Source organism: Dipodomys spectabilis, unplaced genomic scaffold (genome assembly GCF_019054845.1).
Source record: "Dipodomys spectabilis isolate Male_0828 unplaced genomic scaffold, ASM1905484v1 ptg000210l, whole genome shotgun sequence".
NCBI lineage: Eukaryota > Metazoa > Chordata > Mammalia > Rodentia > Heteromyidae > Dipodomys > Dipodomys spectabilis.
The window spans coordinates 515,766-1,022,686 of record NW_024870887.1 but is presented as its reverse complement, the minus strand read 5'-3'; the positions used below and the strand labels follow the sequence as shown (position 1 = coordinate 1,022,686).

General features: G+C 44.3%; 3 protein-coding genes across 11 annotated transcripts; 1 reads left to right on the top strand and 2 right to left on the bottom strand.

The window, feature by feature from the left end:
* Nucleotides 1-3,034: 3,034 nt before the first annotated feature.
* On the bottom strand, nucleotides 3,035-29,105 carry Ubxn2a (UBX domain protein 2A). Of its 4 annotated transcripts, none has more exons than XM_042696675.1 (7): nucleotides 29,084-29,105; nucleotides 22,963-23,014; nucleotides 13,343-13,481; nucleotides 10,639-10,745; nucleotides 7,327-7,464; nucleotides 5,285-5,443; nucleotides 3,035-3,471 (listed from the first exon to the last, which is right to left on the bottom strand). In XM_042696675.1, exons 2-7 carry the CDS (start codon nucleotides 23,001-23,003, stop codon nucleotides 3,279-3,281), a joined length of 777 nt encoding a protein of 258 aa, XP_042552609.1. In that variant the 5' UTR covers nucleotides 23,004-23,014; nucleotides 29,084-29,105; the 3' UTR covers nucleotides 3,035-3,278. The 4 variants fall into 4 exon arrangements, with proteins under 4 accessions (XP_042552609.1, XP_042552608.1, XP_042552607.1 ...); XM_042696674.1 differs by lacking the exon at nucleotides 29,084-29,105 and adding an exon at nucleotides 28,865-28,886; XM_042696673.1 differs by lacking the exon at nucleotides 29,084-29,105 and adding an exon at nucleotides 28,408-28,512.
* A 639-nt stretch (nucleotides 29,106-29,744) lies between these two features.
* On the top strand, nucleotides 29,745-170,957 carry Atad2b (ATPase family AAA domain containing 2B). 4 transcript variants are annotated; one of them, XM_042696647.1, is made up of 28 exons: nucleotides 29,745-29,796; nucleotides 52,722-52,873; nucleotides 56,055-56,104; nucleotides 56,528-56,681; nucleotides 57,419-57,521; nucleotides 59,090-59,198; nucleotides 60,212-60,328; nucleotides 68,210-68,285; nucleotides 72,536-72,634; nucleotides 74,776-74,887; nucleotides 78,865-78,980; nucleotides 81,977-82,151; nucleotides 87,844-87,932; nucleotides 91,240-91,399; nucleotides 93,789-93,879; nucleotides 99,603-99,914; nucleotides 102,606-102,741; nucleotides 112,809-112,995; nucleotides 126,988-127,173; nucleotides 132,915-133,050; nucleotides 135,248-135,444; nucleotides 138,692-138,851; nucleotides 151,525-151,647; nucleotides 153,657-153,794; nucleotides 157,511-158,194; nucleotides 161,160-161,287; nucleotides 161,533-161,661; nucleotides 167,603-170,957. In XM_042696647.1, exons 1-28 carry the CDS (start codon nucleotides 29,794-29,796, stop codon nucleotides 167,642-167,644), a joined length of 4,164 nt encoding a protein of 1,387 aa, XP_042552581.1. In that variant the 5' UTR covers nucleotides 29,745-29,793; the 3' UTR covers nucleotides 167,645-170,957. The 4 variants fall into 4 exon arrangements, with proteins under 4 accessions (XP_042552581.1, XP_042552582.1, XP_042552580.1 ...); XM_042696646.1 differs by lacking the exon at nucleotides 29,745-29,796 and adding an exon at nucleotides 39,602-39,859 and having other exon boundaries at nucleotides 135,248-135,429; XM_042696645.1 differs by lacking the exon at nucleotides 29,745-29,796 and adding an exon at nucleotides 39,602-39,859.
* Nucleotides 170,958-210,445: 39,488 nt separating this feature from the next.
* Nucleotides 210,446-504,689, bottom strand: Klhl29 (kelch like family member 29). Of its 3 annotated transcripts, none has more exons than XM_042696802.1 (15): nucleotides 504,466-504,689; nucleotides 425,810-425,917; nucleotides 347,324-347,656; nucleotides 273,261-273,402; nucleotides 270,154-270,666; nucleotides 234,133-234,271; nucleotides 225,439-225,641; nucleotides 224,362-224,621; nucleotides 221,793-221,991; nucleotides 221,477-221,659; nucleotides 221,104-221,284; nucleotides 215,246-215,439; nucleotides 214,773-214,917; nucleotides 212,530-212,754; nucleotides 210,446-210,733 (listed from the first exon to the last, which is right to left on the bottom strand). In XM_042696802.1, the coding sequence occupies exons 3-14, from the start codon at nucleotides 347,606-347,608 to the stop codon at nucleotides 212,571-212,573; spliced, it is 2,628 nt and encodes an 875-aa protein (XP_042552736.1). In that variant the 5' UTR covers nucleotides 347,609-347,656; nucleotides 425,810-425,917; nucleotides 504,466-504,689; the 3' UTR covers nucleotides 210,446-210,733; nucleotides 212,530-212,570. The 3 variants fall into 3 exon arrangements, with proteins under 3 accessions (XP_042552736.1, XP_042552738.1, XP_042552737.1); XM_042696804.1 differs by having other exon boundaries at nucleotides 270,154-270,660; XM_042696803.1 differs by lacking the exon at nucleotides 210,446-210,733 and having other exon boundaries at nucleotides 211,379-212,754; nucleotides 347,324-347,653.
* Between the last annotated feature and the right edge of the window lie 2,232 nt (nucleotides 504,690-506,921).

The following is a 506,921-nucleotide window of genomic DNA, read 5'->3' as shown; positions in this document are numbered from 1 at the left end:
GGGGGGTCCAGTTGTGGGGCCTGAACTCTGGGCCTGAGCGCTGTCCCTCAGCAGTTCAGCTCAAGGCTAGTGCTCTACCACTTGAGCCACAGCGCCACTTCCGGCTTTTTTCTTTTTGCTTATGTGGTGCTGAGGAATCGAACCCAGGACCTCATGAATGCAAGGCAAGTGCTCTACCGCTGAGCCACCTTCCCAGCCCCCAGAAGTTATTTTCTATATCTGAAAGATGAATTTAAAAAATTTTGGCTAAGCTGGGCACTGGTGACTCACACCTATAATCCTAGCTACTCAGAAGGCTGAGATCTGAGGATCACAGTTTAAAGCCAGCCTGGGCAGGAAAAGTTCGTGAGACTCTTATCTCCAATAAACTACCAGAAAACCAGAAGTGGCACTGTGACTCCATGGTAGAGTTCTAACCTTGAGCTGAAGAGCTGATGGACTGTGCCCAGGCTCAGAGTTCAAGCCCACAACCAAACCCCTGCCCCCCCAAAAAAAGGTGGTGCTGGTGGCTCATGCCTGTAATCCAGCTACTCAGGAAGCTTAGACCTGAAGACTGCGATTCAAAGCCAGTCCAGGCAGGAAAGTCTGAGACTCTTATCTCCAATTAACCACCAGAAAATGAAGTGGCACTGTGACTTAAAGCGGTAGAATACTAGCCTTGACCAAAAGAGTTCAAGGAGAGTGCCTAGGCCCAGAGTTCAAGCCCCAAGACCGACAAAAAAAACAACAATAACGGCAATATTGGGGATTTGAACTCAGACGCTTGAGGACTGGAAGCATGGCTCAGGTGGGAATGCACCAGCCTATGAGCAAAAGCATCAGACCCTGCATCAAGTCCCCGAGACAAATAACTCAGGACCTTCTTTACAGAAGTTCACTGATTTAACTAATCTTTTTCTTTGTTAACAACCTCATTTGTTTTATCAGGGAGGGTTCTGACACTGCTTGTGTAAACATTATCGACAATAAATATCTCCTATTATATACCTGCTTATTTCCTAGGGTAAAGGACAAAAAGGACAAAGAAAGCTCTCCTTAGGCCTCTCTTCTTCCCAATTAAAAGATCTTTGCACTGTGGAACGCTGGGAGCCAGGAGAAGTAGACTGCGGACAGGAGGGATAAGGCTGACACCTGGTCATGTGTACTTCCCTTTTGTTATTCCTGAGCCTTTAGCTAAAATCCTCATCCAAATGTTCAGCCCTGTCGAGTCTGTGCTTAGGAAAAGGCACAGGTTTATGTGTCATGGTTACTTTAGGGTAAAAGGGGAGTGCCTGTCAACTGCGGCTGGAGGATGAGGACAAACTGAAGAAAGATAGTTAGTAGCCCTGCTTCAGTGGCTTAGTGCAGGCCTTCAGTAGGTCTATCATAGCCCCAAGACACAAATTAGATATCTACGACCTATCTCAGATACAATCAGAATTTTGGAGGCAGATGTTAGGAATAGGTGTTTAGAAAATTCCTTTCAGTTGTGAACCACATATTGCTTCATATGGTTGGATCCTAGAGGACTATGGGTCTATGATGTCAAAAGTTTTTTTTTTTTTTTAAGTCATAAATACTATGTACTCTTTCCTCCAATTTTCTCATAAATGTGGTATCTTCCATTGCAATAGTGAGCTTAGAAACAGATATGAGATTCCATGTATCTTCATTAGGTCAGACCAGTAATGATATTTGCAAAAAAGAAATAGTGGCTGGGAATGTGACTTAGTGATGGAGCGCTTGCCTTGCATGCATGAAGTCCTGAATTCCATTCCTAAGTACCACATACACCAAAAGCCAGAAGTAGCACTGTGGCTCAAGTGGTAGAGCGCTAGCCTTGAGTAAAAGAAGCTCAAGGACAATGCCCAGGCCCAGAGTGCAAGCCCCATGACTAGCAAAAAAAAAATAGTAATGCCACTTTTTTTTTTTTTTTTGCTTTGGAAGCTATATTATTATCTTTTTAAAGAGATAGGGTCTTGTTATGTCTGCTAGGTTAGCTTTGAACTTGTGGGCTAAAGCGATGCTATCTTAGTTTCTCCTGTAGCTGACAGGTACACATTACCAAGCCTAGTTTAGAAATTATTTTAGGTAAATATTTTAAAACTTGTAATTTTAATGTAATATTGATATACATAGCTCACAAAAATAAGTTTATGAGACCAAAAGCTTTATAGTCTCTATCCAGCAGTCTATGAACAGAACTGCTACTATGAGCCACTAAACTCTTGGCATATGAATTGTATACTTCACTTTGAATTTGATTCAACAGGCCATTTGCAAAATACTTCCTTAAATTTGTTCTCAAGCCAAGGGGCTTTAATGTGACTAAAATACTTATGTCCTACTAGTTTAGGTTAAAAGTCTAAGATACAAAGGATGCTTTCCTTCATGGCATCATACAGTAATAATCCTTTCAGGTAAGCACAGGTTGACTCTTATATAGACAGTAGAAAATTTATACTTTATGTGATACATTTAAAATATTCATAAATTAGTAATGTGACCACCCAGGTATTAGACTCTAAGTAAATACAGTGAAGACATGAATGATCCAAATACTAGCTAAAAATAAATCTCTAATTTTTTGGAAAAAAATACATAAAGGAAACTAAGGATATTTTTTAAATTACGTATTTAGAAGGTATACAATGTGAGCAGGTAGATCAATATCAACATTATGCTAAAATATACAATTTTATCCTAAATTAAAATAAATCTTAGGTACTATTGTCAAATTAAAACTTGATTTTGTCTTGCCAGCACAGAGTGAAAACTGAGACAGATTTAAGGTTTAGGTATAGCTATGGCGAAAACAGGCTTTCCTAGCCTTTTGATTATATCCAAGTTATAAAATAATTACACTGATGCTTTTAACCTGCCATATAATACTAGTGTATTGCTATTTAATAATTCTGAGACAGCTAACATTTATATGAATACCTGTTTGAAACTGATGTTTGAATGACTACTGCTGTGAATAGTTTTGATAATTTGCACTATCTTAAGATTCTATATGATACAGTTATGTAATAAATCATATGATGATTAACTGGTATTTGAAAATAATTGTACTTTTATTTGAGAAAGCATTCTTGGAAAAAAAAGTGTGTTGAATATAATTTCCTGTTTTATGTTTCCTAACTTGTGATTATTTAAAATTTTTCTCATCAAGAGAATTAAATAGCACTCAAACCAAAAGTCCAATGAATCTAACTTCTCCTTTCCCCACCTTTACATGCCCACTTCCAACCATCATTTCTCTGCAAAATTTCTACTTAGTCTTTCAAAAATCAATGCTATGAAAGTTTTCTGAAAGGCTCAGCAGTTTTTTTTAGTCTCTGAATGATTACAGTATTTTGTAAAGCTGCTTCTTCCAGTGTGAGTGTCTCATCTAGCAATCTGAGAAAAGGAAGAGCTGTTGCTAGGGAAAACGGAGGACTTCTTTGAGGTCCTTGATATTTTTCAATGAAGTCTTTGATGTGGCTTATCCTGTAAAACAACACAAAGTATTAACATAGAATATGCAATTTATCATATAAGACTGATCATTTGGGGTTTCTCTCTGTCTCTTTGTCTTCCCTTCTTCCCTCCTCTGTCTCATTTCTTCCTCTCCACTCTCTCTCTCTCTTTTTTTTTTTTTTGTTGGTTGTGGAGCTTGAACTCTGGGTCTGGGCACTGTTCCTCAGCTTTTCAGCTCAAGGCTAGCATTCTACCACTTGAGCCACAGCGCCACTTCCAGCTTTTTCTGCTTATGTGGTGCCAAGGAATTGAACCCAGGGCCTCATGCATGCGAGGCAAGCACTCTACCACTGAGCCACCTTCCCAGCCACTCTTTCTTTTTTTTCCATATCTCTGGCAGGTGGAACTCAGTGTCTGGTAAGAAGGTAGAACATGGGAGCACATTTATGTCATTGTTTTGAGACAGGGTCTTGCTTTGTAGCTTAGATTAGCTTTGAATTCCTTTTGTTGTTGTTGCTGTTGGTCATAGTTTTGTTTTTTTTTTTCCCAGTCATGAGGCCTGAACTGTCAGCCTGGGCACTGTCCTTCAGCTCTTCAGCTCAAGGCAAGTACTCTACCACTTGAGCCACAGCACCATTTCTAGCTTTTTCTGCTTATGTGGTGCTGAGGAGTCAAACCCAGGGCCTCATGCATGCAAGGCAAGCACTCTGCCACTCACTGAGCCACCTTCCTGGCCCTGGTCATAGGGTTTGATCTCAGAGCCTGGTGTTGAGTCTTAGCTCTTTTGCTCAAGGCTAACATTCTACCACTTTGAGCCACAGTTCCACTTCTGGTTTTTGAGTGGTTAATTAGAGATAAGAGTCTCACAGGGACTTTTCCTTTTCTGTCCTGGCTGGCTTTGAATCACGATCCTCAGATCTCAGCCTTCTGAGTAGCTAGGATTAGAGGTGTGAGCCACTGGTGCCCAGCTCTGGCCTAGAATTTTTTTTTTGCCAGTCCTGGGGCTTGAACTCCCTGAGCTTCTTTTGCTCAAGACTAGCACTCTACCATTTGTGTCACAGTGCCATTTCTGTTTTTTTTTTTTTTTTCTGTTTATGTGGTACTGAGGAATTGAACCCAGGGTTTCATGCATGCTAGGCAAGCACTCTTTGGTTAAGCCACATTCCCATCCCCAAAACAATTTTTTTTTAGTCAGTCGTGAGACTTGAACTCTGGGCGTGGGCGCTGTCCTTGCGCTCTTCAAGGCGAGTGCTCTACCGCTTGAACCACAGTGCCACTTCTGGTTTGCTAGTGGTTTATTGGAGGTAAGAGTCTCACGGACTTTCTTTTCCGGGCTGGCTTTGAACCGTGATCCTCAGATCTCCAGCCTCCTGAGTAGCTAGGATTACAGGCATGAGCCACTGGCACACGGCTCAAAATAAAAGAAGCCCAGGGACAGCACCCAGGCCCTGAGTTCAAGCCCCAAGACTGGCAAAAAAAAAAAAAAAAAAAAAAAATCAAAGCTTATTGCTGGTGGCTCATACCTGTAATCCTAGCTTCTTAGGAGGCTAAGATCTGAGAATTGTAGTTCAAAGCCAACCAGGGCAGTAAAGTCCATGAGAACCTTATCTCCAATAAATACTCGAAGAAAAGCCAGAAGTTGAGCTGTGGCTCAAGTGGTTGTGCTAGCCTTGAGCAAAAAAAAAAAAAAAAAGCTTAGGGACAGCACCCAGGCCCTGAGTTCAAGCTCCAGGACTGGCACACACACACATAAATAAAAAATGCCCCACAACTGCCTAAAGTTAAAATAAATAAATTTTATACTAGAAAAAAAATCGGATAAAAATAGAAATAGATGACTTACCTATGAGAAATATTAAATTTCTGGACAATTCTTTTCCCATTGGCTAACCAGATCTGCACATTAGTAATGGGTTCCAGGTTGTTCAATGAAACAGCACACAAAGTATTTTTACTCTCAACTTCAATAATCTTTGCTTTTGAAACAATTTTAGGTGTAGCACTAAGAAAATCCAGAGAACACAGTCATATTTTTGTTCATTACTATAAAAAAACTATTTCCTGAATAATAACATAAAGATATTATATTAGTTATATCCACAATCTAAAGCAGTCCCATCTCCAATTAATTTACAAGCTTAAAGGATGCTATGTGTATTAGCTTTACCTATTGCCCAGGATAGATTTCAAAAGAAATTATAAGTTTCCTCTAGAATATAGTCCTTGGATTACAAGGGGAAAAGGAAACAAAAGATTTTGAAAATATATTTTTATATGTACAGATGAATATGTATGTACCTTATTAATTTTGATATTTAAAATATGAGAATTTATAAAAAGCAAAATGACTCCACTTATAACCTGATATTCAACAATATGAAAATAATGAAAGATTTTGAACTTAGGACCTGGGTGCTGTCCCTACATTTTTTTTTTTGCTCAAGTTTAGCGATCTACCACTTGAGCCATAGCTCTACTTCTGACTTTTTTAGAAGGTTTTTTTTTTTTGTGTCAGTTGTGGGCTTGAACTCTGGGCCTGAGTGCTGTCCCTGAGCTCTTCAGCTCAAGGCCAGCACTCTACCACTTGAGCCACAGCGGCCACTTCCTGTTTTCTGGTGTTTAACTGAAGATAAGAGTCTCATGGCTTTTCCTGCCTGAACTGGCCTTTCCTGCCTGAGCTGGCTTTGAATGGCAATCCTCAGATCTCAACCTACTGAGTAGCTAGGATTACAGGCATGGGCCACAGGTGACCTAGTTTTTAGTAGTTTTTATTGGAGATAAGAGTCTCAAGCCTTTCCAGTCCAGGATAACTTAGAACAGGATCCTCAGATCTTAGCCTCTTAAGCAGTTAGGATTACAGGCATGTAAGTCGGGCGCTGGTGGCTGTAATCCTAGCTACTCAGGAGGCTGAGATCTGAGGATTGTGGTTCAAAGCCAGCCCGGGCAGGAAAGACCGTGAGACTCCTATCTCCAATAAACCACTAGAAAACCGGAAGTGGGAAGTGGCGCTGTAGCTCAAGTGGTAGAGTGCTAGCCTTGAGCTGAAGAGCTGAGGGACAGCGCTCAGGCCTAGAATTCAAGCCCCACAACCAACAACAACAACAACAAAAAAGGATTACAGGCATGAGTCACCAGCATCTGGCTTTCCCTAGGCTTTTTTGCTCAAGGCTGCTGCTCTACCACTTGAGCCACAGCTCTACTTCTGGCTTTTCACTGGTTGAAGATAAAGAGTCTCGTGGACGTTTCTTCTTCTTCTTCAACCATAATACTCAGCCTCCTGAGTAGTTAGGATTGCAGGAGTGAGTCACTGGGCCCCTGTGTTATTTTCATTTTTAGTATCTCAAAAGTCAGGTACTTGAGAAACATATTGTTTCAGATATTGGAAACAATAAAAAACTCTTTTTTTTGGTGGTGCTAAGTTAAAAACTACTTACTATTCAAAATTTGGCATAGGCATTCTGTAGAATTAATAGCAGCCTGCGAGGTAGGCACAAGGGGTGAAAATGATTGCTTCAGTATTGTCCTCATAGACCTTTCTGCCTTGTACTCGGTACAGGGGTCTGAATTCAGGCACTCATGCTTCCAAGGAAAGTGCTCCACTGACTGAGCCATCATACTCTTACTCCTCAACACCCACTTCTAATCTGCATGATTAGTACTGACACCTCTTAATGCCTGCTAACATTAAATGACTTACAAATTCTCATAAAAATTAACACTAAAATAATCTCATTTCCAGGCTGGCTCAATGTGCTGAGCAAGTGTGAGACCTGGATTTGATCACCAGCACACCCAAACCACCAGAAAAAAACAAAACTTTTCTAATGAAAGGAGTATTAGTCAAACCTCTGGCCAGGAGAACAGATAATACATATACTTACTTACCTTCCTAGTCTATGACCCTGTCCTGAGAAGGGCTGGAACACAGGCTTTGTAGACATACATACTTCAGTTTTTTTGTCTTCAACTTTAACATCCACCTCCTCTTTATCAAAAATTCCCTGTAATTCTGAAGGTAATTCCCTTGGAAGGGAAAGAAATGAAAAACATTCTGAATGAATGTATAATATGTAGAAATGTACAACATAGGCATGGGATGTATACTATTCTCTACAATGAAATAAACAACTATTGAGGAAGTGGCGCTGTGGCTCAAGTGGTAGAGCGCTCGCCTTGAGCTGAAGAGCTGAGGGACAGCGCCCAGGCCCAGAGTTCAAGCCCCACGGCCGACAAAAAAAAACAAAAAATCAACTATTGAAATTAGTAGTCAAGTAATATGAATATGGGCAACACAGGATAAAGATATAATTTTTGTTGTTGTTGTTCATCATGGGGTGAACTCTGGGCCTGAGTGCTGTCCTCAGCTCTTCAGCTCAAGGCTAGCACTCTATCACTTGAGCCACAGTGCCACTTCCGGTTTTCTGGTGGTTAATTGGAGAAAAGAGTCTCATGGACTTTCCTGCCTAGGCTGGCTGTGAAGCGTGATCCTCAGATCTCAGCCTTCTAGCTAGATAGGATTACAGGTGTGAGCCAGGCTTACAGGTGTGGCACCAGGCTACAGATATAACTTTAAGGCCATGAATTCAGTTTTGTAGCAGTACCTAGAATAGTACCAACTTACAATTATCTGATGACTGCATAGTGTCGCAGTGTCAAATGTAAAGAATTGCACTTTTTTTTTTTTTTGAGGGAGGAAATGGGACTTGAGTCAGAGGCCTGAAGACTGTCCCTTAGCTTTTTCACTGAAGGCTGGCACTCTACCATTTGAGTCACACTTCCACTTCTGGCTTCGTGCTGGTTAACTGAAATAAGATTCTCACAGGCTGGCTTCAAACTGCGATCCACAAATCACACTCCGAAGAAGCTAGGATTCCAGCGTGAGCCACTGGTGCTTGGCTAGTAATACATATAATTTTTGTTCAGAAACTGGAGCTTGAACTCAGGGCATCATATTCTTGCTTGGCTTTTTCCTCTCAAGGCTGGCACTTTACCACTTGAGCCATACCTCCACTTCCAGCTTTTTGCTTATTAAGTAGATATAAAAGTCTCTTGGATTTGCTGCTCACGATGGTTTCAAACCTTGATCCTCATATCTCAGTCTCTTGAGTAGTTAGGGTTACAGACATGAGCCACTGGTGTCCAGCTCAGAAGTATTTTTATAGTACTTAAATAAAATAACCTAGCCAGGAAGCTGTATCTCTGGAGGCTGAGATCTGACGATTGAAATTCAAAGCTAGACCAGGCAGGAAAGTCTGTGAGACTCTTATCTCAAATTAACCAGTTAAAAGCTGGAAGTAGAGCTGTGGCTCAGTGGTAGAATGCTAGCTTTGAGCAATGAAAAAGCTCAGTGACAGTGCCTAGCCATTGAGTTTAAGCTCCAGGACTGGGACAAAAACAAAAACCTAAACTGCTAAGAACATACACACACATACACACATACACATACATACACACACACACACACACACACACACACACACACACACACACACACACACACACAAACAGACATACCAGAAAAAATATACATATAAAGGTTATTATTGTGATATGTTTAAATATTTCATGATAAATTTAAAATAATGTTCAAATAAGCATATACATATTATTTTAAACTGCAAAAATAAAATTTTAATGAAAGGAAATATTTTTGAATACAGAAATATGAATGGAAATTCAACAGAAATGTTAGTAATAGTTATTTCTATGTGGTTAAATTATAAGTGATTTTTAAGTTTTTTCTGAATATTTTTAAATATTTAGGACTGGCAATGTGGCTTAGTGGTGGAGCACTTGCCTAGTATTCATGAAGCCCTGGGTTTGATTCCTCAGTACCAAATAAACAGAAAAAGCCATAAGTGGCATTGTAGCACTAATGGTAGAGCGCCAGCCTTGAGTAAAAGAAGCTCATGGACAGTGCCCAGAACCTGAGTTCAAGCTCTAGGACTGGCAAAAAAAAAAAAACCACCCAAACCAAAACCAAAAATCCCCAACCAAAAACATTTACTTGAAGAAACCACTTAGAATCATAATTATAAACTTCATTATTTTAAAGACTGGAAACATTTAAAAACTCATAATAGGGGCTGGGAAGATGGCTCAGTGGTAGAGTGCTTGCCTTGCATGCCTGAGGCCCTGGGTTTGATTCCTCAACAGCACATAAGCAAAAAAAAAGAAAAAAGCCGGAGTGGTACTGTGGCTCAAGTGGTAGAGCGCTAGCCTTGAGCTGAAGAGCTGAGGAACAGCGCCCAGGCCCAGAGTTCAGGCCCCACAAAAAACAAAAACAAAAACAAATAAAAACTCATAATAACAAAGAGCATGTGGCACTGAGGAGTAGTTGACAATGTGAAATCATTTAAGGAAGATTTGACTGATCAGAATTTAATTTCCTAATTTTTCCTGCTGGGCATGGGTGGCTCACATCTCTAATCCTAGCTACTGAAGAGGCTGAGATCTGAGGATCACAGTTCGAAGCCAGCCTGGGCAGGAAAGTCTGTGAGACTCTTATCTCCAATAAACCACTCAGAAAACTGAAAGTGGCACTGTGGCTCAAATGGTAGAGCCCTAACCTTGAGCTAAAGAGCTGAGGGATAACCCCCAGGCCCAGTGTTCAAGCCCCAGGCCCAGCAACAACAAAAAAAGGAATTTAATTTCCAACTTAAGAAAAAATTCTGGCTCTTCTAAAAAAATTCATCTTGGAAAATATGAATTTATCAGCCAGGCACTATGGTAGACACATGTAATTCCAGCGCTCAGGAAGTTGAGCAGGAGGATCATGAATTCAAAGCCAGCTTGTATATAGAAATACTGTCCCACAAGACATACATACAAGGGCTGGGAAGGTGGCTCAGTGGTAGAGTGGTTGGCCTTGCCTGCATGAGGTCCTGGGTTCGATTCCTCAGCACAACATAAGCAGAAAAAGCTGTAAGTGGCCCTGTGGCTCAAGTGGTAGAGTGCTAGCTTTGAGCTGAAGAGCTGAGAGACAGCGCCCAGGCCCAGAGTTCAAGCTCCACGACCAACAGAAAAAAATAAAAACGTACATACATACACACACCTAATGTATAGTGTCTGTATATGTGTGTGTATATGTCTGTGTGTGATCACTACTGCAAAGGAATCTTCCATATGAAACATGCCTAAAATATTCTAGACCTATACAAGAGTGCTTTTCCTGTACCTATTCAAGAGACTACTTACCCCTTCTTGATGGAGTTCAGAAACTGCCGACTTGCACCATCAGAGTACGTTCTAAAGTCATCATTGACAGTGAATCCATTTTTCCACAACTTTATATTAATATCTACCTGGAAAGCAGTAAAGAAAAAAATGCATTATGTTAGTAAAATGTAGTAGTAAATTAGAAAGCCTTTGACAATGTTCATTACCAGCCAGATATATTTACATTCTGAAGAGCATACGTCAATATAAAATATAAATCATGTATTTTTCATATATTATTTGCAATGAGCTTCATAATAGGGAGATTTAAAAATACATAGTAATATTGTATAACAGAATTCATTTGGAAAAATACTTTGTGCTTTGTATACCTGGAGGACAACCGAAGTGAAGATTTCAGCCAGGCACTAGTGGCTCATCTTGGTAATCCTAGCTACTCAGGAGGCTGAGATCTGAGAACTGCGGTTCAAAGCCAGATCAGGCAAGAAAGTCTGTGAGACTTTTATCTTCAATTAACCACCAGAAAACTGAAAGTAGTGCTGTGGCTCAAAGTGGTAGAGCCAAAGGAGCTCAGGGACAGATCCCAGGCCCTGAGTTCAAGCCCTACAACTGGAGGGGGGGAGTGAAGAATTCTAGATTTTCAATACGTGGAGAGGGATATCACTTGAAATGACTTGGCATACTTAAAAATATACAGAAAACAACTGAGATCTGAGGATTACTATTCAAAACCAACCTGGGCAGGAAAGTCCCTGACTCTTATCTCTAATTAACCACCAGAAAACCATAAGTGGAGCTGTGTCTCAAAGTGGTAGTAGCAAACTAGCCTTGAGTAAAAGATCTCAGAGACCAGGTCCTAAGTTCAAGCCCAATGACTGATATCCCCTCCCCCACTAGGAAAAAATACAGAAAGGAAAAAGGAAAAAATACAGAAAACAAGCCTTATACCTATAATCCTAGCTACTCAGGAAGTTAAAATCTGAAGATTATGGTTCAAAGCTAGTTCAGGTTGAAACATTAAAGACTCTTATCTCCAATTAATCAGAACTTTGTTTTTGTCTGTTGTGGGGCCTGAACCTTGAGCCTGGGCGCTGTCTCTTAGCTCTTCAGCTCAAGGCTAGCGCTCTATCACTTGAGCCACAGCGCCACTTCTGGCCTTTTCTGCTTATGTGGTGCTGGGAATCAAACCCAGGGCGCCTCATGCATGCAAAGCAAGCACTCTACCACCAAGCCACGTCCCCAGCCCAATCAGAACTTTTTTAAATGCCAGAATTATTCATATGGTTCAAGCGGCAGAGCACCAGCCTGGAGAGAAAAAGCTAAGGAAGATTGCCCTGGCCTTAAATTCAAGCCCCAATACTGGCATTCTTTCTCGTCCCTGCAAAACACACGTATGTACACATACATACAGAAAATTAAATGATAAATGAGAAACCCTACAACCAATTAATTACTGGCCATGCCCTCAAATAAAAAATATCAATGACTGTTTTTGTGGATTTCATCAATTTGTAAGGTCAATCTCTTTCCTCATTGCATCAAGAAAGGAAGCAAGTCACTGTACATATAATGAGGGTTTAGGAATACAGCTGAATGCAAGCATGCTTCAGGCTGAACACAGGCTTTCTAATGAATAAACTGTTTAAGTAAAGTTATTAGACCCTAAGAACACTTTCTTTATTTCTAGCATTCAATGTAATACTTCACAGATATTCCACTAAGGTATTAGGGAAAATAATCATAATAACAGCATAAATAGTTGACCTTGTGTATCTGTAGGTTCTACATTGATGGATCTAACCAACAAAAAAATAAAAAGTAAGTTGGGTGCCGGCGGCTCACGCCTGTAATCCTATCTACCTTAGGAGGCTGAGATCTGAGGATTACAGTTCAAAGCCAGCCCTGGCAGAAAAGTCCATGAAACTCTTATCTCCAATAAACCACCAGAAAACTGGAAGTGGTGCTGTAGCTCAAATGGTAGAGCACTAGCTTTGAGCTGAAGAGCTAAGAGACAGGGCTCAGGTCCAGAGTTCAAGCCCCATGACCAACAAAAAAAAACCCCACCAAAACCAGAACCAAAAATGAAAAACCTATATATATACTAAACATGTACATACATTTTTCTTATCATTACTCTCTAAATATAGCACAAGAAGTATATATATATTTACACTGTAATAGGTATTATAAGAGATCTAGAGATGATTTAAAGTTTATGTTAAGTTGTGAGTAGGTAGTAATGCAAACACTAAGCCATTTTTTTTTTTTTTTTGGATTGGTCATGGGGCTTGAATTCTGGGCCCTCAGCTCTTCAGCTCAAGGCTAGCACTCTACCACTTCAGCCACAGCAACACTTCCAGTTTCTTGGTGGTTTATTGGAGATAAGAGTCTCACAGACATTCCTGCTCAGTCAGGCTGGCTTTGAATCTTGATCCTCAGACCTCGGCCTCCTAAGTAGCTAGGATTACAGGCGTGAGCAACCAGCTCCCGGTCCAAATTTAAGATTTTTAAGTAGTATTTATTTGTCCTACAAGTGCAAGCAAAGAATACAAATGTTTGTAGTTCAGCTTGTTGTCAATGCCTGACTTCTGCTAAGATGTTTTTGCAACACATATGAAACAGCAACATAATTAATACAGTGAAATGGTGAATAACATCTTTACTGTCATGAAACCAGTGTTGACCTAAGGGAGAAAAACACTGGAAGAAAATAGATTTTTACCTGTTTCTTCTGTTCAGTGGGAGACAAACATTTGGCACCAATCTTCTGAGCTTCCTCAAAAAGGCTGTCAACTAAGTGTTCACAATTCATTTGCTGGTTATCACTAAGAGGCTGATTGTCAGATCCTGTGTCACAAACCCTACACAAAAAAGCAAAAGTACGTCTGACAATAGGCTCTCTAAAAATGTACAACAGTCCTAATTAAAATAGGTAACTTCAATACTTCATCTATCTGTTATAGTCATTAACAGATCATTCAGAGAAAAAACAAACACATGCTGAATGGTAATCCCTTTGTACAACTAAAGATAATTATAATATTTTATTTATTTATTTTTGTTGGTGGTGGGGCTTGAACTTTGGGCATACGCACTGTCCCTGAGCTTCTTTTACTCAAGGCTGGCACTCTACTACTTAAGGGCCACTACTCGACTACTGGTGGTTAAGTGGAGATAAGAGTCTTCTCAGGGACTTTCCTGCCCAAGCTTGCTTTGAATTGCGTAGCTAGGATTATAGGTGTGAGCCACCTGCCCGGCTTCCCACATTCTTTTTTTTTTTTTTTTTTGGGGGGGGGGGGGGTCCGGTTGTAGGGCCTGAACTCTGGGCCTGGGCGCTGTCCCTCAGCTCTTCAGCTCAAGGCTAGCGCTCTACCACTTGAGCCACAGCGCCCACTTCCGGCGTTTTTCTTATGTGGTGCTGAGGAATCGAACCTAGGGCCTCAGGCATACAAGGCAAGCGCTCTACCACTGAGCCACCTTCCCAGCCCCTGGCTTCCAACATTCTTGAGTAGAGAAGAAGTCTGCATAGTATCTTGAACATTGATATTGATTTACCACTGAGACATGTTATTTTAATCTTGTAACTGGAAAATTCATCACAACTCAGCCATTACTTTCTGTAAGAAATGATCAACTAAATGGACACAAGATATTAAAGTCTCTACCAAAACTTGGCCAAGATGCATAAATCCCAGTGGGGGAAAAATAATTATATTTGTAAATAAACAAGGCAATATGTCTCCTTTAAAAGTAAAAACTTCAGCTCATGCCTGTAATCCTAGCTACTCTGGAAGCTGAGATCTGGGGATCAAGGTTCAAAGCCAGCCCAGGCAGGAACATCTGTGAGACTCTTACTTCCAACTAAACCCAGAAAACTGGAAGTGGCACTGTGGCTCAAGTGTAGAGTGCTTGCTTTGAGCTGAAGAGCTCAGGGACAGTGCCCAAGGCCAGAGTTCAAGCCCCACAACCAACAAAAAAATAAAAAAAAAAAAAAGTAAAAATCTTCACAATAAAAGACAGTGATTGAACAAGTTTACATTCCCACCAAAGTGTAGAGGCTTTCCCTTTTGGCCATATCCCCTCCAACATCTCTTGTTATTAGATTTCTTGATTATAGCTATTCTAGGGGTAGGGGGGAGGTGAGGTGGAATCTCAATGTTATTTTCATTTGCATTTCTTTTATGGCCAGAGATGTTGAGCATTTCTTCATTTGTCTATTGGCCATTCTTATTTCCTCTTCAGAGAAGTCTCTCTTTTACTTGTTCAACTACTCTAGAAAGCAGTATGGAGGTTCCTCAAAAGGCTAAACATAGAGCTTCCCTATGACCCAGAAATCCCACTTCTGGACATTTACCCAAATGACCACAAACATACTAAAGCTACCAGCACAACTATGTTTATCACAGTATTATTTACCATAGCTAAGATATGGATTATGGATATATATCTAGCTTCCATCAGAAAGAATGACACTGCCTCATTTATAAGGAAATGGAAAGACTTAGAAAAAAATCATATTAAGTGAAGTAAGCCAGTCCCAAAGAGAGATAGATCCTATGGTTTCCCTCACTTATAATAATTAGTATATGTCTAGGAAAATCCTAGCAGGCAAGCAGAATAGCTCAATAGCTATGTACATATGACCATATAAGATGATGCTAAGCGAAATGAACTTCAAGATATGGAAACAAAAGGTTTTCTTTGTTGTTGTTATTTTTAATGTACAATGTGATTTTTTTTTCTTTTGTGTGTTTCTTTTTAATATGGTTTATCTCCTGTGGTCACTGTATTTGATTTTGGTACCCTGGGTATTGCATGTACGTTTATCTGAATTAGGCAAGGGGAACAACATGGTGAGACAAAGGATAAGGGGGAACCAATGCAACGGTGATACTCACAAGACAATAGGTTGGAAATGATCTGAACAACTTGGAGGGATTGGGGGGAGGGAAAGTGGGAGAAAACGAGGGAGGGGGTAACAAGTTCAACAAGAAATGTACCCACTACCTTACCTATGTAACTATAACCCTTCTTTCACCTTGACAAAAAACTTAAAAAAAAAGTCTTAGTGATAATGAAGAAGAAAAAAATTCAAACAATGAGTTTGAAAAGATGAGAAAAAGACTGGTTAATAAAACAGAACAGTCCTTTAAAAAACAGAACAGGCTGGGTGGTAGCTCGTGCCTGTAATCCTAACTACTGCGACCTGAAGATAAGCCAGCCCAGGCCAGAAGATTGTGAGACTCTTATCTCCAAAAAGCTACTCAAAAAAAGCCAGAAGTGGCACTGTGGCTCCAGTGGTAGAAGGAAGTGGCCACTGTGGTTCAAATGGTAGAACCCTAGCCTTGAGCAAAAGAGCTTTGGGACAGTGCCCAGACACAGTTCAATCCTCATATCGGCAAAAAATAAATAAAACAAAACCAGGGGCTGGGAATGTGGCTTAGTGGTGGAGTGCTTGCCTAACATTCAAAAGCCCTGGGTTGATCTCTCAGTTCCCCATAAACAGAAAAAGCTGGAACTGGTAGAGTGCTAGCTTTGAGCAAAAAAAGCTCAGGGACAGTGCCTAGGCCCTGAGTTCAAACCCCAGGATTGGCAAAAAAAAAAAAAAGAACAAGTTGAAAATAGGGTATGAGGAAATCATCAGTCAAAGATTGATATTGATAAAAAAAACACTAAGGAAATACAAATGGATTTATAAGACCTCTCAGACAAGCAAAACACTAAACTCCTGAATCATTGGTACAGAAAAAGAGATATAATCTAAAGAAATTGAGAATCTATTCCAATAAAATAATAGCAGAAAGTATCCCCAGTCTTGAGAAAGAAAGGGTCATCTGTGCGGAGGAGACTCACAGAACACTGGCAAGACCAGTGAAGCACCAAACACTAAGTATTTAGACCACTAAATATACAGAACAAAGAAAGGGTATTGAAATCTGAAAAGGAGAAGAGACAAGTTACAATAAACAGTAAGCCCATTAGAATAATGGCAGATTTCTTAACACAAACTCTAAATGCATGGAAGGATATAATAGAAGGCCTGAAAAATAATTACCAACCTATACTAGTGAACCCAACAAAGCCAGCCTTTATAATTGAAGGAGAAAATAGTAATGCTACAGTTATCACAATACTCAATTTCAAATTATATTACAGAGACGACATAAAAACAGCAAGATACTGGTACAAAAACTGACACCTGGATGAATGCAATGCAGCAGTATGCAGAAACAAGCTTATCTGGCTACAGCAATTAGATTGTTGGGAAGGTGATAAAAATGTATGTTAAAGAAAATACAGGGGGGGGGAGGGGGGAGGCTGGGAAGGGATGTGAATGTGAAGGGTAAACAAAGGAGGAGGCTGCAATGCTTGGTAAGAAATATACGCATTATCCTGCCCATGTAATTGTAACTCCTCTGTACAGTATGTTCACAAATTAAATTAAATTAAATTTAAAAAAAAAAAAGAAAATGCAGCCTTTTTAAGAACTGGTGCCATGAAAACTGGTATTCATACTGATCCCTTATTTCTTACTCTACATCATTATACATAACATACATAATATATATACATATATAAACATATAATATACATATAAAATGGATCTAAGACCTCAAGACTTGAGAAATTTTGAAACTACTAGAGGAAAACACAGAAAAAAAAATTCAAGTATAGACAATTGACTTCTAAACAGGATCTCAACAGGTTGGGAAATAATGACAAGAACTGACAAATGGGATTGCATCAAACTAAAAATCCAACAGGGGCCGGGAAGGTGGCTCAGTGGTAGAGCGCTTGCCTTGCATGCATGAGGCCCTGGGTTTGAGTCCTCAGCACCACATAAGCAGAAAAAAAAAAAAGCCAGAAGTGGTGCTGTGGCTCAAGTGGTAGAGCGCTAGCCTTGAGCTGAAGAGCTGAGGGACAGCGCCCAGGCCCAGTTCAGGCCCCACAACCGGACCCCCCCCCCCGAAAAAAAAAAATCTAACAGGGAATTACCATATAGAATATATAAACAATTCACAAAATTTAATACTGGAAGATCAAGTAATGCAATCAGTAAATGAGAAAATAAACTGTTATGGTTTGAAAATAAAATGTTGAACATTGGGGCTGGGAAGGTGGCTCAGTGGTAGAGCGCTTGCCTTGCATGCATGAAGCCCTGGGTTTGAGTCCTCAGCACCACATAAGCAGAAAAAAAAAAGCCAGAAGTGGTGCTGTGGCTCAAGTGGTAGAGCACTAGCCTTGAGCTGAAGAGCTGAGGGACAGTGCCCAGGCTCAGAGTTCAGACCCACGACCGGACCCCCCCCCAAAAAATGTTGAACATTGGTGCTCTTTTGGGGAAATTCTGGAAACTTTAGGAGATTAGAGAAAATAGATCACTTTGCCACAAGACCAGAATTGAGTGAAGGACCATGGACTGAAATTCTGAAAGTGTGAGGTAAAATAAATCTTTCTTCTCCTTTCAAATCATTCTGGCATTCTACCACAGTGAGGAGAAGACCTAATACAGAGAACTGTTACAGAGAAGCAGGGTTGTTGTGACTATCTGACAATATGGTTCTGAAGCCTTTGGGACTAGTCTGTGGGAGGAATTTGGAAGAGTACCGAGCAGTCTAGAGGCTAGAAAAAAACCTAGACTAGTGCTGCAAATATAGCTTAAATGGGAGTTAAGACCAGAGTGCTGATGGGAATGCTGATAAGTAAGATTGTGTTTTTAAGGTTTCAAGTGAAAATCAGAAGTTTGTTGGTAGTTGGACTACAGGACATTCACATTACATAGAGGCAAAGAATTTGTCTACATTTAGGTTGGGTGCAATGGTTCACATCTGTAATCTTACCTACTCAGAAGGCAGAGATCAGGGGAATATCATTTTGAGGCCAGCCTAGGTAAAAAAGTTGGTGAGTGGGGCTGGGAAGGTGGCTCAGTGGTAGAGCGCTTGCCTTGCATGCCTGAGGCCCTGGGTTCGACTCCTCAGCACCACATAAGCAAGAAGAAAAAAGCCAGAAGTGGCGCTGTGGCTCAAGTGGTAGAGCGCTAGCCTTGAGCTGAAGAGCTGAGTGAAAGCGCCCAGGCCCAGAGTTCAGGCCCCACGACCGGACCCAAAAAAAAAAAAAAAAAAGTTGGTGAGGTCTCTCAATTTGAACAATAGTATGGTAGAGTGCACCTGCCATCCCAGCATGCAGAAAGGACAGGCAGTTCCCCAGGTCATCAATCTGAGAGCCTATTTAAAACCTAATGAAAACAAACAGGCTGAGAGTGGGGCTCAAGTGCTAAAACACCTGCCTACCAAATACAAAGCCCTAAGATCAAACCTCAGAACTGACCAAAAAAAAAAAAAAATCTCTATTTTTTTTTGGCAGTTGTGGGGCTTGAACTCTGGATCTGGGCGCTGTCCCTCAGCTCTTCAGCTCAAGGCTAGCACTCTATCACACCACATCCAGTTTTTTGAGTGGTTTATTGGAGATAAGAGTCTCACAAAACTTTCCTGCCCCGGCTGGCTTTGAACCACAATCCTCAGATCTCAGCCTCCTGAGTAGCTAGGATTGCAGACAAAATCATGGTTATTTTATCTATAACACAAACACAAGACAACTTCAAACTTCAGTACCTCAAAAAAAAACCCAACAAAACACATGCACATACACACATGTATACATATGCACACACATTAATTTGTAAAAATTTAAATATTTTAAAGCTAATTCCATTTTATGATCATAGCAAGATTAAAGTTAATTTACAAAGTCAAGAGCTCTCCTATATATCAATGATGAATAATTAATTACAACTTTAGTATTTCATTTTTTCTACTCTATTGTCTTTTTCTTGTTACTACCATTTTATAATACAAATATTAATATATTTAAATATATTTGTTTTCTTTAGGGAGTTGTAACGGAATTACCCTTCAACAGAGCAGTTTATGAGTTCAGTGCCTCTAGATCAACGTCATCCATTTCAACAGTCTCACTTACTCATCCCCTCACTATTTTTTTTTTTTTTTTTTGTCAGTCATGGGGCCTGAACTCTGGGCCTGGGCGCTGTCCCTCAGGTCTTCAGCTCAAGGCTAGCACTCTACCACTTGAGCCACAGCACCACTTCCAGCTTTTTCTGCTTATGTGGTGCTGAAGAATCGAACCCAGGGCCTCATGCATGCAAGACAAGCACTCTACCACTGAGCCACCTTCTCAGCCCCCCTCACTTTTCTTAAATTTTAGTTTATGTATTGAATGTTTTTGCCATTTAACAAAACAATTTATATATACAATGCATCTTGATCTGTGTCATTCCTTCAACATCTTTATCCTCCCCTCCACCCACTCCTTCCCTTTTTCTCAGTTCTGTGGCATATACAATACACACATGCGCATGCATGCAAGCATGTGGGCACACACATGCACGCACATACACACACATTTTTTTTTTTTTTTGCCAATCCTAGAGCTCAAACTCAGGTCCTGGGTACTCTCCCACTAAGCCACATTTCCAGCCCCTGGAGCATTATTTACCATAGGCAAGATATGGAGTCAGCCCAGACGCCCTTCAGTGGACAAATGGATCAAGAAAATGTGGTATATATCAAATGGAATTCTACCCATCTATCAGAAAGAATGACATTGAACCATTTGTAAGGAAATGATTTGAGAAGATTATGTTAAGTGAAGTAAGCCAAACCCAGAGAAACACAGGTTGCAAGGTTTCCCTCAGTGGGAACTAGAATGTGCCTACACATCTAGAGATAAGCACACTGGGTGACACTCAACCATTATAAATGAATTAACCCAAGTATAATTGAATCTACAGAGAAGGCAAATAATTCTTTAGAAAGATTAATAGTCTTATTCATTCTTTGAAAGCCAAAATATAAAGTTGTGTGGCTGAGTAAATAATCTTCAAGTCTTGGCATTGTAATAAAAGTATACAAAGTATAGTAATAAAAGTATACAAAGCAGGGTGTCAATGGTTCATGCCTGTAATCCTAGCTACCTGGGAGGCCAAGATCTGATAATAATGGTTTGAAGCCCGCCCAGGCAGGAAAGTCCATTAAACTCTAAAAAGCCTGAATTGGAGCTATGGTTCAAGTGGTAGAGCATAAGCCTTGGGCAACCTGAGCTCAAGCTCCAAGTGGCACAAAAAAGTACATTAATGGGGCTGGGAAGGTGGCTCAGTAGTAGAGCGCTTGCCTTTCATTCCTGAGGCCCTGGGTTCGATTCCTCAGCACCACATAAGCAAAAAGAAAAAAGCAGGAAGTGGCACTGTGGCTCAAGTGGTACAGCATTAGCCTTGAGCTGAACTGCTGAGGGACAGCGCCCAGGCCGAGTTCAAGCCCCAAGACCGGACACCCCCCCCGCAAAAAAAAAAAAAAAAGTACATTAACTTCAGGTCAGGGACTTTTGTTTCTTTTAAATTGACAACTGACATGAAATTTAACATTTTAAGACATTAAATAACATGCTGATAGCCAATGGCTCAAGCCTGTAATCCTATATACTCAGGAAGCTGAGATCTAGGAGTTATGATTTGTTAAAGTAATATAATATTGTCAACTACAGGTACAATGTTGTTCAGTAGCCCTCTAAAATCTATTCATCTTGCATAATCAAAACTTTATGTTCATTGATTAGCAACAAAAACACTTTTATTTTTTTATCTTTGTCATTTGTGTCATTCTCTCCTGTGGTCACGTTGTAGCCAAGAGGTGGACAGGAGACCAGATCATCTGCAAAGTGTCAACAACTCTTATTGTAACAAGACCCAATCTGACTGATCCTGAGACCAGGGACTGTCAGACCATTGCCTGTCCACTGTAATTAGGGCTGTTATAGTCCTATGCATATTTTTTGCCCTTTTGTCTATTTAAACTATTAGCTCGTGTCTGTACCCTGAAGATTGCCAAAGATGAGCTGAAAATGAAGTACTGTCTTCCATTTTACATAATACATTTTCTCGTGTGTGTGTGTGTGTGTGTGTGTGTGTGTGTGTGTGTGTGTGTGTGTGTGTGTACTCGGGTTTGAACACAGGAACTCATGTTCTTGCTTAGCTTCTTTTGCTCATAGCTGGCTCTCTACTACTTATACCATGCCTCTAACTTTTTGCTGGTTAACTGGATATAGGAGTCTACAATACTTAGATCTCAGCCTCCTGAGTAGCTAGAGTACAAGTGTGAGCTGCCAGTGTCCAGCTTTCACTAAGCCTACTTGATGTATTGAGGTGGGATGTATAGAGGTGGACCTGACATGTGGAAGTACTGGAGTTTGGGTCTGAGGTTTGGAACTCCAGTTTTAAATCTACTTAAGTAGTTCACAGGCCAGAGAAGCCTTTGTCTAAGGCAGAGTTTTGATTTAAACTTCAGTTTGACTCCAAAGTCATTATGTTTTCACTGTAACTCCAAAGTATAATACAAGAGTTTAATGTGGTAAAATTACTTAAACTTACCACTTAACAGAGGTTATATGTGAAGAGAAGAACTTATTTTTTTTGGTCAGTCATGGGCCTTGAACTCTGGGCCTGAGTGCTGTCCCTGTGCTCTTCAACTCAAGGCTAGCACTCTACCACTTGAGCTACAGCACTTCAAGTTTTCTAGTGGTTTATTGGAGATAAGAGTTTCACGGTTGAACTGCGATCCTCAGATCTCAGCCACCTGAGTAGCTAGGATTACAGGCGTGAGCCACCAGCACCTGGCTAAGAACTTACTTTTTTTTAATGAACAAAAAATGTTTAGTAACTTCACTGCAAACTTTGTTCCATGTAGCTATGGTATCAGAAATTATTTCAAGCCAGGTGTTGATGGCTCATGCCCGTAATCCTTACTACTCAGGAAGATCAGATTTGGAAGACTTCAGTTCATTAGATTTCATCTCCCAAATAACCAGTAAACAGCAATGATGGAAGTGTGGCTCAAGTGCACAGCCTAACAAATATGAGTCCCTGAGTTCAAACCCTAGTACTTCCAAAAAACAAAAGGGAAAAAGAAACTACTTCAAAATATGTTACTATTAGGCATTCACTAAGGCAGCCATAGATAATGAAAACTTATTTTACTATCTTTTCAAATGACACGCAATAAAAATAGAAGGACAGGCTTTGGTGGCTCATGTCTCGAATCCTAGCTACTCAGGAAACAGAGATATGAGGATTAAAGTTTGAAGTCAGCAAGGGCAGACAAATCTGAGAGATCATCTCCAATTAACCAACAAAAAGCCAGCAGAGGCATGGTTCAAGTAATAGAGCACCAACTGGGAGTGTTGAGGCCCTGAGTTCAAGCCCTAGTACTGGTGCATGCATGTACACATGATAATACTAAGGAAATTAACAAGAACATTTAATTTGAAATATCTTACCATTCTTCCTTTATACTTTCAAGATTATCTACTTCTTTCATTCTTTGTGTTTCTGTGAAAAAGAGAGAAAAGCTAAAGTTCTCATTTTAGCATTTAAAAAGTGTATTCCTTTGAAGGTACCCATAAGCTTTAACATATAAGTTAAAGCAACACATATAGGTTAAAGCATAAAATAAAAAGATCTTAGGAACAAGTGACCAAAAACAAAGTTGCCCTTTTTGGCTACAAATAAAAGTAATAATAAGTGGGTTTTGTGTATGTATTTTTGTTTTTTGGTCATGGGGCTTGAACTCTGGGCCTGGGCGCTGTCCCTCAGCTCTTCAGCTCAAGGCTTAGTATCCTCCACTTGAGCCACAGCACCACTTCCAGTGGTTTATTGGAGATAAGAGTCTCATGGACTTTCCTGCCCTGGATGGCTCTGAACCGTGATCCTCAGTTGTGAGCCACCGTACCAGCCATGTGCCATCATTTTAAGTGGTTTCTTATTTTCTGGCACAATTCTCTAGGTTATCTTCTACTTCCCAACAATTAGCCACTTCCTTTTAGTGAAGGTCAGTATTTTGAAACCAAGCACAAGCAATATCCATCCGTATGGGAACACATAAAAAAATGTAGAATCTCAGGCTCCACTCCCAGACTTATTAGACCAGAAGCCAGTTTAACAAGATCCCCAGGTGACATGTGTGCATTACAGTTTGAAAAGCATTATTATATAAGGTGAGAGGAAGCTCAGTGGCATGCCCAGTTCCAGGGTTCAATCCTTAACACTATCTCAATAACACAACAAAAGCATTATTATGTAACATAATCAAAAAGTAATTGCTGGGGAAGACACATCATTTGTCCTAAAATATGTTGTAGATCTAGAAACTAACACCTATAAACTACCTATTCAGATAGATGTCAGAATTAGTCCTTTCAATCAAATCCAATCACTCTTTCATTGAGACTCATTTCTTCCATAAAATCTTCCTGAAAGGGGCTGGGAAGGTGGCTCAGTGGTAGAGCGCTTGCCTTGCATGCATGAGGCGCTGGGTTCGATTCCTCAGCACCACATAAGCAAAAAGAAAAAAGCTGGAAGTGGCTCTGTGGCTCAAGTGGTAGAGTGTTAGCCTTGAGCTGAAGAGCTGAGGGACAGCACCCAGGCCCAGAGTTCAGGCCCCACGACCGGACCCAAACAACAAGAACAACAACACTTAATACTGAAAGCAAAAATGAAATAAATTAAAACGTTCACTATTTAGTTGGAGGCAAAATTACATTGAAACAAATAATATTCAATAACTTTAAAACAGTAACATGGCTCACACCTGTAATCCTACATGTGGAGATCCAGAGAGTCAAGGTTCAAAGACAGCATGGATGAGAAAGACTGAAAAATTCTATCCTCAAAATAACCAACAAAAAACCAGGTTGCAATTGTGGCTCAAATAGTAGAGCACTGCTAAATAAGCTTGATCAAAGTGTTGGGTTCAAACTCTAGATACTGGCAAAATTTAAAAAAAAAAAAAAAGCCAAGTAAAAGTTCTATAATCCTAATTTTAACCTGGAAGTACTAACATTAACTCATGCTGCATTTCCTCTTAAAAAAAATGTTAGGGGCTGGGAAGGTGGCTCAGTGGTAGAGCGCTTGCCTTGCATGCCTGAGGCCCTGGGTTCGATTCCTCAGCAAAGAAAAAAGCTGGAAGTGGCGCTGTGGCTCAAGTGGTAGAACGCTAACTTTGAGCTGAAGAGCTGAGGGACAGCGCCCAGGCCCAGAGTTCAGGCCCCATGACCGGACCCCCCCCCCAAAAAAAATATTAGTATGGCTGGGCACCAGTGGCTCATGCCTGTAATCTTAGCTACTCAGGAGGCTGAGATCTGAGGATCACTGCTTAAAGCCAGCCCGTGCAGGAAAGTCCCTGAGACTCTTATCTCCAATAAACCACCAGAAAACCGGAAGTGGCACTGTGGCTCAAGTGGTAGAGCAGTAGCCTTGAGCTGACGTGCTCAGGGGCAGTGGCCAGGCCCAGAGTTCAAGCCCCATGACTTCCCCCACACACACCAAAATTATTAGACTCCTCTTTTGACTTCTCTCCTGATAGATTGTGCTACTGTCTTTCACAGCTACCCTTTCATTTTTAAATAAATATACTGCTCACTTAAAAAATTAGTGCACATATATGGGAATTTCAAAAGGAAACCTCCTGTATATAAATACGTAGTTGTAGGGAAAAAGTCCTTTTAAGTGAACAAAAGCTCTCCACAGAAAAGGCCATATAGTAACAGGCACCCAATTAACAATGAGATTCTCTAATTACCAGATTTATGGTCTCCTAATCCCATTTCTCACTAAAAGATCTAAGTGTTACCAGAGAAATGGTACATTCCAGATCTGAGATAGAAAATTTGTACTCTGCACTGTGCATATTCTGACATATTGGATTTGTGTCAAAGGATTCAAAAGTCAACATGAAATGTCTACTAGTGGCCAAAGATATGATAAAAAAAACTGTATGAATTAAAATTCATCAATTGAGTACATGGTTGGGCATGGGGGTGCTAAACTAATACCCATACTTTAAAGGACATTTTCTAGAAAATATTGTTATTGTATTGTTAATATGCTCAAGGACTGAAGTGATAGTCACAATAATAATCTAAATGAGAAAAATCACATAGGAAACATATAATTTAGAGAGATAGCAAGGTCATGTGTCAGCCATCTTTTTTTTTTGGTTGGTTGGTTGTGGGGCCTGAACTCTGGGCCTGGGCACTGTCCTTCAGCTCTTCAGCTCAAGGCTAGTGCTCTACCACTTGAGTCACAGCACCACTTCTGGTTTTCTGAGTGGTTTATTAAAGATGAGTGGTCTACTGGAGGTAAGAATCTCACTGGATTTCCTGCTTGGGCTAGCTTTGAACTGTCATCCTCAGATCTCAGCCTCCTGAGTAGAGGATTATAGGCGTGAGCCATCAGTGCCTGATACAAATCTGATTTTTGAGACTTTCTGCTGAAAATCCTTCAATGACTTTCCACTGCTCTTACAACATTACATAACTCCTTTGAATAATATCACAGGGGAGCTCATATAGATCTCTCTATATTTGAGTGGTTTGATCCTTCTGTATGAAAGTTAAAAAAAAAGGACAGAAAAGAAAAAGCTGACTAATTTGGCTATGTAACAAGTCAAAAAAAAAAATGTCAGGGCAAGGTGGCTCAGGTCTGTAAACTTAACAAATCGGGAGGCTGAGATCTGAAGATTGTTGGTTGGAAGCCAGCTCAGGCAGAAAAGTCCAATATTTTTAATTGTACAAATAGCTGGAAGTGGAGCTCTGGCTCAAGTGGCAGGGTACTAGCACTGAACAAAAGGAGCTCAGGACAGAGCCCAGGCCCTAATTTTAAGCCCTAGGACTGGCTAAAAAAATAAAAATAATATAATAAAAATCAAAAACCAAAAATGGAAATAGAAAATAAGCTGTTCTCAAATCTTTAGAACTGCTTTAAAACTGACATCATCTGTCTGGCTGTGACCTACTTTAACACACACTCTTTTGCTTTCCACATTTCAAATGCTGTGACCTTTAAGTTCCTAAAATGGACATCTTCCTGATCTCTGTGGAATGTGTTCTCTCTGGCTGCACTTTCCTCTCCTATAGGAGTCAATCTACATCTATCTGAATGTCATTTACCAGTTTAAATGTCAGTTCTAAGGTTACTTTCCTACGAAAATCTTACCTAGTATCCTGAGCTGAGCTGGGAATATGTTCCTTTGTTGCATTTTCTCACAAATTCCTTACATTCGTCGTTTTAGCTTTTTAGTTCATTGGTATACGTGCATCGAATAATATCAATAAACTTATAATTGTCACCATCAGGTCCTTGACAGTACACAATTTGAAAAAAACCTATAATACTGTACTCACTAGACACTATGTCGAAAATGAATTATACAACTTCTGGGTAGGGGTGGGAGGGAAAAACTGGGAGAAAGGAAGGGAGGGGTTAACATTGTCCAAAAAGAAATACTCTTTACCTGACTTATGTAATGGCAACCCCTCTGTACATCACTTTTATAATTTAAAAAAAACCCCAATACTGTATTAAATACTTAAGGCGTTAAAGTAATTAATATTAAGCTGTAAGTAGGTAATGTATTCATATAATATACTTATGAGAGTGCCTGGCTAAGTGTGTTCAGTGAGTAGTAACTGCTGTTAATAATAATTTTATTAGTGTACTCATCTACTCCCTACTTCAAGCACACAATTTGTACTATTTTATTTTATATTCATGTTAGTTCTGGGATTTGAACTCCGTGCCAAACTTGCTAGGCAGGCAGTGGCTCTACCGCTGGAGCCACACCCCCAGCATTCTATTTTATTTTTTTATTGTCAGTCGTGGGGCTTGAACACTGGACCTGGGCGCTGTCCCTCAGCTCTTCAGCTCAAGGCCACTTGAGCCACAGCGCCACTTCCGGTTTTCTGGTAGTTAATTGGAGATAAGAGTCTCACAGACTTTCCTGCCAGGGCTGGCTTTAAACTTCGATCCTCAGATCTCAGCCTCCTGAGTAGCTAGGATTACAGGCGTGAGGCACCGGCGTCAGGCACTTGATCTTGTTTCTTATTCCACCACCAACCTCAGTATGATACAACGATGCTCAACAGTAATTGAATTTTGTTGATTTTAAAACACAAACTTTCGGTATATTTAAAGACACACCAACTTTCAAGAGCTTCTCCCACTGAAACCAAGCCACACTGCTTCACTGTTCCACGCTGTTCTTTCCTACTTAACATCAATATAGACCCAACAGTTTCCTGTCTGTCTTCTTAATCATCTCCAACCACGTACAAAGCAGTACTAGACACCACTCTAGCTTTCATCCCTGCTTACATCCAAGTAAGTAAACTCATTGCCCTGCGTGTAAAGAAAACACCACACACACACACACACACACACACACACACACACACACACACACGAATGAAATGAGATAGGAAAACAGAGAACCTCGGATCGCCAAAATACCACAGTGAAGAGGTGACGAAGTCCACCTGGCAATGTCCAGACAGATCCTGTTACATCCGGACAGCGCTCGTATTTGGAGACGGAGGCGTCTCGAGAGCACAGAACTGGAAGTTTCTGGGCGCCCCTCGGAGAGGGAGCGGAGCGATGGGTTTCGGCTCGGTTCGGGAGCCTAGCCGCCCGCGGAAGCGGGAGCCCGAGGTCCGCGCCCACCGGCGCCGGGCAGGAGCCTCGGCCCGGCCTCCGCCCGCCAGCACCGTACTCCGGCTGCAGATCCGCGGCCCGAGACCCCCGGGCCCGGGCTCACCATCACCTATGGGCGCTGCGGACACCGATGACCAGCCTGCCACCGGGCCGCGGAAATGCCTGCCCCAGAACGCGGCCTGGGGACGCCCGGCCCCCTCGCCCGGCCCCCGGCGACGCGGCTCCAGGACACTCACCGCCGGGCGCGGCCTCGCCGCCCGGTGCTCAGTTAGCCCAGTGCTCCCCGGCACGGTCGCCACGGCAGGGCAAGAGCGCCGAAGCGCCGCCCCCCCCCCCCCCCCCTCCGATCACGTTCGGTTCCCACGGTGTCCTCCGGGCGCCAGCGCGCGCCGGAGGCTCCGCTCAGTCCTCGGAGCGCGCGCCGGAGGCGGGGCTGGGGCGAGGGCGCGCCCAGGAGGCAGCGCGCCTTGGGGGCGCGGCGTACGGGAAGCGCGCCTGGGGGGGGCGTGGTGCGTCGGAAGCGCGCCGGGGGGCGGGGCTTGACGCTTCGGTCTGGACTTCGGCCTCAGCGTTCCCTCTACTAATGGCGGCTGAGTCGTCCTCGCCGCCGCAGCTGCGAGTTCTCTCGTCTCCCGAGTCGGAAGATGCGGGCAGCTAGGTGTGAGCTCACCTGAGAACGCAGCGTCTACTTACCTACCTCTTCAGCCTCTGACTGAACCCGTGGAGAGATTTTTTGTCCCTGCATTGTGACAATGTTGAGCTTTACCTGAGCCCCGTCATCTGGAGAGTGACGGTTAAAGGAGACCCCCCCCCCCCCCCCCCCCCCCGTCCCTCGGCGGTCCTGACCCGGCTTCATTCGGGGGCCACCCTCCCCGTGGGATTTAGACACGCCTCCCGGTGCCCCTGGTTTACCCCATGACAAGGTCAGACGCACAGCGCCCCGCGAGCGCCCACCCCGTCCGGGCTCGGCCGCGCCTCCGGGCTCGGGCGTCCGGCCAACACCGGCCGCGCTCCCCCCGCAAACGGCTTCAGCACCTCTCTCCCCCGCCCCTAAACTGGATCCACCTTTGCCCCGAGCCAGACAGTCACTCCTGGCCGGAAGCTGGCCTCGAGGTACCGAGCACACTCTGGCCTTTTCCTGCCTCACCTTCCTACTCTGGTCAGTGAGAGAGAGGCCCTTCCAGCCACTGCTTTGAAGCCTGTCCTCTGTGACCAGGGCCTACTTTCCCCTTTTTGGAATCGTCTCTCTACGGAAGTCTACCTAAACCTGTGGAAGACAGAACGCGCGGCCTCGCGCTGGCTAAACAAACTTTGCACCGCCGAACCCCTCCCGCAGACACCTGAGATTGGCTTTTCGGTAGTCTGAGCTGTAGGCCTTTGGCAAAAGCCTCCACCCTTGGGGCTCCGATCCCTCCCCACCCAGATCCCACTGCGGTAATCTTAATCTTTTCAAATAAACTCTTTATTTGCTCAAGTCGGGATTTGTTTTTTGCTTGACAGTGCTTTAGTGCCGGACACAACTTGAGATTGAGTTTCACCAGCAGACCCCTGCCGTCCCTACCCAAGTAAAGGCAACTTGTGAGTCTTTTGAACTGTTCTCCTGGTCAGCGATTTGGGGATCTATGGTGAGTCCAACTATAAAAACAGTGCTTCTCACCTATCTGCTGAAGTAGAGTTACTTTGATTCTTTTGGATAGAGAGGCTTTTTCCTTGCCTCAGTTTCCCAATATTACCAGCTTGCAGCTCCACCCTGGAAAAGAGACATCTCGTTGGTCCTTTGTGAAGCTCTTTGGTGTTTGTTCATTTGTTCCCTGTTTTTGTCTTTGTCTTTCTTTGGGGACATACTGAGGCCACCTAACCACTGGGTCATGACCCTAGCCCTTTTTTTTTTTTTTTTGCCTTGATTATTTTCAAGGTAGGGTCTCATTTGTGCCCGGGAAGGCCTGGGCCAACAGTCCAGCTTATGTTTCCTCAAGTCACTGAGCATGACAAGCAAACGTACCCAGTCATTGTGCTTTCTCTGTAGCTAGCTATTGAGATGGAGTCTCCTGAACTTTTATGCTCCAGCTTTTCTTCAACCGTGATTTCTTTGATCTCTGCCTCCGAAGTCATTAGGTCTGAGCTACTATGTGCCCTATTTGGTTTAGTGTTCTAACATGTATAGTTTTTCTTTATCCCAACATCGTTTGAAGGGTTCTTGTCAAAAATCTGTTGACTAGCTCTGAGCTGATGGCTCACACTTGTAATCCTAGCTACTCAGGAGGCTGAGATCTGAAGATCTTGGTTCAAAGCTACCCTGGACAAAAACTCTTATCTCCAGTTAACTAGCAAAAATGCTAACTAGAGGCAAGGCTCAAGTGATGCAGTACCAACTGTGAGCAAGCCTATCTGGCAAGAGCAAAAGAGGCCTTGAGCTCAAGCCCCCCAATGACAAACAAATGAAAACCTTAGCTGGGGATGCTAATTTTCCTTAATTGTTTTTTTGGTTTTTTTTTGGTTGGTTGTGGGGCTTGAACTCTGGGCTTGGGAGCTGTTCAGCTCAAGGCAAGGGCTCTACCACTTGAGTCACAGCACCACTTCCGGTTTTCTAGTGGTTTATTGGAGATAACGGTCTCATGGACTTTCCTGCCAGGGCTGGCTTTGAACTTCGATCCTCAGATCTCAGCCTCCTGAGTAGCTAGGATTACACTGCTTTAACTGATTGTTTCTAAATGCAAATACTGCTTATTGATCATTTGTTAATGAGAAATGTCTATTTAAGTACTTTGCCTTTTGTGTTTTGTTTTAAAAAATAAAAAAAAAACCAGGACTCATGCTGGCCTCAAATTGTTCCTTCCTGCTTCAGCCTCCCAAGCTCTGTGGTTACTGTAAAGAACCACTACTCCTAGCTCTCCTTTCCTGGTTTTTGAGTGTGGTTGTTTTTGTTGTTATAGCACTTCTTGTTGTTTTAATATATTTTTAATTTACATATGGGTATTAATACTTTCTCAGATACAAAGAAAATTTTGCATTTTCTCACCATTTAGTGGATTGTCTTTAAGATCTTTTCATAGTATTCTTTGGTACACACAAGTTTTTAACTTTGGTTCAGTTTTCCTCCCTCCCTCTCCCCCTCTTCCTCTTCCTCCCTCCCTCTCTCTGTCTCTGTCTCTGTCTCTCTCCCTCTCCCTCCCCTTCCCTCCCCCTCTCTATTTTGCTTGTGCTTTTGTTGTCATAGCTAAGAAACCATTGCCAAATTCAGTGTCATGAAGATGCCCCTCCAGGTTTTCTGCAAAATTTATAGGTTTAGATCTGATTTTTAGGTGTTTGAGCAATTTTAACATATAGTGTAAAATAATTGCCCAGCTGTCACCACATTAGGGGTGAAGGGGTCCCTCACTTTTCTAGTTTACATGCAAAAGTCATGGATCCTTGAGATCCACTGGTGAAAAGGATTTCAAAGCCTCACAAAAAGAATCTCAGGGCTGGGAATGTGGCTTAGTGGTAGAGTGCTTGTGAAGCATGCATGCAGCCCTAGGTTTGATTTCTCAGTAGCACATAAACAAAAAAAGCCAGAAGTGGTGCTGTGGCTCAAGGGGTAGAGCACTGGCCTTGAGCATAGAGAGGCTCCGGGACAGAGCCAGACCCTGAGTTCAAGCCCCAGGACAGGCTGGAAAAAAAGAAAAGAAAAGGAGAATCGCACAAGGTAGAAGTTTTAGAATTTATTTTAGTACACACAGAAAAAAAAATAGAAAAAAAGAAGAAATAGAAAAAAAATTAAAAAACATTTTTTATTCTCTAGGAAATTAAAGGCTAAAAATGATGATTCCTGTATGTGTGCCTTTATACTTCCAGAACTGAGAAGAATATACTGTTACCACGTTATTTAATTGAGTAATCCTTAGACAGTGGTTCAGTTTGGTTTACTCTTCTGAGGCATGGAGATGGGATCCAGGCCCACCTGAAACACAGGGATCATAACTGACTTTTTTTCTCTTGGTCAAGCATGCCTTCCAGTTATCCAGTTCTCTGGAGGTTCTCTTGTGGAGGCTTTTTTGTTTTGCCAGTCCTGGGGCTTGAACTCAGAGCTTAAGCAATTGTCCCTGAGCTGCTTTTGCTTAAGGCTAGTGCTCTATCAATTGAGCCCACAATGCCACTTCTGGCTTTTTGTATTCACGTTGTGCTGAGGAATCGAACCCAGGGCTTCTTGGATGCTAGGTAAGCACTCTAGCACTAAGCCACAATCTCAAGGCTAGCACTCAGTCACTTGAGTTACAATCCACAGCTCCATGTCTGGCTTTTTTTGGAGATGAGGGTCTCAAGGGTTTTCCTGCCTGGGCTGGCTTTGAACTGTGATCCTTAGATCTCAGCCCCCTGAGAAGCTAGGATTACAGGGGCACCTGCATTTTCTTTCTTTCTTTCTTTCTTTTTTTATAGAACATCAACAGGAAGTCAGATTGAGATAGATCCTTTGTTTCCCATTCTTACAATTGAACATCTAAGAATGATGTGGTAGGAAGACAGCTAGTTTTGTTTAGTTTGTTTTTTGTTGGTTGTAGGGCTTGAACTCAGAGCTTGGGAACTGTCACTGAGTTTTTTCAGCTCGAGGCTAGAGCTCTAACACTTTGAGCTATGGCCCACTTCTGGTTTTGTGGTGGCTAATTGGAGATAAGAGTTTCTTGGATTTTCCAGCCTGGGCTGGCTTTGAACTGCAATCCTCAGATCCCAGCCTCTTAACTAGCTAGGATTATAGGGTTATAGGTGTGAGCTCCCAGTGCCTTTCTTAGAATTTTTGGCTAGGTGCCAGGTGCCCGTGGCTCATGCCTATAATCCTAGCTACTCAGGAGGCTGAGATCTGAGGATTACGGTTCAAAGCCAGCCCGAGCAAGAAAGTCCGAGCAACTCTTACCTCCAATAAACCACTTGAAAACCGGAAGTGGCTCAAGTGGTAGAGTGCTAGCCTTGAGCTAAAGAGCTGAGGGACAGCGCCCAAGCCCAGAGTTCAAGCCCCACAACTGACAAAAAAAAAAAAAAAAAAAAAAAAAGAAGAATCTTTGGCTAGGTAAGTTTATAGGGATATAAAAATCTTGTCCAGCCAGGCTGAGATCTGAGGATCACAGTTCAAAGCCACCCAAGCAGGAAAGACTGTGAGACTCTTATTTCTAATTAACCACCAGAAAACTGGAAGTGGCACTGTGGCACAAGTGGTAGAGCACTTGCCTTAAACTGAAGAGCTCAGGGGACTGGGAAAGTGGTTCAGTGGTAGATTGCTTGCCTTGCATGCCTGAGGCCCTGGGTTTGATTCCTCAGCACCACATAAGCAAAAAGAAAAAAGCCGGAAGTGGTGCTGTGGCTCAAGTGGTAGAGCACTAGCCTTGAGCTGAAGAGCTGAGGGATAGTACCCAGGCCCAGAGTTCAGGCCCCACAACCAGACCAAAAAAAAACCAAAAAAACAAACAAGAGCTCAGGGACAGAGCCCAGGACTAGAGTTCAAGCCCAAGATGGAAAAACGGAAACAAAGATACTACACTTTACAATAAGAATAAAAGCAAAAGTTGCCACAGGTAGCTCACAGTAGTAATCTTAGCTACTCTGGAGGATGAAATAGGAAGATCCAGGTGTAAAGCCAGCCAAGCAGGAAAGTCCATGAGACTCTTATCTCCAATTAACCACTCCACGACTGACAAAAACAAAAATTGTCAAATTTTGTGGGTACCAACAAAAGTCAAAACATAAATTTTTGGGGTTGGGGATTTAGCTCAGTGAAAGAGCACTTGCCTGGTAAGTTCAAGGTGCTAAGTTTGATCCTCAGCTCTGCAAACAAACAAACAAACAAACAAAAACAACCCCAACTTAAAATATCTTTCAAGTTAGAGGAATAGTTCCAGTGATCCCAAATAGTCTTATTTCCCAATGTACCAGTGCTGCTCTTAAATACAATAGTGCTCATTTAGTTAAGACAGACAGATGGAGGCCAGGTTTTTCTTTTTTCTTTTTTGTGACAGTACTGGTGCTTGAAATCAGGGCCTGGACCTAGTACCACTAGAGCCACAGCTCCACCTGTGGAGTTTTTTGTTTTTGGTAGTTGTTGGATATCAGAGTTGATGGGCTTTCCTGCCTGGGCCAGCTTTGAACGTAATCCTCAGATCTCAGCCTTCTGCATAGTTAGATTATAGGTATGAGCCATGGTAACCAAACACTTGCTCTCTCTCTCTTTCTCTCCCTTCTTCCTTCCTTCCTTCCTTCTTTCTTTATTTTCTTCCTACTTTCCACCTGTTCAGTATTGTGTGTGTTGGTGTCAGGGACATTTGTTCTTGCTTGGCTTCTTTGCTTGTAGGTGACACTTTACTGCTTAACCCTTGCTTGCCTCTAGTCAAAAAAATTTTTTTTGCCAGTCCCAGGGCTTGAACTTAGGGTCTGGGCACGTTTCTGAGCTTTTATTTATTTATTAATTATTATTATTATTTTTTTTTTGTCGGTCATGGGGCTTGAACTCTGGGCTTGGGCGCTATCCCTGCGCTCTTCAGCTCAAGGAGAGTGCTCTACCACTTGAGCCACAGCACCACTTCCAGTTTTCTGGTGGTTTAGTGGAGATAAGAGTCTCACGGACTTTCCTCTCTGGGCTGGCTTTGAACTGTGATCCTCAGATCTCAGCCTTCTCAGTAGCTAGGATTATAGGCATGAGCCACCAGTGCCCGGCTCTGAGCTTCTTTTGCTCAAGGCTAGCACTCTGCCACTTGAGCCATAGCGCCACTTCTGGCTTTTCTGTTTTTGTGGTACTGAGGAATTGAACCCAGGACTTCATGTATGCTAGGCAAGCACTCTACCACTAAGCCACCTTCCCAGCCCTAGTTCAGCATTTTGCTGGTTAATTGGAGATGGAACACCTGACTAAGCCCTTTCTATTATGTCTCCTTCCTTATTTTGTGGTTCAAGATGCATCTCAAGCATTATTACCTCTCTAGAGCCTTTCCTTCCTGCCCTGCTCGAATCACAATCCTGTGCTTCATTCTGGCTCATGACATTACAAGCATTGAAGCCAGTTTGTTTCCAGGCCCAAACTCCTGGAATTCCATGAATCAGGTTTGGGTACTCACCCCAAGTAAAGTGACAGTGAAGGCAGAGAAAGGTGGAATGGATACATGCCAGGAAAAAATAGTACTTTAGCTATAGGTTTTATAGACTACGTACTGGGGGTTGAGGGAGAGAGATTGGCGAAATTATTAAACCAACAGCCCTGGTCAAGGTATGTTATTTAATTATTCAGTTCTTGTTTTGGGGAAACTTTTAGAGAGGTTGTTACTACTGTCCTTACTGGTCAGAATAATCAAGTCATTGTTGTCTGGTGGGTGGTCTATCCTGAGGAGAGTCTGTGGTTCCTTAGTAGTATTTTCAATCTCTTGTCATAAAGATGTTACTCTTCAGTTCTATCTTTTTGGGAATCTAACGTAATTGCAAAGTGACTGCAGAGGGAATGGCATATAGCAAAAACTGACACAAAATAGAGGCAGGTGTGCCAAGTTTTTCTCCTGTTCTTAATTCATAAGCCTATAAGCAAGTGCTCTTCAGCAAAAACACCTTTATTGTGAAGCCCTGAGGAGGTCTCTGAGAGAGGGAAAGAGAGGCCTTCGATTTATATACGACATGAGTTCTTGACTCATGGCAAAAATTCAAGGATGATGAAGTGGAGGTATGCCTCAGTGGTAGGGTGCCAGCCTTGAGGGAGAAGCCTAGAGGGTAAACCCCAGTAGTGGTGTGTGTGTACTTACATGCATATACACGTGCGTGTGCGCGCGCGCGCACACACACACACACACACCACACAAACAAATAAGGATGAGTCAGAGATAGGCTCTGATGGTTCTTGCCTGTAATCCTAGCTACTCAAGAAGGCTGAGATCTGAGGATCTCAGTTTGAAGCCAGCCAAGTAGGAAAGTCTGGGAGACTCTTCTCTCCAATTAACCACTAGAAAGCTGAAAATGCTAAAAAGGCTCAAGTGCTCAAGTGGTAGAGTACTAGTCAAGTAAAAAGCTAAGGGACAGGCCCTGAATTCAAATCCCAATACCAGCAAAACACACACACACACACACACACACACACACACACACACACACACACACACACACACACACACACACACACACACACACACTACCACCACCACCACAACTAACACCACATTTTTTTTTTTTTGTCGACTGTGGGGCTTGGCTTGAACTCTCGGCCTGGGTGCTGTTCCTCAGCTCTTCAGGTCAGGGCTAGAACTCTACCACTTGAGCCACAGCGCCACTTCTGGTTTTCTGGTGGTTTATTGGAGATAAGAATCTCAGGGTCTTTCCTGCCCGGGCTGACTTTGAACTGTGATCCTCAGATCTCAGGCTCCTGAGTAACTAGGATTACAGGCTTGAGCCACTGGTACCTGGCCACCATTTTTTTTTTTTTGTTAGCCAATATTTGGGTTTGAACTCAGGACCTTGAGCTCTTGCTTAGCTCAAGCTCTTCTTTCTGGTTTATCATTTTAGCCATACCTCCACTTATAGCTTTTTGCTGGGTAATTGGAGATAAGAATCTAAGGGATTTTTCTGCCTGATTTTATGATTCTCATATCTCAGCCTCCTGAGTAGCTAGGATTATAGGCATGAGTCACTGGTGCCTGGCATAGTTTTGTCTTTAAGGAATATATTCATTTTGGACCACATTCTTTTTTTTTTGGGGGGGGGGGTCCGATCGTGGGGCCTGAACTCTGTCCGATAGTGGGGCCTGGGCGCTGTCCCTCAGCTCTTCAGCTCAAGGCTAGTGCTCTACCACTTGAGCTATAGCACCACTTCCGGATTTTTTCTTTTTGCTTATGTGGTGCTGAGGAATGGAACCTAGGACCTCAGGCATGCAAGACAAGCACTCTACCACTGAGCCACCTTCCCAGCCCATTGGGCCACATTCTTGAGATTCTATGTTTTATTTCTTTGTACTGATCATTTGGCTAATCAGTCTCACTGTACTCATATTGTCCTATCTGTTCCTTACACTGTGTGAGTCAAAGAGAGGGTGAGAGGGCCAAACTAGATGTCACATAATTATTCAGTCACTCTACGGAGACACTATGTTGTTAATGACAATATATTATTTTCTTTTATGGTTGAGTGTATTAATGGGGCTATTTGCAGTTTTCTGTGGAGTTTGTGACGTTTCAGTACTATGTACTAGCAAAAAGTAGGAGATACATTTCAGCATTTTACTTATTACCCTTATCTCTTATTTTCCCTATCTCAGTTCCTTGTCTTTCTCCTTCTTTCCCTCCTTATCTGTGATCCTTTTTGTTTTGGTCTGTGGGGCTTGAACTCCAGGCCTGCGCACTGTATTTGACCTTTTTTGTGTGTGAGCTAGCACTCTACCACTCTGAACCACAGTTCCACTTCTAGTTTTCTGGTCATTTGGAGATAAGAATCTCATGGACTTTCCTGATGGGGCTGGCTTTGAACTACAAATCTCAGATCCCAGCCTCCTGAATAACTAGGATTACAGGTGAGTGCCAACAGTGCTGCATTCTGTTATCTTTTTGAGGACTTGAACTATGTTTCTATTTTTAAAAAGCTCTATTTCTTACCCTGGCAGAATACCTACCACAAAATTGGTTTTAGATAAACATTTGTTGTTAGTAGATGGTATTACGTTTTACTAATCCAAAATACATTGTTTTCCCAACCTAGCATTAGAAAAACAAAGGAAAGTAGACAAATCCTATCAATCAGTTTGCCTACCCCATAGAACTTCCTTGGATACTTCCTATACTACTTAAGTCATATGACTTAAGCCTCTTTTCTGCCGGTTAATGAAACTATTCTGTTCAATCGTGTCATAACCAAGAAAATTCAGGTCTATTTTCATTATGAGGTATTCACATCCTTCAAGAGGCTGGTTATTAGTGGTGGATAAAGTGTCTTGGGGAGGGTGTAGTGTGCAAATTAGTATAAGAAGTTTCCATCAGTTTTTTCTGGAATATATACTGCTTGCCACACATAATGCCTATGCTCATTCCCAGTGCATGAAGTGGAACTTTGATGCCATTTGATTTTTACCCAAATTTTCTCATTTTGTCAGCTCTATAAGCAGGAAAAATTTTGACCCAATAAACAGAACTTGTGAATTTGCATTTGTATATGTGTGTGTGATTTTATTTTAGAGTTAACATATATTTGTACTACCTTGTGTCCACTTTGTGAACTCGTAAATTTTTTGAACATTCTTCCTACGCAACAGCAGAGTTTTTCTTATTCTGTAGCTTTAGTTTTTTCTTTCCAATTTGGATGACAAATTCTGATTTTCAGAGTCAGCTTTCATGCGTCTGCGGGCAGGCATGGAGGGAGGGGACAGTAATAAAGGCTATCTGAAGATTCTTTTTTTTTTTGGGTCTGGTCGTGGGGCCTGAACTGGGCCTGGGCGCTGTCCCTCAGCTCTTCAGCTCAAGGCTAGCGCTCTACCACTTGAGCCACAGTGCCACTTCCGGCTTTTTTCTTTTTTCTTATGTGGTGCTGGGGAATCGAACCCAGGGCCTCAGGCATGCAAGGCAAGCGCTCTACCACTGAGCCACCTTCCCAGCCCCTGAAGATTCTTCATGGAGCTCTGTGGCTAAGCTTAGCAGAAAGAACCCTGTCTCGCGTTGCGTAAGAAGCAAGGTTTCAGCCTGCCTTCTTTTTAAGCTTACTGTACGGCAGATACAGTAGATGTCACTTCATATCCCTAAGAAAGTGCTGCTGAAGTTCCAACTGCCAGCCCTGCGCCCTCGTCGGCCTCACCCTTTGTCGGCCGGCTGTTCCTTGCCCCATCCAGGTCACCTAGGAGGGTGTGGATGTCGGGTACTGGGGCTAGGCTTGGGCACCAAGTCCCACCACGGAACTAATCCTACGCCCAGCCGTCGGGCCATGCCAGCCATCCCGGTCTGGCCGCCCAGACAGCGACCCGGCAACCACCGAGCTGAAGCCCAGAGCGTCACCACCCGGGCCCCCGCGCGCCGGCGTCACGCAGGGGCGGGGCCTGATGGCGGGCTGGGGTGGGGGGGAGGGAGCGAGCGAGCGAGGAGCTGGGACTAGGAGGGCTGCCTGTCCTTAGAGCGCCCCACAGTGGCCAGAGCCGGCAGCGCCCTCGTCCGCCCTGCGGTGCTGGAGCCCTGACGCACGGAGATCGAGAGAGAAAGGGGCAGAAATGGCGGCTCCGCTCGGCTCCTGCTGAGGAGGGTGAAGCCGGCGGAGGGTCTGTGCTGCCAGCCTGCAACATCGCTCCCGCCTGCCACTCCCTGCCTTCTCGTGCCGCCTTCCTTTCCGCTGCCCTGCTCTCGCCCGTCCTCGTCTGCATTCCGGCTTGTCCGGGCCGGCTCGTTCCTCCCGGCCCGGCTCGGCTCCCCTGGCCCCGAGCGCCCGGCCGGCGGGCGGGCCAGCCTTCCTCGGCGCTCCCGGGAGCGGCAGCCGCGGCGTGGGCCCCGGCCCCCGGGCTGGACCATGGTGAACACCCGGAAGAGCTCGCTGCGCCTTCTCGGGTCTAAGTCTCCTGGGCCCGGGCCTGGGCCTGGGGCCGGAGCGGAGCCTGGGGCGGCCGGAGGCAGCAGCCATTTCATCTCCTCTCGGACCCGCTCCTCCAAGACCCGCGCTGCCAGCTGCCCGGCTGCCAAGGCCGGGGGAAACGGAGGCGCCGGCGTGGCTCTGGATGAGGCCCGGGTAAGAGCGCGGCGCCCCGCGTCCCGGTGCCTGCAGGCGCCGGCCGGGCCGCCCTGGCTTTGTCTGGCGGGGTTGGGGGGCAGGAAGCCTCCGGCCGAGACGCCGGTGGCCGGGCCCCGGCCCGCGGGTGCGGCGCAGGGCAGCGCCGAGGAAGGGCCGCCCCGCGAGCCCTTTTGCTTTGCCGGCCCGGTTCTTTTGTGTGAAGAACAGCCCTGGAGCCCGGGGGAGAGGGGTCTGGGGGTTCTTTTCCGGGCAGGGGCCGGCCCGCGTCCCGCGTCCCGCGTCCCGGCGGTGCTTCGCCGGGGGAGTGTGGAGGGGAGCCCGAGCGGCGGGCCCGAGGCCCCGGTGGAGGGGTTGCGGGGAGAGAAGTGAAAGTTTTCCGGCGTGTCAAACCCTTGAAAGTGTGTCAGCCTGTGCCGCTGCCGAACTCCAGCTTACTCTGAGTTTGGGGGTGGTTCAAGTTGGTGAGGAAGTGAACGGAGCTCCAGCTGGCAGCCAGGCAGAGAGGCTGAAAAAGTTTCCTAGCTGCACTGGCACGAACTTTAAAAACAAAACGCTTTCGACTCTCCAGACAAGACGTCCTCCGTGGTACCGGGTGGCTCGGGAGCAGCCGGCCGGCTCCCCACGGCCCTGGGAGGGGCTGCAGGGTTTCAGGTCACTCGTTCTCGGGTGGGTAGCCGGGGCACCCGAGCCCCTAGTTAGAGAGTTTCTCGGGGCATTGTTTACAGAGGGTGAATTAGCATACCGTTGCGAAAGGGACGTGTGAAGACAGAGGCGGCGTTTTAGTTCTTAAAAAAAATCACTTTAAAAATAGAATTTTGAAATCATTTTTGAAAGGCCTTTTGAAAAGATGTTGAACATTTTCTACGGTGGAAAATGCGAGGCTGGCACTAGAGATGTGTCACCTTAAAGTTACTGGCAAGTTTGTGGTGTTCTGAGATGGGTTGTGAATTCAGAGGAGACTATTGCTTCTGTCTTAAGAAAGAAGCTAAGTAAGCAATTGGCCGACTGGATGGTGGTTTTCATTTAAAGGATTCATTTAAATCTACATCATTTTGTTATGGGGATAGTGGTTAATGTTCCTTAGGAGTACACAAGATTAGTTTGTGTGTGTTTTTCTGTGTCTCATAATACTTTGACACCAATCAGAATGAATCTTGGTAAATACAATAAATACCGTACTTTGAAATACGTTATTTGTATGTTTGGAAATAGTTTTTATTCGCTAAAAATCTGCAAAGGACTTTTAAAGGTACCTTACTTAGTAAATATTTTAGGATCTTACCCATCTCTTAGACTGAAATAAAGCAAAATCTGGTAAGTTGATGAAATTATTCAGAATATATACTCTAAAGACTAGATTGTCCTTAGAAACTATTCTAAACATGTACAAGTTTCTTGACTTACTGATGTTATCATATGTAAAATATTCTTAGAAAAGTGCAAATATTTAGAGTGCAAGCATATAATTGTATCATGGTATGAATGCCCAGTCTGTTAGAGCTCCTCTGAAGCAATTAGCTCATTTCTCACTGATTAGTTTGTGGTTCCATTTTTGAGTTCATGGATATCATGCTGTCCTCAGCCCCTTGAGGAATAAGGTGAGGTAATTTGTCAGGCAGCTGTTATGGAGATGTTAAAAGACACAGAATCAATAATCTAATGTGGAAATGAACATTTAGTAGCTTTTAGATTGCTAGAAGAATGGAAGATATTAGAGCTCTTTCTAGAAACACTATGGAAACATTATTTTATGAAAGATATTAGAGCTCTTTCTAGAAGCACACTAATGAAAAATTGTTTTATGAACCGCTTTAAAATGTTTTAAAAGACTTTAAATAACAGGTTATTGAAGATTTACCCTGAAATACGTACTTTTCAGTCTTAAAAAAAGATTTGTTGTAGCTTTAGTAGGTGATGGAATGACCTTACTTTTTCTGAGGGATTTTAAGATTTTCTAATCTTACATTGTGTTTGAACTATGAAAGAAGATAAATTTGAGTTTATTAAGTTTATAGAATTTGAAGTGGTTTATTTTTTGCTGTATCTTACTGAAGTAGATTGATTTGAGTCTGGTTTTCTCTGTGTTTGGTTTTTATGTTGCAGGAATTTAGGATTCCTTGCTTTCACCCTTTTGGTGTACTTAAAGGTACCTGTTATTCGATGTGGCCTTTAGTAGACATTTGTCCATATCTGTAAAGTCTTAATTGTTGGAAAACGAAGTTACTCAGGCTGTTGCTTTAGTTCTGTTTGCAGTAGGAAATGTTTTCCTCTTTGTAAGATTGATTATTAGGGAGTTTCCCCTTTTCTGCTTTTCTTTACTTACTTCACTTTATGCAGTTTTTCTTTCTTCTCTGTTTTTAAATGATTTTGTTCACTGTGTTTAGATACATTTTTAATTTCCTCTAAAAAGCCAGAGCACCACGAGCTGTTTATATTTTGCTTTTTTCTCCAAGTGATTCTCCTGTGTCCCTCCTTTCTTCAGCAAGAAAGTTTTTATTTATTTTTTCTTACTTTTTTTTGCCAGTCATGGGGCTTGAACTTTGGGGCTCAGTGCTGTCCCTGAGCTTTTCAGCTCAAGGCAAGCCCTCTACCACTAGAGCCACGTTGCCACTTCCTTTTTTTCTAATTTTTGATATGTAAAAATGCTATTCTGGCCAGGTGCTGGTGACTCACGCCTCTAATCCTAGCTACTTAGGAGGCTGAGATCTGAGAATCACCGGTCAAAGCTATCCTGGGCAGGAAAGTCCATGAGACTCTTTATCTCCAGTGGTGCTGTTCTTAATGTAGACAATTTTATGAGTTTGGGGATAAATACACATCTGTGAACCCTTTACCACCATTGAAACCAGTCATGGTCATCATCCTATCATAATATTCCTGCCTCCTTTACTACTGTAATTGATTCGTAGATCTGTATACATTATATTGGTCTATCTATCTACATATACAGACATATTTATACCTAAATCTATGTATATACACTTTTTGTGGTAAGACTTTTTTTAAATAAGATCTGCCTTTTAGAAAATTTTATAGTATTCTTAGGTGTAGGCACTATGCTACATAGTTGTATTTTTACCAGAATTATTTATATGACATCAGTAAAACATTTTTACCTTTGACCACTGCCTCCTCGTTTCTTTCTTCCTTACCTCCTAGAAGTCTACCCTCTGTTTTTTTGGGGTTTGGCTATTTTTGGTTCTACATGAGTTCATACAGTGTATATCTTTTTGTGTGTAGCTTAGTTTAACTGAATATAATGTCTTTTAGGCCCATCCATGTTGTTGTAAATAGTAGGATTTCCTTCTTTTTAAGGGTTGAATAGTATTCCATTGCACACACATTAAAAACTCACACCACATTTTCTTTATCCTTGTATCTGAACTGTGATATATAGTCTTAATGTGTTAGTTATTATGCATAATGCTATAGTGGGCAATGGGTATGTGTATATCTCTTTGAAACACTGTGATTGGCTTCTTTGAATAAATAACAGAGAAGTGGGACTGCTGAGTCATGTGGTAAACTCATTTTTATTATTTTGAGAACTACCCTTCTCATAGTGTTTGTATGGTAGCCATGCTTTTGCCTCCCATGGATGTGTACTGGGGTCTTTTTCGTCATAACCATACCAACACTTTTTTTCCTTTAAATTTGTAACAGCCATTCTAACTGGAGTGAGATAATCTCATTTAAAAAATTTGCCTGTTAAGCAATAACTAGTAAGACTGAGCAGTTTTAAAAACACCTGTTGATATTTGTACCTCCCCCCCCCTTTTTTTGGGGGGGCACTATCGCTGAGTTTCTTTTGCTCAAGGCTAACACTCTACCACTTGAGCCACAGCACCACTTCTGGCCTTTTCTGTTCCTATGGTACTGAGGAATGGAATCCAGGGTTTCATGCATGCTAGGCAAGAACTCTACCCACTAAGCCACATTCCCAGCCTCTTCTTTTTTTTTTTTTGTTGGTCGTGGGAGTTGGTCTGGGCTTAGGTGCTATCCCTGCGCTCTTCAGCTCAAGGTGAGTGCTCTACCACTTAAGCCACAGCGCCACTTCTGGTTTTCTAGTGGTTTATTGGAGATAAGAGTCTCACAGACTTTTCCTGCCCAAGCTGGCTTTGAAACATTATCCTCAGATCTCAGACTCCGGAGTAGCTATGATTATAGGCGTGAGCCACTGGCGCCTAGCTCTTTTTTTTTTTTTTTTTTAATTTTATTTTTATTGTTATTTTAGAGCTGATATACAGCAGGGTTAGCTTCACATACTTCTGGATGTCTTCTTCTGAGAATTATCTATTCAGGACTTCTGCCTTGTTGTGTGTATGTGTGTGCATGTACATATGCATGTGTATTAGCCAGTACTGGAGCTTTAACTCATTGGCACTGTCCCTTAGCATTTTGGCTCACAGCTGGTGCTCTACCATTTGAGACACAACTCCATTCCTGGCTTTTTGCTGGTTAATTGGAGATAATAGTCTCAAATAATTTCCTGCCTGGGCTGGCTTTGAACTGTGATTCTTAGATCTGAGCTTCCTGAGTAGCTAGGATTACAGATAGGAGCCCAGCTCATTTTGCCATTTTCATTTTTTAATTGGATTTTGTTTTGCCTTTGCTGGCCTGGGTAATGCCCCTGAGATTTTTTGCTCCAGGCTAGCACTCTACTACTTGAACCACAACTGCACTTGTACTTCTGGCTTTTTGGTAGTTAATTGGAGGTAAGAGTCTCACAGACTTTACTGCCCGAACTGACTTCATTGGAACTAGGATCCTCACATCAAAGACTCCTGAGCAGTTAGGATTACAGGTGTGAGCCAATGGTGCTCAGTCCTTGCTGATTGTTTATTAATACCAAGAAACAAGCTTTAGTCTTGGGATAGTTAAGACATTTTAGGACATTTTGCATGCTTGCATTTCAGGATTTGGTAGAATACTGTTGGCTCTAAGGAAATAAATGGCAGTCCCAGTGAGTTTTGTTTTCTGTAGCCATGGTAATCATTACTTCTGAGATTTCTCATGAATCCTAGAATATCTGTTGAAAAAAAGCAAAGAGTAAAGGATTGTCTTACTAAGGAAATTGATAAAGATTGATTGTACTCTTAGACTTTCTGATATAAGTGCGAGGAAATGTTTATTATTCTGTTTTCCCTTTTTCTGTATGTGGATCAGTTATCTGACTCTTTAAAGAACTACTCTTTTCTCTTTATAAGGAGCCAAGATCATCTTATCCTTTTAAAAGAGACTCATTTTTTTCTGACCATCGTGGAGCCTGAACTCTGGGCCTGGGCTCTTCAGCTCAAGGCTAGCCAAGCACTCTACCACTTAAGCCACAGCACCACTTCTGCCTTTTTCTGCTTCTGTGGTGCTGAGGAATCAAACCCAGGGCCTCGTGTATGTGAGGCAAGCACTCTACCACTGAGCCATCTTCACAGCCCTGAGAGAGGCTTTCTTAAATTGTTTTTTGTAACCTCTTTAAGCCCTTCCTCTGTCCCTGTCTTTAACCCCTTCCTCTGTCCCTGTCTTTTCTCCCTCCTTCCCTTCCTCCCTCCCAGTTGTCCTTGAATTCTCTATGCTCTTGCCTGCCTCTTTCTCAAGTGTTAGGATTACTGGTATGTACCATCACACCAGGTTATTTGCTTATTTTTCTTAATTCTTTCACTTCAGCTGTTCCCTTATCTGTACTTTATTACCATTCTCTTCTTCACCTTGTGATTTCCCCAAGCTTTTCATAGGAATTGCCTCACTAGAAAGAAGTGACCCCCCCCCCCCCCAGTTACAAATCCTCAAGCATATCAGATTTTTCTCTGTTAAATTCAACTCCTGGTTTCATTAGCATTATATTTTTCTCTGGTTTCTATGACATCCCATTTGCTCATCCCTTTCATAGGCATTTTAAAAGATTTTGACTTCTGCCTTTGTGTGTGTGTGTGTGTGTGTGTGTGTGTGTGTGTATGCGTGCGTGCGTGCGTGTGCGTGCGTGTGCGCGTGTGTGCCATATATTACTTGTAGTCCTTTTACTTCTGTTTTTTGCCTATTTCTATTCTTTACCTCACTTTTACCTTCTGCATTTCCCATAGCCGGATAGACAGCTCCCTAGATTTCTAGTTAGAATTCTGAATCGCAATTCAGAATTGGAGCTGCTCTAGCTATTTTTCCCATATCCTAAACAATCACTACCACAAATTTATACCATCCTTACTCTGTCTGTCCGTAAGTCTGTCCCAGTACTGGGGTTTGAACTCAGGGCCTTGAGTACTACCCCTTAGCTTTTTCACTGAGGGCTTACACTCTATCAGTTGACCCACAGCTTCACTTTCCCGAGATTCTCAGATTTCAGCCTCCTGAGTGGCTAGGATTAATAGGCATGAGTCATCATTGCCCTGCTTGAATTTATTTTGAATACGGCTATCACTAATTTAATTGTTCATATTTTCTGTTTTCAGTTTCTATTAGGCCACCATCAAATCTTAACTCTTGGATTTATTGTCCTCAGATTAAATTCTGACAAATTTGAATTTGGACATGAAGGCTTCCTTATTTCATTATTTTTAAGTTTTTTTGTCTAGTTTTATTAGGTTTTGATTAGAATACTGAATAGTCAGTATTTGTGGTAGCTGATGATTACTGTTTAGGAGATGAAGACTTAAGAAAAAATGGTTTTTGCTAATTGGAAAATAATAATTTCAGAAAGAGTTTAAAAATAAAAGGCAAATGAGGCAGGGGACTTAGCTCAAGTGGTAGAGTCCTGCCTAGCAAGCATGAAGTCCTGAGTTCAATCTCCAGAACCACCACCACTACCACAAAAAGACAAGTGGGAAAGACTGAATTTTTCATTGTACTTTTACTTCCTTTTACATTTGAGGTTATTACTATTAAATTTATCCTGGAAGTTATCTAATCCTTCCTTAAATCATGATTCGCAATGTTATAAGTTCTTTCTAACAACTTTCTAACAACTTATAAAGTATCTTTACATTACTGTGGAAAACTTTTATCTTTTAAGATTGTTAGGAAGATGAAGGAGAAAGGAAGGAACAGGCCAGACTCTTCACAGACAAGAACTGTTTATTGAGTCACAGCAAGGGGCAACAAACCGTCCCCCAGGAATGGAGGGTTTTTTTTGGGGGGGGGTGGGTTTTGTTTGGGCTTATATGGGCAAGGGAGTTTAAAACCTTGCATCTTGCATATACATTTATCTAATTTGGGGAGGAGAAGGGGAATAACAAAATGCTGAAACAAGGAGCCGTATTACCATTGCAACAATGATATATTATGTTGGAAATGAATTTTACAACTTGGGGGAGGATAGTAGGAGAAAAACAAAGGAAGGGGTAACAATGCTCCACAAGAAAGGTACCCATTATCTTACTCCTGTAACTGTAACCCCTCAGTACAGCATCTTTACAAGAGAATAAAATTAAAACAACAACAACAACAAAAACAGACTGTGATCTTTTAGGGGCCAAAGGGGCGGGCCGGGGCCGGGGCCGGGGCCGGGGAGACGGCTAGCCAGACGCCAGACCTGGAATGGAATGCTCCACCTGGGGTTGGGAACTTTCAGCTTAGTCAAGGTCGGAATGACCTGCCTGCAGTCAAGCATGGGAGCACACCAGGTGCTTTGCTTGACCTGGGGGAATAGGCTGGGCTCAGTCCTTCAAAGCCTATCATCACTTCTGATGCCTTCTACCATTTCTGCTCCTCAATCCTCCCTCTGTTTTTCCCTCTCTCCCTTCCCTTCTGTTTGTTTGCTTTGAAATTTTGCTTTGAGAATTTTGTTTACAGTATTAACTATGACTGAAATCATTGTGACTTTATCAACTCAATTAATTGTTTTGGGTTTTTTTTTTTAACTGTATTGTTTTTTTGTCTTTTCTTTTTTGGTACTGGGGATTGAACCCAGGACGTTGCACTTGCTAGGCAAGTGCTTTGACACTGAGCTACATCCCAGCCCTCAACTCAATTGTATATTGAGTTTAAGTTCAAGTCTTAATTCTTAATCCCCCCCCATGCCCCAACCCCCTCTCTCTGTCTTTACCTGTGTGCTGGTCCTGGGGCTTTAAACATAGGGCCTGAATGCTCTCCCTGAGCTTTTGTGCTTGAGGCTAGCACTCTGTCACTTGTGGTACAGCTGTTTTTAGCTTTTTGGTGGTTAATTGGAATGAGTCTCACTTCTGCCTGAGCTGGCTTTGAACTTCCCTCCTCAGATCTCAACCTCCTGAGTCTTTAGGGTTACAGGCCAGAGCCACCATTGACCAGCCTCATCTCTTTTCTTTTACCACTGCTCTCCCTGTGTTATGTACATAGTAGGTTATCAATAAATGTTTATAAGTGAAATTATTTGTTCTCTTAGTCTGAAATTTATTTCCTACTTGTGGATTATAATTATTTTGACACAGATTGCTAAATAAGCAAGGGTAGATTGCATCATCTCTTTGAAATATCTTTGTTATGAAACTGGTAACGCCTTCCCTGAGAGAGTTAGGTTATAATTAGTAAAATGCTTTGAAGATGAAAAAGTTAAGGTAGAACATTATGAATCCTGTTAAAGGTAAATTGTTAGTATCAGGTTTGTAGATAGAAGCTTTCCCAAAGCTTGAAGTTAATTAAATGATGCTGAAGTAATTATTTTGTAATTATTTACATCTTGTTTATTTGTATTACCTCATCTTGAAGGAGCCTTTTATAATGATATTTATACTGAGTCTTAGAGGGGATTGAAACCCTCACATGAGAAGTAAATACATAGGATCATATGCCTTATGTTGCCTCATATATGCCTCATATTATTCTTGAGCTGTGCTATTTGCCTGAGGTCCTCTAACGTTTATGTGTTAAGTATCATTTGGAGGCATTATTAAAAATCTTCCCCTTCCAGAGAGTCTAGTTCAACAGGTTATAGTTCTGTAATGATTAAGACAAGTGATTTCTGTTTTTGTATATAACAAAAGCTGTCTATTCTGTTTAACTGGGTTGCTTAAAAGTTCATGCTGGGGGCTGGGAAGGTGGCTTAGTGGTAGAGCACTTGCCTTGCATGCATGAGGCCCTGGTTTCGATTCCTCAGCACCACATAAGCAGAAAAAGCTGGAAGTGGAGCTGTGGCTCAAGTGGTAGAGCGCTAGCCTTGAGGTGAAGAGCTGAGGGACAGTGCCCAGACCCAGAGTTCAAGCCCCACTACCAGACCATAAATAAATAAATAAATAGAGGAACTGCTTTGGGATAAGGAAGGGCTTTTGCATTGTAAACTTTTATCTGGTGGAATGAAGACACACCTCACGTTGTTCCGGAAATTATAGGGTTTGGATGTGTTTTGAGATTGCTTGTGAACTGTTATTCTTATTTTAAAGTCACCTTATGTAAATACATCTTACCCTCTGTTCAGACTAGCCTATTGTGAATAGATTGTGAACCTGAGCTCAACCAATCTGAGCAGGAGGGGCAGGCCTTCTTTTTTTAGGTGTTAAAGAGGGAGCAGCCTCTGTTTTGTGCTGGTTTGCTAGATTTTTAGCTGATGGCACACCCTTCTGAAGAAGTAGTGTTTTGCCCTGTTGAGGCATTATGGAGCCTGTTGTGCTTAGGTGGTTATTGGAGAGAATATTTCTAGTAAGTAGTATGTAGGTAACAGTTTAACAGTGGAACTGAAAAAAGGCAGTAGAATATGACAATGGCTAATAAACAGACAAGCTCACTTATTGATATTTAAAAAATACATACTCAGATTATTTAAAAATGCTGGATTTCAAATATGATGTACTTTTTGGTGTTTGTTTCCATAGTAAATGTCCATAGTAAATGTACTTGTTTCCAGTTTGTGTTTGGGAAACTCAGTACCTAAGATGGTTCGTGAATAAAGAGCTTATAGCCTGGCACTGGTGGCTCAGACCTGTAATCCTAGCTACTCAGGAGGCTGAGATCTGAGGATCATAGTTCAAAGCCAGCTTGGGCAGGAAAGTCTGTGAGACTCTTATATCCAATTAACCACCAGAAAACTGGTAGTGGCACTGTGGCTCAAGTGGTAGAGCCACTTGAACTGAAGAGCTCAGACAGAGCCCAGGCCCAGAGTTCAAGCCCCACGACCAACCAAAAAAATAAAATAAAAGAGCTTAGTCAAATAACTCAAATAAAAATTGTGAAACAATTATGTATAAAAGTTGCAGGTAGTAGAACATACTAACTTAGGTTAGATTTTTCAGGAAGATTTTATGGAAGAAATGGGTCTCAATGAAAGAGTGATTGGATTTGATTGGAAGGACTAATTCTGACATCTATCTGAATAGGTAGTTTATAGGTGTTAGTTTCTATATCCACAACTTATTAGGACAAATGATGTGTCTTCCCCAACAATTACTTTTTGATTATGTTACATAATAATGCTTTTGTTGTGTTATTGAGATAGTGTTAAGGATTGAACCCTGGAACTGGGCATGCCACTGAGCTTCCTCTCACCTTATATAATAATGCACACATGTCACCTGGGGATCTTGTTAAACTGGCTTCTGGTCTAATAAGTCTGGGAGTGGAGCCTGAGATTCTACATTTTTTTATGTGTTCCCATACGGATATTGCTTGTGCTTGGTTTCAAAATACTGACCTTCACTAAAAGGAAGTGGCTAATTGTTGGACCATGAAAGGGAAGTAGAAGATAACCTAGAGAATTGTGCCAGAAAATAAGAAACCACTTAAAATGATGGCACATGGCTGGTACTGGTGGCCCACAACTGTAATCCTAGCTTCTCAGAAGGCTGAGATCTGAGGATCTTGGTTCAAAGCCATCTAGGGCAGGAAAGTCCGTGAGACTCTTATCTCCAATAAACTACCAGAAAACTGGAAGTGGTGCTGTGGCTCAAGTGGTAGAGCACTGAGCCTTGAGCTGAAGAAGAGCTGAGGAATAGCATTCAGGCCCAGAGTTCAAGCCCCATGACCCCCCCCCCCCCGCCCCCCCAAGATGGCACATGGCAACCTGTAAAGGAATCATTTTGAAGGGGCTTTAATTTGAGCAACTTAATAAATGAAGGATTACAGCTCATAGCAGAAAGTAACAATTGATATAAATGAGTAAGTAAAGGGGGAAAAGGAAAGCTCTTCCAGTAGAGTGCTAGGTGAAAATGGAGGATGTAGGAATTAGTCACTGTCATAGGGAGATTAAGGTGGAGATTTGGCTAAGGACCTAAGTATCAGAATGTTATTATTATGAATTATCTTAATGTTACCTAATCAGATACAAAGGGAAAAGTAGCTATTTTACACTGGAGAAACCTGGCATACCAACTTGATGGGATGATCATGGTTAATACCTTCAGTGGTCTGAAGGTTGAGTAATATACATAGAATCATTTCCACATAGTCCTTTCAAAGTATATAGCCTGAATGTGAGGAATATCAGATGCAGATTGAAGTAGTGTCTTAGACAATGAAAGTGTTGTACTCTTGTAGTCAAGAGCATGAAAGAAAAAGACTTGAAGCAATGTTCCAAATTGAAGGAGACACAAGTGATAACAGGGCTGGGAAGGTGGCTCAGTGGTAGAGCGCTTGCCTTGCGTGCACGAGGCCCTGGGTTTGATTCTTCAGCACCACATAAGCAAAAAGAAAAAAAAGCTGGAAGTGGTGCTGTGGCTCAAGTGGTAGAGCGCTAGCCTTGAACTGAAGAGCTGAGGGACAGTACCGAGGCCCAGAGTTCAGGCCCCACAACTGGACCCCCCCCCAAAAAAAAGTGATAACTATATGTAATATATTATTCCTGGATATGATCTCAGACCTGAAGAGAAACATTATTGAGAAACTTGGTAAAATTTGAATGTGTTTGTGGACTGGCTCATCTTATACCTGATTGGGAGTATTGGGTAGTAGTTCTATAAAGTGTCCTTAATCTGGAAGGCATATGTTGGACTATTTAGGTATCATGTCACAGACTGTACATCTGTAGGTATATATCCTCAGCCATATCTTTTCTTGAAAATTAATATAAGAAACTAAGTACACTTAAAATTTGTTATAGTTATTATTTTGTATTATTAGAGGTTGAATCTAGGGACTGTTAATCCAAGTACTCAATCACTTGGGCCATTCCCCCAACTTCTAAGTAGTTTGTTTGGTTATACTTTTCATTTTCGTTGATAAGATCTGTTTTTGTAGCCTGGGTTGAACTTGAACTTGAAATTCTCCTGTCTGAGCTTCCTGAGTGTTGAGGATGCAGGGGTGTATCACCATGCTTTGTCTTCTCTGTTTATAATTTTAACCTTTCTGATTTCTTTCTATATAGATAACTACTTTTTTTTTTTTTTTTGGTCAGTTGTGGGTCTTGAATTCTGGGCTTAGGCGCTATCCCTGAGCTCTTCAGCTCAAGGCAAGTGCTCTGCCACTTAACCCAAAACACTACTTCCAGTTTTCTGATGGTTAATTGCAGGTAAGAGTCTCATGGATGTTCCTGTGCTGGCTTTGAAACTCGATCCTCAGATCTCAGCCTCCTGAGTAGCTAGGATTACAGGCGTGAGCCACTTGCGCCCAGCGATAACTACATTTTGATACATATGTATTATGACTTAGTAAATATTTGTTGATTAAAAAATACTGTTTTTAGCTTAATCCTGGTAACTCAGGAGGCTTAGATATGAGGATCACAGTTCAAAGCTAGCCTGGGCAGGAAAGTCTGTGAGACTCTTATCTCCAATAAACTACTCAGAAAAAGCTTGAAGTGGCATTATAGCTCAAGTTGTAGAGTGCTAGTGTTGAGCACAAAGAAGCTTAGGTACGGTACAGAGGCCCTGAGCCCCAGGAACAACAACAACAATAACAAAAAACAATTTTGGTTATCCGAGAGTATTAGTTTTCATTAAAATAATAAATATGATTTAATGTTGTCTTTCAGAAAGATGAAATTGATGGTAGTTTAAGTGATAGCCAAGTATCTCCTCCAGCGAAACGCACTTTGAAACAACCAGAATCAGTTTGCAAAGACAAATCAAAATCTCGAAGTACTGGTCAGCGAGAGGAATGGAACATAACAAGTGGTCAGACCAGGTGAGAAAGAATTCATGGGTTGTTTTTTATATATTATTTGATGTGATTCAGGACTGATATTAACGCTAATAGTTTTACCTTCTAAAACGTGTACCATATAAATCTAATTTACAGTAAATGTACTTTATTTGTATGTATTTTGGTCTGTAATTTTGTTTTTCCTAAATATGCTGTAAAATATATTTGTTTTATAATGATATATAGTACATAATGGAAACTATAGTGTATAATAGAATAGAAAATGAATGTATTACACATATATGTAGTAAGTCATAGAAACTGCTATTACCCTAAGAATAAGGATGACTCTTTTTTTTTTTTTTTTGGTCCGGTTGTGGGGCCTGAACTCTGGTCCTGGGCACTGTCCCTCAGCTCTTCAGCTCAAAGCTAGTGCTCTACCACTTGAGCCACAGCGCCACTTCCGGCTTTTTTCTTATGTGGTGCTGAGGAATCGAACCCAGGGCCTTGAGCATGCAAGGCAAGCGCTCTACCACTGACCCACCTTCCCAGCCCCTAAGGATGACTCTTGATTGCACATTTGTAGTTGTAGATCTAAAATTTTAAATGAGACATGGGTTAGATCTGTCTGCTCAATGGAAAATAAAAATCTCCCGTGATCATTATTGGATATTGTACTTGAGCTGATACACTAGATTATAACAAATTTTTATTCAATTTTAAGGCAATTTTGTTACCTGTTACATTATTTTCAACTTAATTTTTGTTTTTTTTTTGTCGGTCATGGGGCTTGAACTCTGGGCTTAGGCTCTGTCCCTCAGCTCTTCAGCTCAAGGCGAGCACTCTACCACTTGAGCTACAATGCAACTTCTGGTTTTCTGGTGGTTTATTGGAGATAGGAGCCTCACAGTCTTTCCTGCCTGGGCTGGCTTTGAACCACTATCCTCAGATCTCAGCCTCCTGAGTAGCTAGGATTACAGGAGTGAGTCACCAGTGCCCGGCTCAACTTAATTTTTTTGTGTCAGGTTTAGTGTGCTTACAATTTAGTTTTATCCACTATTGAAAGTAAATGACAATAATTTCGTTTAAAAAGAACAACCTTAGGCTTATATGGACTTCAACAGATTATATATTTTATTAACCCCTAAAAAGTTGTAATTATAGCCAGGCGCCGGTGGCTCACGCTGGTAATCCTAGCTCCTCAGGAGGCTGAGATCTGAGGATCGAGGTTCAAAGCTTGGTGCCCGTGGCTCATGCCTGTAATCATAGCTACTCAGGAGGCTGGGATTTGAGGGTTGTAGTTCAAAGCCAGCCTGGGCAGAAAAATCCACGAGACTCTTATTTCCAATTAAACACCAGAAAACAGGAAGTGTGGCTATGGCTCAAGTGGTAGAGTACTTGCCTTGACTGAGCTGAAGAGCCGTTTCCTACCACTCAAGACCTATGACTGACCAAAAAAAAATTTGTAATTATTATAGTATGTTCCATAGGTTCCTCCCCCCCCCCCCCCCCCCACATTGCCTGGGAAGTAAGTAGAAACGCACATAAAATCATAGCCTGTTAACTTTTTCCTTGTTCTCACACACAATCATTTATGAGATAACACAGGCATTATAAATTATACAGTATTACTTCAAATGAGTATTGACAGCCAGGGATAGTGACATATGCCTGCAGTTACACCTACTCTGGAGCCAGCCCAAGAGTATAAGACCAACTTACCCTCTCACCTCCAAATAAAATAAAAGAGGTGAAAGTATGCTCTGTGTGTGTGTCTGTGCATGTGTGTGCACGCATGCACGTGTGTTTGTGTGTGTGTGCACATGCGTGTGCGCGTGTGATACTGGGCTTGAACTTAGGGCTCTGAGTTCTTCCTATCTTTTTCCACTTAGGATTGGTACTCTACTACTTGAGCCACACCTCCACTTCTGGCTTTTAGGTTATTTTGTAGATAAGAGTCTCTCAGATTTGTCTGTCTGGGCTTGCTTCAAACCATGATTTTCAGCTCCTGAGTAGCTAAATTATAGGTGTGAACCACTAGTGCCTAGCTCCTTTGTTTTATTTTTGGTGCTGGTCATGGGGTTTGAACTCAGGGTTTGGGCCCTATCCCTGAGTGTATTTTTCTCAAGGCTAGTGCTCTGCCACAGCTTCCCTTTCTTTCTTTCTTTGTAGTTTAGTGGAGAGTCTCACAGACGTTGCTGTCCTAGATGACTTTGAACTCTTGATCCTTAGCTGTTAAGCCTCCTGAGTAGTTAGTATTATATGCATGAGCCACCAGGACCTGGCTTCCCCTGCCCCCCCCTCTTTTTTTTTTTTTCTAGTTCTGGGGCTTGAACTCAGGGCCTGGACACTGCCCCTGCTGAACTTTCTTTCTTTCTTCTTTTTTTTTTTTGGAGTCCGGTCGTGGGGCCTGAACTCTGGGCTTGGGCACTGTCCCATAGCTCTTCAGCTCAAGGCTAGCTCTCTACCACTTGAGCCACAGCGCCACTTCCGGCTTTTTTCTTTTTACTTATGTGGTGCTGAGGAATCGAACCCAGGGCTTCATGCATGCAAGGCAAGCGCTCTACCACTGAGCCACCTTCTCAGCCCTGAGCTTTCTTTTGCTCAAGGCTAGCACTCTACCACTTGAGCCACAGTGCTACTTCTGGCTTTTTCTGTTTATGTGGTATTGAGGAATTGAAACCAGGTTCTTCATGCATGCTAGGCAAGCACTCTACCACTAAGCCACATTCCAGCCCTCCCTTGTTTTTTAATGTTTGAAATAATTATTTTACAAAGCTGTCTTAGTTTTTATTGACTGACTTCATTATGTAATTTACTTTTTGTCATTTAAAAATGAGCAATGAAATGTTTTGAAGCAATTATTAAATGATATTGATAGTTACTTTTTCTTCCTATGATTTATTGTTTGAATTTGTTATGGCTTGAAATTTATTTTTTCACTCCTACTTACTGTCTCATTTAAGTTTATGCTACATGTTACAGTTAAGCCTTTTTAATTAGGATTTTAATTTGTACAGGGATAATAAAGTAAATTCTGTTTATAATTTGTTATAAAAAGCTTTTCTTGAAATAATGAAATGATTCCTACCTAGTATTATTTTTTTTGATATGTTCCTAATTATAGAGTAAAAGATTGAAATACAATTCTATCAGTATAGTATTAATGTTTATATAAATAAATCTTGATAACGTTTTCTTATTAAATATAATTACATTCCAGGTTAACTTCTCAGCCTGGTGCTGCATTACCAAATGGACATAGTAGCTTATGTGAGTATTTTGTTAATGAACGGACTGATACTGAAATTCTTATAATAGATTAGGCATTACATTTGGCAAAAATTGAGATTTATTATTGTTTCAATAATAATTATTACTAATTTTTATGGTACTTGGGATGGAAGTTGTAGTATCCCACATTTGAGGCAACCACTCTACCTCTGAGCCACATCCCTTAGTTCTTAGATTGATTTGATAGTATGCTTAGCACATAATTGGAATCATTGGATTTCAGTCATAGCAAAAATGAACAGATTTGTTACATTTTTAGAAATCAGTACAATTGAAATTCTTATTATAAAATGGCTAATTTTAAAGTATTTTAAGAGGTTTTGTTCAATTTTGTAGTTGTTAAGTTTTTGATTTTTTTTTTCTTTCTAAAGTCTGTACTTTGAAATATCTCTTTTCTTGTAGCCCTTCGAAGCCATCCCCTTCGAGGTGAAAAGAAGGGAGATGGGGACCTTTCTTGTATAAATGGTGACATGGAAGTCAGAAAAAGTTGTCGTTCCAGGAAAAATAGATTTGAAAGTGTGAACCAGAGTTTGTTATTTGATCAACTAGTAAATAGGTATGAATTTTTAGTTTCATTTAATTATTCGATTTTTTTTTTAAAGAATTTTTTTGTTGGGACAGGATCTTGCTGTGTAGACCCATGAGACCCATGCTGGCCTGTACCTGGTGACACCCCCTCCCCCTTCCTGATTTATCGGTGTGCAGTGTGCACAGTTACAGCTAGATAAGGCAATTTCACTTTTTTTTTTTGGTTACAGGGCTTGAACATAATATTTTCTTAACCTTTTTTTTTTTCCTGTGATAACAGAATAACAAAGACTGGATAAAGACTGGTAAATGTTTGACTTTCATTTCTAAAATTATCTGTCTAGCTGACTTTATTGGCTTTATTATTATTATAATTATTGCCAGTCCTGGTCCTTGAACTCAGAGCCTGGGCTGAACCTCTGTATGCTCAAGGTTAGAGCTCTACCACTTGAGCCACAGTGCCACTTCTGGCCTTTTCTGTTTTAACTGTATCATCCCACTATTGTCTTTTTTTTGTTTTTTGGTTGGAGTGGGACTTGATCTATAGGCGTGGGTGCTGAACTTGAGCTCTTCAGCTCTACCACATGAACCACAGTGCCACTTTGGTTTTTTCTGGTAGTTAATTGGAAATAAGAATCTCATGGACTTTTCTGCCCGGGCTGGCTTTGAATGGCCATCCTCAGATCTCACTCTCCTGAGTAGCTAGGATTACAGGCATGAGCCACTGGTGCCTGGCTAAGTCTTGGTTTTTAAATATGATTTTAGCACTGCTGAAGCTGTATTACAAGAAATGGACAACATTAACATCAGACGGAATCGTCGATCAGGGGAAGTAGAACGGCTTAGAATGTGGACAGATACAGAATTTGTGAGTACTTTAGCTATGACAACTTTTGTAAGTTTTAAAAGAATTTGAGTTTGAAAGAATTTAAAAGAAGGTGCAGTAGTTGGATTTTTAAAATTAATAGTTGTTTCTTCATTTCCAACTTAGTTTAAGATTTTAATGTCTGCCTCCCCTCCCCTCCCCTCCCCTCCCCTTCTCTCTCTTTCAAATTCTTTCTCTCTTTCTTCCTTTTTTCCTTTACACACACATTGGGGCTTTTCAGGACTTTGTATGCAAGTTAGGCAAGTACTCTATTTGAGTTATATCTTCCAACTTTTCTTTCATGAATTCTCTTCTTGCTACAACTTTCTCTGACAGAGCATCTACATTTTTGCCTGATAAATAATCTTTAAGGGGCCTGGGAAGGTGGCTCAGTGGTAGAGTGCTTGCCTTGCATGCATGAGGCCCTGGGTTCGATTCCTCAACACCACATAAGCAAAAAGAAAAAGCCGGAAGTGGCGCTGTGGCTCAAGTGGTAAAGCGCTAGCCTTGAGCTGAAGAGCTATGGGACAGTGCCCAGGTCCAGAGTTCAGGCCCCACGACCAGACCCCCCCCAAAAAAAAAATTAAAAATCTTTACAATTCTGTCACTCCCTCCCTCCCCCGAGTCCTGGGGCTTGAACTCAGGGCCTAGGCACTGTCCCTGAGCTGCTTCTGCTCAAAGCTAGCATTGTAACACTTGAGCCACAGCACCACTTCTGTTTGTTTATGTGGTACTGAGGAATTGAACGCAAGGCTTCATGTGTGCTAGGCAAGCACTCTACCACCAAGCCACGTTCCCAGTTCCTCTGTAATTCTTTTGATTTGAATCTTTGTATGTGTGCCAGTCTTCCATTCTTCGAATTCTAGGGTATTTTGTACTTTAGTTTATTATGGCTTGTGCTCTGCTAGCTTTGTTGATTAGTACCACTTGAGACACATTTTTCAGCCTGGCTTTTTGTTAGTTAATTTGGAGTTGGAGTCTTCTGGACTTTTTTGCCAGGGCTAGCCTTGAAACATAATCCTCTGGATCTCTGCCTCCTTAGTGGCTATGATTACAGGCATGAGCCACCAGTGCCTGACATGTTTTATTTTATTTGATAATAACCTGACTTATTTTATTCCTTCCTAGTAGGCTATACTTTGTTTCAAAGAAAATATATTGATAATATATGTTTTTAATATTTTATGAGTTTTATTATTATTATTATTTTTTGGTTGGTTGTGGGGCCTGAATTCTGGGCCTGGGCACTGTCCCTTAGCTCTTCAACTCAAGGCTAGAGTTCTACCTCTTGAGCCATAGGGCCACTTCTGGCCTTTTCTGTTTATGTGGTGCTGAGGAATTGAACCCAGGGCCTCATGCATGCAAGGCAAGCACTCTACCACTGAGCTACCTTCCCAGCCCCTTCTTTTATTCTTTACATTTATTGAGTAGAAAGCTCCATTTTCAGGAATATGTGCCTTTCAAATAAGTAGTCAATAAATTTTATTGAGTACATGTTGCTTAGTGAAAATTGCATATGGCACAAAATAAATGCCATGTTAATATTTGACAAATTTTCTTTGTTTTAAAAGGAAAACATGGATATGTATTCAAGAGTCAAAAGGAGAAGAAAGTCACTAAGAAGAAATAGTTATGGGATACAGAATCATCATGAGGTTTCTACTGAGGGTGAAGAAGAAGGTTTGTAAAATATATTTGAAGTAAATACTATAAAGTTCAGATGGAAGACTAAAAATGTATATTATATATATATATAATACATGCATATAATGTATGTAATATATAATATTACTGAGCAGGTGATTTTTTTTTTTTTCAGTTCTGAAGCTTGAACTTGGCGTCTGGGCATTGTCTCTAAGCTCTACCATTTTGAGCCATAGTGCCACTTCTGGTTTTCTGATGGTTAATAGGAGAATAGGGTCTTACAGACTTTCCTGTCCAGGCTGGCTTTGAACTTTGATTCTCAGATCTCAGCCTCCTGAATAGCTAGGATTACAGGTTTTGATACACTAGTGCCTGGGTATCTTTTTAAAATTTTTGCCAGTCATGGGGCTTGGACTTTGGGCCTGGGTACTGTTCATGAGCTTTTTTGCTCAAGGCTAGCACTCTACCACTTGAGCCACAGCTCCATTTCTGGGGTTTTGGTGGTTAAGATAAGAGTCTTTCCTACCTGGGAAGTCTTTGAACCATAATCCTCAGATCTAAGCATCCTGATTACAAACATGAACTAGGATTACAAACATGAACTACCAGCATCTGGCCAGGTTTTTATTTTTTTTATGTTAGTATTGTGTAATTCTACATAATCTAAATTCATTTGACATCTGAATTTTAATTTTCTTTATTTGCAAAACTGCTTAATTGCACATTATATATCATTATACACTATAATCTATTAGACATTGGTATATCTTAAGTGATCTACTATTAAATGGCTTTGCTATGGGCTTATTTGCTTGTTAAATAAGGCCTCTTTTTGTATTTAGGCATCTTGTAATTAGAAGGTTGTTTTGCTACCCATAGTCTCTATGACTGATTATTTAGATTTTAAATTTAGAGATTGAGAAGAAAAATTATGAGCGTTAGAGAAAGTAGGACTTTTACTGGATTAAATGTTAATACTCAGTTCTAGAGTGGGACTGGTCCTTGTGGATTAAAATAGTGCTTTTTCTTTTTCAAATGTGGAAAACTAGAATCTCAGGAGGAGGATGGAGATATAGAAGTTGAAGAAGCAGAAGGAGAAGAAAATGATAGGCCATATAATTTGCGACAAAGAAAAACTGTGGATCGATATCAAGCACCTCCTATAGGTAGGTTGTTCTAGCTCCTTTAGTTCTGTAGTTGAGTGGCTTACTATGTTTTAGAACTATATACTTTTGGGTGGCTCCTACCTATTTAGGAGGCTGAGCTCTGAGGATCACGGTTTGAAGCCAGCCTGGGCACAAAGGTGTATGAGAGTCTTATTTCCAATTATTCACATATACACACAAAATAAATAAATAAATAAATAGATTTTGCTGGTCTCAATAGTGGACTCCTTTAGGCTCAGTTAATTTGAAGCTGAGGCTGTTTGATCCCAGAAATTCAAGACCATCTTGGGCAAAACTTGTAAGGAACTATTTTTACTGAATTTGAAAGAACAAAAATTCTTGTAAGTTTTCTTTATCTTTTGTTGGCTTTTTTTTTTGTTATTGTTGGTGGTGGTCTTGGGGCTTGAACTCAGGGCCTGGGTGCTGTTCCCTGAGCCTCTTTGTGCTCAAGGCTATCACGCTACCACTTGGAGCCACAGCGCCACTTCTGGCTTTATCTGTTTATGTGGTACTGAGGGGAATTGAACCCAGGGCTTCATGCTTGCTAGGCAAGCACTCTACCACTGAGCCACATTCCCAGCCCCAGTTTTCTTTATCTTTTGCTATATATACTTCTTTGCAAACATACGAAACTAAAAGAAGGTTAAATTACATGGTACCAGCAGTAAATTAAAATATAGCATGTATTACTATAATATATGGACTATATATTTACATATATGAACTATATAATTACATATAGCACTTTCTCCTCTCCTTTATCCCTTTGGCAACCACTTTTCTATTTGTGTTGCTGAGATTCTAACACAGCTTTGTGTATGTTAGGTAAACACTCCATTACTGAGTAACCCGTATTTACACATGCCTACCTATGCACATATATACACAGGTCTGTACATATATATATATATATATATATATAGAGAGAGAGAGAGAGAGAGAGAGAGAGATACATTTGTATATGTATATGCATTTATTTATTTACTTATTTATTTATTTTTGATATAACATCTCTCCACATTGTCCAGACTATCCTTAATTCCTCCTTCTTCTTCCTAAGTGCTGAGATTACATGTATGAACCATTATGCCTAGAAATATGTGTGATTTGTCTACCTCCTTTTCATGTCTCCCCCCCACTCCCCCCCACGATGGTCATGGGACTTGAACTCAGAGCCTGGGAGCTGTCCTTGAGCTCTTTTTGCTCAAGGCTAGTACTCTGCCACTTTGAGACACAGCTCCACTTCTGGTTTTCTGGTGATTAATTGGCAAGAAGAGTCTCATTGACGGGGCTGGGAAGGTGGCTCAGTGGTAGAGTGCTTGCCTTGCATGCATGAGGCCCTGGGTTCGGATTCCTCAGCACCACATGAGCAAAATGAAAAAAAAAGCCGGAAGTGGCGCTGTGGTTCAAGTGGTAGAGTGCTAGTCTTGAGCTGAAGAGCTGAGGGACAGTGCCCAGGCCCAGAGTTCAGGCCCCACAACCGGACCCCCTCCCCCCCCCCCCCCCCCAAAAAAAAGAGTCTCATTGACTTTCCTGCTTGGGCTGGCTTTAAACCATGATCCTCAGATTTCAGCTTTGTGAGTAGCTAGATTACAGGTGTGAACTACCAGTACCCAGTTACCATACTGTTTTTAAGAACTTAGGTGTTGGCTGGTAATGTGGTTTAGTGGTAGAATGCTTGCCTGGCATGCATGAAGCCCTGGGTTCAATTCCTCAGTACCACATAAACAGAAAAAGCCAGAAGTGGTGCTGTAGCTCAAGTGGTATGTACTAACCTTGAGCAAAAAAGAAGCTCAGGGACAATGCTCAAGATCTGAGTTCAAGCCCCAGGACTGGCCAAAAAAAAAAAGAACCTACATGTTTGTTTTTTTAGCATTGGTATTGCAGGTTGAACTCCAAAGTTTGTGCTTTCACTTTACTTTTTCTGTTCATGGTGGTACTCTACCAACTTGAGCTATGCTTGCATTTTGCTGGTTATTGACGATAAAAGACTCAGATGTGGCTGCCTTGGTTTCTGAAATCCTCAAATCTAAGCCTCTTAAGTATGTAGGACTACAGGCATGAGCCACCAGTAACCAGCTTGAACCTCCTGGTTTTTGTTTCTACTCAAAATCTTAAGCTCTAAAATTTTAAGCTCTGATAGCCCCTGATAGAAGTCTATCAGAATTCTCTCTAGAAGCTCCCCAAGTATGCAGACATCCCTCACCTCTAGTTAAAAGTCACTTTTGCAGATAGTTCTGTTATTAATGAGAGAAATATGTTGTGGCAGTAAACAATGCTTCCCAGCTTATTGTCCTAGATTTCTTTCCTTTCTTCAAAAATTTTTTTTATTATAAAGATGATGTACAGAGGAATTTTTTTTGTCAGTCCTGAGACTTGAACTCAGGGCCTAGGCACTGTCCCTGAGCTTCTTTTGCTCAAGTCCAGCACTCTGCCATTTGAGCCACAGTGCCACTTCTGTTTTTTCTGTTTATGTGGTACTGAGGAATTGAACCCAGGGTTTCATGCATGGTAGGCAAGCACTCTACCACTAAAGCCACATTCCCAGCCCAGAGATTTCTTTTTTTAAAGCTAAAATTGAAAAACAGTTCAAAGCTATAATTTGCCAAGTTTTTGTAATATGTATATACGTATAAAACTATCATCATAATGAACATGTTAATCAGTTCCCAGTTCCCCAGATTTCCTCATTCCTGTTTATAGTCTGTTCTTCCCTTTTTGGGTGCTTTCTCCTCTGTTTTTAGGTGTTCATGGATCCATTGTGTTTTCTGTCACTTTGGATTAGCTCATATTTCCTCTAATTTTGTTTAAATGAAATGAAAGAGGGTATATTCAATTTTTGTGTTTCATTCAGCATGATTATTCTGATATTCACCTATGCTGATAAATTTTTTTTTTTGGGTCTGGTTGTGGGGCCTGAACTCTGGGCCTGGGTGCTGTCCCTCAGCTCTTCAGCTCAAGGCTAGTGCTCTACCACTTGAGCCTCAGCACCACTTCTGGCTTTTTTCTTTTTGCTTATGTGGTGCTGAGGAATCGAACCCAGGACCTCATGAATGCAAGGCAAGCGCTCTACCACTGAGCCACCTTCCCAACCCCAATTTATTCTTACAATTATCATCAATTATCTCCCATAAACTATTCAGAAAAAGCTGGAATTAGCACTGTCTCAACTGGTAGAGAACTACCTTTGAGCTAAAGAAGCATCAGAAAATGGGAAGTGGCATTGGGGCTCAAAGTGGTAAAACACTGGCCTTGAGCCAAAGAGTTCAGGGACAGTGCCCAGGCCCTGAGTTCAAGCCCCATGACCAACAACAAAATGTATATAGGAAGTTTTAGTTCTTTTTCTTTGTGTCTGGCTTATTTTATTCAACAGAATTATCTTCTTTTTTTTTGGGGGGGGGGGGGTCCAGTTGTGGGGCTTGAACTCTGGGCCTGGGCACTGTACCTCAGCTCTTCAGCTCAAGCTAGCACTCTACCACTTGAGCCACAGCGCCACTTCTGGCTTTTTTCTTTTTGCTTATGTGATGCTGAGGAATTGAACCCAAGGCCTCATGCATGCAAGGCAAGAGCTCTACCACTGAGCCATCTTCCAGCCCAACAGAATTATCTTCTGCGTTCATCAATTTGGATGAAATACAAAAAAGCTTTACAGGTTTATAAATTTATATTGGAGCTGGAATCTAGCTCAGAGGTAGATGGCATGCCTGAGTCATGGATTTGATTCCCAGTTACCCATCTCCAACTTATATTTTTAATAAAATGTACAAATTTTTTACTTATGCTAGGAAAGGAATAATGAGTATAATATCAAAGAAGGTAAATAATTACCTACATAAAAGCAGAGATACAAACTTAGAGAATAGAGTAGAATATAGCATGGAGAAAATAAGCCTTTAATTATATATGATTGTTCTGGTGACTAGTGACCAGTCAGCTCAGTGATCAGGCTCAAGTGTCTGGAATGCAGGGTCAATTGATGAGTTTTTTTATTATTAATGTAGCTATTATAGTTTACTGTAATGCTTATTAAAATATCTTGTTATTATAACATTATTTTGATTCTTTGAATTGAACTCAGAGCTAGGCAAGGGCTGTATTATTGAGCTACATTCCTAACCTTGCTAATGAATTTTATACTTCCAGATGTTTTGTGTTACTTATTAGAGACCTTTTGCTATATTTGGAAGACCTTATTTTAACATTTCCTTAAAGACATCTGGTGGTGATGAATTCTTCCACTTTTGTTTGCCTGGGATAGCATCTCTTTTTCTCAAGGATATCTGTTTTTGGTTCTATATTCTTGACTGGCAGTATTTTCCCTCCAGCATATAGAATATATTATTGTACTCTGTAAGATTCCTGTTGAGAAGTCTGCTGCCAAATGTATATGTAACTGTTTTATACGTAATTTACGTCTTTTCTCATGTGGCTTGCAGAGTTATCTCATTGTCATTGATTTTTGCTAGTTTGATTATAGTGTCCATTGGGATGGTCTGGATTGAATTTGATTGATAATATTTGCCCTCACAATACCCGATAATATCTCTTTATGGGTTTTTGAAAGTTCTCTGCTATTACTATTATTACTACATTATGTTATGTTGCTTTTTGTAATAGTACTGGAGCTTGAACTCAGGGTCTCATCCTTTTCCTGAGTTCTACCATTTGAACAATACCTTCACTTCTGGCATTTAATTGGAGATAACAGTCTCATTTTTGCCCAGGCTGGCTTTGAACCATAGTCCTTAGATTTCAGATTCCTAAGTATCTAGGCATATAGAGATGAGCCACTGAGGCTTGAATAATTATTTTAATGTATGTAAGCTTTCTATTCTTTTATCCTTTTTACTCCTTGAACAACAGTGGCTCATACATGTACTCTTTGGATGCTGTCCAAATAGTCTATCTTTGAATTTATAGATTCTAAGCAGGTAGAGAGGATCAAATAGTAGAATACTTGCCTAGCAAGTATGAGAACTCTGAGTTCAAACCCTAGTACTTCAATACTAATTATAGTAATAATAAGTATAAACTCAGATTTTTTTTTCTTTTTTCTTTTTCTTTTTTTTTTTGGTCGGTTGTGGGGCTTGAACTCTGGGCATGGGTGCTGTCCCTCAGCTCTTCAGCTCAAGGCGAGCGCTCTACCACTTGAGCTACAGCGCCACTTCTGGTTTTCTGGTGGTTTATTGGAGATAGGAGTCTCACGGTCTCTCCTGCCCGGGCTGGCTTTGATCCGAGATCCTCAGATCTCAGCCTCCTGAGTAGCTAGGATTACAGGCGTGAGCTACCAGCGCCCGGCTCAGATTTTTTTTTCTTCTTGATCAGTTCTGCCACTGATACTCTATTGCTTTTCAGTTTGTCCATTTTTTTCAGCTTCAGAATTTGACATTTTACAAATTACTTCAATTTTTTTTTTTTATTCTTATCATTTACTGTTTGGCTTATTCTAATGAATTGTTTCTTTATATTTTCTTCAAATTTATTAAACTACCTTCAGATTCTCTCAGGCAGCTTATATATCTCTGTGTCTTTAAAATCAATCACTTTTGTATATACTTTGTCCATTTGCTGGTATTTTTTTGATTTGTTTTGATCTTTGTGGTTGTACATTGATATGTGCATATTGGTACTTTTTAATACTTTTTTATTGTAAAAATACAGAGGGGTTACAGTTACATGAGCAAGGTAATAAGTACATTTCCTATCAAGCATTGTTGCCTCCTCCTTTGTTTTTCCTCTACCTTCCCTTCCCTCCCACCTCACAACTATACTCCCCCCCACCTAAATTGTAAAGTTTGTTTTTCAACATAATGTCTTGTACATCTCATTGTTTCAATGGGTCAACCTGTATCCCTATTTAAGCATTTTGTTTTTTCTCTTCCCCTCCCCAAATTAGAGAAGTGTATATACAAGATGCAGGACACCGATATCAAATACAGTGAAAACGGGTTATACCGTCGGAGAGGAACATACAAAGAAACAAAAAAATCACATGGTACATTATAAATACGTTAGAAACAATAGCAAGAAAAAAAAACCATTTGTGTCCCTATCTTGGGGTTCATTTTACTTAACATCATCTTATCTGGTCATATGTACTTAGCTTTTGACCTTTTCTGCTTGTCTCAGACATATACTAGTTATTGCAAATAAGGGAAACCATGGGACCTATGTTTCTTTGGGACTGGCTTACTTTACTTAATATAATTTTTTCCAAGTCTTTCCATTTCCTAACAAATGAGGTGATGTCATTCTTTCTGATGGAGGCATGGAATTCCATTTTACACACACACACACGCACGCACACACACGCACACACACATACACACACACACATTTTCTTGATCCATTCATCTACTGAGGGGCATCTAGGTTGGTTCCATCTTAGATATGGTAAATAATGCTGCAATAAACATAGCTGTGCTGGTAGCTTTAGTATGGTCTTCATTTAGGTAAATGCCCAAAAGTGGGATTGCTGGATCATAGGGGAGCTCTATGTGGAGTCTTTTGAGGAATTGCCATACTGCTTTCTTTTCTTTTTTTTTTTTTTTTTGGGTCTGGTCATGGGTCCTGAACTCTGGACCTGGGTGCTGTCCCTCAGCTCTTCAGTTCAAGGCTAGTGCTCTACCACTTGAGCCACAGCGCCACTTCCGGCTTTTTTCTTTTTGCTTATGTGGTGCTGAGGAATCGAACCCAGGGCCTCATGCATGCCAGGCAAGCACTACCACTGAGCCACCTTCCCAGCCCCTGCCATACTGCTTTCCAATTGGTACTTTTCAAATCTCTATAATCTGACTTTCTGGAAATATCCTTGTCTGCAGATTTTTTGGGGCAGGCTGTTTAGTGCTGTCCCTGGCTGCTATACCTGTTGTAGGTTATGTCCCTAAGTTCCAGACCACCAGACACAATGCTGGGCTGGAATCCCATGGCCACTTAGGCTAGTATAGCACTGAGGTGCAACAAAAGCCCATGGCTCCTAAGGTTAATGCAACATTAGAGTATGCCTAAAATTCACAACTACTAAAGCTTTCCTGTTATTCAGAGTGGTTTTTATATTATTCATTCGTTATTCAAAATGCTTGGCTATTGTAGTTGATTGGCAGTGTTGTAGGATGGGCCTTGAGGCCATCCCCTAATAGTTAAGGGTTTCCAACTTGGAAATTTCCATGATTGGGTAAGTCAATTGTCTTGATGTCTAGGGATGAGAGGAGGAAGTCTATGGATACTGCTTTACTGTGGTGGGCTGGTATTGAGGATAAAGGCAAAGTCCTATAGTTAGTTACATCTCTGTCCTCCAAGTGGAATAAGTCTCTTTACACATCTAAGTTGGGAGAGGTGTAATGTGAGTAATGTAAAACCTTCCTTCCTACCTTTTCAATGATTATTTTCTTTTTTTTTTGGGTCCAGTCGTGGGGCCTGAACTCTGGGCCTGGGCGCTGTCCCTCAGCTCTTCAGCTCAAGGCTAGTGCTCTACCACTTGAGCCACAGTGCCACTTCCAGCTTTTTTCTTTTTGCTTATGGTGCTGAGGAATCGAACCCAGGGCCTCGTGCATGCAAGGCAAGTGCTCTACCACTGAGCCACCTTCCCAGCCCCAACAGTCCTATTTTTGTTTTACTCTGTTCTCCACAATTTTTTGTTGTGGGTTGTGATTTTCTAGATGTAGCTAAGAAATCTTTGTCTAGCCAGTCACAGATATTAAGTAAATTCCGTTTAGAATGTTGGTTTTCAGTTTAATAATATTAACATAGATTTTTTTTGTTATACTTCTAAACAATTTGGAAGTTAAAAATACTTGTCTAGGTTCTGTTATGAAAGTGAACATGAGTCGCTCTTCCTTTAATTTATTAATTACTATTTTTCTCATTTTTTCTTCATTTTAGTACCAGCTCATCAAAAAAAGAGGGAAAATACACTGTTTGATATTCACAGGTCTCCAGCAAGAAGAAGCCATATCAGGTAAGTTAGATTGTCTCTCTCCCTTCTTTCTTGTCCCCTGCCCTTCCCTCCCCTCCCCTCCTCTCCACTCCTTTCTCTTCTCTCTCCTCCTTTCCTCCCTTCATTTCCCCCCTTTCTCCCTTCCTCCCTTCTTCCCTTCCTCCAATCTCTCATCCATTTGTTTGTCAGTGTCTCATTGTATAGCCTAGGCTAATGTCAAGTGCATGATTCTAACTAGGTAGGATGTTGATTTTGTCAAAACATTATTTTTCATCAATTGAGATGATCATGTAATTTTTTTTTTTTTTGGTTGGTTGTGGGGCCTGAACTCTGGGCCTGGGCGCTGTCCATCAGCTCTTCAGCGCAAGGCTAGCACTCTACCACTTGAGCCACAGCACCACTTCCAGCTTTTTTCTGCTTATGTGGTACTGAGGAATCGCATCCAGGGCCTTATGCATACAAGGCAAATACTCTACCATAAGCCAACTTCCCAGCCTGAGAATATTTTTATCTATTTATCAGAGATAGGTCTATGATTTGTTTGTTATATCCTTGTCTGTTCTGGGTCAAGTATAATAATGAATTCATAGAATGAGTTTGGGAGCTTTCGTTACATTTTTTCTGGTGGAAAAATTTTAATCTTGGTGTTCTTTAAAGGTCTTACAGAATTTAGTACTTGAGTCTCATTGCTTGTTAAACATCTGTGTAAATGGCTTCCATTTTGGTTGGTAAACTGGATGTAGAAATGTATTCACTTCTAGATTTTCAAGTTTATCTGAATATAATTTTTCAAAGTATTCCCTTATGATCCTCTGGATGTCATTTGGTTTCATTCCCTGTTTTGTTTCCAATTTTTTTTGTCAGTTGTGAGGCTTGAACTCAAAACCTGGGTGCTATTCCTGAGCTCTTTATCTTAATTAAGGCCTAGTATTCTACCACTTTGAGCTACAGTGCCACTTCTGGTTTTCTGGTGGTTAATTGGAGATAAGACTCTCATAGACCTTCCTGACTGGGCTGGCTTTGAATTGTGATCCTCAGATCTCAGCCTCCTAAGTACCTAGGATTACAGGGGTGAACCAGTGGTGCCAGCTTTTTGCTTTTGTTTCTAATTTTATTAATATGGATCTCATTCCTTTTCCTTTAGGTCAGGTCAACTAGGACATTGTTGACCTTACTTATTTCTTCAGAGGATCAGCTTTTTATTTCTTTGATTCTTTTAGTAATTTTACAAGTCTCAATTTTGTTTATTTTTGCCCTAATTAATTCCCTCCACCCTCTCAGATCTTTTTTTTTAGGCTTGTGATCTACCACTTAAACCTGCACTTTTAAAAATTTGTTTCTTTTGTTTTTGGTAAAAGGGCTTGAACTCAGGACCTGACCACTGTCCCAAAGCTATTTTTGCTCAAAACTATTGCTCTACTATTTTGATCCACAGCTCTACTTCTAGTTTTCTTGGTGGTTAATTGGAGATAAGAATCTCATGGACTTTCCTGCTGGGGCTGGCTTTGAGCCCATGATCCTTAACTCAGTCTCCTGAGTAGCTAGGATTATAGATGTGAGCCACTGGTACCTGTGCTTTTTAAAATTTTCTGATTATTTGGAGATAGAATCTATTAAACTATTCTGCCTGAGCTGGCCTTGAAGTAGATTTCAGCCTACTTAGTAATTAGAATTACAGTGTGAGCCACTGGTGCCAGCTCACCCTAAGTTTTTTGTGTTTTGTTTTATTTGAGCCATAGCTCCACTTCAGCTTTTTTTTTTTTTTTTTGCTGTCTCTGAGCCTCTTTGTGCTCAAGGCTAGAACTCTACCACTTGAGCTACAATACCACTTCCAGCTTTTTCTCAGTAGTTTATTGGAGATAAGAGTTTCACAGACTTTCCTGCCTGGGCTGGCTTTGAACTTCGATCCTCAGATCTCAGCCTCCTGAGTAGTTAGGATTATAGGCGTGAGCTACCAGTGCCAGCCATTTCAGCTTTTTGGTGGCTAATTGGAAAAAAAAAATCTAATGGACTTTCCTGTCTAATCTGACTTTGATCTCAACCTTCTAAGTAAAATTGGCACCTGGTGATTCTTATTATTTCGTCATTTCTGCTAATTTTGGGTTTGACCTGTTCTGGTTTTTCTAGGAGATACAGGTGCATGATTAGTAGGTTATTTGTGATCTCTCTCTGTCTGTCTGTCTTTTTTTTTTTAAATGTAGGTGCTCATACCTATAAACTTCTTTCAGCACTATCCCAAAGGTTCTAGTTGTATTTTCATTTTCATTAAATTCTCAGAACCTTGTTTTTCCACTTATTTTTTTAAGTGACCTAATGGTCATTTAAGGAAGTATTGTTCAGTATCCATTTGTTTGAATATTTTCTGTAGTCTTCTAGTTTTATTCCTAAGGTCTGATAGAGTATAAATGATCATTTTAATTTGCCAAGTCTTGCTTTACATTTTAAAATATAATCTATTTTTGAGAAAGTTTTATGGGCTGCCAAGAAGAATGTGTATTGTGCAGCTGCCAGATGAAATATTTTGTAGATACTGGTTAAATCCATTTGATCTGTGGTGTCCAGTTTCTGAGGTTTTCTTATTGTTTTGTTTGGATGAATTACTCAGGCCCTTGCACTCTCTCTTGGCTTTTTCACTCAAGGCTGGCTCCTGCCACTTGAGTCACACTTCTACTTTTGACTTTTTGCTGCTTAATTTTAGTTAAGAGTCTTTTAGACTTTTCTTCGTGGACTAGGTTAGAACCACAATTCTCAGATCTCAGACTCCTGAGTAGCTAGGATTACAGACATGAGCCACCAGCACCCAGCTCTGGATGAGTTGTTCTATTGGTGACAGTGAAGACATTGAAGTCTCCCACCATTACTGTGCTGGAGTCTCTCCATGCTTGTAAGCCCAGAACTTGTTGTACCAACATTTGGTATGTATATATTAATGATTGTTATTTCCACTTGCTGGGTTTTCCCACTTGTTAATGTGAATTAGCCTTCTTTTCTTCTGTGTCATTTTAGTTTAAAATCTGTTTTGCCAGATACATGTTGAGTTACTCCTATTTCTGTCCCTTAAGGCTAGCACTTTACCACTTGAGCCACAGTTCCACTTCTGGTTTTTTCTGCTTATGTGGTACTGAGGAATTGAACCCAGGGCTTCATGCATGCAAGGCAAGCACTCTACTACTGAGCCACCTTCCTAGCCCCAAACTTTTTTAAATTAAAAAATATTTTATGTATTTAATCAGAAATTCATATGCAGTAGAAATCTTAAGTGGGAGGTTTTGTTTAGTTTTATAGATTATTTAGTTTATAAATTTGGAGACTGATTTTCATTGTTTGGAAAAAAGAATTAAAAAAGTGGCAAGCAAGCTGGGCACTGGTGGTTCACACCTGTAATCCTAGTTACTAAGGAGGCTGAGATCTGAGTATCATGGTTCAAAGCTAGCCAGGGCAGGAAAGTCTGTGAGGTTCTTATCTCACAGTGGTGCAGTGGTTCAAGTGGTAGGTGGCTTGCCTTGAGCTGAAGAGCTCAGGGACAGTGCCTAGGCCCTCCCCCCCCAAAAAAAAATGTGGCAAGGTTTTTTTCTATTATTCTGTTATTTAAGCAATGATATATTTTCTAAAATTGAATAAATTTAATGAGTTGCTTTGTACTACTACCCTATTTGAAAAATTGTGGCTATGTTCTTCATTTTATTCTTTCTCCTCAAAACTTACTTTTATTCTTTGTTAGATGTAAACTACATGAAGGCAGAGATACTAAATATTTGCTGAGAGAGTTAATGAATGGATTTTGTCTTGAGGTAGATGTTGTAGGTATGATACTTATAATGTATTTAAAAAAAAAAAACTAATTTCAAAGCTGGACGCGGGTGGCTCATGCCTGTAATCCTAGCTAGTCAGGAGGCTGAGATCTGAGGATCGCGGTTCAAAACCAGCCCGGGCAGGAAACTCCGTGAGACTTATCTCAAATAAATCACCAGAAAAACCGGAAGTGGCACTGTAGCTCAAGTGGTAGAGTGCTCTCCTTGAGCTGGAGAGCTGAGGGACAGTGCTCAGGCCCAGAGTTCAAGCCCCACACCACCACCACCACCACCAAACTAAAAACAACAACAAAAAACTAATTTCAAGTCTTGTTTGTAGCTTTGTAATGGAAGAAGATGCCTGGGATTGAAATTCAAAGCCACCACTTTACCCCTTGCTTCCTCCCGCTCCAAAAAAAAAAAATTGAAAAAATGATTTACTATTGCAATGGCTTTAAGATTTTTGCTGTCTTCCAATAGGAGGAAGAAACATGCCATTCATAGCAGTGATACCACTTCTTCTGATGAAGAACGCTTTGAAAGAAGAAAATCTAAGAGCATGGCAAGAGCAAGGAACAGGTTAGTGAAATTTTTTTAGTATTATTTCTGTTGTAGAAAAAGGAAGGACAATTTTTTTTTTTTTTGTTTAGTCGTGGGGCTTGAACTCTGGGCTTGGGTGCTGTCCCTGTGCTCTTCAGCTTAAGGCGAGTGCTCTGCTGCTTGAGCCACAGCACCACTTTCCGTTCTCTAATGGTTTATTGGAGATTAGAGTCTCATCTACTTTCCTGCCTGGGCTGGCTTTGAACCGCGATCCTCAAACCTCAGCCTCTTGAGTAGCTAGGATTACAGGTGTGAGCCACTGGCACCTGGCTCTTTTTTTTTTTTTTTTAAACATGTTATCTATACTTGAATTTTGCCAATAGTGATAATCACTGTAATTTTTTGCTTGACTAATATACTGATTTGATTCCTACTTTTAAATCTTGCATTAGAACTCTTTGCTCTAATTACTCAGTCTATGAGTAATCATTTACTTGTTCATTCATCCATCTATCCATTCATATAGCCTATTTCTGTTGCACAGGCTAGCATTAAATTCCTGAGTTCAAGTATCCTTCAGTCTCAGCCTCCTGAATAGTTGGACTTTAGAAACACTCTGTTCTATCTAACTAAAATCTAAATTTAAATGAAAGGAATTAAAACTTTTTAAATCTGTTATATTCTGATAGTCTACTTTTTAGGTTCTTTTATTTATTATTATTATTTTTTATTTTATTTTTTGTTGGTCATGGAGCCTGAACTCAGGGCCTGGGCACTGTCCCTCACCTCTTCAGCTCAAAGCTAGCACTCTACCACTAGAGCCATAGCACTACTTCTGGCTTTTTCTGCTTATGTGGTACTGAGGAATCAAACCCAGGCAAGCACTCTACCACCGAGCCACCTTCCCACCCCCTTTTGTTTATTTTTTTATGGTATTGGAAATTAAACCTAGGGCTTTTCCCATGCTAGACAAATGCTCTACCACTGAGGTGCATCTCCAGCCTTAGTAATCTACTTTGAGAATATATTTTTAAGGTACATTAAGATTCAGAAATATCAGTGAAGTTATAATCATCATAGAAGCTATACTTTTTTGAGGTGGTTTATGGTATATGTTGGTGTTTACTTGTTTTAACCCATATCTGGGTACTGTTACGAAGTTCCAGAGGCTAGAAAGTTTATAAAGAAAAGAAGTTTTATTTAACTCGCAATTTGGAGGCTAGAAGTCCAAACTGAATGTTACTGTTTCTGGCAAGGGCCTTCCTGACTGCATTACATCATGAAAAATATCACCATGATGGGGAGGCACATGAACTGGAAGCCGGAGATTGAGACCATGTGTTTAACATGGGCTTAATGTGAAGTGTTTCTTTTGAGAGTATGCTCCAGTGACCACAGGGTCCCAGGCGAGGTCCCATTTCTTAAAGATCAGCCTACTTACATTATCAAACTGAGTATCAAGTTCCCAACATAGACACTCATATTATTCAAAATTGGAGTGAATTGAGCTGTTTGGGAAAATAGATTGATAATGTTGTTTGCTTTATCTAACAACTTCATTTTAGGTCAATTAAAAAGAATTGGGCTGGGAATGTGGCTTAGTGGTAGCATGCTTGCCTAGCATGCATGAAGCCCCTGGGTTCGATTCTTCAGTACCACATAAACAGAAAAAGCCAGAAGTGGTGTTGTGGCTCAAGTGGTAGAGCACTAGCCTTGAGCACAGAGATGCTCAGGGACAGAGCCCATGCCCCTGAGTTCAAGGACCAGGACCAGCAACAAACAAACCAAAAGCTTACAGTATTGAATCAGAAAGAATAGTAGGGAGAATGAGGAGAATCTATACATATTCCACATTGTTTCATGAAATAGGACACTTAAAAATTTAATAATGAAAAATTACCATGAAAACAATGAGAAAAACAATGAGTACATGTTTACAAATAGAGCACACCAAAACAATTTTCTTTACTAATATTGGAAGGCTAATAAATACCAATAAATATTTATATTATTTTTCTTTGAGAAAGCCTTATCTGTAACCACTTTATACATGATATAAGCAATATCTATGATACAGTACAAAAATTTAGGAAAAGTTTCTGGGTTAAGAGAAAATGTAGAGTTTTTGACATTAAAACATAAGACTTTCAAAGCTATTATTGTGTTTTTATAAATTTCAGATGTTTGCCTATGAACTTCAGAGCAGAAGACTTAACGAGTGGTATTCTCCGAGAACGTGTGAAAGTGGGCGCAAGCTTGGCTGATGTTGATCCAATGAACATTGATAAATCAGTAAGTTTTGTAAAAAGTTTTTGTTTATTTATTTATTTTTGGGTCCGGTCATGGGGCCTGAAGTCTGGGCCTGGGTGCTGTCCTTCAGCTCTTCAGCTCAAGGCTAGCGCTCTACCACTTGAGCCACAGCACCACTTCCGGCTTTTTTCTTTTTGCTTATGTGGTGCTGAGGAATCGAACCCAGGGCCTCAGGCATGCAAGGCAAGCGCTCTACCACTGAGCCACCTTCCCAGCCCTGTAAAAAGTTTTTTAAGAGTAATTTTTTGTTTGTTTGTTTGTTTTTTCTGATTCTGGAGCTGGAACTCAGGGTCTGCGTGTTGTCCCTGAACTTTACCACTTGAGCCACAGCTAGCTTTTTGGTGAGAAATTGGAGATAAGAGTCTCACAAACTTCCCTGACCAGGATAGATTTGAACCTCAGTCCCCAGATCTCAGTCTCCTGAGATTACAGCTGTGAACTACGAGTGCCTGACATATTCTTTTTTAAGTTTTTTTTTTTCTTTCTTTCTTTCTCTCTCTCTCTCTCTTTCTTTCTTTCTTTTTTTTTGGTACAGTCGTGGGGCCTGAACTCTGGGCCTGGGCGCTGTCCCTCAGCTCTTCAACTCAAGGCTAACACTCTACCACTTGAGTCACAGCGCCACTTCCGGCTTTTTTTCTTTTTGCTTATGTGGTGCTGAAGAATCGAACCCAGGGCCTCAGGCATGCAAGGCAAGTGCTCTATCAATGAGCCACCTTCCTAGCACTTTTTTTCTTGTTTCTAAAGCACCACATGAGTAAGCACTCTAGATATGACTGGTATTGTTGTTTTCATGTATATATTTTGGAACCCTGCTCACTTATGATGTATAGGCTTTTCATTTTATTCATTCCATTCACTGGAACATAGAACAGATGATGAATCAATGGAAAGCAATAGGCTATTGTTGAAGCTTTTTGATTTCATAATCAGATTTGCATTTTATGTAATTAACTTTGACTATAATGTTGTTAATGGATTTAAGGGAAGCAAAGAAACACGTCAGAATTTAGTGAAGTAATGTTTTCACAGAATAACAGAAAGAAATTGAGGCTATTGTATAGGTTACTAGATTAAGAGAATAGGTCAGGGCTGGGAAGGTGGCTCAGTGGTATAGAGCTTGCCTTGCATGGATGAGGCCCTGGGTTCAATTCCTCAGCACCACATAAGCAAAAAAGAAAAAAAACGGAAGTGGCTCTGTGGCTGAAGTGGTAGAGCGCTAGCCTTGGGCTGAAGAGCTGAGGGACAGTGTCCAGGCCCAGAGTTCAGGCCCCTTGACTGGACAAAAAAAAAAAAAAGAGAATAGGTCAATAATGGGTAGACTGGATAGAAAATGTAAGGCTCCATTATCTGAAGTAGAGTACATACAGAAGGAATAAAGGAGAAGACGATTTAAGCCTGGCCCTGGTGGCTTATGCCTATAATCCTAGCTACTCAGGAGGCTGAGATCTGAGGATCACAGTTCAAAGGCTGCCCAGCCAGGAAAGTCTTTGAGAGCCTTATCTCCAATAAACCACCAGAAAACTGGAAGTGGTGCTGTGGCTTAAGTGGTAGATCACTAACTTTGAGCTGAAGAGCTGAGGGACAGCACTCAGGCACAGAGTTCAAGTCCCAGGACTGACAAAAAAAATGAAAAAAGGAGAAGATGGTTTGATTAATTGTAGACATATATAGGAATCTGTCACATACTATAAGTAGAAGTACCTTGTTGAGCTGGTGGTCGGTTGCTTATGCCTTAATCCTAGCTACTCAGGAGACTGAGATCTGAGGATTGTGGTTCAAAGCCAGCCTGGGCAGAAAAGTCCCTATGAGGCTCCAATTAACCTTAAAAACTGGAGGTGACATTGTGGCTTAAGTGGTAGAACTCTAGCCTTGAGAACAAAGAGGCTCAGGGACAGCTCCCAAACCCTAAGTTCAAGCCATACAACCATCAAAAAAGAAAATGGAAGTGACTTGTTGGCAGTTATTTGGGTTTGGCATTAAGATTTGGGTTTGGCATTAAGGTGGAAGTATCTGGGCTAGAAATTTACATATGTGTCATCAATAAAAAGATTGTCAAAGCTGCTTTGAAGAATGATGATTGTATCCTGGGCATGTGGCATGAAAATAGAACATTCTGAAGACAGTGTAGATATTTCTCATTGTTAATAGTTTGGGGCTACAATTTGGAGAAAGATTATTGCATTAAAAAATATATATTTTTTCCTCATAGTTATTACAAGGAGTTATTAATTAGACTTTTTTTTTTGTCGGTCGTGGGGCTTGAACTCTGGGCTTGGGCACTGTCCCTCAGCTCTTCAGCTCAAGGCTAGTGCCCTACCACTTGAGCCACAGTGCCACTTCAGGTTTTCTGGTGGTTTATTGGAGATAAGATTTTCCTGCCCAGGCTGGCTTTGAACTTCGATCCTCGGATCTCAGCCTCCCGAGTAGCTAGGATTACAGGCATGAGCCACCAGCGCCCGGCTTAGATTTTTTTTTTTGCTAGTCTTGGGGCTTGAACTCAGGGCTTGGGACTGTCCCTGAGTTTTTTGCTCAAGGCTAGCACTCTACCACTTGAGTCACAGCGCCACTTCCGGCTTTTTCTGTTTATGTGATACTGAAGAATTGAATTCAGGGTTTGTGCATGGTAGGCAGGCACTCTACCCACTAAGCCACATTCCTAGTCCTAATTAGACTTAATTATATATTTGAAAATGAAATTTTAACTGCAGTCTAAAGTCATAGAATCCAATATTTTATTGACAATCAAAAAAAATTCAGAGCATTAAGTATTTCCAGCCGGGTGCTGGTCGCTCACGCCTGTAATCCTACTACTCAGGAGGCTGAGATCTGAGGATCGTGGTTCAAAGCCAGCCTGCTGTAGGAAAGTCTGTGAGACTCTTATCTCCAATAAACCACCAGAAAACCAGAAGTGGTGCTCTGGCTCAAGTGGTAGAGTGCTTGCTTTGAGCTAAAGAGCTCAGGGATAGTGCTCAGGCCCAGAGTTCAAACCCCATGACTGAGCCAAAAAATAAAAATAAAAAATCCAGAATTCTTAGAAGATAGTACATTTTCTGAATATCATAGCTTAAGATCTTTGTTTATTGGCTAACCAATATCCTTCTCTGTTAAATCTGTTTATTTTAGATGTCTCTTGACAGCCAATCAGAGTAACAAATTTCCTTAAAATTAGATAACATAAAGCTGGGCACCAATGACTCATGCCTGTATCCTAGCTACTAGGAGACTGAAGTCTGAAGATAGTGGTTCAAAACCAGCCTGGGCAGAAAAGTCTGTGAGACTTTATCTTCAGTTAAGCACCAAAAAAACCACAAGTGGAGCTGTGGCTCAAGGCTACCCTGGAACACAAAAGCTCAGCAAAGCAGCATATAGGCCCTGATTTTTAAGCCCCAGGATCAGCACACACACCAAAATTTGATACCATAAGAAAATTAAGCTCCTCTTAAAATTAACCTCTGTTATTTCTAGGTTAGATTTTTCCGTGATATTATATTTATCGTGGACATTTTAAGTATTGTAACAGAAAGAAGTAGAGAAAGCCGGGTGCCAGTGGCTCACGCCTATAATCCTAGCTACTCAGGAGGCTGAGATCTGAGGATCAAAGCCAGCCTAGGCAAGAATGTCCGTGAGACTCTTATCTCCAATAAACCACCAGAAAACTGGAAGTGGCGCTGTGGCTCCTAGTGGTAGAGTGCTTGCCTTGAGCTGAAGAGCTGAGGGACAGCACACAGGCTGAATTCAAGCCCCACTACTGACCCCCCCCCCCAAAAAAAAAAAGAATGAATGGTAGCTTATATCTAACCCAATATTAACTTACATTTTTCTGTTGACTTTATTTTTGTACAATTATTTTTGTATATAGTTAAAAAACTTCTGAAGCCATATATTTCTGAATTGTTAAACTCAAACAATTCTCAAAACATGAAATTATTTTATATGCAAGGTTTTTCTTTCTTTTCAAGGTGCGGTTTGATAGCATAGGTGGATTGAGCCATCATATTCATGCTCTAAAGGAGATGGTGGTATTCCCGCTTTTATATCCAGAAATTTTTGAAAAATTTAAAATTCAGCCTCCAAGGTATGTTATAACTTAAATCTTTGTTATTGTACTATGTTAACTTGTCAAATTTCATTTAATTAGTAGTGATTATTGTTTTAGTAACAATAAGAATGAAATTATATTAGAATTTATTTCTGTCTTCTTAGGCATTTTTATTTTTTGAACTTCATAGTCAAGCACATGATGAAATCTTTTTCTTTTTTGTAGTGGTAAGATTAAACCTAAGGCCTTGTATATGCTAGATAAGTGGTCTTTTATTGAGGTACATCTGCAGCCCTAAAATCGTTCATGTAGGCCCTGAATGTACATCTGGATTCCTCAAATATAGTGATCCCTCACTTATTGCAGGAGTTAAGTTCCAGAGATCTCCGCAATAAGTGGAAATCTGCAAAGTAGCAGCATTAGTCCTCCCTCCCTATATCACAGCTCTCTTATTGTTATTTCGCAATATTAAAAAAAAATACAGTGAAGCTGCAATAAATGAACTGTGTCATAGTGAGGGATGACTGTAGATTTTCCTGAATTTGATTTCTTAATAGCATTGAGTTTGATATTATGTACTGTTTAGTTTTGAAAGCATAAATTGATTACAGTATTTCTTTGACTTGATGTATTATTTCTGAAGTAGAAGAAATCTTGATTTTTTTTTTTTTAATTGGTTGTGGGGCTTGAACTCCTGGCCTGGACACTGCTCCTCAGCTCTTCAGCTCAAGGCCAGTGCTCTACCACAGCCCCACTTCCAGTTTTCTGTTGTTCAGTTGGAGATAAGAGTCTCATGGACTTTCCTGCCGGGGCTGGCTTTGAACTGTGATCCTCAGATTTCAGCCTCCTGAGTAGCTAGGATTACAGGCATGAGCCACCAGCTCCCATCTTGATAAATTACTTTTATGAACAGATTTGATCATGAGGTGGTTATTTTAGAAAATGCTGAGAAATTGTGAAAGGAGATTGGACATAATAAAAGATATACATATTAGACTGTTGTATTTAAAATGATGGATACCTTCATTGAAAAAGTTTTTTTACTCAGGTAAAATTCTGACTTATTTTCCATATTTTTGTTGTTGTTGTTGTTGTTTGTGGGGCTTGAACTCTGGGCCTGGGTGCTGTCCCTCAGCTCTTCAGCTCAAAGTGATTCCTCTACCACTTGAGCCACAGTACCACTTCTGGTTTTCTGGTGGTTAATTGGAGATAAGAGTTTCATAGACTTTCCTACCCAGGCTCGCTTTGAATGGTGATCCTCAGATCTCAGCCTCCTGAGTAGCTGGGATTACAGGTATGAACCACCAGCGCCCAGCTTTCCATGTGTTTTAAAGGATGTGGAAAATAATTTTTATCTGATGGATCAAATATTGGCCTATAATTTTTTTATTTTTTGCCAGTTCTGGAGCTTGAACTCAGGGTCTAGGCACTGTCCCTGAGCTGCTTCTGCTCAAGGCTGCCTTCTACAGCACCACTTGAGCTATAGCACCACTTCCGGCTTTTTGTGTTTATGTCGTACTGAGGGATTGAACATAGGGCTTCATGCACACTAGGCAAGCACTCTACCATTAAGCCACATTCCCAGCCCCTGACTTAAAAAAATCCAAATAACATCTCATCTTTTGTATGCTTTCACATTAATTAAAAAAAATCATTATCAGTTCTTTCAAAACTATCAAAGAAGTGTAGCATTGGGAGAAAGTTAAAACTATGAGTTATCCTCTTCAATTCCACCTAGCTAGGTACAGTGACACATGCCTATCTGAAATTCTAGTACTTAGGAGGCTGAAGCAGGGAGGATGGCAAGGTTGCTTTTTTTTTTTTTTTGGTGTGTTGGTCATAGGGCTTGAAAGCTGGGCCTGAACGCTGTCCCTCAGTTCTTCAGCTCAAAGCAAGTCCTCTACCACTTGAGCCACAGTGCCACTTCTAGTTTTCTGGTGGTTTATTGGAGATAAGAGTTTCACAGGTTTTCCTGCCCGGGCTGGCTTTGAACTGTGATTCTCAGATCTCAGCCTCCTGAGTAGCTAGGATTACAGGTGTGAGCCACTGGTGCCTGGTGAGGATGGCAAGTTTAAGGCCAGCCTTGGTTACATAGGAGACACTCTATTAATTTGTTTTTCCCTGGACTAGGACTCTGATCCTTCTACTGATGATTCCTGTGTAGATAGGGTTACAGGTTTGAACCTTGTTTGTTGAGATTGGCCTCACATACTTTTTGCCTAGGCTGGACTCAGTATCTTCACCCTACAGGGAGCTGGTCCTAGGCTTGGGTGCTTCCCTGAGCTTTTGTGTACTCTACCATTTGAGCTACAGCTCCACTTCTTGCTTTTTTTTTTTTTTTTTTTTTTGGGTCCATGATGGGGCTTGAACTCTGGGCCTGAGCCCTCTCCCTGCATGCTTCACCTCAAGGCTAGTGCTCTTCCACTTGAGCCATAGTACCATTTCCGATTTTCTGGTGGTTTAACTGGAGATAAGAGTCTCACAGATGTTCCTGCCTGAGCTGGCTTTGAACCGTGATCCTCAGATCTCAGCCTCCTGAGTAGCTAGGACTACAGGTATGAGCCACAGGTGCCCGGTTCACTTCTTGTTTTTTTTGTGACAAATTTGGAGATTCTCAAATACTTTCCAGCCTGGACTGGCTTTGAACTATGATACTCAGTTCTCTGGCACCTAAGTAGCTAGGATTACTGGTTCCTGGCCCATGTTTAGTACAAATTTTAACTTCTACACCATCAAGAAAGCTTGTTTTTGTCTTTGTTTTTTGTATGATAGATACTGTGGGTACTTACCCCCTTAATCTTGCCCACACCTATCTAGCTTGTTGTTTTGAGGACACAGAAAAGTAAAAAATTAGTTTATATACTGTAAAACAGTGTACTGGTCATAATTGGTTAGTGTACTGGTCATAATTGGTATCATTGCTAATAATTACACTGTATATTAATCCAAAATTATATGCAAGGAGAGATGCACTTTAATATTGTTTATAAATGATGATAATATTAATTTTCTTTCTTTTTTTATTTCTCTAGAGGTTGTTTGTTTTATGGCCCTCCTGGCACAGGAAAAACTTTGGTTGCCAGAGCATTAGCTAATGAATGCAGTCAAGGAGATAAAAAGGTGGCTTTCTTTATGCGAAAAGGAGCAGATTGTTTGAGCAAGTGGGTTGGTGAGTCTGAAAGGCAACTTAGGCTTCTTTTTGATCAGGTAAGCAAAATCAGCTAATCTAGGGATTAGAATATTTTAGAATATTTATTACATTGCATGTAAAAATACAGTTATGAGGAGGTATTTGTTCTAATTAGTATGTGATATTTATGATAACTCCAAAATATGTCTTAAAGGTATTCCTTGATATCTTTGGGGGTTGGTTCTACCACCCCTGAGGACACAAAATCTGAAGGTGTTAGAGTCCCGTATATAAAAATAGTGTAGTATTTGCCTATCCTCCTGTATGCTTTGCTTTAAATCTTTCCTAGATGATTTATAATACCTAATACGTAGAAAATGTGATGTAAATAGTTGTTACATTGTATTGCCGAGGGATAATGACACTAAAATTCTTTACATGTTCAGTTGCATTTTCTTTTTTAACATTGGTAATCTGCAGGTGACTGAATCCGTTTATTTGAAACATGTGGATGTGGAAGACTGATTGCATTTAATGACAATTTGTCTAATACTACCAAATGTTTATGATGATTCATGAAACATTTATTGATGTACCTATTGCATGTGAAGGTATTAGGTACTTTTGAGAAGAGACTATAATTGTTAAATTTTAATACAATTGAGGCAATAGTAAGGCCTAAAATGTTAAGTATTTGTGGAAAGAACCCCCCAAAAGCAGTGTATTGTTTATTTTCATGATGTTGTATATTAGTCAATTTTCTGTTACTGTAACTAAATAATTGAGATAGTTAACTTCTAAAGAGAATAGGTTTATTTTGGCTCACCATTTTGTGTGTGTATGTGTGCTCACACATGTGCTTGTGTGCTGGTATAAGCTAGAACTCAGGGCCTGTATTCTCACTCCACTTTCTTGCTCACATCTGGTGTTCTATCACTTGAGCAATACTCAGTCTGGCTCACAGATTGTTATTTTTGTCGTTTGTGGGACTTCAATTCTGGGCCTAGGTGCTGTCCCTGAGCTCTTCAGCTCAAGGCTAGTACTCTACCACTTTGAGCCACAGTGCCATTTCTGGTTTTCTGGCAGCTAATTGGAGATAAGAGTCATAGATTTCCTGCCTGGGCTGGCTTTGAACTGCTCTCCTCAGGTCTCAGCCTCCTAAGTAGCTAGGATTACAGGCATGAGCCACCAGGGCCTGGCTATGGCTCACCATTTTCTAGGTTCATGTCTATGACTGAGTGACCTCTTTTTTGGGGGGCTTAAGACTGCCCATGGCAGGAACACATGGTACACTGAAATTACTTATCAGCCAAGAAGCAAAAATGAAAGAGGAAGAGGCAAAGGTCCCCCAGACCTTGAAGAGCATGCCCCTAATGACTTGAAGGCTTCCCACTAGTGCTCTTCTAAAGAATCTACTACCTCCTAATTAAAGTGCCTCTCACGGGCTGGGATTGTGGCTTAATGGTAGAGTGCTTGCCTAGCATGCATGAAACCCTAAGTTGGATTCCTCAGTGCCACATAAACAGAGAAAGCCGGAAGTGGCTCTGTGGTGGAGTTCTAGCCTTGAGTAAAAAAAAATCTCAAGGACAGTGCCCAGGCCCTGAGTTCAAGCGCCAGGACTGGCAAGAATTTAAAAAAAAAAAAAAGTGCCTCTCAGAGTTCCAAGATTTTGTAAGTAGGCCTTTGGAGAACACTTACCAAATCCTATGAAGTTATAAATACATTGCTCATATGAAATCAGAAATAAATGTTGCTTATAAAGGACAGTGAGATGGGGGGGGGGGGGTAGTTGTAGAAGTGGGAGGGGAAAAACAACGGAGGAAGCAACAATGCTCGATAGGAAACGTACTCAATACCTTGCTCATGGACCGGTAATCCCTCTGCACAGTATTTTTCCAATAAAAAACGTATGAAAAAAAAAAAAAGGACGTTGAGATGAGAGACTTCTTTTTTTTTTGTGAGGAGGAGTCGGTTGTGGGGCTTGATTTCAGGGCCTGGGCACTGTCCCTGAACCCTTTTGCTCAAGGTTAGGGTTCTACCACTTGAGCCACAGTGCCACTTAGGGTTTCTCGTGATTAATTGGAGATAAGAGTTTCAACCGTCTGTCCTGCCCAGGCGGCTTCTGACTGGGATTCTCAGATCTCAGCCTCCTGAGTAGCTAGGATTACAGGCATGAGCCACCAGCACCTGGAAGAGAGAATATTGTGAAAACTGTCTTTGCTCTTTATATGTGATAGTAACTAAGTAATAAAGTTTTTATTTCTAAAGCTGAGCATGGTTGTATGCTAGTCCTAGCTACTTGTAGCACTGAGATAGGAAGATAACTAGAGTATAACAGTTCCAGAAACAGCCTGGGCAACAGGTTGTTCTCATCTCAAAACAGAAAAAATAATTTTTCTTTTCTTTTCTTTTTTTTTTTTGTTTCCATGGATTCTTTCTTTTTTTTTATTTTATTTTATTTTTGTGAACATACTGTACAGAGGGGTTACAATTTCATGGGAGAAAAAATAATTTTTCTATACGTTTTAAAAATGAGTACTGTAGTTAATATAAATGTGTTTGTTTGAATTTGTGATGGAAGCATATCATACTTGGCAGTATGAAACGGATAATGCTTTCTAGTATTTATTGAGCACCCATTACTGAGATGTAGTGTATGAAAGCCCTTTGTAAGTGGTGAAGCACATGAAATATTATTTAAAAACAGTGGTCTTGAAAATTGCTGTATTTGAAGTGGCACTGTAGCTCAAGGTGCTATCCTTGAGTGAACAGTCTCAGGGATAGCACCCAGGTCCTGAATTCTAGCCCCTTTACTGACCAAAACACCCAAAAAACTCAAAGAACAACAAAAAATCCCTGCTATATTCTAGATAATGAATTTAGAAGGAGGCATTGTAAGATTATTACCTTCACTCAATGTCTAGTGGCAAGTCAAACATAATTCAGTCTAAATATTTCAAAATAATAATTGAATAGTATAAATACAAAGTAACATTAATAGAAGAGAAAAGCTGGATGCTGGTGGCTTATGCCTGTAATCCCTAGCTACTCAGGAGGCTGTCAGAGGATCTCAGTTCAAAACAAGCTCAAGCAGAAAAATAGAACAGACTTCATCTCAAATTAATTAGCAAAAAAGCTGGGCTAAAGCTATGGCTTAAGTGATACGGTGCCTCCTGTGAACAAGCATGCTGAGTAAAAGCCCCAGGCACTGAATTTAAGCCTTGGAACTGGCAAGAGAGAGCCAAAGTGGGACAGAGGGAGAGAGAAGAGAGAAGGGAGCGAAGGAAGGAGGGGGATAGGTTGAGAATGGGTTTGTGAATTTGGGAATGCTGGCATGTTGTCCATGGAGCATTAAAAAACTTGACATTTATATTTGTTAATCTAGATGCAAAGGATACAGTTATATCTTGGTTTCAGTTAAGACAAGGGCCTTATAATCATGCAGCAGCACTGCTGTTTCTTTCTTCCTCCTCCTTCTCCCCCTAATTCTGTTGTACAAAAAGGTTTCAGTTCCGTATCAGGTTATAAATACATCCTGATCAATGTCATTCCTTTCTTCATTCTCCCCGTTCTTTCTCCTCCTATTCCTTCCCTCAAGTTAAGTAGTTCAGTTTTAACATACTGTACATTGAATACAATGACTGCGTTTGTTCAGCCTCTCTCCATTCTTGTGTCTACCCCTTTGTTGCCTCCTTTCTGGTATTCATTTGTTAACTGGTTTATTAGTTGTTCAGAGGAATTACACTACTAGACTCCTCCCTAACTATACCATCCTTTAGTCAGTTTGTTTCTATGTATGCATTCATGTAGCTTTTTTTTTTTTAATCTACATTTTCTTTGTTTCATAGCTTCCTTGGTGAGCAGGGCTAGATGAAATGTTTTTGTTAAATAACTGCTTATAGTTGTGACTTTGTAATGTGGAAGCTAATTAAGGAGTATAGTTATATTGATGCAAAAAAAAAAAAGCACTGGGGGTGGGGTAGCTCAAGGTTGTAACCCTAGCTATTTGGGAGGCAGAAATTGGGATTGCAGCCTGGGCAAAAAAATTGGTGAGACTTTATCTTTACCTATGGCTTAGCGCAGTGGTGCATACTTGTTATCCCACCTTTGGAGGAAGTACATGGATGGGTTTGGTATCACATGCTTATCATCCCAGTGATATAGGAAAGTGCAAATAGGAGGATCACGGTCCAGGCTGTCTTGGATATAAAACATGACCATATCTCAAAAAAATAACCAACACTGAAAGGGCTGGGTAAGTGGAACAAATAGTGCGTCAAGCTGAGGTGTGCAAGTGTAAGTCCCTGAGTTCAAAAAAAGAAAAGCCAGGCGCTGGTGGCTCATGCCTATAATCCTAGCTACTCAGGAGGCTGAGGTCTGAGGATCAATGGTTCAAAGCCAGCCAGCCCTTGCAGGAAAGCCCTTGAGACTCTTACCTCCAATAAACCACCAGAAAGTTGGAAGTGGTGCTGTGTCTCAGTTGGTAGAGTGCTCGCCTTGAGCTGAAGAGCTGAGGGACAGTGCTCAGACCCAGAGTTCAAGCCCTATGACTGACTATAAAAAGAAAAACTTGGGTTGGAGGTGTGTCTCAATTGGTAGACTGTTAGCCGATGAGTGCAAGCTGCAGGTACTGTTTGTGAGTCCTGACCTCGGACCTAACAGAAGAAGAAGAAAAAAAGAAAAACAAGAACAAGTCAGGCTGGGAGGCTCAGTGGCATTGTGCTTGCCTACCATGCACAAAGCCCTGGGTTTGATTCCTCAGTACCACATACACAGAAAAAGGTGGAAGTGGCATGGTGGCTCAAGTGGTAGCCTCAAGCAAAACAAAACAAAACAACTCAGGGACAGCACCCAGGCCCCAAGTTCAAGCCCCAGTACTGGCAAAACAAACCAAAAAAGTCAAATCCAGAATTAGAAAGTGGAAGAAATAATAAAAAATCAACACAGAAACTGATGAATTAGAGAAAAATACAAATAGTCAATGAAACACCTGTTGCCTGAAAAGATAAACAAGATAGTCAAACCCTTAGTCAAACTTACCAAAAGAAATTGTCAGAAGACCCTATCAATAAAGTTCAGAGATGAAAAGGGGTATATCACAACAAATACCAGTGAAATCCTCAGGACCATTTGGGACTAAAGTAGGCAGTTGTTTTTGATTTTAAAAAAAGTTGTTAGAGCCTGAGTGGATTTAATTGCTCATTGGTAGAGTGTGTGCTTATTTACCATGCATGATTTCCTAGGTTCTAGTTGTATCACTATAAATAAAAGACAATTTATTTGGTAAAAAACATGTATGTAGGGGCTGGGAAGATGGCTCAGTGGTAGAGTGCTTGCCTTGCATGCTTGAGGCCCTGGGTTCAATTCCTCAGCACCACATAAGCAAAATGAAAAAAGCCAGAAGTGGCGCTGTGGCTCAAGTGGTAGAGCTTTAGCCTTGAGCTGAAGAGTTGAGGGACAGCGCCCAGGCCCAGAGTTCAGGCCCCACGACTGGACTCAAAAAAAAAAACCAAAAAACAAAAAACATGTATGTAGTGTTCTGTGAAAGAATTTACTTAAATATATATGGAAAAATAAATAAAACTGCAAACAATAGTTGCTTATTGATTGGAGATCTTGTGGTTGGCTGGAATGGTGAGATTCCTTTCACTATATTAAATAATCTTTTTTTCTGCTTCAGGTATAACATTTGCTAATTTTGTATACATTAAGATGCTCTAATGATTAAATTTAAATGGATCCTAATATTATTTATTTTGTTTTTATTAGGCATATTTGATGAGACCTTCTATAATATTTTTTGATGAAATAGATGGTTTAGCTCCAGTTCGTTCCAGTAGACAAGATCAGATCCACAGGTAATTTTTTTCCTTAATCTATGTTCTCTTCCTTTTATTCAGGGAGTATTTAATATTGGTTAAATACTCTACTTTTGGAAAGAATTATAAAATATGATTTATTTCCTTGAGGACCACTTCTTTTGCTTAGCATATGGGCCAGCAAACCATACTCTTTTTTTTTTTATTGTAAAGATGCTGTACAGAGGTGTTACAGTTACATGAGTAAGGCAATGAGTATGTTTCTTGTTGAGCATTGTTACCCCTTCCCAAGTTCATTTCCAATATACTGTTGCAATGGGTGTCTGTGTTCTTGTTTCAGCATTCTGTTATTTCCCTTCCCTTCCCCAAAGTAGACAAATGTATATACAAGATGCAGGGTACTAAAATCAAGTACAGTGACAACAGGGGATATACCATATGGGGAAGAACATAAAAAGGAAGCAAAAAAAAATCACATAGAACATTAAAAGTAGCAACAACAAAGAGAGAGCTCTTGTGTCCATATCTTGGGATTCATTTCACTTAGTATTATCTTTTTTTTAATTAATTTTTTTCTCGAGTCCTGTTTACTTTGTTGTATCTCCTTACATATTGTATTTAACATCCATATATCAGGGAGAACATGTTCCATCTGTCTCTTTGCTCTTGGCTTACCTCACTCAAAATGATTTTTTCTAATTCCATCCATTTCCCTGTGAATGCCATTATTTTGTCCTTTCTAATGGCTGCATAATACTCCATTGTATATAGCAAACCACACTCTTGTAGGCCAGTTTCAGTCTTGTTTTTTTTATAAATGAAGTTACATTGGATCACAGCCGTGTTCATTCTGTAAGCATTATATATGGCTGTTTTTGCATTACAAGAGCAGAATTGTATAGTGGTAACAGAGACACTCAGGCTTGCACTATCTGCCCCTTTACAGAAAAATGGCCTTAATTTGTGTTTCTGTAATATTTTGAAATTTATCTGTGTGAACTATACTAATATTTTGTTCTATTTCATTTCTTAGTATAAATCACTGTGTGTGTATGTGTATGTGTGTTTGTGTACCTCAATTTATCTATCATGTGATGAAGATTTGATTTCACTTTTGGCTACTGTTATAATATTACCATGCATATTTGTCCGTGTTTTTGCATGAAACACATATTTTCTGTTGGCTAAACATCTAAAAGGTAAATTATCATGTCTAATAGTAAGTGTAGGGAAGATGGGAAGGGAAAACAAAAAAAAATAGTGTACATTTAAGTTTATATGGTAGCCATTATACTGTGTTTTGAAATACTTGTACTGTTTTGTGTTCCTTGTTTGTCTACATTTGGTATTGTTAATTTCAGCGATTCTATTGAGTGTTACAACACTGGGTTTAATTTTCATTTTCCACAAGCAATATTATTTTAGTTTCTACTCATCCATTTTTACATTTTCTTTTGTGAAAGGTATTACTTACTGCCTTTTGGGGCTGGTGATATGGCTGAGTGGTAGAGTGTGCCTGCCTAGCAATTATAAAGCCCTTTTCTGCATTCAAACTCTGGTACTACCAATAACAAAAAAACTTTAGATCCCTCAAAAAAAATAGATAAGTATTAAATTGTCTTATTGTGCTATATTGTTGTCAACACTTTTGGGGGTATGTGTGTCTCAGTCTTTGGACTTCAACTCGTGGCCTGGGCACTGTCCCTGAGCTTTTGTGCTCAAGGTTATCACCCTACCATTTGAGCCACAGCTTCACTTCTGGCTTTTTAGCAGTTAATTAGAGATGAAAAATCTCTTGAGTTCGTCTGCCCAGGATGGCTTTTAATCTTGATCCTCAGGTCTTAACCTCCTGAATAGCTAGGATTATAGGTCTGAGCCACAGGTTGGCTTGCTTATTTATTTATTTATTTAGACAGGTAGGTAGTAGGCGGTTATTTTCAGATAGGATTTCACTATATAGAACCAGGGTTAGTCTTGAATTTAGCAATCTTCCTGCTTCTACTTTTTGGGTGGATTAGGGGCACATGCCAGCGTGCATCTCCAGTTTTTGTTTTTATTCTTTTGGTCTGTCTTGGGGCTTGAACTCTGGGCCTGGGCACTGTCTCTGAGCTCTTCAGCTCAAGGCAAGCGTTCTACCAGTTGAGACATAGCACCACTTCCAGTTTTCTGGTGGTTAGTTGGTGATAAGAGTCTCATGAACTTTCCTGCCCAGGCTGGCTTTGAGCCTTTATCCTCAGATCTCAGCTTCCTAAGTAGCTAGGATTATAGTTGTGAGCCACTGGCGCCTGGTTAGTATTTATTAGGCTGGTCTTGGGGCATGAACTCAGGTTCTGGTGCTGTCACAGAGCCTTTTGGATCAAGGTTCATGCTTTACCACTTGAGCCACAGCTCTGTTTCTGGCTGTGTGTGCATAGTGCGTGTATATTTTCCTGTGTGTATGTGTGCGCACGCGCGTGCCTATGTGCTTCTCCTCTTTTGTGTGGGGTTATTTGGAGATTGTGTGTGTGTGTGTGTGTGTGTGCGTGTGTGTGTGTGTGCGTGTGCGTGCGTGCGCGCGTGCGCGCACGCGAACGTGCTGTTTATTCGGAGACACAAGTCTCATGGACTTTTCTGTCCATGATCCTCAGATCTCAGCCTTCTGAGGGTAGGATCACAGGCATGAGCCACCAGAGCCCAGCTAGTAGTATTTATTATTATTTCCCTTGTTTGTTTGCTTATCTATCTATCTATCTACTCATTCATTTAATTTTGTGGTGCCAGTGATTGAACCAAGAGCTTTGTACATGTTAGGCAAAGTGCTCTTTATTTTATTTTATTTTTTTTTGCCCGTATTGGGGATTGAACTCTGGGCCTGGGCGCTGTCTTTCAGCTCTTCAGCTCAAGACTAGCACTCTACCACATAAGCCACAGCGCCACTTCTGGCTTTTTTCTTTTTGCTTATGTGATGCTGAGGAATTGAATCCAGGGCCTCATGCGTGTGAAGCAAGCACTCTACCACTGAGCCATCTTCCTACCCCTGCTCTTTTTTTTAATTGAAAATTTTTTTTAATCTAAGGGAGCTCTTGCTATATTACTCAGACTGTCCTTTAGCTCTTGGGCCTTGTCAGCTCAGCTTTTAATTTTGATCAAATCTTTTATCTTTTATTCCCCCCAATTTTTGGTGGTTATTTGAAAGCATTGTTGAATTTTTTGAGTAGTTTGAAATTGAGTAGTTTGATATTGGATTAAATTATTTTTGTGGTACAAGTATTTTATTATAATTTAAGACTAGTAAATGTTATTCAGCAGTAGTGTTTGTAGTTTAAAAAGGAATACCTTTAAGACTTTTTCCTGAATTGTTTTACAGCTCTATAGTTTCAACCCTCCTTGCTCTTATGGATGGATTAGATAACAGGGGTGAAATTGTTGTTATTGGTGCTACAAACAGACTTGATTCTATAGATCCTGCACTCAGGAGACCAGGTCGTTTTGACAGAGAATTCCTTTTCAACCTTCCTGATCAAAAGGTAACAGTTTGTCTTCTCTATTATTATTTATATATAACGCAGAAATTACCAAGCATACAATGTAAGAATGATACTTAAGGAAGTTTCATTGTTCAACTTTTTTGGTAATGGCATATCTTAGTTAATATTAAAAAAATCTTGTCTAGCCAGATGTACTATGGTATTCCTGTAATCCTAGCACTTGTAGGGCACTGAGTTAGGAGGACAGTGAGATCCTGTTTCAAAAGCAAAACTAAATCGTGTGTAGCTATCGAACGGTTCTTTTTATTAGCAGTTATCATAATGCTTATGAATTTGAGGAACAAGAAAACTCTTTGATAATATTGCTGAATATGCTAAACTTGCTCTTATTTTTATTTCTCTAGGCTGTAGTACTTACCTTGTATGATGGTTATACGTCTCTAGTTAGCTAAAATAGCTCGTTTTTCCTATGAAAACAATGTTTTCATTGGTACTGGATCTTTATAAACGCACACATTGAGTTTGGGTGGGTTTCTAAATGAAGAACCAGTTTCAGTTTTGTTGTTGTTGTTTTTATGGCTTGAATTCAGAGCCTGGGTGCTGTCCCTGAGCTGTTTTTGCTTAAGCTAATGCTCTACCACTTGAGTCACAGCTCCACTTCTGGCTTTTTTGGTGGCTAATTGGAGATAAGAATCTCATGGACTTTTCTGCCTGGTCTGGCTTCATTCCACAATCCTTGTATCTCAGCCTCCTGAATAGCTAGGAGTATAGGCATGAAGAACTGGCTGAAATTTTTATAACATCAAACAAAAGTCAGTATAGATTCATTATGATGTAGTTTTTAAAAGAATATATAATTAAGACCCATTTATTACATAAAATGTTGTTTCATATGATATACAAAGTTATTTCCTCTCTCTCTCTCTCTTTTTTTTTTTTTTTTTTTTTTGTTATTGTTGATTATTGGGCTTGAACAAAGGGCCTGGGCTTTGTCCCTGAAGTTTTTTGTTCCAGGCTAGTGCTTTACCACTTTGAGACTCAGGTCCACTTCCAGTTTTTTGATGGCTAATTGGAGATAAGAGTCTCATGGATTTTCATGCCTGGACTGGCTTTGAACTATGATCCTCGGATCATTGCCTCCTGAATAGCTAGGATTTACAGTCCATCACTGTGCCCCACTTCTTTTTTCTTCATTTTACTTGAAATGTTTTTTGTTAGTTTTGGTTTAATTCTCCTCGGACCAGGTTTTTACTGCTTGTAATTGAAACATTAATTGTTGATTCCAGATTTTTACAAACTTTATTCTTGATGATTTTGAAATTATTATGTTTTGTTTTGGTAGTTGTACCCCATATTTTTCAAATAGTACCATTAGCTTAGTTAAGGTTTTAATTTTTGTATTTCAAGAAGTGTTGAGGTTAAAGTATTGTTTTTCCTGTAAGAGGAATGCAGCTGTAAAACATAATTGTGATATAATTCTAGGTGATGGTAATATAACTAGTTAATGGATTTTTATCAGTTTTCTGTTTTACCAAAAATTTGTTTTGTAATTAAGATTTAGATGTGCTACACATTGAAATTTAAGCTATTTAAAAGTACTTGTCATTTAGGGCATTATTAATCAAATGCCTAATAGTATAACAACAGAACCACAAGTTCTGTGAAATCTAAAGTTTGTTAAACATTATTATTATAATCATTTAGATTTATATGATATTCCAGGAGATATGTATCTCATATGAGAGCCATTCATATGATTGAAGATATAAACTCATTTGTTTACATGTCTTTAAATGGTAAAAAGTACTTTTTTTTTTTTTGGTGGGTCATGGGGCTTGAACTCTGGGCCTGGGCACTGCCCCTCAGCTTTTTAGCTTAAGGCGAGCACTCTACCACTTGAGCCACAGGGCTACTTCTGATTTTCTAGTGGTTTATTGGCGATAAGAGTCTCATGGAGTTTCCTGCCCAGGCTGGCTTTGAACCATGATCCTCAGATCTCAGCCTTCTTGAATAGCTAGGATTACAGGCGTGAGCCACCGGTAGCCAGTTCAGACCCACTGTTTAAGACACATTGATTTTTTTTTTTTTTTTTCTTTTCAAGTTAGGATCTCACTGTTTCCCAAGCTGGTCTCACCTCCTGGGCTCAAGTGATCCTAGAAAAGTAAATTTTAACTTTACATTGTAGTCCTAAATGAATTACTCATTTGTTGTGTATTTCCAATCATGTTTATTCAATTCTAAGAATATTTATTGAATGTCTTAGCTTGTGAAACAGAAACAAGATCTTTTACTCAGCTTCACATGATATAGATGTTGGGTGTCTATTTCTTTAAAATCACCAACCATTTTGGGGTATATATTTCCAAAATTTGTTCTATCATATTTGAGTTGTTGCTAATATGTCTTTTAACCTGTACTCTTCTTTTAGGCAAGAAAACACATCCTACAGATCCATACGAGGGACTGGAATCCAAAATTGTCAGATGCTTTTTTAGGTGAACTGGCAGAAAAATGTGTTGGTGAGTGCTCCTATTTGAGTCTTTTGGTTGTCACTGTTCTCCCTTTCCTGTTGTGTTTGAAGTGTAATGAGTATAATTTTGTCTTTGATTGTACAATAGATGTTTTTGCCTTTTATTTTAAATATTTTACTTAAAGTTTGCAAACTTCTAAATTTTTAACTACCATTAGATGTTTGATTAACAAGTCTTTGATGTTTGATTAACAATTAATAAGCCTTTCATTTAGGGCTGAGTACCCTTAATAACAGTACAGTATCTCCTTTTAGGAATTGTCCCTTATCATAAATTGAACTAAGAAAAATTAGGTCCTGGTCAAAGGCAGGAATGTAGTCCTTTGCTTTGTAGATGACACAGTCAATCTCATCCTGTGGTGTAGAAAAAAGCTGGGTGAGAGGGGCTCTCAAAATACTTAACTGGATTTGGAAATTAAAATATTACAATTTAACTTAAAATTCATCACAGAGTAGAACATTACCTCACAGAGTGAACAGACAATACTGTTCTAAAAGGATGGGTTGAGAGGTTATTTATAAACACAGGAAATAGACTCAGGGTTTTAGCTTTAATTAGGATTGAAATAAAAAGAGATACATTATGCCTAACAATACACACAGATTTTTTTTCCTTCATTCACTTTTCCTCTTTTTGTCTGTTTTTCTCTCATACTATGCAAAATACAAATTTCAAAAATTTCTCTCCATAAACTTTACAGGCATTATTAAGAAATCCCTCAAACAAGTCCACTAATAATAGTAGTCTATTTGGGAAAACTTTAAAGTTACCAAAACCAAAAAGAACAATTTAGTTTAAAAAAAATCAAATAATTAAATTTAAATAGAACATTAGTCCATTCAGTTAGCTACATCCGAATTATCCTCTTCATCCACAGGGACCTCCATCTCCGAAGCAGCATCCCTCAGCTTTTGAACCACAAAGACCTCCGACATCTTCTGGTGAGGAGAAAACGTAAATCTCTCCAGCACTACTCCAGTTTAAGCTTTGCCTGGTATAAGAGAGCATGCGCCAAAAAATTTCATGTAAATTTGGCTTGATCTTTGCAAAGCCTGTGCTGCTTTATGGGAGAGGGTGGTATTTGGTTAAAAACAACAACACCAGTCTTTTCCCATTTTGAAATTTGTCCCTCTTCATTTGTGGTATTATTTTATTATTAGAGTTCAGATCAGATTGGGAATTTTTTTGTAGATCTTTCTGCAAATTTATCATAGAATAATCCTTAGCTAAAATAAGTAGAATAATTTTGGAAATTCCCTAACAGCTAGGTATTCTAAAGTATTCTATTATCCTATCTACCACCAGAAATAGAACACATTCTTATTTAATTCACTCAGCTATTAGAATCTTAGTTTCCTTTTGCATTTCCAAAGGTCAGTACTTCTTAATTTTCCAATTTATTTATTTTAGTCTTAAGACATTTTCCTGTTTAAATATTTATGACATAATTTCTTACTGGACTGAAAAACTTCTCTTGCCTTTTTACCTATTTCATAGGATGACAGTATGTTTGCAGACCTTACTTACATGCTGTTACCTTTCTGGATAGTGACACAAAAATTTATGGCAATTAATTGACTTGTTTTGGGTTATGACATTCCATTTAAGAACTAGTTCACATGAAAAATGGTCAAGCCGGGGCATTGGTAGCTCCTACCTGTAATCCTAGCTACACAGGAGGCTGAGATCTGAGGATCACAGTTCAAAGCCAGCCCGGGCAGGAAAGTCTGTGAGACTCTTATCTCCAGTTAACCACCAGAAAACCAGAAGTGGTGCTGTGGCTCAGTGGTAGAGTGCTCGCCTTGAGCTGCAGAGCTCAGGGCCAGTGTCCAGACCCAGAGTTCAAGCCCCACGACCAACAAAAATCAAAACAAACAGGTCAAATGCACTAGTTCAAACAGGTATGAAGTCATAGTAAATTTTAACTCCATTATGAATTTATCAATTTTTATATATTTAATGTATTTTAACATGTGTGGGTTTAATTATATTTAATTAATATTTATGCCTAAAAAACATCTTTGCAGTCTTTATGAACAATGTAAGGATGGAGGTAACTTTTATTTTGAAATAAATTACTTGCTTAATACTAGGAGAAATTTGAATTTGACAGTATGATTTTTATGTAGTAAAAATCTTCTCAACATGTCTTTGATATCGAGAACATTTACACATCTAATAGGAGCTTCAAATTGAGAGCTTAACCTTAATCATATTTCCTTTATTTTTGGTGAGATGGTTAAAACAATGAAAACATATCCATGAAATATCTTTATTGTGGGCCTTCATTTTGTTTGACATTGTCCTTTAATAGTTACCTTTTCAGTCTTCCAGGAAAAATTTTTTCCGCCCTCTAGATATTTGTGTTGATTACGGTATTCGATTTGTAATCGGAGAATTAGAGTCATTATGAAAGAGATGTTAATAAGGTTTTAGTATAGTTTTAGTATTACTAGAAAGCTTTTATCATTTGTTTTCTAAACCTGAACTCTTGAAAAGTGCAAAGGTATATTATTGGTTATGATAGGACAGAGACCTTACTAGAACCTGTGGTCATCTAAAGTGCTACTAATTTAGCAGTGATTCTGATACACTTTTAATTCTTTTAAGAGTTTAGTGGATTCATAATTCTGTTTTTGTCTTATCAGAATAATTTTAAAAGATTTTTCAAAATACACATTTATGCTTCCAAACTCAGGGATTCTGAGTGTGTGTGTGTGTGTGTGTGTGTACTGGGGTTCGAATTTAGGACCTAGTCACTATACCTTAACTTATTCACTCAAGCCTGGTACTCTATCCCTGAGCCAGAAGCTTTGCTTCTGCTTTAAAAAAAATTTTTTTTGTGTGGTAAATTGGAGATAAGTGTCTCATGGATTTCCTGCTCAGGCTGGCTTCCTACCACGATTCTCAGTTCTCAGCCTCTGAATAGCTAGGATTACAGACTTGCATCCTACTGATTCTTTGTTGTGTTGCGTGAGAATCTGCATTTCTTCTTTTTTCTTCATCATTGTCTTTCTACTCCTTTATTTTCCTTCTTCTGCTTCCTTTGCTTCTTCTGCTTCTTTTTCTCTCTTCTTTACTTCCCTTCTTCCTCTTTCCTTCCTCTTTTCCTCCTCCCTTCCTCTTCTTCCTCCTCCTCCTTTGTTAGCAATGGGGTTTGAACTCTTGACAAGCAAGCACTCTCTCCCCTATGTCATGCCTTCCTGCATTGTCATTTTTCAACTGTGATCTCACATTTATGTCTGGGCTGGCCTGGACTATGATTTTTTCCATTTAAACTTCCTCTATATCTGTGATGATAGGCGAGTAGCACTGTGCCCAGTTATTTTTTAATTGGTTGGATGGGTGTCTCACAGAGTTGTCCCCCTATGTGGTTTTTGAAACTTGATCATCCCAATCCCTGCCTACTGATCAGCTAAGATTATGGATATGAGCCACTGCACTTGGCTTTTTTTCCATTTTATTGTTCATCTTGATGATTGTTCTAAGTTGAGAACCACAAATGCAGTTTTTCAATTTTTTTATTATTATAAAGATGATCTACAGAGGGGTTTCAGTTACAAGAACCACTAATTTTTACAAGTAGTATAAACCAATAATTCTTACAAGCAAAGGTATTTCTTTTATGTGTGTTGGGTATGATAATCTATGTGAAAATTTCTTTCAGTAAATGTGTTCTATTGTTGATAAACTCCAATGTGGAGTAAATTCAGAAAAATAAACAATATGCCTGCAATCAACGTTTAATAGCAAAAATGCTATGGATAATATTTACTTTTAATGTCTGTTACTTTTGTTTTGCCTGTTTGTGAACTTTTAAGTTTTTTAACATAAGTTTCTGCATTTGAATAGGAATATATGATATGTTCACTTTTATGTATATACCCTTAAGGAAAGAAAAGAAATATGGTTGTTTATATTAAATCAAGATTAGAATTTATTTTTTCATCTGCTATAGAAGATAGCACTCAATATGCTTTAACCATATTCTTGGATTCTTTGCCATTCATAACTTTAGATGTTCTATACTTTGTTAAACTAATATAATGGATGTTGATGTCAGAGAATTTTTTTTCAGTTTATTAATTGAGAAGTAGAAAATAAAATGGAGAGACTAGTAAATCTAATTATTCTGAAGAATTATTTGGGAGAAAATTACTGTCCTGGGGCAGTATTTAAGCTTATTCTGCTAATAGTTTCTTGAGGTAAATTCTCACAAATCATATTTTTCCCTAATTCAGTAAGTTTCTTTGTATTTGCCATTTTTATTTCAATATTTTTTTAAAATTTTATTCAGTATTTGATTTCATGTCATTGTGAAGTATAAAAAAATAGATGAACCTGATACTCCTTGAGGAGTTTAGGGTCTGCTGTTATATGATTTCCCTTGTATGTGGTTTCATTTCCTGGTATAACTGAATTCTACCAAATACAGGTTTACTTTCTGACAGGAAAACACATATCACTAGATTGAATTTTTCTTCCTTTCATATGTTCAAATGTTTAAATGTGTTTGTTGCTCAGATAAATGAAATGATTAAAAAATACTGCAAGTTTGATCTGTTTAACTATTCAACATGGGTAATGGGTAACACTTCATATTGGCATAGCCCGTGAAACTAGGTTGTTAATCATTTTAAGCTAGGTTGTTAAGCATAGTCAGTTTGGAAATTCTTATTTTCCTCAGTATTTTTGGAGCTCTCAGACATCATTCAATTTTAAATTATATTTTTGGGTATTGAATTACTAGTAGCTTAAACTGCTAATTAATCTCTTTACAGTATTTTGCATTCATGTTTAGAAGTTAGGAAAAGTAAAAAAAATAAGTCAGGCATGGTTCATAACCTGTAAAGCTAGCTACTTGAGAAGCTAGGCAGCTCTGATTCTGTCTCAGACTTTAGAAAGAGCTGAGGATGTAGCTTAGTGGTAGAACAGTAGGACTGAATTACTGACAGAACAATAATGAAAGATAGAAAAGAAATGATAATTCTTTTTTTTTGTTTTTTTTTGGTCCGGTCGTGGGGCCTGAACTCTGGGCCTGGACGCTGTCCCTCAGCTCTTTTTTGTTTTTTTTTGTTTTTTTTTTGTCAGTCGTGGGACTTGAACTCTGGGCCTGGGCGCTGTTCTTCAGCTCAAGGCAAGCGCTCTACCACTTGAGCTACAGCACCACTTCCGGTTTTCTGGTGGTTTATTGGAGATAGCAGTCTCACGGTCTCTCCTGCCCGGCTGACTTTGAACCTCGATCCTCAGATCTCAGCCTCCTGAGTAGCTAGGATTACAGGCGTGAGCCACCAGCGCCCGGCTGTCCCTCAGCTCTTTAACTCAAGGCTAGCACTCTACCACTTGAGCCACAGCGCTACTTCCGGCTTTTTTTTTTCTGCTTATGTGGTGCTGAGGAATCAAACCCAGGGCCTCAGGCATGCAAGGCAAGTGCTCTACCACTGAGCCACTTTCCCAGTCCATGATAATTCTTTTAAAACCTTCCCCCAAAAGGTTGTACAGTTGGTTAAGATATGGTATGGCTTGTTTTCATATTTTTTAGTGTATCTTTTTGTTAATTTAAAATATACGAAACATTGCTTATTTAAGAGCTAAATGCTTTGTTGGGTGATTTAGAATGCTCAGTTTTCATTTTGTTTATTTAGAATTAATTATATTTGTACTTGAAAGAATGAACTTAGCTTTGCTATTCTTCTCCTTCTGTGCATTAGGCTACTGTGGAGCAGACATCAAGGCCCTGTGCACTGAGGCTGCCCTGATTGCCCTTCGGAGGCGTTATCCTCAGATCTATGCTAGCAGTCATAAGTTGCAGTTGGATGTTTCCTCAATAGTGCTCAGTGCCCAAGATTTTTACCATGCCATGCAGAATATTGTGCCTGCTTCCCAACGTGCTGTGATGTCTTCAGGACATGCGCTATCCCCCATTATAAAGCCACTGCTGGAAAGAAGCTTCAACAACATCTTAGCAGTCTTACAAAAAGTGTTTCCTCATGCTGAAATTAGCCAGAGTGACAAGAAAGAAGGTACTATAAACTACTTTTTTCTTTCTTTCTTTTTTTTTTTTTTTTACTGTTTAGATGAAAAAAATACATAATTTGCTTATAAGATTATTTATCATCGTATCTATGTATTTTAGGCCTGGTATACTGCCCATGATAAGGTAGCTGCCTGGGAATCTTTGTAAAATGTATGAACGAGTGTTTATTTACTCTTAGGATATAGTGACCATGTTAATGTAAGTGTGTTAACTATCTTTAGAAAGTTAATAATAATACTAGTTTAAGTTTATTCTTTTAGACACAAATTATCATTCATTAATACTCATTACAGTCATATAAGTTAGCTACTTTAATTATATAGAAGAAATTGGAAAGGAACTTGAGATCTCTAAGGTTACTTAGGGCTGGGAACCCACTCCAGTCCAGGAAGCCCAATTCTACAGCTCATCCTCTTACCTGTGTTTCTATAATGCATCTGTGGATAAATTCATTGAATGTACTATTGGCAGAGCACTTTGCAGTATGCTATTCTGATTGAAATGTAAACTATTGGTAAGGGAGAAAATTAAAACCTGATTATATTTATATAATTTAAGTGTTTACACTTAAATTGATTAAGCTGCAAGATTATACTTTTGGGTTTGAGATTAAAAACACAAAGCTACTTCACAGAAAAATCACTCATTTACTTTCTAATCAAAGTAAAATCCATGAACTTTCCAGGGAAATTAATGTCTTAATAATGTTAATTTTCCCAGTGTATAACTCCAAGTAGAAAATTCTCAAATAAACTAACATTAAACATTGAAAATATTACAACATTAAAAATAAACATTAAGATAACTTAAATACTATACAGTAAAAATTAGGAGCATTACTCAATGAATTTTGCTGTCATTATAAGTAGTTTTTCAGAAACGATTTATTTTTTTTTTTTTTGTTGGTCGTGGGGCTTGAACTCTGGGCCTGGGCGCTGTCCCTCAGCTCTTCAGCTGAAGGCGAGCGCTCTACCACTGGAGCTATAGTGCCACTCCCGGTTTTCTGGTGGTTTATTGGAGATAGGAGTCTCACGGTCTTTCCTGCGGTCTTTCCTGCCCGGGCTGGCTTTGAACCGCAATCCTCAGATCTCAGCCTCCTGAGTAGCTAGGATTACAGGCGTGAGCCACCAGCACCCGGCAGAAACAATTTATTTTTAGGAAAAGATTTACCTGAAATATGAGTATGACAAAGCTTTTAATGCAATAATCAGTGTTTTTGTTGTTGTTGTTGTTGGCTATGGGGATTGAACTCAGGGCCTGGGCACTGTTCCTGAGCTCTTTTGCTCAAGGCTAGCACTCTACGACTTTGAGCCACAGGGCCACTTCGGTTTTTTTGGTGGTTAATTGGAGATGAGAGTCTCATAGACTTTCCTGTCCGGCCTAGCTTTAAACTCTGAATCTCAGATCTCAGCCTCTTGAGTAGTTAGGATTACCAGCACCCAGCTTCAAGTGTATTTTCAAACTGGGAATTCATACATTTCTGTCAAATTTTTCAATTTTTAAAATTTAGTTTACTTTCTGTAAAAAAAATAGCAAACTTTCCTGAATAATGAATGATGAATGAATACTGAATAATGGTAGCCCACTTATCTTTGAGAATTTTCATTTTAGAGAATTAACATCTGTTATGCTTTAATTTTATTTTCATAAGTATGAAGTGCACTTAGTTTCAGTTAATGGAGCTCAATAGAGAAGAGAAACTAAATTTTATTTATTTATGAATTAGATGTATTTGATTTGTTTTGCTCTTAAACACATATCCTTGAACATGAAATTATTATTTGAAAGTACTCAATTGCTAGATTTATTTAAAAATATCAATTTTGCTAAATATTTATCTTTTAAAGCCATTCAGTTAGCTCTGACAGTATAATTTAGATCTGATTTTATAAGCCACCCTTCTATTTGCTTTGACTCCTGTCAAAATCTATGTATCTATCTATGTATCTGTCTGTCTGTCGGTCTGTCTGTCTATCTATCTATCTATCTGTCTATCTGACAATCAAATTGTCCATGCTGGCCTCAATCAGCCCTCCCAACTCAGCCGGTTGGATAAATGGGATTACAGGCATGTGTCTGAAGTTGGTTTATGTCAACCTGAATTCTCCTTAGCTCTTCTGCACATTTAAGCATTACTGTTTATTGCATGGATTGCTACTTTCAATAGGTATGTGTAGTTATTAATACTTCATATTATAGTCTAAGAAGTTTTAAGTATTGTGTTCCCAGTAAGAATTTTAGTTTTAATTAGTATACTGAGTAATACCCCAATGGCCCATAGAGAAGACTAAAACTATTTTAATAATGAGTGCATGTTTAAGACTGATTTTTGACTGAATTCCTGACTCAATCTTAATTCATAAAATTTTCCTTGAAAAGTTGTATTCCATTTTTAAAAATGAGTCAAGTTGTTACTTTTTGTTGCTTCTTTCAGAACTAGACTTGCTATCCTATTAATTGAACCTAATATGAAAAAGACTGGTTTTGTGTCCAAATTTAATTCAGAGTTTTAGTGAGTAGGTGGAGTTTTATAGCATAACCATTGCTTTTCCAAGACTAATTTTGGTCAGCAGAGTCTCTCAAATTACATCTGATAATTCTTAGGTAGATAATCTATAAAGGTGAAAAAATTATGTTTATAAATCTCATAATTCTTGTGCTTTTTTTGTTGTAACAGATACAGAAAATTTAATTTTAGATGATAGTGAAGATGAGAATACTTTATCAATTTTTGAGACCAATTGTCACTCAGGATCACCAAAGAAACAGTCATCAACTGCTGCTATACATAAGCCCTACCTTCATTTTACAATGTGAGTAATTGATATCAAATTTCTTTGAATTTAGGAGAATTTTTGTTACTTTATGCTTAGAATTATAGTATATATTTATAACCTTGAAGTATTTTTTTGTTTGGACCCAACTCTGGAGCACTTTCATTGTCTTTTTGTGTGGTTATAATTACTTTGTTCATCAGCTTCTTGAGATTAGCTTTTCCAATTTCCAATTTAAGTATCTAAATAGAGAATATTTTCTGCTAGTTTGCTTTGAAAAAAAAGTGTGTGTGCATGCATGTGTATGGGTGTGTATGTGAGTAGAAATCAATATATAGGCCCCTATTTTATGTCTTTTTGTTTGAATTTGAATTAAGGTGGATAAAAATAAAACATTTATCTCGAACTTTAACTTGTGAGAAAGTTCAGGTGATAATTTAGGGACCTTGAGACTAATAAAGAGACTTCAAATCCAAAATTACTCAGTGATTAAACCAATAACTTTGATTCTGTAAAAGCACATTAATTTTTGCAATTTGGATTTTATGATTTTTTTACTTTTCTCTTTTTATTATCTGTGTTAAAGCAGCTTTTGCTGTGCTATAATGAGTAAATGCTTTTAATGGAAATGTAATTTTAAATTAAGAGACCACGTGTCTTCAAATAATAACAGCATCATTACTTGCATTTACATAATTAGCACCATATAAAGGACCATAAAGTTCTAGTCAGGTAGGTTTAATAGCATTTCGATTTAGATTAGCCTGAATTGTATATACCTTAAGTAATTTTTCTTTGAAGTATTTTAAACAAATTTAAATCTTCAACTTGAGTCAAATTTTCCTCCTGTAGATTTTAGGAGAGATTTTATTTTTTTATATTTTTGATAGTAATGGGATTTGAACTCAGGGTCTTGTGCTTGATAGGCAGGACCTTCTACTACTTGAACCATCCCTCCAACTTAGTGAAATGTTGATTTGCTTATTTACATTGATAATCTTTATTATTTTATAATCCTTTTACATTTTAAAAGTGAGCCTAAGCCAGGCACTGGTGGCTCAGGCCTGTAATCTTAGCTACTCAGGAGGTAGAGATATGAGGATCGCTGTTCAAAGCCAGCCCAGGCAGGAAAAGCCAGGAAACTCTTATCTCCAATAAATTACCAGAAAACTGGAAATTGTGGCTCAAATGGTAGAGTGCTTGCCTTGAGCTGAAGTGCTGAGGGACAGTGCCCAGGCCCAGATTTCAAGCTCCATGACCAAACCCCCCCCCCCAAAAAAAATTAGTGAGCCTAAATTACTTCTACTCATTCTTTTTTTTTTTAAAAAAAAACATTGTTATTATTTTAGAATTTTTCCCCTTCATTTCCAGATCTTTTCTTTTATGGTCTCAGGAAGTTCTCTTAGACCTTTTTTTTGGTTGGTGTAAATATTTTCTGGATCCATTTTATTGATAATTATGGACAAGCTAGATACTTTTTTCTGCATTTACTTGGCTAGCTTATGTATGTTTGTGTATGTGTGTGTGTGTTATTTTGATAATCTTAGTTGTGTCAATTGAATTGTGTAATAGGAACAGTTAAACTATCAGATGATTTATGTTTCAGTTGTATAGGATACTTTGTGAATATAGAAATAGAATAAGCTTTTATTTCTAATTTTGTGTTTGACTTTTTTAAATGAAGAACATTATCTGCTATTGATTTAATACGTGCCAATTGTACGGCTCATTTGTTTAGGAAGCTTTAATGAAGAATTTTTTTAGCTTCCTATATGAGTTCTCTTATCTTACTGGTTTCACTTTTATTAACTGCAAGAGAGCTATATACTAATCAGATGTGTCAGTAATACCCATTAATTTATCTCTTTATTCATTCCCTCATTCTTTCAATTTTCATTTTTTATTTTTTATTATATGCTAGGGCCTATACTTGGTTCTGACAACATAAGCATGAATAAGGTATACATAACTTTTACTCTGGAAAAGTTCTTGTTATTGGAGATAGTGAAGATTGTGATATAACTAAAGTTTTGTAAAAGTAAAGCTAATAATTCTGTTGGGAAAAACAAAAGCTTCACATACACACTTTCATTTTGAGATTGAAGATCAGAGTTAGCTTGTGATTGCTCATTACATACTAGATACGTGCTAGGTTATGTAAATTATATAGCATTTGTGGTATCCTTGTTTTATAGGTGAAGAAGCTGAAGCATGAATGAATAAGTTTAGGAAAAATGCTGCTAGCAGATTGCAAAGCTAGGCTCTGTGCCATTTGTTTCCTGAGATTGCTTTCCCCACCCCCACCCCCCAAAAAAAAAAAACAAAACGAATTTCTGAGTATAATAGGTAGAGAATAGTATTGTCCAACTTCTTTGAGCAACTTGGGCAATTGGATTTTTAAACAGTCTCCCAAAAATATACATATTTTTTAATAAGGGCTACGTAAATATTTTTGTTTGATTGATTTTCTATTTGAGAAACGTATGAACATGCCAGGTGTATGTATAAAAAGGTAATAGGAAACAAGAAAGCCTCATTTAGTGCGAGTCTCCAGCTGTACTAGCATGGCATTTCTGATGGGTTTCTGGGAATAGTGTCCTAACACAATGTTAAGATACTTTTTCAAGATTTAAGATAAATTAGAAATCAAGATAGTTAAGGTCTCCCCATCTAGTAAAGAAGTCTTATGATGGAAAAATAAGTTTTCTTTCTTAGTTTATATTACCATAAGAGGATTAGAAACAGAGCTTTCTGAGGTTTTTAAAATGAAAATAGCTTTGTTTTTTCTGATTAGAAAGATGATATACTCTGTAGAAAATTCAAGTAATAAAGAAGAGCATAAAGAAGAAAGTAAAAATTAAAGTCCCAGAAGCTGAAGGTAATATTTGTTAAAGTTTTGGTGACCACACATCCATGTTCTCTTTATGCATATAAATAGACATACACATTATTTTATGAAGATTATATCCTCCTGTAAGTTGTTAATGTAACTTGTTTTTTAAATTCATTATGCTGGGAATGTTATTTCATGTCAGGTTATGTTTAATGTCATTCTTTTAAGATAGTTGCATAAACTGGGCGCCAGTTGCTCACATCTGTAATCCTAGCTTTTCAGGAGGCTGAGATCTGAGGATCACAGTTTGAAATCAGCCCTGGTAGAAAAGTCCTCATGAGACTCATCTCCAATTAACCACCAGAAAACTGGAAGTGGCGCTGTGGCTCAAGTGGTAGAGCGCTCCCCTTGAGCTGAAGAGCTGAGGGACAGCGTCCAGGCCCAGATTTCAAGCCCCACTACCGATTATCTCCCCCCCCCCCCCCAAAAAAAAAAAACAACCAAAAAACAAAACGGATAGCTGCATATTTCCTAATTTTTTAGATGTTCTAAAATTTATACAACTTAAAAAATTGAAGTTTTCAGTGGTTTTTTAAATAAAGCAATAGACATCTTTCTAAATATACATCTTTACATTATTATCAGAATCAGAGCTTAAGGTAAATATTAAGGACCATGATTGCCATTTCAAAGGGTATATACATTTAAAACCTTGTTAAAGTGCTTTCATGAGGGTTTTTACCAATTTTATATCCTTGTCAATTTTGAGCCTTTTTTTTTTTGTCTGTGAGTGTGTGTTTGTGTGTATGTATATGTATGGTATTAGGCATCAAATCCAGGCTTTGTATATGCTGTGTAGATCTGCCTTTAGGTTATACCCCCATTCCTGTTTGTATCTGTAAAATATCTTCTTGTTCATATCACTCATTTTTTTTCTTTCATATATTTATTGAAGTGCCTAATACTGTCCTTGATACTTGGAATATGCCCGTGAAAAAAAATGAGCAAGTTTCCAGCCCTTACTGGAATACCTTTTAGATCAAGGAGACAAACAATAGGATAGTAATTAGATAGATAGGTAACACATGATAAGCAAGTATTAAAAAAGCAAAAAGTGATCAATGGATAGGGTGATGATAGCTTGAAGATAGGGTGAGTTACAGAATATTTTCAAACATATATTTTGGCATAGACTTGCTAACAGTAATTTTAGAAAAATTGTTTTTTTTTTTTAATTTTTTTGGGTCTGGTCGTGGGGCCTGAACTCTGGGCCTGGGCGCTGTCCCTCAGCTCTTCAGCTCAAGGCTAGTGCTCTACCACTTGAGCCACAGCGCCACTTCCGGCTTTTTTCTTTTTTTGCTTATGTGGTGCTAAGGAATCGAACCCAGGGCCTCATGCATGCAAGGCAAGCACTCTACCACTGAGCCACCTTCCCAGCCCTAGAAAAATTGTTTTCTTTTGATCCACTTATGAAAGTATTTGTTTTCTCACCATTTACATTTTTTAAATTGTTTTTTCAGTCTAATGGTTTACAAAAAAAGACTTATTGCCAGGCTGTAGTGGCTCATGTCTATAATCATCTAGTTGGTGATGAAGTTCTTTTGAGTTTTCTTATTACCCTAATTTTAAGCAATTTCTTTTCCCTTCAAGCAGACACTTAACTGGTTATCTTTCCTCCCATGTTTTTTCTTCTTTCAGTAACCTTTCTCAAACTGGTAGGCTGAACTAGAGTTATGTTTGTTTGTTTGTTTGTTTTTTGTCAGTTGTGGGGCTTGAACTCTGGGCCTGGGCACTGTCCCTCAGCTCTATAGCTCAAGGCGAGCGCTCTACCACTTGAGCTATAGTGCCACTTCTGGTTTTCTGGTGGTTTATTGGAGATAGGAGTCTCATGGTCTTTCCTGCCCAGGCTGGCTTTGAACCATGATCCTCAGATTTCAGCCTCCTGAGTAGGGAGGATTACAGGCATGAGCCACCGACGCCCAGCTGAGTTATGTTCTTCAAAGCATGTACAATTGGATCACTGTATCTCTTGGGTTCTAGGACCATGCTTGGGTACTAAAACCTGTGGATACCCAAGCCTTAGATATAAAAGTCTATGTTTGTATTTATTTATTTATTTATTGAGTGAGTGAGTCAGTCATGGGGCTTGAACTCCGGGCCTAGATACTGTCTCTACCACCACTTTGAGCCACAACTCCACTTATGGTGTTCTGGTTAATTGTAGATAAGAGTCTCATGGATTTTCCTGCCCAGGCTGTTTTCAAACTGTGATCTTCAGATCTCAGCCTTCCTGAGTAGCTAGCATTATATGAGCCACCAATACACAGCAGTGTAATATTTATAGACTGTGGATATCCTCTTTTAGATGCTTTAAATGATTTAGAGTTTATTTATAATTCATAAATAATGTGAATAGTGATAAGAAAAGAATATCTGTTCATGTTCAGTTCAGGTACAACTTTCCCCCAAATTATTTTAGTGAAGTTCTTGGTTATGGAACTATGGGAATGGAGGGTTGACTGTATATGATATACTATTCCTCTAGGGTATAGAGTATATATGCTTTCTCTTTGTCTTAACTTTTATGTTTCAAACTTTTGTCACGGCTTCCAAAACCCTTCAGAAGCTGGGTGCCAGTGGCTCACGCCTGTAATCTCAGGAGGCTGAGATCTGAAGATCATGGTTCAAAGCCAGCCTGGGCAAGAAAGTCTGTGAGACTCTTATCTCCAATGAACCATTAGAAAACTGGAAGTGGCACTGTGGCTCAAGCAGTGGAGCTCTTGCCTTGAGCTGAAGAGCACAGCACAGGGAAAGTGCCCAGGCCCAGAGTTCAAGCCCCACAACTGACCAAAAATAAATAAATAAATAAAAAAAATTTAAAAAACCTTTCAGAATCTCAGTGTCCATTTTTGTAGTGTCCATACTTTTGTAGCTACATTGGTCCAGTATGTAAAAAAAATGCTTTGTGTGAGCTATTATCAGTAACCTCAAAGGCCTTGCCTTTTTAAGGTGCTTGTTCTTTACACATCCTGATTTCCTTCCATGGAATTCATGTTTTCTTCCTCTAATCTTTTGGGTTTCGACTTTTGTCACATTTTTCCAGGAAAGCTTTCTATGAGTATGTCTTAGATCCCTCATAATGCCATATGGTTAAAAAAAAAAATCTCACTAATTGCAGTGAATTATGGTAATTTGTAGGTTTGTGTTTTTACAAAGTACCAATCAATTGGTGACTTGGGTAGTATTGTTGAGTACCCAAGGCCAAGACATTAATAGGTATTTTACAATTGTTAAATAAATATTTTAAAATGTTAACCTTTTCTGTTTTCCTTTATAATTCTTCTGCTTATGTCTTTTACTCATATAGATTAGGCTTTTGGAATTTATTTTATTGTGGTTTTGTTTTTAATTCTGCACATAGCTCCTTTTTTGGGGGAATGGAGCAGTGCCAGAGTTTGAACTAAAATGCTTATGCTTAGGCAAGTATTGTATTGCTGAGTCACACCTCCAGCCCTACCTTTTTGCTGGCTTTTTCTTTTTTGTGCTCATCTTGGGGTTTGAACTCAGAGCTTGGTTGCTGTCCCCAAGATTCTTTTTCTCAAGACTAGCACTCTACCATTTGAGCCACAGCACCACTTTTAGCTTTTTCTGAGTAATTTATTAAAGCTAAGAAAGGACTTTCCTGCCCAGGCTGGCTTCAAACCGTGGTCCTCAGGTTTCAGCCTCCAGAGAAGCTATGATTGATTACAGGCATGAGCCACCAGTGCCCAGCTTCACTGGCTATTTTTAAGATAGGGTCTTGCAGGCTTCCTGCTTGAGCTTTGGTCTAGACCTCTGTGTTGTTGCTATCTGGCTTCCCTCTGTTAAAATGGGTCTTGTTGACTTTTTTGCCCAGGCTGACCTGACTGCAATTCTCCCAATCTCAGCCCCCCATCATGCATGCTACTACTGCAGCCATCAATGGATTAAGGAGTCTTGACTTGAGAACTTTTCTGCCTAGGTTGACTGGGAACCACAATCCTTCCATCCTAGCCTTACAAGTGCTCTTACAGGTGTGCATCACCAGCACCTGGCTCACATAAATTGTTCATATATTAAGAACCATTCTTGGGCTGGGAAGGTGGCTCAGTGGTAGAGTGCTTGCCTCGCATGCATGAGGCCCTAGGTTCGATTCCTCAGCACCACATAAACAGAAAAAGCCGGAAGTGGTGCTTTGGCTCAAGTGGTAGAATGCTTGTGTGCCTTGAGCTAAAAGAGCTGAGGGACAGTGCCCAGGCACAGAGTTCAGGCCTCACAACCACCCGCCCCCCCCAAAAAAAAAAAAAAAAAAAAGAGCTATTCTTACTTTTGTTGAAATTTTTGCTTTATTTGATTGTCTGCCGTATGGTTCAGGTTATAGTTTTTTGAGTTCAAAAATTTTTACATTTTTAAGCCGGGTGCTGGTGGCTCACACCTGTAATCCTAGGTACTCAGGAGGCTGAGATCTGAGGATCGTGGTTGGGCAGGAAAGTCTCTTATCTCTAATAAACCACTAGAAAACTGGAAGTGGTGCTGTGGCTTAAGTGGTAGAGTGCTTGTCTTGAGCTGAAGAGCGCAGGGACAGCACCGAAGCCCCCACCAGAAAAAAATTTACATTTTTGTGAATAAAAAATATATGTAGGAAAAAATAAACATTGTCTATATTTGAGTATGTATATATACTGATGGCCTAGTGGTAGAACACTTGCCTACCCTGCACGATGCCCTACATGTCACCCTAGTACATGATACATACTTGTTTATAATTTTTTTGTTTTGTCTTTGTTTAGAATTAATTTTTTTATTCTATGAAACAAAGCTATAAATCCTCTATATTTTTTTTCCTTTTTTTTTTTTTTGTCGGCCGTGGGGCTTGAACTCTGGGCCTGGGCACTGCCCCTCAGCTCTTCAGCTCAAGGCTAGCGCTCTACCACTTGAGCTACAGCATTTGTTACATTTTTATTTTTAAGCTTTTTTTCTTGTATAAAATTCTCCCAACTACCAGGATTTATTTCCTGAGCTATCTATTATATTTCATTGCTTGTTTCTTTGGTGTACTCTACTTACTATTCTGTAGTAAGCTTTACTATAAAACAAGGCACATCTTAATATAATACTTCAGTATTCAGTACCTAGGTTTTATAGCCATGTGGACCTAAATCTGTTGACTTTTTCTCCCATCTTCTCTCGCCCTTTCTCTTCCTTTCTGTCTCTTTCCTTTTCCTTTTCCTTTCTGTTCTTTATGTATCTAGTCTTTGTTTCTAAGCTCAGTTTCATGCTTTTTTTCTGGGGGGGAGGTGTCAAGATTTATGTGTGTCTTGGTACTGAGGCTTGAACTCTGGCCTTGAGAGCTCTCCCTTAAGGAGAGATGCTCTTAAGGATGATGCTCTACCACTTGAGCCACAGCTCTGCTTGTCTTTTGGGTAGTTAATTTGAAATAAGAGTCTCACAGACTTTCCTGCTCAGGCTGGCTTTAAACTTTTAATCTTCAGATCTTCGCCTCCTAAGTAGGCAGGATTAGCCATGAGCCACTGACACCCAGTTTTTGTGAAGATTTTTATTTGATATTGTGTGTCCAATCTTTTGTTTTTGAAATTGTGACTGGGTTCTCCTTTTTGTTTTCTCATTGGTTATTGATAGTTTATAAATTTGTTGATATTTTTATTTCTTTAACTGGATATTCTGTTATTGTTAGTGATTCTTTTGGATTTTCTAGTATAAAACCACATTCTATGTAAATATAAATACCTGTTTTCAATCCAGTTTAATTTTACTTTATTATTGTATTGACTTAGAATTTCTAGCACTCCCTACCATGAGTAGCCAAAATTGTTTCATTTGTTATTTTATGGCACTATAACACTTAAAACACCAATATTTTATTTAATGTTTTCCTTCTCTATGTAAAGCTTTAGGTGTCATATATTTGGGCAAGAATAGTTAATTTTTATTATTACAGAAACAAAGCTTACCACTTCTGAAAAAGTCCTGTTTTGACTATATAAAATTTTTTGGTGATTTTAGTTCTTTACTGCTGCTGTAATAAAATGCCTTATACTGGGTAATTTGTAAACAGAATAAATTTATGGTTTACATTTATGGAAACTGGGAAGATCAAGGTTAAAGTGGGTGTCTGTAAGGAACGAGTATCTGGTTTCAAGATATCTTAAATGTTGTGTCCTCATATAGCAGAAGCAGCTAGTGGATGCTAACTAATTCTCTTAAACCCTTTATTTATATTTTTATACTTTTTATTTTTGGTAGTACTAGAGTTTACAATCAGTGTTTTGGTTCTACTAAGCAGGTATTCTACCACTTGAGCCATATCCCCAGCCTCTTCTTTAAACCCTTTAATAGGCTCTTTCTTCATGGTATAATCATGTACTAAAGGCAGCACTTTCCAATTTTGTCAATTCAATTTATGGAAGACACATTCAGACCATAGTAGTGGGAGCATATACATAACCCTACAATATATAATTTTAGCTATATTTTTAAAAATCATATTTTTAAATTAAACATTTTTTGTGGTAGAAAGGTTTGGATTTAGGGCTTTATGTTTGCTAGCCTGGCTGCCACTTGAATCTACCACTTGAATTATGCTTTCAGACCTGCTTTTGCTGGTTAATATGGAGGTGGAGTCTAGCAAAGTCTATCTGCCTGGGCTGGCTTTGAACTTCGATCTTTTGGGCCTTAGTTTCCTGAGTAGCTAGTAGGGCTATAGGTGTATGCCTCCAGTGTCTGGCTAAAAAACTATCATATTTAGAGTAATACTCAAATCCACATTTTTATTGGAAATAGGGGATTCTTAGCATTTGACTTGGAGTAAATAATAACTAATTGCATTGGCTTTTGCATCTCTCAAAGTTAATATATGTGATAAGATATAATGAATACAAAAGTAACCTTTCTTTTATTCATTCATTTATTTATTTAGTCAGTTGTGGGACTTGTACTGTAGGCCTAGGCAGTGTCCTTCAGCTCTTCAGCTTAAGGCTAGCACTCTACCACTTGAGCCACAGCACCACTTAATCTTTCTTTTAGAATGGATTTTATGTTTAAAACAACCTTGGTTGCTAAGATGGTCAGATAGTCAATATTTTAGAATCATGATTAATAAAGAAAATTACTATATTTTTAAAAAGTAAAGTTTTAATTTGAAGTTCAATTTTATTTGAATATTTTGTCTGCTGATTCATCTTGATCTTTAGCGTGTATAGTTTTGAATCACTATTATGTCTCTCATGTATTACAGGTCACCATATCATCAGCCAACCTCTTACAGGCCACGATTGTTGCTGTCTGGAGAACGAGGCTCAGGTCAAACTTCTCATCTTGCTCCAGCACTTTTGCATACTCTAGAAAGATTCTCTGTGCATAGACTAGATCTCCCAGCACTTTATTCAGTTAGTGCCAAGACACCTGAAGAATCATGTGCACAGGTAGGTTTGTACTATATGTATGCTTATATCATGTACCTGGTGGTTACAGATAAGGCTTTTTAAAAGACTAATTAATATAAATATTTATTGTTAGCTTTCTAATATTAATAAAGAGATTGTTTTGGTGTGTTCTATTTTTAAACATGTACTCATTGTTTTTTTCATTGTTTTCATGGTACTTTTTTCATTATTAAACTTTTAAGTGTTCTGTTTCACGAAACACTGTAGAAAGTATAAAGATTCTCCTCATTCCCCATACTACTCTTTCTAATTCTCTCATGTAGCTATGGTTTATTTTATTTTATTTATTTATTTTTGCCAATCCTGCTCCTTGAACTCAGGGCCTGGGCTCTGTCCCTGAGTCTCTATGCTCAAGGCTAGCATTCTACCACTTGAGTCACAGTGCCACTTCTGGCTTTTTCTGATTATGTGGTACTGAGGAATCAGACCCAAGACGTAAGCACACTACCACTAAGCCACATTCCCAATCTCTCTATAGTTTATTTTAGACATCTCTTTCTAGAACCTTATCATAGAAAGGCATACTTCTTATGATTGAGAAGGAAGAGGTCTCATTGAACATTCTGAGCTGGCCCCAAACTTCAGTTTTTCACTCTTAGCTTCCCAATTAGCCAGGATTATAGGTGTGGGCTACCAGCACCTATAGTTAAGTGTTAAGTTTATAGATATGAACCACTATACTTGGCCTCTTAGGGATCTCTTATGGCCTATGAAGCAAGTGGGTCCATTTATCTTCGGGATTTCTTTATATACAGCCACAATTTATTAAACATTGTAGCATTTTGGAAGCATTGGTAAGAGGAAATAAGTTTTTGAGCCAAGGGACACTGTCATAACTATTTCTGTATTTCTGACACAATACCTAGATTTTTGGCCGGGGGAGGGGGCGGGGGGGGGGGGGGGAGAAGAGGGGGAAGTCAGTCATGGGGCTTGAACTCTGGGCCTGGGTGCTGTCTCTCAGCTCTTCAGCTCAAGGGAAGCCCTCTACCACTTGAGCCACAGGGCCACTTCCAGTTTTCTGGTGGTTCATTGGAGATAAGAGTCTCATGGACTTTTCTGCCTGAGCTGGCTTTGAAGGATCTCAGCCTTCTGAGTAGCTAGGATTACAGGTGTGAGCCACCGGCGCCCAGCTAGATTTTTTTTTTTTTTTTTTAAATGGGGTAATGCCTAGGCTGGCCCTGCAACTCCTGGGATCAGTGTTCTTCCATCTCATCCATCCCAGTGGCTGGGACAGCAGGTACAAACAACTGTGCTCAGCAGTGAATGTTCATTAAATGTTTGAATAGTAATGTTTTAAATAAACATACAGAGAGGAATTATACTTTATTATTTGATGCTGATCCAGGTTTTATATAGTTTTATGTATGTGGTTAACTGGAGAAGTAACACTTACCTAATATTGTTCTTTATTATAGTTTATAAATACTCAAACATGTACTATCATTAGAAGCCATTTTCTATGTTGTAGCACTACTCAAACAGTTTATAGTAGTGTTGACTTAATTTCTTTCTCTCAAATTTTTTTTGTGCTGTTACTGGAGCTTGGACTCAGGGCCTCTCACCCTCTTGCTCAGCTCTTTTCTCTCATGGCTGGTACTGCACTACTTGAGGCAAACTTCATGTCTAGCTTAATTGCTGGTTAATTGGAGATAGAATCTGAGTACTTTTTTGCTCTGCCTGGCTTCAAACTGTGATCTTTAGATCTCAGCCTCCTAACTAGGATTATAGATATGAGCCATATCTATAGGGCCTGGTTAATTTCTCTTTCATTCAGTTTCCAGGTATTAGCATTCTTTGCTGTATTTCATTATTTATAAAGGTCCATTTAAAGCTTTCTTTCTAAAACCCATAACCTGACTTGCCAGTATTTTGTTACTAGTTTTGCAAGCTTGTGTATTCTAAGAATGTTGATTTTATATATTTTTATTTTTTCTCTTTTTTGGATGAGAGTTATTGACTGTTTTTTCTAGTGATATAATTATTCATTATCGTATAAAATAAATCCAAATGACTTATTAGGAAAATATAAATTGTTAAAATTGATCGCAGAAAAGAGAATGTAAATGAGCACTAACTGTGGGAGAAGAAATCAAACAAATATCATAAAAGCACGAAACCTAGACAATTTTAAAGGTGAATTATCTTAATTTTAAAGGATAAATTTGGTGTTACACTCTTCAAGGAAAATGGAATGGTATGAGAATGATGAAAAACAGTAATACCAAACCTTTCAAAGAAATACAAGGAAAATTGTGGACCAGTCTCAAATAGGCAGTAATCATAAAAAATAGTGCAAATACAATCTAGTATCAAAAGGGTAATATACCGTTGTTAAGTGTTTAAAAATTGATTAGTACATTGACAGGTGTAAATTTTGGGAAGAATGCATTAAAGCTAAAAATATTTACCTGTGATATGACCAGGTATTTGAAAAACTTACATGCCAACTAAAAGTTGTTTAGAGATCAAAAAAGTTCTCTGAATGGCTGGGAAGGTGGCTCAGTGGTAGAGTGCTTGCCTTGCATGGATGAGGCCCTGGGTTTGATTCCTCAGCACCACATAAGCAGGAAAAGCCGGAAGTGGTGCTATAGCTCAAGTGGTAGAGTGCTATCCTTGAGCTGAAGAGCTGAGGGCCAGAATTCAGCCCCACAACCGACCAAAAAAAAAAAAAACAGAAAAAGAAAAAAGTTCTCTGAAAGTAGGCATTTTCATAGTTACTGCTCTAAAACTGGTGATTTCTTGTATTCAAACTATAAGCAGTTAGAAATATAATAGAAGGAGAGGTTACCTTTAAAATAGCAACTTAAAGTTTGCCCAGGAATTAACTTAAATAACCAGGGCCTACAAGAAGAAAAGTAAAATTCAAATCCAGGCACTGTGGCTCAAGCCTGTAATCCTAGCTACTTGCGAGGCAAAGATCAGGTGGATTATGGTTCATGGCCAACTGGGCTAAAAGTTATGAAGATTCCACCCCAGAGGACAAGCTAGGCATGGTGGATCATGCTTGTAATCTTAGCTATATAGGAGGCAGAAGTAGAAGGATATTTACTGCTCTGAGCCTGGTTCAATTCATATAGACCTAAGTTCCATGAAATGAAGATAATTATACTTAACATAAGAGTGTGAGAATTAAAATAAGCACATCAAATAGACCTGGCATACAGTACTCAACATATGTTGGTTGTAATCATGTTTATATCACTATTACTGCAACTGCTGGTTAGACTAGAATGGGAAAGCTGTGAGTTTGTTTCTCTCAAATTAATGTATAAATTAAATGTAGTCCAATTTATAATTCCTTCATAATTTAGGGAAAGAAATGAATTGGATGTGTGTTTCTTTTAGATAATAAATGTGAGAGTAGCAATAATGATGACTACATTTCCAAACAATAAGATAGTACAAATGGGTAATATATTAAATGGACTTGAAAAATTGGCTAACTCTAATTAGGGGCAATAGAAAACTAAATAGCATTGCATTTTCTTCCCTTTTCTATTTTTGTAAACAAATTTTAAGTGATAAGTGAGACTGTTAAAGTACTAAAAGAAGTCATAAGACCTGTGTATCATCTTGTACATGAAAAGTGATTTCTTAGACATGTATCAGAACCAGAGGAATTATAATATTAAAATTCCTTAACTTTATTTCTCACATGGCAAGAAGTATTATTTCAATAAAATTAATTGACACAGTCTTGAAAAAGCATAATTACAAATTTGTTTTTTTTGGGTCCAGTCGTAGGGCCTGAACTCTGGGCCTGGGTGCTGTCCCTCAGCTCTTCAGCTCAAGGCTTATGCTCTACCACTTGAGCCACAGTGCCACGTCTGGCTTTTTTCTTTTTTGCTTATGTGGTGCTGAGGAATCAAACCCAGGGCCTCAGGCATGCAAGGCAAGCGCTCTACCTCTGACCCACCTTCCCATCCCTAATTACAAGTTTTTAAGTTTGGAAAAATAACCCTGAAATCAGTGAAGAGATTAACAGTCAAATGTAAAGTTGGCAAAAATATAGGCAAGAGATCATGAAGTTTGAGGTGGCTTAGGCTATAGTGTAAGATCTTGTCTTCAAAAAAAAAAGCAAAACAGGAGCATGCAGCATACTATGTGTGGAGGAAGGGGAGGATAAGCCACTAATAAAAATTAGAAAACTGAGCCAGGTACCTGTGGCTCATGCCTGTAATTCTAGCTACTCAGGAGGCTGAGATCTGAGGATCTCCTGCCTGCCTGGGCAGGAAAGTCCATGAGACTCTTCTCCCCACTAAATCACTAGAAAACTGGAAGTGATGCTATGGCTTAAGCGGTAGAGTGCTCGCCTTGAGCTGAAGAGCGCAGGGACAGCACCTAAGCCCCACGACTGACCAAAAAAATTAGAAAAGTAGACTGGGATGTAGCTCAGTGGCAAAGCATTTGCCTAGCAAGTGTAACGTCTTGGATTCAATCCAGCACTCTCCTCACCCCCCCCAAAAAAAGAAAAGAAGGCAAAAAAAAAAAAATACAGTTAAAAAAATTAGAAAAGAGGCTGGGTATGGGAGGTTCACTCCCATCATCCTAGCTACTTTAAGAACTGTAAATAGATAGATCATGGTCCAGCCTACCTAAGTGTATATGCTAGACCCTATTGCACAAATAACAAAGGGCAGAAGGGATGGGGGCATGGCTCAAAAGATGAGCACACAGCCCTTAATTCAGCCCCTGGAATACCCCCCCCCCCCCCAGATGTTTAACTTCACTTAAGATAATTAAAAAAAAAAAAAAAAGATAAACTACCAGGCTTGTTAAAAAAAACAACAAAACAAACAAACAAACAAAAAACAGAGTCTGCATGAGTGGCTCATGTCTGTAATCCTAGGTACTCTGGAGACTGAGGTTAGAGGATCAAGGTACTAAGCCAGTCCAGGCAGAAAAAAAAATCTATGAAATTGTTATTGCCAATAAAGTAACAAAAAAGACAGGAGTGGAGCTGTGGCTCAAGTAGTAGTAGAATGCTAGCTTTGAGCAAAAATACTCAGGGACAGCACCCAGGCTCTGAGTTCAAGCCCCAAGACCAGCACCAAAACAATAACAAAAACAACAACAAAAGCCCCCAAAACTTCATCATGCCAATGTTGGAGATGAAGGTTGCTTATAAAATAATTCTGAAAGGGTGATGTGGTAGTGTTCCTGTAGTTCAAGTTGAGAGGTTGAGGTAGGAGGATAGCTTGAGCCTAGTAGTATAGAACTAACCTGGGCAATGTACTAAAATCTGATTTCTTTCCCTCTCATTGTTTAAAATGTCACTTTGAAAGAGAAACATTTTCAAAGTGAGTCTACTCTATGGTTGTTCCTTATAATAGTTTGTATTTATTAACACATACTGGTTAAATGTCAGTCAAGTATGTATAGGAAACAAAGATTGTAGTGAACTCACCTTCTCCTTCCCTTTCCTCCCTTTTTTTCTCCTTCCTTCCCTCCCTGTCTTTCTTCCATCCATCCATCTGTCCATCTTGAGAAATAGGACTACTAAACCAAGGATTATCCTGAAATAGAGAATATAAGATTACAGTCTGCCGGGCACCGATGGCTCATGCCTGTAATCCTAGCTACTCAGGAGGCTGAGATTTCAGGATCATGGTTCAACGCCAGCTTGGGCAAAAAAGTCCCTGGAACTCTTATCTCCAATAAAGCACCAGAAAACCGTGGTGCTGTAGCTCAAGTGGTAGAGCGCTTGCCTTGAGCTGAAGAGCTGAGGGACAGCACCCAGGCCCAGAGTTCAAGCCCTATGACCGACACACACACAAAAAAAGATTACAGTCTGTGTTACTCTTGCATGTATTTCTCTTTATTCAGGCTCTAATGTACCTTGTATAAAACAGGTTGAGGGCTGGGAATGTGGCTTAGTGAGAGTGCTTGTCTAGCATGCATGAAGCCCTGGGTTCGATTCCTCACAACCATATAAACAGAAAAGCTAGAAGTGGTGCTGTGGCTCAAACAATAGAGCACTATCCTTGAGTACAGAGAGGCTCAGGGACAGAGCCCAGGTCTTGAATTCAAGCCCCAGGACTGGCAAAAATAAACAAATAAAGAAAGAAAGAAGGTTTAAAAAAAAAGTAGGTTGAATATTTTATAATGTAACCTGAACATGAGAGGCAGTCTTGAAAGGCAGAAGGCTTAAATCATTCCTAAAAGGCTACATTTATGTGTATGACAAGGTAAAAAGGGGGAAGAACCCTTCTTGGTTATGTTTTATTCCATAGGGGCAGTATTTAATTGTATGTCTATTCTTGAAAAGATAAACATGAATAAATACAGGATTTTCCCCATCTTGCTGCCTCAGCTCCTGATTAATATTATCAACTAAGAGTAGTAAAATTAGTGGAGTTGGTGTATGTTATAGGGTTTACCTCATTGTTATTGTTATTTATTTTATTTTTTTTAGTTGGTCATGGGGCTTGAACTCTGGGCCTCTGGGTGCTGTCTCTCAGCTCTTCAGCTCAAGGCGAGCGCTCTACCACTTGAGCTACAGCGCCACTTCCGGTTTTCTGGTGGTTTATTGGAGATAGGAGTCTCACGGTCTCTCCTGCCCGGGCTGGCTTTGAACTGCGATCCTCAGATCTCAGCCTCCTGAGTAGCTAGGATTACAGACGTGAGCCACCAGCGCCCGGCTGTTATTGTTATTGTTATACCTGTATTACTGAACATTTCATTGTATTCCAAGTGGAATGGAAAAACTTGGAATGTATGTGGTATGTGGCTGGCCCCTCAGTTGACAAGTATCTGTTGAGTCCTAGGACATGGCAGGGGATGTTATTACCTAGAGTGAAAGACAATATTCCCTGTCTGTCTATCTATCTGTCTGTTTAAATTCAACTTTTTTTGGATGTGTGTGTGTGTGTCATGCACGCGTGTGCGTGCACGCCTGTCAGTGCCAGTCTTGGGGGTTGACCTCTAAGCCTGGGTGATGTCCCTGAAGCTTCTTTTGTTCAAGACCAGTGTCCTACCATTTGAACATCACTCTATGTCTGTTTTTTTTGTTTGTTTTTTGTTTATTGGAGATGAGTCTCATGGACTCCTGTCTGGGCTGGCTTCTAACTGTGGTCCTATGATTTCAGCTCCTAAGTAGTTAGGATTACAGATGTGAACCACCAGAGCCTGGCTCCTAAAGTTTTGTACTTGTTAACACAGGCACCATACCACTTGAGCTATACCTCCAGCCCTTTATTAGCTGTGGTTATTTTTGAGCTAGAGTCTTGCTTTTTGCCTGGGAGGAGCTTAACCTTGATCCTCCTATTTATGCTTTCTGCATTTTTTTACTCCCAGCCTTTTCTATTGAGATGGGGTCTTATGAACCTATTTTTTCATAGGCTGTGTTGGAACCTCAGTCCTCCTGATTTAAGTCTACCATAGCTGGGATGACCGTGATATGCTATTGTATCCAGCTATTGGTTGAGATAGTCCTGTGAACTTTTTGCTCAGTGGCCTATGATCCTCCCAATTTCTGCCTCCTAAGTAGCTAGAATAAACAAATGTAAGTGACTAGTATTAACAGTTGACTTGTTTGTTTGTTTATATAGGTCATGGGGCTTGAAATTTGGGCCTGGGCACTGTCTTTGAGCTCTTCTGCTCAAGATGAGAGCTCTACCGCCGAGCCACAACAGTCGCTTCTGGTTTTCTGATGGTTAGTTGAAGATGAGTCTCTCAGACTTTCTTGCCTGGGCTGGCTTTGATCCTTGATCCTCAGATCTCATCCGCCTGAGTAGCTAGGATTACAGGTGTGAGCTACCAGTACCTGGCTTATTAACAGATTTTTACTTTGTGATTCTACTTCTCAGATGTAACTGTGATGTTCAGTATTATTTTTACTGTTGGTTTAGAAGTAAATAAATTAGATGTAATTAATAAGTTTATATATGGTCTGTTAAAATCTTTGTAGTGTGTATTCTAGAAGATGTTATGAATAATTTCAAATAGTGAAAGACATTTATTAGCAAACAGTTGAACAAGGGAGGTTCTGTTGTACATTTCTACACATCCCCACAATGTATCAATCATACCCCTTTATCACTCTCTACGCTCCCACTGTCACCTTCCCAAGATGTTTTCAGTAGGCCTCATTGTTTTCATACATGCAGACAGACTACTTTGACCATATTCATCCTCTTTAAGCCTCCCCTCCTGTTAGTGTTCCTCATTCCAATGGCAGGCACCAACTTAGGTGGAGCCTGCTCCACTTTCCTGTCAATTTTCCATGTTTTAAGTGTATATTAATTGTACCAAAAGGCTCCTTCATGGTGCTCCAGATGTGCATATATTAAACCTTACTTTAAAAACTAACAACTGGGAAGTGGTGCTGTGGCTCAAGTGGTAGAGTGCTAGCCTTGAGCTGAAGAGCTGAGGGACAGTGCCCAGGATTCAAGTCCTACGACTGACAAAAAAAAGAAAACACACACACACACACACAAAAATCTAACAATCTAACAACTGCTTTTTCCTCCCTCTTCTCTAGGCCCTTGTTGATCAGCAGCTTTCATTGAGTCTCTTATGCTGACTTCATATATTGAAGTACATATTGATTTATATTCCTTTGATAAATTCTCAGTAGTGGTATGGTGTTAGTTTTGTATTTTACAAGGAACTTCCATGTTGATTTCCACAGTGGTTTTTCTACTTTGACATTCCCACCAACAGTTTATGAGGGTTCTTTTTTCTGTATACCCTTGGCAGCATTTGTTGCTATTTGCTTTCTTGATGATGGCCTTTCTAACAGGGGTGAGATCGAATCTTAGCTTAGTATTGATCTGCATTTTCTTTATGGCTAAGCATGTTGAATACTTCTCCATGTCTCTGTTAGCCATTTGCAGTTCTCCTATCTATTTATTATATTTTTTTCTTTTAGTGTTTAATTTTTTGAGCTCTATATTTTAAATATTAATCCTTTATATGTTGAATAGCTGGTGAGATTTTTCTCTCATTCTGTAGATTGTCTTCTTGGTTATAGAAATTGTTTCTTTAGCTGTGCAGAAACTTTGAGATAGTCTCATTCTTGTTTTTTTCTGGGAATTTTATTAAGAAAACAATTATATCTACTTACTAACTTACAGAGTTTTCCATTTGTTTTCCTAGAGTAGATTTAAAGTTGCAGGTCTTACTTACAGTTGTTCCGATCCCTTTGGAGTTTATTTTACTTTTACTTACTCCTGTTGTAAAGTTGATGTGCAGAGGGGTTACAGTTACATAAGTCAGTTGATGAGTACATTTCTTTATGAACAGTGTCACCTCTTCCCTCATTCTCTCCTAGTTTTTTCCCTCCTGCTCTCTTCCCTCACAAGTTGTATAGTTCATTTTGAACATAGTGTCTAGTGAGTATCACTGCTGCATTAGGTCACCCTTTGCTCTCTCCTCCCCCGCCATTTTTGTACAGGAGGAGAGGAAAGGGTCATGTTTTGAGTCTCCTGCTGGTGGTTAACTGGTTTTCCCAGCACCATTTGCTCAAGAGGCTGTCATTTTCCAGTTTGTGCTTTTGGCTTCTTTGTGGAAAATTAGAAGACTCTAGATGTTGGTTTAAAAATATTGTTATTAGCATGTGTTAGTTATACAAGGGTGGGTTTTATTGTGACATACACATACATACATACAATGTGTCCTATCTTTCTCTCTCTTTCCCCACTCTTCTTATTTCCTAAAACAGGTTTCAGTGTTCTGTTTTTATATCAATCTAAAGTCCTTTGGCCATATTCACCAATTATATCATTTATTTTATTTTATTCTGCTTTCACCCCTTGTTGCTTCCCATAACCTATATTAGTCTGTTTTACTTTCCTGTTATTGTCTCCCCCCCCCCCCCCCCATTTCTTTTTTGCATGTGTTAATTGTACAAAGAGCCACACTTCTGGCCCTGCTTTTTGCTGGTTATTTTTGGAGATGGGGTCTCATGGACTTTTCTGCTTGAGGTGACCACTAGTGTTCAGATTCAGCGTTATTAACTTTAAAAATGCACTGGGCTGTAGCTTAGCTGTAGCTGCAGTGGTGGAGCATTTGTTTAGTTTGTATAAGGCTCCAAGTTTGATTACTGGTAGGGAAGGAAAGAATGGAGGAAGGACAAGGGAGGGTGAGAGAAAGGAAGGAAGGAGGAAGAAACAAAAAGGAAACAGTAGCTCATTAAATTTCCATACATGTTGATGAGGATTAAACCCAGGGCCTACCACTAGGCTACACAAGTGCTTTACTACTGAGCTTTGTCAGCCTCCAAACTGGTGGCCAAAATAATGACTTCAAAACTTGGCTTTTGAGATGATTAGAACTCTTGTAAATACAAGTTCAGTTTATATTATTAGTGCTTCCTTGTACTTCTGATTTTTTACTTTAATATCCTGCCAAAAAGCTTATGTTTTTTTTCCAAAACAACTTAAAAAAATCAGTTACCTGTGAGACAGTGATATATGGGCCAAGAAAGAGGCCAGAAGGAAATGGAGTATATAGTTCAAATAAACAACCAAATGAATAATTCACAGACACTAGTGTTTGTGTTCATTTTACTTGTGCAAGAGTGCTGGTCATGTCAGGTATTTTGAAACGGTTGGTTCAGTAATTTGGCCTACTGTCTTTTTTTTTCTCTATAACAGTTTTTCTGTTTTCTACTACACCTTGCACATCCACCAATCCAAGACACCCTATAGGTGAGTATTTTTCTAGTTCTCAAATGGAACCAGCCAGTTGCTGCTTCATTAAAACTAGGCTATTTTTATACTCTGAATTAATGCTTATTTGTTTTTACAGAACATATTTTACTCCACAACTTTATAAATTACCTGCAAATTGCCAAATGGCTATTTTTATGCTACTATCCCCTTCCCAAATTTCACAGTAACATTAAACTTTTCCCTCTAGAATTTGTACTCTTAAGAACTTTTAGATGCCAGTCTTACTGTGTTAGTTTTTCGAATTTTCAGCACAAAAACTACAAAATTAGGACAAGTTGGTTACATTTTTAGAAAAAAAATTAATGATCTTACATTAGTTATTCCATTGCTACAGTTCCACATAGTTTTTTGTTTTGTTTTTTGTCAGTTGTGGGGCCTGAACTCTGAGCCTGGTCACTGTCCCTCAGCTCTTCAGCTCAAGGCTAGTGCCCTACATTTGAGCCACAGCACCAGTTTTGGCTTTTTCTGCTTATGTGATGCTGAAGAATTGAACCCAGGGCCTCATGCATGCAAGGCAAGCACTCTACCACTGAGCCACTTTCCCAGCCCTCCACATAGTTTTATACCATGTTTATTTTAACATTCTGAAGTATAGTATAACAAATTAATAAGCAAATTAGTAGTTTTTCTAGAACTTAATTTTTTTCTAGAACTTAAGCATGATTCTCCTAAAAGCTTAGGAGAAAAACTACAAGATTTCCTAGATATTAGTTTCTTGTGGAGTTTTGTTTAATTCTGAATTTGTACTTTGGATCAGAAAGACTTACAAAGCCTTTTTGCTTTTCTATAATTGTCTTAGACTTGTCTGATCTTTTTCTAATTTTTAAAAATATAATTTTAAAAAATCTTTCAAGAAGAGAATATTTTCCTAAATTCTTTGGAAATAACAGACAATAATACATTCAATTTGTTAGTTTTGAGAGGATTTGATGAAAAAAGGAACAGAAACAATTTCCCATCTTCCCCATCTCTCATATAGCTAGTTCAGCTTTGCCATACAGTTACAGCACTGGTAGCACTGCAATGTTTAGTTTTTGACTTTACAAAGTTATTATCCCTAACCTTCTATTGCTGTGCTCATCCTTTCTGATACTTGGTAATGGCTAGACATTCTCAACATGTATTCCTGGAAAAATTAGCCTAGAAGTACTAGGAATGAAATACAGAATTGATTTTTTTAAAAGGCTTCTTTTTCTCATTTTTCTAGAATATGAGGTATGCAGCATGTAGTAACTTGCATGGTTGAATTTGGTGGTTAGTTTCTATAAGGTTTGACAGTAAGTTGTAGCTATTTTATTTATTTTTTATTGTGATTTCCTTTTCTTCCTGTTGGCTCTAAATTTACTAGTACCAAGTAGGGAATTAGACAGTGACAATAGAAATTGGTCACTGATTTAGGTGGCCTGTAATATATATAAACAAATTCCTCAGTTGCTTTTTTGCTTCAATGTAGTTCCTTTAAAATGTTTTGCCCATATTTATGCTTATTTTTCTGTTATGAAAACTTTCCATAAGAATTTTGAGGAAGAAAAATAATCCTTGGATTTCCATGATAAGGGGGTGTATATTTGCAGAAAAGGTCAAAATTTGAGAGTCCTGAAGGAGTTGTACTCTACAACTGTTCTGGATTGGTGGATCTGCAAATATTAAGGAAGGGAAGGACCAAATATTTCTTTTGATGTGAGTGATAATAACGTCTGCATTTCTTCTAATTTGGGGTAAATTTTTATTTGAATCTTTTATTTGGTTTATTATTGAATTGATGATACATTTTATTTTACATAGTAGGCTTAAAGCTATATAAAATATTATTTAATTTATGTAATTGGTAAGCTCCCTCATTAAAGAAAATTAACCCTTTTGATACGTAGGAAAACTTTCTTGTATTTAAATATTTTTTTGGTTTATATATGACAAACTCTTGCTATATGGCTAAGGCTAGCCTCAGACTTGAGATCCTCCTTCCTCAACCTCTCAAGTACCAGGATTACAGGCATGTGGCCTAGTACACAGCTCCTAATCATGTTGAATGTTAGGCTCTTACTTCTGTATCTTCTATTATATAGGCTAATTGAAGTATATATAAAATAAAGGAAAAGGAATTGAAAATTTTAGGAATAGAATTGCCAAATTAGATTGAAAAAGACTAGTTGTATTTTTGCATTTATAGCTAAATATGATTTTTAAATAGAGAGGTTGCATATTAATATATAAGAATTGGTTGATGGGCTATTGTGCTGTTGACTTACATGTAAAAAACAACAGTTCCACTTACTCACTGAAACTCAATCTGGTTCTTACTAGTGTGATTCCCAACTAGATAGGACTCATTAAAAACTGCAGAAAACTCCATCTTGTATTTTCTGACAATTTATTTATTGCTGTTTAGAGAAATAAGAATCTTTTGTGATTGTGAATAATTGAATTTAATATAATTTTTAATTACTGCTAATTTATTTCTCAATTATTGCTAATTTATTGCTCTCTAGAGAAATAAGAATATTTTGTAACTATTTTATGAAGGATTGAAGGTAAAGTATTAGGAAGATGTAAACAGATGTTTCAGCAAGTATTTCACTAATTCATCTTGTATATTCAATTCATATTTTGAGTAATTTTAGGATTTGTACTTAAATCAACTGTGTGTGATTCATTCATTTCCTAGGTGAAGCTTACCAATAACAAATGCATAATGCAAGCCAGATGCCAGTGGCTCATGCCTGTAATGCTAGCTACTCAAGAGGCTGAGATCTGAGGATCATGGTTTGATGCCAACCAGGGCAGTAAAGTTCATGAAACTCTTTATCTCCAATAAGCTGGAAGTGGCACTGTGGCTTAAGTGGTAGACCACTAGCTTTGAGCAAAAGAAGCTGGATCAGAGCACATGCCTAGAGTTCAAGCCCTAGGACCAGCCCCCCCCCCCCCCCCCCCCCGCCAAAAAAAAAAAAAATGATGATGAAAATGTATATTTATTTCTTTATTTGCAGCATATTATTAGTAATACTTTGTTTTATTATTTGTACATGGTAGACAAGTAGAACAATTTCTACCTTTATAGTAGCATTTTATATATAAATATAAAGTAAGAATAGTTAAATGGCAAAAAAAATACTTATTTTGATGGAGCAAGAATAAATAGAAACTATATGTAAGTCTGGTGCATCATATCTTGAAGAACTTAAATTTTAGACCTTAAACTTAACGACTGAAACAGGCCTGATATATTTTATATACCTAGGGATTGCTGGTCAGACTGTAGAATAATCAGAGTTTTAAATGATGGTTCTTTCCTTAGATATTTCGTGAAGCTCGAAGAACAGTACCTAGTATTGTTTACATGCCTCACATTGGTGATTGGTGGGAAGCTGTCAGTGAAACTGTGAGAGCGACTTTTCTGACATTGCTACAAGATATACCGTCATTTTCACCTATATTTTTATTGTCTACCTCTGAAACCATGTACAGTGAATTGCCTGAGGAGGTAAGAACTGATTATGCATTTTTCCTTATTTACTGTTTAAAAATATTGACCTTATGGGCTGGGAAGGTGGCTCAGTGGTAGAGCACTTGCCTTGCACGCATGAGGCCCTGGGTTCGATTCCTCAGCACCACATAAGCAAAAAGAAAAAAGCTGGAAGTGGCACTGTGGCTCAAGTGGTAGAGCACTAGCCTTGAGCTGAATTGCTGAGGGACAGCGCCCAGGCCCAGAGTCAGGCCCCACGACTGGACCCCCCCCCAAAAAAAAATTGACCTTGTAAGTTGGACATCTTAATTAGTATCGTCTAGGTTATATGTTTGGTTATGTGGTTTATCATTTTTTTCTGCATGAGTGTGCAAGTCTTGCTGCTTGAATTCAGGGGCTAGGCCCTGTCCCTTTAGCTTTTCCACTCAAGGCTGTGTGCTCTATCACTTGAGTCACAGCCCCAACTTCAGGTTGTTTTGGTAGTTAATTGGAATTAAGAGTCTCATGGAAGCCAGGGCTGGCTGCAATTCTCAGATCTCAACCACCTGAATTGCTATAAAATTATAAGTATGAGCCACTGCTGCCTAGCTTAGTTTATCATTTTAAGTTTCGTCTTTTTTTGGTATAATAGTAATATTATATTTAGTGTTGTAAGATGAGACAACCCATGCTTAGAACAGAAACTGACATACTTATTTACAGTTCTTCTAGGAAAACCTTAGCTCTTACAGCATCAAGTCCCACTCTTACAGCTGCCCTCCGCCCCCCGACTCTTGAATCAGAGCACTGACTGAGTTCTTGTGCTCAATGCTAGAGCCATAGTGTGATACTTCCCCTTTTCTTGTGGTTAATTGGAGATAAGAGTCTTATGAATGGATTTTCCTGGCTTCCAACCGTGGTGATCAGTTCTCAGCTTCCCAAAGTAGCCAGGATTACAGGCATGAGCCACCAGCACCAGCTCATTCTTTCTAGATCAGTTGTGGGGAATGACCTTTAAGCTATTCTTTGGTACCATCATTTTAAGTCAAATGTCACTAATACGTTTTTTTTTTTTATTTTTAGATTTATTTTTGAGTTCACATTAAAAGTAAAACCACTGTTGATTCAGAAGAAATATCAATTTGTGATTGAAACTGGTGTTTAAAAAATTGTTTTCACCCTGCACTTTCTTAGTCTTCAGTCTCATCCATTCATTCATTCAATTATTTTGATGGTACTGGGTTTGATATTAGGGCCTGAAGTTTGCTAGGCATATACTCTAGCAGTTGGGCCATACCTCCAGCTGGATAATGTCCTTTGGAATTGCTGAGAAAAGATTTGCATATCTTAATATAAACCTTGATTATATAAAGTTTTATGACTAAGATATTTATTTTCTGAACTTTTTTTTATATCTTTGTATCTTGCTACAGTGAATTTATTTAGTTAATAATCTTGTGAAAGAATAATATAGCCTTTTAAGGAAAGTATATTAAGTGTAGAGAAATTCACTTCTGATTATTCATCCTGATAACACACACACACACACACACACACACACACACACACACACACACACACACACACACACACACACACACACACACACACACACACACACACACACACACACACACACACACACACACACACACACACACACACACACACACACACACACCTCAAGACCATTAATCAGTGCATTTAGTTTATCAGTATGGACGGCAGTAAAATTTAGCTGTATGTAGTAAGAGTCAGAACACAGTACTGACTTATTAGTTTTCTTATCTTAAATATTTTGATCTAAAATATTTATCTGATTGCAAAGGTCATGCACTTATAATACCCTACTCTGTACCTGGGTGCTGTCCTTAATCTTTTTAGCTCAAGGCAAGCACTCTACCACTTGAGCCACAGTGCCATTTCCGGTTTCTGGTGGTTTATTGGAGATAAGAGTCTCAAGGACTTTCCTGCCCGGGCTGGCTTTGAACTGTGAGCGTCAGATCTCAACCTCCCGAGTAGCTGGGATTACAAGCGTGAACCAACACCTGGCTAATACACTACAATCTTTATAGGACTTCTCCATAAAAGCAGATTGTGGATATGGTAATGCTTTGTTAGGCTTGATGAGTAGTTAGGAAAATTGCTCATTTCATATTCAGTTAAGGCCATTGTTCATATAATATAAATTTCTTAAATGTCTATTCTTTGTAATATACTGTACTGGTATGGAAAGGCTGATTTGCTTAACGCAGGTCAATGTCTTGTTTTCTTTATTCTCCTACCTACAGTGTTTAACTGCCTATGACAGTTTCTAGATACATGCATTCAAACACTACATATAGACTTACATGCACATTACTATTTTTAGCACAGTAAATCTTTTTAGATAAGTGAATAAAACATATGAAAACCAAAAAAGGCAGTCCCTTCCATATAGGAGGGAAGAAAAACACTGAAAAATTAAAATACAATATAAGTGCTATGATATAATATATAAAGCATGTTATATGAAAGGAAAAATTTTAAAACTTTACCTTTTAAAAGATACCATTAGGGCTGGGAAGGTAGCTCAGTGGTAGAGTGCTTGCCTCACATGCATGAGGTGCCCTGGATTCGATTCCTCAGCACCACATGAGCAGAAAAAGCTGGAAGTGCCTCTGTGGCTCAAGTGGTAGGGCTGAATTGCTGAGGGACAGTGCCCAGGCCCAGAGTTCAGGGCTCCACAACTGATCAAAAAATAAATAAAAAATAAAAATATATATATGAAGAAAAATTTAAAAATTATCCTTAAAGAACTTTAAAAAAGTTATATGTATATAACTATATAAGCTATATATATAGCTATATAGAGGGGCTTCAATTCAACAAGATGGTTTATATTTACAGTGCATCTTGGTCAGTGTCACCCATTCTGTCAATTTCCTCCAGCTTTCCCAACCCCATCCATTATACTCAAGTTATGTGGTTCCATTAAGAACTGTAATAAATAATAAGAATCCATCAAATGATTTTTTAAAACAAAAGTTTTAGGATTTTTCAATGGAGAAAAGCATTTTTTATTACAAAGGTAATATACAGAGCCATTACAGTTAGTTACATAAGTCAGGTAATGAATAAATTTCATTTTGGATGTTGTACCTTCCCTCATGGCAACATTTTTAAGAAATGATGCTGGAAAAATTGGATAACTATATGCAAAAAAAAATGAGTTGAACCTTATCTAACAAGGTATAGAAAATAACTGAAAGTAGATCCAAGACCTAAACATAAATCCTAAATTTAGCCTTAAGACTCTTAGAAATAAACAGAGAGGCTGGACAGCAATGGCTTATGCCTGATCTAAGGATCACTGTTTGAAGTTTGTAGAAAGGCTTGTGAGACTGTCTTTTTCAATTAACTATATGATCCAAGCAAGTCAGCTTCTGTGTATATACTCAAAATAAGTGAAAGCGGGAACTTGGACAAGTATTTGTATTCATAAGCAGTATTATACACAATATCCAAAAGTGGGAACAACTTCAATGTCTATTGACAAGTGAATAAATGAAGTGTGGCATATATATATATACAATGGAAAATTCAAAAGGAAAGAATTTTTGAGGGAGCTACAACATGAACAAATATTGAAGACAGTATGCTAAGTGAAGTAAGCTCTTCACAAAAAGGACAGTTGCACTCATGGGCCTACATTCATATGTATATGAATGTTTATAGTAATATTCATGATAGCAAAAAAAAGAAATAACCTATTCATTGGTGAATGGCTAAATATAATGTATCTGCTTATGTGAAATGCTATTTAGCAATAAGTGGGATGAAATACTGGTACATACTAGAACTTGAACCAACCAAGTTGATTACGGTGAGTAAAACTATTCCACAAAAGCCTATCATCCTATATGAATTTCTTTTTTTCTTTTTTTCTTTTTGTCGGTCATGGGGCTTGAACTCTGGGCCTGGGAGCTGTCCCTCAGCTCTTCAGCTCAAGGCGAGCGCTCTACCACTTGAGCTACAGCACCACTTCCGGTTTTCTGGTGGTTTATTGGAGATAGGAGTCTCACGGTCTCTCCTGCCCTGGCTGGCTTTGAACCGCGATCCTCAGATCTCAGCCTCCTGAGTAGCTAGGATTACAGGTGTGAGCCACCAGCGCCCGGCTCCTATATGAATTTCTAAAAGGGGAAAATCTATAGAGATGGAGACCAGTATCTCCAATGTGGTTGAATTGAAATATGTGATTATGAATAAGCACTCATTGCAAATATGAAACTTTTGAAGGTAATAAAATGTTTTAAAATCGGTATATGAGTTATACAATGGCATAAATTTACTAAAAAGTAATCGAAAAAATTTTAGTGAGAAGTAGTGAAAAGTATGCCTAATTAATACAGGAAAGAATTATCCAGAAATCATCTGCTTGAGTAGAGCATTTTGTACTAGTGTGAAAGAGAGTATGATTTGTTCACTGATTTTAAGAGCCTTGCCTTGTGGCAATATGAAGTTTGGGGCTGGGGCTATCAGAATAAGATTGGGAGTGAAGTTAGAGAAAAACAATTTGATATACTAAGAAATTTGATGTGTTTCAGCCTGTTGGTAATAGCAAGAATATCAGTGGATTATGACAGATTTATTGTTTTTTTTTTATTGTGAAAATACTGTACAGAGGGGTTACAATTACATGGGCAAGATAATGAGTACATTTCTTATCAAGCATTGTAGCCTCCTCCTTTGTTTCCCCTTCCCATCCCTTCCCATCCTCCCCCCGCCACCCCCAATCCCCTAGATTTATTGTTCTAGAGTCTTTTTTTTTTTGCCAGTCATGGTGCCTGAACTCTGGGCCTGGGCACTGTCCCTCAGCTCTTCAGCTCAAGGCTAGTGCTCTACCACTTGAGCCACAGCACCACTTCCAGCTTTTTCTGCTTATGTGGTGCTGAGGAATCAAACCCAGGGCCTCAGGCATGCAAGGCAAGCACTCTACCACTGAGCCACCTTCCCAGCCCCTAGATTTATTGTTGAGATAGTTTTATAGTCACAAAGTTAAACACAAGGTTGAAATTGTCAGAATTCTTTAGTATAATTCCTTAATATAATTTAATATTCTTGCTGAATATTAAAAATTAAGACTAAATGTTTTACCCTTCATGTGCAGAATCAGTATTTTTAGGGTATTTGAGTTCTGTTTCTTTATCATTGCTCAGTCATGCCTCCAGCCCTTTTAGCTTTCCTTGTTTTTGAATTGAGTCTTAACTTCTTTGCTCAGTGCTAGCCATGGAACATAATTCTCCTACCTATGGCTTCTCACATAGCGGGGGTCACAAATGCATACCCTCATGACCAGCTTCATGATTGAGATAGGGGTGGGTATCTCAGTTTTTGATCTGCTTAACTTCAAGCCATGATTCGCCCCGTCTCTACCTCTTGAGTAGGATTACTAGGAATATAGATATGAACCACTGTGCCTGGCCCTTTCTAGTTCTTATTACAGATGCTAGATAATTATTTGAGATTTTTGCCATCTGAGTATTATAATCAAGTATCTTTTTTGCTATTTTCTGATGACTTCCACATAAAGTGTCATGTATTAATTGCTTGAACTGGACATTTTTTCCATTCTTCTTTAATCTATGAGGTCAAATTTTCACGAGAATAACTGATGACTGGATTCTATATATAATTGAAAATGATACTGAAAATTGAAGAAATTTTAATATAATACATATTGCTTTTAATTCTCTGTATATTCAATGTCTTTGTGTGTGTGTGTGTGTGTACATGTGTAGGTTAAGTGTATCTTTAGAATACAGTATGAAGAGGTCTTGTATATTCAAAGGCCTATTGAAGAGGACAGAAGAAAATTTTTCCAAGAACTGATTCTCAATCAGGCATCAATGGCACCACCTCGAAGGAAACATACTGGTAAGATAAGTTAAGAAATACATGTGTTTGTATGTGCATGTGCACATGTGCACACGTGTGCTGGTTCTGAGGCTTGAACTCTGAGCCTTCCTCTTTTGCTTAGCTTTTCTACTCAAGGCTGACACTACCATTGGAGCCATACCACTTCCAATTTTTCCCTGGTTAGAGGTAAGAGTCTCTTAGGTTTTTTTCTTCAAGGGTTTGCTTTAAACTACAATCTTCAGATGTCAGCATCCTGAGTAGCTAGGATTATAAGCTCCTGAGGAGAAGAAATACCATTTCTTTTTTTCCAGTCAGTTGTGGGGATTGAACTCAGAGTCTAGGTACTGTCTGTGAGTTCTTTTGCTCAAGGATGGCACTTTACCACTTTGAGTCACAGCACCACTTTAATTTTTCTAGTGTTTAATTAATTGGAGGTAAGAGTCTTTTGGGGCTTTCTTGCCTGTGCTGGCTTTGAACCGCAATCCTCAGATCTTAGTTTCCTGAGTAGCTAGGATTACAGGCGTGAGCCATCAGTTCCCCACCAAGAGAAATACCATTTCTTGGAGTCAGTCTTTTAAAAACAACAAGAAGAAAAAAAACTTGATGAAAGTGAAGACAGGTGCTATTGGTCTTCAGGTGGACAGACATAAAGAAATGACCAACATATTCACCTTATTTAAGATTTGGAGCAAAATCTTTTGAAGTTTTATTAAATAGGACTTCTCATCACTCCAATCCAGATGCTCTGGTAGCTTTCACATTCTGATGGTTTAAAAAGCCAAAGGAAAAAAAAAACAAACTTCAGTTCTTCTCTGTAACAGTCACTTAAAGTACCCAAGTGTTTCACTGCCGGCTTGTGAATGCCAAGTTTTATGCTAATAATTTTGTGGTCCAGGTAGACCAAGAGTTAGAACATTTGCCTTTTCTGGCTTTTTTACTCCAATATTTAGGTGGCTCCATTCAATAGTACCTTTAATTATTAGTTGTGGCCTCCTGTGGATCTCTCAGGATTTTAAATATTTTATAGAAATGCCGTGTTTTTCTCCTTCCTACTCTTGGATGTATTAATTTTTTTGGTCCTGTAAAGATGTCAACTTTTGTGTTTAAGATTATCATGTTTCTTTTTTAGTCGCTTCTATTGAATTTTAGTTTTCATCTTACAGGCTATTTAGAAGTCAGGAAAATACTTAGTATTTTATTCCTGAATCTTAATATAATGCCAGGAAAATGTTTTAAGGAACTAAAGAACATTATCATTAGGAGAATTACTAAGTATTCTTCTTTTTTTCTTTTTTTGCCTTAAGATACATATTGATGGGCTGGGAAGGTGGCTCAGTGGTAGAGTGCTTGCCTCACATGCATGAGATCCTGGGTTCGATTCCTCAGCACCACATAAGCAGAAAAAGCCGGAAGTGGTGCTGTGGCTCAAGTGGTAGAGTGTTAGCCTTGAACTGAAGAGTTGAGGGACAGTGCCCAGCCCAAGAGTTCAGGGCCCACAACTGGCAAAAAGAAAAAAAAAAGATACATAAATTTTATATAACATCTTAGACTAGTTTTCTTTTTCTTCTATTACTGTGGTTCAAGTTTTAGTTTCTTCTATTTTTTTTCCTTTTCTTTTTTTCTCCTTTATCGACAGCTCTTACATATAGTACCCAGAATATGAGGTGATTAGAAGACCTGTCTAACATTACAAGTTTGGGGGGATAGGAGGGATCAAATAATTGTTATTTATCTAATATACCTTTCATGTATATATGTATGTATGTATGATTATCCTATAATGCTTACTTAAGAAAAATCACTACTCAGTAATTTGACTTTCCTTGAGCTTAATATAAAAATTTATTATCTATTATTAAAAATCTATTATTTGTCTTTTCAAGTAGTCTTATTGTTTATTATTTCATAAATGAAGCTATTCTAAAATGAAACTGTTCCTTAACTTTTTCTTTTAATTTAAATTTACTTGCTGGATTTGCATGGCTCACATTTATCTGTGATTCTCCTTTCCTTTATAGTTTTTTTGTTTTGTTTTGGTTTGGTTTTTGGCAATAGCAGTGTTTGAACTCAGGGCCTGGTGTTTACTAGGCAGGTATTTTTTACTGTTGTATCACACCTTCGGTTTCCTATGATTTGAGTGAGAGAATGCCAGAAAAGTTATTGAGGTCCTGGCTCACTGTGTTGGGATCTTAACATTTTCTTCTATTTTCTCTAGCTCTTTGTGCTATGGAAGTGCTTCCTCTTGCACTGCCTTCTCCTCCTCGTCAGTTATCAGAATCAGAAAAAAATCGGATGGAGGATCAAGAGGAAAATACTTTAAGAGAATTGCGGTTGTTTCTCAGGGATGTAACCAAGAGGCTGGCCACAGACAAACGCTTTAACATCTTCAGCAAACCGGTGGATATTGAAGAGGTCTTGTTTCAGTAGTGTGCAAACAGTGAAGTTGAACTGGCTAAAAGAAAAAAATATTGACATCTTTTTTTGGAAGGAAAAAAAGCAAAGGCATGGATGAATATTACCCCTAGCCTATAAAATTTTAATCCATGTTATAACTACCAATGTCATCATCAAACATCTGGTGACTTTTAAATGAAATTAGTGACCAATTTGTATGTGTCCTCTTAATTATTAATGATCTTTGTGATCATGTACTCTTCAAGTTAAGAAGAGGATTAAAGTTGTTTTACTGAAATATTCTTACTAGACTATTTTTATTCCAGGATAAATCCTGTTCTCAAAAATTATATTGGTATTAATCCATCAATACCAACTACCATTGGCATTTCTTTCCCAAATTACATACATCTTGTTAAAAAAGTAACTAAGAAACTTGAATTTTTTTCTTTCATATTTTGAAAATACTGTCTCTAAGACACTGTTTGAAGTATATCCCATACATCTGAAACTGTTTTTGTCACCACGGATTTTTCTCTGTTCCAAGTGGAAAATTTCTCACTTTGTGTATTGTTTTGTGTGTTTGTGGGAAGCATGGATTGTGATGACGAGAAAAGGAATTTTCCATCTGGGATCTACTATGATACTATCAATTACATTTTTTTATCCTGGGATAATATAGTGTGGATGAGCACAATGTGATCTTTACTGGCCTTCTTCTTATAGTTCAGACTCCATGTTTGAGCAGCTTTGATGTTTTTATTTTATTTTTAATTTATTTTTTAAAATTTGAATTATAAAATGATTCAGAGTTTAATGCTATGTCCTGATTGTGAAATCTGTGCTTTAGGACCTGAGCAGATTCCTTTGGAACCATTACCTGATCTGTGACTGGGAAGAATGAGCTAGCATTACTTTTTTTCCCTCCCGAACAAGTCAAAATATCCTCTTTCCCATCTTTTTGGAATAAAGGGACTATCTAAATTTTTGTTTATCTACAGTCATAGTTTTGTCCATTTGATCCTCTCAAAAACCTTGTAAGTTCATTATTATCATTCTTATTTACAACTGAGGAAATTGAGGCTTGTTGGCAAGTGACATAGTGAAGATTTGAATATTTTTTAAAATTCAAATCTCAGACTTTTTTTTCCCTATGAGATAGGTTGTCACTATATAGTCCATGCTGACCTCAATCTGGATATCATCCTGCCTTAGTCTTCTGAGTGCTGAGGGATTGCAGATGTGCACCACCTTATCCACAAGCCCACATTCCTTACGTAATAGTTAATACCTTATATCTTTCTCCTCTGTGCATGCAGGATATATCTGTTTTGTATTTTAAATTAGTAAACAAAGCATTGTACTTGTGGAGAATTTTTTCTTTCACAGAACTATCAGCCAATGTTAGAGACTTTTTGTGTAGGAATTCGGTGCTGAGGATCAAACCCAGAGCCTTAAACATGTTAGTCAAGTGCTCTACTAGTTGAGCTTCATCTTCAGCTCTACAGATTATTATTTTAAACAAAAATAAATACCTCTGCCTTTTTATATATTTGGATTCTGATAATTCTTAAAAGATAAGTCAACTTCCCATGCTAAGAATAAACTTGTGCTGAAGCAAACATTCTCCTTTTAACCAGAGAAGATGGTCAGAATTCAAAAGGCATTTATTTATAATGTAATAGGACTTATCTAAAACATAGGACAGTGGTAAGGGATGCAAATAAGACAAGAATTTTATGTAAGGGCATATTTCTTATTCTTCGTATGTTTATTCTGGGTCTTTGATAACTTTTGAAACCAAAATGTAGGGAGTATCTGGGAAGCATAGAAGAGTGGAAATGAGATAATATGTAGAGAACCTACATATAAACTTTTATATTAAATTAACGAAATTGAAGTGCCCACAAATTTTTATCAAATTTGATCAAACAAAACTCTAGAATGTTAGTATTGGATTTAAAATTAAGCATATTTATTAGATTTTATAGTTTTAACAATGTAAAATTTCATAGTGCTTTTCAGTTTATAACCATTTCCATTTATGTTAGGATGTGCCAGTACCAAGAATCCAGTTAATGCCTTCTGCACTGTTACTCTAGTGTAGCTGCACTACTGCCCATAGACGATTGATTGAGTTTTCAGCCATTTGAGGCTAAAACAAAGTATATATACTCATACCCATACCTAATATTTTTTTTTTTGTCGGTCGTGGGGCTTGAACTCTGGGCCTGGGCGTTGTCCCTCAGCTCTTCAACTCAAGGCGAGCGCTCTACCACTTGAGCTACAGCGCCACTTCCCATACCTAATATTTTTTATAAGTAATCTTAAAATTTGAAAAACACATATGCAAATTATGTATATGTACATAGTTTGTACAAGTATTTCTGTATGTAAACTCAAAAGTCATGCTATTGATGACATCTGAAATTATGAGAAATCATGCTATGTTTTTAGAGAGCATGCTATGTTTTCAGAAACTTGTCCTGAATTAATTTAAGATATAGTTGCTAAGACTACTTTTATATCAAACTTAAGTACTTGATTTGAGATTTATATTGAGGAAGGCAATAACCGTAGAAGTTGCTAATACTACTTTCTCATTAGTACAGTGAAGTGAAGCATAAAATTTGTTATTTTGGAGCATGTTGCAGAAAATTGACATGTAAACCAAAAAACAACTTTTTTGTGTGTGTTTGTTATACTTTGGAGTAAATTTAGCAAATCTAGTTTTAGAAATAGTACTGTACTTTGTTATATAATCGACTGAAAATATTTGTAATGACTCCAAAGAATTAGAAAATATTTTCCATGAAATGATTCATTCAACAAAACTAAAAAAAAAAATTCATTGAAAATTTTAAAAAGATTTACCAGAAAAACTTCTAATAATAGAAAAAGTTTATGCTTTTTATTTTCCTTATCTTTATCTTCATTTAAGGTAATATTTAATGATGCTTATTGGCTACTTTTACTCGTGCTTTTTTTTTTTTTTTGTATCAGATAAGCCCAAAAGGTTTAAAAACAAAATTCCCCAGACAGTCCATTGCAAATTTCAAGGTGATTATGCTTGGAAGCTAAAGCTTTTCATGGAAAGTATGTCAGAAAGTAACTTTTTTAGCATAAATAGCACTGCAATTTTGCCAATTAGTTATTTCTTAAATATGTAGATTTCATTGTTAATACTTTTGGTGTGTTTTTATGAACCATGTAGACAATGGAAAAACTAGAAGTAACTTAAGCTAAAATATTCTATTTGTATTAGGTTTCAGATTATCTTGAAGTAATCAAAGAGCCAATGGATTTATCAACAATAATAACTAAAATTGATAAACATAATTACTTGACTGCCAAGGATTTCCTGCAAGATATTGATCTCATCTGTAGCAATGCTTTAGAGTACAATCCAGATAAGGACCCTGGAGGTAAGTAAGGATGCTTAGGGTAGGGTTCACTTGTAGTTCTAGATACTGTGTTCATGCCCAGAGTTTAGTTTTTCTACTTTTCTTGCACTTTTGTACTTAGATTTTGTTCAGATTGATAGGAAATAGAGCAGATGAGAATTGAGTTTGAAATATATTTAGTCAACAATAGCTTTGATAATGAACACAGCAAATTTTGAATTGGTGATAACCCAGGATAGAAAAAGTTCATCTTTCTTTTCTTTTTTGCGGGGAGGTAGAGGGTGGAACTGGTGTGTGAATTCAGGGCTTTGCCCTTGGTAGGCAGGCAGGCAGGCACTGTTTTGGTTAAGTCATACCCTTAACCCTTTTCTAAATTTTATTTTTTATTTCTTTTGTTGGTCATGGGGCCTGAACTCTGGGCCACTGTCCCTAAGCTCTTCAGCTCAAGGTGAGCACCCTACCACTTGAACCATTGTGCCATTTCTGATTTTCTGGTGGTTAATTGGACATATGAGTTTCATGCACTTTCCTGCCCGGGCTGGCTTTGAACTCTGATCCTCAGATCTCAGCCTCCTGAGTAGCTAGGATTACAGGCATGAAACACCGGTGCTGGGTTTCAAATTATAATTTTTTCTTCAAATTTAAGAAGTTGTACAAAAGATTGTCATTCAACAAAGTAGTTTATGAAACAGTTCCTCTTGATATCTGGTTGTTTGGGGATAATGCTGTTCCTTTTTGTCAAGGCCTGCTTAGACTCCATTTCTCCTATTCATGGCTCCTACTGTAGTTGGGGAATAGAGATGAACTACCACACCCAGTATTTTTGTGGAGGATAGGCAGGCAGGCAGGCACTGTTTTGGTTAAGTCATACCCTTAACCCTTTTCTAAATTTTATTTTTTATTTCTTTTGTTGGTCATGGGGCCTGAACTCTGGGCCACTGTCCCTAAGCTCTTCAGCTCAAGGTGAGCACCCTACCACTTGAACCATTGTGCCATTTCTGATTTTCTGGTGGTTAATTGGACATATGAGTTTCATGCACTTTCCTGCCCGGGCTGGCTTTGAACTCTGATCCTCAGATCTCAGCCTCCTGAGTAGCTAGGATTACAGGCATGAAACACCGGTGCTGGGTTTCAAATTATAATTTTTTCTTCAAATTTAAGTAGTTGTACAAAAGATTGTCATTCAACAAAGTAGTTTATGAAACAGTTCCTCTTGATATCTGGTTGTTTGGGGATAATGCTGTTCCTTTTTGTCAAGGCCTGCTTAGACTCCATTTCTCCTATTCATGGCTCCTACTGTAGTTGGGGAATAGAGATGAACTACCACACCCAGTATTTTTGTGGAGGAGATGGGTTCTTAATGAGCTGTTTTTCTCAGGCTAGCCTGGAACTTCAGTCTTCCTTATCTACATTCGGGCTATATTAAATTCTTTTGTGTAGAGCATCTGTTCTGAAGCTGTGGGTATCTTAATATTATTCTACTCTATATGCTATTGTCCCAACTGTTGTCATTGACCTCCAGGGAAGACCACCAAGAACATTTGTAGGTATACAAGATGAGTTTATTGTAAGCAAGGATGATTTTATTGTAATAAGAAAGAATGTGCATCATGGAATCACACAGAATTTGGGCTTGTATTAAATAATCTTTGGAAAAGTGTAAGAGGTAGAATTTTGTAATAAACTGGATTCTGTTAAGAAGTAGGATAGCTGGGCACTGGTGGCTCACACCTGCAATCCTAGCTACCCAGGAGGCGGAGATCTGAGGATCATGGTGCAAAGCCAGCCCAGGCAGGAAAGTCCATGAGACTCTTATCTCCAATTAACCACAAGAAAACCAGAAATGACACTGTGGCTCAAGTGGTAGAGTGCTCACCTTGAGCTGAAGAGCTCAGGGACAGCACCCAGGCCCAAAGTTCAAGACCAGGACCAACCAAAAAAAAAAAAAAGTAAGATAGTTTTTTTTTAAGATAATTTTTTAGATTGGTGTTTTTAAAAATATATTTTATTATAATTAAGGTGTTGTACAGAGGGGCTAGCAAATAGTATGGAGGGGTTAGGAAATACATTGGGTAATGAGTACACAGTGAATTTTGAATTTGTGGTAACCCAGGATAGAAAAGGTTTATCTTGGGCTGGGAAGATGGCTCAGTGGTAGAGTGCTTGCCTTGCATGCCTGAGGCCCTGGGTTCGATTCCTCAGCACCACATAAGCAAAAAGAAAAAAGCCGGAAGTGGCGCTGTGGCTCAAGTGGTAGAGCGCTAGCCTTGAGCTGAAGAGCTGAGGGACAGTGCCCGGGCTCAGAGTTCAGGCCCCACCACTGGACCCAAAAAAAGAAAAAGAAAAGAAAAGGTTTATCTTTCTTTTGTTTCTTTTGGGGAGGGGCAGTGGAGGGAGGCAGAACTGGTATGTGAACTCAGAGCAATAACCTTAAAAATAACATATTATGATAATGTATCAATATTTTTAGTTTGATCCTTTGTTATAAACATTGGTAAGTTGTTTGCTTCTTTGTTTATTGACTATATTAGTTACAATTGTGAGATTCATTATTTCATCTCCAGATATGTTTACATCATAGTCCAATCAACGTTACCCTTCCTAACATATCCCTCTCTGACATACTCCTCCCTAACATATTCCTTCCCCTTTCCAAGAAATAGATAACTATTTTTTTTTGGGGGGGGGGGGGGTTCCAGTCGTGGGCCCTGAACTCTGGGCCTGGGCGCTGTCCCTAAGCTCTTCAGCACGTTCTACCACTTGAGCCACAGCGCCACTTCCAGCTTTTTTCTTTTTGCTTATGTGGTGCTGAGGAATCGAACCCAGGGTCTCAGGCATGCAAGGCAAGTACTCTACCACTGAGCCACCTTCCCAGCCCAGATAACTATTTTTATAGAGACATAGTTTTATGTATATCTCTATTTTCTTAGAATAAATTTCTTAAAATGAAATTTCTGGATCAAGCGCTATATATTTTTAAGGGTCTTAATCTGTAATATTAAATTTTTCTTTGAGAGCAATTTTTGAAGAAAACCTCATTCCAGCACCTTCGTGAGGATAACTGCTAGCCAGTGTAGCAGTTTTATTTGAGTGCTTTAGTACAATGTATGTCCTCCTGTGGTAGAGTAGGTGGTGAGCTGTAAGCTAGATGTCAGCCTCATTTACTTCATTTCCTTGATCATTATATGGGGTCCTGAGGACGGTTTGCATGAGTGCCTATATGGTATTTTAAATAGTATATGGTAGATCTTGTGTGCTGATGCCATTGGCTGTTAGTTTTCCAGAGACTTCTGGTGTTGGTTCTGTGGTATGGTAGTGGGAATATAGGCTTTGTAATTAGACTTAGGCTTTAATCCCATTATTTATTTCCTAGTTCTTTAACTTTGATCAAGTTAAGTTCTCCACATTTTAGTTTTCTCATCTGTATTCTTTTTTTGAGGTGGTTGTAAAGATTAATAAGGATAACGTTTTAGGTTGAATCTTGTGGAATTGCCATTTTTATATGATCCAACCTAAATATACGATGCCTCTAGCTTATTATGGTCCTTAACATTTAACTATTGGCATTTATTTCCTTGTTATTTTTTAAATTATAAGTTTTTGGTAGGTAACTACGTATTTGCCTTAAAGTGACTACTTACACTTCATACTTATTTCATTCTGGAATCCTACTTTAAATATAATCCTTTTCCTCCTTTTTTTGTGGTATTGGATTTGAACTCAAGGCTTTATACTTATCCAGCATACCTGCTTGGCTGGCACTTTACTATTTGAACCGTGCCTTTCACCTTGCTTTTTGCTGGGTTACTTTTGGAGATGAAACCTCACAGACTTTTCTGAGTTCATTTGGAACTGTAATAATCTGTAATCAACTGTAATCCTGTGTTATAACTGATCTAGGGATTATGAAAATGAATTTAAGTGCTTAGAGGAATCCATTTGAGAAGATCAATGCAGACTTTTTCCCCTAAATAATTAATCATAACTCCATTGATATATATATATATATATATATATATACACACACACACACACACACACACACACATACACACATATACACACACTACTTTTAAGGAAGAAACAGTAGTTTCTGGTTCAATACAAAATAAAATTGTATAATTAAAAAATTTGGCTCTATTTTATACCTAGAGTTAACCTGGTATACTATAACTTCCTCCTTCACTCTTTTAGATTAGTACAAAATGATATAATTCAAAAGCCTTCTTCTAGGTATGTGCAGATTTTTTTTCACATCTTTAGTCAAGAGGGATGTTTTTTTCTTAGCAACAGAATCACTTGTTATATACCAGCAAAACAACCTCAGGGTCTTGTTGTGTAGCAAGTGGAAATTACATGAATGTTATATTACTTTTACAAGTTCCCATGAGCTTACAGTGTTCCATTTTGCAGAACACTTGGCCATTTGAGGGGGGAATAAAACTTAGCATATACATATAAGATATAATCTAGCATTTGGAAACTATCACTGTTGCCTTGAGGTTTACTCAGATTTTCTCCCTTGAGGATAATATGGACAGAAATTAAATATGAAGTTGAAAAGAAAGAAAATGACCAGTATCAGATATTTGATCCTTATAAATCTTACCGGTATATGATATATTAAGGTGGATGGCTCTGCATTCATAGTCTTGTGTGATCTGGATTTTCCTTGCTCCTAAGCCCCCTTTTTTTTTGTTTTTTTGTTTTTTTGGTCAGTCATGGGGCTTGAACTCTGGGCCTGGGCGCTGTCCCTCAACTCTTCAGCTCAAGGCAAGTGCTCTGCCACTTGAGCCTCAGCTCTACTTCTGGCTTTCTAGTGGTTAATTGTCTCACGGACTTTCCTGCCTGAGCTGGTTTTGAACGGTGATCCTCAGATCTCACCCTCCTGAGTAGCTAAGATTACAGGCCACCGGTGCCCAGCCTAAGCCCATTTTTATACCTATCATTATTGGAGTATTTTGCTGAACTTTCACCCCTAATCTTGAATTTTCTTAGAGTCTTCTATTTTGTACACTTGTGTGGGAATAAATACCCCAGATTCACCCAAGCTTTCATAGCTTTATGTGTTTACTCTTAGTAAACACATTTCCAAATTTATTTGCCATAGTTGTATTTTTCTAGGCTTCAATCCAACTCATTCTATTAGTATTTATGAGTGCCATGTTCAATTAATAAGCAAGATGCTTAGAATAAAAAGATGCATATGACATTTTTACTCCTTAAGACAGAAATATCACATATATTGGAGTATCATAGACCATTATTCTACACTATCTAACTATATTGTGGCAAGAATTATTTTATATATGTTTGCATTAATCTACTAGAGTTGCCAAAATAAAATATAACAAACTGGGTGTTCTAAACAGATTTCTCTTGAGACCTCTCTTCTTGGCTTGGGGTGACCCACTTCTCCCTGGAGCCTTTTCTTTGTGCTTGTGCCATTATGTTCAATTTTCTTCTTACAAAGGCACCAATCAAATTGAATTAGAACCTACCTTCATTTTACACAATTACCTGTTTAAGAAGTTTTATTTTGAAGTACAGAGGTTTGAGGCTTTGAAATATAAATTTTAAGGGAATATAATTCAGTCCATAAGTTACATATAATATAGTTCTTACTACCTAGAAATTAATTTTTAGAGATGACAAATATGCCTATCTAATTACTGGTGATTATAGCAACTAAAAAGATAAAGAAGTAATATAGAGGTAGCAATAATGAATAATGTCTTGATGTGGTAGCAAATATTCATAATGTGGTATTATAAGGTCTAAATTAGAGGTTGAGTGTAACACAAAGAAGGTCCTATCTGGAGATGACCAAGACACAATGGATCTGGCATTCTAGGTTAAGAGAAGTAGTGTACAAAGGTATAGGGAGCATATCTGGGGAATAGAGTGTGGATTAGGGGGGTAAGTAAGTACATTTCTACTCACCAAGCACTCATTTATTAATTATTTTTATGTATAAATTACGTTTAAGGACAGAGATTTACAGATGATTAAGACGTGGCCTAACTATGATTTTGGAGTAAGAGAATGATGAGCTGGAGTTGTGAGACTAGTTGAGATTCAATTGCAATAATTGCTACCAAAGTTAAATATAGAAGGCCTGGTGACCAACCAGTTAAATATGCTGACTGAAATCTATAATAACGTCTCAGTTTTTGGTCTGCATAGAGGAATCTGAGTAAGTAAAGCAGTGGAGGACAAACTATGTGTTACATTTGATATACCTGTATAAAATGCAGATCTTTTACGGTAGTACTAGTTATACCATGATGGTTCTAGAGATGAGAAGGAGAGTTTAAGCAAGAGATACAGATAGGAGTCTTTGGTGTGTAGGAGTGGATCCCTTGCTTCCTTTGGATACTGGGGAGAGAGTTGCCCAGGAAATAACATCCTTTAATAAATACCAGAAGACTTTCTTCTTAGGATAGTCCCAATATTACAGTTTCACTATCTTTGTGACTGTATTGCCTCTACTGGAGTTTATGCAATTTTTTAAAAATGGAATTTTATTGAGGTAAAACTCATGTATAAGAAAGTCTATCTTTTGAATGTACGTGATTGTACTGAGTGCCAGTGGTTCATACCTTTAGTAACCTATAGTATTCAAGAGGCTGAGATCCAGACGATCACAATTTGAGGCCAGCCAGGCAGCAAAGTCCAAGAGACTTTATCTTTACAATAACCAGCAAAACGGATGAAGAGAGGAAAGGTGAGCAAATGCAGTAATGATATTCAGTGTGCATATGTGAAAATGGGACCAGGTGTCTTGAGGGGATGGGTGGAGTTGAGAGGCATACAAGGGATCACATTGATCAAGATGCATTGTACTTATAAACTCACACATTGAATTGAAACTCCTTTGTACAACTACTTAGTGATAATACTAATAATTACATAACCAGCAAAAAGGTAGGCTGGGCATGTAATTCTAGTGGCTCCAGTGGTAGAGTGCTGGTGGAGAGAGCAACTCAAGCTCAAACTCCAGTATCAGCAAAAGGATACAAAGCACATATATTGTTTAATTATTAAAATACAATTTTTTGTTTTTGTTTTTTGTTTTTGGTCCGGTCGTGGGGCCTGAACTCTGGGTCTGGGCGCTGTCTCTCAGCTCTTCAGCTCAAGGCTAGCGCTCTACCACTTGAGCCACAGCGCCACTTCCGGCTTTTTTCTTTTTGTTTATGTGGTGCTGAGGAATCGAACCCAGGGCCTCAGGCATTCAAGGCAAGTGCTCTACCACTGAGCCACCTTCCCAGCCCCTTAAAATACAATTTTAAAATGCTTCGTGTGTGTGTGTGTGTGTGTGTGTGTGTGTGTGTGTGTGTGTGTGTGTGTGTGTGTGTGTGTGTGTGTGTGTTCTAGTCTTGGGGCTTGAACTGTGTGTGTGTGTGTGTGTGTGTGTGTGTGTGTGTGTGTGTGTGTGTGTGTGTGTGTTCTAGTCTTGGGGCTTGAACTCTGTCCCTAGGCTTTTTTGCTCAAGGTTAATGCTGTACCACTCTAACCACAGCTCCACTTCTTGGTTATAAGAGTCTCAGGGAGTTGTCTGCTTGGGCTGGCCTTGAACCATTCTTTTTTTGTTTGAGGCTAGAACCTTACCACTTGTGCAACATGTTCAGTCTACCTGTTTGCCGGCTCCTTGAAGATAAAAGTCAGATTTTTCTGCCTGGGCTTGCTTCTAACTGTAATCCCCAGATCTCAGCCTCCTGAATAGCTAAGATTACAGGTGTGAGCCACTGGTACTTGGCATATGGATTGTTGTTTTTCTTTTCTCCACTAACATTACTTTTTCTCTTTATTCAGGATTATGTTTTCTCTTTTCATTCAGGATGAGGATGTTCATTCTGGTTTTTTTTTTTTTTAATAGTGGCTAAAATTAGAAGCAACTTAAAAAAATTCCAGAAAGATAGATAAGTTTTGAAAAATTTCGATATATCCTACTTTGGATTGTTGCACTGCCATTAAAATTTGGTTTTCACACCATGTAGGAAATGAACTATGCAACTTGTGGGCAGGGATGGGAAGGGAAAACTGGGGGAAAGTGAAGGAAGAGGTGACATTGTCATTGTCCAAAAGAGAAATGTACTAATTGACTGACTTCTTTCTTTGGGGGGGCGTGGGGGGGTCCTGGTCGTGGGGCCTTAACTCTGGGCCTGGGCGCTGTCCCTCAGCTCTTCAGCTCAAGGCTAGCGCTCTACCACTTGAGCCACAGCACCACTTCCGGCTTTTTTTCTTTTTTGCTTATGTGGTGCTGAGGAATCGAACCCAGGGCCTCATGTATGCAAGGCAAGTGCTCTACCACTGAGTCACTTTCCCAGCCCCTCATTGCCTGACTTCTGAAATGGTAACTCCTCTGTACAACTCCTTAATAATAACAAAACTATATTAAAGTATTTAAAAGTACTGGGAGACCTCTGCTTTTGTATGGAATGTAGAATAAGAAGGACTAGATTTATCCTCTTGCTTGAACAGAAAAAAAATAAAGACATAAGAGCTAAGACTTCAAGGGGCCTCAGTGGCTGGAGATCTTATGTGGGTGATGTTGTGACATATCACAACTAGTTGGATGCTGGTGACTTATGTCTGTAATTCTGGTTATTCAGGAGGCTGAGATCTGAGGATCGTGGTTCAAAAGCAGCCTAGGCCGGTGAGATTCTTATCTCCAATAAACTACTCAAAAAAGCTGCAAGTGGCACTGTAACTCAAGTGGTAAAGAACTAGCCTTGAGCACAAAAGCTCAGGGACAGTGCCCAGACACTGGTTTAACTCCCAGGACAGACTCACATACACAGACACACACACACAGCCACAGCCACCCCCCCCCCCCCAGTATGTGCATTTTTTGTTTGTTTTGTCAGTTGTGGGGCTGAACTCTGGGCCTGGGCGCTGTCCCTCAGCTCTTCAGCTCAAGGCTAGCACTCTACCACTTGAGCCACAGTGCCACTTCAAGCTTTTTCTGCTTATGTGATGCTGAGGAATTGAACCCAGGGCCTCATGCATATGAGGCAAGCACTCTACCCCTGAGCCATCTTCCTAGCCCAGTATATACAGTTTTTATGTCTATTATACCTCTTATACATCAAAGAGTCTATTTAAAAAACAAAAAGCAAAATCCTAGCTGGTGGCTCATTCCTGTAATCTTAGCTTTTTGGGAGATTGAGATATGGATGGTTGAGGTTTGAGCTCAAGGAAGGCAGAAAATCTCAATCTCTAGAATTTTAAAAGTTTCTGAAACAGCCAACAATAAGCAGGGCTGGAGGCAAATAGCTCAAATGACAGAATGCCAGCTAACAAGCAAGCCAAACAAGCAGGAGACCCTCTGTTAAAACCTCAGTACTACCAAACAAAAATAAAAACAAACCTCCACTATATTGGAAATGAACTTTACAACTTTGGATGGGGGAGTGAGGAAGGTCGGGGAGGAAGGGATAGTGGGAGAACAGCAAAGGAGGGGTAACAATGCTGGACAAGAAATGCACACATTGCCTTACTCATGTAACTGTAACCCCTCTGTACAGCATCTTTGCAATAAAATAATATTTTTTAAAAAAGAAAAACCATAGGATGTTTTAATATGTTAACAGTAAATGCAGATTACAAAATAATTGTAGTTCTTTAGTCATAAGGAAAATTGTTGAGATCTATATTTATGTGCTCTCATGGTATCTTCTATATTATATTACTGTTATGCTAGAGTTTTGGAATATTAGATATGGATATTGTACTAGAGTTTTTAACTTTAATCTGTTGAAATTAAGTAATCATAGCGTAGTAGGTATATCAGTTGTTCTGTCCAGCCTGCTGACCTAGGTTTTTTGTTGTTATTGTTGTTGTTATCATAAAGGTTTTATACAGAGAGGTATCATAAGTCAGGTGAAGACTACATTTCTTTTTGGTCTCTGTCACCCTTCCCTTACTCTCTTAAGTTTTTCCTCTTGTCCCCACCCACAAGTTGTATAGTTCATTTTCAACATAGCGTCTAGTGTGTACCACTGCTACATTTGTTCATCCTTTGTTCATCCTTTGTCCCTTCCATTCCATTGGGATATTGTCATCTCAAAACTAGAATGCTTGAAACTAAACTCCTTAATTTCTAGCTTGTTTTCTTCTTCCTTTTTCATTCTCTGGGTGATACTTTATATTGCCATTGTTTTACTTTTTTATCTTTCTTTCCTTTTTCTCTTTTTATTCCTCTCTTTATTAATGTATATTAACCCATGTTTTTGTGCAAGAAGCTAGAAAATTGTCTTTGATATTTACTATTTCTCTTCATGTGCTTTATCACCAATTCCTGTGATTGAGAGCCCATTTCCATTCTGTAATCTCTTCCTCTCATCACCCCACCAGTACCCCAATCCAAGCCACTATCCTCTGTCACTTCGCAAAAGCCTAGTGATTGTGCTCCTGGGTTTTTTTTTAATTCCTTTCAATCCAATCTTCAGATAACATTCTGAGTGAACTTTTGTGCTACCTCTTTGTACATCTATTCATTGCTTATAGGATAAAATCTAAAATCCTTTCAAGAAGGTCTGGTTCCTGTTTGCCTGTTCTTTATTGTTTTTTTTTTTTTTTTTTTTTGCCTCTTCTTTATTGTGTTCTCACCACAGAGCAGGTCATTTCCTGACCTCTTTGCTCTTTTAACCTTGGATTTTCTCATAGAGTTTTGCCTTAACTTGCAGTGGTTCTCTTTCTATTCCAAAGCATGTTCATGTGTCTCCTGAAAGTACCTCTACTTCAGGTATGTTTTTCCTTACTTGCCCATTGAAAATTGGCATACACACTAGAACCACATAGTTTTCTTCATAGCTGTTATTAGGGGTGGCAGTTAAAGAAACTATTTGTTTAATACCAATTTCCTATTTTGTCTTGAGTACTTGACAGTTGGTACCATGCCTGGGGTTTTGGTTTTACTGCTGAGTGTCTATCTTTTGGCTTTTCCTAGTATAGCTAACAATCAATGTTTCCTAGTATAACTAACTATATATAAAATCAGAGGACATATATTAGTGGTTGCTTTTTGAGTGATTTTTTTTTTCTGATCCTCAGGGCCTAGGCATTGTCCCTGAGCTTTTGTGTTCAAAGCTAGCGCTCTATCACTTGAGCCACAGCTCCACTTCTGCCTTTTTTGTGGTTAATTGGAGAATCTCAAGGAATTTCTTGCCTGAGCTGATTTCAAACTGCAATCCCAGATTTCAGACTCTGAGTAGCTAGGATTACAAGCATGTGCCATGGGCACCTGACTGTAAACGTCTTTTATAAGATTCTGAAATGAAATATTAAACTTCCTAATCAAAAAGTTATAAGTAAAACACATTTCTCTTACATTTTATGTCTTTACTAGAGTGAATAAAAGTAGATGTTATTTTTTTACTTTGTATTCTTGTTCTCAATACTATTACAAAAATCACTTCGGTATATTTGTTTGCCTTTTGTATCTATTGAGTCACATGAGCGAGACTTTTGGGCTTTATGGGAGCAGAGGCTTTTTTAGAAGTATTCTTAGATAGGGTTTACCTAGGGCAACATTTGTGTTTCTCTGCTGCATCTGCTAACCACTTAATACCTACCATCTTGCATATTTTAGCTTGAGGAGTCTTCTGTATTTATCTGGTACCTTTTAATGCCTTCTTTACTCAGATATGATGTATTCTTTAGAACAGTTTTGACCAGTTTTTAACTTAGGGAAGAGATGAATATTTTCTGACTTTTTGGGGTGGGTGGGTGGGTTGTGGGGGTTGAACTCTGGGCCTGGATGTTGTCCCTTAGCTCTTCAGCTCAAGGCAAGCACTCTACCATTTGAGCCACAGTGCCACTTCCAGTTTTCTGGTGGTAATTGGAGATAAGAGTCTCAAGGACTTTCCTGCCCTGGCTGGCTTTGAACAGTGATTCTTAGATCTCAGCCTCCTGAGTAGCCAGGATTATAGGCATAAGCCACCAGCACCCAGCTTTTTTGACTTTTTGTTTGTGTTTTAACTGGTTCTGGGCCTTGTGATTGGCTGGTGCTCTACCACTTGAGTCATGCCTTTTTGATGTTAAACAGTAAACAGTAGTGACCAAGAACTCAGTGATTACACACACTATACTGGAGGGATTTCATTTTTAATTCATCTTTATGAAGCTTTAGAATTCATTCCTTGTGTTTAAAGGGAATGTTTAATTGAAAAATAAACATTTGTGTCCACTTGAGTCATGCCTCCAGTCCTACATTTTGATGCTTAAATGGAGATGAGTCTTGCAGATTTTCTACCTAGGCTAGCTTTAAACTGTGATCTTCCTGGTCTCAGACATCTGAGTGGTTAGGAGTACAAGAATGAGCCACTGGTGCCTGACTTGAGATTTTCTGAACTCATGCTATGTATCTGTGGCAACTCTGGGGATGGGCCTATAGTGAATAGCCTCAATTTTTAAGTTTTTATTGCATAAAACTATGGTTTTTATTTTTACAAATTTAAGATAAAGCTGTATGTTTGAAGTAATGATTTAATAAGTCTAGTACTATGCGATGCTAAAATCCTAAGTTTTCAGAGAATTAACTTGATTGAGTAGCTTATATATTTTTACCCATCATTGAATAGCTTATATTTTCTAGCTATACCTAAATGACCCTTTTCTTACCTAATAATGCTTATTACAATTTTATTTACGTGTATCTCTAGTAAATTTATGGTAATTTTCTTAACAGATAAAATAATTAGGCACAGGGCTTGTACCCTGAAGGACACTGCACATGCTATCATTGCAGCTGAATTGGATCCAGAATTTAATAAACTCTGTGAAGAAATCAAGGAAGCAAGAATAAAAAGAGGTAATTATAGAAATAGACTTGCTGGAGAAGCCATGTTTACTCATTTCACACCGAGTCATTTAATGATGTTTAATAGTATTATAAAAATGTGTTTTGAGACATAACCTTTATTTATGGTGTACTGGGTAGTGACCATATGTAATGAACATATATAATGCCTTAAATTTTTATGATTTCTTGATGAGTAAATTCAAATTCCTTTCTTTCATTTGAAGCTATGTAATACAGCATTGTTGATTTTATCAACTTGCTGTGCCATAGAATACTAGAACTTATTCCTCCTATCTGGTACTAACAGTGTATCCATTAATTTTTGTAAATTCTCAAAGATATTTTCAAACTGTCATCTTGAAATTTTTAGTACAGTAATATATATTAAAAACAAACTGTTTCTTCTTGGAGGTGCTCAAGTGGTAGAACACCAAACTTGAGCAAACAAGCAAGTCAAACACAAGGCCCTGAATTCAGGCCACAGTACCAACACAAGGAGGGGGAAAATATAGTGTTTCCTAATGAAATGAAATTTCCTTTACAGAAGTATAGGTCATTTTTTGGTCATTTTATTTCTATTAAAAGATTTGGATAAGCAGGGCATTGGTGGCTCACACCTTATAATCCTAGTTACTCTAGAGGCTGAGATCTAGGTTCAAAGCCAGCCCAGGCAGGAAAGTCTGTGAGACTCTTAGCTCCATTTAACCACAAGAAAACTAGAAGTGACACTGTGGCTCAAAATAGTATAGCCTTGAGCAAAGGAGCTAAGGGACAGCTCTCAGGCGCCATGACTGGGGGAAAAAATATATTTAGATAATTGTTTTCATATCTGAACAGATTTTTGTTTTCAAGAAGCCAGGTGTGATGGTGCATGTCTGTAATCCGTTTATTCAGGAGATAGAGGTAGGAGGATCTCAGGTTTGAGGACAGACCTGTTTGTATATGTTAAGGAGATCTTATTTCAAAAATAAAACAAAAACAATGCCAAGAGGACATGGCTTAAGCTGAAATGTGTTTGTCTAGGGTACACAAGGCCCAGGATTCAATCTCCAATACTGATACAATCATGAACACTTTTTTTCCCCCTCCCTATTGAAGCTATGGGCAATTTTATTGTTAGAAATATAACAATTAGCAAGTATAGTTTGTTTGATTTATAATCATGTCCTTGAGGAACTTGAACTATAGCAAGGGAGAGAGAAATGTTGTTTGTTTTTTAAGTTGCCAAGTGCTCTTGGCTGTCCTTGAGCTCTTTTTGCTCAAGGCTAGTGCTCTACCACTTGAGCCACAGCTCCACTCCTGGCTTTTTGGTGGTTGGTTAATTGAAGATAAAAGTCTCTCAGACTTTCCTGCTCCAGCTGGTTTCAAACTGCAGTCCTCAGATGTCAACCTCTTGAATGGCTAGGATTGTAGCATGTGCCTCTGGCACTCAGCTAACATACAGTCTTCTTCCATGATCATAGTATGAAATGTATCTCATTGTGCATTGACTAAGAGTGGATGTTAAGTGTGTCCATGGCCTACTGTTTTATGATTTTCTTTTTTTTTTTTTAAATTTAATTTAATTTTATTTGTGAACATACTGTACAGAGGGGTTACAATTACATGGGCAGGATAATGCGTACATTTCTTACCAAGCATTGCAGCCTCCTCCTTTGGTTTACCCTTCACCCTTCACTTTCCTTCCCAGCCTCCCCCCTCCCCCCCAATCCCAATCCTTCTCCTTCCCCCCCTTCCCCCCCCCCCCCCCCCCGACGTTGTAAAGCTCATTTTGGACATGTTAACTTGTACTTCTCATTGTTGCAACAGGTCCACCTGTATTGTTTTATGATTTTCTGTCTAGTGTCTGCCCCATCTTAAAACAAAAGACACTTTCCATCAGAATCATACATTTTTCAAGTATAATTAATCACTTAAAACTCGAGTTTTGTATGTCAGACCTTTTTTTAAAATTTTAACCTTGTTGCTTTCTGTAGCTGAGAATATTTAAATAGGTATTGCTTATCTGCTGTTTGCAGGCTTATCGGTAACAGCTGAACAAATAAATCCTCATGGTACTGGAGCTCGGAAGACAGAAACTAGAGTTGAAGAGGCATTTCGACACAAACAAAGAAATCCAATGGATGTCTGGCACAATTCTGCAAATAAATGTGCATGTGAGTAATTGAGATCATGTTATCCAGTGGTGGGAACAATTGAAAAAGATGCAGATTTGTTAGGAATTGGATTCACCAACCAAAATGCTATAGTTTTTTCCATAGCTTCTTTAATCTTTCTTTCTAGAGATGAAGAGCTTGTGGGGTAAAATGCCAACTCAGAAATGTATTTCTTTAAACTCATTCACTATTTTCATCATTTGAACTGGATTAGAATATTTTTAATGTTAAACTTGGTTTAACATTAGGTTGGAGATGTGGAGGCAGCAGACTTTTTACCACTCTGTCCTCATTCCTCACCCTTTTGTTGTACTCTACAGGATGTTCTCTTTATAGTGAGAAATGGGACTTTGTCATATGGATAAAGCAGAAGGTTGGGTCTTTGAGAGTATTTTGTGCTGAGCTTGAGAAATCAAAACAGCCTTCTTCATTTGTCTAGTTTTCTATAATACATATAGAGGAAAATTTAACATTCTAGATTTTCTTCATGAAAACATTTGTGTTGGTCTATAATATTCCTAAAAGACAAAGGCTAATAAACCCAGCGTCTTCCTAACATAGTCTTTCTGTTTCACTCAAGATACCCTACCTTGGGAGATACATATATTCACATTTCAGGAACCTGTGATATGAAGATGGTAATGTTGTTCTGTCAATAAAGCTGGCTCTCTTTCTTTTGCTGGCCATGGGGCTTAAACTCAGGGACTAGATGCTATCCCTGAGCCTCTGTGCTCTATCACTTGAATCACAGTGCCACTGCCAGCTTTTCCTGAGTAGTTTATTATATATAAGAGTATCACAGACTTTTCTTCTCAGGCTGGCTTTGAAGTGTAATCCTCAGGTCTCAGCTTCCTGAGTCGCTAGGATTACAGGTATGAACCACCAGCTCTTTTACAAATGGCATTGACTTTTTTTTTTTTTTTGGTCGGTCGTGGGGCTTGAACTTTGGGCCTGGGCGCTGTCCCTCAGCTCTTCAGCTCAAGGGGAGCGCTCTACCACTTGAGCTACAGCGCCACTTCCGGTTTCCTGGTGGTTTATTGGAGATAGGAGTCTCACGGTCTCTCCTGCCCGGGCTGGCTTTGAACCGCGATCCTCAGATCTCAGCCTCCTGAGTAGCTAGGATTACAGGCGTGAGCCACTAGCGCCCGGCTGGCATTGACTTTTAATAAGTGAGTCATACTCACTTTTTAAAGCTTCTGTCTTGATATGTGACATTCATATAGAAAAGTTTGAGAAAGACTTACCGTTTTTGAAACTATTTGCCCTAGTTATAACTTAACCTGGATTATGTAATGACACAACCTGATTCAAACTGTGGAATCTTTGCATCTGATATAAATATCTATTAATGATAATCCATTGAATATTCACTTTAGCATGTTAAATTCCTTAAATATTAAAAAATTTAATATATTTAAATATATAAATGAGTTTTGTTTTTCCTTACCAGTAGGTGGCATATGTGACACACTGTCTGTTTTAGGTTTTCTTAAGTCATAAATGCAAATATCCTACAAGGACAGTTGCTTTCTTAATGCCTTGGTTTTATAAACCTGAGCTTGGAAACCAGTTCACTCTAAAGATTGTTCCTAAAAATGGACTTTTCTAGTACCCTTGATAAAAAAATAAAGTGGTATGTTAAGGGTTGGATTCACAAATACATATACTCCCACTGAGTACCAGGTACTCTAAAGGTACTGCAGACTCAAACAAAAATCTCTTTCTGTGGAGCTTATACAATCAGCTTTTCTTATTCTGTAAACATTTTGTTAACCATTAGGTTGTAAAGAAATGAGCTTCTTCTCATTGGAGGAGAGGTCACTCTCTTCCTGTAGAGTTCCATGATTTAGGAAAGGGAGGGAGAACTCTTGTGCTTTTGGTTACATGGCTGAAAATGAAGAAAGATTGCAGTTGTCAGGAATAGTTTTGCATATAGTAAGAAACCTAGCAGCTCCACCTTTTTGGAGTCAGATGAATACCTTTTTTAATGTTGAGTCTATTTTGCATATAGTTAATGGGATGATTACAGATGCCTGCAGCTGAGCCTCTGTGTTGTGTGCCTGCTTTCACAGCAGATATTTGCAGAATTTTTTTTCATGAAAGTTAACCTGATAGCTATAAATTATAAACATAAAAATGAAGGAAAAATAATGGAAAGATAATTCTAATGCCATTGGTTTTTTTTAAATTAAATAGTTGTACAAAAGATTTTTTTTTTTGTCAGTCATGGGGCTTGAACTCTGGGCTTGGGTGCTGTCCTTGCGCTCTTCAGCTCAAGGCGAGCTGGCTACCACTTGAGCCACAGTGCCACTTCCGGTTTTCTAGTGGTTTATTGGAGATAAGAGTCTCATGAACTTCCCTGCCCAGGCTGGCTTTGAACCGTGATTCTCAGACCTCAGCCTTCTGAGTAGCTAGGATTATAGGTGTGAGCCACTGGTGCCCAGCACAAAAGATTTTCAATTCCAGCAGTCAGGTTATAAGTACAATGTATTTGATCAGTGTCATCCTTCCATTGTTCTTCCCATCATTCCCCATCCCATGCTTAACCTCAAGTACCACTAAATTTTGTAGGAAAAATATACCAGGTGACCAAATAACTTGAATTTTGGAAATGATTCCAGGAATCCTCAGTAACTCTACTCTTAGATAAGAAAGAATTAATTTTGAGCATATGTATTACTCCATATAAATTTGCTGGTGTATTTACAGAGTTTCGTAAGTTTTTAAAAGTGAAGAATGAAAGCAGTGTGTGAATATATTATATACTATATACACTGTAGACTATAAAGTCATATTAAACATGTGAAGGAGATTTAAAATTCCTTGATATATCTTTGCACTTGGGAACTTCTGCTGTGGATTTATAGGGCTATAATTTCTATCATGAGTATTTTCTGTACAGCTTTTGTAGGTCTTTTTCACATAACTGACCAAATAACTATTTTCTTAATGTTGTTGCTGCTTTAACAGCAGAGAACTTGGTTTTCTTTCATATTCTCAGATAACTTTGCAGTAACTTGATGCTGCTAGGTGAACTGTTTGTGCAGGAGGAACTAACAGTTGGCTAACCAAAGTGACCCTACATGATTATACATATTATTGGTGATTCCCTTTTCTGAAAGGAAAGATAATTGAGATTTCTTTGTTGAGATACCTGTAATTATTCTACCATGCATTATTGGCTTCTGTATTTGTTTGTTTTCATATTGTGGTGACAAGATATACACCTTCCTGGGGAAAATTAAGAACTATGTCTAACTTTCTAATCAGCCTGATAATATGGCCATTTCTTAAATGTATATATTATGCAGTTGACCACTGGTGTTAAAAATGAAGCACATATAAAGTAAAACATATGGTACCAGAAAAGATTATATGAGATAATTTTTTAATTAATTTTTTATTGTGAAAATACCGTACAGAGGGGTTACAATTACATGAGCATGGTAATGAGTACATTTCTTATCAAGCATTGTGGCCTTCTCCTTTGTTCCCCTTACCATCCGAGATAATTTTTTTTTTTTAAATTCTATTTTGTAGATTTCATATCCATTTTACTTGTAGATTGTTAAAATTAGTCAGCATGGATATCAAGAGCTAAGAATTTTTGTTTGTATGTTAGATCATTATGAGTTTGCTTTGAGTCCTCTTTAGATATGTCTAACAAGAATTTTACTCCAAGTTCTACATATCTTTACCCCCTCCTCATGAAACAGTTCGAGTTCGGCGAAAGTCAAGGCGACGATCACAGTGGGGTAAAGGAATTATTAAGAAAAGGAAAGTCAATAATTTAAAAAAAGATGAAGAGGACACCAAGTTTGCAGACTATGAGAATCATACAGAGGACAGAAAATTGCTGGAGAATGGTGAGTTTGAGGTAAGCACTGACTGCCATGAGGAAAATGGAGAAGAGACTGGAGACTTGTCTATGACTAATGACGAATCTTCATGTGACATCATGGACATGGACCAAGGGCAGAGGCTAAACAGTGGAACAGGTACAAAAGAGAACTTTGCATCTACTGAAGAAGAAAGTTCAAATGAATCTTTACTTGTCCACAACAGCAGTTCTCTCAATCCAGAACAGTTATCTAGAAAGGAGCCTTTCCTTAAAGGCAACTGTCTGAATGGTGACGCCTCCGCTGATAGCTTTGAAGGAATACCAGCTCTAGAGTGTCAGAATGGCAAAGCTGAAGGGACTCCTCTCTCTGGTAGTAGAGAAAAATCTAATTCTGAACAAAAGATTCTCATGGAAGAACAGCCAAAAGAGAAATCAGAAACTTCTAATGAAAATCATGAAGATGATTCTGAGAAACTAGCCACACTGGAATGCAGCAATAATGAGAAGTTAGAGCCTGGCCTGGATGTGGAGGTTAAAGATACAGAACTGGATAAAGAAGGTAGAGCTACACTTTAAAACACTTTTTGGAAGTTTAAATTCCAGAGTTCATTACTTATTTTTATCTGACTCACAAGTAATTATATTGGGTAATTGTATTGCTCTGAGAATCTGTTAATGTTTTCATCCTTTTCCATATAAAAGTATGCGTATATACTAGGCTTTGCTAGTGGTTTCAGAGATGTTTGGTCTACTTTCCTGGCTGCTCTTATGCTTCCTATCTGATTATCACTCTCATTCTAGGGGATATATAAGTAAAAGCCGAGTAAAATCAGCAGGAGGAAAGAAGATAGAACTCCAAAAAGAATTTTTAGAATGAGATGTGGGTAGGCAGAGAAGACTTGGATATTATAACATTAGTCATGCAGATCTAGATTAAACTACCACTCCTGTTCATTATAATCATATAACTATGAGCTTGTTACTTATGCTCTCCCACCTTGGTTTTTCATCTTGTAAATTAAACTTCAGGATGGCATTGTTGCAGGGATTGCAATAAGTCATGTATAATAATTGCCTCTCATAGTTACTGGCACTTGCTAAGGTATATTTATTCCAGGCAGTCATTGTTAATTGAATCTGAGGGATGTTCAGTCTAAGAGGCTCCATTGATTTATAAGGCTTGGTGTGGAGGAGAGACACAGAATTCTCACTGTCGAGTTATCTTGTTCTTAAAGAATCAGTACTCTACCAGCTACTGGCTTCTTAAAACAATATGATTCTTTTAAGAAGCAGCAGGAAAGGAGAATCAAGGGCTTCTAGTGCATCTTTGTTCATTGTTATTTTTTAGTCCATAGTGGTACAGAGTAAGTTGGCTATCTAGTTCAATAAATAAATATTTCCTTCCTGGACAGGTCTTGAAGTTATATCGTGATTTATAAGTTGTGGGGAATACACAGAAATTTAGAATGGGATCAGAATTGTGTGTAAAAATTGTTCCTGCCATATTTCTAAGCCCTTTAGTAGAAGTAAGAAATTGAAATTATTATTCACTCTTACATTTCTTTTAATGGATAGAGATTTGCTGTTCTTAAAGGTTACCTGTTAAATGTTTTCTTTTAAAATATATAATATTGGGCTGGGAAGTTGGCTCAGTGGTAGAGCACTTGCCTTGCATGCCTGAGGCCCTGGGTTCGATTCCTCAGCACCACATAAGCAAAAAGATAAAAGTCAGAAGTGGTGCTGTGGCTCAAGTGGTAGAGCGTTAGCCTTGAGCTGAAGAGCTGAGGGACAGTGCCCAGGCCCAGAGTTCAGGCCCCACAACTGGACCCAAAAAAAAAATAAATAAATAAAATATATAATATTAAGAAGTATTAGCCAGGTGCTGGTGGCTCACGCCTGTAATCCTAGCTACTGAAGAGGCTGAGATCTGAGGATCGCAGTTCAGAGCCAGCCGGGGCAGGAAAGTCTGTGAGACTCTTATCTCCAATAAACCACTAGAAAACCGGAAGTTGCGCTGTGGCTCAAGTGGTAGAGTGCTCACCTTGAGCTGAAGAGCGCAGGGACAGCACCCAAGCCCAGAGTTCAAGCCCCATGACCGACCAAAAAAAGCAAAAAAACAAAAAAAGTATTTTGAAAGCAGTGTTTTAGGCTATCATATAGACAGAACTTTAAAAAGAAGTAAAGCACTAAATAATGAATTGGACATGCAGGTCATGGTGACACATGCCTGTAATACTAGCTACTTGATTTAAGACTAGCCAGGGAAACGACATAAAACCCTATCTCAAAAACAGTTCATGTGTGGTCTTAGCTACCTTGAGGCATAGATGGGAAAATTGAGATCTGAGACTGGTCCAGGTTGGCCTGAACTCAGGTACTCCTCCAAGTTGGCCTTGACCTTGGTATCCTCTTGCCTCAGCTTCCCAAGTGCTGGGGTTACAAGTGTGTGCCCCTGCACCTCACTTTTTTTTTGGTGGTGATATTAGGAATTGAACTCCAGGCCAGTGCCCTGCTAATAACTGCATACTCATTCTTTCAAATTTGTATTTATGTTCCACCCAGCCTCCTCTTAAAGTAGCCCTATTTTAGAGGAAAATAAAGCTTAGAGGTCTGCCTGCCCTCTCTTATCCCTTCAAAGTGCCTGCTATTATTTGCTTTTTTCAGTAATGTGATTAGTCTCAGCAAGCTAGTAGGAGGAAAGCAATTTGATTATTCTACTCACCTAAGGTAGGAAAGAATCAGTCCTGTTACACTTATAATGGGTTTATAGTTTTAGGGGGAAAATGTTATAACCTAGATCAGTTTCATGTAGAATTTTAGCTGTAAAAGTAAGAAATTTCAGACAGTGTTCAGGAAATACTTTGGTTGAGAGGCAACTGTGTATGGACAGGCTAGCCCCCTTCCAGGTCACTACTTGATTTTGTAGGTCTCTTCCCTTCCCAGTTCTAAAAACTCTCAATTTTACAATGATAGCAACCATAAAGAGTGTATGAAGGCTATTTAGAAGCCAGTGCTTGAAGATGAAGATGACTTTTATCTTTCTTTTATATATGTTTGTTAGGTTATATTATAATATAATTTGTTTTTTTTTTATATTTATGGTTTAGTTTCTTTAATTTAGATTTCTTATTCTTACACACAGACATTATCATTTGAAGAATATACTCCTCCTTATTCCAAATAGGACTAGTGGTAGGTAAAAGAAATTATAGTTGCCAGTGGCTCATTCCTGTAATCCAGCTACTAAGGAGGATGAGATCTGAAGATCGCAATTTGAAGCCCAGTCTGGGCAGGAAAGCCTGTGAGACTCTTATCTCCAGTTAACCAGCAAAAAGTTGGAAATGGAGCTGTGACTCAAGTGGAAGAACATTAGCCTTGAGCAGAAAAGCTGAGGACAGTGGCCAGACCCTGAACTCAAGCCCCAGGCCCTGTACCAAAAAACGAAAAAAAAGAAATTATAGTTACTTATTATTGATTCTCTTTGATTTTTACTGGTTACAGTATATTTTTCCCCTTAATTGTAGGTGCTTCTAAAGTAAAGAAATATCGCAAATTAATTTTAGAGCCGGCAAAAACAACTAGCCTGGAACTGGTTCCAGAAGAACCATCTGAGCCTGTGCCACCCTTGATAGTTGATCATGAGAGACTGAAGGTAAGCTTTGCTTTTCCAGACAGCTCTTCCTAATTTAATTTAATTCTCACTAATTTAATATACTTGTGTTAGGGTTTATGCTATAGAAGACATATGTGTTTTGAGGGGTTAAGAATACTGGAATAGGATAGTTTGGTAATCAACTAAGATCTAAAATCTTTTAACCTCAGGTATATATTTTATGGTTTAACCATTTGAATATAACTGCTTCAGTGAAAATCAAACTACATTTTCTTTTCTTTTAGAAATTGCTTGATTTGTTGGTAGATAAAAGCAACAATTTGGCAGTTGATCAACTAGAGAGATTATATTCTCTTCTTAGTCAGTGCATCTATCGTCATCGTAAAGATTATGACAAATCACAACTTGTGGAGGTAAGTGCATAGTCCATTTGTAGAATAAACAAATGTGGTCTCTACCCCATAGAGAAGGAAGAGAAGTTACTCTCAACTGAAAAATGTTTTGAAGGTTTAATATTAGAAAAAAAGGGGAGCTGTAGCTTAGTCACAGAACTCTGTGTGTGTGCGCGTGTGTGTGCGCGTGTGTGCGTGTGCGTGTGTGTGTGTGTGTGTGTATGTGTGTGTGTGAAATCACATTTTCTTGATCCATTTTGCCATTGCAGGCATTTGGGCTATTTCCATAATTTGGCTATGGTGAATAGTGCAGCAATGAACACGGGTGTGCAAGTGTATCCTGACTTGAATCTTTTGAATAAATCTTTTGATAAATGCCCACTTATGGTAGCTCTAGATGATAAGGTAGTTCTATGTTTAGGGGTTTGCTTTTGTTTTGTTTTGCCAGTCCTGGAGCTTAAACTCAGGGCCTGGACACTGTTCCTGAGCTTCTTTTGCTCAAGGCTAACACTCTGCCATTTGAGCCATAATGCCACTTCTGGCTTTCTGTTTATGTGGTACTGAGGAATCGAACCCAGGGCTTCATGCATGCTAGGCAAGGACTCTATCACTAAGCCACATTCCCGGCCCATTGTGTTCATACTCTTGATATAGTGTCCATTCTAACTGGGGTGAGATGAAATCTCAGGGTTGTTTTGATCTCCATTTTGGTTTTGTTTTTTTTTTTTTGGGTCCGATTGTGGGGCCTGAACTCTGGGCCTGGGCGCTGTCCCTCAGCTCTTCAGCTCAAGGCTAGCGCTCTACCACTTGAGCCACAGCACCACTTCTGGCTTTTTTTTTTTTTCTGCTTATGTGGTGCTGAGGACTCAAACCCAGGGCCTCATGCATGCAAGGCAAGCGCTCTACCACTGAGCCACCTTCCCAGCCCTCCATTTTGTTTATGGCCAGAAATGTTGAGCATTTCTTCATGTATTTATTATCCATTGTTATTTCTTCTGAGAAGTCTTTGTTTATCACCTTTGCCCATTTTTTAATTGGGTATTGATTTTATAAGAGCTTAATTTCATGAGCTCCTTGTATATTCTGGATATTAGACCCTTATCAAAAGTATAGCTGGCAAAGATCTTCTCTCATTATATAGGCTGTCTCTTTAGCTTTTCTTTTTTTTTTGTCGGTCGTGGGGCCTGAACTCTGGGTCTGGGCACCATCCCTGAGCTCTTCAGCTCAAGGTTAGCATTCTACCACTTGAGACACAGTGCTACTTCTGGCTTTTTCTGCTTATGTGGTGCTGAGGAGTCGAACCCAGGGCCTCATGCATGCAAGGCAAGCATTCTTACCACTGAGCCACCTTCCCAGCCCCTCTTTAGCTTATTGACTATGTCCTTTACTGTCCAAAATCTTTTTGCTTGATGCATTCCCATTTGTAATTCTCTCTTCTATTTGCTATGCCCCAGGAATTCTACTCAGGAAGTTCCTACATATGCCAATAAGTTCTAATGTTTATCCTATTCCTTTCTGTAGTAGTTTCAAGGTTTTATTAAGTTTTAGTCTTACATTGAGGTCTTTGATCCATTTTGAATTGATTTTAGAGTACTAGAAATTTTAGTCAGATTATTTGAGAAAGAATTAAAAGGCATACAAATAAGAAAGAAGTAAAATTATCCCGGTTTACAAATAATATGGAACACAGAAAAAAACTAAAATCTCCACCAAAAGACTATTGAAAATAATAAATGAATTCAGTAAAGTAACAAGATTCAAAATTGACACATAGAAACCAGTAGCTTTTTAGATTTCTATTTTTGGAGGTTGGTACTGGAGTTTGAATTCAGGACCTTGCACTTGATAAGCAAGTACTATATTGCTATCCATTATGTTGCTGACCTTTAGAGAGCTCAGTTCCTGTTGCTCTGTCATTAATTAAAAGAGGAATGAAATATGAAAATACAATACAGTTCATAAGACAGAAGCACTGTGGAGCTTGGGGATGGGAGGCAAATATTGAGGTTTGAATTCAGGGTCTTTCTCTGTTCCTCCAAGGCAGCTGCTCTACCACTTGAACCAAAACTCCACTTCCAGCATTGTTTACTTAATTAGAGATTTAAAAAAAAAAAAAAAAGTCCCGTACTTTTCGTCCGGACTGGCTTTGAACAATGATCCTTAGATCTCAGCCTTCTGCATAGGATAACAAGTGTGAGACACCAGCACTCAGCTAGAAAAACCAATCTTAAAATCATATGATAAGCACAAAAGACCCAAACAGCCAAATAATGTGGAGAAAAATGGCAAAGCTGGAAGTATTACAACACTCTGATTTCAAGACATGACAGAGCCATAGAAACACCATGGCATTGACATAAAAGTAGTCCCAAAGACCAGTAGAGCAGACAAGAAAACTTAGAAATAAATCCATGTATCTGTAGCCAGTTGGCTTTCAACAGAGGTGTCGAAAATACACATTGGAGAAAGGATAACTCCTTTAACAAATGGTGCTGAGGAAACTAGATATACATGCAGAACAAAAGCTTGCTTCAATCACCTTGTTTTAAAAAAAATCAGCTCAAAATGAAGCTCATTCTTTAATAGTAAAACCCAAAATTCTGAAATATAAAATACCAAGATTGGTTTTGAAAATTATTTTTTGGATAGGACTAAAAAGCACAGTAACCAAAAATAAAAAATAAAAAATTGGTATGTAACATCAAACTTAAAAGTTTTGCATAATTGGGGCTGGGAAGGTGGCTCAGTGGTAGAGCGCTTGCCTTGCTTGCCTGAGGCCCTGGGTTTGATTCCTCAGCACCACATAAGAAAAAAGCCGGAAGTAGCGTTGTGGCTCAAGTGGTAGAGCGCTAGCTTTGAGCTGAAGAGCTGAGGGACAGCGCCCAGGCCCAGAGTTCAGGCCCCATGACCGGACCTAAAAAAAATAAAATAAAATAAAAAGTTTTGCATAATTAAGGAAACAGTCAATAGAGTGCAGAGACAATTTACCGAATCTGGAAAAATGTTTACCAGCTCTTCATTTGACAGAAAATTAATATCTAGAATGTATATAGAACTAAAAAGTCTAACTCGGCAAAGAAGTGGACCAATTAAAATGAAGACAGATGATCTGAATAAACACTTAGATACTTCTCAAAAGAAAAGTACAAATATCCAACAAATACATGAAAATCTGTTCAAAATCATTAGCTAAAAAGGTGCTACAAGTCAAAACAAAGTAGATTCATCTCACCTCAGATAGCTATTCTCAAAGACACAAAATATTACTAATGCTGATGTTGTGGTTAAAAAAAATGTGACCTTTACATGCTATTAGTGCGAGTGTAAATTAATATACCCACTATCCTTCATAGTAATGAAGAGTTCTAAGCAAAAAATCTAAAAATAGAATTACCATAGATTAACTATACCATGCTTGAGAGTATATTTTTTTTTATTATTTTTTTGATTGTGGGGCTTGAACTCTGGGCCTGGGTGCTATCCTGCAGTTCTTCAGCTCAAGGCTATTACCATTTGAGCCACTGCGCCACTTCCGGTTTTCTGGTGGTTTATTATTGGAGTTAGAGTCTCACAGACTTCTCTGCCCAGACTGGCTTTGAACTGTGATCTTCAGATCTCAGCCTTAGTAGCTAGGATTACAGGAGTGAGCCATGGGCACCTGGCTTGAGTGTATCATAAAGAAATGAAGCTGGCCAATAATAGAGACTCCTGAGTATACATGTTTATTGTGGTACTAGTCATGACAACTAAAACATCGAATCACTTGGGAACTGGTGGCTCACAGCTGTAATCCTAGCTACTCTGGAGATCTGAAGATCTTAGTAGATCTACTAAGATCTCAGGATCATGGTTGAAAGCCAGCCTGGTCAGGAAAGTCTAGGAGACTCTTATCACCAATTTAAAAAAGCTGGAAGTGGCACTATGGCTTAAGTGGTAAGAATGCTAGCCTTGAGCAAAAGGAGCTCAGGTATAGCACCTAGGCCCAGAGTTCAAACCCCAGGACCAGCAAAAATAAAATATAGAATCATCCTAGGTTTCTATCAACAGCTGACTAAATTTTTTTAATGGGATATATATGTTATGTTATGTTATTATGGAGTATTATTTGGCCATAAAGAATGTAATCCTGCATGGAGTATAATTTGGTCATAACGAATGTAATCTTGGCATTCTGTCATTTGCATTGAAGTGACTGGAACTAGAGGACATGATGTTAAGTGAAATAAGCCAGACATCACATGTCTGCCCTCAGAGAGATGGAGGGAGGGAGGGAGGGAGAGGAGAAAAAGGAGGTCATATAAAGCATAGTATGTGCATGTATAAAAATATGGTGAATTCTATTTGTACAACTAATATGCATTAATGATTATGATGGAAAAAATTAACAAGACTACAAGTAGATAATTACTCATACTTGTTAGATATATTTCATTTTTCAAAACATTTTTTGTATATAATAAGTACATATTATTTTAACTCACAGTTTAAAAAAAACCCAAATGCATTGCACTCACCTAATTGGATTCTGCACTGGTAAAATTAGACTATATTTTGGCTGGCAAATAAACTTATTTCATAACCGCATTTTTATGAGCTTCATTTTTACAAAGCATACTAAATTGTATAATATATAGAAATTGCTGGAAAGTACAAATGAGAAAATTCAAACACCATGTCTCACAATCTAGGGGGCCTTAGTTAATGTTAACCTTTTGGAATATGTTCAATCTTGAAAACTGTCTGGATGGCCATAATGTGCATAAGTGTGTACATATGCCAAGCGCTGGTGGCTCACTCTTGCCTGTAAACCTAGCTACTCAGGAAGATAACATCTAAAGGAAATAAATATAAACAATGGGATATTGTGTATTTTATAATTAATATGTCTTTACATGTCCATATGTGGAAAACATTTTACAAGAATGATTGTGAATGGCCTTGTAGAATATTTTGGTCAGATGCTAATCTGCTAGTACAGCCTAGTTTGCAGAGATACAGAAATTTTATTAGCTGTTTAAAGGGAGACAAGAAAACCAAAATGTTGAAAATGTATTTGGCATATTTGTCTGTCTTAGTGAAAGGGGTGTGCAGGGTACAGGTTTTCAGAGTTGTATTTTTTTTGTTAATTCTGGGACTACTTTGTTTAAATGTTGCAGTGTCATAAGCCTGAATGGAATCAGGTGCTGTAGCACTGAAATGTGTTGCTGGTGGGATGTGGGACCTGTATGACTAGGGGCCAAGAGTTCAGGGAGGAAGGGTTTTGAAACATTTAACAATGAGTGCTTTACCTGGTGCTGACAGGCAGCTAGCTACTATGCTTTTCTTTCCAGCTATGATTCAAATGGGTTAAATTAGGAATGAGTGCATTCTAAATTTTGACATAAAATTTTGTTACCCTGAATGCATTTCGGTGCACATGGTATCCTTTTAGGAGTTAGTAGAATGTGATAGGTAAAAGAGGGCAGAGTTCTGTGTGCGGCTGCAAGTATTTAAATTGTGACTCTGGAGAGCACATGCCTGGTCTAGGCCAGCCTGGGCTACCTAGTGAGGCTCTGTCTCAAAAACCCAAATTATGTCTCTGCCATTTATTCATCCCCTTCTGTGCCTCAGTTTCTTTTTATCTATAAAATAGTGTGCATAATGATACTTCAACATTATAAGTCAGATTTATAAGTATACACATAAATGTCTTATTATACTTCTTTATGTATGTATTTCTTAATACAACATATAATTAAGTTACTTGTTCATTATTACTATCTTTTTCTTCATTTGCCTAACTGTAAAATAAGTACTGGAATTGTTTAAAGCAAGCAGTATTACAAAGTAACTGTGAAATTGTAAGAAGGAAACTTTTTGTTTGAATTTGTATATTTTGATATCTCAAAATATTGTAAAATTTTAATTCAGATTTATCAATTTCTTTCCTTTGGTAGCTAATACCCATGTCCTTCTTTCACAGGAGATGGAAAGAACAGTTCATATGTTTGAGACATTCCTATGAACTTCTCAAGATGAGTGGTTTATCCTCTCCAATCTGCTCCAGACAGAGCAGTCTCTGAGCCATTCACTTTCAAACTGCACCAGTTCTGTGCAGAGCCTCCGTGTAGAGCGCTCTCTCCCTCCTTCTCTCTGTTGAATTTGGTGCTATTGTCTCAGGTACCTGAAACCAACCAGCCTACAAGAACCAAACAGAACTTCAGAAACATGCTGTATTTCCACAAATGAAAAATACAACCCCACAGCTTGGAGATTTTGGTGCTACAGAAACTGCTTTTGCTTCTGCTCTTTTTGTGCACTCTCTTTTGGAGACTCTATTAGGGAGCAGACCAGCAACAGGAGGGAACTGGATGGGGCAGTTCTAACTGTTTTGAATTGTTTAAACGTGGCAACCTGTTTTTTTGTTTGTTTTCCTCCTTTCTGTCCCTTATATCATTATTCCCCCTGCCCCCTGCCCTGGTAATGGACTGACACCTGTCATAGACTTGGTTATGGTGTATTCTGGTGGGAAACTGAAGAAACTGGGTGGAACTAGATTTGGCTCTTTAGAACTGCCTTTTATGTGCCTTTTTATTCATTTGAGGAAGATAAGGCTAAACAGATGGGCTCATTTGTAGCAAATTAGAATGTTTTTTGGTCACAACCTTGAGAATAAGTTTTAATACTCTATGTCATTGAGAGACAACCAGTGTTTTGGTATTAAATGCCTGTCTTGTTCTCAAAGCTCAATCAAGATGCTCAGTATACCACATAATATGCTAAAATGGTAAGTTTCCTGTTGGATCTGTTTCTGTTTAAGAAACTTGTACTAAAAAAAAAAAACAAATAATACAGTCCACACAAAACCCACATACTTTTTCATATTGCTGACAATGATGACCAGAAAATAAATAGATAGTGGCCATTCTTCTGTCAGAGGCAATTTAATAGTTATTCATGTTTGAGTTACCAGAGGAAAATGATTTTCATGTGTAGTAAATTGTTATTGTTTTGTTTTAAAGCCAGGACTTGCCAAATAGACAGAAAAGAGAAGAATTTGTCAGAAGCTCCATAAAGTTTATTTTCTGTATAATTGCAAGTGAGCTCTGGTATGGTCCTTGAATAACAGTATTAACATTTAAATCCCTTCCCATAAGCTTACCTTCACAGCTCTTCATTTTGATTGGAAACCATTTTGGATCTTGTTGAATGATTTCTATGAGATGTACTTACCTGAAATTAATTATGGGTTACTGGTTTTACAAAAACTTCCTGCAGATTTGGAGAGATAGTTGAGGCAGTTGCAGAGGCAAGGGGAGTGCAGTGACATTTTTTATCAGATAATTTTTAAACAAAATATAGGAAATTTTGCAGACAAGTTGACTTGCTATCTTCATTATTATAGCTTTTAGCTGCAGGTGTGTCTTTCCAATATATGCAACACATGTAGTTTGGGTTTTAGGGCACATGGTCTTGGACTACTGCAGAGATATTGAGCTACCTCAGCTTTTTGTGTTTTAGTTACCAATAGTGTTTACAGAATCCTGTAATCACTTTGCCACCGTTTACATGCTGAAGCTAAGGTACTTGTCTCTTGTCTCTGGCTGTAGTGTGCAGAGAGCACACTGGCCTAGGCTACTGCAGTAACCCCAAGTGCTTCTTTGCATTTACCTTTACATTTCCTGCCTTCTGGTTCTATCTTCTTCTTCTTTTTGTTCCCAAATGTCACTAGTTTCCTTTATGCCTGGTCTATGAAGTTTCCATAATACTCAGTCATGTAATTCAAGACGCTACCCGTGTAGACACACTGAATTTTTAAGGTGGGCAAGTGCGATTAATGATGAACCATTTTAAAGGGGAGGTTATTTGAAGCCTCTAATTTGATTATTGGGAGGATTTTCATGCTTTCTTTCGTATTTATTACCATCATACCAGTTCAAACTATTTTACTGTCTAATACATTAGCATTTTGTATTTTGATGGAAATTGTTACAGAATTTAAAGATTTGATGAAATAAGATGTAGCAGATTTTTTGTAGCAAGTTTCTGGTAAAAGGGTTTTTTGCAGGTCTCAGGTTCTTGCTGCACTATTTTCTTTTCTAATATTTATTCCAGTTACTCTAATTCAGAAGCATTCTGTTCAAGTAACAGCAGCACTTGTGAAAGGAAAAAAAACGCACATGTTCTTAGTAGGTTACTAAATTTGTACAAGTTAATTAAGATTTTAGCCATCAGTAAGTTTGAGAAGGGAAATTTATTTATGTGTATGGCATTAAAAGTGCTTCCAAAAGATCAAGTTTTTGTTTTTGCTTATCCTGAATGTAGATGGAGAAATCAGAGACAACCTCAGTATAGGAACTGCCATTTTGAACAGTTTGGGTCTTCAAGAGAAAGGCAATCTCATGCCGAGGGGGGGAAATGAAATGAAATTGTATCCACTCTTCTGTCCCCCAACAAAAAGAAAATTAACAATCTATACCAGTTTCACTTATTTTACAGATACTAATAGATTAAAGCAGCTTGTGAAATTATCCAATTCAATTTTGTTTACCTTTCTGTAAAGTTATTTTTGCTGTATAGCATTGGCAAACATGTACAAATTGACCTCTGTTCTTATTTCCTATGTGAGCACTATAAATGATAAGCTCCTGTGTAAAACCTTGCTCTCAGTATCCCAGTACAGCATGGCAGTGGTTCGTGCTTAGCTGTGGGTCCCCTGGGAGCTTTTGAAGATGATGGAACTGCATTAGGGTTGAAACTGATGGCTGTGGAGTTAATTGTGTTTTTAGCTTGAATCTTACCTGTGATTAATTTTTTAAACGTCCTTTTATGACTTGATTTTTTTTCATATGCCAATGTATTTGTAGGTTTACTGGATTTTGTTTTTTGGGAGTGGGGTGGTAATTTCTTATCTTCCCTTTTTTGATTAAGTTGGTTCAGCTATGGTGCTATTCAGTAGGTATCTTCAGTGTCAGGTCCCGTAGCTGAATGCCATTGTTATTATAATTATTATTTGTAATCATATTGTAAGCTTGAATTCGGTCTTGTACCTACATCTTTTGTATTTTGTACATTTGGTTACTTAGACTTTGGGAGTCCTATTTGGTTTCAGTCACATATGTCTACTTTGTAGATTAAGTAGACTTCATCAACTATGGTCTATTTTGGGTTTGTAGTTTAATTTAGGATTGTGTTAAATTGATGTTTTGCATTTGACTTCATTTTACATTAGTTTGAAGTAAATTATTTAATTTTTGAATTCTGGAATTTGAGCATTTACTGTAATTTGTAATATAACTGCTGTGAAATACTTGAATAAAGATGAGAAGAAAAACATGTCTTTCTGTGGCTTGACTATGTTCACTATTGGTATTGATGTTGATTCCTTTTTAGCCTTTGAATGTGTCTCAGTACCTTTTTCTTTTTAGCTGAGAATTTTTTTCTGTTAAAGTGAGGTGTGTGTGCATGCGTGTGTGTGCACGCGCGCGTGTGTTTGCGTATATGCGTACGCACGTGCGCACACATGCTGATCCTGGGACTTGAACTCAGGACCTGGGTGCTGTTCCTGGGGCTTTTTTTCCCTCTCTCAATAATAATGCTCTACCACTTGAGCCATAGCTCCACTACGAGTTGTTATTTGGAAGTAAGAGTCTGGGCTTTCTGTGTGGGCTTGCTTTGAGCCATGATCCTCAGATCTCAGCCTCTTGAGTAGCTAGGATTATAGATATATATCACCAATGCCTGGCTAAGAAAGCGTAGTTTTAGTGTTCAGTTGAATACTGTTGAAAACATATTGAGCAGAAGCAAATGGCTTACCTCTAAAATTTGTTTTTCTATCTGAGTATTTATATATAAAGACTTTATAATTATATTTGAGGCTTAATATTTTAGGACTTTGAAGATGTCCTAAAGTTGTTATTTATCCAGTTTTAGTTTATGCACATACAAACTACAGCAAAATCAAAGTAAGTCTTGAAATGTGTATTTCATGTTATCATTACACTCAACACCTGAAAAGTTATCTATTCTCTTTCTTACCCACTCATTTATGTTGGTTCTGTCCTGGGTGCTATTCATGCACAAGTGATACATTCCCAGTCCTTAAGCAGTTTCTGTTTTACTATGGGACATGGCAAGTTGAATAAGCACTGGCTACCTTAACATTATTTTCTGTTCCTTTAAGATATGAGCCTGGAATGTTGTAGTTTGCTTAGTTATTGCAGTATAAGTCTCTAGTGCGAGGGGCTAAGCATTGGATTTTTTTTATTTGAGGTTTTTAAATATTTTTGTATTCTTCTTTCCTATTTTCCTCTCTCAATCAGATTTTACTTCCATTATTTGAGTATCTTAGCTCTGAGAACTCAGCGGTAAAGTATGCTTTGGGATAATTTTGCATTGAGAGCCCCTGTGGTCCTCTGTAAAAGCACAGCTCTCTTCAGAATGCCTTAGGAGTCAGGAGTCAGCTGGAATCAGATTTTCTCCTTCCTTTGACTTAATGTTAACTCTTGGTACCAACTGTTCTCCAATACCTTTTGTTCCAGAAACAAAGCTTTTTGCATAGGGATTAGTGGTCAGGTCCAAATCTACTCATCAGAGGTCAGAAGGCAGCCTGACTTTCTTATTGGAATTTTTCTTCGTTACTGTCTAGAATTTTTTCAGGTTGGGGTTAGATTGAGCAAGCAGCAAAACTCCTGGGAAAAGAAACTGTATAAACTGATCGTTTCTTCCTCACTCCCTAGGAAAGTAAAGAAAGGCTAGTTTGGGGGGGGGGGGGGGAGTGGCAAAAGGCACTATTCACAATAGCCAAGATATGGAAACAGCCCAGATGCCCCACAGTAGATTAGTGAATCCAAAAAACGAGGTACCTACACATCATGGAATTTTACACAGTCATTAGAATAAAATAATATCATTTGCAGGGATATGGATGAAACTTAACAAACCATGTTAAGTGAGGTAAGCCAAGCTCAGATAAGAATGTATGTTCTCCCTGATCTGCAGAAATTAGACCTAAGATGTGTTGGGTTATGATGAGTTACACAGGATTCTAGATACAAAAAGAGGATTCTAGACCAAAAGAGGATACTCTTAGGAGAGAAACAAAGGTGCAGTGCCTAAGTGCCTCTTGATATTTATAGAAAATAATATATAATAATATACTGAAATGAACTCCAAGATAGGGAAGCAAGACTTTTTCAGGTTTTAGTTTCTGATGATTCTGTCTTCTTTATATGTGTTGTATTCAGGTGCACATCTTTGGAAGAGTTGGGAGTAGGGTACAGAACTAAGAGAAGAAGGGTGAAAAGTGCAGCAGAGCTCACTGGACACTGATGACAGTGAGCTCTACAACTCTAGGGGGAGATGGGAGGGAGGGACTGGAGAGAGAGGGAACAGAAGATACTGTATAAAAGGAAATGTACTCATCACCTAATTCATGTAATCCCTCGGCACATCACCTCTATAATAAATTTAAAAAGTGGCAAAAGCAGAAACAAGTTCAGTGTGTTTCTTCCATCGGTGATGTCTTTTATACATTGAACAGAACATCTAAATCTTTATCACTGGGCATAAACATAAGACCTTTTCTGAAAAAAACTATAACAAAAAAGTGGGTGGAGCATGTCTTGCATGGTAGAGCTAAGTCTAGGAGGCACTAGACCCTAAGTTCAAACCCCAGTACCACAAAAATAAACTGGGGGTGGGGGAGGGTTATTCCTGGAAGAGGAAACTATAACAAAGACATAAGCAAGCAAATATAGTTAAGTTTGGTAAACTTTGAGAAGTTCGGGTTTGTTTTAGGACAAAGCACACAAAAAATGTTAGGGTGTTAGAAGAGCTTCTTGTGCCGTTTCTGTGTGATGGGATCAAGTGAGATGCTGTAGTACCAAACTAGGGATGGTATATGATGATAGGGAAGATAGTTTGTGGAGACAAAATGAGTAGGACTCCTTGACTGGCTGTTGGTAATAAGAGGGGAGGGGCTGAAATAGCACTTAGCTTCTGCCTGGGTGGCCCAGTAGATCAGGAGCTTTACTTGACAATGGACAGGAAGGAGGAATAAATTAGAATGAGCGCTGGTCCAGAAAATATTTAGATAAATAAACTATCTGAAACCTGGGAGAATTCAGAGCTGAAGATTTTCAAAAGTACCTGAATTTATGCCCCCCCCCCTTTTTTTAAACCTTTTTTTTTTCTTAGTAGTGGAGCTTGGACTCAGGCTATGGGTACTGTCCCTGAGACTTTGTGCTTAAGTCAGTATTCTACCATGTTGAAGCACAGTTCAATTTCTGGCTTTCTGGTGATTAACTAGAGATAAGAGTCTCATGGACTTTTTACCAAGGTTGGCTTTAAACCTAGATCCTCAGATCTCAGGCCGCTGAGTAGCTAGGATTACCAGCGTTAGCGACCACCACCCAGCTTTTTACTTTTGAGATGGAGTCTAGTGGATTTTCCTGCAGTCCTCCAGATCTCAGCCTCTTGAGTAGCAAAGATTACAGGTAAGACACACCCAGCTTTTAGATAAATACACTGTATGCATATATATGATTTTTACCTACTTGCATATTTTTTATATTGGAACTAACTTCCACGTATGAGACAAAACATGCATCTTTGGTCTTTCTGGGCTATTAGAGAGAGAGAGAGAGAGGAGAGAGAACACTCATGCTTGTGCCAGTACTAAATCTTGGACACAGGTCTCCAACTCTTGTGTGGTGATTTTGCTTACTGCTAGTTCTCTACCATGTAAGCCACACCCATAGTCCAGCTTTTTAACTAGTTAATTAGAGATGGTGTTAGACTTTTCTGCCTCAAATCTCAGCCTCCTAATATTACAGATGTGAGCCACTGGTACCTGACAAAAGATTTTTTTAAATTAGCATATATTATTATTATTATTTGCCAGTCCTGGGGCTTGAACTCAGGGCCTGGATCCTGTCCCTGAGCTTTTGCACAAGGCTAGCGTTGTACCACTTGAGCCACAGTGCCACTTCTGGCTTTTTCTGTGTATGTGGTACTGAGGAATCAAACCCAGGGCTTCATGCACACTAGGCAAGCTCTACCACTAAGCCACATTCCCAGCCCCAGCATATATTACTTGTACAAGGGGAATTTCATTGAGACATTCCCATACATGCACCCATGTACCCCATCAACCTCACCCTTCTCTTATTTCTCTCCGCCCCTGCTTTTTGTCCCCATCCTGAAACTTGAACTCAGAGATGAAGTGCTGTTCCCGAACTCCTTTGTGCTCAAGGATAGTGCTCTAACACTTGAGCCACAGCTCCACTTCCCCATTTTCTTGGTAGTTTAGTGGAGATAAACTCTCACAGACTTTCCTGCCCAGACTTCCAAACATGACCCTCAGATATCAGACTCCTGAAGGATTACTGGTGTGCACCACCAACTAACTACCACCTCCTTTCATCTTTTCAAAACAGCTTTTATTCTCTTTTCATATGGGCATATGAAGCCTTTCGACCATATCCACCCTCCCTCTCCTGCTAATTACTATAACCCCAGCAAAGCCTGTTTTATTTTCCCATCATTTTTTAATATAAATTGTACCAGGATCTTCACCATGTGCATGTGCTATATTTGAATTAGAATAATCTGTTGCTCTTTCCTCATCCCCTCCTGTGTAACAGAGTTCAGTGAGGCTTCTTTTGCCATCTTCCTGCACAGATGCAATGTATTTTGATTTATACACTGTCATTCTCTTTCCCACTCCCCACTCATTCCTATCCCTCCAGAGTTACAACAGATTTTACATGGGTAAATATATGTATATGTATGTATAGATCTATCTATACATACATATATGTATGTGTATATTATACATATAGAGATAGAGTGTCTAGAACCCACTAATGAGCAGGGCAATGTGGTACTTTTTTTTAACTTGGCTTAGCTTGATCAGGGAGTGTGAGATACAAGAATGGTAGCCTACATTTACTGAAGAATGTACTAGATTCTAGACCCTTTTAGAAGGGTTTTATACGTATAATTTAATCTTCTGATTCCTATTACCTAAGTACTGTATTTCTCTTACTGCTAAGGTTAGTTAACCATAGATAGTTACTTGCTGAAGGTGAGACAAATAATAAATAGCATAACAGGATTTGAACCCTGGGTTTCTGATGTAGGCGTGTAGGTATTTTCCACTATTAGATTTCCTCCATACGAGGATGGAGGTTGAAGATGGGAACGAGGTGATGATTAAAGGGTCAGTCATCCAGAGGAGAGTAGGAGGAGAATTGATCTTGAATTAGAATAAGGATATTTGATTCTAATAAACTGGAAACTAAGATTTAGCCAGAGGGGTTGAGTTTGGAGGTGTGGCAGGGTACTGTGGAGGTTGGGAAAGCAGTACCTGTTAGTTTCCAGTTTTCTACCAAATACTTACATATTGAACTTTTTACTGTAAAACATAACAAATATGAAAAACTGCTTAAAACAAATGGCTGGGTAAGGAAAACGTTGGCTTGCTAGCCAATTCAGAGCCCCCTGGAACCCTGTTCAGATGAAAGCCTGTTCCTCCTCACATGCAACCACAATCTTAACATTTACAGTAGTGGCTTTTGCTCTCTCACAGTAGTTTTAACTCATGTACGTAACTAAGGCTACACTTAAGTTTTTCCTGTTTTTGTTTTCTTTTTTGTCTTTCTTTTTTCTTGGGGAGGGCAGTGATCACAGCCCTTGAACTCGGCCTGGGCGCTGTCCCTTAGCTCTTCAGCTCAAGACTAGCACTCTACCACTTGAGCCACAGCACCACTTCCAGTTTTCTGGTTGTTTATTGGAGATAACAGTTTCACAGACTTGTCTGCCCAGGCTGGCTTTGAACTGCGATCCTCAGATCTCAGCCTCCTGTGTAGCTAGGATTACAGGCATGAGCCACTGGTGCCGAGCTCTTCTTTTTCTTTTAAAAGTCATCTTTTTCTTTGCATTAATTCACCAAAGAAACTAGGTTTTGATCCCTGTTGAATTTCCTACAGTGTAGATTTTACAGTATGGATCTTTTTTTTTTCTTTTCATCTGTTGTGGTGCTTGAATCCAAAGCCTGAACAGTATCCCTGAGCTCTTTTTGCTCAAGGCTAGTACTCTACCACTTTGAGCTACAGTGCAACTTCAGAGAGTCTCATGGACTTTACTGCCTGGGCTGGCATCAAATCTCAGTATCCTGGGTAGCTAGGATTATAGATGTGAGCCATCAGTGCCTGGCTTGTATGGATCCTTGTGGTGAGATTTGACATGTTGTCCTGCATTTCTCATAAATTGGTGCTTGGATCTGGAGCTCTGAAGCAATGCTGTCCAAAATGGTGGCCACCAGCAACATGCGGCTATTGCAATATAACTAGTCCAAACTGAGATGTGCCTTGAGTATAAAATTCATACTAGCATTCAAGATTGATTATAACATATATAATACCTTATCAGTAGCATTTATATTGATGTTGCAATTATATTTCAAATATATTTAATTATTAAACATAATTTCCAACTGGTTCTATTTATTCTTTGGAATGTGGCTACTAGAAGATTTAAGAACTATTCATGTTGTATTTCTGTCAGAGGTCATCTAGAAAATCAGATTGTTGATTTATTTGCTTTTATTATTATTATTATTTATAAGACTGCTTCATAAGTGGTAGAATGTCTTTCTTCTAAGAGGCACAAAATGTCTGTTGTCTTTTTGATGACAGCAGTGATTGTTACTCTATGCCTACATGCCTTAATTGTTTACTGTTTGCAGTGTGAGTTCTAATGTAATGCTTTATTTATCAGTGGAAAACTACAAAAAATTCCTCTTCATCTATTACCCATTGGTACAAATTGTATCAAGTAATAACTAAAATTAATGCTTCATTCTTGACATTCATTCTAATAAAGCAACAAATTATCTCCAGGTCAATCCAAAGGTGATAAGGTAGTTTTCTTGGAATCACAAATTCAGTTATTTAAAAATATTTGATGTATTAGTACATCACTATGTTATGCTCATGATGCTAAGATGGTCTCATTTCTGGCCTGTTGGAACTCTCCAGCAGGCTCCTGAGTTCTTTTGACAGTCATCTTTGTTATTTTTTAGATTATTTTTAAATTTATTTTTATTGTAAAGATTGATGTACAGAGGACTTACAGTTACATAAGTCAGGCAATGAATCCATTTCCTTTTGTACATGTCATCCCTTCCCTCATCCCAATCCCTCCTTTTGTTAGTTTTTACTCTTATGAAATATAGAAATATTCTCTCTTCTTCCACATGTTGGCAATTTTATCATCTCTATATTTGTGTCTAGTTTCTTTATTCATCTTTAAAAAATTACATTTGGTTTCATGGGATTTTTTTCTGTTGTTTACTTAGTTTTCTGACTTTTCACATATATTTCCTTTCTTCTGCTTATTTTGTGGTTAGTTTTGTTTTTGTTTTTTGTGTTTATTTTGGTTTTTTGGTCATGGGGCTTGAACTCTGGGCCTGGGCGCTGTCCCTCAGCTCTTCAGCTCAAGGCGAGCACTCTGCCACATGAGCCACAGGGCCACCTCCAGTTTTCTGGTGGCTAATTGGAAATAAGAATCTCAAGGAGGGCTGGAAAGGTGGCTCAGTGGTAGAGCACTTGCCTTGCATGCGTGAGGCCCTGGGTTCAATTCCTCAGCACCACATAAGCAAAAAGAAAAAAGCCGGAAGTGGCGCTGTGGCTCAAGTGGTAGAGCTCTAGCCTTGAGCTGAAGAGCTGAGGGACAGCGCCCAGGCCCAGAGTTCAGGCCTATGACCAGACCTGCCCATCCCCCCCCCCCCCAAAAAAAAAAAGTCTCAAGGACTTTCCTGCCCAGGCTGGCTTTGAACCATGATCCTCAGATTTCAACCTCCTGAGTAGCTAGGATTACAGGCGTGAGCCACCAGCCATCATGTGCTTGGTTTTCTTAAGTTCAAAGATTAGATTATTCATTTGAGACCTTTGCTAATAACAAAGGTATAGAATTTTCTGTTTAAGAACTAGTAGAAGAGTTGAGGCAAAGATACCAGTAAGGAGCTTTCTTCTGATTCATGAACTTGCTACAAGAGACAACACAGCAACTTCACAGAGTAGCTTTGTGGTGTTCTTAGTTACATATTTATGGTTTTTCTTTTTTTTATATTTTATTGTGAAGGTGATGTACAGAGGGAGTAAGGTAATGATTACATTTCTTGTCTAACTTATTACCTCCTCCCTTTCCCCTCCCCCCACCCGTATGTATGGCTTTTCTTCAGAGCAGTGGAGATTACTGCCAGGTACAACTTGACCTCTCTACAGACAGGTGAACTGTAGAAACTCATTGCTGCTGCACCAAGAGGCTGTTGCAAGAGTGGTTAACCTGAGCACAGAAATGCTGCATTTAAGCTGGGTGCTGGGAGCTCATGCCTGTAATCCTTGGTACTCAGGAGGCTGAGATTGGAGGATCACAGTTCAAAGCCAGCCCAAGCAGTAAAGTCTGTGAGATTCTTATCTCTAATAACCCACCAGAAACTAGAAGTGGTACTGTGGCTTAAAAGTGGTAGAGCAGGGCTAGGAATGTGGCTTAGTGGTAGAGTGCTTGCTTGCCTAGCATGCATGAAGCCCTGAATTTGATTACTCAATTCCACATAAAACAGAAAAAGCTGGAAGTGGCGCTGTAGCTCAAGTGGTAGAGTGCTAGCCTTGAGCAAAAGAAGCTCATGGACAGTCAGTGCCCAGGCCCTGAAGATTACAGGTCATAGCCATCCCAGGAAGAAAAGTCCATGAGATTTTTATTTCCATTAGCCAGCAAAACACTACAAGTGAAGGTATGGCTCAAATGGTAGTGTACCAGCCTTGAGGGAAAAAGCCAAGTGAGAGCCCAAGGCCCCTGAGTTCAAGCCTCAAAACCAACACAACAAGAAAAGTTGCTACCTCTTTTCTTTTTTTAGGTCAGTCGTGGGGCTTGAACTCTGGGTTGGGCACTGTCCCTGTGCTCTTCAGCTCAAGGTGAGCACTCTACCGCTTGAGCCACAGTGCCACTTCCGGTTTTCTAGTGGTTTAATTGGAGATTAGAGTCTCACAGACTTTCCTGCCTGGGCTGGCTTTGAACCATGATCCTCAGATCTCAGCCTCCTGAGTAGCTAGGATTACAGGCTTGAGTCACCGTTGCTCGGCTAAGTTGCTCCTTCTTGCTAGGTTTATTTCATTTCCCATAACTTCCAATTTCCTACTCAAAGCCCTGAGCATTCAAGTGGAGCATAATGAGGTAGATTTCCATTTCTCTGTGTTATTTTTGTATTCAACTTTTATAGTTCTTTCATAACCCTAGTGAATGTTGTTTACCTAAATTAACATGGCTCATACAAACCCCTCTGCTCCTGTGGAAGTCACACACAAGAATATGAGATTCCTTATTGCATATAATCCAACCAGTGCAGCCTAAACAAACCTACTGAGGAATGGAAGAACAGAGCACAATAGGACAGAAAGTTGAGCAACCTATGACAGTCCTCTGGTGGAGAAAGAAGGCATCTGTGTTCTCTCCTGGCTTTTTTTTTTTTTTTTTTTGGGTCCGGTCATGAGGCCTGAGCTCTGGGCCTGGGCGCTGTCCCTCAGCTCTTCAGCTCAAGGCTAGTGCTCTACTACTTGAGCCACAGTGCCACTTCCGGCTTTTTTTTTCTTCTGCTTATGTGGTGCTGAGGAATCAAACCCAGGGCCTCATGAATGCAAGGCAAGCGCTCTACCACTAAGCCACCTTCCCAGCCCCATCTCCTGGCTTTTTTTGTTGTTGGTGGTGGTGGGGCTTGAACTCTGGGCCTGGGCGCTGTCCCTCAGCTCTTCAGTTCAAGGCTAGTGCTCTACACTTGAGTCACAGCGCACCTTCTAGTTTTCAAGTGGTTTATTGGAGATAAGAGTCTTATGGCCTTTGCTGCCCAGGCTGGCTTTGAACCGTGATCCTCAGACTTCAGCCTCCTAAATAGCTAGGATTACAGGTGTGAGCCACCGGCACCCAGCTTCTCCTGGCTTTTTGATAATTGTTCTTCTACCCATTCAATTCGATTGTTGAATGACTACGGCAGCCTTTAAAAATGAAGTTTTGTGAAGACTCTGGTTGTTGTGTTGCTGCACGTTGGCTTGCCAGTCTTGGGTTGCGAGCTCCAGTGCCTGTTGCCCCTAGCAGTGGTTGCGGTGGAATGAAACATGAACACATAGCCCAGTTCATAAGACATAAGTGGTATGGCATGGAGCTTTTGTTTTCTTTTTCATGGTACTGGGGCTTGCGCTTTCAAGGCAGGCGCTCTACTACTTGTTATGCCAAGGTCTCGAGAGTCAGACTTTACAGCTGTTTTATTTAAACGGGCTGCAGCTCGGGCCTTGTCCTACACTCCGACACAGCGGAGCCTAGGAGGAGAGCCTCGAGCTCAGGATTTGCACACACCCAGGTGGTTTAGCACCACGTGTTGCTCTGCTACAAACAAGCAACAAGTGGTCACTTCCTCAAAACTTTAACCTTTCATTCCCCCCCTTGACTTATGGTCCTGAGCCACAATCTTGTGGCTCTGGCTCAAAACTAAACTCCAACAGCTCTTGATCTTGAACGGGTATACCAATAACAATCAGTCCATTTTTCTTTTCTTGAGGTATATGCGGAGTGGTTGGGTAGGATGCTTGGAGACTTCCCATGTTTCCCCACGGTCGTCCAGGGTAAAGGGATCAGCCGGTCTGGCGTGGGAGCAGTGGATCCAAGCAGCAATGCCGTCCACCTTAAGGGCAGTAGGTGTAGCCAGTAGCACCATGTAAGGTCCCTTCCACCATGGTTCCAGAGATCTCAACTTGTGCCTTCGAACAAACACCCAGTCCCCTGGTTTAAACAAATGGAGGGGGGTAGGAATAGTAGCAGAATCATATAATGCTCTAAGCTGGGGCCACATACTCTTATGCACCAGCTGTAAATAGTCAAGCTTACACAGAAATTCAGTATCATCCAAATCAGCAAGCAATTCAGTCTGAAGGCTAGGGATAATGGGTGGAGGGTGTCCATACATTATTTCAAAAAAGAGTAAAGCCAAGCCAATGGGGTGAACTTATTCTAAACAGGGCAAAAGGAAGGAGTGATACCCAGTCTGCACCAGTCTCCAAGGCCAATTTAGTTAAGGTCTCTTTTAGAGTCCAATTCATTCTTTCTACCTGCCCTGAACTCTGGTGTCTATAAGCACAGTGCAATTTCCAATCCGTCCCCAGTGCCGCGGCTACTCCCTGACTTACTTTTGAGACAAGGGCCCATCCATTATCTGACCCAATGGTGGATGGGAAGCCATACCTGGGTAGGATTTCTTCCAGGATCTTCTTAGCCACGACATTCGCCTCATGCTTTGTTGGGTAGGCTTCAACCCATCCTGAAAAGGTGTCTACAAAAACTAGCAAATATTTATATCCAAATTTTCCAGTTTTAATTTCTGTGAATTCTACTTCCCAACACACACCTGGCCTATCTCCAGGGAGGCGAACTCCTTTTGTAACAGGTTGATTGGGGGCATTGGTGAGCTGACAGGCTTTACAATTTTTAACAATGTCCTCAATGAGTTGATTTCCTTGCCTGATTTTTACTTTTGAGTGTCAGCAAGTCCTGCATTCTTCGGGTTCCCATGTGAGAGACCCGATGGATTCTCTTAAGAATCCCCTTGCCCAATCTTTGTGGCAAGATAAGTTTCCCCTCACCAGTTTTCCACCAGTCTTTGTTTCCTTCTCTGTCCGGGGGTTTATAGGGCATGGGAATTTTCTTTATCTACTCCAAGTCTTTTTGGGAGTACTGAGGCTCAGGAGGCAAAGCTCGTGGCCTTGGGTCTACTAGAGTCAGTACTTCCGCTCTGGGCTGGAGGGCTGACTCCTTAGCTGCCTGATCGGCCAAGTTATTTCCTTTGGTTATAGAATCAGTTCCCTTTTGATGGCCAGGGCAGTGCATAATGGCAATATTTGCTGGTTCCCATAAGGCCCGGATGAGGCTTAAATTTTCTTATTTGTTTTTAATAGTCGTTCCCTCAGCTGTCAGCAGCCCCCTCTCTTGGTAAATGGCTCCATGCATGGTGGCAAAAGCATACCGACTGTCCGTGCTTAGTTTAGTCTCTTCCCTTTTCCCATCTGTAGGGCTTTTGTTAGTGCCACTAGCTCTGCTCTTTGTGCAGGCTTTCCCTGGGGGAGTGCTTCTGCCCACACTATCTCAGTGTCCGTGGTGACTGCTGCACCTGCGTACCTTTTTCCATCTCGAATGAAACTGCTGCCGTCTGTGAACCAGGTATGCTCAGCATGCAACAGTGGCGAGTCCAACAAGTCTGGCCTCTTTTCCTCGGCCCGGTCTCTCTTTTCACGCTCAATTTCACGTTCTCTGTCCTTCCTTTCCTGTCTTTGCTCCTCCGTCTCTCTTATTGTAAACCTTTTCCACCGCGGCTACTAGATCCCTAATAGACTTTTCACCAAGTCTGTCTAGAGCCTGCAACTTTCTCTTTATGTCTGGTGAAGCTTGTATATAGGCAAACAATCATCTGAGCCAACTCCTGGGTCTCAAGATCATACGGAGTATATTGACTATAAGCTTCCATGAGCCGCTCAAGATATGCTGCCGGACTTTCACTTCCTCCCTGTCTAACATCATAAACTTTGGCCATATTAGTAGGTCGGCGAGCCGCCGCCTTGAGACCTGCCAACAGAGCCTGGCGGTAGACGAGGAGTCGCTCCCTACCTTCAACTGTATTGTAGTCCCATGTTGGTCGGATCTCAGGAAAATAGGCAGCGATCAGGGCAGGCTCCTTGATGGGCGCTCCTGTGGGGCCAGGGATGTTTCCAGGCTGCATCTCGGATACGGTCTCTATCTTCGGTGGGAAAAAGGACCTGTAAAAGCTGACTGCAATCATCCCAAGTGGGCTGATGAGTAAAGAGAATAGTTTCAAGCAAACGAATTAAATCCCTGAGTTTCTCAGAAAAGGGGACATTTTAGGTGTGCCAATTGTATAGATCCCTGGTAGAAAATGGCCAATATTGGAGTTGCTGTTGACCATTCGCATCCACAGGACCTACAGCGCATAAAGGAAAAACAGCTGCATTAGATGGAGGGTTGATCCCACGGCGGCGGCGAGTGACTGGCCCCTCAGAAACTTTAAGGGCATGTGCCGAGGGTTCTATAGCTCCCTCCTCCTTTTGATCATTCTCAGGTTCTGCAAAAGGAACCTGGGAAGGGGAGGATGGGGGAGGAAACATTTCTTCTTCCAAGTTATCTCCCTGAAAAAACTGGCGGTACCTTTTCTTTACCTCTTTCTTAGTTTCTTTTTGTAAGTCTAGGGGGCTGGATGGAGTGGTGCCCATGGTTCCCAGTCCCATCAGTCGTTCAGTCCAAAAAACAATGAACAGTACAAACAAGACACATGCAGGCCTGACAGTTACGAAAAAAAGCTTACGAAGTGGAGATCTCCCGAATTGGTCCGCTGACTCCTGTAATGGGACACCCACGCCCCACAGCAGAAGGAGCAGACCCACAGTGGGCGAGATGGGCCTTGGTTAGGAGGCCCTCTTGGTCAGTTCCGGCTCAACACCAAACTGACCCCCCCCCCCCGCCCCACACAGCGGGGTTCCAAGGACCCCCACCCCACACGAGGATCTGGGACGTCTCCCAGTTCCTCCAGGGTTGTTGGTCTCCCAGTTCCTCCAGGGTTGTTGTGCAAGCGCGTCTGCTTCGACAACCCTTTACGAATTAGAGCAGCCGTCCTCACAAGGGAAAACGAAAGCAAAACAGACAAACGACAGGAGAAGACAAATTAACAAAGACAACGCTGTTTTACCTTTGGAGTCTGAGGTCTCGGGGGTCTTTAGGGGGTATCCCGGATGAGCCCCCACTAATACGTTATGCCAAAGTCGCAGGACCCCCTGCAAGAAGACCACCGAGAGTCAGACTCTACAGTTGTATTTAAACGAGCTGCAGCTCAGGCCTAGGAGGAGAGCCCCGAGCTAAGGATTTGCAGGTCTTATAAAGGCACACAACCAGGTGGTTTAGCACCAAGTGTTGCTCTGCTACAAACAAGCAACAAGTGGTCACTGCCTCAAAACTTTAACCTTTCACTACTCTGGCTGGTTTTTTTTTGGGTCCAGTCACGGGCTTGAACTCTGGGCCTGGGCGCTGTCCCTCAGCTATTCAGCTCAAGGCAAGCACACCCCCACTTGAGCCATAGCGCTACTTCCAGCTTTTTTTTTTCTGGTTATGTGGTGCTGAGGAATCGAACCCAGGGCCTCATGCATGCAAAGCAAGCGTTCTACCACTGAGCCACCTTCCCAGCCCCTACTCTGGCTGTTTTTGAGATAGGATCTCCCTTTTTGTCCGGGCCAGCCTGGACTGCAGTCCTTCTTTTTTATACTTTTGTAGGCCCAGCTTTTCCTAAGAAAGAAGAGACCTTAAGAACCTTTTGCCCAGGTTGGCCTCAAACAATCTCTGTCTCCCAAATAGCTGGGATTATAGCTGTGAGCCACCTAACCTGTGTGGAACCTTTTTTTTTGGGGGGGGGGGGGAAGGCTGCTGATCTTAGAGCTTTAACTCAGGGCCTGAATGCTGTTTCTGCTTCTGATACTTTTTTTTTCCTAAAGGCTAGTGCTCTACCACTTGAGTCACAGATCCACTTCTGGCTTTTTGCTGGTTATTGGAGATAAGAATCTTGTGGACTTTCCTGCCTGGGCTGGCTTCCCACCGTGATCTTCCGATCTTCGTCTCTTAAGTAGCTGGGGTTACAGGTATGAGCCACCAGTGCCCAGCCCACAAGATGCTTTACAGTAAGCAACTTCAGTATATAAAGAAGCATCATCTTAAAATACAGCTGTGCTTCAAAGACTCTAGTGATCAAAGAAGCAACCATTGCATTCAAAATGATTCACATTTGAGTGCTTGATGCTATTGCCTTGGAAATGGAACTTGAGACGAGGCTTAATTTGTTGTACATATTGGCTAATGTGTTGGCTTCGGGAATGTAATAAAACTCCCAGAAGTCTTGTTGTTTGTACCCTTGGCAAAAGAGCTCTTTTATGAAATCTTTTTAAATTATATATTTTATTGTCTCTAAGTATTTGTACAACCTATCAATTTATAAGTACAATGCTTCTTGATCAATGTCACCCCTTTCATCTTTCTCATAGAAAAGAATTCTTGCTGTCCAGCATTAAAATGTGCTTATCTTGGGCTGGGAAGGTGGCTCAGTGGTAGAGCGTTTGCCTTGCATGCAAGAGGCCCTGGGTTCGATTCCTCAGCACCACATAAGCAGAAAAAAAAAAGCCGGAGGTGGCGCTATGACTCAAGTGGTAGAGCGCTAGCCTTGAGCTGAAGAGATGAGGGACAGTGCCCAGGCCGAGTTCAGGCACCACAACTGGACCCCCCCTCAAAAAAATGTGCTTATCTTGTCTAGCATGCATGAAGCCCTGGGTTCAATTCCTCAATACCACATAAACAGAAAAAGCTGGAAGTAGCACTGTGGTTCCAGTGGTAGACTACTAGCCTGGAGCAAAAGAAGCTCAGAGACAGAGCTTAGGCCCTGAGTTCAAGCCTTAGAACTGGCAAAAAAAAGTGTTTATAAGGTCCTGAGTTCAAATTTCAGTACCACCAAATATATATAACTAAATAAATATGTTTATCATTTGTACTAATGCTGGTTCCTGAAATCATTGAGTTACATCTTTAAATCTAGTCTCATACAAGGATCTTGCCAATGCACAAGAAATTTACAAAGATTAGATGCCAAAATATCCATACAGAACCAAAATTCCAGGAATTAAGAACACTAGACCTCATATGGTTTATTCATTCATTCATTTCAAACATTGTAGGACTATATGATTATTTTCTTGCTCATTTTATATTTACATCTCCAGTATTCATACCAGTAAACATCAAGTCTTTATTTATTTGTTTACTCATTTGTTTGCACTTCTAGGATTGAACTGAGGGCCTTGCAAGTTGCTAGGCAGGTGCTCTAACACTCTAGCCACACCTCTATCTTGCTTTTGCTTTGGTTATCTTTGAGGTAGGGTCTCACTTTATGCCCAGTCAGTCCTGCCTGGACTATAATGCTCCTACTATGATCCTCTTCCTTATGCTCCCCATGTTGCTAGAGATGAGCTGGCACATGCCAGCCAATGTGTTTCCCCTACAGCTGGGGTCAAAGATGCATACTACTACATTAAGCCAATGGAGTCTCATGACCTTTTTGTCTCAGATGACCTTGAACTATAATCTTCTAATCTCTGCCTTCCAAGTTGGGCCACTGTGCCATCTTGATTATTTTTTCTTTTTAACAAGTCTTAAGGGGATTCTTTAATGTCTTTCTATGTACTTTATTTGTGCTGTTATGGAAAAAATCTCTATTTTGAACATCTTCATTGTTACAGAAGTACATGTCTAATAATATCATCAGACAAAAAAGCTGTATAGTTAATTTAATGTTTGTTCTGGGGTACGGCCGAATAGAGAGGGCCTGAAGAAAGAATGGGAGGATACTATTAAAATTTTTAGTAAATTGTTACCTTCATCTTGTTTAGATCATATATAGTATGCTCTTTAACTTAGTAAATTTTTTTTAAAGGATAGAGATGCTTTATAATTATAGCTAAAACAGTTTTATCATAATATTTCTGAAATTTGTGTGAATTGTCCCCATATTTATCAGAAGTTGTTTACTAACTACATTTTTATTTGAATTGTGATTCTCGTCCCCCCACCCCTACTTCTCTTCCCAACTTTGCTTGTCCCCAAAAAAGTAAGTTTCTTTTGCTAATGAATTAACATCTAGTATTTTATGTGCATTTTGAGCTGTATGACTTAATGTTTGAATACTTGATAATTTGTTTTATTGTATAATTGATAAAAATGGTGATAGGAAGCTAGGCACCAGTAGTTCACACCTACTAGCTACTCAGGAAGCTGAGATCTAAGAATTGCAATTTGAAGCCACTTGGGGCAGGAAAGTTTGTGAAACTATTATCTCTAATTAACTAGCAAAATAAAATGGAGGTGTGGCTCAGGTGGCAGAGCACTAGCCTTGAACAAAAAAAACTAAGAGCACGAGGACATGAATTCAAGTCTCAGTATTAGCACTCTACACACACACACACACACACACACACACACACACACACACACACACATGGTATTATGTATTAATGTTATTTCTACCTTGTATTTATGCTTTCTAGAAATGTGTGATTATAATATTGTGAGAAAAATAATTTGTTAATGTTACTCAGTTTGTAAAAACTTAGTGTGAGAACTTCAACATCTAAATGAAAAATGAAAATGCAAAAGTTTTTGTGCCAGTTGTGGGGCTTGAATTTAGGGCCTAGGAGCTATCTGATCAAGGCTAGTTAGTGATCTACTACTTGAGCCACAGCTCCATTTCCAGCTTTTTGGTGGTTGATTTGAAATAAGAGTCTCATGGACTTTCCTGCCTGAGTTGGCTTTGAACTCAGATCCTAGCCTCCTGAATACCTGGGATTACCGGCATGAGCCACCAGCACCCAGCTCTATTTTCATTTTCATTCAATAAATTCAAAATTTTTTCTACTTCTCTTTACAACTTTGACTTCTGAATTATTATTGTTATTATTATTATTTTGGCTGCTTGTGGGGCTTGAACTCTGGGCTTGGGCTCTGTCCCTGCGCTTTTCAGCTCAAGGTGAGCGTTCTACCACTTGAGCTACAGCGCCACTTCTGGTTTTCTAGTGGCTTATTGGAGATAAGTCTCACAGACTAACCTGCCCGGGCTGGCTTTGAACCACAATCCTCAGATCTCAGCCTCCTGAGTAACTAGGATTACAGACACAGGTGCCTGGCGACTTCTGAATTATTTAGATGTGTATTGTTTAATTTTAAAACGTGATATTTCCCAGATTTTGTGTTGATATCCCATTTAATTTTATTATGATCAAAGAATACTGGGCTTGAAATCAGTTGAAGTTGAATAGTTCAACTTCTAGGTTTTTAATAGTTGACTGGAAATTAAGTCTCTTGGATTTGTTTGCCCCAGGCTAGCTCAAAATCATGATCTTCGGATCTCAACCTCCTGAGTAACTAGGATTATAGGTGTAAGTTACTGGTACCTGGCTTCTAGATGATTTTAATTCTTATAAATTTATTCTGGTTTATTGTCCAGAATACAATCTCTCTTGATTAATTTTTTTTTTGTATTCTGTTGTCACATTGATTTTTTATAATGTTCAAGTTTTCTGAATCCTTGCTGATTTTCGTTGAACTCTCCAAGTGTAATTGTGGATTTGTCGATTTCTCCTTTAAGTTCTATTAGGTTTATTTCTTATATCTTGAAGCACTATTGTTAGTCCCATCACATTTAGGATTCTTATGTGTTCCTGATGAATTGAACCTTTTGTCATTATGTAATACTCCTCTTTATGGCTGGTAATTTGCACTGTTCAAAAGTCTACTTTGTTATTAATATAGCTACTTCAATCTTTTTAAAAATCTTTGGATGGTATAGCTTTTTCCTGTCATTTAACTTTTTTTTTTAACCTCACCTTTCATCTTTCCATTTATGTGTCAAAAGTCAAGATGACAACAAACTTAGTTTAAAGATCTTAATTGGCTTCTTATTAGTGGTTCTTGCACTGGGCAACATCTTATTTTGTTAAATAGAATGAGTGTGCTGAGCGGAGGAGCTGAGCAGAGGAGTTTGGCTCTGTAGGCTGAAGAACACTGAAGAAAGCAGAGACAGGGAACAACAGGGGAGGGGCAGCATTGGAGTGGTTCAAGTTACCTTCACATGGCATAGTTCAAGAGATACAGTGACCTGCCTAGCATTACAAGGCCCTGAGTTCAAACCCCATCCTGAGCTTTTTTGCTTAAGGCTAGCTAGAACTCTACCACTTGAGCCACAGCTATATTTCTGTCTCTTTTGGCAGTTAATTGGAGGTAAGAGCCTCATGGACTTTCCTGCCCAGGGTGGCTTCAAACTGGGATCCTCAGATCTCAGCCTCCTGCATAGCTAGGATTACAGGTGTGAGCCACTGGCTCCCAGCTTGTTATTTTTAAATATAATTTTATTGTTATTATTAGGGTATTGTACAGAAGGTTTACCATTTCATAAGTCAGGTAGTGAGTACATTTCTTTTTTTGGACAATGTCTCCCCTTCCTTTGCTTTCCCCCACTTTCCCCTTCTTGTCTATCTGCCCACAAGTTGCATAGGTCATTTTCTACCTAGTGTATACTGAATTGCATGATTGCATGTGTTCATTCTTCTTTCTTCCATTTTTTGCATCCCTCCTTTTGCCCCCATTAAAAAACAAAAACACAAACAAAAAAAACCAACCAGGGCTGGGAAGGTGGCTCAGTGGTAGAGCGCTTGCCTTGCATGCATGAAGCCCTGGGTTCGATTCCTCAGCACCACATAAGCAGAAAAGACTGGAAGTGGTTCTGTGGCTCAAGTGGTAGAGCGCTAGCCTTGAGCTGAAGAGCTGAGGGACAGCGGCCAGGCCCAGAGTTGAGCCTCACGACCACTACAAAAAACAAAGCAAAACAAAACAAAAAACAACCCAAGCAAAAACAAACACCACCACCACCAACAATTAACAACAACAACAAAAACCCATGTTTCCATTGCCTGGAATTCATTTCAATAAATAGTATTTTAAGTGCTCTCAGAAGTTACACCTTTGGGTTCCTCCTAAGGGTGTTTCTCCTTTACTCTGTGAATGCCCAGGGTCCCATATAGATTATCATGTCCAGTTATATTTTAGATCTAGCTTCCACACAGGAGAGAAACCCTGTGTTGTTTGTGTCTTTGAGTTTGGCTTACTTCACCTAAAATTTGTTCTAGGTCCACCCATTTTCCTACAAATGACAGAATCTTACTCTTTCTAAAGTGTAAAATTCCATTGTGTGTATGTACTGCATTCTATTTATGCACTCATTTATTGTGGGGCATCTGGGCTGTTTCCATAACTTGCTATTGGGAATAGTGCAGCAATGAATGTGGTAGTGCACATTTTTTTAAAACCATATTCTGACTTGTAATGTTCTGGGTAGATGCCCAAGAGTGGTATGGCTGGGTCCTAGGGATGTTCTATGTTTAGGGTTTTTGTTTGTTTGTTTTTGTCTGTAGTGGGGCTTGAACTCAGGGCCTAGGCACTGTCCTTGAGCTCTTTTGCTCAAGGCTAGTGCTCTACCACTTTGAGCAGCTCCACTTTTGGTTTTTGGAGATAAGAATCTCACCAAGACTTTTCTGCACAGCCTGGCTTTGAACTATAATCCTCACATTCTTGATGTTGGCCAATCAACTGGTCTGAGATGGCATCTCAGAGTACTTTTGATTTGTGCTTCCTTTATGGTCAGGGATGTGGAGCATCTCCTCATAGATCCATTTGCCATTCTTTCTTCTTCGGAGAAGTCTCTCTTTAGCTAGTTTGCCCTTGTATTGATTGGTTCATTAGTTTTGAGGAGGAGTGTGTGTGTGTTAATTTCTTGAGCTCCTTATATATTTTTGGAGATTAGGCCTTTGTGTTGCTAGTAAAATTTTCTCCCAGTCTCTTGGCTGTCTGTCAACTCTGTCCTTTGCTGTGCAGGAACCTTTTCTTTTCTTTTTTTTTTTTTTTTTTCATTCTTTTTTTTTTTTTTTATTGTAAAGCTACTATACAGAGGGTTACAGTTACATGAGTGAGGTTATGGGTACACTTCCTCTTGAACATTGTTACCCCCTCCATTGTTTTCCCCCTACCATCCCCTCCCTCCCTCCCTTCCCCGAGGTTCTTTTTTTTTTTTTTTTGATTGTGATTAAATGATTACATAATTTCAAAGTCACAAGTTCATTCTAACTTCCCTGGAGCAAATTGTCTACCACAGTCTGTAATATATAACAGTGTTCACATGTTATATACCATATTTGTGATCAGCAGCATGGGGATATTTAGTAGTGGTTCAACCAGATGAGCGGGAGTTCTTTGTTTCTTAAGTCCTGTTAGTTTTATCGTATCACCTAACCTTTTGGATTTAGCATCCACTTATCAGGGAGACCATGTACCGTTTGTCTCTTCGTTCTTGGCTTACCTCGCTCAACATGATTCCTTCTAGCTCCATCCATTTCCCTGCAAATGCCATTATTTTGTCATTTCTAATGGCTGCATAATATTCCATTGTGTATAGATACCACAATTTTTGGATCCATTCATCTGTGGTGGGGCATCTAGGTTGTTTCCATATCCTAGCTATTGCGAACAGTGCTGCAATAAACATGGAGGTGCACGTGTCCTTGTATATTGGTTCCTGTTGTTCAGGGTAGATGCCTAGAAGTGGTATGACTGGGTCGTAAGGGAGGTCAATCTTTAGCTTTCTAAGGACCCTCCAGACTGCTTTCCAAAGTGGTTGTATAAGTGTACATTCCCACCAGCAGTGTAACAGGGTTCCTCTTTCTCCACATCCCCTCCAGCATTTGTCGTTGGCTGATTTGTGGATGTGGGACATTCTGACTGGGGTAAGGTGGTATCTCAGGGTTGTCTTTATTTGCATTTCCTTCACCACCAGGGATGATGAACATTTCCTCATGTGTTTCTTTGCCATTTTTATTTCTTCATTTGAGAAGTCCCTCTTTAGTTCCCTTGCCCATTTAGTAATTGGTTTGTTAGGTTTGGGAGGGATTAGTTTCTTGAGTTCCCTGTATATACAGGATGTTAACCCCTTGTCTGATATATTGCTGGTAAATATTTTTTCCCATTTAGTTGGTTGTCTTTCTAGCTTAGTTGCGATAGATTTAGCTGTGCAGAAGCTTTTTATTTTAAGGTAGTCCCATTTGTCGAGTCTCTCTCCAACTTGTTGTGACCCTGGGACTCTGTTCAGGAAGTTCCTTCCTGTGCCTATTAGTTCAAGTGTCTCTCCTACTCTGTCCTGTAGTAGTTTCAGAGATTCAGGTTTAATGTTAAGGTCTTTAATCCATTTTGAGTTGATGTTGGTGCATGGTGATAGGCTGGGGTCCACTTTTAGTTTTCTGCATGTGGCTGCCCAGTTTTCCCAGCACCAGCGGTTGAAGAGGCTGTGTTTCTTCCATTGTATGTCTTTGGCTCCTTTGTCGAATATCAGCTGGCTGTAGGCCTGTGGATTTATATCTGGATCTTCTATTCTGTTCCATTGGTCTTCGGGTCTGTTTTTGTGCCAGTACCATGCTGTCTTTGTGATTATAGCTCTGTAGTAGAGTTTGAAGTTCGGCATGGATAGCCCTCCCATATTGTCTTTATCCCCTAGAATTGTTTTGGCTATTCTAGGTCTTTTGTTGTTCCATATAAATTTTTGGACTGTTTTCTGTATTTCAGTGATGTACGTCATTGGGATTTTAATAGGAATTGCATTGAATTTGTATATTAGTTTTGGAAGTATCACCATCTTTACTATATTAAGTCGGCCTATCCAGGAGCATGGGAGGTCTTTCCATTTCCTAGTGTCTTCTGCAATTTCTTTCTTTAACTTTTTATAGTTCTCATTAAATAGTTCTTTTACATCTTTGGTTAGGTTAATTCCTAAATATTTTATTTTTTGGGAGGTTATTGTGAATGGGGTTGCTCCCTTTATTTCCCTCTCTTCCTGTGCGTTATCAGTGTATAGGAAGGCAACTGATTTTTGTGGGTTTATTTTGTATCCTGCTATTTTGCCGAAGTGACTTATGATTTCTAAAAGTTTGGGGATGGAGTTTTTGGGATCGTGGAGGTATAGTATCATGTCGTCTGCAAAAAGGGATAGTTTAACTTCTTCTTTCCCTATGCGGATCCCTTTAATGTCTTTTTCTTGCCTTATTGCCCTGGCTAAGGGTTCTAGGACTATGTTGAAGAGGAGTGGAGACAGTGGACATCCTTGCCTTGTTCCTGTTTTTAGGAGGATTGGTTGTAGCTTTTCCCCATTAAGTATAATATTGGCTATTGGTCTGTCATAAATGGCTTTTATAGGAACCTTTTATTTTCATGTAATCCCATTTATCAAGTCTCTCCTCTCCTGTCTGCTGTACCCCTGGGACTCTACAAAGGAACTTCCTACTGCGTCTCTATGTGCTCATGTTTCTCCTACTCCATTTTGCTATAGTTTCAAAGTTTCAGGTCTGATGGTGAGGTCTTTGATCCACTTTGAGTTGATATTAGCGCACGGTGACACACCGGGATCCGATTTTAGTTCTCTATGTGTGGATGTCCAGTTTTCCCAACACTAGTTATTGAAGAGGCTATCTTTTCTCTGTACGTTTTTGGCTCCCTGGTCAAATATCAGATAATTGTAAGTGTATGGCTTTAGTTGTGGGTCTTCCAGTCTCTTCGTTTATCTTCAGGCTTGCTTTGGGCCAGGCACAGGCTGGTTTGGTTATGATAGCTCTGTAGTGGAGTTTGAGTCTGGGATTGTGCTTTTTTTTTTTTTTTTGGTCTAGAATTGCTTGGGTATTTGTCGTCGTTGTTGCTGGACACAAGTTCTTTTATTGAAATAGTTTCTCTTGTGCGTCTTAACTAGCCGGGCATCCGACTGCCCGCTGTTGACGTCATCTATGATGTCATGAGGGTGGTGGACTTCAGCATTTACTCCCACGGACTAGGCCCTCCCCAGGATCTCCTTCATGGTTCTGGAAATCTCTCTGGGTAAAGATCAGTACTGCATCTGCCAGGCAAGGGTGACAATCTCATCCAGAGCCATGTTTCCGCTCTGTCTCTAAGTGGCTCCTTTAGGGCTTTGCTGGGCGGGGCGGAGGCAGAAGGCGCCCTCTCTGGGCCTGATGCCCTGAAGGGTCAGCCTCACTGAAGGGTCAGTCCTCAGGCCTCCCAGCCTCCGCCGGCTTGGCGCTGCCCTCCCTGGTTCTGGGAGGCAGACCGGGCCGGGGCCGGTGCTGGGCGCCAGAGCCCCAGGACGTTTTGGACTGGCGTCCGGGCTGTTTGAATTAGTCAGCTAGAGCAAGCGACGGGTCTCCTCTGCGGGATCCAGAGCAGGGCCGGCCCCAGGCTGGGAGGGGTCTCACCTGGCATGCCTGAGGCCCCGGGTTCGATTCCTCAGCACCACAGACACAGAAAAGCCGGAAGTGGCGCTGTGGCTCAAGCGGTAGAGCACTAGCCTTGAGCAAAAGACGCTCAGGGACAGTGCCCAGGCCCTGATTCAAGCCCCAGGACTGGCAAAAAAAAAAAAAAAAAAAAATCCAGACAAAAAAATGAGAACAGAAAGTCTAATAACTAGAATTCAAAAGTTATGGATTTTTTTCTTTTACTTTAGCCTCAGGGCATATAATATAAAACTGTGTTAGCAGTTACTTAGCTTAATCGCTTTCTCATCTACCTGCTTTGATTCTGATGTTACTTTTTGGAATATGCCTTGATAAGTTTTCTGTTTTGTTTTGTTGTTGTTTTGCTTTGGTTTTAACAATCCTTCCTCCTTTGTTGAGTTTTCTTTCAGTACTAAGCGATTTAGAGTCATGCAGCCATAACCATGTAAGTAAGTTACATTCAGATCATTGTCAGGGCCCTAATTTTTCTGTGTAGGTAACCAATCTCATTGGTTTCTGTTTTTTATTATTATTATTATTATTATTATCACACTTCTGTATATAGAGCTTTGTTTTCTTTTTTTAATTCTTTATTGTGATTGTAAAGGTGATGTACAGCGGGGATTTCTCTGTTTTTACCTAGTGTTTCTTTTGCTACCACAAACAATTACTTGAATTTAATTCTCTCTCCTTTTTCTTACAGGAAGTTATTGTAGATACTCCTTTGCACACTTTCTGTAATGAATACTTTTTAGTAGTTTTATATTTACAGAAAAATGGAGTGGGAAGTAATTTCCTTTTCCCTTTGTTTCCCTCCATTTCCCCTATTGTTGACATCATCGTAGTATATTTAAGGTCATGGATAAACATTATATACATTACAACAAACTAACACTTCCCTTAGGGGTCACTTTGTGTTACATATTGTCTTGTCATATAAATCTATAATGCCCAATATTCATCATTCAATGTAGCTTTATTGCTCTAAACTTTCCTGTGCTGCATCTATGCATTCCTTCCGTCTTTCCACTGCTAACTACTGAATGTTGGGATCTGAACTCCCAGCTTCATGCTAATGCCTCGAGTCTCAGCCTCTTGAGTAGCTAGGATTCAGGCATGAGCCACCGGCTCACAAGTAGTTTTGATTGCCTTCATTTCCTTTCCCAGAGTGTCATTACTTAGAACACTACCAATATGAAGCCCTTTCAGACATGGGGAGGGTATGTTTCATCTGTCAGAAGCTGTCATGTCTTCAATAGTGGCTGCACCACTTTCCATTCGCCAGGCTTTAGTGCGGTTTGTGTCTTTGACTTTTGCTCCCAGTGATAGCTGGTTGTAGTTTTAATATGCAATTCCTTAATAGTGTATGGTTTTTCACATTTTTCCATATGTGTTTGATGTCTGTAGATGGTAAGGATCTGTTTAGATCTAATTGGGTCATTTCTTTTCTTATTGTAAAGGTGATGTACAGAGGGGTTACAGTTACATAAGTCAGGAAACGAGTACAATTCCTGTCCAACATTATTACCCCCTCCCTCATTTTCTCTCGCTCTCCCTCCCTCCTGATGCCCCCCCACAAGTTGTGGGAGAACATTGTTTTCTTACTGTTGAGTTTTAAGATTCCTTGTCTGTTCTGGATACTAAGCTTTATTAGAGAAGTGTTATTTTGGATATTTTCTCACACCCAGGGACATCACAGACTTCATTCTTTTCTCTCAAAAACTCAACCATGTTGTAGCATCTTTTAGAATGCATTTCCCTTTTTAAGGTTGAATACTATTCTATTCTATGTGTAAACCACATTTTGTTTATCCATTTGCCCTGCAGTGGATATTTAGGTTGCATCCACCTGTTGGCTATTGCAAATAATGTCATGGATATCTCTTCACATCCTGGCTTTTGTGCTTAAAAAAAATTATATACGAGTTGCTGGATCACATGCTGGTCCCCATTTTTAACTTCTGAAGGAATTATGATAATGTTTTCCTTAGCAATTACCCTATTTTATCTCCCTGTGGGCCATGCACAAGGTTCTAATTCCCTTACCACCGCACGCTCACTAGTTATTTTCTGGGGTTTTATTTGGGGGGGGGGTACAGGCAGGTGTGTGAGGGATATTGGATAGCTGCCACTGTAATGGGTGTGGGTGGTTGTTTTCTTACTTTTAATGGAGGTATTGAGGCATTTGGTTTTACCACCACCACTTTGGTCGATGTTTGTTTGTTTGTTTATTTATTTTTGTCCAAGACCAGGACCTGAAGTCTGTATCTGATACTTGCTATGGTTCACTGGCTGCCACTCTATCACCTAAACCATTCTTCCCATCCCTCTTTTGGCTTCTTTTTTGATTACTTAAGTAGCTTTATTATGCCATTTTAATTTTATCTACGGCTTTCTAGCTATCCCTTTACACAGCTTGAAGGAGTTTCTTTGGCACTTGATATACATAACTTTTCACAGTCTATTTAAAATTAATATCTTGCAACCTTATGTAGGATATAGAAATCTATACAGCCTGCACCATGTGTTAGAGCGTTATCACATGAATTATATTTACATACATTGAAAACGCCACCAGAAAATGTTATAATTTTTTTTCCTCCAACAGTAGAAAATATTTTTAAGAATTTAAAATAAGGGAAAAATTTACTGTATTTATTTAAATATGTATTATTGTTTTTCCTTCATTACAAAAGTTGAACGTTTCCTTTCTTCCCCCCTTAAAGAATTTTTTTTTGAAGCTGGTCTAATAATGACAAATTCTTTTTTTCCTTACACAAAGAAAATTTTTATCTTTATTTCTGAAAAATATGTTGTTGATTAGACATAGAATCCCAGATTGACAGTTCTATTCTTTCAACATCTAAAAATGTTATTTCACAAACTTTCAGCCTCCATTGTTGCTGATGAGAAATATGTCACGTCAATCAACTCAAGCTCAGGAATCGTAAAAGAACTTTATTTGGAGTCTTGGAAGCTGCAGTTTGGGAGACAGACTCAGGTAGTTCTGAATAAGGACTCCAAGGTAACTCAGCATATACAGGGCTTTTAAAAGGAAGAAAGAAGCCGGGCTCCAGTGGCTCATGCATGTAAACCTACCTACTCAGGAGGCTGAGATCTGAGGACTGCAGTTCAAAGCCAGCCCGGGGAAGGAACATCCATGAAACTCTTATCTCCAATTAACCACCAGAAAACCGGAAGTAACACTGTGGCTCAAGTGGTAGAGTGCTAGCCTTGAGTTGAATTGCTCAAGGACTAAGTGCCCAGGCCCAGAGTTCAAGCCCCATGACCGACACACCCCACCCTCCTACCCCCTTCCCCCCCACCCCTGCAAAAAAAAGAAAGAGAAAAGGAAGGAGGAAAGCAGGTACCAGTAGCTCCTTCCTGTAATCCCAGCTATGTAAGAGACTGAAATTTGAAGATCATGGTTTGAAGCCAGCTCAAAGTGGAAAGTTTCTTAGCTCCAATTAACCAGCTAAATGCCAGAAGTGTGGAGGTGTGGCTCAACTAGCAGAGTCCCTGGAAAAAGCTAAGCAAGAGCATGAGGCCCTGAGTTCAAGGAAGAAAAAAGAAAGGAGGAGGAAGAGGATGAAGGAAGAAGAAGGAAGAGGAAGAGGAAGAAGAGGAAGGAGGAGGAGGAAGGGGAGGAAAAGGAAGAAGACAAAGAAAGAACAAAGAGAAGGAGGGAGGGGGGAAAAGGTGACAGTGGCTGGTGTTTGGTGATTGGTGCAGAAGGGCCAGCCTGATGCTAGGCTGCACATGACCATGGTGGAGGCTGCTTTTAGGTGAGAGTCTCACTTAGGACTGTAACATTCATTAGGGAAAGTTGATGGGTTTTGCAGACTTGGTCTACTTCAAAAGCTTGTATTCCTGGGCCTAGTTCAAGAGATCCACATTTATAGATGGCAGCTTGAGACTTGCCCAAGTTCTGGTCCATTCATGTCTCTGAGTCTTCTTTTGAAACCCCCTTTCCGTATTATTCTTATCGTGATTTTTTTTTTCTTGCCATTTCACAGTTGTCATTTGACTGCTAGAAATCTTGCTATGTCGCCCAGGCTGGGCTGGATTTGTAGTCCTCACGCCTCAGTCTCCTTAGCAACTGAGATTTAGGTGGGGGCCACCAGGCTTGGCTTTGCAGAATTCATTTGAGATATGGTGTGTACGCAGTGATTGATTGATTGATTTTAGTCAGTCTTGGGCTTGAACTCTGGGCCTGAGCACTTTCCCCAAGCTCTTCAGCTCAAGGTGAGCACTTTACTACTTGAACCTCAGTGCCACTTGCAGTTTTTCTGGTAGTTAATTGGAGATTAGAGTCTCATGGACTTTCCTGCCTGGGCTGGCTTTGAACTATGATCCTCAGATCTCAGCCTCCTGATTAGCTAGGATTTCAGGCGTGAGCCACCATGCTCAGGGCAATGTTGTTTTTAATCTGACTGCTTTTAAGAATTTTTTTTTTGTCCTGATTTTCAGTCATTGCAGATGTCTGGATTTGTGTGTGTGTGTGTGTGTGTGTGTGTGTGTGTGTGGTGTTGGGAATTGAACTCAGGACCTCACACATGCTAGGCATATGCTTTACCACCGATCTGCATTCCCAGACTCAGCCAAGACAGCATGGCATGGGGTTCTTTGTAGTGACTCTGTCTGGGGACGGCTGGTCTTTCTCTCTGAAAGTTTATATATTATATCTATTTTAGGTATATCATATCTTATGTACCAACATCTTTCTCCTCTCCTGCTGGGATTTTAGTAACCTGAATGCTAGATCTTTCCATGTTCTACAAATGTTCTGCTCATGTTTATAATTTGTTTCTCTCAATTGTTAGAACACTTTCTATTAATTTTTAAAAAATATTAAAAGGTGATTGTTTTGAGGATTATTTTTCTGGATTCCTGACTCTTTAATGTCAAGTAATTTTGGATTGTGTCCTGGACAGTTGTATTATTGGAGTATTACTTCTGAGTTGTTGGGTTAGTTACAGTCTTGTAAGAAATACTGGCCTTTTCTGTCTTTGTAATCAATCGAGTCGGGCTCAGATCAAAACTCCCGCCTACTTTCTGTTGGTTGGGTTTCCATGCTCAGTTTAGTTTGCAAAGCTCCTAGGATCCATTTTAGAATAACGGCATTTAGCTGCTAAGCCACTAAGATTATGTTAACTTATTATTACTTTTCTCTTTTGTCTGGAACTCACGATGTAGCCCATGCTAATCGTGAATTCACAGTCCCACTGCCTCCACCGCTACAAAGTGCTGGGATTACAGGTGTGCCCACCACACTTGGTTTTGCAGTAACTTTTTGTAACAGCCATAGGAAATAATACAAGACCCTTATGCACCATCCAGAGACCAGTCTCGGGACCTGGAGATGGGCTACATCAGAGTTCAAATCCCAGAGTCTTTGCTGTCTTGATCTTGGTCATTTCTGCACAGTTCAGGATTTAACACATTAAAGCACCTCTTTCTCTAGTCCCCAGAGCCCCTTTCTGGTATTTGATTAGGAAGATATAGAGAAGAACTTTTGGGGGAGATTTCCCTTATCACTGCTGCTGCTTCTAGGCAAGTTGTTCCTGGAGCTCACTCTGGGCTGGGTGTGGACAGTTTCATTAACAACAGAGAGGGGATTGCAGGTGCTAATAAGGCCAGCTCCGTCATGTGGGTCATTCTTCTGTTTGATTTTTCTACCCAGTTAATTGGATTTTTTTTTGTTTAGAGTCTTCTGATACATGCCATTACATTTCAGCTGTAACCAGTGGGAAAAATATGGCGGAGTATGTTTGAACCATATTAACCAGGACTGGACGTCTCTTATACTTTAAAATTCTTCCTGCATTTTCTCCCTCTCTTCTGTTTGTCTTAGAGTTTTATCTGTATATATATATATATATTTCCCAAATTATCTGTATATTTTTAACCCACTATATTTTCTTTCTAGTTTAGAATACTTTGTCAGTCGTGGGGTTTAAACTCTGGGCCTGGGCACTGTTCCTCAGCTCTTCAGCTCAAGGCTAGCGCTTTACCACTTGAGCCACAGCACCACTTCCGGTTTTCTGGTAGTTTAGTGGAGATAAGAGTTTCAAGGCCTTTCCTGCCCTGGCTGGCTTTGAATAGAATACATTTTTTAAGTAATTCTTGAAAAAAAGTTCTTTCTGAGTTATCTTGCTTGGTGAGGTTGTCTGATTTTCACAATCGTATTATTACATTGTACTGGCTATGCTGTTTTCTCTGTTGTACTGTGCTTTCCTACTGGTTGTATTATTACATACCCTTTTCCTTTTTGAGATGCTAGATTACAGTTTTTGTGTATTTTACAGACATGGGGTGCTTTTACTATCTAGAGGTAGTCTCTTCTGAAGCTTCCTCGTGCATTGTATTTGTGTGGGATTTTTTTCAATCTCTGGATGCTCATTTTTACATGAAATTACCTGAGCTTTTAGCGGCCATGTGAATTTCGTGGCTCTAGGGCTCTCTCTTCTGTTCCTTTTGTGAAGTGTTCACAGCACGGCTCTCCCCTCACTTTGAGGCCGTCTGCTCCTCGTCTCTGGACTTCTCTTTTCTTTCTGTCTCTGTACTGCTCAATTTAGCTTCTCTGTCAGAATCAAAAGAATCTTCTAGCAGGACACATGTGGCTCACACCTGTGATCCCAGATACTCGGGAGTCTGAAATCTGAGGATCACAGTTCAAAGCCAGCCGGGGCAGGAAAGTCCATGAGACTCTCTGCTCTCATTAACCACCACCAAGCCAGGAAAGGAGCTGCTAGCCTTGAGCAAAAAGGCTCCAGGGACCGTGCCCAGGCCTTGAGTTCAGGGACTGGCACACACACCCCAAAACACCCCAAAAGCGAAGGGTGCCCCCCAAATCAGTGTGATTTATGTAAGTGATAAATCCTCTCCTCCTTTTTCTTTTCTTTCCTTTCCTCCCTTCCTTTCCATTTTTCTCTCTTCCTCCTCCTCTCCCTCTTCTTTCCCACCCTCTCCCTCCTCCCTGCCTCCCTCCCTCTCCTCGCCCTCCCTTCCCGGTAGTACTGTGTTTGAATTCCAGTTCACACCTGGAGGGCCGGCGCTCCACCCCTGGAGCCACTTCGGCGTTCTGGTGGTCAATTGGAGTGGAGAGTCTCACCGGCTTCCTGTCCGGGCTGGCTTTGAACCGCGCTCCCCGGGGCTCAGCCTCCGAGTGGCTGGGATTGCAGGCGTGGCCAACGGTATTGGGCAGCCTCGGTCCGCCCGGACCTGGGCCTTCCCCTACCGACCGCCGTTGGGGCGGGCGCGGCCAGCGGCCAGTGGAGCGCTCAGGCTCGCGCTCCGAGGAGGTGAGGAGGGTCCCGGGGGCCCGGGGAGGAGGGGGTCCGGGGACAGCCCCGGCGGACCCGGAGGCTGAGCGACGGGGGGGGGGGGGGGGGGCGGGGCGGGGCGGGGAGGGGAGCCCCGAGCCCTGCTCCTGGTGGGGAGACCCAGTCTCCTCTGGGAGTCCAAGAGCAAACATGCGCGGCTGGGGGGTCCCCGAAGGTCTGGGGAGGATTTGTCAGAGAGGAGGGCTCATGGAGTCACAGGAGGCCCAGACTCAGAAAACACCCCCTAACACCCTCAACACTCCCTAACACCCCAACCTCCCAACCCCCCTCCCCTCAACACCCCACACCTCCAAACACCAACACCCCCAACCCTCCAACCCCCAATCCTCCCAACACCCAATATCCCCAACACTCCCTAACACTCCAACCTCCCAACCCCCATCCCCTCAACACCCAACACCTCCAAACACCAACACCCCCAACCCCCAATCCTCCCAACATCCAATATCCCCAACATTCCCAACACCCAATATCCCCAACACTCCCTAACACTCCAACCTCCCAACCCCCATCCCCTCAACACCCAACACCTCCAAACACCAACACCCCCAACACTCCCAACCCCCAATCCTCCCAACACCCAATATCCCCAACACTCCCTAACACCCCAATCCCCAACCCCCTTCCCCTCAACACCCAACACCTCCAAACACCAACACCCCAACCCCCACTCCTCCCAACACCCCCCAGTCCTCCCAACACCCAACATCCCCCAACCCCCAATCCCAACACCCCCCAACACACAGCACCCCAAACACCAACACCCCCAACCCCCAATCCTCCCAATACCCCCAAGCCCCCCAACACCCAACATCCCCAACCCCCAATCCTCCCAACACCCCCAGCACCCCCAAACACCAACACCCCCAACCCCCAATCCTCCCAATACCCCCAATACTCCCTAATACCCCAACCCCCATCCCCTCAATACCCAACACCTCCAAGCACCAACACGCTTAACACTCCCAACCCCCAATCCTCCCAGCACCCCCAATACCCCCAACACTCCCTAACACCCCAACCCCCACCCCCATCCCTTCAACACCCAACACCTCCAAACACCAAAACCCCCAACACCCCTAACCCCCAATCCTCCCAACACCCCCCAAAACCCACAACACCCAACATCCCCAAACCTCCAATCCTCCCAACACCCAGCACCCCCAAACACCAACACCCTCAACCCCCAATCCTCCCAACACCCCCAACACCCAGCACCCCCAAACACCAACACCTCCAACCCCTAATCCTCCCAACACCCCCCAACCCACCCAACCCCCAACATCCCCCCAACCCCCAATCCTCCCAACACCCAGCACCCCCAAACACCAACACCCTCAACCCCCAATCCTCCCAACACCCCCCAACACCCAGCACCCCCAAACAACACCCCCAACCCCCAATCCTCCCAACATCCCCCAATACCCCCCAACCCCCATCCCCTCAACCCCCAACACCTCCAACACCCTCAACCCCCAATCCTCCCAACTCCCCCCAACCCCCAACCCCCCCAACCCCCAATCCTCCCAACACCTCCAACACCCAGCACCCCCAAACACCAACACCCCCAACCCCTCCACCCCCCCAACACCCAACATCCCCCAACCCCAACCCCCCAGCATCTCCCAACCCCAACTCCCCCAACCCCAACCCCTCAACAACCCCCTAACACTGAACCCAACCCCAACCCCCAACCCCCCAGGTCAGGGCAGGGCACCACCCTGGGCCCAGCTCTCAAACACCCTGGAATTCGTACCCATTGCCTTCAAAGCCACCGGAGCCCAGCGACCCCCTGGAAAACCACAGGCTCACGTTCTGGATCTATCCACAGAGACACCTGCTTCCATGGCCGTCTACTTCAGGGCACAGGGCTGATTGGAACCGTCTAATTTCACTAGCGAAATTAGTTGTGGTGTGACCATTTCTGAACCTGCGGTGTCCTTGCTTGAGAAAGCGTTGACATGGGTTCTGCATGTCTCTCAACATTTTAAATCTACAAATGAAAAAAATACTTTCGCAAATTGAACGTCTCACTTCAGTAACACACACTTCATATGTCACCGAAATAAAGGTGGAGAGCCTCCGACTAGTTCATGTATTTCGGCTACACTGTCAGATCTATAGTTTATCCTATTTTAATAAAGAAATTTAACATGATATTCAAAAGGGACCTAAAAAAAGGAATAATTGCTTATCACACACTAAAATATCCATTTCAGATCTTTGGAACTGTTTCTTTACACTAATTTCCGCGTTCTTTGAACTTAAATAATCATCCGCTGAAATGAAAAAGTAAATGATCAGAAAGCTTTTGGACTTAACATTCTCAAGATTTTATAGCTAATAGGAACTTTTCCTATTAGCACAAATGTTAATCTAAACATAAGTATTGAATAAAAAGCCTTTATATTTTAATGAAGTGGCAAAATTCATATAAATTGCTTTGAATTTTAAATATACATGGAACAAGTTGATTGATTTCTCTGTTCTCCAATGAAGCTGATTTATTAAAAAAAATTGATAGGCCATTCCATATTAATAAAGCACAAAATACCCAAGAGTTTTTCCTACAGTGATCAGGTCACACTTCATCTATTTTTAGATCTGTGAGTTGAGTGTTTTAGATTATGTATGATAGTTATTGTGCATTTCAATTTTTCATTAAAAAATTACTAGTGGGCTGGGAAGGTGGCTCAGTGGTACAGCATTTGCCTTGCATGCATGATGCCCTGGGTTCGATTCCTCAGCACCACATAAGCAAAAAGAAAAAAGCGGGAAGTGGCGCTGTGGCTCAAGTGGTAGAGTGCTAGCCTTGAGCTGAAGAGCTGAGGGACAGCGCCCAGGCCCAGAGTGCAAGACCTACAATCGACAAAAAAAAAGAAAAAAAAAGAAAAAAAAAAGATTACTATAATATACTGAGCGGAGACAAGTTTTGGGGGACTTAGACAATACTTGAAAAACATTTTGCTATTTTCAGAAAAGGTATTTTTTACTTCAAAGAAAATGGATTTTATCCACTCTCCTGATTATGTACATAAATGTGCATATACACATGTACACAATACACACATACATGTATAACTATATATACACATGTGCGGAACACGCATGTACAGTCACATATACACATATACACATGTATACACCTGGTCTTTTAAAGTATTTTGAGAATTCTAGATTAGAATTTGCTACTGGATCTTTTACAATATTGCATTTACTATCTGTTGCACTTCTTTCAAAGATTAGAGGGAGAATGTATTGATGCTTGAATTCCAGGGATTATTTGAGATTGTATCATAGTTTAGAAGAAAAGGAAGGCTCAAGCATGGCAGAGAGGTTGAAGCCACCTAAGCTGAGAATACTAGATTTTTTGTGTCCACTTTAGACTGAGCATTAAAATGAATGCCAGTCTACTTTTGACTCTGTAGAAATATGTTTATACTGGTTAAATGCAATGTTTACTAACTTTATTTAATCTGATCTATAACTGTTCATAGTAGCATTATTCACAACTCCCAAATATCTAGTAGTGAGTGGATAAGATGTATATGTTTTTAAATATCTATTTTATATAAATGTATATAAAATTTATTATACAATGTGTATACATATAATGTATACACAATGTGTATATAAAGTATATACAATGTATTATATTTGTATATATCTGTATATGTATATATGTATGTGTACAGTATATAAGATATAATTATATGTATATAACGTAATATATACTTATAAATAAGTTATGGGAGGATGTGGGGAGAGCTGGGAAAGGACAGGAAGGGGAAACAAAGGAGGAGGCTGCAATGCTTGATAAGAAATGTACTCATTACCTTGCCCATGTAATTGTAACCCCTCTGTACGGTATTTTCCCAATAAAAAAAGTTATAAATTATAACATAATTATACACTATATAAATATATATCCTGTGTATATGTATATAGACAGTATGTAATATATGATATATAATTATATACACATAAGATAATATAGAATTATATAATGTACATAGTATATTATAATGTTTATATTAAATAAGCATGTAATCTTATTTGTTCACAAGAAGAATTGCTGCTACTTGTTCCAGTATGGATTACAGAGGCTTGAGGACACGCTGTGTGCTTCCGTGTCCGTGTGGGCAAGTCCACAGAGGCGGGAAGCAGGCTAGTTGCTGCTGAGGGCCAGGGGGCCCTCGGGGGCAGCGGCATGGACGATGACGGCTGAGGGGCACAGCTTTCTTTTTGGGGTAACGAAATGTTCTTGAATTAGCTAGTAGTGATGGCGGCTCAGTTGTGAACGTACGAAACTTTGCTGAATTAGTCCTTTACAAGGGTGCATTTTAGGACCTGTAATTGTGTGTCAGCAAGCTGTTATTAAAAACAGCCAGGAGTGGTGATAGACAGGGATTGGAGTAGTGGGGGAGCTGAAGAGTCACCGACAGGGATGGGAAAGGTCCAGGTGTGCTCCCCGCCGTGGCTAGCGCTCCCCCGCCCCCCCCCCCCCCCCCCCCCCCGCCGTGGCTAGCGCTCCCCCCCCCCCCCCCCCCCCCCCCCCCCCCCCCCCCCCCCGCCGTGGCTAGCTTCTCTGAGAATCAAGATGCTTGAATGAATTCTAGGACTACTCCCATCATTTGTAGACAACAAGGAGGGCTAAAGCAGGGCACGAAGTCATTTCTTTTTCCCTTTCTTTTTTTGGCCAGTCCTGGGATTTTAACTCTGGGCCTGGGTGCTGTCCCTGAGCTCCTTTTGCTCAAGTCTAGTGTTCTACCATTTGAGCCACAGCTCCACGTCTGGCTTTTTCTGTGCTTAATTGGAGATAAGAGGTTCATGGACTTTCCTGCTCGGACTAGCTTCGAACTGTGATCCTCCGTGCGTAAGTAGCTCAGTGAGTAGCCTCGTGAGTAGCTAGGACTACTGGAGTGAGCCATGGGTGCCCAGCTGGCATGAATATTTCCTTTGCTTAGCTAGGGTTTAGGTCATCTGCTATGCACCTGTGTGAAGTGCCCCGTGGGGGAGGGGCAGAGGCCAGAAGTTCTTGCCCTAAAAGGGCCTTAAAGGCTGGCTGAATTTTATATAGTGGGCTATGCAGCACATAGGTTGTAAGGTATTTTTTGTTTTTGTTTTTTTGTCTGTTGTGGTCTGTGTGAACTCTGGGGGTGGGCATTGTCCTTCAGCTCAAGGCTAGTGTTCTACCACTTGAGCCACAGTGCCACTTCTGGCCTTCTCTGTTTACGTGGTGCTAAGGAATCGAACCCAGGGCCTCATGCATGCAAGGCAAGCAGTCTACCACTGAGCCACCTTCCCAGCCCCATAGATCGTAAGTTTGGATAGATTATATCTCCTTTGTTATGCAAAGAAATCATGGTCTTCATAGTAAATCTCAAATCATATTTTTGCCACACACACACACACACACACACACACACACACACACACACACACACAAAAGCAACTGCAGACATTCAAAGGGGAGAGCTTTTTTTTTTTTTGGGTCCGGTCGTGGGGCCTGAACTCTGGGCCTGGGCACTGTCCCTCAGCTCTTCAGCTCAAGGCTAGCGCTCTACCACTTGAGCCACAGCGCCACTTCTGACTTTTTTCTTCTTGCTTATGTGGTGCTGAGGAATCGAACCCAGGGCCTCAGGCATGCAAGGCAAGCACTCTACCACTGAGCCACCTTCCCAGCCCGAGCTTTTTGTTCTGTTGGTTGTGGGGCTTGAATTCAGTGACTGGATACTATCCCTATACTCTTTTGCTCAAGGCTAATGCTCTATCGCTTGAACCACACAGCAACTTCCACTTTTGTGGTGATTAATTTGAGATGAGTCTCCTGGACTTTCCTATTTGGGCTTTGAACTATAATCCTCAGATCTCAGCCTCCTGAGTAGCTCGGGTTACAGGTAGGAGCCTGGCTCAAGGGCTTTTTGATTTTGTACTAGTCCTGAGGCTTGAACTCAGGGCCTGTGCGCTATCCCTGAGCTTTTTTGCTCAAGGATGGCACTCTACCACTTGAGCCATAGCTCCACTTCCAGCTTTTTTTTTTTTTTTGGTGGTTAATTGGATCTAAGAGTCTAGGGACTTTCCTGCCCTGGCTAGGAGATGGCTGGATAGATGATAGATAGATCTTTTTGTATCTTTTTTATATCTTTTTATACACATTCATATACAGATATCTCTCTATATTCATATATAGATATCTTATATATCTTTAGGTGTATATAATAAACCATAATCTCATACATTCTTGCTCTCTTGTATGTTTTCTATTACTACACATCATTAGTACTGTTTGCTGTAGAAGTATATGTCTTTCACAAAACTATGGAAGATTCTATGCTTTAACTTCTTCATCTGGTGGCTGCCCTACCGAGTCAATGGAGCTAGCCAGCATTGTGTTGTGTGTTACATAGTAGTATGTGTTGTATTTCTGTTGGTTGTTGTTAAACTAGTTGCTGTTGTATTCTGTTGTGATTGTAGCACTGTTACATTACTGCATTGTGTTCTTTATGACTGTCCAGAAGTGGATTTCCTGGCTCAGGATGAACGCTCCCAGGACCCTCGGACACGGCTTGTGTCACCCTGCGGTCTGTGTGCAGATTCCCAACACGGCTGAGTCTCAGCACCTACAGCCTCCTCAGCACCTACAGCGAGCACCTCCTTTCTCTTAGCTTTAAGGAGTGAGTGTAAGTGCGAGGTGTTACCTCGTTTTTATTTTCACTGTCTAATAACTCCCAGTGTTGAACTTTTTCCATTATATGCTGGCTGGTAATGTTTTTATTTTCATTTTTCTATGTTTTAGGTCTTAGGTCTATTTCTACTTAACTATTAGGACCCCTTAGCATTTTCTTATTGTATTACTTGGACTTTTTTTTGCCGATTATGGGGCCTGAACTCTGGGGCTGGGCCCTATCCCTCAGCTCTTCAGCTCAAGGCTAGCGCTCTACCACTTGAGCCACAGCACCACTTCCAGCTTTTTCTGCTTATGTGGTACTGAGGAATCAAACCCAGGGCCTCATGCATACGAGGCAAGCACTCTACCACTGAGCCACATTCCCAGCCCTAATTGGACTCTTTTAACAGAGGAATAAATCTTTGTTATCTGGGCTGTAAATATTTTTCCTGACTGTTCTCTTATTTTGGCTATAGGTTAAAAAACATTCACACACACACACACACCTTCTATGGCTGTTATAGGGAATTTCCTCTCCTTCCTTATTAAGTCTGATGGTTGTGTGCTGACTCTTCTCATGATGATATAGGGGTGCTCAGAGAGTAGAGCCCATGATCTCACAGGAAAATGTAATTTGCTCGCCACCCAGAGTTAAGCCGAAAATAACACAGACTCTTCACCCACTCAGCGGATGTTTCCCTTGATTTTAGGGAAATGAAGTAAGCAGAAAGGAAGCTAACAAAACTATCGCTTGATTATCATTACAGGTTATAATTTTAGCTCTTAATGACGGGCATCGTCTAGACATCCTCCATCCTTAAGACCGGCGTTTCTGCGGACGTGGCTGCAACTCTGTTTGACAAATGTATATAGTCCACTCACAAGGAAACCTCAGGTAAGTTCTCAGGAGACTCTCCCGCTCCCACCTACTCCCAGCCGCCTTCTTCAGAGTTTCCCTTGCAAGGAGTCATTAGGGCTTTGGCATTTTGGAGACTAGGATGTGACTCCCCTCTTGTGGGTGACACTGCCCTGGGGATCCTTGGACATCCTGGGTCTAGCCAAGTAGGCGTGTGGCTGGCTACGGAATGCCTTGGGGGTCTGGGGGAGGCAGGAAGCCAACCTGGCTGGATCTTAATGTGAACCACACATCGATCTTCCTGGAGGAAGAATGTTGTGTCCTGTTGTCAGAATGTGGCAACTTTTACTTACTAATGTACAGGGCAGGACGTGCACCTTACACTAATAGAACATTCCTAGAATCTCTTGCCCTGTTTCCAAGTTTCTTTCAACTTTGATGGTTGATTCTCCTTTACGGAAGTTCTTTTTTCCGTATGTTCCCTGCTAAACAATTTTCTCTCTCTCCCACCCTCCCTTCCTCCCTCTCCCTTTCCTCTCTTTTCTCTCCTCCCCCCCTCTTTTCCAGTACTAGAGTTGAGCTCGGAGCTCACTGTTTTTAGGAAGCACTCTACTGCTTGAGCCACATCGTCAGCCCCTTTTGTTCTGGTCTTACTTTGTGCTCAGGCCAGCCTAGACCTCAATCCTCCTATTTCTGCTTCCGTCTGTAGCTGAGCTGACGTTTTCTTCTGTTGCGATGGGATCTTGTAAATGTTCTATTTTTTTGTCTGTTGTCGAGCTATGACCCACCCCATATCCACTTCCCATTACAGGTAGTGCGCCACAAGCGCTCAGGTGAGTCCTGTCTTTTCTGATTAGAGACTCTGCATAGAGTCCTGTAGAAGAAGCCCAGACCTGTGATTGGGTGACGGTGACAACAGATGATGACACACAAAGACACGATGCTGGCCTCTGAGTCTAGATCTATAAATATATTTATTATAATATAACAAGAACTTAACAATAAACATATACTATGTACAATACCATTACAGAGAACCCTGTTTTATATCATTCACAGAAATAGCCAGTTTTGCTCCAGTGTGATAGGTGAGGAGAGAAACGGAATTTCAGTGCCATCCGCGTGGAGTCTTGTTGGCCACTAGCACCTCCCTTGGAGGCAGACACACACCACCATGCTCACATTCGCTCTGCCCCAGGCAGTTAGAAATTTGTGCTCCAGTCCTTGGGTTCACACTTGCACCCTGTTTGACATAAATACTTTAAATGACATACAATGTATGTAGTTTTGTGCTTATTATTTTCTTTTTTTAAATAATAAATAATATTATTAAAAACTGCATAACGAAGCTCGGTATCTCGTTCAGCGGGAGCCACGCTTGTCGTGTGGGAAGTTGATGCCCGAGAGGAGCATTGGAAACTTTGTGTCATCAGATACTGAAAGATGGAAAGCATGTCCTGCCTCTGACTCCTTGAGAAGTGGTTCTTAGCAGGGAGTGCTGACGAGCTAGCTGACTTCCCAAGGTAAGTGAATGCGGATGGGGTTCCAACTTCGACTACACGGCGCAGAGGTGGCGGCCTTCTTCCTGCTCTTGGAATGGAAACTCATGACTGGGTGAGGTTTGAGGGTCTAAGGACTAGTGGGAAGGCTTTTTCTCTTTGGAGCCTTGGCGGGCCCTCCCTTCTGGCTTTCCTTTGCTCGTGTTAATGTGTGACAAGGGGAGGAATTCTGCTCCTCAGGCCTTGGCTGTCATGGCTCATCTAAGAAGGCTGCCCCTGTCCCAAGAGCTCTTGGTGGTAGGTGCCTTAATATATAGCTATAAATATCAAAAATAGTCTCCTGTGCTTTGTAGACTTTTTTTTTCCTCCCTCCCTCCCTCCCTGGGTCCCTTCCTCCCCCCTGGCCAGGGTCCTCAGCTTTACCTCACGGAGGGAGCTGAGCTGGCCTCAGGAGCCAGCACCGCCTCTTTCTAGGAATAGACCCTTCTTCCTCTGACGATGCCTCCAACAAGGCACGGTCTTTATGGGGCTGTCTGGGAGTTACTTTTTTTTTTTTCCAAAAATAAAGTGAGGGCATGGCCCACCCCAGGAGAGATCCTCTATTCTGCACATAGAAAAAACGAGAGAGCAAACGGTCCCCCACCCCCACCCCACCCCGTGCTCTGGGCCGAGCCCGAAGAACTATGGGAACCCCACAGCATCCCTCGCGCGGCCTCCTCCTCTCCGTACTTAAAAATAGCCTTTTGTTTATCAAGAAAACACCTTGGAAAATCTAAATAATTCATATTGGATAAGAGAAAGCTAGCGCAACCGCGTTGTCCTTCTCCAGCTTAAAACAAAACAAAACAAAACCTAAAACAACAAAACCCAAGAACCCAAAACAAAACAAAAAAAACCATGGTAGAAAAACCCACGAAGGCCAGATGCTGCCGCAGCCAGTCCTGCAGCTTCCACCGGCCCCACCCCCGCTCGGGCAGCCAGACCGGACAGCCGGACAGCCCTCTCGTGCATCCCAGTGGGGACCAGCAGCATCCTCAACTTGGTGCTACACAGTCCTGTCCTCGCTGCTTCTCTCAGCCCCTTGAAGGTGTAGACTGGTTAAAAAACAAAAGTTGGAATCAAAGTGACAAGGACACTTTGATCTTCTTCCAAAAAAGCCTCATACCCAATATTGTCGTAGGCTAACTGATCTATGGTAGATGAGGGATCAAGCTTGCTCTGCAGGAAGGGAAACACAGCTTCTCTCTCCCAGTTGAAAATAAAAATATATGTGAAATATTGCACCGGGTAGAGTGAGCGAGAGCCTGGGTTTCGAGCAAGCGCCTCTGCGGAGCCAGCCAGCCCTGGCGTAGGCCCGGCTCCCCGCTCCTGTGCACAGAACGCCATGCTCCGTTTCACCCAAAGGCGACGATGATCGTTCTACATTCAAATGTAGAGAATATTCAAAATGGTGAGCGCAGTGAGTTCCTGGATTGTGTTCTGTGGGCCTCTTACTGGTGGTGTTGAAAGAAATGATCACTGTGTATAGCATTTGCCTCACCGGACTTTCTCCACAGTCTTGTCGTGGGCTTTCTGCTGATGTCAGCCGCTTTGAATGTATTTCTTTATCACCACGCAGCCGTGTCTGAACACAGGGCAGGGCATGTGGGGGAGGAGGGTCCATGTGTTGGTGGCGGGCTCGTAGGCTTCCATGTTGCCCAGGGCAGGTCCCTCGCTGCTCACGATGCCTCCCGTGGCATAAATCTTACCATCCAGCACCACGGCACTGCCGGAGGCAAAGTGGACAGAGAATCAGGCCTTGAACTTCCAGCTTCACATCCCCAATGCTGCGACCACTGCAGGCTGCCCGCAACCTTTTGCAAAGGTGTGGGATCTGGAGGTCATTCTTTGCCTTTTGCCCTGGGCTGATTCAACACCTCTTTCCTGCAGGGACAACCCCACGTGGTGCTGCAGCCCTCGCTTCCCGCTCCGCCCTGCTGAGCTAACTCTGTTACCTGTCCTCAGCTCCACCGCTGAGGCCTTACTGGCCATCTTTTTATGTTGACTACAGAGTCTTCTCACTCGGGGACATGACTCAAGACTGCGAGGACCTGGTTCAAGGCCTCGTCAGCCACTTAACTGGGAGTTCCGCCTCAGTCCGGGGTTCAGGGTTCAACCTCTCTATTGTCTTACCGCGTGTACTTTGGGCCTGCTGTCTGCCCATGACTGCGAGGGTCAGGCATGTGCTGCAGGGTGCCAATGGCTGTGCCCAGACCCCTTCCCTGGGGTCGCTCACTGGCTTGGTCCTGTCCTCCTGACCAGCTCTTCCCATTATGACAGCCCAGCACCTCACCCTCTCTGCTCTTTCTCTGTCGGCATAGTCCCAGCCCCTTCACACTCGTGTCCACAGCCAGCTTTCTGCCTCACTTCCTTTTCATTCTCATTAGAGGCTATTTCTTCTTGGCTATCACCTGATCACCTTCCCTCCCTCCCTCCCTCTCTACCTCTTTCCCTCCCTTCTTCTTTCTTTCCTTTTGATAGCAAAGGTTTGAACCCAAACACTTGCTGGTCAGGTACTATACCACTCCAGCCATGCCCTCGTGCATTAGTTATTTTTCAGGTAAGGTCTCATGTTTTTGACTGGGGCTGGCTTCAGACTGCGATCTTCCCGTCTACAGCCTCCTATATAGCTGGGACAACAGGTGCCTGCCACCACACCTGCTTATTCATTGGGGGGGCGGCGGGGAGGGGTCTCTGTAATCTAGATCCTCGGAATCTTGACCTCCTGAGTAACTGTGAGGATAGGAGTGAGCCACCGCGTCTGAGAGACATAGCTCTTCAAAGGCTCTGCTGTTTCTGAAATGCCTCACACAGAACACGTATCTGTGGACTTAGTCGGCTGAGGCTTCTAGCTTGCTTTCCAGCTCCACACCCCCAGGTCTTCATGTCTCTCCCTTTATGGCCAACTTTTCCCCACTCCCCTTGTTCACATCTCCCCTGGCATTCAGTCAGGGCCGCTTCCCACAGTGGGGCTCAATAATCCAGTTGTGCTTATCAGTGACAGTGACTACCCTGCACACGGCCCCTTCAGAGGACATTACAAAGAGGACAGCTCAGGAGCGGCAGCGCTGGAAGGCCAGCAGGGCTGAGCAGTTCTCTGGCCCATGGCTGATTCACATAGAGACGTGTCCTGAGCCAGGGAGGGTATTTGTCCAAGTTGTTTAATGTGCTTGGAGTAGGGCTGTGTAGGCCCTCAAGCAATACTTCATGCTAGTCACACGCTGAAGACTGATTACTTCTGCATTTGCACCAGGAGAATCTGCTATGGCCGCTGATAGTGAGGTGATTGAGGCCTGGAAGGGTAAGGGCTTGTATCCCCGCTCCCTGCAGAGGCAGGACCCTATGTGTTCTTCCCCATCACATCCTGAGGCTCCAGATCGGCGGCGTCTTGTGTCCCTCACCCGATCTACACCCCAAGGGCCACAGGCATTACCCTGAGCAGCCACTGTCCCTGGGAGACACCCTGGGAGAGCACTGGCCTCACTTCTCAAAGAGAGGAAGATGGCCTGGATGCATCTCCCAGTGTGAGACGGAGTTACTGGAGTTAGAGGGTGGAGCTCCTGGGGCAATGGTTACCATAACTACCCTTTGGAGCTACCCTTGGGAGCCCCCTCCCCCCCCTCACCGCTCCCCTCTGCTCTTTACATCCATTGAGGGAAGGGCCACTGCTCTCATCTGGAGATGGCTTTGGCCACGGAAAAGTTGTGAGCCCTTGTCATCACAGCCCCAGGGGATGCGTCTTACCTGCAGAACTGGCGAGAGTGGTTCATGTTGGGGCCTGCCTTGATGTTGCCTTTGTCGGGGTCGTAGATGGTGGTGGCCCTGGCATAGGCTCCACCCAGGATGAACACGAAGCCATTCAGGGTGACTGCAGGCGCATACTTGTTGTCTGTGAGGACAGCAGGGCCGGGAGGTCAGTGTGCGGTCTCAGACAGAGCACCGCGCCCCCTCCCCGCAGCATGTCACCGATTGACTGGACGGTGGGCCTGGGCCCATGATCGGCCTGCCCTTCTCCAGGTGCTACAACCCCTGGCTGCACCTGGGCTCTGGGGGCACCCACTCACTGCCCAGATGCGGGTCTGCAGAGTCATTTGGCTTAGCCAATGGGCTGCAGAGGATGAACGAACCAGTGTGTGTGTGTGTGTGTGTGTGTGTGTGTGTGTGTTGGGGGGAAGAGGAGCACACTGGCTCGACCTGCAGAGAACCCTGGTCCTCACCTATCATCGGGGACTCGATGAAGCTCCACGTGTTGGTCTGAGGCACGTAGGACTGGAGGACGCCCGCGGCCCGGCCGGCCTCGTTCACCCCACCGAACACATAGATCTTGCCACCGCACACGGTGGCTGCTGCCGAGTGCACTGCCTTGGGCAGAGGGGCCACTGCTTCCCATTGGTTCGTGATGGTGTCGTACCTGCGGAGAGAGGGGGCCTTGTGCAGGGAAAGGACGCAGACAGGGCTATGGCCACAGCCACAGGCAGCAGCCCTTGGGGGAGCACAGCATCTGCTTCCTCTCCGACAGCCAGAGCCACAGCGGAGGGCACCCAATGAGGCCCTGCAGACTTCCTAGGGTTGCCCCAAACTGCCTGACCGCTTGAACCTCAGTGGGTCTGTCCAGTCTCTCTGCAGATCCTGCCTTTCCTTCTGCACACGAGCTGCCCATCCCCGAACCCAGTGGCCCTCTGTGCAGCTCAGTCCTACCCTTCTCCGTGGCAACCTTGCACGGAGCATCCGAGGCTCTGGGCTGGGGACCAGAGAACTGGAGAACCAAGTGCTCTTCCTGCCTTTGGGGAACCGATGACAGCGCAGGGCTGCGAGTGAGGGGGTGGCACTGCACACGGGGGCGTCCTGCCCGCACAGGCGGGGAGAGACCTCTTGAAGGAGGGATCCTGGGCTGCGTCTAAAGAGGGAATGGGCAATCCCAGCTGAGCACAGACGAAGGGACGGGACACCCTTGGAGTGTGGAATGGCCGGAGGTCAGGTGAAGGCCATGCATGCAGAGGTCAGGAATCCAGCTTTATGTGCTGGACAGTGGAAGAGCCCTGAACATTTCTGCAGAGAAAGAACGCAATCAGAGGCTTCTGGAGAGGTCACTGTGGCTGCAGGGTGGAGAGGGGCTTCAGCGAGGAGGCTGGAAGCAGGGCGACTAGACAAGTCTGCTACAGGAAGCTTGGGCCAATGGGTGACCAGAGCAGGAGGAGGTGGGAAGAGGAGAGGGTCGGATCACTGCTGGAAGGCCAGAGCTGCCCATGGTGACACAGGGTCTTCTGCCTTGGGAGATGGACTGGAGACGGCTCTGCTGGAGGCCGGGGATTACAGGCTGGGGGGCAGGGGATGAAGTTGATTCCAGTTATTTTTTTCCAATGTCAGTGGGGAGCAGGTTAGGGGTGTGCAGCGGGAGGGCACACAGCGGGAGGTATATGTATGGGTCTGGGCTGGATATCAAGCCCTGGGGATACTGGCATGAAGATGGAAACTGGAGCCAAAGAGTGCATGACGGTCGAAGAGCATGAGGCTGAGGACATGTTCTAGGGAACGCTGGCTGTGAGCCTGGGGGCAGCCTGGGTCCCACAGCAGCAGCCATCTTCCTCTGTGGAGAGCTCATGGTATTTCTGTGGTCCAAGGTAGTCTAGAGGACCAGAGGGACAGAAGCCATTGTGTGTCATGGCCCAAGGGGAGGCTCCTAGTGGAGACTGGGAAGAGTGGGCATAAGTTTTACTGGCAGGGAAGTTAGCTGTGGAGAGAGGCAGAGACATTAGCACCCAGAAAAAGAAAATGAAGGCACAGGGAGTTTTGGCAGGTGACTGTAGACCAACATTGATCAGTCATCTGTGCAAGAAAAAAACAAGTCCTAGAGTGTAGCGTCTCCTGATTCTTGTGGGTAAGTCCTCCCACCAGTCTGACTTCAATCTAGCAGCTGGATGAGGGAGTGGGGAGCCAGCTGTGGCCACCGTTCTCCAGGCTTGCAAGAGCAGAGAGGGGGAAAATGTGGCAGACAACAGGGAAGTCAAGAGTTGTGAGGAGGATCACCTGTGTCTTCGCTCCATAATTGTAAATGTATGTAATTTAACTTGTAAGCTAGTTGTCAACTGGCTTGAGGAGTCCCCAGTTTTCTAACAAGTGGCTGTCACAAATTAGTCTGAGACAATATCAGCATACCACTGGGTTTGCTTTATTTTGGTGGTGGAAGTGGTAATGTGTGTGTGTGTGTGTGTAGAGAAGAAAAGCTTAATTGTGTTTCCATCCTGCAGATGGGAAGAATCCCAACTAGATAAGGAAGCACTAAACATGCAGTTGGCCTTCCATATTGGTGCATTTCACATCCCTGGATTCAACCAACTGCAGATAGAAAATATTTGGGAAAAATGCATCTGTACTGAACACCTGTTTTTGTCTTGTTATAATTTTCCCCAAAATACAGTGTAGCCATTATTAAATGCATCAGGCATTATAGGTAATGCTGAGATGCTTTACAGCATATCAGAAGGTGTGGCATGCATGGGTTAGGTGTAAATATCCACCATCAATCTGGTTATCTGCAAGGTCCTGAAACAGAGGGGGGGGGGGGGGGGAGAGGGAGAGGAAGGAGAGAAGGAGAGAGAGGCAGGGAGGGAGAAATTTGAGAGCAGTGTAGGGAATATAGTGAGACTCTGTCTTCAACTACAAAAAGGAGGGCTGATGATATAAGGTGTTGGGAGAAAGAGCAGACTCAAATTGAATCCAGGGTGGCCAAGGGAGTGAGTGCATTTGGGCAGGACAGAAGCCAAGGATGGGAGTGAGCAGGAAGACAAATTATGATGGCCTTATTTTTCTGGGATGCAGGAGACAGGATTGGCAAAAGCAGTGGGGGAATTTGCATGGGGGAGGGGACTTTGAGGACAGAGAGGAAGAAGAGTAACGCCTGCTTCTCAGAGTGGGGCAAATGGCTGACAAGGCAAATCCCAAAGCCTTCCTTGCAGCACCTGACGTAGGTGGAGGCCAGGTGTGTTATACAGGCAGTGTGCAGGACGATGGGATTTTCCCATCAGCCCCAGGGCAGCACGCAGGCCATGAGTTCAGTGGAACAGATCTGCTGTCTGCATGCTGCAGGACAAAGCAGCCAATCAAGAGAAGGGACGAACTGGAGCTACAGATAAGACAGGGGAAATGGGACAGGAAGCAGCTGTTGGGAAGAGCAGGACTGGGGTTCAACAGACTGGCCAAGGGGCTTGGATTCTTGAGGTCTATTTGCGGGATGGGCAGCTCCTTCCTGATGGCCTCAGCATCTCTGTCCAGCATTCCTGGGGGCTGACTACACCAATGGTGCTCTTGCTGTCCCAGTAATTACTTGGGACCTGAGTAGAGCCTATCTACAGCTTCCTTCACTGTTCACCCTCAGTGTGTGCCGGGACCCAAAGCGGGGATCCGAGGTGGCTCACTGAGCCTCCAGAGGTGTTTGATTGTCCTGGGAAGCACACAGCTCCCACACTTCCTCTGTGAGCCTGTGAAGTGAGCCATACATGGGTCAGAACTCAGTGCCCTAGGAAGTGAGCTGTATGTGGCCTGTCCCTCTGTGTGTGGCGAGGGGACAGCCACGGAGTATCCTGCTGTGGCCTTAGATTTGAGAAGCGGCTGCGGGGCAGCAGGGCTGATTCCACTGGCTCTCAGGTGCGTGATACGTGGCTGACGTGCAACGGGGCAATGTCGTTTTGGACAGTGTCAGAAGTTCAGATATGTTTTTTAAGCCAACCTGGCAGAGATCCAAAGAGCTCCTGCAGAAGGAGCTGGAGACAGAGGGAGATTATGTGGCTGTTAGTCCTCAGTCTTTCGGTATAATGGCACATTCCACCAAACACAAATTTCCTGAGAGCTTGTTATTCCAGGTGGCTGATTGCCAAGCCACGAGCCCTCCCGTCAGCTCAATCTGTCAGCTTCCTGCTTGAGAAGGATATGCTAATGACATGCAAATGACCTGCCGAGTGAGGCGCTCCACTATCATTTATCCAGTGAGCACAGCTACTGCAATATATTTCTATAAAATATTAGACCCGGTTATTTATATAATGATATAATACAGGTTTGTCTATGGCACTGTTGTTTCAATCTATAATTATATAATCTTGCTCTATTCCTGTAATACAGTAATGTAATATAATTATAATGCACCATATATCTCATTCATTATCAATATAATAGCAATTTGTACCATTAGTACTTCCTGAGGAACAAAGCACCCTCATGTCTGTCCCCATTACGCTGACCTTCCTGTCAGCCTGAATTCTCATCATCGCTACCATTTGGCCCTGAAACTGCCTTACCCAAAGGGGACTGCTTTTGGGGAGGCAGCGGCCTTCCCCCGACTGTGTCCTTAGCTTCCCTTGCGTGGACATCGTCCAGGGGTCTTCAAGGACAGCTGACAGTGCTCCCCGTCACCCTAGATGGCTCCTCCATCCACTGGGACTCTCACAGTAGTCTTGCTCACATGGTGCCCCAGCTGACATCCCCCCTCACCCCGAAAGATGATACGACAACCTCTGTGTCTCAGAGCAGCTGCTCTGGGTCCAAGACAAGCAAATCTTGTCTTTACCTCTTAGTCAGTATATGCGATCCTTGAACAAATCCCTGTATTTATCAACAAGTATAACTTTGCAAAAAATGAGTAATCAGCGTCTTAGGAGATTAAAAATAGCTGACAAAAAGCAAGGCAGATGACAGATCCAGCTCAGTGTACTCCTACACAGAAAATGTCTCCTTTCCTCACGCGTTCATTATTGGGTGACAAATGGCTAGAAGCGGATGCTTCTGGAAGGCTTGAAGCACCCGGTGGCCATGCTGCAGGTCACATCAATGGCCCCCATGTCACGGCTGGTCCTGGTCCAACAGCGGTATTCACATCCTTGTAATCACACAGGGATTCCCCATTATCTTCAAATCAATATGACAATTAAATGTTGTTACTGAGCCATCTCTGGGCTCCACTTGGGGGAGTTAAAAGCCCACAATGAACATTTGGAGCCTGCCTCACTCTGAAACCACTGTTGCTGTAACATTTGTCAAGTGTCCAATTAGCCACCGAGGGGTAAAAAAAAAAAATCCAATTGAGGAATATGTGTGACTTCACAGGCAAAGGACGCCGCATGGGAGGTGGCAGGTAAGGGCAGGAGCTAGGTTGGCAGGCCAGGGTGTAGGAGGCCTGGGAAAAAGAGCTCTGGTGATGTGGAACGCGATCTCTCGGACTGTAATGTGAGGCCAGGTCTGCCTTGCTTATCATCTCTTGGGGCCTTAGTTTCTTCCAATACAGCATAGTGGCCTTCTTGTTCCTCTGCTAACTGACCAGTCTCCCCGAGATGTCCAGGCTGTCTTCCTACGATGTCTCCTGACCCCACAATAACACCTTCACTGCCTGTGAGGAAAGGACCTTAGCATGACCCCCAAAGGTATGGCTGCACATGCAGCCGCTGGCCCTGAACCTATTCCTGACCCTGCACTATGACCTCTAGGAGAGAGCTCTCTGGGGACTTTCAATAGAGGGCGACTAGCATGTGACTGGAGAATTCTGGAGTGTTGGTGAGACTGTGTTCCCAACTGCTCATTTGGTATGTGGCAGCACTTTCCTATGATCACCAAAGGTGATCACCAGAGGTGAGGGGTGGTCGGAGGGCAGCGCTCTGTTGTACAATCCCGCTTGGGAGGACAAGGAGCCGCTGCTACTGGCACAGCCTATAGTTGGAGCGTAGAGTTCCAGCTTTGCTCCTGAATGTCTAGCGAGTCTCAGGGATGGCACCTGCAGACTAGTATGCCACCCCCCACCATCTGGCAAGCCTGGCCAAGCTCACCCTAGGACCCAAGCAATGGGCCTCCATCTTGTTCAACGCTTAAATGCCCCACCCGATGACTGGGGACAGCTGCAGCAGACGTCACCCCGCTGCGTCTGGCTCACATGCCATGGTCCTTGCCAGTTACTGTGTCTGAGGAGCCTCGTACGGCCTTGCCTGTAGGGCTATGGAACACTGCGTGGGTGCTGGTGAGGAGAAGCAATGTGACTTTAGCTTGCCGCGACCGTTGAGCGGATGCCCGGTGGGGAGTGTGGCCTCCTTACCGCTCCACGTGGTCCACGTTGCCTGACACACCCAGTCCCCCAAGCGTGTAAATCTTTCCATCGTAGACGAGGCTGTTGTGCCTGCAGCGTGGGACTGTCATTCTGGAGACCAGGTTCCAGTTGTCAAGCAGAGACATGTAGCACCAGACATCGGCCAGCGTCACCCCTGATTCCATCCCACCTGTGGGCAGCATGGGGGGTACAGAGAGCAGGCAGGGGCTGAGGCAGGGTGCGCACCAGCCGGCCCAGTCCCAAAGGTGGAAGGAGGAGGCTTCACCTGCAGAGGGGCCTTGGCCTTGCTCAGCTCTGCCACGTGGGCAGAGGCCCCTTGGGAAGCCCAGCCCAGCCCCGCCCCAGCCCCGAGGGGCCTCACCTGAGAGGTAGATGTTGTCCCCGGCACTCACTACACTGAAGAACTCGCGGTCATAGAAAGGCAGCGAGGCCAAGGGGTACCACTTGTTGTTCTGCGGGTTCCAGCAAGTGACGGCCACCAGCGAGCGCTGGGTCATCCCCACCATCTGACGGCCCCCAACCAAAACGATGACCTCAGCCACACCTGTGGGGACATGGATGGGCACCCTTGGGACACACCCTCCCGTTGTCAGCATCTGTGCCTGGCTTCTCTCTGGGGGGAACCCCAGCGCTGGGCTTACCCCATGGCACCCACGGTTCCCCACAGCCCTCAGTACCTGCTGAGAGGCGGGGCCGGGTTCGGGGTGTCTGCATCTCCTGGCGAGCGTGGGGCAGCATGTGGTAGCGTTTGGCCTCGTTGACCAGGTCCCGACATGCTTCTGATGACTTGATCAGCTCCTCATTGTCCACCACGTTGAGCAGGTAGCTGGGGTGGATGAAGGGGAGGCGGACGACTGCCAGGAGCTCGGCTGCATACTGTAGGATGAAGCAGACACGGCCCGGCTGAGACTCCGGGGAGGGAGTCTATACAACTAGAGTTGTGTAGAGAAGGAAGTGTGGGACTGTCCCAGGGCAGTGCATGGATGACGAGGGCACTCTTCCCAAGCAGCCTGGACAGAGGTGGGAAGGGCACGCAGGCCCCACGGCGGCAGCTGGTCCACGGTGGCCCATCCATTCATTCCTTCAGCACCTCATTTCTGCACTCCACCCTGGTCACAGGTCCCTGCCACATACCAGATTGCCAGGGGTGGGAACAAGGAGGGCGTGAGTTTACGGTGAGGTGTGAGGAGGGCAGAGACTTCAGAGCAGGCGAGAGGGCCCCAGAAGGACTTGAAAACACTGGTGCCTATGAGAGCCTGTGTGACCCCAACACCACAACTCCTTCGCGGTGGCTCCTCATCTCACACTGGCTCCGAGCTCCCCTCACTCTGGGCTGGAGGCTTTTCATGGACTGACCTGTACTCCCTGCCGCCTGGCAAAGTGCGCACCATTCAGCGAATAAAGGGTGGTCACACGTGCCACCCATTAAGCTCGTGGCTGAGGCTGCGGAAGGCGGTGGGATCACGTCCCTGATCTCCAGGTGTCCATAGGTTAATGGGGGAGAGGCAAGAGCAGGAGGCTGGTTAGGTGTGTAGGCCGTGCAGGAGTAAGAGGCGACAGAAGGCAGGTGATGTCGGAACTGGCTGGACAGGGGCTGGGCAGAAGCTGGGGAGGTTCACATTCAAAGCCATGCAGAGGCCTGGAAGGGGAGGGATATCTGGGGAATTACAGGGGGCTTATTTTTGTTGGATGCAGAGGGTTTTTGTTGAGTGGGAGCAATCAGCCAACAAGGAGCAGTGAGCCTGGAGAGGTTCACAGGCCAGGCTCGGCTGACCTCATCCTCGCGGGCCAAGGACTGTGCGGCTTCTCCTGCGAAAATTTTACACGGTGTTGGTGTGAGCCAATCTGTTGTAGAGACAGCACCCAGGCTGCAGGATGGGACATGGATTCAAAGGGAGCAAAGTGGGTGACGGAGACACCACTGAGGAGATGCTGGCTGTGACCCTGTGAGACTGGGGTGTGAAGAGGGGCAGCAGGCCATGAACCCATCTAAGAAGGAGGAAGGAAACAAGAGATAGACACGGTGTGGCCAGCAAAAGAACCCATGATCTGTCTTGGTCAGTGGGCAGAACTTAGGTGGTGGATGCAGGAAAAGACGTGGGCTTTGGGCCTGATGAATTAGATGGTTTGGGAACATCCTGCTGGAAATGTCCAGTAGGCGATCAAGGACAGAGATGTGGGTTGGGGCATAGATTTTGGAGTTGTTGCGAATTGTGGCAATCTGTCATTAGCTGCCAATCTAGTTGGCCTTCCTCTGGAAACCAACATAAACAAAAACAAACACTTGCCTCCTTCCAACTTGATCAAGCCTAAGGATCCCTTTCCTGCTCTGTGAGGAGCTGGAGGCTGGGTCGCGTGGGGAGGCATCTCTGTATGCTGTATGGCCCAGTCCCATCCATCCTAACACCTACTCCACCCCTCCCAGCCTTGTCCCTCTTATTCCCGAGCTAACACGACCGCCCTTGTCATCCATCGCACAATCGCCTCAGCTCATTCTGGGGTCTGACCTCTTTAACCTTGTTCTGCCTGATTAGGCCCTTGCTTCTGGGATGTCCCCATTTGCTGTTCTCTGAGTACCTCCTCAGCCTCCTCTCACCAGTTTCTGATACCCACAATAAGAATCAAGGCAATTCCCCTTAGAGCAGGGCCTCTAGCCAGGAAGTAAACAGACCCAGCGGCTCCCAGTGACTTGGGTGCCTCTCTGGGGCACTGCCATCTTTTCCTTCTCCCCTGGATGCTGGCGTGGATTCCTCCAGCTGTCCCTCCCAGGGCCTCACGCTCCCTCCTGTCATGTGCACAGTGGTCTTCCATCTCCTGCAGGCCTTGGATGGGAGCGCCTCCTGTCGGTCTGAACTCCTGGGAGCCCAGCCGAGCACCTTCCTCAGGCACCTATTTTGTCTTGCAGGCCCTGAGTGATGCAAATCCAAGTCCTGTGGCCTCTGGTCATCTTGGATGCACTTCAAGGTGAAATGACAGTCATGTAAGGACCCTCTGGCGACATGTTCATCTTCACATCTTCTCTTCTCCTCTCTGCTGCTGTGTGTGTGTGGCGGGGAGGAGGCATGGGAGACTGGGGAGCACAGCAGGACCAGCCTCCCTCTCCCTGGCCTAATAACTCCCCCACAACCCTGTTGGATAGATGGGAAACCCTGCTTTATTTACCACCGTTCATCTTTGCTGCAGATCCCTTCACTGCAAGGTCCCCCCAAACCCAGAGAGAAGGGGAAGGGACAGGCCAGGCCCTACCTGGGCACGTGACGCAGGGTCCTTCTTGATCCATTTGATGACGGTCTCATACACCAGCTCCTCGGCCTTGGTGTTGAGGCTGTCATTGGAGACGTAGGCGATAAAGTCGTCCTTGGAGATGCTGAGGATCTCCTCTTGGGCTGCCACCTCGGGGAAGATCTGCAGCGCGAAGGCCTTGGCCATGTGGTAGAGCTCGCTGCACTGCATGGCCTCGGCCATGGCCAGCACGCCCAGGCAGTTGCTGGCAGTCAGCTGCTTCTCTGGGATGACAATGTAGAGCCACTGATTCAAGGGCCCAGGGAGGGTCACCTTTTGTTCCCACCCACCATCACCAGAGTCCCCAAAAGCCCCTTCTTGTGTTGATGTGACAAGTTTTCTTCTGCTCTAACTCATACCGACTCTCCTGATCTCCCCTCTGCTCCTGCAGGTGCTGGCAGGGCCAAGGCTGTGAGGGGTAGTGAGTTTCCTCACCTTGTGGAGGGAGAGCTGAGGCTTTGGAGCCTAGAGATGTGTGTGTGTGTGTGTGGGGGGGGTCACACTGTGACTTACAGTGTCTTTCACAACCCTAACAGGCATGCCTGAGGTCCCAGACTTCTCTCTCTCTCTTTCTCTCTCTCTGTTGGGCATGAGGCTTGAACTCAGGGCTGGGGTACTGTCTCTGAGCTCTTTCGCTCAAGGCTACCACTTTAAGCCTCAGTTGCACTTCTGTTTTCTGGTGGTTAACTGGAGATAAGTCTCATGGATTTTCCTGCTTGGGCTGGCTTTGAGCTGACATCCTTAGATCTCAGCCTTCTGAGTAGACAGGATCACAGGCGTGAGCCTCTAGCACCTGGATTGGGGGATTTTTGATTTTGTGCTGGTCCTGTATGCCATCCCTGAGCATTTTGCTCAAGGATTAGCACTCTACCAGTTGAGCCATAGCTCCACTTCCAGCTTTTTTGGTGGTTAATTGGAGCTAAGAATCCCAAGGACTTTCCTGGCGTGGCTAGGGTATGGCTAGATAGACAACAGATAAATAGATGGATATTGCCCCCCTCCCTGCCCCCCTGAGTGATATATGGTCCCCACGCAGCTTACCAAGAAAGGACACACAGACTTTGCAGAAGGTGTGGAACTGGAACTTGCTGGCTGCCTCTAGCAGAGTCTTGGCATTCACGGAGTCGATGACCAGAGAGCCTGTGTAGACAAACTCCAGCAGCAGCTCCAGCACGTCAGCCTGCAGATTGGACAGCACCAGCTCCAGCTTCTCCCGGCCACACTGGCTGCTGTCTTGCACGGACCTAGGCACAGAGACCAGGGTGTCCTCATTGGCCACCAGGGCGACCATTGTGCTGCTGCCTCACAGGGCCAGATCTCCCTGCACACCTCGGTCACGCCCTTCGTTTTAGGACTCAAAGGACACACCAATGACACACCTGAACCTAATGACCTGACACGGGATCTGAAAGAGAAGAGTCTGACCAGAGGCGCCCAAAAGAACAGAAAACCCTGCTTATTACTACTCGGCATGTCCATGCAAAAAAAGATGCAAATCAAAAAGCATGAGCTGTGGATGGGGACGAGGACCAGGACTGGCCTCAAAGGGAAACAATATGGTTCAGCCCCCAGCTGGCCCTAGTGTTTGCACCAAAGATGACCAGCTTGCCCTGTCAGGGCCAAGGGAGAGCCTCAGACAGCAGATTCTCCAAGGCTCAGAAGGCTCAGATTGGCTGGGATGCCAGCCAATCAGAAGGCTTCCTCTGAGCACCTGCAGATAGGGCCCCAAGCTGCCCTGGAAGCCCCCCAACCCCAATAGTTCCCCCAAACATACTGTTTCCTTTTAGGCATGGAAGGGAAGCCCTTCATGACATTGATTTGAAACTGAAGACGAGACGAGATAGACGGACAGAATGGTTAGAGCTGGGAGGGGGAGAGGGGAACAATCAAGGACTTCCGCCACAGACAGCCAGCAGCCATGACCTGGGGCCTGGCCCGGGGCGGGGCCCTCCTGCCACATGGAACACGGGGTCAGAGTGGCCTGCGTGTAGAGTGTGCGTCGGGCTTGTGAACTGGGGGGGGGGGGGGGGAGCAGGGGAGGGACACAAATATATCAGTATGTTTATATCTGGTGTCTACAGAAATACAAAACCATTGCAAAGGCTCCTAAGGCCTGGCAGCCGCTCCCTAAAGCTGGACCTGGAAGGAAACAGATAAGATGAAGCGGAAAATAACACCGACACAGAAGTGAGGCCGGGAGGAAAAATACCCAGAGCGTTAAAAGTCAGGAGGCAGGTTTCTCAGAGGCCATCAACGTGGCCACCCCGTTTTGGCCACTCTCACCAGGCCAGCTTTCTGCACTGAGCCTGACCTGCTGGAGGCCGTGGCTGAACAGCAGCCTTGCAGTCCACCCTCTCACTTGCAAGGAAGCCAGGGGTCAAGACTCTTGTGGCTGATCCCTTGGAAACACCTGGGGCTGGCAGTGGGTTGGAGCAGTGTCTGGAAAGAGAGCAGGTTGGCCTTAGATAAAGGCCATCTGCCGGGTGGGTCAATAGAGCACTGGGAGAGGGCAAGGGGACCTGGGTGCTGTTTTGCCACTGACAGGTGGGCAGCCCGGGCTTCTCAGGCCCTCAGCCTCCTCTTCTGTAAGACAAGAGGATTGAACTAAATGAGGTCTGAAGTACCATGAAGACCTAGTGTGACATGACAGTACCTGCACCTGCACCTCTACCATTGGAACAACGTTCTCTCAAGTTAAGGCCTGTACAACTCAGACATGACCCTGTACAAAGCAGACTTGGCTGAGACCTTGCGGTCAGTGTGCCGGGCTCTCTCTCAGAAGTGCCATTCTTGGCCTTCCTCGCAGAACATTCACTTGATCAGGGCCCCTAACCAACCTTCTGCTTCTGAACTTGTGCCCGTGTGGGAAGCCGGGAAGTCTCGGCAGAGGCCTGTCTAAACCCACACATGCACAGAGACTCTGGACGTGACTGAACACACCTTATCTTCTGCTGTTGGGACCAAGTACCATGCTTGGGTGACTGTTAAGATGTAAAAAGAGTTCACGATGTGATGGATCCCTCAAGATCACAGAAACCTAGAGACCATCTGGCAAGCTCTGGCTCCCAGTCTTTGCTGCTTCTGCCTTCATTCCTTCATGCAACTCACTGCGCGTGCCCGATGTGCTTAGTGGTCACACTGAGCCCAAGCCCAGCAGGGTGCATGGGGTCAAAGCTCCTTACTTTCTCCCAAAACTCTTATCATTGCTGCTTCTCACACTGGCCAGCCCAGCTCTGCCCCCACCAGTCCTCTGACAGAGGAGCTCTACCTTCTGGAGATCTACAGTGGGACTTCAGCAGCATGTATGCTCATGTGCACACACATGTGAACAGATATGTACATGACACTGGCTGACCCAGTGAGGAGGAGTGCTGGGCAGCTGGGAGGTCTGAGGTCCCACGTGACTCTGTGAAGCTGGCCCGGCTGTACCACGGAGGTCTGCCTGCCTGTTCTGGGGTTTTAGACAGGGAGAGGGTGCTGTGGAGCAGTGGGAAAGCGAGGTAGGCTGCCCAGGGTCAAAGAGCATAGTAATGCTGTTGCGTCTGTGGCTATCAGCTATGTGCTGTGGCTCTGCTTACATGGAGCGGCGGCATTGGGTAAATGGTCTGTAGGGAGGGGCTGGAAGAGCACACGACTCCAGAAGAACACCTGGAGTGTGAGGGAGGCTTTGCTGGCAGCTCAGCTCAAGATCAAGGCCTGGACAGGAAGGTCTGTTCATTTACCCAGTGCATGTGTGCTATGTAGGCATTGTGAAGGCCCAGGGACTCTGTTCCTGACCACTAGCCTGTCTTGGGCCTGGGCCTGTTGCTCTGTAGGCCTCTTCCCTCTGAGTACAAGTCCCTGGGAGACATCTCCCCAATCCACCAATATGGAGCTTCAGCCTCTACAGACAACCTTTCTGTCCTGGTTTGCACTTAACCCTCCAGGTGTCTGAAGGTCCTGAGCTGCTCAGTCCTGTGTGAGACCTGGGGAGCTGCTGGTCTGTGAGGGTCATGACCCACCTGTGCTGAGTCATGCAGCAAGGCAGGAATCCGCCTCAGAGACCTTGTCTAAGATGCTGCACTAGTGTGGAACCCCAGCATACCAGTCCCCAGCTTCTGTCAGAAGATTAGAACTTCCTGGAGTCACCATCTTATAAGACTCCAAGGTCCTGGATACAGTCCCGACATGTCAGGGCTGGGGCTGCAGATGGTCAGGCAAGCCTGTCCTGAACTAGCGGGACCTTGGACACCTTCCCATTGCTGTGGCCTCTGCGGGGTAGAGCTGCCCTCTCCAGTACAGTCCTTCTTCCACACACACACACACACACACACACACACACTCACACACACACACACACTCACACACACACACACACACATGCAATACGCATGGTCACATGCTTATTACATTTTGCACATTGGAACTGGACACTGTCGGAAAGGAGGGGCCAGTGGTGATAGCTATGAACATGGTTGGTAACCTGTCCTGCCCTCCTGGTAAGATTCGTGTACTCAGGGACAGGGCACAGTATTTGGGCACACTCAAGTCTGGGTGTCCTGGGCCTATGGACAGGATCTGGATCACCCCTTGCGGGGGTGGGGTGAGGTGGGGGTTAGGCCTGGCACTGATGCTCCTGGCATTAGAGGGTGTGAGTTCGTCTTCATTAGCTCTCTTTTCAAGCCATACCTGTATATTCTGACAGAGAAGGGGGGGGGGAGAGGCTGGTACCAACAAATGCCAGCTTCTTGGGGGTGCAGTATGTGCATCTTGTTTAGGGCATTAAAGGCTGTGTCACTTGATGGGATGGGCTTTGAGGCCATAGTCACACCAGCTTCCTCTATTATGGCTATCTAGGAAAAGAGAATTCCAGAGTCTAAATATGGGGCTTTGTGAAAATCAGCTTAGAATAATCAGCTGACTTATCCACCCATTTTCATCCAGCATAGAAAGACAGTAGGATTCCAATGGCATGGACGGTCTAGCTGAGTGTAGATTCAGGCCTCTATTCTTTTCGTTACAGTGAAGAGCAACTCTGCCCCTGGGCTGGACATTTTCTCCCATACTCTGACTCAGAGGCATGATGGGAGCACTGGCAAGGGCTGAGGGAGCCTCGTACTGTCCCTTAAGAACAGTCCCATCCTAGCTGGGGATGGAGGTGCAATCCTAGGTCCGAGCTATGTGGGAGGCAGAGATCTAAGAAGTGAAGTTGGAGGCCAGCCAGGTTTGTTTGTTTGTTTGTTTTACAGAGCTCATGAAACTTCCTTCATCTCAACCAGTGGTTGGTGTGATGGCTCATGCCTGACATCCTGGCCATGAGGGGAATCACTGATAGGAAGCACAGGTCGAGCCAAGTGTGACAAAAGACCTGTCTCAAAAATAACACACTAAGGGCTAAGTAGCTCAAAAGTACCTACCTAGAAATTGTGAGTTCAAACCCCAACACCACCAAAATTTAAAAAAAAGCACAAGTAGTGGCCAGTGTCCTTGTGGTACGGAAGGATTCTTGGTCTCCAGAGAATGAGACTTCTCCATCCTGGCCCAAAAGGAAAAGCCAGGGCAGAGCTCCATCCTGCTCACTCAGGACCTGGATCCCCATCTCCCTAGGCCCCACTGGGCGCTACTGCTAGGGTTCCCTACAAGCCTGCATGCAAGACTGGGGGGGGGTGGATGATGTGTGGTCCCACGCCAATGCCTCAGCTGCTTGTCCTGCCGTTTCTACCCCAATCATTTCAGGGACACAGGTGGATCAGCAAAAGGAAAGGAAGGGCCGGCCAAGGGTTCCTAGCTTTGTCCTCTGCTCCCTGAGGGCCTCACGTGCCCTGGCCTTCCAAGAGCTCCTCAGCCTCCAGCCCTCACCACAGGACCAATTCTTTGCGTGCCTGCAAGTAAGGGCCTATCTCAAGGGGGCTTCCTGTCTTCTTTGGGCAGACCTTGAGGCCAGTTCACAAATGCTCCACACACACCAGCACAGATGCACGCACACCGTCCATCCCTTTTCCCTACATCTGCACTCAGCTCTGAGATTTCATTTTTATTTTCTCATAGACTTCAGACACAGCCAAAACACCATGTTTGTTTGTTTTTTGTTTTTGCTTTTGTTCTCTGGGCTAGTGAAAGGATGGCAAGAGCAGCAGTTCTGGAGTCAGGTGTCAACTTGAAGTCTGGAGTTACATATGTCACTTAAACATCTCCAGCCTTAATCTCATCTGTAGAATGGGGATGCTCACAGTACTAACTCTCAAGGTGACATGTCTATAAGGCTCTTTGTCACCAGGCAGTGTCCTTGTCAAGAGACAGACAGGGGGACTCAGGGAAGGGAAAGCTATGGCCTCACCACTGGGCACATGGAAAGAAAGGGCCTGGACGAGGCGGGCGCCAGGGGCTGGCACACAGACAAGCTGAGGGGACTTGGCTGCTGTGGGGGCAGCGCTGTGACTTGGCCCTCCGGGTCAGTGTAACTGCCATCTTTTTTGTTGTTGTTATTGTTGTTGTTTTGGTCAGTCATGGGGCTTCAACCCTGGGCCTGGGAGCTGTCCCTCTGCTCTTCAGTTCAAGGCGAGCGCTCTACCACTTGAGCCACAGCGCCACTCCCGGCTTTTTCTGAGTGGTTTACTGAAGGTAAGAGTCACACGGACTTTCCTGCCCGGGCTGGCTTTGAACCGTGATCCTCAGATCTCAGCTTCCTGAATAGCTAGGATTATAGGCATGAGCCGCTGGTGCCCGGCTGACTGCCATCTTTATGAAGCACAAATCTAACTATAACAAACCCTAGAACTAAAACCAAGCTGTGCAATGTGGCTCCAATTTCCTCTGGTAGCCGTTTCTGCCGTCTCCTCCCTCCCGCCTGGCACTGCAGTGACACTCAAGTCCCTTGGGACACCTCGAGCTACGTTTTTGTCAGGCCAATTGCTATTCTTCACTTGAAATCCAGGTCACAAGACCCTCGTGCAGCGTCATGCTGCGTCTCCCTGCCTATGCTTCTCTGCTCTAGCTCCTTATCCTCTGTTGCCCAGAGTTTTGTGCAAGACCTGGCCCGGGAGGGCTCCCGGGCTGCTTGTGGCACGGGTGTGACTGAGTGACCTGGCTTCCCACGTGCACTTCCGGTGACTGCAGGGAAAGCACCTACCCTGCGGCTGGGCAGGCAGGTGCTGTCCTTGCCAGGCTTGCTGCTGGGTCACTGTCTATTCTGAGGCTGCAGCAGTAGACACATGACTAGCCCAGGTTGAGGTAGAAAGGAGTCCAGCCTGAGCCTCCAGGCCTAGAGTTCTGGGACAGCAAAGGGGAGGAAATTACCTGCCTTGTTAGTGCCCACCCAGGGGAAGTGGGTGCTAGCCACAGGGTACTGTGCTCACAGATTGTCCCTATTTCTTCTTCTTGTCAGAGCACAGCCCCTGAGAGGGGCTCCAGGGCCAGGTTCTGAGTTCAGGGTTACTTTGCCCTACGAGTCTATTCCAGCTGCTGAACATTAAGGCTCCAGGGCCAGAGGCACGAAGAGGACTGAAACACAGCGGCAACACCAGCTGTTCTCCAAGCACTGAGGAAAAGTGAAATTCTCCATGCTTTTATGGAGCCCTAAAGGGAACGTCTACCTGTGAAAATTCTGCTTTCCCCTTTCAGAAGCATCTGTTTCCAACTATTGTCAGAAAGGGTGACATGTGCCCAAAGCCAGGGCAAGAGAAGTTAAAATTCAACATGGCGACAAATGAACACCGTGACCTCTAGCTCCTGGACCTCAGCCCTGTCTGGGTTCAGATCCAGCCTCAGGTCCAGCCATCTAGCCACCTACTAGGCATCTTCCTTGCAGGGCTGTGGGTGTCCTTTAGGCTATGAAAGCCAGACACGCCAGACTTCCCCCACATTTATCTGTGCACCTGCGCTCCCCCCTTTCATGCTCCTGACACCTCCTTCTCTTTCGTCCCGGCATTTGAACTTGGAACGTTTCTCCAGACTGGCACTGCCAAGTCACTGAATGTAATCATGGGCCTATGGGGTCAGACATGGACATCATTTAATCAACTCCTGGTTTACAGAGGAGAAAAATCTGAGGCCTAAGAAAGAGCACGTGGCTGGCCTGGGGTCAGGATGAGTGGCAGAAATAGCTATAGGACCCAGGTCTCCTGGCTCTCAAGGGTGTTCTCTCTCCTCCAGGAACTGCCCAGAGGACCCATCCTTTCCCAGCGGCACGTACGGGTGAGCATCCCCTCCCCACTGCTCCTGAAAACCCCACATCGTGCCATGCTCAGGAGGGCATGGCACCAGGCCATGTCAGCCTGGTTCAGCCTATTTTGAGGGGAGGCTACCTGCGCATGCCTGTCTCTGCCCCACCCTCTGTGTCTGCAAGGCTCTTCCTCCTCTTCTTGACCTGTCTAAGACGAGGGGCCTCTTTTCTGTTGTTGGCCTGGCTCCCAGAGGTGGGCCTCACTAGGCCCTAACCTGCCTCCTTTGTATTTCTCAGCCCATCTGGATCAAGGCCCAAGACCTCAGATGCTGGTCACTGCTGGTTCCAGAATTTGCCAAGAGTGGCAGCTTAAAAAGCTTCCTGACCTGAAGAAGCCACTAGAGGAGCCTCTTCACCCCGACTCATGCCTCTAACCCTTGTGCTCAGACAGCGAGAACCCAAGAGTTGTCTGTGAGATTGGGACATCACAAAGAGCCCGCCCCTCCTGCGTGGCTGAGGGCCAGTGAGGCTGGGCTGGCCTCAACGCCGGGCAGCCTGGCTCTATGCCAAAGGACACAAGGGATCGGAAAGGTGATGCCAGCAGTGTGCCATCCTGAAACAAAACACAGTTGCTCTGGGGTTAGTTGGCAAGTCCAAAGACAGCACTGGGAAGCAAGCAGAGGTCCTGTCCTCACACTCTGAGCACTGTTCCAGCTCAGCGTCCTCCCCGGAGAGGCTGCAAGGCAAAAGGAGCAGCGGCATTAATTTGCTGATGGGTGAGAGAAACGTGAGCGTTACCTGAGCCGGCCCCTCAGCTGCTCTCCCTCACTAAGGAGCTAGGAGGTGGCCCTGACTTCTTTGCAAGGGTATGAAACAGACAAACTAAAAAAAAAAAAAAAAATCAACATAATGGAAAAAAAAAAAGATGCTTATGCACCGTTCACTAAGACTGATCCAGGCAGAAATAGCTAGATGGGGCTTCGCTGGGGCCAAGGGAGGGCAGAGGCTGTGTGTTTAGGACACACAGGGTCTGTGCTCAGACAATGCCGGTTCAAGGCTCAGTGTAAAGGTGCCAACACAGGCGGCATGGGTGAGCTCTGGCTACATGTTCTTGTCCCCCATTCCAGCTGGAGCAAAGCGGCCCCTCAGGAGCTTCGTGCCAGTCAGTGGGGATGGCCTGCCTGGTCACCGTGTTCTCCTGGCGTTCAGTTCACCATCGATGGCATTCACCGTGGCTCTGGGGACATGGCGTGAGGGGCAGTGTGTCATGGTCCCTATAAGTCTATAGTCTCTTTCTCATTTCAGGATAGGGCTTGTGAGCCACAGAGAAGGTGGGGGAAGGATCCTGATGGGGACAAGGGTGTTGTCTACTGTGGGCAGAGAACCCTGTGGCCAGCAAGGCTGTGTGTGGGGCTGGGGCAGTGGCTGCTCTGCGTCTGTGTGTGAGGGCACTGGGGACGAGGGGAGGAGAGATGGCTACTGGCTCTGTGACAGGGAGTCACGCTTCAGGAACCTGCAAGAGAGGGGAGGAGAAAAGCGACACAAAAGCGTCCTACAAAGGAACAGACCCGACCACAGCTGGAAGGAAGGCAAACCTTTGAATCAGGTCCTTGAAATACAAGCTGCAGGAAGCTAGAACATTTTGGTGGACTTCAAACTCTCTGCCTTCAACAACAATTTTCAGGTCTGTAAACGCTTTCGCTCTGCGCTGCTGGTTCAATTCCTTCAACATTTCTGCAGAACAGAGAAGACAGACAGGGCCAGGTTCCCATTAAGAGTTTTTTTTTAAAATTATTATTATTTTTAATTTTAAAAAGTTTTTTTTCAAGAAGTAGAGAAATATTGTTTCTTGGCAAGACTGGCTTAACACTGACAGTTAAAAGAAGTCACAAACATAATGCATAAACAAGCAGCCACTGGGACGGGCTACATAATTAAAGGAATAACAACTTTAAAAAGCAAAAAACAAAAAAGGAAAAACAACTGCCCCCCCCAACCCAAAGCAAATAGAAACAAAAAACCAAATATGACTTGAAAAAAAAAAGATCAAACCCAGAAATTGAAAGGTTTTGGGGGAGAAGGGGGAAGATTCCCATACTGACAATTAGAAACAGAGAATACATCATCACAGACAGCTAAGAACTATGCTATAACTACAGAACAAACTATAACGAGCTCTCCAAATGCCAATGGGTGCCGATGTATTGGATACCAAGTAAAGCATGGCATTGTGATGTAAGATGGGCTGGACATGGTTCAAAGGAATAAAAACCACAAAACCTGCAAGAACAGCATCCCTTCTGTTAGACCCAGCCATGGTGTGGGAGCAAGCTTCTTGGAGGGGGAGGAGACCCCAAGAAAAGAAGAACCAGTTAGGGCTTTACAAGCCCCTTGCCTCCATGTCACAATTATGGGGACTTCCGGGGGAAGCAAGCAAGCAAGGGGCAGGGGTTCTTCATACCGCCCCTCCGCCACCCCTATTTCCTGAGCCAGCCTTCCCTGCTGGTTCCACACGGGGGAGCTGGTTTGGAGCCCCCACAGATCCCACAGCAACTTGCCTCTTGGACCTTCCCATCTGGTGTGTACGTACCTACCTTTGTCTGGAGTCTCGGCCACCTGGGACTGGCTTAGACAAGAACCCAACTTGGGGGTGGGCTTTACACCTGAGGGTTTCAGGAGCTTCTCTCAGACCCACCCCAAAAGTTAGAAGGGAGGAGGAGGGAAGAGTGTGCCAGCTACCTGGTTAGATGGCCAATGGTCCACCCTCAGCCTCACCTGGCCTGTCTGTCTCTGGGACATCCCTGCCCTTAGTGTTACTAGGACATCAGAGGTCTAAGATCCTTGGGTCAGAATGCCTAGACTGCCACCTGACAGGTGAAGGGGAGACAGGGACCTGAAAGTTCTGCTGCCATCATCCACGCCCTCCAGGTTATGCTGGCCCCAGATGCCATTCTAGAATTACCCCTCTGGCAGGCCCTGCTTCATACTGACCAGTGATTTGGGGCCAGTCCAGGGGGGCTAGTACTGGTAACCCACCTGCTGCATGTCCTTGGATTCTGAACCTTTTCCTACATCTATAGAATGAAAACAAAGGCTGCTGCTTTTGCCTGCCTGGAGTGAGGAGGCTCAGGTGATGCAGCCTTGCTAGGGACTGAGGAAAGGTTCTGTAAGCTGGTCCTTCTTTGCAAGCACATGCTGGATTAGGGCTCTGCTGAAGGCTAAGGAAGACTGGTCCTACGGAACACATCATAGGCAGGAGTGCGATGGTGAGCCTGCAGTCTTCGCTACTGCCCCCCTCCTCCCCCAATCAGGCTGACCTGTGGACCACAGCGGTGCAGCGGTAAAGTTCTGACTGGGACATCCACAAGCAGTGAGATTGGTCCTGGCGCAGGGAGCAGGTGCTCTAGAGATCATCAGTGTGCCGAGACCGGGGTGGAGGATGAGGGCATGTGTAGGATGGATGCAGGTAAGAAGACAGGCTACAAAGCAACCTGCCACCTGGTTGGTGAGTAGGGCTGGATCCTAAGCGCTTTGCCTGGTCAGGGGATTCTGCATAGGGGTGTACCCAGGATAAGCACAGATTTCTGGAGGGGTGGTAACTTGCCTCAGAGCCAGACCTGAAGGTGAACCTGAACTCGGCCTCCTGTCAGCTGTGTCGTCTTAGAGAAGTGGCTCAAACCCCCAAACCCCAATAACTAGTATCACTAGGGGTAGATCTGAGCGACTGTTGGTAAGAAGGGCCTTCCACGGTCAGAGCGTGAAGAAGGCCTAATTGGAAGGACAGAGACAGTATTGGGCACGAGGTACTGTGGGAGGAAAGGACACATCCAGGAGGAGGTTTGGGGGTGAGCCTATGGGATTAGTAGAGACAGGTACAGGAGGCAGTGGCTGAGAGGTTTGGGCTGGAGATGGCAAAGGCCAGGCGGGACAGCTCAGGGCGTCCTGCAGACTCAAGCAGCACCGCTCACCTGGCATCCTCTCATCCACCACACTCCAAACAGCCTCCAACTGAATGACGATGACGTCATCGTGCGTGCGTGCATGCATGTGTGTGTACTGGGTTTGAATTCAGGGCCTTCCACTCTCTCTTAGCTTTCTAGTTCAAGGTTGTCCTTTTGCTACTCTCACCACACTTCCACTTCTGGCTTTTTGCTGCTTAACGGGAGAGTCTCTCAGATTTGTCTCCTTGGGGCTGGCTTTGAACCAGGATCCTCACTTCTCAGTCTTCTGAGTAGCTAGGTTTATGACACTATCTTTTTGAGTGAGAGGACATAGAAGAACATTCCAGGCCGGGTTTCCATTGTTCTGGCTTTGCCCTTAAGTGGTTCTATGACCCCAGCAAGCCATCTCAAATCCTCTATGCACAAAGTGGCAAGGCCACTTGCTCCATGGGCCCCTGGTGATTGTGTTGCAGTCAGGGGGAGCCTTTGCCCTATGTCCTTGCTAAGGTAGTCAGAACCTAGGGCCAGGCAAACACAACTGCACCGCCTAGCCCTGTTCCTGGATCTGCCGCCCTCTGATGTGTTGCAGATTTTCACTTCATTTTATTTCATTTCATTCTAAGTCTTAGTATGGACTCCATCCACAGTCCCAGCCCTAGCAGCTATACCAACAGCCTTGGGAATCTCAGGGTGAGAGCCAGACCTGGCAAGTAGGTGCCTGGGATTTGGGGTCACCATCCTACAGATGGGTGCTTTCTGTTCCCTATGACTTTCCTTTTCTGGAAATCTAGATTTAATAGTTGGGGATGATGATTCGCTTCCAGATGAGTTTTTCAATTTATGAAAGTGCTCACTGGGGGATTCGTTTTCTACAGCAGGCCCGGCGCATTCCAAGTATTGATCACTTGGTATGCGCTTACTGCTGCCTGCGGAGTGCCAGGCTGGCAGGGAGGGCACTGCAGGCTACCCAATGCCTTGGAACCGCAGGAGGCAGTCAGCATCTGCGGGCCCAAGTGCAAGCTCCCCTCCTTGCTCTGGTCTTGGCACAACACAAACACTTAATTTTTAAGGTGACGGTTGAAACCCTTCCGAACAAATAGGGTCTGGCCTGGGGAGGGCTGCAGGCCTCAGAGTGGAGGTAGTCTCAGGTTGAGTCTTCAGAAGAAACTGCCTGCTGTACCTGTACCACAATTTAGTGGCTCTAGGATTCTGGGAGCGGAGTGGCCCCAAGACCCTCAAGTGGAGTTGGATGGGCGAGTGCCATCTAACTCTAATAGGGACTATTTCCTGGCTCCTTTGGTTTTGAGTGGGGTGTATTCCCATGCCTGCAGAACAGATGTGCCTGTCTTGTGGCCTGCTCCCTGACTCAGAACCACCCCTTCCCGCTCATTACCGGGACTCTCTGGAGGAGTTCATTGAGCTGCTGCTCTCTTGCTCTGACTACTCATTACAACCTTCTCTAAGAGTGCACCATCTCCTGCCTGGCTCCCACCAACCCTTTCCACCACACTCAGCCATCAGCTGTGCTTAAGAGCAAACCTTTCAAGGCTGAGCAGAGAGGCATCAAGGCCCTGTGTTCTGCCTCAATTCCTGGTGGAGATGTACCCCACCCCAGTGAAACTTCCCTGTGTCCCAGGCAGGTTCGCTCTCCCAACCTCTGTCCCCTCTGCCTGGCTCTCTTCTTCCTCTTCTTTATGCAGCAGATCGCCATGCGTCCTTCAATGCCAGTCAGGTGTTATTCTAGGCCAGGCTCTTTGCCTCTTTTCTTTCTTCCTCCTGCACTCTCTGCCCTCTGCCTTGCCGTGCTTGCTCCTCCAGCATCCCACGACACCTTTTTTATAGCATACCGTGCATTGTAATTATTTATGTACACGTCTGCTTCTTGCACTAGATGGTGTTTTATTTATATTTTTATCTGCAACATTCAGCTCAGCGCTTGGCATATATATAACCCATATGGTAAACTGCAAACATGTCTCTGCCATCGAGCGGCAGAGGTCATCTCCTACCCTTTGAATCTTGGCTGGACTTATGACTTGCTTTGGATCATAAAGAGTGTGGTGGAGATGACCTTGTGTGAGTCCAAGCCATGACTTCAAGGAGATTTGCTTGCTTTTGCTCACTCTGGAGACTCCTGCTATTTCCACCACGTGAATAAGCACAGGCTGGGACTAGCCTGCTGGGGGATGAGCGGCCGAAAGGAGCAGAAATGAGCCATCCTAGATGAGCCATTTGCACTACCCATCCCCTGCCAATATCAGTCCAGCCTCGCCTTGATCAACGGAGCCTAGCCCGAACTGCCAAACCAGCATCACAGTCTAAATAAGTGGTTGTTTTATGCCACTAAATTTTAGGATTGTTTGTTATGTGGCAAAAACCAATTAATAATACAAAAGGCAGAAATACATGATGAACTCAAGTGTTCAGACAACTTTCCCTGGTCATTTCTACTTTGATAGTTGGGTGTGAAGCTATTTTTTTAAACGTGGGAAAATGTGTCATCTTGTCTATCTTAGGCATGGAGTTTAGTTGTGTGAAATACATTCACACATATTTGGAACCAATCTCTTTCCAAAGAAATTCTGCATCCATGAAGCAGTTTTCTCACCCCTGGCCACCATCATTCCTCTCTCAGTCTCTGGCCCTGGAGGCTGCAGACTGTCTTGTAAATGGCTGGTGCATTTTACTTAGAATATCTTCAAGGTAAGCCGGGCGCGGGTGGCTCACACCTGTAATCCTAGCTACTCAGGAGGCTGAGATCTGAGGATCGCGGTTCAAAGTCAGCCCGGGCAAGAAAGACCGTGAGAGTCCTATCTCCAATAAACCACCAGAAAACCGGAAGTGGCGCTGTAGCTCAAGTGGTAGAGTGCTTGCCTTGAGCTGAAGAGCTGAGGGACAGCGCCCAGGCCCAGAGTTCAAGCCCCACGACCGACAAAAAAAAAAAAAAATGTTAAAGAATATCTTCAAGGTTTCTCAACATGGTCTGTAAAATATCCCACTGTAAGTAGATTCCACATTTCATTTGTCCATTCATCGGTGGATGGGCACTTGGGTTGCTGCTACCTTTTCATTATTGTGAATAATGCTGCTCTTAGGCTGTTTCTCAGACACAGTTATGGGCATCTATACCCATTCTGGTCTTCAATGCCATTATAAGTGGTTGGTGTGAGCTGGGTACTCATGGCTCATGTGTACAATCCTAGCTATTCAGGAGGCTGAGATCCAGAGGATCTTGATATAAAACCAGCCTGGGCAGAAAAGTTTGTACAACTCCATCTTCAATTAATCTGCAAAAAGCTGGGCTGAGGCAGGGCTCAAGGGGTAGAGAAGCATCTGAGCAAACAGGAGGCTCTGAGTTCAAACCCCAGTATCATTAACAATAACAACAAACCCAAAAATGAATGGTTGGTGTGAAGTGTTTTCTGGCAGTAGGGGGCAGGAGAGGACCTAGGGACACCAGTGGGGGCCTGCTTGGGGCTGCATGCTTTGTCTGGAGGAGAATGAGCCTACAGACAGACCCAAGACTAGAGATGAAATTGCAGCCAAACTTCTGCATATTTTTCACTAAATGACACAAGTTATTTGTCAGAGACTAATGGGCTCATTCCAGCTAGACTAGAAGGGTTGTCCGAGGTGGTAATAAAGAGGAAGAGATGTCAAATATTAAAAGGCAAAGAATTCCAGTGGCTTTGCAGCAGAGAAGTCCATTAAATCAGAGCCCCGAGAAAGGTTGTACAGCCAAATAATTTTTTTCAGAGCTCAAGTAGGAACCTAGCTGGGTGATAAATGCTCCTGGTCCCATTGGTATTTATGACACATATTTGATAAAGGACCAGAAAAAAATTATAAACTCAGAACAGTTGGGAAATATACTGAGAAAGCCCAGCGAAGACTGTGTCATGTGTGCCTAGAGGGTAATTCATCTAGGGGTGGCCACAGCTGACACTGTGGGGACAAATGGGGGTTCGGGGCAAACATTCCTGCTTCTATCCGATGCTCAGCACGGCTCTGCCTGTTAGGGAGCACTGGGAACCGAAGGTAGCCTCTAGGGCCCAGTGCTGCCTCTCTTCCACTGGCAACTTCATCCAATGTGCTACCTCCTCCACGTTCTGTTTCAAAGAGCTTAGCCTCAGAACTGATCGACCTGTGGGGCTTCCAGTTAAGCCAGAATCAGAATCAAACCACCTGTGCATCACATGTCCAGCTAGTCAGAAGAAAGTCACACCAGACCTGGGTTCAAGTCCACTGCTGTCCCCATATAGGCAAACCCTTCTAGAAAACAAAAGTTCTTTAGGGAAGAGAAGCACAAAAGACTCATGTCTTGCCTGGACTTAAAAGAATTTTGATGAAGGCACTCTGTGGTTGTCTTGCTGTCCAAATAGAAATATCCTTGCTATGTAACTGAAGAGCAGAAAGTCCTTCAGACAGTCAGACCTCTCACCAGTCTGTCTTTCTCGTGCTGCCCAATACTGGGACAAGGCCTAGTTCAATGGTGAGATCCAGCAACAAGGGTCCTCTGTGCCTATGGCCCCTGGCCCAGGAGGCTTTGTTGGCAGGATCAAACTGAAGAAGGCTTTCAGTCAGAACATCTTCCTCCCCTCCCCGACCCCATGGTGGTACTGGGCTGTGAATTCAGGGTCTTCTGCTTGTTAGACAAGTAATCCATTATTTAACCCCTGCCTTCAACCCTTTTTCCGTAAGTTATTTTTCAGCTAGGATGTTGCAATTTTGCCCAGAGTGGCCTGGGACTGCATTCCTTTTACCTCTGCCTCTCATGCAGCTGGGATTACAGGTGTGTGTCACCATGCCTGAGTTCACTGGAACATTTTTACCTGCTTGCTTATGATAACAAATAACAATGAAAACTTTTCTCCTTGGAATATTTCAAAACCTTTATAAAATGAATGGAAATATCTTCTTTTTTTCTCCCTTAGATCTAAGGACTGACCAGAAACAGCTACCAATTTAGTCCTGGAGAATCACCCACAGACCTAAACCTAATCATCACACAGTCACTATGATCTCACTGTAATGCTGAGGAACCACCCCCTTCCTCTTTTGGGGCCCACCCAGCCTGAGAATGTTTGGCACTTATTTATATACCCCTCAGTTTGGGCCTGGAGTCATTCTTTGCTCACAGATTCATTTTCTCTTCAAATCCCCGCTCTCCAACTTCATGCCCAGTATTCCTGTTCTTTTGCTTTGTTTTTTTTCTCCATACCCCCTCCCCCCCTTTTTTTTTTTGGCTAAGCCATCTTCTACACTTGCTTCCTAGGGTCCAATGCATCCCTTAAGCCTCAGTTTAGATTCCATCCTGCAGGAATTCTTATAGAGTTCTGCTGTTACTTTGCTCTCCCCTGTGGTCCATGAGATCTTGTTGGTGCTTCAATGGTTGTAGAAGCCTCCAGATGCCTCAGTCTCTCTAGGCTGTGATCTCCTGCAGGGCTTTTTTCTCTGACCCCCGTCCCCTCCTCAGAACATTTGGCATCTTGTATTGCACAAAAAGTTCCTCTGTGATTGGAACTGGTTTACTAGAAATGTCCTAGTTGGGTAGGCTGGATGGAAAGAATGTAGAGAACAAGCCCCTTCTCGTCCAGGAGAGAGATCAGTACTAACACCACCAGTGATAGCTCCACAAGAAGAACAATCTGCAGTTGGCAAAGCACGGGCCTCATGTTTCCTTACAGGACCTAATAGTCCTCTTTTTTTTGAGTGGGGGGAGGGGAGAGTTAATTACGTTCAGTTCTAGTGGCTTTGAAGAGCCCTAAGTGGCCTCTGTGTGGAATACTGATCAACCTCAGCAGCCACTGAGCCCAGGCAGCCTGAAGCCCTCGGGATACAGCCTGGAGCACTGGCCTTTATGGTGGACAGATGAAATCCTCCATGGTTGCAGGTTCTAGCTGCCTAAAAAGGGTAAGATCTTGGAATAGGAAGGTGGCTTAGTGGAAGAGTGATTGCCTAGCATGCATGAAGCCATGGGCTCGATTCCTCAGTACCACATAAATAGAAAAAGCTGGAAGTGGCACTGTGGCTCAAGTGGTAGAGTATTAGCCTTGAGCAAAAGAAGTGCCCAGGCCCTTAGTTCAAGCCCAAGTACTGGCAAAAAAGGGTAAGATCTTCCAAAATACACCTAGCAGCTGGTTGCATTCATTGACAGGTCTTGCCTGCTGAATTCAGGGTAAAAGTCAAAGGAAATTGTCTTTTGATCAAGAAAGAATGGGAAAAGGCAGAGGCAGAGTTTCAGGACCCCAGCATTGGACAGAGGAACTTGGCTAGAGGGCAGTAATTGCAAGGGGGAAACATAGACACTTGGTATAGCAGGGGAGGCCACCAGGCAAAGCCTGAGACTGTGACTGGGGGAAATGTCCTGGCTAGGTCAACACTAACCACAGTTAGTTCTTCCTGCCTCCAGCAAAGAACCTTCCATTTAGCTCTTTGGAGGGTGGAGTGGAGGGGTACTCTGAGCAGGAGAGGATGAAAAGATCATGGAGGACCAGTTGGAGAGAACTAAGGAGGTCTTAGTGCTTTGGAGAGCTGAGTGGGAAGGGCGAGGCCAACGGAGCGGAAGGGTCTGCCGAGAGCTGGGATTACTTGCTGAGGTGGGGAGGGACTCGAGGAGTGAACTGGTGACTTGGGGGGGAGGGGATTAGAAGCCTGCAGATGGGGTTTGGATGGTAGAGATGGAACACTGAGGCCAAAGAGTTTGGAATAAGCAGGGGAGTAGGCATCTAAGAGGAGAGTGGCTCTACAGTCCTTCTATGTGATGGGGGAACCCCACATAGGTACCAGAGGGGGCGTTCTGAGAAGACCTCTGTCCTCAGGAGTAGGACAGGTTGAGACTTGGGTTTGGCCTCAGAGACTGAGTTGAGCCCAAGGTCCAGTGGGATCCAGGGTGCGCACTTCAGGGTCCTTTATGCCTCTCGTAAATCAATGAATCTCCACGAAACTGGGTTACACCTATCATATCCAGAGACACTACTTCTTTTCTATTGGTGGTGAGCTCTTGGAAAGTGGAACACAATTCTTGGTTGGAGGGGCTGGAGTTAAGAAGCCAGGACAGGCATTTGGTTCCAGGGTGACAAAGCCAATTTCAGCACCTTGGAGAGGGATCAAGGCAGTTGGGGAGAATACTACAGAGGTTAGGGGGCGCCCTGGTGTAGATGACTATGTACATGGCTGCACGAAGCTGGGGGGTGGTGCACATCCCCTTTGGAGGCAGATTCTGAGCTTGTGACCTCCTGCAACCTCCTGAAGCATAAGGAGTCTCTATCCATTCATATGTTCACGAACTATTCCTGCTGTGGGCTGGGTACTGGGTGTACGATGGGGATGTAGTCAGAGACTTGTTGATATAGGAACTTTCCAGCAGGTAGGAGGGATGAGATAAGAATCTTTAGAAGGTCCAGAGAGTGGGAGACTAGAGCCGCTGGTGGATTTTACAAGGGGCTGAGCGCCTCGCCTCGCCTTTTACACCGAGAAGAACTGCTTGGAGTCAACTATTAAGGGGTCTGACCCACCCCCTTGGGCTCCCTCCTCCTTCCCCCCATGCTGTGCACCATCACACTGTGTATTCTGGATTGCCTGCCAGCTATTTCAACCCAATCTGATCCTCTCCTCTGGATACGGCTGTCAGCCAGAGGAAACACACTCTGCTTGAAATAGGGGTAAGGCTAGGAAGAGGGGGCTGGGTGACAAAGACAGTCCCCGCTCCTGGGACCATGCAGCCCATGGGGACATACCACACCCAGAGTGAGAAGCTGTATAAATAAAGGCTTTGTGAGAAGGGATGAGAGGGTGGCCCTGGGGAGGGAGAGCAGGAAATGCAAGGACGCATGGATGGCTATGCCACCAGAGGAGAGCCATGTGCAGGAGGTGACACATGGCTCTCGATTGACCACAGCCTCAGTGAGCGTAGCAGGTCTGGGACTATGAAGATGAGTCTGGTTTCCATCATCAAGGTGCCCGGAGAGGCAGAGGCTGCATGGAACACAGGTCAATCTGGATGCTCAGCATCTGAACCCTCTTCCTGTCTGGGAGAAACCTGATAGGTGAGAAACTGGGGCTCCTGTCACTGTGGGAACTAAGGAGAGGCGTTCTCTGGTAGCTACTATGTAGCTAGCCATGAGGCCCAGCGGAGTGACTGTGGAGAATTCGGGAAGGAATGCAAAGGCAGCAGTAACTGCAGTAGCCACAGGGAACTTGTAGAGCTTGAGTACCGAGGGCCAGGATGGAAAGGGGTGCTAGGAGGAGGGAGAGCAGGCGGGAGGGATACAGAAGGAGAAGGGAAAGCCACGGGTCTCCTCCACTTACTTTCACAAAAAAAAAAAATCATTATTTCCCAAGAATTTCTAAGAGCCACAGTCCCAGCAAACAAATCAATAGTTTTAAAGGATTTGCAAGAATTAGTGAACTGGAGCTGGGTGTACAATCAGTTCAGTTACCCAGGTAAACAGGGAAATGAAACAGAAATGCCAGGTGCCAGGGGCTAACAGCAGCTCAGGACACACCGAGTCCTATTGAAAATTCACACGGTGGGATTAAGAGGCAGAGGAGCAGTGTGTGTGTGTGTGTGTGTGTGTGTGTGTGTGTGTGTGTGTGTGCGTGCGTGCGTGCGTGCGCGCGCGCGCGCGCGCAAGTCCCCCAACCCTTTGTTCCCCGCACAGTCTCCTGGGAGAAGCGTCTGTCCATGGTTCTCCATCTCTAACTCACCTCTCCTGCTATTCTGCCAGAGGAGGCAGAATCATTCGTAGGTTTGTTTTGGTTTGAGACAGCCTTGCTACATATTCCAGGCTGGCCCTGAACTCATCATCCTTCTGCTTCTGCCTCCCTGGGAATACAGAGATGGACTACTACGACTGGGTTGTTTCTAGGTTTTCATACCACTAGTGGTCTTTTATAATCATACATGTAATCTCAGCATCATTACAGAGGATTAAGAAGTCCATCAGAATAGACCCGGAGTAAAGTAGGGCTGTGCCTCTAACTACACAGAGAGGGAGGTGGTGTGCTGGCCAGCGGGAGCCACTGTGGAGAAGCAGTGGCCCCTCGTCCTTCTGGGGGCTGACCTCTCCCCCAACTCGGTCTACCAGGCACAGCACTCAGCACACTCGCTCTGTCCCTTGCTCCTCACAGGCTGTGTGTACCAGCCTGTGAGGAGGCACCCTGGGCCCGAACAACTAGCAGGTGGGGTCTACGGACACCCCCATATTCTCCTCTTTGGGTTATGCCTTCTGGTCACCACGATCCCGTGCCCCTTCCTCAGTGGGGTGGTCTTTTCTGCTCAATTCTGTCTTCTGGGAAAGGGCTGGTGGGTAGAACACTGGCCCTCACTGTGCTGCTGGTGTCCCGAGCAGCCCTGGACCTTGTGCTCCGAGCGATGATCTGGCATTGTCGAGCCCAGGCTCAGGTAGGGGGCTGCTAGGCACATGGGCCTGTGCCCCTTGCTCTTCTGTATTGACTTTTCCGGACATGGCACCTTTCCTGTGATTTCAGCGGACTGGACTTCATGTTAGCTTCTTTGCCTGGGTTACTTTCCTGCAGGGTTTTTTGCTTGATGGTCTTTTTCCTGGAAAGCTGAACCTACCTGACTCTAAATTCCTAGTTTTGTTTTCGCCACTGTGTGGAGGGTAGTTACCAATTGTTGCCATCCTGTGCTGGCAGGGAGACCGGTGCTTGGCTGTGTGTGTGTGTGTGTGTGCTCTGTGGGTCCTGGTTTGGGGGGGTGGTGCTCTATTTGATGTGGGCTAGACTCGTGTTACAGCCTCTCTGTGCCCCAGGTTGGCTGGGGGAGGGGGGCAAAGCGGGCCCTGGGTGGAGGGGGCGCCACCCTCTGCACAGATACAAATGCTGGAAAGCCGAGTCCAGTCCCACCATGCTGGGCAGTCTGTGTCCACTGTGCAGTCATGGCGCGCCATTGAGAACTGGCCCGGGTGAGAGTGGAGGAGACAGGAGCGACCCCACAGCCGGCATGCTTCTGTCCCTGCCCTCTGAGAGGCTTTCCTGGCATGCCGGACAGGTGTGGACACATTGAGTCATGGTCACCAAAGCAGGGTGATGAGGGTGTGTTGGGAAACTGCTGAGGATGGACGATGGACCCGGGACCCTCTCCTCTCATCCTTGTCCTTCAGAAAACACCTATTCATCCTGCACGGCACGTTCTGTGCCACCCTCTAGTCTTCCTACCCTCTGCTAACCACTCTCCACTTTGGGGGATGCTCCAAGGTAGGGCTCCCACAGTGAGCACACTGAGGCAAGGGAGGAGAGATGTCTCTGAGTGACTGCGCAGCCCTCACACAGACAGAAAAGACCTTGGGGGTCCCTTCCTGGCCTCCAGAGCTCTGTAGCTACAGCTACACAGGGGAGAGGGGTTCCTGACCAATTGGGGCTGCAGCTGCCCGTGACCATACGGCATCTGGAAGAAAGTCCTCCTGAACATGAGCTCCAGCTCCCTACCTGGGGCTGAGGAGAGCATCGCTCTGCCTGACCCAAAAGTGGTCCCTGCCAGGGCCTCCCAGGGCAGGGCTCAGCTCTGCCTTGGTGGGAAATGATGCTGTTCACATTGTGCTCAGACTTCTTTTCCAAATGGAAGTCACTTCCAGGCTCCCTGGGGCTTCTACAATGACTGTGGAGGCCCAGACAGCTCCAGCTGATTATAGGTCTTGGGGAAGGCTTGAACGAGTGACCTAGGGGACAGACAAACAGTTGCTGGATATGGAGAAGGTGTGATGGAATGGAAGGCATTGAGCTGGATCCTGAATGGACAGGACCTGACTGACCAGCCCTGAAGAAAGCGCTGTCCTCAAGTAAAGACCGAGGAAGGAAGGCACACAGTCTGGGAAGGCTGCATGAATGACCAAGGGGAATGAAGACATCACACAAGAAAAGTGAGGAAAAAATGTGAAGCACCAAGAAAGCCATACTAAGAACTTTAAGCCATTTCCAGAAATCCAGTCTTTTCCCTCAGCAGTGCCTACCAGGGAAATAAACGAACTCTGCAAGTGCCGTTCCTGGCACTCTCTAGGCTTGGAAGGGGGGACACAGGAAGGTCGGGGGAGGGGGGGGCTAGGTAGGCTCATTCCAGAATGCATCTGGGCAGCGATGAAACTATCAGCCTGGCAGGCTCCCTGAAGGACACAGCACGTGCCTCAGAAGGGCAGACTTCAGGTTGCCTGGCAGTGTATTATTCCCTGAGGGCTGATTGGAGTCTCAGGCTGAGTCCAGGGCCAGGCCTCTGACTGGATGACACCGGGCAGAGATGGAGATGATACAGAAAGGCAGGTGACCTCACTGTGTGCTCCCTGAGTGCTGGTATTCAGTTGGCACCTTTCAAGCTTTTTTTATATTTGAATTGGCAAGTGCCTTCTATCTGAGGGCTCAGAGAGGTGAGGTCAGGTGCCCACGTCACCAGCGGGAGGCTGGGCTGGTGTGAGTGGACACAGGCCTGTCCTATCTATACTTTTGTGTTTCAAGTTGGGCCTGTCCATCAGAATCACCTGGAAGCTTTAAAAAAATTACTGCTGCCCAGGCTCCGCCTCTAGTTTCTGAGTCAACAGTAGGCAAGAGGGCAACTTAGGTACCAGGATTTCTAAAAATGCCCCCAATTTTAACGTGCAGCGAAATCTGAGAGCCTCTGGTCTCACATTCTGTCCTGCACTGCTGTTGTTTTTGCCTTTTTATTCTCACTCCTGAAGTGTCCAGATCTATGCTTAGAGCGCAGAGACATTTGCTGAAAAAATAAAATAAAATTAAGAAACGACAGCTCAAAGAGCCAGCGATTTATGCAAATGAATGCAAATAAATACACACTTTCATACATATGTTTATGCAAATATCCTTGTGGTCCTTGCAAATCACTCACTAGCAGCTACCTAGGATTTCTTAGCGAGAAGACCAGGCAGGGTGCCTGGGTTAATGACAGGCGGTATCCTGACCTCCCAGAACCAACATCTCTATTAGCAAACTCATCCCAGAAGTCCCCAGGGAACCCAGGTCTGCATACCGCAGTCCCTTGTTCAGGCACTCAAGGCCACTGGCCGGGAAAAATCCAGGATCCACTATGGATACTCAGGCCACTAGGGCTGTGGCAGAGAGGGATTGTGGGAACTGATGGGTATCCTAAAGCTGCTTTGGGACCGCTCTTAATGCCAATCCTCAGCTCCTTTTAGCTCAGGGCCAACTGGATGGGCTAGCCTGTAGGTGGGGGGTGTTCCACGCATGCTGTCTTGCCTGACTGTGCCCTACAGCTCAGTCCTCCTCAGGAGACCCTGAACTGCAGAACAGACTTTGCCCAGGCAATGCAGAGACAGGAGCCTGTGCACACTTCCTCCACGGATGCTGCTCGTGCATCCCCCAGCCTTGCCAAATAGCCAGGGCCTCCTGAATGTCCTGCTCTCTGAGAAAGCTGAGAGGAGCTGATCCCTTCCTGGTACCTCTAGGCTTACCGGGTGGCATGTTCCACATACTCCCTGTCCCCATGGCTGTCTGGGGTGGAGGAGACTACTATGGTGATAATGCAAAGTAGCCCTAAAGATCCACCTGTGACTGGTGCCCTGGCCCGTGGGAATCTTCCCTCGGTTTGCTTGGCTGGGCAGGTCATGTGCAAGTTCTTGGTTTTTAACCCTTTGGGAGCCTTCAGGGTGCTAGAGTGAGTGCTCTGATTTGTTATGCTGGATGTTGCTCGATACATTTCTGTTGACTGATGGACAGAACAAGCATTTCCTCTATCTCACCCCATGTCTCACTATCTCCCTCAATTGTCCCATGATTTCATGTACCCCACCATGGTGGGACCAACTCATCTTCAGGACAAAGGTACATCGCATCCTTCCTGGTCCCCATACTGGGAAGAGGCGAATTCCCATAAGCAATGCTCACGGCAGTTTCAGCAGTGCTGGCGGTGGGGAGGGGAGGAAGGCCTGCAACCCTTTCAGGCAATGATGGGAATCCAGTGACTAATGTCTCCACTTGAGGGTTCAGGTCAGGTACACGTCTGATTCAGTGAAGACCAGTGACAGCAACTCCTCAAGCTCAAAAAGTACTTGTTCCCCAATAACAACCCACCCAGCTAAGCTCTTAACCGGCCTGGGGTTCCAAGGTAGCAGAGAGAAGAATGTCTGCCACATTAGATTGGGAGACACAACTTAGAACCCTGCTGTGTGGCATGATGGATCTTCCTATCTGTTGCTTTCATAGTAACAGTTGTAGGTGGGATATTTTATTATGGGCCTAAAAATGTCCCACATTACAATGCCCCTTAGTCACTGTCAACTCTTGTCAATCAGGTTTTCCAAGAGGAAAAAGGGCTTTCATACCAGCTGGTTCCAGCAAGGCCTCAGAAAGCACCATCTCCCTCCTACCTACCAGCCTGAATCCAGTTTTAAAGAGCAATTTGTTCTTTAATTATTTTAGGCTGACCTCTCACCTCCTCGCTTTTCTGTGCAGTTGAGGAGATTCCCCGGGCTCCACTCAGCTGCTCTGTGATAAGGGACAAAGGAGATAAGGCACCTCCTTTGAAGAAGGGAGGCCTCTGTGCAGGATGACTGGGAGCCTTACCCTCACCCACAACCAGGCCGTGATGGGTGGGCTCCCCCAGAGCTCCCCTCCCCCAGAAAATTGGCTGGAACATGGAAAGGTGCAGGACATAATAGGGGCCACAGAATGTTTAGAAAATGAACTCAAGGCCATTAGGAAGTGTGGATCCTCCTGGCTCTGACTCCACCTTATTTAGGAGTAGAGTTGAGAGCCGGGATACGTCCTAAGGACCCAGAACTTACATAGGGCTCAGAGCCCAAAATCCTGAGCCCCCAGTCTCAGGAAGAGCAAGGGTTTGGCACGGTCCAGGCTGGAGGCTATTAGTTCTGATTAAAAACCAGGAGTCCAAGTGGGGTGCTGGTGGCTCACACCTGTAATCCTAGCTACTCAGGAGGCTGAGATCTGAGGATCACAGTTCAAAGCAGCCTGGGCAAATCAAGTCCATGAGATTCTTATCTGCAATAAACCATTCACAAAACAGGAAGTGGCGCTGTGGCTCAAGTGGTAGAGCACTAGCCTTGAGCTGAGGAGCTGAGGGGCAGCGCCCAGGCCCAGAGTTCAAGCCCCACGACAGACAACACAAAAACAAAGCAAACCACACCAACGAAAACCACTCAGGAGTCCAGACAAGTGGTCAGAGACCTGAGCACCCTTTCCACCCGACCCTCTGCTGCTTCCGGCCTGACTGGCACCTGACAGTGTGCAGAGTATTCATTATGGTCAGAGCTTTTCAACATGCAATAAAAAGCCTTTTAAAGCGTCCCGATGGGAGGTGATTAACTCTTATTAAGTGGCATTATGGATCTTCCTATCTGTTGCTTTCATAAACAGAGTTGTAGGCGGGATGTTTTATTACGGGCATAAAAGTGTCCCGCATTACAATGCATAAGCACATCGTGATGTGATCCGTCTTCACCGCGCTCCCGCCCGGCCCCGACCACTCCGAAAAGAAACCTGGCGTCTCAGTAATTTATGCTCCCGTTTTAACCGGGATTATCAATGGCGGCTTCGGAGCGCTCCTCGGCAGCACCATAGATCACAGCAAAAATGCACCGGCAAGCGATGTGTCCGTCTGATTTTCCACCTGAATCAGCAGCGCGAACTCCCGACGCAGCAGTTGGGGCGGGCGGCGCGCGGGGAGCTCCGGCCTCAGCGTTTAATCTGCTCTTTCCATAAATTCCCGCGGCCCGCGCTCCGTAATGACTCTACCGGAGGAAGTTTATTTATGCCGCAGATTCCCGGCGTCAGCACATCGAGAGCGCGCCGCCGCCGCTCCGTCAATAGCTCACAGCCATGTATAATATCACTCCGGAAATCAAAAGCCCATTTGAAGAAAAGAAGGCTCAGATTAAAGTCCCTTTAAGACATCAATAACTCGGAACTGGCTAGAGAGGAGTTATAAATACCCGGCGTGCGCATATGCAAATCAGCACTCGCAGACGCGCCGCCTCCGCGCGGGAACCTCCCGGCGGGGCTTCGCCGCACGTGACGGCGGCGCTGGGGGCGGGGCCGGGCGCCGTGGGCGGGGCCGGGCGCCGTGGGCGGGGCGTCACCGGGAGGGGCCGGAGAGGGTGCGGGGGAGAGAGGACGGGAGGGAAACGAAGCTCCTGCCCTCCCGGCCCAGCGCACTGCGCCTGCGCAGTCTCTGGCCTCAGCCAGCCTTTGGAAGGGGTCGGGCTGGAGCTCCACCCTGCCAAGAGGCTGCAGGAAAAACCCCAGGAAGCTAAAGGAGCCACTGGACTGACATCGGCGGCGCTCAACCTTCTTTCTCATTCCATAGCTAGTCCTCAGCTGGGGTCCGAGGGGTAGGTAAGCAACAGGACTCCCTCCCCCCCAAAAGAAAGCCTGGCCTGGCGCCGATCTCCTTCCTGTCCCCCCACCTGAGACCCACCGGGTTATTACTTCATCGCCTTTCGTCCTCTGAACCTTCTTAAAGGATTGTCCCCATTGTACAGATGAACAGGAGGATCAGGATACGAATCAAGCGCCACCTAATTCAAAACTGCGCTTTTAAATGGCTACATGTTGTTGCTTATTATCCCGGACACTGCCGTGGGACAGAGCAGGCCCGGGGGTCCAGGAAGAGTCAGGGATCTTTTGGGCATGTGGGGCCCGTGGGTGATGCAGACAAAAGAGGAAGATGCTAAGTGGCGGGGTTTGGGCAGAGGTGGCTGGCAGGCAAGATGGCGGGGCTGGCTGGTGGAGCCAGCTGGGGTGACCCCAGGGAGGAAGGGGCCAAGGCAAGACCCAAGAAATCTGAAGCCAGCTAGAGGCCTTGGGCTCTCTGTACCTGAGATGCTGGGGGACTTTAGGCCTCTGGAAGGCAGGATGGACCCCCTGGAAGCTGCTGGAACCCTAAGTAGGGCTGGCGAGCTCAACTGACTGACCAACAGCTGCCACAGCCTTAGCGACCCAGGGCTTATTTTGGAGACAGACCCTAGGATCACAGCAAATCCCTTCAAGAGAAAGAAGAACATGGAGCTCCTGAGCAGGGCTCAGGAACCTGGTGTGGTCCAGCCTGGAACAAGGATCCATCAAAAAGAATTAACCGCGGTCAGTGTACAGTAAGAAGATAAGGTTAAACCCTGCAAAAATAACTGCATAAGAGAGAATGTGAGGGGGTAAAATATTTGAATCAAGTTATGAAGATCCACAGAAACTTTTGACTGATAGAAGAGGCATTCTTTTTCTGCGGTTCTTAGAGTCAAACTCAAGGCTTTGAACATGCTAGGCAAGCACGCTACTACTGAACTATACCTCAACACCTAGTCTTCAGACAGCATTTCACTGTGTAGCTCAGGCTAGCCTTGAACTTACTGTGTAGCCCAGATTTGACTCCATCTCTTGATACTCCTTCCACCTCTGGAGGGTGAAATGATAGGTATTTGGCAAGAAGACAAATACTTCTGGGTGACTTTTGCTCAATGATGCCTGTAGTGCATAGTGCTGATCATTTTCTGCTAGTCACTATACATGTAAGCATTCAACAAGTATTTACTGAGCATGCTCCGTTTGCCAGCACTGGGGAGAAGGAACAAAACATATTGAAAGCTGGCCTTGAAAGGCGTAGGTTCCTAAGGGTTATCGGGTAACCTGCCAAGTGTCTTCTTCTAAGGGGCAGAGAGACCCAGCGGGCTCAGAAGGGCTGTCACTCAGAGGGACCTCACTCATGTATTGGATGAAGTTGGTCCTAGAGGTCCTTGCATACAGCTTTTTCTGGAAGGGATCTTACCTCTGGCTATTGTGACTCACCAGAGCTCCTTCCTCCTGGTGGCAGGGCTTGCTCAAAGAACAAGGGCCAGGTGGCACATCTTTCTAGAGAAATGACCTGGTTTGGGGAGAGGGGAATGTGCACTTTCCCCTCCATATTCCATCCTTCATCCCTGGAGGGGGTTCAAGCTAAGCCCTAGCTAGAGCTCTGTAGGGCCAGACTTAGGTGGAGAGCATGGCAGGCTGTGCCCTATGAACAGGAACTGTCTGTCTGGGATGTGGCTGGTGGCTTCTTAGTATGCTCCTAGGTGTTTGGGGCCTTCAATTTGGGCTTCTTTCTTTATTGCCTGGGGATTCCAGCCACCAAGTGCTCTAGGGGAGGGCCTGGATTCTTGTAGGTACTGCACCCTCATGGGTTGGGGGCTAGGGAATAGTTACCTGCGCCCCTCTCCCCTCTTAGATGTGAGAACTAGGTCTTGTAGTGCAGATGATCCACTTCTGCCTCCCTGTGCTTCTTACATCTGTTCCTAGAGCTCCTCATGGGACACCCTACTTTCCTTTTGTCAGCTGTGGGGGTTCTGGGATGGTAGTTGGAGAACCTTGAGGAGGCCACCCATGACTCCCCGTGGAGGAAGCTGTCTCGGCTGGGTCTGAGCATTGATGTGAATCCTGAGGGACAGGGGTCTATGGGCCAAAAGGGAGGCAGGAGCAAGTTGGGACTGGACTAGGCTAAGCGTGATCTCGGTACTGCCCATGGGGGCTCCTAGTTTATCGTGCTCTTCCGAGGCCCCGTCTCCAGGAGCCCTTGTTTGGAGAGAACAAGTAGCAGGCCCACCCCAGGTTGGCACTTGGCCTGGGAGGCCCATGTGGCATGGGGGTTGTGAAGTGCTGAAGAGGGGCAAGTAAAAGCAAGTGTGGATAGGAGTGTAGTGGGGGCTTTGTGAGCAAGTGCACTGCTGCCTGCCCAGGCCTTGAGGGGCTGGCGGGAGGGGAGGAGGGCAACCCTAAAGTGACTGTTGGGAGTGTTTGATTAGGGAGTGCTTGGTCAGATGGTTTCTGAGGAGACTGCTGGGAGTGGCTGGGAGGTGGAAGGAGGTGACAGCTCGCAGGGGAGCCCTGAGACCACAGAAAGGCTGAGCAGGTAGCAGGAAAGCCTGGGTGAGGCACAGCTGACAAGTAAGATGTCCTTCTGGGGACTTGGGATTCCTCACTGCTGGACACTTTGAGTCCATGTGAAGGCATCTAGTGCAGCTGCTTTATTTTCCAAGTGGGAAGCAGAGATTTAGTGCTGGGAGGAGCAGTGGTGGGAGGCTAGACTGGGCCCCTCTGAGCTATTACACGGAACACACACCAAGCATTCACACAGGCTTTGAGGATACAAAGTGAATATAGACCAGGCTCTGGGATTAAGGTCTATATAACTCATTCCCATTCTATCCCTAACCAGTGGGGTAAGCATGGGAAGGGAACATCATATTTAACCTTCATCTGTGAGGATAGCACTCTCGTTTCAGAGTGGGTCAGTACACCCTGGGTCAATACACAAACATGCTTAGAAAAGGAGCCGGGGGAAATAACCTCAGAGTCTCTTGGTGCTGCTGCTCACAGGTTGCTCAACTTGCACATTGCACAACTTCAAGGGGCGCCATTCAGCTAACACTCACCCTAGGTTTCTTTTGTGACTCTGACAGTTTTCAGGCAAGGGTCTCAAGAAACAGGTACCTTTTTACATTTCCCAGAAAGTTGCTAAATCGGCCACCAGCGGGGGTGTTCTAAAGTCATTCACAGTCGAGTGGGGGAGACAGACATGAAAATAGACCGTCAAGATGCTCGCTGGTGGGGAGGAAGGGTGGAGTCTGCACATGTACTCGGGGTTAGCTGAGGAGAGGGCTGCCTCTCCAAGCGGAGTCTACTCCCTCAGAATTCTAACTAGGAAGAGGATGCTACAGAAACGGCCTCCTGGGTCTCTCAGGAGGGAACCTTGATTCCCAGGCCCTTGGGCTGGTCCTCAGTTGGAGACAGGCAAGGCCATAAGGCTACAGCTGCAGCCCCCAGTCCCCTTTCCTCTGCCTCAAGGTGTCCATGTTGAATTCTCTCCCTTGGGGCTCAGTCTGCTGTGGAAAGTCGGGCAGACACGTACTAAATCCCCACAAGATCCCTGGGCCCTGCTCCCAGGCTGAGCTGTGGCTCCAGACGAGCTCACAATTCATAGCACTGGACAGGTTCTGAGCAGCCCTGGTCCCTGGCTTCTCTGAGGATGCTATGGAGCCCCCACCTCCTGAGGCAAGGAACAGAGAGCCTCGTGCCCATAAAGGGGGGGGGGGAAGGGATGGTGGCCTTGGCCTTGTGCTTGGGCTCTTGGGAGGGGAAGGAGACTTCTGTGAGCCCCACGGGGGTGGGAGGTAGGTGGTGGTGGTGGTGGGAGGGGTGGGGGCCGAGGGGAACAATGAGGTGGATGGCAGAGTCACCTTGTCTTTCCATCTGTAATTAGGGAGGCCAGACTTTATCACCCCCCATGCTCAGTAGCCCGTGCTGAGGGGGGGCATCTTGCATCTTCCCTTCTCAGCTTCCTGAAAGGGAGGGGCTTTCCTAACAGATCGGCTATGGTTGGGCTCTGGCTACAGAGCCCAGGGAGATGAAGGCCTCACCCTTTTGCTGGACTTGATTGGGGGCGAGTAGGGTGCTTGGGATACGTGGCAGGGTGGAGAGGAGAAATGAGGGGAGAAGGGGCCAGAGACAGGGAGATGGCAGGCTCAGGTTCAGATGGTGTGGGGCCTGAGGGCTTTAGCCACTCACACCCAGCTGGCTCTACAAACTGCCCCTAGGCTCCTCAGGGACCATTTCCCTCAGAGGCCTGGACTGTCCCTGAGGCTGCTGTCAGGCAGCTGAGAGGACAGAGGAAACTGTATTTTCACCTTTCAGCTTCTGTTTCCACCACCGCCTCAGGAGTATGGCAGGTTCAGGAGGCAGGGAAGCAGCAGCTTCTCCTGGTGACAGTGATGCAACTGAGGAGGGAGGCAGTTCCCTCCTCCAGACGCGGAGCCTCGGGCCTCCAGGGAAGCCCAGGGGAGGTGGGGTTGTTCCCCAGGCCTCCAATTCTGTCTGCATCAAGCTCTCAGGAGTCCGAGGCCTCCTTCTTTGAGAGCCAGAAAAGTTTCCCCGTTCTGCTGAGCTCCCCCAAAGATCTCAGCACATGCTTAATCTCCCTTTCCTTCAGAAATGCAGAGTAATTTGCCTGAATGGGGAATTTCTGCATATTTATACTAATGTCTGTGTTTAAAGCTTATGGGACAGGGAATTGCTGAGAGATGTCCATTAGCAATATATACAGACTGCAATTATTCCTTTATGGTGTGTGGTTTGACTGCAGAATATTTTATTTCTGTGGAAGTACTGAGCTTTGCCTACTGTGCCCCCCCAAATCAATAAGAACGGAAAAGAACTGAAAAGAGGCAAGAATAAAAGGAGTATGACCTTTTAGGATTCTGAGAGCCTTCAATACACTATGCCAGGCACTGCCTTTATCCTCAGAATCTAAATGCATGAGCTGGAGCTGTGCGGGGATTCGGGACATTTACAGATGTGAATGGGAGCACGTGAGAAGAAGGAATGCTGTCAGTTAATTGGGTTTAAGATGAGCTGGCAGGAGGCCCTCAGAGGATCCCACTTCTGAACAGCTGTGCCCCCTACCCATTCCTGTCCCAGGACGGATGCAGACTTTGATCAGAAATAAAATAATCCCCAGACCTAGAGGCTCACAGACCAAAGCTTTCTAGAATCTGCATAGATTCCAGTAGAAACACCCGTGTGCTGATTCAGGGAGCTGGGGGCTGACAATGACACGATTGTTTAGAAGTCACGAACTGAAACACCAGCATGAAGTCGGGCAGGAAGAGCCCTTCTTGTGGAGGGACTCTGGCCTCAACTCTGGCCAGGAAGCTCGGAAAGTTCCTCCTCTGCAAGTCCCACTGTGCTAACCTCAGTTGCACTTCAAGCCCTACCCAAATTCTCCTGGATTTTCACATGAGTTTTCTATATCTTCTGCTCACAGGCTTCGGATAGACAAACTCCAAGCAGGCCCCTCAGACACTGGAGGTCTTCAGCCTTTAGCTCCTGGGGAGAGATCACTCAGCCATAGTTGTTCCCAAGACCCAGATTGTCCTGAGGAGACAACCTTACTTGTAAATAAAAAAGAGGAAGGTAGAGGGATGCAAATAGGGGAGCATCTAACTGTACAACAGCAAACTTCCAGACACATCTTTCAGGTGTTTTCCTGGGGCCGCCATGCTGCGTATTTCTTCTCTCACAACCTACATTCCTCCCACTGGTCCTCTGCTGTTGGGGGTGGGAGGGAGGGGGGAGGTCTCTACACTGCTGGGACATCTGCAGAGATCCACTGGATTCCAGCCATCCTCCTCTAGGCCAGCATCTGCCACCACAGGTCCCCCCAGCCGCGCCTCCGCCTGCATATCCAAGCCCCCGGTGGGAAGGCACTATTCTTTTCCGGCCCTAAAATAGTTCCCTGAAGTTGAGGCTGACTTCTCACTGCCTTCTCGCATGGCAATCTCTTCCAAGAGGCGCTGGGGTCCAGAAGAGGGACAGATGGTCCCTTTCTTTTTATAACACGGCCAGTCTTTTGAAGTGAAGAGCTATAAACACAAGTTTGTCTTCAACAGATGTTCTGTGGGCACAACAAGTGCCACTTTGTGCTCTTAAGCAACTGTGAGCGGTGGTAACTGGGGAGGAGACGGAAACTGGGCAGAGCTTTTTAGATGCACGTTCAGCGGCCCAGAGGCTGTTGGTGCGGTGGCCCCCATCCGGGCTGCAGCAAGGCGCAGGTCTCTACTCAATCAGTTCAAGGTAACTGTCGCAACCCCCCCCCCCCCCCCAAGCCTCCTCCCCTGCTCCACTGAGCACTGGTGACCATCCAGCTAATCCGGACACCTTGTCTGAAGGGTGAGGGCTGGGAAGATTTTCCTCAGAAGGCCAAGGGTCAATAGTGTCACTTTCTTTTGAGTTACTTATCAAGGGATTGCCCAGCCCCTATGGCTGTACTACATGAATGTGGAGACTTTTTTTGTTTCTGCCAAATAGAGGATTGAGTCAGGGCTTTGTGCTAGCTTGGCAAGTGCCCTACCACTTGAGTCACACCCTTAGCTTGATCTGAGGACTTTGCTGAGGACAAGAATGTCTGGCCAGACAGGACATCGGTTGAGCTTCCCAGGAGGCTATGCTAAATGTGGGCACAAAGCCAATTCCTCTAGCTCTGCACTGGTGGCTCTTCATCCATTGGTGACAGAGACATGAGGCGTCAATAACTACTTCTAAATGGATGTGCTCCTGTTTGGTAGATTTCAAGACTTTCATTCATTTAAAAGGGCATAAGCTCAATTAATAGACCTCATTAACTTCAAAGATGTATCATCTTTGCACGGAATTGGCTCCTTTAGAGGATGACTGGCTCCATTAACTTTATTGCATTGGCAATACTTTGAATAAGGCGTGGGAGATGTAGCAACAGGAAAGAATCTCCAGAGCTGCCTGACTCCCAAGCTCCATCGGCTTCTGCTGGAGCTAGTAGTCTTGTCCGCAGCTTCCTCAAACGGCCTAGCAAGCATTGTGGATTTACTTTGGAAATCTCTTCCTTCCTTCCTTTCTTCCTTCCATCTTTTGGAGATGAGGAAAGAACCCAAGATTCACCAAATTATGTGTAGAAAGATCAGACACAATGCTAGGAGATGTAAAACAGCTCCTCTGGCACTTGTTCATCTTACCCTAAACACACCTAGTGACAATACAGACCACAACAGGATGGTTCAAGGAGTGGCATGATGGAAAGGGTATGGTCAATGGGGTCAGGGTGTTTCAAACTCCCACAACTCTCCACCTCTGTATGCCCTTTTGGAAGATAAGGCCCACACATTTCAGCTCAGCTTGTGACTACCCTGGCCCACACCCGGAGACCATCCCACAGGACTAGCTCCATAACCACAGGTCTCACTGCTACAAAGACCCAGGGAAGACCTCCCTGCTTTGTGGGACCAGGGCCATCCAACTGGGAATCCCAAAGGCAACAGACATAGAAAAAAAGAACTAAAATATGAGAATCATTTCTGAGTCAGTGAGAATTTCTGAAGCCTGTCTGCTCACATGGCCAGCAGGACCAAGAGCCTTCTGAATTACCACAAGGTGACTGATTTCTCCCTGAGGTCATAAGCAACAGGGAACAGGTCATAATGAGCTACTGGACCACTGGGCCTGCTCTGGAAAAGTATGGCTGACCATCTATCCAGTATTTGTAGTCACTGGAGACCAGGTCTCTGCTCAGGGGAGTTCACTAAGGACGTAATTCACCAAGGCTCCTGTATCCCCAAGTTGGAGTTTGCCCTTGTTGTCTTGTCTTCTCTTCTTGGGGCAGTTCCCTCTCCCCTGCATACTGTGGCATCTCATACTATGGGGCACCACAGGGTATGACCCCTGTGAGATTGCAGCAGCCTCTGGGCACACAAGGCTACTGGTGGCGTCCACTGCGCAGATCCTAGCAGCAGGCTGAGGAGCTGTGTGGGCAGGCCTGGCCCATGCATCTGATGTGTGGCTGTCTCTGTGTAGTTCTCAGTCTGTGGGAGGAAGGAAGGCTTCCAGGATAGAGAATTCCTAGCAGGAGATGAAGCCGTTACATGGGGGCACTCAGGAGTGGGGGAGGGAGGTTTCACAGGGAATTTTCTAGTGAGTTTCTCATGGTACTGGGATATTTTGATGATACTTCTGAACCTGTTTCCCTACCTGTAAAAGGGCCTTTCAGGAAAGAGCTACTTCTGACATTCTCTGTGGGGGTGGGGAAGGAAGGAGTGGAGAGGAAGATGGGTGGGTGGTTGAGAAATCGATTCAAACCAAGTCAGGTGCCTGTTAACCCAGATACTCAGAAAGCTGAGATGTGAGGATCATGAGACTCTAATCTCAAATTAATTACCCCAAACCCAGAAATAAGCTGTAGCTCAGCTGGTAGAACAGAAAGGGACAGCACCCAGACCCTGAGTTCAAGCCCCAATACCATAGTGTGTGTGTGTGCGCGTGTGTGCGCGCGCACGCACACCCACCCACCCACCCACGCACTCACACAAAGTAGGTTCACACTCATAAAGACAGAGATGAGGAGTTGGGGTATGGGTCAGGCATACTTAACTCCCAGAGTCCAAAAGAAACAATTTAAAAACCTCAGGAGAAAGGTTAACTTGACCATGACGTTATAAAGGTAAAAAGATGTTGGAATGAAATGAGGGGATCTATAAAACGAAATGACGAACAATCTCTGTCTTGGTGAGAAAGTGGAGTGAGGAGACTGTAGAGAAAGCAGGGCAGTAGACAGTAAGGGCCTTAAAAGGGATTTCCCCCTCTCTTTTCTTCCTCTGGAATTTTGTGTATATATGTGTGCCTGTATGTACAGGAGTATATGTTTGGAACAAGTAAGTCACAATCACTATAGGAAAGTTAGAATATCTGCAGTGTTCAGGACCAAGAAAATGATAGACCACCCAGACTGTCACCTAGTGTCCCTTTAGTAGGCATCTGACAAGAAGGAACATGCCTGGGGAGAATTTCTGTGAAGGGGACTTTCCAAGATGATCAGCTAAGTCACTGCAGAGGTTTGGTTTATACAAAAAAAAAATGCTGCCATCTTCCAAAGTCTGAAGGGCTCGCATGTACAACAGGCTAGCTTTGTTCTGGACAGCTCTGGAAAGTAGGACCTTAGAAGTTATGGGGAGACAGCTCTTAGTTATTTAACAGGACAAACTGTCTAGCAATTGGTGGCTCCTGCTTGGTCCCCAATAATGAGAGCAGATTCCTGAGTGTTCTCTCAGGCATGAAGGTTCTACAGAAATAAAAATGGGCCATATACACAGGTAATAGAAAATATATTTGATGCTCAGTTAACAGGACTGTGAGGGCAGTTTTGTAGAAGAGCCGTGGTAAAAGTGCATATATGAAAAGATTCAGCATCTGAAGCTAACAGTCATGTTCGCAAATCTGTAGTAACTATTAAGGGACTACTCTTTCCATTGCCAACTAGATGGACTTACAGACTATTATCAACTATGTGCCTCATATTCAAATGTTGAGGCCCTAACCCCCAGCTTGACTGTGCTTGGAGATGAACATTTAAGGTGCTAGTTACAGTTAAATGAGACCACAGGCATGGGCCATAATCTCTAAGACTACTGTCCTTCTAGAAAGAGGAAGACACACTAAAAATGCACCTACACAGAACGAATGCCACGTTAGGACACAAGGAAAAGCAGAGAAATAAACCCTGTTGGTACCTTGACCTTGGAGGCCCAGTTTCTAGAGCTATGAGAAGACCTGTTTCTGTGGTTTAAGATGCCGGGTCTGTGGTATGGTGTGATGGCAGTTCCAGCAGCTTCCTGCCTCATCATGATACTGACCTTGAAGAAGGTGGTCAATAAATGAATATGTCTACAGACCTGGGTCTCAGGCATTGGAGAATGACATCTGAGAGGGCAATTGGAAAAGAGGAGGGCAAGGCAGAGACAGGGCAGTAGGCAAGGCCAGGCCGTTCCCAGGGCTGTGTTTGGTCATGTGTCAGACTGTGGGGAGGGAGGGAGGAATTAGGACAGTGAAGAGCAATTGCATGGTGATGCACTGAACTGCGTGGTCTTTCCTCTAGGGCAGCTGTGCTGTCTATTTGTTTACCCATGCCTCTCTATCTATTATCTATCTAAGTAGCAATGGCAACTATTTCAGTAGATGGCAACCTTTGGCCATTTGTTTTTCTTCAAGCAAATTTACACAATGTTTTTTATCTTCTTAAAATCCTACTCTGCTTGTATTATTTTTACCCTTTACATTTTTAGGCTAGTGAGTGTGCCCCCGAACGGAATACGATTTCAACCGAATGGTTTCTCGTCACACTGGGTCTGTGCTATGTTTCCTCCAGCTTGGTTTCACAATTGGAGGTACCACATGCCCCTATCCACCTCCATCGAATGGGGGCAAGCAGCCGGCGTGCCCAGAAATAACGACACTCAGAACCTGCCCGAGCCTCTGAAGAATGCCAGGGCCAGCCAAGTCTGTGCACCTTTGCTTATAGGCCTTGGCAGACGGGGCCCATCAGAGTATGGTTCAGCAAGCTGAAACTCATCATTAAACCTCTGTCATACTAGGTCAGAATCAGGTATATGAGGAATGCGTCCCCAACTTCACCATCAGGGATGAATGGTGACCAGTTGCCTCCTGCCCAGGTCTAAGTCCCTGTTTATCATCTTGTAAAAACCAGCATAGCCTTGAAGATGGATGGACTCCTGTTAAGGCCTGGGGTTGTTACCCACCAAACAGATAGAAGAGGTAAAGGTGTTGGCGAGTAGCCAGGCTTTGTGCGCTCAGCATTCAGGGAAAAAAAATATCTTGGAGCCCATACTCTGCAAACACTAGCTCTGATCATGTCTCACGTGAGGGTGCTCCTGTGGTCCACTTGAGTAGAAGGATGTGGACACATACACATGTGCGTGCAAGCAAGCCAGAGTACACTGTGTGTGTGTGACTGAATCTATGCACCATCATAATAGTGGGCCTGGAGTGTGTATGTGCTTATGCATGTGAACAAGAATGCATGTGTGTGGCTGTAAACACACAGTTCTGCTTTCTCTCAGGCTTCCTTCCCTAGCACCCAGTACTTGAGGAGCCACCTGCCTGTCCTTTGCTCTTGAAAGATTCTGCCCATACTGCCCTGCTTCCCTACCCCCCCATCCCCCATCCTTACTAATTCTTACTGCTGCCACCTTCTTGTCTCCCTACATGGAGTGCCACCTCCTGCAGGGCCAATCCCGACCTCTTTCCCAAGGCATGCTTAGTATCTGGAACACTGGCTGTCACCACGGACCCTCACCCAGGAGAAGTGGAGGTAAGAGGGACATTCACCTGGAATTCAAGACGAACCTTTCTGTTTGGCTCCTGGGAAAAGCCAAGTGTGTGGACTGCACAGAAGTTGCTTCATGGAAGGAAGGTGATTTGACTCAAGCTCTCGTATGGCCCCTGTGTGTCACTGACCTACAATCTAGCTTGCAATTTAGCTGGGATCTGTTTCAGCTCGCTGCTGCTGAGAGAAGGCAGAGCTTGGGGCCCAGGGCAGCTGGTTTCCTCTTGTGATCAATCCCATTTTCAGAAGTTCTGGAAATGTCTCACCCCTGTGCTTCCATGTGAAAAGATCTCTCATTCCTATCAGCAATGGTTTTGTTTTTTTCTTTTCTTTTTTGAAGTACTGAGGTTTGCATTTGATAAGGCGCTCTACCACTTGAGCCACGTCCACAGCCCCTCATCAACATTTTGACTCCCTCTGGCCATTCCTGCCAGTGCCGTTTTTCTGACCCAGAGGAAGCTCCAGAGATTTGAGGCTGAGTCTTTGTGTGCCTTCGGCATGGGCAGAAGGCTCAGCGCTCCTTCACTTGGCCCCGGCCTTGCTGAGCAGGCAAGCGTGGCAGGGTCATCTGTGGGACACTCTTTGTGGGTGTCGGGTTGCCTTTCCAGCATCTTGCTGCTTGCCTGGCTCACTCACAGTCATATGATCTGTTAACCAAACCGTTAAGCCCTGGACAACTTTCCAATTAATGAGAACAAAGCCCCTGAGGACAGAGCCCTGGGAAGGGGAGGAGGGCAAGGGGAGGCGAACCCTGGGAAGGAGAGAGGGCGAGGGATTTCCTGGGCTGTCGTAGGCTGGGCACTGGTTTTTCCAGGAAGAAATACGTAATGGGTATGGACAGAGCTGCGCATTCTGGAGGTTATGACATAGTTGGCCTTCTGGGAAAGAGTGTGGGGGTTGGAAGAGGAACGTGAGAAGCCAAAGCATCAGAGGACCAGGTTTCATTTCAACAGGTGACACTGTGACCCTGCTGTGGGCCAGGCACCGTTATGCACAGGATGCAATCCTCAAAGCAGGTCTATAGGATGGTGCCCATCTCTATCTCGAGGCCTAGTGTACCAGTTTCCAGGCCAAGTTCCCTGGGCTAGGGTATGGCAGAATGTGAATTTACTCAGGGAGCCTGATGCCAAACCTGCTGTTACTGCCAGCCACTTGCTATTGGCCAGTAGCCCCCACCTTGGTTGCTTGGGGTGTAGAAGCCAGAAAATTATAATTGTCCCATTTATTGATCAGGCTGGGGAGGAGCTCCCCCTACCCCACGTCCCTTCCTCTCTGATGTCAAGCTGAAGGATGCTGACAGCCCCTGAGGGTGGAAGAGAAGAGCCCTCCAAAGATGAATGACTCCTGGAACTAGAGGGAAGGGCCGGCAACAGGCAACAGGCTGGTTCCTTCCCGTTGTTATGGTGATGGTGGAGGACTATAAAAGACATTACAATGGGAAAAGGCAATTTTCTTCTGTTCAAAGTGGACCCCTGGAAACTAGGTGCTTCAGATATCCTGGTGTTAACATGCCCTTCTAAGGCTCTGGACATTGAACTGGTCTTTGATTTGTCACATTAACCCAGGATCCTAAAAGCTCATGGAGGCTGCAAGATGGCCTTGGTCCTGGTGATGCACACAGTGACGACAAACACTCCCAAAGTGATTGCTACACCCTGGGCACTAGACTAAGGGTTTTAGGTAAAAGAACTGAATCCTCCCCAAAACTCTAAGAAGCAGGTTCTACCATTATCTGATGAGGAAACTGAGGCAGGGATCCAGATCGCATATGCTCTGGGGCAGGTATTACAGGGAATTCTTGGGTATAGGTGTGGGCCAGGTATGCGGGCTGCAGAATGACTCTCATCAGGGCACTTTCTACACCTGAATGCCTCAGGCTCTCAGGGACTAACGGCTTTCACCACAGAAAGAGAAGAGAGGAGTTGCAGAGCCTCGCTCTAGGCCCAGCATGGTGCTCTGGGCCTTTAACCATTGTATGCTCCTTGAGCATCTCTGTGTTGGGCACTGGTTTAGCTATTGAGGTCAAAGTGGGAACAGGATGATGTCCTGGCCTGCCTCCTCCCAGGGGTTCCCAGTGAGGAGACAACAGAAAAAGATAATCTGCCTTGCGGGTGCCATGTTCAAAACACAAAGCATGGGTAAATGAAGGAAACCCAGGGCGGCCTACACACAGCACAGGAAAAGGTAATGCAGGAGGCAGAAAGGTTCTGAGTGCTGGAGACCTAGATCAAAATTGTCCCCATTTATTGATCAGGCTGAGGAGGAGCTCCCCTACCCGATGTCCCTTCCTCTCTGATGTCACCGGGCACCAGAGCAGCGAGGACCACCGGGGACATAACCACAGCCCTGTGGCAGGCCCAGGCTGTGTTTGGAAGAGACTACCTTGGCTGTGTCTTGGAGCCTGTAGCTCTGAGTTTGAACCCTGATGGCTTCAAGGCAGCATTTTCAGGATGCGAACACAGGCAGAGCAGGTCTGGAAAGGTGAGTGCAACGTGGACAACATTTTATGCCCCTTGCCTACGTATGTGTGGGCAAATAAATTTCTCATGCATTCTAGTTCTTTCTAGAGTATCTCTGCAGTTACAGAGGGAACAGTGGACCCCATGTCAGAGAGTGGGGTGAGGAGAGATGGATCTGAGCTGGCTACATGCCTGAAGATTACCCCCCCCCCCCCCGCCCCCATGGAATGGCATTAACTGGTGCTGCCAGTCCGGAGCATACTGCACTGGGCAGGCCCAGCCTCCACCTCTCAGCTCACTTGACCCTGGGCCAGTGCCAGCAGCAACAGTGGGTACTTTCGGCAGTGAGCGGGCACAGTGCCGTGCAGTCATCCCCTAGGCACAGGAAGTTGGTATTGTCACCCCATTTTAAAGCTTGGAGAAGAGGGGTTCAGAGAAATCAAGGACTTGCCCAGTCATACAGCTATATGCCTCAAAGTATCTTTCCAAGATCCTGCTTTGTCACCTGTAGAGTAGGAAGTAGCTGTCATCCACACAGGGCTTGGAGTGGGGTCCTAGGAGCAGGAATGGGATGGGAGAAAACTGTGGGACCACAGGATGGGTCTAATTATATTCTGCCATGTGGCCAAACCCTGTAGATAGATTCTCACAGTTCCTTACCCTAGGCCTATTTAAAAAAAAAATCTAAGTTATGAGCTTGGTATAGTTGCTCCCATCTATAATCCCAGCTACCTGTGAGATGGAGATCAGAGGACTCTTGGTTTGAGGTCAGCCCTAGTGAATGAGACTGTATCTCAGCAGACAAGCTGGGCCTGGGAGCCATACCTGGGAGGAATTAGATAGAAGGATTGAGATCTAAGGCCATTTGGGGGAAAAAAAAGGGAGACTGTATATGCAAAATAACCTAAAGCAAAAAGGGGCAGGAGAGTACATCACTAGCATCTTCAAGGCCCTGAGTTCGCATAATAATTCCATTAAACCAAAACAAACAAAAAAGGAACACCCTCCCCCAAATAAACACAAAAAGACATCTTCCTATTAAAGTCACCTGGGACTTAATTTTTTTTTTGGGGGTGGGGGGCGGCGGTCTGTAAGCAAGCAGAAGGCAGGCCTAGCCTGGTCCTTTCTCCTCAGCCACACACAGTCTCGCTGAGCCTAAATCCTTCTAGGGAAGAAAGCAAGCAACAGAAATCACCACATCCCTTGCCTGCAGCTCTGCTGTGGGCTCCCAGGGAGCTCCAGAGACAGGGACAGGAGACCCCAGGGCTAAACGGAAGCCTAGCTTGGCCAAACTACTCCCCCAGGCTTAGCTCGGGGGTCCAATCCAACAACCAGACACTCATTTCAGGTATTTCATAACAGATCCAAATGGAACTAATTCTGTTTTCCTCCCTTATCACTTTGCACACATGAAATCTATTTTTAATTAGCTTTCAATATATATAATCTAAAAAAAAAATCCCACAGCTTGTTCCCACCCCCAAATTGTTCTCAGTGAAAGATTTATCTCGTACATTTCTTAGGAAAACCTATACGTGCTCAATGCATTTAAATAACACTCATTAAAGTGAACTGCACGCAAGCTGGCTTCCCTAGTCACAGATGAGAGACAATCATTTGACCTATTGCGAATCAAAAGGCATTTTGCACACTACTTTTATTTTTCAATTGGTTAAATTTTAAATTAAAGTCCCAACATCCCCTTTCTTTTTTTGGAGGGACTGGAGGTGGGGGAAGGCAGACTAATAGAGCTCCGACTGAAAATTTCACTCAGTTGGTTAGATGATAATTACAAGAAACAAAAAGTGAAATTTTTAACTCAGAGCTCTAATGAAGTCTAAAAATACCAGTGGCCCATCCCTCTGGCTGGCAAGACCTGTTCTTCGTGGAGGGGGATCTCTCCATAATTACTCAAGCCCACGAAGAGGCCAGGTTGTCACCTCAAACAATAGTAGACAAAGTCTCAGGGCTGTAATGAGCTAGATCGCGCTGTGTTCTACCGTGGATCTTATTAAAATGCCGGGCAAGGTTTCAAACAGAGAATGGGAGAAAAGGAAAATTCTTTCCTTTCTTCTTCTTCCTCTTCTTTTTTTTTTAAAGTGGAGTTCTGACTTGTGTTGATATAATCGTACAGTGCCTCTTGTTCCCGCCTGGAGCTAGCTGTCTATCATTTAAGAGTGTGAAATCAATTGGGTTTCAGAGATGTTAAAAATCCCTAGGGGCAAAATTAAAAGTGACCCAAATCCACACTCACGTGGTCTTGTCAGGATTATAACTCTCCTATAGCAAGCTGCAAAGATTTGGTTTCAAAATTTGGGCTTCTTATTTAAAAAAAAAATGCCGTTGTTTGACATGAGATCTGACAGACAAATTATAGCTTCAGTAATAAAGGCTTTTAAGATTAGAAATGAAAGGAGAAATTATTAAAAAAAAAAAAAAACCCACCCCAAGTTAAGCATTTGTAGTGCATACTTCCTTGCCTTTCTTCCCGGAAAATACAAGGGAATTGATCTACCAGCTGATGAGGACCATACACACACAGAAGCGAGTTAAATGTAATTTCTGGGAAAATTGCTGGCTTGAGGGCATCCTTTGGGAATGAGCATCACAGACAGGTCACCCAGGGCACTGGCTGGAGCCGAAGGACCGGGCATGGCGGGGTGGTGGTCCTTAGAAGGTGGGGTCTTGAACCCTTCCCTGGTTTTTCCTCTTTGGCTCTCACCCACACTCTGTCTACCCCTGGGAGGCCTGACAGGGTGTCCCATCAGAATGCTCTTTCTTCTCTCCTCTCACCTGTAAGGCTCGAGACCACAGAGGATGGACTCTGCCCAGCTGTCACTGGATCCACTCTACAACCGTCCAGTGACCCAGCAGGCTGGGCGGCTCAATGGCCACCTGTCCCTACCACCTGTGCCTTCCCCATCTCCTGCCTTTTAGGGCTAAGGATGTTGAGGTTGGCTTACACGCAGCAGCTTGGTGAGGCGGATCCTAGCTGGCTGCTGAGCACCAGACCAGGGACTCCACTGCTCTCTGGGCCAGCTCCATCTTGCAGAGAATAATTCTTTTTCCTAGATGCATGCCTAGTCAGCAAGACCTTTCTTAAGTCATGCCACCCATGGGAGGACAAGGAAGCCAACCAGTGCCCCTTGGCTTTGAGAAAGACTGGGTGACTCCCATGGCCAGCTGTGTCAGAGTGAGAATTTGTTTTTGAGGGGCTGAGGGAGACTTTTTAAAGGGAGCAGGGCTGAACCAAAACAATTCAAACAAGGTATACATCTAGTAAATTAGAAAACAACAACAACAACAGATCTTAAAGTAAGAGTCTGCTAGAATTTAGATGTATTTTCCTATAATTTTATCACCTAAAGCTAGTGCTGATTTCTAAGACAAAGGAAGCCAGGGCTCACTCAGATTGGGGATGAAACCAGACAGAAACCTATGCATGGCTTTTGTTTTGGGGAAATGGTTCTGAAGGCTAGAGACAGAATCTTTGGAGGTAAGAAGAGAGTGGCTACTTGGATGTTGCTCTTTGGGGAGGCAAAGAAGTTGTGTCCAGATGTGTAACTAGTCTAGGACTGTCTACTGGCCATTTTGAAGGAGGCCTAGGTACCCTCGCAGGCTGGCTGGACTGCTCAGCACGGATCCTGCCTCCTCCTGTGCCTAGAGCTGCTGCACCTGGTTGAGACCCAGCAGTTTGTCCTCTGGCCTGGGCAGGAGAAGGACCTAGCCTACCTTGGCATTAAGGGATCAGCAGATAATTAGGAGCAGATGAACCCTGCCAGCCTCATTCAGAGCCTACCTCCTCCATGCTGGCGCTTATACCAAGAAGCATGCCCTCATGTGTTTCTTCTTTCCTCCCTAGACTCTGTTCCCAAGGCTCTAACTCTGAGCCTCCCTGTAAGGAAACTCCTCAGGGGCTGGGGAAGGAGGATCCACTGAAGGCTGGGCTGCTCTTTCCAAGGTTCCACAGACCCCCCCCTAGCTCTGGCTCAGGACCGTCTGAGACTGTGCCTGGACCGGTGTAAATGCCTTGGTCCTGTACTCAGGCAGTGGCTCGGCAGAGGAGGCGTTTCCTGGAGGGCGCATGGGCAGTCTGTGTTCTGAATGTCCTCATGGGTAGAAAATGGCGAACGATCCCAAGGGGGCTTTTCTAGGGAGCCTTGAGAGGAAGAAATGATTCCTTCTCAACGTTCACCTTAGCCTGGCCCAGGGGTCAGAGGGGAGCATGGTCAAAGGTCAGAGGTGAGTATGGTCTGGGGCTCTGGTCTCAGAGGCTCTCCCTTCCTTCCTCCTCCTGTCTTGCACTTCTTGTCCATACAAACAGCCCTTTCCTCCCACCCTCCACTCTAGCCCTCTGCCTGGCCTCCCCTGTCTGAGGCCAGGCTCTTCTGGGCAGGGTGAGGACCTGATGCAGCTCCAGGTTAGGTAAGACCAGAGAAGGAGCCACCATGAAGCACAGTCTGTCTGGCCCCTGCCGTGGAAGTGACCGGGCAGGGAGGCATGGAGCAGGCACACAGGGAGGTGTGTGTGGGTGGCAGGACTTACCTTTGGGGTGCCCTGGGTCGGTGAACTCATACTTCCCCACGCCAATGGTCCGCAGCATCTGCAGCCCATGGGCCGAGTCAGTTGTGGGGGGCCCATTGGTGGCAGGGGCATTGTTGGGGAGAGCGGCGGATGGCTGAGCCGGTGGTGGAGGAGGCAGCAGGGGCCCTGCCATGTGGCCGTTGCCCACAGCAGTGGGTCCGGGGCGGGCCACCTGCCCCACACCAGGCAGGGTGGACACCGCCAGGGGCTGAGGGCTGGCATAGAGGGCCTGGGCAGGCATGTTCACCACCACGCTGCTCAGAGGCTGGGAGGGCGGCTGCGGGAGTGAGTAGTGGCCGGGCATCAGCGGAAGCTGGGGCCCCACGTGGGGAGGCAGTGAGGGGGTCACCCCGATGACTGGGGCCTGGACGTTCACAGCCGGGCTGAAGGAGGGAGGCTGGGCCACTCCATAGGAGTGTGCGATCAGGGCAGGCTGGTTCCCGGCGGCCACCGTGGTCACCCATGGCCCTGTGCCTGCAAGGGAGACGGAAGAAATATTATCTGCCGGTTAGACATCCATCTCACAAACACCGACTGCCTTAGATCTTGGGCTGGGTGCTGGAGTCACACACGTGGGTGACAAGCCTAGGAACTTGGCAGACCAGGGCTCTGTGATTCTAGCACTCAGGCTAAGGTCTTTACGAACTATAAGCAAATGGCTGTGAAAAGTTCCAAGGAGAAAGCAACAGTCTGCCTGGGAAAGGTGAAAAGCAATGAAGCAGAGTGCAAAATGTTGAGGCCTTTGAAGAGACCTAGGTTCAAATCTCAAGTCTGCCGCTTACTGGCTAAGAGTCCCAGCAAGTCGCTTCTGTACTTCTGAGCCTCGTTCTTGTCACCTGTTAACTGGAACTGGTGATGCCGACCCCCTCGGGCCACTGAGAACTGATTGAGGAACCAAAATAAAACTAGAAGAGATTCTGGCATGTGATAAATGTTCCATAACTGTGGGTGTTTCTTCTCCCTTTCTGGAGAATTCTGAGGGAGGGAGGGAAGGAGGGAGGGACAAAGAAGCCACGTGGTGGAAACCGTTGAGTGCTAGGCTTTTGGAGAGGCAAGAGCCTGGGGCCTGACGAGGTGTACCCAGGTGGGGAGGGGCCAGTGGGGCCTAGAAAAGGCTGGCAGCACACTTTTTGCTGTGAGGCTGAGCTTTGTCCAGCCCTCTTGGAAACAAGAGAAGCCTATTTTAGCTTCTAAAGAAATTCTGGCCAAATAAGGGGGTCCAGACCTATTTCTTGAGATGCTCTGTATGTGACGTAGCCACTTGTGCGCAGATCAGGAAAAGCAGGATGCCCCCTACTCCCTGAGCTGATTCAACACGGCAGTGACCCAGCGGGGCTGGACAAGGAAAGCCAGTCTGGGTCATCTGTGACTAAACGAGTCCTGGTCTGGGTTCTCCATTGCCCAAATGCTGCCTTGGTTTTTGTGATTTCTCTGGGTGGGAGCGGGGGAGCAGTGGAGACTGAAGACGGTAAGAAGAAGCCAGAAGGTGGGTCTGACAGCTCCCTCTCAGGAATAAAATGGTCTAGCAGGGAAGGAGTCCACAGGATTGTTGGCTCTGCCAACACCAGGGGGTGCTGTCAGTATGGTGGTGTAGTGCCGGGACTGGGACTCTCGGGGGCCTGGTCCTGTGCCCTCTTAGCTGAGGGGCGGGAGGCACAAGGCTCATCTGCTGTGGGTACAACATGGACACCAACATCCCAGGACTCCTACAGTGTGGAGATGACACATGGAACAAACCATAGGATACACGGACAAGAAATATTTATGATTTTGAGACTGAGAGAAGCTGGGGAGTACTAGAAGCCCACAAACATTGGCAAAGTAGTCCTGGCAAGGTTCTAGAATGGGCTGCTGACGGGGACTGTCCTCACACTAAACAGAGGAGGTGGTTATCATCAGGAGCCAGCTGGGTGTCTCCCAGCCAAGCTCAAGTCTCCCCAGGACTAGCCAGGGAGTCTGGGAAAATGTAGCAGAACTCGAGTCCAGTGGGTGTGTCTGCAGAGAACTCCATGGTAACCAGAGATGTAGAGAATGAAAGGGGGACAGAGACCTAAGGAGCGGTCTCTAGTCCCGTACGGCAAGCCCTGATTATGGCTTGGATCGCTGGCTGCAACGACAACATGGAAAGGACTGTCACTGGTCTGCGGAGGACAGACGACACTGGAAGGACAGGGATTAGGGCAGCAGTGGGAATGGGAGTCTAGGAGATCTGAGGGTCACATGGGCAGGTGGGCAAGGCCTGTCCTTTGGTCCCCAGACCCAGCTGCCTAAGTCTGACTGTAAGGAGGTTAGACAGGGATAGGCTCACGGCCAGTGCTGGGGTTTTATTGTTAGAGGCCATGTGAGGGGGACTGGGCTTGCACAGATATGGCTGAAGGCTGCATGAACCACAGTGGAGGTGCTGGTTACACTGCACCTGAGCTCTGCGGGTTGTTCTGGCCTTGGGACTCAAGAGGGACACAGAGCTGAACAGTGATCCAGTGAAGGGGATGGGCATTCATGGATTCTGGGGCCTGACCAGAGGGCTTGGGGTATTTATCTAGCCAAACACTTGGAGAAGGGATGACAAGGCTCTCTGGTGATCTGTGAGGCTGCTGTGTGCAAGGACGAGCGGGTGTGACCTGGGTATCCTAAGGGGCAACGATGGGGCTGGCAGGAGGAAAAGGAGGACACGCGTGGTGGCTGGAGCTGTGCAGACAGAGGCCGCGTGGGGTGCTGTGGGACAGGGAAGTCCCAGCTCGTGAGCACAGAGTGACTAGTCCTCACGGACTCACGGCCAATGCAAAACCTCCTGGAAGATGCAGAGTTTGATTTCAATCCAAATACTGCGGTTTGGGAACGACTACACAAAATTAACCTGCACCTCACTGGAAGTTACCTCTATAACGCTCCTGCTCTCTCAAATACTCCCCTGCACCCGGCCTTTGAATATCCTCACCATGAGAAGAGACACGGCTACAACACAGGAAATAGACTGGACCCTGTCCCCCCGGGCCTGAAGTGTCTGTTTCTGCAGAAGAGCAGGACACCAGCAGGCAGGCGACCCAGAGGGCAGGTGATGTACACACCTGGATTGTCGCTCTCCCTCATCTGTTTGGAGGGCGGCTCATCGGTGTCCCAGGGTGTGGACTGGTTGATGGGTGTCTGCCCCCACCGGATGCTGGTTGCCAGTCCCTGGGACGGATTGTCCGCTTTGGAGATGCCAGGAGCCTGTGGGAAGAGATAGGGAGGGTGAATACAGCTTGGTCCGAGCTATCCTCTAGAATAGAACACCCTTGTGGCCTGCATTTTATCTCCTGGGCTCAGGGCGGAGGCAGAGAGTTGGCTTTGCAACCAGAGTCAGGTAGGAACTGCAGGACACCTGGGCAGAGCCACCATAGCTGTGGCCTCTGCCCATTCCTGATTCCTGCCTCCGAGTCCCAAGCCAGGACTTCCTCACGCCTCTCAGTAGCTGCCAATTCAAGCTACTGCACAGGGAGGAGCGTTCTATGCTACCACCTGGGGTCCTCCAGTCCTCAGACTGCCAATAACCCACCACAGCACAAACGCTACAGACTTCTTCAGGACAGGTGCTAGGCATCCATGGTGGATTCACAGCCACCCTCTGACAGGTGGCTGTTTTACAAAGGGTTCCTGGGATAAGATAATGCTTGGTCTGCTGAGACCCACCATCAGGTGGCAACCTGCCCCATCCTGCCCCGTCCTGAAGAGGATGGGGAACAGGAAATGAGGCATGTTTAGGGGGACAGCTCAGACCCTGCTCCTGGGCTGGGGGTGGAGGTGAACATTTGGGTGATCAGAACAGGAAGTTTGCTCTAAGACTTCACTCTCTGGCTTAGGTTTGCAGAATAAGAACATGAATGCTGAGGTGAAAGTGAGCATTGGGACAGCTCTGGAATATTACACAGTCATCAAGAATCACATTTGCTAAGGATTCTGGGTGAGAATGCAACATACTCACAACTACTTATAATGTTAATTAGAAAAACAGACCGCAGAAGCTGGGTGCAGGTGTCTTGTACCTGCAATCCTAGCTACTTGGGAGGCTAAGAATGGGAGGATTGTGATTCAAGGCCAGCCCTGGCAGAAAAAGTCCTCCAAACTCATCTCAAGAGAAAGAAGGTGGGCGTGGCCATGTGTCCCTGTCATCCCCAGTGAGGATGGAAAGCTTAGAGTAGGCAGATTGTGATCCAGGCATGGCATGGCCAATGTGGGCAGCAAGACCCTGTCTCAAAAACAGGGCAACAAAGGGCTGAGGGTATGCTTCAGCGCTAGAGTACAAGCAGCTGGCAAGCTTGAGGTTCTGAGTTTAAACCCCAGTTCCAACTAACTAGCAAAAAAAAGCAGGCCAGAAAATGACATACCTATGTCTTCCCGATGTGAATGTCTGCATGTGGAGTAACGTGCGTAGGAGGGGTTAACCACAATGTTAGCAGGACCTTGGGTGAGGAAGTGGGGGGTAACGTCTACTCTTTCCTAGATCTTCCAAATTTCTTGACCATGGTCATTATCATTATGTATAATAAGTTCCCCCTAAGACATTGTGTGTGTGTGTGTGTGTGTGTGTGTGTGTGTGTGTATGTGAAAGAGAGAAAGACAGAGAGAGGGAGGGGGTGTCACAGTCCACCACCAGGCTGAGGGTACGGTATGAGGTAGAATGAACAGCTGCCTTCTGGGAAGTGTCTGAGACCAAAGGAAGCCCAGGGGCATCTTCAAGTAAGTGCCACCATCAGGCAGTGACTTCTGGTGGCATTCAGCCAGAGATGCAGCTGTAGGAGGGCTGAGCTCCCTGACCAGAGACTCTCCTGTCCTAGGCCAGGCACAGAGCAGTATGGGCAGTACGCTCCGCAGCTCTTGGGGCTTGGTCACATAATGGAGCCAATACACAGCGTTGGCATAGAGCCTGCAGGGAGGAACAGGAGCCATACTGCTTTAGGCCCCAAGGCTGAGCCGAGCTAATTGCATTAGGTTGCACTTTACCTCTGGCCTGCACTTCAGATGCTCGGCTTCTGTGCACAAGAGTGCAGAACAAAGAAAAAGCGACTCTCCCAAGAAAGGAACAATTCCACAGGCAAATGTCCTGGTCAGAGGCTCCCGTACTACTGTGACTAGGGGAAGGCAGGGGGCATGTGTGTCAGGGCTGAGGAGTTAGCCATGTTTAGCAGCAGTACCAGGGAACCACAGTCTGACATTTCCAGTTCTCCAAATTGATAGCTTTCAATGTGTGCCTTGTCTGAAGGAAGAAGCCATCTAGCCCCTCAGCAGCCCTCTCTGTACTTCCAGACCCTGGGGTCCTGGTGGCACAAAGATTGGTCCCCTGGAACTAGAGTCCCCTGGAATGTCTCATTCAGGGCTCTCCATAGGGGAAAGTTTGAGTTCTGAGACCCCAGTCTCCTTCACTGACCATGTGGAAACCCCTCCTGCCAGGAGGGGGCGCTGCAGCCCCTCACTACTGCCCCAGATCCTCAGGGCTCCCAGGCAACTGAGATTTCCAATTTTCACATTCTGTCCTGCTGAGGCAGCATGTGGCCTTGAAGGGAAAGAAGGGTTCAAGGAACGTATCCTGGGATGGGCAATGCTGCCAGAAGAGTGTGTGTGTGTGGGGGGGGGGGGGGTGGGGGGGTATCTTCTTGAGTTTGGGACACAAGTTCTGCCTCTAAAACTTCTGCTCTAAAGTTAAGCTAGTTTCTGAACTTGGGAAATTATATGCCTTTCTGACTATCTGTCACTCAGGCCCTTGCTTCCAAACACGCCTGCCAGCGCTCTCTGTGGCTCCTTTGTGCTTTGGTGTGTTCTTCAGCAAATAGGTATTGGGCCCATGTCGACCACAGGCTGGGACAGTAGGGATGTGGGCAGCTCGTACGCAGCCTTATCCTCAAGTGTCTCTTGCAGTAGAGTGGAGAGTCCTGGTGTACAAAGGGTGTGAACTGTGTTACGCCCAGCACAGAAGCTGGGCAAGCCGGCTGGAGCTTGGGTTGCTGCAGGAGGCCTGCTGTTTGGCTGTGTTTTCCATGACGACGACTAGCAGGTTCTTAATCTTTTTTTTTTTTTTCTTTTTCCTCCTTTAGGGAAGATAAATAAGGCTACTCATATTCTACTCTGCTAGGAACATCTGAAGCAGCAAGCCACTTGCTGTTCAGGAATTTTCTTTTATTAAAACAATCTAGCCAATGTTTCTTTCTCTCTAGAACACTGGCTCCCAGGAGCGGACCCTCAGGGAAAGGCTGGTGATACAGAAGACTGGCAGCCTGGCCAGAGACTCTCCTTTTGCCAAGGGCCCCAAGCTCAAAGTAAAGCCATGGAGAGTTCAGTTTCTAGCAGTTTCTGGGGTCATGTATGGGTCTATGACCCCAGTTGGGAACTCAGCTTCTGATGGCTCTTTCCTATGGGACAGAACCCCCTTCAGGTTGGGGGCAAAGCAGGCCTGAGTTCCAGGCCCCCTCAGGGGAAAGGGGTGGAACACAAATACAAGAAAGCTACGAAGAGCCACCAGCCAGGCGAAGTTGGCCCCAGCCAGCGGGGAGGGAGGCAGGGCTGGGTGGCCTGTACTTGCTTGCTTCTTCTTACTGCCACCCAGACCTTCCGCCTTTCTCGAACATCACTGGCTACAGCTTCTGCCCCAGTGGCATGGTAGCGCTTGGCAGAGAGAGGTAGATCAGCAGAGCCAGCCCTGCACAGTGGCCCTGTCTGCCCATCATCAGGCCCGAGCAGGCTTCTCTCTGCTTCCCTTTAATGAGATGCTAATGGGATGCATCATTAACGCAGCAGCTTCTTAAACCCGAGCTCTTGTAAATTTTCAAAGGTCACATTTTTACGGTGGCTGACAGCATCCTGCCTCTTTCAGCGAGGGAAGAACACTAAAGACCCAGGTCTTTTATGGCCGCAGCTCTGTATGAGGCAGCGGCACAGGTTGACGGTGCCTCATGGATCATGTGGCTGCACTTTACTGGTCTGGAGAGACAGTTACACAAGGTCCACCGAGCTGCTCCGAGAATGCAGAGACACCTGGTAGAAGAGGGACGGGGGTGGGGGGTGACACCCCATGGGGGGCACTTGAACTCACAGGAGCGCCTCTGCTCACTAGCCATACCCCCAGGTCTACAGCAGCCTGGGGAGACCTCTTTGGCGAGTGTCACCATCCAGAGAAGAGCACTTTGCTCAACTGTACAAAGATACCATCTAGACAGATCAGCAGTGGCTGGGTGGCTCTGGCGGACCCTCTCACTTGCTCTTACAGCATCTCAGCACTCCGGGCTCTCTTCCTGACCCTGTCCTGGTGGACGAGCTCCATGATGGCAGGGGCCCAGCAGCCCCCATGCCAGGAAAAAAAAGCGGCCTCAGAGCCATCCCATTGGCCACCCGGAGCAGCCTTGTCACTGTTGGTTCAATGAATGCGTGAATGCATGGAGTGCCCTTTGGGCACACGGCTATGCGATCGCCAGCCCTCCCCTATCAGGAGCACCCTGATAAATGATGTTGCACCCCATCACTGCCTGGGCACGTTGCTGGAGGCCTAGCTGACCCAAGCCACTGAGCCTATCAGCCCCTCCTGAGTGCTTGGGTGTAGGATGCTGGAGGGTGACTCTTGATTCTGTGGGGATCTGTGGGGGCTGGGGACTGAGGGTCTCCAGGGAAAACCAAACCCAAGCATATTCCATTGCTTCCCCAAGGAGGTCAGAAGGGGCTGGAAGTCAGAGAAAGCTTCCAAAAAGAGATGGGTTGGCGCTAGGCCACAAAAGCTCAGCAGGATTCAGTAAGGCAGATAGATCGGGGCTGAGGTTATACCACCAAAGGACCCTCTAATGTCTAGCACATTTCTAGCCCAGACATATCTGACATAGCCCAGCTCCAGGGTCAAGTAGGGGGGTCAATGGTGCCAGCACCCGTGGCCCTCTACTGCCTATAAAGCTGCTGCCAGACCAAGAACTGCGGGGCTTGATGCCCTGTCATTGTGTGGAGCAGACAGATGGCAGGGGCTAAGTGCCACTGAGCACAGGACAGCTCCTAGCAGCCCCGCCCTCACAGCTGTGAGCCCCCGCCTACCAGGGAAGCTTCTGTTCTTACTCTAGCCAGGAACACTGCCAGGCACGGGGACTCAGCAATGGTGGGATTTACTAGGACTTGTAAGGATCACAGTGTGGGAGTGAGACTGCTCAGAACAGACCTGCACTGTAGTTTTGCTCCCACCCTTCTGAATGGATGGAGGGACTGATGGCACAGACCAGAGAGGGTAATCACAATGAAATGTGAAGGAAGACAAGAGAAAGGAAAATGGAGAATCAAAGATACGCAGAACCGAGTCTTCAGTGACTCACAGCTGGAATCCTAGCTACTCAGAAGGCTGAGATCTGAGTCCAAGATACTCCTGTCTCCAATTAATTAGCAAAAAGCCAGACAGAGCGAGCACCAGTCTTGCATGAGAAAGCCAAGTGAGAACATGAGGCCCTGGGTTCAAGCTCTAGGATTGGTGCATGTTTGTATGTGCTCACGTGTACACACACATACATACACACATACACGCTACACAGGGGAAAACTGAACTCCTTATCAGTCAAATAAAAAAGCAAAAAGCATCACATAAGCCTGTGATGACTTTGATAAACCAGAGCATGGCATGTGCCATTTCCCTAGTCCTGGGCCTGAATTTCCATGAAAACCTACAGCTTCTGCCTTAGTTTCTTGGGCCCTATAGGTCAGAACAGTGATAAATGACCACCTCCGAGGAACTGTAGTAAACACCACAGACCACCCACAACTGTTCAGCTCTGAGGGCCTGTGCACAAATTTGAGAGCTAGTAGAAAATGTCATTCAGCCAGTAGAAAAGATGCATACACAATCTACTGTGTAAGTCAGGCTCAGACAAACAAAAGGTTCATGTTTTCTCTCATACGTAGAAGTTAGATCTGAATGATAAAACATATTATATAGGCTCCCCTATGCTGATACATACAAGTGATTAAAGTATGGTATATACAGGGGAGGATTCCAATGCGGGGGGGGGGGTGGGTAGGAGAGCTTGAGGTCAGACAAACGGAGAGAGGAAAGGAGGGTAAGTACCATCATAACATTCAATCGTACATATCTGAACCAGAAGCAGGTAAGTTGAGGGGTTGAGTGCACTGGGTAGGGAGAGATGGGGGGGTATGGCAAAAGGGGTGACATTGATCAAGGGGCACTATATTCATGCACTGACATGTTGAATCGAAATCCCTTTGTACAACTAAAGACAATAAAAGATTTACTAAAAAAAAAAAAAAAAAAGGATACCCAATCTACTGTGTTCATTGTAAAGTAACAAAGATCAAAAAGTCACTTGCGTGTTGCTCTTGGCAAACGCATCTGCAGTTTTATCTGCATCCCTCTGCGTTCTGCAGAGGATCTGGGCCGGCATAAATACAGAAGGGGCTGTAATTGCATAAATGCTAAAACTAGACTTAGCGCAGCCTCTCTCCCCCTGCTGCCCCAGATGGCAGTGTCCTCGGATGAAAGACTGAGAGGCCGCTCGTAGCCACCCGACTCGGGGAAACCCAGTATCGGTGGGATTTTGAAGGCTGCTGGTGATAATGGATACTTGGGTGGCCTGCTCCTTACCAGGAACCTTTGCCATATTTTCCTACTGCCCTGTGCACGTTCAACAACCTTCGTCAAACACTTGCCCTGCGGTTTCCCTTGTAGCCAGTGCGCAGGCATGTGACCCGTCACTCAAGCAGAGGGCAGTCTGGAAGTAGACGCACCTCCATTGGAAGGGGGCCTGCGCAGCTCCAAGTCCACATTCTGTAGAGACTGATGGCAGAGACCCAGAGATTCGAGTGGGTGGAGACACTGCATCCTCAGCCTTGTGCGAGGAACTGTCATCTCGCTTTGCTTCTTACCCCGAGGGTTATGGGCTGGTCTGAGGGGAACAGGTGCCTGCATGTGGCAGAAGCGAGCAGGGCTCAGGCCCCTCCAATGAGCAGGCCCTGGGTTGTCCTGGAGAATCACATCACAAAAACCGCCAGCTCCAGACTGAGCATCGCTGGGCAGGCGAGGGTGGACATTTCTTTTCAGCATCCCTCCCTCTGCAAGGCCTACAGGGTCTTCCTGGTGTCCAGGAATGGTACATGATAGAGGCCAGTCTCAGTGAACAGATCCACGCTGTGGAAGAAGAGTGCATTCACTTCCAAAGGTGGTGCAGCCTGGAAGGCTTCCTTGAAAGGAATGGCATTCGGCTGGAATGCAGGCTGGGGAGGAGATCTTTGGATGGCTGGGATTTTTTTAAAGCTGTAGCTCATGGATCACACCTAGGTTTTCTGGCACCGTGTGTACAGACTGCAAAAGCTTGTGAGTAGAGTGGCCAGTCCCTGCCATGCAAGAATTTCCAGAGGGAACACACTTGCCATGCATCTGGGGTATGTTAGGACTGGAGGGGACTGGACTCCTTTCTTGGAGGTTCTGGTTCAGTAAGTCTGGGGCAGGGGAGCCCAACATGTGCCTCTCTAACAAGGCTATGGTGATGGCAAGGTAGGTAAGTCCCACTCGGGGAAGCCATAACTATCTTTCACTCAAGTTCCCAGGCCCAGGCCCCTAGCCTGGGAGGCTCATTCGCTGCTTATTAGTTTCTGATTGGTACAGGTTTTGGGGTCTTGCTTATGCAGCTCATGGGAGCAAGCTCCTTGGAGAGGTCACTGTCAAGGACTGCTGTTCTGGGCCTCAGTTTCCAGAGGTCAGAGGAAGTGCTGACAGACAGCGTAGGTAAACCTTGTGGCTTCAGGGAAGAGCAAATGACACGTAAAGGTCTCTCCAGTTCTCAGACCTGATTGCTATTGAACTCAAACAAGAAAACAAACGGCAGCTAAATCCCCATTTGGCACTGGGGAGGGTCTCACTCAAAACCTTCTGCCCTCATTAACCAGGCTGCCCTCTCTGGGCCTCTGGCCCCAGGCTGGCACCTTGGCCTCCCCTTTGGAGCCCCACCAGAATGTGCTCCGGAGCCCGATGAAATTTCTAATAATACTGACCAATGATGTGTTAAATTGAGACACTTCTAGCTCGTATGCCGGAAACGGCACGATGGTTTAAAGGACCAGTGCTTACCTTTCTCTATCAATTTGCTGCTAAATTACTGCTTTCAGAGCAACTTATAGAAAAGTAATTCTTTATTTAAATTTTAATTTCAATCTTGTCATTTTAAATATATATTCAGATTCCAATCATATTAAGGAATATGATGATGTCTCTAGAGGGTAAATGATCCTGCCAGGAGGCTGGGTGGTGGTGGGGGGGTGGAGGTGTGAGGAAATGGGTGGTGAGGAAGGGCCAGAGGGGGAAGGAGAGACCCCAAGGGAGAGGATCTAACGCTGCCTTCCTCCTAGGATTCCAGTGCAGCCGGAGGGTCAAATACTCCAAGTTAAAACCATCACTCACTTCCTGCGCCTGCACCATCACAAAGATGGAGCCATACACAGAGCCAGATAGAGGTAGGGTGGGACTTCCGGGTCGGCCACCATTGGCTCCTGCTCAACTACCTCCCACTGGTGAGGCAAGGTTAAGAGCTGTTCCTTTCACGAGGAAGCCCGTGTTCATCTCTTCATTTTACTGCTGAGAGAAATAAGAAGTTCCAAGAATACTCAGGGGCATGCTGGGACTCTAACCTGGGTCGACTCTTAGGCCATTTTGTGTTGTTATAACCCAATACCCGAGGCTGAGAACATGATAGAGAAAAGAAGTATATATTTAGTTCACCGTTTTACTTTATTATTTATTTACTTACTGGGGTTTGAAATAAGTTCCTCATGAATGCTAAGCAAGTATTCTACCACTTGATCCCTGCCACCAGACCTTGATGCTTTAGTTCTTTTTCAGATAAGGTTTCATGCTTTTACCTGAGCTGGCTTGTATCACTATTACCTATGCCCTAGTGTAGCTGGAGTCACAGATGTCTATCATCCTACCTGGCTTGCTTGTTGAAATGAGGTCTCACTAACTTTTTTTTTTTTTTGGTTGGTCGTGGGGCTTGAACTCTGGGCCTGAGCGCTGTCCCTCATCTCTTCAGCTCAAGGCTAACGCTCTACCACTTGAGCCACAGCACCATTTCCGGTTTTCTGGTAATTGGAGATAAGAGTTTCATGGACTTTCCTGCCTGGGCTGGCTTTGAACCGCGATCCTCAGATCTCAGCCTCCTGAGTAGCTAGGTTTACAGGTGTGAGCCACTGGCACACGGCTAGCTTTTTGCCCAAGGTTGGCCTTGAAGCCTGATCCTCACAATCTTTGGCCTGTGATTGTGGGTATAGCTAGAATTACAGATATGAAGTGCTGTGTCTAGCTAGGCTCAGACTTATTTTCTCTTTCTTTCTTTCTTTTCTTTCTTTCTCTTTGCTGCTCTGGAGGGAACTAATTCACTTCTACCAAACCTGATGTATTCCTTCTTGAGAGAAGAGTCCTCACAACCCAATTACCTTCTGCTAGGCTCTGCTTCTTATAACCTCCATTATGTCAGGACGCCACACTGGGATCAAGTCTCTAGCATGTGAGCTCCTGGGGAACAAGCCATCTACCAAAGCACCATCCTGAGACCTCCAGAATGGGATATCCAGGATTTTCTCAGCCAATTCCACACCCTCTCCTGCTTCAGCTCACCCCTACTAGGGCTGACAACCGCAAGAATAGGCTATTCATGTCAAGGAGGAGCCCACAGATTCTGGGCTTAGAGGTTCAACATTCAGAACCATGGCCACGGCTCCCTCCTCCTGCCTACCCACTGGGCCTCCTGCTCCAACCAGGATGTACACTGGGGCTGTGGAGGTCAGCTTCAATCACTCTATCATCTCTTTCTCCCTTAGATCCCAGCCTGTAAGCCATCACTAAAGTTTCCCCAGTCCCTCTCAGATGGGGCCAGTTACTTAGACTACCTCTCTACTCGCTTCTAGGAGGACATGCTGCTGTACCCTCCCATCCTCAATCTTCAACCCTCCCGTCCTCTCTTCTTCCCTCTTAATAGCTTCTTCCTTTTGGAATTCCAACAGTGTCTGGATCAAATCTTTGATGACTTCACTTGGCATTCTGGAGTCCATCAGCCTCTTGTCCCTTCCATTATGGTCAGTCTGGGTGCATACCTCTGCTGGCTCCTAGCTTTCATGCCCTCTTCTGCTCTCTTCCATAGTTCTGTGACTTGACCTGTCCGCCCCCCCCCCCCTTTCCAATTTGGTGACATCACCTCCCAATGCCAACCCTAGTAGTGTTTCCCCATCTTTTTCCTCTGAGCTGCCATACTGGCTTCCTCCCTCCATTTCTGTTTTCCATGCTTTTTTTCCCCCCCACTAAAGCTCATGGGCAGTGTGTGTGTGTGTGTGTGTGTGTGTGTGTGTGTGTGCGTGCGTGCGTGCGTGCGTGCGTGTGCGCACTCTTCTGCCCTCTGTTCTCACACATGGACATGACCTAGCACTCATACCAGGCCTCCTCTCAGCCTCTCTCAGGCCTGTTCGGGCAGGCCCCACCTTCTTTCACAATGGGTTTTCTGGTATGAAGCACCTGTGTGACAGCCATTGTCTTCGACAGAGCTTTCTGTAGTATTCTGGAAGTGTATTTGCTTTTCCATTTTCCAACATCAAAGTCTAGTCCTTGGAGACATTTGTGCAGACAGCCTTCCCTGGCAGACATAAAGCAACCCTGGATGGGGCTGGCTTCTGCACCATGTGTGCCCTGTCCACATCCCCCTCCCCTAGCCCCCTCCGAGAGACCCCCTCCCAGTGACGGGCCTCGTGGACAAAAGAAATGATAAATCTGGCAGAACCTTACAACTCCATGCTTTCAACTTTTCCTCTAACAACTTTCAACCAAAAACTTCTTAGTCCTATTTCCAAGTAACTTTTCATCCATTACAAAACCCACAAAATTTTCAAAGGGGCTTTGAAATAAGATCACCTGGAAAAAAAAAAGTCCATCACAAATGAAAGTCTTTGAAAAGAAAGAGGCCTTTCCTGTGCTTCAGCTCTGCTCTGATACGTTCCCTTTCATTCTGTAGAGGTGCAGGGCAGGCCTGGCCTCAACGCATGCCTGTGATGTGAGGGGGGCCAGTGGCCCAGACGGACACACGGGACGAGGGGGAGGGCGAGGGGCAGCTGCTATGGAGCTAGGCTGGGCCTTTGATCCCCCTTCAGTCATCTCTCATGGAGCGGGGCTCCCAACAGCTGCTCTTAGTACCATGCCTAGCCTGCTCAGTCTCAGGCTCCCATTCACCTCAGTCTTGGTGACACTCAGCTAGCTCCCTCTACAGCATGGTGACTGTCTTCATTCTTGTCTCCAAAGTGGGCGGGTAGGTAGGCGGCCAGGGCAGTCCCTGCTCTGGCCTTTGATGGGATATTTTCCAGAAGCAGAGCCTGCAGACGGAGAGCGTGGGACCACCCCTCGCTCTCCCCAGGGTCAGCTGCGGACTCTCAGACACACACCCGACAACACCCGCTTCCGGGAGCCTTTGTCATGCTCAGATTTGAAGTCTTCAGTGCATCTGAGTGAGGAAAAGTCCTCTGTCCCTGAGGCTGGTGGCGGGGTTAAGTGTGGTGTGAGGATGAATGTGGCTTCCTTGATTGAGCCACCTGCTGATCGGGCCTGGTACTCTGTCACCTGAAACTCAGAGCATCCCATATGATTCTGACTCAGGTTTCTGGGCCTTCCTGGAGACAGCTCCCAACCACACCAAGAAGAGCAGAGGGCTCTTCACATCTGCTTGACTGAGGGTTCAGCAAACATCACCCCAGCCCCTTCCCCGTTGGCATTTTGGGATCAAGTAAGCTCTCCAAATGCATAGGACCCATCTGAATCAGAATGAAAGCCAAAGCTTTATCCCAGCCCCTATCTGCAACTCCGCCAGCCCCGCCCCTCCCCGCTGTGCCTTCTTCTGGAACCTCCTAACTGTGCCTTCTGGAGTCCCCTTTTCTAGATAGAGGCCTCAGCAGAACATTATCATTATTTTTTAATTACAAACACAGCCTCGCTGGGTAGAGAAAACTGCCCTCAATTTGCAAACCCTGTGCGTGGGACTCCCAGAGCTGGCTCTGAGATCGCAAAGTCGGCTGAGAGTTGGACTCCAACCCTGCCCGCCTAGCAACACAATCCTGATACAGACATCCTCAGCAACCTCATTAGAGGCCTAACAAGAGAGGGGACTGAGGCGAAGTCACACCAAGGGGCAGGCAGGACAAAGAAACAAACAACACGGCACAAATGTCTTTGTAAGGCGGCTCTGAGGAAGGAGTTAAAACTGTTTTTCTCCCAGGGACTTCAACACTCCCAGAACCAAGTCAGGGCTGGATGGGTGTGTTTCAGGACACAGGTCTAGATTCTAACAGTCTGGAGCTTCAAGCTCAGTAAGACTGACCCCCGCTCTGCTGAGGAATAGTCTAGAAGCATGCAACGAGGGACTCAGTTTCCATTCCAGCTCCCTGGTGTTCACTTGCTGTAGCTTCTGTCTGTTCAAGTCTATGTTATGAGAGCCACAAAAGCAGCCAGGCAGGTCCTGAGGACAAGGACCTTGCTCTGCCCCACGGCAGCTCAGCTTCCTTGCTTCACAATGGAGGGGACTGAAGTGACTTTTTTGGGTTAGTATTGAATTATTTTTAAAATAATATTTGTCATAATGAACTCCAGGAAATGGAAATAAGAAGTTTTCTCTTTGTTGCCGTCTTTGTTTTCTTTCCTTTTGTCTTGTTTGCTCAAGGTGGGGCACAATGCAGCAGTGGTACTCATTAGACCCTATGTTGACAATGAACTATATAACTTGTGGTTGGGGACAGGAGGTATAGCTGGGAGAGAGCAAGGGAAGGGGTGACATTGTTCAAAAATACACTCTTTACCTGACTTATGTAACTGTAGCCCCCTCTGTATGTCACCTTTATAGTAACAATAAAAGATGCATGAAGAAGAAAAGAAAATAAAGGAAATGGTATGAGTCAGTCCCAGGCAGATAGCTTCTATCCACATTCAGGAGGCCTGGCAGAAGAGGGCCAGGAAGCAGGGAGGAAGGACAGGGAAGCAGACCCCCTTGGGGTAGGAGAGGGTACTGGAGTGCTAGCACTCCATGCACCTGGGCATGTGAGGCTCTGGTCTTGTTCTACACATTGGTGGGGTAACCACTCTACTGGGAGGGGGTGCCTGGTCCCCCATAGAGACAGCTGGGAGATGGTATGTTGGCTTTCTGCCTGTGGCTGCTTGCTGAGGATCCCTGGGCCAGGGAGAGAGGATTCCAGCTAGGTTCCTCCACTGATACTCCTTCCTCAGCAGGGACTAGGCTGCTTGCTACAGGCTTTCCTTCTTCTCACTTCAAAGTCAGCACTGTTTGGTGGCCAGAGTTCCAATTCTGTGCTGGTCTTATCTTCAGTTGTATCATCCATCCATCTATCTATCTTTTCCCCCATCGTCCAGCTATCATCCATTCTCCCTCCCTCCCTCCCTTCCTTTCTTCTCACACTTACTGGATGTTATCCTGTGCTAGAGATACAGCCATGAGTAGTTTAAGGCTTTGAGAAGCACACAGGTTACTGGAGGAATACCAATCCTACCTTTATCAGCTGACATACGGACAGGCTAGTTTATAACCCCTCATAGCCTGAGAGTTCTTTGGGGTAAAGTCTTAGTAAGAATCCATTTCTGCTCCTTGTTATTTTAGTTAGGAGCACATACTAGGATGGCTTGGACAACAGAAATTTATCCTTCACAGTTCTGGAGGCTGAGAGGTCTGATCTTAGGAAGTCACCATGGTGGGTTTGGGTGAGAACTTGTAGAGGCTGGCTGTCTCTGCTGTGTGCTCACATGGTGACCAGAGACAGAGAACACTGATTTTCTCATGGGGACACTAGTATAGTCACAAGGTCCCACTCACGATGTCATCTAAACTGTATTTTCTCCCAAAGGGCCCTATCTCCAGATACCATCGCAAGGGGAGGAAAAGGTCCTAACCTATAGATTTGGGGAGACAGGATTCAGCTCCTGGCACCCATAGAACATACACGCAGCGGGTATCATTGCCTGAATCCATGTATCTGTTGTTTCTCTGGCTCCACCCTGTCCACCAGCCCCCTGGGTATGTTTAATGGAGAGACACACACGCAGACCTGACTAGCATACTGAGTGGCCCTCCCACCAGCCTGAGCTCTAATTTTCAGATGGTTTGCTCCCCCCCCCCCACCCTCACAACATAATCTCCATGATCTCTAGACTTTCCCAAATGCTGTTGAAAGGCTTGTTGTATTTATCTCCGGAGAATCCGCCGTGCCCCTGTGCAATTTTCCATTGTCATGGTTCATTTTAATTTCCTCTAAGGCTGTTGGCCACTCTCGTGTTCAGAAATAGCTTGTTCCACTTAATAAAAGTGCTTAAATATGCACATACGAGAAGTTTCCTTTGCTTGCTCCTGAACAGCACAGTAAATGGCGTGAGTTACATGCCCTGCCTTGTGCTATGAATGAGGCTCAGCACAGGCCTCGTGACTGCTCAGGAAGGAGAAGCTCTGAACCAAAGATTCAAGGGCATAAGGAGGCCTCCAAGAGCTTCGGAAGAAAACGGTGCCAGCCTGGATTGCCCTGTATCGCATTGCCCAGCTGACAATACCCTGGGTTTCCCCATTCACAATGCTCAAAGCTCTGACTTAGCAGCCAGAAGGTCTGGATTCTGGGTTTCCCCATTCACAATGCTCAAAGCTCTGACTTAGCAGCCAGAAGGTCTGGATTCCAGGCCTATTTCATCACTGACTTCGTGACCTTGCTAGCTACAACCTCTCTGAGCCCTTGTTTCTTTCATTCACCTACACTATCATTTTGATTTGAAATGCCCTCCTAAAGCCCATACCCTCAAGCTTAGTAGATGGCTTGGCACTAATGGGAGGAAGAAGGTAGGGCCTCCTCCACATGGGAGGTGTTAGGTCATTGGGAGGTGTGCCCTAGGAAGGTATTATGGGACTCTGATGTCCTCCTTTTTCTCTGATTTTCTTTCTGGCTGCCATGAGGTATGGGAGCTTGCTCCACCATCTGCTCCCACCTGTTGCCACCGGACCAAAGCAACAGGGCCAAGCGATTAAGGACTGGAAATGTGGAAACTGTGAGCCAAAATGAACCTTTTCTCTCTGTGAGTTGATTATCTCAGGTATGTTACTGAAAAGGCAGAGCTAGCTAATACCATCTTAAAAACACCTATGATAATCCTTCCTTCAAAAGACAGATTTCAGTAAGGAGTGGAAATTCCCTGCTTCCAGAGCCTACTCTAGCATCATGGATGAGGCAGGAGGCTCAGCAAATGGGAGCTATTACTACAATCAGGGAACCAAGGACACGAAAACGTTAAGGACCCTTTTCAAAAAGGATGCCCTGTCAAAAGTGAAGTCTTCTGCATCTGTTTTCTCTGGGTTGCTGAGGCCAGCACTTCCCTCTCAGGCAGAGGCTTCATCAGGAGAGGACAAAGGAGTGGCAAACAGGCTGAATCTGGATTCAGAAACTGTATCGGGAGACCTTGGTCGTTATGTGGGTATGCGGCCAGTCGGGACACTATGGCCTCTGGTGGTGGCTGGGTTGAATTGCAGGTCATTACCCATTTTGTGCTGGGCTTGCAGACTCAGGTGGAGAGAGGAGGGGCAACATCACTTAAGTAAAGTTACGAAGCAAGACTGCAGGTGATTGGCAGAGACTGGCATGGGAATGGGGAGGAGAGACTGAGTATTGACATAAATCTGGAATAAGATGGCCGTTGAAGGCCTCCAGTTTGTGACCTCATGAAGCCAGTTCCTATTCCATGCTCTGAACCTGGCCCTTCAGAACAGGGAACCTCCCTGCTTCTAGGGAACTCCTGGGATAAGCTCTGGAGATGTGAGGAAGAAAGGCCCAGAGAATGTAGACCTAAGAATTCTGGTCCACATGTGCCCAGAGATGCATCTTGTAGGTACTTGTCATTAGAACCCAGTATGTCCCTCGCCACAAGTGTGAGGATCGTGTTGGGGCTCTGCTCCCTGGAAACTCATCTGTAAATATCTGAGTAATCCCACTTCCTCATCCATCGTCACCCGGCTTCAAAACTCCCTCAGATGGCTCTGGGGAGCTAGTTTATTTATCTACTGGAGACCACACTGAAGTCAACAGCGGGCGCGGGGAGGCGGGGGGATCCTCTTGAATCCAATTCAGCTCTTTCCTGAATCCAACTCCAACATTCCATCCCCATTTATAGCCCCCGACCCCTAGAATGACACATATCTTCTTTCACACATGCACGCACACACACACACACACACACACACACACACACACACACACACACACACTCATGGCACAAAAGCTCACATAGCCTCTGTCTGCTCTGGCTCTGGGGTCTGTAGGAGTAGCTGGCAGATCTTCTGTCTGCTCCATGGAATCTTTCCTTTTCCAGTGGCTCTAAAATACAGTCCCTCATGGCCACTCTGAGCTTGTCTCCTAGACACTTTTTCCTAAATCAGCTTCCAATCTGACTCATTTCAGTTTTAAAACAAGAAAACATCAACAAACATGATGCCGGGGAAACAGATGGTAACAATTACAGGAGGGAGAAAACACAGCCCGCTCCCTCTACAAGGGGCAGGCAAACACACTGTTTTCCAGACAGCGGTTGTCTCCTGGACACCCGTGTGAACCTGACCCATCCTCGTGGCAGAGCACAGGCCAGCCCTGCAGGGGCTACAAGGTCTGCAAAGCACCATGAAGCAGGTCCACTGGAACCTGGTACCGTCAGTGCTTGGGTGTGTGTGTGTGTGTGTGTGTGTGTGTGTGTGTGTGTGTGTGTGTGTGTGTGTGTGTGTGTGTGTGTGTGTGTGTGTGTGTGTGTGTGTGTGTGTGTGTGTGTGTAAAGACACTGTACACATTCCAGGCAACCTCACTTGAGTCTTGACGTCCCTGAGAGGCCCTAGAAAAAGGTGAGATGGCTTCTTCCAACTGTGACGGGCCCTTGCACACCAGATCCTGAGCTCCTGAGGGCACTCTCGAGGGTGGTAAAGAGCCAGGCTGCAAGTTCAAGTCCAAATTCTGCCACTTACAAGTGGGAAGAATCAGAGGTGAGCTAAGTGTCCTTTTGGTGCCATCCTTGCCTCGGTTTACTCCCCATATGGAGCTCATTCTAGTACCCTAGGACCAGGAATTAGCACATCAGAAGAACCAGCACCACACCCAGAGAAGAGTGAGAGCTGTGTGCAGACACTGTCATTATTCCCCATTTCGACGGCAGGCTTCATGTCAAGTGCTCCCTAAGAAGCCATAAGGGCTTGTCAAGTGGGGGCTTGAGGAGGTGGCTTTCAGCTGGCCATAAAGGACAGACACGCTGGCCATTCTAGGAAAGGGCACCATCCGCTGAACTGCAATGGAAAGGATAAACCCGATGGTTGGGGTGGGGTGAGGTGGGGAGTGGGCTGGAGGGTCTGGGGATAGGCAGATCGAGTCCCGAGACATCGTCTGTTGTGCTTCATTCTCTTGGACCTGCCCTTGATCCATCTTTGTGGTTAGGTAGGACAAAGACTCCGTTCGGAAGCAGATCAGAGGGGTGGAGGGTCAGACAGGTGCACTCCACGGAGGAGGTCAGGTTCACTGATGGGGGTAAGGCACCTTACCTCAGCCACATGGGTACAGGAAACCCAGAGGGGATGGTGGCCGGGCAGCGAGAGGAGGCATGCGCCTTCAGGGTCAGAGCAACAGGGCATCAGACTGAGTGGCTTGAGCTTTTGTTCTTTCATTACCCAGGTGCCTCAGGCAAGGATTTAATGTCCCTGAGCCCCAGTGTCCTCATCACTGAGAATTCCAGTTCTCTGCATCCCCCGCCGGATGAGAAGCTCAGAATCCCGCTATGTATCCCAGGTGCCCAACCGCTCCTGGCATGCCCATGTGCTCGCTGCAGGTGATCACCGCACACCTGCTTTGGGGACCCAACTCTGTTCTCAGACAAACATTTGCACGTAAGTTCTGAGGTAGCAGCAACAGTCCCCAGCATATCCGTGACCGCACATGTCACACAGGTGTCTGATGCGCGCTCTGTCTCGGTCTCTCTCACACACACAAGGACATAGCTGTGGCCATCATAGGACATGGCTCCAGGTTCTGAGCAGCAGGCAGCAGGTTGGGGAAGCTCCAGGATGACAGGAAGAAGGCCATCTTGACCATCTTCACCCCTCCCAGGGCTTCCACCTACTAGCATGCATCACAGTTGCCTGGAAGCAGTTCCAAAGTGGAGAGGGCCAGCTTCCTGCTGCACAGTTTTGGCAGTTCCCTCTATTCAGCTTAAAATGCACCGACACTTCTGCTTGTTCTTCTGTGTGTGTGTGGGGGGGGGTGGCGCGGCTAATGGCCCTGTGTTTTCAGTCTGTGCATTTCTGGCCTCCTTAGCATCAGGGCTGAGAGCATGTTTCTCTCCTTCTGATCCCTTCCCTCCTCCCATCTCCCCCTGTTCCTCCTTTTCTTCCTTTCTTTCCCCTTAACCTTCTCCATTTCCCCTCCCTCCTTCTTCACCCACCTCCTCCCAGGTGCTCCGGATATCCATAATTATGCTTCCCAGCCTCTGCCATAGCTACTTCAACCTTCCCCAGAGGGCAACAGACTGGGGGTGCAGGGGCCTGGTTGCCTGTGCCAGACCCTCCTCCCCTCTGGGCCTCATTAGAAGCCCAGGCAGTTGGAAAGCATCTGTGGGCCTCTGCCTGGCTGGGCTTCTCCACTCTCTCCTGTGGAGCAGCTCATTCAGCACCTGCTCCTGTCCTGGGGCTGATGGGAACTGGGGACTCTTTGTGGGCCCCATCCCAATCTGTCTTTTGTGTTTCAAAGCAGTTTTATTCATTGTGTAGCCATGACCAATCCCAATCCCAGGGTGTAAGGATCGAGTGTGAACCCCAGATAGCACCTCTCAGCACTCCAGCCTGCCATATCAACCCTGCCTGCCCTCCCGTGTAGCTCGCTGCTTCCTGTCTGCAAGCCTTAGCCATGCCTGGTCCTCTATGTGTCCTCTGGGCTCCTCAACAGGGCTTAATCCCTCTGGCCCTTGAGGACTCAGACCAGGTGTCTTCCCCTCACCCAGATGCCTTTCTAGACAGTTCCCTTCTTGCCCAGATCAGACACATATATATCCTCTGATGGTCGGACATGTCACATGGGGCTTTGGAGAACCTGGGTGTGGTACTAGATTTAATTTCTATTTGTTCCTCTGTCACTCCATGACATTATGAATTCTTCAAAGCAGAGGGACTGTGTTGTATCTCTAGGGTAGGGTCTAGCACATAGTAGGTGCTGAGTAAAAGTGTAAAGAGAGAATTGAGGGAGGAAGCTCGTCGGTGAAGCTCCGAGGGCAGGGTGGACAATCTGGACTTCCACGGCTGCTGGCTTATGCCTCTATCTCTAAGGCAAAGGAAATTTTGAGTCCTTTCTAATCAAGCTGTCAATAGGGAATCCTGACACCACACATTGATTTTTCACCAAAGGGAGGAGGCTTCCCCTGAGTTCTGCATCTCAGCAGTCAGTTCATATTTCTAGACTCTAATCTCTTCTGCCATCACAGACCAACACCTGCTACAGTTCCTCTGGGGCCTGAACTTCTAAAATCCACATGAGTGCTCCATCAACTGGGGTGCTCAGATTGAAGAAGAGCCACGCCCCAAAGGCCTACCTGAGTACAACCATTTCTCTGATCTGTCTTCTTCCACTCACTCAACCACTTTGAGGCCCCAGACTCTTCTGAGAGCAACCATGGACCTCAAACTATGTCCACTTGCCGAGGCTGGCAGCAGAACTATAACACTGCAGGAGAAGTGAAGCAATTCTGAGCCTCGCCCTGCAGATGCCCCTTCCCCCTGAGTGCGGATGAATTAGACTCACCCTCATCTGTGGGGACAGAGAAAGACATGCTATTTAAAAGCATTTCATTCATGTTTTCCTTTTCCTTCTGGCAGGACTGAGTGGAGAGGTGGGCACCAAGTCTTGGGAGCAAGGGTGGGGGGCTAGGCTGGGACATCCTGGCAACAGCAACAGAGAATCTGCCCTTGCCTGGCTGAGGAGCTGCCTTGGAGGAGGGAGGCCAGTGTCCTAAGTCAGTCCCCTGCAGGGAGGAGCAGCACTTGCCAGTGTTCATACAGGTTTCTGTTCTCTGGAGACACTGGCTTCATTCTCAATACTCTAGGATTTAGTGACTCTCTCCTCTCCAGAGGATACAGGGATCTGGTTAGGCTATGAGTTCAGGGAAATGTTTCAAGCTTCCAATCTCTGACTTAATTGATACCATCTATATCTATATATACATATACATATAAGTATATATATATGATTTATTATAAGGAATTGAAGGCTACGAAGTCACCTGTTCACAGACCAAGGGAAACTTGATGATGCAGTTCCTGTCCAGGCCCAAGGGCCCGAGACTCAGAAGAACCTCAGGTATAAAGTCCAGTCTGAACACTATCAGGCAGGAGATCCAAGAGCAGCGGATGTCTCAGTTGAGTTGAAGATGGGAAAAGACAAGTTCAACAAACAAGAATTCCCATTATTCAGGCGGGATCAGCTCTTTGTTCTACATTAGACCCCAGTATGATCCCAAGGAGACCACTGTTGAAGGAAAGTGAAGGAAAAAGCTGCACATGGATTGGATACAGAGTTAACTGCTGTATGGCAGATGCTTGATTCTTTTTCATTTCCCATAATGCCACTGAATTTCTGTGACATGCTAATTTCTAACAAATCTAAAAAGTTCACGTCATCACTTAATCTAGGCATTTTGGGGGCAGCATTTGCTTTTGGGGAGGCATATTATTATTGTTTTTCCATAAAACTAAGGACAGAGAAACTCTCAGCAGATCACATAATGATCTAAACACAACTGATGACAACTCAGGATGGATTGAGAGCTTCTTCAGTTCCACAGAACACAAGTGGGCTTTTTGCTTTTGAAATTTCTTTAAGAATTTTTATGTCATTTTTTGGATGGTGCTTGGTTGAAATCACATGTAATAAATTCAGGACTAAGGTGGGATTACTGTGTTTAGTGGCTTTTGGTGTTTTGCCCTGATAGAGCCTTTCTCACAGACACTACAGAATAAATGTCGACACATAAAATTAACCATCACACCATCTACAACTCCCACAATTATACTGCCTCTTGTTGGATTTTTATTTGAATCTGTGCTGTGGGTAGAGTGAGTCTAGGCAATAAAGGGAGGAGAAAAAAGAAGACAAAGAGGAGGAGGAGGAGGCTAAAACAATAAGAATAATAAACAGGAATGGTGCATTCCTTCCATAGTCAGGGAACTTTCCTCTGGCTTTCCCTCCCCAATAAATCCTGCCCACTCCCAGGAGACGCAGCGTCTGCCTCTTCCCCGCCCTGGCAAATGAAAGAAATAACCATACTCCCTAGCACATCTGCTGTATACCTCGGCATATGCTTCGCTTAGCTTGCTTTCTAACTGTTAAAACTACAACGGGCAGTGTCTTCCGCTTCCAGCACCCTGGGGTACCTCTGGAGGCCCAGCCTTCCCACGCTGCTGCTTTATGCATTACACACAACATCAAAAATGTTCCACTGGCGGTTTCAAGATTCCTAAAAAATAGATTAAAAACATCTTTAATACTCTCTGAAGAAGCAATATATCACAGGAAAAGCTGTAACCTTTAGTATTGCTGATATTATCCAGGCTCGGGGCTGATTAGAAAGGTAACTGTAGCCAATTCTTATTCTGCGTGGCTGCTGCTGGAGATGCAGGGTTGGTCCACCCACCATTCACACTCCCAGGCTTAGGAAGCTGTTGAATTTCCAAGTATTTGCCTAATATCCTTTTATATAACCTGAAAACCCGGAGGCAATAATTTCCAAGAAACAGCCTTCTGCTATTAACACAGTCTCCCTGACAATAATACTTGTTGGTCCCAAGAAATAACAATAAGTCCTACACAGAATGCATTTTCCTGCTTATTTCCTCCAACACAGAGCGAGCTGCATGCAAGGAGCCACACGGAGCCTCACCAAAGCCAGCTGGGCAGAGGGAAAGCTAAACGAATTGTTAAGTAGGAAGGCTGCACAATGACCAAATGCCAAGGAGTGCAGGCATGCAGGTCTCTCTGGGGTGACTCCTCACCTCAGCGTGCTTGCCATAAGAGGAAGAGGAGCAGGCTTGGGGGAAACCAGATACTTGGATTTCCCAGCTTGTTTATCCTAGTCTCATTCTGAAGGTTAATGTTATGGGCAATCAAAGCTAGCTGAGAGGAGGGAACCAGAGACAGAAAACAAACCCTTCAGCCCAGTGAAAAGTTTCCTTGATGTCTCAGTAAATAGAAAATGTGTTCCTATTTTCACAGCAGATTTTGATTTTTGCCCGCTTTTACTTTAAACCAGGCTGGGCGAATATGCTGGGATATGGCCACTGCTCTAATTCAGAGAGAAAGCTCAGTGATGGGGAATAGAAGTGCCACCTCCCTTTTGATTTGGGAAGTCAGAAGTTCTTATGTGCTTGCTATATTTGCTGCCTGCCCAGGTCTGAGAAGGCTTTCAGTGGCTAGTCCAACGGACAGGGCTATAATCATACTGACCTTTCATGGCTCTCCGTGTTCTTGGGCAGATAGCTAGACTTCTCTGTACCTGTTTCCTGATAGTGTCAAACTGAGTTTTGGGGGAGGATAATTAGAAGAGATGCCATCAGGGAAATGTAGAGTAAAACCACACTAAGATTCCATCTCACCCCTGGTGGAATGGATATCAGTAAGAGAACAAACAGAGCTGCAGGCATGGTTCAAATAGAGCATCAGCTGTGAGTGAAGAAGCCAGGTGAGAGGATAAAAGAACTACCCTCGATTTTGCTGTACTACTCCCGGACATTTATTTGCATGAAGGAAGTCAGCATATGATAGAGACTGTCATATATGCATGATTATTGTGGTATCATTCACAATAGTCAAGTTACGGAATCAACCAAGGTGCCCATCAATAAGTGAAATGATAAAGAAAACATGACACACACACACACACACACACACACACACACACACACACACACACACACACGCTGGAAAATTATATAGTCATAAAAGAACGAGCTTATGTCATTTGTAGAAAAATAAGGATAACTGGAAATCATATTAAGTGAAATAAACCAGACTCAGAAAGACAAATACCACATGTTTTCTCTTATATTTGGAATGTAGACTATAAAAACAAAGACATGAAAGTAGAAGGGGGAATATTTGGAAGAAAAAGAGGATACAAGCTGGGTCCAAGTAAGGGTAACAGGGTGTACGTGAATACGATCAAGGTACATTATAAACACGTATGAAAATATAATGAAACCCACTACTGTACAATTAATATACACTAATAAATCCCCCCCCCCCATCCAGACGAGAGTGATTAATGCCAAAGCTACCCCTAGGGCCTGACAGTGTTCCTTCCCCACCCTCAAAACAAGAGCACCTAAATATTCTCACTATTCTAGGAAATGTGTTTGTGAATTGTTTGCTTGACGATTGCAATCTACATAAAAGCTTGACTTTAAAAAGATCTTTGTAAAATCAGTAATAAATTATTTCTCAGAGTATTGATGTTAAAAAAAATTGAGCCTGGTACCGGTGGCTCACACCTGTAATCCTACTTACTCAGGAGGCTGAGATCTGAGGATCACGGCTCAAAGCCAGCCTGGGCAGGAAAGCCTGCGAGATTCTTATCTCCATAAACCACCAGAAAACCAGGAGTGGCACTGTGGTCCAAGTGGTAGAGTGCTTGCCTTGAGCTAAAGAGCTGAGGGACAGCGCCCAGGCCCAGAGTTCAAGCCCCATAACCGGGGGGAAAAAAATTGAAGGCAGGCTAGGCATCATGGTTAGCAACTGTAATCCCTACCACTCTGGAAGATGGTGGCTTGAGGCCAACCTGGGCAGAAAGTTTAAGACCCTAGTCAAAAAAATAGATTTAAAAAGGGCTAGAGGCATGGCTCAAGTGGTAGAGCACTTGACAAGCAAGTGCAAGGCTCTGAAATCAAACCACTGTGCCACCAGAAAACAAAAAACAGGAACAAAATAACAACAAAACCCCAGAGGGGTCAACTTCGATTTTCTTTATTCAGAAGAACTGAATGTGTGAAAAATGATGGACACAGTCTCTCCCCTTTAACTTACATTGCTGTGTTTGTTTTTCCCCTTTCATCTTTCCTCCTTGTAAGAAAGGTTAGTTTGGGTGAAGTGAGCATTGAAGGGCTCCAGAAACCTCCACAGCCTTGCTGTCAAGGAGCTGAAACGTAAAATGAAGGCTAGGTTCAGAATGAACTTTCTGCATTCTCCCTAAGAACAGAAGGGCTGTCTGCGGCCAGGCTGCAGCTGCAGAGGAAAAGGAAGAGAAGGAGGAGGAGGAGGGGGAGGGGAGGAGGAGGAGGAGGAGGAGGGATAATAGAGGAAGAGGAGGAGGAGGAGGAAGAGCAATAAATAGTGTGTGTGAGGGAGAGAGAGAGGAAAGAAAGAAGAGAGGGAAAGGAAGAGAGGGACAGGGAGGCAGAAGGAAGGGGGAGGGAGGGGAGAGAGAGAGAGAGAGAGAGAGAGAAAGAGAGAGAGAGAGAGAGAGAGGCCATTCTGGTGCTGGCTTGTAGGATTCCTTAAGGAGAGGAACCAAGACCAACAGGACCCAGAGGGGGCTAGGAGTCCAATTCCCCAGAGACAAACAGCGGGGATCCTACCTCAGGGGTCAGATTGTTTGTAGACAGAAACTGGCAGTGCCTTGGGCTGAACCGAGAGGAGTGGGGATGTCACAGTGCCCAAGCCCGTGCAACTGAACCACACAGATGCGGTCATTTTAATCCAACATCCTCAGCACCAGTGTTGTGTGCACAGTGACCCTCACAAGTGCATAACCACTCAGCTGCAAACCTGGGGGGCCTAAGGATGTGAAGCCACCTAGACTGGAATAATAGGTTTGCTCAGAGGGCCTGGGATCTGCTGGTGGCAGCAACACACAAGTTGCTGCCTCAGCAGCCTCCCTCCGCCCAGAGCCCCTCCTGCAGAGCTCAGCTCTCCGCCTGTGGCCCGCCACCCATGGCCAGAGGAAGCATGCTGGGTGCAGAACAGCCGGGCATCTCTGGCTGGCAGCCACACCCCTTTCCCTGGTGAGCGAAGACAAGATGTTTTCTGGGCAGACACATACCTGCAAGTAGGAATAGCAAGCAACAGAGCCTAGTTTCAGTTAGAATTGGGATAAAGTGAGCCTCTAAGTGCAAGCTGTGTTTGCAAAAGAGCCAAAGTCCCCGATGAAGTTGTCTCATTTGTGAAAGAGGAATAATGTCTCCCTCCATGCTAAAGTACGTGAGAAGGCCAAGGACCCCACAAGCCCTCAATACAAGCTCCATCAGCACCAGCTGTCCGGACTGCCTTGAGGCAAGTGACAGGAAGAGACAAGGAGGAGGGGCTAAACTGTGAGAGGCCAGATTCCAGGGACTGTGCAGGACTCAACAGACAGAAGGGACACGATGGCTGGAACAGAACTGTCGGAATCCTGTTAGATGGGAGGCACAGCTGGCCTTGGTCTATAGAAAGCAGTGGTTCCTGATTCTGTCAACCATGTCTGGGCCTAGGCATCTTTCACCTGGGTGGTATACAGCCTCACCTTCTGACCCAGACTGATTGGGTACAGCCATGTGTGGCTCCTTGCTGCTTCTTCGATACGCCATCCTGAGCCTGCTTCGGCTCTGGGTTCCTTCTCTTGCTACCTGTGGGACACCCTTTCTTACTTACTTATGTCTTTGTTTGCACTGCACCAGAGCAAGGTGTTTTCCTGCTTTACTCAATGTACACCCAACACTCCTTGATCATTTTCCCCACTGTATTTATAAGTATTCAGTATGGGATTCCCAAGAATGGACATTCTCTAGATTTTTGTGCACAATATTTTTTCTCTATTCATTAAGTCATTAATTATGTTTTTAACTTTTTTTTTGGTAGTACTGGAGTTTGACCTCAGGGCCTTGTGCTTGCTAAACAGGTACTCTACCACTTGAGCCACACCTCCAGCCCCTAATTAATTACATTTTCAAAATATCTATGCTCTCATTACTATTTTTGTCTGCTTGTTCTGCTACGTACAAAATGTGTTAAAAGCCTCCTACTCTGTGGATTAAATTTTTCCTCCCTATTCAATTTGCCTTTATACATTTTGGGGCCATGATCTATGTTCTTGGATGTATACAATTTTATCTCCCAGGTAAACCGAGAGGGGTTGTTAAAAATAATTATGAGATATTCTTTTAAAATCCTCGTATTGCCATGACATGATTTAGTAGATACAGATTCATTTGGATGTTAGTTTTCAGTCAACCTGAATAATAAAAAGCATGTTTAAATTAAAAAAATTCTAGTATTGCCTTTTGTTTTAAAGTCAATTTTCCCTGCTATTTATATAACTATGTTTGATTTTTTTCTACATGGCATATCTTTTATTTTCTATCCTACTTCTCTTTCTGTACCTTTTTAATGTGCTTTTACTTTTATTTTCTATCCGACTTCTCTTTCTGTGCCTTTCATGTGCTTTTACTAAGTAGCATATAGTTAGAATTTTAAAATTCAGTCTGAATAGCTTTGTCTTTTGGTTAGACTTGGAAATTTGATGTAATTACTGATATATCTAGGTTTAAATTTATTATTTTACTAGATGCTTTCTGTTCATCTTGTTCTACATTCCATTTTGTCTCTGTCTCTCTGTCTCTCTTTCTTTTGCCTGCTTCTGTATGAAGTACTTTGTATTATTTCATTGTGATATTCATAGAAATTACAATTCTTATCCTTGACTTACTGAAAGATAGTACTTATACTTGATTCCTTGTTAATTCAAGGGCCTTAAACTAATTCAACTTCATGTTCCCACCTCTCCCGCCTTTTTTCTCTTTTTTTCCTTTCCTTCCTTTTTTTCCCCTCCCTCCCTCCCTTTCTTCCCTCCCTCCCCCCTCTTTCTTGTTCCAGTACAAGACCTTGCACTCTTACCTTCCTTGCTCACTTGAGCCATGCGACCAGCCTGACTTTTTGCTGGTTAACTAGAGATGGTATTTCATGGACTTTTCTACCCAGGCTGGTTTTGAACCACGATCCTTCTTGACTCAGCCTCCTGAGTACTGAGTACTTAGGATTACAGTAGCAGCCTTGGTGTCTGGCAACCTGCTATCCCATTTCTATGACATTTTTGGTATCTATTTTATTTTTCTTTATAACATGTTTAATAGTAAAACAAATAACATGTTTAAAAATAAAATAAAATGTTTTAAATTGCTTTATATAATGAATATCATTCACCTAGATATAGACTTTTTTTTTAAAAATTTTTTGTTATTCCTCATTCTGTCCTGAAACTCTACCTTTCCATTTTGAATGAGTGTCTTTCTGCCTTCAGAACAGAGTTTATGTTTCCTTTAGTGTAGATTTTGTGGAAAATTACCACAACAAGTATTTATCTCAACATCTTTTATTTTATTTTTTAAAATTTCATCTTTGTTCTGTAAGGATATTTTTCCATTGGGCCTACATTTCTAGGCTAGTGATTTCCCTCAGCCCTTTAAAGATGCCATTCCATTTTCTCCTGACATCTAATGTCTCTGTTGAAATGCCAGTGACATACCTAGTTATTGTACCTTTGAAAGTAGTTTGTCTTATTTCCCCCTGCTTTTTAGACTTTCTTTTCTGCCTATTTAATTTTTCACAATTTTGCTCTAAGTCCTTGGATATGGATTTCTTTTTATTTATCCTTCTTGGAATGTGAGTGCTTCTTAAATTCATAACTTGATGTCTTTAACAGTTTAGGGATGTTCTCAGACACTCTGTCTTGGAATATTGCTTCTTACTCATTTTCACTCTCTTAGGTCTCTAGAAGCTCATTGTACACACGTTAGACTTTTTCATTGTAACTCCTATGTCTCTTACCTTTTTTTTCTTGTATTTTTATCTAATTCTTGTCTTTCTGTACTTAGTGCTGGATGTTTTGTCTTATCCACTTCAGTTCCTTATCCTCTCTTTAGCTGACCATTGAGTTTTTAAGTTCTGGGTATTTCTGAGGTTATTTTTATTTGGAGATATATATTAGTTTCTGGTTCTCTGTCCAAAAATCCCTTTTGTCTTTTAAGCTCTTGAAACTAGTAAGGCAAGGTTATTTTTAAATAATCTGGTAACTTCAATGTATCCAAAGCACTACTGGTATCTGATTTTATTTTAGGTTGTTGCTAGACATGCTTGTTAATATGGTCTCCTTGTGTCGGGTTATTTTCTACTGTGTTCCAGACTTGGTCTTTTCATATTACTGATGTGCAAAATTTTATTGTCTATCTTTTTGTCTTTCCTCTTTCTTAAGGCCTAGTGTGATAGTATCTTCTTGCTAATATTGTTGGCTTTTGCTGGGCACCTGATTACACTAGCAATACAGCATCACCTTAATTCAAGGCCCTTTGAAGCAAAGAGGCAGTTGCCAAGTGAGCTCTGGTGCAGTCTTTAGAGTCCTAGTCCAAAGCCAACTGTGGATTCCAATCCTGAACCTCTGACCCTGCAAGGCTTAGTCCTGTCTAGTTCTCAGCTATCTTTTCAGAGCTGGCAAGTAATTCTAGGGGAAAACTGACAGCAACAACAAGGCTCGCCTTAGCCCTGGCTGTGTCTGAGTATCTGATTAGCTGTCCAGTGTAGTCACACTGTCATTACACATTGCCAACTCTCCTAGTTGTCTTCAGCAGGTTTGTTCTAAATTTAAGTTAGCCACTTTGAACATAAAACTCACCAGTACCTGTTACCATCTAACACACGATATATATACACTATGTATATTACTGTTACTTATTAGCTTCATTGTTTTTGCATCCACTAGGGTCATCTCCATGGGGGCAACATAATTTGTCTCTTTTGCCTACTACATGCTCATAAATAGTGTGAGGGGATTTGTGAGTGTATTACCTTCTACACTGCCACAAAGATTTATTCAACAAGCAGGAATTGGCATTTCTTCTTTGTTAGAAAGTCTAGAAAATGTGACCAAGTATCTGTAGTGAGTTGGGACAGAGCTAGAATCTGGGGTTTGCTTGTGGCATTTCCAGTACTTGCTCCCATGTCACTGGGCTCCTTTCTTTCTTTCTTTCTTTTTTTGTTTTTTGGAATCCCGTTGTGGGGCCTGAACTCTGGGCCTGGGCGCTGTCCCTCAGCTCTTCAGCTCAAGGCTAGCGCTCTACCACTTGAGCCACAGCGCCACTTCCGTCTTTTTTTCTTTTTGCTTATGTGGTGTTGGGAATCGAACCCAGGGCCTCATGCATGCAAGGCAAGCACTCTACCACTAAGCCACCTTCGCAGCCTGGCTCCTTTCTTTTCATAGGACCAAGAGGACCAAGCTCTGTATAGAACAAGGCTAGCATGGTGACAGTAAACCGCCTGCTCATCGAATGACAGATGAATCTGAGGATTTCAGTGCCACAAGTCTCACTAGGCAAATACAAATAGGAAGCTGAGGGGAAATGGGAGTTGAGGGGATGGCTGTGTTTATAAAGTCATTGTTCCATGCAATCATTCTGTAACTTTCTACAGCATCAATTTATGAACTACAATCCAGGCAAAACAGAAAGAGATCTATGATGAATCTTTTCAGAGAGCACCACTCGCCACCTCAGCTCACTCAGGTAGTGACAAGATAGGGATCTGGGAAATCACTTAGTTCTCCAGGTTACACTGGAACAGATATGTCATCACGGGAAGACACCATGAGTCAGGCCTACAGCATGGCAGGCTATAGGCCCAGTGGTAGCATCTGCCAACCATAGCCTAGGCCAGCTCCTCACCACTACCATCCAGGCAAAAATCTTGCATATCCAAATGTGAGAATTTTTGCTATAGCTTGGAGATAAGTGTTCTTCAAAGCCTATTTGTTAAAGGCGTAGTCCCCAGAGTGGCACTATTAGGAGGTGGTGTGACTTAGGAGGTAGGGTCTAAGGGGAGGTTTTTAGGTCATTGGGAGTGTGCACCTAAAGGGTATTGTGGTCCTCTTGGTGCAGTGAGACATTTCCTTATGCATACATTCCCTTGCATACACTCTTCCCTCTATTGCCATCTGCCATGTCTCTAGAGGTCCAAAGCAACGAATCAGCCTGATTATGGCTGGAACTTCTGAAACTGTGGGCCCACACCATTTAAAAAAAATGTTATTTTCCTCCACTATTTCAGTGGTAGAAAGCTGACCAATATAAGCTCATGGGCAGAAAGATGGTCAGCAAGGGATGAGGAAGGCTATCCATTGCTTCTGATACCATGTAAACCCTAGATAAGTCTGTCACACAAACAACTCATCCGCTCATCTCACCTTTCCTTGCAGACCTCCCATTCCCAAGTCACTGAACACAGTAGTTCAGACTGGGTACTGGAATCAAACAGGGGCACGGGTTCAAATCAAAACAGGAGTGTGAGTCACACTGTCTGCAGCCATGGGCTACTTTAACTTCTTTCAGTCTGTCTCCGTTTCCTCACTCAAGACAGGAATAAATGAACTACTGTCCCAAATAAATATTCCACATGCTCGCTATAGATCTTGGCAAGTAGTAAGAGCACATCGTCATTATTATCATCTGTCCCAAATTCCCCAAATTCACTCATTTTCCTTTTCCCACTACTATTAAACATATCTAGGCCATCACCATTACAACTTTCTGTGGCTGGTTCTATACTGGTGTCCCTGTGTCCTGTCTCCTCACCCACAACACCAGGATTCTGAAGTGTACACATAATCATTATGCCACAGAAATCCTACCACGGATCCCTACTGTGCTCAGGATGCAGCCCACGCTGGCCTCCCCAGCTCCTCTCACGGACACCTTCTCCAGCGAGAGGAGTGCACTAGGTTTCAGTCTTCAAAGGTACTAAGCTCAGTTTCATCCCTCAGCCTCTGCAGGGAACACTCTCTTGTGCTCTCTCTTTCTCTGTTCCACTGGTCCTTTCTCACTTTGGGTTTTCCAAGTTATCCTACCAGACTCACCTTAGACAAAATAACCCACAGTATGCAGTATCCCCCGAATACTGGTGTTGACAGTAGCCTGCTCTGCTGTAATGGATGTAGTAATACCTGTTTGGATCCACCATCACCATACCTCCCACATCCTAGCACAGTGCCTGGCATATTAAATATACACACATGTTTTTTAAATGAATGAATAAGTAATTAATATCACTGGAAGACATCAACAGAATCAGAAAAATTGTAGAACCCTGTGGCTGACTTCCAGTTGGAGAACTTTTTGGACTCACTGTTCATACTTACCTCCTTAGCAATTGTTCTATTTACATTCCTAATACAAGAATCCCCCCCCCCCAAAAAAAAACTGTAAATATTTTGTTGCCTATTTGCTTATCTGCACCTTAATCACATAGTGGTTTTATTATTATTGTTGTTGTTATTATTAATGGTGATAAATAAAACAGAGCCTAAAAGTATTTGCAGAAAAAAACCCAATTGTTTGATTTAGAATTTTTAATTAATATGAGTTGGTATTTGTACTGAGTGCTCAGTGCGAGAATGGATAATCCTTAGTGCCACCCCAATGGGTTTGGTATCTAAATGCTCCATATTGTAATTTACACCCTAAGGGGCCCACAGCACTTGGAAAATCATCAGTCCTCCAGTTATCTGCTTCCTATCATCATCGCTTTCTCCAAATGAATGCATTTCAATTAAAGGAGGAATTTACCAGAGTAAATGTGAGGTGTGTATTTTGTGAATTATAGCTCTAACCTCGAATGAAAACAAAACAAGCAACATTTTCTGAGCTCCTATGATATTCCAGGCATTGGAGAGAAGACAAAGAGGAAGAAGACTGGGCTGGACCTCCAAGGAGAACACAGTCTTGACGGGAAAGAAGGATGTACATAAAAGAAAGCATTCGATTGCAATTCAGGGCAACATGGCAAGACCTCATGGATAAAGGATTTCCTGGTATAGACAGTAGGCTGAAGATACATTCAGGAGGAAACAAAGTAAAAGACTAAAGCTTCCCAAGCAGGGACTGCTATTTTAATGTTTATACACACCACTTTACTCCCTTCTGTACATGGGAACATCTTCCAAGTCATTTCCACGCCTTGCCTTTTTTCTTTCCCATTAAACCCAAAATGGAGATGGATTTTACTAACTGTGTGTAGACACCAAAAGGTGACATTTTGGGCCAACTACTATGCTGGAGAATCCTCCTTCCCCTTCCTCTAACCCTGGGTCAATTCAAGTTACCCAGAAAAAGAAGAGTGTGAGAATCTTAATGGACCAAACAGTAAACTGGGAGTGTGTGAGTGTGTGTGTGTGTGTGTGTGTGTGTGTGGACCAAACAGTAAACTGGGAGTGTGTGTGTGTGTGTGTGTGTAAGCTCACGAGCCTGGTTTAAGAAAGAACCAAGGCCAGGACCTTCTAAAGAACAAGTTATCAAGTACGTGTAGAGTAGGACGTGACTTGATTTTCAGATATGCAATTAAAAATAACTCATCCATTTGGTCCAAGACTGAAATAGTGAGATGGATTTTATCTCTGGCACTTCTCATTCGTTTCTTAATCTTACCTCATTTAAGACTCTTTGGGACCCCCGCTTTCACTATATTTGATGTCAGTATAACATGTGGAGGAGATGGGGACAAACAAGTCGTTTAAGGATTCAGGTGGACCTGTTGCAACAATGAGAAGTACAAAATGTCATGTCAAAACCAGCTTTACAATGTCGGGGGGGGGGGGTGGGAGGGGGGGTATGATTGGGTGGGAGGGAGGGGGGGAGGCTGGGAAGGGAGGTGAAGGGTAAACAAAGGAGGAGGCTGCAATGCTTGGTAAGAAATGTATGCATTATCCTGCCCATGTAATTGTAACCCCTCTGTACAGTATGTTCTCAAATAAAATAAAATTAAATTAAAAAAAAAAAAAAATGACTCTTTGGGGGGGGGGGGCGGATCAGAGTGACCTTTTTTCAATTCTCAAGCCTATCTCTGCCTTCCTGTGAGCTCTGGGCAGTTTGCTGGTTCTCTCTTGAGTCACTATCTTCTTATCTGCAGAGTGAGGCACTGCTAGGATTTGAATGTGTTCCCCTCCAAGTTCCTGTGTTGAAAGAAAATCCTGGGAGTGCTGGGCTTTTGGAGGTGACTAGGTTATGAGGATAAGACCCCATGGTGGGATTAGTACCCCTATGAGCTTCCCTACAAGGGCAACTAGAGACTGGTTCAAAAGAGGACATAGCAAACAGTCCACGAGCCAGGAGGTGGACCCTCACTGGACTGGTGCCCTAAACTGTGGATGCCTTGACCTTTGATTTCCCAGGCCCCAGAACTGAGAGAAAGTTCTGTTGTTTTGAAGCCATCTAGTTTATTGTGTCAAGACAGACAGAAGGGACTAAGACAAGCCTTTATATACTTCTGGGGTTCCTAAGGTACCAGGACAGCACCTGCCATTTGGTGTCAGCTCAGCAGGTGTCAGTCTCTCTCCTTTTCTCCTTGATGTGTCCACAAATACCCACTCTAGCCACTCAGACCCCCCTACCCCCCACACAAAGTAACTCTCCTTTCTTCCCTTGCTCTTACTGAAGTTAAGATTTAGAAGAAAAATTCAGTGATAAAGGCAATTCATACCAAGCAGTGAATGGTTTGTTCCTGCTAAAGGTTAAATATGCTAATTGTATTTTATAAGAAAAGAAATTTCATAGAGCAAAGCTTTACTTGTTAAACTGGTCAGGGTGAACACAGGATTTGGGGCAGGCAGTGCCTAACCATGTGCCTCAGATGCATACACTGTGGAAAACTGAAAATCAGCTAACCAGAAAGGCAGTAAGAGAGAGGCACAGGAAGGGCATCTGGAAGCCACATGGGAGACCCTAAAATGACATCATGGAGGCTCCTGCACCTTCAGCATGGGTGGCTACCAGCTTTCTTGAACACTTTGGTATGCAAACCCAATTCTGCAGAGGTGTAAGTATAGATTCTGCTTGCACCACCTATGTAACTCTGTATGTGCTATAATCAATTATCCTCTCACACTTTTTCCTTCCTCTCTTCCTTCCTCCCTTTTCCTGCCTCCTCTCCATTTCTCTCTCTGTCTCTGTCTCTCTCTGTCTCTGTCTCTCTCTCTCTCACACACACACATATGCACACATACAATCACAGGTTGATTCTCGCTTCCATATACTCTCAAATTTTCCTCTATGAAAGATTTCTAGCTCCTGAAGATTTGCAAGGATTTGGCAGTGCTAAAAGTACCTGAAAAGACAAAGGGTTTGGGCAAATTTTCTGCTTTTAGTACAATCCTATTTGTTCCAGGCCCAGAGGCTAGGATATGTGTCAATTTTCACAGGTAGTTTAATCAGTAAGGATTTACATGTTATGAAAACATGGCCACATTTACTTTTTTTTTTGTTGTTATTCTTGTTGTTAGACATAGGGCTTGAACTTAGGGCCTGGGTGTTGTCCCTGAGCTTTTTCACTCAACGCTAGAACTCTACCACTTTGAGCTACAGTGCCACTTCTGGTTTTCTGGTAGTTAGTTGGAGATAAGAGTCTCATGTTTCCTGCCCAAGTGGGCTTTGAACTGTGATCCACGGGAGCCCGGCTTGGCCAAATTTACTTCTTACCTCAACAAAAACTGAGAGAAGACGAAGGATCATAGCACCCTTCCTCTGTCTCTCATAGTGCAGCTCTCTAGGGAGCCAGGCTATTCTTCCATGGCATTTTGGTCCGGTCCTTCTCCAGCAGTAACAAGTGCAGTAGAGAATCTACAGCAGGAATCAGGACCATTGTCTGCCAAGAGGTTGAGGGCTTCCTTACTAAAAACAGCAACAGACAGGCTGGATCAGGACTCACTCCAGCAGGAAGCGGAGGATAAGGTGAGGGTGCCCAGTTGACCATCCCATAGGCCTTTCCTATTTTTCCATCAGAGGGGCCTGACCCTCATTTTGCCACAAGTAAGAGAGGATATTTGCTTTTACCTGGTTTTGGGGGCAATGTGCCCGCACTGGGCAGGGGGTGTGAGTCAGGATAGAAGCTCAGGCCCACAGCCAGTCACAAAGCAAAGAGGGGGCTATATAGGAGAGGAAGGGCATCTTCTAGGGCACATATGCAGATGGTAAGCTCAGATGCCCCAAAGTGACTTGGTCTTTCCACTTCATGGATGGGCACATAGTGTTCCAGAGGCCTGAGAACTCCAGGTACTGTCAGAGCCAGAAGGGAAGGCTACCAGTGTCCAGCTCCAGGGCTCCTGCTGCTACCTGGAAGGAATGCTGTCCCCTAGGAAATCTGCTACTTTCATCATGTCAGTTCCTTCCTCTGGTGACAATCACATCCCTGTGGGACCACTTATCAGCATACCCTGCTACCAGCAGTGCCTGCCTGAGATTTGGAGCAGGGGAATAATCTTCTGGCTGTTCAATAGTCCTTCGTGCAGATATTCTGTGCGGGGTAGCAACAAAGCCCTCTCTGGGCTGGCCCCCCCCTGCCCCGGGCACTGAGGACCAGACCATTCTAGAGCTGCCCACCAGGCACCCACACCTGAGCCCACAGAACTGACTTCACAGTGCTATGGCTATCTTACCATAAGCTTCCTGGGCACAGTCCCCCAGGAGGCAGGGAAGAGACAATGTCAGGCAACCAAGGGATCCACTGGGGTCCATTTCCAGCTGAGTGCAGACACTTTCTCTCTGGACCATGTGTGCAGGTTCATCCTAATTAAAATCCCAGGGATGCTAGCCAGGAGCTGCTCACCAGGGCTGGGCACAACTCAAGAACAGCCTGGAGGGCTGGGAAGGTGGCTTGCCTTGCCAGCAGAAAAAGCTGGAAGTGGCACTGTGGCTCAAGTGGTAGAGTGCTAACCTTGAGCTGGAGAGCTGAGGGACAGTGCCCAGGCCCAGAGTTCAGGCCCCATAACCGACAAAAAAAAAAAAAAAAAAAAAAGAATGGCCTGGAAGGAAGGGCTATGCAGCAGTCTCCCATGTGTTTATTCAGAATATCAACTCTTACCAGAATTCTTGTTCCAAATGTCCCAAAGTCTTTAAAGAGGGCTGGATCCTTGAGTCCATTGCAAAACAAGTACCTAGGTAAGAGATCTCCAAGACTCCTTCAGTTCTGGGGTCCAACATTTTTGTCCTTACGAGCTCCGGGCCAGCCAGAGGCCCCTTAGAACACAACAGCCTGGACCAAGCTGTCTTTCAGGGCCCATGCTTCTGGGCTGCTGTTAGAGCTGCTAGAGCCTATCTAGACCAGCCTAGATAAAGGCTGGTCTCAGCCTTTACCTGATTCATGAAACTCCTAGATTGCTGGCTGGGTCTATTCAATGCTAAGGGATAAATGGGCTTTGCCAGTGGAGGCCCCAGTAGCCCCAGAAACAATGCGAAACCCAAATCCTGAGATTTGTGCCCAGCTTTAGGCTCTGACCTTGGACTAGCTTAATCAAGCCCTTGATTAAGCATTGGGGGGGAAGGGGGAGGGAGGGTGGGTCTCTACCCTGAGGAGAGATACTGATTGATGTTATCAACCCTGATTGTCCACTGCTAGGCCAGGCATTGGGGCCAGTCACTTCACACTCAGTGACTTGTTCACAGCTTGGCAAGAGCTGCAATGTCTTTCTGAAGAAATTAGAGGGCTCTGGAGGCTGAAGCGTTGTTGGCAAGTCTAAACTGGCCCCAACTGGGCACCCCTTCTTGAGTTTCCTGGCCTCTCTGGCTGGGCCTGGACAGTATCAAGGACATAGCCTTGTGTGTCCTTCCTTCTGTCCATCCAGGAGTCAGACATGGAGACAAAGAATCCAGTGTTTAAACAAACATTTCTCCAGCTGCCTGTTGGTGTCACTCAGCTGTAAGGGACTTTCCTTCCATTGGCTTTTAAACCACTGTCCCGGCTTTCCTGCATGTTTGCATTGTGGTTTCCTAAAGGTACCCCACAGACCTCACACAGGATTGAGGCAGGAAAAGTAGAGGCGGAACCTGTGGGTGGGGTGGACGTGCTGACTCAGGGACAGCCTTCAGCCAATCAGGACAGAATGTCTTTAAGAGGCTTGGTGAGCAGCCACTGCAGCCAGTGCTGTTACTAAGAAAAGCCCAAGGAGAAAGCTAACACAACCCTGCCTTGCACAGGCCCTTGGCTAGGGATGGAGCTGAGGGCAGATGACTCAGGAGATGCTTTAGGCACAGGGACAATGTCATGTGTGTCACTGATCAGCTGGATGGACCATCCACTGGTCTTTTAGGATGAAGAGGTCCTGAGCTCTGGTGGTCTGAAACCTGGGGGACTGGGTATAGCCTGGCTCTAGAGCAGTGGTCTAGGGGACCAGGGACACAAGTACAGTTCCTTGCTCTGGCTCCTGCCTCTGGGTAAGTTTTTCCAGGGCTGTGACTGTCCCAGACCCCAAATGTGTCCCCGACTACGGAGGACTCTGTGTGTAAGTACATGGCCCTGTGAGAGGGCTGAACCTACACCAATGACATGCTAGGATAGAGGATGGAGATCCATCTCTGCACCTCACCAGGCTTTATCCTATCAGCCAGTGTGGTGGGTGTGGTGGGATAGCCTGAGAACCTACCACCCACAGATGTGCCATCTTGTGGGGGAAGTGCACTCATGTTTCCTACTGGGCATCTCAGGGTCAAAAGTATCCTCCACCCCAGTGGTTTTGCCTAAAGGAATCTGTCCTTATTCCTGAACTGTCGAAGCTGGAAGGAAATCACAATAAGATTGGGAACATAGCTTGGCTCTCCTAAGACTTTGGCTGAACCTTGGATTTCCACCCTGGGGTGGGAATCATTTTAAGAGAGTCCTTTACAATCACAAGCATAGTTAGCTACAACTTCAGACCTTCTTGCTTTCCTTTGGCAAACCACAGAGGAAGGAGGTTGGGCTCTTCCCAGGGTGGGGTTTTCAGTCCTATAAATGACTGCATCCCTATAACTGCCATTAGCTAATAATTCATATAAATTCACACACCCTGAAGGCAGTCACTGAATGCAGACACTTTGCAATGACAATGCCTTTCCTCTCATGCAAGGGCCAATTATATCAGCTAAGCACATCTTATATCCCTGCTTGCTGAGTCCCTCAGTTGTCTAGATGGCATTCTCATGCGGATCTTCATTGTTGGTGACCCTTTTGTTCTGCCTGTCACAATTTTTTTTTTATTATTACAAAAGTGATGTACATAGGGGTTACCGTTTCATAAGCCAGGTAATGAGTACATTTCTTTTTGGACAATGACACCCCTTTTTTCATCTTTCCTCATTTTTTCCCTCCTGTCCCCACCCATAAGTTGTATTTTCAACATAGTGTCTACCGAGTACCATTGCTGCATTTGTTCTGCTTTTGAGTGCAGGAATGTTTACAGGTCTGTGAGTGATCAGGATCCCAGACTTGGGGATCACAGATACCCCAATTTGAACTCTAAATTAATTTGAACATTTGTTAGATATAGGTTAACTTCTCTAAATTTCAGTTTTCATAGCTGTAAAACAGGTATAGCAATATCTTGTATCTCAGGGCTGTAATGAGACTTAAATAAGATGACACAAAGTGCTTAATGCAGTTTCAGATTCACTGTAGGCACAGCCCTCAAGGCCGGTGGCTGTGGCTGTCACTGTTCACTAAGTAAAGGTAGATGGCACAATGGTGGCATCTACTCTCTGACACCAGGAACCCAATCAGAGGGGTGGGACTCTTTCTTTCTGGGCAGGAGTCTCTCAACCAGAGAATTTAAGAAGGGTCCCCCATATCTCATGTGGGAGTCAAGAGAGGAAATGTAGGGACTGGCGGTGTGGCTCAGGTGGTACAGTACCAACCAATGAGTGAAAGTGTCAGATACCAAGTTTGAGTCCCGATCTGAGAGAGAGGGAGGGGGGGGGCAATGTAACAAATAATAGTGGTGTGCCAATAGCAGTGTTTGGGGAAGAACAAGGCCCTGTTTGCAGGAGGCCCCTGAGGACCATAGAGGTTCAGTTTCTGAATCTGGACAACAAAGATGTTCATTAGAGGAAAACATGTCGCCCTGAATGTCTGTGTCCAGGCTAGATGAGACCAAGGCCTTTCAGCCCCTGGGACTGAGCCCCTAAGCGTCTTAACTCTCTTGCTCTGTCTCCACCCCATGCTTTCCCAATGATGTTAGTTAACACAGGCCAGTTTGAATAACTTTGCTTTCCTCCCAGATCCATGCCTATAAAAGGACACTGCGTTATCCTGACTGCCTATAATTCATTACGCTGAATTCCCCCTTCATCTGGATGCTTATACAGTTGTTGAAAAGTTGTCACTATAACCTATTGTCACTGCAACCTTTTATGAACCACCCTACATTTTTATGTCAAAAATTTATCTTAATGGCCTCACAGCTCTTACCTCCAATTATTTCAGTGTCACTGACCTCCAGCTTGGGCTGCATTCCAGCTAATATGTGAGGACAAATTCCCTCTTCAGCTCTTCCCCTAACCCCACACTTGAAATAGAAAGAAGCCTTCAGGCAGACATGGCATATTCCCTCAAGAGGCACTGTTTGGGGACCCTGCAGGGTATGAGGGAGGGCGGTGCCTGTGGGGTGCATCCTAAGGAAGGCCATGGAAGACCAGCAGCCCAAGTAGAATCCAGAGTGGCTTTACACAATTGCCTCAAGGATAGAAGAAAGCACAGAGGAGGATGTGGCACCCAGGAACCAAGAAATGAGGGTGGGGGACAGTAACACGCATGCTCCTTAGCAACAGGACAGAAAATGCTAGAAAAAAGTCATCCCTGCTATTGTCTGTGGGTCTCAGCACTCTCACGTGTAACTCCTATTGTTGTGACCTTTCCAAAATATATATGTTTGTGTCTGTCCATGTCCATATGCATATACAGACAAATCTTCCACATGCAAACATAGGCATGCATATGAATATTTGTCAATAACTATATATAAGTTGATGACTTATTAAATATAATACATAAAGCATTATACAGGGTATGTATAAAATATTGAATATGTAAATAATTTTGTTAGGTATTTAATATAATGAAACATATCGTACTTTATACACATATATTTATATACATATGTTTAAAGCTATTTTCTACTTTAGAAGTCAGTGTTAATTGAAAGAATGGCTAAAGAAACAGGCATTCCCTTCCATGATTCTTGTTACTACTGATGAGAAAAAGCCCTGACTTCCTCCTTTGGAGAGTTGGTTGTTTTTTTTTTTTTGATATTTTTCTACTGGTCCTCATAAGGGCTGTTTTACGTTCTCCACTTTACAGAAGAGGAAATAGGGACCAAGATAGGCTGCCGTAGACAAGGCCAAGAGCATGTGGGCCAGGAAGGCCAGGCCAGCATCCTTGCTGTTAGCTACCGAGCCAGCTGTACTTTTTGTTTCTGAAACCAGTGTTGCTTCCGCCTGTCCTCACATAGCTGCTTCAATAATGAGCACTCCTGAAATAGGAAGGCATGCCTGGGATCTCCCAAGGGGCTCCATGCCAAGCTTGGCTTCCCCATGCCCACATTCGCTGTCCATGATCTTGCAGACACAGGCCCCGCACATTTGAACCCCTGAGCCTAAGGCTCAGCCGACCCCCCCCCCCCCCGCCACCCCTCCTAGTATTGGAAGAAGGGCAGCCCAGGGACCCAGCATGATGAAAAACCCCTGTCATAAGCAGAATGCAATGAGCTCTGGGCCTCTGCTGAAGCCCTCACCAGGGCCCTGCCAGAAGCTGTGAGTGAGTGCCATGCACGGGCAGCCTGTAAGCTGTCTGTGTTGACATTCTGCTGTGCTTGGTCCTCCACTTTTTTTCTGACTGCAAGGTTATGTGTCTCACATAGCCACCCATGGCTGCAGAGGCACCGTGCAAGAAGGCATGCACTTGCTTACGCCCATTATGTGTGAACCTTCCTATAGCACAGTGGATGCCACCTACACTTTCGCAAGGAGAGCACTTGCATTCTTCCTTGGAGTAAGGCAGACTTGAGGTCAAAGCCTTGTTAGGTTACTTTGCAAATGATCTAGGTAGATGAACTACCAAACTCTCTCAATTTTTCTCATCTTAAAACTGTAAAAACGGGCTGGGAATGTGGCTTGGTGGTAGAGTACTTGCCTAGCATGCATGAAGCCCTGGGTTTGATTCCTCAGAACCACATAAACAGAAAAAGCCAGAAATGGTGCTATGGCTTAAGTGGTAGAGTGCTAGCCTTGAGCAAAAGAAGCTCAGAGACAGTGCCTAGGCGCTGAGTTCAAGCCCCAGGACTGGCAAAAAACAAAAACAAAACAAAGCAAAAAACGGTAACAATACCTGCCACATAGGATTTAATACAAATAAATGCATGTGAGGTACTTACTCAGTCCTTGCAGGTAGAGAAGATTCAATAAATGCCAATTACCAACCTCTTGTGTGTACAGTCTGGGATTCTTGCTTCTGTTTTTTCTAAACCTTGTCCTTCACCACCCCTCCCCCCCAAGATGCCCACTTTAGAGATGGGTAAATGCATGCACAGTGAGGTTGTGACAGCGCCTGGAGGAATTTCAGGGCTGTCGATCACCATCTGATGACTTTCCCTCTGTGTGTGGTCTTGTGTTGAATTAACCTAAACACTCCTCCACGTGTCTGAGACTTAGCCCCTCTTCCCCCAATCCCCCCCTCTTCTCAGCTAGGCTTCCTCTGCTTCCTCCCCCCAGCAGGATACATTTTCACAGCCATCCCTCTGACCTTCACCCCTCAGTTTCCATTCCTAGTCTTTGCCCTTCCAATCTCCTTCGGGATGACTGCAATATTTGTTGGAGTGGGCAGTGTAATTAAAAATGGCCTTACCTTGTTCCCTGACCTTTCCCATTCTTTGTTCTGACTCTACCATCAGATCACAGGGTCCCTAATAGCAGCACCTGGACTGCGTGGAGGAAGCAACACCTTCATCAGATAGCATATTGGGAGGTGCTCTCTTCCCAGCTATGTGACCTCTACCTTCTCATCTATTCTGTAGAATACATAGGCCCCCATGTAACCCAGGAAGCAATTCAACTCTGAAAACGATTTTACTTCCTATTTCAGCGGGAAGAGACTTTACTAGTTCCATTTGATTCTAAACACAGTCTAGAGACTTTGCACATCCCCAGGCTCCTATTGGGATAGTCCAACCCAGAAGTACCTTTCACATTAGTGCTACGAGCAAAATGGAGAAAGTTGAAAAAATGGGTAATGTATGCACTGGAATCTCCTATTTGTTTATGTCCTCCTGGGGAATCTGTTTCTGAGTTGAAGGAAAGTCTCATGTTGTATGCAAGAGAGGCTTTAGCCCCATATCCGAATCTTCCTGCCTCACTCATTCAGTAGGAGATGTCAAGAATCAGATGTGCACTAAGGAGGCACATTCCCACAAGGGCAGGGTGTTTCCCTGGACACATGTGCTCCTACTGCTATAATACAACCTCATGTATTCCACCATGGAGAAGGATGACTTTGTGCAAGGTCTATTTTCTGTTTAAGCGTAAACCACTGTGTGTGACAGAACTGTGTAGCAGGGTCCCTGCTACACAATCCCAGCAAGCCTGCCAGCGACTCGGCTCTGTTCCACTCTAACCCCATTACCAATGTGCTTATGACATAGGCTCCTTGCTCCCCCTCTCTGGGGACACAGCCACCAGGACACAAGATCTCTGTTTGGAGATCAAGTCTCATCAGAGTGGATTGACAGCAGGGGGTCTAGAGGAGAATTCAAGAAAAGCCCTGCCGCAGGAAGCTGGTGTCATTTAAATCAAATACGCTTTGAATTTGCTATCAGCCCTAAGGGATGGAATATAGATGCGCTATCAGGTCCAAGCAGTTGGCATGCCTAGCCCAGGGAGTACCCTAGGATATGAGGCTGCTGCCCTTCTCTGCCCTTCTCCAGGTCCGCACGAGGCTAGTAGGCAAGTGTCTTCTATTATATATAATACAGTTCAAACTACCAATGGGCCTAGCTTCTCCATGGCAACCCCAAACAGCTTGTGTATTTCACAAGCTATGCTGGCAGTAAATGTGGAACCATGAACCCGTGTCCTTGTGACCAACAATGGGAAGTATGCAAACATCTGGTTACTGCTTGTGAGGATGAAGCCAAGCCCTGGGAGGGCCATACAGAGGCCAGGGAGAGTGATTTACAATCAGGGTTTCACAGTATGTGGATGGGGCACACCTCGTGTACCCAGGAGTTCACAATTTACAATCTCCCCATGGGAGATGAGATAGGAAGAAAAATGGGAGGGGATGGGAGTGGCACTGGGGGAGGGGATTCCATGAGATTCTGGGAGACCGAACGATTGCAGAGCATCTGGATGAGTCACTTGCTGTGTTGAGCGACAATGCCTCTTACAGGGGCAGGGCCTCTGTCCCCTCCATGTGCATGTACTCAGTCATGCCCACAGCCTGGCTGCTAGCAGGTGTCTTGGCCTTCCATCCTTCTTGTTCCTCCTCCCTCCCTCCCTCTCTCCCTTCCTTCTTGTCCAACACCAGGACTTGAATTGGGTATTTGACATTTTACTCAATAGCTGGCTCTCTATCACCTCAGCCACTCCACCAGCCCTTATCCTCTGAATTTTTCTTCTCTATTCTCTGCTGCTGGTCAGATTCCAGCCAGCCTCCAGCCCCAAGGCCTAGACAGAGGCGCCTGCCTACCTCCTATACCTTGGCACAGAGAAAGCGTGTGGGAGGAAAGGAGAGGGGCTATGGCTGGAGCAAGAAATGGTAATTAGGGGTTTCAATCTGTTGCTTAGATTTCAGTGGCCTTGAAAGACAATATGCAGAGACTTCCGTTTCCCCTGTAAAAACGCCAGCCTTGGTGGTGTTCCGTACTGAGTAAATGGGGTCACACATAAAACAAGCGAGTGTGCTTTCCACACTCTGGATTCCTCTTCCCTTGGGCCCTCAACCCTGCTTATTTCTGGGCACCGACATGAGGAACCAGTTAGGAAAAGTGTTCACCAGAACAAGTTGACAGAGAAAGTCCACCAGGACGTTCCAAGCGCTCCGTCTCTGTTGTGGTAAACGATGACTTTAATTTACAAAGCAGACGAATACTAAATCTTCATGAAATTAAAAACTATATTATTTATGTGAGCGGAAACGGAAAATGTTCCATAGCTAGCAGCTATCTTGCTTTGTAGGAGGAACACTAAAATAATTAAAACCACTCGTGCTTCAGTAATAAATAATGATAATAAATAAATGTCCTGACCTTAAGCGAAAATATAAAATTAAAACCCATTTGGTATGTAAATTCATTCAGGACGCTAGCGCGGTTTCCCAGCCCAAGACGGTGTGGAATGGCGGGAGCGTTCACTACATGAATTTTGAAAGGAAAATCAAAGAACAACAGAATTGTGTGTGTATCGACTCATTATTCTGCTTTAATTCCATCTAATGCTGTGTGGAGCCTGGAGGCTGGGACATTAATTTCCTGCCTTTTCTGTTTCACCAATTCCTTGTGGAGAGCAGGAGGAAAAACTTCACTCCTGAAGGCAGAAATCAGGGGAGGCCTGAAAATGGCAGGAGAGGCAGGCGAAGAGGCACAGAGACTTGGAAGGCCTTTTTATTTTTATTTTTTATTTTTCTTTACAGAGAGATCATGAAAAGAAGCAGGCACAGCCTGGCAGTGTGCTGACTGGGGTAGGCCCTGAAGTGTTTGGATTAGAAATGATCCAGGGGGAACAAAATGTCCCTGTTTTGGGTCCAGGTGGCAGCTATTCCAGGACCCAGAGGAGCCGGGCAGGAAGTCTGTGGACAACCCTGACTTCAGGAAAACACCAATCGGTTCCAGATGGAGACGCCCCCAACCCCTCATAGCCAAGTACTCAGATTTACCGTGAAGTCACTGAATGTTCCATGGAGCCCGAGGGTCCCTGAATAAGGCTGTCTAGTAACTACAGGGCAATGTGCCCAGCAGAAAACATCACACACTGCCCGCTGTTGCTGTGGAACACACGCTCCTCCAAGCGCAGCCCCCTCCAGCCCCACAGTTCAGTCTCACAGCTACCTGGGGAGACACAGCGGAGATGGCTATTCCCATGCGCCAGGCATGTGAGGAAGTGGCAAGAAAGGGATCCAGAACCCTGCAACAGGCTGGGGCTCTGCAGTCAGGGATCTCTAAATGAGGAAGGAGGAGGCCCCAGAAGGACAGCTTGTGGGTGCCAAAGGCTTAGTGGACACATCTGGCCACAGGTGTGTCCCGATTCTCCCCATCCTTATTCTAAAAATCGAGGGTCCTCTCAGAATCCAGTGATTCTGAGCTGTGGGGGACAAGGTGGTGAATCTGGAAGAACCGCCGTGAGAAGGGCTTTCCCAGAAGTCCATTCTGTTTTAGGTGTCAGAGTAGCAATCGTTGGCGGGGTAGGCTCTTTAGATCACCCTGGTCCTGACCACAAAGCCCTTGAAAAGACCTTATATTGCCTCTCTCCTCACCAGTGTCCCACAGGAGTGGTGGGAGATGCCACCCCATGTGAAATAGGGACCCCTACGGCCTGTTCTCCAAGGGCTCTCAGCATCCTGGGTAGAGGAGCTGGAGTCTCAGGGAGAGTGATGGGCCTGCACATCCATTCAGTGCAGACCCTGAGTCTCCCCTGGCAGGACTCATCATTCTTCCAGGAGGAGAGCATGGTGGTGGTGGGGGAACCTAATGTAAGTCCCCCACAGTGTCTGAATGGTTCCAGGCCATTCAGGTTTGTAATCAAAACCTTGGGATCAATGACTGAGTTTCTTCAGGCTTGAATTTGACACTGGAAACCATTGAACAAGGAACCCCGGGGATGGAGATATTCTTTCTCTAGCTCTCTTGATAATCTCCAGGCCTAGTATCCCTGGGAACTTGGGGCAGCCCTGCTCCAGCCAGAAATCTACAAGATACTCCAGTACGAGGGAGGGATTAAGGGGCCTTCATTGCGTCTCCTTACTAATTTTGGTACGGCCCAACAGTGGACACACAGACAAAGACAGTCACAATGCACCTGAAAGGAACAAGTGGGTAAAACAATCTTAAATACCTATGAAACCAAATGGGGAAAATCCCTAAGAAAAGGCTGTGAGGGGTCAAAGTTTCTAGAACAATGTGCTTAATGGCAGAAGTCAGAGCCCCCAGACCGCTGTGGTGGTGAAGCGATAGCCCATTTGGTCCCGCAGGTTTATAAAGACCTTTCCTTCCGCTTGTTCCCTGATGGAGTTCTCCAAGTTCTCTGCTCCTCTCTTTGGGACTAGATAAGAAAAATTGCTGGCATGTCTACTGTGCAAAGGGAACTGATTCTTCCAGGACAAGAGCCTCTTTGACTTTCAAGCATGGCTGACCTTGGGCCTCACAGGGCCTGAGTAGCCTTTATGCTCCTCAAAGGCCCGGGCCCACTGCCACATGGACCTGAGCTTTTCTGGGCACTCTGACCAGCAGCTCCCAGTCCTGGATCTCCTGAGCTGTACAGAACTCTGGCAGTTGGCCCAGAGCACGGATGGCAGCTCTGACAGTTGAGCCCAGGATGGGTAGGGCTCATTTGTGAGACCCTTTGAGTCTTAGGGTCATAGTGCCTTGGAGCTCTGAGACTATGACCCCTGATACTAAAGGGACCCAGAACATTTGTCACCAAGTCTAATGACTCAGTGTCTACCATGAACCTGAGTCCTTCTATGGAGCCCCCTGCTTGCCATAGGTTGGCTGGGAGTTTTTCTTCCACAGAGGTGAATGTAGTCTGGCTAAAGTAGATGCTCAAGAAACACCCAACATGTACTCAATCAGCAGTATTTACTGCTGTTGGCCCAGAGGATATGCATTTATCAAACTGGGAAAAGCTGGGAGGCACAGGCAGGCAGGTGACTGGAATGGCTGGGAACAAGAGTCCTCATTTCTCATTGGACACTTACCAATGATCCACATCTAATAGTCTCAGGAGAGAAAGAGAGGAGTGAAGAACAGAGGAGAAGGGGAAGGAGGAGGGAGGAAGGAGGAGAAGGGAGGAGGGAGAAAGAAGAAAGGAAGGAAGAGAGGTAGCCTCAGAGAGAAGACTTTCTATTTGGGGAATAGGAAGGGTGTTCAGCATTTTCTTGTTCAAGAGGTGAGTGACTCACATGTAGGGATGACGAGGATGCGTCAGGAGCAGGAAGGACTGGGGCAAAGGCTGGATGACAGTGCTGAGAATGTGCCATCCCAGGGCTGCCTTACACAGATGTGACTGTAGATGAGGGTAGAGAGATGAGTCTAGTTTCACTAGGAGTGAGAGGTGTTTTGAACAAGGGAGTGCAGGGGAAGGAAGGGAGACCCATTTAGAGGCTTTACTGTGATGCAGAGGTGGGGGTGAGCAAGGACTCGGACCAGCCCAATATCTGGGGGATGGTGGCTCAGGGTTCCACCTTCAGGATCAAAAAGGAAGGAAAGGTCTGGTGCTGGTGGCTCATGCCTGGAATCCTAGCTACCAAAAGGCTAAGATCTGAGGATTACAGTTTGAAGCTAGCCTGGGCAGGGAAGTCCATAAGATTACAGTTTGAAGCTAGCCTGGGCAGGGAAGTCCATAAGATTCTTATCTCCAATCCACCACCAAAAAAGCCAAAAGTGGAGTGTGGCTCAAGTGGTAGAGGGCTGGCCTTGAGAAAAAAAAGCTCAGGGAAGCATTGAGGCCCTGAGTTTAAGCACGCGCGCGCGCGCGCGCGCGCACACACACACACGCACACACACACACACACACACACACACACACACACACACACACACACACAAAGAAGGAAAGATGGAAGAAAGGAAGCAAAAAAGAACAAAGGAAAAAAGGAAGGAAGGTTAAGGAAAGAAAGAAGAAAAAAGGAAGGACCCAACCTAAGGCATTTTGTTATAGCATCAGGAAGTGACTAAGACACCCAGATGTCCACAGAGCTCCAACTCATCTTCTTCGACTCTGTGTTCAAATATCACCTAAGTATATGTCATAAGATGCCAACACATACTCTGACACTTTTTTGTTTGTGTAACAGAACTTGCACTGTCTTGACTGGTTCTCTACCACTTGAATCACACCTTCAGTCCCAGCTTTTTGCTGTCTAATGGGAGTAACCTGACGCTCTTCTCACTTTCCTTCTTGGGCCCCTTTATTATCCAAAATTGATTTTCCATTGAGATTATTTTGTAATCTGGCTCCATCTACTTGCAAGTTAACTCCATGAAGGCAGAGATGTTTGTTCCTATTCCTGCTTTCATTCCAGTGCCTAGAACATAGAAGGTGCTAAATCAGTATTTGCTTATATAGTAAAGGACTCAATGGGTGTCCTCTGGTGGTCCTACCTCCATCTCCACTGCATAGCTCTTGGCCAGGACCACTGAAGGCACGCCCAGGTGCTGGGCTCCAGGAGGCCTGTACTTCAGATGGCCTCTGAAGTTTAGCAATGGCAATGTAGCCTCTCTGTGGGTGGGGAATCTTAGCAGGCGCCTGGCCACTGTCTGGCCCTCACATAGGTCTGGAGAGGAATTCAGAGCCTGGGCAGCAAGCCTGGAGTGTGGATGGAATTTATTGCACCAAAGGTTCCCTGAGTTTTAAGGTCTTGAATCGCAACCCACATACTTTGGCTGGGTCAGATTAGAAAAAACAACACATATAACCCCTCCCCCCCAAAAAAAACCTATGAGAAATAATCTGGAGGGGAGCTAGAGATGGAGAGTGAAATGGATAAAACATGTGGGTCAAAGCTGGTCAAAGCTTGAACAAACAGAGCAGGAAGGAGGGAAGGTAGGAGGGAGGGAGGGCCCACCCCTCCCACCCAACCCACAGCCTTAGTGGAAAATCAGTTTAGGATGCTGCTTAGGGAGAGGTAGACAACCCCCAGAATATGAACATCCTTCAAGGATGAGCTCTGGATAGTACCAGGGCATGTACAACTTAAGAGGTAGAGAATGAATAAGGTGACAAAAGGTAGGAGAGGACCAGGAGGCCCGGCTATAGAGTTAGTCCTGTCATAGATGCTATGTGACTTTGGACATGTTCTTGCCTTCTCTAGGCCTCTTGTTTTTGTAAAGTGAGGAGCGTTTGATCGAGCAGACTCCCTTGGGCAGGACTGGCTGAATGCCAGCTGTGTATCTTTGCAACTTGTCACAACATGACATGAAGTAGAACGGATGTTGATGGTTGTTCAGTATACAGCTTATACAGCTGTACATGACAGCCTCATTTGCCCTGCCCTAACAGATACCAGCACCCCCTTAAAAGCAATGAGTCACACATCTGAGAAGGTTCCTCAGCAAACTGGGCCCCTAGATTTAATTTGATTTCTGGATTATAAAGTCTCTAGCTGGCTGCTTGAGCTGGTGCATCTTTGCTCAACTCAAAACACCTTCTAAGGCAGAGAGGCAAAAGGATCTTTCCTGCAGGCCCCAAATGTGCCTTCTTCTGAATCTTGCACTGTGGCCAACAGAGGTGGTAGGAGTTCCTTTGTGGGGTCCTGAAGTCAAAGATGCTCAACTGGGCTCCCACAGGAAAGGCAACCTGTGAATGAGGCTGCCATATTTCCCATCTCCATGTAGTTGAATGTCCCGCAGGCCGAGGCTCTTTGCCTGGACATGCCCAGGTGGCTCTATTAATAGACCAGCTACAAGAGCGGTTCCCATTTCACTTGTACTAGATCTGCCCATCCCTGTGGGGACAGCTTTCTTGCAAAACAAACAGCAGAATCAATATTTCCTTCACCATGGGTGGTATAAGGTCTGTGGATTGCAGGTCAGCTTCTCCTCTACTTTTGTTGGTCAGGCTTGAGCCCAGGAAGGGAGGCTCAAGGGCCACCAGGGCATTTTCTGCCTCAATCCAGCAATTTGATTACATTAAACTTAGCATCTTCGAAGCCTGTGTCAAAGCCTGTGGGGTTGTCAGGAAGATACAGCCTGTGTCCTGAAGACACAGGTGATGGCATCTAAACCAAGTACACCACAGAAGTTGGTTGCGAGCTAAGACCAAAGGATCAGGGCTGAAGCAATCACTTTTGGACACAGTCTTCCCCTTCATTAGGCCTAACTGCAGAGTTCTGGGTGAGATGGCGCCTCCTAGAGGCGAGGCTGCTTCAGATTGGGCCAGCACAATTTCTATGGGTTTGCTGGGGATAGTAAGGCCTGGAACAAGCTAGTCCTGGGAGGAGCTGGGAGCTGGTGGCTTACACCTGTAATCCTAGCTACTCAGAAAGTTGAGATCTAAGGGATGAGGTTCAACGCCAGTCTATGAAACTCTTATTCAGTTAACTACCAAAAAGCCAAAAGTAGAGCTGTGGTTCAAGTAGTACAGCTCTAGCCTTGAGTAAAAAGCTCAGGGACAATACCCTGCCCAAGTTCAAGCCCTTGGAATGGCACATACTCACACACAAAAAAGCTGGGTGCTGATGGGTTACGTCTGAATCCTAGCTACTCAGGAGGCTAAGAGATCTGAGGGTTGCAGTTTGAAGGTACCTGGGCAGAAAAGTCCATGAGACTCTTATCTCCAATAAAACTATTCAGAAAAAGCTGGAAGTGGTGCCATGGCTCAAGTGTTAGAGCACTAGCATTGAGTACAAAGAGGCTCAGGGAGAGCACCCAGGCATTGAGTTCAAGCCCCAGGACTAGCAAAGAGAGATAGAGAAGTCTTATAGACCACAACTCCAGAACTTAAATTCAATACAAGCTGGTGGGAGAGGCAATGTCTGGGACTTTACCTCTGTGACAAACACTGCAGGAGTTTGTAGACAGAAGTCCCAGACCAACAAGCTGAGGAGCACAAGAGTGACGAGGGGATCTTAGGGCCCAGATAGGGGAAGTACTATTGCCTCTGAGTGGGACGAAAAACCACTCAGAAGAGAAAACAGACTTGCCTAATCTCCAAGGTCCAGACCCCAGAGGAAAGACTTGGGCAGGCCAGGTGGAGTGAGGTAGGGGGTGGGGTAGGTGTGGAGGTGCTGAGGCTTGTTCCCACAAGAGCAGGGGTTCTTCCCCCCAGCAAAGTCGTTGGCCAGGGCCTCACCTGGCCTCTCCACAACTCAGTTTCCCTTTATGGCCAGCTCTGACTGTGCCCTAGGGTTTAAGCAGAGATTAGGACACTCACAGGAGGCATGGTGTAAACCAGGCCTTACAGAACTGTCCGAAGTCACTGATACTGGCAGGATGGATGAGCCGGGGCAGGATGCAGAAGATAGGAGTGTGGGGAGAGACAGGGCAGTAGAGAGGCTGTATTAGAAAAACCATCACAGAGCAACCCAGCAGAGGACGTGCAAGGAAACCATCCCAATGGTGCCAGCACACAGGCTATTCCTTCCTGAGCCCCTCAATTCTCAGTCAATTAGAAACCAAATCAGTGTCCCTACCCTCATGTCAGGATTCAGCGAGGAGCAGGAATGAGAAGGACCACACAGACTTTAGACTCTGGACACGGAACAGCTTAGCCGGCATGTTTTAGGATAATAAAGGAATCTAATGGAGAAGCAGTACTTCCTTCCCCCAGAGCTTCGATTAAACTCTGGAATATGGGTGACACGTACACTGCGGAGGACACAGCACAGTTAGAATTCTGCCAGCAAACATTCTAAAATATTCATGAAACATGGGACCAGGCCTGACTGTTAACACTGCAACTGGTTCCCTCCAATGGAGTGACAAATGGGCACCAACCACTGTCATCTGTCCCTTTGATCTTTCCAGGTCCCTCCAGGAAGCAGAGAGGGGACTTGGGGAGGGGGGGAGGGGGAACAGAGGGGGACTGAAGCTGTGCTCTCCTGGTGACTTAGATCTCATGTAAGAGGGAGAGGGAATAGTGCATTTCTTGACTATGAGGCAAAAATCATCGATTCTCTGGGTCTCCATCCATCAAAAGTGATTAGTAGGGGACCTGGGCGATTCCGGGCCACTCTAACCTCTTTTGTGAACACATCATTGTTATATACACAAATCTCTATGAACAGCACAAGCAAAAAAGCACAAAGTCTGAAAGAAAAAAAAAGGAAGCAAATTGACCTTCGAAAGAAAATAAGGAAGAAAAGAATGAAATGAACTCCTGGCTGCCTTGGTTAAGAGCATCTTCCGGAGCGTCTCACCACGCTGAGATGGAATCACAGTGGAAAATTGCTGCAATTTAACAGGGCGTCTAATTAAAAGGAACGACATGAAAGGCCTTTTCTTCCTACTCTGGGTTTTGCTTCTTTCTGTGCAGGGATCAAAAGTATGACAATGCCAGGACAAAGAGTTATATCCCCAAACAATGAGAAGTAGCAATAGCAGCTACTGAATTAGTGGTTTTTATAGCCTTCTGTCCAACACATGAGGCTGAGGCTTGCTGTTGCCTGCTGCTGTGTGAGGATCTGGGGTCATGGAGAGGAATGGGACAGGGCAATGTCCATAGGATACCCATGGGAGTTTAGACAACAAGACACCTCAGTGGGTGCTAATGTAGAGGTGCACACTGCCATAGGAGGGTGTGGGGACAAATATCCCAAGCAAAGGCTGCTTCTTAGTCTCAGCACATCTTCTAAGTGGGAATTTCCTGAGAGCATCCCATGAGCCTTTGAGAAATTATACACACACACACACACACACACACACACACACACATACATATACATATACATATATATACATATATATATATATATATATATATATATATATATATATATTGTGGGGAGGAGCAGTCCTGGGGCTTGAACTCAGGGCCTGGGCACTGTCCCTGAGGTTTTTTTTTTTTTGGTTGGTCGTGGGGCCCTGAGATCTTCAGCTCAAGGTGAGCGCTCTACCACTTGAACCTCAGCACTACTTCCGTTTTTTTTTTTTTTCTCAAGGCTAGTACTCTACCATTTGAACCACAACATCACTTCTGGCATTTTCTGTTTGTGGTACTAAGGAACTGAACCCAGGGCTTCATGCATGCTAAGTAAGTACTCTACCACTAAGCCACATTCCCAGCCCTAGAAAGTGACAATTTTAATGAGAGGAGTGGGGGGAGTGGACTTCTCAATTGGTATTGGAGTTTCTTTTTGGGGTAAGGAACATGTTCTGGGACTAGGTAGTAGTGATGGTTGCACAACGTCACGAATGTTTGAAATGCATTGCATCTATACTTAAAGATGGTGAATTTTATTTTATTTTCTATGTAGAGCGTTTTTTTTTTTTTTTTTGGTCGGTCGTGGGGCTTGAACTCTGGGGTTGGGTGCTGTCCCTGAGCTCTTCAGCCCAAAGTGAGTGCTCTACTGCTTGAGCCACAGTGCCACTTCTGGGTTTCTAGTGGTTTATTGGAGGTAAGAGTTTCACAGATGTTCCTTCCCGGGTTGGCTGTGAACCATGATCCTCAGATCTCAGCCTCCTGAGTAGCTAGTATTACAGGCGTGAGCCACTGGCGCCTGGCTAGAACACTTTTTTTTTTTTTTAGATCAGCTTTAAGTTGAGCTCTGCTTACCATAAGCATTTCTGAGCATTGAGACAGGGGTCTCCAGAAAGGCCAAGCTTTTTCTAGTCTTTCCACTCAGTCCCATTCTACACAGACCTGGCCCATGCTGGGTTTAAACATGGGAGATGGAAGAAGCCCATCCAGCCACATCACAGCTGTCCCCCTCAGAGGCCACCAGGCATAACTCCCAATAACATATTTTCCTGAGCTCTGTCTGCTCTAATTTTAAACTGTTTCCTTAGGCAGAGGCACTAACATACTGCTCCTCTCTCGAGGAGGGGCTGCTATTGCTTAGAAGGGTGGCTGGTTGGTGGGCTTGGCACTGTCTCCTTCCTGTCACCCTCTGAAGCCTTCCTCTTGCTTCCAGTTACATATGGGCCTCTCTTCCTGGCAAGAGAATTCACCAAATCAAAAAATCTGGGGAGGATGGCAGGGGTGGGGTGGAAATAGGTAGGCTAGGAGGAGAGAGAGGGAAGTGATGGAAATGGACAGTGCTCCCCCTGGGTTTGGCAGAGATGTGATGCCAGATCACTCCCTTAGATGTGAAGTTGGCCACCCAGCCATGAACTCCTCATTTGAACCGCCCCCTTCCCGTGACTGCAAATGTTTAGCTTCACCTTCATGTAGCCGGCAGCCGGCAGTCCATCTGTTAACACGTTGGCCAGACCTGGGCCTGGTGGCACAGAAGTGACCCAGAAGTAGGCATAATTCTCTCTTCTAAATGTGCTTAATACCATCGATAATCCTGTCACATAAATCTCCCAGTTAGCAGTGAGCTGCAGCTATCACCGTGAGCCTCCAAGAATCTTTCAGTACCGGATTCCACCTCCTGTCATCTATCTCCTCTTAGGATGATGTTAGCTGCCATGTTGCTGAGCCCTGGGGAGAATCGCCCAGCCCTTGCTCAGCTTTGATTCCCAGAGCAATCACTTTTCAATGAGGATGAGGTCACTTGCTCATTCCTCTGGCCTTCATTGGGGCCTGCTTCGTGTTCTATGCATATGTGTACTCTGTGGATGGCCCTGGCTTTGCTGAGGGAATGGTACCATGGTTCATGCTTACTACACTACTGCTTTCAAAGGTGGAGTCGAACTTTCTAAACCGAGTGTTGCTGTCCTCGGATTTTCTCTGTCCCCAGGTAATTCCCGCTAGCTCAATTCTCAAAGCAGGTCTCAGGATTTGCTCTAGCAAGGCCAGCCAGATAGGGCTTATAATGTTGCCAAAAGCCAGGAAGGACATGGTGCACTCACACTATTAGAATCTTCCACCAAAGAAATTACACTCAAGTTGTTAAATGATCAGCACGAACGCGGGGCTCAGACAAGGCTTCCTAAATGTAGGACTCCTTGTGCCCAGGGTTCCTTGTTCTAAACCCCAGAGGTAGAAGCTGGGAGGGTTGTGCCTTCCTCCAGAGGCACCATACACAGCTTCGTGTCCAGGCCCTGAGTGCTTCAAGAATAAATATCCTCTGAGCAGTGCTGATGCCTGCCCCAATATGGTTCTGGGTAGCCAGCAACAGCTGGGTAAACAAGGGCTCTGCAATCTAATTCCATGCCCAGACTCTGGGGAGCAATACAGGAAAAACAGCACAGACTCAGGAGGCTGAAAGGAGCCTGCCTGGGATCCCTCATCTTCTGAAACAGGCCCTTAAGCCCTGGCTGACATTTGGGTACGGTTTCGTCTAGGTGGGTGTGTGGGTGTACCGAGGCCTTCTGTCCACAGAGGGCCCACGCTAGATCAGAGGTTCCTCTTCCTTCTGGAGACGCATAATGAGCTGCTGGAAGTGACCCAGTCAAGTAGTCTTTGATGTGACCGAGTCCATGAAATCTGCCACATTTTTTTTGTTGTTGTTGTTCTCTTTTCAATTCCAATGCAATAGAGAAACAGATGGCAGCAAAGAGAATTTCTTTCTGAATGAACACTGGTGGGAAGAGAAGAGTGGTCAGTGCTTGGAGCTTTAATTTGGCCTGTGTGGTATTTCGATTCTGAGTTTGATCGCGTGCCTTCTGTGAGGGGAACAGCCAGCAGGGAATGCCATTGCCCATTTCCTTCCTCCAGCAAAATTAGAAACCCACTATGGATTCACTTTAAATGAAGTCCCCCTCTCCCAATTCCCTGCCTTGCACTTCTGTGCAGACACCACACATGCAGGGTACACTTCGTGGTCCCAAGGGATGCTGCTGTAGGTAGTGAGAGAGGGACTTAGCGGGTAACTTCCTGAAAGTTGGCCAAATTGGAACCCAAACATTCTGAGAAGCAGACTGGTGGCTTTTAGGAAGCATGTTCCCAGAAAAGGAAAAAATATGAAGGCATTATTTCAACACAGCAGAGAGAGGGCAGCGGGTCAACTGTTCTAGACTGGGACTCAGCCCTGTGTAGGTTGGCCTTCTTGGAGGAGATGCAGGAAGGGACACTGTCATGGGTGATAGTGTGTGAGTGTGTGATAGTGTGCTAGGATGATGTAACAAATGGCCACAAATTGAGTGGCTTTCAGGATAGTTCTAAGGCCTAGAAGTCCAAAATCAAATACTTGCTAGGCCAAGTTTTCTTTGTGGGTCTAGAGGAGGCTCCTTGGCTTGGGACAGCATCACTCAATTTCTGCATGTCTGTGGCAAATATCCCTCTCCTTTCTCTTAAGAGCACTGTCCTTGGATTCAGGCGCCACCCTAATTCAGGATAATCTCCTCTCCAGATCCTCATCTCAATTAAATTTACCAAGATTCTATTTCCAGCAGAAATATCCTAGGGGGACACTTGTTGGGTGACCTTCTTGCCTGCACAGCTGCTCGATGGATGGTGGGCTGGCCTCCCTGAGCCAGGTGTACAGGTGTAAACATGACTGAAGTCATATTCACATTCTAAGTGGATGTATAGGGTAGAGGAGGCATTATTTAACCTACTACCTGGAGAGTGCTCCAAGAGTGAAACCTTGCTTTCTCATCATTTGAATGCTTTACAGAAAAGACAGATTCCTTTGGAAGTGGCCTATCGTAAAATACAGCTCCAGTCCTTATCTGGATGGGATGGGGGAGCAAGGAAACCCCAGGAAGTTTACAGATGAGGCAAGAGCAGAGTGGAAGCCAAGAGTTTAGACCACTAAATTATGTCTTTAGTCTCCAACTGGACTGGCATTCAGAGGTCCTAGAGGGCAAAGAATAGCAAGTAGCTCCCAGTCCTCTGAACCACCCCCATATGATCACCCTGAGCTGTGGGGACCTTGCACCTTCTCGCCCCTCACCCAACTCCTGGTTCAGTACTGGCGCTTAGAAATGTTAAATAACAATAATAATAATAACGCATCTGAGTGTGACGCTTTAATAGCCAATCTGTCATTTTCCTACTTTATTTCTGAGATTTTAAGAACGGTGCCCTTCCTGCACAAAACATCAGGGTGCATTTATATTAAAAAATGAAACTAATTAAAATGTTTGAAAACCATAAACCACCCTACCATAAAACAGCAGCAGCCCTATTTTTCCAGTCTAAAAAGATTTTTCTTCCTTGTTTTGCGGCCTGCCTAATGAGCAAAGTCTTGGAGCTGGGAGAAAGTGGAGGATGGAGGGGGCTGAGCCACTACTGCACAAAGCCTCTGTTTCTTGGACCCAACCTGATACCAGAGCGAAGCAAAACGAGGTCAAAGGACTGGACTAGGCTGGTAGGCAGGCTGTCCTGAAGACATGAAGAACTCAACAGACTTCATGAGTTTTTCAAAGGCAGAGCTCAGAAAGTAAACACTGGTGCTAAGAAACAGCCCTGAATCCTAGCACTGCCCTCTGTGCTCGTGGCTGTAGTATGAGGGGCATGTCCAGTCATTCCCTGGGGCTGGGCATCTCTGTCCCAAATGGGAAGTGGTTTTCACAGAAATCCAACCCAAATCAGCGGGCCATGAGGACCTTCTAAGTTAAGCAAGTATGGATATTTGCTGGATAGTGAAATGGAAGAGTATCCACGTGGTGGTGCTCAAGATGGTGGGAGGAGCTGGATGCCGGGGGCTCATGCCTGTAATCCTAGTGAAATCTGAGGATCTTGGTCCAAAGCCAGCCTGGGCAGAGATGTACTTGAGACTCTAATCTCCAATTAACCAGGAAAAAGCGGGAAGTGGGGATGAAGCTCAAAGCTAAGAGACAGCGCTCAGGCCCTGAATTCAAGCCCTAGTGCCAGAATAAAAAAGAAAAAAAAAAGGTGGGAGGGAAGGCAGGGTGGGCAGGAAGGTGTGGACTCAAGGGAGGACCAATCATACACACACTAAAAGGCTAAAGCTGACTCAAGTTGTGCCACAACAGAAGGTGTCTGAAGATGCCATCTGAAGAATGCCGTGGAAGCCAGCAAATCATCATGGTTGGCATGCTTATGCCCTCTATTTTCTCAGATGTGAGTTCATTGCACACAATTTCTCCTTAAGATAATACTTGTATTTGATATACTATCACCTGCATTTATTGAGCATGGATTGCTTTCTTCATTAATGAACTAGATTTTTTTTAAAAATTAGAATATCCTTAATTCGCATGGAAATCCTGGGAGGTAGTACTGCTGTCCCTAGTTTAGAGATGAGTTAGATGGGTCTTTCAGGTCATGCTCTGCCTTACCTGGTACTATAAAGCCACACTCACACTCCAGGTAGACTCAGCTGTGTCAGAGCTGGGACTTGCAGCTGATGCTCAGCTGGGATGAGAAACATGAGGAAGGCGAATGCATGGAGATGAGAGGTGAGGCTGGGGGAGGTCAGTACAGGTGGGATCAGCAAGGCCTTCCGTGATTTTATCTTCAGAGCACGTACGGAGTGACTGCATATTAAGTTTTCTTTGGGTGCAAGGAGAAGGGAAGATGGGCAGCTGGAAGTAAAGCTATCTCTGTTCCTAAGGTGAGATGTAGTGAAGGCCTAGACAGGCAGTGCGATGGACTCCAGAACTGTCTGAAGGTAGACTGCTGATGCCTGAGGACAGTGATGATGAGTGTGGCCAGGAAGAGAGACAAGTCATGGTGGTCTGGCCCTTAAGTTTTGTACAATTGGGTGGATGACGAGCCTGTCATACAGGAGGAAGGGCATGCATGTGCCTGAGGATATAGATGTTGGAGGCTCCAGGCAGATATCCTGGGAAAGAATTGGGAACTAGAGGCACGGATTTTGGAGGAGTAAGTCTCTGAGTTCAAATCTCATTTCCTGTTACTATAGCACTGAACAAGTTCCCCCAGACTGTCTGAGATTTAGTTTCCCCACGTGGGGACAGCTGTAGCCTTACCCATGGGACTGTTTTAAGAAGTAAGAGGAAATGTGTAAAGTTCTTGGCACAGTGCCTGGCCCTCCATAAATGGCTTAAGAAGCAAATCAGAAGATAAGAATAATAACTAAAACACAACTATAACTACAACTATTAGCAAACAGAATGTAGGTCACAGGCCAGAACTCTTGGGGAAGCAGGTTCTGTATTTGTGATCATGAGGCAGAGGAGAGGATTTCTCATTTCATGGAAGCACCACAACTGTTCCACAAAAGGCCTTACTTAGGGGTTTCTTTAATCAGGGAGGTGCTACATGCATTTCAATATGTATTTAATTTATCTGTGCAATGTCACAGGAAGAAAAAGAGACAGGCGTGGAACTGCTTGGAAACAAGAATACCACTGTGGAAAAGCAGAATATGAATTTCAGAAGTGCACAGCCTTTTCTTTTTTTTAAAGTACAGCAAGTGGATTTCCATGACTACACCTTCTACCCATAATTCACTTTGAGAATCCAACACATATTTACTGAGCACATAACAGGCAAGCGTAAGGTACTAGCAATTTAAAATCTAAGACAAGGTCTTTTGTCTCAAGGACCCATGTTCTAGAGAGAGACAGACAAGTAGAGAGGGGAAGGCCAGACAATGAAGGTCACGATCAAAATAATAACAGATCATGCCTACAGAGTACATCCTACATATGGCAGCAAAACCTTTCCCTTGTTAATTCAATTAACCCCTCCTACAACTCAATGCAATAGACAAAATTATGATCCAATTTTATAGAAGAGGAAACTCAAGCCTCCGAGACTGCAAATATGGTAAAGATCACACAGAAAGTTATAAGAATCAGGAATCAAACCTGGGCTGTCTGATTAGTCTAGGGTCCTAATTCCATTTTGGTGCTGGAAAAAATTGAGTTAAGTACTTATACATCTGGTGTGCAATTAGGATCCCATCTGGGATTGGTTAACGATCATTTTACTCTGTAGGTAAAGAAACCTCTTGGCCTTGGCTGCCTCTCAGACCACAGCCACCTCCTTCCTCTTCTCTCTTGTTGCCCTCAGGCATGCCAAAGGACAAAAGTCAAATGGGAAATACTAGAACGAACAACACTTGAATAACAAGAGAAAATCACTCCATTTACCAATGACCAGATGTTTCAGAATGGGCACATGGTATTTCTTTAGCCCTGAAGTCCCTAGACAGGCAGAGTCACACAAGGAGGGGATTCTGAGCAGTGAAAGCCTGAGACAGGACATGGTTTACCTGTCCTGCCCAGACCTGAGGACATGCAGACTTGGAGTTTCCTCTCCAACTCTTCTCTCAGATTGTCTGTGGGGGGACAGCCACACCTCTGCTCCAGCTAAGCTCTTGGAATTGAAAACAGAAGAGAGAATCTGGCTCCATCTAGGCCCAAGTGACACTACCAGCTGAAGGTGAGGAACCAGAGAAGCTCCCTTCTGTCTTGCATCTTGGAGCCTGGGGAATGTGAACAGAGAGTCAGTAGATGGCAGGACAGCAGGCTCAGAGCTCACCTGAAGAGGAGTGTTGGGAGTCTTCCACCCAAAACAAAGTGGTGGGTGCTCCACTGACTGCCTGACCTCAGGTGTGTGGATACTCAAGTCTTTACTATAAAGAGGACAAAAAGTGGGGGTGGGTAGCAGTGACAAGGGGGTTGCTGACTCAGTGATATCACCAGAGGCCATCAGGGCCCCACTGTGAAGCCAAAGTTCCAAGGATAGGAGGCTGGGGACACAGTATCTAGACATAGTAGAGTGCTAATGTGGACCTGACTAATTTCTGCTGGGTGGAAGGGAGAGGTTCATCTTGTGAAGCCTGCAGACCTGCCCAGTATGGACCATCCACTTTCCCCAAGGCCGTGTCAATCAAGTGGCCCCACTAACCCAATGAGGGGACTGCTGGAGTCTCAAAAATAGATCATCCCAAATTCTGAGCACAGGTTTCTTCCTCAATTATTTACAAAGCACGCGATGTGGTGAAATGGAATGTAATTCACAACGCCTTTTAAATGCCTCTATAACATAATATTCACGATATTCCCTCCTAATCTCAGCAGATGACAAGTTGCCACTATTGAATTCCTATTAATATGAATTATGGGTACAATATATTTTGCCTAACATCATCTCTTCAGCCTAATATTGTGAGGGAGTTAAAAAAAATCACACCCTCAGCATGTTTCTGATGGAAGAGGAGATGGTGGATTCCGAAGTCAGCCTTGTGTTGGCAGCAGGCAGGGTTCTAGAACCCTGGATGGTGAAGCTTCCTCTTCATTGTTTCCCTCTCAGAATCCAACTCATCTTCAAAGCAGGGGCAGATTCTACTTTGAGCATGGCAGGCCTACGTCTCTGGTAGTCTCTGGTATTCCAGTAGCATCCTGAAGAGATCCTAGGCCCAGATCCAGAGCTAGGTGGCCCCCTGCTGGCTTTGCGGCCCTGGACATCACCCTGGAGGTGACATGAAGTTGTCATGACACTGACCGTATGGGGTTGTGAGGAGAAAGTGGGTCTATGGGCTAATGGCCGGCTCATAGTGACACTCAGTAAACACTAGTGACCATCATGATGACTGTGAGGGGACATAGCTGGAGTCTGGCTGGCTAGCAGTCTCAACTCATCTCCAAGGTAGCTCTTTAGAGCTCAGGGTTTTTTTCTAAGCCAGAAAGGCCCTAGCTCCAGCTTTCAGGGTACCTGTGGAGCTGGTCATGCTGAACTTATGACTTCACACAGTACAACCAAGGTTCTCCTTGGCCCAGCATTTTGGGATGTAAATGAAACTAACCCCAAATAGGTCTCTAATAGCCTCAGCCTCTACCTGAACACTCCTGTTCCAGAGCCTGGGTTTCTTATTGTGCTTTTCTGACCTTGTGGCTGGGCAGTCCAGTGCCTGGCACAGCTGCTGTGGTTGGGGGTAGAATAGTAGAGTTTTCTCATTGGCTTTTCTCAGTGACATCAACCCCACAGTGACCCAGGAAACTCTCCTGGGTCTAGGCACTTCCTGTCTATACCTTAGAAGTTCTTCCTCATGCTCTACCACCACAAACTACAACTCACCTTTGTCTGTGTGGAGTAGTTTCAGCCTCCATTCTTGTCACCATGACTACTACTGTCATTACTTTTAATAGACATGTCTTGATGTGTCAATTTCTCCCTAAATTTATAGACATTACCTCTTTCTTTTTCTATAGCAGGACATTTATTTTTATTTTTTTAATGTGGTAAAATATAGAACTCTCATAAATTTGCCATTTTCACCATTATGAGGAATATGATCCAATGGAAAGTCATTACATTTATGATGACATGCAATTATCATTGCTATCTATTTCCAAAACTCGCTCATCATCCCAAACAGAAACTCTACTCATGCTTATAATTTCAGGGGTCTGAGATCTGAAGACTGCAGTTTGAAGTCAGCTTGGGAAATCCATGAGACTCTTACCTTCAATTAACCACCAAAAAAAGCTGGAAATGGAGCTATGGCTCAAGTGGTAGAGTGCTAGCCTTGAGCAAAAGAATCCTCAGGGATAGTGCCCAGGCCCTGTGTTCAATCCCTAGCGCCAACACACATACAGACACATACACACAGAGCTAAGGGACAGAGACTAGGTCCTGAGTTCAGTCCCCAGAACCAGCACATATTCTAGGTACATACACACCTATACACACACAGCTAAGGGACAGCATCTAGGCCCTAAGTTCTAGCCCCAGTTAAGCAATAACACCTTCTTTCCCCAACTACAGCCTCTCAAATCCCCAGTCTGTATGAACTGGGACATTACAAAGCAGTAAAGGGACATTCTTCTATTCTGCTTCCATGTGTAGGAAACAGGGCTCAGAAAACTGAAAGGTTCTACCCTGGGGTTCCTCAGAAGGTCAGGTGTGCAGTGGTCTTGAATCCCATCTCCTGACCCTGGCTTTGGTGTTTTTCACTACCAGGAGCTGGTATGTATTGCCTCCCCAGGAAGACACTGTCCCTAGTGAGGAAGAAGCTGGAGAGAAAAATCCATGAGCACAGTACTTATTTCCCTTTCCTTCCTGGTGCTCCTTTTTAAGTGTTTAGAAATACACAGAGAAGCCAGGGAGCCACAGCTGCTCTGAACATGAGAAACCAGGATTTTGCTGTGGCCCTGCTTCCCAACCAGGTGCAAGTCTGATGAGCAAAGTGAGTCACTCCCAGAGTATGGGTCTGCCGAAGCCCCCAGGTCCCCTCTCCAGCAATACCTGTGGACAGTTTATATAATTACTTCTAGAATGGAACCTGAGCAGCCTTAGAGCAGCCATCTCTACAGTACGTCACAGAGCAAAAAGAGACAAGCCAAGGCCTCAAGGCTCAGTGGTCCCTGGGCATCTTGAACAGTGTCTCTATCAACCACAAAGGTTGCCTGTTAGAAAAGTTGTGGTCTGTTCAGACAGGAATTGAAGGGAGCCGGTATCTAAGGGGAGTGGGACTGGACCATAGACTTTGACGTGGCTATTTTTTTTTTGGTGGTACTGGGGTTTGAACTTTGGGCTTTGACCTTGCTAGGTAGACACTCTACCATTTACGCTACACTCCATCTTTTTTGTTTTAATTCTTTATCAGCTATTAGACAAGGTCTGTGCCATGATTCTACTTCTGTCTCACTGCTTCCCCGTGTAACTGAAATGACAGAGTGCATCATCCTGTCTGATTCATTGACTGAGATGGGGGTTCTTCTTGCAAACTTTTTACTTCTTCATCTCCATCAAAGACTTCCTATATAACCTCTTGGTATTCACATGCTGTTGGTTTAGGTGTCTGATGAACAAAACTGCTTCAGTGGGGAGCCTGGAATTGTATCTCTGGGTTATGCCACTAGTATTGGGGGAAGCCAGTCCAAACGTTCGTTTGTTCAGTAACACATTCATTTTCCTGAGGCTTAGGCTGGTGGGACTCTCCAGAGCTCTATCTTCCTGGGCTCTGGAGCAAGATTGCCCATAGTTGTCTATGGTCTTGCTGGCTGATCTTGAAAAAGATCTGTCTCCTCCCTCAAGTGAAAGCAATAATAATGACATTGAGAGTTAGACAGAGGATTAGATAAGTGAGCTTAGGTAAAGTGCTTAACTAGTACCTGGGACAAAATAATAACTGTATGAGGAAGTGCAAGGGATCACATGCAAGTAAAGTCTGGAGCAAGTGCAGATATTTGAAGAAGACAGACAACTTCAGACCAGTATTTTCCTATCTCCACTTCCTGAGTAGCTTGTAGCTGGGACTGCAGGCTTGTACCACCGGGCTTAGAAGAAAATGGAATTCTTTAAGTAGTCCATAAAGAATTGTGTTCAATGTCAGTCTAGCCTGAAGTTGGATTTAGTCAGTGGAAAGATGACTCTGTACTCAGGATCCTCTTGTTCTCTGAGAAGCTCCCCAGGGTCACCTAAGGCAGATGCTGTTCTGAAATTGTAGAGGCTCACAGAACTGTCAGTGATACTGGGTGCCGGTGGCTCATGCCTGTAATCTTAGCTACTCAGAAGGCTGAGATCTGAGAATCATGGTTCAAACCCAGCCCGGGCAGGAAAGTCTGTGAGACTCCTGTCTCCAAATAACCACGAGAAAACCAGAAATGGCGCTGTAGCTCAAGTGGTAGATTGCTAGCCTTGAGCTGAAGAGCTGAGGGACAGTGCTCAGGCCCAGAGTTCAAGCCCCCTGGTATGGACCAGGGCTTGCCAGTGTACCAGGAGAGCTGTTAAATCCACTCCAACAAAGGAAGACATACCTTTATGAAGGTGCTGGCCCATTCTTCATACTCAGTGGGAAACAAAGTGGACTTGTGGTCTTCTGAGGATAAAATAGGGCACAAGTAGGGGACAGGGGATAAAAGACTTCACCTGAGACACTGGAGCCTCAGGAGCAGGTCTTGGTAGTTAGTAGGAGTGTTTCTGTTAAGGGTATATGGCAGTCAATGGTTTAAGCCAAGGGAGACTGTGCAAGAGACTGGCCTCTATTTCCCACACATGTGCCTCCAGTGCTCCAGCTCCAGACCACAGCCTTCTTTTCATGGAGATACAAAGCATTGTCCATATCCTCCAGGAAGCAGAGGGAAGGAGAGGCAGGCTGACAATCTCAGAATGCATGCTGAGGTCCTGTCCACACATGTTATTAAGTTCTCAGGACTCTTTTTTGGGTGTGTATGTGTCTATATTGGGGTTTGGACTCAGGGCCCAGGCACTGTCCCTTTTCTTTTTCACTCAAGGTTCTACTGCTTGAGCCACAGTTCCACTTCCAGCTTTTTGCTAGTAATTGGAGATAATAGTCTCTTGGACATCCTTGCCTGGGCAGGCCTTGAACTGTAATCCTTAGATCTCAGCCTCCTGAGTAGCTAGGATTACAGGTGTAAGCCACTGGCACCAACTTAACACTCTTTACTAGAGAAATGTGAAGTTGTGGCCTAGGGGTTCCAAACAGACAAATTCACAATGTAAATGTACATGCCACTGTGGGTTGAGACCTTAGTCTGTGTGGCACATGGAAGGGTTGAAGTGGGTGATCTACTCCCCTTCATCAGCTTCTGTCTGCAGGGACTTCTACCTGCATCTTCTCTGTGGTCATGCAGCGTGCCTTAGGAGAGAGGGCTGAGGCCAGAGTGAGCAGCTGTATGACACGCATGAATGAAGCAGACCAGAGATAGGCCAGTCTGTGCTTGGAAGACATTTCCCTCACTGAGAGAAAGAGAACTCTTAGAAACGGATGGTAGACCAACAATTCTGGGGTGCATAACATGATTCCTTTCTGTGTTTATTTTCCCAAGTTATTTCTGCCACTATGGTTGGGTTCGGTTAAATTCATTTATATGTTTGGCAGTTTAGACTTTGGAACATACTTTTCTTATTAAAAAAAATCCACAAAACTACATAGAGTGAGACTTCCAGATTAGTTCTCCAAAGCCTATTTAACTCACAATGTATCTAAAATACTGTCCTTCAGTAGTTGGGGGAAAGAGTTTAATTGCAACATGAGTAATTAAATGAAACAGGGAGAAAACCCATTACAGCCCAATAAGAAGATTTATGTTGATCTTGCACTGACTGGCTGTTCACAGCAAACCCAACCTAATTTAATTTAAGAAGAGACCTTTCTGAGGACTGATTTTGGGGGAACTACTGGGGATTTATCTATTAGGGAGAAAACTGTCTCTCTGTGGTTACTTTTCTTGATTTTAGGCTCTTCTAAAAGTTTTCCCGTAAGAATTAGGTGGAGTGTTAAGGGGAGAAGTCTGCAAAGGGGGTCTCCTTGGGGTAATTTTTTTTTTTTTTAAATCTAAGTGAGTAGGTTAGTATCTGTCTTTGTGTATGTCCAAGTCTATCCGGGGCGGTGACAAGATCAAGTCTAACCTTTGGGACGGACAGCTATGTCTTGGCCAGTGATAGGTTCTCAAAGGTAAATGCAACTTTTAGGTCCTCTGAGAACTACTGGCCAGCCTACTCCCTAGCAACAATCCTTTCTGGGTGTTTTATTTGACTCCTCCCCCAACCTCATCTCCCAGCTGGCATTCGGTGTAGACAGAATATGAATAAGACTAGGGTGTGAAAGTCTTGAGTCTTATAAGTCTATAATCCAGACTGATTCTATGCACCAGGCTGGGTAGCCAAAGTAATAGGTTAATCCTATCCTTTCTGCCTGAGGCACACAAATCTTGGCCAGAAGCTGGAGGGTGAATAACTATGCCTAAGTAAATGCAGCAGAGACCCTGGGGTATACTGTAAGAATAACCACAATTCTTCCCAGCCTTAGATGCTGCCCCTTGGCAATGTGGTATTTTACAGCATCCACCAAGAGGCAAGATCTCTCTGCCCACTCCTGGAGTCTGGCTTGGCAATGCCACTTGCTTTGGCTGACGGAATTTTTAACAAACATGCCTCAAGCTGAGGTGAGAAAAGCACCTGCACACTGACCTTGCTGTCTCGCTGCTCTTGGAACCCTGATCCACCATGTGAACAACCTGAGCCAGCCAGATGGAGGAGGAAAGGCCACAGGGAGAACCTCGCCTTGGCTGACCATCCAGGACACCTGTGAGTGAGATGACCCTCATCACTGGCCGTGGACAAATGAGGGCCCAGCAGAGATCAGCAAGCTGGCTCAGCCCAGAACAGACTAGCCACCCCACAGAGTAGTAGTGACGTCAAGTTACCAAGTTTGGGGGGCGGGTAGTATGTGATTATTGCAGCAAGACTATACATGCCTCTGGCTCTAGTCCACGATCTCTCTGACACCCTTACATTGTAATCCTTTGTACTCTTTTGTCCAGACTGTGGCTTATCTCTTACACACGAGAGGAAAAAAAAAAGACATAATCTCTTTTTTTTTACCCCTTACTTAGAAATTGAAGTTCAAGATCTACTCTCCCGAAAGTAAGCTTTGAAATGGGTGCTTTGGAAATGTGACACTTTTCAATTTTGTACCCACGTTGTGACTGACAGATGGGTTTTACGTCAATGAAGATACAATCCACACCGTAAGTGCGACTTCAGGCACAGGCGAAAGCCATTAGCTCTGTACGAAAAGGCACACGATGTCTCACAATGCTTTATCCGGCCGATAATTTATCACCAGGGAAATCACAAATACTCGTTCATGGAGCAAGCCACAGCCTTCTGGATAAAATCATTCCAAGTCTGGAATGGTGAAGAGGGATTTGAGTCGTTCCCCCAACCATCTCACTCAGCAGCCTTTGCTGTTCAGCTTGAATGCAAGAGACAGAAATATGCCCCCACCCCCCAACTCATCCATTCACAGATCCCAGAACCACAGGGCAGCCAGGATGGGGCAATATCCCCAGGGGACCCTGAGCATTCCCTGAAAAGCAGCAGTATTCAGGGGACATGGACGGATACACACACACACACACACACACACACACACACACACACACACACACACACGCTGTACATGATGAGACATATCCACCCTGACAGAGACATATCCACCCTGACAGCCCCACATGCTCATAAATGTCAGTCCCTGGGGCTTTGGTGCTCAGGGCAGGCAGATTTCCTGGCCCTCTCGGCTCTCCCAGGGCCTCAGATAGGCTACACTGCTGTTTGTCTGCCAGACTTACTTTCAAGGGCTTAGCTTTGAGGGACGATGGCAATGTTTCAGCCTGACCGCCCCTGACCACGAGAAGCAAAAGCCTTCACACATTTCACAGGCATCGGCAAAGAATCCTGCAGTCCATTCTTTCAGGAACAAAATTGCATTCTATGGAGCGGGCCCTTTTCTGTTTCATCTGTCAAGCAGGTTTGCTGAAAATAATTTAAATTTCATGCAGCAGCAGTAGCAGCCGCAGCTACTGGTATTGGGTGCCTCCCTTCCATCCCACAAACAAGTCTGGCTCTGGAGTCCCACTTCAGCCTCAGGTGTGCTCTTGCCCAGGTGCCAGCCAGCCAGTGGGGGGCAGGAGTGCCCTGCTGTCACAGCTGCAGCTCCCATGCAGCAGGGTGGGGGAAGGGCAGCTCAGTGAGGCCCTCAGCTCTAACCATGGGGGCGGGGGGCAGGGGGGAACAGTTTTTCTCCACAGTACAGATTCTTGGTTAGATCCCATTTCTAATTTAACTTTTTGTGTATGCTGCTACTGGGGGCTTGGGTCCCGTCCTTCTCTTTCTTAGGTTTTTTTTTTTTTTTTTTTTTTTTGCTTAAGGCTGGCACTCTACTATTTAAGTCATAGCTCCACTTCTTGATTTTTGCTGCTTAATTGGAAATAAAGAGTCTCATGGACTTTCCTGCCTGGGGTAGCTTCAAACTGCAATCCTCAAATCTCAGCCTCTTGAAGTATCTAGGATTACAGATGTGAGTCACCAACAATGCCCAGCCTAATTTAACTTAAAAATTGTTTAATCTTCCTTCCTTTCTTTTTTTGGTGCTAGTGCTTGGGCTTTAACTCAGTCACAGCTTGGGTTCTGTTCTTGAGCTTCTTTTAACTCAAGTCTAGCACTCTACCACTTGAGCCACAGTGCCTCTTCTGGCTTTTTTCTGAGTAGTTTATTTGGAAGTAAAGAGTGACACAAGACTTTCCTGCCCAGGCTGGCTTTGAACCATGATCCTTAGATCTCAGCCTCCTGAGTAGCTAGCATTACAGTTGTGGGCCACCAGCACCCAGCTCATTTATTTAATTTTTAATAGCACATATTTCACTGTGGCATTTCTAATATTCATTTAAATTTAACTTTTGAAAATTAACTTAGTGTTTACTAAGTGACAGGTACTTTTTTAGACTTTTCTAACATATTAATTTAAATAATCCTTAGGTGGAAGATACGATCACTTTCCCCATCTTATACACAAATTGAAGCTTAGCTAGTACGTAGCAGAGTTAGGATTCAACCCCAGTTCATCTGACCTAAAGGCCTTGAAGCTCTTACTGTGCAATGTGCATCAACATAACCTTTGGCTTATGTTTTCCCTCTTGTTCTGAGAAGTCAATGCACCTCCCTTTTTTTTCTGGCCTGAAGTCTGGAAGTTGTGGTCAGCTCAGTGATGAGAGATGACACATATGCCATAACCACATGTTTACCATGGTGAGTGTATGCTGTTGGGAAGCCTAAGGTGGAGAGAGCTGGCCCAGGCTGGTTCTGATTCTTAGCAATCCCCCGGCCCAGGCTGGTTCTGATTCTAAGTAATCCACTGGTGGCCTTTGTCAAGTAGGTAAGCTGCATGTTCTCCGGGCTTCATGGTTTTGATCTACAAAATCAGAGGCTGGAAATAGGGTCCTTGTGCCCGGAGGACTCATGTCCTGGAACTCTGAAGGAAATACATGTGTGAAGGGAGTGGGGTAGGAGGAAGAGCCAGTTAGACCCTCCTGACCTTCCAGCCTGGGACAACCACAGTGCTCATCAAAATGTAAAACAACAACAACAACAACAACAAAAAAAAAAAACCAACCCAGATGCCCCTCAGTAGATGAATGGATCAAAAAAATGTGGTATATATACACAATGGAATTCTATGCCTCCATCAGAAAGAATGACATTGCCCCATTTGTTAGGAAATGGAAAGACTTGGAAAAAATTATATTAAGTGAAGTAAGCCAAGCCCAAAAAAACATAGGTCCCATGGTTTCCCTTATTTGCAATATGTAGTATATGTATGAGTCAAGCAGAAAAGGTCAGATGTTAGGAAAATGAACCCTTGGGCTGCGAAGTTGGCTGAGTGGTAGAGTGCTTGTCTTGCATGCCTGAGGCCCTGGGTTTGATTCCTCAGCACCACATAAGCAAAAAGAAAGAAGCCGGAAGTGGCGCTGTGGCTCAAGTGGTAGAGCAATAGCCTTGAGCTGAAGAGCTGAGGGACAGTGCCCAGGCCCAGAGTTCAGGCCCCACGACCAGACCCAAAAAATGAAAAAAAGAAAACAAAAAGAAAATGAACCCTAAGATATGTATTCAAATGTTTTTTTTTCTTTCATGCATTTGTTTCTAACACATTTATAAGATTATTTCTTTGTTGCTTTGTATGTCCCCCCCCCCCCCCCCCCCCCAGTATAACCCCTGCTTTCACTGTATTTGATGTCGGTATAATTTGTGGAGGGGAAGGGGAAAAACAAGTCATTTAAATAAGGATACAGGTGGACCGGTTGCAACAATGAGAAGTACAAGTTGTCATGTCGAAAACGAACTTTACAACTTTGGGGGGAGCGGGGAGGATTGGGGGGGGGACGGGGGGAGGCTGGGAAGGGGAAACAAAGGAGGAGGCTACAATGCTTGATAAGAAATGTACTTATTATCTTGCTCATGTAATTGTAACCCCTCTGTACAGTATTTTCACAATAAAAAATAAATAAAAATTAAAAAAAAAAAACAACCCTTTAGGCTACGGACAAAAACAAAAACAAAAACAAAAAACCCCAAAACCCAAAACAAAAACCCCCTCAAAATCAGAAAAACCAGCTCAGGCCTGAAGGTATCAGGGACAGAAAACGATATCATCTTGGTTCTGGGCCTCTGGGAAAACAGCGGTCATCGTCACCACAGAGAGCTGAGGCTTCCAGCCCTGGCTCGGCAGAAGCAGACGCAGCACTGGACCACGTGCGGAGAGCAGGAACATAATGGCTCAAGGTGCTTGGGAATGTCCTCAGAGCATGTGACATTTACCCTGTTCCCTTCCCAGCCGCGGAAAGTGGTGACGGGGGGACAAGGATGGGAGAGGGAGAAGGGGGATGGACACCAAGACCTGGCCAGTCCCTACAAGTAGCCTTAACACATTTGGTGAACCAGAAGCACAGCCCTGCACCAAGCTTCTGAATGGCTGGCTCCCTCCATCCGTTTTTGCAGTGGAGTCACTGCGCTATGTACACACTGGGGCTTCACAGACTAAACAAGTTTTCAATCTCCTTCCCCAAGTTCCAGGTGATCTGATGTATAGAGTTGGTTCAGTGTGGAGCCTGGGAGCTACCCTAATTCCCTCCCCTCTTCCTCCAGGTCCCTCTTGCTTCTGTGTTACCTTGGGTGTCAATTACTCAAATCTACCTACATGGGGCCCATTTCATATTTCATATCTGAAGACCGACCTGTCCTCTTGGTGAAGCTGAACACCTGCCTTCACAGGGGACAGTCTTGTCCCATGGCAACCTGGTGACAATGGTGGTGGGGAAGTCCTCAGAGAGGACTTCCACCTGCCAGGGCCTGTTCTGTTCTCAGCACTATGCACATATTTCTAATCACACAATCCTCACAACTCTGGTAGGCCGGGACTACCACCTGTTCCCATATTTTAAAAGTGAGGCCCAAGCTGGGCACCACTGGCTCACCCCTATAATACCAGCTACTCAGGAGGCTGAGATCTGAGGAATGCAGTTCAAAGCCAGCTCAGAGAAGTCTACAAGACTCTTATGTCTAACTACCAAAGCTGGAAGTGGAGCTGTGGCTCAAGTGGTAGAGTGCTAGTTTTGAGCAAAGAAAGCTCAGGGAAAGCATCCACACCCTGAATTCAAGCCCCAGAACTGGCACACATACGTATACAAAAGTGAGACCCAGAGAAGTTGCGACTTGTCCAGGGTTATTCAGTAGGTAAGTAGTTGACTGGAATTAAAATCCAGAGGGTATGATTCTAAAGTCTGGCTTTATCCACTACAGAGCCACCTCTGCCAATAAATTCAAACAGGAGAGACACTCAGTCATCTGGTTATACTGCAATGGCCACAGTTCCCTGAGAGGTGTTACCTTTGTAGACTACATGACAGCTAGTGGACCAGGGAGGCCACGAATACGTGGGTTGGGCTTGCTTATCAGTTGATATGATTTTTGCAGGGGGTCAGATACACAAGCTACTTTGGGCACTGATAGTACATATTTGTAATCCTATTTCCTGGAGAGCCTGAGATCTGGAGGACTGAGGCTCAAGGGCAACACAGACACACTCACAAGACCTCTTCAGAAACTAGTCATTGGATGCAGTGTGCACATCCATCGTCCAAATCACAATGGGAAACATAAAATAGGAGGCTCGAAGTCAAGGCAAAGGCCTGGGCAAAAAGTGAGACTTCTAGAAATAACCAGTGCAAAAGAGCTGAAGGCACGGCTCCATAGTAGAGCACCTTCCTAGTAAGCATAAGCCCCTGAGTTCAAACCCCAGTACTGCCGAAAATAAAATAGTAAAGAAAGGAAAATATACGCAGACTAGGGGTCATGCCTCTGGGTGGGAAGCAGCAGACGAGAATGGCAGGGAGCACCACAGACCACATCTGATAGCCCTGCCCTGGCTAGAAGCTGCCATGAGCTGCTGTCCTGCCCTTTCTCAGAACTTCTGAATATTTGAAACACTCCAAGACACAACCAGGCACACACAAGCCCCTGCAGGTCTGAAACTGGCTGGCAAAACTTACACAGGGGAGATGGAATTTAGCTCTGTGTTGTCACATGCCAGGATATTGGCTGTGCTCCTAGGCCTGAACTTTCACCATCTCTCCTCCTCCTGGCTGGCCACTGGCTCAGTCCTCATCTCAGCTGTTGTTTTCTGTCTGGGGCTTGCTCCTTCGCTCCCATGTGGCTGTGCTTTGAGGCCTGGCCAGGCAGGAATGGTGAACACTGAACTGCGTTGGAGCAATCCAGACACCATGTGAGCAGGTCAGCTATGAAGAGAGCCGTCAGCACCAACCTTTGCTTGGCAGAGCTGAAAGCTGTGCTCCCAAGATAGCCTGATGTCATCCCATCCAGATGGGATGGAAATCAAGGGAGCCGGAGGGTCTAACCTCTCTCTCTCTCCCACCTGGAGCCCCACCATCAGCCCTAGAGGCTTTGACTCTCCAGATGGCCAACAGCTGGTCTGGCAGAGTGCCTGCCAGATGTGCTCTGCAGGCTGGCAGCTGGCTCCCCTGGGCAGGGTCACCAATTCGGAGCAGGCCAGGGGCTGGCGCCAAAGGGAAGAATGTGTTTGGCTGGCCTGGGGTGGGGGGGCTTTGTGCCCAAATAGTCCTCCCTCTCCTCTCCTATCTGACATTCCTTCCCTCCTCTCCTCAATGGGGTGGTGTTTTCATAACAGGAAAATAAAATCAATAAGGCACTGCAGCACGATGTCAGTGTGCCGAGAGCCAGCCTCCAATAGCTCCATTGTCTCGGGCCTCCGCCGGGCTCTGTGGCCAGCAGCACTCTCAGTTATTAATGGGAAGCAGGGCTGAAAGGGAGTTTTGAAAATCACAAAGGCGCAGCACACCTGGAGTGCGCCATCCTCCACCACAGCCACTTCACAATGGCCGGCCCAGGACTTCCCACCTTTTAATTTTTCCTGCAACTTTTATGAAAGCAAGAAAAGAAAAGCACACACTCTCTCACACACACTCACACATGCCTGCATTCATGCACACATGCAGGCCCTGAGAGGGTTCCTGGGAGGAGACTCTGAATGGCTGACAGAGGCAAAGACAGCCTGTGGAGCCCCCTGCATGGCCGAATGGCAGGATGGGATGAATGGGTTTCCTGCCTTGGCCACCAGCCATCCCTCTGGGGCTGAGGCTGCCTGAGGGGCTCTGAGCAGCGAGCACGAGGCGAACCAGCTCAGCTTGAAACTCTGCAAGAGCCATGACGACACTCATTTCCACATTCTGTTTAATACACAGACTGGCTTCTGCTAGTATTCTGGAGGCTGGAGCTGCTTCTTCCAGAAGAGATGGAGTGAGTGAATGCCCTGAAGGCAATTTCTAGGGCTAGTCTTGGGTCCTTGGAGCAGCAACTAAAACCACAGTATGCCTCAGGAGCCTTACCCATAAGACACACTTTCCGTTAGGCTTGGAGGAGACCAAGGACATGAGGAAACTCACCGTTGCGGCGAACCCCACACACTGATGCCTCTGAGGACCTTTGAAAGTCTCAGGGAACTTTTGTTGCCAAACTGGGCACACTCTTATTTCACTCATTCAATAGCATGTAATTGGCATGTCACCAATTAAATACCCTGCGAGTGAGACGAGGACAGAGACTTTGTGGATCAAGTCCATGGTACCTTCTGGAAAGGTTGTGGTCCACTCCAGGGAGGCCATGACTCTGGGGGAAACACAGTGGAGAAGGTATTGGCCTGGTCCTACAGGAAGGCAGGACCCTCCCTCTGCACACCTCATGTCCAGATGGGACACCAAAAGTCTTACCTTGGTGGTGACCGCGGATGCAGAGCTGGCCACGAGGCTGGTGATAGCCTCGCTGCTGCCGGTGGTGCATGGTGCAGGGGCTGTAGCCGGTGTGGGCAGCCGGGAGGGCACCACGGGCAGTGGCAGGAGGCCCGGCCGAGCACTGAGGCTGCTGGCTGTGCCACCCCCGGCTCCTGAGGTGACACTGCAGATGCTGGTGGTCCCATGGGTCCCATTGACACTCCACTCACGACGGTCCCAGCCCACCCGGTAATCTCTTTCAAAGCGACTGTGATGCCGGGACATCTCGGTGGGCCGAGGCAGCTTCTCACAGGGAAACAGAGCCCGGACCTGCTGGCATAGAGCAGAGAGAATAGAGGTTTAGATAACAGCAGCCCTGCTAGGGTGCAGGAAGGTACCTACCACTAACCGCCACCATCTCTCCAAACCCCCCTGCTCTGGGTTCCATAATGGGCTTTCAAATACAAGTTCCTTTCAGGATCAGAGCAAGCCTGTAAGCCTGGCTCATTTATCAGCTCCACTTCACAGATAAGGAAGAAATGATCTGCTCAGGATCATGTGGCAGAAAGTGTAGGAGGCAGGATTTGAGCCCAGTTTAGTGGGTTTTGTTCTGCCAAAGACAACCATCTCAGTTATGGTAAATGACAGCCATCTAAATGATGGTTCATGCCTGTCTCCTCCCATCCCCACTGTGAAAAAATATTCCGTGGACCCCTCTGGCCATGCTTTCTCCAACCATGGGTTACATGACTCAGGAGACCCCTGTAAAATAGACACAGCCTTGACAGACATCTCATTTGCTCCTTCTAGTACTTGTGATGTGGCGTGGCACAGACAGTTCCCTGTTTGTGTTCAAGGGAATTCACCAAGAATAAGGTGATCCCCAAGGATGGGAAATAGTCAGAACAAGGCGAGGATGTCTTGCCTCCAGACCCTAGCCTCTGAAAGCTGCCAGCTTCTAGGAATTGAATTCTTCCTCATAACCTCAACCCAACTAGTATTCCATCTTGGGCACCAGAATCTGTATACCCTGGCCTCTGTTTCCCAGGCCATCTTTCAAATGGCCTTCCTAGTATCTGAACAGAAGGCCCTGCAGGGTTGTCATGGAGACCTAGACACACCATGGTATTGGAAGGGCCTTCTGAGTCACCGAAGATTGCATCTTGCTCTCAGCACCACCACGATGTGGCTGGCTCCTCTCCAGGCAGGGCGTGGCTACCCAAGTCAGGAAAGAGGGAAAGGCAGGAAGAAGAGGCTGTTTTTGTTGCAGAAAGGACGGAGAGGTTGTAGCTTAGGTACCATGTGGCTCCATTCTATTCTCAATCACTTTCAGTCTAGGGTTTTAAAGTATATACATAAAGCCAGACTCTCCTTCAATCTTTTCAACTCACCAGTTGTCTACTACTACTGTCATGGAGTAAAAGCCTTGACCACCCAAGCAAAAGGCTACCATGCTCTGCTTGTGGCTGGCCTGGCTCTGGCTGCCTCCTCTGCCAGGTGCATGAAGCAGACCTGAGTCCAACTTGAAGCCTGAAGCTGAGCCCACAGCCCACCTGAGGTAGAGATGAGCCTCACCCTCAAAGCTGGATGTGGGCTCGCTGTGTTCACTGTTAGGCTTCCTGGCTTCACAGAACTTCTTGTAAAAATGTCTTGTCAATATCACATGGTTAAAAAGTGAAAATCTGTTTCTCCCCTCCCCCCATGCCCTGCCAATACCCTTCATACACTTTTTCCTCTAGTCTGCTCTGGAATCTGCATAGCCCTGACTGCACCACACTGGGGCACTTGCTCTGAGGTCATGGGCGATGCATTTGTTAAATCCAATGTACGCTCATGCCCCATGTCCCACTTGGCTTCCCTTACATGCTGTGGTTGATCTCTTGCTTCTTGGAGCCCATCTCTATGGCCACTGTGACACACTGCTTATGCCCAGCCTTTAAAGCTGGAGCTCCCTGGTGCTCCACGATTTCCCCTTCTTCTCACTCTCTAAGGGACCTCATCCAATACCTACCTCTTAACATTTCCGGTTAACATTTCCCCACCATCCTACAGCCTGCTCTACACCGTCACCTGGCTGTTCCGCAGGTACTGAAGTGCCACATGTCCCTAAATGAACTTCTTGTTCTTTTGCCCAAATGCACATCCTTAGGAATTCTCTGCCTCAGAGATGGCTGCTGTTTCCCATCTCTGCTTCTATATTCGACAGCAGAGTCTTAGACCATATTGCTCAAGTGGCTCTCAAACCCACCTCTGTCTACACGGCTACTTCCTTCTTTCATTGTCTTCCCATCAACTACTTTGACTCCTCTTCCTGCCTTTATTCTTGCCCTTCTTGTTCACTCTCCACCTGCCACTTATTTGTTTTGTTTTGTTTTTAAAGCACAAATCTGATCGTGGTAGTTGGTTAAAATTCCATTCTTCATGATAAAGTCCTAACTCATCCCAGTGGCCCAGAAGCCCTGGAGGGACTGGGCCGGCTCGTGCTTCTAGCTTTCCCCTCTCACTCACCACATCCCAGAGGCGACACTCACTCACTCCAAACACTCATAGATTCTGAAGGCCTCATGGCCTCTCAATTCAGGGCCCACACTAACATTACTCCTTTGGTAGGAATGGCTTTTGACACTCTCACTAGCTAAGACCTATCTTCTATGAGCTGGCATTGTACTACCTCTTTCTGGACATGTCTGGCAGGATATCCAAAGCCCACCTCTCAGTGGCCAGCACCCATAGTTATCATATGTCTGCCATCTCAAGACAAAGGTCCAAGTCCTTGTTATCTTGGCAACCCCAGCATGCAGCCTAGAGTCATGTAAGGAATTTTAGTATATTTGTATTTCTTAATTGTTGGACATTTCTAGAAAGAACAAACACATTAGGACATAAGACAACTGAATCCTTGAGTTTTCTTTTTCCTTTTTTTTTTGTTGTTGTTGCTCATGGGGCTTGGACTGTTGAACTCAGGGCCTTGGCACTGTCCCTGAGCTTTTGGACTTAGGGCTAGCACTCTACCACTTTGAGCCACAGCACCACTTTCAGTTTTCTAGTGGTTAATCAGAGATAAAGAGTTTCACGGGCCTTCCTGCCCAGGCTGGCTTTGAACCATGATCCTCAGATCTTATCCTCTTGAGTAGTTAGGATTACAGTCACTGGCTAATCCTTGAGAGTTCTGACTGGCAATTCTTTGGAGGCACTGAAAGAAGATGACCTAACTTCCAAGCTGGATGGACTTCAGCCTCTAAGGAAAGCTATCGGAATATCTGCATGGTGAACTGGACCTTGTAGCTCAGGGTCTGGTCTCTCAGGATTCTTGCTAATGGTCACTGCCTCAGGGCACTTCTTCCCTAGGCTGACTCCAATGTGGACAAAGACTATGCTATATATTCTCCACACTGCGTTCTCTTTCCTACCACCCAGGATCATCTCTCCCAGCTATCTCCCAGACAAGGGTCTGGCAGATAGAAAGTAGGGAGGTGATGGAGATGGCTTCTAGATCTATTAAGAAGGAGCAGAAACAGAAATGGAGAGGGAAGATGGGGACGGGAGTAAGAAAGAAATGGGGGGGGGGTGACTATGTCATGGAAATGTCATGACAAAATCCTTTACTGTGTACAAATCAGTATGCACCAATGAAAAACATAAATGAAACAGAAACATCCTCTATGACCCTGTAGTTTGCTTCACAACCTTGACAACCGTGGAGATCACGTGTTCCAGAGGGTGCAGCTGCCCCTGGAAAAGGCTGCCTCAACTGTGTCAAGATTCGGGAGATTAGAATTTAAATCTTTATTGTGCTAAGGCACTGTGGTGGCTAGACAACTTGTTACCACAGTGTAACCTAGCCTTGCCTGACTGATACATTCAATCAGTTCCTATATCCAACAAAGCAACACAGCCTCATGTATTCTCAGAGAAATCATCTCTTCCCAGCTGACCTGAGATGACCAATGCCTGCGTAATATAAGACGTGCCTAAAGCTAGCAGAACAGCTTGGGACCAGACTAAATAAAGCCTCCCATGCCAATACAGCCTCTCAGCTGACTGCCTTGGGGATCCCCTACTGAGCCCCTTGAATCTCCATCTTACAGTTCCAGAAAGAAAAGCCTGCCCCTCAAACCTGCCATCTTTAAACTACTGCCATCTCTCCCAGCCTCCTTGTAAAGCGAGAGAGGAGGTGGAGACTCAGGCAGCTGGAGGCCACACAATCTGGTTTCAGTCTCATTAAGTGTATTCAAAACAAAGGTCAACTATTTGCATGCAAGCATTCGGGTCAGACCTCATTCCTCAGTTTAATTTTCCCTTTTAGACGAATGAAAGAAATGTGTCACACAGTTTACTCTGAGCGAGACGGCAATGTGCCAGCTCCTGAGGTGGCAACTTAAGTATTTCCTGCTGGGCTCAGAGCCAGTGTGTCACAGAGGCCCCGTGTGCACACACGTGTGCCTGAGTGGCGCTGCAGGAGACACAAGAAGTGCACGTGCAGCGGAAGGAGGGCCTGAATGGACGAGGTGTCAGCAGTCCAGACTGGTCAAACAATTACAGACAAAACATAGAAAAATGCTTCCTTATTGTGGGAGCGCCCTTTCCTGGCAGGCTGCCCGTGAACTGGCAGAACCTGGCACGAGGCCCTGTACCACGAAGGGAGGGAATGAGCAGCAGTCATTCCTCGGTATGGAGGGACAGTTACTGAGAATTCAGGCTTCTTGTCCGACAGGGGAGTTTCTTGCCAGGACCTGTATGGATGCCACCCCACGTGACGATTAAAGCTCAGGAGTCTAGGAATCTTAGATTGGGAGGGGGGATGGTGGTGGAGGCAGGTCATGCTGAGGTCTGTTTGTTGAACTGTCCAGAGGATGCTGGAGTAGAAGAGAGGTGGGAAAAGGACTGGACCTTTGTCCGTGCTTGTTTGCATACTCTTCCATGACCTCATCTATGTAACCTTTATGAGGGCCCTTGTGGCTACTTCTCAGTGCCTGGTCCAATTCCAGAGCTGTTAGAGCTCCAATTCCGCCCACAGCTTGGTCAGTCCAAACCTTGGATTTTCCATTCCCTTCTCTTTGGATACACCTCAACTTCTCCAGGGGTGGTGAAGGAAGCAGGAGGACTTTTGGCACAAATGGGACACACAGGAAGAATCGGATTCACACCCACCAAGATATGATCTGATAGGCCAAAGGCTGCTCTAATGAATGTCTAGTCATTGGTAGAACTACAACTCAGGCTTGAGTTCCAAACTGCTATGGTGACCTTAATATATACAGGCATACCTCAAACCTGAGGACAAAGCTCCTAGTATCCCAAAACACAGCAATGGTATCCTGACTAGTTTTAGGGAAAGTTGTAATGTGAAGCTTCACTTCTTGATTCACATGATCCCTCTGAAGTACCCCAGAAGCTGCAGTTTGGGTGTGCCTATTAGCATACAGATCCCTATAGTAAGGGTCTCCTTCCTTTCTACTTCTTCTTAGGAGAGGAGGAAGGACCTTCCTGCTGCTTCCCAACCCTGAGAGATGGGTATAGACTCCCCTATTGGCTCGCTCATTTCCAGCAAGTGTTCTCTACCTGAGGGGCAGGCACTGACTTGGGACCTCCACAAGTGTGCTTCCTTTCAGGTTCTTGCTCATCAGGAGTGAGTGGAAATGAGAGGCTTCCCTTCCTGCTGGCAGAGAAGAGTGATTTCTCTGGTGGTCAGCAATGCTAGCGGCCAGAGTGCCTGGTACGTTCAAGAATGAAGGAGGAGGCTGCAATGCTTGGTAAGAAATGTACGCATTGGGGCTGGGAAGGTGGCTCAGTGGTAAAGCGCTTGCCTTGCATGCCTGAGGCACTGGGTTCAATTCCTCAGCACCACATAAGCAAAAAGAAAAAAGCCGGAAGTGGTGCTGTGGCTCAAGTGGTAGAGCGCTAGCCTTGAGCTGAAGAGCTGAGGGACAGCGCCCAGGCCCAGAGTTCAAGCCCTACGACCAGACCCCCCCTCCCCCAAAAAAAAGAAATGTACACATTATCCTGCCCATGTAATTGTAACCCCTCTGTACAGTATGTTCACAAATAAAATTAAATTAAAAAAAAAAAAAAAAAAAAAGAATGAAGGAGGAATCATCTGCCTCCGAGGCTTGTTCATTCCAGTGCAGAGCAGGAGACGGCCCTCAAAGATTGAACCAGGAAGACAAAGCTATCCGGGCCCTCTCAAGCCTTCTCCCACTGCCTTTTCCCTCTCCAGTCCCTTCATAACTCTGTCTACCCTCTTCATTTGCAAAATGGGGATGAACAACCCTACCCGCCCCCAGGACCATTGTACAGATCAAGCTGTGGTTCCTCTACACATGAGAAAGCGCCTGGTCACTGAGTAGTGGCCATATCCTACATCAGGTGGAGCACAGGCCTGAAACCTCAAGGCCAGTAGGGACTGGAAGCTTTCTGCTGTGAGAACACAGGAGACAGTCAACTTGAAGCTGTGTGGTGTCTATAGACACACAAAGCTACTGAGACGCTTTGTGCTAGGCAGATGAAGCCTGGTTTGCTGTTCTCACCCAGAAGCCCTGAGAGACAACAGAATGAGGGTGGGATGAAGATCATCCTCAGCTTACATCCATGTTAGGGTCCTGTATCACTAGCTCTGGGACCTACTTTGATGGATGAGCCTGTCCCTCAGCTCAGGGGTGTCACAGTGGCCTTAGGCCCAATTTTATGCAAGACTTAGACTATCCAGGGCCTGAAGATGGTCCAACAAGGGCGATCTACAGACATCTAGGCTCAGCCTTGGCACCTAGGCACCTAGGCCACAGCTTTGATTTTTCACCAGCTGGTTATAGAGCTCTGTCTCCTGGACAATTGCTAGACACAAGACAAGCAGCCCTGCTGCACAGACTTGTCTGGAAAACCATCCACATGAATAATTCCTCAACAAATAATTAAGAATCACCATGTGCTGCAGTGTGTTGGTGTCATCCACGTGGGGCTGAAGCCCAGGGAGTAGTGTCAGGTGTCCATGGTACTGGCCACCGAGAGTCTCTGCTCACAATCAGGAAGCTGTGACTGTCTAAACACCCAGGCAGGATGTCCATGGTCTGTGTCCAGTTGCACACTGTGTGTTCTGTCTGCTGGCGCTGGCCCATGCGTATTAACATGCGCTGTGTGTCCACATTGCACATAGGATCACAGGTGGCTAATGACCCTTTCCTCGTTCTTATCATTAAGGCATGCTGAAGGAGTGGGCTGCTGGCTGCGAGGGCCCCGAAGGCGTGATTAATCCACAGGAAGGCAGGGAGCCCGAGCTGCCTCCAGACAGGGGAGCTGAGGTGGCTGGCTGAGGAATGAGCCGCGGACGTCCGGGCCCGATTGGAAAATGGATGATTGCCTCATTTGGGGGAGACGTGCTGCCAAGTCAATTGGAACAGCCTGTGCCCATCTTTATTATTTTCGTTTCCCTCTCTGCATCTTTTAGCCTTTCTTCTGGAACAAAATACTACACAGCAGCCAGAACACCATCTTGGCAAAAGCAACACAAAGGAATTCTCTGGGTGCCTCTGGAGAAGCCAGCTTGGCCAGGACATGACATGGATATTGGTAGGAGCTGGGGATGCCCTTGGGAAATGCCTCCCTGTATCTGGGGGCTGATGCACCCCCTAGTGAGCCACATCCTCCCTGACTGAGCCCCCAGGTAACTCTGAGGATTAAATTCTAGCTGGGGCTGAGAGCCCTCACCCTCATGCCTCCTCTGACCAGCGCTCTCTCTCTCTCTCTCTCTCCTCTCTCTCTCTCTCTCTCTCTCAGAGGTAGAGGCCAGACTTGCTTCAGCAATGGATGAGCATGCTTCATTCCCGTGTGAGTTTTGGTCCTGCCCCTGAGATCAGGTCACTTATCCCTCTCTGTTTCCTACCCTGCCACTGATGGAGCAGAGGGCTGAGCACCCAGAGGTAGAAAACAGGAAACACTTTCCAGCATAGAGCACTAGGCTGGGTGCAGGTGAATGGATTTACCAAGGCCTGTGCCCTTACACAGCTTAGACAAGGACCGGTGCCATAGCTTGTGTATTACCTGCCACACTCCAATCCTGGCACTATACACTGTCCTAAGCATGAAGTATCTTCCATGGGGAGGAAATATGGACATAAAATGTATGGGTCATGGGTATCCAGTGTGGGTGCCCATTTGGGACAAGCTCCGTGTTCAAAGGCTTTCAGCCAGCCTAAGCCAAAGGAGCTGTGAGGTCATTTTATAGACTGATGCCAGTCTCCCCCAATTCTTCTTCAGATTAAGCAAACTGAGGGGTGGTTGTATTTTTAATTCTTACCTTAAAATATAAGGGCCCCAGCTGAACAAAACCTGGTATTATTGTCATAGCTCACCTCTACTCTGAAAGAGTCCTTCCTTCCCACCTTGCTTTGTTTAGCCGTTAAGGACCCTGTGTGACCTCCCCTCTGCTCTGGTGATCACCTGCTACCTCACTATCAGGCAGGTTCCATTCAACAAGGATCAATGTAAAGACTGCCCAGCTCAGCACCAGGCTGTGATGGCTTGGCCCAGCCCTGTGGCTTAGCAGCCAGAAGGTTTCATGGTCTGAACCCAGCTAAGCAGCTTTCCTAGGCCTGCCTTGCAGGGTAGTGGGGAACTCGGGAGAGTCAGGGATGTCTCAGATCCAATTAGAAACCAGAATCTTGGCCTCTGATCTCCACTTCCACCTCTGAACCCCAGGTGGCATGGATCTCTGTAATAGACAGCTTTGGGGTGTCATCTTTACTGTTTAAAGACAAGAGAGCCTGCTTTTTCTGATGTCACTAACCCTGCATGAATTTCACAAATCTCAGCCATGCAAAGCTCTGAGGAAAATACAATCCTGTGAGCTCAGATCTCTCAGTAGTGGGTGTCAGGTATGACAAGCACCAGGAAATGGGAAGGGAGTGGTGTATTAAATATCCAGTAGGGGTCATTACTACCAACAGTCTGACCTTACGGGTCTTCTGTTCTAATTTTTCACATAGATCCTATTTTTTTAACTGCTTAATTTAGGTATGACTGACATACAAAGAGCTGTAGATATTTAATGTGCACAACTTGTTGTATTTGAAGATAAATGTGCAGCTCTGAAACCATTAAGCTATCATGACTATGCATGTTACAAATCTATCCATCACCTGGAAAGTGGCCAGTGCCTCCTTTATTTTTCATGGTAAAAGCTTGTGAATGAAGAATCCTTGGTACACAATACACAGTTATGTGGGAGAAATGAAATCTGTAGATCTACTATGACATAGGACCTGTGAGAAAACACAGAGATCTGTATGTGCTCAGAGAAGAAAGTGACCTCTCTACACAATTTCTTTCAAAGCCCTCCCGCCATTTCCTTCACAGCATCCTGACAGTGGAGGCAGGGAAAAACTGACCTCAGAAGTTTATGGGGGGAGGGGGGGAGGACAGGAGCCTCAGTCCTTACTCCTCAAAGAGTGGTTGGTGGTGCTTCTTAGAAATGCAGAATCTCAGGCCTGTCCCAGTGGGAATCTACCTTTTAAGAGGTTTTAATCTGCACATACTAGCCTAAGATCCATTTAGGTTAGTGGGCTCATGCTTGGCCCTAGGATCAGGCATCAATACCCTGGATGGCTAGCAGAAGTGTGTGGGGGAGGTAGGGGTATTTTTGGGAAAAACCCATATTCCATAATTACAGGGCTTAATACATGACCTAAAATGACAAATGTTCAAAATGCTTTTCTGATGATAGGTTTCAGGAAAAATGCCACCGATTCCTTTTCTGGGCCCAATTTTTCACACGAAAAGCAATCTCCCTGCCTTGAAAAAAGGCCATACCCAGTGCCCGTTTCAGATGAACAATATTAAAAGAACAAGCCTCCCCATTCCCGCCCTTCTCTTGTACACCTTTGCTTCGAGAAATGCTGGCTGTGGGTTTTGATGCAGTGATTTTTTTTTTTTTTCCAAAAAAGCACACATGATTCAGAGACTTTTCTCATGGGACTAATTGACTAGGCATTTGTTCTATTGCTCCTGGTGTAAATCATTATAATGGTGATAATGAAAAATAAAAAAGATATTGGAAATGACAGTTGGCAACATAATATCAGCATAAACTGAGGGGAGGCGTGTATAAATTAGGAGCTCGTAAACATCAGGATCGATGAGCGCTCGAGCTATGGCGGGTCTGGTTGGATCGCTTACAGGAAGATTAGCCAGCGTTATCATTATGAATAATCATCCTGGCTCTTTCTGGTTCCTTGTTCTTGTGGCTCCATGGAGAATGGAAACCTGAAAATTGGAGCCCTCTTCCCCCATAGACCTGCAAAACCCACAGATCGAAGCCTCTAGAGCTGGATTCTGCAGTAATGTCTCTCCTCTAAGCAGGCCTCCCACTCGCTCCGGGCCGCCTCTCAGGCATGCCTGATTATTCTGAATCCTGCAGAATTGACTAATTCAAGAAGCTCGCTGCTTCACAGGAAATGGTGTTCGTCAGTGACCCAGGCTGATGAATGGATCCTACTTGGTGCCTGGAGCCAGACCCAGCAGCCAGTTGCAGAGAAGAAAGACGGATGCGTGTGCTCTATTTGGCTGCCAAAAATGCTCTTGCAATTTGCTTTCTTCTAGACAAGAGTCTATTCAAAAGTCTATTTGGAAACATTAGGGAACGGCTGTCACATGGCCGGCAGATCATACTGCCTGTGACAGGATATTATCTTCCTTGGGAGAGACTCAACTGCTCTTTTATTTCACCAAGTAACTAGCGTCTGGGCTGATGGCTGCAGAATTGCTCCGAGGGCTGGGGACATTAAAATCCCTGTCCAGAGCGAATGTGGAACCGACAGCTACTTCAGCATGCAGGATTTGTGGAACCTTCAGCTGAGTTAAGTGCAGGCGCCCAGCTTTCTCAGCTCATCTCTGGTGGGGATGGGGGAGGGGGGAGGATTCCTGCTTATCCAGGCCTCTTCCTGGAAAACTACAACATAGCTGGGTTTATCTTCTGATGCTCCACTTCACAAGTCAAGACTTTGTGTGCCCCTTTTCCTTCCCATGAGAATCCCTTGACACTATAAATCTACAAGTAAACACAATGGATAGTAGAAGACAAAAAATTTCACCGAGACATGATAAATTAAACAGGACTCTAAATATTCACACAGTGAAGACCAAAGGAGAATATTCTTAGGAGAGGATCACAAGGGCTCAATAGTTATGTGCATAAGATCATATAAAATGATGCTTATTGAAATGTACTCCAAGAAATGGAAACGAGGTGTTTTTTTTTTTTTTAAATTTTACTTTTTGTGGGGTTTTCCAAAAAAATTCCCCCCTTTTGTTGCTGATTTTGCTTTTTGTACCTTTTGTCTTATATGTAAGTTCATCTAATTTGGGGAGGGTAAGGGGAAGCACAGAATGGTGGGACAAAAGGTGAACTAATTCAGCAGTGATACTCAATAGACACTATGTTGAATATGAATTATATCACTTGTGACAGGGGAGGGGACCCCGCTGGAAGGGGGAGACTAGGAGAAAACCAGGGAACAAGAGGGGACACTGTTTAAAAAGAAATGTACTTGCTACCTGACTTGTGTAACTGTCACCCCTCTGCACATTATCTTTACAATAAAAAAAAATTTTTTAAAAGAAGAAAAGCCCTAGTCATGTCCTTATTTGATATACACTCTTTGCTTTGCTCACTGAGTCACAGTGCAGGCACTGTCCACACTTCCTTCCTTGGTGGTGTGGCTCAGTACAGGACACGAGGGCAGTTAACAAAAGAGAGATGACTGGCTACAGGGATGGGGCTGCTCAGGAGGAGACTGCAAGTAGAACCCTAGAAACACAGCAGCCCTGGGATACTTGGAAAGAAGCAGTCTATCTGAGTCAAGTGGAACCCCAGGCCAGCTTCTTGGTGCTCCATTTACTTCAAAGAAAAGCCTGTGTCTTGGTTACAGTGTAAAAGGGTGTGGAGGATGAAATTGTACTGTGGTAAAGGGTAGAAGACACAGCTTCCCCCCATCCACAGCCCTCATAAGGCTTCCACTTTGATGGTGGGAGTCACGAACACTCCAGGATCAGCAGCAAGGCCCAGGAAAGAGGAGTTTGGGGCCACTGGGAGAGATATTGGTCCCTTGTCCTGACCCCTCATTTCGCCTACCTTCCTGCCAACCTCAGGACACAGTACCAGGCTTGGCTTAGACCACAGAGCCTTCTTTATCTTCACCTTGGGAGCTGCCACCCTATCTCGAAGTACTTGCTTCAGATTTTCATTGTCTTGATTCAATGCCTGTGTTTTTTAATTTTTTTTTTTAAAGAAGAAGAAAGAAAAGCAGCACTCCAGACCAGAGGGCAGCCTGTTGCGAGGTGGTGTGCTTTATCACCACCCAAGCATGCAAACGAGGCAGCCTCTGTTGACAAGTTCACATCTCCAGTGCAGAGCTGGCTGTTTGAACAGCTTGTGTGCAGTAATTGAAACATAGATTTTTGTTGCCTTTCTGTTTATTTTTAGATTAACCAAGCAGGGATACTTGGCTTTTAGGCTGCCACTTCTACCCTGCCAGGCAGCCCCCTGAGACTGCTGGTCCCATTCATGCCAGAAAGACCAGTGCCATGCCCTCAGGGTCCACTCCTCCTGGATTGTCCTATACTGACTTTGAGCAGGACTGACCTTTACCATGGCTCCCAGGGCCTGAAGCAGGGAAGTTAAGGAATGCTGAGTAGCAGCAGGCTGTTCTTCAGTTTCCAGTCTCTGAACATGTCCCCTTCCCTGCCTTGTTGGGCATTCAGTGCAGCTCTGATAGGCAGGCCAGTCAGGGATTAGCTACTCCTCTGGCTATGGCAATGGCTGAGGTATAAAGTACTAGAGCAGAGATAAGGTCAGACCTAGACTAACCAATGTCTGGAATTGGGAGTTCTAACAAAGCATGAGGCCATGGTGCAGAGAAGGTTCAGTTCAGCTTTCTATTTTGGTTATTTTCAAACCACAATTGTCCCAGCAGCTTGGATATGTGAGTGGCCTATGATGATGAACAGCCTCTGCCAGATCTAAGTGGCTAAAGCAACAATGTTGTTCTTGCTGTGACACATAGTTGGTCAGCAGGTCCCGTTGCAGGTCATTCTCTCTTCAGAGCCCCAGAGGGGTACTGCTGACCACTAAGGCCAAGAGATAAAGTAGGGATATGGGTCCTTTCTGCTCTCATGACATTGGCCAAAGCAAGTGACTTTGCTACGTCTGATGCAGTGGATGGGAAGTAAAAGCCTGTGATGTAGACATTCTGTGATTTGATCTGAATCCCATTGGGCTGGAAGCTCCTTGAAGGAAGAATCTTCTTATCTCATTGTCCTCAGGGCTCTGCTCCTGGCTTGGCATACCTCAGGGACTCCACAGAGTTTGCCTGTAAGTAGATCTTGGCTCCATAGCTTAGTGTGTGTGTGTGGGGGGGGGGGGGGGTGGGAGGGAGAGTCCTGAGGGCCAGAGAGTGGTAGCTCTGAGGAGAACTGAGTATCAGTTCAGGGTCCCTGAATGGGTGCAAGAGAGCTAAGGACAGGCCAGATCTCAGCTGCAGCAGCTGTTCTTGGTTCAGTGTGGCCTAGTCTGCAGGCACAAGCGGTCCATTCACAGAGTAGGCCTTGCAGCAGGCATCGGAGCAGGCCTGACCCACTGTGTGGGCTTAACAAAGGTGCTGCAGAGTGCTGGCTTCAATTGGGAGGGAGGGAAGAATAGAGGGAGGAAGGGTATCCAAATACAGCTGAGGTCCTTGCCTGAGGCTGGAGGGACTCTGGTGCCAGACCCCAGCCTGGCACCATTAGGATGGCCTTCTGGAGCAGGGATAAAAGAAGTGCAGTATTCCTTGTACACTGGCCTCACATTTCTTGGCCACACAGGAAGTGACACCATGCTGAGTTTTCTTTACTCTGCTGTCCCCAGTCCTTCCATGCAGAAGGTAGCTGGGGGATCCCACTCTGCCAGCAGAGATGGAGGCCCCACTACCCTTGCCATGGTTTCTATTCTCCACACCCTTGAGCCTTTACTGGTGTTGGTCTCTCAAGGAAAATTAATAAAGCACAAAGGCTACTTCCCTGAGGGACATCAATAGATTTCCAGCTCTGAGAACCTTCACTATGGAGAGTCTGTATTCTATTTTCAATAAACTGGTTGCTTTACAATTCTTCGCTACTCTACTGCCTCTTAATACTTGGCCTGGTTTCACTCTGATGGCGGTAGCCACAGTTGAGGAATAGGAAAGAAATGAATTCTCTACAAGACTCAAAGTGGTCCCTTTGAATCCTGGGAAAGGTAGAGTTCAGGCTGATGGGATCGAAAGTCTTCTGAACTGTGGTCAAGACCCACATGGTTATAGCCAGACTCTCATTTTGCTGTCCTCAGAGCCCTGGAGAATGGGCTGGGTAGTAACATCAGCAGTGTGGGGTGGGCAGACTGATGGGCTCCTATTACAGCCCCAAACATCCCAGCCACCCTGCCTCAGCACCAGGACTACTCAGAGGGAACAGTTCACTTTCCCCAGAGGTGCACACCATCCACAGTGCTATTCCTTCGAGGAAAATTACTCAGGCAGACGTTTATTAAAATATAACTGCTCCCAACGAGCCTTTTGGCGGTGGAAATACAGAATAACTCTGAAGCTCCAGCCGTTCCTGAAACCAACGAAGCAGCTTCTAGGCACTATCTGACTTTTAATCTGCGTGTTCTTTCCCCCATCTGGAAGGTCTAATGAAATGTTACACTATGAGGAACACGGAAATAAGAAACTTCAGAGGTGAGGGACATATATTTAATTTCTTGCTGTGGTCTGTTATTTGCATAAACCTCAAGGGAATAACCAGTAGGGGAGAGAGAAGGAAAATAACATTATCTATGTATCTAACTGAGGACCAGGCACCATGCTTGAAAAATGACTGCGTTTTTACATTTTAACCCTTGCAAACAGCTCAAGGAGGGATGTTATATTATCATCTCTCAGGATGAAGCCAGTGGAGAGCCCAAGTCTGTGTCTACTTTCTCGGGGACCACATCTGGACCATAAGCTATAGAGCCCTCTGCTTTTGATTCTGCCTGGGCTGTGCTCTTGCAACTATGTGCAAAATGTGTGTGTAAGCTCTATTTTTCATTGGCCCACCTCAAGTAGGGACCTGAGAAAGAAAGAAACTCCCTGATGGAGCTGGTACATTCTGGAGCTGTTTGCTCCTGGAGTTCGCATGCTCTGATGCAGGCAGTCTTTTTTTTTTTTTTTAGGTGACAAAACAGAGGCTCAGAGAGTTCAAAGTGACTTGTCCCAGGTCACCAAGAGCCTAAATCCAAACCAAACAGGCACTGTCCGAGTGTTAACTCAATCTGGTTCCTCCCTGAAGTGTTCCAATGTCAGATCGACACAGCTGTTCTGTGTCCATCTTCCAAATTCAATCTCTTAGAGCTGAACAATCTGTAGTCAGGTCAGACAAGGCTCCATGAGGACCCAGGCTAGAGAATGTCCCTACAGAATGGGTCGTTTTCCTGCCTCCACCCTGGGGAGAGAATGCGGAAGGGCACAGGCTGGATGCTGACTTCCTGGAGGACTGAAGATGGCACGTGCTTTGAAGAAAAGGTCAAGTTCAGAAAACAGTAGACTCAGCAATTCCCCAAATAGCCCAACCCTGAGTGCCAGCTGCCCCCATAGTCAGCATCCAATCCCATGGAAACTGAACAAGAGCTGGGCAGAGAGAATCAGAGAGAAATGCCCCCATCAGACCTGGCGACAGCCAATGGGCTAATCTCTCCATGGACTTCACCCTCTCATCTGCAGACGCTGCCCTGGGCATCCAATCTTCCAGACGGGCAGTTCTAATGGGACTGAAATAAGTCCTCTAAATGCCTAGTTCATTTTTGTTCCTTAATAAACACATGCACAGAGAAAGATGCAATTAAAGCGAGGTTGGAAAGAGGACTAACCAGAGAAGAAAAGATTGCCAAATTCTGAGAGGCTATTTTAGACAAGAGATTACAGGGATGGAAATTAAAACAAAACAAAAGGAAACACGGCCACCACCCTGGTTGCCCGCCTGAGCCCTTTAGACGCCTTAATTCTGTCTCCCAAGGCCACTGGTGTAACAACAAGGACATAACAACAGGCAGCCCACACCCCACTCCTCCCAGGAGTACTAATTACCTCCCAGGATTAATTCCACAGTTTGTTAGACAGTTCTAGCAGCCACACCAGCACCAGCACAGCCTCTGCCAGAAACAAGAGCTTCTGGAAGGAAGACACACCTACTGCTTCCTGGGATCTGGACCAGGGGCCAAAATCCACAAATCCTCTTGCATAAGAAGTCTCCAGCCCTGTTGCTCTCCACTGGGAGCACCAATTATGTGGTTTTCTTGGCTTGGACTTGATTTCTTTCTCTCTCTCTCTCTCTTTTTTCCTTAAAGAACATGCTTTCAGTTGTGAAGAGCCTGAGTAAGAATGGTGAGTGCACTGTGGCTGAGACCACGAATCCAGGGAGAGTTGTTGATTCTGGCCGAGAATCACCTTCCCTGCTCACATCCACCAGCAGCCAGTGTCCACAGCTCCTATTGTCCCAGTAAAAACAAAGAGATGTACGGCTAAGCTCCTACCAGTTGCCCAGCCTACCAGCCAGGCCTGTCTGGGCACTGAGCTCTGTGCCAGGGGCTGTGAGGGCTAGCAGAGGTGAACTGGCCAGACTGGATGCTTGATCTGTCACTTCAGCAACTCATCAGCATGTATATTCTTACAGAAAGCCAATCTTTAGAGTCCCTAATTATAGCCAGGAGTCATGGACTACCCTATCCCACCCTATCCCAAGCACCCGGATGAGACCTTTTGCTTATTTAGCCTTGCAATTACACGCTTCAATTTCTGCCAAAAGCTGACTCTTGGTAAACTGTGTGGCCACAACTCTGCTCTAAGCACTAATGCAGGTGATAAACTCTTGGGCACTACTGGCTCAACAGGACACTCTGCCTGGTCTGCTGGGGGTACTTCTCTGTGTGTGTATATGAGAGACAGAGGAAGGGGGGAGTGAAAGGGGGGAAGAGAGGGGGCAGGAGGGAGAGCATGCAGGCATGTTCAGCCATAGGAGGAAAAATCCATGATTTTGCCCATTGTGGCAATCTCCAGCTTTAACCTTATCAAGAATTACTTGTCTTCAAGCCAGGCACTGGTGGCTCATGCCTGTAATTCCAAAGCCACCCAGGCAGGAAAGTCTATGAGACTCTTATCTACAATTAACCAGCAAAAAACCAGAAGTGGAGCTGAGGCTCTAGTGGTAAAGCACTAGCCTTGAGTGAAAACACTAAGAGACAGTGCCCAGGCCTGGAGTTTAAGCCCTAGTACTGGCATGCCTGCAGGCGTGCGTGCGTCTATGCGTGCGTGTGTGTGTGTACACACACACACACACACACACACACACACACACACACACACACACACACACACACACACACACACACCAATTTACTTGTCCTCCCTGAAGGCCTCTGAATGCCCTTCTCTCCCCAGAGATGTTGTGGGGAAGGCAAAGGAAAGGCTGACCTCTCTCCTGAGGCCTCAAGGTATCCAAGAAAGTGTGATGGAGGGAGCAGCAGCAGCAGGACCCAGCAAATGAACCTGAGGGCCATTGATGACTTGGAGAGGGAACTTATAGCAAAGACAAAAGCAGAGACACAAGTCAGATTGCAGGAAGGTGACATGGGAGGTTGGATTGTGTGGGATAAAAACAATGTACAATGTACACACGTCAAGTCCCTGCAGAGAACAAGAACTTACAGACAGAGGGAACACCAGCCTGGCCCAGAGCCTGGAGTAGGCTGTGTGTGTGTGTGTGTGTGTGTGTGTGTGTGTGTGTGTGTGTGTGTACGCGTGTGTGTGTGTGCATGCGTGCGTGTTCTGTTTTTCACTATTAGGTAGGAGGTCTGCGAATGTATGCTACGTATTTTTTTTTTTTTAACATCAACTCTACAATAAACAGGATGTAATCTCCTCTGCAAGGGGCCCAGGGATTTCAGACAGATTTTCTTTGTTCTCCTAAAGGCCTGAATGCAATGAACCTTTATGGAGCAAGTTCAGGACTTCAAATTCTGCTTTTGTTTTGAAGTACAAAGGTCAGCAGCCCCTTCCAGCCTGCTGCTCAGGCTTTCTCTCCTCCCAGGGTGTGAACAGAGATCCAGTATGGTTAGTGAGGGGCAGTTACACCTCTCGGAAAAACACATCAAACAAGACTCTGTGCAAAGATGGGAGGGGCTTCCTTTAACCCTGCACAATGTGCCCATGGGGACTAGCATGGTACTGACAGCACCAGCACCCGGCTCCCTGCTGTGCCAAGTACCCAAGTGTCACTCCACATTACAGGCCATGAGCTAACCCACCCTGACAGCCAGGCAGCTTTCTATAGAACATGCTCTAATTTCTGCAGCCTGGAGCCCCGTGGGTCTCCAGGATGGGGTCACCCCAATTATGAGGCTGGGAGTTGCCAGAGCTGTGAAGTACAATTCACCCCTCGGTTGTCAGGTTGAGGCTGCGTGTTGCCTGAGCAAGTCAACATGAGCAAATCAAGTTAACCAGTGGTGTGATTATGTGGTCTTTGTCCTGACAAAAAAAGACCCTGGGTTTTCAGGAAGGACACTTGTCATGTTGAAAGGGGTGTCACTCTGATTCTAAGAAAGGGATTGGTACTGGAGATAGCCTCTGGTGGTCTCCTATGCCTTTGTTTTCAGTAACAGAAACTGAATCCTCAAACAGTGCCTCTGACCTATGAGGCTGTCAACATTTAAGGGGACCAGAGGCAGGCTCCAGCCTTGGATTTTTATTGTGGTAAAATATATATAACATAAAATTTACCATCCTGGCCATTTTAAGTGTTCGGTTCAGCAGCATTAAGTGCATTCTCAATATCGCGTAACTGTCACTATCATCCATCTCTAGAACTTTTTCATCTTCCCAGACGGAAACTCCTTACTCATTAAACAATAACTCCCTGTTCCCAGCACCTGGAAGCCTCATTCTCCTTTCTGTAGAATTTACCTACTGTGGTAGAGCAAGGAAAAAGTGGGGTCATACAAAGCTTATTTTACTCAGCCTAATGTCTTCAAGGGTCATCCATAGTCCATTGTACATCCATGAATACACACTTCCTGTCTGTCTGTGTGTGTTCGTGCTCGCGCGCACGTGTACACGCTGATACTGGGGCATAACATAGAACCTAGGAACCATCCCTTAGCTTCTTTGTTCAAGGCTGGCACTCTATCATGTAAGCTATATCCTGTACTTCTGGTGTTTTGGTGGTTACTTGGAGATGAGAATCTCACAAACATTTCTGCCCAGGCTGGTTTTGAACCACAGTTCTCAGATCTCAGCTTCTTGAGTAGCTAGGCTTACAATTGTGAGCCATTGGCACCTGGCTCTTTCCTTTCCTTTTAAGGCTGGATAATATTCTACATTTTGTTCATAGATCCATCTGGGATGAACACTTGTGTTGCGTTTACACACGGGCCATTGTGAAGAATGCAGCTGTGAGCATGGCACACAAATCTGTTAGGGAGCCTTGGGTTTTACATTCATCTGCAGGAGACTACTAGCAGCTGCTCAAGGCTGGGCTCAGAGGACCTCCAAGGCAGCTAGGTGGAGTACTGCAGAGAGGACAAGGAAGTGCCTACGCACTGAGGTCAGCTCACAACTTACAGGATTACAGTGTTACAAACACAGAGACCATTCTGTCCTTTTCCTCGGGAGCAATCCTGTGACATGCTGGCTTTAGCCACACTTCTCAGTGGTACCTCCTCACAGCAGAGGCAAGCTAGCAGGGTAGCAGAACAGGCCCTTGTGCCCAATCTGTTTGGTGAGGCCACTTTTTTTTTTAATTGGCTAATTTCATGGAGATATTAATACTATTAAGTAACTGTTAGTATATGAGGTGTATAATTTGATGAGTTCTGATATAACATTCCTTTGTGTCAGGCTGCATTTCTGCAGCCAGGCTCTCTCTACAGCTGGCTGGTATGCTGCAGCAGCATCAGGCAGAGGGGCTGCAGAAGCCGTGTGTGTGTGTGTGTGTGTGTGTGTGTGTGTGTGTGTTAGGTAGATATGTAAATCCTTGATATCCTCAGTGCTGAGATACCACAAGAAGCCCTTTTTATTTCTAATTCTACAGCTGATTAGCTACACATAGAAGCCTGGCAGGGATTATTTTGGAGCAGCGGATCACAAAACAGACTATGGGACACCAACTTCACTCAACAACTGGGAAGACATTCCCTCTGCAAGTCAGCTTTGAGCACTCTGTGTGCCAGACACGGAGCTGTGTGCTGCTATCACAGGAAGGAGTAAAGACATTAGCTACTGAAGGTAAGAGGCTCTGTGTGGCTGAGAGGCACTGAGAAGAATAAAAGGAAGGACCTAAGTTAGCATCTTGAAATGCTTCAAATAAACAAATCGTTAAGCTCAGACAATAAGGAGGACTTTGTGGAGATGAGTGTTCAAACTATCCCTTTAAAAAGAGTGTACCAGTGCTTGCTGCGGCAGCACACATACTAAAAAGAGTGTATCAGGTTCCAATTGAAGGCTGATTGGACACGGTGTGTCAGCCAAGGCATTAAGACATACAATAACTGAACAATCATTTCGGAGTGCCTGCTAGCTATGAGACACTGAGTTAGGTATTGCACATACCTGATTTTGTTTAATAAAAATAAATGGTAACAATGATGAGTCTCCTACAACCTAAGTTCTATCAGTGCAATGTGGCCAGGTAACTACTCAGGTTTACCAAATGTCACACCTGGAATCCAGCCAAGGTCTAAGAGATCCTGAAGCCCCGGGCTGTCTTAATGTGCTAAACCTTGAAACCTCAGGTACCTAAGGCAGCATGGAAATAGGAAATGCCCTGAATGACATTCTAAAACCTGGGGACTTTCAACAGCAAGCAGTTCCTCACTTGGTTCAAATTTCAGTTAAAAGAGTACAAGCAACATCATGTCCTCAAAGAGAGTGCAGTGTAAATTTGGCATCATACTCAAGCATATTTCTCTTTTTTTAATGTCATAGGAAAAGCTCATGTATTTAAAAATGAAGGAAGTAAATTAGTAAAATTATTTTATTTTCTCTAAAAGCAGTCTTATTTATGGGAGAAAAAAAACCCATCCAGCTCCAAACAGGTACACAAGGATTGAAAATATAGCTGGGGGACTTGCAATGAGCATTGTGAGTATCCACGAGCATGGGCAGTGGGTGACTCCAAGGAATTCTGTTCTCTTCATTTCTGCAAAAGCCCTGATTATTTTTATCTCAGAGAGAGAAAGACACACACACACACACACACACACACACACACACAGAGACAGAGAGACAGAGAGAGACAGAGACAGACACACAGAGACACAGACACACAGAGAGAAGAGGCAGAAAGAGGGAGAAAGAGAGAAAAAGGGAGAAAGAGAGAAAGACAAAGAGAGAGAACATTCCTCAAACAGTTACAAATATCATCTTCATTCCCTTTACCTCACATAGCCCAAAATGCCCCAGGCCTGTCAGAAGCTTTAAGGTCTCCCTGGCTGCAATCTACCCGCCAATGTTCCCAAGAAGCCCCACAGAAGCTGCACTCATGACCTAGAGCTTCTCGGGTTGCATCAGCTGCTTGGCTCCTGGGAAAGGCTCACGTGACATCACAGGCTCTGAGTCCTGCTGGCCCAAGAGCTTTGAGTCTCCTGGGCACCTTAGCTCAGAGCATTCTGGTCATCTCCCCAAAGTGGAGAAAACAGTCTCAGAGAATCCCCTTAAGGAAGTCTTCATTTCTCTAATGCCCTGAAAGGAATTTTCAGAAAGACATCCTGGATCCAAGGTCCCCAAGTAACCTCACGGCTAGCGGCTGGCCTCGTTAGATGGTACAGCTTGTACATGTACAGATCTGTGCATGGGGGGCATGCACACACACACAGAGTTTCTTTGCTGCATTTGGACACCCAGGACTGTCACAGCATGTACACTTTTTTCTCTCCAAATAACACTATATACACGGAAGCACTGAGAACTGCCCTGTTCGCTTGGAAACCAACCACCTAAATTCCCAAAAGGGTGGCAATACAGCACCACATACTCTTCAGTTCAGGGGTCTCTGAGCTTCAGAGACATGGAAGAACCCTCGCCTTTCTCCCTAAGTCTCCTTGCCACCAGCTGGGCCTCTCCTCTCTACCCACATGCACACACAGCTGCAGGGCTGTCTCCTCCCTCAACAAAAGTTCATCTCTCTGCAGTTGGTAGTCTGGAGCCAGGCCAATCCCCCTCTTCCCATGAATGCTCTTCCATTTACCGAGGCCTGCGATGAATAACCTCCTTGCCCTGACCCTTCTCTCCAAGCTGAGTTGGGGTAGGAACATGCCTCCTTTTCCTGATAACCAATGGCTGGCCAATCTACAAGCTTCTACTGTCGTTGGGATCCTCTCCAAATTAAGATAATCCTATAGTACTGCCATTCCTACAGTCCTCTCTCCCCCTTTCTTTCTGTCTCTCTGTCTCTTTGGGTTGTACTGGGAATTGTACTAAAGGATTCAGGCTTGCTAACTCTTGAGTTATACCCCTGGTCACTGGTATGGTTCACGCTTGAAGGAAGTGTTTCTGCCTTGAAAGAAAGCAAAAACTTACAGTTGAACATCAGAGTGAGTGCAGGTGAAACTGTAGTGATATGCATCCATCTGGGGCCCAGCAGGAGAGATCTGAGTCTTCACCTGGGCACAAAGCGGCTCTGCATGGTGAAAAGGGTGTGTGGCCCATGCCAGTCTGCTGCAGGGCAGGCACACTGCGAGCTAGAGTGTTTCTCCTCCCTGCCAGTGAGCCACGGCTGCCTGTGTGCTCCAAGAAGAGACCATTACAGGAAGCTAATAGAGTTTTAAATTTGTTTTTAAATTTTATAATGCAATTCATCAAATTCAGTGTCGGAACACAGCACTCATGTTCAGGCTAGGCAGCCTATGTCACACCAGCCCTGGCCTCTCCCACCCCTTCCAGAGAGGAAAGGTTAACTCTTTAGGTGACTTGCGGTCTTGGCCCTGAATACAGAGGGTTCTGGTCTGTCTATGGGGTCATCCTGGGATGGACCAAGGAAAGACTTCCAGTAGGCCTTGTGGCCTTGCTGAGGAACCTTGATGAGAAGCCACCATCGCATGGCCATTTCAGACCTCCTTTGTTAGGGAGCTGGGGATAAAATCTTGGGCATGGCTGGGAAAGAAAATGGCCCAGCTTTCAGGTGAGGACAGACATCAGCATGTTCCCGCTACCTTCACCCATTAAGGATTTCCTCTAAGGTTGTGTTCAGCTGACCTTAGAATCATTACTGTAACTTGGGATCAGTCACTGCCAAATTGGAAATAAGTGAGATTTATAGGACCCTGGTTTTCTGAAGAACATCTTGGGTATCAGACTTGCAGCAGATTTTCTCTATTACCAACTGCAGTCAGTCTTGCCTTTTCGTAAGTTGTAATAAGTGACATCAGTTATATAGGGAAAGTTCCGGAACAGGCACTGCCAGTGAGTGAAATTTTGTTGGTCCTAGAGCAGGCTGCAATAAAACAGCTCTGTCTAGACAGCTCTGACAGCAGGGCCACTGAGAACTTGGTGCTCCAGGAGGGGTGAATGGGGGTCCCCTTGCCCAGCACCATCATTATCAGAGCACAACTGCAGCCCTTTTACCCGGCAGGAGTCAGTGACACCTACCCTTGGCACAGGACAGGCCCATGCCTGGCACTGGTCTGCTTTGGACACATCTGAGGCGGCAAAAGCCCAACACACCTGTTTTCTGTTCAGAGAACCCAAGGGCAGCCACGCCCTGGCTCCAGATCTCTGGTTCCCAGGCGGCCATGACCTTTGAACACAAATGCTTGAGGTTCATCTACCTAATGACAAAGAAGAGAAATATCCAGCTAGGTATCTACTTACTGGGCTCCAGAAACAGTCCCAGCTTCCTGTGCACCTGGCTGACCACCAGTGTCAATCTGGGCTTTACACTTATTAAAACAAACCCCAAACAGAAAGCAAACCTGGGGAGGGGGGAGAAACACTGATCAAGATGCACGATACTTACAAAGTGACATGTCGAATTAAAACCCCTTTATACACTACTTAAATTTAAAAAAAAAAAAATTAGCTGTTCCTTAAAGCCACACTCCCACTTGTAAGCTCTTGGGAGACCTTTACCCAAGGCCTGTGTCCTTTTAGTCAACAGCTTGGTGCCCAGAGCTGCAGACCTCTTATTTCTCATTTCCTGCAAGTAGAAAAGCTAAGTGGGTGGGGCAAGAACCTGCTGGGGTCTCTGCTCCTTGAGCAGATTCAGAAACAGATGCTAAGAAGTGGGTGCAGGTGGGATGTGGCGCTGGGCAGGGCAGGGCAGGGCAGGAGGGAAGTGCGTCTTAAGGTAATGGGATAGGAGTTTTTCTGCTTTCCAGCATTTGCCAGCTTCCAACTTGCTGCTTACTACATTGAAAAATATTCCACACGATGGAAGGACTATTTTCCAAAACAAAATGCTAGTATTCATCAGGAGGCGCGGGCTGTGCAGTGTGAACAATTCACTTTCGTTAAGTACCATATGGCCGCTGGTAGGAAAACGCTAACATGTTTCAACAGTACAGCTGGGGTAGGGCTCCTTTATTCACCGTGCAGATGGCTCTAATTGACATCTCTCCTAAAACAGGTCTCCAGCATTTCTACAGGATCATTAGAGTAATTAGTTATTAAATACCATCACCACTTTTAGAGAGGGGGTCTGATCCTTGGCAACATTCCACCACAATGGAAGAGAAAGCCAGTGGAAGAACCCTCGCCTTTCTCTTCTACAAGCTTGCTGGAAGGCTGAGCTAGGGGAGGGCCCGTAGTGGGGCCTGCAAGCTCCTCCTCTTCCTTAGTAGCAAGGGTAAAAGAGGACAAAGACTAAGCAAGTTCAAGAACAGCCTCCTGAGAGAACCAGGCAACTGAGCCCTGCACCAGGATTCTGGAGCTGGTCCTGTGTCTTTGTTATCCAAGGCCCTGGTCATCCAGTCTCAGGTTGTCCATCTATGACATAAGGCACATAGCAACCGCCCTCAGTGCTCTGCTGGCCTAAGGTGATGGAATGAAGAACACATGGAAAGGGGGTGAGAAGGTGGCTCAGTGGTAGAGTGCTTGCCTCGCATGCATGAGGCCCTGGGTTCGATTCCTTAGCACCACAAAAGCAGAAAAAGCCAGAAGTGTAGCTGCACTGGATTCTCCTCTCTCTCTCTCTCTCTCTCTCTCTTTGTGTGCTGGGACTGGCAATGGAACTCAGGGCTTTGCCCTCTAATTTGGCTTTTTCATTCAAAGCTAGTTCCCTACCACTTGAGCCAGACCCCTACTTCCAATTTTTTCATGGTTAATTGGAGAGAAGAGAGCCTGGGATGGCTTTCAACTATGATTCTCAGATCTCAGCCTCCTGAGTAGCTAGGATTATAGTCGTAAGCCACCAGTGCCCAGCTGCTAAGGTGGTCTTGAAGATATGTTGGGGCCTAGTTGAGATGAAGTCCTTGCTATGATACTGAGACAAGGGAGATTGCTTCATATGGTACTCTTTGGGGAAGCTGTTCCTACTGGCAGGCTAAGAGGTTTCTCAGGGATGAGAGGCCTGGCCCTGTCACCATGAACCCCAGAGACATGTTTATAGGTGAAGGGTGGTCGAAGCTTGATCCTAGATTTCTAGACCTGACCTCCACTTGGTCCCCACAAATAGACCTGGACAGTGATCAAGATATTTCAGAAAATAGCTCCAACACTGACTCTCACACCCAAATTGCTCATCCCCTCCATTAGCCAGGCCTATACACAGAGCGTATGCTTGGGGCAATACCAATCAAAGTGGGGAGGGGAAGAGGAAAGTGAGAGGGACTGATCACTGTTCTCTCAGAATGAAGTGCTCTACAAACCCCACAGCTGTACGCACAATGGTGGCGTGAACCTCAATCCACAAAAACTAAGATGGAACTCTAGCCGGCCCTCTATACTTAGGCCCCCAGTTTGGTTACCATGTGAACTGGTACTATGGGTTCAATGTGTCTCTCAAAATTTGTGTTGGAAACTGACACCCCAATGCAGCAGTACTTGGAAGTGGGGCCTAATGGGAGGTGTTTAGGTTGCAAGAATTCCCTGGAGCAGACTTTGAGGGAGTTGGGTTCATGATAAAAGGAGGAGTTTGGCTCCCACTCCTCTCTGTCTTACAAGCTATCTTGTCCTCCTCTCCTGTGTTATGAGATGACATAGTACCAAGGCCCTCACCAGACATTAACATCTTGATTGTGGACTTCTCAGCCTCTAGAGGCTCTGAGCCTCCAGTTAATCTCAAGGACCAAATAGCTGCCCTACCACAGCCAACCTGTAGCCTCCCCCACACTTTTGGTCCCTATACCACATGTGCAGGCAGCCCTGACAGGGTGTCCAGAGACAGCACTGCAAACCACACTGCTTTTGCAGGAAATAAAGGTATCCTAGGGATGTATGCATACCTAAAAGGCTCTTCAAAAAAGTAAATACACGTATCCAAGGGGTAATATGGATTTAGGAAACAGCCTTCCCTTTCAGCTCATTCCTCATTGATTGAGGGTTAACAGCGAGGCATTATTAGTTTAATTTCACAGTCTAATCAGTTTCCTGCTTTATTGATCGAAGGACTTGGAGCAATTATAATTTTGTGAGGCTGAAAGGGAAAACTCTGGGTGAAAGGCATAAAGCCAGGTGGCTCTCTGAGCTCTGGGGCCACACAAGGGAGCTCCTGGCTTGGTCTTTCATGCAGCTCACCTGATGAAGGTCATGATCCAAAGGCCCTTCATCCCACACACCTCTCACTGGTGAAACTCAGAATACAGCGGTACATCACACTCCAGGGGAGCTAGTTATTAACTAGCAATAGAAATGATAACCAGCCTCAGAAACAGCCTCTCTCATCAATGATGCTCAAGCCTAAAGCCCCCTCAAAGGCCACTCTGAGCCCCAACCAGCCTGGGGCCTCATTGTGAAACACCCTCCGTCAGCAGGGCCCCATCTGTGCGATGGAATTTTTTTTGTCACTTTTTCAAATCAGAATAGAAACAATTTTTAGTCTATAATTATCATTTCTTTTCTCAACAGACAAATGTTTCCTTTTAAATTGTAGGGCGGAAAAAGCAAAGAACAACATTTTAAACCAAAAAGAAAGACTAAAATTAATTTCCTCTTTGCAGAAAAATAAAATAGAGTTCTAAGAAGCCAGGGTTTTCTTTTTCCAAAAGAGCAACAAATGCAACAGCGATTTCTTCCCCACCATTTATGCCCATTTTTGAGAAGCAAGTCTCAGAGAGAAGGTGCTGACTGGGTTTGAGTACCAGTTTCTGTAGTCTGGGCAACAGCTCTCCTGGAGGAGTCTAGGCTGCTCCAGGTGTCTAGTCCACTGTGGATAGACTACCTGGAGTCCTCAGCACAGGGAACAGGCTTGAGATTTAGGTCCTGAGAGTTGAGGCCTGAAGTCTACCCATTGCCTCTATAGAGCATTGAGAATGTGAGCTCACCACCTAGCCCCTCACTTTCCTCATCTCTAAACTGGGAGCAGCCATCATTTCACAAGGTTGTTGCAAAATGAGTTTACATACAAGCTGCTTTGTCTAAGTCTGAAGCATTGAACAAAGCCTGATACTTCGATCAGACAGGACTAACCAAGACTCATTAATGAAGCGCCAGCTCTGAACTCTGAAGCCCAGCAGCTTCCAAGTCCTGAGCAGATGCTTCCCACACAGCAGGCATCTCAAATCTGCAGGCACCCTGCATGCATGCACAGGAGAGCTACTGACAGACATGCTCAGGACTGGTCAGAACCCAGCTCCTGCTCTTGATCACTAACGGCTGCCCCATTAGAGGATGAGCGGGCCACAGTTTAAAAGCCCCCCAAAGTCCCACGTGGCTAGGGACTGCTCAGATGATGGAGTAGAAAGGCAGGAAACATTTTTTTCTTTTTTCTTTTTCCCTGAGTAAGGAGTGTCCAAGGTCTTAAGAATTCAATGCAAAGGAGTGAGACTTCAGAATGGGCTGACAAATGGCCACGGTCTCCTCGCCACTCCCATCCTCCAGCCTCCTCAATATGTCCACAAACACGTTACACCAGTTTTGGTGGTCACCTCTGATCCAGCCAGCCTAGCCCTCAGCAGAAAACCCTTCAGGGGCTCCCCATTTCCCAGACATACACTGGTCAATGCTCTGGAGGTAGTGGGAACCAAGACAAACAAAAGCCACTCAGACCTTCATTAGTACCATTCACCAGTCTTGGAGATAGAAATACTTCCACTGTGGCCATTCTGAGCTACTAACAGGATGGCCCTGTTCCTTCCAGTGGAGCTGGGAAGAGACATCAACGATGGGCTCTCAGGAGTCAGTTAGCAAGTCCCTGGCCCAGCTGACCAAGTGTGGAAGGTTCACTTGTAAACCAGGAGCAGGGCTGAGGAAGACACTATGGGAAAGCAGCTGCAGGGCTGTTCTGTGACCAGGAGGACCCCAAGCCGCTCTGACAGGCAGGGAGCAGAGTGGCCATCAAGCCACCATGCTCTGGTCTCTCTGTTTTGACCTTCCCAGGCATCTCCCTGCACCCTAACACCTCTGGCATACATGTCTTTTCACACCTGGCACCATCTCCATGCTTACCTCTTATGCCTCTACAAAGTCCCGGGTATCAGCCTCATGCCTCCCCCTGCTTCCTGATCACACTTTGGGCTGTCCCTCTTCCAGGCCAAGAGAGGCTCATCTGCCTCCAGTACTGCCCTTCCCACAATCACTGACCATACCTGTGTGCCCTTCAAGGCTGCGCTCTGCACCTCCTCCTCTATGAATTCTCTGGATGGCCACAGCTCCCTGCATCTGTTGCTAATGAACTCCACAGTGCACACAAGCACGCCTCAGCTTGACTGCACACTCTATGCACCTTCCCGGTAGAACAAAAACTCTGGAACCTTCTATTGCACGACTCAACACTCCTCAGAGTGGGGCTTCTTATTCAAGATTCTTCAGCACCCCTGCCTTTCAAGGAAGCAGAGGAGGGCAAGCCTTAGTGTTCGTCCAACATCTGTACTTGTAAGGACAAAACGACTGTGGACCCAAGCAAGGCTCTCAGTGATGTTACTTGCCATGGCCAGGCAAAACCAGAAGCATGGCCAAGTTATACCAGGAAGCAGCTCGGTATGAGCTCCAGGCTGCAGTCAGACTCTTCAGCAGAACAGGCGTGGCCTGGGACAGACAAGAGACACTCTATCGCTGTAATGAGCCCAACAGGTGGAAAAGGCAACTGGGCATCCTGTGCACCTGATCGCTTTCTAAATATAGTCAGGGCCTGGCTCTGCAGACTCCCTCCGAGTATAGGCAGGGGCTGGGCTCGTGGCTATTCTCCCACTAAGTTGCAGAGGTAGGAGGCATTTTCTTGTACCTTGTCTAACCCAGGCATGGCTGACACTGGACCTCAGACTCAGACATAAAAACTCGAGACCAGGGCTAGGGCCTGGATCACTGTTCCCTTAGCTCTCTGTCCTACTGCCTGGACAGAAGGATCTGTCTCTTGGCTGCTAGGTCATATGGAAGAGGCAAGCAGACAGGGCATGAGAAGATGCCAGAGGGCATTGAGCACTACTGTTTTTTTGGCCAAGGGATCTGGGTACACAGACATTCTCATCGGACCAAGGCACTGACAGCATCAAACAGAAATGTCATGCTCTGTAGCCATGTGGTACAGCAGAAAACAAGAAAAGAAGAAAGGAGTCCTTAGGCCAAACCCCACAAATTTCCTCTGTCCTCCTAGCCTGCAGGCTGGAGGCAAGCAGTAGGCAACAGAACAAAGGGAAACTTCTTCTCTTCCAGGCACATGCTTGGCTCTAACCCACACCTTCAGAGCCTGAGTCGTCTCGGCTTCTTCCCTCTATCCTACGTGTCTAGACAGGAATACTTAGCTCCCAGCACCTTGAAGTCATGTGTTTGGTCTCCCTTCCCAGCACCAGCACCTGGGATTCTCAGCTGGCTCAGGAAAATCTTTTATAAACAAATTACATTCATTAAAAGTAGTATGAATTCTAACAAACCAGAAAGGCAGCAATTTCTGGAGATCCCTAAGTCCTCCAGCTGGATAAAAATTACAGAGAATGAACATACCTTCCAGCCAGATCCCTAGAAAACAGAAATGGCCCCCTCCCTCTTTGGAACAAGTCTTACAGCTCTGGGGACATACCTGGGAACTAGAAAGCTTTGTTTGCCTGTAACATTTCCATACCAAATCTGCCTTCCTCTCACTGTGAAACTTTCAGAATCTTTTTTACTTTTAAACCCAGCTTTCTTGTTGGAGCTTTGGAAAGGGGACACAGAGCACTGTTTGTCCTGAAGAGCTGGCATGACTAGTGAAGTCACAGAATGCAGCAGGGAGGTCCCTTCTGCTGCCCTGCCCCTCCACCCATCCTAGCCCCGCTTTAGCTGGAGGCCACAGACACCCGGCAAGCATGCTCCTCCCTGCTTGGACAGTGCCAGATCATGTTGCTGAAATGTGACTCCCGCCACCCTGGGCCATCACCCTGGTACTTTTGCAAGCACAGTCACCCACCCATGAGCTGCAAACATCCGTCACCGTGACTCAAAGCTACTCTCCTCAGCACCTCTCGATCCAGAGCAAGAAGTCAGCACAGCATCTTCGGACCAATGCCTCTGTCTTCCCCAGAACTCAGAGCCAAAGAGGCAAGTCCTCCACGCCTGTGCTCCTGCTATCTCTTCCACCCACTGGCCAGCTCTTTAGTATAGTGGAAAGAGATGCAGATGAGGAGCTTGGCTCTTGGGCTTGGGCAGGCTCTGCCACTGGCAAGACCTGCCCTGGCAAGAACTCCCTTTACCTGTGTTAAAGACCTACTGAGAGCTAGGAGCAGGTTGCTCACACCCATAATCACAGCTACTCAGGAGGCTGAGATCTGAGGATCCCGGTTCAAAGCCAGCCCAGGCAGAAGTCTTTGAGATTCATATCTCTAATTCACAACCAAAAAGCCAGAAGTGAAGGCATAGCTCAAGTGGTAGAGAACCAGCCTTGAATGAAATCGCTAAGGGACAGCATCCAGGCCCTGAGTTCAAGCCCCAGTACTGGCATACACACACAAAAAAGAAAAAGTACTGCGGAGAAAAAAAAAAATCCTGCATGGGGAAGAGCCTTGGAAGAGTGGGAAAAAACTCCATCATCGTTGCAGAGGAACACAAAAAGTGTTCAGAGAAGCTCCTAAGCAAACGGGGCCCAGGCCTGCCTCCGCCAACCTTGTCTTTACGAGATAAGTACTTACTTCAAGGTTCCTGTTTCCTCTTTGGTAAAAGGAATTGCAGAAGCATGCCAAGTTCAAAGCAGCACAAACAGCGAATAATCGTTTGGAAGAGAAGCTTGTTGAAATGAGTCTTTGCTGTGGACAAGGTCGGCTGGCAGGCTTGGCCCATAAATCACTGCGCCCTCTTCAGCTTACTGGCTCTCACAAAGAGATGAACTTGGCTGGACTTTGACATTTTCTAGCTCCTACCCCTGTGTGCTGCACACAGTAGGCTTTTAGTCATTGTTTGCTGAACTGATTCCCTGCAGAGGCAGCTGGAGAGTGAAGCTGGGAGTATAGCTATGTCCACCCGAACTACAGAGTCACTACACAGGGCCCAATCAAGGGACAGAATCCAAATCAGCCTGGCTTCCGTCTGCAGCAACAGGGCAGCTCTTCCTGACGGCCTCAGCTGAAAGGGATTCTGGGGGAATCCTAGGAAGGGCACAATGAATATACTTGCTGTATTACATTGCAGGAGTGATAAGATGAAAATTTTAGGAGTTTCTTAGTGACATTCCTTCATTCTTATCTGTTTTTTCCTTCAAATCAATGGTGAGACCCCCTAGTTTAGCATTTATGTCTTTTGTTTTTGAATGGAGAAAGTATCATAAATAAAAGAGGTTAGGAAGCTTACTCTGGAAAACATCTGTGCTCTCTTGTCTCTCTCCTCATGATGAGATATGGGCCTTCTACTCCTGACCTACCCATGTCACCGTGCTACCAGCTTGCTGCTGACACCTGAGCAACAAATGTTTTGAATTAGGAATTCGCTAAACAAAGCAGAAATGGATGTTGGTAAAAGAACCAGGAGAAGTCAGATAGGCAGACCAGAATACCTCTGTCCCCACCCAAGGACCACAGGTTCTGGAAGACATCTTCTCCTCCCCAAATGCCTATAACTTCCCTCCAGACAGATGCAAAGCCCTAGCACAACTCTAATACTATTCGTGTCATCAGCAACTTGGGGACGGCAGTCAACACGGTGGCAAAGTCAAGCCCACACATCTGTGCGGAGGTGTTACCTGTGTGGGGCAGGCTCACCCTGTGTAAGCCGTGGAGGATGTTGGATGGGTTGTTGCCTGTCCATTTGATGATGTATGGAACCATTTTACATCTATAGATTTGGCTGAGATTGTAGATGGCGCTACTCCATCTGGAGAGCTGACTCAGAGTACAAACTACATATTTGGACTCAGGGTCCAAAGCAGAGGGGACAAAAATCTTCTTCATAGAGAAATTGCTGAGTTTCTCATCTCACACTGTAGGACTCTGAGCCCCTTTGGAGACATTAGCTCTCTCTGTGGGAAGAGAATTGAAGAGACTGCCTTACCTTCCCACTGATCTTGGACACTTCTCCAACCTTGCAACAGAGCATCCTATTTTTCCTAATTAGGTTTCAAAAAGGTTAAAGTTCTCCAATATGCCCAGAAATAAAGTTATCCTTGGGGCAGAGCACTTGCCTAGAGTAGGTGAGGCTCTGGATTGAATTCCTAGCAACACACACACACACACATACACACACACACACACACACACACACACACACACACACACGACGGAGAGACAGGGAGGGCAGGAAGAGAGAGGGAGTTTGAGGAAGAGGAAAAGGGAGAGAGAAAGAAGAGGAGAGGGAGAGAGAGAAAAGAATAGCTATCCTTCCTTTATTCCAAAAATAGCCATAATTTAAGGCTCAACTGAATAACAAACCAGCCAAAGGACATCACAGAAGCAGCTCAGGGTTCATAAGAAAGCTCCAGAATCCTCAATTGTAGTTCAAGAATGCTTCCTGTGTATTCAATTCTACCAAGCAGGTCCACAGTGGGTGTGGGGGTACTGTGTTTCCAGGCAAAAAACAAAGACTATAGCAAATTTAATGGATGAAAAGAAGGAAGAGGCAGGAAGAATATAGAAATCAGCAAGCTTTGGTCATTTGGTTCAGAGGCAAACAGCCTAACTACCTCTCTGGGACCCACAGCATCCACATATCATTGCATTATAAACACTACTATGAAAGCTGTAGGCCTGTTAAGAGAGCAGGCTTTGGGTTTCCACAGAGCCTCATGTCCTGGCTCTGACATATATCATCTGGGTGCCCTTGAGCAATCTGATTAAACTTTTTGAGCTTATTTCCTCCCAAGAAATGGGGACACAAGCCATTCTTCCTCTTAGCTCAGAGAGGAATCTCTGGTAAGGCATTAGTGTCTGGGACACTAATGTCCCCTACATATCTGACATGCGAAAAGAGAGTAGGATGGGGGAAAGACTTACCCCACATGCTTAAAATTGAGGGCTTTAACAGGGGTAAAAAGGACAGAGAGAGGGAGAGGATGGGACTGTGGCTATGGGAAATGAAGGCAGGCACAGCCTGTCATCTCTATTAAAGCACCTTCCAGATTCCCAGGGGCTTGACACATACTAACTCCTGCCTCCTACAGCTTGGCTGCAGTCATTTGCAACTCCATTTAGTGATGAAGGCTCTTGGGCAGGAGTGCACAGCTCGCTAGGGGGACTCGTTCTTTTGTGGCCGCATGACAGCAAATGGGCCTAAAGTGCAGGATATGCTGTGGCGTCAGTGAACCAGGGAGCCCCAGATTTTGAAGCTTCCGTGAGAAATCTGGGCACTAGAGGTGTGCGGCATGGTTGAGGGGGAAGAAAAACTCTACCTGGAAATTTCCAATGGAAGAGTCTCACTTCTAAGAGGTCCACATTAGAGCCCCTTTCTTTCCTCCTGCAGAAAGGAGGAGGGTTTGGGCCCAGAAACTTCTCCAGAGATGCTCTGAATTACACAAGGAGTCATCCTGGAAATGCTTGTATCAGACCCCTCCCATCTCACCCCTGCACACCACCCCACTCTTTCATGCAGAAGAGAGGGACAAGCACACAGGATACTCTACTATATAAACTCTTTTCACTCTCTGGGTTGTGCGCCTGACCTAGGGTAAGTGAATCAAAATATTTACAAAAAAAAAAAAAAAAGAGAGAGAAAAGTGAAGAAGACAGCTCTTTCTAATGTGAGCTGTAACCAGAACCATATACCAAAATGACCATATTAGAAGCCCTATATACATTGTGAACCTGGGTTGATGATAATGTAACATTTCCAGAAATAATATTCAGGGAGGAAGGAGAGATGAAAATGGAAGGAAAGATGAAAATGGATCAAATATTCAGGGGTCTCAGTACTATGACTTCTGGTTCCTCTTGCTGAAATGCATAAGTATCTATAATGAAGTTTTGTGTTCTCCTAAGAAGAAAGGTATAAAATAAAAATTAAACTAAACATGACATACAGCTATACAAAAGTATTCCTGTGGTACAGGAGTGTGTTTTCCCCTGAGGAGTTGTGTATGTCCGCAGAAGGGAAAGACTTGTGTAATGAATCATCAATACCTGTCCTTCCCAGTGGGTTCTGATAGAGCTATGGTCTCAAAGTTTGGGACAGAGTCCAGGGAAATTCCAAGAGTCTCTTCCTTGGATTCTAACACCAACAAATACATAGTGCCTTGTTCTCACTGTCTGCCTCCCCACAGTGCAAGAGGCTTTGTTTCTATTTTCAAAAGCAGTCAATGAATCTAGGAGGCTCCTCAGACTCTTTTCCCCTTCCACCCTCCCACTGTGCAAATCAGGCAACGGAGGTCCTGGAAGTCTCAAGCACTTTCCCCTTCTCCTAGGAAACAGCAGAGGTTAAACTGGACACAGTAACACCACAATGTCCCTCTCTGGGCTATTGTGTACTTCACCAGGGCTGTATTCTCCTAGGGTGAGTATTTACCTTTGTGGAGACTGGGAAGCCTTCCCGCTCAGCCACCCTGCTCAATCTGTGACTCCCTTTGCTGGCCTCTTTCCTGGGTAAGTGACACACTGAAGGAGTTTATGCTGACACTTCCTCTGCTGATGGCCCCCAGGTAGAGTGACACCAGAGTTCTGGGCTCAGGCCTGGCTCTGCTCTGGCAAGGCTTGGGATGGCAGGTGGCACAGCAGCTGCCTGGAGGCCATGGTGGACCGGCCAGCAGTTACTGGATACCACAGAGGGAGGCCCTCTGGGGCTGAGCTAGTAGGTGAGAGTGTCTAGAGGAAGAGCAGGCAGGGGTCAGCGACCTGGGGGTCTCCAAGGCTGTGGCGGGGCAGGATAGGGGGTTGGGGCTGGCTTGCAAAGAGTCCTGGATGGGGATCTGGGGAGTGGATGGGCTCAGGCCTGAGAGCAGAGGAGAAGGAGGCCCCAGGGCCAGGGTTTTGTTCCCCAGGCAGGCCCATGCTTGCTTCGGAACTGCAGCGCCTGCTCTGAGCTCCAGGAACAGGCTCCACAGAGCCACCGAACAGCCTTGAGTCAGACAGTTCCCTTCAGGCCATGGTCTGTGCAGGATCCTAGAGGAAGCTGGTTTTTGCATCCCACCTAACAGAGTCAGGGGCCCTTGCAAGGCTCACAGAATAAGCCTTTTCCCTGGCTTTAAGGCCGGCTGGTAGAAGTCACTTAGGCAAAGAAAGGGTTCTTCCAGAGATCAAAGAAGACAATGGCTGTTTCTGATACCCTCTTGGGAGATGGTTACCTGAGTCATGATATAGGGACAGAAGAAGGGAGGAGACTTTAAAGTGGAACCAGAGTCTGGACTGCCTATGGAAGGCAAGGATGACAGCAACCTGGGACCAGGGACTTATGCTGGGTGGGAAACTGTGGTCTGGGCCTAGGGCCTTTAGGGGAATAAGGTGTGTCTCAGGCCTCAGCACAGACAAGAAGGTGCTCAGATTCAGGGTATGGTACCCAAGGAGAAACAACAGCTGGCTGCATGGGTGCCAGAGGCTCCCTGGAAGAGATGACAGACCCTGGGTCTTGGCAGAATTTCTAGTTGTTATTCCAGCCCAAGGAGATGGCAGAAGCATAGGCCAGAGTAGGAGATCAGGCTCAGTTAGTAGAGGCCACTAGGCCTGAACATCTGGGACTGCTGCAGGAGAAGAGAAACTCCTTTCCTTAGATACATGCTCTTGAGCTCTAATCCCTGTGGCAGGACACTGACCCTCCCAAGAGCACTGCCAGGCTTATCGCACGCTCTTCTATTGTTGCTTCTTTCATATATATACACACACACATACATATGTGTGTGTATGTATATGTATATTATAGTAAATAACACACATATATGCTAAATAAATTAAAACGAGCCAGAGGAACGTACTCTTAGAATGTTCTGCAAGGGTGAGGGTAACCTGAGTGAAGAAGTTACAGGCCACTACTTGCCTCCTCCATTCAAGATCCACAAAAAGGGATTGAAAAAGGGAGTTTCTGGCCTGAGGTCTTAGTCTATTCTAGGCAAATCCTGTATAAGCTCCTGAAAAGTATGGGTATATACTGGGGAAGGCTTTCTCAATAATAACAACACCTGCTTTTCCATAGTAATAGTAATAATAGTGAATAACTACTATCTTTCTGAACAGTTATTGTGATTTGTACATTATCTCATTTAATCCTCATAATACATAAAAAGATTACAGGTAAAGCAGATCTTTCTCTCGAAAAGCTGAGAAGGGTAATGGACTTTTTTCTTTTGGTGGTACTGGGATTTGAACTTAGTCCATGTGTTTGCTATGCAAGAATCCTACCACTTGAGCTATGTTCCTAGTCCTTTTTGCTTTAGTTATTTTTCAGATAGGGTCTTGTGATTAGTTTTTGCCTGGGGCAGGCCATGGACCATAATCCTCTCACTTCTACCTTCTGAATAGCTGGAATTGCAGGTTGTGCCTGGCCCGAGAGCCAAGATTTGAACTTATACATCCAAGAAACAAAAACAACAAACTACCTCATTTTCCATCTCATTAACTTTACAAGGCTCAAAGACAAGACTGGGAAGCTACAGTATATTTATGAGAAGACAATTTTGTATATATGTGCTTTTCAAATGGCAGGGGAGAGCCAGACAATTTTCTACACTGGAGCTGGTGCTTAAACTCAGGTCTAGGAATGAGGGCCCCTCGGTGGCACATGAGCTGGGATGAAACACAGAGTCATGGACATGGAATACACATTAGGAAGAACAACAAAACCCATAATAGTTCCTGCTCTGCTGAAAAGTTGAGTGAAGACTCTGGAAAGGCCAATCATTTCTAATTTCATATTAATTAGGTCCTTTAATTTTCTCTAAAATTGCCTATGCTTCCAAGTTTTAGGAAAAAAGACACTAACAGATGGCCATCCTCAGGCTAGAGGGTGGAGACTGAGAAAGGCCACTGTTCTACCACCCACTTTCATGGTAACCACGAGAGCACATGATTTTCTGGGCAAGTCCTCTCTATGGGCTTCATGCCTCTGCACCATGAAGCAGTAACAAAGGGCCAGCGCTGCAATTTCTGTGTAACAGGCAGGCTTGGCAGCTAGGTTCCTGCTTCCAGGACCCTGGTTACCAGCCTATTTGAAGCCATTCTACCTCCCCTTCCCTAGGGCCAGCTGTCTACTGGCTTTGGAGCCTCTAGAATGAATGCTACACTGGAGATATGGTTCTACACTAAGGGCATGGGTACTTTCCATCCTTGCCCTACTCCTGACCAGACTGGAAGGGCTTGGTAAGCTGGGGTGTGTCCACTAATCCCTCCTCAGTTTCTCCAGTGTGCAGTCCAGGCTGGGACCAGAGTCATGGTGGATCTGCTGGTTGGCCAACTGGCCTAAGTGTCCACTTTGTAGGCCCTCTTTCATGAGCATTATGAATTCTAAAAAGTATGCCAGGCAGTCAGCTGTAACTCAGAATGCACTTTCCCGAAAGACAAAGCCATCCACAGTCCCAGGGAGTCAGGCTGGACCTCAAAGACTGATATAGTCGTTATCTAGCTTGCTGAGCCGTGACACAAAAGCCTGAATGACATGCATTGTCCCTGGAGGGCCGTCAGTGTGTGCAGGAAGAGGAAGAGAAGGGACTGTATCCACTATTGGTGCTGTTGGTGTGCCTGGCCGGTTTAGTACTGCTGTGTGTGTGTGTGTGTGTGTGTGTGTGTGTGTGTGTGTGTGTGTGTGTGTGTGTGTGTGTGTGTGTTTTAAATGAAGTAAAACAGATTTGGAAATCATGCATTAAATAGTGGAAATGGAGTCCCTATAAGTGAGGATCTCCTGGAAGTAGATAACCGTTTTGACCTCTCTCCATACTTCTGTTCTGCCAGCCAGGTGAGAGGCTCAATAGGGAGAATCACATCAGACTAAACTTAGGCCTAGGAGCCCCAAAGAATCCTTCTAAAGTATGGAGAAGCATGAGGGACCCTGTGCCCTGTGATCCATTTCAGCACTTATCAATGTCAGGGCCTGGGTGATTAGATCAGAACCATAGCTCCCCAATTGCAAATGATCCATATCTCCTTCATAAAGCATACCTGACTGGTGCCATGCTATGTGGGGGATAACTATCAATCAGCAGGTCAGAAAAGGTTCCTCCTGTGTCTACTCATTGACTAGATTGGTCACTCTCTGAGCTTCCCTTGAGGAACATGTGCTCTGGGTTAAGACACTGATGGAGGTTGCAATTCCTTAGACCGAATTCTCATTCTAAACAATAGTTCAGGGCCTTGGAGAGACCGGGAGTGAGGGGAGGGGCTGGGGTCTGGCTGACAGGCTGGGTGAGACATTTGTCTCTTTCTAGGCAGAAGTGTGGCTCCACTGGTGTGCCATCTATGGAGCAGCATACAATTATAAATCATTTGATTCTGAAATAAACTCTACCCCTAAGTTTTATTTGAGCATTAGTGTCAGCTCTATTTAAAGCCAATTCACAGAAGGCCTTCTGTCTGCTAGGCATGGAGCTGGGGCCTGGGGCTGTGAAGACAAGCAACACAACATTCCTGCCTTTAAGGGGATACATTTTAGACTTGTTCTAATTGTTATTACAGAGAAACACAGGAGCTGTGGAGTAGAGACAGTGCTAGCCAAGGGTTAGAGCTATAGTCAGTAAAGGCCTCCTGGAGGAGGTGGTACCTCTTCCAGAAAGGGGAAGCTGGGTGAAGAAGGGGAAGAGTATCCTGGGCAGAGAGGAAGGACATCTTTAGGGACAAAATGAGGTAGGAATGGTGCGCTTGGGATCTTGGAGGGACTTGGGGTAAATCTAGCAAAACAAGCAAGGAGGGGGAATGGCATCAAGACCTGCTTCCAGACACCAGGCCCTAGAGTGGGACAGAGGAGATAGAACACCACGGTGGGAAGTTCAGAGGTAGTCTTACTGAGAACCAGTAAGGATCCTTCCTAGAGCCAGAATGGTAGAAATGGACAATACGGAAAAAATTGTAGAAATATTCCAGAGATGATTTGGGTAAGTGTTGGCAGATGCTTGGCTCTCAAGTTCACAAATTCATTAGGTGCTGTTGGCTCATGCCTGTGAATCCTACCTAGTCAGTAGGCTGAGATCTGAGGATCATGGTTCAAAGTTACTCCAGGCAGACAGAAAACATTCTCATGGGAGACTCTTATCTCTAATTAACCAGCACAGATCTGGAAATGGAGGTATGACTTAAGTGGCAGAGTGCTAACCTTGAGCAAAAAAGCCAAGTGAAAGGGTGAGAATCTAAGTTCAAGCCCCAATACCCACTCTACCCCCCCAACAACAGTTCCTCTGTATGCCAGGCTTGCACTGGGGTTGGTGAGGGGGGACATGTCTAGGATGGACCCTGGTTTATAGGCTTGAGTTACTGGAGGGTTAGTGCTGAAATGCTTTGGAGATGGAAGACATTAGGGGAGTAAGTTCAGGGAAGTCCTTACTGGGAGTATAAGAACTTGAAATACTTTTGTTTCCAGGGTGGGAGACGAACCAAAGAAAAGCTGCATGGGCAGAGGCATGTGGACAAAGACTTCAGATCCTCTTTTTAGAGTCCAGAGGTTTTGAGTTTGGGGAATGACCATGCCTCCAACATGACCAGCTTTCTAACAGCATGTCATCTATTCTAATAGCAACACCATGGATTCACCAGCTCTGTTAGCTGTGTGCCTATGTGTCCAAATCCTGGCTGTGCGTAGATAGAGGGGCACACAAAAGAGTCAAAGAATTCTACCCTCATCTGTTCTTGGGTCCCTGATGTCACCCCTCAACTACAAAGATGGATGAGTATTTGTCAGGATGGGCTAACATGAGAGAAGACTTGCAGACGTGTCCAACACAATTTCCAGGAAACCCACCAGCCCAGTTTCTTGCCTACCTACCATACACTGGGGGCCCTAACTCCACTGGCCATTTCTCTGATCAGGGCATCATGGTCCAAAGTTTCCCTTGTGACTGTCTTCTCTTGATCACATCTCTAGAGGTACCTGGAGAGCTCCAAGCACTGGGGAGCTGTGTACCAGGCTGGTACACAGCTCCTCAGATAGAAAACAGGCAATTGCATTTCACACTCCTCAGAGGCTCCCAGCCTCACTCCCTGGCAGCATAATTACAGATGCCTCCCTCCTTACAAACCCCTCCTACGCGCTGCATAAAGGAATACAATTTCTGGCTGTCCAAATTACAAGAGACCATAATGCACAAAAGCAATAAACACAGGTTCTAACAGCAATCAGATACCACTTATCGTAAACAATGGTTTTTGTGATTTATTGCATTTGAAGCAGGTTCAGCATTACTCCTTAGAAGATTTGGTTATTCTTGTTTTCAAGCAGAGTTGCCAACAGCCAGCTGACGTCAGACCAAATTGTTCAAGCACAGCAGATTTTAAAAATAGGGCCAACATGGTGTTAAGATAGTTAATAATAGAAAATTTAGGGTGGCTGTAGGCTGACATGAAAGTCTCTAAGATGAGGTCTTCTGGGGTTTGTGGGCTCCCTAGCCAATGCCTACAACTTCTCAGTGGGTCCTGGCTTCCTAACACAAAAGCATTCCTGATTCCTCCACTGCTCTGACAGACAAGTGACATGGGAGGGATGGGGAGACTTATAAGTCGAGGGCCCAAGCGACACTCAGGCTTCATATATCAAGCTGTTCAATATAGCTGACACTAGGGCCTCGTTTAGCTCTGGGAGTCAGATATTGGGAGAGCAGGAAGAAGCCAACCTCACACAATGCATTTGAGCAGAGACATCTGCAGCGATCATTTAAAATGAAACCTGCCTCCTTCTGGCATAAGCAGTCCTTTCTCTCCTGCACTCTGTCCTAAGCAGGAAACAGAGGCCCAGCAGCCTGGTACAGGCTTAGCAAGCAAGGGTGATTGCCAGATGAGAACCGGAGTTTAACCACAGGGTTTGGAGAAATCTTAGGAATCCATTGGCTATTGCAGCGTTCCTGAAAGCCACCCCAGAGAGATCTGATTTTTTTTTTTCTTTCTTTTTTTGGCGCTAGTCCTAGGGCTTGACCTATGCACTGCAAAAGGAATACAATTTCTGGCTGTCCAAATTACAAGAGACCTAGGCACTGTCCTTGGGCTTTTTTCACTCAAGGCTAATGTTCTTCCACTTAAGCTACAGCTCTACTTCTGGCTTTTTTTGGTGGTTAATTGGAGATCATATTCTCACAGACTCTCCTGCCTGGGCTGGCTTTGAACCATGATCTGAGGACCATGGCATGAGCCAGCGGTGCCCAGCTTCTGTTTTAATTAATTATATTGGTAGGTTACTCTAAGATCATATGGGGGAAAGTGGATTGCAGAATCAATCTTCTGATAGGAATTCTTCCTCTGAACATGTTTTTCCCTCCCCAAATTCAACATTTTGATGATTCTATGTTACAGGTTCAAGGATGAGCCTGAGCCTAGACAGCAGCACAAGACCCTTGAGAAGAGGCATGCTGTCTGGAAGCATCACCCACCATCTGTTTGAAACCCTCACTTATGAGACCCATTGGGGTAAGTGACAATGGCCTGCCAACATCCTGCGCCCTGGGCACACCTCTGCATCCAGGACTTGGTTCCAAAGGAAATTGGGGCCAAGTGAAGAGTGTGCATTGGGGACAAAGATGAAGCAGAGTTCCTTGTGTGTGGACAGAAAAGCACAGCATGCACTGTGTCACTTGAGAAAGCAGTTAGTTCCTCGAGTCTCCAGGGGCTGGAAGAGACATCCTTTAACCAAGACAGAGCGTCCTTCGGATTGAGAGGTGCATACACAGTCCAGCACTGGCGGGCAATTCATTTCCGTCTGAGAGGTAGAAGCTCTCTGTTCTTAGCTTGGAGCAGAGAGCAGAAAGATCACTGAGCTACAGAGATCATGATAAGGAAAATGGATTTGTTAGTGCCTACCAGTCCTCAGAGAATAGCCATGATATCTTGCTTATAGTAAGTTCTCATAACACCACTTGGCCAGGAGAGGGAGAAAAAAAACATATTAATTGCTAACATTCATTACAGATCTATATTCTAGGCAATATTCAAAACTACCTTATATAATTAATCTATTTAATCTCCCTCTTACACCAATATTGTTCAATCACAATTCTTATCATTTCCATCTTAAAGATGGAGATACAAAAGGCACACAGAAGTTGGGTCACTTGCTAAGATCACTCAGCCTGTCATTATGTAAGTCCACAGAACTAGTGCTGGCTTCTGACATTTCTCTGCACATGCCTTTGTACCTTGAACCCTGACATCCTTCTTTCAGTGTGGTCTCCTATCATGTCTGCCTTGGCCAGGATCAATATATGTATAGGAAGATTGTTTTAGATGAATGCCACTTAAAACAAACAGTACCAACACTCACCTGCTGGAGTCAAAAGTCACCAGCAGTGCTTAACCACCCCCTCCGGCTGCTGTTCACCTGCTCCGTCTTCCCACCTTTCCCAGACATCTGTCTCTCTGGAGATAAAGTCTGCTCAGCCACTCGCCAATGTATAACATCTGAAACCTGCAAGGAAGGCAGCAAGCCTTTGTGGAACATTGATGTGTCGGGCACCAAGATCATATCCCCAGTCAGCAAACAGGAGTTTTAGACAACTGAATTTGTTTTTAGATAAAGACAAAAGTGATTCATAGCTCAAAGAGGCTCTCAACACTAAGATAAATTTTTACAAAGATCCTCATATCTTGTAGCATCCCTGCCCTTGTATTTTTCTAACCCTTGGCCGTTGGCTTGTCCTGAGCCACACTACTGAAGATTTTGATTTCGTGTTTCAGGAAGTCACATCCTTTTTTGTCCATTAAAATGTTTGTCTTAGCTGGATTCATGTGTGTAATCCTAGCTACTCTTGAGGCTGAGATCTGAGGATCATAGTTGGTAGCCAGCCTCAGCAAGAAAGTCTATGAGATTCTTATCTCCCATAAACAACCCCACCTCCAATAAAAAACAGAACTAGAACTATGGCTCAAGTGGTAGAGCACTAGCCTTGAGCAAAATAAGCTCAGGAATAGCACCCAGACCTTGAGTTCAAGCCCGGGACTGGCACAAAATCTTTTTTTTTCCCTCTTATCATAAAAGTATTATATAAAAGGGCCTCACTATAATATTTGCAACATGCATATGATTTATTTTGTTCAAACCCAATCTACCTACATTATTCTTTCTTGACTTTTCTAAAACAGCTTTTGGTGGGCTTCACTATGCTATCTTCCTATATACACTATTTCACAATCATGTCACATTATTACTTTTGTGTCCATATGAGTGGACCATATGGCATTTGTTTGGTTTTGGAGCTTGGCTTATCTCACTTAACACAATGATCTTCAGTTCTACCATACCTACTTCCCTGCAAACAAAATCTCATTCTTCTTTATGGCTAAGTAATATTCTACTGTGCTATATAAACACATGCTCTTTAGTCATTAGCTGTTAGGCACCTAGACTGGTTCTATATATTGACTATCATAAATAATGCTGCTATAAATATATAGATGTGCAGGTATCTTTCTTATATATTGACGTATATTCCTAATAGTGAGTGGTATGGTGGGGGTCATAAGGAAGGCCTATTTTAGGTTTGTTCCCCCCCCCCGCCCCCCAGGAACCTTTATGCTTTCCATAGTGGCTGGAATAATTTCCATTCTCACTGACTGACTGTATGAGCGTTTCTTTTCCCCCCTCTACCCAGCATTTGTTGCTGTTTATTTTCTTGATGATGGCCATTCTGACTAGAGTGAGATGGCATCTTAATATCATTTGATTTGCATTTTCTTTATAGCAGAGGAATCTACATCTTTATCCAATGTTTTAGAAGCTTCTGAGGCCAGCAGGCTGATACCTATCAGCCATGTCAACTCCTTGATCTTGGACTTCTGACCTCCAGAATGTGAAAAAATACACTTCTGTTGTTTTAGGCCTTCCAGCTTGTGCTACTTCATGGCGGCAACCCTACACAAGGAATACAGCATCATGGCAGATATTTTGCAAATATGGTTTTTGTCTAAACTCATCAGTGCCAAATTGTTTAACTGTCCTGCATTCTTCACTGGTCCTACCCCAGGGCAATGACTTGCTGTTCCTCAGCAGCTGGCCAGAGCGTATGTGGCCGCTTGGCTTGAGAAGGCAGCTTGAGAAGGCATCTCTCAACAGTCCCACACCTGCCGGACCTTGGGATTCAGCCACCAACTTCTTTCTGAGGGCAGGAGCCACCCCCCCCCCACCCCCAACCGATCTTCAACCTCTTGTCACTCATCAGACAGTCACTAAGCTAGGTGCCAAATGCCACCCAGCTCCTGATGCCTGCTCTGAGAGGGCATGTCTGCCCTCCCAGCCACATAAGCCGGGCATTATTACCTGTGAGGCTTGGCTAGTGGCAATCAATAACCCTGCAGGCAGACCTTCGGGAAAGTGGCGCCTCCGCTTGTCCCTGCCTATATCTGGGAGGTAGCCACATCAATAGGAAATCCTGATGGAGCCATGTTCACAGTGACAGCCCACTGCCACTGTTGGGGAGCTCACAGCCAGGGCAGGTCAAGGGAGGGGGCTCCTAGAACCAATCCCCCACATTCTGGGTACCAAACAAAAAGATCAACTCAGCATCAAACCATAGCAATTGTGCTGGCCACTGGTCATATTTCCTGGTCAAGACTTCTCCATTTTAGAATCACCTGTGGTGATGTGTGCCTGTAATCCCAGCTACTCAAGGAGAAGTGGTAGTAGACTCTCAGATCCAGGCCAGCACCCTATCTGAAAATCAAACCCAAAGCAAAAAGGGTAAGGGGATGCCGCTCAAGTGACTGAGTACTTGTCTAGCAAGCTTGAAGCCTTAGGGTTCAAAGCCCAGTACTATCAAAAAGAAAAAGAAAGATTTCTTCATCTTTTGGACAGTCCAGTGGCTCCTCAATCCATTTTTCTGCCACAAAAACTAGAAATAAGCTTTTCTGAAGGCAGGATTTAAAGGCTCTCTCCTGTCACCAAGCATGTGGCCTCACGCTGAATAAAGGGTCTTTAGGATGCTCCCAGCTCCGCCTTCTTCTCATTTCCTCCTCTCCTTGATCCTGTTTTCTCCCTGAGGTATGGGTGACTGCAGCCAGTGTGATTAACTCCACCGGGACTATAATCTCAGGAAGGAGCGGAATGGAAATCATTTTTGGAATATAAATCAAATAGGATTTCAGTTGAAGTTATTTAAAAGAAATTAATTGACTTGTACTCGCCACAATACACTGATAAGAGTTCATTGCCAAGTCCGTCAGGAGTAATGAAAAAACAGTTAATAAAACTCAGCTGTCAAAAGCAGCATGCAGTGGCTCTCCAGAGACATCCCGCAGCCCTGGGGTCACAGGGGGTGGAGCATACCAGTTTTCAGGGGCCAAGATAGACTTTGCTCTATTTTTCTCTTGTGTAGGATTACTTGAGTTTTAATACTATAAGATTCTTAGGGCTGAGACTTTTTTTTTTCCCAAGCTGCTTTGTATTTCTGCATTGCACCGTGCACATATTAAATCACAACTGAAGGAAGGATGTTGGCTAGATAAGAATGCTTTTTGCATTCTGTAGTTCATTTTCTCTTTCATTTGAAAAGCCTCCTAAGGAGATATTTCTCCTCCCCTTTACTGACTGAAATGACCTTAAGGCAGAGGGAGTGGCTATCTTTAATTAAAGACATCATCGGTACTTCTCCCAAATCCATGGATGAGAATAAGTTATGAACTGGGGGGGAAAAAACCCAACCAAACTGAACTATACACTCAATGGTGGGGAGGAGGGAAGGGGTAAAGCTCCCCTTCAAAATCCAATGTTAGGAACCCCGAACTTGGCAGCTAGCCCTATCACCATCCCTCCAACAACACTCACACAAATGCCACTGCATAATTCAGCCCATGTGGGTTTGGCTTGCCATTCTCACGGAAGGAAGCAGAAATTACCTGTGTCCCTAGGAGTCAGCCCTTGGATACCTTAAGTACCTGCTTCCTGCCCTGACCCTTTCCTTAGACAGAGAACTAGTATACTCAGGACACAAATTCTTCAATGGAGCTAGAACCAGTTATACATCAAGCACCATCTTTGCTTCTCATGGCAGAGGTGCAGAGGTATGGTTTTCACCTATATCCAGCAGATGAGGGAACCGAGGTACAAAGAGTTTAAATAACTTGCCCAAGGTCACATGATAAAGGGCAGAGCTAAGATTAGAACCTGCACTCCAGCTCTAATCTGCCTTTCTCATGACAGGAAAGGACCCTGTTGTGCTTTGCTAGGCAATGTTTTATGTTAACTGTCCCTGCAAAAAGTGACAGTTACTGATAAATGGTTTCCTGAATGGCTTATATTGATTGAACCCGTGGGCTATGAGAACTTGGGGTAGAATTTCCAAAGTGGTCGCGCCTGAAGAGTATACACAGCATAGACTCACAAGGCTCCTCGTCTTTGGATTTTGACGGCAAGGTGGACCTCGGCAGAGGTGCTATGGCAGGCTGTAACTGCAGATCTTCTAGAACTTTACTGCTCCTCCAACAAGGAGTCTAATTACCAACTCTAGATTCTAGGTGGGCTGGCAATTTGCTTATAACTGACAGAACAGAGCGTGTGACAAGGTGTGCTTTTGAGGCTAACTTATTTAAGCCAAAACAGATCTACCTGTTAGCTGGATCTTCCTCCCAGCCCTGAACTCCCTATAAGCAATGGTAGACAGCACCAGCAGAAGTCCAATTGGGAGGCCAGCATTAGCCCAGCCATGTGAGTAAAGATCTGTGTACTCATTACTTTCATGTCACTATGGCCAAAAGACCTGACAAAAACAACTTAAAGAGAAGGATTTATTCTGGCTCATGACTTCAGAGGATCTCGTCTGTGACTGCTTGGCTCCATAGACAATGAGCAGAACACCATGGTGGCAGGAACATGTGGCAGAGGAGAGCAATTTGGCAGACAAGAAGCTACCTCCTAAAGATTCTAGAAACTCCTCAAACAGTGTCACCATCTGAGGATCAAGAATCCAACACCTAAGTCTTCTGAGGAAGGCACTTCATACCCAAACCATCATAATGAAGATGGTCCTCTCTGAACTTCCCAGCCCTGTGAGCTATCCCCATCTGAGGTCTATAACAAACTCTTCTGCTGGGTTGTATCTGGAGTCTCCCCTCTGCTTTCTCTCTGGGTAGGATTGGAGGAGCCCTGGTCCCAAATGCTTGCTGGGGAGCTAAGAATGAGGGCTTGGCAGACAGGGATGGACAGCACCACAGGAGCAAGCATGCTGCTCTGGGTGAACTTCCACAGTCTGGAACCCAGTGAGCCCAGGATGGAGTGATGACAACTCCCCTGAGCTGCCTATAGACACACATTTTGGGTCTTCAGTGTGGGCTTCCCCGATCAAGTAGTGGGTAGTGTCACATTCAGAGAAGACATAAAAAAAATGTAGATTCAAGGGTAGTAGTTTCTCCCCCGAACTCTACAACACAAAGTGACCTGAGGCCCTGGAGCTATGAGATCCCCAAGACGAGTTGCTGTTGTTGAGTCTAGCATAGGCAGCACACAGAGCAACAGTGGGAAAGATGGAAAAGATGTTCACCTCCACTGTGACACTCTTCTGAGCCTGGTGCTGGCACAGTGGGTGATCCTAGTATCTGGTAGGCAAGGCCCTGACATGGGTTCTACTCTGCTCTAACTCATTTGTTCCTCACATGGTCCACTGTGTGGGTCCTGCTACTTTTCTGCCCCTTGCATCATAAAGTCCTGAGGCTCATGTTTCTCACAAATGTAGTACTTGCACCAAGAAATCAGCAACTGCATGTGTGGGAACAAGAGCATGCCTACACATTTAGGAGCCTGTGCAGTGTCTCACGACTCTACTCAGAACCCCAGGGTCAATCCTATGCTGGCATCAGCACAGCTATTTAAAAAAATCCTAAGGGCTTGAGTATAGAGGGACCTCTAGTATATGCTTAGCATCCTCCCTTCCTCAGGTTCTATGCTGGGACTATCATGTAGCTCTAGAGGGGAGTGGTCTGTCTACCCTATAGGAACTGGGAGGCAGAGGGTGGAATGGCTAGACTCAGAAGGCAGACTATGTCTTGGGCATTCCGTCTCTCTTCTACTCCCATGGTTCTTTTGAGCAGCCAGACTATTCAAGTGTATGCTTCTGGGCGCTATCACAGGGTTACTACGCAAGTGGATCCAAGAGAGAAGGAGTTGGTGGTTCCTGGAGGAAGGGCAAGTGTGGGAGAGCCACTCTCAGCTGTGTTATACCCTCTGCATTTGGCTTCCTGCTGAACTGTCTTCCTCTGTATCCTTTGGTGCATCACTGCAGCAGTCGCTGAGGAGGAAATAGCCTAGAGGACCCACACTCAGACCAGAGCAATCAGAGAGGTAGTGCTGGATTTCCTGTCCTTGACAAAGGGATGGCATGACAAGAAGTAATAAGTAATTGCTATCGGAGCGATGGCTCTCAGGGGATAGGGTCCCACAGTCCCTCTCCATGCAGAGATTCTCTCTTCATTGTAAGCTGGAGTGCCTGGCGCTTATTTTACTAAGGAAAGTTGCATGTGTGTGACAAAGAATCAAGCATGTGGTTGAAGGGTCAGCACACAAGGCTTCCCATTCCTTCAACTTCACTAAGAAATGCGACTTCGTTGTCTAATGGATGACCTGTGAACAAAGGCAAGCTGCCCAGCCTATTGGAAAATGAACCAATTCATGTCCATCTGGAATACATCTAGGCCTGCCCATCACTCCCAGGGAAGTTTGCCTGCTTTCTCATCATTTTTCTTAAAAGAGAAAATGAAAGAATTCCAGGGATTCTCAGCCTCAAGTGCTCCTGTCGCTGTGGGAAGCTGCTGTGCGGCTGCGTAATGAAGCTGTTTTGTAGCCCAGAGGCTGGTCCTTGTAGTGGGCTGCTGTCTGTGTGAGGAGGGAGGGCTGACCTAATTAGTCAAGCCAGTGGCTGCTTGGCATTAGCAGTGACAGACAGAACATCCTGTTTAGAGGCCTCCAAGCCTGGGAAGTTATCCTTGAACTGGGAAAGGTGTTTAGAATGCAAGCTGGGAGCACATATAGGTTGTATGTGCCCATCTCTCTCTGGCCTCTCTTCTAGGCTGCTCAGAATGCACCTGAGCTCCCAAATCTCATGTCTGCCCTTGGAAATGCTCTTTCACCTAGGCTATCCAGGGGCAGCCTCTTACCTTGTCTCTGGAACTTTCTGAAGGCTTCTGTTTGGGGATCTCTAGGGGGTAACAGACCTGAGCTGGTTTTGAGAGCCTGTAGGGAGTACAGCACGGGACTGATTACCAGCGTACCGGGCTACACTGAGAGCCACCCCACTAACGCACTGAGTCATCCTTCTTGAGCGGTAGAGAAATGAAACCAGACTGAGCTGAAAGAGGGGGGACTGGGGGGGGGTGAAGAAGGACCTGGACTCTCCCAGACAGTGGGGAGGGACCAGACATTCCTCTCCGGTGGCTGATCAGACATCCTAAGATCAAAATGACAATGGGGACCATGCTGTGGCCCAGCCCAGTAGAAAGAACCTTGGAGCTCAGCTCCAGGGACACTCCCTTGGAGGTTGGGGAGGAACAATCCCTAGGACTTGGGACATTCAGGAGCAGGGTCGTTGAAACACAGGGTGTCAACTCTTCCCTCAGTGGTTGGACCTCAGTTTCCCCGCTTGCAAAGATACTTGGCAGCAGCAGAAGATGAAGATCAATGTTAAACACTAAAACTTCAAAAGATGAGAAATCTCAAACTCAGTGCACAAAAGGCTGGCAGAGGAGAAGATAAATCATCTTGGCAGAAGGAATAGAGAATTAGGAATGCCTGCACCCAGGCTAAATGAAAGGCGGAGGACATGCTAAAAATGACATGGGCCTCAGCATGGGCAGTTGCTGCCCAGCGCTTGCCCAGAGGAGGTTGGAGTTGGCTGCCTCAGAGGAGATCTGGTCGTGGTGACCATGGATGGATTGAAAACCCTAAGTGTGGTTTCTAGGACTTCAGAGGGTATGACCTGCCAGATACCAGGGCATCTTGAGTAAGATCCTTTCTTGACCTCCAGGTCCCTTACAGGTGGGATGGAAGCAGGAGATCCGGGGACAGATGCAAGGGCCAGTACAGATGCCAGCAACAACTCTTGGGTATATTATCCTGCTCTGGAAAACTGCAGGCAGTGACCTCACCTCTGCTCCAAGTTCGTCCAAATGAGTGCATTTCTAGATCACTGACATTCATCTCTTTAAGTACTGAATATTAATTTTTAAACGCATTTTAATAGTTTTTGGATGAAAAACAGTTCTGCAATGTGTCAGGTCTTGTCTGACCCCTGCACAGACTACATGGAACAAGATCTTCTTTGAACGACTGACAACTGTTCTGACGAAACATGTCACTGCCTGAGCTGGCCCTCCCCAGCCACCAGCCACCAGCCAGGGGGACAGTGCCCTCCTTGTGCAGACCCTGACTAGGTAGGCCCTCAGGAAATGCCAGGAATATTATATGGCTTCTACTCTTGGGGCTCCTGGCTAGCTCCCAAAGTGCTTTTCTGTGGCCTTCAAAACTAGTTTATTCAATGGAGCTTGAACAAGAGGCTCCCAGTGAGGAGGCAGGCAGAGTGTGGCATTCCATAATTCATATGAGCCAGGAGGACAGGCCCCTTCTCCCTGTAAACAGAGACAGCGATGGGGGCAGAACGGTGAGTAGGGCCTTAGGCCTGGAAGTGGGACTCAGTGATCCTAGGTCCTTTTTCTCCTTTGTTGGCAGCTACTGTGCGGGGTCAGAAACTTTCCTTCTACCCTGTGGGCTTGGTTTATCCATCAGGGGCAAGAGGTGAAGGCAGCTCCTGCCAAATCAAGTAAAGGGGCCTTGTAGTCACCATGCTTTATTCTAGACAACCTTGTTGCCAGTGGCAGCAACATTATGATGGGTAAGTATGAATTATAAACCATTGCTAAGACAACCATTGTATCTACAGCTTTCTCTGAATCTTCCAGGCTGAGTGCATAAAACCTACTAAGCATGTCCACCATTAGATAATCAAGCCATAGAAGTTATTCAAGAAGTGAATTCAGTGTCCTTACGTCCAGTCTACTTCCCATCTACAAGATGAGGGAACCAAGGCCCAGGCAAGGAAGTAGTCTACCCAAGGTTAGAGTCACATCAGAGGAAGAATGAGGAACAGGCCCTGGGCCTCTTGGATTCTCTGGCTTAAGGCCTGTGATGAGAAGGCACACAACAGCTTCCTGTTCTGATCTGCCTTCCCCTGCTGCAGCCCTGTGTATTTTAATTGCTTATACCTTTCCTTCTCATACCCTGGAGCAGTTTTGTAAAGGGCACAATTGCCATGTTCAGACAAAGCATATATTCTTAGGTTATTTAAAATCCCTTTGGCTAAAGAGGAAAATACAATTATAAGAAAAGAACCAAAAAAGAATTTAAAAACTAATTTTAGAAAGGAGGAAAAATGAAAGAAGGAAAGGAAAAAGGAAGGAAGGAAAGAAGTAAGTTCTGGTGGGGTTTTGACCAGCCCACAGAAGAGACCCATAGAGGGTCACAGGGGAAGAGACTGAGGAGGGGCTTAGATCCCAGCGCTACTTCCTGGCTATTCCTACACAATTGTCTCATGAGTCTGCAGGGCGGGCTGCTTCCATGAGGAAATGTTGTAGTGCTCAGCCCAGTGCAGCTGATGACTCTCTTGGAGAATGCAATGGATTAAAGAGCCTGACATGGCCACCGATTAAGAATGTGAAGAAGCTATTAGCATCCATGAACGAGACTCACAGTGTATCTCACAAGAGAAGCGAGGGGCTAACTGGTGTTCTCAGTGCCCACCTGAGGCTAGTATGTGCCGGGAGAGCTGAACACAGATGTGGTTGAACACAGGGTCACATAGGTAGGTCTTTCTTTAGGATCAGGACCATATAAGTCAAAGCTATCTCTGCTCTTGGCCAGGCCCCATCATGTGAATGACCCCTCCAAGGAGCAAGAAGGTCTGGGGTCACAAAAGAGGAGGCAGTAGATGTTGGGAAGCTGCTGAAAAGTATGACTCCTTCCCAGTAGAACCGCCCACCAGTGAGCCTCCATGTGCACAGCGATGCCTCAGGAACACACTGTTCCCTTTGTTGGGGCAGAAATCTGCTCAGTGCTGATTATGCAGGCTGATGAGTGGGCCTCTCTCGCTCTCTCGCTTTAATCTGGAATCCTGTTTAGCAGACACAATCTCAGGGAGGGGATCCCGGGAAAAACACAGAATGAATTTTCTTGTCATTCACTGTTGTGGAAGCATGGAGTGTCTGGAATTCCAGGTGTAGAGGTAGGTACCTTTGACTAGGCTTTGGGACCCCCCTGTCTGAGCTGGGGGTCCCACAATCTATAAAGGACGTCCCCTGGATGGCCCAACACAGGCACTCAAGAGCCAGCAGCAGATCCTTCTCTCAGCAAGAGATGTTTTCGGTTTGAGAATGCAGGTGATGTTTTAGAAGATCTCACCACATTAAAATGTATGTAACAACAAACCCTTCAGTGGTTGCTTCTAGACTAAGGGGATTGTCTGGCAAGCGAGTGATGGAAATGTTCTTTTTCCTGATAGGGATGTGTGCTATTGAGGTCTGCATTAGTCTGGCCAAAACTCATCGAGTCACACACTTCAGATCCCTGAATTTTGTTCTATAGAAGTTATACTAAAATGATTTCTTAGAGAAGAGACCTAGCCTGTCTCCAGAATGAAAATAAGCTTTCCAGATAGGAACAGCAACAGTTTAAAATAAAAGGAATATTTTTTTTTTAGTTTTACTAGTTTGAAAGAAAGCTAAGGTACCACAATGTGATAATGCTTAGGAAATAAACAGTAACAAAATATAACACAAAACAAGCAGTAACAAAATATTTAAACGCCTGTGCTGACCCAGGCTCTTTCACTTGATCATCATCCATGGGCTGAGTGGTACTGGGATATAGCCGTTGGTCCCAAAGCCCTGACTCAGGTGTCCATACTCCAGGACTAGTTCCATGCCTGTGGCCACACACCTTCTGCAATACCAGCAGTCCCTATAGGACACACACACATACATATATATAATTTATTTACTTATTTCTTGTTGGTCGTGGGGCTTGAACTCTGGGCCTGGGCACTGTCCCTCAGCTCTTTAGCTCAAGGCTAGCGCTCTACCACTTGAGCCACAGCGCCCACTTTTGGCTTTTTCTGTTTATGTGGTGCTAAGGAATTGAACCTAGGGCCTCATGCATGTTAAGTAAGCACTCTACCACTGAGTCACCTTCCCAGCCTTGAACAAGCTCATATTGATGTGTCAGAAAATCATGGAACAGGTCCTGAGAACCAAACCTGACCTGCAATGGAAGCCAGCTCACTAACTATGCTAGGAGGAACTGGGGATTTGTGGCTAGAGTCTAGTCTACCCATCACTTTAAGTCTCAGAGTGGCTCATCTGTCCCAGATCTCAAAGATGACCCAGGTTCATCCCAGGACGGCCACCTTCAAACTACAGCAGGAAGCAATTTCAGCTCATCAAGACACTCTCATCATCAGCTCTCCAAGCTGGACCACTGCTCCAGACGGCACGCCCAGGCCCAGAGATGCTGGCTGCAGACAAGCAGATGCTCTTTCTACTTCTGTTCTCATTGAACAGTGGCATAATTATGATTTATCAAAATATTCAAATCTTCAAAAGCATGTCAAAGTGTAACCTCAGGAAATGAACTTTGGAAAAGCTATTTGGCTCCCTGTGCATGACTTGAAATCTGGATTTAAAAAAAATTATTTATTTTAAATCTACTCAAGGAGATGTGGAGTTGTAGAAAGTAATCGGTTTTAAAAGTCTTTTCTTGGAGATAACCAATTATGTTTCTAAACTCAAAAACTATGCAATTAAAAAAACACCATTAGACATAAACTTCCAATGTGTCATATTATAAATCAGAGAAATTATGTTAAAATGGTTTTAAATCACAGCCACTGTCCATAACTACAACTACATGTATTCCTCCATCTTTCTACAGGGGGAAAGCTAGGGAGTGATGGTCTGGGGTGTCTCTATGTAGAGAGGATAGTGATTTTCTAGCTTTCATTGTCAGGTGAATGCAGTCATAATATTCAATGTATGTGGAAATAGAAGTAGGTCAATGATGAAAGGAATGACACTGATCAAGATACATTATGTTCGCAAACTGACATGTTGAATCAAAACCCCTCTGTAAAACTACTTAAGGATAGTAATAGTAAAAAAAGAAACACAAAGCTAGGGCTAACAAAATGCAAGCAGGTGGAGATGCCACAATTCATAAAGTTTAAACATAACAAGTATATAAGTGGAGATTATAGGAACAAAACATTCTCCATGGCTTTCAGTCACTTCTCTACTTCATCTGTCCCCATCTTTGTTCTATTAAAGAGCCATCTGTATTCTTTCCAGACTCTAGGGTCAAGGGTTTATCTCAAGTTTGTCCCACTTCCCTGAAGCTTTCCTGGACTCTCTGCCCTTGTTTCCCATGAAAGCACACAAACCTGTGTCCTTCCTGGCTGATTCACTGTTTCAATACCCCTCACTCCTTCCCTGGTCATTCAGGGAAGACTTTCTCCTGAGAGAATCTCAGTCACTCCTATCTGGCTGTGGACAGCTCGGGATCTGCCATGCAAATGTATTCGTGGACTCAAGAAGACTGCCATGTAAACCAATTACTCTTAAAGAGTGGCAAACCCAAAGCAAATGGACTTCAACCAACTGGTAAGCTCTCTATTCCATCAAACCCAAATGCCTCTTACATATGCATACTACTCATATCTCAGTCAATGGACAAGGACTCTAACCTGAAAATGAACCTCAAAGATGGAAGAAAGTTTAAGAATTGGAAGTAGTGCATGGGGTAAGCTGTGTTCATCATAAGCACAATGAGATTGCTGTGATGTTCCATTGTGCTACCCTTTCGTCTCTGGACACCTGGACCTTGAGGGAAGAGGCCTGGAGACTGGGTTTCACCACAGTCAAGTTTGACTTCCTCTGGGCTAGGGGACAAGGGTGGACTGATACAGTCAGTGCTGCCCTGAGTCCCCAAATGTACAAGATCTGTCTCTCTCTTCTCAGCTCTGACTTGCTCCAGTCATCCGTTTTTTCCCTAGCATCCTTATTCAACTCCTAGAAGTTAGATTGTTCACATCAGATGGTTCTGATTACCCCAGGGCCATGACATTTCACCTAATCACCCTCAAACAGTCACTGCTGCCTGATAGCTCTGGAACAAGAAAAGAGATATCCATCCTGGCAGTCCTCACTTACACTCAAGGAGGTCAGGCGTTTTCCATGGAATGCTTGTAATACAGCCCTGGGTTGCATATTTCATGTGAGTGTTGGCTACAGACCCCTCTATTTTCCCTCCCAATCACCCGGGAAGAGAGAAAGATAGGGAAAACTAAAGGTAGCATTGTCTGGCTAGGCTGTCTGTGAGAGAGCCCACCACACTGGGCTGAGTGAGCTCTGAACAGCAAGAAATCAAACAGAGAGTGGGCTAAGCCAGGTGAGGCTTTACTGAAGATGCCAAAAAAAATGCAAATGTAATAAATCCTTGCAAAAGCATTTCCCCAAGCAGCAGCAGCAGCAGCAGCAGCAGCAGAGGAAACTTCCCATGGCAGGAGAGACCAGGGCTTTGGGGAGAACCTTACTCAACCTGTTCTGATGCCTAATGCAATGCCAGGAAACACACTGGATCCCAGGGACCTCTGCGCCCATTTGGTGTGATTTTCAGGATAATTTCTCTCTGAGGGCTCTCTCTGAGCAATACGAAGGGACAAAGTGAAAGAGCTCCTAGATCTTGGAAGGCACAGATTAGCTTCACTTGGGCTCTGCCTTGAGTCTAGATTCTAGAGTGTTTCTGGCTGATATAATGGCTAGTAGCCAACACGACTCTTTCAATTAAAATTAATTTAATTTAAATGGCATTAAAAATTCAGCTCCCTAGTCACATAAGCCACGTCCCAAGTGCTCAGTAGCACTTGGCAGCACAGTGCTGAAACATCTGCATTATTGCAGAAGGTTCTGGACTGTGGACAGAGCTGTTCCAGGAAGTCTCTGACCTTTCCGAATTTCCTAAGGGAGGCAGAGAGAAAGCTCTGCACTGGCTAGGGAAGGAGCAAGTTCTCCTTCCAGTCTACTTCTCACCCTGCAGCACTTCCAGAGCCTCAGTTGAAGGGGCTACTGCTGCCTCTGAGGCCTGACCTCCAGCTCTTTGCTGGCAAGGTAGGGAGGGATGGCCTCAGCTAGGAGTAGCCTGCCTGGCCTGCCTATCTGATTTGCTTTTATTTGTCACAACCACACTGATGTCAAAGCATTTTGCTGTCCCCCACCACCAGGTCCCTGAGGCCAACAAGGTAGAAGGGGCAGAATGGAATCTGCACTAGGATTTCATAGGAATGATAATCCCAGTCCTATTCCATGGAAATCCCTGGGAGCTTTACTAGTGGTGACATTTGCAAACAAACAAACAAACAAGCTGATCTATTTAACATTTCAGATCAAGAGCCTTCAGCACTTTGTTTATTGCTATTATGTAAGATGATTATAGTACTGCATAATGTAAATTTGGTGAGAGCAATAAAGGGTAGCTATGTATCTCATACCACTCACATGTTTACTTGCTTGTCTATAATAACTATCTCACTACATGCATGTGCATCAAAACATAATTTTGACAAACACTGCAGGCTCAGGCCTGCAATCCTAGCTATTTAGGAGGCTGAGATTGGAAGATGGAGTTTTGAGGCCATTCCAGGCAAAAAGAAGTTTGTGAGGCTCCATCTCAACCAGTAACTAGGCCTAGGGGTATGTGCCTATGATCCTAGCTACAACAGAAACATAATGTCTGGGTACAGTGGCATGTACCTGTCATCCTCATGGACACAGAGAAGCACAAGCAGGAGGACACGTGGACATAAAATTAGACTCTACTTTGAAAATAACAATCTCATAAGGGGTTGGAGGTGTGGCTCAGATGTAGAGTACTTACCTAGCCAGAGCAAAGGCCAGAATTCAATCTCTAGTGCCTCCAACAATAACTAGAACAACAATATTCTAAACACCTTAAATTTACTTTAAAAAAAAATCCTAAGAGGAGCTGGGAAATGTGGCTTAGTGGTAGTAGAGTGCTTGCCTAGCATTCATGAAGCCCTGGGTTCGATTCCTCAGTTCCACATAAACAGGAAAAGCCAGAAGTGGCGTTGTGGCTCAAGTGGTAGAGTACTAGCCTCGAGCAAAAGTAGCTCAGAGACAGTGTCCAGGCTCTGAGTTCAAGCTCCAGCACTGGCACACACACACACACACTCCTAAGAGTGTGCCTGATAATTCTGAGTTAGATATTTTAGCAATCCTGGACCAGTCCGTGTTCCCCTGATGCAATTGTTGCTATGGTTGGTTCCTTGATCCCTTGTGCTCCCAGCTCACACTGGTGTGTGTGGGAATGGGTCCACACCTTATGCGCATGTGCCAGTTTCAGTCCAGCCTCACTTGGTCTGTGTGCAACTGAAATCTCTCTCCTCCATGGAGCTCAAGGCTGTATTCCTCTAGAACACAGCTGGAGGTGGTCTAATGCTCAGTGTTCTCCTTTTCTCTAAGGCCCTGTGGAACCTGACAGCCTGGCCCTGGCTCTCTTGAGTTGCCATCTATTTCTTCCAACTGGGGCCCCTGGAAGCTCATTTGACTAAGGAATTAACACTTAACATTTCTCAGGCCTACACACCTGAAAATGCTTTATGAGTTCAGGGTATAGGGAGCTCAAGCCACTGCACTAGTCAAGGGGCAGTGCTCCCTAGGGAGCCCCAGCCCCCTGCTCTGACTTCCAGGGGAGGGATTCTGCACCATAAGTGATAGGAATAATGGAGAGAGGGTGAACCAAATGGACAGCTCAGCTCAAAAGGAAAAACAGGAGAGATCACTAAGCAAGGGAAAAAGAAATGACTTACTTTCATCCTGTGTGCAAGCAATTGCAGCTGCCAAGTAAGAAACCAACCCAGCCAAAACACCCAAGGACTGAAGGAAGTCAGAAATTTTTACCAAGAGAAACAGCGTAGCCAGGCAGAGGTGACTGTGATTGGACATTAAGTCATTCTAAAGGGCTGTTTTTTGTTTTGTTTTTTCCCCTACCCTATGAGAAACTCGTGATTCATGTATGGCAGAACAAATATAACTGACTTATGTTTCCCAATTTACAGGGCTGATTTCGTGCACTTTGAACAGGAATATGCTATTTCTGACAATCTCAATTCTTCTTGACTCCTGAGAGCTTCGAGAGTCAATGTCCCATCTGCTACACTTCCTGATTTGTTTGTAGGCCCTTGTAGGTATAAGAGACACTCATAGATATGTAAATGGTAGCATGTGGGGATGCAGGAGCCTAAGCCTAAGGGTCTACAATTCTGTAAATAACTTTTCCTCAAGCATTGTTTGGGAGTCAAAGAAGGAAAGGGGGCTACAGAAATTCACAAAGTGAATTCACAAATGGAGAGCTCCCTGCAGGAGCTCTGCAGGTTTGGGAACATTTCCCCAGGGACTTCCCTCTTTCTAAAGGGAGAGGTAGAGTTACCACATACTGGAGATGCTGTGCATGGTATCCAGATTGGGACAAGATGGGTGGAGGAAAGGAGCTCAGGCTGTATATCTCTTTCCAAATTTAAGTGGATTTGCAAAGAACTGAAAAGGGAAAATGAGTTGTTTAAATCATCAGTGCTATGCGCTAGTGGTTCACACTAGCTCACTCCTAGCCACTCAGGAGGCTGAGATCTGAGGATAATGGTGAAGTCATCCTGGTCAGGAAAATCTGTGTGACTCCAATTAACCAGCATAAAGCCATAACTCCACTTCTGGCTTTATGCTGGTTAATTGGAGTCACACAGTCAAAGCTGGCAGAACACCAGCTTTGAGTGAAGAAATTAAGGGAGAGTGCCTAGGCTCTAAGTTCAAGCCCTAGTACTGGTGCACGCGTGCGCACACGCACGTGCACACACACACACAAATTAAATAATCAGAGGTGGGGTATGAATCATGTGTTTGCATCACTGTTGTTAGAAAACATAAATGATGCATATATTATTTTGAAAATATCTTATTACATAAATTGGTATTCAGGATGCAAACGCAAATTAAGATCAGCCTGGTTCTATTATGTAGCTGTCTGTCTTACAGATAAAAGAAGACATTCTTTCTGTAATCGAGTATGACCTCATTCAGCCTGAAGCCCGGACACAGGTGGCCAGACAGAGAGGCCACTCACCTGAGGCCATGTTGTAAGTGAGGGACTACAGCTTGGACAGAGGGAGGATCGAGGCCAGCAGAATCTAGGATTCTAGGAGGAGCGAGGCCAGCAGCTCTAGGATTTAGTTTATAAGTAAAAACAAGCAATGGGGGAAGAACAGCTGGTGTTGAGTCTGGTGCTAGGATTAGTCTGCAACGCTAATCACAAGAAGTGGAAAAAATTAGGAGGTCCTGCCTGCCAAGGAGGTTTTCAAACACATGCATGTGCAGCAGTTGAGGCGGGATTAGGCTCCCAGCGCCAACGACGTAGGTGCCCATGAGCCAGAGCCCGTTCCTGGGCATCACAGTGCTCTGGTTCTGATACAACATGAGATCAGCTGTCATACCTGGCTGGCTGAAGATGGGGTGGTGTGGTGTGGTGTGGTGTGTGTGTGTGTGTGTGTGTGTGTGTGTGTGTGTGTGTGTGTGTGTGTGTGTGTGTGTGTGGCTGGCTAAAGATGGGGTGGTGTGGTGTGGTGTGTGTGTGTGTGTGTGTTTTAAAACTCCACAGAAGTTCTGGAAAAAGCTGTGACCAGTGGAATGTGGAGAAACAATGGGCCCAGACATAGGAGACTACACTTTTTGCCACTCAGGGCAGACGAGGTTTACAGTTTTACATGAGATGCAGTTCAGGACATTCACAAATGCAAAGGGGTTTCTCATACTGGGAATAAATCAGGGAATGCAGCACATGGGACATTGGGCAAACAGCAGAAGACAATGGTACTACCTTGGCAGCATCATTATCTTGTGCCTCAGAGTACCAGGAGGGCAATGACCTGGACCCATCCCAGCAACAAGCAAGGAAGGTACAGGGTGACTCGGGCTCCCACGGCCTTCTGTGTTCACTCACTGCCCCAGAGGGACTGCTTTTCACATCTTGGATAGTTTCCTTTAAAATCAGGTTTCCTCCAAACACAGGCACAGAGGCAGCAGTAGCATCTGGGGACTTGGGGCTGTGTGGAGAAGTAGTAAAGAGCCCAATGGGCACTTCTCCTTCCCCAGGATCAGGACACATTTTTCTACTTTTCAGGTCTGTGTGTGAGAGAGCAGTAAAAGCCACCTCAAAAGCAGCCAGTGCCAACGGAGGACGAGGAGGTAGAAGCAGAAAGGAGGTGACAGGTTACTAGAAGCCATCCTGGACTAGATAGAGCTGAGAGAGTCTTGAGTGATCCCTAGTTTCAAAGTCACATTGTAACCAATAACTGGCTACTCAAAAGGCTGAGACCTAGACAGGCAAATTCACGGACTCATCTCCAACTAACCATCAAAAAAGTCAGACATAAAGGTGTGGTTCAAGTGGTAGTGCACCAGTCTCGTGGGGAGTCTAAGACCAGGGGCTGCTCCCTTTGCTACCAGAGATTGACTAGCAGCCACTCACAGCAATTCCAGCCTTCAGTGGAAACTAACCCTGTTGGCAGGGCTCTCTGGTGAGGACTTGGCAGTTGGCATGAAGGTCCCCTCAGCCTGTATGCTGGACAAGTGCCCAGTGAATACTCATGACGAAGCACATGCTTTCACAGCAGCCCTGACTGGTCTCATTGCACTTTGGACCATTGGGTCTGGGAAACATGCTTGTCCGTCACGTGCCGGTTCCCAGAAGCTTCTCCTAACGGTGTTTCTGAGGAACAGCGGGACAGATGTTCCCAACGCCCTTCCTCGCCTGTCCCACCTCCCCCAAACCCTCGTTTTGGGTGTTGCTATTTGCTTCTACAAAATGTAGAGCTTTTCAAAAGACATTCAATTTCCTTTGTTGTTATTCAGTTGCCATAGTCAATTAAAATCTATCAATGCCCCTGAATAAATTTGTGCTAGGTGAAGAAAGAGCCTCAGCACAATCTCTCGACATGATCTCTATTACCTTATGTTACTTTAATAGCTAGAGTAATAGTTTGTTATTAATGGAATTAAGCAATTTAGTTCAAGCTTCCCAGAGGTCTTATAAGACAACTATTATAATTTGTATTCTCAGATTTTTCCATTGAGTTGATGCCATGTGTTTTACATTACTTGCTAATGTTTCGAGAGATAGCAGTAGTATATTTAATATCTGGCTTTGTTTAATGATTCTAAACCTCTTTCAGTGTAGGTAAGTGCTGCTGGAATTTTGAGCAGTTTAAAAGTCTACATTGTATAAATAATTATCTTGAATATTATTCAGCCTAATTTCAATTTGTGCTTCTACTCTGCCATCTATCCATCCTAAATATTTCACCCAAAATGTGTTTTTCTAACATGAAACTATATCCTGTCCCTATAGAGAAGGGCAGAAGACAATGTACATAATCTAGTGACTGTACACACAAACATATCCTTGTGCATGCAAATATCTACGCACACTCTAGCATGCACACACATGCTGCTCATACCAATTTACCATATCCGAATAGAGTCATATTTAAACAAAGATTTCAAAAATGCTTTTGATGGTTGCAAAACCTGTTTTTAGAAGAAATAAATGTATTCACCGCATTATGAAACAGCTTGAGAAAACAAGATCTTACAATGTACACCATCTCTGTATTTAAATAGTTTCATTTCTATTCATGAGCTTCCTGATTAGATACATGGAAAATATCATCAGTAAAATATGAATAATTCTGACAAATTAATAGCCGATTTTTTTTAAAAATGAAAATATGTGTAAGCATCTCATTCTCATTAGATAAAGCTGCCGTTGGGGTATATGAGAAGCATGGACAGCACAAATCCCTCTTAAATAGTAAACAGCAAAGAAAGAAAAGCCCTGGGTCTGGGGCCACACAGGAGCTTCGCTGGCAGCAAAGGGCAGGGCCGGTTGCAAGATCAGGTTGGGCAAACAGAGTCGCACACTTACACAGAGCTCTACTTTATGTCATTCTGTGGGGAGGCAGGGCCAGGATGATCTGTCATGAGATGCTGGAGGAGGGAAGGACCTTGGGGATCATCTTATCCAACTGCCCATTATGTCTTGGACAATTTCCATTGTTGCAGAAGAGGGAAAGATGAAAGCAATTTGCTCAAGGTTATACATCTAAGGGAGGCTGGACTTGAATTCTGGCTTTTGGGCTCAAAATCCAATGCTTTCTCTGTGGACTGCATCTAAGTGGAATATACTCAACCAGACATCTGAGTGCCTGAGTCATGCCTACAGCTGTAGGTGAAGGGGACCAGCACACTACCACATAGGGGATGAAGCCTCTGCCATTGAGGAACAGAAGATGGGATCATTGCAGGAGGTGGCCAAGGCTGAGAAAGGAGGGCATGCTACGAATGAGAAAGACTCATCTGTATGTAGCGCTAGCACTTCCTTGTCCTCTGACCTTCAGCATCTTACCTAGTATTTTTGAACCTCATCTATAAAACTGTGGATAATTCTTACTTGGCAGGGTTATATAAGATGGTCAAAAATACACTAAAGAGAATCCAACCACACCAGCTCATATTAAAGGAGGAATGCCAGAAGACCATGGCTAGATCCCAAAGGAACCCAGTAGAGGGAAGGAGCAAGAACTTCAGGAACCTGACACAATTAGCTCTGTCCCTTAAGATCCCTTTTCTTGGGATATCAGCTTCCCTGGGGATATCGGTTTCCTTTTCCCTGCTTCTCCCACCAGCCTTTGAGATGCAACCTCATTATGCAGAGCCCAGAACAATTGCTCTTGTCTTGTGACCATTTTGATGGGGCTAAAGGGCCAAGCTCAAATGGACCTCTGTGGTTCTTTTACTTCCCTAGTGTCTGTTCCAGAGGAGAGAAATTTGCTTGCTCCAGCTAATCTTTTTCTTTTTCTCTCTCTCATGCCAGTCTTGGGGCTTAAACTCAGCCTGGGTGCTGTCTCTGAGCCTTATTGCTCAAGGCTAGTGCTCTACCACTTGAACCATGGCTCTACTTGTGCCTTTTTTTGGTAGTTAACTGGAGATAAGAATCTCGTGGGCTTTCCTGCCTGGCTCTTAGCAATTCAGCTAATTTCTTGAGGTCAGGACTAATTGGTCCTGTGTTGCTAACCAGCCAGGTGAAGAGTAACCATGAACTTACATGTGTTCCCCAGTACAGGTGGCTGAGGCTGGATGGAAGCAATGTAGATCTGCTAGCTACTAGCAGCAGGGTGGGATAGAGTCAACATTTTCTGGAAGTAGGAGAGGTAAGGACAGTTAGTCCCAATCCTTTGCTAAGATGTGGACAGCAAGGTGCAGGGGGGAAAAGAGTAAATGGTTGAATATGCCTTGGGAGGAAGCCAAGTGGGCAAATCCAGACAGGATTGGAAGTGGCATTCCAAGCAGGTAAGGCATGGAGGTGAGGTACACCAGGGTGTAATTTTGCAGTGTGATGTGATGTGCTTTTACTCCTAGGGAAGGTCTGCACCTCAGGCTCCCCAGGGAACAGGGATCCTGGTGATGAAACTGGGGAGCCAATAATACAAAGGTTGAAAAGAAAGAAGAAAATGTGTTTAGAAGGAAGGAAGGAAGGGAGAAAGAGGGAAAGAGAAAGAGAGACAGAGAGACAGAAAGAAAGAAAGAGTGGGTGGAGGGGAAAGAGGGAGGGGGAAAGGAAGGGAAAGAAAAAGAAAGAGAAAGGAAGGAAGAAAGGAAGGAGGAAGCAGGAAGACCTTGGAATTCTTTGGGTTAGAATTGGTTAGGGCCTATTGAACCTAGCTAAGAGCAGTGGAGATTGAGAGGCAGAAAAGGCAGGGACATTGGGAGATAGACAAAAGCCTGGGAGTGGAATCTGGGGTGGAGGAAAAGTGGGAGCAGATAACTTGGGACTGGGTAGGTGATGCTGCCAGTGCTAGAGATAGGGTCACAGGATGAGGAGTGTGCTTGAGGACAGGGAATTCAGACAGACCTATGGCACCTGAGGGGCTTCTTGGTGGAGGGGTGTGGGCTGGTTGGACAGCACACTGGAGACAAACCTGAGAGTTACCAGTTCACAGGTGAGGGACAGGAGATCAATAGCACCTGGAGGACTGGAAGGGGGTGATAAGGGATTCAAACAGCTCTGCCTGGAGGCAGGAAGCCGCCATCTGTAAATAAGAGGATTAGGACCTACTGATGGCCTGCTTGGTAGGAGCTATCCACTGAGATCTGAGATTGGGGGATGCTGACATTCCCTAGCCCCTTGGTCACCAGAGGCCATCCAGAGCCTGTCACTTCTGTTCTGGAGGGACATGGTCTCCTTTCTGTTTTTACACAAGCAGGAGGAAAAGTGGCTGAAGGAAGGCTTCCTGGACACAGACATTCCAGATCCTTCCAAAGGATCTCTGTGACTCAGTTGCAGGTTAGGCTGGGCGCTCATCTTTTTAACCAGCCCTGAGGGAGGAGGAGAGCATACACTAGCGCTGGTATTGAACGGCTGCCACTCTGTTTACTTTCACAAGCTCCAACTTCCCATAAATCCAAGTCAGAATCAATCATCTTTTATGGAAGATATTAATGGCAATTCCATTATTTAAATCCAATCAATGCAGGTTTTATTTCACCCATTGTACTGGAGCCAAGTCGTTTGGAGGGGGCTTTTGACCAAGCAATGGGAAAACAAAAAGTCTAATGACCTTGCTCCCATCTCAGTATTGCAGTTAGATAACTGCCTAGGAAAAAGGGATTCGGTTTCTCTCCAGTTCTCATGTCGAGGAGGAAGGTTTTAATTCCACTGGCCGAGGAAAAATAAAAATTCTTCCCTTGCATTCATTATGTGCTGTCCGAGTGTTGTCAGAGTCACTCAGCATCATTGCTTTTTTAAACTCAGTAACTTAACTGCTGTGACCTACTGCTTTCCAATCAGAATTTTTATTTTTATTTTTTAAGCCATGAACCCAACTCTTCCTGGAACTGACTTCAATGGTCTAAAAATTAGCTTAACTTTAGCCAAAGCAATGGGGGTTGTTTACAGAAGAAGGCACAAAAATCAAGACAGAAATGGAGTGGTCTAGGAGATCAAGAAGCCACCAGCAGAAGCTGTCAAAGAAGTATGAGCCCACATGGGCACCTTGCCTAACATGGTCCCCTGCCCACAGATGTCTCCCAGTGAGAAGATGGCTGTGGGATGCTGAACCTCCAATTCATTAGAGGAGATGGGTGTTCGAAGAGCACAGTTTTCAACCTGGGCCTTGGAGTGTGCAAGAATTCTCCTGGTATCACTTCAAAGATCTCCCCACCCCCTGGCCTCCCCAGTTTCCTCTGAGCCCCTCCTTCTTTAGGACTTGGTGTCTTCACAGTAGGACACCCCTACTTAGGAAGTGCCAGCTTCCTAACTAGACCCTAAGCGTGTCCTATGAAAGTGTGCTGCTCCATTCACATGCCTGACTTCCCACTCCACAGGGGCTGTGTCCCTTGCTCAGGGGTCACCTCAGTGCTGTGCTCATGCAGGTCAGGTTCCTTCCCACCATCAACACGGCCCCTCTGGAGTGGAGCACTGTCTCATGCATTAACATGAAAGCTGTTCTTTCAGGAGCCTTCCTCGGGGACAGATTCAACAGGACAGGATTCTGACACAGTTCAGCTTGACAGGAGGCACGCTAGGACTTCTGACTCACCCTGCCTTTGGAGGCAGCTGGGGACTAGTTGTTCTCCATTTCCACTAAAAACAAAACAAGGGAAAATGGGCTTAAATTGCAGCATGGGAGATTTAGGTCAGATAGAAGCAAAGCCTGCAGGAGCCACTGGAATGGGGACTCTGGGAGCTGATGGAATTTCTTTCCCTGGAGATCTCTGGGAAGAGGCTTTAGTGTCAGGGACAATGCATCCCAGGGCTTACTAGAGAAGGAAGAGAAGACAGTGGGCCTGGAAGGTCTGCGTCAGCCCCTAAGCCTGCCATGACTTCTCCTTCACGAACTTCACTTAGCAGCCCTCAGCAACATCACTGGGAAAGGGAAGATAATGTTATATAGGAGCACATTTGTCATCAAGCCTCCTTTCTTGGGGCTGTCGGAGGTCATGCTTTCTATCTGTTCTATGCCATGGAAATGCCATGGTCTCTGACTTATGACAAAAGCCATTCCTATAACTGGGGCTGAAAATTATCTCTGCCCCTGCCTAAATAACTTTTCTTCTCTGGCCATTTGTTACAGCAAAAGCATTTAAAGTCTTATACTAATGGGCAGGCATGTCCTGCTTAGGACTGGCCAAATCTGGGAGGGAGAGGAAGGGAAGGAGAAAGGGCTCAGGGAGGTCAAAGCAAGATTCTGGACACCCATGTCGAATGTGTGCTCTCTCTTCTTTGGGGGCAAGCAAGGGGTACATGGTTTCACATTAGTCATCAGAATCTTTAGCAATTCTCCCGAGTGACTCAGGTCAAAAGCACCACTCAGCCTGGAGGCAGATTTGTGGCCTGCCTCAGGTGTGGGACCCAGGTGGTTTCATGGAGGCGACAACACTCCCTGCTCCATTTCCCTCCTACGCTGCCTGTTCCCACTTCTACTTTGATTTACAGCGTCTTAATGCATCCTTTCAAGTCCCCTCCTGTCTTTTCTAGAACTAGGCAAGGTAAAAACAAGCAGAACGGAAAGCTTCATGTTCTTCCCTAGCTGGGCCTAGGTTCCTTCCAGTTCAGCTTCCCCCTTTCCCAGTTCCAGGAGTGGTCAGAAGCCTCTTTTACGGAACTGGACTTCACCAAGAGAACTGCAGCCAGGTCTTCCAAGAACTCTCTAGAGCCCCATAGCTGAAGAGACCCAGTGGATTCACAGCATGAATGCTGTGAATGCAATGGCCAGAGAAGGAAGGGCACTCATCCAGGACAGTCACTGGCCACCCCACTTTTCTCTGTCCTTCTGATCTGCTTCACTCAGCCCCTATGACCAACAACAGATTAAGTTGGTCATCAGGAGGAAGGAGTAGAACCTTTCCTGGAAGCGAGATGTGTCATCATAGAGTTTGATAAATTAAGTCAGGGCCAGCACCTCCCTTGAGACAACTGTATTTAAAGGAGATTGAGGGTTTTTGCTGCTTCCAGCAGTTCTAGAAAGCAGCAAGTGACCAATTTGCCTGTCTTTACATCAGCAAGTGCTGGCCACAAGAGGAGAGGTGGAACGGCTAGAAGAGGGCCTGGCCTTAGACTGGTTACCACAGTCATTGGAAAATGAGCATGCCTAGTTACCACTGTGGCTGTGTCTACCACATAGACCAACCACAGTGGTTTGTGCAGCATTCCCGATGTGTGAAAATCATACAACCAGCAACCCCATCCTGTTCCTTGAAGCTCCCAGCTCAGGATGGCTCTTGTTAAAGCTTAACAATGACATTTCATGAATCATTTCAGACCTGGGGAAGGGCTGTGTCTACTCTGCCTCCACTTAAAAGAACGAAGAATGGGCTCTTGTAGCAGTGAGGGTGGGAGCCTTAGGCCCCTTCTAACCTGGGAACCTTGGGGAATTCTCCAAAGTGATCCTACAGACAAAGCATAGCTGGCCTTGTGGGTAGGGTGATGGCATGGCAGGAAAGGCTCTCAGCAGAGCTAATATCATCAATCCACAGTTGGGGCTCAAGGCATCGGAGCCAGGCACCCTTTGGCTGAGAAAGTATGGCGGAAGCTGCAGTCTCTCCCAGAAATCCACAGGCCATTTCAGAAGATAAAAATTCAGCTTTAGTGTCCTGAAGATATCTCCTTCTTACTCCTTCCTAGTGCTCTTCGTTTTGCCAGCAAATACCATAGACAAGCCTAACTACACAGCTAACCAGCCAGATAGCCTGGCAAGCCTCCTCCTGGGGCCTATTCCCAATGAGGAGGGAAGCCAAATTCAGTTTCCCGAGGCACAGGTCATAGAGGCAAGTTATAAGGGGTTTAAGCTCATAGAAGGAGGGTCTAAGACACCCAGGCCCAAAGTGACAGGTCTTATGCCATACCAACCCTGATACAGGGCTTTACGAGAAAAATGAAAGCTCAGTTTACTCCTCTGTAAAGTGGGTATACCAATATTTACATCCTCACCCAAAGATACATAGGTCCCATGGTTTCCCTTATTTGCAATAACTAGTATATGTCTGGGACAAGCAGAAAAGGTTAAAAGCTCTATACATATGACCAGATAAGATGATGTTAAGCAAAATGAACCCCAAGATAGGGACACAAGGGGTTTTTACTTTCTTGCTATTGTTTCTAACGTATTTGTAATGTACCATGTGATTTTTTTTTTTTGGGGGGGGGTACTTTGTATGTTCCTCCCCCATGGTATAACCTCTGTTTTCACTGTATTTGATGTCGGTGCCCTGCATCTTGTATATACACTTCTCTAATTTGAGGAGAGGAAGGGAAAAAAACAAATTGCTTAAATAGAGATACAGTTGATCCATTGTAACAATGAGATGTACAAGACACTATGGTGAAAAGTCAACTTTACAATTTAGGTGTGGGGGGGGGGTAGGTGTGGAGGTGGGAGGGAAGAGTTGGAAGGGGAAAAACAAAGGAGAGGCAACAATGCTTGATAGGAAATGTACTCTTTACCTTGCTCATATAACTGTAACCCCTCTGTACAGTATTTTTACAATAAAAAAAGTATTAAAAAAGTTTAAAAAAAAAGAATCTTTATATCCTCAGAGTACAAGGAGCCTAGGGAGGAAGTCAGGCGAACGCACATGCAAATTGCTTAGCATAGCCCTTGATGGGCTTCTGCCTGAGCTTAGGAGCAGGAGGTACCTTACGTGGGTGATGAGGGCTGGCCTCAGAGAGGAGGCCTGATCCAAGCAAGGCCCTTAAGGACAAAGCAGAGAGACACCGAGGTAAGGTAGGAGCAGCCCTTCAGTGAAGGGCTGCATAGTCCTGGCTGCCAAGCCTCATTCTAAATGGATTATTGTTTATTGGCAGCTTATCCCTTTCTCATGGGTTATGAATTATTTACCAGATAATGACTTCATAATTGCTAATGAGAGATGCCCCAAGGACATGCTGACATAACTTCTGAAGCCACAGTGCTAATTGTGGTGGAGTCCCAGAAGCTCCCATGGGGTCAAATCCAAAATGTCACTCCTAGGGAAAGAATCTGATGACCCTTGGGGATTAGTATGAGTACAGCCTCCTTGAGATGCAGATAAAGAAAAGGAGATGTAGTGAAGGGAATGGGAACAGGATGCAATCTGTGGCTCTTTGGGATTCTCTTTTATCTAGCAGAGATATGTACCTGGAGCAGAGGCTATCAAATCATGAACATGAGATACCATCATATTTATTTATTTGTGTGTGTGTATGTGTATGTGTGTGTACTATTACTGGGGCCTGAAGTTAGGACCTGGGATTTCATTCAAAAATAGCGTTCTACCACTTGAGCCACAACTTCACTTTTGGCTTTTTGCTGGTTAATTGGAGATAAGAGTCTCATGGACTTTCTTTCATGGGCTAGCTTTGAACTGTGATCTTCAAAATCTCAGGCTCCTGAGCATCTAGGATTATAAGTTATAGGCCACCAGTGCCTGGTGAGATATCGTCTTAAATATGTTTCACCCTATATTTCTTTATTTCTTTTCCTTTTTTTGGGGGGGGGGGGGTCCGGTCATGGGGCCTGAACTCTGGGCCTGGGTGCTGTACCTCAGTTTTTCAGCTCAAGGCTAGCACTCTACCACTTGAGCCACAGTGCCACTTCCGGCTTTTTTCCTTTTGCTTATGTGGTGCTGAGGAATCGAACCCAGGGCCTCATGCATGCAAGGCAAGCGTTCTACCACTGAGCCACCTTCCCAGCCCTATTTCTTTCTTTCTTTCTTTTTTTTGGTTATGGGGCTTGACCTCAGGGCCTGGCTGCTGTCCCTGAGCTTTTGTACTCAAGGCCAGCACTCTGCCACCACTTGAGCCATAGCTCCACTTCTGGTTTTCTAGTAGTTAACTGGAGATAAGAGTCTCATGGATTTTCCTGTCCTGCCTGGCTTTGAACCTCAGTCCTTAGATCTTAGCCTCCTGAGTAGCTAGGAGTACAGGCAGTGCCTGGCTATAATGTCTTTTTTTTTTTTTTTTTCATTTGACAGCAAAGGCAGAGTTCATGGCTATGTTTTTCTTATGGGTGAAGGACAGTCCTCACCTCCCTGGAAGCAGACATCCCCTGCTGACCATTCTGAAGGCAAAGGCAACAGTGACAGATGCCTCATCATCTCCCTTGAAGGTGCACTTGGTTCTGAATAGAGCAGCAGTTAAATGCCTGGCTTTGCTGGGGTACTTGCCAAGGCAGATCCTGGGCCCCACACTTTGAGAGTGTGGTGTCTAGGTATCTTACCATGTTCACACATTTAATTCTTACATTTACTCTAAGAGGTAAACATTATTACAACCCTTACTCTGCATGTGAAGAAACTGAGGCCCAGGGGGTTAAATATTGTCCCAGAGCCACACAGTGTGGAAGGGGCAGTGCTGGGATTAGGTCCCAGGAAGTCTGGTTCAAGCAATTATGCCCCTGACTTCTACATTTCTCTGGCTCCCTAAAAATGTTTCCAGAGTGAAAGAAGAAATGAATACATGTGTGAACGTGGACTGTGCCTTTTCTAAACGTGGCTTGAATGTGGAATAGAACATATTGAGATGCTGGTTTCTAGCAAGCTTTGGGAAGGTCTGTCTTCCTCTTAAACCACAGGCTGTGCTTAGTTTAGAAGAAAGCTCTGAATAGGACACATGGTATCCCTGGGGAACAGGGCTCTTGGGCGGGCAGGTCAGTGTGTTACCCCCGACTGCCCTACGGTGGGTATCTGTGAGCTGCACTCATGGTATAGCTGGCCCGTGGGTACACACATCCGACAGATTAAATGAAGCATTTCTGATGGTTCATCCATCCATCCTCACATATGTAAGCTTTCCTTTATGCCAGGCCTTGGGGAGGGATCTAGAGACTGAATCCCAAGCTGCTGTCCACAGGGGGGTTTTTGATAGGAGTGGGGGAGGAGGCTATGGACCTGCCTTAATCATTCATGGTTCCTTGTGTGTGAGCTCTGTGCACAGCTCAGCAGGGTTGCCCTCACATGCCTAGAGCAGGCCAGGGCCTGGGGGATGAGCCTGATAAACACAGGCAAGTGAAAAGACCACGCTAACACTCTACCGGTGTGGGGAGAGTAATAGGACATGATTGGAGTAAGAGTTCTGAGGGAAGCACTCTGCCAGAAGAGATGAAAGGGATGGGAAAGGCTTTTTCTGGAGGCGTGGGCTTTGCAGGACAAAGAGGTAAGTTAGCCAAGGAATCTGTCTGGGTGGGAGCAGGGGCTGGCAGAAGCTAGCTGGCATAGGGCAGACTCCCCTCATCTGATTCATGCACACCAGTAGCTGCTGCTCAGTGTGTTCTGTGCGAGATGGTACAGCACTCGGCTTGCCTTGAACTAGTACTAAATAAATAATCACTGTTTATTCTGGGACAGAAGGCAGGACACTTCCTCTATGTGCTAAAGTGAAGGTAGGGTTTTCCTCAGCTGGCTGGCCTGGCTGCACATCCCTGAGTGCTCGCTTCAGAAGGGACCTTCGAAGAACTTCCCTGTGTTCTGACTTTCATTTCCCACATTCAGCTCCTGCCTGGGGTACCTAAAGAAAGGGGGAGGATGGCAGGTTAATTGTTACCTCTGCGCTGTTACTAAGTTACTTGGTAAAAGCAGAAATACGTTTTTAATGATTTTTGTTGTTGTTGTTGCTACCTTACAAACCAGATGCTTTTATCTAAATGAGTTGCTACAAATCAAAGGAAAGGCCCATGAGGGTTGCTAGGCTGCGTCTGTCTTGCATGGGCGGGTGAGCCTGAGCTCCATGAATGATGTTGAAATTCTCCCTCCTCCCCATCTCCTCAGCATCCAGTTCACTCACAAGTGGGAGTAAAAATAGGCATTGTGGCAGCTGTAATTGATGAGCCTCCGAGTGGCCTGGACAAGATGATGCAGGAGCAAGTGGATGATCTTCATCCTGGAATGGTAATTCTTCCCAAACTTGGGGCTGGAGAGTTTTATTCTCTCACATGGTCGTGGCAATCTTCCTCCTGCTCAGTACAATGCCTGACATTTAGTCGGTGCTTAAGAAATAACTGTGGAGCAAATGAGTTGTTCTCTCATAGCCCTTTGTATAACTGTTTCCTTGTTGCGCTGATCACATATTATTCCAAGTAGGTGTTTAGCTACCAGTCTCTCTGCTGGACTGAAAACTCCTTGGGGAAAGGGCTTTCGTATGAGCATTATGGATCCTAGGCCTGGATCCATAATGTGGCTGCTTAAATACTTAAATGAATGAATGGATGAATGAATGAATGAATTTGAGACAGCTACTTGATTCACAATGTACTGAGTAAACTATCTGTAGCCAGAGAGAAAAGAGAAAAAGGAAAGAAACTTCTGATGAAAAGACAGAAGCTTAAATTTTCTTAAGCAGTTTTGGAATATGACTAAAGGAGGTCATCCAGAAGGACAGATGTCTGCAAATTTAGGAGCAATGTCACTTACACTAATGTGCACATGATCCTTTCCTTGAGTTGGATGTTGGCAAGACTACTATTAGCTTATTTGATGTGTGTGTGTAAACTTGCACTAATCACAGGGAATGCAGGCTAGGAGTCAGCCCGAGGCCTCTCCATTCATCTGTCTTCAGTTAGGGAACGAACTCTCAACCGTTTCCAGCAGTCCTGGCCAATGTGGCAGGAACAAGGTAAGGAAGGAGACAGACTACTTGGAAAGTCAAACTTTGTCACAAAAATAAACTCTGAGGTTTGCAGAAAAGCTATTTCGAGCCCAGGTGCCAAATGAGGTTTTGCAGCCAGAATAAAATACTGCATACCCTCCACCCTATCCATATCAGCCGAGTGGAAATGCCACATGTACTCTGGAGCTCCCTGCTTCCACCCTGGGCATCTCCTGCCTTTTGACCATTCTCTCTGCCTATGGATGCTGGGCATGGGGCTGAGAGCAACAAGGAGAATACAGGAAAGTGTCACTTCTGTCCTGAGCTTAGTGGATGCTCTAGTGGCCTTCCTTGAATATCCCCAGCCTCTCCTTGGCCTTTCTCAGAACACAGACAGATGCTATGACCCCACTGAGCCTCAGCTATGAGGCCCTGGAGGGCTCTTCAAAGAATTGGCTGCCATTCCCCATGGTGGAGTTCCAGAAAGGAGGCCTCTGCCCTCTCCTGGGACTGGGGATGGAGGAACGTGGGCCCAGCTAGGGAAGAGCTTTCTATTCTGCTTGTTTTTACCTCTCTAGTTCCAGAAAGGACTGGAAGGGACTTGAAAGGATACATTAACACACTGTAAATCAAAGTAGGAGCAAGAACAAGAAGCACAGGAGGGAAATGGAGCAGGGAGTGCTGCCTCCGTGAAACCACATCTAGGAAGTCCTACACCTGGGTACAGGCAGGCCACAAATCTGCCTCAGGCTTGGCGGTGCTTCTGACCTTGGCTGCTCAGGAGAATTGCTTGGGGAGCTTTATAAACATAGGAATAAAATAAGAAAGCCTCTGTCCCCTCCTGCAGAGTTTCATCTAATGGAGCTGATATGAATCCTGGTGGGAGAATTTTTTTCCTAGGTGATTTTCATATGCGGGGAGTGAGGAGGGCTAGAGAACTCAGAGGGGGCAAACAAGAAGCTGGTCTGTTATAACATGATTCTTGGATTTATGAGACACTAGGCCGGTAGCCCAGAGAAGAACATGTCTATGGTAAAATCACAGACACTTCCATAGGGTCTGAGTAGCAAGGTGGCACAACTGACAGGATGAATGTAAACTGCCATGAAACCTGCAGTGTGGGCCCTGAGCTGTGACTTTGCAGGCCAACAGACACATGGGTAGCCCACAGAGCTGACAGCCTGCTACAGTCAAGGCACCCAGCTTTTAAATGATTCGGTCCCAGGGCAGATTTTAGGGCATGTGACAGAATAGGTGAGTCACATATCACCTGGAAAGATGGTCTGGTATCTTAATTCCTCAAGGTGGAGAGCTCAAGAATTTGGTAATGCTTGTGTTGACAGACATGTCTAAAAGCAGGAAGAGGTTTCAGGTCTTCAGCAAACTAAGGGAGACCTTGTGCCACCAGGGAGGTGAGCAAGACACTGTGGACTCTGAGACCTTTGGTGGAAAGGTACAAACAGCACCAGGCAAAGAGAGAAGAGTGAGGACCAGTTGAAGGATTGTACCTAATTGGTGGGCTTGAGTCCATGACCTTTTCAAGGGCCTAACTTCCCAAATTCCCAGCAGAGGAAGGAGCTACAGAGGTCCTCTAGGGCTGGCCAGGGAAGGTACAGGAAGAGTCAGAGGAAAAAGGGGTGACCAAGTATGTCTGGTGGGTGTCTAGAGCAGTACTTGGAATGTGTGCATGGCCCATATTATAGAATGAAAGTCATGAAGGCTTAACGCAGACAACAAACGACAACAAATGACAGTGGAGGGGAAGAGGGCCTGGAGCTCTCCATGAAGCAAGGCAGTTTGAGTGGGGAGTAAAGGGAGGACAGAGGGATCAACTGGGGGAAATGAAGCTGTGTCGAGAGCAGGAGTCCAGGGCCGGTGCATGGACCAGCCCCAAGTCCCACTGGCTTCAGAGACATGTGCAGTGTCCTCTGAGGATGCAGGGCACACAGATCGTTTTGCTTGCTGAGGGAGGGCACAGAGCCTGGACAAGCAGTCCTGATCCCACAGTTCCAGTGACAGGCAGGGGAGGCCGCACAAGGCAGTTCCTTGGTGCCCGGGAGGACTGGCAGTTGCCTCCCATCTGCTCAGAGCCAGAGCAGTCTATTAATGCCATTCTTGGCTCAGCCTTTAGTTCTGCATACACCGAGTCCTCAGCTCACCCCGAGTCCCTGCTGGTTCTGGGATCTTTTTTGATCCTTGGGTAAAGTCATCAAGCTTCTGAGAGTGGACAGCAGAAGTCCATGCTTTGCTACTGAACTGGTCTGTTTTGAAACAGGGCACAAAAAGCCCAGGTAGCTTCTCCAGTTTCCACGGTGAAGTGGTAGCTGCTTCCACAGTGGTCACAAAGGCCACTGCGACTGTCCATCTACAGTGGTGGACCTGACTGCAAGGGAAGAGCATATACTGCACTGGACCACATACCAAGGTACTCAGAGACTGTCCTGGCTATGTGCTGTTAGCTGAAGGCCCAGTGGGTACCATACAAGTGAGGAGGGACAGAATTCAGAGATGTATCCCACAGGACTCCTGCCTTCCAGGAATTGTCCACTGGGAGGAAAGACAAACACACATCTGCCATGGGGACCCATCTGGAGGATGTGCATGGATACTGAAGCCCACAAAAGACTGATCAGCTGTAGGTCTGGTGATATCAGCTGGTGATATCACCTTCAGATTCCCACCCATACAGCCATCCTAAATCCGCTCTTGTCCAAGATTGGGACTTATGAAAGATGCACCTTGCACAAGAGGCAGGAAATACAAAGCTACAAACTAAGAAATATCATCTAAGGAACCAAATTCCTCCCCATTCCCTTCTTTTCTCCCACCCATTTCAATGCCCATATATACCCAAGGAAAGCTGTGAAGAACAGCTTTAAATCTCTTCTCAGACCACTCATTCTGCTTCTGGTCCCTCTAAGAAGGAAGAGATCAGTCACAAACCCATTGCACTCTCTTGTTTCCAACTCTCTTTCTCTGATTTGACTGTCACAGAAGCAAATCATTCCCCACAGGCTGGGATAATGGAGAAGACAGCTGTCTCCCATCAGTGGTGTCATCAGGCTCATGCCAACAGCCCACCAGCATTCTAGGTCAGGAACCCATCTGTCCTCCTCTGGCTGTCCCCGCTGGTCTGCTAGGTGGCAGCAGGCTAGAGACCCCCCTGGGCAGTGTAGGTTCTTCCATGCAGGCAGCCAATCCAGACCTAGCTTAGATCTCCTCCCACTTCCTCCTGATAACCTGGGGCATCCACAAGCTGGGATCTTAGAGACTTATATTCTTCTCTTTGTGTTAAGGGTTCTTGGAGTGGTAGGCCATGTTCAATCCTATTGTCTCTGTGTCAAAGAAAAACCAGCAAAGAATCTATACATGACAGGACTCTTGCTGGCTGATGTCAGCCCTTGTTAAAGGAAGCTGGGGTATAAGGCCACAAAGTAGCTCTAGGTAGTTGCTACAGCTTCTTGGGCTTGGAGCAGGATATCACTGAACATGTTTTAGTCCTGGATCACTATGACCTGAGTTTGCTCAGGCTCTGTGTGCTCCTACAGATGCAGCTTTGGGGTGTGTGTGTGTGTGTGTGTGTGTGTGTGTGTGTGTGTGTGTGTGTGTGTGTGTGTGTGTGTGTGTGTGTGTGTGTGTGTGTGTGTGTGTGTGTGTGTGTGTGTGTGTGTGTGTGTGTGTGTGTGTGTGTGTGTGTGTGTGTGTGTGTGTGTGTGTACACACACTGACCCTTAGTGTTTTACCACTTAAAGTCACAGCTTATGTCCAGCTTTTACAAGGTTAATTGGAAAGAAGAGTCTCATATACTTTTCTTGCCTGGGCTAGCTTTTGAACTGAGATCCTCAGATCTCAGCTACCTAATTAGCTAGGATTAAAGGCATGAGCCACTAGGTCCAGCTGGCTCTGTGATGCACTCTCTCTCTCCCTCTCTTTCCTCTCCCCCCCCCCCGGCGTCCTCCCCCCCCCCCCCCCCCCTCCCCGGCCATCTTCTCAAATTCACAACTCTTACCTCAACCTCCTGAATACCAGGATTGTAGGTATATGCCAACCATGTGTAGCGTCTCACTGACTTCTAAAGATTCCCTGTGCCTCCCCGCATCTGCTTCATTCCAGCTCCAGCCTGCCTCCCCAGTGGTGGAACTCTGGCAGCTCTAGCTCCAATGCCATGGCTTCTGTAGGGACATATCTGGCCTGCTTGAGGGTGGGAGTTAGAGCAGCAGGCAGCTTTGTTTCATGAGATGCATGCCCGGACGATGCAGGCCCCATTCCCCAGTGCTCTCCTGACTTTCTGGTCCTGATTTGAGAATACAAAAGTTTCTATAAATTAAATCCAAGCAAATAATCACATGACTGTGCAAAGGGCATGTTAAGAGATATTTCTTGTGGTGTTATTGATAACAGTAAAATATTAAAAACATGATAAATATCCATCATTAAGGTATCAACTAAAGTACATTTTTATGTTCCTATAATTTGAAGTCTTGAAAATAATGATATAGTTTCTATTCACTGGCATTAAAGATGACTTAACATATTTTTTGAGACACAATTGAGACACAATAATATCTCAACAAGTAGTATGCACAATATGATCCCACGTATGTGTGTATATATACTCATAAGAAGCAAGCCTGGAACACAACATTAAAGTGTTTGTCCCTGGGAATGTAAATTCTTTATATAATTCTAGGTACTTGTTTCTTGGAGGATGGTAGGAACTGAATCCATCTTTCAAAACCTTTATGAATAAATAATATTTTCATGATATTTAAGAGTATGTTTGAACAATAAAAATTAAATGAAGAGACGTGAATTTGTTAAATTATAAGAATGAAGTTTGGAGAAGTTTCAAGGTCATGTAGTTGTTGGCCACCCCAAGATCTAAACCCTGGAGAAACTTCACAACTGGGGAGAATAAGGAAGAGTCACCATGACTGAGATCTAGATGGCTTAGTGGATCATATACTTGTGTGTGTATGGAGGGGGGGGAGGGGGAATCTCACCAACTAAGAGTAAGGGACTAGCTCCCTTTCCTCTTATCCCCAGACAGCCAGCTCTACTCAGGATCACTCCCTTAGTCCACAGGAGCTGAGCTTGGACTTACCTTTCGCCGTCCGTCTCTGGCAAGCTCAGGATTCGTCCCCAGGATGCAAAACCCTCGATGACCACCAACACTTAGTAGAGGGAGGGCATCACGGGGAAGCCACACAGTCTAGAATGAGAGAGGAAGAGGGAAGTTGGAGTGCAGAAAGTGGTTTAAAAAAAAAAAAAAAACACAAAAGACCCACAGCCAGGCACTGGTGGCTCATGCCTGTAATCCTAGCTACTCAGGAGGCTGAGATCTGTGGATCACAGTTCAAAGCCAGCCCAGGCAAGAAAGTCTGTGAGACTCTTATCTCTAATTAATCACCAGGAAACTGGAAGTGGTGCTGTGGCTCAAGTGGTAGAGCGCTCGCCTTGAGCTAAAGAACTGAGTTCAAGTCCCATAATTTTAAAAAAAAAGAAGAAAAGAAAAAACACAAAACTACTTTTAGTACGAGTTTTTTTTTTTTTTGGGGTCCGGTCGTGGGGCTTGAACTTTAGGCTTGGGCGCTGTTCCTCAGCTCTTCAGCTCAAGGCTAGCGCTCTACCACTTGAGCCACAGCGCCACTTCCAGCTTTTTTCTGCTTATGTGGTGCTGAGGAATCGAACCCAGGGCCTCAGGCATGCAAGGCAAGTGCTCTACCACTGAGCCACCTTCCCAGCCCCAGTACTAGTTTCTTATGTGACCTCCCAACCCTCAAATGGAAGCTAAATTCTGCCTTGGCTTTCTCCTTGATGCTGAGCCTCCTCTTGTAGATTATGTCACACAGAGTCAATGTTACACAGAGAGACCCCAAACTCTGCTATAGCGCTCTTAGAAATGGGGATGCAGTGGGCAGCAGATTGCCCTAGCAAGGTATTCCTCCCATTTCTCAAACATTGGCTGGCACTAATCCACACCACTGGGCCATTAACAGAGTAAGATTGAGAACAATGGCATTGTCTCCCACCTAATCCAAACAAAGAAAATCCAGGAAGGGAGAAAAATAAGAAATTCAAATCTTTAACATTGAAAAGGACACAAACTCTGGAATTACAGAAACAAATCATGACTTCTTTTAAGACAACAGGCAAGAAGACCTTGAGGAGGCAAAGAATGGGTTCCTCGGAGAGAAGTTTTAAAAAATACATATAAAGAGAGAGATTTAATACCCAGTGGAAAGAGGCTATCTATTATGGGGAAGCAGGGCTATTCCTCGTCTGCTCTTTCAGATGTAATATATGAGAAAGTCATCGCCATGACGGGAAATGGCATCTTCCCCCGCAAAAGCGTGTGGCTGTCATTACCTGAGAATCAATATATTTTTTTAAAATGGAATATATCATTATCAATTGATTTTCTTTTTTTTTCTCTTAGTACTCCAGGGTCCTAGATAGCAAGGGAAAGCTTTACTGTGATATGAAGGATTTGGACAGGTATATAAGTTATTGTAAACTAATTCCACCTCATGGCCAGCGTTCTCTCTGATGATGCGATGGGTCTTTCTCAGATCTTCTCTACTAAGCTTTTTCAGCTGCCAATGACAGGGACATCCATGAGCCATATCAAATAGCTATCTGAAAGCTGAAGATGACAAAAAAATATTGCTTTTTCCAAGGACAGCATGTTCCCTTTACGATTAAGAAATAACCTCTGTGGGGAGGCAAAGTAAGCCAAGGTCACCATTTAATTCTGACACAGAGCCAAAGTCATGAGTGTATTTCCTCTACCAAGCCCATGTGGCACACGCACAGACATTGATCACGTTGGCCACAATGTATTGGCGATTCTTGTGATTAGAAGACTCACGAATTTCTGGGAAAGATCTTCAGCAGATAAGTATTGGTGAAAAGAATGTTTTAGAAGGTGATGAACAAACCAATTTTAGGTTCTTGAGATCCTCATTCATTTAGTCACTCATTTATTTTATGTGTTTATTGCGTGACTGCTGAATGTAGGGGTTTGTCCTAGACACATAGTGAATATATGAGTGAACAAAAATATTCGTACCCTCATAGTTGGAAACAGACAAGAAACAATCAACTTAGGAATGTGTGAAAATTACATGGCATATTAGAAGATAGTAAGTGCTGCTTGGAGAGAGAAAATAGAGCAAGGAGTGTGCTGGAGAGCTGCAGTGCAGTTTAAATAGGGTGGGTGAGGTCAGCTTCATGGGCAAGGGATAACCTCTGCACAAGTGCTGGATGGAGTGGATTGCACAGGTGTTTGAGATAGAAGGAAGAACAAGTACAGTGGGGGGGGGGGGGGGGAGTGACATGATGTTTCAAGATCAGCAAGGAGGTCTCGAGGGATGGACCTTTTTAGATTCCAGTAGATAATAAAGTCACAGAGGTGAGTATCTAGGTTTTTGTAAGTACTCGTAGGCTATTGTATAGGTTGCTAAGAGAGAGCCCGAAGATCTCAGGTACTAGTCTTTACATGGAGCCTTCAATCTCTTGAGACAAAACTCTCAGAGGTCAATGTCAGGTTAATCTGCTTTTCTTCTCTCCAACCCAGATGGCTCAATACTCTCTGGCCAGCTAACACCCACTCTCTGAGCTGTAACCAGGCTGTGCTGACTTAATATAGGCAGGCTATAGGAAATGGGGGAAAGGGAGGAGGGAAGAGCACAGAGGGAACACAGGGAAGTTGGCCACCTGTTCTGATGACAATGGCCTTGTCTTCCCTAAGCTGTGGTGCAAATGATCAATTCCAGAGGTGATCACTGAAATATTTCTGGATAAAAATAAGCTACATGCAATGCTGGGTTCTTTGGGACTTTTTCCTAGTGTATTAAAGGTCCTGACATGAATTGACAGGTTAGCAACTGGGGTGGAAAAAATTCTGATTATCCAGGTCTTCCTATCTTCCCTCTGGTCTGTGACTAGAAGGTATATCTAACCAGTACAGAGGGAATCAACTGAGCTCTGATACTTTCTGATTTCTGGTTAGGTTTAACTAGCAGAAGACTGAGGATTGGCTGGAGCAAGCTGTTCATTCACTTATTTTGTTTCTGCTCTGCTGGGTCTTCACAGGGTAGCTGTGTCCCTCAACTGAAGGTGATACTCAAGTTAGGGGAGATGGTACTCTTTAGCATTCTCTATGGGTTTCTGTAATAGCTCCTTTGCCCCCTTAAGCAGTAATTATCTTCATTCTCATTATTAGCCCACGGGTGACACACTCTTATGGTTTCTTTATACTGTGCCTAGAATTTTATGATTAGTTCTTTTAATAAGTCTTTTCAGAGATCACATATTTGGATATGTCTGTTCTTTTCAGAGTCTCAAGATTTGGAACCAGACAGATGAGAACTAGAATTCTAATATCACTACCTACTTTTGTGGCATTTAGTTTAATTCCTCTAAACCTGTTACATGTTTTTCAAAGTAGAGAAGCTGGTCCATGAATCTTCCTCCTTCTCCTGTCTCAGAAGCATCCCAGTCCAATACTGCTACCACCCATGCCAAGTTCCAGGGCAAGGAACACCTAAATTGTGATTCCTTGGTCCACTCCAACCAGAAACTAATCTCCTGAAGGTGAACTCACAATACGTCTTCGTTTATGTCTGAGTTTTATTTATTTATTTTCTATAGGTTTCCTTTCTTGCTCTTTTTCCTTTCAGAGACTAGACAATATCTTAATATTTGAGTATCTGGTCCATGATATCCATCATATAAATGTTGGTTCATTTATCATAGACCTCTGATTTTTTTTATTTTCCATTCTAGAAGACCTATAAACTATGTTGGTGTCTCAAAATGAGTTCTATTCTAATGAGACACATGGTATAACATGAATTAACGTGACTAGAAATTGGTTTTTAGTCACAATTTTTCTCCTAAATCAACAGTGTAAAACCATAACTTTCCAAAGATCCTGGCCTAGGAAATGAATCTCAGGAATGAACCTAAAAAATCTCAAGGAAAAAGGAATGGCTTGCCATCTCCAGGCAAGATGATGATGATACTCCAGGATTTAATTTCCTGGCATCTCTGGCCACACTGACCCTTTCTCTTCCGCTCATTTCATCATCAAGGAATGGCTGGCAGTCTGAAGGAAAATGACATTTAAAAAGTGAAAGGTTGCTGGGTATTGGTGGTACACACCTGTAGTCCTAGCTATCCAGGAGGCTGAGAGCTGAAGATGCAGTTCACAGCAAGCTTGGGTAGAAAAGTTTGTGAGACTCTTATCTCCAATTAACCACCAGAAAACCAGAAATGGAGCTGTGGCTTGAAGTGGTAGACTGTTAGCCTTGAGCAAAAGAGATCAGGGATAGCGCCCATGCCCTGCGTTCAAGCTCCATAATTGGCCAGAAAAAGGTGAAAGGATAAGTGTGGGGTGCTGGTGGCTCTCACTTATAATCCTAGCGACTCAGGCTGAAAACTGGAGAATCACAGTTCAAGGCCAGCCCAGGCAGAAAAGTTGTCTGCCCTCTATTTCCAGAAATAACCAGTCTTAAGCAGAGCTGAAGGCAAGGCTCAAGTGGTAGAACACCTGCTTAGCAAGCATAAGGTCCTAAGTTCAAACTTCAATCTGCATCCCCTCACAAAAAAAAAGAAAGAAAAAAGCAAAGGGTAGCCAGGTATCAGGTACTAGTAGCTCACGCCTATAATCCTACCTATTCAGAAGGCTGAGATCTGAGGATGCAGTTCAAAACCAGCCAGCCAGGAAAGGCTGTGGGACTCTTACCTCCAACTAATCACCTAAAAAACAGAAATGGAGCTGTGGCTCAAAGTGGTAGATGCTAAGCTTGAGCAAAAATGCTCAGGGAAAGAACTCAAACCCTGAGTTCAAGCCCCATGACCAATAAAAATAAATAAATAAGCAAGCAAGCAAGCAAGCAGAGAATAGCACATAGTTTGAGGCCAGCCTGGGCAGCACAGCAAGATCTTAAAAGGGAGAGGGAGGTGACCAGGGAGAAGGAGAGAGAGATAAAAGAAACATTCTAACTCAAAGTCTGTGAGTAAAGATGGTTTCTGACATGAACCAAATTGATTGCCAAGAGAATTATAAACAAGAGCCCCAGGAATTTTACATCTCTATAAAAGACACCATTTTCTTTCTTTCTTTTCTTGCGTGAGAAACTGCCTACTGTGAGGAGAAACCAATTAAGGAGTCTCCAGATTGACACAGAATCAGAAAGCAGCCTGGCCTGACCGTTGACCACGCTCTCCAATTATGGTTCCAGCACCCAGTAGTTCAACAACCTTCAGCAAGCTGGGAAACAGAGACACTTTCTTTCTTTCTTTTTGGAAAAGAAAAGGCAAGGGAACTGGAAGCTATAGCTATCGGGAGAAACCCAGCTTCAACCCCACCCTTCTAGCAGCCCTGGCTTGCACCAGGCTTGGATGTCTGCTCCAAACGTACCCTGCAGAGGGAATGCTCATTCATACTCACTTTCTTTCAAGATGACAGAAAAACAAGCTGTCCATTAATAATATCAACTGTGGGTTCACCAAAGCCTGCAGGCATCTTGCCAACACAAAAATAAGCACACTCAGAAGGTTTATCCATCAGGTTCACGACAGTTCGTGGGCTGAGGGGGCTGGAAGGCACTACTTTTAAAAGGGAGAGCGAAGATGCAAAGATGGAGTATATTCGGAGTCCACCCTGCACCATGCAGAGATTTCCTATTTCCATTAAGAGCTAGAGTTGGCCACTGATGAGATCCATTACTTGCTTTCGACTGCTCGGGATGTACCACCTGGCAAGCTTTATCAAAGGCATTCATTCATCAAAGCAACCCTGGGTTTGCAGAAGCCACAATGCCTGAGATATAGTAACAAAATTCTCATGGTACTTTAAGTTTACAAAGCCTAGTTCACTCACTTTTTCTAATTAACTTCTTCTAAACAACCTATATACAGTTTGCTTTCATTTCCCCCACAATTTATAGATGAGGAAACACAAGGCTCATGGTGAATAAGAGTTGTCTCAAATCCCAATTACTTGGGAAACAGAGATTAGGAGGATTATTGTTTGAGGCCTGCCTGGGTGTGTGTGTGGAGGGGGGGGTGGAGGGATGGGGTGGAGAGCTAGACAGACCCTGTGACAATGAATAAGCTGGCTGTGGTGGTACATGTCTTTAATCCCAGCTCTGAGGTAGGCAGAGGCAGGAGGTTCATGGTCCTAGGCCAGTCATGGAAATTTGAAAAGCTTAAATAAAAGGGCTAGAAGTGTGGCTGAAGTGGTAGAGAAACCCAGTACCAAAACACACACACACACACACACACACACACACACACTCTCTCTCTCTCTCTCTCTCTCTCTCTGAAAAACAAAACAGAAGACCTTGTCACATAGCAAATCAATGGGGAAGAAAGAACTGGAACTATGGTTTTGTTCCATATTACTGAAGTCTCCTTGTTCTTGGGAGCTAGTCAAGAGACTACAGCTGTCCTACATTGCTCTATAGTCATCACCCATTAGTTGAAAAATGGTGGAATATAGTTATCAGTGGACAATCCTTGTTCCAGTCAGTATCCAGTGACGCCATCAGCCCCAGCCCTTGCCACTTCTCAGCAGTTCCCAGCTGTCCAGATGGCAGTCGGGTTAATAAGAGAGTAACACACACCTGCACAGATCCTCCCAAGTCAGAAAAGCTTAAAATCCCTCCCTGCCTGCATCACACCTGCCAACAGCAAGACAATTCTCTATTTCTCCATGATTATTACCCCGTAAGAGAAAAAAATAATAAATTCAGTGACATTTAAAGTCTCTATAACTAGAGGGAATGAGTTTTAAGAAGTGATTTTGCTAGAAAGCTTTGGAGGGCCACAAACCATTGTAACACCCAACTCCAGGAACCAACTTTCATCTCCTTGGGAGAATAAGACTGGATTCCATTGAGACTGCATGCATGAATTGATTTTCTGCAATTCTACTACTTTTAGACCCTTAGCTCAGGGCATGGCATTGCCACCTGCTTGTCATTAAAACCCTTAGTTCCTCTTTCTTCTTCTCGCCTTTGTCTCAGAGCAATGTTCAGAAAGCTAAGTAGACTCACTGGTCTGTTTCCCAAGGCTTTGGCTCAGGTCAGGACTTTCTGCCATCTCTCCCCTTACTACACACACTGAAATGTACTCCCAAATTGCTGTGTTGAAGCCCTAAACCCCTCACACAGCTGTATTTAAAGGAAGGGACTTTGTAGCAGTAAATATAGCCAAGTGGCACCCAAGGGCTAGAACCTTGACCTGGCAATGTCCACACTGGTGTTATATATAAGAGGAGGAAACATTAGTCTATGAGGACCATGCCCTGTGAGGACCCAGAAAGACGGTGTTCATCTGCTAGGAGGGGGCCTGCACCAGCACCTCACCATGTCCCACCTTACTCTGGGACTCTCCAACCTCCAGAGGTATGAGATGGCTTTCTGATGTTGAAGGCGCCCACGCTGTGGCATTTGGGGATGGCAGCCTGCGCTAATTCACACCTGTATCACAACAACAGGCTCTCCAGGGGACACAAGCTCTCCAAGTAGCCCGGCTGCCACTACAGGAAGAGTGCTAAACCTCAGAATTAGTCACAGCACTCCCTAACCAAAAAACATCCATGATCCTGGGCCCAGATTCCAGCAAGTAAGATTCTTCCCAGTATCCCACTCCTGCACACCCCCAGCTCTTCTCTGTGTCCATGTCTGGTCACACATCAGCCATGGTCCACCTCTCACCTGCCTTCATTTCCTTCTGAAATCTTGTTAGGAGTTTCCCAGAATTCTCTGGGCTACAGAGACTCCAGGCAAACACTGTCACAATAAGGACCCTTGTGTCATCCAAACAAAACAAAACAAACAAACAAACAAAAAATCCATGCCCTCCTAGTCTTTTCACTGGTTTGAGGTGAAGAGAATGTAGAGGTAAAGACAATAGAATGTTTGCGTATGTGTGTGGTCTGAGTGGATCCTATGCCATGATAATAAAACTGCTAGATATCCAAACAAACATTTCAAGGAAAAGGGTTGCATATCAAATCGGTCCCCCAAACCAATTTCTTGTTCCACAGCAGATCACTTAGAAATGAAATGAATGGGACTTCACCAACTTGGCTACACCACTCAATGCCAGCACAGGTCCTCTGTCTCCTCTGATTAATACAGATTCACCTATACTGGACCAGACCTAAGAGGACCACTGCATTTTCTGAAGGCTACACTGCAAGGAGACACTGCAGGCGCTAAAGGAGGCAGCCTAATTGGCCCACAAGTGGCAGTGAAGATGCATATATTATTGAGCATACACCTGGCAGGTAGTAGATGCTCAGCAAAGCTCTATTGAAAGAAGGAAAATGTCTCTAAGATACAACTTGGCTTCTATAGCTTTGGGTTTTTTTTTTCTTCTTGAACATCTGGAAGACAGTCACACCACCATTTCATGACTAGAATACCAACCAGTTTTTAAAAAATCAGACATTGCTTCCAGATTTTGCTCTTATAAACAGGCCCGTGTCCTCCCTTTAAATTGCAATAATTCCTTCCCAGATGTTGCTTCTCCTTCAGACTCATAAATTTAAGCTTTTCATGATGATGCTTCACATTTGCCTGGAGCTGCGGGCCGTTTGGAGCGGTTCTGCATCGCCTCTGCCTCATTAGGTTGCCTCACGAGCTCCGAGAGGCGGGACAGAGCCACCGTCCCTAATTCACTGCTGGGCAGCTGCTGCTCTGCCACAGGGGACCAGAGAGATGCACAGCACCCCCTTCTCCAGCACATGCAGGGTGATTCGTAGTGCCCACCCTGATCATCATGCTGGCCCCCAGGAGTGCTGCCCCTTTAAAACCCTGACACCAGTGTGGACAAGTCTCTTCCCTAGATTCTTCCTGACACTCCTGGGGCCAGGCTATAACATTTAAACAAGACTTGACTAGAGGCTTGGGGAGGAAAATCAAACAACAGACTGAGAGCTAGGGAAGAAGCCTACAGCAACTTGTAGCCTGGCAAGATGGATCTCAGGAAAGCTGGATCCCAGCCTGTTGCCCAGGAAAGCACTGGATCCTTGTCATGATCAGGCCAGCTCAAAGGAGCAGATCCACCTAGCATCAGCCACAGCAGGCACTCATACCTAGCCAAAAGCTCACTTCAAATCTGGGCCCAGAGAGAGAACTTGCCTCCCATCCTTCTGCTTTTGCCTTCTTGTCTGACGTCTGTCTGTTTGGGTGAGCATCTCAGAGCATTTTCCTGATTCTTTAGGGGAACTTGAGACCTGTACCCCCAAGTACTCAAGTACAGCTGCATCAGAAAGTAGCCAGACCACAGCTGTTGACTGTTGCAGGGTTAGAGAAAGCCACAGGGACAGGAAGAACAGCCATCTCTCCAGCCAGGTTCTGGAACGAGCCAGTCTAGCAATAGCTGTAGCTGCTAATGCTCAGGGGCTGTCAGCATCCCTGGCCCCCTTGCTAACTTTAAGGAGAAGTGATGGGGGTGGGGGTGTAGCTTCTGAGGGCACTAACAGGTAGGCTATTGGCCTCTGTATTTCCATTCTCCCACAGAAATGTAGAGATATCTGTGAACCCCTTCTCCAAATCTGAATTTAAAGCCTGGCTCATGGGCTGTGTAGTACAAAGGAACTTCATTTTGTATTTCCGTCTGTTTTTGATACACCCGTGAAGGAGCTGGCTGAGCCTATATGGTATACAAGATCAGGGAAGTCTGGTCATCTGAGAAGTGTGGCTCTAAATAGGCTCTGCCACCTCTGGTTCTATCCCTGACTCAGTCCTTATCTGGACAACAGGAGTAATATCATTAAACACCATGGTTGTGCCTAGAGTCAAACATTCCCAGGTAAGAAATGCACTTAGAGCCGGGTGCTTGTGACTCACACCTATAATCCTAGCTACTCAAGAGGCTGAGATCTGAGGAGTGTAGCTTGAAGCTAGCCTGGACAGGGAAGTCTGTGAGACTATTATCTCCAATTAATCAACAAAAGAGCATAGGGACAGTGCCCAGGACCTGAGTAAAAGCCCTAGGACATGTATACATGTGCATGCAGGTGCACACACACACACACACACACAAATACACTTAGCAGTCAGGCAGAGTGGTTCACAGCTAATCAGGAGAAGAGGTAGAGAGGAGTAGGAAGATCTAAAAGCTAAAGAACTGCTCAAGTGGCACAGTCCTTTTCTAGCAAGTACAAGACCCTGAGTTTAATCCTCAGAACAGAGGTGGGGAGGGGGAAGGAGTGGAAGAGAGAGGGAGAAAGAGAATAGAGGAAAGGAGAAATAGAGGAGAGACAGAAGAGAGGATAAAGAGAAGAGACAGGGGAGACAAGCTAGAGGGAAAGAGACAGGAAGAAAAAGAGGAGGAGGAGGAGGAGGAGGAGGAGGAGGAAGAAAGGCAAAAAGCACTTAGCCTTCAGTTTCATTTTGTGCCAGCCTACTGCTCTCACCCCTCCTCAGCAACTGGCAAACTGAAGCTCAGGCCTGAGGGCAGATACTGCTCTGGTTTCTACTCTCTTAAGCCACCTCTTCTCTGAGCTCATGAGCCCAACAGCTAAGATGTCCTTCCTGGCCCCAAGTGGGTCTGCGAGGTATTGCTTCCTCACCCAGCAAAAAGCTATTTTATTTGAATGGATCTGAGGCTGTTTCTACACTCTCAGAGGAAACAAAATTGTGAAAGAAAGTCTATAGAGATTGCAGGATTTTTTTTACCAGCTATGATGAATTATCCATTCAAAAATAAACCACAGACAGGCATGTTTCTCCATACTCAAGCAGAAAGCAGTTATTATCAGGATTTTTCTGTAGGGACTCTGCTTTCTTGGCCAATGAAGAAACAATATAGGAAAATGAGAACAGAATGAGAGGCTGAATCTATTTTCCTAATATAGCAGTGTGTGTACGTAAGTGGTTGGGTTGTACCCTGTCTTCATGTTCCATGTGAACCCTGTCAAACTTTGAAGTGGGGTGTAGCTCAATGGTAGGGTGCTCATCAAGCATGCAAGCATGATTGGATTCAATCCCTAGCACCACAAATACAATCAAACCCTATGCAACTACGGCTCACCAACCTCCTGTATTCTACAAACCAAAGCAGCAGTTGAGGAGTTGTTCCAGAGTGAGCCCAGGGCAGTCAACAGGAGCATGTGGATTCTCACTCACAGATATGCGTGACCCAACGTCCAGGTACAGGCCAGGATATGGTCAGTGAGAGAATGTGGCAGGCTCAAGGTCACATGACTGGTAAGCAAAAGAACCAGGAACAAGAATCCAAGTTTCCTAACCTCCTGCCTGTTGCCCTTTTACCACAAGATCTTTCTACAGTTGACCTGTCACTGAAGAATTTCCAGAAAGTTCTCTAGAAAGGTTAGATAACATATGCCCCTTTCCCTTCCTCCTTTCTCCTCTCTATGAGCATTACATCAAATATTCTGTGCTGCATTACTTTTCAAGCTTGATGTTTCTAAATCCAAAGACATCTATAAATAATACATACTCATTTATATGTACATTTAAAAGATAAAAAAAATAACGAAGATAACCTGTAGATTCTGATGAATACTAATGATCTACTCAAAACACAGAGGAAGCAAATGACTAATAAGCATAGGTAAACCACATGTACAAATTTCACTCCACTCCATCTTGGCTCCCCCCAGCGGGGGGAGGCCTTCCTTTCTGAATGTACTCCATTCTCTGCTTCTTCCCACGGTCACATTTAGCCATCTGCTTCTTCTTTTATATGTGGGTCTGTATTTTTTTTTCCCCTCTTCAGTTTTATATGAAACATTTAGCAATGAAGTAGCAAATAAAAATACTACATATCATCTAGAATTCATATAAAATTGTACTTGGCTTTAACGCATCTAAAGGTTGATAAAAAAGAAACACATAGATGCTTCTTGAAGGCCTATTTTTGTTTTATTACACATTATACACATCTCACTCCATTGAGAAAATTTAGAAGTCGTGGTTGCCTCTCTCACATATCAGCATGGTGAAGATTACCACATCCAGAGAACATTTTGCTTTTGGAACATAATGCACTTGATTTGCAATTACCACAATGGAAGGAAATGGTGCAAGTAATCCATCAGCACTGCCATTAGTTTTGGGGAGGAGAGGTTCTTGCTTCCCCTTAAAAAGTGTACTCTTGACTTTATCCAACCAACATCCTTCACTCTGTTCCATGTCTGGTCTTCAGTCCAAATTGAGTGCCATGATGGAGTACCTTCACCACCAAGAAAACACTTGAGTCATCTGGATGCTTGCAGAGCTTCCTCTGCCCTATCCTGTCCCTCCAGGCAGAACTGCAGGCTGCTGTACTCTGGGATGGGGCGGGGCGGGGGAGGGGACAGGGCAGAAGGGCTCCTTGTGGGCCTGGCTGCAAGAGCATATGAGAGATGAAGAGCCATAGGAAAGTACTGAGAGGGGCATGTGTTGCAGTTTGGGCTCCCCACAATACAGATCCTGAAATAAGGATTTGAATGTGAGTGGTTTCCTGGGAGTTGAGCCCAGGAGCATGGTGAGGGAGTGGGGATGTAAGAAGAAAGGGCAGGAGAAAAGCTATGGCGGCTGAATTAGTGAGTGGGACTGGTCTGGATGGGGACCCTCTAGGAGGAAGGCAGTATGTCTATGCATCAGCTCCCGTCTCTCATTGGTAGATAGCACCGTGGATGTCTTCAACTCCTCTGCTCCCCTAGCCTTCCTGTGGTAGGGTTGGGCATTCTCACTCAAAGAGAGGCAAGAAATGCACGTGAGTAGTTAGCAGGCCATCTCTTAGTTACAGCAGGAAGTGCTAGCTTTCATCAGCACCAGAGCATAGCTAGGGTCCTGGGCCTCAGCACCTCTGAGTGAGATGGGGACACCCACTGCTTGCCACAGTGGGAGACCTTCAGGGTACCCCTCCTCCACAGTAGATGTCATGTCAAATGTGTTTGTAATGGGAATCATCTGCTGTCTGTCGGCTGCACAGCAACCACATATGAAAAATTACATTGAGGAACAAATTAAGCGATCTGTCTGTAAGCAGCCGCTTTAGATGAGGAAGGGCTGCTGTAGACAAATCTATTAAAATTTTACATAAATTATCTAAGAGCACATAGATACATGTTCTGAACAAGGGCATCGATTATGGGCACTTTAAATACAGCTTGGATTAAATCATCTTGTCTCACTTGAATGGAGCAACGTTGTTTAAGAAAAGAGGTAGGAAAAATAAATTATGCCCGTCACCTTCCTGACCAGCACAAAACATTTGGACTTTTCATTTGTCAGGATGATGATGCTTGAAAACACTAAGACTTCTGGGTGCTGCCAAGGTCCTCCATAAATGAGTTACAGGACGCAGAGTCTAGAGACGCCTCCCAGGAAGCGACAGGGAGAGGAGAGTGGAAGGACAGATGTGCCTCTCACTTATCAAGCACAACCTGTACAAGGATTTGAGGCAAGTAATTTATTTGGGCAGTGATTCCAGATGTTCAGATAGGGGCCTAGGAACATGACATGGTAAGTAAAAAAAGCCCAACATCAGCTGTGCTAACAACGAATGGATTATTAGTATGAGCAACCAGGCCATCCCACTGGGGAACCTCTGGGAAGCAGGGTCAACTCATCTATCTTGCAACTGTCCCACCCACCAGAGACACCAGCAAGTTAGAATGTCTCTGTCCAACTTCTTTGTCATCACTGGCTAAGGGTTTCTGGCAGGGAATTAACGTCCCAGCCCTTCAGGTCCACGTCAAGTGGTCAACAATGGCTCAGAGGTGTCTGGAGAAAGAGCCTCCAATGAGTACAAACCCACTGTGCTGGAAATTCATAACCTCTGATTACTTGGATGGGATTCAATTTGCCACTTTCAAAAGTCTAACAAAAAAGAGACTACCCCCCACCCCCATGTAATCATGGAATAATATTATAATCATTTTGCATGGAAATTGCATTATTTCCCTGATGGAGGCACATGCTTTGAACCTCTCAGGGCTTTGCCTGCTACATTACTTTTCAAAGTATGAGGTAGCAGGTTCCAATTATCTGAAGAAAAAAAAAAAAACAACATTTAAAACAGTAACAGCACAATACATAGTGTGATCCAGATGGAGAGAATACACATTTTCCAGGACAGGCACGTTGATTAGTGGCTGTGATTGTTAAACACATTTCAGGTAATATAGTGATAATGGACATTAATAGTAGCAATAGTACTGAAGTGCTGAAATATAATCATTTCTGATTATATTACTATTTCCTTTTGTGGAGCACAGTGCGTATTTCCAAATGACTCTATGCTCATTACACTACACAAAAGCCCAGCAGCAGGTCGGCAGAAGGTGGCCAGAAGGGCTCACACTTCTTGATATGTGGAGTGTTGAGAGAGATGGGGCAGGGTTCTTGGTGGCCTGACCTCTGTCCTGTGTCTCGCTCAGAGACTTCTGCCCACTTCACAGTTATCTGTGATCAAGCGGCCAGTTAAGAAATGTTCCATGTACAGTATAACAAATTGAAAAGCTTTAAATGAACTGGGTGCCAGTAGCCATTGCCTGTAAGTCTAGCTACTCAGGAGGCTAAGATCTGAGGATCGTGGTTCGAAGCCAGCACAGGCAGGTAAGTCTGTAAAACTTTTACTTCCAATTAACCACCAAAAAGCCAGAAGTAGAGCTGTGGTTCCAGTGGCAAGAGTGCTAGCCTTAAGTGATAAAGCTAAGGGATAGAACCTGGGCCCTGAGTCCTAGTATTGGCGCACATGTGTCTGTACGTGCGCACGTCCATGCATGCGTGTGCACACCCACACACAGCCTTTAAATGAGAATTTTTACATATTGAACATTTTTGCTTATGCTCAAATATGTAGTCATCTTTTCCTATTTCCTATTAGCCCTCAAAAGGATTATATACCTACTACAATACTTGATATAATAACAGTAAAAGAACTCATTAATTAATTTAGCACAGATACAGTAATTATTCTTGGGAATTATGACTTGACAAATTCAGGTTTTTATGTTGTTAAAAAAGACTTTTATAGATGACTTTAAAAGCCCCCTGCACCAATGGTTATATGCTACAAAAAAATCATGAATATTTTCTTTTTAAGGCAAATGAAGAGAACTTAAAAAGCTCAAAATACCACTGCTTCAGCTTATGTGAATTATGTGACTTGGAATGAAGATTTCAAGAAAGGCCCAAACCTCTGATTCGAAAAGTGCTATCTGTCAAAAACCTGTCTGGAAGTAAGGATCATGAAGCTCTGGGAAATTGTCAGAGTACTCAAAAAGCTGCTCTGAGCCATCACCCTCCCCACACTGTGGTGGAGGGCGAAGCTGCATGGGACAAACGGGACAAGATTGAAGAGTGACTCATAAAAGGTAAGTGAAAACATCAATATTTGTAATTAATTATATCCTTTGCTATTTTAAACATATGCAACTGGATTAGCTAATTAGGTAGTGCAAATATACAGCTGTTGTGGCATCTATATCCTCCCCCCAAATCATATTATTTGATTTGCCTGAAATTCTTTTAAGGAAGTTGGAGACCTGCCTTAGATTTGGCCATAAAATTACTATTTTGGGCACTGTAGGTGGGAGGTCAACACTCTAGACAAGAATAAATGTATGTGTCTGCGTGTATGTGTGTGTGTGCACTGATACTGGCGGGCTTGAAGTTAAGGCTGGGTGCTGTCCCTTAGCTTTGTCGCTCAAAGCTGGTGCTCTACCATTTGAGCCACAGCTTCCATGATTCTCAGATCGCATCATCTTGAGTAGGATTACAGGCACTGGTGTCCAGCCCCAGTCAAGAGTAATAAAATCCACAGGTTCAAAGCCATAAGGTCTTCAGTCTTTCAATCCTTCATTTTGCAGAAGGGAAGAGTGAAGTTCACAGAATCCTCTATCCTACCAAACAATCGTTAGAAAATGAAATGTCATAGAAGAAAGCTTGGAAATCAGAGCTAGCCTTACCCGCAAAATTCCTAATGTCATCTGAAGAAGAAAGAAGGATGGCCAATAGACACATGAAGAAATGTTCAACATCCCTAGCCATAAAAGAAATGCAAATCAAAACAACATTGAGATATCACCTCACTCCAGTTAGAACGGCAAAAATCAAGAACTCTAACAACAACAGATGCTGGAGGGGATGTGGACAGAAAGGAACCTTACTTCATTGTTGGTGGGAATGTAAACTTGTTCAACCACTTTGGAAAGCAGTATGGAGGTTCCTCAAAAGACTTCACATAGAGCTCCCCTATGACCCAGCAATCCCACTTTTGGGCATTTACCCAAATGTTTACAAACAAGACCACACTAAAGCTACCAGCACAACTATGTTTATTGCAGCATTATTTACCATAGCTAAGATATGGAATCAACCCAGATGCCCCTCAGTAGATGAATGGATCAAGAAAATGTGGTATATATACACAATGGAATTCTATGCCTCCATCAGAAAGAATGACATTGCCCCATTTGTTAGGAAATGGAAAAACTTGGAAAAAATTATATTAAGTGAAGTAAGCCAGGCCCAAAGAAACGTAGGTCCCATGGTTTCCCTTATTTGTAATATCTAGTATATGTATGAGTCAAGCAGAAAAGGTCAGATAATGTGACGTCAGGAAAATGAACCCTTAGATGTGTATTTTAATGTTTTTTTCTTTCATGCATGTATTTCTAACACATTTATAAGATTATCTCTTTGTTGCTTTGTATGTCCCTCCCCCACAGTATAACCCCTGCTTTCACTATATCACTATATTTGATGTCAGTATAACTTGTGGAGATGGGGAAAAACCAGTTGTTTAAGGATACAGGTGGACCTGTTGCAACAATGAGAAGTACAAGTTGTCATGTCCAAAACGAGCTTTACAACGTCGGTGCGAGGGGGGGGGGGGGAGGAGAAGGATTGGGATTGGGGGGGAGGGGGGAGGCTGGGAAGGGATGTGAAGGGTAAACAAAGGAGGAGGCTGCAATGCTTGGTAAGAAATGTATGCATTATCCTGCCCATGTAACTGTAACTCCTCTGTACAGTATGTTCACAAATAAAATTAAATTAAATTTAAAAAAAAATTCCTAATGTCAGAGGCCACGAGGGCTCTCCATCTATCATGTAGAGGTAATTTAGGATGTGAACTCACCGTTGGCAAACAGGTAATAAAGAAGCCACCTGCAGTGGCATCAGCTAGCCATTGGTGCCCCTAAGCCACAGCGCCCATCAGCCTTCTCTTTGGGAAGCTGCTCCCCTCTTGGTCACAGACTAGGTAGCATTTCCTAAGCCCAGCCAGAACTCCACCCGGGTTTTAAAAAGAATTAAGACACACTTACATAAAGGCCTATAAGAACATAAAAATGGTTCTCAGCTCTTTCCAAATACGAAGATCACTGGAGAAATTTTCCAGGTAAGACTGTCCTCTGGTCCCACCTGTTACCCACCCTTGTCCTTCCTGTGTAGCAGAGGTTCAGGAAAAACTCTTCTCCCGGTATGGCCTCACCAATCCCTTCCACTTGCAAGCCTTGGTCTCCTCCATTTTAAAGGAGACGTGACAGTCTTAGGCACAAAGTGGTCTGTTTAATATAGCAGGGCCTTATGGGGTAGGTGGGGGGAGGAGGGAGGTATTATAGTTAAAACATGGACTGCAAGATCAGTGTGAGTTACCCATAGAATTCTAGGAGCTGGGCCCTCTTGCAGAGCTACCTTTCCCTGCAATGAGGATAAGGGAAAGGACTGTAGTTACACATGGGGCTGGGATGTCCTTATGGAGAAGGCAGAGGGTTTGGTACAAGGCTGAGGAGTCGTGGGGAGAGTCACCAGGCGTAAGTATGGGTCCCAAGCAGCAGTGAATTTGATTTCCCACAAGTGCACTACCACAAAATGTTCCTCTGTAGACTGGCCACCCCAGCAACAGTGCCTGTAACATTAACAGCTACATGAAGAACTCCTCATCAGAAGCTGCCTCTTGGTTACTCTCCTTAAAACTAGAGACAAGGGTTTTTGGGATAGCCACAAGAAGTTCTGGAATGTAAGAATTATAAACAGAGATCTGATTTTTAGGTGCCCAAATCTGGTCCTCGAGCCCAAATGCACAGGGTTTGTTTACAAACCCACTCTGGAGTCAAATGGTGGCTTCCCTAGTTACTCATCAAGATATCAAGAAGCAAGCCTTCATCTACTCAGTTGTAAAATTGGAATAATAAGAGAATTTACACATAGGAACTGGGAGGTTAAAGAACCTAATTCAATAAAAGACCTCAAAACTGTGCCCACGACATGGCAGATTCTCAATATCTGTTGTGATCGCTATTTGATTTTATCTGGCACCAAAAAGATCTTCCTAAGCTTCAATTGAGTTTCTTCCCATTTAGGATCCTTTAGCATTTTTCTACCAGATAGACAAAATCTAAAATAGCTGGCATATGTTTTAGGGCCACAGCCTAACTTTAGCCACTTCCACTCTGAAAGCCACAATATCTCCACCTTGAACTACTCTGGAAGCTCCTAGATGGCACCGTATTTCCCCAGGCCTCTGTGCCTGTCTGGATCTCAGCCCTCCACTTTCCCCCTCTGTCCTCATCTTCTGCTTGGCCAGTTTCTGTGTGTGTATGCAAGTAAGTACCCATCCTCTGAGCTCCTGTGCATACCAGATACAAATAAGTATCAAGGTTCTTTGCAACTTTGCTCCTGCTCAGGATCACAGCATTCTTTTCTTGGGGGTGGATGGCTGCCTGCACAATGTAAGATGTTGAGCAGCATTTCTGGACTCTACCCACTAGGTGCCAGTAGTATCTCTTCCTGTCCAACTCAAGACAAAAATCTCTTTCGACATGGCCCAATGTCCCTAAGGAGGACAAAATGGTCTCAGGGTAAGAACCAGTGCACTAGATTAAACATAAGCCCCATGATGCAACAAGCTATACTACTGTCATGTCTGTGTCACTGGGACCTGGTGTTGGCATATAGTAGTTGGCATATAGTAAGTGCTCAATAAATGCTTGTTGATAAGGACAGAAAGGAAATAAATTTAGAGTTCATAGTAAATACACCACTCAGAGAGAAGACAGATATATTGGATCAAATAATAAATGCAGAGTATAATAAATAAACACAGAGTATAATAAATGAATAAAGGCATAATGGGTATACAGAATAAATAAGTGCATCTCAACATTTCAATATCTGAAACAACTCCATTTCCCCCTTTGTCTTTCCTCTTCTGCACCATAGTTAAAACTTCTAGAAGGGTTCTCTGAACCTCCCTTCTATCTAGTTCCTCACCTCCCATTTACTCGTCCACCCATCACTCCACTTTAAGTTCTCTTGCTAAGAGATTTCCAGGTTGCTAAATCCAATGACAAGTGTCTACTCTTCATCTAGTTTGCTGGCCCAGAATCTTTCACACCAACAACCATTCCTCGGAAGCAGAGATGATAATCATAACTTAATGACTGGTGTGGCTGGATGTTAAGAGTCCAAGGGGGTGCACTGGCTGGTCAGAATGGCCCCTGGTGATCACCGATTAGTCCCAGAGTGCTGAGCATGAGGGCTGAATGCTGCTTTCTGCCTAAGATGTTTTCTTCTTTGCTTCTAACAATTTCCTATCTTACCCCTGCGGGGACCCCCCCCCCCCCCGCCACACACACTGTTATTTCTCATCCTTTAGGATATTTTTTTCTTTTTCTTTTCTTAGCCCTATCTTCTTCCCCTAAGTGGAATCTCTGTTCAAGGCTTCAATTATCCCCCCATATGCTCATGACTCCCCCAGATATATTATCTCCACCCCCAGTTTTTCTCTGAGCTCCAGACCTGTGCATTTCATTTGCTTATTGACACCTCTAATTTAATGCTCCAAATGCAACTCAAAGGGCTGCATGTGGTGGTATAGACCCAGATCCCTACTCAGGAGGCAGAAGCCTGGCCAGGGCATAAGCACAACATCATACTTTTAAAAATGAAAAGAAACAACCCAAAGTCAAAGGGAAGGGAGTGTATGTTAAGTGGTAGCACAAGGCCATGTTTATGTTCAATTAATCTTCAGTGCTGCACAATTAGAAAAAACAAAAATACACAGGTAATTCAAACCTGACATTGTTCTCTTTCTCACTCAAACCCGAACAAAGGAGCATAAACTTTTTTCTTAGTAGACAATATTATGAACCAGCAAAGTGCGAAGGAGCCCCCCTGCAGGCTCTCCTCCTCGGTATCCAGTCACTTTGCCCCTCAGGACATCTTCCTTTCTCCACCTCCACAGCCAAGTCCCTCTTTTTTTTTTTTTTTTTAAATCAGCAGTCCTGTTAGTTGTTTCTTCTAAATCTCACTTGTTCTTTCCTAGTCTGCTGTCATGGTGCAGCCAGATAATGCTTTTTTCCAAAATGCAATCCAACCCCACTTCTCTTCCGCTCTAACTCTTCTTCAATTGAGTCTCAGATAAAGATGGAGGTCCAGAAGAAAGTCACCACTTCCCTTTCTTACTGCATCTCACTCGCCTTGTTCTCTTCTGCACTACACCCACCAGCCCTCCTTGCTTCCCAGGTGTTCCATACTCATGTTCTATGTACTGTCTCCTCTTTCTCTCACCTAGTTAATGCTGATTTAGACCCTGACCCAAGTACTGACTCCTAAAGAAAGCCTTTCTTGATCTGAGACATCTCCACAGAGGGCTATGAACATGTGTCCTTAATTATAATTATGTTTGTGATCATCTAATTAGTTTCTGCCAGCCTTGCTGAGAGTGTAAGGTCTATAGAGATAGACTATGTCCGCATTTATTTATGCCTGTGTCTCTAGTCCTGGGGCCAGTACTCAATGGTCCATGGCCCAAATCCAGCCTGATGCCTGTTGTTAATTTAAAAAAACACACACACAACAAAACCACTTTATTTTTGCGGGGGGGGGGGGGGGGGGGAGAGGGAAGAAAGCTATATCTATATGTTTATGTACCATCTATGGCTACTTTTGACCTACAATAGTTGAGCAGTTCAAAAGAGATAATACACTCCTCAAATGCCCAAGGCAGTTACTCCGGAGGAAAAGTCTTCCAGCCCTGTTTCAGTTCAAAGCTAGAATGCTGCAGAATGTGGGTATTCAGCTCACATTTGTTAAATGAATGAGAAAACAGAAAAGCTAACGAAGTGAGCTTCCACTAAAGCCACAGGTCTTGTTGTATAAGGGACTTACAACAATCCCTTTCTAGAACAAAGCAGAACAATGTTTTATGCAGACAGGCACAGCAGCCCAGCCGAGTAAGCTTTTATATGTTGATGCTCATTCTCCTCCAGAGTGGAAATCTTGGATTTTCCTTGCACTCCAGGCAGCAGCAGGGTGTGTGTGTGTGTCCTTTGTGATAGTCTGACTACACCTACCTTGTTCCTGAAGTGTGTGTGTGTGTGTGTGTGTGTGTGTATCCTTTGTGATCGTCTGACCACACCTATCTTGCTCCTGAAGCTTCAGAGCTAAAGAGATTCTCCTTGGATTGCATGCGGGAGAAGATGGAAATCCAGAACTACCTCTAGCTCTGGAAATATGAGAGTAAACAATGGCTCCTAAGAAATTTTAACCATGTTTCAGGGATCCTGGGTAAGGAGAAACCCGGAACATACCAAACACCTCAGAGCAAAGCAGAATGCAAGCAGAAGATGAAGTACAGAACTAACAACCCAATGCGTCTCTCCTCCAGGTTCCTACAGCTCCCTGCTGCTACTTCCTCCAGAAAAGGACTTAACTCCAGTCTCCAAGTCTTGGCCTCTCGTTGGCCCCAGCTAAGTACGGCTTTGATGACCCTCAGTTGCATTAAGGTCAGTATTCACTTGAGGGTTATTTCATACCCTGCATTCCCTTCAAAGTAGGCCTTGCTTTGTCCTCTTCCAGAGCTAACCTTGGATCAGGAAGGCACAGAGGCAGGTAGAAGAGAAAGTCTTAGTAAATACCAGAGGAAACCTCAGAATGTACTGATCCCTGCTGTTCCATGCGAGGCACTGGAAATGCCAATCGCTTCCCTGTTCCCTTTGGGCCAGGCCTGTGTTTCTGCAGTGGCCTAGAAAGACCCTGCTGCCTGCCTTTCTCCTTCCTCCGCCAGCTAACTGTCTCATCAGGACCACTGAGCACATCTGGGACCAGCCTGGGAACAAGAGAAAAGCAGCATCCGCAGTCTGCCTGCGCGAGACTGGCTTTTCTGACAAGAACCGCTTCTGAACTGCTATCCTGGGAAATTTTCAGTCGTAAAGGAGCCATCTCCCAGTATTTTTTTTTTTTTTTGGATGGGAAAAGACTCCAGAATCTTAATGCTCATAAATAATATCAAAGAAAAAACAAAAAATAAAACCAAAACCCACCCATAGCAGCAGCAAAGCTGCATCAGGCACGAGTGCTCAATGTGGCAGGAACAGAAAACACAACCAGAGCATTTCCAGCAAAGCACAATCGCCAGAAACCCACACTCAGAGCTGGCAGGGGAACGTTTCCGGCTCCTGCTTGTGGGTGCTAGACGCATATCACATGCCTTTACTAGAGGAAGAGTTTCCAATTTAATTCTCTGGTGGTGTTAGGATGCATGGAAGAGAGAAGAACCCTCTAGAACAAAGGCCAAGTCATGGCTCCCAGCATTCCTGAATAAACTTCCACTCACGTATTTCTAGGCGGCTGGCACAAGTTTATGAGTACTCAGCTGGTGTGGGGATTGTATGGGGGGTTCTGTGGATGTGGGTTCCCTCTAAGCTTTGTCTTTGTCATTGCCTAAGCAATGACCCCAGGCCTGGGGTCTTCCTTGACTTGGACCTATTAGCTATGGAAATGGAGAGAATGCTGGCCCCAGTCATCACACAGGAGTCCGCTCAGAGGAGGAGTCCTTTGTGATAGCCTTGATGGTTGTATTGGTTTGCTAAGGACTGCCACAACCAAATACCACAGTCTTGGTGATCAAAAACAACAGAAGTGTGCCAGACACCAGTGGCTCATGCCTGTAATCCTATCTACTTGGGAGGCTGAGATTTGAGGAATGTGGTTTAAAGGCAGGCCCAGGAGAAAAAGTCCCTGGGACTCTTATTTCCAATGAACCACCAAAAAGCCAGAAGTAGAGCTGCGGCTAAAGTGGTAGAGTGAAAACCAGCCCTGACCACAAAAGGTCATGAACAGCCAAGTGTTGGTGGCAATGGCTCACTCCTATAACCCTAGATACTCAGGAGGCTGAGATCGAAGAATAAAGGTTCAAAGCCAGCCCAGGCAGGAAAGTCCATGAGACTCTTATCTCCAATAAACTACTTAGGAAAAGCTCGAAGTGGCACTATGGCTCAAGTGGTAGACTGCAAAAGAAACTCAGGGATAGCACTAAGCCCTGAGTTCAAGCCCCAGCCAGGACCTGTGCAAAACAAAGACTCAACAAAAACTGAAGTAGATTTTTCTTAGTTTTGGAAGCTGGAAATAGAGCTCAAAGTGTAGGCAGGTTGGGTTTCTTTTAAGGACCTTACTCTGTGGCTTGCAAATTAACTACTTTCTTATATTCTCGTTTGGTCTTTCTTCTGTCTACACATGTGATTTTTTTATAGTAAGCCTGGTGAGTTCTATATGACTCATTTAACCTAGGTCATCTCTTTAAAGCCTTTCTCTAAGGTACTGGGCACTAGGGCTTCAGTACATGATTTTGGGGAAGACAGGACACAGTTCACAACAGTGGCTGAGTAACAAATAAGCCAGGGTATGTAATGGCAGAACTAAAGGGACCAGGAGACATCCTCTGTCAACATTCCCTAACCATTCAATGGCAAATTCATCTATTCATTTGCCTATCTTCAGAGGAGTTTCCTTTTTTATGTTTGTGTCAATGCTGGGGATTAAACTGAGGGTCTTGCTTAGCTTTTCCATTCAAGGATGGTACTCTACCACCTAACCCACAGCTCCACTTCCAGCTGTTTGCTGGTTAATTGAAGATAAGAATTTCAAGGAGTTTCCTGCCTGGGCTGGCTTTGCACCTTATGTCATAGATCAGCCTCCTGAGTAGGTAGGATTACAGGCATGAACCATCAGCACCCAGCTAGAAGAAGTTCTTGAGCAGAAAACTGAGTCAAATTCATAACTATAAGTATCTTACAGAGATTTCCACTTGCTTTAAATCAAGGTAGTCATAAAACCAGACAGATAAATCGATGATCGTAGTAATGGTAATGATAATCCAACCAGCAGTCAACCAAATGACAGTTTTAACTGAAAAATAATTAAGCTTGAAAAACATTATTTTAGACTTGAAATACAACTCACAGCATTTTTAAATGAAAACCTTTTTTTTAAATAGAGCTTTATAAATCCATCTCAAGAGGCCACAGACCAAGCAATGCAATTTTGTGGGTGAACCAAAACTTTGTTACTGATTATATGATAAAAGTCAACAGCTCTAGCAAAAGGAGCTGGGCCACAGATGGGTTTCAAGCACCAGCAAGAAACTCACTGCACATCTACGTTTCTGACCCCTTCACTAGTTCCTATATTCCCAGAGTTGTCAAAATCAGTATAAAGACTTTTGTCCTCTTAAATCAAAAGGAAGTTGGGTGCCAAAGGAAAGCAGCTTCTTTTTTTTGCCAGTCCTGGGGCTTGAACTCAGGGCCTGGACACTGCCCTTGAGCTTCTTTTTGCTCAAGGCTAGCACTCTACCACTTGAGACACAGCACCACATCTAGCCTTTTCTGTTTATGAGGTACTGAGGAATCGAACCCAGGGCTTCATGCATGCTAGGCAAGCACTCTACCACTAAGCCATATTCCCAACCCCAAGAAAGCAGCTTTTTTATCTAGCACAGTGTCTGGTGGACAGAGGGATCAAGAAGTATACGTTACAATAGTATATGAAAACATAATAGGGTCATATGTGTATATATATATATATAAATATATATATGTATATATATGTATACACACACACACAAATTGGCCCAAGTATGGCATACTAAGGGGAGCATGCCAATGGTGTAAATCTCATGAACAACTAACATATAGTTTAACAATATTAATACCAGGAAGCTGAAACATATTATATCAGGGAGAAATGACATGGGGCGGTAGAGGGGGGCATCCAGACAAAGAGAGGAAGGGTAGGTAAATACAGTCATGGTATTCAGTGTACATATGTAAAAATTGAACCAGATAATTTAAGGGGATGGGGGATTGGGAGAGAGGTGAGATGACAGAAGAGTGACACTGGTCAAAATGCATTGTACTTATAAACGGACATGTTGAATTGAAACTCCTCTATACAATTTTAAAAAGATAATTATATGTGTATATCTATATATTGCATGGGGTTTAAAATTTTTTACTATAGAAGAGATCTGGATAAGGAGAGAAATGAGAAAAAATGCAAGAACACAGGGAATGCAAAAAAAAAAAAAGACAAAAGAACCTACGAGCAGAGACTTCTAGCAGTCATGAGATCATGCAAATGAAATAACTTAATCATTATTCTCTTTTCTGATATGATTATATGAGGAAACAGAAAAAGCTGACTAAATAACTGCTTTAAAATGTATAATCTGCGTCTTTATGAAAATAAAATCGGGATTTTGGTAAAGAACATGTATCAAGGTTATACAAAACATCAAGACTAGACATTTTTCTAGACAAATTTGAACGAGAATCTGCCTGGAGGTTTAAATAAAATCCATCCTGCTAAGCATAAAAATAAGACTCTTCTTCAAAACAATTACTATATGAAATAAAGAACAAACATACCCGTTTAATCTTTTCCTAAGCTTATCCTACAATATAATCCACGATGTCTCCCCACTTTGGGGATGGATGGGAAGGAAGGAGAGAGGCTGAGCAGGGAGGTTAATGAGCATATAGGCCCTGGCAGTTTAAGGATCCTGTAGTTTCTCCTCAGGCCAGGGGAGTCCACAAAGGTCTTACCAGGGAGAACTGATTCAATCAAATTTGTATTTCAAAAGATGACTCATGGGTTAAAGGCCCCTAATGAAAACAGCAGCCTTTAGTTGAAACAAATACTCAACAATTAGGCACTGAATGAATTCTTCAGAGCAGGTCTGCTCTCCTAAGTCTCCCCCTTCTGTAGACATTAGCCAGAAGTCAACCCAGGTCCCCGAGCGAGCAGGGCTCCCTGCCCTGGTTTCCAACTGTGAAATTTGTTCCACATACACAGTTTCGAACCAACTTCCTTTTTAAAGATTATCTATAGGTTAAGTAAGTGCTGGGGCTTGCCTGTTCTAAGTTGCCGGTGAGCCTGAATTTTCCTCTTAAAAGAAAAAAAAAGCAACAATCAAAATACCAAGTCCTTCTTACTTTATGATCTTGCCTTTTCTAAATATTCATATAAGCTGACCTTTTCAAGGCGCCGCCTGCCACAGGAAACACGCTAGTAATAAACCATGTTTCTTTAGCTTAATTGAAGCTGTGTGTTCAGGAGGCATGGAGGGAGCCCCTCCCCACTCCACACCCAAAAAGGATGCCGCTCCTCTAGGTGGTCCATTTCCCTTTCTCCAAATCTTCCATATGGTAGGGGGCGGGGGTGGGGGGGTGGGGGGGGGAATGTTGAGCCACACATTCCTGTTTTCAGTAGGATTTCTAAAAAGTACACTGTCACTGACAACTGAAAGGTTCTCAGAGATCCTGACTTTCAGTCCCTATTTTCGGTCCTGAAGCAGACTGAGACATTGTAATGTGGCATCGCACAGCGCTGGGACTAACAAAGGAACAAAAGGCACAGCTCCCATTCCAGGATGACTGAACCTCCTGGAGAGCACCAACCAGCTGATGAGGTGAGGCCAGCAAACAATTCTAGACAATTTCCAGAGACCTCGTCTGGATCCACGAGTCAATTAACGAACACTGTGGGCATAAGCATTTTTTTAAAAAATTGCTTTTACTCATTTCTAACAAAACACACACTCCTACAAAAGGACACAACACAGTTCTTGTTCTGTAAGTTTACAGTCTCTCAGGGGAGAAAAACTGAGACACAGAAAAAGACACAAAAATACAAAGAAACCACAGCCCCAGTATAAAATGGACCAATTGCTCCGAAGTACAGTTCCAGAACTCTAGGGGGTGTTATGGAAAGGTTGTGGGGGCTATGCTATTATGAGGGATCAGCCTTCTGAGTTCTCCAAGGGAGCCCGATTCCCAAAGTTTTACCCACCTGGAGATTGGGGACAGGATGCTCTCAAGGGAAGTCAATAACTGTGTCGAGGCTGAGGGAAATCTTCTTTCCTCTATCCTGTGAGTGTCTTAGATGTATCATTTTTATTGCTACTAATGAATGACACTGCACAACTGTACATGTCATGAAACATTTCCCAAAGGCAGAGGGCAGTGGTGATATTGACTCTGGGTACCATGGTTACACTCACCCTTCTGAGGACATAGAGGGGTGGCTGATGGCCTGAGTGGACCTGAGTCACCTCCAGGTGACATTACCAGAGCTATTTCAAGGATTACTGTCACTTTTCTCAACTTGCTACCCAATAGCAGCCTGCATATCAGCAGGCAGGTTTTCTCTATCAACAGCCGCCCTTTTATAATTCCTGCATATGTGAAGAAATGCAGAGGAACCACACTTCTAGACTCAGGTACACACAAGACTCCCAGTGCCCAGGACATAGTGTGTCCATTAAGGGGAAAACTGCAAACCGCAGGAACTGTTTGCCAGGGGGTGAACATGGAGAGGCAGCCCCCATACTCCTGTACCAAATAAACAGATAAGAAAGGCTCCAGGAAGGTCCCAGGCAGAAAGCTGGCAAATGTATCTAGGTTCTGGAGTCTTACTATGTCCCTGGCACAGTGAGAAGCTTTACATTCATGAATCCAGTGAACCTGATGGGAATGGCCAATGGAATTGTGGCCATATTCAGAGGAGGAAACAGGAACAGACAGGTTAGGTCATTTGCTTTAGGTTGGTTATGGGAGCTGGGATACAAACCAAGCCATCTGTCTTCAATGCTGAAACTTTAAATTTTTACTTAGTTGTCTGTGTTAAGTGAAAGAATCCAGCAATAAAAGACCATGTGCTATCTTATTCCAATTATACAAATTATCAAAAATAGGAAGATCTATAGAGGTAGAAAGTAGAATAATAGTTGCTAGGGGCTTAGGGGTGAGGGAAGGGAATTGTGGGGGAGGGATGATGGCTAAAGGAATAGAATTTCTTTATGCAATTTTTTCCAGTATTTTTAAGCTGGGTGCCGGTGGCTCACACCTGTAATCCTAGCTACTCAGGAGGCTGAGATCTGAGGATTGCAATTCAAAGCCAGCCCAGGCAGGAAAGTGTTTCCTCCAGTTAACCACCAGGAAACGGGAAGTGGTGCTGTGGCTTAAAGTGGTAGAGTGCCAGCCTTGAGCCCAAAAACTCAGGGACACTGCCCAGGCCCTAAGTTCAAGCCCTAAACCGACATAAATAAAAAAGTAAATAAAGTATCTTTAAGTAGTTGCACATTAAGTAGTTGTCATTTAGCAAACCATTTATGAATATATCTTTTTTTTTTTTTTGGTCGGTCGTGGGGCCTGAACTCTGGGCCTGGGCGCTGTCCCTCAGCTCTTCAGCTCAAGACTAGCACTCTCACTTGAGACACAGCGCCACTTCTGTTTTTTTCTGCTTATGTGGTGCTGAGGAATCGAACCCAGGGCCTCATGCATGCAAGGCAAGCACTCTACTACTGAGCCACCTTCCCAGCCCTGAATATATCTTGATCAATGTCACGCCTTTCATCATTATTATCCAACCCTCCCTTACCCACCTCTTTCCTCACTCTTCTTAATTTTGTATGACATACACTGGATTCTTTTTTTTTTTTTTTTTTTTGTCGGTCGTGGGACTTGAACTCTGGGCCTAGGCACTGTCCCTCAGCTCTTCAGCTCAAGGCTAGCACTCTACCACTTGAGCCACAGAGCCACTTCTGGTTTTCTGAGTGGTTTATTGGAGATAAGAGTTTACGGACTTTCGTGCTCCGATTGGCTTTGAACCAGGGTCCTCAGATCTCAGCCTCCTGAGTAGCTAGGATTACAGGACTGAGCCACCAGTGCCCGTCTACTCTGGATTCTTGACTGCATTTCTCCCTCTTTTCTTCATTTGTCCACTCCTTTCCCCACCCCTTTGGAATACCTGTTTCCTAGTGTTTTATTTTGCTAAATTTTGACTTTTGTCTTTCTAAGTAAGTATTTGAGTTCTCCCTTGAATCTACTGCATTTCAGTTAATACTTCTGTGTATCCTTTATATACCACCCTAGAGTTTCTTTTTGAGGTGGTGAAAATGTTCTAACATTGGCTATGTCCATGGTACTGCACATATTTTAAGTGTATTAAAAAGCACTGAACTGTAAACCTTAAGTGAGTGAAATCATATGGAATGTGAATTATATTTCAACGAAGCAGTTACTTCTTTCTTTTTTCACACTGTTAAAACAACTCTTCCAAGAAGTCATCTAGAGAATACGAAGTTCTGCTTTGTCCAGGGGGCCTGGGAAGACAGTTCAGCTTTTACTTAAAAGAAAATGGATCCAAAATAAAGACTAGGAGGAATGTCCACTTCAGCAACTCCCATATAAAAAGAGCTGCTAGCTGTCTCCTAAAGGCCTGGAGCCTCTGGGCAGCATCTCATGCTCTGTAGAGAAAGGATCAAGTCTTGAAGGAACCCAAAATTTGGGCTGTATGGAGAACTCTGGCCTCCTGATCTGTCTCCTAGCACAGCTACCAGACAGTGCTGTCGAGTTATTAAATATGAATTAAGAAAACGTCAGATGTGCAAGCCGAACTCTAAGCTACAGAAAAACAACCCTGACCCTTCACATGATCCTGCAAAGCTAGGTGAACCCTCTCAGCCTGGTGGCAGCACGTCTTGCCCAGCAGAGCAGCAAGGCGACCCAGGAAATCTTGGGAGAGTCATGTTCTGCCTCACCGAGAGGCAGATGAAAGCCGGAAAACAAGGCCACGCTGGAGTCATGATGAACTCGCTTCATGTTTCTCACTTGTGTTCTGAATTGTGGAATTGTTTTCCCTGGTATTTGTCACATTGAGGACATGAGCCTTTTAATTGGTGATCGGGCGTGCTGCTTGAGATGTCAAAGGATTGTCTTTGTTGAGAAGCAGCTCTGTTAAGCAGAGGCCCCACATGTTAATGGCTATGTCCCTGTGTCAGCCAGGAAACTCTGGCTTAAGCACAGTACCAAGCCAGCCAAAGGATAAGCTCTGCTTATTTAGAGACTTGCTAAGTAGCCTATGAATGCTGAAATTTCCAGTAGATTTGACCTCTAGGGTTCCAGAGTATGCAGCCTTGTCTCTCTCACCCAATGAAACCAAGGATTATGTGTTGTTTATATATTTCAGCAGCACAAAGCCATTCCATCTTGTGTGATTCCCTTCCTTCTTTTCCACCTCCTTCAAGAATGTATCGCTGTACTCCAAATATCTTGCAAATATTTATATATGATACTAAATAAAGTATCAAAGGATATGGGTTGAACGTTGTGTCTCAAGTCTCCAAATATGAGAGAATGCTTAAACTCAGGTCTCCAATGAATAGTCTTTCTGTATTACACACTTGACTTTGTAACTTTGAAATACCCTTCCCCCAAGTATGGTCATTAACTTGTCTTGGGAAAATACATGCATATTTCTACTTCTTATTTACTAGAAATTCCTGTAATGATATGTTAATCATGTTTGTTGGAGAACTGGATTATCCAGTAAGAGATCAATCAATGCATCCTAAACATGTTAGAGAGCCCTACCAATCAAGCTGAGCCAGAGTTGAGCATAGATGCATGAATGAAGACAGGTGAGAAAGAACAGAAGACCCAACCAACTTACAAATGAGATAAGCAGGACTATATGTTTGTTCTGGGGTGGCTTGTTACGCAGCCACTGCCATAGTAAGAGATAATTGATAACAGTCAGCAGATGTTAGGTGGTGATCACCAATCCCAGCCCCCTAGCTCTAGACTTACTCTACAGCCACATGGTCCAGCTGCAGACCTGCTGAAGGAGACAATGTGGCTAAATGCAGTGCAATGTAGAAACGTCAGGAGCAATGAGAAAGCTGCACAGAAATTAAGGAAGTAAGAAGGGAAATCCCCAAGAAGGGCCTAGGGCTGGGAGACAGGAGGCAAAGAAACTTGTAAAGCAAAAGGCAGTCAAGGCTTGCTTGAGGAGGTGTGGCCTTGTACATAGGTTAGAAGAACTGCTGAACCAACAAAGTTCTAGGAGGAGAATGAGATGTACATCATGTGCAGAACAAGTGACCAGATGGAGTGTGGTGAACGCCAGTAGAAAGATCTGCATGTGGGCCCAGCTCTTAGGAACGCATGAACCTATGACTGCAAAAACAAATCAAGGTGTGGATGCATTCAATAAAGCCAAACACAAATGCCCAAAGCTGGATGTGGTCACTAAAACATTTGTCTGAAACTGTATCAGTTTTTATATTCTTCTGCAGTTATTTCTACCTGGTTCAAAACAATGAGATTTAAAGGATGAAACATGCTTACCTGGAAGCACAGGTGTTTTTCTGCATTAGATAAACTTGTCCAAGAGAAAATCCTTCGAAGTGTAGTAAATCTAGCAGGAAACCAAGGACTGTGTATTGTTTACAAATTTCAGCAGCAAAAAGGCATCCATCTTATGTGATTCCTTTCCTTCTTTTTCACCTCCTTCAAGAATATGTCCCTGTACTGCAAATATCTTGCAAAGATGCATATAAATAAAAAAGGAAAAGTACAGTAATGTATGGAAATCAGGGTAAATATAGGAAAAATAAGATAAACTCAGAGGTGAGGGAATGATCTAATGAATTCTCAACACTCTCGCATGTCACAGGGATTTTCCTCAGCACATCTCTCAGTACAGAAACCCACCACATCACTACAGTGTCATTCATCAAAAGCAATGCCATAGGAAACCAAACATTGGCTTATGGTACCCTGAGAGTCCAGCATGGCCCAAGGAAGAGATCAGAGAGCATCAACCTTTGAGAAAAGAAAAGGGCTGGCTATCCACAAAACCCCTTCTGATTATACTGTTGACCGTAATAAAGCTATTCGTGGGATTTGGGTTGCAAAGTCTGCATGATGTAAATTCCAGCTCCCATAGTATGGACCACACCTGCTCCAAGGTGTTCAGGGCTTGGAGTTTGGCTGGCTCCAGACAATAAAAACAGTATGGCAGGGATGGTCCCTTAACGCAGAGGTGAGTCAAGGCGATCTTCAAGAAAATGTCTTGCAGATCAACAGATGAGAATACCAAGTTGGCAAATAGTCATACACACATGTAGAAATTTGGTATCTTAAATCTCTGAGGGAAGATGGATGGCTTTTGGAAATAATATCAAATTGAATGCCAATCTTATACTTTCTAAGCAAAAAAAATTCCAATGGATCCAATATTTGAATGGATAATGAAGTTGTATGCACGTCAGATGAAAACATAGATGAATTCTTCTATAATATAAGGATAGAAAAGTCTTTGTAGTTATGACTCAAATGCCAGATGAACAAATTTGTTTGCTGATCAGTAAATTCGTTTACACAAAAGTAAAATGAGTACATGAGAAAATACGTTTAAGGCAAGTCAAAAGACAAAAGATAAAACTGAGAAATCATTTGCAACTCCTATCATAGGAATAGATCTTAATATCACAAAAAGCTCTTATGATTGAGAATAAAATGACTAAGAACATAACAAAAATGTACAGAAGATGTATGCAGTTAACAGGAAGAGAAAGGGAAATAGTCCTTAGACCCGATAAAATGTACAACGTCACTCATAACAAGATAAACACAAATTACAACTAAATTGAAATCCCATTTCTCACTAATCATATTGACCAGGAGCCAAAACTCTGCCAGGCATTTTGTGGTTAAGGTTGTGAAGACACATCAGTTCTCACATCTCCTGGGCATGGGAATGCAAAACGACATAACTCGCTGAGAAGAGAATTGAGCTGTACAGGACAAAAGCATAGCTATTTTTCATCTTTTCACCCATCGATCTCACGCAAAGATACACCTTTGTATGTACTAAAAAACATGGCACTAGAGATGACTCACTACCACCTTGCTTGTAAAATAAAGGATTACAAGTAACACTGTGCAAAAAGAAAGCTACTCATTACCTGACCTATGTAACTGTAACCCCTCTGCATATCACGTTTACCATACAAATAAATAAATAAATAAATAAATAACCCAAATGCCAGTGAAGACAGACTGGCTGAAGCCACTCCCCCTCACCCCCCAGTGGAGCACTACACCCTCAAGAGAAAGGAGACACAGCCCTGATAGGTGGTTAAGGAGAGATTTCAAGGCTGCACTGAAAAGCATTAAGTATAAGGAGAATAAGACTAACAGAGAATGCTCCTCCTGTTTAAGCAAGAAGGGAAAATCAGAATGAATATAAAGTTTCTTTTTTAGGGTTGCCAGTACTGAGGCTTAAACTTGGGGTCTTGAGCTCTTGCTTAGTTTCTGTGCTCAGGACTGGTGCTTAATCCCTGAGCCACAGCTCTACTTCCAGCTTTTTGCTGGTGAGCTGGAGATAAGAGGCATAGTAATTTTTCTGCCTAAGCTGGCTTTGAAACGCAATCTTCAGATCTCAGCCTCCTGAGTAGCTAGTATCATAGGTATGAGACACCAGTACATGACCAATTTTCACTTTTAAATCATGTGAATGTTGTATCATGTCCAAAAAACAAGATTAATTCTTGGGGCAGGAAATGGGAACTTAACAATACAAAAAAGTGACTGTTTATCAAGTTGATAACATAATCACTTAAAGAAAACAATGATCTCAAATGGCTTCTAGACTGGATAGAAGAAAACAAAGTTTTATTGTTGTTAAACACAGTGATGGTTTAAGTGTAAAGCTATTTACTGCAGTACTGTGCCTAGTTAAAGACTTTTTCATAACAGAAACTGAAAAAAGGGGCTAGATATGGAAGTATGTGCCTATGATGCCAGCACTTACGAAGCTGAGACGGAAGGCTTTTAACTTCAAGGCCAGCCTATGCTACATAATGAGACCTTATCTCAAGACAAACAAAACAAAATAAAGCAAAAATTGAGGAAAGAACAGAAATCTTTGAGAGGTGCTAACATAGGCACCTACAGTGGTATCACATTCCACAAGGCAGTTCCAAATTTTAACTTAGAAAAACTATAAAGCATAGATAATTTAATGTCCACCTGGATCAGAAAAAAATTCTAAGGCATCTATAAAATATTTAACCTTGGGAAAAATCATTTCTTGAAGAAACAGCCTTATTCTAACGTAGATGGTAAACTGATTCTGATGACAAGCCAATGAAACAATATGCATGCATGCCCCTGTGTGTGGCCATGACAGACTCTGGGGTCACATAAGCGTGTATGAGTCTCTCATTGCTGCTGTAACAAGTTACTACTTGATGCCTTAAAATAATACAAATGCATTGTCTTCTAGTTCTAGAAGTTAGAAGTCTGAAATGAGTTTCACAGAGTCAAACTCAAAGTCAGCAGAGATGTTCCTTCTGAACCATCTAGGGAAGAGGGCATTCTCTTGTCCGCCCTCCCCCCGCCCCCCAGCCTTTAAAGGTTGCTTGCATTCCTTTGTTTGAAGCCCCTTCCTTCATCTTTGGAGCCAAATGCTACATTAATCTCTGTTTGTTTTTCATTCATAAGGACCACTATATGACTACACTGGGCCTTCCTATAGAACTCTAACTCAAGATATTTAACTTAATCACATGCAAAAAATCCTTCTTGCTATATATAGCAATAAGGTAACACAGTGACAGTGTTTGGAGATTAGGATGTAAACTTCTTTGGAGGTTACCTTATGTTGTATTTCCATACCATGCAACTTTGATGGCCAGTAAGATACAAGCAGTGGCTTTATTAGTGTCTGTACTTTGGGGCTCTTCTCCTCTGGGCACATTTTATTTTACAATTCTTTCTCTCAGGACTCAACCATTACACTGTGTAAAACCCAACCAGCCTCAATGGAGAGGCTATATGAGAGGAACTGAGCTCCAGTCAACAGCCCAGTTGAACTCCCAGCTCCAACTCATTAGCACATGAGCTAGGCCTTTTATGATGTGTATTTCTAGACCTGGTCAAGCTAGTGCAGATAGCACCAAAAAAGGAGATGAACTCATGCTTATTGAGCACTGACCAACCTGCAGACTTACAAGCAAATAAGTGACTTATTCTTTTAAGCCACTAAGTGTTGGGGTGGATGCTTTGTATAGCAACACAGAAAACAGAGACCATTGTTTTCTATATAAGCCACTGAAATGCTGAAGAACACATATTAAAAATGTTGTCTTTGGATGTATCATAATTATCCAGCAATCTTTGTTTATGGTAACAATGATACCACAGAGCCTGTTGTCTACTAAGCCCTTTCTAAATCTGTGAAAATAAAACCAGACTACCCATATAAAAGACAAGGCCTTTCATCTTTGTCTCTTGAGCAAGAAGGATCCCTCCAACCCTTCCAAAAGGGGGATTCAATCATGGCAGATCACATTAATATGAAGGAAGGACAAAATACCATAGTAAATTGCAAACTCATGTATCAAGAAACCAACTTTAATCTCAAGGAACTAAATGAGGTCCTGTGAGGAAAAACTGCTGCTAGGCGAACTAGATTAGGATGATTGTTGATTCCACCCAAGGCTGTTGTTTTAAGCAGGTGCTGCTTTGCAAAGACTTGGCCTACTTATTACACCTTGCCCACAAATTCTGCTGAACCCAGCTATCAATCAAGCCAGCAGCCCAGCTAAACCATAGCCTGGGGGCTTGATTTACAGAGTGTTGATCTTGCCATGAGCTTCTGCTATGTAGAGAGGAAGCCAGTTACTTTCTGCTCTGAGATTTGTTTGTGGTTTCATGACACTTGGGAAATATGCTTAAAATCATTCATCCTCTATTCCCTTCCTTCTGGTCTACAATACTTCTAGCAACTGCTAGGGAAAAAACAGCACCCAAGTCTGAGCCATCTTCTTAATGTATAGCTCTAGGTGTGAAAACATTGACCTAGGAAGGCATGGGCTTAGATGGTGCCCCAATGGCAAACAGCAGAAATCATTCCCATTGTCTCTACCCATAGCTGTGGAAACCTGGCTGCATCTCCAAAGCATTTCCAAGGCTCCTCGTAACTAACTTGAACTGAGACCCTCACAATCATCTAGGCTCCCTTTCTTGCTTTGCAGCGCTGAATGCACACCTGTGGCTTTGTACTGCTAACAACAAGAGCCGCCCAGCAGATCTGCACCTGTGACTCGCCTGCTTTTATCTGTGCCATACTGAGTGCCCAAATCCATAGACAATGAGGAAAAGAAGAGTTATTCTGATCCTTGTCCAGGTTTCCACAGTGTCTCAGGCACTGAGTGCCTCACAATATCACATTCAAAAGGGGGTGGGGGGAGGTTCTCCAATATGGCTTGGCAACACCAATTTTCAAAATATTGAAGCTAAACTCTGATGAGGAGGAAAATAAACAGAAGGCATTTCCATCTCTTAAATCCACAGATGTTACTGAGTGTGGACACGTTGCTCAGCACATGCTAGGCACTGTAGGTTATATCAAAGGGATGCAGACAGACCCCCCAAGTTCTCAGAGCTCAGCCATCTGAAATAAAAATCTAGAAGAAATTCACCAGTTAACCCAGAAACAGCCATCACAATGGCTGAATTTCAGGAAAAGCTGTAGATTGGAATGGTTTGTGAAAGAAGAATAGACTAACAGAAGATGTGATGCTGGATACTGGTGGCTCATGCATGTAATCCTAGCTACTTCACCAGGCTGAGATCTGAGGATCATGATTGGAAGCTAGCCTGGGAAGAGAAATCTTGAGTTTCTTATCTCCAATTAACCACCAAAAAAGATGGAAGTGGAGGTGTGGCTCAAGTAGTAGAATGCCAGCTTTGAGTGAAAAAGCTAAGAGCAAGAGGCCCTGAAACAACAGGAGACTCAAGAGTCAAGATGGTTCCATACCTGAGAAATGACAGTGACAGCAAAGAAGGAAAGAGCAGGGAGGGAACTAGTAACCTTTTTCATTTCCTTTGAAAATTTTTTCTTAAATAGAAGACACAGAAGAACACTAGCCTGGGGCCAATCAGTATATGGGCAAAAGGGCCAAAATACCTCAGCAGGCCTTGAGGGGTCTGACCGAGAGGATGACTGCAACTATTCATAGCAATGTCTCATCAAATTGTGATTCCGTGTTCTACTTCCATTGCTTAAAAAGGCAGGGGCTGATGTCCAATGGTCACTATTTAGAAAACTTTCCATCCAAAAAGAGTTAATTTAAGTTTGGGCACTTAAATGAATAAACTTAGTGGAGTAGAAAATTGATTTACGTGCAACAGCAGCTCATTTCCCAAACGTGGGATTTGAACTTGACTTCCCCTTCACCATGTCACCCAAACTGATCCCTATGGCCTAAGGATTAATTCTTTGTTATGCTTACCACAGCAGCTCTCAATGGCAAGGTCTTGCCTAGCTCCACCCTCTACTTTAGAGGCTATCTTTCCAAAGTGTATTTTTCTACAACCCTCTGCTCGTAAACACACATTCCCTCTATCCAAGGCCCTGTGATCCCTGTATATTTCCATAAAGGAGATATACCTCAGAATAGCCTTCAAGATCACTTTATTAAGTCTGCCTCTGTTTATCTTCCAGTATTGTTTCCTAATATCCCTCATCTCCCAGCACCCCATAGTATATATCATGTCTCTATTGTGCCACTAATCCCTCTATTTCTACTACCCAGAATATACCTCATTTGTCCACCATACCTACTGACATGCTTCATTCCAAAGCTACTTTAAAATTCTGCTACTTTTAAGGCACTTTCCTCATTAGGTAAATAAAGGAACACTCCTTACCTCTCCATCACATCCAATTTATGCATCACATTGTCCTGAGTTTGGGGAGCTAGGGGCTGACGTTTCCAATAGCTCTGTGAGGGCAGAGGTGGGTCTTGTTCATGTCAATGCTAGCAGCCTTTTCAGCCAGGCCCAGCTCAGACCTTGGCAGGGAGTATGACAGAGACTGACACTACTATCCGACCCCAGGTCTTGAGAGGCACAGCCTGCCTGTAGTACATGATGCCAGGAGGTAGTACTTGGTTCACAGCTGAACTGACAGTCAGTGGGCCTGAGGAAGATGAGCATTAAATCACTGCAATGGCTCAGTGTGGCCAGTCTCGCCCCATCATGGACAACAGTTTACAACATGTCAAAAACTAGGACCCCTGCAAAGCAATTTCATATGACCCAAATATTTGTCCATTCTTACAATGTATGTATCCATAATTCCAGTAACTGGCTCACCAAGAACTAGCTGGAGGGAAGGAATCTTAATCTTTCCACTTCTTTCTTCTGTTTAAAAGGCCCAAGCATGAAATCAGGAGAATTCAGATTACTCTGGACTGCCGTTTGCTGACTGCTTGAGTTTTAATTCGGGCTGCATTTTGACTATTGCCCTAACCCAAGGGGAAGGCTTGGGGCAAGGCCTGTCTTTCCCACCCAAGAAAACAAAATGGTAGCACTTCACTTTTTTGTAGCACAGGGATGCTAGCGTTGGACCATGACCCATAGTCGAAGTGTTTTTGGTTTTGTTTTGGTCTTTTCCACACTCTCTGTAGCCTGTAACTCAACTTGCTATATAGCCCTGGCTTCAAAATCCCTATCCTTCTGCTGGAACCTCTTGTGGGCTAGGATGACAGGCATGTGCCAGGCTGGCCTCTATACATTTGCATATGCCCACAGACACATCTCCTCAAAGAATGAAGGCATTTATTTTACACACACACACACACACACACACACACACACACACACACACACACACACACACACACACACACAGTCTTTTTTTAAAATAGCCAGGTGCTGGTGGCTCATGCCTGTAATCCACTACTCAGGGGGCTGAGATCTAAGGATTGTGGTCCTAAGCCAGCCCAGTCAAGAAAGTCCAGACTCTTTATCTCCAATAAACTACTCAGAAAAGGCTGGAAGAGGTTCTGTGGCTCAAGTGGTAGAGTGGTAGCCTTAGCCAAAGAAGCCCAGGGACGGTGTGCCTAGGCCTTGAGTTCAAGACTGTGGCAGAAAAACAAAAAACCACAAAAGATACTCTTCTGCTTTGTAACTCATGACTACAGAATCTGTTCGCCTACATGATGGGCCTCCTATCAGCACCCTTCTCTTAGCAGTTGCTTCTGGGCTACAGTTTATTCCCAGACCCATGTCCTGGACAGCACTGTCAGCTGGGGTGTGGGCCTGTGGCCTCTGTGGTCACTGCCTGACCCTATTTCCATGTCACACCCTCCTCCAGAGAACAGGAAGCAGTTCCCCACTCTGATGAGGATAATGGCATTCTAATGGGTGTGTAACCACCATAATGCAAGCACACAGGTAAAAGGACTCTGATGCATGCTCTGTAGGCTTTTCTTGCCACACAGTTAAGCGCTTTGCTAGAAGAAACCTAGGCCTAAACTTGCTGCTCAACCTCTAGGAGGATGGGGAGACTTTGTAAGGGCTAAGGCGGGTGCTAGGCACACAGCCTGGGATCTGCCGACAGGCACTGGCCAAGAGCAGCAGGCTGCCTCTGACATCATCATGACCACTTAGGCTACATGCTCTGGAAATCAGCAAAAGATCAGCCCCAAGCTCCTCAAGAACACAGCCTCCCTCACCATGTGTAAAACAAACCTCAGATCTTTTCCTGTCACCACATCGCTCCACCAGATAGTTCTTAGAAGGAAATCTGATAGGAGACTGCAGATCATCTGGCTGCAGCTGACTCTAGTCTTGTATTAGGCCAGTGGCCCCAGACTCCCTATCAGTGGCCTTCTTCTCATCCCCAGCTATACGAGCCCCTTCGCCTGCCCACCTTGTCTAGCTCTGGCTCCTTCCCCTATATGTCAGGGCTCAAACAAACATGCTTCTCAGAGAGGCTCTCTGAACCCCTATCACATTCGCTCCCCGTCTTGTCCCCAAACAACTTCATCACACCACCCTGTGGTTTTTATCGTGCTTATCACAATCTGCAATGATTTTTCAAACTGGCGTGTTTCTCATTTAGGCACTGTTGTCACCTTTCCACGAGTGCAAGGACAAGGACAAGGATCTTGCCGTGTGCACTACCATCTCCCTAGCATGTGGCATCGTGGCTGGCACATCGCGGGTGCTCAGTAAATATTTGCTTTAACAAATGAATAAATAAGCTTCCTCATTTGAAAAATAGCCTGTGAAATAACTGGAGGTAAGTGGGCAAGGGCACAGATGTGAGCACTGTTCATCGAGCAAAATTTGAGATGAATTTAAATGGCCAACAAAAGAGGATTGTGTCAATCAGTGCTTGGGTATGAATTAATTATTGAATGCAATTTAACACCGCTGAGTTAGGTCTTCAAGCACTGATATGGAAGGGTACCCAAGATATTCTAAATTACAAATAGCAGGTTATAATACATGTAAGTTTGATTTCACGTATAGTTTTTTTTTAACCCTTTAGCACCAAACAACATGTTTCTATTGCGTAACATCCTTAACTGGGAGAGTGAGAAATTTTGAGAACGAGGCATTCTCTAGAATTGATGCCCACAGTTTCGAACTGTGGTTATCTCTAAGATGAATGATATTAATTATGACAGATTTTCACTTGTTTCTCAGATTTTTACTTGTTTCTCTCTTGCAATTTCTGATTTTTTTTTTTAACTCAGGCCCTGAGCTTTTTTTTGTTGTTGTTCAAGGTTGGCATTCTACACTTAAGCCAATGCTCTACTTCTGGCTTTTTGATTGTTATTTGGAAATAAGAGTCTCATGGACTTTTGTGCAAGGGCTGGCTTTGAACCATGATTCTCGTATCTCAGCCTCCTGAAAAGCTAGAATTACAGGCTTGAGCCACTGGCACCTGGCTGTTGGCTGCTTTATGATTTTTAAATAATGAACATGTATTGCTCTCCTAATAAGAAAAGCAATAAGAGCACATTGGAAATAAAGAATAATCTCCTGCCATCCAGATTCCCTTTGGCTACTCTGAGAGCAGCAGTAGGTGGAGAGGTATGTATATGGGAGCAAGGAGGCGGGGGATGGAGGGGCTGCCAACCCTTCAGGCAGGTAGTCCCTGGACAGGAGAGCTGCTGAGAAGGAATATTCTCTCCCTGTTTTGAGCCTACTTCAGAGAAAAGACATTTGTTAGATGATAAAAACAGAACCCCAGGCATATTCTTCCCACAGAAAAAGACCAGCTGTGGCTTCCTTCCATGTTCCCTCCACATTCCCCTTACTTACTCCACCACTGTTCTGCACCCTGAGCTCTGAGCACTGGGCCCCACATGGAGAGAAAGGGCCTATCTGCCAATCTGGGCCCCTGGAAACTCAGCTCTAGTCCTGGGAGAATCAGAAGAGTCAATGGGGCCTTGGCTTCAATAGATGCCTTGTTAAGGTGTCTGGAATAGAAACCTGTCAAAGACCTTGGCTCTAAGGGACAGTTCGCAGGCCACATGGCAGGGACGGGAGGCAAGCTGCCATATCTGGTCTGTCTCAAGTCTTCATTCATTCAGTATAGGGATATCTGGGAAGCCAGATTCAATTCCCAAATTCAATTCCCAAATTCAATCCCAAGGACGAAAAACAACTGCATGGTTATCATGTCTTCTTGTGAGGTCGTTGGAGGCAATGTCTCTCACAGGTGTTGAAAACCTGACAGGCTGTGGCTATGAGACCTAATGATCACTTCCCAGAACATGGCAAAATACTTCTAACTTCTAAACAAGACCACCAGCCACTGTAGCTTAATGTTTAAGTGCTTGGCAAAGAAGAGGTCCCTGTGGACTGGCCCACGCAGGGTGGGATTTCTGGGGGAGATGACAATTGAACTGTGCCTTGAAGAATGTCAGAGTTAGGTAAGTGGGAATAATCATGGGTACTGATGGAACACTTGTCTCTTTTGGGCCGAAATACCCTTCTCAGGGAGGGATGTTGACAGTGAGTGATTTTCCTGGACTCTAAACTGAAGGAAGGTTTGTGAATTCCAAAGCATCAAACAATCAATAGATCTCCTTTAAAGAACATGCATCAGATCATGTAACCACTGAATGTGATGTTCGTGAAAGCCAAATAGCAACATGGGGGAATTCTTTCAGGATGTGCAAGTTAGTCGGGATAGGGAACTAGGTATGTATACAAGGCAGTAGTGTGGACCACCACAGTGGTGCTCAACCTGTGCTTCCTACCACCCCTACCAGTCCCCTGTTGTCTGTCAATTTGTGGAAAGTGAAGAATCTCAGCTCCCACCCCACTCTGCTGAATTGAAAAACTCTGGAAATGAGGCCTAGTGATAACTGGCTTAGAAAGCATGACAGGTGACTTTAATACTGGTGACCCTTGAGCATCCCTGTTCTAGTAGAAGGAAGGGGATAGCTATATCACAAGCATTCAGTCCTAATGTCTGAGTATACCCAGCAACTCACTTACTCTAAATCAGTTTTCTCATTTATAAAATAGGCCCTACTCAGTGTCTCAGGTGTGTAATGTTAGATATTTGGGAGGCTGCGATCTGAGGATTGCAGAATCCCAGAGACTTTTTTTCTTCTTCTCCAATTAACAAGTAAGAAGCCAGAAGTAAAGATGTAGCTCAAGTGGTAGAGCACCAATCTTGAGAAAAAGCCAAGCAAGAGTACAAGTGGTCTTGAGTTCAAGCCCTGGAGGGGGGAAGGGGGTGTAGGGGGAGAGGGGAGGCTTCATAATTCCTAGCCTGAAAGATCACTGAGATGATTGCAAGAATCAACACCTAGGGTAAGTACTTTAAAAAAAAAACTGTCAGGTACCAGTGGCTTACATTTGTAATCCTAGCTACTCAAGAGGCTGAGATCTTAAAGGTTGTTGTGGTTCAAAGCCAGTCTAGGGAAGAATAAACTCATTATCTCTAACCACCCAAAAGCTGGAAGTAGAGCTGTGGCTGAAATGACAGAGCACATTCTGTGTGAAAAAACTAAGGAAGGGGCAGTGCCAGGCCCTGAGTTCAAGCCCCAATACTGGCACACACACACACACACACACACACACACAAATTGCACAGTTTACATCCAAAAGTCTCTAGGAGGGAAGTTACAAAATTATAGCAGTATCTACAGGGGAAGTGGTGTTCTTCTCATCCTCTCATTTCTGGTTCCCAAACTTTTGCTAAAGCAATGATGTTACTTTGAAGGCAAAAAAATAAATAAAAGGGGGGGGGGAAGCATTTGCAAAGCACCGTGATATCCCACAGCTAAAGCACTGCTCGTGGCTGTGGCCATGAGATGAGGACGCACGGCAGGTGCTCTGTCATTAATCCATCAGCAGCGACAGCCTGCAACGCTCCATCAGGGTGTGACATATTTCAACACCAATCAAGAAATGAGCTTGTGAGCATGCTGATGGCTAATCAAGGCTGCAGACAGGGACACACTCTGGCACGCTTGTTAATGACATTCTCCATTAAACTGGAGCCACCCAGGTGTAAAATAGCTACCCAGATAGGAATCTCCATGAGCCCAGGGAGAGGGGTAGACAGACAGCTGACGGACTTCCAACATTGTTTTACTTAAGTACAACATGCCAGAATATTCCTCAGAACCGCTTCCAGTGTTTAAAAATATGTCACTAGACTGACATCACGGACCTCGCTCATATGCTGACAGGATTTTACATTTGTATCTTTAGATATTTCCCAGTAGGTGAATTACCCAAATTAGTCAATAATAGAACCCAAAATGACTATGTTTAGCCAATTGAGTGTGACATCAAAATGCCTGACCACATGAGCCATCTCTCCCTCAAAGCCATTTTCACATGCTTGTCCTCGGGCGCTGAAAGGTTGCAATTTTGTTGTATTGATGGAAAGCCACAACCGAAGGTTATAAACTAATAAACACAGATGTGGAGGTGCCTGGAACATGCCACCCCAGGAGCCTGGAGAAGAACACAAAGTTACTTTTTGATAACTGGAAGTTTTAAAAATGTTATTTCCACCCATATCAATTTTACATCAGGATACATCATTCAAAGCACAACTTCCCACTGTGATAGACTTTTCTGGCAGCTCAGGTTAAAGAAGTCATTCAGTAAAGAGTGGTTTTTGACAGATTCATTCATTTCCTGGGATAACGGCCATATTGTTAAGTTCAACTCCATTTAGAGGTAAATATAGAATGTTGTAAAAATATTCAGCCTAGAATGGTCCTCAGAATGCCTTGTCCCTTTTAGAACTGGCTCTTGTTTTCTGCTGTGTCATTAGTTGGTATCTTCTTGTAAAATTTCAGAGGACTTAAAGAGCTTCATTGAGTTCTTCAGCTTGGTAGAGACAGTAGGTCCAGAGATTCTACTCAGGGGTCACCTGGCACATTAAACTCTAAACCTAGATATATGTATGTACAAGGTGTAAGAACGCAAGTCTGTATCATGGTATAAATGAAAAGCAAAGTTACTTTTTTGGTTAGAACAGAAAAAAAGTCTTGAAAGAAATTCCAAATTTCCTATGTGGCCTTTTAGAAGACAAATTCCTCAACCCCTCCTGTGGACCTTACTCTCATGGCGAACTGTATCACTTTGCCTAGAACCCGGAAGCTTCCAGAAGAGCTGCCAGCTATAGCTGAGACCAGCTGTGCATTGAGATGTTGGCACAGAGAGCTGGCAGTCCTGCCCTGTCGCTGTCCTGGTCACTGCTCCAAGTGCTGCATTTGCTTCTGGGTCCATGCTTTCTATAGGATGTCAACAAACTGCATCCCACTTAGAGATGCATGACTAAGACGCTAAGAGGAAGAGCGGGGGAAGGAGATGTTATTGCTGCCTTGGCATTTATTTGCAGCAGTGGGGAGGGCATCATGACTGTCTGTACCCATTCAAAAGTTGGTCCAGATGACCCTTAGGTGACCCTCTGTGACAGCAAGAACCAGAACCAGAGGGGAAAAGCTAGTCAAGAGACATCCCCTTCATCAAGCTACGTCTTGCCCCTAGAGGTGACCAGTATCGGTCAGGAAGTCACTTGGCAAAGGAGCCTGTAGGGAGCTCGTGAGTCAATGATTCTATAAATAATAGTACCTTGGATTGATACATTTGAGGATGGGCTGTGGCAGGTCAGCCAACTGGAATAGATACAAATAAATGTTCCCGCAGGATGGGTCACAAAACACCCACAGAGCCCTGACCACAGTAGTTTCTGTCATTGCTAAAATAATCCTCTGCCTGCTAATCCAACATACCCTGCTTCCCGCTTCCCGACTATTTCCCAGAGCCTGGCTGTCCCTGCCAAGAGCTTTTCTCATGACCCCAAGGTCATCCCCCTTTGGCTCAAAGGCATTTCCCAGGGAACTGGAAGGGCACCATCATCTTCTGTAATTAGTACCTTCTAAATGACACACATTCTTGACCTAGAACATACTTGCAGGTTCCTTGGAAGAAGGCATGTTTGGGACATCCTTGGGATACCACAAAGCCTGGAGCAAACTCTTCCTACCTCAAGGCTTCAATCTGTCCCCTCTAAAATAGAGAGAACACATCTGGATGACTGCCGTCCTGTGGTCCTTTCTTACTCTCACAAATGGCGCTGGGGATGAAATCCTGCCTGGCTGCGACTGTCTTGCCAAATCATGTGACAGCTGGTTCTCAGAAATGACTTAGATTGCACAGGGTACACCTGATCTAATCTAAAGCAAGCTGGCAAAGCAGCTTAGCTGGGGATCAGTGGAAGGATGCTCCCTTCAGTCTGCTGTTTGGAGACACCCTCTTCCTCCTGTCTATGGCTTCAGGCTCCTTCCATAGCCTTCCTAGAGTTGCATTCTGTGACAATAATGCACTTTTCATTGGGACTGAGTTTGAGGAAAGAGGTAGAGGCAACACTGATAAGCACCTTCACCTTGGGCTCCCTTTAGCATTTACTGCTGAGTCCAATTCTGGTGGGTGGGGAGGTCTGACAGGGGTATTTGTTAGAGCCCAAGAAGGATGCCAAGCACTCCATTACCTCATTGATCATAGCCTCCCCTCTCTTCCCTTGGTCTTGATTCTTATTTTGAGTCCCTGGATTTAGTGTTTCTAGATCCGTATTTCCAATTGTTGTTTTCTTTCACCGTAATCTATCATCTCTCAAACCTCCTACAATTAAAAAGATCATTTTCTCATGTTTGCATGGCTTACATTTTTAAAAGCTAAATATTTTATGCGGACATTATCCAAAGACTATATTAAATGAGCATTAAAAGGTAATTTTTAATAATGTTCATTACATAGGATGTATTTCAACATTTTCCCATTTAAGCTTCACACCACATTTCATTTCCTTTAAATTAGTTATGCAAAGGAAAGAGATTTGTTGACAAATAAAAAAGGACATTTTGGTTTGGGGACCAACATATATTTAAAACATAATTGAAACTTAATTAGGTGCATCAGCTTCAAAAATAGATAAAAACTGTTTTTTGCGACCTACACTTTAGAATCTGTGCATTTTGAGCTTACACAAAAATCAACCACAGTGTTCTTTTAACATTTGTGTTATCAAAATGATAAGATAAAGCAGGATTTTGAGAGATTTGTAAGTTCTTCCAAATAATGTAATGCTGGTAATAATTTTTTTCCAATCAATAAAAAGGCAAGCTGGTTAAATTATCTCTATATTGTCTGTCCCTTTCCCCGCTCCTTCCCTGTTCTCTCAATTGATGTACTTAAAGACATTTAGATGACCTACATAAGAACATGGATCAGATGATTCCAACTTATGGATTTGGTAAAAATAACTTCAATGCAAATTTGCAGAATTATTATTCTTAGGCTCCTCATTAACTTGGGATAGCTTAACATAAATGTGCTTTATGTTTCCTGTCTTTGTCACTTTGTATTGCCAGAGTGGTCCACTTTGGTTAAAAATGAAACCACATATGCTTACTAATAAATACAACTGAACAGTATACAGCAGTAAAAGTGAACCAAAGTGGTTAGGTACTTGGTGACTTAGTCTGATTTCCATTAGCCATGCACTTGCTCATCTCACACACACACACACACACACACACACACACACACACACACACACACACAGAGGCATAGGCATACACCTGCATGCACACTCAGAAACTCCTAAAGTTCCATTTTAGGATACGCTGTATACCAAATTAACTGGCTTTTAAAATAGGTATTTGAAAAATAACACATTTTCACCTTTAACAGCAGTAAGCCCAAGTACTTCTAGAATTGGGTCTATGCTTCATCAGTTGAGAGTAGGGAGAGTGAGTGATATCAGAACAATAAGAACAGAGTGACGCTGTCCTTCAGGGAGCAGATGGCATGTCAGGGCTGGGGTAGGTATGCAGGGCAGAGTAGGAGCAGGGAAGGAGCAAGGATATGAGTAGGCTGATGAGGTCTGAGCAAGGGTCTGACCTAGGAAGTCAGGACTTGAGGGATGCACTGTGAAGATGCAGTATGTGATTCCATGACAGAAACTCTGCTTTCTTTCTCAGAGACATGCTGCTACTGTGTCCCACACATCCAAGCTAAGCCAGGGTCCTAGGGGCACATAGCCATGTCCAGGGTACCAAGCTAGGATGTTGTAGGTAGAAGGGAGATTCAGGGAAACACATTTAAGTGGCAGCCAAAGCTCAAGGGCCAGCAATCTCCAATGCACCCTGATTAGTGACAGGTGAGCTGAAAAGAATGCTCAAAATATACCAAACCTCCATTCCAAGGCCCAGCCTATCTCAATGACATCAGTACCACCAAATGGAGAGAACTGAGCACTCTTTGAGGGAAACAAATCCATAGTTTTTCTTTAAGCCCTTCAAGAATGTGAGAGGAAAAAGCATCCATAGGAGGCTGGGATGGTGGCTCAGAGGTAGAGGGCTTGCCTTGCATGCATGAGGCTTTGGTTCAATTCCTCAGCACCACATAAGCAGAAAAAGCCCAAAGTGGTGCTATGTCTCAAGTGGTAGAGCACTAGCCTTGAGCTGAAGAGCTGAGGGACAGCACCCAGGCCAAGAGTTCAGGCCCCATGACCGGACCAAAAAAAGAAAAGAAAAAAAAAGCATCCATAGGGCATCTGGTTCTTGGTTGGTTCTTGGAAAGGATGTGTAAGTCAGCACCAAGAGCAGCAGTGGGTTGGAATGGGAGCACCTTCTATGAAGAGAGATTGCTGGGGTGTGAGCAGGTGGGTCCCCGCGAGGGTCAATTAGGTGAAGCTGGGCCAGCAGCAAGCAGCTGCCTCCCAGGGCCCTGTAGCCCAGCCTGGCCTATCAGTTTAGAAGAATTACACAGCCCTTTCCCATTCCAGAGAGGAAAAAAAAGAATAATGGGGGGGGAGGGGGAACTTCTTCCAAAAACCTAAGCTGCTTCTCCAAGGATTCTGGGTGGGACCCAGTCAAACCCACAATCTTCTGAGATCTATGGCTCCACGCTAGGGCTGTGAGGAGCCCGGTCCCTCTCAGCTCTCCTGATCACCACTCTGTCAGTGCTCGAAGAGGCTCAAAGTTCCTCCCAGAAACACTCATCGCTCATTGTCACCCTAACATATCTCACCTCTTAAGCTTCAGCATGGATCCTTCTTCTTAGAGTCCCAAGGCCCCTTGCACACATCTCTGACCCAGAAGAACACTCCCAGCTTAAGCTGAGCCTTTTCCAGTTCTTTCCAGGCCCCTCCAGCTCCTGGAGTGGCCAAGCACAAGCTAGGCACCTAGCAGTGACACTCCTCTTTGAGCACATGCTTGCTCCCTGAACAGCCCACAGACCCCAGCTCCCAGCATGCCCTGCTTACCCCTCGGGTGCAACTTGGGGGCTTGGTGCAACCCCCTTTCTTAGACGCCATCCCACAAGGTCCTGCAAGTCAAGCTGGCAAAGTCCATTCATGGACGCTTTTGTTGAATGACTTGAGTTTTTCATTTTCTAAGAAACAGGAACACAAATGGCTTGTTGGCATTTTACCGACAGAGGTGTGGGCGAGTGACTGGATCCCTCACAGGCCTGGAACAGAATGAAAAACAGAGGTTCCTGGAGAAGTATAGCATCATCTGCCAGGGGCTTAGGGTACATACAGCCTCTGCCTGCCCACCACCTCCAACACTCACCTCCAACACTCACACAGACACATATACACATACACATGAACACTTACACACACCCAGACACCCACTCACAGACATATGGATACATTCACACAGACATACAGATATTTTCAGAAACAAGCACATATAAAAACATGTTTACACACTTAGAGATACACAGAGAGACAGAGACAGTCACACAGATATACACACATATTTATAGACACACATAAAACACTCATACAGCCATGTTTATACACACATAAACATGTACACACAAAGGAAGATTCATGCACATATGCACACACATACGTGCATGTGCACATGCACACACACACACACACACACACACACACACACACACACACACACACACACGGTGCCAACTAAAGAAAGCCTCCTTTGTAACATCCAGGACAAGCTAAAAGTATTTCATACCATGAATGCTTTGCTTTTTTCCCTCAAGAAGCAGAATGCTGGCAGAAGACAGAGAGGCAGAGGCAGTCAAGAGGTTAACTTCTATTTACCTTCAGGCTACAGGTGAGCCCTCAACCTTTCCAATCCTGCCTCCTGTGACTATATGACTGCTCATTTTCAGCAATAGGCAAAATACAGACTACCAAGACCCACATTCCCAAGAGATGCCATAAGACAGGATCCAACAACCTGCAGGCGACAAGGGCGGAGCAGCTCAGCCTTCAGGACCTGACCCAGGATGGGAAGAACATGTGAAAGAGGCACAGCGTGGGTTCAACCTGCGGCTGCACAGCTAAGCAAGTCACTAAACCTTTCCAAGCCTCAATTTCTCTACCTATAAGGAGGAACACAGTGATACCTACTTCCTGGCAGGTTGTGAAGGACAATTAAATGAGAAAATTTGAATGAACATAATCTGGCCGTGGGGCAGGCTCAGCCTCTCTTTGGTCTCTGTCAAAGGGTAAAGAGAGACCACATTGACTTGGGCACAGGATTCATACTAGGTCTTAAAGGACAGGTAGGTCTTGATGGAAGAATGCTACAGGGTGAGTCTTATTAATGGAACTCCCAATTCCCACTCTAGAGATCAGTCAGGGCCATTCCAAGAACTGGGCATAGACACAGATGGGGTCAGGGATGGACCTGCCCTCAAACAATCAGCCCACAGTCCCATAGGCACTCCTTCACAGGCCACAGCCCTGAGAACTTACATTAACCCATCAGTGACAGCAGAAGCAGTGTTAAGACATGAAAGGAAATGCTAGACACCTTGTCAATGGAGCCGTGGGATAAAGATGCACAAATGCTTATTAGTAGCAGATGGGGGGACTAGTGCAATATTATGGTCCTTGAAGAGGCCAGTCCCAAGTTCCTTCAAGAGTATACTGACTGCAGAACAAGACTGTTCTTTGTCATAATTTATGTAAATTTCTGACCCATTTGCCAAAGGGGCCCCTGATGGTGAGAATTTCATGTAACGGATACAGCAGTCATACACTCCATGTGGAGGAAGGCTAAGAAACAGGGTGTGGACCATTAGGTCAAATGCTGGGAAGGTTCCAGCAGTGAACAACTCTGAACTATCCAAGGAATTAACTTTATGAGACAGGTAATGGGGGAAGCCAGTGAAGGTCAATGAATAGGAGTAGGCAGGAAGAAGGGGGTACGATTTGATCTGGTAGACCTCTTCATGAGCATCTGTTCCTAAGTATCCTCACTGTGACTAATGACATGAGGGAGATTTCCTCAATGCCTGGGCAGCTAGGGAACCCAGCCCGACTGCACAAAGTCCTGAGTCTCTGTGTATAGAAAAATATTTTATTCTTTACATGGTCCACAAAGTGAAAAGATCAAGAAGCTCAGATCTAGCCCTGGTGAGGCATAAGGATCACAAGGAAAGATGGGAAGCCTTCATCTCGCCTCCCCCTTCTCCAGCTCCAGACAGGGAAAACATGATGCTAGAGAATAAGAGAAGGATGAGAACAAGAAATGTGAGACAGTATTACAATGAATGAAGGATGCAACTGGTATCCACAGAAAGAAAATTCGAAGTCACAAATTAGACTTGTGAAAGTTCTTTTGTTTTGGGTGATCATACCAGGTGGGAAATCCAGAAGCCTGGTTTTCTTTCTTTTCTTACTCAGCTTGCGTGTTCAGCTGGTACTCTACCACTTAAGCCAGGCCTCCAGCCTGGCTTTTTTTGCTAGTTATTTTAGAGATGGAATCGTACAAACTTTTCTGCCTGGGCTGGCCTGAAACTGTATTCAGTTTCCTGAGTAGCTAGGATTATTGGCAAAAGCCACCAGCATCCAGCTTGGAAGCCTGGTTTTCTGATTTGATCCATTTAAATTTAGTCAGTAGGACAATTTACTGGTATTTTTAGTCTAAAGTCTAGAATCAAAGTTCTGACAGTGAGTGGGACAAGCAGGGGTCTCCTTATATGGAGAAGAAACTACTTGCTCCCACAGTTTCTCTTACCCTGAAAAGTATCAGGCACTGGAACAGTTGGGATCTTAAATATTCCCCAGAAGCCAGGCACAGATGGCTCATGCCTGTAATCCTAGCTACCCAGAAGGCTGAGATCTGAAGATTGCAGTTCGAAGCCAGGCTAGGGAAGAAAAGTCACTGGGACACCCTGATCTCCAATTAACCACTCAAAAACAGGAAGTGGAGCTGTGGCTCAAAGTGTAGAGTGCTAGCCTTGAGCAAACGAGCTCAGGGATGCATCCAGGCCCTGTGTGTAAGCCCTACAGCTGACAAAACAAACAAACAAAAATTCTCTAGCAGTCCATGTGGTAAAAGCTTAGCTGCCAGTTGGGTGCTGTTGCAAAGTGGTGGAACTTCAAGGGATGGGGCCCAGTGAGAGGTCTTAAGGCTATTGGGAGGAGTCTCTCAAAGGGAGTGTGGGGCCCCAGGTCCTCCTCTTCAAAATTTTCAATTGCTAGCCATTAAGTGAGCAACTTTGCTCTATCATGTGCTCCCCACCTTGATGGTGTGCCACATTTGTCACCAGGTCAACCTATCCTAGACTAAACTCTCTGAAACCCTGGGCCAAAATGAACCTTTTCTCTTTATAAATTGATTATCTCAGTGTTTGTTGTTACAGTTACAGAAAGCTGACTTACACAGGCACTGCATATAACTAATGAGTCAACAAGTCAGACTTCACATGGGCATTAAAGGACAGGGCAAAGGGGACCAGTAGTTACTTAGCTCAGGCTATGAGATAAGCCCTGTACTTTACAATCTTTTAATCCCCACAATACCCCTAGGATAGAAGGTTCTTGTCTCACAGATGCAATAACTGAGACTCCGGTTAAGCTGCTAACAAAGTTAGCAGAGCAGTGCTGGCTTCCCCGTTCTGTTCTGCACATAACTGTAGCTGCTGGAGTCCACGCTCTCCCTACCACCCCACACTGGATACTGTTTAGCACAGGCTAAAATCTAATCAACAAAGAAAGTTTCTGTGTCAGCAACAGTCCATGGAGAAGAAAGAGAACATTAACAAATGCCTGATTACTGTAAACTAGCTCAGAAATGCCAGGGCACTAAATCATGCTGAGGCCCAACATTTCTAAACCAAAGCACTCAAATCTGCTGGCCCCTTACAGCTTACCTTGAAGTCCCTCCACTGGCTATAGGTTGCTTGGAATGGGATCCTGTCCCTACACAGTGCTGGGGACTATATAAGCTGTGGACACACCCTCCTAAGGGGTGGGGAAGGGGGGAGGCGGTCGGTGGGGAACACAACGGAGTCCCTGTCCATTCCAGTCCAGATAGGGATCACACCCAGGCTCATTCCGGGATCTTGATGGGAAGGGGAGGGGATTCTGGCAAGAAGGTGTGCTGGAAGGGGGAGGCCTCCTCTTCAATTTGGAAAGCTCATTGCTTCAGTGAGCAGGCAGGACCACACTGTGTTTGGGTAACAGAGACTCATTCTCTCTTTCAATGAACACTATAGTCTGACCTTGCTGGGCCTCCTTTTGAGGAACTCCTTCCGAGTCTAGAGGAGGAAAGATGAGCCTGAATTATCCCAGGGAGGGTAATGCTAAAAAGATGTTTATTCACTGATTTTCCATAAAACAAATTCTGGCTAAAAAATCAGAGAAAGCATTTTTGAAAAGGATGCCCAGAGTCTTCAAGAAGGTGATAAACCAGGCTCAGTGGTTCCCTGGCTAGGAAAGACAACCATTCATACCTTGTTGGTTATCATTCTTGTCTTACTACGTAGAGCTCTGATTGGTGGAACATAGCCTTAGAAATTGCACGTGGCAGCCAGATCTCAAAACTATGACCCTAGAAGAGGGCTATCCAAACAGATTCCTACCCTTAAGTAGGTCATTCTGGCCACAGGTAGAAAGAAAGGGAAGGGTCAAGTTCAGAAGCTGGACGTTTGTTGTCAAATCCAAAAAAAGATGATAGAGAGCCTGAACTCTAGGAGGAATCTTGATGAAAAATTCCTCTACTGGCCACAGGTTTCTTGGAAGAGGACAGATACAGTGACAGGAAGAGAAGAGAATGACACTTATAGGAAGAGGGTTAATGGCACAGGGTCTGCAGGATGCTGGGAGCAGAGGGAGGAGGGTTCCAGAAAGCTCCAAGGCTCATGGTTATAGCATGAGGTAGACATGCAAGCAGAGAAAGAGACAGATGAGGTTCTGCAGATCAGAGTTTGGGTTTGCTGTATTCTGCTTCCCTAAAAGGTCTATAAACAAGAACCCAAAGCCCTCTAATGGGAAAACATCACCAGTGGCTCCCCGGTTGTAAAGGCTAAAGCAGGCCCTCCAGCTCCATCCACCCCCTGCTCTGCTCTGTGCCTTCCCTGAGAGGCTTTCTATGCTCTGAAGGACAGTCAGCTCCCGCACACGGCTTCTCACTGTTTCCACACTATCTTCGCTCTTGTCCTGAGGTCTTCTAGTCTTGCTATCTGTATGAATTCCTTGCTTTGAAATTTTTTCTTTCCAAGAAAATTCCCTCTACAACCACACGCTTTGCACTCCCAGTCCTTGGAGCTCTCCATGCAGGGGGCTGGCCCTGACTCACTGGCAACTTTGCTCATTCATTTGTCTTCACTCTCTCAGTGAGATGGAGAACAGCTCATCTCTGTCCTCCACAGGAGGATCCTTCAAAGACAATTAAGTTCCTCCTCAGCTTCTTTCTTGTGAAATGAAATTATCTCTAATCCTTTATCTTGTCTTCAAGAGTTCTGTTTTCTGGTCCTTTAATGGAGTGGACGCCATCCAGGGAACAACACAATGGGGAGGGCTGAGGGGCTCAGGCATGGGGTTTGCAGACAACCTGCAAGAATAACAAGTAATTTGCCAAGTGAAATGACCTTACTACTGACTGAAGACTCGGTTTACCATCTCCTTATCTTATACCACTTTACCCCTAAGTCTTTCCATTGTATCTGTGAGGAAGGAAGGGGACAGTGTAAAGAGAGGGAGGGTAGCTATGACAAGTTAACCACCTATAATGCCAAATTCAGCAATGGCTTTGGTGGGGAAAGGCAGATAATTTAAAAAGTGAACAAAGTTGAGCACCACTGGCTCACATCTATAATCCTAGCTACTCAGGAGGCTGAGATGTAAGGATCATGGTTAAAAGCCAGACCAAGCAGGAAAGTTCATGAAAATCTTTTTTTTTTTTTTTTGGGGTCCGGTTGTGGGCCTGAACTCTGGGCCTGGGCGCTGTCCCTCAGCTCTTCAGCTCAAGGCTAGAGCTCTACCACTTGAGCCACAGCGCCACTTCCGGCTTTTTTCTTTTTGCATATGTGGTGCTGAGGAATCGAACCCAGGGCCTCAGGCATGCAAGGCAAGTGCTCTACCACTGAGCCACCTTCCCAGCCCCTCATGAAAATCTTATCATCAATTAACCAGCAAGAAGCCAGAGTGGATGTATGGTTCAAGTGATAGAATGCCAGTCTTGAGTGAAAAAGCTAAGAGACACACACATACATACACGTGTGCGCATGCACACACACATGTTACAGACATTTTGAGACAACAAGTACATAGCTATGAATCTGATTTTTGGTTTTTAGCTAGGACTTCAGTAGTTTCTTAAGAAATGAAGACCTCCATGTTTCACTCCATCTGGGCAGTGGAGACGGCGTGGAGTGCAGGGGGTGGTGGAGCCTAATAAATGAGTAGATAATTGCATAAATTTGTACTGAACTTCTCCCCAATAATGGCAGTCCTGGCTCAGTGGAATTAAAAGACAATATCCTAACAATCATGGTCATAAGTCGTGAGTGACCAGCCCTTTGCCACGGAAAAGGATCACACATCACAAAGGCATTGCTAGAGCAGAGAAGGTATGCCAGCTACCACTTCAGTCCTCCCCAACCATGGGCTGATCCCATGGTTGGCTTTCACAGGGATGGGCCTTATATACCAGCACTATGCCAATGGGAATTCTCTCCACTTAAAAATGATCCCTAATGAAGGTGGAGTAGACACTATGATTCTTTTAACAGTACAAGTCATATCTCTCGGTTACACCTCATGCATCACTAGGCCTGACCCCTCAGAATTCAACTAGTTCATTACATGCATACTGGTCCTCACCTTTCCCCTAAATGAAATAGAGAAATGTGGGCATTTTCTTGAAGGCAAACAAGAAAATTGCCCAAAGAAAGAACCAAGTAATCTCTAAATGTCAAAAACATCTACTGCGTGACTCACACTTAAGTAAGAGCACAGGAATTTGGCAAACTGACAAGCAGTGGTTTACAACATTAAAGGTGACTTGGAAACAAACAGAAGCAGAGGGAAGAGGATGCTCAAGATAACCCAAACCAGCCACCTCCCTTGACAGGCTCAACACCAGTCATTTTCCTATTCGTGAAACACACACACACACACACACACACACCTCATCCAGGCTGACACACACACACACCTCATCCAGGCTGACACACACACACACACACACCTCATCCAGGCTGACACACACACACACACACACACACACACACACACACATACACACACACACACACACACACACACACACACACACACACACACACACACACACACACACACACACACACACACACCCTCATCCAGGCCGAGTGCCTTCTGAGGGGACAAGTGATTGCCAGGCCCTTGCAAGGACCACCTAGGCCAGACTCATCAGGCCTAACAGAAGATTTCTCCCACACTGCTGCTGACCTCATGCACTGGCCCAGCCTGGTACCCACCACTTTCTCTTGCTACGGAAGGAATGAAGGATGAGTAGCAGCTGAATTTAAAAAATAAAGTAAAATAAAACCTCTGTGAAGATTCAGTGCTTGGAAAACCTTCACACAAGCTTTTGGGTCATAGTGATTCCCCCAAACACTCTTATTCTCACAACTCTGTTCTAGAGGTCCTCTTTATTAACTGAGACAGTGATTCTCATGACCTGTGCCTCCCCCCAGCCTTGAAGAGTAACTCAGTCCACATACCATTGGCCAATCTACAAATGTTCCACAGGCTGGCCTTTTCCTAGTCCTTCTCTAACTCCTCCAAGTGACTACAGGTATCTGGACTGAGTATTCCCCAAAAAAGCTATTGAGGTTTTGTCCAGAAACTGTCAGTCCTTTTGGGACCTGAATTCAGAGCAATGGCATGGGCTTGTTTGTATTCATTCTCTGCAATTCCTTAATTATTGACTAGCCATAAGCAGATTCAGGAATGATCTGGTCACTCCACAACTCACAGTACCCTAGGCTCTGGAACCATTCAGAGGTGCTGGAAGAGGTCCATCGCTAGCTGTCTGAGGTCAGAGCCTAGTGACATTTCCTGAGGCAACTGGGAAGTAAGACACGCCTAAAGGGAACGAAGGGTCATGCCAGTGACAACGTGAGTCCGAAAATATCCATGACTAAAATTTTGGCTCCTCTAGAGGTTATTAGTTATTAGAATGAGCCTGTGTACTGGCACAAGTGACTCAGATTAGAATCTTACATCCATTTTGCCAAAATAGCCTGAGGGGACCCTCCAAATAAAGCGCCCAACACGGCTGATGCTTGGAGCTGCCATTTTACCTCTGGGAATCAGAGACACAGCAGAACCAGCAGTACCTGTAAAAATCCCAGCCCAAGCTTTGACATCCCAGTGCAAGGAGAACGATATTTTTGTAATTATTGTCCTCTCCTGACCGCAGGAAGGGATAAGGCTGAGAAGACTGCTGGCGCACACACATCAGAAAGAAATCTGGCCAGCCTCCACCTCCTCTTCTTCAGCCCGAACATAATCTAGACAGTGCACACCTTGGCAGCTTAGATATCACATCCCCCATCCATTTTTCCATGACCCCAGTACCTGGCTTCTCCATCCTTCTCCGACCACAAACATGGCATTTCAATGTGCATGTAATATATATACTCAGGATTGAAAACCATTTCACATTTTCCAAATACCTTCTGCCTTTCCTGCTCCTCTGATGCCCCCATTGCCACAACTCCTACCCCTTGCTGCCTCTAGCCCTTTCCCACTCTAATGAACAGCTCCACCTTCCCCGGCTCACAAGAGATTTTGGTCATCCCTCCATTTTGGCATTCATCCTATCAACTTTCAAATGACATCTGCTTTGCCTCCTGTCCTCCCTACAGTGGCTGTTCCTTGGGATGGGATCTGCCCATATTTTCTTCAGCATTTTTATTCACATTGCAGTGCCCAGTACATATCAGGAATCAGTAAATATCTATTGAATATGGTGCACTGATGGTCTGAAATTTAAGAAAAATTAAATTTTCTTTTTGGTCCATGTAACAAAATGGTTGAGCAATGTATTTTAAAGCTCAGGAGGGAAAGGGAACAGGCTCTGAGGGGCTGGAAAAAGGAAGTAAAGGCCTGGGACAGAGGAGAGAGTGGACAAGAGACTCCCTGCTTCCCTCTCTACACCCAGTAAGTCCCCAGGGGAGGAACCTGCACATCTGCAGAGGGAGCGAGAGTGTAAAGCAGGGATTATTTAGCTGTGTTTTCTCTGTGTGTATGCCCATCTTATTGCCTCCAATCTTGACTCAGTGATACATTGTAGAGGATACACAGGAAATAGCCTTCTCCTTACCTGGGAAAGTACCATCTCTAGAAGCCAGAGAATGGTGTGGCAACAATCAGCAAGAGGTACCAGACCGACTAAAACCAACAGCTTGTCCTTTACCACTAAGATTCCTCTCCCTAAAACTAATGTAGATATTCCTCAGTATCATTCAGGATCTCTGATGTTGCTCCCTTCCGAGAGCCAGTCACACACACATCTCACTGCCAATCTGCTGTTTCCACATGTCTTAGGAACCCTCCTGCCCAGACATACCCCAAACCTCATCTTCTACAACACACTTGACCCTTTGACAAACAAAAAACAAGAGCCATCTTTGTGAAAAGGACACACCCTTAAGCCACGAAAGGTCTTGTGCCCTTTCAACAAAGACTACCTGCAGAAAAGATCCTATGTGGTGTCTTTGCTTTCTTATCATTAGTCTTCCTGGCCTTCTTGTCTTTCTTTGAACATGGTCCTTTCTCTCATATACATTGCCACCTCTGCCCAGAACTCATCATTCCATCCTTAGATCACCCTTCCTTCAAATCCTAGGGTTGTCAATTCTTTGAAATCTCAGATCAGTCACCATCTACTCCCCTGACCCAAACTAAGGCAGGCTCCCTGTCATAGCAGGCTACCTCCTTTGAGGTGCCAATTGCTCTTCATTATCCAATGAGTATATGTCCCCTCAATGGACTGTCGACTCCTCAAGGGAAAGAACCAGGCCTGGTTTTGCACTCTGTCCAGTTCCAGCACCAGGCACAACATGGCACACAGAAGGCACTCAGATATTTGTTGAGCCATGAATAATGGGTTTGGGTTTTACTGGGGGACGACATACTTGCCTTACAGTCTGGCTTCATAGGAGATAGTTACAACACACAGGAATTGCTGACGGCAACATATTCCTTCCGAGGAAGATTTTCAAGTGGGAGAAAAACAACCTTCGCAAACTGGCATTAAAAGCAAAGAGTAAAAGATAAGTTGTTCGTCCAACAGAGGAAATGCACATGAGTGGTGCATTCACAAACCGTCTGTGCGGGGACGCGGGGAGGTTCCGCCTCCACCTCCAGACATATGCTAGGGAGAATCAGAGTAGGAGAAACCCTTTCCTTCTCTGTAACTGAGAGAAGCCCTTTATGTGGAGAAGACAAAATATGAAATGACCTTGGTATAGCTAGAAGGGCCTTGGTATTACAGTCGTGTCACAGGCTGCCTTTCTCTTCTCTTTCGCTTTCTCCAAGGAGTTATCTTTGTGCTGTGAATGGAAATCTGGAGTGTTCTCCAGGGATCAACAGTGGGACAAGTGAGGTCTGATTGTTTCTCCACACTCAGGTTTATCTGGCTGTGAATGTACATCTCGGTGAAATTAAACCTAACATCAACAGCATCAGGCTTTCCCTGTCAGTCTGGGACATGTGTCCAGAGCTAGCTCTCTTTATGAACAGTCCCTCCCACACGCCCCATCAGGCAAAGCTTTGAACTCCAAACACCTTTTTGAAGATTTTTTTTTCTCCTCAGCCCATCAGAGACTCCATAGCTGACTACTGCGTCAGGAAGCAAGCATTATGCATGCCAGCATTGTATGTCCCAAATAAATTATATTACCAGGACTCAGGCTCCAAGTCAGAAAGAAATTTCATTGAAATGGTATATAATGACATAATGACTTGCCATTTTTCTTCAAATAAAGATTCTGAAAAATGATAATATAAGCTCTCCTGGACACTACTCATTGTACCTATAATCTCTTAGTGAAATAATCAGCCTGTTTTGAAAGACTGGAACCAAGTCCCAACTATGAGAAAAGTTCAGTAGCCTAGCAAGATACAAAATAAACACACAAAATTAATAGTTTTGTTTTATTAATAATAACTGATTAGGAAATAAAGAGGGATGGAATGATCTCTCACTGTATGTATATGTTCCTGCAAGGAGAGATGTTTTTAAGAATAGTGCAAAGCTCATATGAAGAAAACCACAGATGTTTACCAAGAGATATGAAAGTAGACTCAAATAAACAGAGCGAGTAAATGGAAGAGCACATTCCTGAATGAGAAAGAAGACTCAATATTGTAGGTAAGATGTCAATTCTGTATAAATCAATTTATAGCTATCATCTCATTCAGACGGACATCATGTAAAGCAAACTCAACAAGCTATTTTTTTTAGCATGGCAAAAATGGTTCCAAAGTTCAACTGGGCTACAGGAAGTGTAAGAGAATAGCCAAAAACATTCTGGAAAATACCAGTGGAGACTATCTGTACTACCAGATTTTAAAACATAGAATAAGGATTCTTAATTAAAACTATGATTTGTACTAGGTTAGAACAGAATGGAATAAATATCCTGAAAATACACTCTAGCCTACAAGAATTTAGTGAGAAGCAGGGGCAAAAAAAAAAAAAAAAAGATCGTTCAGACCACAGAACTAGAAGAATTTGCTATTAAGAAAAAGTTAAATTCCTCTTACATCTTAGAACAAAATGAGAGAGAAAGATAAAATGTTGGATCTGCAAGATGAATCATATAACAAGTAGAAAAAATGCAAATGAACAGATATCTAAAGCTAGGAATGGGAAGGATTTTGTAAGCATAAAAACAAGAGGAAACATCAAAGTGGAAAAAGGAGATGAATAGGCAGGCCGGCTTCTGTGCACCTAGGAACTCATAAATGAATTTTTAAAAGACAATGACAACTGGGTAAAACATTTCCAACATTACACCAAAAGGTTAATATCCTCTTATGCATAAAGAGCTCTTATAAATCAATAAGAAAAAAGACAAATATAAACAGAAGAACAAAGCAAAGGGCAAGAATGTCGATAGACACAGAAATAAATGCTCTAATCCACTGGTAATCAAGAAAGTACAAATTGAAACTGTGAAGATACTGTATTTCTCCCCTACTCAACAGAGTATAATTTTAAAAGATTGTAAAAGGCAAGAGTGAGATAAAATGGATGTTCACATTCTATTTAAGGGAGCGTAAAACAGCACAGGCTTTCTGGGGTCAACATGGCAACAGAGATCAATGTCTTCAGTGAGTTTCCTTCTCTGATACAAGGGAGGAGCCGGCTCCAGGAATCACATCTAAAGAAAGAATCCCCAAAGCCCACAGATATTTGTTCAGCAATATCTTATTGCAGTGTTATTCATAGAAGCAAATAACAGAATTGTCTAAATAAAGTATGACACATATAATGTAATGGAATACAATGAAATATCTTCTAAGATACTGTTTCTGAATGAGTAATGACAAAGGAGAACTGATTGAAAATTAAGAGAAAAAAGCAAGAAGGAAAAAAGAGGAAAAAAATGTTTAGATACACAAGCATGTATGTATTATACAGTATGACCCTAATTCTGCTAAAGGGGACAAGGAGATTCTAAAATGTTAATCATTTCTAATCTCTCAGTGATGAAATTGTGTATGGTTTTTCTTTTTGTTAAAAATTTCATAAAGAACATTACCTCTTTCTTTCTTTCTTTCTTTCTTTTTTGTCAATAGTGGGGCTTGAACTCTGGGCTTGGGTGCTGTCCCTCAGCTCTTCAGCTCAAGGCTAACGCTCTACCACTTGAGCCACAGCACTACTTCCAGCTTTTTCTGCTTATGTGGTGCTGAGGAATCAAACCCAGGTCCTCATGCATGCAAGGCAAGCACTCTACCACTGAGCCACCTTCCCACCCCCAAGAACATTACTTTTATAATGAGGATGCTACATAAGTTTTTGTCTTCGTGGTCCTGGGGTAAGAACTCCGTGCTTTGTGACTGCTAGGCAGGCACACCTCTTTTTTTCCCCCTTCCTTCCCTAGTATGCACTTGAATGGAGATATTCCTATTTTTCACTTTCCACCATAGCTGTGATGAAAGACATGTGCTACCATGCCAAGCTTCTTCCACTGAGATGGAATCTTGCACTTTTCTGCATCTGTTGACCTGAAGAGAGAGAGAGAGAGAGAGAGAGAGAGAGAGAGAGACACACACACACACACACACACACACAGTCTTCTGGGAAGAATGCTAGGCAGATAAACACAATTCTTTCCCCTTTTGAGGTTCTCCTAATCTTAGCTTCCCATGTAGCTTGGATGACAAAGCATGTACCACTGAAACTAGCTACTGGTTGAAAAAGGGTCTCTGTAAACCCTTCTGCTTCAGCTGGCCTCAAACCTCAATCCTTTCCAACTCAGCCTCCTAAGTAGCTAGTATTGCAGGTAGGAGCTACTAGTGCCCAGCAATATTTATTACTTTTCTAAAAAGGGAACTTGGAACTCTTTATGCTGTCAGATTTTAGCCAGTCTTAAAATGTTATAAAATCAAATTTGGTGCTGAAGTCATTGATGGGGTCACCTACACATGAGTCTGTAGTATCATGTGTTTGGTAACAACATTTGCAAGGGATTCCATTGGTCTCAAGTCATTGTGGAACTAAGACATTAAAAACAAGTAAACAGAGAGCGGAATTCCTGGCCAGTGGCACCAGCATGCACACCAGCAGGTCAGGACACAGTGTATTAAACGGAAGCAGGCATACAACTCAATTACAAGCTGCTCTCCCATCTTCTCCCTCTGGCTTAACCCTCTCCTTCCCCCCAGCTTCTCTTTGGAAAACGACTTGTTTTCTACAGTAGTTGATGAGAAAATGCCCTCTTGTGGGCGTGACAGTAGACCACCTCAACAGTGTCAGAGATTTCTGAAAATGTGGTTAATCAAGAGAATTCCTTCATTAGATTTACCGGTATTTTCTAACCTCAAGTATCAACCCTTTGTTAAACTGAACATATATTTTAAGAGGTCATTAAACAATCCTCAGTTCACTTCTGTGTGTCTAACTTAGCAAGTTCTGATGATCTTCAACAGCATAATCACAAAGATAATTATTCTTCTTTCTAAACTTCTGTGTGATTTGATAATGACTGGGTGACTCCCCCCCCACCCCAAAATCATCGCCCAGAATCTGCTTCCTTTCTGCTCCCAGGAACCCATCACCTGAGATTGACAGGCAGCAATTGAAAATAATAAAATTATGTAAGATGAGCTTGTAATCACCTGCATTTCACAAGAAGCAAAATGCATTTCACTCTGGCTGAGGAACAGAAAGTTTCTTCCTCATTTTAAATCTGTATCAGAGGTAAAGCCTTCTATTAAAACACAATTCTCTGTACGCTTACAGCGTCTGGCAGGCTGCCAAGGACACTATCATGGAGCTATTGCTGCAGAGAGGCAGGCAGGCAGAGGCATGGAGGATGCTCCTGAGAAAGAGGAGGCAAAGTCTACAGATTCTTGGGAAGACCAGCCACATCCACTCATGTCTTCAAGCCAGATGTTCTGCAAAAGGAAACATACACACAGGCACCAGGAAGGTAAACAAAAAGATTCTTGCCTCTTTTGCAAACACACACGCGCGCGCGCGCGCGCGCACGCACGCGAGCACGCGCGCGCGCACACACACACACACACACACACACACACACTTTGGGCTTCTTCCTTTGTCCTTCATTTTTTTGTGTATGTTATTCTTTTCATTATTAAACTTCAAACTCTGACATCCAGGAGCTGCTTAATTGCAACCTCTTGCTGGATGTAATTTACAGATACATGTGACCACTTGGGGGCACAGTTATTTGTTACTACTTCATGGTGTTCCCCAGAGGTGAGCTTCCAAGGTTTGAAGCCCGTTTTAGTTACCTTTAAGACAGTACCTCACCTGGCCTGGCTCTTACAGAATGCCCAGGTGGAACAAATCCTGAGAGAATTAATTTTTAAGGAGAATCTGAGATTGATCAAGAGGACATTTTTACTGAAACCTTTTTCAAAACTGGTTGCCTAGAAATCCCTCCAGCACCGTGGCCTGTTCTTTCGTTTTGGTTGGGATTAATCTGGACTTTTGGTTGGGATTAATCTGTACAGGTTTTGTTCCTGGGCTGGGTAAGTTGTTCATTTCTCCCAATATGAAAAATTGTGATTATTTTTAAAAACATGGAAAATGTTAAAAGTAGGAACATGAGCACTGTTATGTTCTATTATTTGCAGCCTTTTGTCTTTTTGTTTTTATATACGTGATGTCACATATAATTATGTCTCTGATTTCTTCTAATCATTTTTCTTTCATGATTAAAAACTATTCTCTCAAATGACCAAACATGATAACGCCACTTCAGAAATCTTGCTCCCAATTTCCCAAAGAGTGGTTTCTTTCCCATGGTTTTCTGATGAATAAATAGAATGGCATTGTTTTTTGTTGTTGCTGGGGGTTTTTGGGGGGGGGGGGCTGGTATTTTGGGCTTAAAATTCAGGACCTGGGTGCTATCCTTGAGCTTTGTTGCTCAAGGCTGGTGATCTACCACTCAAACCACACCAACACTTTTTACTGGTTAACTGAGATTAGAGACTCACAGATTTTCCTGCTCAGACTGACTTCAAATAACAGTCCACAGAATTCAGCCTCCTGAGTAGCTAGAAGAATAGGATGAGTCACTTGGCCAATACAATGGTTTTTATGCTAACCCCAGCCCTGTGCCCAAATGTCCATCCCAGGGCAAGTTCTCCCTCAGACAAGCCAAGCTGTAGAGCTCATGGCTGGGTGAGGGGAGGTCGAGATGTGAACCTGAGTGGGAGACACGGAGTTGAGACTGAGGCAAAGAGAGAGTCACATAACGGTTGTGGGAGACACACACAAACTGAGATTTCACCAGGAGCCCCAAGGACTTATCAAGGCAAGGTTAGTATTCTGGAAAAGACTCTTAGCCAGCCAGTATGTGGGAAATGGAGCAACCTTTATCTTTCCTGGCTGGGATTCAGATGCAGAGTCATTTCACGCCCTGGTGAAGGGTTCCCTTATCAAGTCACAGGTTTTAGGAAATCATCCCTATTTGCATGTGACACTAACCAACACATCAGAGAGAAAATTCTATGGAGTTTGCACTTTTCCACTCAGGACAGCTTGAGGCCCTGTTGGATGCTCAGGAGACAATCCCTCACCATTTTTTCTGGCATTCTTCCATATGCAAGCTGGTCGAGATTCAGTTCTGTCACTGACTTTGCCTGGCTGGTTTTAGAAATGGCATCCCCTTCTCTTCACCTCACAAGTCCAAAATGTAAAATGTGCTGGGAGCATTGGCCTAGATCCTTAGAGGAAAAATCAACAAAGGAATATAAACAAAAGGTGAGGCGATCTTTTCCCCCCAGGGTCAGATCAGGCCAGTTAGGGGTTTCCATGCAGCTGTGAAAAGGTTACATCTGGAACCGGTGTCAGGGAGCCCCCACAGGGAGAGGCACTGCCTCCTAGGAAGCTATAAAGGACAGGCAGGATCTGAACAGAGATTTCTAGGGAAGGAAAAGGAAAGAAGGGAATTGAGAATGTCCTCAACCACTCAGCCAGAGACTCCTTGGAGCTAACCGGCAGTCATTCTGCTCAGCAGTGACTTTCTGGCAGCATCCAAACTCTTCAGAGAGAGGCAAGTCTCTTAAAAAAGAGGTCTTTTTTCTCTATCTGGTTCCCTGCGTCTGTGGGTGGGTGGACAGCACATGTCAGGCCCTGACTTGTGGAGGTGAGTTGTCTTCAGTTCCATGTCAATCAGCCCAGAGGCTGTAAGGCACAAAAGGAGAAGCTAAGCTAGGAATTGGCCATATAATTACCTGCTTAGAAGAGACAGAGTACTCTGTGCTTCATATCTGGCCAGTCTGCAGATGACCATGTGAGCTGGGGTAAAGAGTTGAATACAAAGGCCGTTACAGCTCAGGGATGCCAACCTGTAAGACTGTCAGCTGACTTCCTGACCCCAGAGCAAAGTCACCAAGCAGCCGCCTAATTGTGACTGAGCTTTCTGCAGGACAGCCTTCAGGAGAGAAGTCTGCTCAGCTGTAACACAAGTGTCTTGTCTGACAATCAACAAAATGCCTTTACCTCTGGATGAGCTGCCAGTCCAATAAGTCAAATAAAGAAAGTGATCAGAGAGAAGAAAGGGTAATAATCTAGAATGATGAAAATGCTTTCCATTGTGTTTGAGATGACTGCTAAACAGGGACATGCAATTATAGCGACTCAATGAACTGAATACTTACATCTGTGAATTTTATTATATTACCTCAACTATTATTGCATAAATAAATAATAAAATAAACAAGTAAATAAATGATACCCAGACAGGGTGAGGTACATACACAGTAAGTTTCCTAGTAAAAATTAAAAGAACACAATTTTCCCCTACATGAATTTTGAAAAGAATGTATTAAAAGAATCAGTTGGGAATACATTTGGAAATCTAATCATTTTTGTTGTACTAAAATACACTGACTATACATTTACTATCTTGGCCTTTTTTTTTTTTTTTGGTGTAGGTCATGGGGCTTGAACTCAGGGCCTGGGCATTGCCCCTTACCCTTTTACTCAAGGCTAGTGCTCTATCAGTTTGACACAGCATCACTTCTGGTTTTCTGGTGGTTAATTAGAAATGAGTCTCATGGACTTTCCTGCCTGAGCTGGCTTTGAACCAAAATCCTCAGATCTCAGCCTCCTGAGTAGCTAAGATTACAGGCATGAGCTACTGGTGCCCAGCTCCTTAGCCACTTTTTAAAATGTGAGGTTCAGTACAGTATGCTCACACTGTTGTATAACCATCACCAACATCTCCAGAAAGTTTTTTATCTTTGCCAGATGGAAACACTGTCTCCATTAAATACTAGCTCCTCCCCATATCCCTTGAAACTTGTCTACTCTGTCTCAGGGAAGAGGAATCTTATAGTATTCATTTGTTTGTGACTGTGGTATCTCACTCATGACTGTTTTCATGTCTTCAAGGTTCATATATGGAGGGTTTCCTTCCTTTTGAAGGCTGGGTTACGTTCCATTGTGTGTACTGGTGCATCACTTATCCATTGATGAACTGCTTCCACCTTTTGGCTACTAGGAATACTGCTATCCTGCATCACATTGGTAAGTAAATAACAGGTTCCGATCCAAGCTTTTGCTTTTTTGGGTATATGCTCAGAAGTGGAACAGCTGAATCATATGATAATTTCGAGAAGCCATTATAATCTATCTACGAGCAGCACTCAAGGACTCTGGTTTCTCCACATGCTTACTTATACTGGAGATTTTCCTTTTCTCGTCTTTTTTTTTTTCCTTTTGTTTTGTAATGATCTTAGATATGAAGTAGTATCTCATAATGGTTTTGGCTTAGCCTTCCCTAATAATTAGTGATACTGAACATCTTTTCATGTGCTTAATAGTCATTGGTATATTGCCTTTGGAGAAATGTCTATTTGAATTCTTTGCAGTGTTTTGTTTTAATTTGATTAATTTAATCCAGGTCCTTGTGTGTCCCAGGCAAATAAATGCTTTGCCATTTAAGTTATGCCCCTAGCCCTTCTATTTGTATTTTCTTTTTCAGCTAGGGTCATGTTAACTTTTACCAGGTTGGTTTTAAACTCCTGCCTCCAAATTAGAACATGCTGGAATTACACTTTGCCTGCCTTCTTGCCATTCTTAAGTCAGGTGGCCCATTATTGAACATTTTAATTGAACTTCAACGATGTAAGAACCAAGTCCTGTCCTCCCTCCTGTCACAGGCTCAGTCCCCAGAGAACACTCCTTCCTTCCTCCCCGGGTCTCATCCCCACCTTGGTAGTCCATGTCCCAGCAGCAAGGGCCAGGCAGGCACCTGCTTCTCCTTTCTCCTAAAATCAAGGAGACTAGATCCAGCCCAGCTGTCCATTCCAGGAATCAAAAACACTCTGGAAAGCAAATTAGAAATTAAAAAAGCAGAGAAAGTTACATCTCTTGAACTGTGACTACACAGTTGAGTGCCTACCCACTCCTGCAGCCTCACCAGGGATCCTCATGAACCAAAAATGGCTCTTTGTGGTTTCTTCAGAATGGATGAAAGCCTTAGATTCCTAAAGTAGAAACTGGAGCAGGGCCATGGCAAGGAAGGCATCAGAGGAACAATAAAGGGGCTCAATACAGCCCTGCTCTAGAACCTAGGCTGTAGCCCTTGAGCTAGGATGCAGTTGACCTGAGTGGCCAGTCTTTGATTTCAGGCCGCAATATTATCTGCTTTCTACACGCAGGTCTGTCAGCAACTTTCCAGCCTGTCCCATTCCCCAGTGCCTTCCAGGTCTCCCAGCCATATCCTCTCCCTCCAAAGAACACCATCCCTTGCATAGCTTGACTTCTGCCCAAATGTGCCAGAGTAGAACTGGTCAGACACCTGGGCCCAGTGAAGAAATATCCCTGTCATGAGAAGTGACAACTGTACAGAAGTCAAACAAGTGACTTCCCTGAAATACAGTGTCCATGAAAATCATTTTTTTCTTCTGGGCCAGAGAGAAAATGTCAAATCTTAGTGCCATTTGGCTGTGGAAAAGGACAGTTTCTTCACACCACGTGAAACAGTCCTGGGACTCCTTTTCTAAGGATATTATGTGGGTTGGTGCACTGAGAAGCTATGGTGTGTCCCTGTGGCATATCAAGGTTTCAGCAAGAACTATGGTCTTTTCACAGCTTGAATATTATTCCAGTTTTGATGATTAAATCTGGTTGGAACAGCATGGACCAAATAGATTACAGCACTGCACTTGCAGAAGGATCTTCGCTAGGATAGCCAGATGCTGCTATATGCAAACTCCTAGTCTACCCAGCCCAGCTCCCAAATGTGGCACTTCCCAAATTACATAGCCCTTGATTTTTTTTTCCTTAGAAAACCTAATTCTGGTTTCTAAGCAAGGTCATCTTATATTTCTTTACATAAACCAAGTAAGTTAATTCAATGTAAAATAACCTATGCACACTCAAGAAGACGAAACAGGACTGTCTTATAACAATATGTCCTCAAGATGGATATAGGTGGAGACATGAGGAGCTCACCCTGTGGCTTTCACGCAACTCAACATTATGGAGACCAACTGGGAATACATATAGAAGCTGAACACACAACCCTCCTTCTAGCTGCCCAAACTGGCAGTCATGTTCTAGGTAGAAAATACGCAGCAGTTGTCCCTGCCATATTGAGCATTGCAAAACTAGACCAACCAGCCCACCGGTGCAATGTCAAAGCTGACTTCAATGAACAGAGTCTATGCTTTGACGACTGTATCAAGGTTTCCATCTGGCTCTCTATGTCTGTTAGTGATAGAGGGTCGAGGTTCTTGTTTTTTGCTTATATTTTCAATTAATCAAATAACTGAAATGTGGTCCTCACTGTGCTTGTCTTGACCACTGCTCCCCTCATATGCAACTGTCTTGAGGGGACATCTACAAGTGTAGCTCACAGTGGTCTCTGCCTTGTTCAGTGAGAGGAACTGTGGACTATACTCTTGGATGCCAAGGCAATATTAAATGCAATTGTTTCTAATTGGTTATTCCAGACTGGCATCGGCCTATGATCATGCTGGGATTAACATCATTTTCTACTCCTTTCCAGTGACTTGAAGAGACTGGTCAATGAATGGTAGCAGTTGTGTGGACCACTGGGCAAATGGCCACAGCCATGATTATGACCCCATTCTCCTCACTCTGGACTGTTAGCATTTCCTAAAAAGACCTGTACTGGACCAATCATTGTCCATGGATTTCCTCCACACTCTCCAGAATAGTACATATGCCAGGCCCAGGGCTAAAAGACAAAGATAGCCTGTGCCCTCCAGCACCATGACCCCTGAGATAAGTCCCAAATAACCACTTGTTCTCAGAGAACAAGGCATTTGCTGGCTGTGTCCTAACAGTGTCACAAAAGGAACTTACACAATGCTCAAAGATTCAGTCCTCATATAGTCAAAGTGAGTGCATGTCTGGGAGCCTTCTGAGGACAAAGAAAAGGAGGCCCTTGGACCTAAGCCTCAGAGGTAAACTCAGAATCAAACTTTTGCTCAGTTTACAAAGATGGCAATAAGTTTAAGCATGAAGGTGCTTGAAATCATACTAGTTGGTCTCTGTTTCTTTGAATTAATGTCAGATTTTAAAGGAAAATTAGCTGGACCTCAATGTAGTATGTCACCTGTGGTAATAAATTAGACTGAGTTAACATGGAGTGAATGGCAATTTATATTTTATAGAAAAGGGCATCTTGGCTTTCTCCCTTCTCCGTGGCAGGCAGTTGGATGACAGGCTTGTACACCTTATATTCATCATCCACATTTGTTGATCTGACCTTGGACACATGCTCTCTGTCTCTGTAACTCATCCATGAAATGGGATTAACAGCTAGGCACTAGTGGCTCACACTTGTAATCTTAGCTACTCAGGAGGCAGAGATCTGAGGACTGCAGTGCAAAGGCAGCCCAGGCAGGAAAGTCCGTGAGGCTCTTACCTCCAACCACCAGAAAACTGGAAGCAGCACTGTGGCTCAAGTGGTAGAGTGCTAGCCTTGAGCTGAAGAGCTCAGGGATAGTGCCTAGGCCCAGAGTTCAAGCCCCACAACTGACCAAAGGGAGGTGGGGAGGGAATAATACTACCCGTGTCACAAGGCAAGCTGCAGAGGAGCTACCACAAAAAAGGAACCGCTCCTTCCACAGAGCCTTCTCCACATCTCATTTACAAGTTCCAGAGCTGAATATTTATCATGAAGTTTCCACGGGAAGCCAAGTTCAGCTGCAGTTGTGATCCAAAAGCAAGTGCCTATGGGGGGAAGATTTTTAAAAAAGAAAAGGCAAAAGAGAAAGGGAAAAAAAGTCAGAAGTAGAGCTGTGACTCAAGTGTTAAGAGTGCCAGCTTTGAGCAAAACAGCACCCAGGGCTCAGTATTGCCCCACATACATGCACACACACGCGCGCACGCACACACACACACAAAGAGAAAGGTAAGATGGTTTCTTATTTGGAATTCAAGTTTCCAAACCTTACCATTTCTTAATGTTGCTAAACAAAATGCTTGGCAAGTGTTGATTCTCTAAGTTAACCTAGGCCTGTGACGAGCATTTGCTTCTCACAAAACAGAGTCCTTTCGAATGCCCTTCCCTTACCACCTCATTCCTCAAAATGGGATGTCTTAAGAAAAAGAAAGCCTTGCTCTGATTTTGCCTTTCCTGTAGAAACAAGCCAAGGAGGAAGGGGATGGGGGGGGGGGGGGGAGCCCACCATACAGGCAGGCACACAGGACAGGGCTGCATCAGTCCAGGAACAGACAGGCCAGGCATCAGTGGCCAATCCTCCTCCAGCACTTGCTGTGGAATGGCTTCCTCACAGGCTGGATGGATCTCAAGCACTGTAATCCAAAGCCCTTCTGCTCTGCAGTGTCTGACTGAACCTGCATTGCAAGGGTTAAAATAGGGAGCAAACAGTATTTCTGTGGTGTGTGCTCCAGGCTCTGTTCACACCCTCTACTGTCTGCAGAAAAAAACTAATATAAAGAGTAAAAATAGGAGAGAAGATGTTGGAAAATACAGTGTTACTGCCCTTTCATAGCTGTCTATGTAATTTGTAGGTGTTTTATTTTTCTTTTAAAACAATACTTTTTTGAAATACTACAAATTTAAGAACTCTGTAAGTGTGCTATGAAAGACAGACATTGTGTCGACTCTCAGAAGTGCCAGAAAGATCCCAAGTTATCACTGGAATGATGTAGCTCCAAGAGAAAATTAGTCTTCAAAGTCTCAAGCCATAAATCCTAGAAGATTCCATTTAGATTACTTAGAAATCATCAATGCATGTTTAATAGATATAGAATGAACTATAGCATCTGAAATTCCACACAATGACAAACCCCTGTGCATGTAACTAAACAACCACTGAGTGAAAAGAAAGTCTGAAAGGTAAACTCTGATGTTTATCACCGATTCTGTCTCTGGACAAAAATATTTTGAGGCAAATCTTATTCTTAGCCTTGAATGTATACCTAATCCTTCCTTCCTTCTTTCCTTCCTTCCTTCCTTCCTGCTCTGTGTGTTCACAATCGAAAGAGATGTCATTCAGGCATCTACAAGTTTTTTCTCATTAGTCTTCCAGAAACCAGAGTAAACGGAAATAGATGGGCCAATCCAAAGCCTAAGTCCAACAGTGAATGTTGGTGGGACCTGGTTATTCTTTGTAAATTCATCTTCCCTCCAATAGAATTATTTTATATAAAAATTTAATTAACATGAGCAATGAAATATCTAGTATATCACAGGCAGTGAGCAATGGCCCAGATGTACTGAAATTTAGTCTGAAGTATGAGAAAAATAAGACATGCCTCACGGACACAGACACATGCACAGACACACAGACACACAGACACACAACCGGAGATGACGGGTCTGTGTTTGTTCATACCCAGATGTATAGTATGCTAGCTTTGTGGCCTTGGGCCAGTTGATTACCTATGAGTCTGATTTTCGTTTGTAAAGTATGGATAATCCCTACTTCGAAGTGTTGATATGAGGATTAGAGATAATATATGTAAAGTATTAAAATACAGTGGGCAGCCATAAATGGAAACTATTATTATTATATTATTGGGGCTTGATAAAGGTTTGGTGATTGCATAATAGGTAACTAGCTGACCTCTAAATTCCACAACAACTCTAAAATTATGATACTAAAAATGGAATTAAAAGTTCATACACCAAAAGCAATGAAGAGTACTTTTAACTATTGAAATTGTGATGCAAATCTCCCATGGTTTTCAGACTAAGTAGCAATAATGAGGCTCTCAGGTTACAGCATACATACAGGCCCTGATGTACCGTTAAAATGTTTATGATTAACATTTGGCAGGCTAGGTGTCCATGGTTTCTGAGCACTCTGGGCTGCTGTTGCTACTTCTCTACACCTATTCTCCCCAGCTCTGCTTTGCAAAGTCCTCTGTGATGCATGTTTTACGGGTTTCTTCTGCTAGGCCTTACTTCCACCCTACACAGCTGCTATTACTCCTCCCATTTTCATAAAAAGGAAGTGGAGTGAGCTGAAGGATCTTTCCAAGGTTGCACAGAGATTGGGCTTCAACTTGGATATGAAGCCTCTGCTGTCACCCAGTCTAACTCACGCAAAGCCCTAAAACAAAGAGATTGAAGCACAAGAGATTGGATGGACTTGCGAGTCAATGCACACACAGAAAAGGAAGAACAAATGTCAGTAACATCCACTGCATTCATTATTTGACATTATTATGTTTGCCTCCCACCATGTCTCTTAAAACAGAAGACCTACATTTGTTGGCATTAAAAGTGTCAGAATACAACGATTTCACTTCTGGGTTATAAACCCAGAAGTATTAGTGGTTATATACCACAAAAACGAAAAACAATATCTTGAAGAGACATTTGCACGCTCAGATTTATAGCAGCATTACCACAACAGCTAAGAGGTAGAGGCAATCCAAATGTCCCTCAACAGATGAATGGATAAACAAAATGTGGTATATACACTCAAAGTATTATTCAACTTCCAAAAGGAAGGAAATCCTGCCACATGTAACTGAGGTAATGAACCTTCAACTCTGAAGTGAAGTCAGTCACAAAAGACAAACGCTGTGTGATTCCACTTCCATGAGGTATCCAAAGCAGTCGCACTTACTGAAACAGAAACCAAGCTAGAGGAGAAAAGGAGTCAGTTTAAACAGCAGTGTTTCAGAATCAGAAGACAAAAAAGTTTTGCACAGCAACATAAATATTCATACCACTAAAGTATACACATAAAAATAGAAAGAATGGCAAATCCTATGTTATTGTTTTATATCACAATTTTAAAAGGAAGTGGTAGAATATATGTGTGCATCTATTCTCATGCACAGATGTGTACGCACATGTATTTAAGGATGTATGTAGGTACTATGTATGTATCTCAAATTGATCAATTATTTAAACTTTGCCAACCTCCATAAAAATAAATTGTAAAATAAACTATAAAATAGACACCTGTGGGGTCAGTGGTAGTTTTTAAATGTCTGGGGAGCTGTCCTTTTCACCCACACCAGATCCCCAGCCGCACCCATGCTCCTGGGGTTCTTATTTCAGGTTCTGAGTCATTCAGCAGACAGCTGCAGCACAGTCTCGGAACCATTCCGGTTTCACGAAGCTCCTCTGCCTCACAGGAAATGAGAGCTCTTCTTCCTTTTTCCCATCTCAAAGGTGGAAAGGTCCTCAAACAGTGAAGTCCATTTCAGGAGGAATTCTGCCTGGATTTTTGATGATCATCAATTCTCCACGAGTCCCTGAAGACAGGGCTCGCTGCCGTTCCTACCTCCGACTTTCAGAGAGGCCCTGTGTAGCTGCTGTAGGAACAACTACAGAGATTGATTTCAGAATGGTTCTTTTCCCCAGCATTTCTGATCCAAGGTTCAGGTAAATGATTTCAACGTACTTTTTCTTAACTAAATTTATTAAAACTATTTTCTTTAGTAAAATCAACTGTAAATATTAAATTCTTTCCAGGCAATTGTTACCTGATGTTTTAGCATTTTAAAAGATGATCCTAGCTTTTTTTTTTTAAATAAGCAACAATAAATGGCTTTAAAAAAAAACAAACAAACACAAAAAATAGGCTTAACTAGAGCCTGGGCAGTGATTCCGATCCCTTCCTTTCCCTTTCTTTCTTTTTCTTTCTGTGCCAGGTCTAGGGCTTGAACTTAGTGCCTCAGTGATGTCCCTTAGCTTTTTTGCTCAAGACTGGGATGCTCTATCACATAAGCAACACCTCCATTTCTGGCTTTTTGGTGGTTTATTTGGAAATGAGTCTCATGGACTTTCCTACCTTGGCTGCTTCTACCTACCATTCTCAGATCTAGCCTCCTGAGTAGCTAGAATTGCAGGCATAAGCCAGCAGGGCCTAGCTATAAGTGGCTATCTTATGCAGAGGTTGGAATATTCTCCATTTTCTAAACATTTATGTTTACATATATGTTTATATACATGTGTGTGTGTTTGTACATAGTGCAAGCTACTAAAAAAAAGGCCTGACTTATCTGTTTACAAAAAGATTCCTTGTTCCCTAAATGCTTTGGTTTATCTTCATTCAGGAGAGCCAAGGGTTGGATTTCTTATTCACAATGCTTCCTCCTCATCCCACCCTCAAGTAGGCGCTTAGTTGACTGATTACAGACTCACAAGGTTGGTTTTAATTCCAATTCTCCTTCTGACTTTGAACTTAAGTGGTCCAATTACTTGCCCGATCCTAGTAAATCAGTAGCGCACTAATGCTTGCCTTGATATTTCTGAAATATACAAGGTCATGTTTAGTATGGGATCGTACCATTAGAAAGCAGTTAAAAGTGGATGAACAAAATTAAGTATATCTGCCTGTTCCAAGACTTAGAATATTACTATGATTCTAGAGACACTATGTGCCATGACTAAATGTATATTCTATTTGGAGGGAAAAAAATCCTCTAATGTTCTAAGACTTCCTGGCTTTAGCTAAAAGATCCTAGAAAGACTAACCCACTCAAATATACAGACTTGAAGTCTTTCCAAGCTAGATACAGCTGAAGACACAAAGAATCCTTAAGCCATAATGAAGCCAAGAGAAGAAGGTTAAAAACAAAAAGAAAAAGAAAGGAAAAACTTTAGTCAATTCTGTGGGATTGAACTGATATCTCTAGGTCATAAATCAGATGGTTTTACAGTAAGCCTACACGAAGAGGAGGAAGGAGGTAAAAAACAAGTAATTCATTCACGCACACATGCACGCACACACATACACACATCAAATGAGATGCTATACAACCACATTAGCATTGATGGTGTTATCAGGGAAAAAATTAACTCCTTTATATCTGCGTCATTAGAAATAGTGTAAACTTTTGGAAACTAGCGGGAGGAAGGAAGGAAGTATTTTAAACTCGTCATGATTTGCAGACAAATCAATTGATAAAACAAAAGACAAAAAAAAGATGGCACAACTGAAATTCATGCCAAAGATTTATAAGGTTGACTAAGTAAACAGAAACGAATGGATCACCATGGAAATGCATGAATATTGAAATAGGCAAGATTTGAATAGACTAATGATATGCCTCACTTAGACTGACAGGTGTTGATAACAAACTGTGACACTCCATCTACACCAACAGCCACACTTCTAATGTGTTTATTCCTAGAAAACAGGGACTGAATTTAAAGGTTGCTTTGGTAATAGCTTATAAGCAAAATATATTTTCTAATCTTAAAGGGACTGACTCAATTTTCACCTACTTGAAAAAAATCAACAAATCAAAAAGGGTTTTTTATCCATTTGTTTTCTGGTATATGTGTGTGTGAGTGTGTGTGTGTGTGTGTGTGTGTGTGTGTGTGTGTGTGTATTTACTGGAAGTCCTTCTCTTGAGCCCAACTAGTCTTTGTTCCAATAAGCCTCTCACAAAACTGAATTCTGGTCTAGCTTATCTCCACATGGAGTGCCTGAATCATGACCACCACTCATTAGAAATATAATTAAAGAGTCACAACACCAGGTCCCCACCCCCCACTACCACATACATATGAAAACCAATAACCCTTAATCTATTTGTTACCATGGCTACCATAGGATATTTTATTTCGGTAAAACTCTAGGTATTTCGTTGGTTACTGTGGCTTGCAAATGAAAGTTGGAGACCTGTGAATCTCTATAACTGTCCTAAAAATGGGAAAGATTGAACAGAAGAAAACGTTTTTCTTAATCATGAACAAATATGGGTTATAAGATGCTCATGCACAAAAGTTATTAAAATTGCATCATCCTATAAACTAATTTAAAGGTCATTAAATTTGTACAGGGTTTAAGGGCACACATGCTAGTAATTCCCTGATCTGAAGCAAGGTGATAAATCAAAAGTACTCCAGAACAATGTATGGGACAGAGACCAGGTCTTCTGTAGGCACACAGTTCTTTACCTATAGGCTGTGTGACTAATGAACTGCCAGCACAACCAGCCCTTACGATATTCACCTGCGCTCACTGGACATATTTCTTCTGTTGGGATGAACAATCTAGAAAAGTGTTTAACCCACCCCCCCCAGTAAAAAAATTTAAAAGTCACCTTTACAAACGTCCTTCCTTAATTAAAAAAAAAGTCAGGAATAAAATAGGCTAATTAAATCGGTTGCCATTCATCCTACACGGAAAGAATTTCTCAAATCCGTCCTACCCAGGCTGAGTTAAGCAGTCAGACCACACGGCTAGGGGAAAACACTCTGTAGTGACTAGACGCATGACTTTAAAGAGACTGAAATTAGGGTAAATACAGCTGTAACCAGGACAGATCTGTCCCTGCAAGAAGAGTCCGAATCCCTGCGTGGCTCAGCCGAAGACGGGCTTGGAAAGCCCGCAGCGGCGGAGCCTGAGCGTCCCGGGGCTGACCAGTGGAACTTTCCGGTGCAGCGGGCGGCTGGGCGTCCTCCACGTCCAGTCCCTCCGGCGGCGACGAAGCGGTATCGCCCAATGCTACATAAATACCTGCGTCCACGAGTCGCCCGGGGCGCGCCGTGGCGCGAGCATCGCAGGGGAGAGAGGAGACGCCGAGCGGCGTAGATGGCAGCGGCGGCGGCTCCTCCCGCTCATCACCAGGTCCTCCGGGACACACGCGAGAGGCACCTGACAACTGACCACCGCTTCTGCCTTCGATCCCAGAGCCCCAGGACCACAACTGGCTTCTCAGCACGCGGACCCTGGCATCTGAAACTGGCTCTCCGCCGCCACCCCCTCCCCCCCCACCCCTCGGTCCACACGGCTAGCCGCAGGCAGGCAGTGCGGTCCCCGCCTTCCCTGCCCCGGGAGCTGCCTGGGACCTCACCCCCGGCTCCCCGCTCCGCGCTCCGGCCCCGGGCGAGCACGCCTCTCCCCCGGGGCCCGCCCGGAGCGGACGCTGCCCAGCGCGGGCACCCGCGCACGACCGCAGATAACCCTGGCGCTCTGGGTCGGCTCCAGGCCACGCAGACCCGGACGTTTGAGTCCACCGTCGCCACCTCGTACCTCCCCCCACCCCCCAGCGGCGGCAACCTGGGCGCGCGTCCACACCGCCACACGACGCGAATCCGGGTCCGCTACCCCACACATAAACAACCCCTCCCTCCCCACCGACACCACCCCCTCGCCCTTCGCCCTCCCCCCGAAGCTCGCCGCTCCTCGCCCTCCCCAACGCGCCGGCCCCCACGAGGTGTCAAGGGAAGCAGGCAGGGGTGGGGGGGGGGGAGAACAAGATCTCTGTTCCTTTCTCCACGGTTTCCAAGCTCTTCTACCTCGAAAGTTACTTAGGATCAAGTGAGGAAACCCAGTTCCCCCCCACCCCCCAATGTAGGGTCTGAGGATAAGACGGGGCAGAGCCCCTTACCTGGCTTCCCCTGGCACCGAGGCGCGCGGCCCGCCCGGGGTTCAGCCCCTCTCCACCTCCCCCCTCCGGTGCCGCCTGGCCCCCAGCCCAGCCGGGGCCCTAGGCTGTGCAGGGGGAGGTGGCCTGAAGAGGGGTGCGCTGCGCGCTGCCGGGCCCAGCCCCAGGGCTGCCCGGGCTGGAAGCACCCCCCACCATCACCGCAACGGTGCCCCCCCCCCCCCACCCCGGGCAGCCCCTTACCTACACGCTCGGGGGCAGGAAGTTTTTCTCCTTCTCCCTCCCCCTCCCTTTTTTAACCCCTGGAGCGGCGCAGGCGCAAGGGCTCCGGCATGCTGGTGAGTCCAGACGCGGGAGGCTCCAGCCGCCGCCGCCGCCGCGAGAGCGGAGCCCAGCATTCCGGGCTCCAGGGCCCCGCTCCCTAAGCCGGGCCCGGCGCGAGCACCCCCAGGACCCGGGGGCCCCGCGCCGCATCCCAGGACACCCCTCCCTCCCAACCCAGCCGCGCTCGGCTCTTACCTGCGGCCGCGTCGCTCCGGCCCCGGCCCGACGCGCGCAGAGCCCGGGGTCGCGGGTGGGCGCAGGAGGGCTGATGAATAGGGGACGGCGCCGGCGGGTGGCGGGGGCGGGGGCCGCTCGCGTCCTGGCCGGGAGAAATGGATCCAGGTCCAGCTCCTCGCGTTTCTGTTCTCCGCCTTCTCTCCCTCCTCCTCCTCTTCCTCCTCCTCCTCCTTCCCCTCCTTCTCCTCCTCCTCCTCCTCCTCCTCCTCGGCCGCCGCCGCCGCCTCCCGGCAGCCCAGGGAGGATGCCCGGGAGAGGGAAGTCAGTCCTTCTGCCTGTCAGCCTGTGCGGCTATGCGCGGTGCGGCGCGGTTCTCATCGAGGCGGCGGCGGCGGCGGCGGCTCCGGCAGCATCGCCCCCGCCCTCTCCCCACAGCCGCGGCGGCCGCGGGGCTGGAGCTGGCTCCGGGCTCCGGGCTCGGGGCTCCCGGGCGGGGGAATGGGGAAGGTTGGGGGGGGGGGGAAGGCTGCGCTCACGCGCGGCAATCGCCGGAGCTGCGGACGGGCGCTGCGGAGCCGGAGCCGGGGCCGGGGCTGGAGCTGCGACTAGATCCGCGGTGGCGGGGACGGCGGCGGCGGCGGCGGCGCGGGGGCTGGCGCGGCCGCGGCGCGGGGACCATGCTCCCTTCTGGCTCGCTCCGCTCCGGGTACCGTCTGCTTTAGCTGCGAGGGAGGCGGGATTCGGCGCGCAGCCAGGGGCGGGCGGAGCCAATCACGGGCGCCCGAGTGGGCGGGGCGGAGGGAGGGGGAGGCGGGGCGCCCCCGGCCCAGCACGGCTCGCCGCCCCTCGCGCCCGAGGGATCCCCGGGGCCGCGGCGCGCCAGGCCGGGGCGAGGTGCCAGCGGGTGTGTCCGCCGGTCCGTCCGTCGGTCCGTCCGCCGCCTCCGTCCCCCTGCAGTGGCTCCAGGCTGGCCTGGCTCCGCCGCCGCGCCCGGTACACTGCTCGAACGCGTGGCCCTGGCTGCTGGGCCCCGCCGGCCGGGGTTTGGAGGACCGCGACCCGGGCGAGCTCCGAGTATTCTCCACACCTGAGGAAAGTGCTAGAAAAGTTTGTGAAAGAAAAGTCCAGCCGTCTTTCAGCTTCCGCTCTCCTTGTGACACTCCAGCCACCAGAAGGAGCCGCGACGGTCTGTGGCTCCGGAGGACCCGGGCGGCCGGGCCGCCAGTCCTGCCCCCCGCCCGCCGCCGTCGGCCCTGGCTCCCAGCTCCTCCTCGGCGTACTGGAACTTTCCAGCTCGCACCCACCCCCCTGGGGCCACTCGGGCCACACTAGCTCCTCTCCCACGCTGCCACCCTCCCTTCACCGCAGCCGGCTCTGTGTCCGCGCGGGCTTCCCTGCCCCTCCCCGCGCTCTGCCTGCTCCCCCCGGACGCCTGCAGCTTCAACCCTAAGAGGAAAGTTTGGCTGGAGGCCTGTGGCCACGCTAGTGAGTTTTCCCAATTTGCCAGAACATTTCATTCTTGCATTGCGCTTCCTCCCCCTACTAACTGTCTAGGTCTTGTTTTAATTCCCTGACCTCTCTCCTTCCTCCTCTACCTCCTCCTACCTGGCCTTTAACGTTCAGAGGAACGAGCTCTTCTCCTCCCCCTTCCCCTCTCGCCTCCTTCTCCCAGACCGAAGACCCAGGCTGGTGGGCCTCCTCCTCCTCCCACTCTCCTTTTATCCCCTTGCACCCGGGCCCCAACACTGAGGCCTGTGGTGAGGGAATGCAGTTGGGTAGGGAGTTGCTCCCTCTGGGGCCCAAGGTGGGCCAGGGGAGGGGAGCGGGGGGGGGGGGGGGGGGCTTTGCCAGCTAACCCATCCGGCCCCGTCCTCTGGGCAGAGGGAGGTCTTGGTGAGTGAACCCCTTTCCTTCAGTTCCCTGTGATGTCTGATCTAGAGCTCTGCTCTCCTTGGCTGCGAATTCAGTGCAGAGGTTGTCTTCTTTAATATCTTGTAGAAAGCACAGTTACAGTGCTGTGACTGATAAATAATAAATAATAATAATCTACTGAGGGTAGCAGGATGCTGTCAGCGAAAGGGAATGAAGACCCCAGGGAAATAGCCCATTGGTGTTAGTGTAACTACATTTTCTGGAGAGAGAGAGAGAGAGAAAAAAAACAAAAACAGAAAGACACTGTGGAGTTTTCGTGTAAGAAGTGGGGGGATGGTATCCTGGTCAGAGCAGAGCTCTTCAGGGAGAAATCCACCCTGGATGACAGGACGGCCAGGGAAACTGGTGAGACCTTAAGAGTGATGGAAGAGCCTCAAAGAGGGACCGGGAAGGAGTGGGGGAGGGGAAGGAGCATCACCGGAAGGTGAGCTATTGATGTGGTTTGAATACTAAATTCATGCAAAGGTGACTGAGAAGCGCTGGAAGAGAGTGTAGATAGTAAAATGGAAAGGCAGGGATTATTTGGGAGTTAAAATAAATAC

Coding starts and splice junctions, on each gene's coding strand:
- Ubxn2a (XM_042696675.1), bottom strand. CDS start 23,003: ATGAAAGAAGTAGATAATCTTGAAAGTATAAAGGAAGAATG. Junction 13,482..22,962: donor GAAAGTATAAAGGAAGAATG/GTAAGATATTTC, acceptor TTTTTTGTGTAG/GGTTTGTGACACAGGATCTG. Junction 10,746..13,342: donor CCACTGAACAGAAGAAACAG/GTAAAAATCTAT, acceptor ACTGCTTTCCAG/GTAGATATTAATATAAAGTT.
- Atad2b (XM_042696645.1), top strand. CDS start 39,644: ATGGTGAACACCCGGAAGAGCTCGCTGCGCCTTCTCGGGTCTAAGTCT. Junction 56,682..57,418: donor TTTGATCAACTAGTAAATAG/GTATGAATTTTT, acceptor ATATGATTTTAG/CACTGCTGAAGCTGTATTAC. Junction 59,199..60,211: donor TACTGAGGGTGAAGAAGAAG/GTTTGTAAAATA, acceptor GTGGAAAACTAG/AATCTCAGGAGGAGGATGGA.
- Klhl29 (XM_042696802.1), bottom strand. CDS start 347,608: ATGTCCCGGCATCACAGTCGCTTTGAAAGAGATTACCGGGTGGGCTGG. Junction 270,667..273,260: donor GAGGGAGAGCGACAATCCAG/GTGTGTACATCA, acceptor TCTCCCTTGCAG/GCACAGGGCCATGGGTGACC. Junction 221,660..221,792: donor CCGGCCCCGCCTCTCAGCAG/GTACTGAGGGCT, acceptor ATGTCCCCACAG/GTGTGGCTGAGGTCATCGTT.